Source organism: Cyclopterus lumpus, chromosome 12 (genome assembly GCF_009769545.1).
Source record: "Cyclopterus lumpus isolate fCycLum1 chromosome 12, fCycLum1.pri, whole genome shotgun sequence".
Taxonomy (NCBI): domain Eukaryota; kingdom Metazoa; phylum Chordata; class Actinopteri; order Perciformes; family Cyclopteridae; genus Cyclopterus; species Cyclopterus lumpus.
In genome coordinates, this window is record NC_046977.1 from 16,401,896 (window position 1) to 16,978,611 (window position 576,716).

Consider the following 576,716-nt stretch of genomic DNA (forward strand, 5'->3'; position numbering starts at 1 on the left):
GTCCAATATTACCCCTAGATTTCTAACCTGATTTTTACGTCTCAAGGTGACTGATAACTCTTTGTTTCTGTGGGCCACCGACAATGATATCAGTTTAGCTGGAGAAAACATTTAATACATAATAGTATCAGTATTTATAAAAGAAATACAATGACATAACTTTTTCTGCACATTCTCAGTCAATACAGAGGGATTTGGATATATCATATTAAACAAGGCCACAATTTACCAATATTAATTCATATTCATTGAAAATGAATCTAATTGAGTTGCTTTCTTTCTAACTTGAAATATGCAGTATATGAAAAACAACTTTTCATTGGAGTCTCAGCTAAACTAACTTGTTAATCATCTCTGAGTCAAAACCAAACATGTGTTTTACAGTTTTCTGTTACAATAGGAATATATCATGCGTGGTTGTTGAAAATGCATTCACCAAGTGTGTTTTGACCTTCAGCAATGCATTTTGATTCCGAGCCAGCAAGAGGACGCCACCGATTGCCAACGCTGCTACGACCAAAGCGTTGGCTGTGGACAGGCGCGTGAGTTTAGACGCCGGCGTTTGCTTGACGGCAGCCTCGACAGTTTGGCTTTGCTGAACTACTTCCTGCTCCTCCTGGGTCAGGGTCATGGGGCAGAGTTCAGCCAGAGCTTCCAGAGCTGCTCGCTGACCAGCTTGTACTGCACCACTCATGTACCCACACCACAGGGTGGCCGTCTCTGTGCCTGCCCAATGGATCCTGTGGATCAAGAAAATCAGTGACAGAAATACTGAACACAGAGACTTATGTTGCCTTTTAAAAAAAAAAAAATAAAAAAAAAAAAATAATTCTATCTCTTTGGATTATTTGCATCCCTTTAAAGCACATTGATATTTTATCTCGAGCCATTAAAAATATGTTGAATTATTACATATGAATCTGACATGTCTCTGTTCACTGACATTTGCAAGTACCGGTTTCCACAAGAAAAGTTGTTAGACCCAGCGGTCGTGTGTGTGTGTGTGTGTGTGTGTGTGTGTGCGTGTGTGTCACTAAAATAAGAATAGCGCTGGTCCTTAAAGGTCAGCCAACCTTAAGTGAACCTGGCTGGTTGTTGTCAGCTTCAGGCCTTAAAGATTTGTTCACTGACAGCCTGATCTATGTACTGCTACATTCACAGCTTTAACTACTGCTGACTTCATGCTCACACACTCCCACGCATTAGCTCTCTCAAAGAGAGTTAATGCGCGCTAATGTTAAGTACACAGCCGGCGCACTATGCACAGCCTAGCAGTTTGCTCCTTGTATAACGGATCTTAGTTCGTCAAAACCCTCTTGAAAATGCAGCTCCTTCTTATTCACTTTTCTTTTGCTCCGAGTAATGACAACAAAGTCAAGGATTTCTTATAAACCTTGTGAATTTCTGTCCACGGTGCCCAAGGTTGTTGTCAACATGAGTTCACAGCCTCAGAGTTAAAGATAGCGCTGTCACAGCAGAGCTGGAGTTTGCAGACTGCATGGCTTTGTTGTTGGCAAGATGGTTGAAAAAAACAACAAAAGAGCATAGGTAGCATAAACCATGTAAATATAAAAATGCAGTCTTTGGCAAACCGTAATACTGGTCTTACTGAGGGAAGCTAATTTGACTAAACTTTCTAGGTACCTGGTTCTCACCAACTGATTCCTTTACATCTATGTACTATAAGACGCAAGCAAGGCCTTCCACCAATTCCTCATTTGAAGGATAGCGTATACGTATAGTAAAGTACTGATCATGTATTCACTAGCCCATCGTACTGTACTACTATACCAGCTCCCATCCCTGTGCATGCACATCAATCAGATGGATGGAGAGGCACATTTAATCTGGCCAGAATCCTTTAATTCATTTATGGTAACCGAACAGCAAAGTTCGAGGCATCAGCAGCCAAACATCTTACTTGGGACTTGGTGTACACACTCGAGGGCCCTATTATTTCCATCATGTGGAAAACAGACAGCATGTGTAATGACGACATTGCATCATTACTTCAGTTCACAAAATTGTTCTATAAGAATAACTGCCCTTTTCTAAAATGTCTTAATGTTTGTGTATATTGTTAACATTGGTAGCAACATAGTATATAATTGTTGTTGTGGGTGCAGAATTACAGTAGTTATGTTCAACATTGTTTTACCGAAGGTATGTGCTTAGATTTACAGTTATTGAATACATTTGTTGTGCCCTTGTAAGTCTGTGGGTGTGTGTATATATGGATGCATGTGTGTATGGATGTATGTGTGGATATATGAATGTGTGAATATGTATGTATGTACATATATGTATGTATGTCTGTGTGTGTGTATATGTATGTATGTATATATACATCTACATATTAACAATTCTCCATTTAACAGCATATCTCACTGCTCAGCCTCCCAGAGAAAGTTAATTCCAGTGTGCCGGAAAGGAGCCTCCGACCTTAAGTTGGACCTGAATTCCAGGAGGACCAAAGCAGGAATAAAAGTTCCAGGGATAGTTCACGAGCTGGTCCTTGTATATCCACAGTGAGAGCTGTGAGCGTATACTCTGCACAAAGTCAAGCACGTTTCCATTGGGCGTTGGCTTTGGCCATCGTTGTCCCTTTTCACCAATCCTGATTCTCATGGACACGAGCGTGTCTGTCTGGTTTGAGGACCCCAGGCTAGCGTCACTGCTCTTTGCAGATGATGTGGTTCTCTTGGCTCCTATAGAATTGTGACCTTCAGTAAGCACTGGTGTGGTTTGCAGCTGAACATGAGCGTGACTCTCATCCCAATCAGTCAGCAAAGAAAAATGTAAAGTACCCTATGTTCTCTGAAGTTTTAAAGCAGGCTACAATAAATATATTTCACAAAGGGACGTTACTGTTCAGGAGGGTTAGGCCGGTGTATACGTTTTCAGATATTGAGCCAAACATCAGACATAGCGAATTTGTGTGCGTCTCAGTTGACTCAGCAGCAACAGTCAGTTTATAAACAAACATGATATTATGTTAATCAGGTTGTCACATAGCTTATCACTTAATGCACGTTGGAGTTGGCTCCATGACATCGTCGGCAAGTTGCTGATGTCGGCTCCTTTGTTAATTTGCCAGAGCGTGTCATAAAAACAAATGTCGGTTCAGCTGGTTTACATCAAATCAAACTAGTTTAAGCTTTCACACTGAACCAGCAAAACCACGAATTGAACCAACTCCGTTCTTTAATGGTGTGAACAAGAAATTGGATGAATAAGAAATTGGATGAATAGTCAGGAGTGAACAGAGGTGTGCCAAAGCTGATAAAGGTTAAGAAGTTGAGTATTCAGTCCGGCCTTGAGGCTTCATCAGCTGAATATCCAAGAACAATTTCGACCTTAGACTCAAAGGCCTTTTGGCAACTCGTCAACTTGCGTGGAGTTGTGCATTGCAAACCACCTGTCTAGCCACTGAGAGGTAGAGGGGCCTGATTATCTCCTTTATCTCCTTTAACTGATCCTAAAAAAAATATTTGTTAAAGTTGCCTAACGTCACCCCCAAGCATAGGACCTTTTTTTTTTCTGGAACATAGGATTGTACACTTCTCTTTCAACATGATCTAAGATGGCAGTGAATACGAATCCAATGGCCACGGAGACTATACACAATTGATAACGAAAGTAATGTCTTCGCCAAGTATGGTAATAAAACACGGAAAAGACAGGAGTGGTGTAGGGAGAAATCAATCAAGTCAACCATAACGGCAACATACATCGCAGGTGGCGATAAACGTTACAATGAGCGGCAGCGTGATGCTGAGAAAAGGGAGAGCTCGTCAAATAACAATTAACACCTTGTGATCTTGATTGGACTTGATTAGTGTATTGTTTAAATAGGTGATTATAAAATGACTACAAGTGAAACTGAATGCAATGCCTTTTCTTTTCTTGTAAATTGTGGAGAAAGGTAAAGTAGGTGAAATGGGTGGTCGACTATTTAAACGAGGAGGATTTCCTGAAATGCGCAATGGATTAATCTAATCTGTAAAACCAGGAATAAAGATAGAAGAATCCCTCTGAGCTCGGGGGGGGGGATATCATTTTGACCTCCGCTGTATACAAACTGGTATGCTGTGTTCAATTTAATCTAATGTCCCAGTGGGCTGAGTAAGATACTGTAATAGCAGACTCTCTGAAGATTTCGATCACAGTCTGTAGAATAAACTTGTTCTAAAATATAATATCTGTGAATGGAAATTCACAAAGTGCTGCATAAGCCGTCTGACAGATTGAATTGTCGTTAATACTTGAGACACAAGGCTACAGTTGAACTCTTTTCCTTAATAGTTTTACATTCAATAATGAAGTGCATCTGTCCTCGTGATGACCTAATTGAGTAGTGATGGACACTATTTAACTTGCGTTGCAGCCTTTTTTGGGAACAGAATGCACCACTGTGTTCGATGATAAGGCAGTCCAACATGCATTTAACAGATGTTGTAACACCCAGTGTCCAATCGTTTCCTCACTTCTTCTACTGTACAGTCCTGTCAGTTGCATTCTCAGTGAGACATATGACACAATCATCTCATTGAAGTATATTCCCCTAATATCGTCGTATTGATAAAGTCCCACTAAGTTTCTGATGCTTAATGTTTGTACGTTTTTTTTGGTGGTACTTCTGTATGATTGCCTGTGCTATGAGTGATGATACAGATTGCAATTCACGATTTCATACAATTACCTTGTAATTGACATACTGGGTCAGGGTCCTTTTTGAATTGTGTTAGAAGGTTCAACATGAGTGAGCTATGTCACCTCCTTGTCCGTTGGCTTAACAAGCATATTTGCTTGCTGCTTACTTTTATTTTATTTTGTCTCTATGACGCCCTTAGTAAAGGAAAGCAAAGCGCTAGATTGGTTTGATTACACTTCCATTGTATGAGAAGCTTTTGTTTTGGCATATCATAATCACGCTGTTGGCAAAATGGGATCTTCTAAAGGCTGTTTCATGCTAACTGCAGACGCAGTGTTGGTGCACCGAGTTTGTTTCCGAAGAGAATATGCGGAGGAGATTTGTGCAGTGTTCATCACATTTGACCTCTTGGAAGGTGTTTCTCTAAATCCATCCTATGGTGTAAATGCCCTGTCGGGATTATGCTTCCAGACACAGATCTTCAGGTCAGTGCTGCTATTAAACCTTATTGAACGTCAATCTCTTTAACCTTTCAAATCTTCAACACTGACCTGACTAAGGAATCAACTCTTGCAATAAGAGATGTTTTCTTTTTTTCCATCCAGGGGCAGTGTGAACACAACTTTGACATATCATTAAGTTATTTTACATGCATATGAAGTTGTGTCTTCAACTTAATGAATGTGCATGAAACATTCTATCACGTTGTCTACGTTGCTGGCCTTTACCAACACCTCAGGGAAATATGTGGCACATTAGCTGCTAAAGGCTCCACTATGTTCACCAGTAGTCTCTCACTGAGTCAGTCTGTCTGCTGCTGAGCAGGAAGTGTATAGTATGTTATTCAAGCTTTTTTACTGAAATTGTCTGCCTACGTGAAGAGAGAAGTGAGAGTGAAAACAGGGAACAGTAAATAAGCAGGTTGAAATTCGTAAAGGTCAGTACAGCTGAGGGGAGCTGCAGATCAGGGTGACAATTCTTGTCTTTTGTCATTATATTTGTAAAGATAAGCATAGTCTTAATTATAATCTAATCCAAACAAGTTAGTATTGATCGTTTGCAGTGTTTGGTATTGTTAGTGTGTTTCTACATCCAGGACATGGTCTAACCTCACACCCCAGCTCGTTCACTTCGCTCGGCTTCTACCAATCGGCTTGTAGCTCCTTCACTTCGAGCTAAACACTCTACAAAGTCACAACTGTTTGCTGTCCTGGCTCCTCATTGGTGGAACGAGCTCCCCATTGACATCAGGACAGCAGAAAGTCTCTACACCTTCCGTCGCAAACTAAAAACACATCTTTTTTGACTATACCTTGAATAGGGAAGGTAGCGCCGTGGTAGCACTTTAGTAGCACTTAAATGTCTCTTACTGATAGCACTTTGTAGTTTAACTTTATTGAAGAAATTGTACTTTCTTGATTCTTGTTGTTCTGAGTTTGTACGTCAGCTAAATGACATGTAATGTAATGTTGTATGTAAGTAAGATTGTATGGACATATCATTATGCTCTTAGCTTAATGCAGCTCAGCTCCCCAACCATGTATAGACATCCAAACCTTTTATATTTCTGATTCACTGAGAAGTTCTGAACAATAATTGCCCAGTGAAGTACATGTATTTAGTACAAAGTTGAGTATTGTGCTGTGACCTTATGCTAAGAATAGGTGTAGTAATGATGATTTCTTGCCGAGCTTTTGCATGTTGGTGTACATTCAGGCTTTTGATGTACATATTCAGACATTGCCCTTTTTTAGAAACAGAGGTCTATAAAAGCATATGAACATATTGTAACACTACTTCGTTGGGATTCCCTGAGGAATTTCAGGATGAAGAGAAGAGTTGCTGCTGTCCTTCAAAAATCCAGAAGGACTAATCCTGAAATAGCTGAATGGATCCAGACGTCAGTGTGTGGACACAGGGATAAAGTGCTAAGCCTGTAGACCACTTATGGAGAGCTCCACTTATTCCACTTAGCGCCAGTTAGATGCCACAACTAGACCTGGGCCAAATCATTGTTATTCTCTGCACCGATTTATGAAATATATGTGTGCAAAATATAAAAATGTGACATTGAAACAAATGAAAAACATTTTTAAAACATTTTTAATTGATTCTGTTCGACTCTGTGTATCGTAGGTTGACTGAACTAATCCTTCTCTGTTAGTAGTAATAATGGAAACAATGCGAGGAGCAGCACAAACAACTATTGTTTTGTCAGCATCCAACAAAAGCAACTCGAGTTAGTGCAGAGTTTATTCTGCATGCATATTGGTACACGGTAAAGCATGAACCCACTGGCGTCGATATATTCAGAGTTCTTGTATTTGTTTTTTTTTACTCTTTCTTGTCTCTACTCTCTCTAACCACATCTAGAATTGAGTAGGTTGGGTCTTTGTGTACAACCATTTCATACTGAGCACGGGCATTGTATCCACAGAGGATTATTACTCTTTTTGTAAAAATGACACTGTACTTAGATTCATACTTTCTTAAGCAAAATGTCATAATCCAGCAGACTCTCCTGGAAACGGCCGTGCTGTTATATACATTATGTCTGAAGCACCAGCAGCAATTTAGTCAACCAAGCATGGGCTGGTTTTCATTACACGTGCTGGATTTGAGTCAAAGTCACATCGTGTCCTTGAGGATCCATTTTCTATATGGGGTAGGAATATGGATAAGGGCTACTGCCCCATGCTGCTGATTGAGTCACGTTATGTAATGAGCTTCCTCTGCTCCCCACAGACTTAATGTCATTATGGAAGTGCAATACCTGCATCCTCCTCCCCACCTCTCACTCTCCTCCTTTCAGCTGTGTGCCTCTCTGAACGAGCCATTAGAAATGGATTGTAGGAAGTTTTCTTATGAGAACATTGCTGACGACCTTCTGCTATTTCTTTAGAAACCGCACTTGTATGTATCCGGGTAAGGCATAATAACTCCCACGACTTATGTCAATAATCTGTAGGCTTGTGTGCTTGTGAGTAATACCAGGTTGGCAGGGTGTAGACATTATAATACAGCACTTTCATCCAGCATCCGTAGTCACTATCTCTTACACTGTCATCTAGTGTAATGACACAATGGACTGAACTATGAAATCAAAGGTCAGCTCTTGGAAATGTTTAGTTCACTGAACTACAGTGTACATTAGTTGTGGTGAGAGCCTGGGAGAAAGGGGACTCGTTTGGGTCCGGGGAGATGGAAAGGTGTGAGGCCGTGGTGTATCTGTCATCAGTGGGGTGATTACCTGCCACAGGGCTTCCTCAGGCTAGGGTGGTAATATGTTAGCATCCCTGGTGCCATAACATTAACAGGGCAGCCCCCACTGTAGTCCTCCTTAGCCCAGTCCTGTGAAGCAGCAGACAAGTTAAATGACATTTACTTGTTGTATTTAATGGCACAGTACAACATAATTGCTTTAATTCCCAAATATGAAGTCGTCTAATTTCATTTGAGCATCTCACACAGCCCCCCCCCCCCCCCCCCAGGCAATACTGAAAATTACAGGCCCCCAATAAACCTCAAGGTCCGTTGTTATTTAAGATAGCTATCTAAAGAAAAATAAAATTATCACATAATAGACCCATTGATGTGTTTGTATCGCATAACTATATTCTAAAAATGTACCTACAAATATTAAATAAGTAACTGTTGGCTCGTCAACATAAACTGTTCAGATGACTGTTTCAGATGAGTGGAATGAAACCCTTAAATGAATTGGTAGGAATTATCAAGAAACTCTGATACCCATTTGGCTACCATACAGTCCAACCAAATATGTTTCCAAGTTATTGTTCTATAAAAATATGTTGGTGTCCCTACAAAGTGAAACTGTGATGTATCCTGCACCAGCACTGCCTTGAGTTTCCTCAGGGCAATTTTCCTGTCATAATCTTGCCTTTCAACAGTGAAGTGAGGTTTCCGGGGGCTAAAAAAATTGTCTACATGATTAATATGCCGTTTCACAGCCTGCGTATGTATGCTGTGCTAGAGCTACCTAGCTATCCTGTACAACAGTGGTCCCCAACCTTTTTATCACCGCGGACCGGTCAACGCTTGGCAAATTTTACCGCGGCCCGGGGGCGCGTTGGTGCGGCGCGTTGGTGCGGCGCGTTGGTGCGGCGCGTTGGTGCGGCGCGTTGGTGCGGCGCGTTGGTGCGGCGCGTTGGTGCGGCGCGTTGGTGCGGCGCGTTGGTGCGGCGCGTTGGTGCGGCGCGTTGGTGCGGCGCGTTGGTGCGGCGCGTTGGTGCGGCGCGTTAGTGCACCGACCCTTTGAGAGTTACGTGCGTACGTTTTACATGCCTGCACAGATACAGATACACCACAAAAAACTAATATAAAGTGCATGGACATTTTTACTCACCATAATGCCAAATCAATGGGAGCCCTGCAAGTGGCAAAGCAGTTTTGAAGGCTTCATTGCCTCATTAGCAAGCCGGTCGCCGCATATTATGCAGAGCGGGCTTGGAATATGGGAATCACCTGCCGCGATAAACCCATATTTTAAGTAGGTCTCCTGGTATTGTCTGGTAAAAGTTTTCTTTTTCTTTGAACTCGTAGGCTCTTCTTCTGTCTCTTCACTAGACCTTTTCCCTTTCGCAAAAAAAATATCCAAAGACGTCTGTTTCTTACTCATTTTGCTAGCTTGTGGGTTAAAATTGGGCGCACAAGTGACCGGGATGCAAACGAGCGAATCCGGTCATTTTTCAAAATAAAAGGTTTTTCAAAATAAAAGATCGTTCATACTCTGATAATAAATAAAACGGAAATTATTAATTATTTCTTGTGCGGCCCGGTACCAATTGATCCACGGACCGGTACCGGTCCGCGGCCCGGGGGTTGGGGACCACTGCTGTACAACATTAGCCATGCAAGATATCTCCTCTGCATGTAATATGTTTGATTCCAGTAGTGTAGCGCTAGTAGTAGCTCGGGCTGCAAAACATATTGGTTTAGTTTAGTTTCACAATCTGTCAACACGTTGCAATATTGACCGCAATATTGCACTTTAAATAATATCTGTCTGTAGGTCTTATTCTGTTCACTCTCCAGCCAATCAAACCGCACATATATGCACTGTATATATCTATATAGATATATAGATATATTTTTTAGATATATATGTAAGCACAGGTAATGTGTGTCTGAGTCGAGAACACTCTAATATCTGTTTATTTATCTCAAGTAAGAATATTATAGCCATATTCACGTATTATATCACACATTTTCCTCATATAATGCAGCCCTAGTAGTGTCATGTGTATTCATAATGGGAGGTTGTGCTCTTCCCTCCTTGTTCCGGTTAAAAGGATTTGATCAAATGTTTGATGTAAGAAAACTTTTTTTAATTTTAAATTTTTTTTTATGTTGCTACTAAACAGGCATGTTGGTCCACCGTTGCAGCTGCCAATGAGCGTCACAGCGAGAAACCAGTCTATATGTTTCCATAGTTGTTGTTGTATCCACATTAACACATTTGATGAATATGGATTAACAATTGTATTGCTAGAATAGAAAATTACAAGTAATAGAAATGTAATGTTCAACTAGATTGTAACGACTATCAAGCTAAAGCTTATTAACAATTGCTTTTCAGCAAACTGGGTTCCTAAGTATACATTACATTATAAATCTATAATAAAATCCATTGGATTAAGTTTTACTGAAAGATATGCAAGCCTTTGCAACACAACATGGCTTTCCTCACTGGTAAAAAAAAATTATATGAATGATGATGAATTTTGGCACTAGAAATTATGCCTCAAACCAAATATTTTTTTGTTTATGACATTAGACATCTGCCACTGAACTACTTACTTTTTCTTCATAGTGGATGAAAGATGCAGCCTCAAGACCTAGGTATTTGACCAGACTGGAAAGCACTGCTTTTCTTCTCTCCCCACCCTGCGAACAGAAGGAAATGCCTGTGCCAACACGGTACTTACAATACACTCACCAATGACTTGTGAAATGTAACAGCAGGCTGCAAAAATAGTAATGCATATTCAAGAACCCAATCCAAGCTGGACAAAGGAAGCAGCAGTCAATTTGAATAACTCAAGTGTGGTCAACACATGCTCTTGGTTTTTACTAGTTAACGTGGTGAGTTATGTACAGAGCAGCTGTAGGACGAAAAGGACATGTCTTCATAAAACATGCTGAAATATGTTATGTATTAAGTCTACGATTCCTCATCCGCATGGCAGTTTAGCTTCATTTTCAGCACACCCCTGTGCAATGATTTAGAGTCTCTTGATATACTTGATATATTTCATAAAAACAGAGGGAAAAGTGGAATAAAGCATGGTGCCAACTTACTTTATTTTGGCAATTTATAAAAAAGAAAATATCTCACTGTAGATTTGTTGCAGGACTGCTAATAACATCAGTTGAAATTCTTATGAAATTACATAATTTCCAGTCCAGTCCAACATAGTGAATCCAACCAAGTACACTGTATTAGAACCAGATTCAACAACAAACTGATACTAGATACAGTTGTATCTTACTTGGAACCTTGATGTCCACCTGACTCACACAAACCAACGCAATGCTCCTCTCTTTAGCAGTGAAGTAGCATGTAGCGGTACATTATTTAGCACTTTGTGCTGCATGGCACAGCAGGGACACAGCTATGCTTGAGCTCTGTAGCACGTCAGGCTAATGCCTGAAATGCCAAAACAACACTAGAGACCAGGCTGGATGTTATTTATTGTTTCAGGTAAAAGAAAAGCACTGGGACAAAATGAAAATGTCAACACTGTAGAAAGGGAGGACAAGAAATGGGAGAGGATGTAGGCTCAGTGCACGAACAAGTGTGTGTTCAGTTAGTAGAAGCAGAGTATGTGACCTGATCAAGATGCAATATTTGGATATTAAGCCTGCATGAATCCTACCAAATCTGTTGCATACAATAACTAATCACTTAATATTGTGTTGATTCTATAATATTAGGATTCAGTCAAGTTGCACATGCATTACTTGTTTATTGAGTGGATTCGCGATCAAATTGCATTCTTTTTTTTTGCCCTCTATGCGCAACTATAAAGCTTGTCTTTGACAGCAACTCTTCGACACTTTAGATATAGAGAAAACTACATATGTGTCTGGTGCAAAAAGTAGGTCAAAAAAATATAAATAACTGTAGCATTGAGTTGAAAATCCCTTGATTTTCTGTATTAAGCAAAGTAATAGTTATTCTCAGTCTATATGATGTCCTATTCTCACATACAATGTTGATTTTTTTTTTTTGACATGTGACAAGACAGTGACATATTTAAAGACCTTTCCAATTATTTTCAACGTTTTCTTCCTCTTCCTTTGCATTCCTTTGTTTCTGCCGTTGCTATTGGTGCAGAAGTCACTACCAATGTAAGTTGTAGTACTACTGCTATATTCATGTAGCACAATAACTAAATGCTCTATCTGTATGTAGCCCAACATCCACAGTCAAGGGCCTCACCCAGCACTCCAAATGAAGGGTGAGAATGAGACTCTTCTCTACGCACTTTACAGACAGATCATACACATCCCCGGGGGTCAAAGTTGTGTAGTTCAGGGTAACCTTCACTGCTTCCGGATGAGAGTCTTGATTCAGTCATGCTCCTCCAATGGTGTAGATTGGGTCAAGTACACCTTATCACAGCCTTAAGCCAGTTCTCAGAGGAGCTAACAGTGGACCAATTGTAATCCACCGTACCCTCCGATGGGCTTTATGTACTGAACGGCATGCAATAAAATAGACCTCAGTGCCGTAACCTTGACTTATGTGTAGAAACACATGCACTGAACAATAACCAAAGCCGATAGGAGATCCATCCCATTTTGCTGGACCCAAGGCACCCGTCAACAAAGCTCCTCGTCAAAAGCATAGATGAACATCTGCTGCATCCGGCCACAGAGGACGCAGATATAATAAGGCACTACTGGATCTGGAGAGCACGGCAGGCAATCGGACACCACCAACTTAATTTCCGTGCTCTGTTCGGTGCCAGACATGGTGGAGCAAAGTAGTGATGGAGAGCAAAGCCAATGGTCCCGCAGATATCAGACTTGCCACTGCTCCCCCTTCTATTCAACACATGTTACCTGGTCAAGATAAGCAGAGGGTCTGATAAGCGTTGGGGGGGCCATCTTCAAAAAACGAACATTCACATCAAGCTCCTCAACTCCACAGAGGCTGAGGCCTTCCTCCCTCCTCTTCCTCTTTTCTGTGCCAGACAAAGGAGATATTATCCAATTGTTGTTTTTTCCATTGCTATCGGTGCAGAATTCACTAATGATGTAAGTTGTAGTACAACTGCTATACTGGTCATGCACTCTGTATTTCACGAGTATTAATTGTACCGTGGTTAATGCCAGTAAACAGTTGACATAATTGGCATGCTCAGAAACTAGCCTTGCGAGGTACTAAGTTAACTGGCCAGCCTACCTAGCTTGCTCTGTATAACTGGGTACACACAGTTATTGTGCGTTTCAGTGTGTTGGATGATAGCAATAGTAGTTACTGCAAGAATTGCTGTTTATCCGGAGAGATTGCAGATCTTATGTCATATTATTTATCAAAGTGCTATGGGATTTAGATATTGCTGGTTATCAGCAGCAGCAACAACTCACATACTGCATTTGCATTTCTCTATTTCAGAAATTATAGGAATATGCACCACTTTGTTGCAAAAGTTAAGCAAAGTATTGAGATCAAACTCATGACGCTCTGACCAAAGTCAATTGTCCTACACACCAGTTTAAAAAGTCCAATACCCAAGAATATGGCTACCGGACCCAGAGGTAAGCTATTGAAACCTGTAATCTCACCAGCAATAGCTTTTGGTCATGGAATATGTCATACCTTTCCACAATTTGTGCCTATCTAGCAAACCACAGCTGATATCCAATATAAGAAATTAAAAAAAGAAATGTACACTCTGCATTTGACCCATCCTTAGGTCTTAAGGAGCAGTGAAGCACCCAGGGAGCAACTGAGGGTTCAGTGTCTTGCTCAAGGACACTTCGACATGCAACTATGGGGAGAGTGGGGATTGAACCGAGTACCTTGTGGTGACGGGATGACCACTCATCCCCATGAGTTACAGCCAACCCCATCAATACATTTTAATGAATTACAATAAACATTTAAACTGATGACCAGGGTAAAAGCCTTGTCATAAGCACACATTTTACTAATCATCATACTAATCATTTGAATCTGTCAACACAGTGATAACCCATTACCTCTTCGGAGCTCCATTGAGAAGCCTGCTGGCCGGCAATGAAGCCTACCAAGGCCGCATTACCACTGGGGCTGGAGGCATCAAAGGTAACACAGAATGGACACCCAGTTGAGGATCCTGCCACAATTTCCCCAGAGAAGCCCTTCTCCTTCCAAAAAGCCTGTAGAGAAACAGAGATAGTTCAGATTCATCACATATCAGTGATTGCAGAAGCACAAAACCCATTTAGAAATCACTTGCATCGAGTGGTATCGAGTGCCATCTCTTTCTCTGCAGACCTCTGCTCGAAAGAATTGAACTGCACCAAAAAGCTAGAATCGAACACAAAGGTCACAATAAACGGCCTTCACAACCACTTTCCAAAAACTTCACTGCTGGGTGTTGACTTAAAATAACATTTGAAGTTGAGGGCATTTCACTTTCTTAAATTGCCTTACTCTGCCAGCATTCTTTTCATCTCGCACAGCAGCTGGATTCCCGCGGGATCACAAGATCACACAAAAATCTAACTTGGCAGCCATCAAGTATTGCGTTTGTGTCCGGACCAATCGGCTTCCTGGGAGGAGCTACTGACATCTACGAACCTGGTTTAGGTGTGTGTGACGCAACATCCCAATGAAGAATATATGTTTTTTTTGCTCTTCTCTCGACTGGCTTTAACAAGAGTTTATTCTTCATGCAAACTCCTGCTAATTATTTTTTGAAAGTGCTTGCCCTTTTCCAAATAGCATCTCAGATGCTTCACTATGACAAACCAAATGGCCCCTCAGGTAATCCCTGACCAAGCCACTGATTTCTGGTCAGCTAATTGGTCGCTGCTTGTTTTGCACAAATCAGAATATCTTCAAAGGGATCAACACTATTAATATTAATAAATAATAATCCATTTAATTTATATAGCGCTTTTTAAGGTACTCAAAGACACTTTACATTTTACATTCTTACACCGTAGACACAGCTACGGGGAGCAATGCAGGGTTAAGTGTCTTGCTCAAGGACACGTCGATTAGGGCGGAGATTGAACCGCCAACCCCCTGATAGATGGACCTGCTAACCACTGACCCACAGTCGCCCCACAATGTAATAATACATGTGTGAATTTGTAGAATGTACAGAAAAATGTAGAATACTACAACGTTATATAACGCAAGCATATGCCGTTCCAATAATTAAGCTTAAACAGCACTTCTCATCTAAACAATTGGGAATATAGATTGAATTCATTTAAAAATAACCTTGGATGATTTTGAGCATGCAATTTACTTTTTGGTATTAAGTGTTAAGTCTAGCTAAATATTAGATATGTTAGATAGGCTTAATCATCCTCATAGAGGGAATCGCAAAACCACAAAATACATTTACTTGAAGACTGTTAGAATAAATTGATTTTCTTTTATTATTGCTTTGCAGTGGTTATGAATGTCAGGGATCTTAAGGAATGAATGGATGACATGGAGGCCATTATTCCTCATTATGGATACCTCAAAGGGCATTATCCCGCTTATGTAACAACCAAAGAAATATGATTGAGACCTTGAGATATTTTAATGCATTTTTCAGTCAAACTTTTTTACAAGCCATAACTCAGTTTTCTTAGTAACACCTGGGAGATTGTTAACACCTGGAACAATCAGGACCATATCATAAGGTTTTTATGCAATATGAATAAATTCCAAATAGAGTCGCTTATGTGATGCAAAGTGTCAGTGTCCTTCTTCCAGCTTGTGTTAAGAGGATGAGTCGCTGAAATTAAATATTGAAGTCACTCATTTTATTAATTAGAAATTAGCTTGTTACCGTGTTGAAATAAATTATAAACTGAGGCTTTGACTGTGTCCCTGTTGCCATGGTGTCTCATTATAGATACAGCCAGCGCATTCATTTAGAACGGTAAAAATTCATTGTAACTATTTAGTAGGAGTCCTGTAACAGTGACACTCTGCAGCCAATCAGAATGAAGTATTCAGCCAGCACATGGTATTAATAGAAGTTAAGGTTGTTCTGTGTGAGGAATACATTTCATTCACAAAATAAAATATTTAGTATGTGGTAATAAACTACTATATAAAAAACATCTGAATACAAGGATACATACTGACATATTATGTTGTATGTAGGAACAACCTAGTTTATATAATATATATTTTACAGCATAGTTTATATTGGAACATTTTAAAATGTGTGTCTCTTTTACACATGCTGCTGGCGACCTTGCTGCCTCATGTAGTAATAAGTGACCTGCGACCGTGTTTAGAGTGAGATAGTGACATTTTGTATTCATGCATATATTCATTTTGGGACTTACATGTTACAGTATAGGGATAATTTTATTAGCAATATTTGTTTAACTTTTTCAAAATAATGTGTGTGTGCATGCGCTTATTCATTATCATTTAACAACAAAACATGTTAAGTTAAATACTCATTCAAAATATGAATACATCTTTATTAAATTTATTTAAATTTAGCTCAGACGTTATTTGAGGTAGCAAAAGCACTTTAAATCATATGCTTCTTTCAAATGATTTTCTTAAGGGCCAAACCTGTCGACCTTTTGCTTACATCTTTTGTTAATGTTGTATACCTCAAGACAAGTTGCTGCCATCTTTACCCTGACCTGTCATTACATAACAATACACTACTGGGATAGGACGGGTTCACCTACATGCCGTGCACAAACAGGCACCTTCAGGCTGCAGAATTTGCTTTTGTTCAGTCATTTACGTCTAGACTGCAGACATAAGCTTCACATAATGTGGAGATTCAGCTGCTGCAGGCATTGCCCTGACAAATTAACATTGGGGAGCATTGCCAGAGCTAAGGGAAGAGACAGATGTGATGCCGAGCCTGACGCTGCCTCTAAAGACTTGGATCCAAAGAGGAACGAGCTGGTGCTTCTAGGAGTGTCCTCCACAGTGGTGAAGATGAGCCAAGGCAGGAATGCACTCAGCTTTTTTTTGCTGAAAAATGCAAACACCATTTTAAAGCCCCTCTTCTTTCAAATGTTTCAGGTAAGATGTCCAGTACTAAACTCATTCTTCCTCTCCCTTCAGTGACCGTTGCTGGTGGTTCTTGATGTCCTTTTATTGGCAGCTGTTTCTATGCGATGTGCACTTGTGCCGTTTGGAATCTAAACCGCAATGGTTCTTGCTCTGATATATATCTATATATAGATATATAGAGATATATACATGTGTGTGTGTATATATACTGTATATATGTATACACATATATGTATATGTGTATATATACATAAATATCTATAGACTGAATGGAAATGGCATATATATATATATATATATATATATATATATATACTGTATGTATGTATGTATGTATGTATATATATATATATATATATATATATATATATATATATATATAAACACCCCTCACTTTTTCTTCTCTTTCTTAATTTCGCATACCATCTTATTTATTATTATATTATTATTATTATATTATTATTTATCTAGAGCAGTGGTTCTCAACCTTTTTTCAGTGATGTACCCCCTGTGAAATATATTTACAGCCAAGTAAGTACCCCCTAACAAACACATTTTTGGTTGAAAAACGTATGCAATACACAGCGCTGGGCCATCAGTGTCTGATTTAGAATAGAATATATAAAATTAAGTTTATGAACTTATATTTATATTTAATTGAATATTTATAAAATAACTATTTTTAAAGGATTTTTTAATGGATACTAATTTTAAATACATTTAGAAAAATCTTGCATACCCCCTGGAGTACCCACATTTGAGAACCACTGATCTAGAGGTCCACAGTCAAGTTTACTCAGAAATCATGAATTTTGGATTTGGACCGGCATTCTAGAGTACGGGAAAGTGTATGACTACAAGTTTGGGGAAGTCCAGATCATCGGATTTAGCCCAAAGCCTCCGACGAGTAAATGTCGCACCCTTATTAAGCATAGCCATTTTGTATTATCACTGACAGCTTCTCTGCGACTGTCATTTTTCACTTTCAGAAAAAAGGAGTACCACTGCTAAAGACACGTATATCTTTTCTTTACATGGGAACATTTTTGAGGGAATTCTATTCACACTTGAAAATAAATTGTGTAAATGTAGTGAATTATATAATAATTAGGGGCTAAATTAAAACCCAACTTGTGTGACTTTGTCTTTTTGTTTGTTGCATAATTACATCTGATAATTACTGATCAAAGCAGGGGCAGACTAAGTTCTTTGTTGTCCGTCTTAGTTTTTCTGATTCTCAGCTGCTGGTCCTAGTCTGCTTCATGTGTATTCTCTGCATTTGCCTCCATCATTGCTGCCATATGTCAGAGGAATGTTAACACTCATCCACAATGCTATTTTATTGGGAAATTCCTGCTTTTCATTTGAGGCACCTGCTTTACACTTTGCCAAAAAAACATCATATTTATAATTGTAGTTAACTTTTGTTAAAAGCTCTCCAGTCATATACTAACTGAGAAAGAGAGCATCAACTAAACAAACACAAAAATCAAATGCATCTTGGCAAGACACCAAGGCACAGATGTAAGCACTAATGGCAATATGTTCATTACTGTCGACAAATTGCATCTACTAACAAGCATTTTGTTAATTGGTTGTATGGTTGTAGAATGCAAAATGGAAAATATTAAAGAAATCAAATGTCATGTGCTGCAAGTTATTTTCAGTGTTGAAATCTATAAAGAACCTAATTGCTTCAGACTTTCTATTTCATGAATTAGGTGAAAACATGTGTCGCGATCATTCAAATTAGGAGCCCATTGAACCACATGTGGCATAATGTCTCCTCTTATTTCAACAAACTTCACTAATAAAAAAAAAGACTTATTTGCAAACCCATGCATGAGCCTCACATGCATAGAACCTTATGAATGGACAAGGTGTCGAAACCACACCACCTTTCAAATGCGCATTCGACATAACATGCAATGCATGAGCTGGAAAAGAATATAACTTTGCATCCCTGTGCACCACGTGGGGCGGAAGACAAAAAGCACCCAGATGTATAACCCTCAACCTGAAGGAAGTCCTCAAGTTCTTGGTAACAGAGGAGGGAATTGGTCTAAGTGAAGACCTTCTGCGGTCACCACCAAGCAACTGGGGAGCACTGACAAGTCGGTACGTTCTCATATCCTCTGACCTGAGGTCAGTGCAAGCATCAAAGCCGTATGAAACACTTTCAGACAGGAGTGCTCAAAGTGGCCTGATGGTAGATCCCACTGTGGGGAAGAGGCAGGCATTGCCGGGCATGGTCTCCAAGAACTGTTTCACGAAAATGTGTCTCGAAAGACTGGTCCGTAGCCAAAACCCTCGTGGGAGGAAGACCCAACTGTACAGGACAGGACGCTCTTGCCGCTTGGATGACAGACAGACAGACCACCCCTCCTCAGCGTATCCCTCTTAGGAGCCAAGCCTGAAGAGGATGGCCCGAAGTAGACAGCGTGCCTATTGCCATCGAAACGGCAAGCAGGGTAAGTAAATGACTGGAACAGTCAGAGTCTGTGATGAGGGCATTGAACGCATCAATGCATGCATACCATACCCGCAAATACGTTATTCAAAGCTGCTTCACCGTGTGAGGTGTCTGACATCCCACGAGATAGCTTTCATCAATGGACATGGTGCTGTGCCACCGGCCCTGATAGCCCATACTCGTGTGATCGTCTTAATGCCCCTTTTACTGGAGGTGGGGTGGAAACGACACGTGTATATGTGAGAACAGCCATGGAACACCATATCCCTTTCAAGCAATTCATTGAGACTTGGTTGGGAGGTGGAGAGGAATGCGCTCTACATGACATGACGGGCACTAGCTAAGCAGATCAGTCAGTTGTCATTTGTGCAGGCACGTCCTTATTGGTCGGCTATATATGCTTAGGCCAAATGCGTACTCGTGATTGGGGGAGAGGATTGCCCATAGAGTCCAGTACAGTTTAGTGTGAGTTAGAACAGTTTTATTCCCCGTTAATTAAAGATAAACCCTTTGGGCAAGAAAAAGATGTAAAAGCTGCAATCAACTGTTACGACGACAAAGAACAACTGATTCAAAATGGATGTTTCTGATTTATCTTCTGTTACTCACCGTCTGGTAGGTAATTATGAATTTTATCATGTGGCCCACAGGCATGTTCTGGGTGAGGAATTCTCTCTGGCTGGGCAGGGCTGGCTGGTAGTGGATCTTTGCTATGGGGAAAACAAAAAGTATTACACCATGAATCCCAAAACGACGTGCTCTTTTTTAATTCCGTTTAATCCACCGACCCTGTTCTCACTTGGTGTACTTTACAATATATAAAACATGTAGGACAAATCTAGGCTTTAATGTTAGAGACGGTTAATTAAAAAATAAGTGAAGACAGACGGCACACCCTGAACCTTCTATCGACCATGTGGTTTTATCTTGAATCATTGACTATTAATGGCCTCGCTTAGAAATCCCCATGTTCTAATACACCTCTAGCTGTTGCTATGCTGCAGGGTACTAATCACAGCACTTACATCTGTAAAAAAGCTTCTCACTGATGTGGGAGCAGTCAAAGAACTCTGTCGGTACTGTTAGAGGTGCATGATGAGGAGCCAGCCAGCCGGTTTCTTTGCTTGCCCTGGCAAGTGAAGCGACGTCTGGCCAAAAGCCAGGCTTTTAACGAATGAACCACTGGAAGATGTGAGACATCATTTAGAAACTGTCAAGAGCCTGTCAGCCCCCTCAAAATATTGCCCTTAATGCTAAACAAAATTGATGACCCTAAAGCTGTAAAATTGAAAAACAGTGACATGATAAGTGTCTCTAAACTAATTTGACATGGTCACTTAGATGTTCAAATGACATCACTGTACACATGACATAAGACCTGTCAGGTGGTATCATATCCATAAAGCTGCTTGTTTTGACACCAAAGCCATCCAAGTTGATCGCAGGTAATGCCTTCTACCTCATTATTTGGTAAATTATTGATGGTTAAATGAGACATATTCTGGCACCTTCGTCTTTAAATCGCTCGAGTGCTCTACAGCGACAACGTTGTCATTCACTCTAACATGCACTCATCGTCCGTGAGACTCTCGCGGAAGTTCAACACAACTCGGCATCGCAGTTAAATAAGGATGACATGAATACACTGTTTCAATAGGGGTGACAGTTTATATAACTGATGAATAAGTGCACACTAATCTGACGCTGTGTGCCCAAAAGGTGGACAACTGCTTGTAAACAGACATCAATGACAAAATAAGACTATTGTTAGGCATACTTTTTGGCATCGAGCAATTTCCAGACTTGGAGAAAGCTTTTACGTTAGTTTAAAACCGGTGAGGCGCTTAAACAAACTGCCTCAACTTCAACGCCCAGTGTTTTTGAGTGGGCATACCTTCAAGCTGCATAGGCAAACATTCAACACGGAGGCACACATGAGCGAAAATATCCAAATTCTCAAGCTAATCCGAAGTTGATGAGGTCGGAGTACTGCAGTCCACCACTTTGGTCCAGACTGAAATATGGATTCTTACTGACTTTTCATCTAATGCCACCAACAGGTTTACATGTGTGGCTTTTAGGGAAATACACAAATATGAATTAGCAAATGTGAGGATGCTAACATGCTAAACAAAAATGGCGAACATGGTAAACATTATACCTGCTTAACGTTAGCATGTTAGCATTTTAGCTGTTTTGTGTGGGCCGCACAATTAATTGAATATTAATCGGGTTTAGGAGTTTGGCTTCCCACAATTTATGGCCAACTGCTATATTTACCTTTTTTAAATGGTGTGCTCTGCTAAAAGAAAACCTAACATCCAGCCACCGGGTGGTGATCGAGATGTTTTGGCTTCAGTTCTGGGGAGCTGCACACGCCGCTGTAAAACCTCTCTGAATATTCTGTCTGCAGTCCATAGCCGACGAATGATATATTGGTATTTTACAGGCAAAATAAAAAAACATGGAATTCAAGAAGGCCCTTATTTTCAGACTTATTTGATGCAAAAAGGTCATAATTAGCAGGAATGTAGCTCTGTTTTAATTTTGGGTAGGAAGTGTTGATACAATTTTAATTTCCTACATTATCAGTGCTCTATTCTATTTTCTATTTAAATGTGAAAAGCGCATTGAAAATATTTTTTCCCAAAAATTTAGAAATGACCGTGATGAATTAGTGCTGATCAAAATAATCGTGGTGTTCATTCTGGCCATAATCGTGCAACTCTCTCTCTCTTACTCTCTTGCCCAAATACATGGCCCTCCCACATCAAGAGAGCATGTATATGGTTCTACCACATGTACCACAAATGTTGTATTCAACTACAACCTATTTATTTGTTTTTACATAGCCAGTTATATTTAGAATCATATGAACAATTTCTGCGACGTCAATCAGTATCCTGAGCCATTTGGGTCGAACAATCTCTGCTCTATAATTTGACCACAATGGATGAATTGTGCAAGTCAAAAAAGGAGTGTCGGTGACACAATTCTTATCCGCGACCAGCTCTGAACTGGAGTACTCTCATTTGACGGTTTATCAGACGGCTTTTCACATCAACCTGTCATCTTCGGAAAACAGCTGCAGGTTGAAGGACATCTAATGGCTCCGGGGGGCAATCTGTGCAACTGCTGGTTCCCGACCCGTTGCACTCTGACTTTTACGTACGTTGCTTCCCCCTGAGTGGTTTCCTTTCAGTCTTTTCATTGTCTTTCTGTGTGCCTTGTTCTCACTTTCCCCTTTTTAGAATACGGTGGCATTTTGAAAAAATCCCTCACTCCAATTTGCGAATGCCCTGCTGGACAACGTTGACCTTGCTCTCTCAATTTCCTGTGTCACTGACCTGTGCGTTGCATCTGCCTTCAGCAAGGGGGTTTCAGCATTTCCATTACTCTCTCACTCTGAACTTTTTCCGTAGCGCACAGGCACTTTCAGTGTCTTTGACAGTTAGAGGGATGAGCAAAGTAAAACACGAAAAGCCACTCAAATCAAGACATGACATCAAAGGGATGATGATTCAGGGATGCAGCTTCCAAATAGCAATTTATAAAGAGTGGTGCGAGGGAACTTTAAAAGGTATGAAAATGGCTGAAGCTAGCTCGAGCTGAAGTTTAGTTCATAGCTGTGGCTGCCTATACTGTGAAATTGGATTGTCTCTTTCATCCTAAAAAGCCAATAGAGCAGTGCACAGATTATGATGTAACCGCCTTTTCATGGGGAGTACTGGAAAACCCTTTTTGCTCACTGTGTGGCTGAGATCATGGTCATGTGATCAGAGAAACGGCTTTCACAGTATTCTTTTGCATGAAAAAACAAAGATATAAGAACGTCTTCTATAACTCTGTGCAGGTAACCATATAGAAGGTCAGTTAAAAAAGACGAGGCAATAAACACAGATGGATAACAAAAGAAAATAAACGCCCGTCATTCAATCTGTAGGGCCATCTGGAGTAGGTGGCACGATTCACCAACCACTTAATCCAAATGTTGCATCGCAGATCTTTGATTGAATTACGAGCGTAGCCCCTTGACACTTATTGAGATTGAAGGCACGGTGGGAGCAGCCGACACCCTCCCCCATCTCTCCATACGCACACTGCAGTTTCAATGTTACTTCATAATTTCTGCCCTTGGTCCCGATAAAAGAAATGTTGGCTGAAATGGCATTCATTAGTTTAACTGTGGTTTAATATTGGATGGCTTTTAATCTCCTCTGAATAAATGGCCAGCGAAGCGTAGCGGGTGGACCACAAACAGAAGATGCATTTCATTTTAGCCCTGAACACTTTCAATCAGTTTCTTAGTAAAAGGGATTTGGTATATGAACACACTATTTTAATGCTGTCAGTCAAATATGATTTAACCACACCACAAACGCAGTCCCTCGCAAGCAAATCAATTGTGTTTTGGAGTGCACTGTTATTAATTTACGACAGGGCTTTGTTACATTCTTTTTCATTGCTGCTAATTGAGAAACACGTTCTAAATTATGGATTTTTTCAAACTCTTGATAAGAAGATATGTGACAGAGAGAAACAGTTAACACTTAATGGTCGATCCGTCTATCATAGATCCATCCGTACCAGTTTATTTTGTGGCCACAAGTTGAAGTAAAGACATGATCAAAATATGTTTGAAGTAATTTCTGAAACAATGTCAAACACCATAACAAAGTATGTCCACCTGATAGTTTTATTTTTCACAGAGTACATATCTTGGTCAGAGTTCTTTGATATCCATATTTATTGACTATGTGATGTTGTCAATTTTATCTGTTGACATAAAAACACAAGACGTTGTTTAACATTAGTTAATGATCAATAACAGTATTGCCTCAAAATACCAGACATAAATTAGAGTGTTGACCACGGTGTGTCGATTTGAGCTGTTGTCATAATCCATCCCTCTCATCGACATTTGCTATGCTGCTCATCAGAAGCCATGCAAACTACTCATACATAGCTTCATTAATTTCCACAAAGTTTAAATTCGGCAAGATAAAAAAAACACCTTAGTTATCTTCCCAACCACTTCAGCTCCCTTCTTCAAGTCTGATCCCTAAATGAGGCTCCATCGCACTGTCACTCGGCAAATCGGGCGCAAATGCACTGCCGACCGGTGTTTCTACGATTGTAAACAGGCCTCCGGACGGAACGGTGAGTGGCAGATGTAATAGTTTCTTCACCACAGCTCAAGCCAACTGTCATTGCTGCAGCTCCTCCTGCGTGAGAAGATAAATGGCAAAATATAGTGCTGCTTGGCTGCCCGTCAAGTTCACTCGCAATCAGAGGCGATCCCCCCTTTAGTCAGGTACAACGACTTTGTGCAAGTGACGGCAAGAACTTTGGCTTCGCACACTTAATCTGCCGGCTCTACACTTAACAACTAATTTCCTTGTGCACGCCAACACAGACACAAATGTGCGGCCAGACGATTAGCATGCTCGGCGAGGAACATCCCACTTGATGAAGAGAGACAGAAAAACACATTGAAACTAAATGTTATTTTCCGTAACTGCAGAGCTGTCTCTGTAACTACCGCTGACTGTTAGACTGTACGCCTAATTGCATTATACTCCAACTGCATGCTGCGAAAGCCTAATTAGCATTGTTTGTCATACAATGCAGGCTCAAAATATATGGGAACCTATTTGCTTACTAATATATGCACACACTTTCAATCACATCTTTGGAATTCAACACAACGCATGAACCAAAAATTCCCATTTCCAAGCTCGTCTTTTTTTCTTGCATAGCAATCTCATATGAGTGAAACCAAACAGTTCATAAATCATTGAGGTGAGTGAGAGAAGTGGTAACAAACAAAAAGAAGAGGGGAAAAAAAAAGAAAGTGACGGAACTCATTATAAAAGATGGATGGATGAATGGGGAGATAAAACCAGGAGCCAAGAACAGGGCAAACGTGATATATCGGGGAAAGAACTGCTCATATCCATCGTGTGTGTGTGTGTGTGTGCGTGCGTGTGTGCGTGTGCGTGCGTGTGTGCGTCTACGTGTGCGTGTGTGCGAATACATGGAGGATGTCTTTTAATGCCAAGCACCTCTTGGACCCAGGAGAGTATTAATCTCTTTGGTCCGTCATCCATCTACCCATTAATTAATTCAAAAGCAAGTGACTTCTGAAAGAATTAAGAATGTGAGAAACGAAGAACTGTAACAAAGGAAACTAAATATGAGCGGTTATGGATAGTATGAACAACAATGTCCACCTCAACTGTCCAAGCGAGGCATCGTCTCCACAGTCACTCTCTCCTTCGCTCGCCCACGAACTGGAAGGCTGCTCAGAAAATCCACTTCCAGCAAATTAAAACAAAACATGTCACACGGATGACTTCAAGCAGCCATCCTCCGTTTAATTCATCACAGGCTCCTTTTAGGGCGAGGTGACGTCTCAATCGCTGGCCTTTTGGAAGTCCCTGTCAATCTCCCCACACTGATTTAAGTCCAAAGCGTGGCACTGTGGCATCCGAGCCACGAGCAATCCATACTGCATAATTCAACGCCGCTCCCAAACCTGTCTCATTAAGGATCTGGGCTTTGATCCATGGCTATGAGTATGAGGATTTGAGTGACAGATCTGTGGCCAGCTTAGTACATAGCACAGACCCAGTGTAAAGCCCAGCTTCAGATTCCGCTTCGGCCCCTTTCAGAACCTGGCAAGAACTTTGGCTCCGGCCTCAACATCAACCAGCACGACTCCTGTCTTAGTATGCGTAGACGTGACAAGCAACATTACATCATCTCCAAGTCCCCGCTATGTTACCCTCCAAAAAGGTTTTGGAATGCAGGATTTCTATTTTCTTACCGGGACAAAAAGAAGTGGAATTCTCCTCGGTGGATTGGATATGTTAGATGTGTTTTCCTCAAACTCGCTGCCACGACGTGGCCAAAGGACTCGCATTTATAGAGAGACATATTTCCGTAATGTATGCTGTTAATTAAAAAGACCTTGCGGTTAGATTTTCAAAATGGCATGGTTTTAAAAGTTCACATTATTCAGAGTTAATTACAACTCTCTGGCTCTCGTGAACGGTTCACTCTTCGCTCCATTTGCAGAGAGGTCGGTCATGACGTGTTTGTCACTTTCCACTTCCCACTGCTTCCCATTACGAATGTCGCATTAGCCCCCAGTTCAAGATTTGGCCTTAACTTTTTGCTCTCGTTCCAAAAATCCAATCCAGGCAAATTCCTCAGCCCCGTAGCCCGACCTCAGACCGACTCTCCTTCCACCGAAGTGACTGCCACACCCCACAGCCGAAAACAAATTAGGGAAATCAAAGTCTTTATCGGCATGGATGCACAGTTTGCCACATTTGACTGGCGTAGTGAGAGGGGAGGATATTTGCCTTCTGCATCAGTGAGAATTTAATTTAGCGAGTCGGCGGAGGTGGGAGACGCACACTGACCGGCCAAATGAGGGGGGCAGGTGACAATCACAGCCCTGCACAGGAAGCTGTCGGTGGTGGTCGCCACCCGGGCCCACTCAGCATCCTGTCGGAACACACAAACAGACATACAGCTTCGTTTGATAAGCAGGCTGCACAGACACGACAACCCCTCTCGTGTGACGGAGCGATATAAAGTGTGATTTGCTCACTGATTATGGAAAAGGGTGTTTTCAAATATGGTGTGCAACAAACTGAATTAAACTCAACTCCATTACTTTATATCGTTTTCTTTCCAGTAGCCGGACCCATATTTTAAGCATCCAACATTTTGGAAATTACTTTTATATCTTCAGAGCCAGATTCTCCATTTCTGCGTGCCATTAATGCCACTGTTTTATAATATAACATAAACCTTGAGCATGTGATAAACTGATTAAACGCCCATTATGTCTGATGATGTGTTTAACAGTGAAGGAGAAATTGCTTTCCAGGATGCATTTATACACAAAGCCTCACCGTGTATTCTATGAATCAAACTGATTTCATTCAATTCGATAGTTGTTGGTGTATTTATGGATGTACATACTGAGAAGAGAAACATATATTGTAGTACTATGTATAATTATCTTCAAGAGGTGGCTGAAATGACATTGCGATGGCAAGATGTTCTAATGTATATCTCAGGGTTTTGAATCACTGCAGACACTGTGCTTGCTCCCTTGGTCTCACATGCTCTTAACTGAAACCTCTGGTGAAGATTAAAACTCACCACAGAACATTACTGTGCAACATAGAAAGCAGTTGCCCTCTGAGATTGTAAAACAGCTATATAAGTTTGGATGCTGAAAATTAGAAAATGCAATAACTGCATTTTTTGTGTGTGCCTTGACCGGCTCCGAAGTAACGTTAGCATTATTAAAACATTTTTTTTTTCTCATACGCACCCCATTAAAACAGCAAAGTATTAGAAGTCGAAATTGTCCAGCACAACTGTAAAAACCTTCCCCTCTCCAGAGCAGAAACTGAAAGTGTACCAGCTTTCCATATTTGCACAAGCTTTCCTCAATGTCCCAAGGAAGCCAATATATGTATTTTATTGTATGTACATGCAGCAAGAAGGTCCATGGAATGAAGCCCACCGGTCCAACTGTGTGAGGTTTACATGTGCTCCTGGTGCCTGTATTCCTTTAGCTGTGAATGTGAATGTGAGTGTGTTAGCCCTGTGATAGACTTGTAAAATATCAAGGGTGTGCCCTGCCTGTCACCAAATGCATGCTGGGCCGTCTAAGGCCTCTTGTTATTCCTATTATTACTGTGTTGTACTTGGGAGAAGAACTGCAGTTGGTGATTATTTTCATCATTGATTCATTTGATTATCATTTCAGGTAATTGATTCATTGATTTATTATTTAGTGCGTACAATATAGGGCCGTAAATGAACAATGATTTTCATGATTGATTAATCTGCCGATGTTTCCAGGCAAAGCTGTATACTCAAAGGGCGCATGGTGCCTTCTTGGTCAGGCAGAACAGCCCGGTGCCTGTTTCCCCACTGTGGAAGCTGTTATCTGTGTCGCGCCTCATCAAACCCAGAGTGAGATGTTACTGTACTCTACCTGCCATATGGCCGCCACGGCAGAACCCAGCCGGACATTCTTCCACCCAACACGTTCTGCCAGACACTGTGAAAGTTGTTGGGTGCCTCCCTGTGGAGAGACAGAGACTACACTTCAAATCCATTGATGGCCAAGGGTGGGTGGGCAGAGTGCTCAAAGTTTAAGGGTTTCTTCAGCCAAATCATTAAACCACAAACTGCTTGTGGTGTCTTAGCCAGCCATGCAGATAATTCAGTTATTTGAGTTATTTTTTTTATATGGACCTGCCTTTGAGACTTCCGCGGACATCCCAATGCAATACAATTATTTTTTGTGTGGTGCAATTTTTTTTTTGTAAGTCCTCATCAGCAACACCATTTTTTTTTAATCAGTGGGAACTATTTTTTTCCAATGGTACGAAATATACATCCTAAAGACGGGACAAAATAAAAGCAAGCTTGAATGTGAAGCATAAAGGAGAAATACACTTTAATCAAAATGTTCTGCTAAAATGTATTAATAGATTAAATATAATAACTGATAAAGCTCCTTACATTTGATTCTGCTTTTACTGCATCTGAGGTGTTGCCATGGTGCAGATGAATATGAGGGGAGAAAGTTTGCTAATACACAATTGTATAACTAGAAAAGCATTGTTGCAATTTTCTTTTTCTTTCCCTTTTGGCCTTGAGCCAATTTACACTCCACCACTCTGTATGAGACAGACGGTTTAGAAGCAATAGCTCAAAAAATTGTATGGCATGGAACCATAACTTTTTAAGGAAGCTCATAGGAAATAGAAAAATCCTAAACAAGACCACCACATGAGCAATTGGCACAGCCAAAATAATGTCAAAAGTAAAAATAGCCTCTGGGATGAACAAAGGCAAAGTGTTTGTTTGGACAGGACTTGAACGAGATGTTCTGACTGTCGAGGGATGTTTTTTTTCACATTGTATTAAAGCAGAGAAGAAATCCATTGGGGTTTTAAGTTTTTTGAAAAAGCATTCAAGTCAACAATATGGATTTCTGTGGAAGACTATCAGCTGTCTACCTTTATCTTGAGCTCTTGCGCAGAACCTGGAGTGCTTTCCAGCAGTCGCAGTACCCCTCCAGCTGCTGCAGCATACATGAGGAAGAATAGGAAGGACATCTGCGATGGCTCCACGCCAAAGACGGATCTGCTACACAGACCCATCTCCTCTTTTAGATCTGGCAGATGAATGAATACATACTGTAGCTCTCACACATGCAGTAATTATATGCATTCATATACCATACCAGTGTCCTGCCAAGGTGTGGACCTTTACAGTCTAAAAACTGCAATTTATCCTGCCATTTAGCCACCATTGTAGAGAGCATATGAGAGGATGGTTATTTCTGTAATTATCTCCTAATTATCTCATCAAGCCCTCATTAGTCTTCAATCGATATATACGGTACTGCAATGTATGTGGGTTTGGAATAACAATCTAGGTATATGATTAGCAATTTATGCAATATACATTTTATGCACTGACAAAGAAATGATACAAGCGTGGCTCCAAGAATGGTGAATCCACTAATCCACACTGAAATTCCTTCACAAATATTGGATCGACTGTCATGAAATTGGGTACGGACTTTCAAGATTTCCAGAGGATGAATGCTAATGTCTTTCTATCCATGATGTAATGATGTAACGGCATACTTAGTTTATGACTAAATACCAGCAAAAAGTATGAAATTGTCATTAGCCTCAGCTGTACTTTGTGTTTTGTAAGTTAATTCCTATATTTTTTCAAGAGTGTGCATGGTCTGTATTTTGAGAGCGTGACTCATTCTTTTCAGATTATATTGTGCTTTTTGTGTGTCTGTACAATCGCGTACCCCTTGCTGGTGCTTGGATTTCTACTCAAACTGTTTGCTTGCACTCTGATATATTACTGCTTGCACATATTTCATGCGCTCCAGCTTCAGTCCTTCTCTTCACACTCGGGCTGCTGCTTCTGTGTGCTCGTGAAACATCTTCTCTAAGATATTTCTCCTCTGCTCTTACCTTTTTTTTTTTTTTTTTCTTTTTTTTTTGCAAAAACCCTGTCAAATATACATATGCCTCAGTTTTATCATTAGAAAGCTAATGGATTTCTCACTATGTGCAGCTGTCAAAGAGCGAACTGACATGGATTATTAACTACAACCTTGCCAGTGTACAGCAAAATGAAAAAAGTTAGCTTCAGCAATATTAGCCGGTGTTGTTATTAAAGTAAAAGTAAAAAATAGGGGCAATGATAAACTTTCACTGTATTCCAAAAGTTGTAAAGAAGCCCAGGGAAGTACATGATTACAGGTCAAAGAATAACTGCCCCGTCCGCGATGCTCTAAAAAGTAAGAAAATGTCATTGGTCAACACTACGCCTGGCATTATATTGGTAGGGGAAGTTTGACGTGGTTATTGCACAAAATAATCTGAGAGCAGAGGAGAAATCTGAGAGCAGATGGGAAATCTGGGAGCAGATGTTTCACAAGCACACAGAAGCAGCCTGAGTGTGAGGAGAAGGGCTGAAGCTGGAGCGCAGGAAATCTGTACAAGCAGCAATATGTCTGTGAGTCAGCACAACGTTGGAGCAGAAGCAAATCTACGCGCAACGAAAGGGAAAATTACTGTGCTAGAACAAGGTTTTCAATAATCAATAAGTCATATACATATATACATTGAAAAACTATGCCCTTGAATAAAGATTAGAAAAATAAACATCATTAATGTGCATGCTAGCAAATACTAGCATTCTACTACAGTAAGCTAAGATGGTGACCTTTGTCTTTGCTGTGAGCTTGTGAGCATGTCCGCTGCTACTGTATAAACTATATAGTACACATTACTCAACCATAATTTTACATAGCACATAGTTGTTTGCTTCTGTATCAATGTTAAATATCCTTTAAGGATCAGAGACTAATTTGGCCCTCAACTATTATTCATCTTTTTTCCTACGTCACAGCCACAAAAAGATGGCTGTAGACTCATAATCGTTCTGTAAAAATACTGTGAATGGAACGCTGTATCGAATGGCTTTTATTCACAACATCAAGAATAACCAATGCTGGTCAACATGTCAAAATAGAGCGCGCAATAGCTAACGCAACTCTTAAACATTACCTGCAGTCCAAGCATGTTGCGTAATGTATGAGTGCAGCGTCATGCTGTCCAGTTCAACAGCGTTGGGAGTCCTCCAAGGATCCTGGATGCACACCGTGGCACACAGTCTGTCAATCTGAGTGCAAAGTACAGTCACAACAACGTTCCCCGCACACTTTGTGGGTATTTTGGTGTGTGATTAATTATGCGTGTTCTAATAATCTGAAAGCACACATCATTTTAAATGTAAAATACCATTACCACATCCATTTATCCTTGTTGATGGTAAGGATTATTGTTCAATGAAGTGTATTATAGAAATATATTATTGTACAAGCTGGCCCTTAAATAAATAATGTATATCTGCTGATATGCTGTATATCATCTTATTATTGGTACACATGCCACAATACATTAATTAAATCATTCCACTAGGTTATGTGGCTGATCCATGTGATTTCTAAGCATTTGGGAGGACAGTTGTGATTTAACAGAGTCAGAAGTACAGACTATTGCTGTGTGAGTCTGCTGCCTCACCTTCCACAGGAGCTGGGTGAGGTCTGTCAGCACCACTGGGGATAGAGCAGGAATACTGGTTCTGTAGGTGCGAACCTTGCCACCTGGTCCTCCCATGTGGTGAACCTTCTTGCCAATATTGAATTGCGGGAACGTCTCTAAGCCCAGCTCCTTTATGAGCTCCAAGATGTGTGTTTGGGTGCTGAAAAAAACAAACAAGCGCCTTTTCATATATGCTTAGGTTTACAATGTTTCAATTACATTCAATTCAGTTTATTTTGTATAACCCCAAATCACAAATTACAAATGTGCCTTAGATGGCTTTCCAATCTTTACACATACGACATCCCTGTCCCAGGACCTCACATCGGATCAGGAAAAACTCCCTGAAAAACTGAAAATAACCTTTCACAGGGAGAAAAGTGAAGACACCTTCAGGAGAGCAACAGAGGAGGATCCCTCTCCCGGATGGAGAGCAATAGATGTCATGTGTACAGAATGAACAACAAAAGGTTCAAGCATTCACTGTAGGGTTTCAACGCTTTCAGCTGATGCATCATCAAAAATGCATTTATTCTGAGTTCAGATAAGTGGGCTTGAGAATAAAACATTGCTTGAGCTAGTCCTTGAACAACTGGGGGGACAAAATATGCCAAAGCATGAAGCACCTGAGAGATGGAAGTCATCGAAGTGCTCTTGAACAATGCACTTCACATATTTTCTATTTGAGCTGTGCTGTTTCCAACAGTTGTCTACATGTTGTAGCCCACAACTTAGCAATTAGATTTGAACATGCAAGGGTTTGTCCTGTGGTGTGGTCTGAATCATGACTGAAACTTCTGTTAAAATGTTATTGTACAAAAATTCAGACAAATGTATGAGAAATGTGAAACGTTGATATTGAAAACATTACTCATTACAGAAGCAAGCTTAATAGCTTGTTGGGGAGTGAAAAGATACACAAGCGGCATGTTGTTTTCTACATTGCTCAGATACTCTGTAGTTTTTGTTGATCTGGATCTCCGTTACTTGTTACCAGGGCAACAGCTATTCCTTGAATCCATAGGACATTATATAAATGTTCCCAAAAAAAATGAAAATGTTATACACGTGCTGCACATCCATTCATAAATGAACACAGGTATCAGATAAAACAAGTTACAGTAATAGTTTGTATAATCAGCAGACCTGCAGCATACACATTGTAATCAAAGGCCTTGGGACTACAGTACCAGTCTACAAGCACAACATTGAGCACTATGCATCCCAATTCTTAGAATATCTTTGTACTGAATTAGTCATACAATCCTTGAATCTTTCTTTGACTAATTAGACATCTTTTCAGCTTTAAAAAAAATCAATTAAAAGTAATCTTATTCAAAGACGTTTCGGATAATGGGATGATTTGAGCACCTTTTTTGTTTCTTTGAGCGACATCAATATGCTTAAAGGACCAATGAGTAGGATTTTGCAAACAATGTTTAGACTCATACAAAAAAGAAAAATCTGTGTCTGCAGAGACTCTGCGCTCTGCCTGTGTTTCTCCTTTATATTAATTTAGCTGTGTTCGGTTTCTGACGTTTGATTGAAAACGTTTCGACCAGCTGCCGGATCACGAGCATGCATCCAAGCAGAAGCTAACAAAATGTCTGACAGCGGCGCAGAAAAACACATGAATATAACCACCGACTACGTTTTTATTCTGGTGAGCACCATAACCCTTGTTAAGGCTTGGGGGAGGGGACAACTTTGAATATTGTCGACAAGTGATCGTCATCTTTACCCTCCTATACATGGCTGGAGTCGATGTTAGCTTGCATTCAGTGGTAATGCTAACCACGACACCACCCGGCTTCCCATTAATAAGTACATTTGCTACAATTATCATGTGGATGAAGTTCACTTGTCTAATTTATATCTACATGTTTCAAGTTCTTCAGCACTTGTTTTCTATGATTGCATAAAGAGGTGAAATATTTGACAAACGTTTAATTGTATACAAAACTAGCTCCTGAATCCCCTTACCTTCCTACCCACTGCCCCCCAAAGTCCCAGCGATCGACGCCATTGGCTGCTGGTATTTCAGTGGACACTGTGCGACCTCCCACCCGATCTGCAATGCACACCAGAGATGATTTAGTTAGAGAAAATATCATAGCTAAAGAATCCAGTAAATTACCCTTGTTTCAGATGACCGATTGCTTTGAATTCGTACAAACCTTTTCCTTCCAGTATCAGTATTTTCAACTTGGCATTCCTTTTTCTGAGCAAATGAGCTGCGCTCAGTCCAGATAGTCCCGCGCCAACAATAATAACGTCCCAAATTTCTGCCGTCATAGTCGAGTTGAAGTGACTACGTTTCTTTGTGCCAACATATGCTCGTAAATTCAGTCAGAAACAGAAATCCAACTTGTTTTCCCTTCTCTTCTCCAAATCAATTGTGTTATCTAGCAACACCTGGGCTGCTTTCATAGAAGTGCACTTTGGAACTGTGAACAACTGAGCTTGTGACCTACTTGGCAGAGAATCGGCAGTGTAAACTGAAACTACAGCAGAAAAAGCCAGAAGAAAGCAGTAGAAATCATGCAGGTGAACATATTCATTTGAAACCTTTAGTTAAATGTTAATATAGTAATAATTAAGTTATTCTGGTAGCAGGCATACTGCGGGCTATACTGGACCATATTGTCTTTTTAATAACATTTAGCCAGGACCAGTCTAAAGTGCCCAATAACCCACTTCTGTTTTGAAAAGAGATAAAGTGTGACATTTCTTTTCTTCAATATTTACAATCAAAATATTTTTCTATTGAAAATCTCCAGCTGGTACACACTTAAAAGCATCCCTTCGCCATTAATAATTGAACTAATTAATAGTAAATTAGTAGCCAAATGTATGCTGTTTCCAGTAGATTAAAAGAGAATATTGTAGTCTGTGCTTTGAGAACGTATTTAGAATGAAACATAATAATGAAACAATAAAAAAATGTATCGGCAAATATCATTTTTAAAATCCCAAACAGAAGGGTGGAAATACATCCAGAACCAACTTAAACCTGCAGGAGTAAGTGTGGAAAACAATCTGCAAACTATACTTTGTTGTTGTGTATCAAGCAAATTAACTTCTAGGCCGTCATTCTTTTTTTATAAACGATGTTCTGGAGAACCTTGTGTCCCCCTGAACATTGTCGACTCATATTTAGTTACATACATCTTAATATTCTCTAGGTAACAGCAAGAAAACAGTTACTCCAGCGAGGATGGACCTTCAACAGGAGAAGGGACAGGCGGACTTAAGGTGTGTGTGTGTGTGTGTGTGTGTGTGTGTGTGTGTGTGTGTGTGTGTGTGTGTGTGTGTGTGTGTGTGTGTGTGTGTGTGTGTGTGTGTGTGTTCTTGACTCTGGCTACCTTCTGGGACACAATTCAGACTAAAGAACAGTTCATTCGGGACACCTTGTGATTACAGTGATTACAGGCTCAGATTCAGTAATGAAGGCTCGGTCAAGGTAAGGCTAGTAGTTAATATGGTAAATATACATTAAGTCAGTGTTATGTTCACAAAAGTGTGCTGAATAAACATGAACTTGTTTGTATGAAGGTCCATTAATAAGCAGATTGAAAAAAAAGTAAATATAAATATATATAAATTAATAATAACTATACATTCACCTGCTCACTTTTTATTTGTTCTTTTTTTCTTCTTCTTCTAAGTCTTTTTTTGACTTCCTTTTCTTCTTTTGCTGTTTTTGACTGTGATATCATTTTTGCAAACTGCTTGGAGTAGACTGAAAAAAAGGTTTAAAAAAAGAAAAAACAGTAAAATGTCAGGCCTATGGATGTAAACAATATTAATGTTTTGAGGTGCAAATTATAGCTCGACATAAAGCATCTGTGTAGAAACCATATGTTACTATATGTTCCAAAGAAAAAAACATGGGGTTTTGTGCACAACAGGGTCCTGTGCTAGAACACCTTGGGTGTCATTGTTATTTTTTATATAAAACCGATACATAAATAGCAAGCTAACCAGGATTAAGTAAGATTTTAATGTTTCCTTTCTATGACTCGTGTATTAACCCAAGCAGTGAAACTCTCTGCTGTATTCACTTGGAGTGTCTTTATCTATTTTATCTCCACTTAAAACTGTTTTCTCCCCCAAGACACACAAATCACAGAGAATCCAAAAGGGTATGTTCGTTAATATGGTGATCAACTACTTAGGCAAGCCTGAACACTCACGTCGCACAATGGAGACACACTGTGTTCTTATTTTAAAAGATAGAATGGCCCAGATTGATTTGCTTCAAGTGGCTTTTGTAACTGTGTGCTCTGAAGTTTTGACTAGCTTGTGTTGTCTCATCTTAAAACCAATCTACCCTCTCCATTGACACCGTCTCCACAACACTCCCCTTGAAAGCAACACTTACAAACTGGTCACCAAACAAGATGACACCTCCCTCTGTACCTGGATCCTGGATCAACCAAACCAATGAAACCTAGTCTGTGAGGTTAGACAACCTATTCCCACTCTGATAGAGAACACTGGTCTGTGTGCTAACCCCACTCCAATGTCATTATACATGTTGGTGCTGACACTACTGAGATAGGCCTAAGAAAGGGAGGAGCTCCAGCACCTGTAGCAGTGGTGTACCAGCACCACCTGGCCCTCAAAACAAAGAATACCCTTGAGCGCGGTGCAGCTGCAGACAAATGCCTTTGTGCATCAATGGAGCACATGTGTCTTCAGTGTTAACGGGGGACTTCACTTTCCAATTCTTCTAGAGCCCTTCCTCCCAGCATATTTTTAATAAATGCAGCAATGGAGTGAGGGCGCAGCGACTGCAGGAGGCGTGGCCTTGTGGCCTATGTAGTGTGTGACATGGGGGGCGGGGTCAACATAGCATGCCTTTTGAAAGGCCCGTGTACACAGTGTGGCGTTCCTCTTTAAGTTCTTCGCTGTCCACATTTCCCCTGTTACACCTGTTTCTTAATATCTATGCAGCTTTTACTTCTTCCCCAGTGGGAGCGTCCTCATAAACCCGATCACTGTGTAAGAACAGTGCAGGCAACGGCTGCGTCTCTGACTCAAAAAACAACATTGCTACATTGCTCAAAAGCAAAGAAGGCAGCAGTTGTTAAAATTGCCCAGAATGATAACCTGTTCCCCACTTCCCACCATCGTGTACATCCAACACATGTGATACTTGCTGAGGGCAGGCATACTCCATAATGTACCGTTCATAACAATAAATATAACACAGCTGCATTAACTGTGTGTCATTGGTGGTTGGCATGTACTTTTACAAACGGACGGACGTTTTTCCCATATTAGAGTAATTAGGAACAAGTGAGAGTACCAGCTCTAGCTTTTCATTTACACTTCCTCCCTCCAGCAAAGGCCATCCCATTCCGAGCCCAATGTTGCTCTCCACTCAGTTTAGTTGGTTGTTAGAACGGATTTGTCATCTAATTTGTCAGCGGGTGGCTAAAAGTAAAACAAAAATTTCTCTAAAGATTTGCCCAAAGCTTGTAAAATTAATGTGGTGACTGAAAGAGAAAATTGACACGAAGATTTAAAGAAGTGTTATTTGAGCATTTTGTGATATTTTTCCTACATTTGGGGAGGCTTTTTATCGTTTTATCGTATCTGCTGAGGGACAGCCCACCATTACTCATTTATAAATGCTGTTTTTCTCTCGATCCGGCACAGAGATAAGCTCTGTTTATTTTTTCTTTACATCCTGGCTATGTGTACAAACCGAGCAGGCTCATGTTTATTGGCTGAACAACCAGTTTCTTGTCACTTGAGACCTCATGCGCTCTCTTTGTCTTCCTTATTATTTGAAACCGCAGACATTCAACAAAATGAGTAGTACTTAAATGCTGTGTGGTGTATTGTGTATCCAACAAATAAGAAGGAGTGTGCAGAAGTTTTCCTTTCAGTGCAGTTCAGTCCTCATCAAATGAACACATTGAGTTTCCGTCATATCTAATTGTATGGTTGCTCCACTAGTTTCTCTTTACAGATGGATTGCTGTTGTTATCCAGGGCAATCGTTTCCTTTTTTTAAATTCCAGTTTGATTCAAATTTTATTTTACATCATTTAGTTTAATTTAGTTATCGTTGATTGTGGTAATTACAAAGTGAAAGTATTTGCAAAGGTCAGTGGGTGTTAAGGGCAACATTAGCAGCTGAATGGCATCACCAAGGAATCCTCCTGTTAAACGGATAAAACCGGTCAAGCGACCATCCAATCAGAAGGCTTTATGGTGGAAGTTAAGGGGGAGCTCCCTTTCAAGTAGGAGCTGCTGATTGAGCATTTATTAAAAACTTCCACTGCCAGACGTTTGGATGTAGTATCTACGACCAGGTAATATTATGTAGAACCTCAACAGCTCGTTCTACAGGCATGCTTTTTTTTCATTCCTTCTAAATTTGTCCATAATTGTGTTTGTTGTTTGTCTTTTTAAAATGTTATTATTATAATTTTGACAATTGCTCTGCATGATTCTATCAGAAAACAGTAGCACTATGATGGGAGACAGTTGCAGTCGTTTGAGGGCAGCTCGCTTCCCGTCCTGGTTGTCCGCCTCCTTGCTTTGCGCTGCAAGTCTCTTGACCACAGGTAACAATGCAGACGCACACGCACATTGATACGAGCACACGCATACAGGAACAGCGGCTGCTCCCTGTCTCATCAACTATTTCATTCTTTCTGGATATTCATATTGAGACCCTGCTGAGCCGCAGGCCTCCGTGAAGTAAGCTCCCTCCATGTGCCTCAAGATGACCCCCCCCTCGTGTTTCAGGGAGTTGGGCTCTTGAAGGGAATATTTTTTCTAATTAATTTGTACATGAAAGATAGCGTTTGTAATCTTGAGAAACTGGCATATAGTAGATCATTTTAGATTTTAAAAAAAATGATGCAACTGAAAAACCCAGTCGAGTGTTGCCATCGACTCTTTTCCAATGAAAGTAGTTAGCGGAACCAACTCCAAATGTCTCCAACTCAAAGTCACCCGGTTGGCAGCACCGACAGCCCGTCCCTTCAGGTCTCCCTCCAAAGCAACTCCCCTATTGTTGGTTCTCACAGCTGTCATTTTAGCGGCTTGTGGAGGACTCCGAGGCCTGATAGGCAGGTAGGTGGCAGGGAGCCCGTCCAATCACTTCATTCGTGCTGAATGAACTGATTGGACCTGTCTATTACAGCCCTGGGAAAGCTTCAGATACCAGATGTTGTTTTTCTTTCTCCTTTTTGTTTTTTGTCAGAGCACTTGAATTATTGATCGCTGTCAGGATGTAATGATTTGAACAAATACCACAAAAGAGAAAACACAACTTTTTTGAAGAAGAAGTGTACCAATCCTAGCTTTAATACAAACATGTGGCAGTTTGAATAAAAACCACTGGAGTGAAAACTGGAATTCCTGAACACCATCATTATTTCCTCCACGTCCGTGCTCGTGAGCGAGCCTCACTGATGAGCTCATGTCCGCTGCTCTGCACTGCCGAGACAAAAGCGTAGCACCCGTCCTCCGGCTAGCCCTCAGGTCCACCAATTTTGCTAAAGTTGGCACTGTTTTCACCGTAACAGAGAGCCATCGGGGAGGGGGGGCAATCAAAATGCCCCCCACCCCGATGGCGGCTCTTGCACCATAGATTTAAAATTATTTCAAGGCTATTTAAATCCTTCTCTATCATCCAAAGTAATACAAAGGAATCAGGAAATTAGGTATTTCATTGCACCCTTTCAACATGTTTTGAGCTGCAGCATAACATATGATGAAGGACCTTGGGGGAAAAAAAATTAAAAGCTTTGTATGATTATTTGTGTACTCCGGTGCCCTGCTTAACGAGCTCTATTGTAACTGCAAAATGCAATATGTCCTGTTTTTATATATCTGTGTAACATTTGGCCTCAACTATTATGTTTGTGTGGCTTTCATAGCCAGACCCTCTCTGAGAGAAGACATCTGAATATATATTAAACTTATCCATAAAAATGGGTGCATGGGCATCGTAAACGGTGGCTCCATGAACGAGGAAAAAAGGCTCGCTGGGATAAGAAAACATAGCATGTCTCCTTGAGGATTACAACAAGGGATTTAGAAACAACAAATGTGTTCATTGGATTATTTTCGAGACTCGTCTGAATTTCTTCCTAATGGAAATGTGTGCGAGGGATGCGGGTGACATCCACGGGCCTGCAGACCATCCATCAGGCAGAGGGAGAGAGCGTGAGTTTGGGCTGCAGGTACACCGCGAGCCCTTTTGACAGCGGAGAACTTGACATCGAATGGTCCGCAGTGAATCCAGACACCACGCAGAAGGATCAGATGGTAAGAAGCAGAATGGAGAATGGGGCACATTGTACGATAAATGTATAAAAAGCGTCTGAAATATTGAGGTTGTGAAGCAGAATTCACTCCAAGAAAGAAAGAAACAACAAACTCGACAACATTAGATATTTTTAAGATTAAATCCAGGACGCCGCTGTGTGGAGTGCACTCTTACCACTTTTTTGATTTTCACACGAATTAGCTGTTTATCCAATTTGCCTTTTAAATTAACCAAATAATTAGTGTTGGAGAATTGAGAGGATTTTGTATCCCACCCCACGGCAGACATTTCTTACCACAGTCAATACAAGAATTAAACAGGTCCAGATATGTCCTGCTTTAGACAAGTGACCAGTGCAGGTTATTGGTACAGAAAAAAAAAGAAATGCTTTGTGCAGTCAAACACTTAAACAGTTCAGGTTTTACCAGCTGGTCATTCTAAATGAATCCGAGCGTTTATTTACTTCAAGCTGTCGTAATTGACCTTTAGCCACTGGGTGGCAGAAGAACTAAAAGACAAGCTGTTTGTTAATGTGTTACAAAATGTGCCTATTTAATTCAAAATGTGGCTTTACAATCTGTACACATACGACATCCCTGAAAGGGAAGAAACCTTCAGGAGAGCAACAGAGGAGGATCCCTCTCCCCGGATGGACAGAAGCAATAGATGTCATGTGTACAGAATGAACAGCGTTACAGAGTTACAACACATTCAATGAATATGACAGACATTATTATTAATGAGTAGTATAGGCATGGTCCACGATCCAGACCTCCACAATCCATGAAACAGAAGGAGGTAGAGAGGAGGGGCCTCAGCAGGGCCACAGCAGGAGGCCGGACCATTATGCAGGAGGCATCGATGTTATTTACACATCCCGGAGACAGGAAAGAACATTATTATCCCAAGAAGACGCAGTGCAACATTAGCGTCCATTTGGGGCTGTGTTTCTGTCCTACTGATCAATATCACTCCACAACAGTATCCAATGTGTTTTATCGCTCTGCATTTAGTCTCCATGAATGGAGAATAATACATTCTGTCTTTAATTGCGAGAAGTTCCATCTTGCACAGATAGCCACTAGTCACCTAGGCACCTTTTTAAACGTCTATTTTACGGCTAACAGTAGCATCCCTGCGGGACCATGTGTGCAGTGGGTTTTGTGACAGCTTGTTTAGCCGATTCCAGCTGCCTGCTAATGCTGGACACGAGATGGGTTGAAAACTTCTGCAGAGCTCTAAAGTTGGCCGTAAGTAACGGTGGGGGTGTCCTTAGGACACCGGTTGACATGAATTCAACTTGTTGACTCATTCTTTCCATTTTTTTCCCCCTTCAGCTCTTGTCATACACCAGCGGAACTATACACATCCATGGTGACCACGCTCTTGCCAAAGGGCTTCGCTTTGCTGCTTCTGACCCCTCAATGGGTGACGCTTCGATCTCAATCGCTCTGCTGTCACCTGCTCATAGTGCCACCTACCAGTGTAAAGTGAGGAAATCACCTGGAGTGGACACGCGCAAGGTGTCGCTGGTGGTGATGGGTAAGACTGGGCATCGGGGTTGCATCCTTGGGCTAGCACATGGATCATTTGTGTCCATCACTTTTGGCAAATACAGCACTGTTTAGTTTTACGCAGAAGGCAGCTGCACCTCTTGAATTTCAACATTTTGATTTGCCTATATCAAGGAAGGTTTCTTTTTCACTTGCCAGTATACATTACATGGCAATTTGACAGAAAGCTAATAAATGTACCTGCTATCAGGCATATTTTATCTTTAAAGACTACGACATCAATGAAGTGTATCCATTCGTGCTTTGTGGAGGTCAATTTTGTTCAAGGTCACATGGATGTCAGTGAGAGCTAAGATAATTGCTCTCTCAGTGTCTGCTGTAATTGAAGGATTTTACCAGTCAGATATTGTTCCTTTAATTCAATTCAATTCATTCAGTTTATTTTGTATAGCCAAGAATCCCAAATTTGCCGCAGAGGGCTTTACAATCTGTACACATATGACATCCCTGTCCCGGGACCTCACAACGGTCAGGAGAAACTCCCCAATGTGAAACATTCCTTCACTTGATGAGATGTTGCACCATGAATTCAGATCAAATTTGTGCAGAGAAGCTAATACGGGAGTAAAATTATGTATTTTCGTGGTTACAAGTACTGCAGCATTCTGGATCAACACTTAAAGACATTTAATAGAGCAGTCTAATAATATGGAATTGCAAAAATCGAGTCCAGAAGTAACAAATGCATGGACACATTTGCATGTATTGTTTTAAGAGTGGGCCTGGTTTTTGCAATGTTACGGCAGTCCTTGAAGTTTGTTTTAAATGAGAGTTAAAGAACATAATCCTGATGAAAGATAACTCAGATATTCTTTATGGTGGTGCTGGAAGATGGGGCAATGCCATCTAGAGAAACCATATTGTTAGATCATTTATTTTGGAGGTGTTCGCTGCCATGTACAATAACTTCTGTTTTGTCTCATTTCCACATGCTTAAAGTTTAAATTGGTTTGTTTCATCTGGCTTGATCGATGGATATAATTGGGTATCATCTGCATAACAATGAACGTTTATGCATTATTTCAAATAACAATTACCTCAAAGAAACATATACGTATATATGGTGAATAGAATTGGTCCCAAGCCCTGAACCTTGTGGAACTACGTTACGTACTTTGGCACACAAAGATAATTCATTGTTGTACAAACTGGGTTTGATCTGATAAATATTATCTTAAACCAGCTTTGTGTGGTTCATTTTAATGAGGATTATATATTCCAGTCTTTCTATTAGGATGCTTCCCATCATTCAGTGTTTCATGGTGAAATGGTTTGACCAAACAATCTTAATCTCATCCGCCATTTTCCCATTTGTTCTGGATCTTCTACCTGAATGTCAGTCTTCATCAGCAGATTGCTTCATCCAATGATGGCGCTTTGATATAGATAGCTGTGGTCATAATTATGACTCTGGAAAGGTCTGTTTCCACCCTGGATTACAAATTATAACAATGACAATTAATTAAATGTTATGGCCTGATATGTAAAGGTCAGGGGTCAACAACTTTTATAATCCAAAGAGCCATATTTTCCTATTTTCCACCAACTAAAATGTGTCTGGAGCCGCAAAAGCTATTTGATATCACATCTTATAAAGTTTAGTCATATAGTCATATAGTGCTGCGGCACAGAGGTGGCAGCGGGAGGCGGCAGCGGGAAGTGGCAGTGGGAGGCGGCAGCGGTAACCGACTTGGGCTGCGACCCTGAGGCGGCATTGGCTGCGGCACAGAGTTGGCAGCGGGAGGCGGCAGCGGGAGCCAGAATGGGCAGTTGGAGGCGGCAGCAGGAGGCGGCAGAGGGAGGCTGCAGTGGGAGGTGGCATTTGGTGCAGCACGAGGGTTGGCCGAGGCACCCACAGATCCAGGAGCCCTAGAATAAATTACTGTCCCTGGTCCAGGATATGTCTGTTTGCCAACGAAAAGGTGCTGTTTTCTTAGATGGTCCAGGAAGGTAGTTTCATTCACATAGGCAATTGTGAATTCTCCTCTGCTACGTCCGACAATTATGCCATTCTTATCTCTCACTCAATCATAGGAACACAAGCTTCAATTCAATTCAATTCAGTTTATTTTGTACAGCCCAATATCACAAATAATAAAAAAAAAAGGGAAAATGGGCTGCTGCACGAAGGCTGCAGCGGGAACTGACGTGGGCTGTGGCATGGAGGCAGCAGCGGTAGTTGTCGTGGGCAGTGGGAGGCGACAACGCGAGGTGGCTTTGGCGTGGGAGGCGGGAGCGGCAACCGGCATTGGCTGCGACCTTGGGAGGCGCCGTGTGCAGTTGGAGGCGGGCACAGAGGTGGCAGCTCGAAGTGGCAGCGGTAACAGACTTGGGCTGTGACCCTGAGGCCAGCGTGGGCAGCAAGAGGCGGCAGTGGGAGGCTACAGTGGGAGGCGCAGCGGCAACCGGCAGCGGCAATCGGCAGCGGCAACCGGCAGCGGCAACCGGCATTGGCTGCGGCTTTGGCTGCGCAGAGGTGGCACAGAGGTGGCACAAAGGTGGCAGCGGTAAGTGGCAGCGACGTCGGCAGTTGATCGCTGTCAGGATGTAATGAGGCTGCAGTGTGAGGCGGCAGCGGCAACTGGCATTGGCTGCGGCACAGAGTTAGCAGCCAGCGTGGGCAGTTGGAGGCAGTAGCAGGAGGCAACAGCGGGAGGCTGCAGCGGGAGGCTGCAGTGGGAGGCGGCACTGGGAGGCGGCACTGGGAGGCGGCAGTGGGAGGCGGCAACTGGCATTGTCTGCGACAATGAGGCGGCAGCGGGAGGCACTGTGGGAAGTTGGGAGGCGACAGTGTGAGGCGGCTGTGGCAACCGGCCAAAGCGGGAGGCGGTAGCAGGAGGCAACAGCGGGAGGCTGCAGTGGGAGGCGGCAACTGGCATTGTCTGTCGCTGTGTGTAGTTGGAGGCTGCAGTGGGAGGCGGCAGCGGCAACCGGCAGCGGCAACCGGCAGCGGCAACCGGCAGCGGCAACCGGCAGCGGCAAACGGCAGCGGCTGTGGCCCTGAGGCGGCGGCGGTGGCAACTGGCATTGGCTGCGGCACAGAGTTGGCAGCCGGTGTGGGCAGTTGGAGGCGGTAGCAGGAGGCAACAGCGGGAGGCTGCAGCGGGAGGCTGCAGCGGGAGGCTGCAGTGGGAGGCGGCACTGGGAGGCGGCACTGGGAGGCGGCAGTGGGAGGCGGCAACTGGCATTGTCTGCGACAATGAGGCGGCAGCGGGAGGCACTGTGGGAAGTTGGGAGGCGACAGTGTGAGGCGGCTGTGGCAACCGGCCAAAGCGGGAGGCGGTAGCAGGAGGCAACAGCGGGAGGCTGCAGTGGGAGGCGGCAACTGGCATTGTCTGTCGCTGTGTGTAGTTGGAGGCTGCAGTGGGAGGCGGCAGCGGCAACCGGCAGCGGCAACCGGCAGCGGCAACCGGCAGCGGCAACCGGCAGCGGCTGTGGCCCTGAGGCGGCGGCGGTGGCAACTGGCATTGGCTGCGGCACAGAGTTGGCAGCCGGTGTGGGCAGTTGGAGGCGGTAGCAGGAGGCAACAGCGGGAGGCAACAGCGGGAGGCTGCAGTGGGAGGCGGCACTGGGAGGCGGCAGTGGGAAGCTGCAGTGGGAGGCGGCAACTGGCATTGTCTGCGACCATGAGGCGGCGGCGGCAACAGGAATTGGCTGCGGCACAGAGTTGGCTTCCGGCATGGGCAGTTGGAGGCGGTAGCGGGAGGCGGCAGCGGGAGGCGGCAGTAGGAGGCTGCAGTGGGAGGCGGCAACTGGCATTGTCTGCGACCATGAGGCGGCAGCGGGAGGCACCATGGGCAGTTGGAGGAGACAGTGTGAGGCGGCAGTGGCAACCAGCATTGGCTGCGACCCTAAGGCGGTAGCAGGAGTCGCTGTGTGTAGTTGGAGGCTGCAGTGGGAGGTGGCAGCGAAAACCGGCAGCGGCAACCGGCATTGGCTGCGGCCCTGAGGCGGCAGGGGCAACAGGCATTGGCTGCGGCACAGAGTTGGCAGCGGCAACGGGCACCGGAAACCGGCAGTAGCAACCGGCAATAGCAATCGGCAGTAGCAACCGGCAGCGGCAACTGGCATTGGCAGACGGCGTGGGCAGATGGAGGCAGCAGCGGGAGGCTGCAGTGGGAGGCGGCAGCGGGAGGCAGCAGTAACAGACTTGGGCTGTGACCCTGAGGCCAGCGTGGGCAGCAAGAGGCGGCAGTGGGAGGCTACAGTGGGAGGCGCAGCGGCAACCGGCAGCGGCAACCGGCAGAGGCAACCGGCAGCGGCAACCGGCAGCGGCAACCGGCAGCGGCAACCGGCAGCGGCAACCGGCATTGGCTGCGGCTTTGGCTGCGCAGAGGTGGCACAGAGGTGGCACAGAGGTGGTACAGAGGTGGCAGCGGTAAGTTGCAGCGACGTCGGCAGTTGGAGGCACCAGCAGGAGGTGGCAGTGGGAGGCTGCAGTGGGAGGCGGCAGCGGCAACCGTCATTGGCTGCTACCCTAAGGCGGCAGCGGGAGGCGCCATGTGCAGTTGGAGGCGGCAGGGGCAACTGGCATTGGCTGCGACCCTGAGGCGCCGTGTGCAGTTGGAGGCGTGGGAAGTTGGAGGCGGGCATAGAGGTGGCAGCGGCGTGGGCAGTTGGAGGGGGTAGCAGGAGGCGGTAGCAGGAGGCGGAAGCGGGAGGCTGCGGTGGGAGGCGGCAGCGGCAACTGGCATTGGCTGCGGCACAGAGTTAGCAGCCAGGGTGGGCAGTTGGAGGCAGTAGCAGGAGGCGACAGCGGGAGGCTGCAGTGGGAGGCGGCACTGGGAGGCGGCTGTGGGAGGCTGCAGTGGGAGGCGGCAACTGGCATTGTCTGTCGCTGTGTGTAGTTGGAGGCTGCAGTGGGAGGCGGCAGCGGCAACCGGCAGCGGCAACCGGCAGCGGCTGTGGCCCTGAGGCGGCGGCGGTGGCAACTGGCATTGGCTGCGGCACAGAGTTGGCAGCCGGTGTGGGCAGTTGGAGGCGGTAGCAGGAGGCAACAGCGGGAGGCTGCAGTGGGAGGCGGCACTGGGAGGCAGCAGTGGGAAGCTGCAGTGGGAGGCGGCAACTGGCATTGTCTGCGACCATGAGGCGGCGGCAGCAACAGGAATTGGCTGCGGCACAGAGTTGGCTTCCGGCATGGGCAGTTGGAGGCGGTAGCGGGAGGCAGCAGCGGGAGGCGGCAGTGGGAGGCTGCAGTGGGAGGCGGCAGCAGCAACTGGCATTGTCTGCGCCACAGAGTTGGCAGCCAGCGTGGGCAGTTGGAGGCGGTAGCAGGAGGCGACAGCAGGAGGCTGCAGTGGGAGGCGGCAGTGGGAGGCTGCAGTGGGAGGCGGCAACTGGCATTGTTTGCGACCATGAGGCGGCAGCGGGAGGCACCGTGGGCAGTTGGAGGAGACAGTGTGAGGCGGCAGTGGCAACCAGCATTGGCTGTGACCCTAAGGAGGTAGCAGGAGTCGCTGTGTGTAGTTGGAGGCTGCAGTGGGAGATGGCAGCGGCAACCGGCAGCGGCAACCGGCATTGGCTGCGGCCCTGAGGCGGCAGGGGCAACAGGCATTGGCTGCGGCACAGAGTTGGCAGCGGCAACGGGCACCGGAAACCGGCAGTAGCAACCGGCAGCGGCAACTGGCATTGGCAGACGGCGTAGGCAGATGGAGGCGGCAGCGGGAGGCTGCAGTGGGAGGCGGCAGCGGGAGGCAGCAGCGGCAACCAGCTACCGCAACCAGCAGCGGCAACCAGCTTTGGCTGCGACACAGAGGTGGCACAGAGCTGGCAGCGGGTGGCGTGGCAGCGGGTGGCGTGGCAGCGGGCGGCGTGGCAGCAGGCAGCGTGGCAGCGGGCGGCGTGGCAGGGGGAGGCGGCAGCGGGAGGCGGCAGCGGGAGGCGGCAGCGGGAGGCGGCAGCGGGAGGCTGCAGTGGGAGGCGGCAGAGGCAACCGGCAGCGGCAACCGGCTTTGGCTCTGTGCCACAGAAGTGGCAGGCGGCATGGCAGTTGGAGGCGCCAGCAGGAGGCGGCAGTGGGAGGCTGCAGTGGGAGGCTGCAGTGGGAGGCGGCAGTGGCAACTGGCATTGGCTGCGGCACCGAGTTGACAGCCGGCGTGGGCAGTTGGAGGCGGCAGCAGGAGGCGGCAGTCGTAGCAGCGGCAACCGGCATTGGCTACGACCGCTAGAGGCGCCGTGTGCAGTTGCAGGCGTGGGCAGTTGGAGGCAGGCATAGCGGTGGCCGCGGGAGGCGGCAGCGACAACCGGCATTGGCTGCGACCCTAAGGCGGTACCGGGAGGCGCCATGTGCAGTTGGAGGTGGCAGTGGGAGTGGGCATCTAATGCCGGTTGCCGCTACCGGTTGCCGCTGCCGGTTGCCGCCGTGCTCAGTCTGGATCACATCAGCCAGGAGTGGTGCTTCAGTTACTCAGGAGGCGCTGTGTGCAGTTGGATGTGGCAGTGGGAGGTAGCAGCGGCAACCGCATTTGGCTGCGGCTTTGGCTGCGGCACAGAGGTGGCAGCGGGAAGTGGCAGTGGTAACCAACTTGGGCTGCGGCCCTGAGGCGGCAGCGGCAACCGGCAGTGGCAACCGGCATTGGCTGAAACCCTAAGGCGGTAGCAGGAGGCGCCGTGTGTAGTTAGAGATGGCAGTGGAAGGCGGCAGCGGCAACCGGAAATTGGCTGCGGCTTTTGGCTGCGACACAGAGTTGGCATAGAGGTGGCAGCGGCAACTGGGAGGCTACAGTGGGAGGCGGCAGTGTGAGGCTGCAGTGGGAGGTGGCAGTGGCAACCGGCAGTGGCAACCGGCATTGGCTGCGGCTTTGGCTGCGACACTGAGGTGGCATAGAGGTGGCAGCGGGAAATGGCAGCGATGTGGGCAGTTGGAAACGCCAGCAGGAGGCGGCAGTTGGAAGCGGCAGTTGGAGGCTGCAGTGGAAGGCGGCAGCGGCAACCGGCAGCAACAACCGGCATTGGCTGCTACCCTAAGGCGGTAACGGGAGGCGCCATGTGCAGTTGGAGGCATAGAGGTGGAAGTGGCAGCGGCAACCGGCATTGGCTGCGGCAGTTGGAGGCAGCAGCAGGAGTCGGCAGCGGCAACCGGCAGCGGCAACTGGCTTTGGCTGTGAAACAGAGGTGGCACAGAGGTGGCAGCGGCAACCGGCATTGGCTGCGACCCTAAGGCGGTAGCGGGAGGCGGCGTGTGCAGTTGAAGGTGGCAGTGGGAGTGGGCAGCCAATGCCAGTTGCCGCTGCCGGTTGCCGCTGTGCTCAGTCTGGATCACATCAGCCAGGGGTGGTGCTTCAGTTCCTCCAGGGTGGGTCTGTCCTCTGGGATCTTTTCCAGGCAGCTCAGAAGAAAAGTGTTGCATTCTGGTCGGACGAACAGGAATCATGTTTTAATACACTGGAATGTACGTGTGGGCCTGATTCCACTGCATGTGTGTGTCTAGGACTTACCTGAGGAAAGATATTCACTGACGTCAGGGTATTCGAAGCTGATTTCATCCCTGCCTCTGAAGGGGAGACGTCCATGCAGCAACGCAAACAGCACTACACCAAGCTGCCACACAGTAGTGGGTTCAGCACTATAGCACCTGTGCAGGAACCACTCAGGGGAGGTGTAGACAACGGTTCCTACGATACACACAGTCACAGAGACACACAGGAAATGGTAAGGGACAGAGGTAGAGGACATAAACCACAAAGCTGCTGGGTTGTTTCAGAGAACAGGTACAGAAGAAATACAACCTACCTTGTGCTGTACTGTATGTCCCCTCAGACAGAAGTGTGCCACGGCCAAAGTCAATGAGCCGGACACGTGGGACATCGGAGCCGGTCTCAATGAGGATGTTGTCCAGCTTGATGTCCCTGTGGAAGACCCCTCTGGAGTGGACTTCAATGAGAGCCTCCACCAGCTGTTTTGTTATGGTCTGTGGGAGACAGAGACATGGAGACTGTGAGATATTGTGTGGACACGTAAACAGAGACAGGTACAAACAAAACATGTCAGCTTCTTACTTTAGCTTCGTGCTCAGGCAGGGAATAATCTTTTGAGTTGATGAACTCGACTAGGTCCATGCAGGGGACTGGTCTCTCTAGGACAAGAATCAGCTCAAGGTCTATATCGTACCAGTCCAGCAGGGTCACCACTGTACTGGTTCCTTCTGCTGCTGGTCGGAGTTTCAGCATCAGCGCCACCTCCAAAGGGACAGTCCTCATTTCCCCTTCCAGCATCTGTAGACATGGAGAAATAGAGAAAGCAAATCATGAAACCTTCATGTACACTTATACACAAAAGTGAACAGTATTGTGGGGCGACTGTGGGTCAGTAGTTAGCAGGTCCGTCTTTCATTCAGAGGATCGGCGGTTCGATCCCCGCGGCCCACCCTAGTCGATGTGTCCTTGAGCAAGACACTTTACCCTGAATTGCTCCCTGTAGCTGTGTGTACGGTGTAAGAATGTAAGTTGCTTTGGATAAAAGCATCAGCTAAATGTAATGTAATATTCTAACTGTTAGATTGTGTGAAGAACAAGAGGAACATGTATAGTTTTACCAGTAGACATTTAAATAATGAGATATTAATAGTGTGTTGGCATTAAGACGAAGATCAAATCACTTACCATTGATGTGTGCTCGATTCTCTTTTTCTTAGAAATGTGTTTTATGGCCACCTACGGGAAAGAAACACAGACATTTGGTTAGTTTATACTATTTACAGTGTAAATGGTGTGTGTGTGTGTACGTGTGTACGTGTGTACGTGTGTACGTGTGTACGTGTGTGTGTGTGTGTGTCTTACAGGCAGATTGTCGTCTCTGCGGTGGCCGGCAAACACTGTCCCAAAGCCTCCCTCGCCCAACAGTTCCTCCTGCTCGTACCGGTCCTCAAAGGCATCTGCAGAAACAAAACACTTTGATTATTCTTGTTCAGAACTTTCATTCCACTTATAAAGTAACCCATAATACGACAGGTCCTTGTAATTATTTGACATTGAATCCTATTTCCAATTTGAATCCAAAACCCAAGACTGTGAAGCTACAGTTTCACCTATAGTTGTCCTTTTGAGCCAGGAGAAGATTAGCTTAGCTTAGCATAAAGACTGTAAACAGACTGATTCTGCCCAAAGGTAACACAATCCACCTATCAACACCCCTCCAGATCCACTAGACACTAACAACCATCTTTACAGGCTAGAGTTAAGTAACTGTATTTACTGAAGGAACACAGAGTTCATCAGTGTTTCATGTATTTCTATCTCCTCTCACCTCTGCTGTTGGTGTTTCTTGCTGAGGAGGTGCCAGGTTTGTCACCGGAGGAGGTCTTTCTGCTCCTTTTCCTGGGTTCTTCTGTCTCCTCAGACTTTCTCTTTCTGCTGTTCACCTTTTCAGCTCCGGTGCTGACGTGTGTCTCAGAATCTAGAGTCAGTGGGACAATCAACACAAATAGAAAAAGACAAGAAACACAAGCTTGTTAGTTTCAGTGTTGATCAGATAACAACAGACTGTGCCCACTGGTATTCAGACTAATCAGACACATTCATCCTTTCACGTCACAGACTTCGGAATTGTTTCAATAATCTCAATTAAGTAAAGCAAAAGTATATTTTTCATATAACTTGGCAATAGATGTTTCTACTGAACTGAGAACAAAGAAACTAAATATCCCCTTACTGAGGTTTGACTGAATTGTTCTATTATCTCTGTCTCAAGCTACCTGTACTGTCAGATGGGTCACTGTACGCTGAGGCGGAACTGGCATCACTGTCAATTATTAAAGGCCCACTGAAAGTTTGGCTGCAGCCCTCGGAGGGACTTTGACTGGTCCTGCTCCTCTTGCTGGCTCTTTCAAGACTCTCCTCAGACTTCCTCTTGGAGGTCGTCCCTCTTCCATGTGAGATGATGGGGTCAGTGTGGCGCCCTGCAAGGACAGAAAAAGATCATTTAGTTTGCTGCATGTGGTGATATGATCTACTATATGATCTACTGTCTGTGTTACTAAAGGAAGAACCAGCATCAGTGATCAATAGCTGCTAAATCATATGGATCGTCAGCCCAGATTCACCAAGTGATGTAATAGTGACTGATTTGTTATTCATTTCAGCACTTGTTAGAACAATTGACATGTTATAAAAAGTTAGAAAGACTATTGATAGTGAACGGGTGAAATAAAAAACAGGACTTTTAACCAGGAGACCGGTGTTTGTGTCTTAAAGTGTATTTATTTGAGTTATTTAAGTTACATTGTTTATGGTTCAGTTCATTTATAAACTGATCTTCAGCCCAACCATGATGTTTTTTTAAACATAACCAAGTGGAGTTTGACAGTAACAACGTGGGGTAAAATGACACGTGAAAAGCCTAAAGTTATAGACAGAATGTCAATAAAATATGGTACTATCCATACACCTTCCCCTAAAATCAGGTTGGGAATCTTAGAGACTGTAGTTGTTAACCAGTATTATGTAATCACTACTCACCCAGTTGTCTACTGGAAGGCGGACACTGGAAAGCGCTTGTAGTTGTCCACGATTTGGAAGTCATGACTCTCAAACTGTAATGCTTCATCGTTGAAATAATAATGCTGTGGATTAGTCCTGCTGTCTTGTTATGTATGGGTCTTCTGTAGAACTGATACCTGGAGTGTTGAGAGGTCAATAGAGCCAACTCAACATTCTACAGTTCAACATTCTACTCATTAGTATGCGGAATGTCAAGTCAAATCTAAACTATGGTAACCACATTTAAACTAAAATAAAGACATTGTATATATTCTTTTATGATTGCTGAAACAGAGACAACCACTTCTGACAGTTTAGGATTCTTGTACTAATAGAATAATAATAAAGTTTCCCTTGGCAAAGAATCACAGACCTCCAGTGTCCAGAGTACTTTACGTACCCGATACCTTCATTCATTATTAAAATCTTTGGACACAAACATTTATTGGTTAACTTGTGTTGAACTTGTTTGCCCATTTTTGTATATGGTTAATATATATACACATACATACACACACACACATATATATATATATATATATATATATATATATATATATATATATATATATATATATATATATATTAGTGCTGGCCAAAGAATTAATTAAAAATTATTCGATTAATCGCATGATTTTTCTGTGATTAACTGCGATTATGAGCATTATGCGCAAAATTCAAGAATGAATTAAAAACTAGTGTATTGCACACTTTTATTTTAAAGTAATGTTATCAGAACACTATAACAGGCACTGGGAGCAACAGCAAGTTAACATATATAATATACATCTTTTTAGTGGAGGCTTTTAGTCTATAAAGCCGGTGAAAAAATAAAGCAGTTACACTAACCCCACCGCCATATTTGTAGTCCGCTCCGTTTCATACAAATCGACGGAGCGTCTTGAGGCTCATACTTGAGGCTCATCTTGAGGCTCATGTCTTTCGTTGTGTTTCTAATGCTGCGTTCACACCAAACGCGTTGCGAATATTCTCCTCAGACCGACATCTTCCTCTGCAGGAATCGGCCTGCAGTCCGCTGCTCTCCTCTTGGCCGAGGCATGTGTTCATTGCTCATGTGTTCATTACATTACATGTGTTCATTGTTCATGTGTTCATTGTTCATGTGTTCATTGTTCATGTGTTCATTGTTCCTGCATTGGTTTATCACAGTTCTGCCGCACGCCGCAGTAGTCTGACGAAGTTTCGCTCCATTGGTTGTTTCAATGCTGCGTAACGCCTTTAAGACGTACTTCGTGCTCGTAGTACTTCATGCTCGTAGTACAACATGCTCGTAGTACTTCATGCTCGTAGTACAACATGCTCGTAGTACTTCATGCTCGTAGTACTTCATGCTCGTAGTACAACATGCTCGTAGTACAACATGCTCGTAGTACTTCATGCTCGTAGTACTTCATGCTCGTAGTACAACATGCTCGTAGTACAACATGCTCGTAGTACAACATGCTCGTAGTACTTCATGCTCGTAGTACTTCATGCTCGTAGTACAACATGCTCGTAGTGCTTCATGCTCGTAGTACTTCATGCTGGTAGTACTTCATGCTCGTAGTACAACATGCTCGTAGTACAACATGCTCGTAGTACTTCATGCTCGTAGTACAACATGCTCGTAGTGCTTCATGCTCGTAGTACAACATGCTCGTAGTACTTCATGCTCGTAGTACAACATGCTCGTAGTACTTCATGCTCGTAGTACTTCATGCTCGTAGTACAACATGCTCGTAGTACAACATGATCGTAGTACAACATGCTCGTAGTACAACATGCTCGTAGTGCTTCATGCTCGTAGTACAACATGCTCGTAGTACTTCATGCTCGTAGTACTTCATGCTCGTAGTACAACATGCTCGTAGTACTTCATGCTTGTAGTACTTCATGCTCATAGTACAACATGCTCGTAGTGCTTCATGCTCGTAGTACAACATGCTTGTAGTACTTCATGCTCGTAGTACTTCATGCTCGTAGTACAACATGCTCGTAGTACTTCATGCTCATAGTACAACATGCTCGTAGTGCTTCATGCTCGTAGTACAACATGCTCGTAGTACTTCATGCTCGTAGTACTTCATGCTCGTAGTACAACATGCTCGTAGTACTTCATGCTTGTAGTACTTCATGCTCGTAGTACAACATGCTCGTAGTGCTTCATGCTCGTAGTACAACATGCTTGTAGTACTTCATGCTCGTAGTACTTCATGCTCGTAGTACTTCATGCTCGTAGTACAACATGCTCGTAGTACTTCATGCTCGTAGTATTTCATGCTCGTAGTACAACATGCTCGTAGTACAACATGCTCGTAGTACTTCATGTGCGTAGTACTTCATGTGCGTAGTACTTCATGCTCGTAGTTGAGATAACTCCAGTTTGAGTGGTTACAAATAACTTTGCTTTTATTAACTACGCCGTCTGGTAGAGATTTAAAATGAAAATGTCCATTTAAAAGTGCATTTCTCCGTGTTCTCGGACAATGTGCGCAGCAGCATTAAGCCCCTCCCAAAGCAAAGATATATATATATATATACGTATATATTAACTTTTCAAAAATACAGAGGAGCAGCACAGTTTAAATGTATGTTAGTCTATATTAATAGTCACTCCACCCTGGATTACAAATTATAACAATGACAATTAATTAAATCAGATGACGTTATGGCCTGATATGTAAAGGTCAGGGGTCAACAACTTTTATAATCTAAAGAGCCATATTCTTCTATTTTCCACCAACTAAAATGTTTCTGGAGCCGCAAAAGCAATTTGATATCACATCTTATAAAGTTGTATATATAGTCATATAGTGCTGCGGCACAGAGTTGGCAGCGGGAGGCGGCAGCAGGAAGTGGCAGCGGGAGGCGGCAGCGGTAACCGACGTGGGATGCGACCCTGAGGCGGCAGCGGGAGCTGGCGTGGGCAGTGGGAGGCGGCAGTGGGGCCAAGTTCTGGGGAACAAGATGATCCAGCTCCCTGATAGTGTGGGAGATGTCCTCAGGGCGGGTGTCCAGACTGGTCTGGAAATAGACCGCCTCGTGGACACCCAGGGCGGTCTACAGGGTCCCTTGTAATCCAAAGAGTTCCTCCAAACAAGAGCAGGACCACAGCACATTACACGCCATGTGCCGGCTGGTGGCTCTCACATACGTATGCTTGATCTGCAATTTGGGGAAGCTTGAGGGAGCGAGCACTTTTCATCCCAAACTTCTGGAGCTGGCAGACAATCTTGAAGTGGTGTTGATCGCCTCACTGAAGCAGATTGATACTGATTGAGTTGATGACACTTAAAAAAGGTGACTATAATTCAAAATGTCAACTCACTTAAGGCCATTAGTCAGTGTATTCAGTCTTCACATTTGTCAGAGGGTTAAAGTAATTTACTTGATTCTAGTCAAACTCATCTTGTTTGAAGGAGGAGGAGCTCACCTCATTGGCAGATGTATTTATTATGATTTTATGACTGCAATATAGGATAGAAAATAATTGGCCACATAAAAAAAAAAAAAAAATGTAACTCTTTCCGGAGCCTTGTGGAATCAAAATCAAAAGAAGAGAATGTTGTTGAACCTTTTTTAAGGCAACTCAACAATTGCCAACAATCAGAGTTACTGGTTGAAGGAGCACTGATTACAATTTATTTTTGCAGTCCAACCTATAAAAGATGCAGTGCTGTACACATGAAACATTGGCAGCTATTTTAATTTCCTTTCCAAAACCTGAAATGAACAAGACTAACACAACGCCTCAAACATTCCTTTTACTCTTAAAGTCCATCTTACCCATGGCCCTTTAAACAGTAGCGAACATTTATCTCTTATTAATGCAATCTCTGTTTTTCTGTAGGAGGAAATGATGTGGACACATATTGAGTGTGCCTATGTAAAATAGATATTATATTTTTTTTTCTTCCTAAGATTGCCCAATTAGCCCAATCAAGTCCAAAAAAGGCAACTGCAACTGTAGCTGATTATGTTGCGTCAGTAGGACGTTCAACGCCTAGCATGGCTCCAAAGCTGAATTAGATGAAGTAAACCTTGATAAACTGGCAGATGTTGAATGATAATCTGGAGCAACGCCTCACATATCAATAGAGAACCTGAAGCTGGTTTTATCCAAACAGCAAAACTGACATTACCCGAGAGCCAACAAGTCATTGTATGGTCTCCAGCAGGATAAGTTATTCAGAGAATGCATGAATAGATGGATAGCATTCATTCGTTCAGGATATAAAAGCTGAACACACTTTAATGTGTGAAATGGTGTGGGCCTCCAGGTCATCCTCTCTAAGCGTATCCTGTAATGTAATTCATTTCACCCTCACTAATACCTACTTCTGTCCTCTTTCACCTTCCAAACCAGGACAGAACTCCATGTTTCTTCTTTTCCATATTTAACTCCTCAGGCTTGCATTCTGTAAAGGTTATATGTGTGTCAAATCAAATGGTTTCTACGATTTCATTATAAAGCTAGAGAGAGCTGAACGGTTTGCAAAGAAAAAGGCATGCGAAAAGCAGGAATAGAAAGGAATGGCGATATCCATGTGTTGTTGTTGTGGTTCCAGTGACCCCGTCGGTGCCTGAGTGCTGGGTGGAGGGAGGACAGCTGGTCGGAGAGGCTGTGTCTCTGCACTGCAAGTCGGACAAAGGCTCCCCTCCCTTAAGATACACGTGGAGGAGAGAAAGTGCAGCGCCCATCCCTGCTGCAACCACACAGGGTAAGTGTGACCTCTGCTGATGTCATTATGCTACTACAAACGTGTACTAAAGTGTGTGTGCGTGTGTGTGTGTGTGTGTGCGTGTGTGTGTGCGTGTGTGTGTGTGTGTGTGTGCGTGTGTGTGCGTGTGTGTGTGTGTGTGCGCGTGTGTGTGTGTGTGTGTGCGTGTGTGTGCGTGTGTGTGTGTGTGTGTGTGTGCGTGCGGGTGCGTGTGTGTGTGCGTGTGTGTGTGTGCGTGTGCGTGCGTGTGCGTGTGTGTGTGTGTGTGTGTGTGTGTGCATGTGTGTGTGTGTGTGTGTGTGTGTGTGTGTGCGTGCGTGCGTGTGCGTGTGCGTGTGTGTGTGTGTGGGTGTGTGTGCGTGTGCGTGCGTGTGTGTGTGTGTGTGTGTGTGCGTGTGTGTGATGCCGTCTGGGCCTTGGGTCACGTTTAGTATTGAATGCTGTGTGAGCAAAATCCGATGCAAACCCTTTCAGTGTTGAATGTTCAGCAGCAGCCTTACATAATGCGAGCACACACACACACACACACACACACACACACACACACACATGCGGACACACACGCGCACAACCACTCCAGAAAATTGCAGAGCACACGGCACCACGGACAGCAGCCGAAGCTCCACATTTATCTCGACTAATTTTTCGAAAAGCCTGCCCCGGACTCCGAGGCCAAGTGTTATCACACATTACAGAAGGTGCACGTTTTCCAACATTACGAGAGGGAACAATTACATCGCTATGGATTTCAATCCCTGATCCCACTCCATAATAACAAAGAGAAACGTAGGCTCATCACTTTAAAGCCCATCCTCGTGCTCGGCAAGGTGATTAACAACACTGATGGAGAGCCGTCCCCCTTCCCATTGGAATGCACGGCATGCGGCTGATGCATTTCCTCCTCGTCGTTGACCGTGTTGCATGTCTTTTCAATATTAAATGAGTCTTTTCAAAAGGACAAACGTGAGAAGATAAGCGGTTACATCTCCAGTGTATGTGACGTATGATGTAACAGGTGTGCACAGATTCAGTGTGGACAGAGACGAATGCTGTGTCGGATGTTTTGTTGTTTATTGATGAAGGAAACAATGGAGTGCATCGGTACTCATTCAGATTTTCAAAAATCACATGAACGTAGTAACAATTCCCGGTGAAAAGAATGATAGGAAGAATTCATGATTTGCAACACAACGAGTTTAACAATTCATATTCTCCTTCGAGGGACGGTGTGCATAATCAGGAGATCATTTGCATTTTCCTCACGTTTTTTTCTTCTTCTTTTCACTCTTTATGACACATAAACATGTTGCATAACTGTAAACCCGGTGATGTCTTCTGTGTGAGCAGCTCTTCTCTTGTTGAAAGACCTTCAGAATATTTGAAGTCTTAAACAACCACCTTTAAGTGCGCATCGCTTCTACTACTCTACTTGTAGAGAAACCTGTCTGATGAATCTTCGTGACATCCCCTTTGAATGTACCACACGCGTCCTCATCTGCGTTGGTGCGCTTGTGTTTCCTCAGACGTTGTGACCGGGGAGCTGAGAATTACCCATCACTCGCAGAGCCTCGCAGGATTCTACCGTTGTGAGGCCCACAACGCTGCCGGAGCCCAACACTGCGGGATCCGCCTGAAAGCAAAGAAGCGTAAGGGAACAGAGAACGTTTCATGTCCACGTGCATCACGCGTGACGCACGCATGGCAATGAAAGACCTCCGTTTTATCCTCTCTGTTGTTTTTTGTAGTTGCGCCACAATCTCATGGTTGCTCCACTTCTCACACCCAGAGCTTAAAGCATCCGTTGGCGCTCCTGATTATCTAATGATGACAGAATCAGGTCACAGGCAGTGGCAGGAAATTCACATCCTTCATCTCCATCTCTGACTTCCTGCTGCTGACTCACATAGACAAACATGAGTAGCTGTGAAGAGACTCCTCTGTCTTCTGTCAACAGTCTCTCTTTACTTGAGAAATAAGTTTAAAAATATATACGAGAAAAAGGCAGCCACAAAAAGCAGGTGGACTCAAGCACCAGATCACCTTTGTTTAGTTGGTAAAATTGTAAAAAGGAACAAAATAATCCATGAATTTCTTCACATGGGCTGTCCCAGTAATTTCCTCTGAACAGCTTAGAACAAGAATAAAACATGCAATTGTATATTAGCCCCAAAACAGGCAGGAATAATAATAATCCAGTTTGATGGATTCTTCACACTTTGTTGTTTTAAGCTTCTGAGGGAATAATTGCTGGTTATTCATGCTGACTTTACAGCCCCAAACAGAGCAGCGGTTCTAGTCGGCACGGTTGTGGGTTCCCTGCTCCTCATCTTCATCCTGCTCGTCTTCATCGGGATCCTCTGTTGGAAGTTGAGCGACAGACGTCGGTCCGAGGAGTTCTGATGTGGACTCTGTTTATGTCAAAGGGGTATGAACACATGGATAAAACATTACCACCTGCACATGTACATACATTTGTAATCATTAACAAGCGAACCATAAAATATAGAAAGGCAATTGGTGTACAAGATATTAAACAACACATATCACAGCCAATAAGATAAGAATAGAAGCAAAACATACAAGAGATGGATTCAGACTCTCTGAGATCATATATCATGTTAGGATTGTATTCCTCTGTGTTCATCTATACTTTTAGTTATGCAGATATTCAATCTCACAACAATTTAGTGAAATCCTTTGGAACCGCTTTGACTTATTTTCTCCATGTTTATTGATGCAAATACAACTGCTGACATTGTAAATAACACAAGATCTGAAAGCCTGAGCACAATCTATTAAAAGTTACCAACTCTTTCTTCCTGTTGCTCTTCTCTGTGATTCTTCAGAGTTGGAAACACGAGAGGCTGTCATCCCATCAACAAACACTCTTGGGAGTTCTCGCCTCGTATTCGCAGTAATTATATGCAATTTTAATAAATGTCAGAACAACATTGGAAAGTGACATTTCAGAATTCCTCTTCATGACTTTAAAAAGAGTTTCCCAGGAGCAGCTTTGTAAGTCTAGTTATTTACCAGTCGTGACAGAATGCGTCTGGTATTGTTTTCCCCTTTGTAATTCTGTGTCTATGCGTTTGTGTGTAATCATCATCACAATGTGTTTCTGGAGATACATATTGTAGCGTGTACTTGCATATGAAATGGCTTTGAGGACTTTGCCAGGTGTTCTTATGTCGGTTTCTGTCAAAGCAAAAGCTGGAATACTTATTAATAGCTTAGTATAAACTATCGGTATACATACAATATTATAATTACCTCTTTGTAACATGGGTCAAAATCAGAGGGTAATAATATAGTAATAGTAGAGCAATATTTGGTCCTATTATGGTTACCTGCAAACAATAAAATGGTTAAATCAGAGCAATATTTGGATTCAAAATGGTGATATGGTGAGATTATTAGGGCACTGATCTGACAATAATGAGGTATAATAGGCTGTTTTCAAAATATTATAGTTGAAAGACGTAACACCATGAAAATCACATGAAAAAGTCAAACATTGGTAGATACCATGGTACAATGTTGAAACCCGTCCCTCTATAGAAACAGGAAACCAGTTACCACGGCAACACCTGCCTCGTGGCACCAACACTTGAGGTTGCATCGGGGTCATGTGCCGGTTGTTTGGCTCCGCAGTGGCAAGGCCACCAGCAGAGGCTCCAGAAGCTGCCGTTGCCTGGGGAAGAATTGTTCTGAGTCTTATTCCCTGTAGAACGGCATATTGTTTTTACGCTCCGTTGTTGTTGTTTTTTACAAAGTTAAAGATTAAATATATATAGTGTTTATTTGTGCTCTTTTAGGGTGCTGGAAGGTGCTTTTTGTTGTACCACTGGATAGAGCAACGCTGTGTTCCCCTCCCCAGTCTTTTTGCTATGCTAAGCTAACCAAATGCAGCCGGTATCAATCTTCTCAGAAGAAAACATGACGACATGTAACAACGTTACACTTTTCCCATCCCTATCGTGGACACCATGGAAATATTTCAACATATCTTAACACTCTCTTTCCTTGAGATGAATGTGAAGGTTTTGCCTTATATGCTCATATTCAGTCCGGTATCTCCATGATACATGTCAAGAGTGATTGGAAATGCCACCCAGAACCAATGACTATTTGAATTTTTTTTAAACAAATCAAAGGAGTGATGGAGACGGGCTTCAGAGACGCCCTCTTATGCTCCAGGGTCAGTGGAGGTTACTCTGGCTACGCCTTGATTCTAAATGGAGGAGGAAGGAGAGCTCTGCAGCCAGGGAGAGGTGCCCAGTGTCTCATTGGTACCCATCTACACGTCTAATGTGACGTACCTAAAGGACACCAAGAGACAAAACCCGCCACAGAAACCGCTGCTGTCTGGCTAGCGCTGCAGAAGTATCAGCTGACCACAGAGCAGCTTCTCTCCTCCGGATGTGAGACACATTGTGTAGTGGATCTTCCCTCATAACGCTCATATTTTCATTGCAAATTGATTGCCTTTTCTTTAATGTGATTTATTTTTGTTCTCATTGGAGGCAGCACAGTTGCCCAGTGAATATACATACATAAGCTTTCATATACAAAAAAAACATATTTAACAGATGCATATCCAGTCAAGGCCACCTCCAAATGTAACAGTCCACTTAGAACAAAATGATATCGATCAACATATCTCATGTCTATAAATACTTCAGTTTGCTTTAGGGAAAGGCTGGTTGAGGTCATTTTATAGTGAATAAAAAACAATCTGTAAAACTCACAGTTTCTTTATGGGACAAGTTTGACAAGTTTATGCTTGAAGTGCCTTTCAAACGCAGTCTCTTCTGGATGCTTGACGTAAGATAAAAGGCATTAATAAAAACACATTACTCATAAGAACAGAATCAGATACATTAAAGTAATACAATACAAAAATTAGCCAAACTAAGTTAAATGAGATAGATATTTTAATTCAGTGATATATTGCTGCTACGACATCTCAATCTGTTTAAGAAAAAAACGAATCAGTCATATAACAGAAGAACAAGAGATGTTTTAGCCATGCTTGAAGCGGCTCTAGGGATAGCAATGTCAATCATTCCAAATGTACATTGACAATGTAAAAAAATAATAATAATCTTGTACAGACATCCGTGGTCCCTGATATTTTTATGCTTTCGTTTTTAAATTTTCATTGTAAGCTGATGTTAGCATTCAGCTCAAAAGCCCCAGCATGTCTGTAGACTCTCATTTAAGATTTAAAAGAGGCTCAAGATCATCGTTCCACCTCATGCATTGTAGATAAATACTTACAGGGCTTCAACAGTGGCCAATTATACTTCCTTTTTGTTGTTGTTGCCTTGAGTTATTTTGTAAAGGCTATTCTCACAGATTTCACATGGTAGACATGTCATTTTGGGACACAACTCCACACGCGTATCCAATTTCCACATTTTGATTTGTCCATTTCTAGCTGATAATTATTTTAGTGCCACGAGTTGAGAAGAGCAGCGTGAGACATCGTATCTTTGTCGTCCACTCAGTGAGCAGAAAGCATAATCCAGGTCCGATGTGCCGTCCTGACCTCCCGTCCTGACCCCCCGTCCTGACCCCCCGTCCCGACCCCCCGTCCCGACCCCCCGTCCCGACCCCCCGTCCCGACCTCCCGTCCCGACCTCCCGTCCTGACCCCCCGTCCCGACCTCCCGTCCTGACCTCCCGTCCCGACCCCCCGTCCCGACCTCCCGTCCCGACCCCCCGTCCTGACCTCCCGTCCTGACCCCCCGTCCTGACCTCCCGTCCCGACCCCCCGTCCCGACCTCCCGTCCTGACCCCCCGTCCCGACCCCCCGTCCCGACCTCCCGTCCTGACCCCCCGTCCTGACCCCCCTCTGGGCGAACTTCTCCTTTGCATACAAACAGTTAGACCAGTTCAAACGCAGTGGAAACGGTCTCCATGCATTCTCAGTGCATGTTGGGAGCCGCGTCAGCGTGGGAGGACAAGAGACCCAGAGCCTCTTGAAGCCTTCTCCGTATCTGTGACGTACACCAGTTCATCTCTCTTCACATAAACATGGCATCATAGTGAAAGGCTCATGGCGAGGGACAGGCAGTTATCATTTTGATCCATGACAACAATAGTTTCTCTCACATCTGTCAGCTACTCGTGTTCAAGGTAAAAAAACAAAACAGTGCAGCTCGAGAGGAGGATTAAAAAGTTCAGAAATGAGTCATACCCAGTATGAAATCTGTTCTTGTACTGTTTTTTCTGCCTGAAAAAAAAAGAAAGCACAAGGCAGACGGCTGATATATTAAAAAAGAATGCTATAATATATCTCGGTATATTGTTATTATAATATACAATATAATATCAACAGCGTTGGTCTTATTCTAAAGGGCCTTTTACATGATACATGTTGCTTTTTAATTTTTTTAAACTTGACCTTAACACCAAACAGATCACCTCTATTTAAACAAATATCACAATCCACACCGACTCTGACCGTCGAGATTTGGTGCCAATGAAATAAAAATGTACTTAACTGACCTGACTACAAATTAAATGGCAAACTTCATATCAATATATGTTTGTTCCTTGTAATGTGTTTCTTGTCTGTTGTGCACTGTGTCTATTGTTGTCTGTATGAATTTTTATTGGCAAATGAGTTTCCCCACTGGGGATTAATAACGTTTTCTAATCTAATCTAATCTATTTATACATCTAGCATTTATGGAACAATATTAGCGTCATCAGAGTCATTTTGAATATATTACTTTTTACATTTTTTTAATTTATTTAAAATTATGATAATGCGTTCTTTCATCTTAACTTTGTTCATCGTGTGTTTTGTGCCCATTTTTTGCCTTTCCGGTGGTCATAGCTGTGGGCGGAGCCATTATGTTTTCAGGTTATCTTATGCATGTCTATCATATTCTCTTGAATGCGATATCTCAGCAATGCCTGCAGGGAATTTGCTTCCATCTGGAAAACATCCACATGGGCTCATGGATGACCTGATTGTTGAAAACATGTTGGTCATAACTCAAGATTTCATGCTGACTATGATTATTTAACACAAAGGTCTAATAAGATACAATTATAAATAAATTACATACTGAACCATTTTCTTTAAACATTTATGACATACTATACCATTGATGTTATGACATTTTCTGTCACCTATTCACGACATTTTGTCATGGCATAGTTATGTAGTACTATATTATTCAAGAGTACAAATAGTATGTTTGATAAACATACTATTTAATTACTTTTTTTGACACACTATGTATGCTTTGATGTTTTAGAACATTTAAGACATATTATACAATGAAACTGTTTACTTTTTTCAACATACTATACAATAATTCTTTTAGGACTTTTTTCTGACAAACTACATCATATACCAACTTTTAATAAGACGACTTTTTGTAACTTTCCTTGACTTACAATACTAGGATTTTGTGTGCCTTTTTTTGGACATCCATCCATCCCTTTCCATCTGCTCCTCCGGGGCCAGGCCGTGGGGTCAGCAGACTTAGGAGCGTATTCCAAACATCCCTCATCCCAGCAACACTTTTTATACCTCGTTTCAGACGTACTAGACAATAACTTTAAATGAATTGAAAGACATTGTATTCTATATGACTTTTGTCGTACTTTTTCAACAAACTGATCTATGACTTTTTTCAAAACAATACACTCTGCCTTTTTTTTAACACACTATACTTTACCTTTAGGCATTTTCTCTCATAGCTATAATACTATATATATATATATATATATATATATATATATATATATATATATATATACTATCATTATATATTATTAAACATGCATTTGATTATCATTGCACAGAATCTTCAAAATGATTGAGTTTCAAATTCAAACATATATTTATTCCATGATAGACTGTAATTGGAAATACTCGACCATTCAAAAGAACGTACACAATTAAGTGCTTTTTTTTTTTTTTTTATGGATGTATTGACAGGAGTTGAAATATCAAGAGCCACATGCAATGGGATTGTGTCCAGTACACAAACAGTGAGTCGATTCCCTCCCCATCATTCTAGATAACATTGAGTGGTCATGTGTGTGTCTCACACTGTGGTCTTAGGACTTTTTTTGTTTAGCCTCTGCGATAACACACATCATAGACAGTCAAACATTTTAGAAACTAAACATATCAGCATCGTCTTTGTGAACCAACTAGAACTGACATGCTCAGTTTGTGCACTGTACTCCTTTGTGGGCTGCATGAGTTAGTTCAATTGATCAAATCAACTACTTTCTGAAATTTCAAATCTTTTGTGTGCAGCATTTCTTATTTTCTTCCATTTTGTGTAATTTGACATCTTCAAACTTAAGAAAAGAAAGTTCAATCGAAAGCGATATATCAATTACTATTTCAAAAATATGAAGGTGGAAGATATGAAGGTTAAAGGTAAGGCCATATAAACAAAGAGTCAATATACTGTATGTCAAATTAAATGTAAACACAATTTGAACTTTAATTATCTGCATTACGAGAACAGAGAATATTGTCTGTTAATCTGTATTTATGGCATTAGGAAATCACTGGAAGTAAATGGAAACACTGAGCATTGCACCGCCCAAAAGAAAAATCACAAAACTTCTTTAGCGCATCAACTTTCCATCAGATTAAAAGTCTTCTGACACCGTTTAATTTTCACCAGCCTGCACATCACCAAATTACATACATGAAAAATGATTAACATTGGGGTACGGGGCGGGGAAATCCAGTCACCTGACAATCTGTAAAAAATAAGGCAAAGTACAAAAATCATAACAATCCATGCAGACATTAAAACATTGCTGAATTTGGCTTTAAACGATCCAGTTTTGACAACAACAAAAAAAAACAACCTTGGTTCTGTGCAACAAAAGAAAAATCAAACACTTATTAACCCAAGATTTCAAAGTGTGACGTGGTTGTCCAGTGGAATGTCGTGATGTTTCCCTTTTGCATCCAGCTGATTGCACCCATTGACTTGTGATGCCAAGATTGATGTGCACAGTGTCTGTGTTGTTGGCTATAAAAGCGTCCGACTGTCTCTGTGAGTCCATCCAGTAGAAATAAGTTAAATGCTTCCCCACGTTGTGTTCTGGCTCTCGGGAGGCGAGCCGTCCCCAGTATGTAGTATAAGTGCCTCTCCCCTTCTCGGTGAAGTCCTCTGGCTGTGGACGAACTGTCTTTTTGGTGACGGCAATGTTCTTTACTGGCTGATGTTGAGGTTCAGTAAGCAACGACCATTGTTCAAAGGCACCATACTTTACATTGGTCTGTGTGTGTGTGTGTGTGTGTGTGTGTGTGTGTGTGTGTGTGTGTGTGTGTGTGTGTGTGTGTGTGTGTGTGTGTGTGTGTGTGCGTGCGTGTGTGGGCCGCACATGGGCACATGCATACATGGAGAAGTAAAACCAGTCAACCAAGTCGATCCCCTCCACTGGCGTCAGTCCACAAGGCATAACCATGACAACTAAGGCAAAATCTCGGAACATTAAAAACAGAACATCTGTCTTTTTTTTCTTTTTTTTTTAACTTTCTTATTTAAGTTTTTCTTCTCTGATTCCTCGCTGCTGCTAAAATCAACTTCCCCCCACAATAATCATTAGTAATGATAATAATCTCTATTCAATAAATTATCTATACTGTACAATTATTTCACCTTGCTTGGACCTGCAACAAAGGGGAGCCTGTTTCAAGCTGTGTCCTCAGTTCAATAAAGCATCTGCGGAGCACACAGAGGCTAACAGCAAGCCACTTCTTTCCCCTCTACCTGTACAGAAATTAAACAGGACACCCTGCCACATAAAAAAATGTACAAACATAAGCAAAGCTGATGCATAATTGAAGATAGAGAAACGTGGTAGAAACACTCACTGAAAAATGAGCTTCCAGCAAAAACAACAACAACAAAAAAAAAATGTTCTTTTTTTTTTTTTTCTTCCTTGTGTTATTTTCCTGGAGAAGGAGTGAGTGAGTGTCACTGAGAGCAGCAGATGGAAGATGGTTCCTGATTTAAAGGGAGCAGTTCGGCATCAGACCCTCACTGAACTCCTTCTTCATCCACGTACGTTGAGGGAAACCATCCAATCTGGAAGATGAAAAAGATTTTAGTGTGTACGTGTAAACAGGGGATGTTAATAGAATCCTTTACCATCCAACTCAGATGTACATTAAGGGCGATAAATGTTTGATCCCACTTAAGTGAATCCATTGTATGTAAAGCATAAATGTAATATCATCTGAGACATTGCCTAATAGTCACTCTCATCGACCAGGGATGTGCATTACTTCCAGATAAGTGAACGGCTCAGATGCAACATCAGCCCTGTTCTAAAGGAGATGCTTGAAGGCTACATAAACTACTCCAGCTGTTGCTAGGCAACACTGTTTCCCACTAGTTGGTATTTATGGAGCATAATAATTGAATTTCTGAAAAATAATTCACTCCTCTTTTCTTTATATATTCACAGTACAACTCAATAATCATATCTGGATGATGACATTTGACCTGCGCTCGTGCTAAAATGTGGTTGGAGAAGTACGCTAATGAGAAGCGCTGCTGCTGTCGGGGCTCCTCGGTGTTTATCTGGAGCAGAGTGACCTTTCAACTGGCTGGGAGATTTATCTGATGAACAGCTCAGATCTGATTACGTTAGTTAACATATTGTAAGTCCAGATTATAGGCGTATGATTATAATAATAACAATGCATGGAGCTGTAACTATTGGGTTCATCTCCGCATGCATGCGCAGCCATAAAGATAATTTCCCCTGCAGAGGCTTCTCCTACGTCCCGTTACGTTGCGTAACTAAGGTTCTATTCCGTGGAGGCTCCGCCCACGAAAGAGCCGTCACTACCGGGTTAAGGGCCGAAGCTAATGCACCCGCTGTGACCCCAAGGGCAACATGTTGACCACGTACAACAGCTCACACATAATAAAAGGCACGGAGGCGCCAACAGTGCCACGGTTAACGCCGTGTCAGCACTTTGAGGGAAGAAAACATTTTTTCACTCTCTTGCCACAGCCCTGCTGATGCAGGAGAGGCCAGCTCTGTACCATAACGGGTACCGATGATGTGCCGATGTCTGCCTCTGAGGAGGGCCGTGGGTCAGGATGAAGCGCTCGTGGAGGCTCCACGCCAGCCGCCTTGACGGAGCGACGCCTTTGCGAGTGCCCACGTGCGCCCAACGAGACGAAGCGTGCACTGGGCCGAGTCGGTAAGACTCTTCGTCTTCTGAGAGAGAGAGAGATTTGCATGGAGCAGCGGCAGTAATTCCCAATTTTGGCGCTAGAGAACAAAACTGGTCACACGGGACGCTCCGAGTCCGCGGACCAATCAGCGTTAGTTTCGTCGTCTGGTCTATTTCCACGTGATGGATGTGGCAAGAAAAATACTGATAGTCTGCTATAAACATAAACATTGAATGATATATTACATGTGATATAAATGATCTCGTTCTGAAAATGATGAAATATGATGAGATATGCATCCCACGCACACTTTTAACGTTTCAATATTCCTAATTCCCGTCCCACAAAATGCATCCGCTGTATTCATTGAAAATAGGCTACATTTTATTTATTTTTTTAAATGTACTCATGCCTGCCCGACACACACACACACACACACACACACACACACTCACACACACACACACACACTGGTGCTGCTGGTTGTGAACAGCAACTATGACTTGGTCCAGTGTGAACCTCGGTTAAGTAGATGTGACCCTTTTCAGCCTAACAGCTCGAGCACTGTTTCCATACACTTGGAGAAATTGTGCTGACGTTGTATGCCAAGTTGTTCCCTGGAAGAAGAGCTGCAGGAACACGGGGATGAAAGGAATGTGTGAATAGACATCTATCAGGTCGACAGACGGGGACTAATCGCCAGGACACGCACGTTCTCGTGGCCGATTGTCAGCGTGTCAGCGTGTGAAAAGGCCCCGTTCATAATGCGCCTTTTGAACAGAGGACCGGTCCAGAAAGTGGGAACAGACCCCTCGATGTCTCTCCAGGAGGGACATGGGGAAATGGCTTCGTGCCCCAGAAGCTCCGTCAGCTCTGTTGTCGGGGCTGCTGTTTCTGCTCAGGGTGACATTCTTGTTCACGACATAAACCTCGAGCCACACTGGTGCGAGCGGTCAGTGGAGCAACGGCCATGTGGGCCCACGCTTGCCTTCGGGAGCAGTGTGGATGCCAGGCTGTGTCCCAGCGGAGGGACCCCTTCTTTGTGTCCCCCTGGACTCTGGAGAGCAGCTCCCGTCCCCGACCACCTTCAACACAAAGCACGGCGCCGGCTTCCGCTCGTCGCTACAGCTCCACCGAAAGGCGAGCGAGCACAAAACTGCCAAGTGGCCTGCGGGGTAAGCACCAGCTCAACTTTTCACAGCTGGGCATGAAGGTCCAGAGGCAGAATGTAGCCCATCTGGCAGCCAGAGCCCAGATGGACACAGCTGGACCTCTTCGGAGCCGAATTAGGGTCTCACAGCTGGGATATGTCACAAAGTGTGGACATAAGAAAGGCCTGGCGGGGGCAAAGTGGCATGAAAAAAAGATCTTCACGACGGTATGAACTCAATAGCAACAGCTTAGAGGGGGAAGCCTCTAAGAACCAGAGAATCAGAAGTGGTCTAGTGATGCAATGCATTTGATCTAACTGACATACAGGAAGTGTCTCTTTCAAACCAACATATCTGAGCATATTGACCCAGATATGCTCTCTTTAAATCGATAGTTTCTTATCACAAATGTATCCTGTCCATATCATGATGTGCACAGAGTGGATACCTAGATGGCCTCATCTGACAATGCTTCAATTGTTACAAAGGATGAAACAATAAAAACACATTTCCATCGAGGTCCTTAAGGAGCAAAGAAAAAGCAAGATTGTGAAATCCTATAATATAATCAAAAGTCGGCAGCTGCAGTCCCTCAACATCAGACGGAACACAGTACGACCCAGATTAGCTGTCCGACAGCAATAATTACCACTTACTCTGGATCCACCACAACACAAAAGGAATAAATAAAAAGCTCAACGATCAATGCCTGCTTTTCATGCCAGACTATTAAACTGGCATATTTCCCAGAAGCCATGCTTTTTATTTCAACCACCTGCTTTGAGAGTGCTTATGTCATAACAATGGTTTAATTTAAGGCTTGGCGATGACGATAAAATAAAATCTACCTCAATATTGATTGTGAGACCAGTTCCCAAAAATGATTACACAGTGAGATGTATTTTGATTTAAAAAAGGAGAAGAAAAATCATCACTCATGTGGATAGAGTGGGAGCAAGAAGAGTTTCAACAAAGAAATCATCACTTCACAGAAATGCAGCCTCATACTAATATACTAATACTCTAATATACTAATACTCGACAGAGATTGCAGCGCCCAAATCGTTCTCTTTCTATGTGGAGTTTTTCAGTCCAGCTCCATTATTATTATCCCGAAACCTGTGACCGTGGAGACATGATGTACTCACTCGTTCGTTGGCCTCTCCCTTCCACCAGCCCTGGTCTCCCCCGATCTTGCTGTAGATTTTGACAATGTCTCCTTCGCGCAGCGACAGCTCTCTCATGTCCCGGGCAGCAAAGTTATACCTGGCCACCGCCGTGCTGACCACCCGAGGCCGTGCAACACTGGGAACGTGGAAACAATGGCAGCTCAGTCACGTTGCCGGAGCTTTGACAGAGGTGAAAGGTCACACGAGACATCCTTGTAACAATTAGTCGTGAATAATGATCGTTGTGAGGAAGGGTCAGTGAAACAAGACGCGGTGTAGTCACACGATGAAAAATGAGCTCGATGGGAAAGGACAATTTGTTTCATCAGGAGAGAGGAAATGGGTTTTCTTTTTCGTGATTTAATGAGGTAGTGTCATCCCTGGAATAACTGAAATGCTCTAGTTAATGGAAAGAAAGCGCCGTGGAGAAGAAGTAATGAGATGGAGATTATGAAAATGACAGTCGATAAGGTGCGGGGGTGGACAACAGGAGCGAGGAAAGAAAAGGAAAAACCCGAGTACCTGACCAAAAGGGAGCGGAGCTTTGAGAGGAGAAGTTGAGGCCCTGCGGACTGAGGAAGGAGAAGTTGTAGGAGGCGCAGGTGGCTGCTGAGAGGAGAGGAGAAAGGGAAATAAAGCTAGAAAGTCAGCGCTGGAGTCAGAGTAGAGTTCAAAAGGAGCAAATATCAGTCGTCTGTCTCGTAAAGATTGGGTTCTGTTATCTCGTCAGCATTTCACTGCTTTAGCGGTATGACTGAAAGTGACAATTTGTAAAAGTATTTAAAAGTATTGTGGGGATTATCAGTGTATGTAAAGGCTTAAAAAGTGTTTTCCGACTGAGTGCAAAGTAAACTACGTGACGAACGCCCAGTTTTTATTCTGTCAACCTTGAATTAAATGGATCACCATACGCTCTTTGCAGCCTCCATTACCAAACTGTCTGTACATACTGGTGCAGGCGGCTTTTAAAGGTTAGGAGAGACGCTGACGGGACGGGTCATGGCTTTTACTGAGAGATGCGTCCTTATTCCACCACACAAATACAGAATGTGTGCTTGGGAACGTAGAGAGAGAGATAGAAAGAGAGAGCCAGAGCCAGAGCACATCATCATAATCATCAAATAATCAATTGTCTCCATTTACTGTACAACTGAATGCAGCCAAAACAGGAAGGAAACAGTGTGTCTGGAAGGGTCAGTCTAGGTCTGCCTCGTAAAGGGGGCTGCCGATTTATACAGCCAGTCCACAGGCTGCTCTGGTTAGCTGACAGTCCTCTTTTCTTATCTATTTCACACTGCTTGACTTTCTATCCATTCCTCTCTGTATGAGTTCAGTGAGTCACTGGCCTGGGAAGGAAAAGAGCACCGGTGAAGACAAAGTGAGTGGGCGGGAGTCTCCTTCCTTGACCACAGCTATGGAAAAGGATTACATTTGTAAGCTGCACAGATAAAGGCAGGTACATACGTTGACATACAATGTGCTATTAGTTGCTGGGCCAAACAACCATTTATTTTCTTTTTACCGCTTATCCAAAATAAGCCTTTACGTCTTTCTCCCTCGCCAATCCGATGTGTTCTGGGTCTGCCCTGCGGTCTCCTCCGAGGCATAAACTACTGCCACAGAGATGTGTCCGGGAGTCATCAAAATATGATTTCCGAAAGCGACTCAACTAACGCCAAAGAGGAGCAGTTCCGCTCACATTTCCTGCCAGACCTCTGAGCTCCTCCCCCTTTTTCTCTCAGGGTGAGCTCAACCACCCTGCACATGTGTTCTCCTTCTATCTGTGATCTCATTCTTTAGGGCCCTTACCCAAAGTGCATGCCCCATAGGGGAGCGTTGAATGTGATGCACAGTCCTGCCACGCTATTGATTATTAAACAGGTGGTGGTAACAACCCAAAATGTGCAGCAGCGCGCCAAGAAAAGACAGAGAAGAAGAAATCTGATAGCCAGTAAACGATGTAAACAATGCTGGATTTAAAAAAAGCTTTGCAGATGTTTCATAAGGAGGGACATGCACTCGACACATACAGGAATCACTGTCCTCAGACTTCATGATGATACCCGATGAGGCGCTTGTCCACCTCCCTCACGCTCATTGGCCGCGAGTCCTCAGCCGTCTTTACCTCACTCAGCGAGTGACTGGTAGATTGTGCCATTAATATAGTGTTAGGGCAAGTATTTACTGTGGCCAAGCTGCGGACTGCAACCGGCTGATATTTGACCCCAGGCTAGAAATCATTCCACTGTCTGCGCCTGTGGCCGGAGAAGAGGCCATTGTGGAGGCTTACCTGGTGAGCGTGTGCTGGCTCGTGTTAGAGAGCGTTCTTTAGATTTGTAGGGGAACCGCAACGTGGTGTCTAACAACTTGAAGCTTTCCTTCAGTGAATGGGCCTGATAGTACTCCACCAGCTCCTGTTATGATACACAGCACAGGAGGATTTAATAAAAAAGGGTAAAGCTCACTCCACACTGACATCCAGGTGCTGGGGGGTATTTTGAGTTGGTATTTAAAGATAGGACTTACCAAAAGACTCTCAAACTTCTTGGCTTCAGTGATGTGAATCCAGTTGTCTTTTTCAATGACTTTGATGTGTTTTACTTCATCATTGAATCTGGAATACAAAATCAGAACTATACCGTTAATACTTTTATCGGAACACATGTTGTCGGTCTCTGTTTCTAGTTGTTGTTATTCTTTTCTCTAATGTGCCTCTGCTGCCTCTCTCAGCGGCTGTCAACGTGACATATTTTGTGGTAATTAAGTCATTTTCACTCGACTGTGGGACATATTGAATCAGTTGTCTGAAAGCTGGTCCCTACAGCCGCTTGGCACCTGCATTAAAGACTTAAAGACAGATCACCGTTCTGCATGACGGCTCCAGTAACAGCTCAAACATCTGTCTTTGTGATGCATTCTCTCAGAAGAAATACATACAAAACAGGATAAAAAGAACTAATTACCGAGTGCTAATTAGCCGCAGTGAAAAGAGGCTCGGAAAAATGGCGACTGGGGGGCGTCCCTTGAGAATGTGTACGTTCCCGTGACGATGATGCGGATTGAGAACCCTCCCCGTGAGACTATCCTTCTCCTGCTTGATGTGACACACTCACTTGATGCTGATGGCGAACCTCTCCCGCCTCGGCCGTCCTCTCTCTGATAAGGTAGGTCCCGCTGCTGTGGGACTTCAAAGGTTATCGGCCTGCTGCGCTCCATGTTGCCTGCGAACCTGGAGAGGGGCGGAGAACAAAAGCCTCGTCACCTTCAAATGCAAAGTCACGTTTGACACGGCGAAGGCTCGACAAATTGTCGACATCAAACGGCGACATTGATCTTTTTTTATTGCGGTCATGCTTTGGGGTGAGGTAGTTTTTTAATTGAACGAGCGCATGTTAACAGTATGCTCGAATTAAGATGAATAAAGCGGAAGTAATTAAAGGATAGTGACCCGAGGACAATAGCAGAGTGTGCATGAGGATGAAGTCCACAATCTTCAGAAGTTAATGGTCTTACCAAGGGTATCCATAGTAGTCGGATTCCCTTGAAGACTGCCGGCTGGATAATGACTGAAAGGGCTGGAACAAATGAATAACTTATAATAGAATAACGCATTTAAAATGCACACTAAAGAGGAAAAGGCCCTCAGAGAATCAAAAGCTACTGTATTGGATCTCTTTACATGCACCCCTGCTGGACGTGGATGACTCACCTTTGGGTCCAGACAGGGTTTCACACAGGAACTAGGGAAGAAGCCGCTCTTCTGCGTTTGTATCAGCTTTCCCTGCAAGAGAGCAGGCGAGGCATGTTTATGCGTGATGAACGTCACACACTGAGGCAACTGAAAATAGAATACAAATATGATACAAATGCATGAGAAGATGTGGACAAAAAGTCAGATGATGGCCCACAGTGCTGGCTTTAACTGACACACTGATGCCCGGTGTTGCACCGACAGAAGAAGAAAAAAAAGAACACATCTTGACAAGTTCAGCCAGATATTAATCATGTGATTATTAATAAAATATCAATTTCTCAAGCTGTATATCATAATATTTTGAAAAAGACAGGAGGATTTTACAGCAAATCTCTATACGCCTGACTATAGAGCAGCTTGCTCCCCCATAGTGCTTGTTTACACGCTTGTAATGCAGCCATATGAACAGAAAAGAACCGAAGTCCCTGAATCACAACCACCAAAATGCCCCTCGAGAAGTGTCATGTCCTGGTTAAAGACGCACAGAAGTCTTTAACTTGCTTATAGAAATCAGAGGAATGACCACCTGCTAATATTCATAATCAGAATACTGTAAAAAACAAGACTGTGACAGTGAGCGACAGCTGTGTGAAGCTGAACTCAGTCAGCTGGTGGCCAAGCCAAGTACTGTTTGCTGTAAGTTATTTCATTTATTCAGAAGAATCTGAATCTGATTGCCCAACTATGCCGACACATAACGTGTAATTGTAATCCAGTTCTGCGGGAAGATAACCTGCAATATTGATTTGTGGCACGTTAACTCTCTTGAGGCGATCAAAGAAGGCAAAGGAGGTGTAGCTAATTATCAAATTCCAGCAAATGTAAATGATGATATTAAGCTTAATCGAGAACATATGGTTGTAGTGTCACGTGTGTGAATGCTGTGAACACGGGTCATGTGACCTCCCATGGGGATCCCTCTTGACCTGGATTCGGAGGGCTTTTCGAGAAACGTTTGACATTTGGGGAAAAGAGCTTTGCTTTATTGTCGAGATCGAGAACAATCAAGATTGACATTCCTCTCGTGTCTGTACGCTAAATACAAGGCGACAGCCAGCTCACTGGAGCATACATGTTCAATTAGGGGGGAACAGCTAACCGGTCTGTCCAAAGGGAACAAAACCCCAGACACCAGCACCACCTGAAGCTCCAATAATTAAGTTGTGGTTTTACAAGGCTCATGTGCTACTTCTTGGGCTCGACACTGACGTCCTGGAGTCTCCGCTGGTTTCCTGGCAACCTCACAGTGATTACAAGACTCAGGGGAAGTCACGGCCCCCAGCAAGAAGAAAAAAAAAAAAAGGTTTGTAAGGATTAAACAGAGAGACGTGTAAGCTCTTTTTCCACACATCCCACACGGCTGAGACTTCATGTTCAGATGTGAGCACCTCGAACATCTTTAGGCTAAACTCATCGATTCGTTTAGAAAACCAAAGGCACACATTGCCATATCCAGTGGACTGCCGTACCCTCCCACCACGTTGGTGTCAGGATCCCCCTTCAGCAGCTCGATGAAATCCCCCGTCTGGAAACAGAGCGCCGTCTGCTCGTCGGGGCCGGCGTGCCGTGGTAGTTCCTCACCGCCACCATCTTGGACCCTGGAACCGAATCCAGAGTAGCAGTTAGGTGGAGGACAGAGTGCGGCTCGCTGTGGCTCCTACTTAGGTTTCACATTGGGATTTAATAGATAAAGGCCAGCATTGAATGGCATTAAGATGGTGCCCACTGAGCGATGCAGTGGTCTAGGGTCTATGGATATATAATATACACAACATCAAGGACTCAATCGCTCCACGAGTTTTCGTTGCATGGGTGTCCCTTCTTTCAGTCCACTTTTAAGAACCTTGTGAGGACAAAAATGTGAGAAAACCCCCCAAACATTACAAAGAGCAACTTGGTATTTTTGTTTCTCATCCTTTCCCTTCCCGACCGAACCACTGCATTTTTCATCTCAAGATACTGGAGAAAAAGTATGATCCGTCTCATCTTAAAGGTCTAATGTTTTTGAATTTGAAGTAATAATGTTGTGCAGCAGCATCTCTATTCGTCTGTGCATTGCCACTCGCGTGGTAGATCATGTTATGCTCGTGCGTCATGGATCTGTCCACTAGATGGCAGTTAGAGAACTGTGCAGTTCATTAACAGATGTGTTTTTTAACAACCGTGGAACATGACAGCTCACAGAATATTTCACTCTCACATGGAAGTGTTCTCTGTCATGTTTAGGTGACAGGAAGTGATCTTACCTGATGGACACTCCAGGCTCCTTTAAGAGAGAAACAAATACTGGATCAACAATACTATTACAAACCTATATCTTACTTGTATCATTTTAGAATATTTTATAAATGCAACATCAGGGATAAATGGCAATTGGAGGAAGATATAATGCTAACACTGCTACAGTTTGTCGAGTAGTGAAGATCTACTCACCAATGTCATGAGGATCTAAAACAAAACAAAAGAAATAGGTGTCTGTCAGGGATTTTTTGAGTCAAACAATCATCATGATGCAGTTCATATATTAATATTCTTTGATCAATATGAAGGTGATTTCACCATGCTTGGCTGTATGTTGACAAAAAAGCAGTACGAATAAAGCGGAAGGAGCCAACTATGCGCCCGAGCCCATTGTTTTTCATCTATCTGAACCTCAGTCAACATCCGTGTGTCCTCTATCTGGGGGTCGAGCCCCCCCCTCCAGGCATCGCTAGATAAAGCTGAGATGAATCGGTTGTCAGGTGAATGGAGGGAAAGATAAGCTAAACAAAATCATATTTTTGGTTTCTATTTGTGAATAAATTGGATAATGTTTTTTTTTTTTTTTTAATCTCTTTCGGGCTCTAAACTCGCCAGACAACAACAATGGATAATCCCCCCCCCCCACCCCCCCCCCCGTCCCACAGGAACCCAGCCCCCACTTTTTTCCTGCTGGACAAAGAAGCCTTCCGAGCAGGACACGATGTTTACACTTGTGAGAGTAATGACATTTCACAATCATTCTTAATTCGGTTCCAAAAACACAACATCATAACCGTCAATGACGTTCTGCCACGACAACAATTGATTACCGATCCCATCCAAACATTGGCTCGGCCCCTCGCGCCTCGATCTTTCTCTCAAAGGTGAACCGGTCTTCTACCCGGAGGACACTTACTGATTTTACAGATGGTGATGACTTCCAGGCACTCTTTGTGTGCTCCTGTTCCACAGTGAGAGCAGTAGTAACCCTGATAGAAGATTGCCCCTGGAGGACACACACACACACACACACACACACACACACCACACACACCCACACCACACACAAACACACACAACACACACACACACACACACACAACACACACACACACACACACACACACACACATCAGAAATGCAAAATGGAAACCGTTCTCAGACACAAATTAACCCTCTGGTAAGTTACAACACACAAGGGGAGCAGCTGCTTGTAGCAATCAGCCTGCGATGGCGGCTACAAGCGCTCCATCGTTTCCACTCTGTTGATCCTTAAAAAAAAAAAAAATATGGACTCGACTGGAGAGTAGTACAGTATTTGTCACACTGTAACGCCGCATGCCTCGCACACACCGCCACGTTCAATAGCCAGTGCCATAAATCACAAGGGGCATCCCGCTGGGGCTGCAGGCAGTAATTAGCATCTAGCGGGGAGCGAGAACGCTGGTCCCGCGCTTTTCTGCTGGCTCGGCGAATTTAGGTCAGAACAAAGCCGTGGGTCAATACACGGAGTGGAGTTCAGCCGGGGACCGATTGTAATGGAGGTGGAAGTGGCGATTTCGGTGGGAGCGCTCTCACATGGGGAGGAGGACACTAGTTGGTGCTGGGTGGTGGAGGGTGGGGAGGGGAGGGAGGGGGAGGGGGAGGGGAGGGAGGAAGGAATGTTTTAAAAATAATCATCAGTCAGCCTCGGTCAACATTTTGTGTCGGATATTTCCCAGAGATGCTTTTGACGATGATGATGTCCACGTTAGCCAAACACAGATTCCCTCTGTGGCTCTGTTTGTTTGTGTGTGGCTGAATTTCTCTTCAGTTGAGCACTTCAGCTCTTCTTCACTCGAGAGGTTTCAACTTAACCCGACTTTGATTTATGTACAGCCACAAAAGACTGTGAGTACCAGGTGGTGGGAGAGTAAGAAAGTGCACTTATTACTAAATACTTTACTGCACTAGACTCCCCTCTCTGCTGCTTTGTACTTTGGCTTTAACACAATTTACAGGGAAACCCTGTTTTATGAAGCAGCTGTCTTGACTATCATCTTTGGAGGTGTAACATTTTTCAATGCAGGGCCTTTACCTGCAATAGAGAAGTTTTACATTGTGATATTGCAATCTTGTCTTTAGGTAACCCATCTCCCTGCTTCTTGCACCACTGTATGAATCAAGGATGTACAGGATCCTTTTATACAAGTTCAGAGTATATATGATGTATTTTTACACAACAGATCCATATATAAGTATCTGTCCCAGATTGTACATGTCCTGCTGAGCATGCTTTCACTGATTCATTGTCGAACAGGAATGCGCCGGCCGGAGCAGGGTTGTTACCTCAAGAGCATCTTGCAGGCGCGACAGTTGGTGTTCTTTTCAAATGTGTGCATTTGGAAGTTATGCTGATTGGCTGTGGCTCTCTCCGGCTTGATGTTGGACCTGGAAAGGAATTCAAACGAGAGGAATCCATTGGAAAGACACTTTGTTTGGTTTTTGTGATGAAGAAGCTTGATATTCTGTCGTTTCATTTTCAGGATTGGCCCCCAAAAACAGGACACTCCCATTTGGTTATCCTATCAACAGATGGTTTTCTCAATTTACCGTGAAAGTTACCGACAATCGTACTCACATGGCCATTCCAAACTGCTCCATCCACTTCCTCTTTGTCTCCTCGGTTTTACAAAAGAACTGGAAGCCCTGCTTCCCTTGCAGGTGGATCAGGTAGAAACCGTACGACCACTGGAGACAAAACCAGAGTGAGGAACAGATGGCACAGAGATACGGGCACGCCAATGACAGAAAGCTTGTGATTCCTGCAGGTGTTTTTTCCAAAAATAAATATGTACAAAAGCATTAAATAGTAAATATGATCACATTTAATTCAGAATAAAAAAATGCTTGCTTTAGCGTTGCATCTGACCAAAAGCTGTCGAGGCTGTCGCAGAGCCGGTGGGTGCAGGTGCAATCATTACACCACCCCCCCCCCCCCCCACCCCCCCCCACACCCCCCCCACCCCCCCCCACCCCCCCCCCCCCCCCCCCCCCCCCCCCCCCACCCCCCCCCCCCACCCCCCCCCCCCCCCCCCCCCCCCCCCCCCCGAAAGAAAAACATCACAGCCAAAACATCGGCCAACATGAGAAGATGAGTTAAACCAACGGGTCACTTGAGCTTACCATTTTTCCACTCGACTGGGTAAGCATGCAAAAAGAAAAGACACCAGAGAAAAAAGAGCCGGTTACACATGCAGACACATGCAGATTGAAAATAATGTCCATAAAAAAAAAAGGCATGTTAGGACTCGTGGCGCAATGCACTGCAGTACGATTTCATGAATCCTAAATGATCCTTCATTGCATTTTACATGGATCGGTTTCCAAGCGCGGTGCACAATCGGACATTACTCATAAATTCCATATTCTGAAATTACCATCAAAACAAGGTTGTTCTGCTCAAGGGCGACGTTTGTAACGATTCTGCGGAATGTCTCATCACCGGCGCGAGCAAAGGGGGCCTTGATGAATGGTCTATGCTCACCTTCTTCACGTCTCTGTTGTTCATGGGGTCGTCCGACATTTTATACAACTGCAGTTCAATAATCTCTTTGAGCTCGTAGCTGTAGCCTTTCCTCTTGCAGACAATGACCACTTTGTCGAACAGGAATATATACCTGAAGACATACACACACATTCATGGTTATCTCGGCCGCTGAACATGTGGCATTGTTGGCTTTACCCAGTCTTTCTTCTTTTCTTTCTGTGTACTTTGGACTCACCGGTCCTGTTTAGTTCGGTTGACGATGGAGCACACTTTCAGCTCTCCGTCTATCTTTGGCCTCCCGTACTCTTCCAGTTTCACCTGCTGCTTAGGGCACACACGGACACACACAAAGTCAGTCCACCGCATGTTTCAACTTCTAGACTTATTGAGAGAACGTGAATAATTCACTCCCAAGTCGATATTTAATACACGGCGCGGCTCAGAAACTGTTCAGTCGCTGTTCAGGTGGTTCTCACAATGAACCCAATGGCAATTCTCACCTCACACAGAAGAGCAGTCGGAGTCAAAGGTGATAACATGAGACAGTGCTGTTTGGAATATTATTGGAACCTGATTAATGCAATGAGCATAACTTCTCTTTGTGTTAATGTTCAGCGAGACTAGATGATTTATTGGGGACATTTCATTAGTGGAGGATCATGACAGGTGGCAGCGATATGACGCCTGTGTTCCCAGCAGAGGAGAATGGGCTCTGTGATGCTCAGTGACGAATCACACTGACACACTTTGAATCGCAGCCTGGTGATAACATTAGTGCCGGCGTATTAGTTTTTAGACATTAAAAAATGACTTCTGCAAAGATGTCAAATCTAGCATCAAAAAGGACAATGGAAGCCGGAACATTGGATTATAAATGACACACGGTTGTATAATAGTATCTTATTTACTGAGTGTTTCTGTGATGGAGTTTAATTCCCCTGCTGGCGGGATGACAATTCCTAATCCTCCCCCCCAAAAAAAGAAAGAAAGTTAGAAGCACCCGAGACTGTGGTTTCAGATTTATGATCTTTCGCTGCAACATTCAAAAGGCACAATGAGTAGGATTTGGTGCTTGGCCGTTTGCCAACATTCAAAGGCCCCCCCCCCCCCTCGGCTCACTGAGGGTCAGGGTGCTCGCCAGAGGGTGAAAGCCAGATTCCCTCTCGTTTTGGAACCCGGCTTTGTCCACTTGGCACCTCTCCTCGCTGTATTTGCATTTTTTTCTTTCTTTTTTTTTTTGCCACCATTTTCACAGTTTCCTCTTGGACGGGTGGGTGCGATCTGGCACCAAGGCCCCTTCATACGCCACGAGATGTCGAAGCCAAGACACTCCCCGAACATGGCGAAATGGGAGGAAGAAAAAAAACTGAAGTGCAGGCAGAGGGCTGGGTCTCTGCAGGGACTGCCACACATTTCTAGTGGATCATAAATGATGATTGAGAGGGATTATTTTGTATCTAGTTGAGGGAAATCCTAGTCGTTGTGCTTTTGAAGCGATAGTTGACGTTTTAGTGAAAGATGAGAAACCGATCTAACTCTCTTATCTGTCCGTTAAATATGATGCTACAGCCAGCAGACGCGAAGCTTAGCTTAGCATAAAACTGGGGAAGCATGGGGAAATAGCCGTCCTGGCTTTTGTCCAAAAGGTAAGCGTGCCAAGCAGAGACACTCTGCTGGTTGCTGCTCCTGGTCCAAACATGGCCCCGCCCACTTGAGCAACTTGAGTTTTTTTTAATTAAACGCTTCCGAGGTGCTTTGAGATGATTTTGCAACCTTTTTGCTTGCCGTTTCCAGGCTGTGTGCTAACCAGCTGCTTGATATTTAGCTTGCCGCACAGATATTAATCTTCTCATCAACTCTTGTCAAGAAAGCAAAAAATAAGCATTTCTTTATTCTTTTTTTTGTCAAGCTGTTCCTTGTGTTTCTAAATAAGCTAGGTACAGTTAGAAGAAGTTAGAAAACACATCCTCATTATTAAACTCGTTCAACACTCTTTTGATTTCATTTGATTGACAGTGGGTCTCGCTGGCGACATTAGCTAACGGATCTTACTTTTCAGAAAACCCTCACACTTCAAATCAGTAAAAAGAACCCAGGCACAAAACATAAATTGCTCTTTACCAATATATGACCAGTATATAGCCAGTATCGCTCTTGTTGCCAGATAAACGCATCCTGTCGGGCTAATTTGGAAAATGTGTTTTCAAAGCTCTCAAACGGCAGACAATCTTAAAAAAATAAATAAATAAATAAAAAAATCCAGAGGACTTCACAGTACTTACAAGATTTTCTATTGAACTTTGGAATTCGCTGATTTTCTTCAGAGTCTCATTGTCCCTCTTGACTTCGTTGATGTACATGGCCAGGTCCTGAGAGAGCAAGGCAAACAGACGTCCAGCCTTAAACTGAAAATCTATCTGACATCTGTCATATCATTGTGGACTTACAGTCCTCTGAGACACAGGAGCTGTATGAAACAATGTATTCAGCTTTGGCTTGGAGCACTGCGGCGTGATTATGTAACGTTCACCCATGAGCAAACGTACCTGCATCGCCTCCAGAGCCTCCTTGAGTTGTTGTCTCTCCGGTCGGTCCGCGGAATGACTCAAAAGTTCCTGTGGAGGAAATACACAACATACTTTATATGAGTGCATGATGCATACATTGAATCCTACAGCAATTAGAGAAGGTCGTTGGAAGAAAAGCATCGCTGCTCTTTAATAAGTAATAAGTTGACCCGAGGCAGCGTCAACATACATGAAAATATGATGCACAGGGATGCTGGAGAAATCGCTGACTGGCCTCCAGGTCTGTTCTCATGATAAACAACATACAAGTGAACATGTTCCATAACAAATCATGTGGTCCTCCACGTAGCCAAAGTAATAACGACTACGTCACATCGGTTTCATCTGTGATCAACTGCCTCCTCCCCAGGCTCGTTGGGTATGATCAAATCTAATTATAGTACCGGGATTAAAAATTAAATGGTGCCAGCTGTCCAACCAGTTGGCCGATTGATGTGTCGAAAAAAATCTTATATGACACATAAATCAACAAATTACTGTATTTATATAGAATTTCTGTTTGACGTATAGGCTGAGGCTGAACAGAATGTAGCATATTTAACCTGAACCCCCCCCCCCCCCCCCCCCCCCCCCCCCCCCCTCCTTTCAGTTTTATTCTTTTCTGTCATATTTTCCCATTTTGGAATGGCCAATGTTGACTCGTGATGGCAGGGAAAAGGACAGATACCTTGCATGTGTTTTCCCCGCAGTGACAAATCAAATGTCTCCTTTGGAAAAGCTCCATAGTTCCTGTGTTCCTACACCTTGGATAGCATCCACCCAGTTCAACCCCCACTGTGCCGCCACCCTGAACAATCAGTGAGAGTCATTAGTGCAGCAACCAGGATACGAGCCCTCGCTGGCTGACCAGCAGCAGCAGCAGCCCACCCAGGATGAAAGTAATGCTATTGGGCCCTATTTGACCTTAATTACCTTCATTCTTGTATCCAAGTGACCTGCTTACTCCACAGATCCTTTTAATACCACCGTCTGTTACTTTTGGCCGGTGACGGCATGCTGCTGGACGGCCCCGTAAAGCTTCGGGTGAAACATTTGATCACGCGGGTTCATTAAAGAAACACCAATGCTCGAGGAGAATTACCTCCGAGGTGACTTGTGCTGAACTCACTTTATTTAGAGTGCAGCCGTGGTACATAAAAGGGAGCCGCGCGTTCAACCCCGAACAGGGCAGCGCTGCTTGACATGATATGTACACAACATCAATTGCGGATGCGCACGACTGGACCCACGCACACAGAAACGGGAATTGTCAGTCTGACATGCCGCCCCCCCCCCCCACACACACACACACACACACACCCCGAGGCCCCAGCATGCAGCGGTGTTTCACTGCACAGCTGCTGGAGGCAGTGAAATGGGGTGTGTTTAAATGGATCAGCGTGCAGTTGATTTGGCCTCAGTTGCCTCGCTGACACTTCTGCAGCGGTTTGATTCAAACTAATAGACAAGGCAGTCCCGCAATCACCTGAAGCAAACACTCGCCGCCTCCATCCCGGTCCATTGTGCGCCGCATCATAAACTCATATGCTCATCTATAATTGAGACGCAAAGTCAATTAATCATGGGGAATATTACAGTGGCCAGCTAGATTCAGCACACCAGGAAGGGGAGCTCGGGGGATTATTGTTATTGTCTGTGATGCGAGCGGTCAGACGCTGTGCTGAAATATGCATATTAGGGCATCGGTGCAGTGCTGCAACGAAGGATTACAGCTTATTAGTTCTCCTAGACAACAGTTAAAAAAACGCCGAAAGATTTCAGTTTTTTTGTGAAATGGGCGGAACAATTTGACAAGCAGAAATCCTGCAAAATGTTTGATAAATTACAAAAATGTTAATTAGTCATGAAGATTGCTATCAATGAATCTTCCATCAATCCACTGATTTGAAGACTGATCATTAAAACACTAGACCTGATGCAATGATAGTGGACTTACAGTAGACTATGATAGTGGACTATTTAGGAACTCAAGTAACTAAAAACGTGTAAAATGATTTAAATCTATAAATGAGATCAACACAAATGCACACGTCATATTTTGTTTGACAAGAAGAAGAGACGGTTGGATTTTGATGTGAAAGTACGACAATGTGAAGTGAACGGGAACAGGAAGTGATGACTGCCGCCAGTCAAAGCTCGATGGCAGGATAGTTATTAAGCATGAGACCAAATTACAGCAGAAATCACCTCTGTGGCAAGTTCCACAATAGTGGCGAGTACAGGAGGCCTGCAATTAGGGGACTGATGTGACTCGGTTCAACGGAAATGAATTACCAATGAGCAAGTTGAATAGTCTTCTGTCGGACCTCTGGAGCTACATATGATAAGGAGGCAAGTGGATGCTGCTGCAAGAGATGTTTTTCTACTGGGGCCACTGTAACCGCTGTGAATCCAAGCTGACTACAACACCCTCCATGTGTTTGGTATTTAAAAGATGGGAAAGTAAAGTGTGAAATAGCTATCGGCAGTCAAAGTGATGAAGAATGGGCTTCATAGGACATGAGCAGCATCCGACGGTGGACATTCAAAGAGCTGGAGGCTCATTCGCCGATCGAGGTGCCTCCTACCTTCAGCAGCAGGTGATACTTCAGCACCCTCTGCATGGGAACCACCAGGAGATCCTGCAGCTTGAACTTCCCCTCCTGCACCTTCAGAGTGCATTCCTGCGGAAACAACGCGGGAACGGAGCGGCGCGGTTATCACAAAACACATTATTTACACATTACTAACAAACATATTCAGTCATCGTTTAATAATTCATTGGGTTTCGTTGCGTTGCTGCGATTCACGGGGCACTCCATTAGCAATAAGGAGGCCCGTTTATTCCATTGAGAGGGGAAGAAAAGCTCGTTCCAGCTGTTTGTGACGTAATTACCCTGCTTGTTCACCGGGAAATGCCTCTGATTAATGAATACGTATCTATAAATTCAGCACGGGCCCCAAAAGAAACTGTCTTTTGTTAATTCAATTCAATTCAGTTTATTTCAGTTCAGCCCAATATCACAAATTACAAATTTGCCTCAGAGGGCTTTACGATCTGCACACGTATGACATCCCTGTCCCGGGACCTCTGATAGATTTCTCTCACAGCCGTTTGTAGAGGTGCTTCTGTAAAGGGACAGCATATCCATCTTGATTATTGTGTATAAAAGATAATGGGTGTTGTATTTTGAGATAGCGTGTATCAACTACTCAACTACTCGAATCCTTAATCCTACTATTACAGAAGTGCATTGGCCTTCCTCTTCAGTCACTTTAGGTTATTCAAAAGAAGATCAGAGAATATTACTACAAATGTACTGTATGTCTTCCAGATTCAAATCATATATGTGAAACAAATTTTTCTCCGAGTACATTTAACCTCTCGAAGGCAGTCGCGACTAAGGACACTATAAACTCGTCAATATACAGTAAATGGGCTATTGTTAAATTCAGTAGAAGAAAATATTTGGAACTTAACCGATCTAACCGATCTGACCGCCTATTTGCAAATCACATTATTTGCCTTTCTGATTTCCTCTAAATTTGTGCATGACCCTGGTAAATGTGGACCACATTCATGAATTCATTTGATTCATTAGTTATTCAACGTCATCATGTATTTCATAGTAAATGAGACTTTCGTACTAATGTGTAATGATTTTGTCAGAGACGTCAGCTTCTATAGAATCTTATTGGAGACATTTGCATAATTGCCGATGAAACGCAAGTTGCTTTGGTTTTTAAACCGCATCTCCATTCACCTCATTGTGCAACAGTGACAGCACTGACAAATCACTGCACTCTTTGTGAAGCAAAAAGAAAACTCAAATTAGTGACGGGAATAATACGCAGATGTTGTATTCTGTGGAAAGCCTTTGCGCCGTCGCGCGGCTTCGAATGCGTCCATCAGGTGTCGTTTTGTCATTCAACCCTCACACCACCTCAAGAAATGACCCGTGGGCCTTTTCAGGGTGACACATCACAGGCAGACGGACGCGCCGGAGCCCGTCGGCTCAGTCATTTGTATTCGGTCTGAAAAAGGAACTTGTGTCCACTGCCTGCACTGTGATGTGTCCTTTCCCCAGAATACGCTCTAAATCACGCCGCTGTCACGTGTCGGTGGTGAGCGATGGAGGGCGTTACCTCCACGGTAACCTTGACGTCCTCTCGCGTTGCTATGAGCTCATCCAGTGTCTTCTGGGCGTTCTCCATGTGGCTGCAGTACTGACCGTAGATCAGCAACCTGGCGAAGGACACAATTCAACAAACACCCGTCAAGACAGAAGACACCAAGCAATATGAATAATCTTAATAATAAGAGGTTCGCGTTTGACCGCGGGCTCCTTCTGCCGTCCGTTCACATTGTGCTATGAGAAGGAGAATCAAACTTGTTCTATCAATAAAGAAAAATATTGAAAAGACAAGTGCTTTTCAAAAGACTCTTCCACTTCTAAGCTGATAACTACATTCCCTTGAAGGCTTTCAGCGGCTGAGCACATCTATCAAATGTTCAAGCTCTAAACGATGAAACAGTCGCGTCTGTTCACAGCCGAGACTTTGAATACGATATTTCTCTGCGAAGAAAGGGAACATTTGGAAACACGTGTGCTCATAAATCCCCTCCATGAGCCCTAATAAGCACTAATGAGGCTCTTTTAAAAAAGGTTGGCTGAATACCATATCTTTGTAAAAACACAGGGACAAAGGAGATCGCTGTTTGAGTCCACAATTAGCTGTGGACTGGTTGGTGGCTTTTCGGCAGTGTACCGCATATTAATTTTTAAGTAATAACAATTTGAGAGGTCAGCCTGAGAGTCATTTGGCACTATAGTGGGAAGGGGGGGGGGGGGGGGGGGGGGGGAGAGATAAATGAATATGTGAATAAATATGATTAGGAATGCACGTGAATACCATGAATAAGTAATGACTATATTCTGATCCCAGGGCAATATTTGGAGGGGCTGCATCCTCCTGCCAATGAGCAGTAATCACAGAGCACTAATGAAAGACGCTGTATCTATGTATCCGCTGCTTTGCAGAGCTCCTCTTATCAGCGTGTGAGGGAGAATAAAAAACTGAAGAACAGAAGAGCGGCGAGGATATGAGCGCCGTGGTTCATTAGACACGACAATGCTGCCGCTGACACAGATCTTTGGGTTTCGACTGGGAGGGAGTTCAAAGTCATCGTGCCTGGAGGATGCCACTGCATGTGGCACACATTGCTCTCACTCACTGAATCAAAGTAGGTCATTGGCAATGCTGGTAGAGCCCCCTCTCCCCCCAATTGTAGCACCGGTACTCCGGTTCCCTCATCTGAATCTTGATTGGGCCGTGGCAACGCAGAGAGCCGGCGCCCTGAAGTCTAATCAAGCCTCCACATAGTTCTGCGACGCGGTGGAGGAGCGGCACACAAAGCGAGCGCTGGGAAATGAAACCGCAGCATCCCGGTCGGTTTCTGCTCTTCCTCGCTTCCTCGTTTTAAGTTGTGTGCTCACCTTTTGAGAGCCGTGCTCGAAGCAAGAAGGAGAAAAACAACATCCCGTTGTGCGCTCAGTAGCGCTTCTTTCTTTTGATTCGATAGTCCACAGCAGAGGGGTCACAGACTGTGACCTCTTGCAGCAGGAAACACAACTTCTGGATGTGTGATGCCATGAAGGGAAAAGCAATTTAAACTGATATGCAGCTCTTAAAGGTCCTCTCGCTACCAGCGGAGCTCGGACATCGACCACGAAAAGATGTGAAGGTAACGGGGGCGCGAGAACACACATAAGGTGCTGATTATGGACAAAATTAGAGAAACAATTAGTCGATTAATGCATGTATTGATAAAAAAAGAAGAAAAAAGTCTGCATTTTTCCACATCTGCTGCTTCCATTTTTGCCAAATGCTTTGCTGTGCCTTATTTATTATAATTATTTTTTCAATTTCTTTTATAAATCCTAGAGATGAAAACGCGATCAAGAAAATAATCAGCAGATTAACTCATAATGGAAAAAAAAATCATTAGTGGTAGCTCTATCAATATCCAAATAGGCAACAAAATAAAATAAATAAATGGTTAAGCGATAAAGCGAACATTGCAAATAGTGTTTTCAAAAAAACACACTGAATATTGGGACACATTTTATTTGTGTGTTACTGCGACACAACACTTATCCTTTAACAATTAAAGGATCACGATAAAGGCTAAGTGTTGACAGTAGGAGTTATGTTGCTTTAAAGTGTTGCGCAAACAAACACTGAACAAGTAAACAATATGCCACATTCAATAAGATGTATCATTGCTTTAATCCACTGCTCCAAAACACAATATGACAAACTTCTCAACCTCCCTCGTCAGTGTTCAGTGGATCAAACGGTTGATCTTCCTCTACTCCACAGAGATCCACCAGTGATGTCCCCTGGATGTTCTGGCTGCAGCCCCCCTGCAGTGAGGCTCCTCCCCCTGGTAAAACTGGCCCTGGGCTAACGAGCCCCTGATTAAGACCTGATCCACATGAGGGGAGACAGTCCCCCTCCTCTAACGCCCCTCCAGGCTGATTGAGATTAATGGGGGTCTTGATCAATTATAAGACGGCGGGCGGACTGAGCAGCGTAGCAAGGATCCAAAGAGACACCCTTCATGCTTAACGTCATCGGCACAGAAGAATGAGAATGTGGGAATCATTAGAGCCGTTTAGGAGTTTGAGAGACGTCAGATGTGTCTCACAGCCAGAAGTAGAACGATTAAAGAAAGATAAAGATCATCTCGGAGAACATGAAGAAGAGAAATCAGTAAAGTGAAGCAGCAGCCTCTGAGGTTGGACATGCTTAATGTTGCTCTTAAAGGACGTGGACAGTGAGTGAAGGCCAGATCTTTGTTCTTCAGTGTGGAAAAGAGGCTGTTCGCTCCTAAACTATGTGACCACGGACTCGTCGAGATGCATTCGAATTTTTGTCATAGTGTAATCTGACGTTGGTCCAGTCCTCTGATGTCTTTATTTTTAGACTACCTGATGAACATAAATAATTCCCCTTCCTGTCTTTATGTGCAGATTTGAGGTGATGTGAGTTCATGTCGTGACGCTCTGAACCGTCGAGGTGACGCTTTCCATGCCGAGCTGCTATCACCGCGTTTAACTGGGAGTTTTACTACAATGCTGATTCTACATGTTTTCTGAAATGATTATAAGGCTTTTAAAAAAGATGAGACGCTACTTTTGCTGAATAAGAAACAGATACTGAAACACGATGTTTCTCCCACAGCACAGCAGAGCTGATTCAATGGACGTGATTTTGTTGCCCTATCTGATCGAGTTTAAATAAAGACCATCCTTTAGTGTGTGTGTGTGTGTGTGTGTGTGTGTGTGTGTGTGTGTGTGTGTGTGTGTGTGTGTGTGTGTGTTTTCATCAGTACCAATGTGGGCTTGGAGCAAGAGGCTCGTTCTCCGCTGCCCGAGGGCTCAATCTCTTTGTAAGTTTCCATTTGCAGCAAACAAACGGCCTGTCCAACCAGGCAGCACCGTTCTGCTGGAATATCGGAGGCCCCTTTAGCTTTTTGGAGATTGCAGTTTTGGTTGCACAGTATATCTCTTCTCAGTGTTCCCACGAGCCTCGTTTCCAAGCAACACAAGCTCGGATGAGCCCACTGTGCGCTACCTGTTCAGCTCCAAATGGCAGCCATACGAAGTTAGAAACTCCAGTAACTGTATTTGTATCTCGCAGCTAAAGGGCCAGGTGTTGTCAGGAGATGGTGGAAACCCAACCAGAGGTAAAAGGAGAATGAATATTACACTTCCAACTCTTAATAAATGTGAAAATAAAAACGCTAGCCATCACTGCTTTATATAATGGTGATATGTCATATGAATGTGTTCTTCAGCTTAGTGTTGTGTCCCAAAATGAGGGTATTCATTAAAAAAAGAGGAGAATCCACAGGTGACACTTTGCTTAATGTTTTCCCAGAATTGTTTTAATTTGTAAATTAAAAGAGAATTATATACATATACATATATAGTTATGCCACTAATCTAAATTCAGAATAAGACTGGAGCTCTCAAATGGTAAAGCTGGATCATTTGTATTGTTGGGGTCCCGAAGGAATGGAACTGGAAAAGATACATAAGAGCATAACAGTGCTTATTTTGTCAGATAATCCTATCCATTCTATTTGGATGTCGACATGTGTAACATGAAAAGAGGTCAGTGTACTGCAGCTGTATCATATACTGGCCGAGTCCCCACATGCACCAAGGGGAGCATAATGAGGGGCCCTTGAGCAAGGCACTCCCCGGCACTGCACCGCTGCCCACTGGTCCTCATACAGAGGCTTCACTGTGTGTGCTGTGCTGTGTATATGTGTATCAATGCAAGTTGATTTCATTGGATTAGTTGTGTGTTCGACAATGGAAAGGGCGAGGAGTAAAACCCTAGCGTATGGAAAAATAACACAGTATTTTGTACTTTACTCAGAAGATGAATGACATCGATTGAAAGAAAAAGAAAAAGCACTTTGTCGTTTTCTGTTGTGTGCAAAGAAACAGAAAAAAAACAAGAAAAGCATCAATATCTGGCTCTGAAACATCACACCCAAGGTCACAAAATCCCACGCAACGAGTCAAGCAATAACAGGCTCATTAGACGCCATGTTGTGGGGACACAAGTTATGTATTCACACAGTTAATAACAGCCTTTCGTCTGGTACTTGAGAGGCTTTGTCCTCCTCACCGAGACAGGCAGTGCAACAAAAGGGGCTGATGGCACACGAGCACACTGCAGCAGGCCTCCACTCGTGGCGCAGTCGTGCATAATTAGTCCGTGGAAGCGGTGATAAGCCCACTCTGAACACTTCACTGTGGGAGGGACCGACTCATCGCGCCCTGCTTTCGTTCTTGCTGCTTGAAACATTGCAATCGAAAAAACACCGGATTGTACACACAAGAAAGAAGGGGCAAAATCAGGACTTTGTATTTTAATTAAGTTTTAAATGTTAATTGGAATAGTCCGAGCTAATTAAGCTCTATATTGGCCTTTCCCCAAAACGACGAAAGCAACCGTGGACATCTGCAGAGCGAAGTGAATTTAATTATTCCAGCATTACTCTAGCGTCTCATGCAGCATAAAGTATTCAAACAGTTATCAAGCCAAATAATTGCAGTGAGATTCCAAAGGTGCAACATTTCTTAAGAGTGAAGCATTAGTGATGCTTCCTGGTTGGATGAGGGCTCTGTGTTCATCACACGCCTTGCTTTGCTTCCTTTGCCTTTGAGCATATGCTGATTTTCTTCATTCTACTAACTAGAACTGAGAGTTGCTAATCACTTCATTTTGTCCTATTAGACATTTGTGTGAAATTGTATTAGTTAGCATACGGATTATTGTTTTTTTTTTAATGGCCAAAACTAGTTTTGTGAGTTTCACAATGACGCCGAATTCCATTCAGACGTTTGTGCCAAATTTGAAAGAAATTCCCTCACGGGAATTAGAAGAAGCCACACAGCAACCTCTCAACGACAGAGCTCTTCGAGACAGTTTTCCTTTATTGGAGAGTTTGCTGGTGCAGTAAAAAAAAAACCTGTTTGTTTGAATTCTTTTCAGTGCCGTGACTTGGCCCTGCTGTTCTGGCCTCTTCAATAACGAGGATGCTGTCGTGCATGTTATTTCACATAAAATGCAATTTTGAGTAACTGCGCCGTGGGCCTTCACCCCCGCCCCGGTGGAGCCCTCTACGTGCCGAGCCAATCTCCAAGCAAAACCAGAAGTGACAGGCCGTGGAGCCAGCTAATAGTCTCCGACACATGGCGTTGGGACCCCCTCACCTCCACTCAACGTATCCCGCACACAGCAAATGGAGGAGAACGTAGAGCAAAGGCCTCCGATAAAGAGGCTCGTAGTGCGGCCGTGATATCGGGAAGCCGAGATTACTCCGGAAATGAGTTGGGTAATGTCGAAAATGAGGATATCAACAAGGGGGTACTTAGACGGCCATTTGGTTTATGGAGCTTCCTCTGAGCCCACCTTTCCCCGTTAGCCCAGTACCGGCGGTTTTAAAGACTGAGGAGTAGTCGAGATAAACCAGTGACATTTTCAGCATTGGCGAAATTTCAATGACAAATAGAAGAAGAAAAAAGAAAACCTCTTCATCCTTTGCACCAACGAGAGAAAGGAAAAAAAAAAAAAAAGATACAAGCACATTGTTGTAAAGGTCACCTGGACTTACAAGCATAGATAAGCAAATTATTTATGCCAAGCCTGGTCCTCAGAACAATTTGCCAAGGTGCCTGATGAGAGCGGTGCTGTGGCCTGTGTTGCTTATCGCCGCACAGAACCAAGACACCCTGGTGGCTCACAATGAGGCAGCTATACATGTCAATCACACGCACGCAGGCAAAGCCCGTGACGCACTGGATCTGCAAATCTAATGAACCGTTTTTCCGAAAATAACCCCGCTTCTCATTTCTGAGAATGTCACGAAAGATAAACACTGACAAAGAACAGCATGTCATCAGCACATTTGTTTATGAATGGAAGATAAATGTGAGTTATTTCTGTCAGAGATAGAAGGTTAACGCCCATTTCAAAACAAACAGGTAGTGTGTGTATTGTATGTACACACACTGTGTGACTGTATGGGTAATTTTATTCTGTGGCTCCTTTTTTTTTAAGTTTGGGAAACTTAGTTCCGAGGTTTTTGTTTCAACATGGTCGTGTCCTTCGAGCACAAAGTGGGTCCATGAAGAAATGCTTGACCTCGGCCGTGACCTCTAGAGGCTAACAACCCCTGTGGGTCACGGGATTCCTTTGGGTTTCCCTCGGGACGGAAGACATTTGCACTATTCATCACGTGACTGGGGCCCGACGGGAATCAATGTAACGATAGGTCCGTTTTAATGTTAAGAAATACCGCATATACCGTATGGAGACCTTTTCTAGACTACTACGACTCCTTACAAGAACCTCTCGACAAAGACTAATGTCGATCCCTTATCCGACCCATAGCAACAGTGATCAGCCCCTTTCCCCCCCCCCTTTAATTTAATTATTTAAATTTAGTTTTCTTGTTTTCCTTAGCTATTAGCCATTTTATTTTTCTCACTTTATTATTTGAGGATCGATTAACGCAATTATTTTGATATTACGTCCATCACCTGAATTTACCTAAAGGTATAAATTCCATAGCCTGTAACCCTACATTGGGTGTGTGGGATGGGGGGGTGGTGTGGGTCGGGAATGAGGTTTCAGATTTCAATCTATAACTGTCCTACATGTGTGAATCCTCTTCCCTGGTGGGATAAAAACTGTGAAAACCAATAAAACATATTTACAAAAAAAAAAGAAAAGAATTACCGCATATTAACACGGGAACAGGTTGGGATGGGAGTCAATCTTCTGAGATCGGGATGGGACAGGATTATTTTGTGTGGGAGTGGAATTGAGATAGGAATGCTTGTGTGGGTGAATAGGAGGAAATCAAAGGTCGTCAACATCTTGTCTTCCCAGAAGTCTTGAGGATGTTAAGAGAGGATGTTTGAAAATAATGTCAATAGTTTTAATGTTCAACAATCCCCGGATCCAAGATTAAAGTGTCGACGTACTTTTGGCCATAGAATTACTTTGCAAGTTTTTAATATATTTTTTGTTTAACATTTAGTCCAAAAGAAAGGACCTGGAAATACAATAAAAATAGAGCTTAAATCACACAACTATTCAATAATAATAATTCATAGCTGGACCTTATCTTGGATTACGTACAAATGAAGATTTCCAAACTCTGCTCAATCAGATCAGAGAGTCAGATGAGCTAAACCGGGAAGGAGATACAGTAGGAGTGGGCGTGTGTGTGTGTGTACCTGTTCTTGCATACACACACACGCACACACATTTGGTGGTGTGCTACTCACTCTTGCGGTAATGGGTGTATGATGTGAGGAGAGTGGCATATCCACGGCTGTGTATGGAATGATGACCAGGGCCAGAACCTATCACCGCCATCATCACCATTACCTATGAAGCAGCCTCGCTCGGCACGGCACGGATCACTGCTCGCCCTCAGGGATGCAGATCATCCACATGTTGCTCAGCAGCTAAGATGGAGATCGGAGAGGAAACCCTTTTCTCCAATGAACCGCTGCTTTCCCTCTTCACAGAAAAACATCTCTGTGTGTCTGTGCAGTATGAATATTCTAATTTAGGATTACATGGAGTTGTAGGCCCCTCCATTCGAGAAAAAAAACATATATCCAAAATATTTAAATTAATAGAATATAATCAATTAAATAGGCAATAACAAACTGTGTAACGGTAGCAGTAAATTAATCAATTAAAAAGGAAAACTAAATAATATTTTCAAGTAATTTATATGTTTGCACATATAGATAAATACAATATATACAGATTGCGTAATATCAATGTAATTCTTTTAAATTATAGGTCATATAGAACATTTTGGTTGTTAGGGGTGGAGCAATGTGCAAAAGCAGCACGACCGAAAGCTCCATCTCGTTTCTACGGAGTGGAGTAGATCTTGAAGGCAGGTGGCTGCACTCAGAACATGAAACCTGATTTCATCAAACACTTGACAGTTAAACAAGTTGAGCACTTCACAAAATAAAACTTGCGGTAACCACGTGGCCGTGGCTAACGCAGTCTTCAGTGGATCTACTCTGGCCGGGTTGGCTGAATGGGCAACAAGTGGCTACACGCTCTCTCAGAGTCTTCTTTTGTTTTTCTTTTAATTGACTTATTCGTTGAACACTAATCCCAGCCATCCTCTGACCAATCTGTGGAGACTCAACACGACGCAGCCTCCTGGCTTCAAAAGGGAAAGTGGGTTCTCAGACCCAAAAGAAGAACAACATCTCCCTGTGGCGGGATCAACAATGCAAACACATACTAACCTTTCCTTGAATTCAAGGAAGATCTTCCCCAGGCCGCTTCCTCCGCAGACCATGTTCTGGTCGATGGCTCGCAGGAGGGCGAGGTGGACTTTGATTACATCCTGAGTGCACATCATAATACATATTAGAATCCTTTGCACATAGTTTTTAACATGGAAAGAACCACTCATACGCGTACACATGATTCTCATGGTAAAACATATAAGTATATATTTCATGGTAAAACATTTGTGGAACATTTCAATATACAAATTGTATACCATCAGATGAACATGAGGTTGTTCAACAAAAACTCGTGGTTCGTATTAATATGTTCAACATGTTTTCTAATCATTCAACTAAATTGGTCTGCGAATATGTCGGCATGTTGATGAATTGTCATTTAAATATGTTCAGACTGAGTGAAACGAACGAATCGTTGAATCTGAACTACGAAGCTGTTAGAAAATGCTCTGTACATCGTTTGGTGGCAGACTATCCAAATAAAGTGACACCTAATGTTCCTTTAGGTGTTCACCGTTTGGTAATTGGTGCAATACTGAAACGTCGTCCATTGATTATTGATAAAGTTGTACGGCCCAGGAGCCACGGACGCAATGCAAATACATATTGTGTCTCCATGTTGTGATGAATACATTGAACTGAGATCGCAGTGCAAATCAAAGCGTGACTATTAACACATATCATCTCCCCACACGCCCTGACATTCATGCAGCCACCCATACACACATTGAATTATTCACTGGCTGAGCGAGACATTCGGGCGCGCTGTATAGAAGTCATTTCCTCTCACCTCCAGATTGACAAAGATAGCCTCCATGTCCTGTGGACTCATGACCTGCTTCAACGGGATCATGTAATTCTGAAGAGAAACCAGAGACAAATCGTGAATATGGTACCCAGAGTTGTCCGTCTTTCATTTTAAAAAGATGAAATAGAATGAAGCTGTGGCCGATCTGTTCCATTCATCGCATTGTTGTTCACGGGTTATTTGATTTCAGGATATAACTCTGTAGCTGCCTTCAGTTCACAGTAGGAAGCGCTTTCCCGACGCTGCACTTATGCTTGCAGAAGATAAACCCGCCTATTGTTTCTCCAACATTGTTTTATGGTTGTCACATTCCATCATCATAAACAATAACAAATAGATCAACGGAGAAGCAATGAAGAAATGAGGCTTTATTAACCCCAACTCAATTAAGCCTAACGAGTCCGCCGATCACGAGAGGGTTATTTGCCCGCGTTTTAGTCCCGCGCTGGGCCGCCGCGCCAAAACACAGGACGCACATTTAGTTTAATGAAATTAGCGGAGCGGGTGATTTGCGGCGCTCCATCAAATCGTGCAATGAAATCTGTCAACGCGGAAAGTGATGCGTTAGCGGGCGCTGGTCTCAACAACGGCTCGTTACCGCGCGGGTTCACGGCTCTTTACGCACACTTAATCCGCCGCTTTACGTGGACGCACATTGAGTTCACAGGGGGGGCGTCCGATGCGACCGCTACTGTGATCGCTAACGAGCGTTGTGCAGCTGTCAATCAGAGGGAAATCAAGAAACTGGGACGGGTGGGAGGAAAACTCACCATTGGAAGGTAAAGATGTTGGAGAAATGAATGTGGAATTCTCATACATACACACTTGGGTATATTTGGGAGTTCTTCCGTGATCCGATGTGAGGTCCTGGGACAGGGATGTCGTATGTGTACAGGTTGTAAAGCCAAATTTGGAATTTTGTGATTTTGGGCTATATAAAATAAACTGAAATGAATTGAATGTGTAATGTAGAAGTCAACTTTTTGGGGGATTCTCTTGCTGGATACTGGATGCAACAACACCGATATATTCCCACGCCCAAAGTTTTTCCTCCTGCTGAGCCGATAATAAACCTATTGACCAGCTCCTGTGACATTTGCGACCCTCCAATTACTGTGCCGATAGCTGACATTTCCATGCTGGGACCTGGTCCACGGGCCGGAGACACCAACAAAGAAGAACTGACAAAAGGGAACTCCGACACAGCATCGCATGTGCACTCACCTTCTCAATGTCCTCCAATGTCTTGTAGTACTTTGCCTCCGTCTCTTTGATCTCCACTAAGCAGCAATTTCTCTTGTCATCTTCCGTCATGCCCATTTTCTATGATGAGGGCAGGAAATATAATGAGTCGGGACAATTACACAGCGTGAGTCTGGATCGTCGGTTATCTTTTCACATATAGCCGAGGCCGACATTTGTTTACTGTTTTCTGGATGATTGTAAGGATCGGCGCTCTTTTTTTGTGTGTGTGATGATTGCATGGAATTGCATACTAAAGTTTAAGATGATGCCTGTTTCACATTCATTATCTATTACTCTATTTTTAAAAAACTACCATATTCCTGTGGCTTCCTGTGGTTTGAGTCAATTCTCCAGACACATATTTCATCATAACTAATCATTTTGCAATGTTTTTCAAATTGTAATATTATGTATCTTTTTTCTCCTCTTTTTTTTGCAGGCGGTCAACGGTTTCTATTCATTTCCATTGCTGGAGTTGTGTATTCTATTAAATGACATTATCTGCATGAGATAATGCAGTGCCGACTTTTCCTAATCAATTTACCACGCAGCCATAATGAAACACTGACAACAACGAATGAGGCCTTGATGTTGACTGTGATGGATCACACAACTCAAGCTGGTTTCTACAGTCTGTTCTACTTTATTTCAACAGGATAATCTATTCACAATCAATTCTGCTTTCCAGGGAGTCCTGGGCAACAAAAAAATGATTGGATTTGCTAATTGATTTTCATACAGGCTACAGTGGAATGCAATAGCTAGTGGAACCAGAGGAAAAATGCATTTACGATCTAAAACGGTTAACAATATGCACAATTAGTGAGCTACAGCGATGCCCCTCAGGTTTGACATTCCTCTACGAGCAGATATGCTGCCAAGGAGCAAAGTGGGGTGGGGATGACGCTGACTGGGGAGAAAACATGACTGTATGAACATGAATATATATCAACCCGGTCTCCCTCCCAGACCTCTGGCATCTGCATGAGACAGCTGACTGCAACGCAAATCCTTCCTTTGCTGACGTAATGTAAATGGCGAGAAGGTCTGCAAGTCAGACAAACATAGGACTATAACCCAGGAGGCCCAGATTTAGTGTCAAATCAAAAGGAATGTTCAGTTATTTTGTTGTTGTTTTGTTGCGCAACTTTCCAGTCTTTACAAACGCCAAGTAGGTAAGAAGTGCAGATATTTAAAGTGTACTTATTTGAACCCAAACCCAGATTTGTTCTACCATGAGCCTAACCAAGAGGTTTAGATGCACATCGGAAGTTGATTATGAGAGTGAAATGTATGCATGTGACGAGCGAGAGAGGCTTCATTTCTATTGGGATGTTCTATGTTGTGGGAGTGATTGGAGCAGGCCTGACTGTGGAGTTACTAACAACGCCATCTGGAACAGATTTGTTGCAATTTATACATACAAATCTAGTCAAGGCCTCAATCCAGAATGTAATCAATCAATTTAGAAGCAGGGCTTAAAGCCAGCCGGGTAACGTTTATTTGTCTCGTGCTTTCGATGTGGCAGCTGGTGGTCCACGCTGATGTCAGTTAACACTGCAGTCCCCGAGCTGAAGTCACTCTTTGGACCGGATGGGGTCCCATTCACCCCCCACAGGCACGGGTCAATAATCTAACTGGCAGGCCATTCTCTCTTGGGACGCTCTCAGTTATTTTAAATGAAGTTAGCTGACAGGGTGAGGTGAGTCACAAGCACAGCGCCACTCACCTGCATGTATCTGATCTGCAGCATGGGAAGGGCAAAGCAGCAAAGTCAGAAGTCAAATTAATCACCAGTTGTGTCAGAGTGCGTTTAGAGATATGACATCATGCAAATATAAAGGGAAGCCTTCCTCGGAGCAGCGTGTGTGTACCCTCTTGTTTGCACTATTAGTTTGTTGCATCTTTCCTGGTAATAAGTATTGTGTGATGGATAAACAAGCATCTGTGTCGAAGGTGACTAAGAAAACACAACATTTCAGTCATAGACCTTCAGTGAGCGCCTGAGACAATTACATCATGGATCATTTATTAAATACAAAACCTAATGATAAAGAGAGGACATTGGGCCACAGTGTTCTCACCATGGGTTGTCGTACTTCCACCTTAATGATGTCCTCATAGATGTCATCCCCATCGTCCTCACACGGCACACAGTCGTAGATGTCATCCTCACCCAAGTCATGCTCACTGGGGGAAGAACACAAGCACAGACGCGTTGGATGACCAACTTAACTCACAAGACGGATCCTTCTACCGGGTCAAAAAAAAAAAGAAGAAGCTTCTTATGTCCACTTTAAGCTGCTCTGACAGCTGAGAGGCAGCGAGCAGTCACACCGGTACAAGCTCATTACCTCTCCCGGGCCCTTACCTGCGAGAGCCATATTGGTGTTGTCCCGACAAGGGGACACAGCACCCGATGTTTACAAACCTCCACCGAGTTGCGTTATTGAGTGGCATTTCCCTTTAATGTGTTTATGCCTCTTTGGCACCCAGCTAGCTAACTGACCTTTAATTAGGCAAGCAGCCAGCAGAGCACAGACAGGCACTGTGGAGAGGAGAGCCTTGTGGGAAAGGCCCCCGATGCTAGGGGGAGCCCGCACTGCATCTGCCTTTGTCCTGGAAAAGCAATTATTGGTTGGGGGAAACTTACCGAGGCAGTGGAGAACCCTGGGCAGGAATACGCTCTGGCAACGGGCCCATATCGATGTAGTTAATAACCACGGGAGCTTTAGGTCGCCGAAACGGGAAATAAATGATTAAGTACTGTGAATAACTAAAAGTAGTCGGAGTTGCCTGCTAAATAATGGAGGATCAGGGTTCTAGCTTCTTTAAACACAATTCCATTCACCTCCAATGTACTGAGGAGGAGGCCGAATAACGCTCACATGGAATGTCGACATGGATTCAGAGCATCACGCTGAAGGCTACAACTTGAGCCCTGTTCATTGTTTACATGTACCCAAGTGTGAACATTCTGGCTACATATATATATATATATAAAGTATGCAGAATCGAGCAATAAGAAGCTCCTGTTTTCAATGTGGCGTACAAACATGAATGGATTGCGTTTGATACTGAAGTCAACTTAGAAAACGTGATTTTTAAGGCTCTGGGCTTACAGGAAGCCTCGTTTTTCTATGGACATGTACACGGAGAGAGAATACCCTCACACTGAATCTCAGTGCAGCGTATGTGTGGTCTGATTTGGGTTTTAAAGTACCGTGATTTCTCCGACATCTGTCCGTTTTGATTAGCGGGCCGAATCGACAGGTCAAGCTCCAATAACTACAACTTCCTGTTGTTTTAAGAACACCGCCACGCACCTGTCCTCTCACCTTAATAAATGCTATAAAAGACTGTACTGTGAGAGTTGGCAGTCCAGGTGCTCAGAAAAGGAGAACCATGGTTCCAGCTTGGCGAGTGGCCGCCGTGCTTCAGTGTCCTTGAGCGTGACCTTTAATCTACCAGCTCGGGGGAGGCTGTTTTGTGCTCTGACCCAGCCTGAGTGGGGGTAATCGGAGACAGGATTCCCCTCCTGGAGCGCCTCATCCAGATGTATGTGCATGTGATCACCTTTGCCTCCCTGTTTGAGGAAAATGTTTCACTCCTTGCCTGATGGGGCCATAACCCGTCTGTCCTAGCACCAAACATGTCACTTGGACATCTCTGAAATGGGATGCATCTTGTAAGGATTTTGCAGGCCTTATTGATTCATGAATATTCTAAAACGAGATTTACGGACACATGTTTGGGAAAAAGTTTTCTTCACTGTGACATGGCTGCGTATGACCTTCTAAATCTGCCATAATTGCTAGAAAATACCTCCTTTCACGGTCTGTGTGAATAGGAGCTAGAAATTGGAAGAAGATATATAATATTCAGCTAACGCAGGAGATGTTTGATGTTTTAATTGAGGTGGCCTGGTTCACTGTCTGCGCTTCTTCTTTCCTCCGTTAAGTTAGAGCGGGGAAAGCTGTGTGGGCGGCCAACACTGGCCCATCAGTGGCTCCTCTCTGAACTCTGAGATAAGAGAAGGCTCCACGGTGACTGATGTGTGGCACGGCAGGGGAGCTCAAAACAAGAAGATGTTGTACTTTACGTTCTGCTCTAATCCCTCGGAGACAGGAGGAGAAGATGGAGGTCTAGTGCTATAGGTGATATGAATATGACCTCTGCAAAGATCTAAGAGGAGCAGGATCTCTCCAGGTCAGAGCATGGGGGAGGAGTTGGTAGGGCAGTCTGAGGGGGGAGGGGGCTATTTAAATTACTGTAAGAATAGAACAATATTAATACTTTTAAATTAAAAAAAATGTTTTGTTCCTAATCCCCAAGGTTTACTTTTCTATTGATCCCAAATATGCATTGGACAATGATTTCTTATTTATTTATTACATTTTAGACGACTGGATTCCATTTCTGCCCCTTTCCTGGATTTAGTTGAAATGCATTGTCTAAAATTATTTTCCCAAATACTAGCGAGAGGGAATATCAGTGTCTATGCTCCTCCAGATTTCTAATTGGTAATGTCTTTAACAAACTTCATAATTGACTAACTGTTTTCACAGTCAATATGCATTGAGCCTCGGGTCAAATAACTGTAATGAACCCCATATCGAGTTCCTACTGTAGTAACGTGAAAGAATAATTAGCAGCTTCTATGAAACCCAGGTAATACTGGGTTTCATAGAACCTGCTAATCCAAAATGGTTAAAAAATGTCATAATCTTCAGGTGTATGTCCTGCCTTTCCATAACTGTGAGGACCAATTTCATCTTTAACAGTCACGATGTGTTGGGTAGTGAAGTCTTAAGGACATTGTGGCTTTCTTCTCATTTCTTCAATGGCTGGATGCGGGTTAGACTATGATCTTAGGCCCCGTGGTGGTGGTTAGGTCCATCTGAGGCGAAGAACTATGTGTTTATTGTATTCTATTTTGTCTTATCTTAATAAGACATTTGTTTTAAGTACTACTAAGTATTACCTTCACACGCACAAGAGATTCACAGGAAATGGAGAATATCTTGGGGACAAAAGTCTGTCGCCCTTTTAGATTTTTAGCTCAAGTGTAGGCTTATGTTAAGATAAATGCTACAACAATGGTTGGAGTTTAGACATGTCGTATTGATGCTCAAGGTTCATGTTTCTAGCTGTGTGCTTGCCAGTGTAAATCTGTCACAACATAACTATTAATATATATAACATGTTCCGTCCCTTTGTCTCTTGGACATAATAAGTCACATAAATGCACTTTGTGTGTGCATGTACATGTGCATGTATTGCAGCAGTGAAATAGGACAAAAAAGGGTGACAAAGTCCCGAGGACTCATGAATTAGGTCTGATTTTCTGTCTGATTAAACAGTGACAGGGCAGAGGGTCTCCATGGCGTCTGCACGCAACCTCAATGACATAGAGTTACATCAGTGGAGAGGAGGGACGGAGGATGACTCACCATATCAGAGCTACTGAGCATTGGTCCCCAAAGGCAGGTTTCTATTTAAAGAATATTAAGTTTTTCAATACTGGAAGGTTTTTTTTTTTTTAGAGCTGGGCTCAGGGCTTGTGATGATGCTGCCGCACTGCATCTACACAGCTGGAGGTTGCCTCACAATGCTAACATGGTGGATGAAAAGCACACTGAGCATTAAAATCGTAAGGGCTTATTATCTCAGGTGCAGAAATTCCCAATAAATTCTACGGCATTAGATTTTGATATGCTGTATGTACTTAAGGAAGGTATGAACCTCCTTCTCTCTTGATGTATTCCCTCAGTAAACATGAGTTCATGTTCTCAATCACTAATTCCAATGCAGCATGACGTTCATTTAGTAAATTATAATCCCATTGAGTAAAATAGACCATAAAGCAGGGTATGCTTTAATGCGTGGCTACCTTGTGATTGACAGGTGTTTTTGTCTTACGACTTTAACCCTTTCACAGTGTTTTCAATTCATGAAAGTTAATTAAAACCTTTGTGTTCATTTTGTTCTTATGAAACATTGGATTGTATCGAGCTCCACCCTCGAGTGTTGCAAAACGACCACGAGGACCACAGCAAAACAACAAAAGGACAGCGGCCAACATGTTGAACTTCAGGGTGACTGTGTCCACTTCTTATAGCTGAAAGATAGTTTCACCTGAGTGTGGTCATGTGGTAAGATAAAGTTGAATTTAAAACGCTGCAATGCAGTAAATGGTACCGACTGAGTTCCATCAGTTTCAAAGCTATTGACTTTTCATGCCAACCTGCCCAAGGGATTAATGGAGCACAACAAAGTGCAAAAGAGTGACACAAAGGGCTTGTGACACCGTTTGCTTTGGAATGGAAATCTATGTCTGCCTTTCACAGAGGAAACAGTCCCCTGGCGACTGTGTCCGATCCACCTCCATTTCATGCTTTGTCAACTCCGGGATGGAGTCATTCCAGACGGGGAGAGCTCCGAGTTAAACGACACCAAGACTCGACATCACAAAGCCACAGGAAGGAAGTGCGGATCAGGTTTAGCGCATTAACCCAGGAGACCTCAATTAGGTCGCGACCGGCCTCTACCTGACTCAAACAGATGTGGTGCAGCAGAAAGCCGGGAGCACGCCTCGCAAATACACACATACCTGAGCCCATCGTGGAATCTCAGTGCCAATCATTTACATTGATTTACAAGTGAGCTCGTACCTCGCAGCCTGAAGCCTCGATTCCCCTCGTCTGACATGAGTTCTTCTGACTTGATATCGTAAATATGGAAATCCTGCAGCAAGGAAAGTGACCTCTGCTGAAACCTCAAACATGATACACGGTCGACCGCAAACATTCTCCCACTACGTGCAAAGGCCAAGCTGCTGGCTGGAGAACAACCATCTTTAAAAGCCTTATACTGTGTGTGTATATATATATATATATATATATATATATATATATATCAAAGCAGTTATGGCATTAAACACATGGATCAATACATCAGTCACCATTACATTAGTGAGTCGTGAACCTGCAGCTATCCTCAGAGACCTCCACCAGTCCAGTTCGGGTCTTCTGGCCGCTCCAGATTAAAATGAAAGGTCGATCGATCTTTTGCTGCTGCAACAGTCTTCTATTTAACGTTTGGTCTGCTGGCATGAACTCCGTTTTTAAATCTCACCTCAAAATCAATTTTTATAGATCGCTTTCCATTGCACTTAGTATCCTTTGTCGTCCCATCACTGAACTTAATGTTGCCATTTTATTGATTTTTATTGTTTGCCATTAAATTGCTATTCCATGCCGCTTCATTTGCTCACACTGAATATTTTTTTTGTGACAATATTGCCATTTTATTCCTTACATGCCGTTATTTTTATGATACCACACGGGCTGTGATTGTATTCTCTTCTTCCTCTGAGATGCTCTTAAACAGCACTGCATCCATACAAAATGACTATTATTACTGCGGTAAGATCATCCTCGCCCTCTCCCTCGCTCTCGCAGTTCCGTCATGCGTCCACTTTAAATTATGCATGCATCAATATTTCAGGCTAATTAATAAGTCTTTCAGAGCCCGGTTATTGCTAGCGTGGCCTATGTGCTAAGTGTGTCCAACTATATTAGGTGCAGGACCTGCTGAGGAATCAATTATGTGTCTGTCCGTTGATGAAAGTAAATGCACACATGTTCTTTGTAAAAGGTCAAGAGCAGCCATGCTGCTGAGCCGCGTGATTAATTAAATGAGACTCGGCCCTCTGCACCTACAGGGGACACAAAGAGCACAGTGGGACAACACCAATGACTATTTCAGATAAAAACTAACACAAAAGAGATGCATTTAAGCTCGTTGAAGCTGATTCCATGTGGCTAAAACCAATGGGGAGGGGCCTTCAACCTCTGGTTGAAAAAAAGAAGGCCGGTTGTAAAGAAGTCTATGAAAACATGACCCTCCTTCTCTCCTTGATTTATTTATTGTTAACATGAGTTTATAGCTTCAAGCTCTAGTTTCAAGTCTTCTTCAATACAGCGTGATGTTCATTTAGTACATTATAGTCCATTTTGGGTAAAATAGCCCATAAAGCAGGTTATGCTTTAGGGCGGGGCTACCTGGTGAATGACAGGACTCCACCACGGCGTTGTCGGGTCCGGTTGTTTTCGTCTTAGAACTTTAACCCTTTCAAAGAGGGTTTTCAGTTCATGAAAATCGTTTGTAACATGTTGGTCTCCAAAAATAATAGTCAGCTCAACCCTTTCGTATCACTTTGCATTGCAGTCAGGATGGCTTCAAAATTAGGGACATAATAGAGCAATGCCGCACGCTAAATCGGACTTCTTCTCTCTTTGAAGCAGTCGGTCCTTTTATAAGCACATTTACATTCCTGTTTTTTTTTGGTATATAAAAACTTTCAATCACCATGTTCTTGGTAGTTCCTCTAATCTCTTCATGGTCATTTCTTTGTGCAGCATTCAGGTCTGTTTCCAATGTACGGAGCTGTGCTCCAAGCTAACAGGGCTAAATGTTTGGCTGAGACTCTAATCCAGCATTAGCCTGCCTGGCTGGCACCCATCTCCTCTAGCAAGAGCACATTCCTCATCTCCCTCCTGGAGAACGCCACAATCAAGTATTCATATGGCATATTGCTATAACCCGCATGGTCTCCTTTCTATCTCCTCCTTTCCTGCCTCCTATCTTTCTGTGATGAACGACACCCATCTCAGAGCGGGAGACTAATTATTCTCCATTAATCTGAGTTGAGCAGCTGCTGTCAGCGCTGGAACCGCTGCAGACTCCAAGACCCTACTTTCCTCTCTTTCACACCCAGCAAAACCCACACACACGCAGACACACACACACACACACATGCACACATGCACACGCACACATGCACACACCAAACCAGGAAGCGAGCCACCGAGTCAGGCGGAGAGGCCGCCACACCATGAGATGGTGTCACCATTGCAACGGGCAGAGTGACACCAGGCTCCACGCTTATGTAATTAAGCAGTGAGAGAAAATTGAAAGAAGTGGCAAAAATCACACTGAAACATCACATAAAGATGTGTTATAGGGTAGAGAATTGTTAAGTCTGTCGTAATATAAGCAATAATGTCATATATATATATATATATATATATATATATATATATATATATATATATATATATATATATATATATATATATACACACACACTTTGATGAACTTTTTTACAGCATGATGAGTGTAAAAGCATACTCTAAACTAAAGCTAAAGAAAGCAATGACCTTCTGTAGCAAACCTTTTATTTTTTATCTGCTGGAACATCAAATCCAGATGGAAATATCTTTAAAGCGACCCAAGTTATAGCTAAAAACTAACAATGATCTGTCTTCATGATGATTATGGTCTAAGTGTGTGTGTGTGTGTTAAAGTTTAGGGTTATGGGAAGGCTACAGAAAATTAAATAAATTGATGTAACGTCTTCCTCAGTGACAAAAACAAATCTGTGTGAGTGTGAGTGTGCGTTTGTGTGTGTGTGTGTCGGTGAGTGTGTGGATTTGTTGTGCAATGAATACTTACTCTGCCAGCTCTTCAAGGCTCCGGTACACATCATCCTCATTCAGAGCTGTGTCCTCTGATGGAAAGGGCCTGACACGCGCACACAGATGGGAAGAGAGAGAGAGTATAAAATATTAGTACACACACCACAGTATCCACACGTAGAAAAATAAGCAGTGCGAGAGCGGCGTGTTGGATCTGCCAGGGTGTCACTCTGAGCTCCGTCACGTCGCAGCAGGATGTATTGAACTGAGGAGCCCATCAGTCACAGGGACACATTGTCAAAACACATCAACACGCTGCTTGCTGTCAGATAATAAAAATAAAATGCCAACTTTCTCAGGAGTTCAGGAAGAAAAACAGCCTTCTTGTTTTCTTTTTCATCAGCTGGATGGCCAGGTGCCTTATGAATACTCTCGGGGCGCTCGGGCAATGCAGAGCCATATATCGTATTATTGAAAATGACAAAGTTTAGAGCAGTCCTCAAAGCAACAGCGAGCGTATGGACTTTCCGTATATGTACACTTTTAGTTTTGCTGTAAAACCCTTTGGTTATGCCACACACTGCACTGAAATAAACGCCTTCACGTCAGCCCGCCGTCCAATAATCTGAATGATTCCTCTCGGCTCTCTTCCTCATTTCTTATTCCTGCCCACGCGGCATCGACACAACACAATCATACCCCTGGGAAGTGGCAGAGCATAAAAACGAATGACTAATCAATTAGCTCATTAAACAGGGTGGACTTATTTCTTATGTTTTTTTTTAAAGATATCTGCTTCCTGCAAACATTATTGTGTGCGTGATTAGAGCTCGATTGGCCAACCGGGTGGATGTTGTGCTTTATTTTCTTCATCTTCTTCTTCTTCTTCTTTCACAGGAGCTGATTGCTACAAATTATATCCTATTAGCTTAATGTTGCGCACAATTGAAGCTCATTAAAATCAGTGAGGTCACGATCAGCGCTAATCGCCAACCACACTGAAGTTACTGAAGCGTGTATAAACTAATCCCTGTTATGTTTAGAAGAGATACTTTTGAAATATGTTGTTGTTTTGGTTTTGGTTGCCATCTTTGCTTACATATGACAGTTTAGAGGCATATAAACGAGGGAGAACGGGGCAAGACATGCACCAATGGTCCCGAGGCTGGAATCGAACCTGGGACTTTGCGGTAATGTGGCAGACGCTGTAACATCGCGGCCGTAAAGGGCGACGATGCGGGCCGTTTCCTTTCCCCTGGAAGGCGGCACAATGTTTTATGACAAACAACGTTTGGGGGGAGGGATATAAAAATTGCCACATTTATTGGTCATTAGCTGTTCTCAAAGTACCCAAATACCTCAAAGTGCGATGACATCTTGTTTCAGTTTAGCGAGTTTACGGCCGGTCTTCGGAGCTGCTGTTTGTTGTGCGTTTGTTTTTGGTCGTGATGGCAGCTCACTGTTGTTGTGACCGTCCTCTCCTCCAGCAATAAATACCCCAGACTGGTGTTGTGCTGCGGTGAACAGCCCCGTGAGGTTGACCTCGACTTCCGTCTGAATAATGGAACTACTGATTACATGATTTGTTAACTTACTGTCGGAGAGCCGGTGCACACGCGCACGCGCACACACACACACACACACACACACACACACACACTCACCATTATTCAAGGAAGAGAAGGTGAACAGAGCGACGGAGGGTTGGAGTGAAGGTTTCAGGCTCAAAGGAAGAGCGTGGTGCAGTTATTATGAAACACCTTCATTTTTCTATTCACAACAACTTCTGGTAGTAGAATATGTATTTACTTTTATTTTAGTACAAATTTAAGCAACATTAAGTGACCAAACCGGCTACACCCATTGTGCAAAAGGATTATATTAAACAACAGATCTCTTTGCTTCCAAGCATGAGCAGACATGCGGAGTGCAAGATGTGCAAGATGAACAATCCCGAAATCCAAACATCATTTGACGTTACAGGTTACAGCTTCAAGCCGGTTTACCTGACAACAAACCATGTGCCATGCGTCTGCTTAATCCCCTCCTATAGCCCCTTGATCCTAAATTAAAAAATATACATATTTTTTATAATTTGCGCCATTTTTTTTTTTGTCGGTCTGGTTTTCTCTGTGTGTGTCAATTATATAATGCTAACTTGTTTTTGTTTTGTAATTACCTCACTTGATGGAAGTGCAAAGTTGTTGGCCTCGGAGAAAACCTTTTGTTTTTGGGATATGTATAAAATGTACTCCACTTCAGTTGAGTCAACATGAATGAAGTAATGAATCTCTATTAATAATATGCGGAGGGAATCGCTGGCTATTGATTTAATGCACACGGCCCCAAAATAAATGAAGGAACGTGTCCAGATGGGAAAGTACAAGAGAGAGCGTCGGAGGAAGTGTGCCGGGAGGCGAAGCGGACAGTTCGGTGTCAAGAGACCAGATGTTCACAGCTCTCATAAAAAGGCACTTGTGTGTTTAATCCATGATTATGATCAAAAGCAGTGACCTGTTGGTCACAGTGTGAAGCAATAAAAACAGCAGTTTGTGCATATGGTCATGTGTGTGTGCCACAAATAGTTCACAGATAAAAGCACTATAAGCATTAACATTTTTTCTTTTTTTATGAGGTCTTAAAAAATCTCAATTTGAGGATATATTCCACCAGCCAAATCAAATCGTTTCCAGGATATTCAACCTTCGTTTAATTTTAATGCTCTTAATACCTGACTCTCTTTCTTTATATTGCCCGCATAAAGGCAATAAAGTAGTCCATGGATACGAGATGGGGGGTCACAGTTAATTGCAGTTTGCTACTCAGCATTTAGGAGGTGGGTTTATGGAGTTTTGCCAGGAACACTTCTTTTGTCTTCTTGCTTCTTCACATTACATTTATTATGCGCTCATAGCAACTGATGCAGCATCAAGTACCACAAAGTCCACACAGGGAAAGGGGCGGGGTCAAACCGATCACTGTTCATGTCCTGTGAAGGGGGCGGAGTCAAACCAATCGCTGTTCATGTCCTGTGAAGGGGGCAGGGTCAAACCGATCGCTGTTCATGTCCTGTGAAGGGGGCGGGGTCAAACTGATCGCTGTTCATGTCCTGTGAAGGGGGCGGGGTCAAACCGATCGCTGTTCATGTCCTGTGAAGGGGGCGGGGTCAAACTGATCGCTGTTCATGTCCTGTGAAGGGGGCGGGGTCAAACCGATCGCTGTTCATGTCCTGTGAAGGGGGCGGGGTCAAACCGATCTCTGTTCATGTCCTGTGGGTAACTACAAGCAAGTTTGCTCTTTTCCGTCAAGCAGCTATGTGAGTTTGTTGCCTAAACCCAAACTCATGGCGAAGATGGAAGATTATTCAGATGATAAGCTATTGACACCCCCATGCCCCTCCAGAGAGGTGATGTAGAGCATCGTAGTTTGAAGCTCAGGAGGCCAGAGCAATGAGCCTTTCTGTAATTAAAGCACACTGGAAAGAGTGTGTCAGCCATCGAGTTAATGAATGCTCAGCTAGCTAGAGTCAAAGGTCAGCCTCAGGCATGCACACACACACACACACACACACACAATCCTGCACACTCCACAGTCTTCTCCGAGTCGGGAACTTTGCGAGCTCCTCCATTGTTTGGTCGACTTCATTAAAAAAAACCTTGGTATTTCCGAGAGCTAATTACAAGTGCTATTATTAAGGAATCATAACACAAGTGCCTCATCTGATGGATTTTACATCCTCACTTCGCCGTTATGAGCGCAAAGACCGCGCCGGAGGGGGCTCCCTCCAGAGCGTAATAACACCCACATCTTATGGCCCCCTCCAATGAAATGTGCATTATATTATAAGTTATTAATGGAGTCCCGCAGGGCTAAATTTAATTACGTAGTAGTTTGCGGGGCGGCACGCTCGTCTGCCCAACGCTGCCGTTTTCATTTCGCATAAACAACACAACCAGGTGTAATTGAACTGTGTTTATAATTTCATCAGGACTCCAATGATGAGGCGTCTCTCGGCTATTCAATAACTCTCTGTTGTCCTGCAGGCGTTCCTGCACGTTGTTCATGCCTTCACACTGTGCCGGAAACCACACTGGATAACGTGGACTTATTTAAGTTGTTTTTTTGCAGTTTAAAAGCAGCTGCTTCTTTTCGGTTAAATAAGGAGTACATTGCTCACTTTGTTGAATTCATATTTCGTCCAGGGACAATGTGTTCTGTTCAGCCTGTAGATTTTAGTGAGAAGAGGCTCAGTTTGTGACTGAAAGATTAATTTCACGATGAACCTAGTTGAGTCGCTTCGGCCATCTTTGTGCTTTTCTTTCTTTTTTCCCCATTTCTCTTCTTTCATTTTTGGTTTATCTTATTGGGATGTATTAAACAATCGGTGTTTTGGTGGTTTAGTTGTGTATCCTTCAGTTTGCTTTCGTTCATAATTTCCTGATAATTTGGGATTAGAAAATATACATTTAATAGTACAATTAATATACTTTCAATTTACCAATTCCAATTTATTGCAAACCTTGAGTCTTTTAGTTAGCACAATACATGTCAGCAGGAAATGTAAATATTAAGTTTATCTTCAGACAGGCATAGAATTCACTGAATAAATAATCTGTTTTTGTTTTCTTTAAATATACTCAAATGTAATAAATAAGAATGTTTCCTTCAATAAATCCTAGAATAAGTAATGTAAAAAATATGAACCGTCATTGCCAAGGGGTCAATGAGAGGGGCGTGACCGACTGAATGTGTGCGTTTGTTTTTGCACTTGTGTTAATCTTTATAAAAGATAATTAATAGATTAAAGAAAGAAAAATACATCTTGCAGCGTGTCGTGGTCAAGGTGGAAAAGAAAAAGAAAAAAGAGATACATAATCTAAACAAGGCCTTTTCTGGTTAAATAAAGGTTAACAATAAAACAACAAAAACCCACTTCCTGCTTGACGCTTTACTCCCCAAACAACCCTCTCTTGTCCCGCCCCTTTCTCCGTGGATTGTAATGTCTCGTTTACACTTCCTTCCGTCCTTAAAGCCGATGCCGGCCTACAAGGAACGTGAGCCGGCCCCATTGATTGGACAGCAAAACGCCGGCGTAGCCGTCGGTGCTGAATGCAGCTCCAATGGTCAATGTTGGAAGCAGTTTCGTGTCCCGGGACACGGCTTTTGTTTCTGCAGGGGTCGATAAACCGCCGGGGCTCAAGAAAGTGTCCACGCCACCACGCCTGTCCATCAAACCCTCCGGCGCATAAGTTAGGATGTGTGCAGAAATGGCATGCGAGTAAAAGCCTTTTTTCTTTTTCACAACATTAACTAATGACATTAGCACACCGCGATGCATTCAAAACACGAGTGAAACATGAGGAGTGGATGTGCATTGTGATAACTGCATATTAATGTGTGTGATGTAATACAGTGGCGTGAGAGGGGGGAGAGGAGGAGGAAAGAAAAGGGAGGGAGGGAGGAAAAGTGTTCATAATTCTTTTTTTTAAACAATGTGGAAACACGTATGTCGTCAATGACAATGACGTCTTCTAGCAGAAACGCTGTATAACACCTATTTCATGGAGGAAGTAGCCTTCATGTCACAGAAGGGCTTTTCATCCGACACACAAGGACTTGGGGTTTTATGAGTAGATACAAAAATAAATAATCACATTGTATATAAAAAAAGAAGGAAATGTCATATTTCCCTATTTTATATCTCCTCATCTTTTGGTCTTTGGATCAGGTGAAAAAAAAGATATTTGAAATTGTGATGATTATTTCATTTTAATTTGAGGCCGCAGGGAAAAACAGAGTGTAGAGGCAGCATATGTTCACATGTAACTGAGACATTAAGGGTTCATTTTGAGAAACCAGTGTGTGTGCTTGTTGGAACAGTGGAGAGACTAAACGAGAATAAATCAGCAATCACCGGTCGTTGAGCCGGTTGGAACATTTCAACATATCCCCCAATCATAGATTTTTTTTTTAAATTTGTATTAATGGTTGCCGACTGGTGCATTTCCTTATTGAGCAATGTCAATGAGTTAAAATATACCACGAACAAAGAACTTATACAGCATCTACTGCGCGCAAGAAAATGGCTCCACTGTAGCTTCTCACCCACCCACAGGTGTGGTTTTCATTGAGAACAAAAAGTCATAATTCAACTGACACAAGCAATACAAAAATCACGTTGAAGGGGAAGTATATTCTGCACATACAATCCTCCTCATCTCCCCTCTGCCGTGATGCTGAGCTGAGTTCTCTCGCACCCTGCGACCCAGATCCTCTTTGACCCAGATCCCCTTCGACCAGTCAGACATGAACTGGGACAGTGAAGCGTGAGCCAGTTGAAGGTTAGAGTGTGGTTAGCTGAGGACACTAAAGATAAGTGGTAGGAAAGAGAGAGGGGGGGGGGGGATGACCCCGGCTCATACTGTAGATAAGCTGTGAGGAACACAAGGTCAACAACGAGACGGGAGCGTGGAGCCTCAACACAAAGGGGGTCGGATGGGGTTTTGATTTGATGGGTGTTTTTCTTTAATAAGTTGTTCGAGGAAGGAGGTTTTGTTTCAGAGACGTGGGGGAGGGGACACAATGAAGTTAGAGGTTCTTTAATCAGACCGGGGAAAAAATATAAATATAAAATAAACAACAAAAATCTCAATCATTAAAAGTTATCAGATATTGTCTTCAACTGACGTTCAATGCATCTTTTTATGTCACAAATTGTCACACTGTAAATCTAGGAACAAATGATAGGATTTACTCCCAAATCCATGCAGAGGAGAGTAGACTAAGTTCTTTTCTGAAGGGTGTCTGGAAAGCATCGCGTCAGTCCCGGAGAGGTGAAACCGAGGGCAGAAAGCGAAGCCGCGGAACAATCGAAAGGAAGCTTATCTCCATTTTCGTTGTGGACTCGGACTAATCTGTATGACGTAACATGGATGGTGGGAGAGCACTGAGAGATGTATTTGAATAAGTTGCTCGCAATTAAACTGTAAAGTGTGGAAACAATATTAGGAATGAAAAAAAAATTCATAAAAAAGGACCCGAACGCAGACTCCTAAAGGACAAAATAAGGCGTACATGTTTCCGCCCGGGGCTGGAATGCCGACCGAGTGACAGAGACGTGAACTATCGATGCCCCATCACAGTGAACACACATCAAAGGCCAGACCAATGGAGTCGATGGACATGCCGAACCCAGAGAGAAACTCTAAGTGCCATTTTAAAACACAACGGATGGTCTGATGTGGTGTCCATGTATAAATTACTATGGAGGCTATTGTCCGGACATTGAGACCTCCACGCTGGGGGAACCGCAGCTTGACAGGGTCCATCAAATCCCTTTCTAGAAAACTTTCCTTTATACGTTATGCTCTTCTCTATTTGCTTCTTAAAAGCATTAAAACATTTCACACAATCATTTTTACACCTTATATGTTTTTTTTGCCACAAGCCTCCCAACTTTAGTGCAAATCTAAATCTCTGGATCACCCTTCTGACGGCGGACCGAAACAGACGAAAACATCCTGTGAGACGTGGGAGTTGAAATGAAACGCATAAGCACATATTTTTTAAATGACATCATCGTACCGGCAGACTTGGCGGGCCCTCTCTTTATGGGACACGACTTGCACGGGCGGCGTGGCATGTGTTGGAATGACTTAGAGCCGGTCTCGGGCCTGGACGTTTGTTGACAGGCGCGTTGGAGCGTGACAGAAGAGATCTGTCACATCCTCGAGACCTCGCAGTGCCGCTGACCTTGCCCTGAGCAGGAATACCAAGACCCGGGTGAGGGGACCCTTTAGAAAGGCCAACTGGGGTCAGTGAACATCCGTGTTGTGGAAGTGTGATATCAGCACCCTGTTCATGTGATATCATAGCGAACATGACAGTACATACGTGTGAATCCTGCAGCGAAAGCATTAAGAGAGGCACTATTGTTTAAAGTTATCTTTACTTCTAGTCATGATTGTGCCAATTCTATCGAGGCATATATATATATATATATATATATATATATATATATATATATATATATATATATATATATATTAGATATATAATATATAAGATTATATATATATCGGAGTAAAAATCGAGGCCACAGAGAGTGAAATGTGACAGGTGCAAAAACAATCCCAGAAACAGCTTGTGGTTCAGAGGGTTAAGCAATGTGTTAGATATTAACACTGAATATGCACGACTGTCAAACCCCTGAAAATCAACACCTAACTGCAGCTCTTTTCTTTTTTCAGCCATATATTTGCACGGTTGACACCTAACAGATGTCTTTCCTCCAGAGGAAGCCGCTTACAGCACACGAGCCCAATCAAGGCACTAGTACCTGAACTGCTGAGCACAAGAGAGCTGCAAGTGAAGGGAGGGGAACACGCAGCCTGCTAAGAAACCCAGAATCTTTCTTAGCAAGTTACAGAAGGAAAAAAAACATAGGTGGTGAGTGAATAATGGACTTTTTAGTTATTAAGTTATTACTACACATCCTTTTTTTGCAATCCCTGTGTTGACACTTTGACGCCCTGAGGAAGTGTAGTTCAGTGGTTCATCCAATTGCCCTTTATAAACGTTTCCTTTTCTTTCCAGGCCAAGAGCTAAAAGTGACCTTATCCTTAATAAAGTCATACTGTATTGATCCCCGTGACGCAGCCATACTGTATGTGCTCTCACGTTCACCCCCCCAAAAGCAGGGCGAGAGGTCAGGGTACCTCTCGGGGGCGGAGAGGAATGCGTTTGGCTCAAGGACACCTCAGTAGTCCGGTGCTCGTCCTTCCGGTTGAAGGACAGTTGGTACGAGCGCGTACGCCTCGGCGCCCGCGACGGAATGAAGGCTCGTGAAAACACAATATCCCCTCCGATTCATGACTCATCTGGGTTCTCACCTTTCACCCTCACTTTGAGAATCTGAACTTCCCCGTGAAATGGACTCGTTAATTAGTATTCAGATTACTGGGGATTAAAGCACCTCAGGTCAAACGAGCCTCGACTTTGACAGCGACCCAGCAAAGTGGACAGGCCGTGAATTAGCCCGCAGTCAGCAGGTTGTGCTTGTCTTTATTAATGCCGAGGGGCCGGTGCTCTGTCTCCCTCTGTCACTCACCCTCTCTCTCTCTCTCTCTCTCTCTCCCCGGCATGGCTCCTAATGGGCACGCGACATCTACTCATTACTCAGACGGATAAAATGGCTTTTCATGTGGCGCCGGTGAGCCGCCGAGCTCCCAGCGGATGGACGAGCAAACGAAGAGCGATCCGAAGCCCCGGGTTCCGGGTCCTCTCCGCCTCGCCCACCATGCGTGAGAAACGACCGGCCCTGCATACAATGTGGTACCCCCGACTCGGATAGCGAGCGGGATAGATTTTGAGTGACGGATTGGAAATGTGCTGTGTTTATTTTGCTCCCCGTAAGATGGCAGAGGCAGAGAGCTGCAGCTAATTGCCTAAACATGTAAATTGACTTGAGCGGCGGATGTTAATAGCCACCTCCATCTTAATATTGGGCTGCAAGCGTATGTGCAATGCATTCATCCAAGCGGTTTCCGTCGCGGCTGCTCAAATGATAAATGAGAGCGTTACAAATGAGACACGTACCTGATGCCTTTGATTTGTGCGATGCTGTGGTGGGAGATCCGGGACAGAGCGGAGATTACCTGGAATAAGCAAAGAGATAAACGGAGATATGAACATTCAACTCTTTATTGGTCATCCTTTTTAACCAAATAATATATTTCAGGTTGATACTGCCGTGCACACACATTTTTTAAAAAGATAATACGTATTACAAAGTTAAGCAGTCAAAGGTAGCAAACAATTCTAAATAAAAAAATATGTTGGAATATTATTTAAAAAAAGACATCAGCGCAATCATAAATCAATAGTGGTTACTCTAATAGTTCATGGGGGGTTCCTATTCAACCTTCACTTCTTTCTCTACTGGTAAATCTCTCCAAAACCATAAGGCTGCTAATCATTCCTCTGCCGATGACACCCACATCTACCTCGCTCTCTCACCAAAGGACGAGAGGCCTCGAGAAAGTAAACGAGTGGATGCAACGAAATCTTGAATGAAATCATTATTGTTTTATCGAGCAATAAAAAGGTGACACAAATCAAGTGAGACAACGATGATCTGAAACGATAAACAGTCAAAGGTAACTATAAAGGCAACATGAAACAAACCATCTGAGACAATAATCAACTGCAGAAGTAATGTATTCCACTCTACTTTATACGTAAAAGAAGAAAAAGAAGTTAACATTCGTCGTCCTTCAACATTACTGGAACATCCCTGAGCATGCGGGCGTATGCAGCGCCACAGAGAACATTCAAAGACACGGGTGGAGGGGTACTACTTTTGGGTAAATTACACACCGACACGTAGTCACTCACTTCCCGTTATTGCACTTGTTTTCTTTAGTTTGTTTAACCTCCATACTTTAGTAGAAGAAGGTTAAATGTGCTTTTGTTTAAGTGGATTTAACGCTGCTCGTGAGTCACACGCAAGTGGGCTTATGGCAGTGGACTGCAGATGGCGTCCTCAGACTCAGACACACACACACACACAAACACACACAAACACACCCCAAAACACGACACCCCCCCGTCTCCTACACCTCATTAGCCACTCCTGGGGTGTATTTGGGCCCGCGACACCGTGGCAGCGCCAGATGCCTCCGCGACAGGGCGGAGGAGACTGTTATCTCAAGCCCCTCGTCCTCGGCAGGTGTGTCGCCTCTCATTCAAAACTCCCTCTCGTCTAAACACACAATGCGGCGTCGCGGTGCTCGCCGTGAAGAGGCGGGCCACCGCTCTCGGACTGCGGGATACTTGCGTTGGAGCGCTATTTTTGGACCGCAAACCTTTGACTCTCTCTATTCGAGCTGGTTCTCATGTTTAACATAATCAGCCATGTGAGAGTGGAGGGGTTACGTGGGGCTCGGCTATGGAGTACGTATACATCACATTCATTTACATATGGCCACTCAACGTGGGGGGGGGGGCTTGACGGGGCTATTGCTCGTCAGGATGATAAGAGGTTATTTCTTTGTGACGTTAAAGACCTGTGTAATGGGCACGTTTTATGGTTCCAATAGGCGGCCGCTCTGCCATTACACTCCTCCTTGACATATATTCAAACTGACTCGAGGACTAAGAGGAAAGAGAGACAGACAAAGAGGGAGAGGTGAGCGGACAATGGTAGATTGCTAATTCAGCTCAATGTCTGTTTAGCCAATGGTTGGGGCCGTTTAATAAATCACGGCGGGTAAGCCTATTGTGCAGCTGGGTGGCGTGCCGCCCACCTGGCCACGCTGCAGGGAGGATTCATATATGGCACACTGCCCCAGGATCGTTAACGCCATCTTTTTTGGTCTTATTAGCCCACATTGTCTTTGTGGAAAGGGTAACAGACGGCATAACTTCAAAACGTGAAGGGTGGATTGATGGATAGGTGGACAAGTTCGGTATTTAGTAGCAATGAATATTTAATGGCGAGCAGTGAGATGAGATCCGGCTAAACGCAGCGGGTTTTGGCCAGGTTCGTCCAGGTTCAAAGGGAACCGGGGCCGCTGGCCTGGAGCCAGCAGAGGTCACAGCGGGGAGTGCTGTTCGTGACTCCCTCTGGCTTGGAAGAGGAAGCGTTAATTTGCAATCTGTTTTCAAGGCAGCCGAGGAAGTAAAAGATCTGCTCCCGCATTGTGACAAGTCCCGAAGATGATAACAACATTTCTTATTTACATATTTGTGTCGAGCTGCCGTTTCGCTACAGACAAAGTAGGTGTGAACGGGGGTTATAATTCCATCTCATCGATTACTTGAAGAATATCCCTTTAAGTGGCTGACCCTTTTTTTGGGAGCCTGCCTCCTTTTATCGGTTTCATAACTCTGTCTCAAAGGTGGCCTCTCTGCCTGATTGTGCTTTCCTCTCTCTGCACACCGGTTCCTGTTTACCTTTCTGCGTCTAAAACACTCCCTTCACCCTCCTCTGATCCTTTGGTTCAGCCAAAGCCTTTGAGTTGCCACACATTATTAATTTCCCTCTCATCTCGTACTCCCCAGAGGGGGGTGGCGGGGGTCTTAACTCCGTGGGTTGGCCAGAGAATAAAGCTTCTTCCACCCCTCTAGGAATATGGAAAAGACAAGTCACATGATGGAGTGATAGCTTAGATTTGTAAAGCCCCAAACCAATATCTTATCTTAATCACCACTCTGCATCCCCTTACCCACATCGGACCCTTTCTGTCAGTCAAACGGATCCACTGATGCTTGCAGTTTCTGACTGGCATGCAACCGTTGTGATCCCTCTACATGCATGTACAAGTGTGTGTGTGTGTGTGTGTGTGTGTGTGTTGGCACCAAGGCAACGGTAGGGGAGCCGGGAGAAAGATTGGATCTATGGATTAACGGCAAGGCGGAGCCAAGTGCTTGCAAACACACGCCACCCTTACATGTCTCCAGACTCGCCACATGTGGCCCCCGCTGGGGCCTGTCGAGGACTCAGGTGCACACCCAACAGCCAATCGGAAGACCTGCAGGCCCCCAGTTACCCATGGCAACCGGGCTCGACTGAATATGCATGGTCATCAGCTACGAGTCGAATCAAACGGAACCTGCAGCCATATGCTATTAACAGTGGGAGGGCAGGGCTGTGATTCAATTAGGATCTGGAAACATGCAAAAGAGGACAGTGTGACAGTCCATCTCTCTCTCTCTAATATCATTGGCGTCATATACATATACATACTTTCATATACACACATTTCTAAAGTATTTTTTGAATACACATGCAGAAGAGCTATTAACATATTTTCACAATATTTCAAGTCAAGTGTCCCCAGCATCCACTTTGGTCCCCTCTCTCTCTCTCTCTCTCTCTCTCTCTGATAGTGTGTGATATTCGTGAAGTTTTTCACACATCGATAAGACAGCATTGCTCTGCTTATGCCAGCGTGCCAAAGTGGTAGGCATGAAGCAAAAGGGACACCGAGTGGGAGAACCTGAGAACAGATGGCTGAGTGGGAACCCTGCGTGCCCGACATCAATAATAGACCGACAGAGGAGGGACGGCAGAGTCCTGTGTGTGTGCGTGTGTGTGTGTGTGTGTTTGTGTGTGTGTGTGTGTGCGCATGTGTGTGTGTGTGTGTTCCTACTGCCTCCGGGAGTTTCTGATTTTTACAAGGCTCCTCTTATTCGCCGTCTTTTTTTCTCTTCCCTTTCTTTTTCTGTATTACGCACACATTTGAAACGCATGCATGTCTCAAATATCACACATACAAGAAAGCAAAAATGCTCCATCTGTAGAGGTTCATGCACATAACTTAGTTGACACCCTCAGGGAATTTTAAATGTATTTAAATTATTCAACCTGTATTCAAATAAGGTGGGGGGGGGGGGGGGGTCATACAAATTTCCGTGTGAAGTGCAAACAATAAAATAAATAGATTTGTGAATATAAATAACTTTCGGACAACCGTTTTAAAACGTACAAACGGCAACGGAAATAAATAAGATATATACATTAATAAAAATGGTAAACAGGGGAAGAAAGAGCCAAACCAGCTATGAATAATTTAATTTAATTTATAATAATAATAATAATTCATGAAACATTACTGGATGAAAGCATCACTGACTTTCGTACGAACATACAAATGCACTGATGAACACATATAATGAGCCTAAAAGTGATGCTAAATATATGAACACTGTTATAACAATGAATACAACTCTAAAAATGAATCAAACGTTATGCGCATAGAGTTCTGCCCTCCTGGATAAAAGCGGAGGCTTAAAACGCCGCGCCCAAAACCCGAATGTCACGGGATGTGTTTGAGTGCACGCAGTCCATCTGTAATGGGCTCTTGCGTACCTATGACACACTGTGAGCCGAGGGAACCGCATGAATGACCGCCATTAGTCTCCGAGCATAAGCTCATGTTTGAAGTTGCTGAAGGCCATCGGGAGCCGGGCCTGCGCAAATCCTGATTGCAGTCAGATTGGCACCTGCCACATTGCAGTAAATCCCCTCAAAGCAGACCCTCAAGCTGCTTGATTACGGGGGATTTCACTGCGTATGTCCAGACAAGAAAAGCCTCCGGGTTGGCCTGAGGGCCAGAGAGAGAGCACCACCGCTGACCCAAAGACCCCATTTACCATCAGTGGCAAGAAAAAATAAAAATAATAAATGGCTGTGCGCCTACAGAGGGCATTCAGCCCACGCACGCCATGTAGAGAGTCACGACTGATGGAGCCGTGGGTTAGCTTAACATCATGAAAGATGGTGCTAGAGGTGTTAAAGCGAAGGGAAAAGTTGGGCAGATTACCATGCATTTTTTTCTACAACCATCGATATGAATTATTGATATAAAATCCATTTCCGAGCTTATTTAGCTTCAGGCCCTCGGACATCGATTGGATCTGAACCGGCGCTCCTTGAGGGAAAAAGGGCCAACGGTGGCTAATGTGTGCAAATTGTACTCCATAGATCGCGTCGGCCTGGTCGACACCTGCCAATGCGGCGCCGCCATGTCCATGACCTTTGCTCACTTGTGCGCGACTACCAAGGATGTCACGGCGTGCACCCGGTCGAAATGCGCACACATGTGCCACACAAACACACAAACACACGCACACATGTAGATCAATAGTGCACCAGCATGTGGAGCATGCAATATTGGTAAAGAGACAGCTCCTGGTACAGACGGGGCTTAAGAGAACTTATCCAGGTGTCTAAAGGCCGAGATAAGAGGATGAAGATGAGAAAAAAAAGGGAAAGAATAAAAAAAAGAGAAGCCAGAGGTGAAAGCCCCGTGCTGCACAGGCGAGTCACAGTGTCACCGCAGAAGACACCAATTTGACCTCAGTCGTTTACTGCAAAGGGTTGTGATATATGTCCGATATATTTAATATAATTTGTTTGGTAACCGGTCCAAAACATGACTCCAAACCCCTGAGTGGAACTCACAGGGCATCTGGTGACTCAGCGGAGGACGGAGCTCCCTCTCCGCCGAGGGGCTCTGCTAAGCAGGCGCCGTGGCAATATTGATATGTCAAATATTTGATAGTAAGTAGTGCATCTTTTAGTCTTAAGACTGTTGTTCTCACAAAACAATGAATTTGAAGTTTTCACCCTAGTCGTAAGTTATTCATTTGCACGTAGTTTTTAAATTTACATTGATTCATTACTTGCGTCGAGCAAGCATGGCCACTTTGCACACGCCGAATGCCGGACGCCGCCTGCACTCACACGTTGGAACGAAGCGGCTCATGAGGGACCTTGGTGGCAGCTGGACAAAACAGCCAACAAAACAAGTGCAAAACAAGTGTGAACAAGTGATGTAGAACAACCCTTCTCCCCCATGTGGAGGGATTCTTGAGCCAAGCTGATGCCGTTCACACAACAACAACAACAACCAAAAGACAAACACAGAGGCTGAGCATGAATGCCTCTCGCAATGGGCTGTAAATACAACTGTGATTCAAAATGAGCGTTGAGCCAACAAAAACACACACCAACCCAACAGCCCAAAGAAATCACAAATGGGTCAAATTCATCTGCGGGGCGAATGTTCATTATGAAGCCTTTACAAAGGGCGTGATATCACTTAGAGAGCGTCTGTGGTCTTTGGCCGCTGGTTACCCTGCAGTTTAGAAATGAGCCGAGATCAGACACACAATCTGTCCACGGCTGCTTCCTCCGACCAAACGGCGGGTCACATTTCTTGCACAATTGCTCACGATTTCAACACACTGCTGAGACAAATCACACCCCCCGCTTCCTGTAAGTGCTGAAAGGGCTCTGCTAAAAAAACCAAAAATAGAGGGGGGGAAAAAGAAAAAGCGTACGCGTGTACGATCCCTGCCGGCATGCGTGGTTTTGCTTGGCACAGTTTTTTTTTTTTTTGCCTCTCCCAAACATGCGTTTTGACATTTTCTTGCTGGAAGGGGCCTCGGACCTCCTGCCGCGGTTGCAAAGCGTGTCGTGTCACATTATAGGATCTTTCATCAGCTGCGACGAGCCGTTCCAACCGCTGGACCGTCACTGACATTTTAAATGGGCGGCATGTGCAAAAGGCTCGCACGGGGCAATCTGTGACACCACGTGCCGCCGAGCACGCTGTTCTATGATGTCGAGTGGAAACGCAGCAGAAAAACACAACAGCTGGAGGAAAACACGCCGAGAGGTGATTTTGTGCGGCGAGGCAAAAGTGTGTCGCGTTCGGGTCCGTATCGCAGACAGGAAGTGGAACCGACTCTCATCCAAAAATTGTTGGTGATGTGGTTAAGTTGCTCGATTGCTCCGCCAACGAACCTGGATCACTGGCTTCAAAACTTGAATACTACAGAAGCAAGCTAATATTCGTCCCTAATATGGGGTCATCGGAGAGACTCATGCACGCTGGCAGATGTGTAACAATAGCTAAACAAAAAAATCGCAGCTGGATCCTTCCTGAATTCTTATGCATTACTGGCTTCATTTTTAGCAACACTAGTGTCAGGATTTTTACGGCATGGAATTGGTCGGTGGTTGAGAGAGTTTGATGCTCAGTCCACAACTGTTATTAAATGGATTGCCACGTAATTATGTGAAGTAAGACGTGCGCCTCGAGAGGATGAAGTATGATGATACTGATTTCTGGTGACTCCTCAATTTCCTTCTATAGCAATAACCAGCAGGTCAATAACTCATCCGTTGATATATTTCAACATCCCTGTTTACTTTAGTAGCCCCTCCGACTTTTAGACGGATTGCCACGCGGTAAAGGGCGATTAGCATCACAATCTATCAACAAATTTGACCAAATGCTGAGCCGGCCAATTAGCACATGTGAGCATGCCAGCGAGTTAAACTAAGACGTTGAGCGTGGCAAACATCCACCGTGGAGAAACAACATAAGTCGACTAGTGTATAACCTATTGTACAGTGGATTACTGTGCAACACAGAGAGTAAACATTAAATATATATATCGTTGGGGTCTTTGTTCCAGACTTGGATCCATAATTTAAACTCAATTAAAGATATGATTCAATGCTCGGGTCAACGGTGATCCTCATCATCATCGATGAAGTGCAGGGGGCCCTGAGGCGATCATCGCCCACGGCGTCTTCCGAAACGCGACGTGGTGGGAGCTTAGCTAACCTAGCTCGGACCTGAGGCTATTCCACTACCCAGCATGCTCCTGGCTAACACAGCCCGAAGAATTATTCTGTCGGAGCTTTTTGCAGTTGCCCCGTCATGTTCTTCTTGTGAAGCTAATCTGCCACAGCTGCCTTTAGTTGCGCAATGCTTTGTTGCGTAATGACAATAAATGGTCGTTGAATAATTGAAGGGGCCAGACGCATTTGCAATATGCATGAGTGTCACTGTCATATGCATATTTGTACAAATGTGAGTGCTTGCCTTGGAACGCGCCGGTCTGTGTGTTGGCGCATTTCATCAATTTTTTTTTGTTTAGACCAGACCAATAATTTGTTTTGTCTGCTTGCTGTTTGCAGAAACAGTTACGGTCCGGCTGCCATCCAGCACGACACCGTCTGGCTCACATGTCAACAGCTGCTGATCTTCTGGTCATCACAAGGCCAAAGCTCGCTCTCTCGCTTTCTCTCTCTCTCTCTCTCTCTCCTCTGTCAGGGTCAAGTCAATAAACAAAACACTCCTAATATCTAATGCTGCATTCACACCAAAAGCGCTGCGAGTAGATTCCATGCAAAGTCAATGCACAGACGCGAATGGGTGCGAATAAAGCACCGTTTTTGGAATGGTTGGGTACCGTTTCTCTTCCAAGGTCAGACCACAGATGCTGCTGTTAAGCGCTGTGGTAAAGTGAGCACCACGTATTATAGCCTCTCGTATTGGAGTGGACTCTCCATCCATTCTCATCCGCTTAGCCAGGGCCGGGTCGCAGAGGACCAGCATTTCTAAAATATTAGTATTCATTCAAGTTCTTAGAAGATCACACAAAGAACGTTTCACGCCTGCAGTATTTTGTCTTCATAATTTTACGACTGTAATCTCTCAAATGTATTTCTTTTTTCCTCGTAAATTTGCCTCTTTAATCTCTTTTTTCCAGAATAATCCTTAAACACCGTAATTTATATTTTTTCCTACGACAGCCTTATTACGCCCTCACATATTGTAAACTAATGAAAACATAGACTTCTGCTAATAAATCCCACCTAAATCCTACACACTGGACCTTTAAGAGATTAGTGATGAATATTATGTTATCTGATTTTAAGTTGACCGACTGTTCCTATTTTCAAATGAACCAACCAGACGGACTCCTCCACGCCTGAGTGGATGGCGGCCGTAAGAGGAAAAAATGAAGCCATTTTTCCTATCGTTTGGGTATTTTAACGTGGCCAAACAACTTTTTTATTTTGTTATGGTTTCAGATTGATCTGGGCCGAGTGTTGTGCATCACAGATGATCCCTTACACAAAGCTGTTACTGGGGGGCGTGTGGTGACACAAGGGTTTAAGGCTTTGGAGCAGGTTGTGGTGATAAGGAGGGTTTGGGGATCAGGGGATGAAACGGGATTTCTCCTGATGTGGTGGGACGGGAATGATGAGGCTAACACTTCCACATAGTCCTTATCAAACAAAGGCACATGAGCATGTGTGTGTGTGTGTGTGCGCGTGTGTGTGATTGATGTGTGGCACTGGGGTACGTGATGGTCCAGCACATGTCTGCCTGACAGAGAGCACTGAGAGAATGAATGGGATTAGACCAACATGCGTAATCCAGCTGGCCTGTGGGAGGGAGGTGTGCCCACACCACTCTGCTGGAGGAGTATAAGGAAGTTCGGGAAGGGGGGTGGGGGTGGGGGGTGTAAACCATCACATTATTTTTTTGATCAAAGCTTATTTCAAAGCAGAATTCAACCAATTTGACACATGACGTGAACTCATTACGGGGAGGACTACTCAGCCTGTCTGAAATAATGACCCTGAGGATATTCGGCCCACTCGACTTTAAAAGATGTGGGTCGAATGAGAAGATGTGAACGGTTGCATTCTGGGAAATGTAGGATCCAAACGTTATGAAGTGTAAGGACAATAACTCAGGACATCTCTGCCCCTGTTGATTGAACAATTATCAATTCTGACACAATGTATTGATTTTCATTTTCTCAGACACTTCATTATTATTAAATTAATATATTAATATTTTCTCTAAAGACAAAACATATATATTTTAAGGAATTTGGCCAAAAGTCATATAAATAAAATCTAAATGTGTTATCTGTCATCTTTTTCTTTTTTAAACTATTCACTGCTGGAATAGTTCCATCCAACCCATATTGTCGGCTTTTCTGTCTGCTTCTCCTCTTTCATCGCTTTTTTTATTTTTCCAAAATATTTGATCATATTTAAAAGGGGTTGGGGGGGTGGGGGGGGGGGGGGGGGGGGCTTAGCGAAAGGTTGATTCCACACGGAATCTTTTTATTACCACCATTGATATTTCACTAATCAGCCAACATTAGCTTCACATTCACATGCCTGCACTGAGCGCTAATGCCCATTAAAGCCCCTCCAGACGTGCACAGCTTATTGGCGTCCTTATTCATACACAAGCGGAAGACTTTCCCCACTCTGATGGGGGAGTCCCGCTCCCCCGTCTTTAGAGAGGTCGTATTTGTGGAAGATGCATCCTGCAGAGACCCAGTGGGGCTTTATACTCCAACTGGGTACCGAGATACAGGATGATCTTTTTTTCCCTTCAACTCTGCCAATATTCTCTTCTTTCTAACGCCCTTATTGCGCAATGCGAATGTTCCGCCCAGTGGGAGAGATGCATGTTGCTATAGCTACCTTTACATTCATCTTTAGAAAGTCAAATCGTATTCATAGCAGATTCCGGGGAGAGCATAAGCATCAAAAACAGGACAACGCTTTTATTGCATTCATTACCACAGAGTATCTTGACGCCCTCAACAATATGGCTTTGCTTTCGGTTTTTAAATACATCGGGATGCAACGTGTGTGAATACCATTCCTCTAACGTGCTATGACACAACGCTCACTTATTACACCGTGAAAAAAAAATACATTTCTCAAACAAGAGCAGACTGTGAGAACTAAGAGAGCGCGGGAGAGGGTGAGGAAAAAGGAAGAAACTCAAAGATAGCTCAGTGTGATAGATGCTTTTAGTCGAGCAGTGAAGGAAAACACGGTTGCTACTAACCAGAGGGCTCGTCTGATTTGGCCAGCGGGATGTTTCCATGGGAGCAGTGAAAGTGACAACTGAACAAAGAGCTTCCATTAGAGGGCACTGTCCCCTTTCACTATGCTACTATTAGGACTGTCTGTGGGACATTTGCTGCTGACTGATAAAGAGGAGCACAAGGCAACAGGGAGCAATCTCAACTATCGAGACACGACTCGTTCACAGCTCCGCCTGAATGAACGGAATAATGTCCGCAGCTCAAATTGATGAAGTGGGAGGTTGTGTGCTCGTTGCTCGGGGGTACAAAGGCTTGTTAGCTTCCTTTTTTCTCTTCTTTTTTTTTTACACATAAAACGTTGGAATCTTTCCCAATCTTTTTTAAGTAATAGCTTAACCCCATGCACAGTGCATACAGTTTTGACTGAATACATTTAATTCAGTAAAATATATAAATACAAAATATATATATATATATATATTCTCAAAGTCTTTTCAGTCCAATCCACTCGTAAATTGGAAGCGCTTTCATTGGAACTTAATTATAATGAATTACGGCATATTACTCAATAGAGAACATAATCATAATCCTCCAGGCGTTAATGACTTTGCAGAAGAGGGAACTACAAAGGACAATTGCATATGGTGAACTGAATAATAAGCATTTGATTGCGTGTGGGTTAAAAAAAAAAAAAATGGCCGACAATTCTGTACCAAGAGAAATGCCAATTACAGTCCCACAAAGAGCTGACAAATGGAATGAGATGTGGCAATGAGCTTAAAAGAGTGCTGATTGATTTGAAGATGTTCAATAAAAACATAACTTCCAACCAAACAAGAGGCCAAAGTCAACAGGAGAGGAAGAGAGAGTAACAAGTCTGACATGCAATGCTTCAGCCATCGATGGGTTCAAATTTCAGAATAAAAGTACAAAGATTATGAAAATGACTGACCAAACGTATCAATACAAGTGAAAGATAACCTTTATATCGTGTCAAACATTGTTTTTAGACACAAAATTGGCGACTTATGGAGTCCTTCAACAAGTCCACAAACACTCTTAAATAAACAAAGATTTCCGTTAAGAATTCATGCTGCTGGCAATAAGCTCTGCTGTTTGCAAGGAAACCACAGTGAACGTAATGAAAACGCCCTAACGCAGCTCAAGGCTTCAGACATGCCTGAAAATATCCACACAAATAATCTTCTTCACCTCCGCTTTGCATTATTCATGAGCTCAGAGGATCAGGGCGCTACAATGCGTCTGCCTCGTGGCTGCACATGGCTCCACATTAAGGGGTGTGGGGGTCCACGGACCACTTGGGTCACATGCACCTTCATTGTGGCTCAGCGGGACATGAATACGTCACATGTGGACACATTTCCCGGCCTGATGTAACGGGATCAACAATTATGAAGAATGTGTCGATCGCAGCATGCGGCGAACAAAACGAGACATTGTAGGGCGTCATCTTGAGGTTCGAACACTGATCAACATTTTCACCATTTCCTGACACTTTATAGACCGTAGAACTGATCGAGAAATCGAGAAAATTATCAACATATTCAATAATTGCTAATAGGCAACTGTTCTGTACACATCTTTTCATAACGATGCATGTGCACGTGATGTATTCCGAGGTAAAAAGTACAATAAAACCACAAATCTAAGGTTCCTATCAAATTCCATTGAGAATATTTGTCTCGTTTGTTTTTTACCCACGTTGCGCACTATCGAGGGTAGTGATACGAAAATGAAAATTAATGGAATAATAAAATAAAGTGTCTGTGGTGTAGTCTGGGGAATTTGTGAAATAATAAAAGTCACAAAACACATAGCAGGCAAAAGATAGAAAACAAAATCATTCACTCGGATCACTTTGGACGAGCAAAGTTTAGTAAAGGCCTCGAGGGGAATTATTAAACTCCAAAAAGTTGTCCTTTCTGCGGCCTGTGTGGACCGTACAGTGTGTGTGACACCCAGTGTCCCCATCTGTGCCTACAGATGCGCGTGTTCACACACACATGGCGTGCATTGGAGTCCATGAGTGCTAAACATACACACAGACAAACGGATGCACAAACACAGATAACTTGATGCACGTGTGTGTGTGTGTGTGTGTGTGTGTGTGTGTGTGTGTGTGTGTCTGTGTCTGTGTCTGTGTGTGTGTGTGTGTGTGTCTGTGTGTCTGTGTGACATTAGTAATGAAGTCCTTTAAGGGTTTACCAAGTCCACGGTGACACATGGTGGCGCTGCCACATCCTCACGTTCAGGCCGAAGAAGGAGGGGGCCTGGCAGGGGAGGCGAGGAAGTTGGAAAGTGTGAAATGAGCCGGGGGTATGTGAGGAGGAGGAAGATATGCCACGTCCGACTTCATCTATCAGATTGCTGGAGCCGTGTGACACACCATGGAGTGTGTGCACATCTGAGAGGCAACTCTCTGGATCTACTGGCTTCTGGTCATGCGGTTACATATATATGTATTCTTATTTGGTGGGAAGTTAATTTATTTCCGTAAAAGGTATACCCATTGTGAAGTATTAAAATTAAAAAAATCATGTTTCTATCTGTGTTTCATGAAAATCACGAGGACATGATCAAGCTCAACCTTGCACTGGGGGTTTCCCATAAAAAGATGGTGTTTTCTGCATTCAGAGCACTCTCTGGTTTGAGCTGTGAGAAGAAAACATTTTGAGAAAATAGGTCCCTCAAATGTAGTAAAAACATTAATAAATACACTACTGGGTTTAAGCTACCAATACCATACAAAAGGATTCACTGGACTAACTGTTTAAATCCCTGATGTATGAAAGATGAAAGATGTGTTACATCAATTCTAGTTTGGCAACGGAGCGTGTGACCTGACAGGAAACCCCCAACCACACTGTGGAGGAGTGGGAATGAAAAGGAAAAAAAGAGCAGAGTGGGGGAGTAAAAACTGCATCACACCAGGGGGGTGCTACTGAGGATCAAACGTGTGATGTGATGCGTGTGTGTGTGTGTGTGTGTCAATTAAAGTGTTACCCCCAGACAACATTTCAGGGGTAGACCCCGGCTCCCTGTGACCCTGGAATCACCCCTGTTGGTGAGGGTGACGCGCAGAGGTCACAGGAGAGCTCCAGAGCTGACAGACTGAACTTCACACATGTGCTGCACATCAGTCACACTGGCTGCTGCTCGTGTCATATCATTAAGGCTGTGAGATCCAAGCAGCCAAGTAGGAGTAACAAAACTAAATCAGTCACTAGCTTGCTGTTATTAGGAGTGTGAGACATACGCAATCTCCTAAACTTCCTTACAAAGAAACAACCAGATCAATGAAAACATATATTGGATCATTTGACAAAAATAATGGCTAGTTAATAAAGATGTGTGTCAACATCCAGTTAAAGCCGTGACACAAGAATGCCGTCGGGGTTTTTTTGGGTGCAGGGAAAAAAAGCAAGTGCATTTCAGCCAAAGCGTATGCAGTTGGGGAAGAAAAAGATAAACTACAAAAGGATTACAGAAGTGTGTGGGGGGTGGTTTCAGCAACTGGAATGAGGCTATTTGGATCCCACGTTAGAAGGGACCCCTTTGAGCGCTCCACATATGTGTGGGAGTGAAATGTTAAAAGGTGGGAGGAGGAGGTGTTATTTTTGGGGATGATTATGTCAGTTCAGATCTGACAGCCCAACTTCAAAAGGACTCATTTCTTATTAATGTCCCCTCTCTGTGGGGGGGGGGGCAATGCATCTCGGCCCCCAGGAGGAGGTGGGGTCACCAAGTACATTATGCAAGTGATGCATGTGGGCGGGCGCGCTGTGTTTTTATCGTGCATCCTCCGTGAATCTGCGTGTGGCACAAAAAATATTAAATACATTGGGTCCTTTTTGCTCTGCCACTTTATATGATGTCCTACGCAACAGAAACAGGAAAGAAACCCCCCCTCCCCACAAGTTCACAAACCGTGAACAGAAGGACGCATCAAACCGGGGCGACGGGAGTGGAGCGAGCGGAGGGAGCGGAGGGAGCGGAGGGAGCGGAGGGAGCGGAGGGAGCGTCGTGTCACATCGGCCGGTTAACCTTTCCGGCATGGCCAGATGCAATCAGCCGCCGGTGCCGGGCGGCGTGTAGCATCGCCGTGGCACATCCAGGCTCCCACCCTCAGTCTCACTCCCCCTCCCCCCCCCCCCCCCCCCCCCCTCCTTCTCACTGAATATGTTCACATTCCCTGACTCTGAAAACACTGTTAACAGCCCGTGCGACAGCGAGAAAGCGTGAGAGTGAGAAAAGGGTGTGTGTGTGTGTGTGTGTGTATGTGAGAGCTCCAGGCTATGCCAACCAAACGGCGCTCGTCAGCCAATGTGAACAGACGCCCCCGAAAAAAAGAAGAATAATGCATGCTGATGAGGGGCGGGGGTGCAAAGGGGGAGGGGGGAGGGAGGTGCTGTGGCTTGAAAGTTCGGTGGCCGCTGCGTGGCTCCGCACTGGTGAATAATTCTCTCTCATGAGGCCGGCTGATGCCTCCGCCCCATGCCAGCATGTCACTCAGATACACCGTGGCATTTTGTTGTAGCCACACTTTAGCTTGTCTCTCCCCCCCACACCCCCCTGCTTCTCTCCACGAACAGATATTAATATGCTTAATATGCTCCCTTGCATCCGAATCACTAATATGCTGGAGGAATTTTGGAAATACAAGCAATGGATTCATCGTTGTGAGCACGCTGCATCGGCTGCTCCGAGAATGGAGATTCAGCTTTTTGCCAAATGTTTAAGATGATGGTGTTTGTGATGGCTTTTGTTTGCTTTTTAAAATGATGCCATTTGTAAAAAGGAAAACAATAATAGTTCCTAATTTCTTTTTGTATTAATGGCAGCAGTTCCTCTCAGCCAAATATTCTGTCAAGTGTGGAAAATAATTGGTCGAACGCAATATTGTGAAAACTTATTAAATGGTTTCCGTTCAGAGCCGACTGTACCAAGAAATCCACATCCATCGCTTATATATTTCTATATATATATAGATATATATAGAAAATATAATAAGTATGCCATGTCTGTCTGCCATTTGCTGTGGAGGCCAGCTCAGAGCGCTGGAACCTTTTCAGACAGAACGTGGTTAGATAAGTGCGGAGAACCTAAAGCTTCACGCGGCTTCTGTGGTCGCAATGCAAACACTCTCTGGGGTTTGGACGGGAGCTCGCTAAACAGGAAGTGGGAGGGCTGGTGGGCGTGCGTGTGACAGTGTGTCTGCTTGCACATTTCCATAAGAGCGTGTGTGTGTGTGTGTTTTCTTTGTATTTCTGAGCATGAGAGAAGAAAATGTTACTTAAAGGGATTTGCCACAGCCTGTCTGTCAATCTCAGATGGGCGGAGCCAGCAAAAGAGAGAAGTATGATGCTAAAGACAACATTTATGTTCAAACTAAAATTTTAAAATTCTGGAAAAATGCTACTGGACACGTCAGAGAGATACGAATCTCCCGGAGACGATCAGCATGTGGGAAGCACTCGCTTCCACATTGATAGAAAACGTTAAGACAAAAACAAACACATACACAAAAAAAACTGACGAAATGTTGGAAATAAAAAGGAAAATCTGATGCTCAGCTGCGCCCGTCTTTATACAGCGGAGTCACCGTGGGCCTTTTATAGGATTAGTTTAAATTTGCTCTTAAACAATGTGCTCCCTGTTGGTCGACTACAATCCCCCGATTGTTAATACGCGGACATAATAGGCCTTGGAAAAGTGCCCCTATATCATGGAACACTCTTGAACAAGTCCGAGCGGGGAGGAAAAAGCCCCGGCATCAGGACGTGCTGTTCAAACATGAAAGAAATCCATTCTCTGTGCATTGGGTGCTGCTGCGAGGGTCCCTGGGACGCCATTCATTCTGCGTGTGATCAATAAAGACGATGAAATGCATCATACAGCAAATACAGAGTGCTTCAGCGGACAATAACCACACTCATCCTGGTCGATGGATGATTGATGACGACTCATCGCCATCGGTGCCGCGCAGAAGCCTCACAGGGGCAAAGGTGCCGACGTCTCTCTTCAGCATCCAGAGCTCATTAATGAAGATCAACGCTTGCTTTTCTTCCAGTGTCTGAGCAGGTGGAGATAGAACCTACGAGCTCTTATACACGATTATTAAATTGTACTTTTGACGGCCACACAGGGTGTTCGCACACTTGGTCTAAACATTAAGCACCCAGGTTAGCTTCTTGAAAGAGGCGGGATCATTACATCCCTCCACATGGGCTGATTGTGTGACACGTATCCATGACAGCGCAAAGTATTTCGAAGCATTATTTCGTCTGAGTGACACGTGTACAGCTCATCAACACACAGCGTGTTTAAAACGGCAAACGACATTATTGAGGTTGCGTATAAATCGTGTTGTTTTTCAGGCACCAGAGCTTGTCCAAAAAATTTAAAAAATGGCTCTCGGGACCCGACCCAAGTTCAACAGCAGCTGTCACGACGTCTCTAACTCGCTGGGAAAAGAAATGGCCCCTCGGTGTCCAAATGGACCGCGCGTGAGAGTTAATGGAACCTGTTCAGCTCACTAATGCGACTCATAGATGGATGCTTTGCGTCGAGCGGTCGGAATTAAACAATTTGCGGGGAAAGTGACGGGAGACGCGGCGCTTTTTGAAGAGGGTTGGGAGCTCATGATGAAAAACTGTTTAACTGTTAAACACGCTTTCACCACCGCCCCGTCATCTCCCCCTCTCCAAACAGAGAGAGAGAGAGAGAGAGATGAAAACATCACTGGTGTGTGTGGATGTGCGATGGGCTGTGTAACACAAGTCTAGGCCACAAGACCTCACTGGAGGAGGTCTGAATCTTTTCCATCCCCTTGTGGGAGTTGGAAGCATTTCTAAAGAGGAATCCCTTTACCAGACGACTGGAGAGAGAGCGAGAGAGAGAGAGAGAGAGAGAGAGAGAGTGACACATCACAGTCTCACTGTGTCGGCTGGAGCAGACAGAGGCTCATTATGGGTCCACATTCAGCACGTCTCACCAGGGACCGCATGGAAGGGACTGGGGGGAGGGAGGAGATCCGCAATAAGAGGGTTTTCTTTCTTTCTTAGTTTCCAAAAAAAGGATAGATGCAGACAGAGGACTTCTTGGTGGATCAGAGGCACAACGATGAAAGGGTGTAGAAGTCAGCCAGAAGAGGGAAGATGCCTTGTGGCTTGTAGAGGAATGTACTTGGCCTTGAGCGCGGTGGTGCCTTTCGGGGCGTGGTCCAAAAACGCACTGGGTGATGTGTCACAACCTCTGCCGCTCGGCTCCTGTGGAGCTTTTGACCGTTAGTGATGCTGCACAGAAATCCCACACAAGCAACAATAGAAGAGCTTTGTGTAAACACCTCAACTTAAATACCTCATTATGATGAAAAACTAATGGCGAGAGAAAGCCTTCAGCAAAGTAGTGGTAGTCAACCCAAAGGGAGCTCACAATTATTCATTTGGCACTTTTTTTGTTTTGCGAGAGTGGAAGGAATAAACCTTCCTTTTTCCTGGAGCTGACAGCGGAAATGTCAGCCTGGCCTCCGGGTTCGCTGCCTCTTGGGACCCGACAGCGAGTGTCTCTTTCCTGGACCCCCAGTGTCACGCTCGGCCTCATCCTCTCACTTTCAGATGGACAATGCAGGAAACTCTCCCTCACTGGCACAATAGCGCTTCACTTATTAAAACCCTTCCGTACCCTTGCCCAAAAAACAGAGAGAGATACCTTTTTCTTTATTTTAAAGTTTTCTGTCCTGACAGGACCGCGATCAGAACGACGGGCTTTCCCTTCTTCCTCCTACATTTGCGCTGGAGGGATTTTAACGCGGCTTTTCAAACCGAGGAAAGCCATTAAGTTGTCAGTTGTCGCAAAGTGATGGGGAAGCGGAGCACGAGCATCACCCGTCTGATTTCATTGCCAAGCCGTGCTCTTTTCCATGAAGCCTTCATGGGCCTGAGAAAGGCTATGGAAGCCCTATCGCTCTATAAAGGCCATTCTCGCAAAGCAGCCGCCATTTCCCTGTTCCACTTAAGAGGAACAAAGAGGTGTACACATCTTAATAATGTAAGACAATCTGCAACAGGACCCTTGTATATCCCTTTCCTCTCATTGGATAGAAAGCCACCTCATCTCATCTCAAATAGACATGATTGCGTTTGCTTTATTGGGTGTTTGGCAAAACCAGCCTGTCCTCATTCACACATCCATTAGTACAAATGAATACATGCAATCCTGATGTTCACTTGATGGCGTTTTGCTGAGCCCACCTGCGGTCCGAGCATGTCATCCTGAATCTTTCTCAAAATCCCAAATAATAAACCAAGCACGTGGCGTGAAAAAACACAAAACAATACCGAGGCGATAACCCCGCCCTTTAATGTCATCGAGTGCATCGCACGACCAGCACATTCTTATTTTGATTTTTTCCCAGCTGGTTTTGTCATTGATGTGACGGCTTATCTCGCTGAGCATGCCACTGACCTGTCTCAGATGGAAACGCAAATGACAACAACCTCGAGTGGACCGGACGGCTACACACACACACACGCGCACACACACACAGTTCACACACAGGCACGAAAGTTGTCAAGAAAATAAGTGCATGGAGACGCGCAGGAAAAAAAGGCTCGGACAGAAGCACGCACAAGCGCGCGCACACAAACACGCACACACACACACGCACACACACTCTCCTGAGAGCAAACTTGAAGAGACAGTGACACTTTCAATAGCCCTGAATCTAGGGGACGTGAGGGAATCTGACAAGATGTCCTGTCATCCAGGAGGGGTTGGAGGCTACTCGGATCCGAGGCTATTACCGGTCTTTTCATTCATCTCTGGGGAAAAACCACAAACATCACAACAAGCACGGACGCGCCTTTTATCTATTCAGTGTTACATCAGAGCTGGTCCTTCCCAATGACTTTCTTTGCGCGCTCATGCACATGCATGCGTGTGCACTATTGGTGGCGTCTCATTGCTGCAGAGAATGGCCGACTCTTAAAGCACTCAGGGTGATGCAATGTGGCCGCTGACATGACACCAGTGGACAGATCTGGCAAACCGCGAGCGCCGTCGGCCGAGCGCAAAGTCGTGGGCCCCCCCCCCCCGACGCACTTACAAGAGTGGAACAAGAGCGGATGAAGGGAACCACAGAAGACCACGGAGAGGTCAACAAGGTATTGGTAGTAGTTCTCAGTATAGAGACCGAGCCCTGATTGGAAATGTAAGCCTCGCTTGATGTAATCTTGCAAAAATGTGACCGTACGGCCAAACCTGCTAATAGCATTCTGTTTGCCCAAACTGGAGTACAAATAGCTGTATTTGATGCTTACCATTGGAGGACCAGGGTTATATCACAGCGTTGTGGCTGAAATAGCTGCCGGACAACCAAAACCATGCGTTAAAAGAGGCCAAAAAGCCATGCAGAAAGCGTCCGAGCAGGGTGTAATTGGGCTAATTAATTAATTAAAGGTGTTTGGCTTTGACTGAAACATCACCACGGTCGAGCACATTTCCCATGAGCCTCCTCACACGCAGCGAGGAGCACCAAGGTCGCAAGTCGCTGTGACATGAATTATGCAAGAGACAAAAGAAGGATGCCTTACGTATTGTATGTGACAAGAGTGGAAGTGGAGTCAGAGGATTGTTTTATGCGTAAGTGAGAAAATAAATAAAAAAATGGATTGCAAAAAAAGAGCGAGGAGCTTCCTGAGGGATGATTTTTTACGCAGGTGAGTCTTCCCTCATCCTTAACCGTAAAAGTCCCCCTCCTGTACCCCACCAGCTTCCGCTCCCATTATTCCAAACACATTAAGCCAACACAAGCTGTACCTTGGTGGAATCAGGCGTCATTTGTTTAATGTCTGAGGGAGCACAAACAGGGCTGAAAGGCAGGGAGAGCCATTACAATAATGTGTCTCCTCCTGTTAGTGTCCCGAGGGAGCAGCCCTCGATGCCCGCAGAAGCACAGAGACCTGAAGCAGGGAGAACGGAGACCTGCAATTCTTTTTGGTATTTAAAAATATACTGACTTGTATAAGAAAGACAAAAAGTTGTCTTGAAGCAAACGTACGCTGCTACCTTCAAGGACACGACGACAATGCGTGCTTTCTCCTTCCTTTTCTCTTTTTCATTCCATTTCATAAAATGGTGGGGGAACGGTGGACGTGCCATAGGAGGAACAGCAGATGGAAGGAGACACAGAAGCAATAATATAGAGTTTCCAGATCACTGGGCTACAAGCTGCTTCACTTACTTTTTTTTCTCTTCTCTCATCTTATTGTCACCATCCTTTTCTCTCCCTCCCTCATATCTTTGATTTATATCCTTTCTGAAAATGGAAGGTGGTGCATCCTGATCAGGCAGAATTTCTTTTAATTCTTTCTCATAAAGGACGGAGCCAGACATGTGGAAGCACGCCGCCCCGCCATGTGTGCACGTAATACTTGCAGTAATACTTGCTCCCCCCATATTGTATATTCATTGCTTCCTGGACCTCACAATGTATCGGAAAAACCCGCAGAGAGAGAGCGAAGAGGTGGGTGGGTGGTGGGGGAGGTATGATTGCTGTTTCTCTTGCTCGGTGACATTTGTGTTCCTTGGAGAAACATACAGTGCACTGCCAAGGTGCTCCAGGCAGCCCATCCCCCCCCCCCCCCCCCCTCCCCCCTCCTCACATGGTTTTAAAGTTTGTGCTTTAATAGGAGACAGTTGAGGGCTGGTGATGCTTTATAGTGGCGCGGGGGCCTTTGGAAACTACTCTTAAAATAAAATATTGATGGCGTTATTCTGCAAAGAAAAAAAACAAACAACAGACCTCAGCCTCTAATTAGACTATGTGCAACACACGAGCACGTGTGTGCAGTACGGTACGGCGGTGGTTTCGCCATAAACACTGCCGTTGCTCACGGGTTCGTGGCCCTTCGCCCCTCCGCGTGCTCGTCTCACCGGGAGCCACATGCTCTTGAAGCGTTCTTGAAACATGAAAGGCGAGGAACGAACCCTCCCCCGACCTTCGGCGGCCCTTCTGCTCTTTTGAAGTTTTAATCTCACACTCCTCCACTCCAAAGCTTAAAAAAAAAACGTGCACTTATATTACAAGATTCAAGCCAGCGTACGTATAAAACACATTATACGCAACACTAATATTTCGCAATGTCGCACTCCAACTTCGTTATTTTCTGCAAAACACCAGTGAAGGATTACATGCAACAGACGCAGATTAAATCCATTTTGGGACATGCCCCCCCCCCCGCCCCTCTGAAGGTGGTGCTAAGGTTTGAAATGAGAAACATGCTATTTTATTGCAGCAGTAATCTGCTGCAGACGGCTAATTCATTCATGAGGTCGTTTCCCCATTCAATTTCTCCAAGCCATAAGCCACTTTATTATTAGAGCAAAGCACACAGAGGTTTTGTTCGGATAATACACCCAAGTGCTCGTATTAAAAGCTCATCTGAATAACTTTGATGGAGTGAGAAAAAGCCCAACAATTAAAGGCTTTAGGACTGTTCTGAAATGTGACTCTGATTTATAAATTATTCAAACGAAGTGATGCTAAAAACTCTTGGACGTGTTGAAACAACAACAACAACAACAACAATGTTTCGAAACTGGAGTTGATGAGTGCTCGGTGGTCGCTTCTGCCTGCTGGATGCCTTACATAATTTAGTGTTAACTCAATATCTGCACACGCAGTATTGTGAGACAAGTTGTTGAATGAGAGGGTTTTTCATCCATCGATCAATTGACTCATTGTTTGTTTTTTATTACATTATTTATTATATTTATTTATTTACCATATTATATTATTCCAGAAAATTGGCAGTATAGTACAGTACAGTTACGTTGTCTGTCTACAGATCAAAGACATCTTGAAAGTTTTAAAACGGCTCAAAGATCATTTACAATGGCGTACTTTTCTTTTCTTTTTATCAATCAAAGTGAAATATTTTTCTTCAAGGACCACATCAAAAGACTGCTGTGGGCTTTACTGCGAGATTCTATAAGCTCAAATGCAAATGTACACATGAAAGTGCAGTATATAGACTTGCTAAATGCATGGTGACTTGTTCATTATATGATACCAGAATACTGTGCTTTCTGTCTCTGGTCTGATGCATACATGTTCCCTGACATACGGCTCTCTAAATTGCTTTTTACCCGTTTAATAAACCACCGGTGTGAACCTCGTCGGAGCCGGAGCGCGAGCCGTGTGAGATGGTGAGGACCTGCTGGGAATCCTGACGGGTGTAGTAAAGGAGTGGAGAGTTCTGGAGACGCTCGGCCCTAATTGGCAGGGCCGAGAACTCGGCGGTGTGCTCGTAAAGCCTGGCCTCTTCCTGAGGATATATATTTGCATATATATATATATACATATATATATATATATATAATACATATATATATATATGTGTGTATGTATATGTGTGTGTATATATATATATATATATATATATATATATATATATATATATATATATATATACGTATATGTATATATGTATATATATATATATACACACACACACACAGACACATATATATATATAAATAGTAATACACATATATATATATATATATATATATCTATTACCATTTATATATATATATATATACACACATACATACATTAGCATATATACATAAATATACATATATACATACACACACTTAGAAGCCGGGAGAGCTCCTTGCCTCCCGCTGTGTGCATTGTGTTCACGTCAGTCAGCGGGTCAAAGAGCTCATGCTCTGTTGTGTCAATGGCCAGTGTATCGGACACGTGTGTGTGTGCAAGTATGTGTGTACGAAATCTCTACGGCCAACAAATCTCCCAGAATCCCTCTGGGGGACCCCGGCGCTGGCAGAGAGAAAGCAGCCGACAGAGGCCGCCTTGTGTGTTTGTGGCTCAAGTATTGACTTCATGTAGAGTCTGTGTACTGGAGGCGGCTGCACCAGTGGGCTTTCCCACTGGGGCACCGCCGCACTGTCAGGGAAAAGACACACCTCTGTGTGCCAGAGCCACAAGACGAGCGTATCAAACACAGCCGATGAGCACAGGAGACGTTTGTTCCCCAGCGTTTCATCCAGTGGCTGACAGACCCACTGAAATGGTTCAAACTCACAACGACATTTTCACTGGAAATGAGTTTCACAAAAGGTTCTCGCACGTCATGAAGGTCTTGGTGACAGGTGCGTTGTAAAAACCAGAGAGTCACGCTCGCAACGGCGACGCCAACATGCCGCTATGTTCAGCAGGTATGAAGTTTGCCATGTTCTGTGTCTCAGATTGACTAATTAGCTCTGCGCATGTCGCAAGTTATTACAACTCATCCTGAGTGTGTGTGGGGGGAGGGGCATGTCTGTGCCAGATTACCTGCAAATGAAGCAGACCGTCGTCGTCTGGACAATTCACTCGAAACCACAAAGGTCAAACTCAAGGTGGCGCTAGAGTGGAAGTCAGGGGATCACCGCGGCCACAGAGACACGTTGTCTGGGAACCACAGAGGACCTTACACAACGTTGAGCCAATCTATCCAGTATATCCAGTACGGTCTGAGATATTTCACTGAACACGTGGAAATGTTGACTTGGTGGCGCTGAAAGAAACATCAGGAAGGAACCAACATTGACCATCCACAGGAGACCGGATGCAAACCGCATGTTGAGGTCAAACAGTGTTTTCACACAGGACCACCCACACAGACCAGTCCATGAGTGGATTGGAGTCGGCATGACATCACACTGCTTCCGGGTGGGGGCAGTCGTTATTCGCATGATCACAAGGAGGCAAAAGGTTTCTTCTCCGACATAAATTCCACGGCATTCCGTTTCGGTTGTATTTGCCGATTATGTCTCTTTGAGGTAAAGATTCCCACTTTCATGGGAAATTAAGTTCTATTCTTTCCACGAGACGAGGTCTTAGTCCCATGTACTGTATCTGCTATATATCATGGCAAGTTGGAAGGTTAGCTCTTCACCGGCCTCGCTGTGGGACTCCTCCATCCATTAGGCGTGTGGTCACTGAAGTCTTAACTCAGGAGACATCGGGTCCTCAGAGGAGCGACGGCAGCTTAAGCAGCCGGAGAAAATAGAGCTAAGCGGAAAGGGACGACCTCGACGTCGGGCCGTTCACCCTCGCCATCGGGTGAACCCTCCAAGGAGCAGAGTGCCACGGCGGGCCGGGCCCTTCGAGAGGATCGGGGGGGCTCGCCGTTAAATATGAATGAAAAGTACACCGAGGTGCGCCACTTCTGGAGCGGAAAGTTGGCCCGGCAAAACACGGAGGAGGGCAGTATTCTGTTTGAACAAATCAAACTGATCAAACAGTTTGGCCCGAGAAAGACGGAGGAGGAGGACACGAGGGAGAGAGAAAAAGCTTGATGACAGAAATTCCTTCTTGCGAGGAGATAACCCGCTGCTTCTGCGGCGTGAAGAAAGAGGCTCTGCTCCGCTAACTGAATTTCTTCTTCTTTTTTTTCGACATTTGCATAAAGAAATGGAAATCTTTCAGTGGAGAGGAAATGAAATCTTTGACTCACGTGACAAGTAGCCTATAGCATCTGCACTCGTGGTTTCCATTATAAAAGCTGGATATACCTTCCCAGCTTTCACAGGTTGTCGCGTTACATCATCCTTCACAATCTACAGAAAAAGTATATCGCCCCCAAGCAGCAATGAAATGTTTAAACGCATTTATGCAGATTGATCTACGGCAAGATGTCGCCTGTCAATGACTATACTATTAACATCTCCCATAATTCATATGCACTGTGCGTCACCTCCCCTTGTCCCCTGGAACGTGCCACCGTGAACCAACTTAAACAATGAAAATGAATTCTGAGCGGCGGGCTGGAGCACTAACCCGCATCGAGCCAAAATAGTAATCATGACATCTGCCAGCGGAGAGGATGAGGAGAGAGAAGACCAAAAAAGAGAAAGTCTGATGACCTCAACAATGCAGTGTCGGCTTTGTAGTTTATACGTGGAAAAGGAAATCATTCTCGAGTCGATATATCCACCGAGGGAGAGGACAGTGTCTCACTGGAGAACATCGGGAGCAGCTGGAGGTCAAACAAAAACATTATATTGTGAATTATTATTATTATTTTTTTACTCCCTTTCAGATTGTAGAACAGACAATATTGAATTCATGGTAAAAAGATTGGATTCTTTTTCCCTTGATAGGAAAGAAAAACTACTCAGATTTGACTTTTGACTGTCCGAGGCACACTCTTTTTTTTCACATGATACTCACACGCACGGCGCACAGACATATTCATGTAAATAAATAGAACATTGGTATTATTTCAGAGGGTTGGTTCCAATTTCACATCGGGGAAATATTGTGCGGATAAATGCTGAAGGACTCGGCTGCCAAATTGAAAAAAGATGACAAATTGAACGTCGATCCATCCAAAATGCCTGGATCGGTCTGAAATACAAACCCAATCGATTGTCTCGGGAGATCCTGAATTAAAACCCTCCTTCCGGGACCAAACACTCCTCCGCCCCTCTGCAACCATGGAGACCTGCTTAGATCTGCTACGGCTGTAATGAATGCAACAGTATAGAGGCAACTTGAGAGTGACGTAATACACTCAAGACGTTAGTTAGTTCCACAAACTACATGAGCAGCATAAACAATAACACACAAAACCTTTCACTTGGCGATTCCAAGCCCCCGTGTAATCCAAGGCGTGGGTCAGTGGTCTCTGGCATCCGTGTGAGTGGCAGGAAACCCAAACAGCCAGGAGGGCTGTCTGGCCTCTGTCCATCTCTGTGTGTGTTTCTGTCCATCTCAGTGCTTCTGTTGGCGTCCACCGCCTCTTCACGGGGGGTGTCAAGTCCAAACCATCCCCTCTGGGACCGATGTGCTCTCATGCAGACTGCTGCCTCGGCATTAAGCGAAGACGGCAGCAGAGCCATCGCTTCCAGTGGAAACCACATAATTAAGACACCACTGTTTCCCGTCTGAACAATGGCTTCTTCTTCTTCTTCCACTTTTTTATCCTCCTCAAGAGCACAACAACTGCTGCTATTACAACCCCTGTATGTAGGTTACTGTGTGTTTCTACTGGTCTCTTTGAGTTCCATCCAGTTGCATAACATCTGTCGGGGATTGAAACATATATCGATCAGATTATGAAATGTTTCAAGGATTCAAGATTATCGGCATTGTGGTAATTAGGTGGCCAATAACGTTTATCACACTTTTAAACCCTAATTTGATCATTAAAAATGACGCAGCGGGTCTAGTTTGTGGTTTATGTTGCCACTAAAAACAATATAGGTGTTTGGGTTTACGTCTTTCCCAACCACAGTAATAAAGGCGCATGCTGCAAACAGGGCGTCCAAAATATACGGATTGTAAAAAAAGTATGTGAATTTAATGAGAAAACAAAGGAGGAGTGTCCTCGGCTGAAGGAATTTAGATGTTGCTGACGGATCAATATGTTGATTTCATCGAAAGATCTGTAAAACAGAGTTCCTCCGCAACGAATCATGCAACAGCACCATTTCAAATGGTGTGTTTACCAGAAACATTGTCACAAAGGTCCTAGAAATATTTTTATTCAGCAAGAAGCAGCATACAAATGACTAATCGACGGAATAAATCTTAGTCGCCGAAAAACTGAAATGGCCGATCAGTCAACTCATTGACGAAGAAGGGGGCAGCCCGAATAACGGAGATTCAAATGTTGGATAAGTCTGACTTTATCTCTACCGGTACCATTGTGTCTACGTCATCCAGCTGCCTCTTCTTCAAGGTCTGATAAGAAAGACTGGGGGTGGCCCGTCGATTTCTTTCATCCCTCTACTGTCTCCTCACTGCCACTCACAGAGGGCCTAGAATGAGATCTCATCTGCTGTGTGTGGCCTCTGAGCACACACACACAAACACACACACAAACACACACACACACACACACGGGACCAGCATAACAAGCAGAACCGCCTGAGAGATGGACCACAGAGATACCGTACAAACGAGCAGGAATACATTAATAGTCAAGTGAGATGAGCCATGCAATATTAATCAGAGCATTATCAAACATCATCTCAGATTGACTCTCACATGTCGAGGAGCCGCATAGAAATGTATGCGCTCGCTCGGCGAATCTGAAGTGGGTCTCCGTGGGAGGTAATTGAGTTTAATTGAAGGAAAATAGACAGAGATTACATTTGTTGGCATAAGTCTGTCGGTGTATCCAGTGTCGGGGAAGTATGGCGACGTGGGCTATTCCCTCAAGTGCTGGAGAGCCGTGTTGTGCTATGGCGTATAAGCACTGAGCCATGTGTGTGGTGAGAGGAGGTTTACGTCGGAGCCTCCGTGGGGGTTAACTCGCTCAAATGAAGCGGAGAGAGAGAAGCCTCGTCCCCGCAGATAAACAAACAGATACACAACCACCTCCAGGAGGTCATGCATTAGCAGAGGGAGCGAAGTGACATGGGTCGGGTTGCGAGGGGGCCGCAGGGGGTGAAGGACGAGGCTTTGGCTCATTGTGGTTGAGCTCAGCAAAAATAAATGCAGCTTGTATCTCTCCTTCATTTCATGAGGCCGCTGTATATCCGGCGGAGTGGGAGGGGCCTCGGTCTTTAAGTGGCAAAATGCAGCCGAAACTGCAGTTCATCAAAGGTTTTAATTATATTGCAGATTAAAGTTATGCATAATTAAATGTCATTATCTAAATGTTAGCACTTGTTAGCAGGTGTAGGTGCTCACCTTGCCTTACTTGTTAGCTGAGCTTGAGCTAAAAGACAGAAATCGTCAATTTTCCAGGAAGTACATAGCAAATAAGCCTGTTTTTAGCTAACTTAGCGTTAGCTAAAAAATGTTATGATGCTTTGGTTCAACCAAAAGTGCCAAATTCAAAGCTTCAAAACGGTGACTACCATCCATCTCTTGTAGTCTATGGATTCTAAATATATAATAAGGGGGGGAACAAGGAGGAGCGCGCTTAAGTTAAAGTAACAGTCCTCCTGATGATTCTACAGCGGTGCCCTCCAGGCTGAGGTTGAGCCTGTCAGGCCACATCGGTTGGTGTTCATGTGAGTGGGTGGGGGCACGAGCCCCGCAGCACGCTACACCTCACACCTCTGTGCCTGCGCATCTGCAGCAAGGTGGTGACCAGCAGTAACCGGCCCGGACAGACGGCAGGAGAACCGGCGGCAGCTGCTGCTCGTTACCGCCGGCCTCTGGAGGTCAAGCCGAGATTCTCTCTGAGCGAGGGTTGACTGACACAACGGGTTTACGGCAAAGCACTGGCTGTACGCGGCACCCGGCGTCAGCTTTGAGGCAACAGGACGCATCTTCTCTGGATCACCCGGCTGCCTGCCATCCACTAATGTTATTAACTTTGTTTTGTATCGTTATATCACACGGTCTCACTCAAAGACTTATGTGTGGAAGTTTATATTATACCATGTGCGACAGTTTTCAGTCTAAAATGCACTTTTGTTTTTTGCGAAACAACTTTAAAGATTGTTGAGCATTCGATTATACATGATACACATCCTTCCTAAGTTGTTTTTAGTGGCTATAAGTTAAGTGAACCATATTTGAGAATTAAATATAAAAAAGGTTGTTGTTTTTTTACCGGTTTCGGGTGTCTGTTGATGACTAATACCGATTTAATCTGTTGCAGCAAAGTCATCTGAGCTCTGCAAACCACCCACAAACCTTCAAATGTTTGATAAATCATGGCGGAGAAAAAAAAAACCTTAAGAATGTATATGTGAAGAAGAAAAAAGAGGCCACAGAGTGGTTGAAGCTGCATGTTTTAAATTCCAAATTTCCCAGAGAAAAAAAGGCTCGATTCTGCTCTGCCTTTGATGAAATGCACCGCTTTGCAGCAGCCAAATTAATTCTTGCAGGATAAAACATGACAGTTTGACAGGGCGCCTCCCTCCGAAACATCCCTGCTCACATTTCACTTACTCAACCGGGTTGTTTGCATGCGAGCGCGGTCACATGAATTATTACACCCGATCTGATGCGTCCGGAAGGCGCTCTTCAACCGACGTCAAGCTGATCAACTCCACCCCTCCCAAAAATAGAGCAGATAACCTGATACGCAAACAAATCGGGGCCGTGGTGGGCTCACTGATTGTTTCTGGGTGGTGCACAGAAAGGAAAACACGGTTTTTCATCGCTTAAATTGAGCTGCGACGGACCCGAGGACGCGACGGGCCATAAATCCAAAAATCACAGAGTGCTGTTTATCAATCAAACTTGCGTCGTTTCTCCTGAGGCGTTGTTTGTGTGGGACGTCGGAGAAAAATGATGATGACTGGGAATTAACGAACACAGAATGTGCTAATTCCAAACAAGAGGAAAACAATGTAAAACTGACAATGACAGAAAACCCTTTAAAGTGTTATTTGTATGCATATTGTTTTCACTTTTACCGTCTACATCTGTTCTCGCCCCGAATCCTCTGCTTGATGATAAACTATGGCCCGAGCAGGAGCGGTAAAAGACTGATGTAAGACCTCAAATTATTCTCTTTGGTGAACCAATGTAAATATTCATATTTACAGAAATAATATATGTGGACATATTTAAGCTCAGGGGGCTTAATGCCAAACTCAAATTGCATCCACGACACTCCTGTGTTCATAGGGAAGGTGTGTACTGCAAATAATTATTCCCGCACTCTATGCTTCCAATAAACATATACCCCTCCTGTCTCAATGTTTCATAAATATGTTTCCCATTACTAGCCTTTACTATTTTATGTCAGCATACAGTACTTATTGAACCGAAACGCAGAGGTTAAAGTGAGCCGTGCCAACAAAGTAACAGATGAAGAAACCAGTATGGCTGTGTGCTCCACTCCCTCTCCTCCTTTGGGCTCTCACAGGACCCTAAAGAGCCATTTCTCCAGTCTGTCAAGAGGCTCGGGTTGAAAGGATCCCATAAGAAACTTCCATTTATACAGTATATAAATCCACGCCCTTCGGACTTATCGTTTTTCTTGTACTTCTCCATCACGAAGGTAGGGGGAAGTAATTTAGTGTCGGAATATGGAGAGTGTCAGCCGGTGGGAGATAAAAAAGCCAGTGCCTCTTTTTCCATCGGGGGGGGGGGGGGGGGGGGGGGGGGGGGGGGGGGGGGGGGGGGGGGGGGGGGGGGGGGGGGGGGGGGGGGGGGGGGGGGGGGGGGGGGGGGGGGGGGGGGGGGGGGGGGTGGGGGGGGGGGGGGGGGGGGGGGGGGGGGGGGGGGGGGGGGGGGGGGGTATTGGGTTTTCACAGACAGGCTCTGGATGCCAACTTACGAAGCTGCTGTTGGCTGCTAAGCCATACACTGTAAGAAGTATGAAAGCTCCATAAGCCGTCATGTCAGAGCTGCTGGGTGTTACAGAGACCACTGTACTGACCACTGACGGGAGAGGTCGCAGACTCACTGGAGGCAACGTTTTGGGGGCTCGAGCAAAAGATATCCATTCATCCAAAAGCTGCATGGCTTAACTTCATGAACTTGAGGAAAAATAATTGAAAAATTGTAACCCGAGCCTGAGCTGACATGGCTAGCTAACAGACGGAGCTGATGTGTGTACCATCAGCGCAGTGGTTGTTTGTGACCCCCTTAAACAAATTAATATTAAATATTTAGGGTGCATATTCAGACTGGACTTTTCACCTAGATTACATCAGACAAGTTTTGACTGCAAAGTCCATGTTTGTTCGGACTGCACGTTATTACCATTATTCATTATCACGTACCATTATTTTAATAAACAACAATTCAGGAAATAAATTGCAAAAAAATTGCGTTCAATTGTTTAAGCTGCCATTCATAATTAAATCAGACCGGTGGATAGCCAAAGCCCAGGTATCTGGTCACTTAATCCCTAATATTTCTTCTCATCTCATTCAGAGAGGGACATTTGCACGGATGGTCTTCGATTCCATTTGTCGCCTTCTAGAGCGAATCCAACTTTGTTCATGGCTACTCATGGCTTCCAATTGACTTTGTATCAACAATAGGATTCACAGGTCCTACACTGGAGGATTCAAACACACGATTGATTTTCTGACTAGACGTCGGGCTGCTCCAAAAAGGAATGCCGTTCCCTTTTTATCCAAAATCTAAATAAAAAACTAAACGTGGCTCATGGTGCTGCCATCCAGATATGGAGTGTGGCAGGAGAGTGAGCCCTGCCGCTAATTGATCTGATATGTGTGTGTGTGTGTGTGTGGTGTTCTAACTGGGAGATAATCATGATTCATTTCCCAGTCGGCACATCCAGGTCCAAGATGTTGCATCCGACTATAATCCATCGAGCAGGCTTTTTGTCCGGTCAGCTAAGTGCTGTAATTAATTACATTAGAGGCGGGGAAACTTCATTAGCTGGCTAGACCTCGGCACACCTCGGCCTGAGAAGCTCACCGAGTCACGCTCGCTGCAGAAACAATGCACACATTGCGTGGGATTGCCCGTTCACGTGTGTATGTTCATGGTCCCCGAAGGCAGATAGGAACGCTGTTGCTTGTCAAATGAGCCGAGCCGCGCGCAAAAGCAATTCTGGGTCCTCCTGTTGGTTTCTCAGATTGCTTTTTCATACCCCAAGGTTCCTTTTTTTTTATTCTTAAAACAGCAGTGTTTTTTTTTAAATTTATTTAAAAACCTTTATGGTTCGAGGGGCTATTGATAAAATGTGTCCCCATTGAAATATATATAATTAAGGATTCCCTTTGATATAGTCAGAGCATTAAAATGTATGATGATGTCAATGGAATTCTTTCTGCCAATGACTTTGTCCTTCTATTGAGTGGAAAGCAGAGAGTGGAGAAGAAATAATAATAAAGAAGAGGAAAGAGTCACAACCTACAAATTCATGAGCAAAAACAAACTTTTAAAAAACTGCTATTCATTGCTTACTTTTGTGTGGAGCAATGTGCTGTCCGTGTTACCTTTGTGGTCTTCTCCCTGGTCCATTGCTGGTGTGACATCAACGGGGCACAGCTCCGCCCACCTGACCTGACCAATCAGCCTTTAACGATACTCCAGGTGAAACTAATTGTGTTAACGATACGGGGTCCAGTTACCAGAGACATCTATCAGGAGTTCGCCTGGAGATTGACCCGCAGAATGAACTATGAAAATCTTTTTATTTCTAATATATTTGCATCTACGTGCATCATATATTACTGCTTATCAGGGATTTTTAATATCTCTGTGGATATTGCGTTTGACATACCAGGTTGCAGAAGCTGAGAAATATGAACACACACGCACACACACGTACACACAAACTGTCCGAGGCCATAAACTTTAAGTGTAAACAGGCGCGGCGGCCTTGAACCCGCGTGCAGCAGCGACTTAACAATGAATGCGACCTGATGAACTCGTGTGGACACGGGGGGCCTTTGTTCCACTCGCACTATATTAATGACTCGGAGTACACAAGACGGATCAACAGCTGGACTTGCAGAATCATAATAATATCCAGCCGACCAGCAGAGCTCGTCCTCGTTGCTTATTCAGAGGAGCGGCTTGTTTGTCCGTAATGAGCTTCCTCATTAAGGTGTGGGAGGACGGATGGGGAGCGAGTGTGTCAGGGACAGTTGTGGTGTGTGTGGTGTGCGTGTGTGTGTTTGTGTGTGTGTGTGTGTGTTGTATGTGTCTGTGTCTGTGTGTGTGTGTGTGTGTGTGTATATGTGTCTGTGTCTGTGTGTGTGTGTGTGTATGTGTGTGTGTGTGTGTGTGTGTGTGTGTGTATGTGTGTGTATGTGTCTGTGTCTGTGTGTGTGTATATGTGTCTGTGTCTGTGTGTGTGTGTGTGTGTATGTGTGTGTGTGTGCTAGTGAGCAGCGAGCCAAAACAACCGTCTCTCTCTTCTCTGCTCGTGAGAGACGGAAATCACAGAAACTAAATGTTGTAAACAAATGTGATTTTGTTTATTCCTTTTAATTCACATCTCCTTTTTCCAGAGAAATCGACAAGACGTCAGAGGAAAGTGGAGAGCGACGCCTCACATTTTCCCGGAACCGACGGTTTTTCATCGTTTTGACTGAGCCGACTGTCCAATTCACCAAAACTAACATTCACAACCTTGAACTTTATTGAAATAAAAAAAAAAAAAAAGCACCCAAAATCTTTGACATTCTGCCGTTGCACTATTATGTTCATTGTTTTCAACTCCGTCCTTGACGGCCTTTATCGTCCTTTAAATGTTGTCCAACACACAATCCCTCAGAATACAAACATTTCAAATCTGTCAAGAAGTTGAGGTGAATCAGAATAAAATAAAACATTTGTTGTTTTTGTTTTGTTACCCGAACTTTAACGGTAATTAGAATTTAGCTGAAAACAATGACGACAACCTATAATTCCATCTGCCTATTTTTCAAAGTGGACTCTCTCTCTCTCTCTTTGTTTACATGCATCTCTCCCCCCCCCCCCCCCCCCCCCCCCCCACCCCCCCCCCTCCAAGTCCTTTTCAAGGGGTGAAAAGGGGAGTCTGGCTGTGTGGAGGAATTGATTGTTAAGTGCAGGGAAGAGGAAGAGGAAAATAACTCCTGGGGCCCCGCTGGTGGAGCGCTCAGATTCCAGTCAATCGCAGACCAAAAAAAACCACCCCCTCAAACACACAAACACCACTCCACATTCAAGGACAGGGCAGAGTCCGGGACGTGGTCAGACCAGCAGAAGGATGAATCCACAAGCAGCTGGTTTTGTTCTTCCCCTTCCACATCCCTGGGCTGATATATAATGCCGGTTTACCGCAAACGGGGGGGGGGGGGGGGGGGGGGGGGGGGGGGGGGGGGGGGGGGGGGGGGGGGGGGGGGGGGGGGGGCAAAAAAAAGGGAAAAAACCACTCTTCAAGGTCACATTCAGACCGACAAAGATTACAGAGCAATAATCCAAGGAGAAAGTCAGACAGCTACGAGAGCCACATGCGAGCGGGTCGGAGGTCAAACCATCAGAGGAATCCGCTCAAATCTGCAATCTCCTGTAAAGTAGGCTGGCGAGGTCTACAAGGGATTCCAGAGCTATCTATAGTGAGCGTGTAATGATAACCCACCACGCAATAAAAAGTCTCTATTCCAGGAGGTTTTACAGGATGGATTACATATGGGAAATTAGTCATTCTAACAACCACTTTTTTCTACTCTCTAAGGAGGCTCTCTATGTGTTTGCCTCCTCCTCCTCCTCTCTCACGTCAACGTAACTGGAAGTTACACAATCTTTTTAAGCGCTGTCAAAAGAAAATGTATTCTGTATACCTCACCTCAGGATGTTTGGGTTGAACAGTAGGCTCCTGTATCTTCAGAGAATTCCCTCACCGTACTCTCCAAACTTTAAAAAAAGGGGCTTTGCATCCCGTTCGTGCCAATAGGGGGAATTCCCACTCGCTGTCATGCCAACAGGGTGCAGCGAGCGAGAGACGGGAGCCAAAACGCAGAACCCAGGTGTTGTAATTACCAACGCCATCTTAGCCTGTCGGGCATCGGGAGAGTGACGCGAGGGTCGACGGACGCCATCGCCGCTCTTCTCCTGACAGTTAAGGTCCACGCAGCCTCAAATGTCAAACATCACTTACAAAATGTTTTTAAAAATAATGTCAATGATAACAATGGATTTTTCCAGCACATTTCCCAGCTATTTGTTTTCAGGCTGCCAAACTGAAATGCGCCAGCGGCCTCATCTAGATTCACATCGTTTAACTCTAAATAATCCCACGTGGGACTCATTTTCTCCCCAAACATTGTCAATGAATTGTGCAAGCCTCCAGGAAGAGGAGGAGGAGGAGGAGGAGGAGGAGGAGGAGGAGGACTGTTTGTGTGTGTCAAACTGGGGCACCATGGGACTGACGAAAGCAAGAGACACAGGGGGGGGGAGGGGGGCAGCACAGGGGGCACCGGGACTTCCAAGCTGACAGGAGTCCATAAGGGACTTAGATCGCCACCTTGTTCGGGTCACCGCTCCGTTCTCTGCTTCCCAAAGGTGGATGTCAGGTGTTTGCTTGAAAAACTCCGTCTGACTTCAGATGGCCTCGACAGCAATGTGCGTGTGGAAGGAAGGTTCGAGAAGTATACATCATTCAACGCACTGAGAACCAATTGAAAAAGTACGAGCAAAAAGCACGAGTGGGATGTTTTTTTTTCTCTTCCTGTCAGCCCTGATCTTGATGTTATTTTGGTCTGCAGAGTTGCCCACACACACACTGCAGGGCTCCATTAGCTCCCGTGAAAGTAGGACATTGAAAACCGACCGACTTGGTGAAGGCCGGTCGTTACCGCTTTTTGGGCTCCAACCACCAAGAAAGGGAGAGTCGCTGCGACGGAAAAAAGGAAGAACAATACAAAAATAGATATTAGCCATTACGAAACACACGGGCATCGTAGCGTGAGCGAGAGAGAGACGTCGCTCGGGGGACTTTTGCTGCTTTGGCTTTCCAATTATGTATTTTCTTAGTCTTAGCAGTGGTAAGATTAACTGTGACGGTCTTGACCTGCGCAATTATCTTTGAAATTGACAAACGTCACTGGTGTGATTCTGTGGGGTCAAAGCGGTCTCTTGCCGTTAACCCCCGTTCCATCCGACGCTGCATTAGCCTCACCGCTGTACGCTCCACGTCGTGTCCTGTGGCGTCCTCTATGCCGCATTGCATCTGACTCGGGAGGGGCCCATTAGGTCTGACGGCCGCTCGCATTACATGTAATGAGAATCCGCCGGTGCACGTCAGTGTCTGTCTGCCTCATAAGCGGCCGCTTTTTTTACACCTGTGATCCTCCGACAAAACCCTCATTAAAACTCTTTCCTTCAGCAGACCGGCGCTCTGTGGGATAATGATCATCACTCAGTCGCTCTCTCATCAGATTTGGGTCAACAACCTCGCAGCGCTCTATTCGCAAACGGTACTCTGGTTCTGTACACGCGTACTGATAATACATTATCAGTTATTATTATTGGATATCATTGAGCTGAGTGCAACACGAGCAGTCAGCAGCTTTAAAACAAAAGCAATCGTTGAGGCCGGCTATCATCAACGTTTTTATATTAATGGTAGATCACATCGTCGTATGTGAAAGAGGACACTTATAGTAATGAACATAACAATCATGACCTGACTGCAGTCCCCCTCAGTTCCATGAGATCTCAAACGTACTTGTTTTGTCCAAACAATAGTCCAAAAACTAAATATATGAATTCATAATGAGCTAAAATTGGAAGGGAATCAGCTCATCCTCATCAACTGAGAAAAGAAATAAGAAGAACAATCTGGGATTATAAACTTAAAAAGGATAAACGAAAATGTGGGAAAAGAACAGTCCGTTTTCTCAGAGCACTTGTAAAATATGATCTATTCGGCCACAGCAATCTCTTAATACCTCCGTCCAACGTGCACCGTGTGATATTAACGATGGCCCAGAGACATGAGCACTAATCCACACGGGCACGACCTGTAGCAGAGCCGGGGGGAATGGAGCTCAAAAGGTGTCGGGCATCAAACGCGCCTCCGATACCTTTCTCTACTTTTGGATTATGCGAGCATCCCGGTAATGACCGTGTACCCGCTGCCGCGGCGAGGGGCCTCTTTTGTTCCCACTGTGCGATGGCATTCAATCGGTCGCCAAACAGCTTTGATTTAAAAGATCAAAATCCAAAGATCGCGCTTCCTCAAGGAACTCACCGTGGGTGGAAATATTTGTCTTCTCCTGCGACAGGGTGGACAACGTAAGAGCTGCTAAATGTGAGACGGAGACGGGGCGCACTTTGGCGGAGCCGCTGGGCAGAAAGCATCCCTGGAGGGCCGCTCGGCTGACTTCTGATTGATCTTCCTCAGACTGATACTTAAGACAGGGCAGGGCAGGTGAGGATTGGGACTCGTATTGGGACTGGGGAGTCACCTCTTATATGTCACTGATATATAATGGATCAAACCCTCAAAGAAGAAGAAGAAGATAAGAGGCGGGGTAGAAAAATGCAAAAAAAAGAGCCAGACGCGCTTGAATGATGATTGAAAGAGATTATTAAAGTTTCCCTCTCGGATATAAAAAGGGCCATATAGAGTTTTTGTGTGTTTCAGGCAATGAACTACAAATTGCAAATTCTGCCCTCAAGGCAATTTTTTTTTATTGATATCCTTGCATCTAATACCTATAAACTTCAACTTGCAGACTGGCAAAGGAGCTGCAGGCACCACACTGAAAACTCTCACTGGACCGTAGACATATTACCATATTGTCCAGAATATGAGAATTATTTTCCCCATGGAGATGGAGTAAAAAACGGATAGCAAAGCACACACAGTGTTGCATTGCTAGTTGCCCTGATGTTGGCATTTTGGATACGAACCCCGGGTGCGTGACAAAAGCAGCGAAACTCATTCAAAAGCCACCGACCATTCAACAACGCGTCGGCTGCCGCTGTATTGTAGCGGCAGCTTAAATATCACTGAATCGGCGCGTTGGGGTGTGTGTTGCAGTGCATCTCACACACCGTCAGCGATCAATGCGCCCATAAGATGACGGACAGGAGAGGACAACACAGCGATGGAGGTAAATTGCTGACTTAGAGGATAAGAGAGAGGATGAAAAGCCGCCATAGTAAACAAAAGGAAAAAAGGGAGGAATGAGAGAGAAACTAGAATGTGAAAAAAAAAAAAGAAAAAAAGAAGGCTTTATTTAACTAGTCCTGCAGAGGAGCAGCAGGCTAATAACTCCATTAGCGCCTGTACTGAGACTTCTAATGACTGTGAAGACGGCCTCTAGCACACCTTCACAGCAGGCGGAATGTGTGGCCGGTATCCAGGTAGATTACAGGCTTCAGTTTGCAGATGGTGGTTTGAAAGCAGAGAGCGGCATCAGCACAGAGTTGAACTTGGAATCTAATTTGTGCATTGGAGCAATTGCACAGCCAATCACACGCTATCAACATGGTTTTTCCACCTTTTGAGATTTGACTGACGCTGTTTTAACTCACTTGAACTGCCTAAATGACACCCAACTGGGGGGGGGGAGGGGATCTTCGTGTTTAACCTCCAATAATTGCATAACAGAAATGCAACCTGGAAATTTTGTCAAAAAGCTGTGCTTGCTTTAGCAGGGAAACCTGGCCGCGGAGTGGAAAATGTGCGTTTCAAGATCGTCAAGGGGGTTGGAAGAGAATGAACGTCAAACTGTCGAGAGGCGCTTCTGTTGAGCGATGCTGAGGTTTCGAGCCAGGCGTGAACGCCCAAACGTCAGCGCTGCACCTCTCTGACGCTCCGAAAAGTGTCCGGGGTTCCAGAATATTGTGGAGCATCTTCCCAGCAGAGTGGAGGCAGTCGCACGGTTTAGGGAGGAGATGAGTTGCTACCTCCTAGTAGTACTGCCTCCTAGTACCACATTGATTATCAATTGATCTGTTGACTCATTTCCCAATCGAGTGATGTGTCTTTTTAAATTGTCAAGACAGTGGTGGCGGGGGAGGGGGGGTTTAAATGTGTTGTGAATAGTGGCACACATCAAATGTTAGGGACGGAGGTGAAGGGGGGGATCCGGAAGCAAGGCACATCTGTCTTAATTGTCTGAACCCCTGTTCCCACCACCTGTCTATGTTGTTATCTGAGATGCTTAATCCCCCCCCCCCCCACCCCCCCCATTCTCTGTGTGCAGCTGCACTCGTCAAACTCCTTTTCATCTTTGTCTCATCTCACTTTCCAGTCTCTCAGCTAACACTCATCAAACATAGATGGCCTGTTTTACACTCCATCATTAGTTTGACTTTACGCCCCTCTATCTTTGTTCATGCCCCCCCCCCTCCCCCTCCCTGCTCTGTCATCTCAGGTCTTCTCGCACCCCCAACTAAAAATGTAATGGGTCTGACACTCGATATTTTTTTTTAACTGGATTTAGGTCGAAAACGACGGGGGACGGAGGCAGACATCGCTGTAAATCCATTATTAGTACATTCAATTAAGTTGCTGCAGAGAGAGAGAGAGAGAGAGAGAGATGGGGGGGGGAGAGAGAGAGAGCGCCGTCTCACAATGACAACGCTCTGTAATTAATGGAGTCATTATTTAGGAAGGTAGTTCTCTCGGCAGGTGCAGATTGGCGGGCTCGCACTCATTCCTTCACTCGACGCGGTGATTAACGTCTGAGGAACATCGTTTGACTCGTGTCTTAATTAATGAGCCTAAACTGACAGCGTCCTAAAAGTACACCCGCTATTTTGCATGAGTTCATTTCCCAGACAGCCGGTTGTAAACGATGCATATAGAAACTAGATTCACGCTGAACCACGCGGTTGTGCGTGAATAAAAGTCAAACGTACCCGCGGGCTATTTGTTTTTCAGAGGTGTGTGTGTGGTAGCAGCTTTCCCTTCTGGATTATGGCTGCTGTTTCTGACACGGTATCATATCTCAGGTCGTGGAAAACACAGAAACTTTGAGTCACTCGGCCTATCGCAACAAAGAGCGAGGGGCGAATTGGCCTCGCTCGAAGTTTCCTGCGCAGCGAAAAGCCTCCGACTTTAGGATCGGTTTTCGTATCGCACATCAAACATGGACACGTTGTCGCCGGCTGCGCGTGGTCAATTGGACAAACAGCAGCCCGGTCGCTGACTCCGAAAAGGATTTGCCGGATAAAAGAAATGCGGAGGGTGTGCGTTGGGTGGAACCTGAGAAAAGGTAAAGAGCAAAAGGAATTTAAAAAATGTATGATTGTCTTCCTGATTGTCAGGACAACACAACCAGAGTGTGAAGCCGTGGCGGAGCGGAGTGCCTCTTGACATAATCTGCTTTGTAATGGCTGGTTAGCTGCATGGTTAATAGTCAGCAACCCAGCCCTCCACTGGCTCCCCCCCCCCCCCCCCAAAATAAAACACGGCATTGCAGTTTATTCCCTCCTCTAAACACCAAATAAAACTGCGTTTAAAAATACCAAGAACGTCTAGATCTCTCACAACTTGAGTCCCCCCCTCCATCATACAAAAGAACATCAATCTAAAATTGAAAAAGCGATGTGATCATCCGTTTCTATTGATAGGAAAGCATTGCTCTGTCTGTTCACTCGAGTCTGCTTTATGCGTCTCCTCCAGCTATTATTATTAGGACCTATACGGCTGCATTGCCAGAGTTCCAAGCAATGGCTTCATGTGATAGAGAGCTAAACCCTCAATGCAAATCGACACTTTTATGGCTAACATTTAGTCGCGTTGATTTTTTTTTTTCCTTCCTCTCTGTGTGTAAAGACGTTGTGTGTTTGTGTCCATGACACAATTGTCACAAAACCTTCGCCCGACACACTCTGAACTCGGCGGTCCATAAGCGTCGTCGCATGCACACAACACATCCGCTCCTTTGGAAACGAGCGCGCAACAAAGCAAATCAATTCAAGCGTGTCTGTCTGTGTGTGTGTGTGACCGTGTGGACCTTGTGAGTCGGAGCATTGCCGGTGCGTGTTTCTCTCCTGTATTACTCTCATAGGTCACGGAGATTATTCCGCTATTACGGATCATTTAGACGTCCGTCTCCGTGTTAATCCAGTCAACACGAGAGCAAACAGGGGGGGGGGGGGGGGGGGGGCTCAGCGTCCAGTGAACTCCACTGCATCTCTGCACTTCAGTTCTCGAAGCTTTTTTATATTATTTTTAATATAAAACAAGACAGTACATGTAAATATATGTCTATATTTATACACGTTTATATAAAAAAGTAACATTTTGACAAAGATGCATACGTTTTGGAAAGATGATCGTGATGACTCAATTAATGAGACTTGGATGACCACCTGGATGAGACGAATGCTTTGATATAGTTTTGCAACCTCCATTTACTTCAATGCACTACGGATTTACTCCATTGTTGGATACTGGAAGAGAAAAAACAAAGTTTCCTGTGAGCGATGGATGTTACAAATGGTCATTTTGTGGGTGAAAATGTTTGTTCAAACCAACAGACACAAAAAAAAAAATAGCTTGGAGCCTTAAACGTTGGCTTTTCAGAGCCACCTTTCACGCCTAGAGGGAGTTTGTTTGACAGTTTTAAGATCAGAGACATGACAACTCGTGAAAACTCACAAGTTTGCTCTTCTGTTCACTCTAACTCTCGGTTGCTATGAGAAGCACGTTCATGCGTTATTAATACATTTTCCAACACATCTTATGAAGGGTGTAAAACAATCAGGAGCTGCGATATTAACGTTAAAAAGGAGGAGGAAAAAAAAGTGTGAAAATAGACTAAACATCCATCCGGTGGCGACTTCTCCTCGTAACGTCTCGGCGGCACAACAAAGAGGATTGATAGACGCGGGAGGTCCTTTCTTGGGGCTTGCGAATTACAGCCTGCCATCGATTTCCACTTTATGGTCCTGCACAGACAATGGCTCCTTCTCATCGGGGACAAATGAAATATATAAAGTAAAATAAACGAAAACAAATGTGGCGACTGTGTCACGCTTACCGCCCGTGGGTTATTACTTCACAGGGAGATATTTCTATTCATCCTCAGGAGCATCACAAATCACAATCTCGCAAGCGGCACAACAAATAAAGAGCCGGCGCAAATTCATTCATTCATGCGCACACACGCAGACAGACGGGAGGCCCGGCTCCGTGTCCTGGTAATCTCAAAGATCCCAGGCCGCCCAATCTAATCAGCATTTAAGTGATGGACTTAATAAACATGGCTCCCGAAAGCCCACCGAGAGGCGGCAGGTCTCCGGAAGACAAAAGAGGGTTTGAGGCCTCCTCGGCCACAAAGCGGTTTGGTGTGAAGTGCGTCACACGCATCTTAGTGGGAGATCAGGACACGTTTGGTTTGAAGCGAAAATACTTCCCATATGTATATGATGAAATTAAAAAAATATGTTGCCCGATGTGATTTTTTTTATCTGTACTAATTGTAGTTTAAATCGTAGGAGCTCAGGGACCGAGTGTGAAAGGGTTCTGCTTAATTAACAAGCTGTACTCATATTTGATGTGTCAAATATCAGAATATTAGCAGAAATACATACTGCTTATGATATATAATCTCTATGATTAGCAAAACAAACAAAGCTGAAAAGCTTTCGATTTGTCATTGCATATAGAAGTCCTATTTATGTTTACATATAGTTGTTATTGGGACAATAAGGCTGCAGATTGCATGCGTATTTGAAGTTATGTGGATGAAAGAAAACACAAGACTTCTTCCAAACGAAGGGGGATAATACGAGAACGGGACAATTTGACTCAAGTGTCATTTGCATGTTTGTGGGATTGCAGGGAACGGTCTGGAATCACTAGAAAAATGCACAGCTGAAGAAAAACACACACACACACACACACACACACACATAATGAGAGAGGGAGACAGCATGAGAATAAGTATGATTGTTCCTATGCATTTTTTTTCCTTCTTTTTCTGACTGAACCAGACCGTACATGTGCATCCAAGCGTCCACATGCCGTTGTGTTGAACATGCAAGTGCATCACTCCATGCACATGAGCATGTGCTCGAAATTGTGAGCGCCGTACGGGGAGTCTCGCCAGACGCAGCAGCATGTTGTCCAGAGGGCAGAACAACAACGAGACGCCTGTCACTTCCCTCGGCCCTCCTCTTGCCTCCGCCAGGAAAACCAGCCTGACAGACCCGCTGCTGTCTCCACCTCTCTGGGAGAATTCTCCTCCTCTCAGCTTTGGGCTGCAGTCAGACCTCCTCCACACACAAAACAAAGAAACGCCACCCGTCTCTCACCTTCCTTTGGAGCAGAGGACCTAAAAGGGATCCGCGTCTGATGAGTTGTCGGTCATGTTTTGAGACAGCTAAATTAGGATCTGTAGCTAGCAATTTAAAGGGGGCCGGTGTTGGCTGACGTATCTGTCAGTCGGCTGTCAACCCCCGGGAGGGTCGCACTTTAATCACCACCCGTCTTCGCTTGTGCCGAACGACCTCGGAGACTTGCACCCGCTGAGGTCGGGTGGCACCGGGGATCCCTGGAGGTCTCTCCACTGTAGAGAAAGACTGGCAGCACTGTGCGAAGGGTGTCTATTTCTGGTGTGTTGGGGTCTACAAGTCAAGGAATCGGCATCAATGAGCATTAATATCCAAATGTACGTTTTTTTGGGGGTATTTGTTTTTGCCACACTAGCTACATGACTCTATGAATGCCAATGTCATTGAAATTACTGTCACTGTAAATATCTCAACAAGTATTGGATCAATTGTTTTGACATTTTGGACACATATTCATGGTCCCCAGAGGTGATCCCTGACTGTTCCTCAAGCACCACCACGAGGTCTTCAATCGTGGTTTGGGCTAATAGTTGTCTCAACAGCTGTTGTAAGGTCCATGAGATGTGGTGTGGACAATCATGTTCCCCCGAGGATGAATTGTACTATGAAGAGACCCACTGACTTTTCATCCATCACCAGTATCTGGTTGGATATTAATGCGTCCGGTCTTTTGGTTGATGACTCAATATATGCAAAATTAAAGACATTTCTATCAGCCTCAGCTGTACTATAGTGCTAGCAAATGCTAGCATGCTAACATACCAAACATAGATACCTGCTAAACGTCAGTATGGTAGCATTGCCATTGTGAGCATGTTCGCATGCTGACGTTAGCATTTAGCTTTCAGTTACTATTTAGTGTGTATAAAATGGACAAATGGTCCAAGTGCTTTAGAGCACGGCCATAATTACTCATATAAAAGAACAATTTACAAAGAAATATAGAAATGAAGTAATTAATTGAAATACTAGAGAGCTCAGAACTCAGGAGGAGAAGGCTTTTCAAAAGCGTGAGATTAGCTAACAAGTATCGTTCGTACGTTACTCACACCGCGGCGGTAGAAAGTGAGAACTAATCCTTTTTAGGGCTCATTAAAAAAGGCCCACCTGCCAGCCTGTGATTAGCATGATGTGTGCTAATTGTGTGGTGCTGCAGGTAAATACAGCGACGTGGCCTTTGCCGTTCGCTTCCCGTCTCATTATCCCACAGAATTAGAAGGCCAATTACAGGGCATTTACCTTGACAGCGGGATAGCCAAATCTACAACCAGCTTCAAAGGACACACAGAGGAGGGGAGACAGAGGTTGGAAGCTAGATGACCCCGGGCCTGTTAGCTTTGTTAAGCAAAAGAAAATCCCGTTGTTGAACATCTTAACTGATTAAAGGACTATTTATGCGTGTGTAAATTAGCGCTCCTGGATACAGCGCTGTAAATCTGAAAGCTATTGATATCTTGACTTTCGTACCCTCTGATGAGAGAGAAAGAGGGAGACAAGCATGAGGATAACTTTGTGGATTTACTTCTAATGAGTCTTTGGTCTCACGGACAAAACAGGACATTTTTTGCAGCTTGCTGGATCATATCTGACCAGATGTGAACACAAACAAACACACGCACACACACACACACACAACAGAGGACGCTGATGATGAGAAAGGCCATTCATGGTGACCGAGCTCTTCATTAAATCACCAGTTCCAGGAAGGGACGGAGTGGGGGATAGTGAACAAAGGAGGGAGATTGAGGCAGAGAAGAGATGGAGAGAGAGAGAGAGAGAGAGAGAGAGAGTAGTCGCGTCCCCTGGGAGCAGTATTAACAGACAGATGAGATGAACAAAGAAGAACATGGCAGCTCTGGTCAGGTGAAGTCATAATGAGGACAACAAAGACATCCTTGGGCCTGACTGCAGTCCATTTCTAGGTCCACGTTGAAGACTGACTGCCATCTAACCTTTGCCCTTTGTACTCCCGACTGATGAATTCAAAGGGAGCTATCTGCAATTTATGGCTTTCAGACAGATCGTTTTATTGTTCGAAAAGTACTTTATCCAGATGACACAATTCTATTTAGATTCCGTAATATTCTATTGCCATGGGAGCTTATTTATCCCATTTGGAGAAAAGTTGCATTAAATATATTGCAGGTATTAAAGGTTATGCTGGGACTTTATGTATATATAGGCTAACTGCCTATAAATAAATCCCTTTATTGTTACTTACTTAGCCAGATGGTTAAGGGTGCTTCATCTATTTTCTTTCTAGGAAGAAAATCTTGGTTCAGTCACAATGAGAGGTTAAATCCATTTAGCTTTGGCACATTGATTATTTTTATGTGGGAGATTTACAATCGCAGCTTAAGTGCATACATCAAAACCTGTGCACGCTTTATGGAAGACATTTGTAGCCACTCTCATTGGTGACAGTCGAGATGTGTCACAAGTGAAGTAATTGATGCGCCGCGTTTGGGAAATTTAAGACCCGAAACCCTGCCAGCCCCGGACAGCAATAAGTCTCCGTGGACACCGTGAATGGGACCGAGGAAACCTCACACATAACATTACATGTCATTTAGCTGACGCTTTTATCCAAAGCGACTTTATCCGATGACTTCTCTGTCTGGATGTTAAAGTCACCCAGAAGGATGAGCGGGGGGGCCATTTTCTGGGAAGTTTGATAGGTGTTTTTTTCACACCACCTGTAACCACGGTGACCGTGCACAAAACAAGATGGCAACTACCGAGTCCGGCTCGGCTCGGCTCAGTGCACTCGTGGAGCCGGGGGTCACAGTATGTAACTGCTGCTTCTGTTTCTGCTGGATCACTTTTAAACCCTTTTGAACTCTTGAAGCATTTCAGTGCTGGTAAAAAAAATAAAATACAAAGCTACAACATCCATCTTATACAAGTCAATATGGATATTTAAAAAAAAAAAAAAAAAAAGAGAACAACAATAGGCAACCGGATTACAAATTGCATTGCTTCGCTGGGAATTACGGCCCCAACATGAGTGCACACGGGTGCCCCCTGCATAACAATGCCTCTCTGTGCTCGGCTACGGTCATATTTGTATTGTACTGTCAGATTGTATCAGTGATCTATGACTTGCTTCAGATGCATCCTCTAGCATTCTAAAAAAAAATAGCTCACCGCCTGTTTTCCTGCCTGTCTGTCCATAGTCACGGACCAGTAGTGCCAAAAATGAGCTCTGATCCACTCTGATATAAATATGCTCTGGATTTTTGTATTTTTTATACTTTATTCATTTTTGTCTAATTTCACAACAAACCGAGTTAACAAATTAATCTGCCGCGGGGCAGATAAAGTTGTATCGTCACGGATCAAGCACCGACACGGAGGATGTGGCCCACGCCAATCAAGGTATTGTGTAGGTTTTTTTTCTTTGGGGGGGGGGTTGTTGCGCTTTGGAGTCTTGCTGCCTGCCTGTCAGCCCCTGATAAATGATTCCATGTGAAATATCTCCATTAAATCTGCCTTTATCAGGAACAGAAGGCTGCTCAGCCCCGACATTAGCATTGCAATTCATGGGACAGCTCCCAGGCTCAACAAATCAATTCCCCAGTGTACCTGGCCAATTCATGCCAGATTAGTCGAAAATTAAGCAGGGCAGGTTTTTAATAACGCGTCTGATGATTACTGCAGCGTTGAGATATCTCCGCCTTTTCTCGGCCTCATTTTCACACACTTGCGCTGCTCCCTTTTGTAGCTGGTAGAACCGACGTCCCACTGTGGCGTTCTCTCTGCCTTTTATTGTTGGTGGTGGTTTCAGAGCGCAGCAGATTTAGAGCTGCCACCGACGCTGCAGAGTCAGCATTGCAGATAAGAGAGTGTTTACGCCTTCCAGTGGGGAACGCACTGGGATAACGCTGTTGGAGTGGACTCGGCGAAAACACAATCTTGTGTTCTTTTCTGAAAGGAGAAGACAAAGTGTGTATGCCATGGCCACAACCAGCATCCTTGGAAGACAACCCAAAGCTTATTTGGGGGTTTTGTTGATTTGGAACAACCCACCGGAGACCTCATCCGAGGGTGTGACGCTTGATTCTCTCTCACACACATACACGTGTTCCGTCTCAGACACACAGACGATGTGGATGTCTTTTAGTTTCTCATCTCGTCTCTGCTTTTGCATCCTGCCCCGCTCCTCCACCGGCTGGATGACATGAAGCTGAGTATGACATTTGGTGGAAATCAGACATGAAAGTCTGGGTAAAGCAGAAATAAATACAGGCTCTGAGTTTTCCCCGCCACAGAAACATGGGAGAGGGGTTGGGGGGGGCGTGTCCACTGGATGCTCTGAAACCACGCCCAGTCGCGGATGAGGGTTGATTACATTTGTGCAGGTACGGTGTAATCGACCTGTCGGCTCATCTCACTGCTGCACGCTACTTTTGCAGAATGATAACGCTAACTTTCTGGTTTAGCCCGATGCTAACTTCTAAATCTAAGGGACGTACTTCTGGACTTTCCAATTGATAGTGCTAGAAGAGGGGTTATGCCAAGGACGGCTCCAGTGCGTCATCAAGCCATAATTTCAGGCCCGCCCAAAACATTGAGAAAAAGGTGTTCAGCAATCATCGTCTAAAATGTCTCTCAGATTTGACTTTAGTGCCGTTCTGGTGGAGCGGCCAGCGATAACACGAGGAAGCTTGTGCACCTGCTGGGATCATCTAATGCAGCCTTTGCATTTATGTTGTTGTTGTTTTGTTTTTTTAAATCAACTTTCACATCCCTGTGGCTTTTTTTTTGTTGCTGGTGAGTGAAGCAAAGTGGGCCAATAAAGTAGACCGAGAAAAAGAGGAGAGAGGATAACTCATTATGTATCTGCAGCTGGGGGATGAAGATGCCCCGGATGATGACAAGCTGTGAGAAACGGTTGGCCTCGAAATGGAGAGAGATGGCGGAGGGCTGTGGAAGGTTAAGAATGTCCTCGACCAAGAGGGGGTGGGAGGGGGGGGGGGGGGGGCGCAAAGGATGTTTAAATAGCAACCCCTGCTTCCTGGGCAGGAAGTGCAAGCTAAATGTGTCAAATGCAACACCCTGTTCAGCTCAGGTGGCGTGTTTATTGGCTTATATATCTCCCAGTCACACAGGAAAGAGAGGCTGCTATTAAGGTCAGGAGCCGAGGGTGAAGGGAGATGGAGAAAAAAAAAAAAAAAAAAAGAGGAGAAGGAGTCGAGGAAGCCGCAAATGTGAATCGGTGGCGGTCGGAGACGCGCGTTGTCTCTTCGCCTCTCGTCACTGTCAGCGAGGCATTGCGGCGCTGCACCCAACATCCTCACCGAGAGAGAGAGAGAGAGGAGGGGAGAGCGAGGGAGAGACAGACAGAGAACTGCTCTGAGACATTATTAACATGACTCTACAACGTATCAGCATGCAAATGTAACTAATCCATTTCCCACCGCTGAAACAGTCATAATTACAAAACACCCGAGCTGAGTGATGGGGGCGGGTTTAAGGTTAACGTATTTCACCATTTAACATGTGGGTGTTTTGGAAAAACATTTGCCAATCTCAAGTTGAGTAGATTATATAGTGGCAGGAGAAAAATGTATCATTGCATCAAAAGGATTCATAATATCACTTGAAGAGCTCGGGTGGTATATATATATCCAAACCCAAAATAAAGCCAGAGCGTTAATCAGGTGGTATATCCATCCCTGTGAGAAATAGTGTCCCAACTCCCTCCAACTGGCGCAGGATGCAGTAATTGAGTTCTTTCATTTTAAACTCCTCTCCCACCCCCCACCCCCCACCCCCACCCCAACACACAAAGTGAAAAATGATCCCCACGCTGACTGACTCATCCCTCACGTCACAACACGCGCCTGCAAAACAGGCCGAGGAAGTGCGTTTTCGTTTCTTTTTTTTCTCGTCTCTCATATCAATACCAAACCACTTTTCATCTCTGGAAGGGTTTTTTAATAGGAATTTTTAGAAACTACAATCAGACTGCGATATACGCTTCATGGGGAGGAAGATGAAGATCAACAAACTACAACAACAACAACGGAAACCTTTCCTGTCACCGCTCCGCGATGATCTGGAGAACTTGTGGAGAACACAGCTCGACCAATATACCAATACAGCTTATATATTATTGAAATGTGCTGGATGAGTAATGGTAGATTGTAAAACAGGAGAGTCCAAAACATCATTCATGCTTGAGAATAGATAGACATATTACAAAGGTCCCCACCCGGAATAGAATTATTCTCAATGTAAAAGCTCTCAAAAAATATTACTCATTGATGTGAAAGTACAGATGACACGATTCCAAATAAAACAATTGGTCTTTAGACTAATTCTTGCTAAGAATAACTGAAATTATTTTTGGTAATAATGTGTTGATTAAAAAAAAAAAAAAGAAAAAAAAAAAGGTAGATATACTGTAATATAATTGTTTTGCCACAGCATCACCGAGAGAGAGAGAGAGGAGGGGAGAGCGAGGGAGAGACAGACAGAGAACTGCTCTGAGACATTATTAACATGACTCTACAACGTATCAGCATGCAAATGTAACTAATCCATTTCCCACCGCTGAAACAATCATAATTACAAAACACCCGAGCTGAGTGATGGGGGCGGGTTTAAGGTTAACGTATTTCACCATTTAACATGTGCCTCGGTTTGGGTGTTTTGGAAAAACATTTGCCAATCTCAAGTTGAGTAGATTATATAGTGACAGGAGAAAAATTTATCATCGCATCAGATGGATTCATAATATCACTTGAAGAGCTCGGGTAAAATATACTGTAATATAATTGTTTTGCCACAGTATCAACCACAAATAATCCTGTGCTGGCCCAGCTCTGGGTGGAAATTGAGGTTTTATGCGCAAGATTAAATGCATGCAGGTGACTCAGCAAGTGGGTCGAGGTCACGAGTGGGGCGGCGAGACGCCCCGTCTGAGCTCCCCTCCGACACACGGGTGGAGCTGCAGAGGGTCCTGACCTCTGCACCATGCAGGCGGATCATCTCAGCTTAGCTGACCCAGGTCGGCCCCCTCGCCCGTCCACCCTGCAGCAACCGCTAATGATGCGGAGGACACAGTAAATACGGCCTTGGATGGACATCAGCTGCGAATGACTCATCGGCATTTTCATACTCAGCTGCTGCAGTTTAATATATATATATATATATATATATCACAGAGAAGGGAGAGAGAGATGGAGATGGAGGGCAGCTCTCAAAAAGAAGATGTTAGGACTTTGATAAACCTGAGAGCTCGTCATGTCCCCGGGCCACATTCATGTCATTACTTCCGCGTTGCCTCGGCGTACGCGGTGAAATATCACTGCATTTTACTTCAAAGTGCAGAGTAACACAAAAAGGTACGCCGGCGGGTGTTCGGGGGCAAATGAAAATGTTTATGTTGAGCAGGGCAACGCGCGTTCAAAGGGCTCGTGGGCGGGCCGCGAACGCCGAGAAGACGCAGGACCCGGAGAACGCTGGTCTTTTGTTCTCGCTCATTTAAAAAAAAGGGGGGATTTGGGGATGCAAAAGGTGGAAAAAAAAGTCATAAAGTTGATCTCATTAAATCATTGAATGAAATGTGTTGAAATGTGTTGCATTTCGTCTCGTAAAAACAAAAGGAAACTTGTTACGCTGCCCCGTTGTCTAGGAGGCGATGCAGTGCGATGGGGTTATTTCAGCCAGTATTCAGCATCATTGTTAATCCTGCTTTTGTTTCAGCTTCCTCTTACAAACCTGCCGCAGGGTGTCGGAGAGCAAATCATTCAACTCCTTGTTACTGTGTCTATGAGCTCACTATGCAGCAGTGCTGGCCGACTGACACTGGACAAAAGGTTCCCTTCCTGGCCATTAAGTCACACACTCATGACACACACACACTGCAGGCCAAATACACAATGTCCTCTTCAACTGAGTCCCAAAAAAAAGAAAAGTCCCGTCAAGAGCAGCGAAAGGTCAGAGAGTGAATGAGTTTCTCTGCGAACATGTGAATGCAACTCTTACAGTATCTCTCTGTGTGTGTGTGTGCGTGAGGACTGGGTTGATGAGCCACAGCATCAACCCTTTGCCTCCTCAACTCTGTCTGCAACTTGAGGCGGTGTGGACACCCGGGGTGCAGGATCAATGCCAGAGCTTTCACACAGGGAGGAGTAAGAGGGAACAGCTCTCTCTGTCCTTCAGACTTTCTGCACTACCATTTCTGGGAGCCGGGCTCAACACACACACACAACAGCCTACAATGAGGGAGGCTGATCCGGGGTGTTTCAGGTGCCGTTAAACATCCCTCAGTGCGGCGCCGAATGAGCTCAGGAAACCCTTCTGAAAACAATAAGAACCAAGTGATATTGGAAAAAGCCAGAAGGAGGAGGTGATATATTAAACCGCCCCGCAGAACAGCAGTTTGCTCTCTTTATAGAAAAAAAGTGTGTGTGTGTGTGTGGCAGAGCCTTGCTTCAGGGATGGTCTACAGTTCCTTTAGTTGCTGTATAATGTGCCCACACTGCTGCTGGGAGTGGAGCAGTGTTCCTTTGTTTCCATGTCACACTATAATCATCCAGGTTTTTGCACGGTGGACCTGGTTTCTGACCCCGCCTCAGACCTGCATGTAAAAGGCTTCAAAAGCATTGTGGACTAGCATTGATGAGATCTAAATTCATACGTTATTATTATTATTTTGACGACAAAAAAGCAGCAGAGAAACATCTCAAACATCACCCAAAAAAAAATACAAACGTTCACTTCAATTAAATATTCATGTTCATGCAAAACAAGGATCCGCAAGGTCCATCAATACAAAATAATCTAGAGATGCTGGAGAGTTAAAACGAGTGAAAATGTGTCTTTTTAATGCAGCCGCGGAGATCACGTTTAGTTTGGAACACAGCCCGTCCATTGGCAGTGAACTACGCCAAGTGGAGGTCCACAGCCGCCCCGCTGCGAAGAATACGACCCAGTGTGACCACCGGGCTGCGTGTTATACGTCCGCACAATGCTGCGGCCGCTCGCACACAACGGCCACACTGTTCTAGGCCGGGTGGAAACATGCAGCACCGGCTGGCTGACAAAGTCTCCACTGTGTGTGTGTGTGTGTGTGTGTGTGTGTGTGTGTGTGTGTGTGTGTGTGTGTGTGTGGTTTGAGTGCTAAGAGTGTGTTGGACATCTAAAAACACTCTAGTCCATACTGTGAACAGTGTGAGCCGATGGCCATTTCCCTTTTGGCCTTTAATGTTGTGCACAGCTCAGCACGGGACGTGAGGTGTGACTGCAGAGTTCCACCTGATGAAGCACTTGTACTGTAGCTATCGTGTGTGTGTGTGTGTATGTGTGTATGTGTGTGTGTGTGGATCATTTCAGGTGCTGAAACATGTACTCAACCAGTCGATTAGTTTGAAAGTCAACTTTTTTTCCAATTGTTTGAAGCATTTATAGACATGAGAACTTGCGGTTACATATCATTGAAAGATGAATATCTTTTATGGTTTTCAACTGGTTGCTGGGCAAAATGAATGACCTAAAACTGCAACCTTGGACTCTGAGAGACTGTTACGGTCACTTAAGTTTATTTTGGGGGGTTTATAGACCACATAGTTAATTAAAGAAAACGACCAGACAGTAAAAAACTAATGGGTAACCGGAGCCCTAATGCCTCCTCGTAAACCCCCCATCATCACAGGTTGCATGTGTCAACGACCTATGAATATTGTTTGCATTCGCAGGTTTGCAAAGAGCCGAATTAGTACAACTACACAGAATGCCACAGCATAGAAAGCAGAGAATATTTAAAAGACTCTTTGTGTTGCAGAATGTTTTAATTCCTTCCCGTTTTCATCGCGTGTGCCCTTGAAACATAAACAGAAATATGAATGCGGTACATAAAAAGGTGCGTGTGCATCGTCGCAGCTCCGGGTGTAACTGACTGATTATTGATTGGTACCACGCGGGGCCGACACAGGCCCAGTCTGGCTCTATAAGCTTGCTCCCCGCCATTGTCTGGACCCAACCCACTCTCCGTCATCACACAGGGGCACAGAGGACCATCTGAGTGAGAGAGAGGGAGGGGGGGGGGCATGACACTCCCACGGCGCTGGGGACGCTGTCACTTCTCGTTTGCTCCCGTCTTTCTCTTCGTCTCCATGACGTCCTCATCTTTACGACCTGTGCCTTCATTGTAATCCTCTTTAATCAGTTTGTCTATTCCCGCCACCTCAAACTTTGTTCCTGCATTCCCCCCCCCCACCACCCCACCCCCCCCCCCACCCGGTCAAACACTTGACCTCTTGACCTCTGTCAGCCCTGCTTCTCTGTGTTCTCCGTAGGTGTCCTCCCACTTCACTTCACTTCACCCCCCCCTCTCTCTCTCTCTCTCTCTCTCTCTCTCTCTCTCTCTTAATCCAGCATAGTCAGGTCTCTTATGGGTAACCCCAGCACACACACATTGGTTTGAATAAGTTATATATGTATAAAGTAACACCTTTTCATTGGGATGTCCTTTTTTCCAATTAAACTATCAGTGATTTGAGCCAAATACGGCATCTTAAAATATTACAAAATATTATCAATGTACAATGATTCAAAACAGAGGAAAGCAGCAAATCCTGTCATCTGAAGAGGATGGCTTTTTACACAATTACCAGAATTGTTGATGAATTAGTTTTTGGACGAAGCGAGATTAGCCTGCTTCTGTGCCCTCGCTTGTTTCCCTCTCTCCTCTCCTAATCCTCTGAGTCTTTCTCTCCCCTTCCCCCGGAGCCCAGGGGGAGCGTCCAGGAGCAAACTAAGTTCCCCCTCCCCGAGGCCGACTCCCTCCACCACCACCACCTCCTCCTCATCCCCCTCCCTCTGCCTCTTTGCCAATCTCTCACCCTAATCGCCATAATGGAGTCTCTGGCAGGAGCCGCCGTGTGTGCTTTGTCCAGGGCCGAGCTCCCCGCCTCCGGCATGATGAGCAGGTAGCTGTGGGCACTCGCTCCACCGGTAACTGCAGCCGAGGCAGACGGAGCGCAGCGTGCGGGCGAGGCGTGCGCAGAGTATTGCGTTCAGTGGGCGGTCTCAGAGGTTCAGAGGTCAGAGGTTGGAGAAGATGTCAGAAACGGTCTCCAGGTGTCAGTATGCGGTCGGATTCAGGTACGGTATTGGATTCATAGGGATCATAATTGTACCCCCGACCCCTGTGAGTTCATCCCATTTGGTTTTCATTGCGTTACTGAAAGTATATTCTCACCATGTTGACTGTAAACTGCTGTGAACATGTAAACTGATCAGAACATTCATTTGGGTGAACTATTAATATAGAGCCCAATCAATACATGTGCTGCTGGGTGATACAATGAGCCAATGGTGGCGTGTGTGTTGGCACAAAGATGGTTGAGAGAGCAGTAAACTGAGGAAATATGAAAAAAAGTGCCCTGTGGACTTTTTGACCGCTAGAAGCATCGTGGAGCAATGTTTTTCCGAGCGGTGGCCAGTTTGTTTTACATCCTATAGGTAAAAAAGGAAAAGCTCTCAACATGTTGGTTTGAAGGATTCACTAATACCTCTGGGTGGAAAAACACTGAATATAAATCAAGTAACTGTTTGCGAGAAAACAAAAAAAGATATTTGACAATAATATTTGTTGTAAAATCCCTGTCAGACAGGCAAATCTCAAATGTGTATTTGATTGTTACAGCGTATTTGATGTCATTCGTTTGTTTGCCCCGTCACCGGAACGCCTACATTTCCCTTACGTTTTTTTCCCCTTCTTCTTCTCTTTTTTTTTTCTTGGTCCATCTTTTTTTGCTGCATATTACATTTTTGGGCACTATAGTGTCCAAGCATGCAAATCTGGCAATTCGTACTATTGTTTTCATTTCATGTTCCACATATTTAAAAACATAGCTTGGTATTCCCCGAAGGGGTGAAAGTGGCTTCACCTTTGCCTACACATCAGACAGTCCACCCCATTGGCCACATACGGGCTGTGCATCATTACTACCTGCTGTGAGGCACCTGCAGAGGCATCAGTTTAGTGCCCCCTGCAAAGTGTGGGGGGGGTTGTAACACCTGGCGAGCTCCCCATCACCGCACAATAAGAAGCCCGGCTGCTAGCTTTTTTTTCTCCTTTTTTTTTTAAATCGGCCCTATCAAATTACCCATGCGCCATGCTGAACACAAGCAGCAGCCACGGGTAAAGACGCAATATTCGCCAGGTGAAAGGGACCACAGGTGAGAAAGACAAGTGAGAACATGAAATCAGGTATATATACACAACGAGAGCCCGATGGGAGGAGAGGGTGAGGAAATGAAGTGGTGCGGGGGGGGGGGGGGGCATGTGTGGAGCGGGCGAGGAAGGTGTCACAGCAGCAAGAGGAGGAGGAGGCGGCTGGATGAATATGGGTCTGTGAAAAGGGAAGTGGATCAGTAGCCATCAGGTCGAGTCAAACGTGTTACTCCAACTTTCTAGAATGCGCGCCACGGGTAATGAGGGAGCGTGTCATCCATTCAGCCTCATTTCCATTTTACAGCCCTTTGAAGGGAGGAATCAGAGAGCGATGGCTCCGCCGGCGACTTTATGGCTCTGAGCCCCAGAGTCTGTCTCTGCCGGTGCCATCTAACGCGTTCATGCGCTCCTGTTGATGAACTGGACCGTGTCAAAGGCAATGACAAACTTAATGGCGATGTTCCAATTGGGTTGAGTGGTTATTTCCCCCGCCGAGGTCGCGTCCATCGTCTATCGGACACGGTCATTTCTCGTGCCGTGAGCCCGACTCGAACGGTTTTGCAAGGATGTGGAACGGGATCATTCTGTTTTTTATTATTTATTATCATCAAAAGACCACCATCTTTTTTTCAGCGTTTGTCAGCTTTTCACTCGGGTCATCTGAGGTTTGAATCGCGTGACGGAGTGAGGTTGTGGGAGTCGCGTTGCTTCTGATACCCGACTGATCCCCTGAAGGGCCACATATAGCCTTTTTGTCCCCAGAGGTCAGAGGTCAATGTTTTTTGCAGCTAGTGGTCTGCTAGCTGCAAGGCTAATTTACCCAGCTTTGAAAATGCCATCGGCTTAAGGGGACGGTCCACATAGTGTTTGTCATGTGTCAGGTGTCGGTTCAGAGCACGGTGGCTTATGTTGGGAGAAAACAGGGTGGCACAATAAGCAGAACAGGACTTTATTCCATGTGCCGTAAAGTCCCTAAACAAAACATGAAATATTCAGAGAGAAAAATTCACACAGCTGAGATCTGAGAATCCAAAGCCAAACCCCCCAATGACTGGCGGATGTCAGTGAACACATGGCCCATAAACATTTGCAGGGTGCATCTAACTGGCCGAGCATCTATTACGACAAATCTGTCTGCTCTTTCCACTTAATACCAATGTTGACAGTGTACCGCTTTAAAAGAAAGGAAAGAAAAAATGAAAGAAAAAGACAATAAACGCAGAGGATTCCTTTTTACGTGGCACGGCGCTTATTTGGAAACTATCGTGATTTAATCATGTTTTTTCTACTTTTTTTTCTGTTTTTAAAGCAGCTTATTTCCGATGATCCGGCAAAGCTACTTCAACATTCGGTGATCCGTGTTCCAAATGTCTGCGGAAATATCATCCTCTGAGCTACCGTTTACCGCACAACACAAAATGTATGTTTTGCAAGTGATTGCCAGTTTTTGAGAGCAAACGGGATATTGTTATGTAATCCAGACTAGAGTAGACTAGAAAATGCATATCACAAGTGTTTGTGTGTGTGTGTGTGTGTGTGTGTGTGTGTGTGTGTGTGTGTGTGTGCACAATAAGTATGATTTATGAGCCAAGTGGGTTTGCCTTTCAGCTTCATGGACGAGGGGCATAATCCCTTCGCAATGGAAAAAAGAAAAAAAGAAAATAAATGATTGAGGACGAACTCCCCCTTTTTTTTTGGTGTCGATTTGCCTCTTTATATTCGTGCCAGTGATTCCTGAGAGAATGTACCTGTCCATCATAGCCACGCCTGTGGGGCCTCGGAGGGAGGAAACCGGGAGAGGAGAAATAATGAGAGCTCACACAAGAATTCAGAGACTCCTGCTCCGCGGGGCTCTTCCTCTAGAACAACCCCCCCCCCCCCTCCCACCCCTCCCCCTGCCTTAGTCCCGCAGCGCTACAAAGGCGCCGCCACCCTCCCCAACAACAGAGGCACGCCCTCCAGTGATCGCGATCCAAAACGTGCGAGAGAGAAGGTGGTGATCGCACCTCGGCAGCCTGTCGGGGTAGTCGCCACTGCCGACCGGTGTGTGCCTGGGAAACTTCAAAAAGAGCCCCGGCACAGCACGGATCCTGGGCCGAAGCACGCCGCCTATCAGATTCTGTCTGGCGGAACACGGTAACACTCGCTGTCAACCAAAAACAAAAGGGGCCAATTATTTCCCCTACAGGAGTCAGACCGCGTGGAGCGTTGAAAGTTCAATAAATGGCTTTCATACAGCTCATCACTTCGTGCTTTTCTTCTCTCTCTACCGGTGGATACAATATAAATGAGACTGTTGCAATGCTGGAGAAAAGGCTCCCAAAATAAAGTGAAAATAAAGAGAGACGGAGGGCTTATTGTGAGTCTGCACGGATTTTAGAAAGGTACCAATTTTTATTTTTTTTTGTCAAAGCTGAGACTGGTAGGGAGCCACATCCACATCTCAGAGTGGGATCTGACTCAATGCTTTGTTGTCCAAGAGGGAGATGCGTTTTCTAGAATGTATATTTTTGGGTAATTATGATCTAGCATCACATGGAACCAGAAAACGCGTAACCTCAATAATTACAAGGCCTCTTCCTTGTAATTATGAAGAGAAAATAGATGCAAGCTCGCTACACGCTCATCGCCATGCGATATTTGCATATCGTGATTGTCCATAATGTGCTGAATATCTCGCAATCAAGACTCCGCAAAGTCAAAAAGACGGGTTACAAAATTTATTTATTATATTATGTGACCGTGGCGTGCTTCCAAAGAATGTGACATTCATGTCTCAAACTATAGAGCAGTTGGGCCAGGAGCAGCTGTCGGGAATCCAGATGAGATGAGATTTCCTCACAGTGACATTTTTCGGTCATCTGGACCTCGAGCTTTTCACATCCGTCACGCAAACCACGTGGCGATGCGGACGGTTTGGCCCAAATGAGACTCGGTGCCACGATCACATCTCATCTGTGCTGTCACTGGAGGTGTGAACTCAGGGACCTAGCAGACCCCCCGTCGCCCCCCCAACAGTCGCTATTCCCAGAGTCGTGCACAAACGCGGGCTGAATCCAGGACGACGAGCTATTGCTCGGCAACCACCTGTTTCCCCGGGTGTCACGGTAACGAGCTGCAGGGATAATGAGGCCGTGGGAGCGTGGAAGGGAGAGATGGAAGGGGGTCCAAACACAGGGAGGGGGGAGGAAGTTCGCCATTTATAATTCATGTCATCATCAGCACGGTGACATTTGGAATGAATTATTGATCGCGTCTTGGAAGCTTTATGCAAAAAGATATTTTTGAGGTGTCCTAATGGACAGGGCGTGAAGTAAGAGGGCGCAGGGGGAGAAGAAGAAGACACAAAGCTGTCGAAGGCCGAGGAGTGTGAGAGCTTATGGAGATAAGTTCTCTCCTCGGGGAGCACCGTCTGCAATGTTGGATCAAGGGGCAGCGGTGGAGGAGTCCTCTAGACCCTTCATGTCAGTAACAGAAGCAATGCCACAATGTAAGAACACTGTCATTGTCAGTGTGGGTGGAGCTGTTCGACGGTTCAATCTAGAAAGTAACCTGTCACATGTATAGCGTATAAAACAATACTCCCTGCTTCTAGGTAATGAAAAACAGGGGAAATTGTTTAGTGGAGCTCAAGCAACACATTTTGCAATAAACCTCTTCAAACCACTGATTCCCGCCTGAAAAGAACGAGGCAACATACAGTCGCAGCTTAAAAAAAAAACAACCCGCCTGGCCCTCGACAGTAAAGGACTGCTGCCGAGGACGAGGCCACTAATGGAAGGGACAAGCTGACCCGAGAGGGTGACCCCTCGGCAGCTTGACTCTTGAACCTCCCTCCATCACTTACTGCTGTCTCTCCAGCCCGAGTCTGACAGGCATTAGCCACCACCCTTTTGTTTTTTTCTTCCTTTCATTCTTTTTTTCATTCCCAAACCACAGTGGTGAATCGATACCAATACCAACGTGTGATCATCCACAGTTGAATGGGGCATCGTTCAAGTCGCCTTGTGTAATCCGTCTTGTCAAAACAGGAACGCACATGAAAAAAAAGAATGTTTTTTTTTATTTATTTTTTTACGAGACACCGCTCGGAGATGCTTCGGCGAGACTTTCACGTGAATTTGCCAAAAATATTAAACGACTCGGAGCAACTCAACAGGCCTCGGGTGTCGCCCCGCAGCAAGGCACACAAATAACACTTCTGTTTTGGTCCCCACAAAGCAAGACGGGAACTGTAGTCCAAAAAGCCAAAGAGTGAGAGAAACAACAGTGTTTTGGTTCACACCATCAATTTGGTTTGGACAGCACTAAGCTAAGGCACATTATGCCAGAGCACTGAATCAAATAATACATGCATTTCTCATAATTCATGCCCACAGCTGAGCCATAACCCTGACTGACTGAGGTTAAATCCAACTCCGGCAAAGAGCATTGGAGGCTGGCGGGGCCAACGGTGGCTGAGGCACGTTCCAGATGTTAGCAGCGCTGGGCGTGGATGCTAAGCAACTCGCTATTTTTAGACCCTGCAGAGCGCAGGAAGGAAATGAAAGGAGCAGAGTTCAGTGTGCGTGGAGAGAGAGAGAGAGAGAGAGGGTAATCAAACACCACCGACCAACGGCAATCACGGCGCTCTGACACAATGGTGGCTCGCCCCGCCGCTGGCTTAGTCTTATCACAACACACTCGCAGAGATGAATGAGTAGGGGATGGCAGGAGAGTGAGGAAAGGGATGGAGGCTGGAGGGGGAGAAAAGTGGCAGAAAATGGAGCAGTTGGTGCAAAATCGAATCGTGGGGATTGGGGACTTTTCCCTCAGATTACAGCTCTCCATCTGTTTCAAGGTGCGCTTTGTGTACTCGATATTAAGTAAACCGATTATGAGCTGCGATGCGGACCCAATTTCTTGCCATGAAAATATTGGATTTCATCCAAAGCGAAGTGCAGCAAAAGAAATTAAAAAAAACACCACTTCAATTTGTCTATTAAATAAGGGGATAATTTGGCTACTAATTGGAAAGAATCACAAATACATATACAAATCATCACTGTGGGTTGGCTGAAAAACCCGGCCTGCTGTCCGCTGAACCAGCTGCCAAAGGACGGCTGTTTCATATAAACAATGAGCTCAAATTGAGGGGACTAAGTTCCATCCAAATAAAAATCCATCCACTGTGACGCTGTGACGGTCGAGCCGGCGGGCGCGTGCTCGTTTCGGTGGCTGCGACGCTCAGTCGGTCGGTTGGTCGTGCCGCCGAGGCTGATGAGGTGCGATAGGAAATGGATGCGAGCGACGCCGTCTGCATTTCAAACAAACGGCTGGATAAAAAAAAAAAAAAAAGCTTCCTTCCTTCCTTCCTTCCTTCCTTCCTCCGCCGCTCCACTCACAGACGGAAGAATTACCAAACTGTTGATGGATGGTTAACAGGTGCGGGCTAATTATGCTAATCATGGCAACAGCCAAATAAACTGATTGCCATGTTCATTTAAATGACAGCAATGTTCCTTTGGTGGCTAATTAAAACAGGTCGGGAGAGGCGGCGGGGTTTTCTTTTTTTTCAGATGGAGGGAAGTGTTTAAATAAAAGCCTTCTCTGGGGTCTACTGTAATACGCTGTATTTCATTGGTTTAATGATGTCATAATGAATTTCTAATGATGGGGGATGGGTTGGAGAAGTGTGGCGATATGCAGCTACCTTCTCCTTCCCCCCCCCTCCATGCGTTAAGAGGAGGCGACAAGGGAGCCCGAGCTCATGTTGTGTGTGGTGCAGGGTGACCCCCGTTGAAACGACTTGGGTAATGAAAATAAAATCAGTCGAGGACATTTAGCAGGATATGTGCTCCATCTGTTCCGACACTAGCGCCACTGGAAAGGGTGTAGGGAAAGGTTTTGAAGGGGCAATTACTTTTTCTTTCAGCATCAGGGCCCAGTTGGCCCCCAGTCTCTGTTTTGCATGTGACCCGGGGAAAGGCATCATTAGAAGCCGAGATGGTGGTCAGAGGCCAGGGGAGATGAACTCCGGGGCCCCCTGGCAGCCACTGTGGAGGTATGAGAGGTGCATAGGGGCCGATTAATGTTTATAGAGGCAGCTGCTATCGAAAGCCCTCCATCGTGCCTGCCCTCCCCGAAGTTCTCCGATTTAATTCCACTCTTTCTGAGAGGAGGTAAAAAAAAAATCTACAGTTTGGGCTCCGGCGTTGTTGAACAGCCCGTTTTGTTTTCAAAAGGAGCGCCACCACCAGGGACACGCCGAGAGCTCCACCTTTCCTTTTACTCCAGAAGCCTCTCCTCCTCCTCCCACCCTCCTTTCATTCCCATTCTGTGACTTCCTCTTCCTCGTCACGAGAGGCCAAACATGTGGAGAAACAACACTGGTGTTGATCCTTTTTACGTCAAAACGCACACCGAGAAAAAACGATTCTGCTGAGCGTTTCCACTTTCCATCAGCGGTGATGAAAGAATGATATGGAGAGAATGGATGAATGATACCGCAATGGATTGTTTGTGCGATGGAAGTTATTCCCTTTGTTTGCATTCGATGTGAACACAAAGAAAGTCACGGTAACAAAAGAGCTGTGAGAGAGACTCTAACTTCAGGCTTAAACCAGCCGGCTTTTATCTTCCGTTTATGAGGCATTCTCACTATTTAAATGTATGCCACATTAGTAGGGATCTGCTCAATTCAATATATTATAATGTGATGTTGGGCCTTAATGGAAAATCAATGGCGAGACAAGCCCGCCGCCGCTGCCATCATGCAGAAGCAATTTCCAAATTGACATATGGAGGGCCTGTATGATTGATTCTGACCGCTGTTGGATTTTTAATACCTTTCACTGCGAGCTCATTGACTCTCAGACGTCGTCTTGTGGTTTATCTACAACCTGCCAAATGAGTCCTTGTCTCCCTTTTCCCCCCCGTCTCTTATCTTTTCTCCCAGCGTCTTCCCATCGGCCCCCTCATCTCTGCCCGCAGCGAGGAGGGAAGTGGGCTAACGGCGAATTAGATACGTTAGGTAAAAGAGCGGATGGCTTTCCGCGAGCGCCGTCCCCGTTGCCATCGATCGCAGCGTGGGTGACACACTTCGCTCAGACCTCACCTCTCCCGGCGCCATCGGCTGTCGTCTATCGAAATGACGTCATGGCCATCACACGTGGACCAGAAAGTAGAGAGGGGAACAATTCACTCACAGAAGCCAGAGTCAGATTACCAGAGGATACCCCAAACCCACTTGCGCCCATGTGTTTCCTCCTTTCAAGTTCAGCCACATGAAAAGAAAACGTCTCACGACCCGGTTGCCTCTTCGACAACGATTTATTTTGAACCTCCTTTACGTATCTGACAAACCAAACCAAATCCTTCGATCCCATGTCTCCACCAGCGGCAGTGTGTAATCCCTCCAACTGGTCGGACATCCAAGAGCCAGCACGATCAGATGCTCAGCCACCTTTCAATGCAAAAGAGCAGCGGCTTCGCATTAGCCTTATGACTAGCCACATTAAATAAACACAAAAATCCACTTGAATGCCTCATTTAAAAACTCCCCACAAAGCTCATATGAAGTGCGCCGTGAGTCAGCGAGCCGCCGCACACGTCCACGCTGCATTCCGGCAGCAGACTGCGTTGGGGTTCGACTCCAGTCACTTAGTGACATGAGATGAGACCGCCGACCCTGACGTGTCGCAGCGTCTCTCCGCGCCGCATTGAAAGTTAATGCGACTGACAGACTTGACTTTGAACTGTCTTTAAACCCGGGGAAATCACAGGGGACTTGATGTGCGATGCTGCAGATGAACACACACACACACGCGCACACACACACGCCACATGTATGTCAGCCCATCTAACCGCCGCATCTTGGCGCTGTCATCTCACAACAGAAGGTCATCAGCGCTGCTGTAAACGATGTGATGAGGGACGCCGCCGCATCTCTGGGTAGTTAGAATGTAGCCTTTGGGCAGCATCACTCTTGAGCGGATCACGGTGTCGGTTCAAGCGCAGGGCGTTTCGGAGGCTGGAGATTTTTAAAAAATAAGCATCCGGCGCGCGTCTGAACTCACCTTGCCGAAGTCTCTGACGTCGAAGAGGTCAAAGGGGTCGAACAGCTCGCTGTTGCGCAGGCCAAACTTGTCGTGGCACACCTTGAGAAACGTCCGGATGTTCTTCAAACACAGGAACTACGAAAGAGAAAACACACACACACAAAAACGTAAGCGCATTATGATTAAACTGAATATTTGCCCAGAGAAACACTTTCAAACCAGTCTGTTCAATACCCCGTCAATGCTTCAGCCTTCGTGTGAACATTTTAATTTCCTGGTTGATGACTGGCAGGCTCTTCACTTCATCCTGTGTGTGTGTGTGTGTGTGTGTGTGTGTGAGTGAGTGAGTGAGTGAGTGAGAGTGAGAGTGAGAGTGTGAGTGTGAGTGAGTGAGTGATTATTTAGCCCCAGAAAGTGAGCCTGGCTGACCCGAGGCTGATGGACTGCCTGATTCTCAGGTCCAGATAAGAAGCGTCTTCAGGCGAGCACAGCAGCCAAGACCTGTACCAGCTGAGTCCCTGACCTTGCACTGAAAGGTCGTAGGTCACAGATCTGACAGACAGCAACCATGTGTCCCGTGGAAATGTCTTTCCCCCAAAAAACTCTAGCACAGTGAAAGCCTTTTTTAATAGTCAAATAGTCAATAAAATATATTAAACATAACTATATTATTGACCGACTATATTGCAGGGTTTGGCTGTCGGTGCTTTCGCAAGATATTTACTCACATAGATTTTTTGCTAAATACTTAAGTGGATAAATGCAAATGACAGCCAGTCTGACGAGTTCAGAAAATAACAGCTCTTAACCAAAATGCAAAAAAAATGTAAAACCAGTAAAAGAAAACCCACTTAGGTGATATTACGTTATCCCTAAACAATAACGAAAGACAATACGGAAAGACGATATCTAGTCTCCTATGACAATATTGACATAATGTCGATATATTGCCCAGCCCGAGAGGCCCCCTCACTCGAACGGGCATCGGGTGAGGGGGGTTTACAACTCATGGAATCACAAACAAATGTTGGGGGGGGGGGGGGGGGGGGGGGGGGAGAGAATATAACAAACGGCATAATGCATACTCTCTGGTCACGAATGTTGACGGCCCCGGTCCCTCAAATATTCCATCACACGGATAAACCCTGAAGGGGGTTGAGACCATTGAAATATTAATGACGAGCATACGCATAAAACGACGAGTGCGGCCTTGCAGAGTCGCACTCCATGTTTTTTTCAATGTTAGCGCGCCTCTGGCAACAACAGCGGCAGCGAGAGTGACTTTTTCCTTTCCAGGTACACCGACACGTAGCGCAGCATCCCCACTCCCCACAGTCATCAGAGTGCATCAGCAGTCTCACTGAAACCCCACAGCCACAGTGTTTCCTGTTGCTCGACATCGTCCACATCAGCTCGCTGCACTAATTAGCTTTCAGTGGGGCGGGGGGAGCTGCATAAAACATAAATCTACTCATTGTTCCCACTCCAGTAAATGATCAGATTAGAAAAAGAAGAAGAAGCAGCACCGTTTCATCTGATCTGGTATTCAGTGGCCACTCCTCCTCCTCCTCCTCCTCCTCCTCCTCCTCCTCCCCCAACTGCTGACTCATTCTCATTCATGTGTGCACATCTGCTCGGCCCCAGAGTCGTGGGGGTGTGGACCCCATAAGAGAGGCCCCCGCCCACGGCCCCGGCGACGAGCAACGCGATTGGTCGGCAAGCCGAAGTGACATTTGCAGTTCGCCGGCGAAGGTTATCGCGTCCGCAGATCCTCACATGCAGTGGATTGAAAGATGAAAAAAAAAAATGAATGTATTTTCACAGCCCAGATATGAAAAGGTAACATTTGCTGGAGTGGTTTGTGGAGGAGAGAGAGAGAGAGAGAGAGAGAGACTGCAGATATGGATCAGTAAGGGAGGAGATGTGTCTGACATTTTAATGTATGTTTGCCGATAAGAGAGCCGGCATAGGTGTGGGGAGAATTGCTATGATCTTGATGAAAAACTAAATATATAATATAAGTGGAGAGCCACCTGAGAATAAACAGGCTGCGGTCACCTCCTTCGGCTCGGGCTGCCCTCGGCACAATCCATGTGGAATTACCTCTCTGTGGGCTACGACACACTCTCTAGGCTATGGGCACAGGCGGCCTCCATGTTCACAGCGTTGCATCTTACACACACACAGCGATGTGGACTGCACTGAAGTGACGACGACGAGGCTGCGGAATTTAAAAGGTTAAAATGATTCTCATACACGCATACGTATGTATACGTATGCAAAGAAAAACATGAGAAACCTTCTTTTTTTGCTTTTACACCCGATTTAGGTCATTCATCAAGTAAAAATGACAAACATTGTATAGACTAAATGATTAAATCAACCGATAATCCATATTTAAAATCCCTGACTGACTCATTTTCGGGTATTGCCGATCGGAATCGTTCCTGCGATGCGGTTTTGATCGATGTGTCGTTACTCCAGAACGCCGCGGTGGCCGTTTCGAGCGGCGAATACAGAAAGTAACCCCCGCGTATGGTTACACACGACTGAAACATTGCAATAAAAGTTGATTGGGAGTGAAGAGGACGGGTGTTTGTTCCCTTTTTGGGAATTACACTATTGATTCTCTTTCAGTTGTTTGCCTGTTGCCTACGTCTCATGTAAGACTGCAAAAGCAAGTGTTTTGTATAACAGCATCTTCCCGCACGGACCAGAAAAGAAACAGGAAAAACCAACCGGCGAGGACGCATGCTGCGTCCACGCCTCTGAGCGTAAGTGTTTACCACTTGCTTGGAGTTTACCCGCCACTGGCGGCTCACTTAGAGCTCTGGCTGGCTGCTAAAATTGGCTTCTCAAGGCCCCTTTGGCGCCAGCAGCAAGCGCAGTATTCATCAGTACCAACTATGGGAATGTTTGCGCTGAATCTGCAATCTTATAAAAGATCCCTTCAGGGTGGGAAAAGATGGAGGAAAAAAAATATGAAAAAGAAGGTCATGAAGAGGAGATTTGATTTTGCGATGAAGAGTACTAACGTCAGCGAGAGGGACAGTGTGTGGTCTCAGCCGCAGCCCGGCAGTAGATTTTTAATAAATGGTGGCTTGTGTACTCCACTGGAGCGACGGCTCCCAATTTTTGGACGTCTCAGTTCGAGAGCAAACTACTCTTGGGAAGAGGAGGGAGTGCAAGAAGCAGGAAAGGAAGCGGGAGGGAGAAGAGCAGCAACAACCCCCCCAAAAAAAAGGAGAAGAGTCGGGTAACAAAGACCCGTCACATCCCTGACAAGCCACACGGAGAATAATGCATAGTTCCTCTGGGAGGTTGGTCCTTGTCTGCACACGCTCCTGCATGCTCGCACCTGAGCAGATACAAATTGGAGCCTCCTTGTAAAAAAAAAAAAAAAAAAAAAAAAAAAAGCAGGAAAAAAAATGTAGTTGGCAGGATGCACCCTTCATGTCTGCTGCCCGTCATAGAGACGGTCAAGCAGCATAAAAAGTGTACAGAGACAGGACGGTCCTCTCCGGGACCAAAGACCAAAGTTTATTAAATACTTATTCTTCCTGCATAAATTCAGGATCATAATCCAAACAATGGAAGCATCTTCAGCTTCAGCAGAGGGAATCCACCGAGAGGTTTAGGACTTGTGAGAAAGTAAACTTGCTTAACTTAAATTATTGTGAGGATATGACCCGATAGGATACAGCGAAGGAGAGGAGGAGGGGAGATGATAAGATAGGAGACGAGACAAGGATAGAGGAGAGGAGATTATATGATAGGAAAGAAGAGGAGAATGGAGGAGAGGAGATGATAAGATAGGGGGAAAGGAAAGGGGGTGAGGATAGTAGTGGAGAGGAGAGGAGAGGAGGAAACAAGGGGAGGATAGAGGAGAGGAAAGGAGGAGGAGGGGAGATTATATGATAGGAAAAAAGAGGAGCATAGAGGAGGGGAGACGATATGATAGGAGGATGGGATAGGGGGGGAGGAGAGGAGACAAGGATTTATAACCATCACATTGAGGTGAGTCAGACAGATCATCAAATACTCAGACAGCCAGTCAGAGAACTGGAGTCAATGAAAGAGACTGATGCTTGTCTGGGACCTGTGAGCCATCCAAATGCCCACTTACACACACACACACACACACACACACACACACACACACACACACACACACACACACACACACACACACACACACACACACACACACACACACACACACACACACACACACACACACACACACACACACACACACACACACACACACACACACACACACACACACACACACACACACGCATACACACACACCATTTCCTCATGTTGTGTCTCGGGCAGCGAACCATTCCACACCTTCAGAACAACATGAAGGAGCTCTCAGCAGGTGAGACAGCAGCAACAGTGAGCTCACATGACCACAAGAAAAGGCTGGCAGTCCACACACACACACACACACACACGCGCACACACACACACACACACACACACGCGCACACACACACACACACACACACGGTAGAGGTGTAAAACCTCCAAGTTTGGTGCATGAAGCCGCAGCCAGGGTGTTGATTGCTTTCTGGTAAGGGGAGATATATATTTATGCCTGGCAGTGATCAGCACTCAACCTTTCCAAATGAAACGCAGGGCTCTCTAACAATGCAGCAAATGTCCATTACACCAGCCCCACACACACCCCACTCAGTTTGAAAAATAGGCGTACAGTTGCTGAACAGCAAAAACAGCAACAAATTAATGTACACTCTTGAAAAACCTCTAGCGCCTGCAAGATGATAGCCGTCTACTTTCACATACTTGTAGTCAAGAAAACAAGTAATACAAGAGAATGTATTATTTCTGTTAAGGAAAGTGCTGCGGGGTTAATGCATTGGCGAGTGTGTTATCTTCTTCTTCCATGAAAATGGAAAATAAAAACCCTGTTCCATTATTCTTTCTAATGTGCTACTGTAGATTAACTTAAATGTAATTAAGGGATGGAGTTTTTCTTTTTACCTACATTATAAAACTATAAAATAAACTACATTTTGACAATTTTCTTTCTTATAACACGGATAAAGCTTATAGCAAATAGCAATGATAATATGTTCCTGGTTGCCATTGTCGGGGTACTAAATTCCGCACAAGAGGTAATTTTGTAATCTTGAGCGTTGATTCACCGACAGGTGTCAACCAATGAGGACGTTTGTTGTGTCTCTTTTGAAACACAACAAACAAATCAATCCAGATCTTATTTGTCCTTTGACTTCCCTCCCATTGAAATCAAATATCTGATTTGATGAATATTTCAAACCAAGCAAATGGTTCCACGGAGTTTTCCACGACTACAAAGCCACGGGGGTTTGGGGGAGGGAGAGACTGTAAACAGGGTAACAGGTCCCGCACGGCGCTCTGTACCGGGTTAGTGAATGTTTAGGTGGCATGTGCCGGGTGACACCCAGAGGGGGACTAATGGGTGCTAGGGGGCGGGGCGCTTCCAGGTCACCCAGATGTTAGAGAGAGTGAGGAGAAAGGCCTCGCTCCTTGCAAATGAGAGAGGACGACGCCGCTTGAATAATGCATAGCGAAAGTATGCAAATGTGTTAATCCCATCCTATTACCCCCTAAAAGCCGGTAAGCAGGCATGGATTGACCACAGATTTAAATCGTGTGCAACCCTCCCCCCCCCTGCGGCAGACGAGGCGGAACTGCAGCGGCGGCTTCGTGTTGAAATGTGGAAGTTAGGCAGTTAGGCCTTTTTTGTATTTTTTTTTTTTTTTTTAAGCAAGGTTAATCTCCATCACAAAAGAAGACAATTCCGCTCCGACTGCGAAGGGAGAAAGTCGCTACGATTGCAGAGCACGTCCCCGTAATTAAATCAAGTCCACCTTCACACCGGCCAAAAAGAAAGTAACACGAGGGCTCCGCTTAATTGCACGTAGGCCAGAGCGGGTTGCCGCAGGACGCCCTCGGTAACATGGTCGCCACGCGGTCTCACGTTAGGTCACGAGAATGGGGGAAGCAGTGAACCGCGAGCTAACTAAAAAAGGAAGGAAGAACCTCCCCCCCCCCCCTTCATGGGAAAGAAAAAGCTTTTGTGCGGGAGAGAGTGGAACAGAATGGTGGGATGAAAGCGAAGCGATACGTCTTCAAGGTACCGCACTTTCCTGTCTCTGCTGAAGCGGAAATGACCACAGCCGGGAACAAAGAACCCGCTCTCATGGATAATGGAGAGAGAGAGAGAGAGAGAGAGAGAGAGAGAGGCAAAGGAGCTCATTCTTCAACTCAAGCCAGCGGTGCTAAGCAGTATTTATTTACAGATCATGCTCTATTATATGGAATTGGTTCATTAGATGTTGTTTCAGTGTGAATACTATAGTAGAAACAGTTTGAGCAACTCGTGGCTATATGGAAGGCAACGTCCATCTGCACACTGAAATACATCAATTACCGGGTGGATTGGTGTGGAATTGTGTACACATATATATCACGGTCCCCAGAGGACGGATCCCAATGACGTGATTAATCGCCTGACCTTTCCTCTGGGTTGACATTTTGGACTTTTCGTGGAATGCCTTGATATCGGCTGGTTTGGCGCAACATTCTGTAGACTCTGTAGACACTCATGGTTCCCAGAGGATGAATCCCAATGAAGTCAGTAATGACCAGACCTTTCCTCTACGACACTAGCGGGTTGCCATTTTGGGCTTTTTTTCGTGAAATGCCTTGACATCGGATGGTTTGGCACAACATGTTGGACACTTTCATGGTTCCCAGAAGATGAATCGCCTGCCATTAGAAAAGAGCTCAAAGCGCCTCTAACAGCATCAAAGTATGGCTGAAGGCTCTAGAATGAAAAGTAGAAATGAGAAGTTCACATCGACTTCCCACCCTGCATGTAATGGACTTTAACAAGGCATTTTCAATACTTCACCAGATCATTTGGTAAATATGTAAATCCTGCACAAAAGTATGGCTATCAAGATAGTGATTCATTCTTGGATTTGGGAATCCCTTGAAGATGCAGGTAGCTCCCCAAGCGAGACAATAAAATAAGTTGTTTGGGTTAAAATGACTATTTAGTTAAGGTTCGAGGACCTTCGTTGTCATGGTTAGGCTTGACCCACAGCAGACAAGCAAAACAAGGTCCAACCTGATGTCTAAGAGTTCACCACTGAATGCGTCCGCCATGTAAATCTGGTCGGGGGAAAAGTGTGTTTAGCAGTGAGCTTCAGATGCTGAGATGAAAGAGAAAGGAGAGAGTAGCGTTAAAGATAAAAGGGTGGGTGGGGGGCTTTCACTATTATCATCTTCATTCTAGCTTACCCGACTTTTCAATTTCCTCTAACCTTTAATGTGGGTTTTTTTTATGTTCCTTTCTTTGTGGATCAGTAATAATTCATGAAGCTCCTTTCCTGTCCATGACCGGATCCATCTCCATTTAGGACTTTCAAATCGAGGGAGCTGGTTCTCACAACAGCGGGCAATAAATATCATCATCATCCACCTGGATGGCCTCGGGCCGTCCAATATTTATTCTTTGATGGTCGCTGGGGCCTTAAGATAGAAAAAAATCAATAAATCTCCAGTATTTTCTTTCTACAACTCTGGTTTAAAAACATTTGACCCCGCCCCCCTGCCCCCTGTTACTCCGAGGGGGAGGGAGGGGGGGGGGGGGGGACTCAGACTAGGCTTGCAAAAACTTTCCATGGTTATGAAAAGGAATTTATAGGAAATTGAATTTAGCAGGAAATAATAGGAATGAAATGGAAATATAGTGGCTATTTGCTCGTGCTGTATTCACAATGTCATAAACGAATAGAAACAAAGATTTAACCACATTATGCAAAGATGTTATCGAAAAGCCTTTTAATAGAAAGGGGAATTTAATTAATTATTATTATTGCAGTAAATCAACAATGGATTATTGTACTGCTGAATGCAGTGCAGGTTTACAGTTCAATTAAATGTGCATACTTTCAACCAAGACAACCATCGCTGTTGTATGTGTATTTTCTGCAAAATAAGTTATTAAAAAGGGTCCAATTTTGATAATTAAGTTGTGCAAAATAAAACTCTTTCCGGTAATCAACCAGATACGTTCCGATCCTTTGCAACCCGAGTTCATCCATCACCAAATCAAACTTCTGACACATGCCCAGATGCTCAACCATGTGGGTGCATAATGCAGTCCTCCAGGTTCCAGCCTCTTCCAGTAATATACGACTCTGTGTTGTATCCAAGCAACAGGCCATGCTGCCGAAGCCTCAGACTTGGAGAGTGTGTGTGCATTTGAGGCGTTTCCAACCCAGGCTTAGCTGCAGCCCTCCAGGCATGATGAATGTGAGAAGGTGGTCCAGACACCCACGGATCGATGGCGAGGTAATTTATGACATCAGACCAGGGAGAGGAAGACTGCGTCTATCTTTTTCCCCAGCGAGTTTCCCCTCGCAACTTAAGGCTCATTGCGTTCATTTAGATCCCCCATAAGATGTGTTGCCCTTCACTTTGTGTTCCCCGCACACACACACACACACACAAAAAAGGTAAACATCACTGAGAATCCAAGCAAATATCATTGTAAACTGTGAGACTTAATGGGCTGTGAATGGACAGTTGGGATCTTTATTAGATCTTTATAAGAGCCTAACTGTACATTCACAGGCCGTTAAGTCACAGTTTTAAATCATCTCTGGCACAGCTGATGCACACATGGCCCAAGAAATAACAACCAAACAGATTTACAGTCTGAGAGGGGAGAGTTACAAAAACAGTCAACTCAACTCTTTCACTTCATCTTACATGGCTTCATGAAAAAAGACTTTATTCTATAATATGTCATTTCACCTAATGAGCCTTCAATTACAATTAACAAAGTTTATTTGGAACCTGAGCAAGTCCTCTTGACTTTCTTAAAGTGTAACTTTTTATTTTTATTTTCCAACATTTTATTGGCCCAATCGAACGATCGACATATGGTTACCGGCTAATAATCCTAATTTGTTTAAATAGTTACTGCCCCAATTGCTACTAATAAGATCTGATTATTTATTCCACCACTGGTACCTCCATTCACAGTAGTAAATCAACAAAGTACATTTTCTAAATGTCATCTGAAATTTAATTAATTTAAAGTAGAAAACGCAAAAGGCCAAAACCTGGAGAGAACCGTTAGTGCCGGTCTCATGTTTGCCGGCCCTTTGTTTAAGGAGGCTATCGGGTACACAGGAGGCTGCAGGTCTGTACACTTGATGTCTGCGATTATCTCCAAGGTGACTAATACCATTAACACGGAGAACAGCCTGTTAATTACCCAACTGGCTCTGAAGCCGAGCTCAGCCCTGCTTTAATCATCAGACCCACAGCTTGGATAAACAATCATTCAATCATCGCGCGACACACACACACACACACTACAGCAATCAGCCAATTTCACAGATTAAGTGATTGGACTGGGTGGATACTGTAGGATGCGTTTTAAATCCACTCTGTGGACAGTGGAGAGCTTTCCGATGGGGCACTTAACCAGAGGGAACGCAATATGAAACCACACTTGGAAAGACAAACACGCTGGGAATAGTCCACAATTGTGTTTGCACACTCTTGATAATATCCCGTTTGAACCAAGCACAGCTGCAGATTGTGCCAACATACACCCTCATGGATCTGTTTTCCAGACTGATATTTTACATGTAATAACCAGGGACAATACTAGCTTCCGATTGGCTGGCAGGTGCAGGCTAACGCCTTCAATAAAGATAACTGCAACAGTTTGACACACTGAAAACTAATCATGGAGTTAAAAAGACAACAAAAGCTTTGATCATGATTTGGTAATGGCAGTGAACATACCAGGATTAAAACTGGGTATCGAACTTGTGACGGCATTAGTACAGACTGGAATGTGTCCATATCAGTGAACATTGACAATAGTCGAGATCAACCAAATGGGCTTCTTTTTATTTGAAGCTTCTATGGATGTTTAAATGAAGCTTTGAATGTCTGTAGTTATATTGTATGACATCATCGCCCTGAAGGAAAAAAAGGTCCTCAAACTAAATCCTCAATTTTAATATAAAGTGATTCATCGGATTAAATGAGTTGGGTTGTCTTTTCAAACGTCATAAATGAAGCTTGAGAACCTTGAACTATTCACACCACTGAAAGCTGACATCAAATGTCTGGCTACATTTGTAATCGTGCTTACTTATTGTCCGGCAACATTATGCCAATTTAGGACGATTGTATTTGGGCAGTTCTTGTAGAGAACGTTTGAGAACGTTGGAACTTGGAAAGTCTCGTTCTCTAACCGGCATCTGCCTATTTCATTTGATAAATACTTGCAGTCCATTTGATAAAGTATCAGATTCTAAATACATAATGAATGTATATCATCAATGTAAAGGGACTATTAAAAAGGTACCATATATGAGATTGGGAGCCTTTCAAAAGCTCTCAACGCGGTGATGATGCTAACGGTGCTAACAGTGCCAACGGCCCCAACAGTGCAAACGATGGCAGCAATGCAGGGAGCTGACAGTGTTTACCTTAAAGCTACGCTTCTGTGGCCGCGTTATCAGCTCGGCCTGCAACACGCCCAGAGGGAGAGTGACTCCCTTCTCCAGAGTGGTTTGTTAGGGCCTATATTGATGGGGTCGGGAGAGGGGTCTATTGGGGTGTCTTTCCTCGACTCAAACCCCCCCAACACTCTGGCCTAAGTGAAGCAAAGACATTTGCGCTTTAGCGTGACAGCTTAAGGTCAGTGAACACCGTCCTCTCTCACATCGCATTACGCAGTCACAACTTCCTTTGGCCCGCGTCACCCCTCTGCAGCCGCAGTCAACAGCCTCACGCGTTGGGGGCACACTTCCTGTTTGGACCGTTCCACCGCAATCAGCACCGGAAAGCTGGCCTCCGCGCAATTAATCACCGTTGAGATAAAACCATCGCGGACAGAAAAAGAGGAGGGTGATGTGTATAGCGTTTTTTTTCTTTTTGTGTATTCATGAGCATGAAAGACGTAAAGGGAAGTATTGCTTGTGAAAACCTCTCATCTTCATGACAGTTAATTAACCATTTACATTGCTCCTGTGTTATCTGAGGAAATGGTCATAAATTACACCCCCACCTGTCTCTCTGATCCTCTCTGCACCACTCATAATAACATTGAATTACCTTCTCACCTATCTGTGACCCAGCTGCCCTGCCTGCACCCCAGGTAGACTATAGCTGAATCTCAGACATCAAACAGCGAAAAAGGGCTTAACTCTTATCTCTCTAATTCTTCTTTTTCAAAAGACCGTCAGAGTGAGACACACAGAGAGACGTCGGGAAGAGAATAGAGATACAAAGAGCCTTGTCGGAGGGATACAGCAGCGATGGAGAGCAAGGCAGGATCAAACGTCCTGTTGCTGCCGGTAATCCACCTCAAAGAGGAGGACGAGGAGGAGGGTGTGGGTGGGAGATAAGGGGCAGGAGGAGGACGGCAGGAATTCAGCAGGCGAGGGCAACGACACCGATGACGCCAGCCCCCTTTCGCGGCTCTTCAGACAGTCTTACACACAGGTCACAGGAGGAAACCTTTGGAAAGATCAGACCCCCCCCCCCCCCCCCCCCCCTAACCCCTCAAGCATGGAGAGAGTGTAAATGCTGTGTCTGTGCCTGTCCTATAATTAGAGGTTTTAGCCCGTTTGCGATGTCTGAAATCCACAACATGGCAGCAGTGCGAAACAGTGCAGCAGTATCCTTCTTTTGTAGTCCTTGAAGATACGACTCGGAATGTGTGCTGCCGTACTTAGATATTCAACAGATATGTCGGATGCTGTATCATCAGGGAGTGCTTCACATGCGAGCCTATGAAACATTCAACGGCTAAAAATAAACCAGGAAGCAGTTTTTTCATATAATTTTTTCAGCCAAGTCGTGTTCACTGCACGTTAAGAGACGACAGCGGGAGATTTATGCACGGTCACATAACTTTATTAGCTAATTAAAATGTCCTTTTTTTTTACCATATCTATAAAAGAGGTAACCGCCACCTCGGTTGAGACTACGTGATTTAGTGAGGAGTAAAATATGCTCGGACTCTCTGGAATCATAAGTTCAGTCTTCCTGTGACTCACAAAAGTCTGTGAGACCAAGCTTGCATCAACTTGTCATAACTCTAAAGATATAAAAGTATAATAATGTTGGCAATTTTTATTTTTTTTAATCACCATCAGGTCGCAATAAAAAAAGTGTACGACCCAGGGAAATAAAAATGTAAGCTTCTGTCGCCACAAACGGACCTGCTCATATTGGGGGATTTGTTTTTGCCCCGAATTTGTCTTCCAAGGCAAGCTTCTAAGGTGTAGCTGTCACCAAGCTTTGCCCGAGTTCATAACAGTGAGCCATTTCTGAATTAATAACTTCATGGAACCATGCATTTTGTGGAGCTCGTTGCCATATCTCTCCGTCACAAGAAGCAAAGCACGGTTAGCGTACAGACGAAACTCAGGGATTTGGATAGAAGCCATTTGAGAAAATGTTCTGCAAAAAAACCAAAGGAAGAAAAAAAAACAAGCCGGCATGGCCGACCAACTTGAGGGTTGAGCGAAAGAGCGACGCGGCCGATCAGAAGCTGACGTTTCAGGGGGGCAGAGGTGAGAAAATCTGAGAGGCAGAAGCAGCTTGATAAGCCGGCTCTCTCTTCTCCGTCTCCCACGCAGTTGGACACGGCCTGCAGCACCTCTTTAAAAGTAGATGTCACTCTGGATTTAGCCTACTTTCCAACATGCCCATTAATTTCAGAGCAGATGGCAAAAAAGAAAGGGGGGGGGGGGGCGTCTGCTAAGCTGCTGAATAACAGAGTGGAGAGCTTCGGATGGCAGAGCCAGCGGAGAGTGTGGTGAGCGAAAAAAAAATAAAATGAATAAAAGAACAGGAGTCGTTTTAAAGCAGCCTCATCGTGCATAAAGATGGTTATTAGGAGGCGCTTGCTGCTACGTGCAGCGCAGGTTAGCGGGCGCCGATGGGTGAAGCAAGAAACTCGCTGGGCAGTGTTGCTCCGGCCAAACTTTTATTGATCCACACTTCCACTTGTAGGCACTCATCATCTGAGCCCGTCTGGGGGGATTTAATGGGCGAGAGGGTCCGGGTATAAACCAAAAGATATGTTCTGAAATGAAATGAAAGTAGACGGAGGAAAAAGAAAAAGGCCCCGGGATAGATACGTCTCCAGTCTGTGGACCAAGAGAAATGGCCAGCAGTAGAACGAAGCCGCCGGCGTATAGACCTTAAAAGCAGCGCCGACAAAGCTGCTCCTCTACGCCGAGGAGCGGGGCGGAGCATTCGACTGCAATCAGTCCGTCGGTAATTAATTAACGGCCGATGCCTATTGCGGGTTTAGCCAACGCGTCGTATCACAAACAAGACGTCCTCAAGGACGGTCGTTAATCACGAGATCAGACATCGTGACGAGCGTCCTTGAGGCCTTTCCCCCCCCCCCCCCCCCCCCCCCCCCGTTAGCCCGGAGTTGCCGGCTAGCCGGCTGATCTAAAGGTTTCCGTATGGTGGCAGCCACACAAACACCCCAACGTGAATCTCTTCACGTGTTTGATTTGTATTGGGGGGGGAGGGGGAATTTCAGGTCATTGTTTTTGCTCACGGGCCGAACGGCTTCGGCTGAATCGGTGCGGTTTAAAGATATTTACATTGTGTATCATTATCTGAAAGGAATAACTCTGTGGAAAGTGATCATGTGACCACGGGTCCCAGTGAGGAAATTAAACATGAATCGAGGAAGTCCACTTTGAGTAATACAACCGCGGCTCGACAGGAATCGGATGCCAAATTACTGCTCACTGGTTATACATTTTACAACTGTGGAATGTTCTCCCAGCCACAATATTGTTTTATTATCCGATTGCTCTGGAAGGAAGCGGGACAGGAAGTGAGTGTGTTAAACAGAGTGGTGTATTCTCTTCTCAAAACCCAATATTTAGCCCCATTGTTTGTGTTTTTTATTGGGTTTTTTCAAACCCTCGCGAGAGATGACCCTGACTTCTGATCCCTTGAGCATGGTCACCCGAGGATTTCTTTGTTACACACACACACACACACACACACACACCTCGAGTTATTATCGAGTAAAATGGTACGTGTCCTCCAGGAAACAAAGCAGCGCAACTTTTGATGCAAAGCAACGTCTTGACAGATGGATGCGGGCGGGCGTTGTGTGAACATTGCAACACAACGGAACAATCCTTCCCATCAACCCCGTGTGCACATGAGGTGTAGCCGGCTGCTGCAAGCAGATGTGTGTGTGTGTGTGTGTGTGTGTGTGTGTGTGTGTGTGTGTGTGTGTGTGTGTGTGTGTGTGTGTGTGTGTGTGTGTGTGTGTGTGGGGAGGGGTAATTATTTGCATACTGTTGCGAGAGAGTGGGAGTGTTGAGAGTCTAATTCTATTTGGACATGGATCTTGTCCACTCTATTGCATGCAGGGGAGCTGGCTGAGTAATGACATATCAAATATGTCATTACTCAGATGCACAACAGCTCAAGCACGGCAGAGCTGACATCTGGATATCAGTCTTTTTATTATTTAATTTTTTTATTATGTTAACATGTGGCACAGAGGAGACCAAACTAACCAGACAGAGTCTACAACACGTATGATAATATATATATATATATATGTGTTCTGTGAAATAAAGATACTTTTCCCCAGGTCAGACTGGCAGACCAGGCTTAATAAGAAGCAAGAAGCAGTGTTGTCCGTCACTGTGGGGACCGTGTTGGAGACCCAGGGGGTGCTGAATAGAGCTAGTTAGGTTGTTTCGGACATCTTTCCTGCAGATACGTGACAGGCGGACAGCTGTCCACAAAAAAAAACATCTGAACTGTGCACTGTGGCTCCGGAGCTACTGGAACTGTTGTTGCCTCCAAAACCTCATAAACCCGTCTGAGGTCATAAACCCACTTCCTAACTAGGGTCGGAGGATATAGGATAAAAATAATAATAATAATAATATCGCCTTTTTTTTGTTTGTTGCAAGGAGCTAAGTTTGTTTCGTCTGGACTGTTCACACGCACACGCAGACTCTGAAACTACCATCCCATAAACAAGATTTTTCATAACAGGTTTTTTTCCCGCGAAATGTTTGATGTTGCGCGCGCATAAGGTTACAAGGTTATGTTACGATGTGTGCGAAACATACTTTACTCACGTTCGCATTAAACGGTGTTAGCATCACATCAGGACTCGGTGTGCAAAGGCCAATATTAAATCCAATGAAGTCATTTAATTGATGTTCCACTGTCCACCGTCCAGATGGCTGAGTCATTCATTTGGACCAAATGAATGTTGAAGAAATAAATCAGCTAGCCCAAATTCCTCCACACTGATGTGCAGACCACACGCACACGCTGACGAAGATAATGCGAGGTCATCCAGATGAGGCCTCTTGGCTAATCGCAAGTGCAATCATCCTCTCAGGATCAAAACTAACCACACCCCTCCTCTGTCCAACACTGCGTTATCAGCTCAACCCTCATGTGAAAACACAGCTGCACTTACTGAGGGAAATCTGAGGAATGTCTGCGCCCTGTAACCTACACACAAGTGTGCTTTCTGCATCTGTTTAAGTGGGTGTGCAGTGATTCACACAAGACCGGAGAGGCAGGTTGCATCGGCACGGGAATCGGTGTAACCATGTTTTTTTTAAACACACAAAAAATGGTAGAAAATGTTTGGTTTCATGCACGAGAGTATCAGGGTTTAATCAAACTATAATTTGACTTGTACTGCTGATTCCCCCCCCCCCCCCCCCTCCCCCTCCCCCCCCCCCCCCGGGCTGGCTGCCCAATATATACTTGAATCGCTGCTTTGAACGTGTCTACATGTGTGAGTGTGCGTGCACGTCGTGTGCGCAGGACGCGTGCGCGTTTGAACCGAGGTAACGCGAGACAGAGGCAAACAGTCCATTTAGTCTTATCGAAGGAGTTATCCCGCTGACTAAGAGAAAACACACACACAATTAAACCCTCAGATAGTATCTCAATACAGCGACGCACTCCACTTAGGCACAACTTGTATCCCCTCCACACACACACACACACACACACGGCGCAGACACAGCCCTCAAGGCGACGAGCGCTCTTTAATAACTCAATGGAGCGGTCGATAAGGCCGAACATGTATACTCCGGTGAGCTGAGCTGGCATGCTGAACACAGACAGCTTGGTTTACGGCTCTCTCCGCGACAGTTAATGGGGCGAAACCGAAGTTGAATACTTTATTTTATTTTTTTTAAAGATCACCTCCAGTGCAAACTATGGCGTTCGCGTCAGCGCATGATCGTGGCGTTTTTGAAAGCCCACACAGTAAACGCGTAGAAGTGAGGCTGCAGTGGAGAAGAGCATCCAACGCTGCAGCCTGGGAGTCCATGGTAACACCTCTTCGATACTCAACAGAGACCAGCCACGGGCCAGATGTAGAATACACGTCTACTTAAAAAAAGACTGCGTGCACCACACTGTACAAAGACAGCTATTCATAAAGAATGCGCCATGAGAATATGTGCAGAGCTCCGAGCGCACTCTGACCTAGACTTTTCAAAAAACGCTCGATATAGGCAAAGAAAAGCCCTTTTTATCTTTCTTTCTTTCTTCTTCTTTCATTTACAGTCAGGTTTAGATTGCTTTCAGCCCAGTATTGTTATCACCATCGCCTGCCAGCTACATCTTTGCACGACATCGACATTACTAAGCTTAAAAACATGACACCGGAAACGTTGGGGATGGCACGTAATTCCCCAACAATAACCCTAATTTGCACGCATCATCATATAACGAGAGAACACAGCATTTTATGATGTTGCTGCAACAAGATACAAGCTTTTGAAGGACAAACAAACTAAAGTGGAATTTTGTTGTGAAGATTTTACAGAAAAATGTGTTGTCAGCAAAAATAACGGGGGACTTCTATTTATCCTCCGCTTAACATATCTCCATTGGCCTCAAACTGCATCCAACCACTCCCCGATGAGGCAGGTCATGGTACATGGTTTGTTTACAGAAGTGATTATTTTAAAACAGAGAGGGGGCTTGAATATGAAACATCTATAACCATAATGTACACATACGTGACTGACTCAGCCACGATGCTGGGAGGGGGGAGCAGAAGTGTGTATGAGGCAGAGGCAAGAAACATTTATTTAGAGGCATGGTGGCACATCAGAACAGTTAAGGTTTGCATACAAATTATGTATTTATTTTGTTTTCAAACTGACTGTTATGCATCTGGTAAATATGCTTTGTGTAGTCGAGAGTTACGACTGGGGACTTTTATTTTGTGTTGATTTTGGCGGTCCCTGTGGACGATAGTGGTAGTGTTTTCCAAGCACCAGATTTCCGTTCATTTCAGGGATCTGACAGTCTGCTACGTTCAAGCCTGGTTCTGGTTCTCCGGTGCCTTTCTCTCTCCATGGTGGGTCTTCAGCCGCGTTGTGTCCGTGTTGGCTCCCGGCAGAACAGCGAGGCAAAGCCCTGCTCCTGAATCAATGACGAGCATTAAGAATAACAATAAAGAAAAGGCCAATCTTTGCAATGACGGTCTCTTTTACTTATGTAGGTCAGGTTAGAGACATCAGTGTGATATTGAGACCGTTTCATAACCAGTTAAAAGTGCCTCACAGTAACGTTAAATGACTTCACTGACGATTTTCATCACAAGCTTTACTTTTTGATAGCTATATTTTCAATATGTAAAAGGTTTGAGACAAAAGCGTTATGTTTCTTGGCAAAAGCAGCGAGCTGACATCCTTCACCTAAGTTCTGTGCCATCCAAGTCATGACAGACGGCCATCTCCTCATCGACTTAGCGTAACAGCAGCTATTTGTTGATCAAGGCCTCGCAGTAATAAGAGTCCCCGTTACAACAGGCGCTCCTCTCCAGGAGGCTAACGATAATTAGACATATACTACTATCCAGCCATTCGTCACGCGGCAGGGAGCGGGACGCGAGGCCCTCCGCTGTTCGAGTGCCTTCCTTTTTTCCGAAGAGACGCACTCAAACACAAATCCTCACATGAAGTGATTTAAGTGGTTAGGGTGCGGGTGCTCGGGGAGAGAGAGCAGTGGGAGGATCATGTTTGGATGAAGGCAACAAATTTTTATGATTACACTCCCACGGCGTTACTGGGACTCTGCCACCGCCGCTGCTGATCTGCGCCATAAAAATATATATTTATACATCCGGCGTAACAACTTTTGATGACCGGGGCATAATGTTTTTCTAAGGATTTATGCTGAGCTCATAAAATCCATTCTGTCGACATTCCCTTTTCCCTGCGAGTAAAACTCCAGCCATCAAAACGAGCAAGCAGCATTCATTAGCATATAACGACGAGCACTTCAAGCTAACAACCGCCATGTTCTTTTTGTGTGAAATTAGTCTTGTAAATTCCTATCCTGATGCTAATTACAAATGAGGCCTATCCATCTAGTGACAGTCGGATAACAGGTTTTCTCGGCGGCAGCAGACGCGGTCGTTATTCCGCTCAGCGTTGCGCTATCATCTAAACGGCATCACTCACTGGAGCGCCGACGTTCGCCGGCAAATTAACTACCTGATGAACCCTCAATCACCACAAGAGCTCACGCGGCTGTCATCAAATGAACCACAATCCCTCTTTGCTTTTTTCTTTTTCTTCTTCTCCACCCGCCTGGCTTTTCTTCAGCTGATACATTCGATTTTTTTTTTTTTCCCGAGCGCAAACAAGGTTCATTACACTTCCGACAACAGATAGTTAAATGAACGTTAATGTAGTTAATTAAGCACATTTGTAAGGTTTTAATTGCTGGAATATTGGCAGCGGGGAAAGAAAATGGTGGGGAATATGAAGATCAAACAACAACAAAAAATGTCTGATTGTTCATGTTCCTCTGCATCGGCCATTCAGGCTGTTTTATATTGTGCTATTTGGAGATGCAACTCCAGGGTACAATGCCTTTGAGTGTGAGCATATTACAAAACAGCATGGTGGCACAGTGTTTACTGAGGAAATTACACATTATGCCGCTGTGTCCCATAAGAAGATTTTTCAATTACACTTTTCATTGCATTTGTTGACACGCAATTGCCTGAAAATGAATCTAAATGGCTGTTGGGATTTGAGCACTAACAGATGGAAATAAAGGGAGGGGGGGGGGGGAGACAAATGCACGGATGGAGGTCAAGCATCTTTATTTTGGTGCCGCCTTATAAAATGTGACCGGAGTACAAAGATCCACGGCGTCGTGAAAGGTGTGGAAAAATAAGTCAAGCGCAAACTCGCGGAAAGGTGGGCTGGAGAGTGATAAGGAAAGATGGATGGATGCAATGGAAGAGGCTGTGTGAAAGGCAGGGAAATAAAAGGGGGAAGGGGGGGGTCTAAATGATGAAGCTTGCTCTGTGTGACAAGCTGGGGACATCCAACTCTCAGTACCTCGTGGTGGCGGGCTCTTAGCCATGAACTGCATGAACATATTAACCAGCTCTCGGGGGTTCTGGAAAGAATCACTGAATTATTAGCTTTGGTAAGTAAGCCAAGCCAGTGGAGCAGATATGAACTCTGAAAACTTTGAAAACTTTTCAATATTTAATCAATCTTCATCTGAGAAGATGCACGAGATGTAACCCGACAGTTAAAAGAAACAGTTGTCCAGTTGCTAACATAACTATGTGCCAGATCAAAATAAAGAACACTAGAGACACAATAGCTTTCTCACAGCTAACAGTCCCTCCATGCTAATGCTATGCTATGTTGTTTTGTATAGAAAACTATCTGTAGGCTAACATTGACGCAAGCTAGTACTGTTACGCTAAACTAATTTGAGCTGCATCATCCCGCAGCTTCCACTGAGCTAATCGTTACGAGCTAATGCTAGTTTAGCTTAAAGTGGCTAACAGATACCCTTTGAGGTTGATGCTACAGTTTGTTTATGTGATTTTTGGGGTCACAAGTTTGAAACCAGTGCAAGCTAAAGGTTGACCCTCATCTTTTGTACCTAATCACCACCAAATGTTGTGTACGGAGGACCCGACCTATTGACATTCACTACTTCAGAATTCGAGCACCGCTCGTGTCATGCACACTGCAGTGACGTATCGTGTACGGGGTGGAGCTGTGTACAGTTTTAGCGGGACAGTAGTATCATTTGTGACCTTCAGTATAACGTATGTGACTTAAAGCACAAGTCTGAAGGGAAACCTCAAAAAAAAAAATTGTCTTTGCTGGAACTCTTATCTATTGCGTATCTAGTGTTTAAGATTGTAGTCAAACCAATGTCAAATGGAGTTTCTTTTTAACGGCAACGCCACAATGTACGCTAAAAAATAGACTGCACATGGACACACAAAGCTAACAATCACTATCTATTGGCAGTAGCATGGTAGCCTGTTTGGAAGATACGGTTTTAGAAAACTTTCTGGGTCTGACCAACAAACCAACACAGTGACTTTCTAAAAATCGGACCTGAGGAAAGATTACCTTCGGCACAGTGCGGCTGTTTACTGAGTGTTGAAGCACACTGTGTTCGTGAGCGGACCAGAATTGGCCAATTTGCCTTGCTTTCGAGGTGTAAGCTCAGCACTTAAGCCTCGGCTGAACTAGGCATTGTACTGCGAGCGTGGGTGTTCTTTCGGAGGTTAAGAAACGTTGCGGTAAATCCATTCCACTCTTTCTTGTGGCTCCCGCCCGGATATCTGGATGTTGCCGAGCTTTAACAAACAGACACTCTGTGCTATCAGCCCTAGTTATCGCCCCGTCACACTGTACGGGGAAGATAAATCTAGGCAATTAAAATTTAAATTGCTGTGTGCACTGCCGTGACTTCCCCCTTTCCGCATGTCTTCACGTCTCTCTCCGGCACCCGGCTGGTCTGCTTCAACCTTATTTCATACGGCAGAAAAGAAAGGCCAGGGATGGAAAACATGCCGGTCAAACACAAATACAGCTCACCTCTGGGATTTTCCCTTGTTTCTTTTTGCCATTACTTCCACTCTGCACGTAGTCTGTTAAGTGCCTCTGCTTTCCACCCAAATGCATTTGTCGTTTTTTGGGGGGTTCTTTTATGAAAAAGGTAGTATGAAGAGGGTGTTATCAAACTGAATCTGCAGATGAAATGAGATTTTCTGGATTGTAGAAGTGAGTGGCGTGCGATTAATACAACTAAGAGCCGAGAAATTTAACCCAAAACTACCCAAGTAAAAATGTTCATTGATTTCGGGATGAAATGATTCGTCAATTAAATTGGACCATGGACCATCTCGGTCTACAAAAATGGCACATTTTCTTTGCATTGGGTTCCGCTAAGTATCATTACTTAATCATATTATTTTACCGTGTTGGCTTCGCTGCTACTAATAACATCACACCACTTTCGCCATGTGATTTTGGTTTGAATTGCTCCTATATAGTTTTAATGTGTATTTATCTCCTTGTATTAAACTGATATACATACTCTTATTAATATTTGCTCTATTTTTGGCCTTGTGCTGCTGCAGTAATCACATTTCCCCACTGGGGATCAATGAAGGTTATCTTATCCTCCCAAATTTGCTCCGGGTTTTTTATTATTGGTAAGCTGAATGAGTTTCGAACAGTCTGATCCTCTCATTCCCTCCTCTTTTCAACATCAACCCTCTCATATGATCAGTTTGAGGTCAAGGGTGCTCTGGAGGCCAGGAGACTTAGTACAATTCACCCCGGACAGCTTTTAAAATGAACTCCCAAGAGGCTCTTTAGTCAATTTAATGGAAGCGTTTCCAGCATTTGGCTACAGAGAGACTCAGTTGGGTGGATATAGCAATCGCGTGGACGGTAATTTAGTACATCGGTGACACCTCTTCCCCTCTGCTGCATCAGAGTACGCCGTAGGATTGGAGATGCAGCAGGGGGGGGACCACCGAGGATCTAAGGATAGAGCACGTCATATGTTGTACAGACTGTAAAGCCCTCGAGTCATTTTATGAACATACAACAGATTTGACCTGTTTATAATCGGTAATTCTAATGACTTTGACAGAATTAATGACAACTGACAATGCCGATTTCTCCATAGCTCTCCGAACAAATGCTCAAGGTTTTAGTCGGTGGAAGCAGAAAACCCCACATCCAACACATCAGTGACTCAGACAAATGCAGGGCTGCAGTAGATTTTCTTCAGTTATTTGATTAATCGTTTGGTCAATAAGATATCAAAAAATTGTATGGAGAAAAAATTACGCAATCTTCTACAGCCGAAAGTGACGTTGATCATCTTTGCGTGTGTTTTTTTTTTTATGACCAAGAGTCAAAACTAAACTACAAAGCTATGTGTCAGAGCAAACCCCTCCAATTTGAGCAGCCACAACAATCAATTGTCCAAAAGCCCTTGACAATTTTCATTACACGTTTCAAAATCGACAATCCAAACTATTAGCAAATTTGCCTCGGACAAAATGTTCCATCCATCGCCCAAAGGTTTTAGCACAGATGAATTCAAAATCTTGATATCGCGGTTGCGGTTCATATCGTCCAATCAGCGGCTGAGTAATATCGGGCGGAGGCAAAGGTGTCGAGCACAGCAGAGACTCTCAACCCTCCCGCGTTATCGTTGCTCCTGCCGGCAGAAGCAGCTGTGTCTCTATTCAGCTCTCTGATCAATAGCAATAGATCCAAGCCGAGAGCTGCTTTCACCGTTATCAGTGCACATATTGACAGTGTTGGATCAGCGTTAGCGACCAATTCAGGCCCAAGAGTCAACATTATTTAATGGATAGGGATAATGCACATGCAGTGTTTTCTTTTTGCATTCTCTTCATTGCGAGTGTGTTAAAGTTTCCAAATAAAAAGTATCCATCCAAGCAGAGTTTAATGGGTGTGAATTAGCCATTTTAAACTGGCCTGCTCTCACATTGACCATTCACTCCTTGCAAATAGGATCTGGACAAAGAATGAAAGGCAAGTCTGATACAACAGCATTTGAAGAACACACACGCACGCACGCACGCACGCAGACGCACACGCACACGCACACACACAAACGCACACACACACACACACACACACACACCCTCCAGCGAAGCAAAGCTGCTCCCTGAATTTTCATGCGCCTGTTTGCTTCTCCATCATCGGGTAGACAATCTTTGATCCATGACAATGGTTTGGCCTTTCTCCCTGTGCCTCCTCCGCCTCACTGCAGCCATCCATGTGGAATAACAACAGTAACATCTCACTACCCGAGATAAGCATTAGAGTGATAACCACACACACACACACACACACACAAACGCACAATCCTAAAAGATGCAAAGAGCCGAGGCGAGAGATATGAGGATGATGAAGTCTCAGAGGTGCACTGGAGAGCTGCGATAATAAGGGGAGCTTTCCCATCTGCTGGAGGAAGGGGCCGGGAGCCCGGGGCGTGGCCCGCCGCTGCTCCGTCACGCCCCGGGAAGAACGAGCATGTATGCAAAAGAGAGTCAAAGAAAATGAATGGAGACATGAGGATCGGAAAAGAGGCATCCCTCTTTTCTTTTTCACACCCACACACACACATACACGGAAACAGGGCTTTGGCTCTGTAATAAATCTCTGTTCACTTTGCAACGATCCATCCTGCTAATGGCACCCCACACTTATCCAAACTGCTATGTAAATATCATCTGTTATAGCCCATGGACAAGCAGCGCCAACAAAGCGTTTGTATCTCTCTCTCTCTTTTTTTTTGCACGTGTGTGAGTGTTTGTTACTATTGCGATCTGGGTGTGTGTGTGTGTGTGTGTGTGTGTGTGTGTGTGTGTGTGTGTGAGTGTCAGTGTGAGTGTGAGTGTGAGTGTGTCTTTGTTTGCACAATAGAGCGGAGCGGTAAAGCAGAGCGAATGGTTTCATTCGGGTTCAAATAGTTTCCACACGATTTGGTTTACAGGCTCAGATGATGCACACCTGCGTTATCGTTAATATGCAGCGAAGTGCATGTCGTCTGTAACGCTCTGCAGGAAAAATAAATCACCTCAGAAACCTTTTCTCGGTGTCAGCCTGCCTGCCTGCCTGTCTGCCTGTCTTTCAGGGGCCTCCATGGTCCGCCGTGCCCCGCGCTGCTAATCAGTGACAGGACTGAATGCTAATTGTAAACACACTCTGTGTCGTTGTCACGGTGATGGTTGCGGGAGCTGGAGAAGTCCTCTCAAGGCGTGACTGCCTATGTGGTAACCTCAATTTAGACACGCAGAACAGCCAGCGCGAACTCCCTGATCTCATCACAGAGGAGGAGGTGTGGGGGGGTTATTGAGACCACTCGGTCGCCTTGAAGCCCGTTCATGGTTTTCCCTCCCAGGCGGATGTTGTTTTAAAAAAAAATTTGAAAAAAATGTGAATCTCGTGGGGCTTTCAGTTTGTTAATGCTGCAATTGAGGGAGCAAAGTTCAATACCTTTAAGAAAAACAACAAAAAAACACGAGCGCAGTTCCACGGCAGCTAGGAACAGTGTAGTGTCATCAAAATAACTCAGAAATGAAAATGCGTCTTCCTCAGAGCAAAGGGAGGCTTTACAGGCGGGACTCTGGCGTACGGGCTCTGAATCGGTAGAATGAGGCACAGGCCGAGACATGAAAACCCTTTATGAGGCTTCCTCCGGCTGTTTGTTTGACTCGGAGAGTTTCACAGAGAAAGGGGGAAAGACCTCCCTGCCCCATAAATAAACAACGCTCTGTCCTCACTTCCTCTTCGCCCCTCATATGCAACAGGAGCATTTCAAAGACCCGTCCGCGAACCCGCCGCAGATCCAACGAAACTTGCATAACGCTTTGCCACAAATGAGATCGAAGAGCAAATGAACAACATAAATTGGGCTGTTGTTAATAAGTAATAGGGCTAATATATCCTCCGCCGTAATAAAACGGCTGTAAAGGAACGCGGCCCGAGTGTTGTCGCGTCAAACAAGTTCCATAAAACGTCTAAATTATGAGGTCAAAGAATCAGGACTCGTATAACCCATCAACTCTTTCCTTAAGATGGTAAAGGTTGAGCTTGTTTTATTAAAAAGGAACAGATTGATTTTAATTGCTTTTCTTGTGTGTCCTGATGCATTGCCGTTTAGAGCTGCTGACAATTATATTTATTGTTGTTGTTTTTTCAATTACTTGATTAGTTTGGTCTACATCATTTTTTTGGAACAAATTAAATAAAAAAATGTCCATCACTATGCCATAGCGATGTCTTTAAATGTCTTGTTTTGCCATCAGCAGTCCAAGCAGGAACGAGCATATTGTTTTGCATTCCTGTTTCAAAGATTACTCGAAATGTCAAAATTTGATTTACACATTAACTAGGGAATCGTTTCTGCAGTTCAACAATACAAATTAACGGGGAATGTTTTACACTGCAAATTACAGGTTGTTTTTTTTTTTTACTCCGAGGACTTCAAAAACCAAGAAATCCCTAATCTCATTGGTCATCGTTTCGGGTCTACTTTAATCTGTTTATCGAAGCTTCCTACAGCTGAAAGGCACTCCTCACCCTCTTCCCACCAAAGGAAACATCAAGTCTACATTCATCAACATTACTCCTAATCTAATCTGTTTGAGCTCGTCCCGGAGGAGTTACGTCACAACTTCCTCTCAACGGGGTCAACGGTCCCCTTGGTCACTCAGGGGAATGAGGGGGTCGTCCCTCCCAGAAACCCAAGCGGTCCGGCACGTCAACCTCCGTGACCCAACAAACCGGAAACCACCTACACACACACACACACACACACACACACACACACACACACACACACACACACACACACACACACACACACACACACACACACACACACACACACACACACACACACACACACACACACACACACACACACACACACACACACACACACACACACACAGTTCCTGATTATTCTAGCACTGCATTAGGAACCTGGCCATTAGACGGCTGGGCTTGTTTTCTCCCCTCGTCCATTAGAGGGCTCGGCCTGCAGGGAGGGAGGGAGAGGGAGAGGGAGAGAGAGGGAGAGAGAGAGAGAGAGAGAGAGAGAGAGAGAGAGAGAGAGAGAGAGAGAGAGAGAGAGATGTGGTACTCCATAACTCACTGCTCAAAATAGAATAAAGGCTTCTTAATAGGAACGATGGGATCTCAGGCTGTGCCTTTGTCTGGAAGGATCTTATCGTTACCTTGAGCGAGGGAACAAGGAGCCATAATGGATGAACCCGGCTCAGCAGAGTGCCGTGTTTCAGGTCTGCAACTACAGATTACTTCATCTGTTAAATAGGCCGATTATAGTTTTTGATGAATTGAATTATTAACGCTTCGTCCATACGATTTTCCCTGAGATCCAAATGACATCTTGAGATCGTATGGCTCTCTCCTTTCCCAACAGTCTGAATGTACTGTATACAACCAGGGAAAAGCAGCACATTATTGGGGTTTGACAGGTGGCCCAAAAGAATGAAATCAGTTGATTTTCTTTTCCACTCGGTCCATTTCACCTTCCAGACGACTATCAGGCAGACGCGTCATGATTAGGCATTGTTGCCGGCCTGAATTATGTTGTTTTTTTTAGCCGTTTATGAATTTCCTTCCTGTCCTGGACATTTCTGACAATCTATGGGCAAGTTGCCATGGCTGATGACCGCGTGCAGACATTCTGTAAGCTGGTCATTTATTTTTGGACACGATGTGGCGCGTCGAATAGGTATATTTCAACGCTCCGACATTCCCCTGGCATCTGGCCCTGGGAAGATAAATAACACTTTTGTAGGCTGAAGAAAACATCCGGTTGAAGCAGTTCTATCTATTTTTATGTGCGTGTCCATAAAACTGGGATCAGTGGAGGGGAAGTCGCAAAAATATTAATAATAATAATAATAATAATAATAATAAATGTACCTTTCCCACTTCTGTGCTCACTGGAAGTTGGTGTAAATAGTATTACAAACGCACAAGAAATTGAAGGGATGTATTTTAATCCCACAGGAATCAGCATTACCCCTTTAAACAAAACACACTATATTAAATGTTACTGTATATTCTTCCCGAGAGGCAAATACAGATACTAGCGCTGAGTCATCATCCACATTTAAATTATTAAAGCCAGACCCCCCCCCCACAAGCTTTCTGATCAGTGTAACTGCACTGCCACCAGCCTCCTCACCACCCTTCCTCCTTCCTCCTCCTTTTTTTCACCACGTTTTTTTAGGGTTTCGACCTGGAAAAGCCCATCCATCACAATCTGGAAGCGCGCGCACGTCTGTCGGGAGAGGACCAGTCGGCTGTATTCACACCTCGTCTTTCGTGGGTGTGTTTCACTGACTACATACCGGCTACAAAAGAATGCAGCTGCGAGTTTGACAACCAGAGTCAAGGATTTACAGAGCACAACTCTCTGCGTGCATGTCCGGGCACGTCAGGCCTCCCTTCTCACCCCCACCCACCCGTGGTTGATCTGCCGGACGGTTTGCATGTGGACTGTTTGGGGCGCTCTGCGTGCTGTGTAATGGATGGGGTGGGGTGGGGTGGGGTGGGGGTGGGGGTGGGGGGGGGGGGGGGGGGGGGTGAGAGGATGTCCTGAGGAGGAAGCGAACGCCAACAGATGGCTTTAATATTCAGCAAATGAACAGTCAGATCCGGACGGGGGGCCAAAAGAGATGAGGAATCATGCAAACTAGACCGTCAACCGTCAGCACTCTTTGATTGGCTTTAATACAAAATTTAAAAAAGGGGTGGGGTCGTCTGCAGTCGTTCCGAGCAGGCACTACCTGTAGAAGTGAGGGGAGGGGGTCCAGAAATTATTCAATGCGTCCCTCGCGGTGGCTTCCGTGCCTGGATTCTTGAGGCGTGAAAGTGAGTTTCAGGTGCTCCGCACGACTTCTTCCATTACAGCGCTGGGCCTGACTGCCCAACATGTGTGTCTGCTGTTGTGTAAACCCCCCCTTTTCTTTTTTTAAATCCTAACATCTGCATGTGTGTTGTGAGCTTATTTAGCCCGCCAGCACTGGGCTAATGATGATCAACGTCAGGCGGCGGTTTGTGGTGCCCTGTCAACAGTCTATGGAACCAGTTAAACTCTGCATTAGCAACCTCATAACCTGCATATTGATTGATTTGCTGTAGGTTTACACGAGATTTAATCAACCTTTAGAATTCTATTTTGATGATGCCTACTTGTCAACCGCCAAAGTGCTGTAAGTAAACGTTATGTTGTCGTGAATGATAGCGCCGGTTCAAAAAGACTCATTGCGCCGCCATTATGCATCCCGGCCAACCATCGGGTTTCTGTACAAACCATTTTGTGTTCTTAAAGAACAAACGCGGGACACTTCATTGTACGTCCACTCGGATCATGAGCTGATCATGAATCATTAACTGCCAGACAGCAATCAATCAATAACCATTATGTGCGTCTGCTGAAGCAGCATCGTCGCTCTTTCGTGCGTCTGCTCGATTTAACAGGAAACGTCCTGTTAAATCGAGCAGATGCACAAACCGTGCCTTCTATTTCATTTCCCCCCACCACCCCACACACTTTAGTCTGACAGACAACTACCGTACTGTTCCGGACGCGGTCAGAGTCGCCCAGTGCAGCTCTTTGGAAGCCTCGGGGGGGGGGGGGGGGGGGGGGGGAATACCTTTGAGCTGAAAGCACCACCCAGTTCCCAAATGTGAAACATCAACAACTCATTGCCTTACAATACCCTAACATTCTAGAAAGCCGTACGGTTGTTTTGTGTGTCGTCAGTTGAACTCTTGATTATTACCATCTCCACCGGGAAGATTGTGGTTTCAATCGTGTGTGTGTGCGTGTGTGCATCCGAGTGTGAGTGTGCACCTCTGCGTTGTCCACGGCTTATCTGGCAATCTGCTGCATCAAACTGCATATTATTTTTGGGTGGCCGGTTGTAGCTGTATGTGCTCAAGGACCTCTCAAGGTTGCAGGTAACGCCTTTCATTGCCCATTGTACACGGCCATTGGCTGCCTGGGGGGGGGGGGGGAGGGGGGAGTTTGCTTACTTTTATTAGTTTGGATGCTGTGTTTGTCTAACAGCTACCAGAACTACCAGTACACCAACTGCTGAGTACGCCACTACCACTAAGCTGTTGCTATGCCAGCAGACAGCTTACTGAGGCCGTGTCCACACTACTACAGCTACCGTTCCATTTTAAAAACGCATGTCTTTTGCTACCTTCGCACCGAGCGTCCACATTACGCCGCTTACAAGATTACTTTGAGCAGATTGCCTGCACGCATCGCTCTCTTGTGTTTCGAGTTTAAATGAAGTGTGCGTTTCACGGCGACTAACGGATCTCTGGTGTCTAGAAAGGGCCATTTGCCAATTGTGGGATTGTATTCATTATCCCACAATGCAGCAGTGATCCTGGTAGATACACCTGTTCTGCACTCTACTGAGTGCACCTTTTCTAGTTACAGATAGCTTTGTTATGACGTGTCGAGATAAACCTGCCAGCCATCCAGAGAGTATTTTATGACGCGACTCTTGCCACGCCCGCAACACAAATGCCCATTTAAACCAGGCACCGTGCGTTTGTGTGTAGCCATGAATGAAGCCACAGTCTGGGCCGTCTTAAAAGTACGCTTCCCTCAGACCATTCGATAGCAAGTGAGTCTCATACAGCTGTAATGACAGTTGCGATTGCTGCTGTGCAAACCACAAACAGACCTAATGATCTCAGGCAGTTAAATAATTCAAGCAGCAGATGCTGTAGTGAAGTCATGCAGGAGACAAGTTTTCTAGTGCAAACCGGCTCCATCAACGGTTTGGGGACGCAGCTGTCGGAATAAAACCACAGCACGCAGTCGCGAAGACGTTAGCTAAAAGTTTTCTTCTGCCTTGCCCCCAGGGGGCACAGGCAATACAAGGCGCTGCTAAAACCGCATTAAAACCCAATAGCCAATTAATCAAATGCATCGTTAAAGTCGGTATAAAAGAAATGGCGGGGAATCTTGTGTTCCCATCACGTTTTGTAGTCTGGCAAGCCGCACCTATGGTTTTTTTCTCATTACCGTGCTCCCGTTTTGCCCCGAGGCGTCGGCAACCTGTCATTAGGAAGATGAGAAAAAGGGAAATGTCTTCTTTTCATTCCGCTGGTTTGATTGTGCTTTTGATTGTGCTTTCCGAAAGACTGAGGTTCTGCGCGGGATCCTGTTCATTCTCAGAACCACGCGGATTCGGATCTAATTGGGAACGAGCGCTTCAAGGCGACAGCGGCTCTGGAGGTGTGTGTGTGTGTGTGTGTGTGTGTGTGTGTGTGTGTGTATTCCCATGCGTCTTATCGCCACCTGCTTCATCCTCCGTATCTCAATAAGGTCAAATATTAATTTGCGTTGTCTCCCAACCTTGACGAGAGCACACGTCGCGGAGAGACGAGGCTGTGATTGGAGAGTTTCCGTTGCTCCAGAACAACTTCCACGTATTCAACGGCTGCTGCTTCTTCTTCTTTTTTTTAAGCTTAAATATTGTGACTTGGATCAAGGTAAAACGGGCAATTATCGTCAGAGAACTGACTGGTTGCGAGGTGAAGGAGAGTCTCATAACATTTTACAATTGGGAACACTAAATTCTCTCCGATTTTCTTAACCGGAGATAATGCACAAGTTGGAGTGTCAGCACGGGTGCGATGGGGTCGAGGCAGTGTGTTTCCGCGCTGCGCCTTTGATGCAAAAGAGGAACTTGAATTTCGGAGGAGGCGTACGGTTGTTTGCCGACGGACCAACGTCGCCATCCCTAGCAGGCATGCAGCTGGCATGGCTGACGACAACGGTTGGTACAAAAATAAAGCTTCGAGGTGACCTTTGACTGCCAGGGCTCAACCTGTGGGCAGCAAGCTGTTGTCGAAACAAAAAAAGACAACAACTAAATCTAATGGGGCTCAAGAACACCACAGGACACTGCAGGATTTGTGGAGATGAGACAACAGCTTATGGCTGTGAGAGAGACACACACACACAGGATTTCCAGTATGTTGATAATATCATCATCAAGTGCTCCAGACATGTTTTAACAGGCGGACATTTGATTAAGACGCACCAGAGTGTGTTCTAACCCCATAATTAAGAAGCAATAAACTAATAGGCTACACCATATCAATATTAATAAAGACCGCGAACTACACGTTGCCCTCCCTTGGCAACATTCAAAGAAAATGACATGTTTCAGTTCAGAGTGGGGAGAAGCCAGCTCACCACATTTCTCACAAATATAGCAGAAGCACGACTGACAGACCGCAGCCCAGGGCACATTTGTAGTCATCAATCAAACCAGTGTTCAACGATGCTGCGCTTTTCCTAAAAGGTTGCCTCCGTGATTACACAAATTACATTTCGGCGGGAGAACATACATCAGTCGTGCCAGTCAAACAACCAATCACCAGTGCCATTCAGCCACCTGGTTAGAACGTAAGCTCATTTAAGCCAGCGAGGCCTGTAATGATCTCCCAATAGTATCATCACTCGTGCTGACATTTAAAGACAATTAAATACCTAAGAGACGCAATGGGGCTGTGCGCCGTCTCTGAACCAATACATTGTGTGGATTAACTGGGAGCACACCTCTAAATGGGGAACATCATCACGTGCCATCAAACTCTACTGGGAATGTGTTAGCAGAAGAAGACCTCCTTATTATCATCTCTGCCCGGGGATGTGATCGCTTGTGTGTGTGTGTGTGTGTGTGTGTGTGTGTGTGTGTGTGTGTGTGTGTGTGTGTGTGTGTGTGTGTGTGTGTGTGTGTGTGTGTGTGTGTGTACGCACCTCTGTGTCTGTCCGCGACTGATCTCGCAATCAGCAACTGTCAAATACTCTTGGATGGCCATTGACGGATGCATGCATGCTCAAGGACCTCTTGTGTTTGCGGTGGCTCACATGTTCGCTGAACACCTTGTATTGCCTTTTGCTGGCAGCTCCTACCGGCCCCCGGCAGACACGGACAGACAGCTTGGAGAGTTCCATTTAAGTTTTTTTTTTGGCAGGATTGTATGACGCGTCTTACACAACGACTTTGGGCCCATTGCCTGCATACGTCGCTGCTGGTTTTTGAGTTGAAGTGGGTTTTTACAATGCCTTAAAAGATTCTCTAGTCTAAAATATAACGCACTTCAACAAAGGTTCTCTATTTCTTAAGAGTTTCATTATTTTCCGAGGGCAAGGTTTTCATTTCCTCCCCCATCTTAGCCCGGAACAAAGACGACCAAGAGAGAGGAGGTGAGCGCTGTTGAGAGAAAAGGGGGTCGGGGTGTGTGTGTGTGTGTGTGTGTGTGTGAGAGATGAATGTCACCAGGCCCTGCACTTCATCATCTCAAAGGGCTATCTGAGGGTGGCAGTCAGGGAAAATACGATGGCGTACTCCCCCTATACTCAGTCAAGGTCAAGTCATATTGGAAAACAAGGTAAGGAGGAAAGAAATGAAAGAGCACTGCCGGGGGCAAAGACGAGCAGGTCAAACTCGACGTACATTCAGCCCCTCAGCTAAACACTCGCCGGCAAAGTGGAAACAGTTGCACGTGTCGATGCGCCGCGTACCAAAAGGCTACGACCTTAGCGACCAAGGCGGACACAGCGGAGGGTTTAATGAATTAAAAGGATTTTTTTTTATCCTGAGAGAGAGGCCTGCTGTCAGTGAGATAATGACTACATGGTGGGGGGAACGTCGAGGGAGGGAAAGACCCAGTATCATTGTGTGACAAATGTAAGGAGACGACGTCTTGAAACAATGGTCCAACTTGTAAATGCCTGGTAAAAGCATTGCAATACCAGTAACCCCAGCTTGACGCAACTGCCTTAGGGCTGAACCATTAAAGCCAAATGAAATCAGAGTTATTCCAGTGGTCTAGATGCTTTACAAGCATCATCAGAAACACATGTGTGTTTCCATGTGAATAGAATTAAATAAAATATAGGGGTGGCTTGTTGATGAAGACCTTTCCAAAAATCTGTTACCCTACTTCCCTGATTCAAAACCCCCACAAACTTTTACATTATTAGAAGTCTGACCCCGGATAGCACTCGCTGGTACATCACATCTGCCGATGTTTTGACACCCGACCGACCACTGATCCCTGCACAAATGAGCTAACCGCTGCGTTAGCTTCACAGACTGCCGGGAAGAACTGCTCTGAATCCCGGGGGCTCCTGGTTCAGAGATGCTGCAGTGATCCGCTTCATGATTCGATGTGCTTGACAAATCATCGTTAAGCTGATACGACAAACTTGATCTACAAAGCAACATTATTGGAATGATATTCCCTCTCTGTGATCAGTTGTTTTTGGCCTGTATCAACTCCCGAGGGAAGGATCTGGCTCTACAGCTGCTAAATGCTCCAGTGTGTTCCAGAGATCAGCCCAACGCTGACTCAATAGCCGGGAAAGGGTATAGATACCATTATCTAAACAAATAACACTTCAGTACATGTATCATCTATGTCTTTATTTGTTACCTTTTAATTTTACAAAGTTGGGAAAGGAATGTTTCGGTCAAGACGCCTTAAACACATAAAAGAATGACCAAGAGAGTGAACCAAAACAATAAATTAAGAACAGCCAACTGACAGAATTAACATTAATCGGCCGAGTAAATTTGCCGGCGAGAGGACGAGCGAAGTCATTCGTCGGCAGCTAAAACTTACAATTCAAATTGTGATTTCAATATATAAAATTGTTTCTCATTCAGCCCGACAGTATGTCACAGCATAAAGGATATACTTTATTTTTTCAAAGTTCTACAAATGCCCTGTTTTTGCCCAAAGCGCCATAATCGCCACTGATTTAGCGGCACGTTTCCCCAAATAAAAGAAGAAAACGGTCAATAATTTGCATGGATTTGGGGGAAAGGCATCATCTGCCTCCGTGTCTTGATATGGCCGAAGCAACAGAAACTGAAAACAGACACGGTTGAATAAAAAGGCAAATATGAGAAGTCTTGCAAAAGCAGAAGTTGCCTTTTTTTATTTTTTTTATTCCACGATTCTAATTCTGGCTCCAGCACCTGCACTGCATACTCACCTGGGATCAATGATGGAGAAAAAAAAAAAGAAGAAGCTTGTGTGACATAAGCACACTGAGAGGTTTCTTGTAAAAACTTGCTGCTCGAATTCTTGAAACCGACGTGCAGCGAAGGAGCAGCGCTCTTCCTGTGATCTCCAGATCCCGCAGGCGGAGAAAAAAAAATGTTACAACGTATTCTTTAAAATGACGGGCCAAAGTGAAACACCACTCGAGACGTGCAAGTTAGTGAGAACGCACCACCTGAAGACGCGCGCCGCCGAGGCCTCTGGGAAAACAGTTACAGGTTGTCAGGATTGGAATGGGGAGAGGAAAATAACACCAGTGTTTTTTCTTTCGCTTCACCCCACTCGGAGAAAGAAAATCACACACTTTGCACAATGCGGCGAGCACTCGAGAAGCGAACACACCCACGCGTTCCTCTGAGAAATCTCCAAAAGTCATGATGAGAATGAAACACAGGGCTGTTGGACTCGTCCGAGCTGGGGAAGGGGTGCGTTCAGAACCCTCTGTTCTCCGTCCAGATGTTTCTTGTTGTCTGACAGAGTGCACGGGGCGCGGAGGAGAGGGGATTACGCAACTCTTTGTGTCTCACTGAGGACGAGTGGGAAGCCGCGTGAATATCCTCAGAAAAAGTAAATGGAGGAGAAGGGGGGGACTAAACAGACATGGGAAGATGAATCAACCTGCCATTTCTAATTGCATTTCACCGTTACTTAACGAGGAGAATTAATTTCAGTTTTATTCCGCCTTGATGCAGTTACACAACCAGCCCCCCTTTAAAAACATTAAGACATGGATAAAGGAGGAGTAGATTCAGCGCGGTGTCCGTTCACCGCTATTTCTACACAACAGCACGTCGGTTAGTACTTTCAGCCTTGTGAATTATTAAAAGCATTTGTAAAACACTCAACAGCTATTTTCATGTGGCGCACAGGAAAGGGACGCTGAGCTGGATGTGTAAAGGGACTCCATCGTTCCCACATCCATGTTACAAAACCAGGAAAACAATTCATGTGGTGATTTTCTTCTTTTTTTTAAAAATAAAATAGTTTAAAAGAACAGTTCACCAAGAGTTAGGAAAGAAGATCGATACCACTGTCATGTCTTTACGGGAAAGAAATCTAGCATAAAGAATGGAAGCCCAAAGCTCTTTCCGACTGGCACCTCTGATATTTTTGTTACCAACATGTACATCATACTTAAAGAGAAATGAACGGTCACGACTGACTTTGGACAAAGAGCCACTTCAGGTGTTCTGTCCTCTTATTGTTCTTTTGCCAAGCAAAGCTAACTTCCTGCTTATTACTAGCTTAGCGTGCCGACATTCTTCTCATTTAACTCTTGGCACGAAAGCAACATTTGGTATTCATTTCCAAGAATAAGATCAATGAAAAGTTTTGAAAGTTAAATATTTGAGGAAGAATTCCAAAAGGTAAGACAGAAACCAACGTGTATTAATAATTGACCATAACTAACAACCTGATTAAAGTACATCTGGGCATGGTGTGTGGAAGTATGAAGGAACGTATATTACTAGATGAATTAATTATTGACTCCGACGTAACGACCTGATGAAAGTCCCTTTCCGAACATAAAAAAACATCCAAGCAGAACGGAGAGTTGGCGTACAGAAAGCAAAGGTTCGCTGACCCAGAGGCCACCGCGGCGTCACTAACTCCTGCTCGCTGTCACGGCCGTATGCAGTCAAGTCAAATCTCTGTCTGCTAATGGAGGTTCCCTTGCGGAGAACCAGATGAGTGGTGCCCGTCATTGTGAGGGACATGCTCAATTTCACAGGAGAAAGCTACTAAAAGCTTCCTCTCAATCAGATTCTCTGCGCCTCCACTTTCTGTGCGTCTCGCTCTCCCTTTCTCTTTGCTTTTTTTCCCCCGGCAGCTTCCGTCCTATTAAATTTCTAAATTGTTTAGCTCTCGCGTGTTCACGCTCCGTTGCTTTCATTATGCCGAGACACCAAACAGGGGGACAGGTTTACCGTTTCTCCTCACCTGTTTTCTTGCGAGGAAGCCCACCTGCCCGATACCTCTGGCTGGCACTCGCGAGGATTTTTTTCAATCACGGACGGACAGGACAACTTGCCCGCGTTACAGAAAACCGGAGAGCTAGTCAATTCAGTTTTGAAAAGAAAGATAAAACGCTTTCTTTCCCCTCGCCAACTGGATCATACTACGCCCGACGTGGTGAGCGTGCAGACAAGTCCTGAAACAACAGCAGTAGTTTTTACATGGACACTGAATGAGATGGAATTTTTAAAAAAAAGGCTGTGATCAACAACGGGTCAACTCGAGATCTCGGGCAATGCCACCACGAGAGGAACTATCTTCCTTTGTTCTCCAAAAGGGTTCTAGGTCAGTAGACTAAATAGAAACACAACGACTCACATACAGCGCTGAGGAATTTGTGTCGGTGTTGCAACACATAGTGGAAATGTAATACGTGCCGTCTCAGAACCGTCTGTTGTCTGACTTATCTGTTCCCTCTGGCTCTTACTTTTCACCTCCCCCAACGCTCTTTACAGTTTTATCAGTCCTGTACACCGGACAGGATTTCTTAAATTGCGGTGAACATTCTGCAAGATAACTTCCCTGAGCAGATATAGAAACATTTTTTTAAAAAGGCTTTCCTGGCTTTTGTTAACAGTGACAATTACATTGGCATTAGTATGCACGATGGAAGCGTATTTCAGATATATTGAAGAAACCTTGGTCTGAAACCTCAAGAATACAAATTAATGTGTGTTAGAGAGGACCGACCTCCGACTGGACAACGTGGGTTCACTCCCCCGCTGACACGCCTCAAAGTGTCCTTGGGAAAGATACTGGAGCTGTGGTGGTCGCATTCAACATTTATGATGCCCTTCCTTCTCAAAGGAGGATAACCGGTCATTGAATAATTCAATGTGTATATTTGAAATTGACAAGAGAATTTTATTCACAGGCTCAAGTTTGTTCTGCGGAGTTCATCGGTGCTGAAAAGACGAGTCGATCAGCGGAACGGTCACGATTTGGATTCATCGTTTTGAGCCATCCGTCACCTGCTGGTGACGGCTACAGGGAAACGCTGAGATCCTTTTCTTTCAATTCCTCTGTCAATGATGTCAGAATCACTTTGGGGTCCCGGCAACATGATCAAGAGACGAAGAGATACTCAAATAAAACAGTGCTGATGGGAGAAAAAAACGGTGCGTTTGAACCGCTTGTATGGCGCCGTGTCCAAATCCGAACCACGCAACTGAACTGGGGAGGGGTTAGATTACAAATCGCAGAGCAACTAAAAAAAGGTGGAGCGCCAGGAAACGATCTCTTCCGCCCTCGACAACCGGCGACACACTGTTCCACTTTGTTTGCCTGATTAACTGGAGGCCGAGCCGCGGAGGGGATCAATAAGCGCTGGCCTTTTCTTTTTTTGTCGTGCGGCCGAGCGCTGTAACCCTGCCTCTGTGCCCTGCCCACTGCGCGGCCTATTATGTGATCCGAATCGATGCGCGTCGGTAATTGGATATTGGAGCTTCTGTGGCAAAGGCCCTGAGAGAAATCCATGGCGAGTGCAACGCATCAACACTCCTCCTATACTTAGCTGCCAGGCAGTACGCGTCACAAGGGTTCATATTATCCATTTCCTTCGGCGAAGAGATAGAGAAAATATAAAGCTGTTTATCTTCCCCCCAGAAAGAGGCTGCTAATGTATTAGAGTGTGTGTGTGTGTGTGTGTGTGTGTGTAGGTTTGGAGGCGTCCACGGAGCTGCTGTGCCTCTCCCCGCAGCACAATCCAGATCCTAATCTGTTCTCTAAGGTGGGAATCAAGTCTGCCAGCACAACAACTGGAATTCGGCTCCATCCACACTAATACGTTTTCATTTTCAAAACTCCCGTTTGAACTCTGCGTCCACACGGCGCCCTTTGAGAACGCATGTCACGTGACCATTCACGTGACGACGTAGACAGGAAGCAGAATGCCACAGCACAACCGCTGCTAGTACACAGACGACAAAGCAAGTGACGCTTAAAAATTCATCATCCGTGTTGAAATTAAATGACCGGCGGCACTGTTGTCATCACGAGTGTCATCACGGACAGTCGTGGATGAAGACGGAGATGCCAGTCAAGCCTGTGGAAGGAGAAAACTGACTGATTAACAAATGAAGAGCCAAACATCTATATTTAAAAAGGAGGACGAAGGCCTGGTTTGAGGAGCGCTGCAGGGGCAGAGATTCGGCCATCTGGCGCCGTCACTACAGAGAACGGAACCATGGCCTCCCCTCTCTCTCCCTCTCCCTCTCGGAGCGACGGCGCCCAGCAGAGCGTAAGCTGGCTCCAGGAAGATCCAGGCACCATTCCACCACATGTCCATGCTAATCACCCCCAACAACCGCTACCCAGATGGAGCCTCTTTAGAAATCAGACGGCGTCCATAAGGCTGCGTGATCCCTTTTGTCCGTCTCTATTGGAATGAGAAAAAAAAAAGGCATGTTTTCATGGCGGCTCGCTTTTCCTCAAGCGTGTCCCCTGAGTTAGGTAAGAGAATTACGAGAGGGGGGACTTAACCCAACGAGCCTCTCCACTGGGTGTTTTTCACACATGCAAGATTTTAAAGTTAATTCTACCCTCAAGTTTAAAAGAAGAAAAAAAACCACCTCTCCACTCTCAACAGTGAAATGCTCTTAACTAGATTAGCTGGAAGCTGCCTTTACATGACATCACTTAAATTCTCCCTCGCAACCTCAAAAGATTAGGTCAACTGGGAGTTCCCGTCTGACTTCCCTGAGGAATGCTTGGCAGAGAAAGAGTGTGTGGGGGAGTGTTGTTGTTGTTTTTTGTTTTTCTCTCCCTCATTAAATACACATGACAAAACTGCATGGCCCTTGTCTGAGTAACACCAGACCGGCTGAGTCACGTTCAAGCCACTGCAGAATACCGAAAGAAAAAGACGGTGGGAAGATACACAACATGATTCTTTTTTGCAATGTGGTTTCAAAAACTTGCATCACTGGGCAGAGACACGGCGCTCCATCTGCTGTAGTTACTCTGTTATTTTCTGCCAAAGCTAGTTTCCCTTTTAGATGTTTAATGATACAATAAAAAAAAGAAAAGAAAAAAAACCTCAGGGTAGAAACGTTTTTTTTCCATCTCATTAATTTATTTTCCCCTCACATGCCGACGCGATGCTTTATGTCGTTTGTACCAAATCGGATGGGACATTTGAGGCCTACTGATATTTGAGAGTTCATTAAATCTGGTGACATACAAGCCGCAGTTGCTCACTTTTCCCCATTTGTCGCTCCGACCCGGGAACAAGGTCGGACCGCGGCATCGAATACACGGTCGCATCCTCTACAATACGTGCACTCTGGCGGTTTCAGAACTCAACCCCTTGATGGTTCCGCGGCAGTCTTTCCGCCCGAATTGTCACAGCACGGCCCACGCGGCCCACTTTCAAATTGGGGCCAAGTGCAGCCGAGTGTTCACCGCCTGCGTTTGGAAGAGAAACCCATTTTTGTGGCCTGGGTGGAAAGAGTTGAGCTTGTGCACCAATCGCGTGGGATTGAAAGGTCGCCCGTTAGGCTGCGAGAGCTACATTAGTTAGCATTACATCATTACTAGTCAATGATTGTTGAATCATTTATTAAACGTAGTGAATCCTAATCCTTGCTTAAAATCTGCATTTACATGTTATATTTTAATTTTATATTGGCTATTCCCAATGCAAACACTTAACATGCCCCATTTAATGTGTGCATTGGGTCTAAAATCAGCTTTTTTTGCTTATGCCATGTCTCTTTTCAGACATTTTGTATTTCTTTTTCATTGTTTCGCAGACTAGTGCGTCTTGTTTGGTTGTTTTGCATCTCTGTGGTAGTTTTGCGTCCCTTTGTGTCACTTTGTGATCGTTATGTGTCTCTTTGTGGTTGTTTTGTGTCACTTTGTCGTTGTTTGTGTCTCTTTGTGGTTGTTTTGTGTCTCTTTGTGGTTGTTTTGCATCTCTTTGTGGTCGTTTTGTGTCTTTGTGGTCGTTTTGTGGTCATTTTGTGTCTCTTTGTTGTTGTTTTGTTTCTTCTTGTTGTTGTTTTGTGTCTGTCTGTCATTTCCCAACAAGAAGCGTTAGCAGTAACCCCCCCCCGGGCCTGTGCCCAGTGGGTCCGTTCAGTAATCCGTCGTGAGCAGCAGCGCACGTGTGATCATTCATTTACAATGAATGAATATTGACCTCAACTACTATGCCATTCATTTGCCTGCTGCATTAAACAAGGAACTACTTAACCGCTCTCCTATTTGTTCTGTGCAACTTTACAGCCTCACATCTATTTATCTCGCTTATGGCAGACTGGGAGATGTCGTCTCCTCAATAATATCTGCAGACGACCCAAAAGCTTACAATCCGCTGCATGTAGAGGCAGACCTCTTCATCTGAAAGGAGTATTTCCCCCTGTTTTAAATCAATAACATAGCAAAGCATGTTTTGAATGGAAATGTGGAAATAGCAAGTCAATACAAAGTTTGTTTTCAGCTGTGTGTCTGTTAAACAATAACCGTAGAGCAGGCTGTGTGAGGTGGAAGGGGCCGAGATGTGAACTACCACTTGATTATATATCAAAAGCAAAAAGTGCTTGAGTAAAGAAATGATAAAACAGCAACGCAGTGTAAAGTCCAATACAATCTCAATTTACTGTCCGGCAGGTGTTTTTTCTCAAGTCACCTTTACCAGGAAGCAAGAAGGCTGAACATTAATCTCTCTGTTGCAGTCCTATATCTGCTTTTATGGAAAGTGCTTTTATGCGAGCACTCGTCTCATCTTCTTGTTTATCAGATGATTTATTTTTATTTTTTACTCAAGTGATTCAACAGCATTGTTTGTCTTTTTTTTTTTTTGGTCCTGGCCAGTTGCCGTCAAAGTTGCCATTTTTTCTACTTTTATTACGCAGAAATGCAATAATAGTCACCGGCTCCTCAAATGCCCCGACGTGCGTAATCGTGCTTTATTTCGAAATGCGTTAAGCAGCTTTAGAAGAGACAGATGTTCACACCTGGATCAACACGAGACAATTGTGTTAAGGGTCTAAACTGGGGATTTAGAGGGTGAGAGTTTTATAATAATCAAGAAGCACTATGGAGAAGTAAAGCAAGTCATATTTTTTATTTTGTTTTTGGAGGAATAGTAACAGTTTAAAGTATATTTTTTACACATCAATGTTCACCCTGCACAGAGGTATGATGTGTCACACACACACACACACACACCTCAACTGCTCCAACACTGTGGGCCGTTCCTCTGAAGACATTAGGGATATTTAGACGTTGTGTTTGTGCAGCTGACACACGGGGGTGCATACCAATTCCCTTATTTGATCCTTGCTTGACCCGGGGATGAGGGGCTTTTTTACCGGACAGACACACACCTTTTTTTTTTGGAGGAAATCTGTAAGTGACTGGATTCTTAAGCGGATCGGACCGCTTAGGAACAGTTGTATTACATTGTTGGAATCATTTGGAAAGCACATACAAATAAATTAAAAAAAACTCAAAAGCAACAACAGACGGACCACCAGACTGCCGACTGATTCCAGCTGTTCGTCATCAACAACAAATACGGACATCTTCGTCTCATTTTGTCTCGAAAAAAAACAAACAAGGAGTTTCCTCAATTTGCCCGGCGTTTCTCAGTGGGAGGATGCAAGTGAAAGAAACATGGATACGGTTTAGGGAAATGGCATGTGCCCACAGATGAACTTGATTTTAAGAGTATAAATTCCTTTTCAGCTTACAAGAACGTGTCACGAGTTAATCAGCAGCAGCTGGGCAGAAACACTTAAATCCTTCACTGCTTTTTTTTTTTTTTTACACTTCTGTTTCCAAGAAAGGGAATTTTTACTTTTAAGCCAAGACTGTCCTTCAACTGGACAAAGTTCAGGCTCCCTCCTGTTGAAAGGCATGCACATCCGCCCTGATCAAGTGACCTTGAACAGAACACGGCTCTGTATTATGTGATCTTACCTCCGTGTGAAAAGTGGTACGATCCCCGACAGATCAATACATTGCTGCGGCCTCTTACACAACCCCTGGGATTAAAAAAGGACCATTATTTATTCATTTATGTATTTTAACAACCTAGGTCATGTTTTCATAGCTCTCGCCATCATTCCTGTTGGTTATGATATTCATTTTGCTTGTAATGAGTTGATCTGTGATCTGCAAGGATCCCCTCTCGCGGTTTCGGCACGTAGGTGAACGGTGGATTAACAATGCAGTTTATACATCAAAGTGCAAATAAACTTTTACTGCTGATCGTTAACGGAATGTATTCATTAAAAATAAGCGATCGGGAGACTCGGTGCTTTCTAGTGGCAAATCCTGATGACGGTACATTGTAAACAACAAATCTGTGTAGAAATTGGCAGGAGGAGCTAAAAATCAAGTTGTCAAGAAGCTTGAATAAATATAGTAGCTGGAAGGAGGCGTTTTCACAGCAATACTAGCGAGGGCATTGAGATCCGTTTAAGTTAGCTTCCAATCTTTTTTCCTAATCATTTGAAGTGTGTGTTTTTATGCAAATAATCACTCTAGATGTCAATAAAGTAAAAGGATAAAATTTTACATCTTTGACGGTTTACACCAAGGGTGGGCAAACTACGGCCCACGGACCGGATCTGGCCTGTCTTTAGTTGTTAACGAGTCTTACCTGATTATATTCAGGTTTACCTGTAAGTCCAGGTAGTTACAGAATGTGTCTGTCTGTAGTTGTTAACGAGTCTTACCTGATTACATTCAGGTTTACTTGAGGCAAATGAAAAATATCACTATGACCCTGAAATTCTGTCCCTTGTGTTATTATTTATATTTATATATATATATATATATATATATATATATATATATATATATATATATATATATATATATATACACACACACACACATACATACATACGCACACACACAGACACAGAATGAAAGCAAAACTACAGAGCAAAATCACACTATTTTTGATTGAACCAATCTATGAACTGTCAGAAACAATGGATATCAGGGGCCCCAAGAAAAATGTGCACACACATTAACAAGAGTGACACTCCCCTTGGGGCTTAGCCCCCCTTTCTTGGAATCCTACAAACGCCCCTGCTCTCCATCCATCTGATACTGGCCCGGCCGGTCTGTCAAATTTTAAAAGTCAATATGGCCCCTGAGCCAAAAAAGTTGACTGACTGGATTTTAGACCAAAAAAAGATATATACATACATACATACATACATCGTCTGTGACCAGCCTACTGCCCTGAACTGTTCCTAAATCAGTGTGAAAGACAGACTACATGCCGTGACACTGGACAGTTAAGACAAAGACCATTTCCATCCCCTCAAGAAATAACAGTTTTGGAGCCAGTTGTGGAAATGTCAACCCACAAGCCACACACACACATTGTCACAGTTAAAGTTAGTTAAAAAGCTTTCCATGACCTTAGGAGCAGGATTAGCTCACACAAAAGGGTTAGGAAACCCCTGGCCTGGTCCCGATTCCCCCCCCCCCCTTGTCAATCCCATTAGCTTCCAGTGGCAACGCCCCGGCTGTGCAGCACGGGACGTGTCCCTAACGAGCTCCATTAGCAGTATTACCTGCATCCGGCGCACGCTGGGGTCACGAGGTCAGCGCTAGATGGAATGCAGAGATTAAATTACCCCTGGGGGGGGGGGGACACTGGCGGGTGGTTGTCCTCAGTTGTCGCAGAAGACACAAACAAAAGATTTCAGAATAAGGTGGGCTGGCATTCAACACGCCGTTTTGTGGTTTGCACCCTCACTCTGATCGTATTTCAAACCCGACAGAGCTCTTTGAGACGGGGCTCAGCCCGGGGTTTACGCTTCCAAAAGATGAATACTTCTATTTCAATGAGAGAGATATATACTTCCACTGTTAATATTACTTGTATTAGTATCACTACTTCAAACAATAGCGTCACACTTTGAACACCCCTTTGATGAACGAACAAACCAGTCCTGCTTTCTGTTCCGTCAGCGCTCCTCTCCAAACACATAGGCAGCTACCGAAGAACGCTGAAAAGCTACAATAATAAAAAGAGACCGATTTGTTTTTTGTTTCTCAAAAGTCGATGGAGACCAAAAGTTACGACCGGTACGAAACAAAGCTAAAGTAGTAAATAAAAGAACTACACACCAGATCTGGTGACACGCCATCACATAGGGTTATTGTTGGAATATTATGTTAATACAGGGCATTCTTCTGACAATGGTTGTGTGGATTTGAAAGTTTGGTTCAGAAGAATTCTCGGGCCCCTCCATAACCATGATGGAATAGTGGAAACCCTGACCTCCACGCTGGTGCCGCACTGTTCAATCACGGCTTTGCAGCTATATAGTCGTTGGGGATGTAGTATGAATAGCAGAATCTATGAAAATAAAAATCATATTCAAACCAGCGCCTGCAACTTGCCGGTAGGAGCCGGACAAAGAGGAAGAATTCTCGCTTATTGAGAGTGGACACACGCGCACGCGCACGCGCACGCGCACACGCACACGCACACACACACACACACACACACACACACACACACACACACACACACACACACACACACACACACACACACACACACACACACACACACACACACACACACACACACACACACACACACACACACACACACACACACACACACACACACACACACACACACACACACACACACACACACACACACACACACACACACACACACACACACACACACACACACACACACACACACACACACACACACACACACACACACACGTCATCCCAAAGGTATTCACAACCACCTCACCAACAGTAAGAAGAAAAAAGAAAGAAAGAGAAAATCTAACACACACACACACACACACACACACACACACACCTCGGTCTTGTCGGTCTTGGAATAGTGGAAACCCTGACCTCCACGCTGGTGCCGCACTGTTCAATCACGGCTTTGCAGCTATATAGTCGTTGGGGATGTAGTATGAATAGCAGAATCTATGAAAATAAAAATCATATTCAAACCAGCGCCTGCAACTTGCCGGTAGGAGCCGGACAAAGAGGAAGAATTCTCGCTTATTGAGAGTGGACACACGCACACACACACACACACACACACACACACACACACACACACACACACACACACACACACACACACACACACACACACACACACACACACACACACACACACACACACACACACACACACACACACACACACACACACACACACACACACACACACACACACACACACACACACACACACACACACACACACACACACACACACACACACACACACACACACACACGTCATCCCAAAGGTATTCACAACCACCTCACCAACAGTAAGAAGAAAAAAGAAAGAAAGAGAAAATCTAACACACACACACACACACACACACACACACACACACACACACACCTCGGTCTTGTCTTTGACACGCTGCCCGAGGCGCTGGATTCTGGATATGTACACACATTTGAGCTCCGAAGCAACGGTGCTCATTAAGCGTCCAAGGTAAAGAGGCCTCGCCATCCTTATAAAAAATCTTAAATGTTCCCCGTCTACTCGCTAAAACACAATGTGGAAAAAGGATAAATCTCGTCTCCGTCTGCACAGAACTTCATGTGGAAAGAAGGCCAAACTTGAGAAAAATAAAAACAAGTTTTTTTTTTTCTTCTTCAAATCCCGGCTTTGGACGCGGCCCGAGACTCACCCCGACATTTGCTGCTAGAGCGGCTACTTTCAGATGTCCGTGACATGGGTGCTTAAAGTTCAGCGCATTCATCAGTTACTCTGCGAGTATCACTATACACTTCCTCGCTGTGAGCTGGAATAATGCTTGGAAGGATGTTTCCACTTATTAGACACTTGAATGCATATTTCCCCACCCTTATTTGTTCAGTAGAGTCATCCGAGTGCAAAACAAAATGATTAGATGCCAGTAAACCGTGAAAAGGCGCCAGGAAAATCCTCAGAGAGAAGTCCTGTACCAGTAATTAGCCAAAACACAAATATATTTTCTGTGTACGATTGCAAAAGGGGAGCGATAAAACTGCACATCCTCACCTTGGAGACAACAGAAGCAGCAGTGTTTCTGCTTGATGTCATTTCCGGTACCTCAACCGGCACCAAAGACCCACGCAATGCATGAGCAGAACATGTAAACTCAACACATTTCTGGGTTTTGAACCCAGGGCCTTCTTGAGCCGTGCCGGCGACTAAAATCTAAACGTACCCCATAACGGTCTCAAACCGGCTCGCCCTGAAAACCTCCACCCTGAAAACCGTTAACAATCTCAAACCAGAAAAACCCACGTTGGAAAACCCTTGAAGCCACGGCCGCCGTGCACACGCAACATGTGGTCAAAGTCAAAGTCATAGATCCAGATGTCCACTTGCCGCTTCATGGACGCTCCCCACCGACTGGCTCTCTTGAGCTCTCCAGAATGCACCGAGGCACTAAAGGTATACACCGGAGGACAAACTGGGATCGCTGCCCGTGTTTAAATCGGGATGAGGGTCCGTTAGAATAAAGCACTTCCCTTTTTATTGGACGTTACTCTTTTCCGATGTGGCGGGGTTAGTGCCCCGAGTCAAACATACCGGGACTAACTAAACTCAATTTAAGAAGGCATTAATCAGGAGCAACGAGTGTAGTCGCTCCACTTCCCCTCGTCTTCATTAGGCCCACTGACTCAAGAGTGTGAAAGCTGCACGCTCCCTGACCTTTCCGCTTATCATGAATCACACGCGACTGTTCTGCTGCCAGGGTTTGGTTTAACCCACCACCACCACCACCCCCCCCACACACACACACACACACACACACACACACACACCCTTGCGAAGGATTCACACAGTGGGACCGGGAGCACGGATTAGTGGGCGGATCAAAGCGAGCCATCCAGAAACAAAACATGGAATGTCTTTGCGTTTTTGATATTTACTATTTTGATGGTTGGAGATATTTACTATTTTGTTCGTTGGAGATGTGGTTTTTCCAAAAGCAATTCTCCACGTGGACGCTACTCTGGCGTTAGATAAGGTAGGCACAACGAGTCAAATCCGACCCCGTTTTCAGTTTATTTATCCACACAAATGTTATCTCTCGAATATATATATAAAAACGCAAAACCATCGGCCCTTTCTTGCTCCAAACTATCGTCATTATATCGGCCTTTGATGGATTATCAGAACTGAGTGTGGACGACATTTCTGTCGATGCACTGCGTGACGCTTTACCAATCGAAACACACGGGGGGGGGGGAAAGAAGAAACACTTACCAAGAAAAGAGGCAGCCAGCAACACAGCGTGAAAGCCGGCCAGGATGGATGCGACACACACCCACGCACACACACCATTGCGTTATTGTGACAGAAACTGGGCCACGGGAAGCGTGCCGAGAATATCAGACTACTGTGCTCCGATGGGATCGCGGGTTTTTTTTGGCCTGAGTGCAGGTGTTGATACCCGGAAAACACTGTGCAGGCAGGGAGGGGGGGGGGGGCGGGGGGGCAGCCCTGATCTACCCACAGCGAAGGTTCCCTGACTTCCATCACCGCACAGTGAACGAAGGGGGCTCAGCGGTGCTTCAGTGCACACTGAATGAGTCAACGTTTGAAACAGAGCACTTGTGCTCCACCGCCGCGGTCGTGTCAACTTCCCGCGCTCAACCGACACGTCCTCACGTTGGCTTTTTGGAAATCAAGAGGAGAGCGTGAGCTTCAAAGGAGGCTGAGGCCATTCCCAAACCTTCTAAAACAGCAATGCCTCTCCCTCTTTGAAAGGACTTGCGGTGACCTTTACTCGGTCGTTTGCCTCCAAACCCTCATGAAAAATACGACATGGGTAAACGCAAGCTTCCCTGGATTTGAAAGGGAAACCCGTACAGGTTCACTGAATCGAGGAGATTGGCGGCCCGAATCGCTCGTGACTTTCTCCCGAGGATTTCGCTCTACTTGTCCAACTCCGCGTGATGCTGCCACTACAGCCCGACGCCAGAAAATGTTCAACAAAAAGCAAGGGAAAACAGATGAATATCTTTGGTCTCGGATTGGATATCGCTCCTTAACCGGAAGCAAAACCGCGTCAAATCCTTTTCCCCTGACAACAGGATGCAGCGCCGGTGGGAACCTTGAGACGTCCAAAACAGTGACGTGTTTGGAGGAAGACAACAACAAAAAGCAGAAGACAAAACAACAAGAGAGCGGTAGCTCCAAAACAAATATGCTTTTGTTGCGTGGCACGCGGCACCTTGCTCCTTTCGCACATCTGTTGAACTGCACCATCACACATACACTGACTGTGGCTGTTCTTGGGGTGGGAGGGTGGAAGTGGGTTTGTTGTAGACAGGAGGGATTAAATCTGTGGACTATAATCCAGGAATGGGATGCTGTTAAAAAAAAGAAGAAGAAGATTTCCAAACCTCACCAAAACAACATGGAAACCCCAAGGTGTGAACGAGAAGCAGAGCAGTGCGTGTGCGTGTGTGTGTGTGTGTGTGTGTCACATCAAAACAGCCCCATCATCTTGCGGGTTGGTAGTTCGCAACTCACCTGTGACATCTGGGGTCTGAAATTGATCTCCTTTAGGTCCACCGAACCCGGCGAGAGGTTGTGCAACATCTGGCACAGGAGCACCCCGTCTCGCAGAGCCTGCGCCAGGTCGAAGACGGCGGCCGAGGGCCACACGACCCGGTGGTTCGGGGGCAGGACCTTGCAGTCTATCAACCACCGCCCGCATTGCCTCCACTCCTCCATAGCGGTTCCAGGGGTTGCGGGGTGGAGGGGACTCCCCGCACACACACACACACACAAAGTATCTAAGCCGAGTCCCCGAACTGGCTCGCTGGCGGAGCAGCTGAGAGCAGCGGGGAATGGGAAGGGGAGGGAGGGGGGGGTGTTGCACGGCGCTCGAGCAGCCACGCTACGATCGGCTCCCTACCTGCGCCCGGGACTTGTTAATCATTCGCTATCAGCTCGATTGATCAGGCGATTTCGCAACCGTGCGTCACCGCGCTTACATTCCCCCCCATCCCAGAAGGACGCACGTCGACTCCCCCGTCTCCGGCGACATGGGGGAAAGGGGAAGGCTCGGAGGAAAGAAAAAAAAGAGAAAAATAAAGACTCAAATCATGACACGGATCCAGCGATGCGAGCAGACCACAGAGACGTGCTACGTGAATTTTCTCCTCTTCATTCTTAAAAAGTTTGCTTCTCATATTCCATCCACCTGGGGCGGGGAGGGGGGGTTGGCAGGCGATCCAGCAGCGGCTAAGAAAACAGCTGGAAGCAGCGGAGGTTTTTGTCATGTACAGACTTCACTGTAGTGGCTCACATTGCAGTGAAACAAACAGCACAGCTTCACAATACGATGTGTGAGAGGGGGTTGGGGGGGGGGGGGGGGGAACAACAACACACAGCGTTTCAAGTCCGTTTAGTGAAACCAAAAGCCCGGAGTCAGCGACCGGACATTTGCATTTAACGTTTCCTCGGAAGTTTAACGTCCAAAAAAAAAAAAAAATGTTTAAAAAAAAGCAATAACAAGAACTTCCCGTAATATCCACAGCAAACAATAAAGAGGGGGGGGGAGAGAGAGATAACACACACGGCAGGGTTTGCACAACGGCCGGAACCCTCTTGTCCACACAACACACGGGCTGAACAACGCTCTCCGGCAGCGGAAGTATTTCCAGGAGGACCACAAAAAAAGAAGAAGAAGAAAAAAAAGAAGGAGAATAAACACCAGTGTTTGCGTTTATCCGGTATAACGCTACTTTGTTTGGCGCCCCTCTGCACGCCCTACAATTGCGCTGCTGCTTGCGCGTGTGTGTGTGTGTGTGTGTGTGTACAGCTTGGCATGTCTGTGATGTCTGCCTCCCTTCCGTTCAGGTCCTCTCTCCCCCTCGCTCTCTCCCTCTACCTCCCTCCTCGTTTCCCTTTCCTACGGGGGATGTTTCCCGACTCGCGCGAGCTGCACCAACGTGGGGAGAAAGCGCCCAGCTTGTCGCGCGACGTTGAATTAAGTGGTGGGGAGAGGGGTCGGGGAGGGGGGGGGGGGCGAGCTCGCACGTGCCGATGACCTCGCGCAAAGGTAAAACTTGCCTCGAGTGGCAATATGTTCCGTTAAAGTGGCTCCGTACTCCCAATAATGTGGGTTTCGGGGAATATCTTTTTTTTTTTTTTTAAAGGGAATTTGTGTATGCGCCCTCTGACGGAGGAAGCGCGCATTGCACGTGCTACTGACACGAGGGGGTTTAAAGGGCGACAGTTCACAACACCAACGCCATTGAGTGTTGGGCAGGTGTGCTTTGGCAGGAAGTAGCTAGTGGCTTTCAGTACAATCCGCTCACTGTAAAGTGGATTGTTGTGAGCATTTATGTGATTGTATTAAAAATAACGATTTGGGATGTTTTGATGTATTTGTTATTAAAGGGAAAGTCCTCTCCCCGATGTTGTGTGTCACATTTTATATTATCACGTAGGTCAAGTAGGTCAAGTAGGTCTACTGCACAGCCATTTCTTAAAAAATCAAAACACAAAAACAGAAGTAAAAAAAACTAGGGAGTTGAGTTTGAAAGGCTTGGGCAAGAGTATATAACTAAAAGACACATTAAAGTTGTATTGTGGGAAATGTAGGATCCATGTTTTTTTCTGGAGGTTTACCCATAGACACTAAAAGTCATGATAATGTCTTGGCCTCTGCCGCTTCAATTTTCATCATTTTATTTTAATCGCTCTCTTTTGCAAGTCACTGTGCACTCACAAAACCGCTGGAGTGGCCCTTTAATGCAATTACGGACCCCACCAGAGGCATCCACACAGGTACACAAACCACTCAAGTTACCATGGTTACTGAGCGGGCCACGCCTGAATGATAAACATAATACAAATGTATTTATTCATTCATTTATTTATTTCCTCGGCCAGTTTTGGTTCTTATATATATATATATATATATATATATATCATAAACTATATGCGACCACACCTACTCATGAGGTAAATAGATTGTGTTTGTTTTTAGGTGGGATGTTAAAGTAAGATTGTGGTTCAGTTAAAAGTTGTGGTTAAAAATATTTTTTAAAACACACCATACAAACCACTACACCGGTTACGGATAAATATGATTGGCTCGTCATGACTTCTTCCAGATCATACCTGTGATTTGTTTGGTGATGCCATAAAGTCAGAGACAACACTTTGGAGGTGGCATGTGTTCATGCCATGTTCGTATTTATTCCAAGGGCAGGCCTTTAGAGCAAATAGTTAAATTGCTGAACGTTGGAATCTGTTATAGCTGCTTTAGTTTGCGAGTCCATGCTATTGTGCATTCGCTGGCTCGCCGTCGCACCGGGAAAAGAACGGAGACCCCCTTCTCCCTCATCTTCAACAGACTTTCCAATGTCAGCCCTTGTTAGTAAAATAATTTTAAAAATTGGTCAATTAATCACTTAATCATCGCTAAAATCAATATGCCACCTGTTTCTTGTTAAACGTTCGCCGTCATGTCTCATTACTCGTCTCAACCCTCTGTCATAATCGTCCCTTCTCACCTTCAGGTTCCCTTCGGGGATGAAACGCGTTTAGCAAAAATGATCTCCGGGCATAAAATAGAACGACGCAACAGCAACGTCTGACGTTATGAGCTCCTCTTGTACCTGAATGAGGATTTTTGGTTTTTTTGGTATGTTTTTAACGTTATCAAAGCTGGATGTATTCATGGAGATCGTGTGTTTAAGTACAAGACACGTTCAGGTCATGGATATATGTACGGCTCAAGGATGGATTCAAACGAAAAGTGTCTGAAATCCTGCTTGCCACAGGGAGCGTTTCATTCAATTGCCTAGGCAGAAAGGCCTCACAGGCATATATACGCAAACGACAAACAAGAGTGGGCCACGCATGACCCGTATAAAGAGCCTGTAAGCATAAGTATCAGTTGGAACCAATCGAGATGCCCGAAACAGTGTAAACAGAGCATTTCAGTTTGGACCCAGACTCCTCCCGATCTCCTGCGGTTTCACACATCTACTCGCGATGTGCGGACAGCACAGCCTGTAGAGCCTCAGGCAGTTTTTGCTTTTGTTTACGTGACTGTGGATGTGGTCCATGTCTTTCAGGAGTGCTGGCTTACCAATTCCATCCTCGGGCGTCAGCCCTGGGGGTGAATGAGGGAGTCACAACAACCAGCAGACATGAACGTCAACATGGACTTGCCCGGAGATCCGTTTCAAGTCCTCAATCTACAGAGAATATGCATGCAGTTTATATGCCAACGCATGAACCCTCCCCCCTAAGGAAGCGTGCAGGCAGGCAAATATGATGTTTTAAAACCAGGCTCGAGAGCAAGTTGAAAACCACAACAAAAAGAAAAATGCAGAAATGCAACCAAAAAAAGTGTCAAAGGGGCAGTGTTGAGAGCTGAGAGTTTGGAAGGAGGGTGCTGCTTGTTCCCATCCGTAGATCTGAAGAGCAACGGATCTCAGAGAGGAGCTTTGCTGTTGAGAGAAAAAGAGTATGTGCACTTAGTTAAATCCTCATTTCAGCTACATGCAACGGGGACGCACGCGCCAACGTTATGCAAAACATCTGTGACCTAAAATGGTTAAAGTAACAACCGGCCTGAACGTGAAGAGAGACGGGGTTATGGTGAGGTCGGCCCGTAGCTGATCCAGTAATACTGCTGAGCACGAGCTTATGTGGTCCTGCAGCTCCCACAAGTGAATATAAATGCACATGCAAAATGTATGTGAATGTGATGCAGTGCAGCAGAAACAACACACTCAGCAGTCTCCTCGGATAAGTAATGGTTTTGAAACAGATTAATAAGCATTGTATATTTGGTTACCAATTGAGCATATAAGAGTCTCTTGATTCATCGAGAACACTATTGGCTAATTTGGCTCAGATTCTTGATGGATGTCACATTAGCATACAGAAGTGCATACATGTGCAGGTCACTGAACAAACTTTGATTCAAATTGACTTTTTTTTGCCCTGAATGTTCTTCTACGAGTTGGTGAAAAGAAAATGAAAACCGGAGATCCATTAATCAAAGCGAACACACACACACACACACACACACAGACACAGTCTGCTGCGATGCGTCTTAGGGGGTTGCATGCGTGTGGTCTTTTTAAGCAATCGGCCTCGCGCGTTGTGAGCGATGGACAGGAGTGGCTGAAATGACTAGTTGCCATTGGAGTTGCGGCATTGATCAATCAAGCCACCCAAGGCTGTTCGGCCCGTACAGAGTGGCTTGTTGCGCTGTGGTAGGATGGGGCCGCAGGTCGAAAAGAACATGCTCCCCCCCCCCCCCGAGAAGTGTGCATGTGGTTGGGGCTTCTTCTTTTCCCGCCCAGTACTGAAACTCAACTGATATTCAATTCAGTTTATTTTGTATAGCCCAATATCACAAATTACAAATTTGCCTCAGGGGGCTTTACAATCTGTACACGTACGACATCCCTGTCCCAGGACCTCACATCGAATCAGGAAAAACTCCCCAAAAATAACCTTTGACAGGGAAAAAAGGGAAGAAACCTTCAGGAGAGCAACAGAGGAGGATCCCTCTCCCCGAATGGACAGAAGCAATAGATGTCATGTGTACAGAATGAACAGCGTTACAGAGTTACATAAACACATTACATGAATATGAACGTTTTCAGTCTTATCTTCATGACAATTACTTCTAGCTACACTTTCTTTTGAGGGGATACGAGTGTATTGACAAATAAAGGCATAGTATAATGGCTATATCATCCATCCTTAAATACATTGAAACTGTTAGGATAGTGCATGGTGGCCATCTCCTGGTTGATTTACTGAACTGCAACCCCTGTTGAGCAACAGATTTCTAGCTTGTGTGCTCTCTCTTTATCTCCTCTCTGCCAACACCACTCAGCGCTTCAGTACCACGGTCCTCTTATACGCACACGCGCACGCGCACACGCCCACGTCGAGAGGAGTTGGGCGATGCGGCCCGAAGTGCAAAGCTGGAGGAGTTTGAACCGGTCAGCTTTGTCTTTGTGTGTGTGTGTGTGTGAGAGTGTGTGTGTGTGTGTGTGTGTGTGTGTGTGAGAGTGTGTGTGAGAGAGTGTGTGTGTGTGTGTGAGTTTGGGGACAGCAGCCAGCTGAAAGTGGAGTCAATGTTTCAACCGACAGGGCTTTCTGTCACCGTGGTGCATACTGCTGACTAAGGTCATTTTACACCTACTCTGTTCAACGAACACAAGGCCACGCCTTTGGGCTTTTTACTTTTATTAACAAAATAGAAACGGATGAGCAGATAAATGGAATATTATCTTATTACAACTTCACATTAACAGCATCCAAACAAAAACAACATACAGTACATAATTACATGTGTTTTTTTTTTATTATTTATAATCTAATTACAATCCGGCTGGTAGGTTTTTTTTCTTCTATTTTTGTTCAAACAGAATGGAAAATCTTAATTGTAGCGACTTGAAACACGAGCCATGTAGCCATAATTTTACTCTCAAGTTACATTGTATTTCCAGGTTTGAGAAGTCAGCAGTTCCATGCAACATACCAGTAGGGGTGCCATATGCAACAGTGATGTTCACTTTGATGGATTACTGAACTCAAGTCTTTGCATGTTGACCTTTATACCACACCGTGAAGACACCTGGAGGGGAAAGCACCGTTAAAGCACTGCTAAATGCTGAAAATATGGACTAATATGGACTACGGCATGCCAAACACTGGGGTGGCCCTCTCCAAAAGGTCACGCCAGCGCTGTATTTTAAACGGCCCTGCTTGGAACTAAAATCACCGATGGCACCTGAAGAAAGTGGCAGTCAAACGAAATTCAAAGCGGATGTCAAGAAAAATTAATTAAACAAAACATTTTTTTTAAAAGTACAAAAGAAAAATTGCTACGTGCATTTAGTGCTAAACCGTAATACAAAAGAGATGTAATGGTCAAATATTTCAATATACATTTGACCAACCGTTTTTCTCTACAATTACAAGTGTAACAGATGTGTGGAACCGTGTACCTTTGCTTACCAGCAACCAAAATCACCCACTAAATAGATATTACATTGCCATCATAAAGATGAATATCCATGTCAGTCTCACACAGCCGCCCGTATAACTGTGCAGCGTGCTTGAGATTGGTTTTATTGTTTTCCACGTGACTTGATATCTTTGTGTATAATGATGTGGCACATGAGAAACTTGCTTCTCTTAACTTTAAGAGCTGCTATTGAGTGCATAAAAAAAAAAAGAAAAAAAAAAGATTTGGCTGTTGGGAAGAATATAACTCCATTTGGAAAAAGGCCTGCACTGCAATTAAACAGTGTGGGCAAAATGAATGATAGAGACAGGATATTAAACGCAGACGTTATGAAATGTGCCCCAGTGAATTTATAGCGCCTGATAAGAAACACCAGCGCCCGGATATTACGATTCATAAAGGAAGAGTGAGAAATGCCACACTGAATCCAAATATTTGAACAGGAGCCCAATCCAAAAAAGAAAACAGGGCATGTTTAACAGTTTTGCAGAACTCTCTTTTGGTCACACGGAGAAATAAATAAAAACATTGCAGCCGTCACGAGTCACTGTTTTCCGAACTGGAGTCACTGGAGGTGCAGGCGGCGGATTCTGAAGAAGTGCTGCAGCTGACGGGATGGGACGCGGCGTGACTGCTTTTCTCTGGTAATGGAGGGGGGGAAGTAAAAGGAAGCACCGTGGCCAATTAAATTCTACAGATGTTGCGGTTATCGATGTTTTGTGAGCAACCTTGGAGGTCAAACACAGGGTACCTACTTTGAAATTTCTTGAACTTCTTATACAGACAAGACTTCACGTATTGCTGCAGCTCGCGCAGAGTGGCCGGCTTCAGTGTCTCGAAGTCGATCTCGATCTCGTTGGGGTTGGCGTTGGGATCGCGCGTCGAGGGCTCCCGTCTCTGGATGATGTGCACCACGCGGCCCAGCTTCAAGCCGGGCAACCGGTTGATGTCGAGGCTCAGCTGTTGCTTCTCGTCGTACGTCATTTGCAAAGTTTCGTCACCCAAATCCCAGACTTCGCTTGCCCTGAAATTCCAAGACAAAGCTGTCAAAAGGGTCTCTACGTGGAGGTGGCATACTTTGATAATGCAGTTAGTCCGGTATCTAAAACGTCCCACCTGGAGTTGTAATTCGCATGGCCTTGATGATGCATGCCGTCCTCTTTCTTGTCCTTTTTGTTTTTCTTCTTTGGTGGAAGAGCAGAGACTTCACAGTACGCAGAGAGCTGTTCGCAAACAGTTTGAAGCCGTGTCAATAAAATAAACCAATAAATATATTTTCATTGCATTTTACAGAACCCAGAGTTGTTTTGTTTTTTTAACCAGGTAGCGTGGATGCTATGTCAGCATTTGAAAATAAAGGCAGAAGTTCTGGAGAATTTAGCTAGAGGTCACCGGGGTGTCGCAAAGCAAAGAGGAACTCAAGAGTTAGAGGCTTGTGGGGAAAACCACCTGTTCTTGGACCTCAGCAAGTCGGGTGGGTTTGTCCCGCTCATCCGCCACGTCCGGTTTGTCCAAGTTGTCTCCTCTAAAAGCTGCACTCTTGGCTGGCGATGGCAGCTCCACCGGCACGTCTGGCATCTTTGCAAACCTCTTCTCGAACACACCCTGAAGCAGACGCATGCACAACGACGAAAAGGGAGAATGGAGTGACATAGACGGCCGAGCACAAATTAGTTAATTATGTCATTCAGTAATTCAAAAAGCACCTGAAGTTGTATGGCCTTAGTGACCACGTCATGATGCGGCGGGTTGTATTTGTAGCAATTGGAAAAAATGAGCCTAACGTCTGCAGCAAAGCCTTGTGCGTCCTGGTACTCTCCTCTGTCCATTTTTTCCTGGAAACGGAAAAAGGCAAAGGTCATCAAGACAACAATCGCCATGCCCGGTAGATAAACCATCGCACAGCTCGGACCTTCACGGTGCTCAGATCCATGGGGTACTTGATGATGTGGTGGTAATCGTGGAGCTGCAGCGCTTCAGCGTCGACGGGCTTGTAGAAAGGCCAGGCGTAGGCCTGGCATTTCTTGGAAAGCAGTTCCTTCAGGATGTTGTTGCAATACTGGAGCTGCTCCGGTTCTTGTCCTGGCGAGTCCTCTCCCCGGTCCTCGCTTTCACGTCTCAGACCGGTTATGGCCGCTGTGGCGAAATCTGCGGCGCCGTCTAGCTTGCGCTTCAGCCCTTTCTTCTCCGTTGAAACGAAAAACAGCCACAATAAGGGAAAAGTATTCTCATGATCTGCGATTTCTAACGAATGCGAAGAAGACGTAAACGGCGACTCACTTTTGTGGAGGTCTGTGAAGGCGGTTTGGGTACCGTGGATGAGCTGGAGGGCGTGTCGCTGAGGCTCGGCTGAGTTGTGGGCGTCGCAGCAGGAAACCCAATTTCTGTGAGTGCAAAAATAGAACTTCACTAAAAGGACCCACAGGGTACAGGGTATACAGTTTGAGAGCAGCGCCTTTTCAAAACAGACAAAAAAGAAGAGGCAGAGGCTCACTGATGTAATCTCAGTGCTGATTGAACCATCAAGAGGCTTCAGGGTGGCACGGACTCATCCAGGCCGAAAAATATGCACGCAACAAGGCACGCCAAGATAAACGACTGCAATGACAGTCCCGATGTTTTGCGTAAAAATAAAAAGTTGGTAAATGGAAACGCACATATTTTATGGGAGCTTTAACCTTTTGATTAAATTGAATTCAAGTTAAAAAGACAACATTAAGACGCCTCGCTTGCCTCAACGCTGCCCCGATCTGGCCTCGCATCTAAAGGCTATGTCAATGTGATCATAACTATTAGGATGGTTATTATAATTATTGCCCATCTTATATGATAACATGTAAAGATGATATTATTATTATTATGATATTGCTGTTGAAGCATTAATTTATTTATTTCTACAAATCCTACGTACCCCAATCTAATTGGAATCTATACTCTTTTCATTTAATTACCTATGTGAATGATCACAGAGGTAATTAAATGAAAAGAGTATACTAGTTCATGTTATTGAACTAACTAAACTATGTTTGTGTGTTGTCACATTGCTTCCCATAAAATTAAATCAGGACCTGCATGAGTTCATGCACAATAAAGAAGAACAATAGGTTTGTAACTAAACCAAATGTAAGCAGAGTGGTCTGAAGCAGTGTGGCCTCTTCGTACCATAGACTAAATACAAGAAGGGTTCATGCCGCGTGCGATCTTTACCTGGGGTGCTACTTTTTTTGCCCTTCCCTTTGGCGGCGTGGGGAAAACTCTCCACTTCCCTCTGCGGCATCTGGGAAACTTTTTGTAAGAAAACCTTTTCCACGGCGAGCGCCATCAGCACAATGTCGTCTGTGGGCTAGAGGGCAGAGAGAAATCTGTGAGGCTTTAGGTTTCACGCGAGGACAACCGCCGCGTCGCGTTCCCTCGTCACGGAGCTCCTCACCTTGTTGTATATGTAGCAGTTGGTGAACATGGTGTTGAAGTCCTGCATGCAGTCGCCCGCATTACAGTAGTAGTCGTTCTCCAGTCGTTTCTTGATGGTTCCCAGGTCCATGGGAGATGTTATGATCTTATGATAATCCTGATTGAGGGGGGAGGAGGGGGAGAGAGTCAACGTGGCAAATGGTTATCGTCTTGCTTTTTGTTTCTTACTCCCGCATCTTCGAAAAAGGATCTGAAGAGGAAACAGTGTTCAGCCGCGCTCACTCTCAGTTCCACCTCCTCACAAAGTGTTTGAGATCATCCAGCTAAAATATTATCTTGTTTACAACGTTATCACAACGAATACAAACAACGTGGATGACACCCAAGTTGTAATGAACCAGCATAATTCTTTGACGAGGTATCCGGCCATAGAGATAGAGTTTGGGTTTTATTTGCCCATCTGCGATATCAGCCTCAGAGATTTATAGATGCCCGACAGAGGTCTAAATGCCATGATCTCACTCCAAAACACCGTCAGATTATTACTGTGTATTCCCCAGCTTTAATTGGGAGGAATTAGGTGCTACAGTAGAGACTATTTAAAAAAAAAGAATTACATTAAATTAGTTCATTTGATTAGCAGTTATTCCATAATTAGAGCGCCTGCTTATAAGTATTAAGTCATTAATTAACTACTAGTATGTAAGTACAGGTATAAAAATTTAGTTATACAGGTATACGGTTATTTCAGAAAATTCTTACAGTTATTTGTTTTGTTAGGTGTATGAGCCTCTACGCTCACTGTGTTGTGTTGCTTAAATGGGATGAAGATTGGGAGGCCACCGAAAACCAAGGAGGGAAACAAGAAAAAACTGGCGAGCACAAACGACATCAAAGGCGGTAACGAAAGAAAGACAAAAGAAAAAAAGGAAGACGTAAGGATTTGGAAGCCTTTTTACTTTGCAGTGAAAGAAAAGAAAACGGACCCCTTCCAGCAAGGCGAGACACACACATGTATGACATTTCAAACGGGTGAATGAAGGTTACAGTGAGAGTTCATCTGCACAATGAAATGTACCTAGTTCTGGCATCAATAGCCAAGAGGTCACTTGAATTTGGTTGTGAATAAGTTTTTGCTTTGTCCATCAGAGCCTGAAAGAAAATGTTTTTTTTTCGTAGAAAATATACACCTGCTTATTATCAGGGATAATTCATCACAATTTAAGATAGTAAAATAACAAATACCAAAGTCTAAGTCTAATATATATATGTTTTTGTACCTCTTTTTTGAACTAACAACAAGCACTACACACTGCAATGTGTTGTGATGAATTTTGGATTGAGAGCATCTTTTACAAGCTTGAAGAACACTGAAATACTCTTTCACACTACTCACTGGGAGCCCAAGAGCGACTGCATCAACCGGCTGGTGGAAAGGCCAAGCGAACTGGTGCCGCCACAGGGATTTGATCACGACATTCTGCATGTAGTGCAGCTGGTTGGTCCTCCGGACTGGCCCGTTAGGATTGGTGACCGCGGGAGGCAGCGGGTTCGCAAACCGCGATGGGTCCGGCTCTGCGGACATGGCGGCGGCAGCTGGCTGGGACTCGGTCTCCAGACAGGCGAACGCAGGTCTGTGTTATCTTCTGTGAATTCCGTTGCTCTCGTCCGTCAACTCATCAAAGGCTCCGCGGGAACGCCAGCTCACTGCATTCATAGTTTTCATGCCAGCCAATGTGATCTGTGGACCAAAGAAAACAGAGTTATGAGAGTGTGGGAGGTCAGAGATCGATCCTGTGGTGCAGATATATATACACAAGACAAGTCGCTTTCACTGACAATGTGATGGGATGGAACTACGGCTGGACCCAACAGACTCCATGCCATGTTGAAGCTGTCGACTCTGAGTCCAACTTGTAGTACGAGACATTTAAGCTGAAAAGACATTTAGGAACAGCTCACGTGAAACATTTTTGGAGAAGCCAAAGAGGGCCTAATAGGGATGACTGAAGTGTTTGTTCCACTTGTTTATCGTCATCTTATTGCTCAACTCTGGCTTTTCCCTTATCTCGGTCAAAGGTCATCAAGGCAGTGATTGATTTTAAAAGGTAATGTGTGGAAGCTTCACATGTACGTTACAGTACAGTGGGACATTAACTTACAACAATACATGCCAACGGCGTTAACCTCGTGCCGTTGAGACTCGACATACAGCAACAAGAAGAGCTTGAGGAAACAAGCCGAAGGACTGAGCAAACGTTCAGTTGTGGAAGCTGTTAGCTTAACTCCCAGTAGCTAGCAGGCGAGAGTGCACGTGCACAGCGGCATCACAAGTCGCCGTTTGAATAAAGTCTCACGTTGCCTACTTGGGAGTCTTAGCATACGCAAGTCTAGTCAGAGAGTCCCTTGCTTTGCTTTGAGGAGGTCAAGTTCCGGCTCAAAGTTTGAACACGGAGCCTTGGCCGAGTAACCTTCCAGGCTGGTGTTAACCCTTATCCTCACACAGCGGTAACGTCAACGGTCTCGCGGGGGAGGGTGTTGTGTATATATGTTATATATATATTATATATAACTAGCTATATATGTGTATATATATATATATATGTATATGTATATATACACACTAGCGTAGATGTCCTATGTATATATACATATATATATATATATATAGGACATCTACGCTAGTTTCCTTTTCCTAAGAAGGCACGTTGAGTTAGTAAGCACGCACGCAAGCAAATAAACAAACAGGTAGAGAGCACCCGTCAGACCAACTTTGAAACTTTCTGACCGAAACAACAAACCTGACGCCAGGAACGCGCGCTCCCTCCCTTCTTCATCGGCAGATTGTAAGCCACCTTTGGGTTACACTGCCATCTACTGTGCTGGAGTGTGTTGGCTCGTTTCACAGTATATGCTCCCTTGACCACGGTATTGTACTGTACGTATTCGTTTGCTCCTAAGTGACATTATCTAACTCTATCTACCCTGAGGTAAATTTGTCAAATGTTGATGTCATGCCTCAAACCAATTGATCCCAATGAATAATAGTCTTTATACAAAACAACGTATGCAGGACATACAATCCATAAACCTACACTGTATTACTGTATTACTCAAGGAAGAGCACATTAAACGACATAATATTATATTAAAGTCACCAAACTGATTACATAAGACCAATTGGCATTGCAAATTAGATTAAAACAATATTTTTTTTCCCCCCAATAGGGTGAACTGGAACACCATTTATAAAACCCATAAGTGACGAAACAGTATAAGTGCCTTTGACACTTATTGTCCCTCATTAGCTGCCGTACTTCTGAGAGTGACACGCATGCGCAGAGACGCACCAGCGCACCACATTCCCCGCTTCTCCCTAGCTTCTCCTCGCAGGCGAGCGCCCAGGAGCCAGCTTTATTGATGTATGCGCCGTCCATGGTCGTCTGAATTAATAGAAAATACGCGCGTTTCTCCCTCGAACCTTCACGAGGAGTCGCCATCTGACCGCGAGGCTGCATCAAATCCCCGTGAGTATCGGTTTTTATGACTGAATCCGTACCGTTCGAGCGGAGGGCCCCTCCGTGGCAGCTCGACCAATTTGTCAACAGCGGTAATGGCTCGCAAGCAGACGGGGCTGCACGTTCGCACTCATCTTAGCTCTTGTATCAAACCAGTGGATTTAAGGTCGAGTTACTGTCCGTCTCCGGCGGCCTTCAACGCCGAAACGTTGGACTTGCAACAACGTACGGCACGAGGATAGCTGCTGTCAGAGCCCAACTTCACCAAACCGAAGGGGTTCCGTGTCGCCCTTTGTTTTAATATTTCTTCTTTTCGCATTTTGTCGCATTAAAATGCGGATAAACGTGAACGTTTTTTTGCAATTCATACCTCCTAACCAGCCTTACAGTCTAAGCCGACTGTTGTGAAATGTTTCCATTCGGTCCTTTTAACCGTTACAAGCCAGGTGACGTTAGCTAGCTAATTGATAGCTCAATAGCTAGTAGCAAAAAAAATGTCTCCCTTTTTATATTTAAATACCACGATGCTAAAGTGGAAAGCAGACCCACAGCTCGTGTCATTTTTTTAAACGACTGAAAAGATAAAGGCCTCCATTTGCCTGTAGGTTTAAGGGCCGCATTTGCCGAGAATTCCAGTATGAAAGCCTCAAAGAGGGGAGGGAGCGGGGTGCATAGCTGTCGCTCGTCTCCCCACTCTATGAAAGAGCTGACATAGTTTACACGGTAAGCATACATGTCAGTTTGAGCTCGTAATTTACAATCAGGCATAGACTGGACAGAACAGGTAAAACTCACTGGCATTAATGATCTGTGGGTCCATGTTGTACTTTTCCACCACACACTAATGCATCACAAAGTGTCTCCTTATGACGTAGATGTCTGTTTCCCTCCTTTTTAAAATTTGTATTAAAGAAAATCCTCGGACTGTGCGGTTGTTTGGGTTTTGTTTCACTTTGTTTGGTCTGTGAACGCGGCAGGACTTGTAGACTCTGAAGGTGTCTCGTTGCTAAATTCACTTCCATGTCTGTCTCCAGGGCCGTGCTCCGATAGATGCTCGTTTCCTCACCATGGCAACAGAAGATAAGAAACCAGAGACGGACACAAAACCTCCCGTTGTCCCGTCGGCTTCTGCCAGTCAAAGCAAGGTTGGGATCCCTTTCGATATATGCTGCTTCCTATTCTGTTGCAAAGACAGCACTTCCCTTGTTGGTACTTGTGGGAATGGTGATAACATTTGGAGGGGGTTTAGGTTTTTCTTTGTCATTTTTCGATGACTAGATGTTTGTCATGCATGTCTAAACGTTGTGTTTTGTTCTCATTCGCAGTCTGCGCCCGCCAAGCCCAACTACAGCCTGAAATTCACACTAGCGGGCCACACTAAAGCCGTCTCCTCCGTCAAATTCAGTCCCAGTGGAGAATGGCTTGCCAGCTCCTGTGAGTTCCCTTTTTACCCCCCCATTTTTCATTCCACCACATGCGGGACCACAGCAAATTAGGGCTGGAATTATTATTATTTTCTCGACTTGGCCTTTTCGTCCATTAATGGTGGGGGAAATGATTCCCAATCTCTCATGTCTTCATCAGCATAATGTAAGCAGAGGATGGTGATTGTTGTCATTTCTTATTCAAGAATGTAGAAAAAATACATTTTCTTTCAATCAACCAACCAAACTGTTTTAAGATTTTTTCCTCATGTCAGAAATATACTGTGAACCATCCGTTTAGAGTCGTGTGCTTGGAGTCACAGAGCAACACTGAAAGCATCTTTTATTTCTTAATTCTTGTTCATTTTTCCAGCTGCTGATAAACTCATCAAAATCTGGGGCGCATACGACGGCAAGTTTGAGAAAACCATATCCGGACACAAACTCGTGAGTTGCACAAATTCTCATCCTTGTGCCGCGGATGCTCCCAGTCCTCCCCTTGACCCGTATGTTCCCATGATCCCTCAGGGCATATCCGACGTGGCCTGGTCCTCCGACTCCAACCTCCTGGTGTCCGCATCCGACGACAAAACCCTGAAAATCTGGGACGTCAGCTCGGTGAGGGAGCACTTGACTTTTAACCGGTTGGGATTTGAGGGAGTTTTTCCTCTTTTTGAATGTGACATTTCTTTTCTTCTTTTTCATCTAGGGGAAATGCTTAAAAACTCTAAAAGGTCACAGCAACTACGTCTTCTGCTGCAACTTCAACCCCCAGTCCAATCTTATCGTGTCAGGATCGGTGAGTCCCACGCTTTTGGCACTGAACAAGCAGTGAATGGAAATGACCCGGCATCATCAAAACATGTCTGGTTTTAATTTTATTTATTTCTGCTTCCAGTTTGATGAGAGTGTAAGGATATGGGACGTGAAGACCGGGAAGTGTTTGAAAACATTGCCGGCTCATTCTGACCCAGTCTCGGCTGTAAGTTCTTTTTTTATTTATTCCATTGCATTAATATCAGGTTTTCATGAAGCTAAGCGCGATGCTCTGTCTCGCCTTGCAGGTCCACTTCAACAGAGATGGCTCCCTGATTGTGTCCAGTAGCTACGACGGCCTTTGGTGAGAACAAACCGTCTGCTGGTCTCCATCTTCACGTTATCCTTCGCTAGGAAGCGATTTATAATTAAAAAAATGATACGGCAGACAAATGTCAGGCCGCGGTCGCCATTATGCTGCATTCACACCAAAAGTGTTGCAAATTTTCACACCGCTTTACTCGCGCGAGTTTACTCGCAGGACAATTTGTGGTTTATCCGCTTCATTTGCGCTATATGTGCCGGGGAGGGGGCGTGGCTTATCTCTGTGGAAACAGTTATCATTTCCGCCATCCACTATAGAAGAAATAACCACTATTTCTGCTCTATACTTGTTGTGAAAATCCCACAAACGTCGGAAAACATCAAACGCCCTCGTGTCTGGGTTCATAACATCACCCGTAGGCTCACACAGCTCGGTGAATTTCACCGACTACGTCTGGATGACTGCCACTTTCAGCGCTACCAGAGTACATTTCTGCAAACTTGTCGCTTTTCGGCGAAATTCGCTGTTTTGAAATCAAAAAATGTCATCCACGTGAATCGTGTAGATCTGAAGAGTTTTTGTTTTGGTGGGGGGGGCGTGGGGGCGTGATCTTTGCATTGATCTTGGCCAATCAGCGTTACGATGTCTACAGCGTCTTCATTGGGGGTAGAGGCAGAAAAGGCTCAAGGAAAAGGCTCATGGCTAAGCAGAGCAAAACGGGTCTTTGAGGGGACTCGTTCAGGCCAAAAAAGGAAGTTGGTCATGAATGACTTTAACCATATTGTGTATATAATGAAAATGTATTATAAAAATTCTTGATGCTTTTGGTGTGATTTGAGCGCAATGTTTAAGACCACCTGGATTTTATGTTTGTCAATCTTTCTTTTTCTTTTCCTCCTTTTGAATGTTTTATTTTATAAAGTCGTCTGTTTGGAGTCCAATACCTCATTGAGAACGCATAGGATGATGAAGATGCAACATTTCTTAAATAACCCATATTCGTTATGAGAATAATATATGCTCTTTGTTAACACGGTGTTCTGAAATGACGATGCTATGCTTCCATTTTAATTTACTTGTCGACGAAATGTCTCAATGGTAATTTAATAATGAAATATATTTTGTTTTTGTCTGTTCCCAGCCGAATCTGGGACACTGCATCGGGGCAGTGTTTAAAGACACTCATAGGTAAGGTCACCTGTCACGTGCCGTGCTTTCAGGCCTCCACTGTGGCATTTTGTGAATAAAAGCTATTTAATTTGAGGCAGGCACCATGCAATGTGTGAGTACTTGGATATCATCTCGTGCCATTTGTTGCCCTGAAGACGCTCTCTGTTCTTTTCTGGTCAGATGACGACAACCCTCCCGTGTCGTTTGTGAAGTTCTCCCCCAACGGGAAATACATCCTGGCTGCCACACTGGACAAGTGAGTGTTGCTGTGCATTGTTCTGTTTGAGAAATGCTGTTTAGAAAGCCAGCAGGGGGCAGCGATGAGCTGTTCTTTCTCTGCTGCAGGTTTCCACAAAAAGAATATGCATGGAATTAATCACTGGTTGTTGTTAATGCTAGTTGCGCTAACGGGTGCTCTGTGTGTATTTTTCAGCACGCTGAAGCTGTGGGACTACAGCAAAGGAAAGGTGAGCAACTATCCACTCGGGTGGAATTCAGTTTTTTAATCTTCCTTTTTTTAAAACGAATGAAGTTGCTGATTGTAGGTAATGCAGAAAATTGACTTTTCACTGTTTTAAAAAATATATATATATTTTTACTTTTTACATTGCAGTGCTTGAAAACATACACCGGCCACAAAAATGAGAAGTACTGCATATTTGCGAACTTCTCTGTCACCGGCGGAAAGGTGCCACCTTTTCTTATTCTTTCATGTTCCTAATTTGTATACTTTGCGCTCTTGAAACTGACCGTTCGCTCCCTTCCAGTGGATCGTGTCCGGCTCTGAGGACAACATGGTTTATATCTGGAACCTGCAGACGAAGGAGATTGTGCAGAAACTCCAGGGCCACACGGGTACGTAATGCACAGAAAAAGTTCACCCCTCATCAGAAAATACGCGGGACTAAAGTGCCTACATGAGACTTCTCACAATGAGGTCTGTGGATTATCTTTATCAGGAAATAGTTATTGCTGTGGAGTTTTTCAAATGTATTTAATTTCTTTGTCAGCTAATTCAATTATTTTGGAGAGAAGGCAGTCATCCTTATGGCAGATATATAATATTCAAGATTGATAAATGCCACTACACTAAGCATTCTTGATTTTGGGGTGAACTGTCCCTTTAAGTCTGAATGGGCTCAATATCATGACAATTGGTCCTTAATGCATTGTCAGGTGTTTTGTCATCAAATAGATTCTTTTGAGTGTCACACCCTTTCACTTGCCCCTCCCCGTCTCCTTTCTTTCCAGACGTCGTCATTTCGACCGCCTGCCACCCGACAGAGAACATCATCGCGTCTGCGGCTTTAGAAAACGACAAAACCATCAAGCTATGGAGAAGCGACTGCTAAGCCCCTCCCCCTTCTTTTTTTTGGATCTTTTGGGCCACTCATAACTTTTTCTTCTGTTTTGTTGTAAGAAAAGAGGACTCCCCTCCCCCCACCCCCTTTCAGGTGATGAAGTTTAACAAGGAGAACCAAATGAGACGCATCGACCACACACACGGAATCGGCCGAAGAACGTTTTACTTTTATTTTTATTATACAATCAATATTGATGCTCTGTTTTGGTGCTTCAGTATTTCACACCGCGTTAACCCCCCCCAGCCCCAACTCACGGCTCCGTACCATTGTAAAGCTTATTTGGCCTTTCTACGATTCATCGGTGTTTTGCCTTTTTTTTTTTTTTTTTAGTTTTTTTTTTTAGTTTGTCTGAGTAACTGTAAGTTGGAGAAGTGACTTTGACATCAAGCTTCGAGGTATTAAAAAAAGAAAAGACATTTAAGGATCCTATGGCTGTTATTTATTATTCAAGGCATCAGTGTGTTTTTGGTCTTTAATATTAAATTGCCAGATCTCAAATGTGCTCTGGGTGCCATAACGAGTTTGTAAGTCCTTTCAGGGCAACAAACCAGGCGTTCAAAGCCCACAATGTGATGTGTGACATCACAGGAAGTAGTTTGACAGTGACAAAAATAAAGAAAAAGTCCTGTTGGAGAATTAAATGAAGTCCTCCCCCCCCCCCCACCCTTCACATGTCTAATTTGAACATTTGACAGTTTACAAAAGTGATCAAATGCAGCTATCTCCCCCTCTAGGATCTGTACATATATACATTGACGTGTTGTGATTTGATTATTTCAGCTGTCTGTTTTTTCCGTAGTCTCTTCTGCTTGATCAGCTCTCTGTAGTTCTGCACACAGCCAGCAGCATCTGTTCTCTGTAGTCAACCTGGAGTTTATCATTTAATTTCTGGTGGAATATGTTTATGTTTTGACATTTGACGGCTATAAACCTGCGACCTAATAAACCCAGTTTTTGTACGTTTCACGTGAGCCGAGTCCTGAATCAAACGTTTTCACACAATAAACTGCCACCAGTCAAGATCACTTTTGAGTTTTTTTTATTTTAGTTTTTTTTTCTGTCCATGAAAGATAACATCAGAGAACAACCCACAAAGAACAGAAGACAAAATTCCATCTCCTTAAAAAAAAAAAGGCGACGCGGTTACTGAGGTGACCAAAACGATGTCCTCGCACCTTAAATGTTCAATCTGAAAATGTCCTGGTTGACGAAGCTTTTCCATAACGTTTGCCCGCAGAAGAAAAGGGAGCGAACGGAGAGCATAAGCGAGATAAAATCACCTTTGTACAAAAATAGATCATTTTCCAACTTTTGTTGTCCTTTTAGTTTTTTCTTACTTGAACATTTTACCATCGATGCAACAAAGAAAGCAGTGATTGTGTCACAAGCGCAGCTTTTCCTGATTATCACGTTTTCAACACACAACTGCCAAGCAACACACATTTAAGAGGGTTTAAAGTCTGTTTTTTTATTTATTAATATTATTGAGGTCCCATAGACGGCTGAGGAGCTGGTTCTTTTAGAGCTGCTGCGATTCTGCTGGTTGACCAGGTTTTATAAACAAAAATAACATCCCTCAAATTTTTCTGAAGGAAAAAAAAATTAACTTGTCATAACTTGAGTCGTTGGAACATTTTGGTCTGAAAGACTCGTCTTCTCTTCCAATGTCGGGCATACTCAAAAGAACAGATCTGTCGATATAGATTTATAAATATATACACATTTACATATTAACAAAATAGAGCTTTGTGTTATAAAGCGTTCATGGGGGGGGGGGGGGGGGGGGGGGGGTCCTATATAAGACCCTCGTCTGTTCGGTTCCTGCAAGGGGAGGCGGGGTCGCACGTCGTCCACTATGGCTTAAGAGACCTGCGCTCGGCCAATCACAGTAAATTTAAGGGGGGGGGGGGCGGACTGCAAGGAGCAGGAGGATATTCAATTGAAAGTTGGGGGGGCGGGGTCACTCAGTTGAAAAAAACGACCGTTAAAAAAATATAAATAAAATTTAGCAAATGTAGCCCAGAATAAAACGGACATTGTAAAAAGTTATCAGCTAATGTTTATTTTGTTGTTGTCAATAATTGCTCGGGGATATAAATAGTGTAAACTGACCGGCGCCATCGATCCACCACGAGCGTCAGAGCTCAAATTATTGCTGCTCCTCTTTCGGTTCTGACGGACGCGGAGGGATATTAGTCTGAGTTAACGTGACACAGAAAGTGCCATCTCTCCCTGTCGGATTAAATACTGGTGGAGGAAAAACTGTTGGGGGGGGGTGTAACATCTGTAAAGCTGACCCCCACCTGCTGTGGAACTGGACCCCGATCGTGATGAAAGAAGTTGACACGTGGTCATCGCATCAATGGAGTCGATATGGTGCCACCGGAATATTTAAAACTTTTCAGAATTGTCAATTAATATGTCAATATAATCCAACAATTTAAAAAAGTGTGATAATAAAAGGGCGGATCACAAGCCAGCAGCCGGCCAATAGAAGCGCCTGTTGCTGCTCTGTGGGTCGGTCTCCGATTCATTTAAGTGACAGCAAACAAGAGATACATTGTGTGATGTAGAATATAAAATAAAATTAAAAAATCAGTATTATGATGCTATTTTAAAATCATTTTTTTTAAATGCATGATTGAAATACAGACCTAATTCATATTTTATTAAATGTATTGCAATATGTATAAATTAATCATAATTAAAGACTGAAAAGTGGCACACTCGAGGCTCCATAGGCGCGAGACCGTTAATCATTTCAGTTCATCACAGGATGATGAAGTGCTCGGGGTATTTCTTTTCCTCAGGTCCAGTTATTGTCGAGGCGCTCATGAAAGAGCCGAAAGAGGAAGAAAATCCTGAATGTGTTTTTTGTTCTTCTCGAGTCGTACTCGGCAACAGCTGTTATTTACCACAACCTCGAGCTCTGCCTGGCTCCACTGTTCAATTAAAACAGTTTGTTTTCTGTCAATAGTGAATAAACCCGTACACAATGACTACCAGAGGTCTGAACAGTAGGGGGCGATAGAACCTAAAGAAGTTGTTTACTCCGGTCCAGGCAAAAACCATCGTACACCTCACACGTGACCCGTTTGAGAGCACGCTAACACGCACACGCTCTGTGGACAATCTTTGGAAATGCACTGGATGCATAGTTTCGCAGCAGCTGCAGCATTTAGAGAGAAGCAGAGGAGGAAGGGGGGGAGGGGGGGGAGACAGAATACGGGCATAAAGCATAATTACACACAACATGGAGATGTCCAACATTTCAGTTCCACTTGAGTTGTCCAGAGAAGTGCAGAGGGAGCGGCCAGGGTTCCACCTCAGAGGTTCATCACGTCGACACCCGCTCTCCGTTTAGGAACCCGAGTCCGCCCGTCATGAGGTTAAGTGCCAAGTAACAGAACAAACAAACAAACAAGAAAACAATGTCTCAGCTGCTGCCAGCGAGCTCTTCTCCCGCGCGCCGTTAACGGTTGGGCCGAGCGGTCTGACGGACGGAGAACAGAGGTAATGGTGCATCGCTGCTGCTGCTGAAGTCAATACTGTGTCCGGCTGTAACTCTGTGCAGGTAGATGTCGGTGTTTGCAGGGAAAAAGAAAGCTGATATCCCGCCACATGGGATAAGGAAAAAGGTGTGCTGAGAGTCATGTGAAATGAGAATGTGTGGGGGGAGGTCAGAGAAGGGACCCTTCAACTGATGAGGCGCTCACTTTGCAGCCAACGTTGCAGCAAAAATAGCCGCGTTTGGCCGGAGCGTCGCCGAGCGCGGCGTCGTAAAGCTAATGTGCCATCTTCCTGCGCCGATATATCGCACGTGGCGAGCTCTCCCGTACTCGGCTCGGTCGACACCAACTGAAGGGCCGACCTGACTAGAATGCCGTCCTCCCCGATGTCGCACAGTGCTGGCGGAGTAGGACGCGGTTCGTATTCGCTGGAATCGGGCCGACACCTGAGGTTTGTTTTCTTTTAAGCACTTGCAGTCTCGTCAAAAACCCACTTCCTCCGGGTTTCGACTCCAGAAAACGTCTCGCGGCGGCTAGTGCAAGACCTGACGTGTTCCGTCGAGTCGGGCGAGAGAACGACGTCTCCCTCCCCCTCCGCCCCCTCCTCAGCCCCCACACACCGTCCCTCCCTGAAGTGAGTTCAGTCCTGAGGCTCTCCCAGTCCACGATTGTCCCGATCACAACGCTGAGTGTCCAAATGTGACATCAATGCTGTTTGTATTTTTGTTTATGTTTTTTCTTCTTCTTCAAAATACCTGCAACTGTGGGTGTGAGAACCCGATCGTCTGCTGTTTCTTGTCGCCGTGTAGGAAAGGCGAGGATGAAAACGACGGCTCCATGCGCTTCTTTTGTCTTCTGTCCGACCTCAGTCCAAGTCCACCGTTGTCACTTGTGTCGCCGTGTGATTTTCATATCTATATAAAATTCTTATTTATATTTTTTTTACAAGGTATAAAACAGACCCATAGACACGATGAATTCATTGTTTTAAAACGCATCCAAAAGGGAGAGAGGGGGCAGGAGAGGTGATCTGTCCCTCGCTGGAGACTGGATTCAGGGCTGGTAGGAGATGTGGAGGCATGGGGGGGGGGAGGGGGGGGCTCAACCCTCTCTGCAATTATGTCATTTGATGCGGGGCTTCTAGCATCTCCATGAGGAAGGTGTCGATGGGCGTGTCCCCGATGAGCTTGAAGAAGAACAAGTGCTCCAGACACTTGAGGCCGATGGAGCGCAGCGCTGGTAACCGCAGCAACAGTTTGGCGAACCTGTCGGAACACGAGACCAGAATCAGACCTCGAGTCCACCACACGTCTGACAAGAGCCAGTTGACTGGAGAAAGAACACGGAAAATAAACAGAAGGAAATGTATTTGATATTTTCATACCTGCCGGGCTGGTCGGGGTACTTCTGTTTGCAGTAGGCCTCTAAAGACGCGTAGACCTTCTCTCTCAGAGCTTCGACCTCACCTGGATTGGACAGACCTTTGGAGTCTGTGGAGACACACAGAAATATTATCCAAAACAAAAATCAACAGCGTGAGTTCTTCCTCTTCTCCGCTCTCTCTCGCTGGCTGCCGAGCGCCGTCGCTCTCGTCTTGTGAAAACCCCGGCGAACGCCTTGCTCGAGGGCCCGACTAACTCACAAGTTGAGTTTTAACCCCGCGGGCTCGTTGTGGACGTGTGTCGCCACATTCTGGGTTCGTCCAATTAGGACGGCGCTAAGTTAAGCCTCGCTGGAAACCCCGACACAAAAGTGCCATTGATTCACGCTTCGGAGGAACAAAGCGGCGCACAATTGATCAACAATGAATGAACATTTGTTGTCAGCGGCTGCACTCGAACGCACAGTGTGGGAAAGGCAGGACTGAGGGCCTTTTTAGCCTCCCCCCCACCCCCCCGCCCCTCTTTGCTTTCTCCATCGGCCCAGTCTTGTGAACGCCTAATTAACAAGGAATCAGGCCGACACGTGAACCGGAGCCAGTGGGCCTGTTTGTGGCAAAATGGGGAACACAAGAGGTTCAGTGTGTCTGGGGTGAACAGATCCACAGCAGCCCCAGAGGGATGATGGGATGGGGGGGGGGGGGGAGGGGCTCCTGCAAGTCATTAAAAAACCTGGGTCTCATTCATGCGTTGACTTACTTTGGTGCCACGTGGACGAGGTTTAAACACGGAGAGACAAACTGATAGCAAGCATGACACGTGCCTCGGCAAGACATGGGCCTCAATTCAATAAAACGCGCTGTCAGAGGCATTCTTTGCCATTTATTTTGCATTATTATTGTGCCTGTCAGGAGAATCATGTGAGTGAGTGAGAGTTCACCTCTGTGTCTGTCCACGGCTAATCTCACATTCTGCTACAGCAAACGGCAGAATATTTTGGGTGGCCGGTAATGGCTGCATGCTCATGGACCTCTATAGCGCTCGCTTTCTCAAAAAATACCTTTTATTGCTCGTTTTATCTTGCTATGGACCGCCTGCTTCCTCCTCGTAGAGAGGGGGCTGCTGGGTATTCTCCAACCGCCCCGTCTGCTAGTCGGCACCCACAGTCTGTGGTGTTTGGCTCAGAGCTAACTCCAGTACACGCACTGTTGCGTAACACTCTGACACAACGCTCTGCGGTTCATTGTTTTGAACCGCGTGTTCGGCTAGCGGCTAACGGCTAACGCAATTATGAGTACACGCACTGCTGAGGAAATCGGCGCAACTCAGCTGCCGCTAACGGGGCAGACGGCTCGGAAAGTTAGTTCCGAACGAAGCGTGACTCACAATGTGTGCGTGCGCCTTCTCTAGTTCAATAAACAGTTGCATTCGTAACCACATCAACAGAATCAACAGAATATGTCTCAGCTTTAACTTTGGCCTCTCTCCCTCAGCGCTATGCAGACTCAGAGGTGGAAGAGCACCAGTTTTTACGAGTCTCAATTTCACAAGAGACGTCCAAAGGCAAGTTCAAAGAAAAAAACAAGCAAGCGAAAAGCCAGTTCCCAGTTCTCAAGTTACATTAAACGGGGTCAAGCTGAGGCCCCCAGTCCAACGCTCAGTGATACTCCACCCGAAACCTCACAGGATCACAACTCTTGGGCTTGAGAGGTCCATGTAAAACAGATATATGGTTTCCTCACTCCAGAAATCACCTCAGATTCCACAGTGTGCAAAAAGATCCATGGTGACATGTTTCATTTTTAAAAAAATATTTCCCCTCCCAGCATAATGTGCTCAGTACATTCAACATACGGCTGGTTACACTCTGCTCTGCTATCCAAGCGTATCGAGCCCCAGCTGCAGTGGTGCGTTTATCCACATTTAGGAAATAGGAATGTTTGTGAAATACTTCATAGGACACTGATGGGAGGGATTGCGTTTTATAAAAATAAAAATGTCTCAGCGCCGTTTGAATCGATTGTATCTGAATTCCGGCCGCATCAATGACGCAGCTTGTTTTTCACATTTTTTATTTACACCGTGAAGCATATTGGAGGAGTTTGACACTAAAATAGAATTGAGGCGGAGCGCTACTAAGCTTCAAGTCGTGAGTCATTCTATTTTAGAATATATATGTGTTTCTTGGTTTTAGCTTGAAGCAATAGCACTGTATAAAAACTACAAAACAAACAAACACTGGTATTCAACAAACAAAACTGCTCAGCAACACTGAGGGCTGAGAGAACAATCCCACGTTGGAAATATGCCAACAGTGCTGTAGATTCAAAGAAACGGCTCGTCCACAGCGAGAGTTACCTGGGTTGAACAGGACGATAGCTCGAAGGCACCCCAGTTCCGTCTTATCCATCTGCATGTCCCTCATCTTCGACACCAGCTCTGTGAGCACTCTGCACAAAAGAGACCCCAAAACAAGAAGATTGGGTTAATTTCAAAATCAACGTTTTTATTTTAATTACGTTCTATATACATTATACGTTATATTGGCTTTGTGTGATGTCAGACAACTGCGTGCCAGAGAAGTGAAGTCTAATTGGCGCTCCATGTGAATTATCCAGATCCAGACCGGGTCATTAAAAAAAATGTTTTCATGACACTCTATCCAGCTCAAATCTATAAAAAACAACAACCAAATACACTTAAACATATATATATACGCTCAGCCCACGTAGGAATAGTTAGAGGAGTGGAAACGTTTACAACCCCGCAAAGCCATTATATTTAGTTCATGGTTTTCATAAAAGAAAAGCCACAGAGTAAACACACGCTGTAATCAAACACCGAGCGCTCCCACCGTCTGGTCCTGACATCACCAGGGGGGGGGGGGGGGGAGTCGAACTCCTCACCCCTCTTTTGACTCGCTCACACCCTCTCCTCGTCCGATCTGCCCCCCCCCCCCCCCCCCCCCCCCCCCCACCCGGATGGTAAATTGTGTCAATTGTGGCTCTTAGCTCATTCTAATTCAATTTGTTCCAAGGAAGAACAACGGGGCTCGAGAAAAAAAAGACTCAAGTGTTTAAGTTAATCAGTGTCTTCATTTGTATTGCGAAGAGAGAGCGAGAGAGACGGAGTAGATAAAGAAACACTATCAGTTCTCTGCATCTTAATGCCAGAGATGGAATATGTCCTGTGGCTGTGAGCGCCGCTGATGATTGGGCCGAGGCTCGGAGATCAGAGGGGCGGAGTCACGCGAGAAGAGAAGGAGACATTTACGCAATTTTCCCTTTCTCAATAAATCCTCTTCGCAATGAATTGTTGATAAATAAAAAATATATATATATATTTTTAAAAACCATCATACTTTGCTTGTCTCTTTTCTAACTTTTCCAAATTCTGCATCTGGATTCAGCTCATGGTGCGATGCTGCTGAACAACGCTGTGAGATTTCAGCGTGCCAGACAGCTGGAATGTCGATAGCGGTCACCGGGGGTTGGCTTGTGTGCACGCCCGACTTCACCGCGAGCAGCTTGAGGATGGATTTTTGTTTCTTTGACATTTTATGAGCAGTTTGGTGTTTTCCGTGAGATCCCTGATGCGCACAGGTGTACATATTTAATAATGGAATGGATCAATAGTTCCTGTGTCGATTCGCAATTTCGTGACTTCCAGTCTAGCTGTTGATATTTAAGTGGAAGAAACCAAAATTCCTTGTGGCGTGAACCACCTTCTAAAAAAATCAAATGTTTCGTGAGTATTTATGAAGGCTTTATAGATCAGTAACAAAGGATTAATAATGGTTGGGCTACTTAGTTATGCTGCGGGAGTACATACAAACAGCATTATTAATGGAGTATTCCTGATTGTTAAATCATTAATGCATGAATTATTAACATTAATACAACATTAGTTGTATCTTAAGTATGCCTCAAATGTTGCCACTTTCTAATAAGGCTTTTACTTATAAGGGGTGTGTTTGTTTAAAATACAAACACAAGCCATTAATAACCTAAAATATAACCATACATGTTATAACTCAAAGAAAGTTATGAAGCCAGCCAGATATTTTCCCAAATCTGGTAACATACTTGTCCTAATAAAACCTGTAAATCAGTTATAACCAATAATAAAGCCATTCGTTACAATTTATAAACCACTTCTTAAAAACGTATGTTTTGATAGAACTGAAAGGCGTGGCTGTAGGTGCCACTTACGTATCAGCATGAACACAATTACATAAAAGTCTAGTAACACTTGAATAGCGACCTGTCGAAGATGGCTCCCACACCGGCGCTATGGGCGCTGTTGCGGTGGACGTGCAGCCCGGTCGCCAGCAGGATACCGTCTTTGATCGATATCGAGCGGTGCGAAAACGATGCGATGAGGAGTTCGTTCCAACCTGCAGCAGAGATGGGGAGAAGCATCGAGGGGGGAAGATATGAGCAAAAGGAAGACAAAAAACTAAACTGGCAAAATCCCGGTACAAAAGTTCACACAGCATTCAGGCAAAATTAAACTGACAACAAAGGGGGGGAGGAGGGATCCAATGAATCAATTAAGCTGCGCGGTGAGAGCGTGCAGCTTTCTCAGGTTATTACGGAGACGTTTGAATCATGCTTTCTAGGGAGACAAGCGTATAAAAAGGGACGAAGCGCGCCTGCCACCGCGATGAAGACGCCGGGCTTTGACGTGCCAAAGCAGGGGCCTGACACGGGGAGCGGCGGAGACCCGGGGACGCCTCCTTTTGAGCGACGGGGCTCCTTTAACTGTTCTGCCTGGCAACACTCGCATCTCCTCCTCCTCCCCGGAGTTGAGTTGGGTATGCGATGCTTTTATCTGTGATACAGCAGAACTAAAGCGGTTATTTATAGCAAACCTGAGAGCCGAGCTCTCCGGAATAATGTCTCTCTCCCCCGCTCGCTCTCTTTCGCTGAAGTCTCTCCATCATCACATGTGCTGAGGAGTGGTGAGAGAATGTTCTTCTTTTTTTTCTCTCTCGTGGTGTGTAATAGCAATTCCCCCCACCCGCCACCCCATCCCCTCTCAAGGTGGATTTAGAATATAATGGTGTAATGTAAAAGCGACGGGCAACGTGTTGAAAGAAACCCAGAAGACCTTTTTGTGCGCGAGAAAGGAGGAGAAGTGACGGAGAAGTGACGGATGATTCACTCGGCGTGTTTTTACGTGGCTGTCTCTCAAACACACAGCGAGCTGTTCCGACCTCGGTGGGTCAGACGCTCGTCTCGATCACATGACCGAGAAAGGCCATTCACCGAATTAAGCCTCTTTAAGTTCTGTCTCACTGTTCCACCGAGATACAGAGAGAGAGTCTGTAGATTCAGTTATTCAGTCGTCTTCTTTTTCAAGACAGAACTCTGGATATTTAGCTGGACTACCATTTGCAGTTTATTACATTCCTGTTTACATCTCCTAGCATTTATAGATTCTCGTTTAGGTTTTCCTTTAAACAAAAATAAATAATAATAAGCCTACATATTTAATGAGCATTGTTGAAGGGACCCTGAGATTCATGTTTTTCCCTGCCAAAAACTGTGGTCTCAAAACCCACCTGCAAGTGTTTCCAAATGCAAATAACAGTATTTACAAGAAGAAAAAGCGTACTTTACGAGGGAGCAATTCTAATTTGCGTGCAAAAATACGTCCCGCAATTTTGCACGCTAGCGATGCAACAGACGTGACTGCCCAAATTATAATAACCATGTCGGATGATTGTACAAACATTTTTTGTTTTTCTTTTTTAAAAATACTTTAGAGCGAGGAGGTCTTAAAAATCTACATTTGATTATATATTCCAACTGCCAAATCAAATTGTTGACAGGATATTCCACCTTCAGGATATTCAACTTTCCATTTAATACTTGACTTTTTTCTTTACAGGGCTCGTATAAAGGCAATAAAGTAGTCCGTGGATATGAGACAATTACAATCCCTCCTCGGGGCATTGCGGAGGTTGAATTGTGGCATTTCGTCAGTTACGCTCGCCGTCTTCTTGCATCTTCACGGTACATTTTGTTTTTGGCGTTTCGGGGAATAAAGCGACCAGCAGCGCAATGGGCACAGTCGCCTTTGTGCGATCATATGCGTCGGCTCGCGTTACTACATAAACAAAGCCTAACCCTCGCTCGCTGGTCAAGTTGACCTTTCAGACTTTGGAAGCGGGGATGGAATAGTGCACAGGTGTCAAAGGTTTGTGACGGACAGCTGCCCTGATGTCGGATGTTACAGGGACCGTGACGAAGGCACTGCTCCGGTGGCATTAAAATATATTTACTTTGTGCTACTATACTTTCAAATAATAATGGCTCGATTCAAGTAGTCTTGGAGTGCTCGACAGAGTTTTTCACACTTTACTGGAGAGGTCGTTATGGAATAAAGCAGACGCTTTTTGTATGACCCGGTTTAAGCCCTTTTTCCTTCTTCTTTTTCATTTTTGACGGACCTGCTCGTAGAAGGATGACCTGGTCGTCCAGCGGCAGCTCAGAGAAGTGGGGGATCCTCTTGGCCCATTCCACCAGGGTGAAGAGCTGTTTGTCAGCCGCCTGACAAATATTTGTCACCGGGTCGTTGGGCTGCAGGGAAACAGACAAACGGACACAAATCTCAAAGTGAGACATTGAAACAAAAGTGACATATTGTTGGGCTTTAGTGTCTCTTTTTGGCTGCGAGCCTGGTGTCGGCTTGAGCCACTCAAATGGTAAATAGATGGTAAATGGACCTGTACTTGTAGAGCGCTTTTCTAGTCTTACGACATTATTCACCCATTCATACACTGATAGGAGGAGCCACCTGCCCATCAGCAGTAACTAACATTCACACACATTCAAACACCGTAGCTACAGGAGCAATTTGGGGTTAAGTGTTTTGCCCAAGGACACATCGACATGGGCTAGCGATTGACGGACGACTCTGCACACCACTGAGCCACAGATCACACTTACATCAGTACCACGCTATGAATGATAACCTTTAAAGAGGGGCAAGTAGGAACACTAAACAAACACGGATTCTGTCCCAGCTCGTGGAGGAAATACCTGCAGAGAGCTGCCAGTGAAAAAAAAAAAAAATACTTTCATCTGACAGGATCTTTCTTTGGGGAACCTTTTAGCCGACGCACAAATCAGCCTTTCGGGGCCGGTGAGTGGAGCTCAAGAGGCCCCTCCTGACACTCTGCTGACACTTCACAACATAACAAGTGCTAAGGAGCTCCAGTGGGACTTCATTATCAGGCCTTTAGAAACACTCAGCCAATACTAGTGTGTGATGAGTATTCCTATTTACTCAGAGTAAAACATACACATGAAAGAAAAAGTGTCCACTATCATTATCCATCAGTAGCTAATAAAACAACCGGGGCGAAAGCAGAAAGTTATTCATACCTTTTCAAAAGATTAATTGTTGTCATTTCAAAAGGTAAAAAAATAATAATTCATTCTGATAAATAATTTTTTTTAAAGAAGTTCTCGGTAGCGGACCGGTCCGGCTAAAGGACGCCACTGTGCATTGTGCCCAAAATAGGACCGTTGGCTAGTTCCTCTGTGAAATAAAAAGGTGAGCCAAAGAGAAAGCTTCAATCCCTCATTCTATTAGGTCTCGGCGAGAAGAAAGGCCAAAGACGGATCTCACATGGATACTATCTATCATTTTAATGTGTGTTATGTAAGACATGGTGTGTACGCTTTGGGTGCAGAACAGCGTTCATTGTAATTGAATGTGTCGCTGTGAAAGCGAGCTCAGTTACAGAACAATTGAGCTCTTTCCATTTACGTTTCCCGTTCAAGCAAACACACATTTACCAGCTTGTGTTTATTTTGGGGTTGTTGTTTCTTTTTGTCAAATTTAAAAGAGGGGATCCACAAAATTACAGGTATCATCTTGAATGTGCAAACTGTCAACGGCAGTTCCGGCCACGAGCTCGGCGTTCCCGGGGATAAACGGCACGTTGAGGATCTCCGTGTCCGTAACGTTAGCTTGGCTGCAGCGCACGAGGAGCGCTCCTGTTCGAGATCCTCGTTCCTGTGTTGCATTCAAGCGCCAGTCTGGAGAACAAGGACTGCTTGTCCTCAACCGTCACAACACATCAGATCGGGAGCCATAACACTTTGACCAACAGGGAGTTGATGAGCAGTGGTGGAATACTAATGCAATACACGTACAGTATGACTAACTCAGTAAAATGTAAATCCATGTGAACAATACTGTCAATCTCTGACGAGTAATCTACCATCATCCCAGGAGGGCAAACCCCTGATGTGCCTGTGTGTAAACAAAGACACGTTTGTGCATCATTTGAAAATCAAGTAAACATTCCTTAAATTCTAAGTATCCCTGAGTGAACTTCTCCCCAAACTTCCTTCTGCCCAAATCCCACCGATCAATGCTAAAAAGCTCGGAGGATCCCCGCATCAGCGGCAGCTCTCCGGAGAAGATTAGCTCAAGATGAAGGCGAAGACGTCCCTCCGCTCGCGCGATCCTTTCACAACGCGCAGGCCAAAAGACCATCCCTCCCTCTCCTCCACGTTTCCTCCCTCTCCTCCACGTTCCCTCCCTACGGTGGGAAACTCACACTGACTGCAGAGCAATCGCAGATATGAAGAAACAACAGACACAAAGCCTACACTGTTTTTGTAAAGTGAAAGTCGTTTAAATGTTTTTGGGGGTTGCGTTGCTTCGTCGGAGGGGAAGAGAGAAAACAGGCACCTCATGAATATTTAAAAACTCTGATCTCCGCGTGGAACGTCGCCACAGATTTTAGCGAGCTGCATTCCCCCCACACGAAGGGTTTCGACTAAATTCATTCTAAAAAGACGCACCAGACGAAAACAAAGTCTAAAAAAAATTTAAAAAATAAATGGGGCTTCGGCGTGCGCCGCTGTCCATCCGGCCGCCCCTCCCCGTCCGAAGACAAGTCCCAGGGTTCTCGTTCAACATGGCAGGTTCATGAATGTTGAATGGCTATCTTAGCCGTGTTCACACTGGTCTGGTTTCTTTCGCTCCTGTCTTGTGTGAGATGACGAGGTGGGGTTGTGGGGGAGTGGAGCTTACACTTTCCTGCAACGATCCTTTCCGGCATCACATTACTGTACTTACTGTTCAAGTCACAAAGCGGCATTAAAGGGTGTTATCGGGGGGGCGACGTGGAGGAGCGCCGCCGTGACTTGGGACGGAATAACATCGGCCTCCGACCTTTAAGCACAGAGGTCCGCATGGGGATATCGAAGAGCTCGACATCGTCTACGGCTGTGAAGATCACAGCTGTGAAGTAGGGAGCCAATAGGCTTGGACTAGAGGTGGACAAGCAAGAGGAGACCCCTTTGTTTGTTTGTTTGTGTATTTCACAATTTGCCGCTCTCTAAATGCCTAACCACCAAAACAAATAAAAAAGGGAAGTGTGTTCATTCCCGGCAAATCAAAAAGGGGCTCATGGCCAGTCATGCTTCCCCGTTACGGCCGGGCATCCCCGCAACTTAAGGGAAATGTCAGGCTTGCATACCGTCCCATGACATTTTCATCACTCGAGGAGAGATTTTCTTTTACATTTTTCATTATTCAGCTTGAACCAGACTATGCTGGCGCGACGACAGAAGCTCGTGCGGATCGGCGGGAAGATGAATTACTCCCCCCCCCCCCCCCAGTTCCCCTGTTTTTAGTTGAATTTAAATAGAATTTTTTTTATAAAACACTGTTCTCATATCCCAGAGCGGGGATATGTCATGGGCGAATTACCATTCAATCGCTTCGAGACAAGATAGGAAACTAAACATAAAAAAAATAAAAAAGTGATGCACCGCTGCAGGATTGGTGAGCGATCGCATCTCTCTTCCCACCCCCCCTCCTGCTTGTGAGAATTCCTCTCCCCGTCCGACTGGAGGCACATTACTAACGCCTGTTTAACTCCTGTTCTAGGTCACCATGAGATAAACACACTTCATTCAGATTGGCCAGACCCCAGCCATTAGACAGTGGCTGGTGGCCTATTCATGGTGTGCACTCATGGCCCGAGCTCTGTGATTAATTACAGCACGGAGCAGTGCCTCTCAATGGAGACCTTACAGGGGGGGGGCGGACTCAGAGAGAAGGGGAGTCCTTGTGGCCTGACTGCTGACACTCTGCCAACATCCTGGGCTCCAGTGTGGTTCAGCTCAAAGTGGTGTTTTCCCCGCAAACTCCTAGTCGTATCTAAATTTTCAATTAATCTATTCTGTCTTTTTTTCCTCCTCATTTGGAACACCCTCCCCTGTCCCATTGCTATCCTTGTCCTAGACAGCCATGCGCTCCATGATGCGTGGCAACGCCAGCCACTTGTTTCCACCTAGCAGCGGTGATTGTCAGCGAGGAGGCCAGAACCAACCAACAGAGTTCCCAGCAACAAGGACAAAGACCCCCACTGGCTTCTAGGGGTGACCCTGCCCCCCCCCCCCTGAAAACCCGGTTCCAGTTCTGAATGAGTAAAAAGCTGGAGAATTGATAAGGTTTGAAGTTAGCGGTTCTGCTATCGGTACTTTAAAAGTTATAGATCAAACCTCTGCTCTCTGTTTCTGTGACTGTCTTTACACGAGGGGCGGAGCGCTGCATTACTCTCACGCACGCACGCACGCACGCACGCACGCACGCACGCACGCACGCACGCACGCACGCACGCACGCACGCACGCACGCACGCACGCACGCACGCACGCACGCACGCACGCACGCACGCACGCACGCACGCACGCACGCACGCACGCACGCACGCACGCACGCACGCACGCACGCACGCACGCACGCACGCACGCACGCACGCACGCACGCACGCACGCACGCACGCACGCACGCACGCACGCACGCACGCACGCACGCACGCACGCACGCACGCACGCACGCACACACACACACACACACACACACACACACACACACACACACACACACACACACACACACACACACACACACACACACACACACACACACACACACACACACACACACACACACACACACACACACACACACACACACACACACACACACACACACACACACACACACACACACACACACACAGGATCAGTACAGTGTGAGACTTGCATCATGGCAGACCATAATGATCCACACTGAGGCTACATTTTGAATAGTGAGAACTCTCATTGTCACAAAATCAATAAAACCCTCACAGGTAATGGAGGACAAACCTGCAGTTTATCAAAACATTTTGCCAACACGCAGAACATAAATCTGCAGACATGCTCAGTTTACAACTGTTTGTCGAGCAGCCGCCCGCCCCCGTCCTCTGCAGGTAACCAATGCCACACAGAACAGGCTAATAAATTAAAGATTTTGTTTACGTACAAGAACAGTAAAGCAATGTCGCTTAATTATCAGTCTTTGATTCCACGTGTTAGAATGAAGATTCTCAGCCCTGTACATCCGTGTCTTGTCTGTAGCCCTTTGGAAAAGCTCCTCTTCCTGGTGTCAGGCACGAGGGATCCGCTGTGGCCGAGCCCGAAAAACACACTCAGTGCATTAGTGTGTCTGAGCTGCCATCCGATCCCCCCGTGACTGCTCCTTCTCCCGCTCCCTGATGTCAAGGCTCATCTCCTACATTTCCACCCCCTCCTCCCCCCGACACACAAAATAGCTCCCATTTACTCACATAACAGCCCTCACATTTCTACCTTCACTTCATAGGACATGTCCATCCCCTGAAGCAGATGAAGCCCAGCCTCTCTCTCTCTCTCTCCCCCTCCCTCCCTGAGTCTCTGTTCCCTTCCCTCCCTCCCTCCCTCCCTCCCTCGCCTCCTTTGGTAGGCCGCTGCGCAGCTCCTCTGTTTCTCATGTTGCAGCAGGATTCTTAAGGAAACTGAGGCTTTGTGGGATGCTTTCAGGAACAGTCGGCCTGTTGCATTATTCATCACTGTTAGTCTCCTCTGTTTAAAAGACAGCCCACAGTGCCCAGCCGATACCGGGGGGGGGGCGACTCACGGCTGAGCGAAGGAGATAATGCGAGGTGAACCGGTAAAGCAGCACCCCAGACTCCAAGCAACCACCTCCAAAGGGACTAAAAGAGGGAGGACAAACGGTAATCACACCCATCTTTACCGACTGACAGCCTGGAGCTCCACGACACAAAGAAAATGCTTTTCAAACAGCACGTCCCAATTCCAATCTGCATGGCGACTCTAATCACAAGAAGAGCACTATGTTTGCACTACAAAATAACAAAAGAAAATACGTGCTGAGCTGTGAGCAGGCGGTCCAGGCGGCAAACTTTTGGTTCTGAAAAGTGAAGCTGATGCCGAAGTGTTTTAAACTTGCTCTACTCCTCTGGCTGCGAAAAGGAAGTCAAATTGTATGGAAGTCCTTCACACTTGATGTATTCCCTCAGCAAATATTGTAAACATGAGTTTATGGTCTCAATGGCTTGTTTTCAGGTCTTCTTAAATACAGCAGGATGTTCATAAAGTACATTATGATCTCATTTAGAGGTAAATAGACAATAGCAGATTTTGCTTTAGGGCGTGGCTACCTTGCGATTGACAGGTCACTACCATGACATTATCCGGTCTGGGAGTTGTCTGTGTCCCCCCCCTCCCCTTTCACAGCGTGTTTTCAGTTCATGAAAGTAAATTGTGATATTTTGTTTACTCATGGCGATGGACAAAATGTAAAACTCGAGGCTTCAAAATCGTAGTCCACAAACCAATGGGTGACGTCACAGCTACATGCACCTCTTACATACAGCCTTTGATGCAGACACATGTTAAAGTGTGTTGTGCAATGCAATGCAATGCAAAAATGTTGTATGTACTGTCGTACGTGCAGCTGGAAAGATAAAACTGAATGTGGACAATGGTGGGACAGCTCCAGAAAGAGTTTGGAAAGCGGAAAATAAAGTTTAAGCCATGAGCCATGAATCTGAAATTAGTCATTAGGCATTAGTACTTAATAATGCATTACGTTTTTTTTGCATGCTAACCGCAAAAAACTCTACACTACAGAATCTGTCTCTATTAAGTCAATAACACATATGAGAGACTTTAACACACATGAAAACTGTTCAAAGTCCCACATCTACAATGGAGAACAAGTAGGCTGTGTGATTTGTGCAAAATCGCCAACTCACCGAATTAGATGGCGCGCCAATGTTGGTCTCGATGTAGGTCTCGTTTTTGGGTTCCACCGCCTGCTCGGCCTCTAGAATCTTCTCCACGGGCATGTCCTCGTTGGCACAGCTGGTGGACTCCACCTCGTTCTCGTTCCTCTCCTTGGCTCGCTGGCGCTCCTCCTGAACGGCTGCATGTAACAAAACTGGTTCCGGTCACTACTGCTGTTTTTGGTTTTGTCTTTTGTTTTACACTCACTAGTCACTAGCTGTCGGACAAAGGGCATCTGGTCAGCCGATATATATAATGCCGATATATTGCAGTTGATATTGTTTGTTTTGCTACTGATGAAAACAATTTAATAATGAACAAAATGCGACACAATTGCTGTATTCAACAGTTATTGTCAACATTGTTTACAGTGCACTTATTTTTTAAAAGTTTAAAAACAATTATCATCAACCTCATGAATTAATAATATAATAATAAAAACAGTTAGGCCAATGAAAAAACTAAACAATTGAAAAAAATACAACTCATTAATTAAAAAAGTTTTCATGCAATTAACAACTGCATTCATCAGAATCTACTTGTTTGTTAAAGAGACAACACAAATGTATACACTTACATACATGAAACATTTGATGTGTTTGTGTAGTGGCCTCCCTAGTGTTACTTTAAAAATGAAATACTCCATCAAACAAATCAATAATCGCCCTTGTAAGAGCAGACATCTGTCAATTATCTCAAAATAACAGTAATCACCCCGTGAATTGGCCGACCTGGTAATCGGCCCACCGCGATGTGTTCAAGAGCACATGTATATTTTCTATGAAAATGACTCAATACTGTACAAGACACCTGGTTATAAAGTATTAAAACTGCATTAATCAATGTTTTTTAAAAATCTTTACAAACAATCTAATTACTTTTAGTGATGTGAAACTGCTGATTTACAGCACACTTACTGTTTTGATTCACTCTTACAACTTTCATCATCAGCATCATTTCAAGCTCCGATAAACCGACAGTGTGTAACACCTAATGGCGGACACAGTTGGCGACCAGCTGATGAAGAAATGTTTAAATGTAGCCGCTAAAGAGCCACATTTTTTTTCACAAGAGTTGGTGGAGACCAAAACGAGAGCTAAAAGAGAGCGTGAATATTGGATTCTCATTCAGGGTGTCGGGACTGTGTTTTTTTTTTTTTAAGGTCGTCTGCCCCCTGGTGGCCACACATTTAGTAATGCAGCTTTAATTCTTTCTTAAAACTTATTCAGTGTGGATTTTTAGCCATCGCAATGGACTGCAAAATCCAGATTTGCAGCAAGTCATTTTGCCTGTTATTTCATCGGCCAATGTGGTGGTTGTTATTCCACTCAGTTCCAAATCAACTTAAAAAAATATATATATACAAAGAAAAGTTTCTCAAATGACGTGTTCTAGTTCCTAGTACAACAATGAGTCTTGTTTGAGACACTGAACATGACTCAAGGAGAACTACACTGGGAACCGCACTGGTAGGTTTGTCTTTCTACCCTGAAAGAAAACAATACATTAAATGACTTGGTAGGGCAGTGCAGCTGCAGACGGAGATGGAACAGCTTTCGGCAATGAATCTTCCCTTCGACTAGATACTTGAATTCTGATTTTGAGAAACCAAAGTGTCTATTCGCCGGTGCGCATGAATGCCCACTCGGACCTTGTTTTGTATTTGTACACACTTTTGTATTTGTACACAGTTGTGTTCCCTTGGCCGCACGCGTGAGTGCCTGCTACAGTTGTTGTGTACGCCCGTAAATAGTGCATGACCCAGTATGTATTATGCCAGTAAACATATCCATGATTGAACAATCATCAATAATTGCTTGGATGGAGCATATTTACGACCTGAGACCGGCATTATGCACAACGCTGAAATGTTGAAGGACTTCCCACAGTTTATCAAAGAGATGTGTCTCTATGAAGCGCTCAATGACAACAACAAAAAGACAGCTCCTTTTATACACAAATCATTTATATAGACATAAATAATATATCATCTGTGTGGTTCGGTAGAACGGCTGAAAATTATAAAAATTAAAAAAGCCAGAACACAAATCAATGAAGACTCTGTCTATGTAGATTCTGTTTTTTCCGTGTTGTGTGTAAAAAAAACAAAAAAACGGTGAAAGCAAAAGTGTGTCGGCTCTGTCGTCTGATTGGCTGGGCGAAGGAGACAAAGGAAGTGGTTTGTGTGCCGAGCAGACACCGAGACTCACTGCGGCGGAGGCGAGAGAAACCACACCTCCGCCCTCAAGTGGGGATGGAAAAGCTGTGTGTGTGTGTGTGTGTTTTGTCTTTTCAAAAGGCTATAATTTACTTAATTCAAGTCCCCACAGGAAAACAAAAAAGTGCTGCGGTTTTTTTTATTAAGTTTATCCTCCACACATAAGAAAAATGGTTTGGGACCTGATGCGTTGAATGATAAAGGGCTTTTGGAAATTCAATGGGCCTCACTTACACACCTGGAGAATGGTCCCACCTCCCCCCCCACACACACACACACACACACACACACACACACACACACACACACACACGGTTTGCAGGATGATCTGTCTTCTTATGTTCCCCCTACTCTGGTTTCTGTTCCAAGTCCTGAATCAGAGAGGCCGTGGTCGTGTTGGGGGGGGTGGGGGGTTGTTAGAGGAGCAGAGTGGGGAAAGGGGCCCCATTTTAGTAGAGGAACTGCTGTCTGGCGGTGGAGGTCAGCCCAAGGGTAGAATACTTGTGTTGGAGTCAGCGAGAGGTGAGGAGGGCTGAAATCATGTTAGCTTTATTCTACCCCTCCCCACCTCCTCCTCCCCTATCCTGACTGGGAGAGCATAAATTCATTTAATCCTGTTTTTCTGTGGATTCGCTTAGCCTTTTGGGCTACTGCTGTTCTCTAACCGCAGCCCTCGGGTGAGGGGGGCTTAGGCAGCACACCGGGAGTGAGGCGCGAGGCGGTAAACGATAATATCCTTGAAAGGAGTAAAAGGGCCTAACAATGATAGAAATAAGAGCAAGGAGGGAGGGGAGGCCAAGAAAAGGTCAAGACAAATTGGCCTTGGATCCAAAAATGCATTTCTCTCCCCCCAAAAACAACAACAAGCATTCTTCTTGTTCACCCGTGTTGTTCACTTGTGCACCTGCACGTACACACCTGGTTCACACCTCTTCAGCCCCACCCTCCGTCTACCCCTGGCTCGCTCAGCACATTCTATACACTCTATTTATCTGTATCCCGTCACCGCGTGGCGACCGTAATGGCGAGGGGCAGTGATTGATTTGTTCAACGTGCGAAAGGGGTGCTTAACAGCACTGCTGACAGCATTCACATTTTTAACACCCTCATGGAGTGTTAAAACTCACACCTCACTGCCCACAATCACCCCCCCTCCCCCTCACAATCTTTCCTCAAGGTGCTTCTTTTGCTGTCCAATAATCAAATGAGGTGTTCAACTCAGACTTTACAAGTCAAGATAACTCAATGACCTTTTGGGAGAATGGGGCGATCGGAGAAAGAGGATGGCTTTTTGTGAGTTTTTAGTTTTAGTTTGATAGTTTTTCCATGATTCAAACTGTGCAGTAATAGGTTGATGTTAGCTTCAGATCAGTCGCAAAAAAGGTACCTCTATCTAAAAATGAAAATGTATAACATTTATTCCAGCACGCTAACTATGCTGAGGTAGGACAAGATGGACTAAACTGTGCAGAATATTCATCAGCTGGCATCCATCTGGTGTCTTCTGACTAACTAGTTTGTCTCTTTTTACACCGACTTGGTTCTACCCTGAAGTTGCAAAAGGGGAAGTTTAAAAGCTCAATTTAGTAGAACTTGTAGCCGAGAGGGACTTCAGTAGGACATTCATGGTCGTCAAACCTTAAATGTCACAGTTGAGTAGTCCATAATCCCCAGTCTGTACTCCGAGAGGACAGGGTTTCTGCATTTGGAAAAGGGGGTTTAAGTTTGCAGGAACGTTGCATCTTGAATAAATCCTTTCAACAGCGCGCTGAAGCCCCAACTGTCCGAATCGGGGTGATACGCTCTCGGACTCTTAAACTAGCGATGGTGCACCGTCAGGAAAAATATATATTTAGTTAACCTTGCCAGAGTAAGTGTGCTCTGATGCACACAGGCTTCACGTATAGTTTGTGTCACCTTCATGTGAAACTTGCCTGTGTCAGTTAGAATTTCTTCAACCACATTTGTGAACTAAAGATGTGATTTTAAAGCGAACGCTTAATGAATGGTCCCCGTGCCCCACGACCGCATGTTCTGTACATGTGGCCTCGGCGTGCGACTGATTAATCCCGTGTCCTTTTTGAAGACGGGGCAGGAGCAGTTCCATCGGTAGCCTCTAATTTGAGGAATGCAGTGCACATCCCCGCCCCCGCCCAATGCCTTGCAATTACGAGACATTATCCAACACGCACTCAATCCGGCTTGTGCGTGTTGAGTGTCTTCGCCACAAGAAATCTCTGTGTTTTGTGGGAGCGAGTCGGTTCACAGCGTCGGGGGGGGTCCTGTGCAACCACCGGGTTTATGTAAACAATTAAAAGTGCGAGGGTACAAACTGAGACTTCTAGAGGGCGCAGAGCGTTCAACACTCTTGAACAGGACATTATTGACGATACAGTACTGCCTTATTGCTTAAGTACGGGTGTTCCTGTGGCTGCAACAGCCGAATGCATTATATCCCCCCCAAAAAGTAGAACTTCCTTTTGTTGTTTTTTACATTTTGTTTTTGTTTTTATGCAGCATAGCCTATGGCTGAAGTGCACTGCATGATGTAGCAAAGCAGAGGTACAGCTGCGAGTGCGTGTGTAGTAATTAGATAGAGGCAGGATGGGAAAACAAGCTGCTTAACTTCTAGGAAGAGAGAGAAAAAAGGGGGGAGTCATATCTGAGGTGCTCTACATCTGCATCAGTTTAACCATGTCCTCTTGAACCACATCCAAATCGGAATCACCAGAACTCATCCGGCTGACAAAAAAAAGAAAGTATCCGTTCTCAGTGCAAAGTCTGTGTGTGTTAGTAGAGATGTGAGGGGCAATGGGTAAGTGGGACTTTATCCTCTACGGTATGTGCTGTACCTTCTCTCTTCATGCCCATGGCTAAACACTTCTGGTAGCGGCAGTACTGGCAGCGGTTCCTCTGGCGCTTGTCGATGACACAGTGCTTGCTGTCGCGGCACGTGTAGGTGAGGTCTTTGCGCACCGTCCGTTTGAAGAAACCTTTGCAGCCCTCGCAGCTGTACACCCCGTAGTGTTTACCTGAGGAGGAGGGGGGAGAGAGAGAGAGAGAAAGGATGGTTCGTCGAAGTGCACAACAGAGAACAAAACTCTTGTTTATGTTACATGTGATGGATGAAACAGCTCCTCTGTTCGCTCTCTGCCGGTCGGGCCACCAGAGAAGATGAATGAAGCCTCCGAGCACAGTTAAATGGAGTGCGATTCGCTACTAAATGTTGTTTTGATTCCGCCCCCATGTTTCTTTTTTTTTTTGCCCCGCGATGCAGTTTCTGTCATGTGCCCTTCGCGCTGAGGCCGCTTCCCTCGTAATGCAGTTTCTGGTACTGCTCCTCGGTTGTCCTACTAGGAAGATCTCCCGCATGCAAAGGAGCTTGGCCGGTACGTAGCTCTGCCAGAGCGGTCCGTGGGTTCCTCTTTGGAGCTTCCTTGGCGTGGTCAGAGCAACAGCTTTATAAAAAAGATGCTTGGTAGTCCCGGAGTGTGTAATCCCAGCTGTTTGTAATGCTCTTCATTCTGTACACCGGGGAGAGGGATCCTCCTCTGTTGCTCTCCTGAAGGTTTCTTCCCTTTTTTCCCTGTGAAAGGTTTTTTTTGGGGGAGTTTTTCCTGATCCGATGTGAGGTCCTGGGACAGAAGCCCTCTGAGGCAAATTTGTAATTTGTGATATTGGGCTATACAAAATAAACTGAATTGAATTAAATTGAATTAAGAGATTATTTTCATACCTCCTCCCACAAATACATACATCAAATTCCTGGTCAGACTGTGACTCATGTGCACTAGTTACCTCAATTTCACTTCAGTCATTCCATCTTTAGAGCTTTGATGTAAGTGAATTAAACTTGCAAACAAAACAAAAAAAAGGAACCACTTCCAAAAGGCGAAGAGACACTTTTAACTTCCCGTAACTGTCTCAAAAAATGTAAATGTTTTTATTCTAAACGTATGAATTCAATGATTCTGTTTTCCATTGAACACCATTTTCCTGTGTGCACCCGGACCGCCGATGTCACTCACCTGAGGAGCGGTCGCCGCAGATGGCACAGATGTGCTTGGTGAGCGACAGGATCGTGCCCGAGGGCTGGGCGGGCACCTTCATCACGCCGTTGAGGCCCAGCGGGGGCTTGATGTCCTCCGTGCTGCTGACCGAGTGCATCGGGGAGTTCAGCTGGAACATCAACACACACAAACACGCACACACACACGCCAACAGGTCACAAAGTAGCCCCCTCTGAACTGACAAAAACTAAAAAACACAGCTTGTTGCGCAAGCCTGTCAACATAGCTTAGCATAATTAGCTGATGGCATTATCTATTATGCGAGGGCCAGAGGGGTTTGATCAAATGGATCGGAGCGGCGGTGTGTCATGCAGAATGTTATGAGCAATTGGCTTAACGCAGAGAGTGAAAAGCGTGTTTTGACTTCCGATACTCGATGCGGATGGCCGGCCGTCCCGGCAGCAGTACTTTTGCCCTCTTTCGTGGCTCCCTCTCTCCTCCCTCTGTTTCCATTCTAAATCTGGCGCAGCAGGAATCCTGCACCACTCCACCCCAAGACCTCTTTTATTCATGCTCCCGCTCGCTCCCAAAATGTTCAGCGCCAGAGTACTGCAAAATTCAACAGTACAGCGGAATAAAAAGGCGCAATTTTTTTTGCCGGCGGTGCGAGATGCAGCCCTGAGTCTTGAGCCCGGGTGCTTCCTTCTCCATCCTTCCCTCCCAAAGTGACCTCTCTTTTTTTTTTACTCTTACTAAAAGCGGAAAGCAAGGGGAGACTCATTATTATAACTAGCAACATGCTGTTTCCAGAGTATATAAACGTTGGGAGGAGGAGGAGGAGGAGGAGGAGGAGGGAGGAGGGAGGAGGGAGGAGGGAGGAGGGAGGAGGAGGATATGAATTATCCTAAAACACTAAATGTAGCAAATGGAAGAGGAACTTTTGTAGCTGACCATTAGCACCGTCCTGTTAAAGTGAACATTGCACTGGGGGAATGTGATTTTGTTATATACATACACATATATACATTAGAGAGAAAGTGCTGCAGTATGTTTGTTGTGGATGTAAAAGCTGATAAACTGATTAATCGATTAGTCAATTGTCAAAACTAATAATTTAGTTATTCATAGAGAAAAATTTACCACAGGCTCTTTTCTCATGGGTATTTCTCACTATTTTCTCACTAGAAATGCACATGATTAGTAAGAGAAAATGCGAAATTGGGGGTACAGACATATCCTGACCTGCAGTCCCCCTGCGTGGGTCATGCTCCGGGACAACCCTGGTTCCTACGCTTCCCACAATGCAAGTCCACAGCATCTTTCCATAGAAAATCCCTGCACGCACACGCGACAACACTCCTCCAGAGCCACAGAAGGCATACAGCACCGTTTTCACAGGTCGTCTTGTAAATTGACCCCTTTAAGTATGGCACTTCTCTTTTAGCTCTTTTAACGACCCGGACACTAAAAACAGCTCAAACACGTCCAGGTACCAAAGAGTTGTCAACCTTTAACACATACATGTACTATGATGTCAGAGGGATGAGCAGCTGTTTGTATTAGGTACATACACATATATGGGCATGCACAACTTCACACAGAAGCTTGCACACATAGACTGTATCGAAGGGAACGCAGTTGGTTTGTGGACTTGTTTTGATGCCTCGACTTTGACGTTTTGGCTGTCGACATGTTGTGTTTTTTTGCAACCCGCGAGAGAGTGGAGGTTTTAACTTGAAATGTTACAATTGACTGTCACAAACTGCGAAAGGGTTAAAGATCTAACGCCGTGGTAGCAACCCTTAAATCACATGTTAGCCCCTGTGACGACCCCTCCCTTCCACTACGGGTCTGGGTCCTCTTTGCTCTGTGTTTTGTCTTTCAGGCCGTTCATCAGATGATGAGCCACACCTGAGCCTGGAGGCTGCACCTGAAGACAGAGGTTGCTCCCTTGAATGTCTGGCTGCTCTCCACCACAGCTTATTTGTTTTGTTTGTTTAAGCTAGTTGCATTATTCTTTAAATAAATGTCTATCGTTTTTAACTCGTCTGGTCTCCCATCCATGTTGCAGTCTCTGAGCCGGGTTGTAATAGCCCCCGCCCTAAAGGATTCCCTGCTTTATGTTTTCTTTGACTCTTTAATGGCCATGAAAACTAAATAAATCTGTGGAAGAAGATTTGAAACTAGATATTGAGACGGTAAACTCATGTTTACTATGTTTTCTGAGGCGAATAAATTGAGAAGCGCAGTCATTTTCTCATAGACTTCTATACCATCAGACTTATTTTCGCAACCAGAGGAGTCGCCCCCTAATGGCCATTCAAGAGAATACAATAGTTTGAGGCACTTCAGTGTTGGCTTTACTTTTCAGAGCCGAAATGAAGTCGCCGGTCTGTATGCTGACAGCTCGGCATATGAACACACAGCCATGCACACATCGACAAGTACGCACACTCGCTGCTGTGGCTCCTGGCATTCCATTTCACCTCACTCTGATATTTAATTCCTCTTAAATAGCTTCAAAGTTTAAATAAATTTAAAAAAGGCAGCAAAGCCACATGTGTTCTTGCTTGAAGCTACAGCACGCATCGCTTACATGGAGTGAAATATTCCAAACTGTGGCGCTTTACTGTCCCGTCAAACCGAAAATTGTCCATGTCGTCCGCATCCTTGTATAATTCAGTGTGGCATGTGTGGTGTCACGGGAACTCGTGAGAATTTTTTTATATAAAGCTGATGCTAGTTTGAGTGTTTGGCTGCATTTTGACTGACGGATGGGTTTAACGGGTTGAAAAGGTTAAAGAAAGCCCACCGCCACATGAAAATGTTCAATTCACACCCCGACACCCACAAACCCCCGCCACACACACTCCTGCTTTTCACACCCCGCATACCCAAATACACACTGAACTGTACCCACATGCACACACAAAGCTTAAGCTTTAGAAGAAGAAATAGATTATTTTATTATGCTGCAGAGCTTTCGGTGTGGTATTTTATACATTATTTATTATTATCACCAAGGATGGGGATCTTTTACATATCACAGACGTGGCCAAGGTTTACATTGAAACTAAATGCGTCATTGATGTAATTTGTGCCATCAATAATGTGCACTCATAATAGTAGACACACAAGAGTGCAAAAAAGGCATTATTATAATCATATTTCTCTTGCAGGGAACAAGACGATAGTTGGGAAGCACAGAAGCACAAACAAATTCTAATAAATACATTTTTTAAAAGCTCATCGTTTGTTTGGAACCAGCTGCGACTGCATGTGCACACCCACACCCACACACACACACACACACCTCTGCACATCCGCCCACACAAACACTCACCATGAGGTCTTACCTCAGTTAAACGCCTGAGTCTAGTCTTTTTGTCCCGTGCAGTGCGACGCTAACGGAGCCAGAGTCTCCTGCGCCGCTATCGACTCTATCAAACCCTCTGTCTGCGAGCGGAGGACTCTTTTCTGTCAGGGGATCTATTTTCGGGAAAACCTGCAACTCAATGTTGGCAACATTGCTCCCTTGGGTGGGCAGACTTCTTTTTTGTGGCTAGAGGGAGTGGGGTGCTTTCTTTCTCTTCTGCCCCATGGCAGTGGGGGGGGATTAAAGTGGCTCAGGACTGGTTCTGGAAATAGAATACATGTGCCCTCCCCTTCGAACACTTACATGTGACCCGTCACAGCTGTGTGCACGGCCCCATCGTTTTGGGAAACCCCTTGGCGCTCTTTTTAATTTTTTACAGACTGAAGGAGACAAAAAACTAAACTAGGGGCACTTCACATCAATGGCCGGATAATGCGGCACACAAGCTTCCCTGCGGAACGATGTACAGCTCAAGCGGCTGACAAAAAAAAACAACCGCTCCAGCCGTTGCGTAACACGTTGTGGAGGACATTTAAGTGGTACATCGAGTGCGGTGGGGGTCTCCCGTCTGCTCGGGGGTGTCAGATTCTGCACAGAATTGATACATGTGATTATGCGTCCTGTGCCACCCGCCGGCTGCAGTGGACGGTGAAAGCTGCAATTCTTCAGACGGATAGAGTAATACTCCAAAATCGAATGCAAGGAGTCATATTCAGGGAACACGTGGTGCATCGCGAAGACGCAATGAAACACATGTTTTCTGTAAGCTACTGCTGCAAATACCAATTATTGTCCTTATAGATTAATTTACCCATAATTCTACAGTTTCCAGAACCCACGGTGACGTCTGCAGATTGCGTGTTTTGTCCGAGCACGGCTCAAAACTGAAGATCATCAATTAACAACAGAAAAGAGAAACTGGAACCAGCGAATGACAATTAGTCACTTGTAAAGTATTTCAGTTTTATTCATTTTCTGTCCATCAACTCATTGATCAACAGAAATACAATGGAAGCTGGACATGAAGGGCAACAATCAGTGATCGGCCTTATTGTAATTGTAAAAATAAGCTACAGTCTCACCAAAAACGTATCAAATGATTGCTGTTAGTCGGCTTGGTTTGGGCGTCTGACTCAAATCTCCTTCGTTTTAAGAGGAAGAACACTCCTTGCAGCAGAGCGGGCCCTTGTAAACCATTAGTATGCACAGGCAGCACACACGGTGGTGAAACAGAGAGAAAGCCGTCCCTCGAGTGAACAGAGGAGAAAGAGGCAGGAGGAGCGGAGGAGACGGTGGAGGCCTCCGCTTAAGACGGGCTTAGCTTGATTCAGGGAGTCAGAGCACAGACTTTGCTCATGAAGACACTTCAAACGGAGACTTCAAATCCTGGCTGGCGCACCACTCCTCGCCGCACAACCCTCATGTGGAGCTTCAGTTGCTTTTACAGTTCAAGGGCACCTTTTTCAGGATGCGGAGAAAGTTATCTTCACAGTATTCTGTCAGAACGCCCTGACAGAGAGCCTTCTGCCAGGAAAGGGAACACTCTGCTTCACTCCCACCACAAAAAAACCTGTATCACGACCCCTCTGAACCGTGATTCATAAAAATCAGGTCAGGTCACTATATCATTAGTGACATCACGTTTTTGCCACTAGACACCTCGTGACACGATCGCTTCCTTCATAGGAGCCAAAATGTATCTCAGCGTTACCGCAAACTGTGGTAGGAATGAGTAGGACCCCCCCCCCCCCCGTGAGTGTGAAAGAGTATTATCCGGACACGTATCAGAGATAGGGGGGGGATTTGGTTTCAACCGGGGGTGGGGGTGCCCTTCTGAGACCCTCTGGGTACATATTCACAGCAAGACAACCTTCGGGATCAATTACGCCACTGTTACGAGTCTGAAAGGCACCTGTTTGAACACGCATAGTTCAGAAACTAGAACAAATCAAGAGAGGGTATAGAGAACTATACTGTACTTAACACAGAATAGCTCAGACTGTAGCTCAGCTATTTGCAGACGAACCGATGGGTCGTCTGCAAATAGCTCTGTTACGTGACAGTGAATTGAAAGTCCTACTCGGGGCGAGGAAACTGAAAGGGATGCTTGATGTCAGTCACTAAAACATCTGTCAACGTGACTTAAAGAGGCCCTGTGGGGTTTTCTTGTAAACAAACAAAAGGCTATGTTCCATGTATGTCCTGGTGCACATGCATGAGACACATAGTACACAGACACATAACTCCATCGTGCTACGAGAGGTCAAAAACTCCTCAGGAAACCTTTTTGGACTGTTCAACGTTGTGTAATAACGATGCTCGTTACACAGAAAGGTTGGGATATATCCTTCAAAAACATATGGTAGACCCTTCTGTCTGCTTGTCTCCGATATCGCCTTTTCTTTTTTCCAAATGACACATTTATTCAGGGAGTGCAGTTAGTGACAGTTTGGGCTCTGAGGTAGCTTTGACGGCCTGATGGAGTAGCAGAGGGGGGCGGGGTTAAACAAATGGTGCCAGAACAAAGAAGAAGAAAAAAAAGCCCTAATATTAATCAATAAGTTTCAATATATTCTCCTAATGCTTTGCTGTTGGACTGCCGACTTCTCAGCACAGACTTTAATTTAACTCATTACGATTTCATTTTAACTGCACCTCTTCTTAAATCCACATTCATTGTTGTCCATTGTTTGCAGTCATAATGAGTCCTGTTGTGAACGATATTTACAACCAATTGGTACCTAGGTACCAGAGTGAATTGGAACTTCGCCAACACAATTGAAGTATACTTCATAGATCATCAGTCATCACTAATGACTTTATTTATGAGCATCATCGGAACTCAAAAGCATTATTTACAGATCATTAATAGGCTTTAATCAAAAGGCCCTTTTGGGTTGCCAGGTTATGTGCTGGCATCCTGCAATATACGTTTTATGATATTCGTCTTTTACATTGTATACAACTGCAGGCCATCGATAAACTGATTTTGGTCTTGATGCTGCGCAGCCTTCAATTCAAGATTGTTGGTGGAGAATGTGACAAAAGGAGAAAAAAAGCCCTTTTACTTAAGGCAACCTAAAAACCCATGCATTTGAATGACTTAATAATGATCAGTAAGTGAATACAACAATTACAACTTAACCGTTTATAAAGCCTTTGGTGACGACATGCTCCCCGATTATTGTTGCTCAGCTCTAGTAGAACCCTTTATCTTTAGGTTTCCAACACTCGCCCCATGCTGTGACACAACAGATAAAATGAATCATCGCAAGCACTGCTGGCGCTTGTGTGTGTGTGTGTGTTTTGACAGAAACTTTTGTCACAGTGAGCACAAAAAAAAAAGGATATAAAGACTATCGGTGGCATGAAAGGCAGCCAGCCTTAGAGCGGAGAAGTGGGAATACGCAGAATGACGTTCAGCTGCTGTCTCACCTGAGCGCGGCTGTATCTGTGTTTAAGTGTTTTTGGCATCCATGAGAGACAGAGAGTGTGTGTGTGTGTGTGTGTGTGTGTGTGTGTGTGTGGATGAGGGCTGGTTTTATAAGAAACAGGGCTGCTCCTGTGGACACTGCACTGCCACTGACATTTTACAACCCTGGAGCCACTCTCCTCACTCAGTCTTCTCTGACCCCTCCTCACTACGTAAATCATCGACAGAGAGTTTGAAATGTCACAGCCTTTTCTCCCTCTCGCTCGCTCTCTTTCCTTTGCTCTTTTTTTCAGAAATAAATCCCACTTTTTCCTTCTGCACCTAACCTGTTTGGTTGAAACAAACTCGGATGCATTCGCCTATTTGGTTGTGATCGTTGTAGTTGTCAACCAAACTCTGTGTTGACGAAACAAAGGAACAGCACGGTTTGTTTTGGCAGTGGTTATGTGACTTTAGCTTAAATGAACTACTTTTAAATCTGTGCTCTGGCCTTGAACCGTCATTAAAGTCAGAAGTGATCAATCGGGAAGTGGAAAGGTGTGTTATGCATGTATCCAATTTTTTAAATTATTTTCAGCACTTCTCAGGCACTCCTTGGCCACGCCCCCTGTCTACAAGTCGGCGCTCCATCATAAAACCTGTTGGCTGTACCGCGTGCCAACCGTTAAATTAAAGGCCACTGCTCTTCTGCTGTCCAAGCACCCAGACTTTGGAACAATCCCCCCCGCACCCCCATACCCCAGTCAGTTAGTTCTTCATGAGCTCTTTGAGACACCATGCAGAGAACATGAATACACACATAACATTTGGCAATGATGCCCAAAGTTGCCTCATCAATAAGATACTCGTCAGTCTGAAGAACTTCATCTTTAAAGCTCTTTGATTTGTTTGTTCAGGGCTTCAGTGCGTCACTTTGTTCCTCTGGACCAGATGAACAGAAATCCAAGTGTGAAAGCCCCTTTAGACCCATGGGCAACAGAAATACCCTTCAAACATACAGTACAAGTGTCTCATTACATAATAATATGGTGTCAGATGATCATCACCATACTATTCTGGCTCTAATAATTGAGCCAATAATTAAACTAACTGCATCATTTTGGAGACATACCAGATCAATGGCGACTAGACCGTAAGACATGAGCCTCCATTCTAATCGAGATGCACACTCGGAAAATAAATACATTATAAAGCAAAGTGCATATTTTTTGTTCATTAGAGTGAAATATCTTATATATTTCTTCAATAGAATAGAAGACAGTGGGGGTCGCACTTAGCAACAGGGACACTTTATCAAAAGCATCCGTCTACAAACTCCCTCACAACAGGTGCAGCGTAGTCCAAGTCTCATTTATCGAGTCGTATGCTCACGACTTCCCAAAACTATGCATCTTCACGACAACCCGGTCACATTTTTGTTATTTATTATGAATGATACTGAGATTTGGTAATGTTTTATTTCAACTAATCAACATTCCTCTTCCCCCAGAGGTGGAGCGACCTCCTCTGCCTCTATGGACCGGCCTCCGCCTTTGTGGTCACGCTCACGTATGTCATGCTCATGTATGTTACACTCATGTAAGTCACCCTCACGTATGTTACGCTCATGTATGTCACGCTCATGTATGTTACGCTCATGTATGTTACGCTCATGTATGTTACGCTCATGTAAGTCACCCTCACGTATGTTACGCTCATGTATGTTACGCTCATGTAAGTCACCCTCACGTATGTTACGCTCATGTATGTCACGCTCATGTATGTTACGCTCATGTATGTTACGCTCATGTATGTTACGCTCATGTAAGTCACGCTCACGTATGTTACGCTCATATATGTTACGCTCATGTATGTGCTCATGTATGTGCTCATGTATGTTACGCTCATGTATGTGCTCATGTATGTGCTCATGTATGTTACGCTCATGTATGTCACGCTCATGTATGTTACGCTCATGTATGTTACGCTCATGTAAGTCACCCTCACGTATGTTACGCTCATGTATGTTACGCTCATGTAAGTCACCCTCACGTATGTTACGCTCATGTATGTCACGCTCATGTATGTTACGCTCATGTATGTTACGCTCATGTAAGTCACGCTCACGTATGTTACGCTCATATATGTTACGCTCATGTATGTGCTCATGTATGTTACGCTCATGTATGTGCTCATGTATGTGCTCATGTATGTTACGCTCATGTATGCGCTCATGTATGTTACGCTCATGTATGTACTCATGTATGTGCTCATGTATGTTACGCTCATGTATGTACTCATGTATGTGCTCATGTAAGTCACACTCATGTATGTTACGCTCATGTATGTTACGCTCATGTGTGTGCTCATGTATGTTACGCTCATGTATGTACTCATGTATGTGGTCACGTATGTCACGCTCATGTATTTTACGCTCATGTATGTGCTCATGTATGTTACGCTCATGTATGTGCTCATGTAAATATTCAGGTTATTGCCCTCATTCTGAAAAAGACAATATTCCTAATTTACATCGCTAATGACAAGTTTTCCACTGGTGGCGGACTTGTTGGACCGTGTGATCACAGCCTCCCTTCTTCATCACCACATCGCTAAAAAGGTTGGCTTTGCAATATTTGTGCATATCCCAAAACCTGTTGGTATCCAAGTCTTTCATAATGCATTAAAATGTGTGTGTTTCTCCTTTCCTTTTCTTTTGGACATACAATTCTTGCTCCAGCTTCGCAAATGATTGGCTAGCTGGTTTGTGTTCAACACAGTGAGCATGTCGCAGAATTGTGTTGCAAAGTGGCGTTGTCAGTGTTTCATAGTGCTATTCGGTCCATGTGTGCCTCTTTTAACCTGCCCTTTACAGTCGCTGTATTGGGAGACAGCATTCTACACAGCTACAGGTTCTGCAGGTGTGGAAAAAGTGGAATTAGTCATGTAGGCATGCCACGACGACACATGTCGGCACAAGACTGTGTTGAGTTGCAGTAAGATCACACCGCCAGATGCATTTGACAGCCCTATTGGGATTATCCCGAGCTTTAAAATAAATGCCTGCCCCAGAGGCATTTCAACCGCAGCGCCGAGAGCCGGCGTTAGGTGGCTGCTCTCTGAAACCTAAACCTAATCCGACTGTTTCTATCCCGTATAGCCACCACCTCCTAAATGGCTCGTCTCTTGTGTGGCCCCCACGCAAGTCATGACTCACAGACGGGCCCCAGCACCGTCGCACTGCATACGCCGTCTGTTCTCAAAAATCACGGCCTACAGTCTGCTGGGGAAGGGAAATAACGGCGGTCACGAAAGAAATACCTTCGGAAAGTACCCGCGCCAAGTCAGCTACGTGACAAGCTCTTCGCGGGTTGTGTTAAATTAGTTCTAAGTTCTCATTCGCTGCCTCTGCTTTCTGTGCTTCAGTGTCTTTCAGCAAAGCAAAACTTCCTGCCTAAGTTTCAAAGTAAAAGCTTTTTTCAGGAAAGTAACAGCTGGAACAGTTTGAATATGAAATAGATGCAGGAACAAACTCAACGGCAGCAACAACTAAAAAAGTTCTCCTATGTCAAATTAACATTTTGAAATAAAAGGTATGTTTATAAAAACTAGCAACATTTGGTTGACAAGAATCAAAGAACTATGGAGCTGTGGACTAAACTAAACTAAATTAATCCTGCACATTAATTACACTTCCTTGAGCTACCAGTGCTGTCAGGGTAAGAAAAAAAGTGGTCTCTAAAATGGCTCCTAATTGCTACCTGGAGACAGCTTTGGCTAAAAACCTTCCCCCCACCCCTCCCCCCCATCATCCATGTGAGGGCTGATTGACGTTGGAGAGCCTTAACTGTTCCCCTGGGAATCCACACACAGCCTCTTTGTGCGGCCATTAGAGCCATGCCACCATGATGTCATGCAGAGCGACTGCAGCGGAGTCCATCAAAGACCACAGCGGCGAAATGGACCTTTACTGCTTCCACAGGAAGGGGCTGAGGTCCCCCCCCCCCCCCCCACCCGCTCTCTCTTTTTTCCCCCTTTCCTCCCCGAGTGTGTTGTCCTCTAGTCTCCTAGCGACCCTCGCCCAAATACGACGTACCCAGAGCAGGCACATGACATCACTGCCTCCGCTCATTTAGAACTTATTAAAGTGCGTGTTCCAGCTCTTGTAAAACATTTACACCTTTTTTTGCATGAGGCGTTTCTTCTGTGCTTCGCTCCCAAAACACCCAGTTTATGTCCATTAACTAAAGTGCATTGAAGGATGCTGGAGGGCTGTTGTAGGTTTAGAATTCTCATCAAAGTTTCAATGTGAAAGTGTGGAAAGCCAGAGGGGTGCAGACCAGAGGGAGTAGGCACCGGTCCGATGATAAAGAACCCCACCCCCTCGCAGAAAATGACAGCCAGACAACTCCTGCTATTGTCATTGGAAGTGAGTTCCAACTCTGCGTGAAATCCCTCCCAGCTGCTTGGGGGAGTTGCGGTGCCTGTGATCGAGAGACTGTCCGTATCGTCAGAGAATTCAAGACCACGGACATGACAACTGATGGGTCTCATCTATTGGGCATGAGCTGTGGCCTGGCATCGTCTCCCCCACGGGGAAAGGGTCCCCTTCATACTGCGCCAGGATGAAAAAAAAAAAGATACGTGACAAAACTAATAACGGCAAAAAACGAAAGACAAAGTATGCAATTCCGCAAAGTAGTCACGTCAGAATGTGTGCAGACGCCTCTCTGATCTTCAACAACATGCACAGCCAATAGCCGGGATGCAAAAATAAAGGACGCAACAAACTAGGAAGTACGCAAACTGCGGAATGTTAACGCCTCTGGGTGTTGGGGACGGAGCTCAAGGGGGAAGCGCTGTTGTTTGAGCTGCAAGAATTGGCTGACGATGAAGGGCTGTTTCTCTCTTTACATGTGGTTTGGCCGTCGGACGATGTGAGATTCCCGCAAGAATGGGAGTTTTGTTCATGCTTTCTTCTGCTTTCATCGTGTTGTCGTTTACATCTTTTGATGTGGGGGATAGTTAAGGCCCATTGTTTTGGGTTTTTCATTGGATATCCCCTCAAGTTTTGATGAGAACCAGAGTGGGTGAATTAGATTTCCACCTGGATGTTTACATTTCTGTGCATCTCAAAGTCTAAAAGGAGACACTGGTGATTGTAGGTGATGGTGAACGAGGTCTTCATGTGATGAGAACAGCTTAGAAAGATGACTTCTTTCTTTTATGACATGAGCACTTTAGGAAGTAGACAACTGTGACAGGCAAGTGTGTTTACGGTGAGAGTGTGTGTGTGTGTGCGTGTGTGTTTGCGTGTCCATGCCTGTGTGCGGTTAGCATGGGCGAGGAGTCCCGTGCTGGCCTCTGTGTGGTTATGCAGGGAGGAGGCCGAGCTGTGACCTCGTTCTGGTCATCGCTCATGAAAGACGGCGACGCAGCAGAGTGTTAAGAGTGAGTGGAGCGCAAAGAGTCTTTACTCAAATCACATCCCGTCCCAAGTCACGAGGTGCGAGGCCCGTCTTTAACCTCCTCCTATAGTATGTAACATATCATATATAATTAATGGAAATATTTTAAAACATAGCTGTAATAATAAAAAATGTGTCTTCATAGGAGGATGTGTAATTGTTGACAAATACTGTACATTAACAGGCTCTTAAAAATGTCCTTAGATCTGCTTACAACTACATAATACTGTCTTTGAAACAATAAATGTAAATGCTAAACACCAGTTTGAAAAATAGTCAAAAATGTAATTTTAATTAAAAAGAAAATTTGGTGAATATAAATAGCAAAGAGTTAGCAGCAATATTACAATTGTGACCAAGCAATGCCAACTTGCATTACTGGCTGCAATAGACACAATTCAGTAACCAAAAACTAAACAGGATAATACGGGGGGGGTTAATGTCCTCTTGCCCTCAGTCTGATTTTGAGAAGCGACAGATACTGATTTACCACACACTGGCTGAGTGAAACAGGTGGGGAGTCTTAAGCTGGGTGGTGCCCATTTCTCCCACCCCAACCCATACCCGTCCATACTAAACTGCAAAACCGCACAAGACTATCGATACCGAAATCTTTTTTTTTCGACGCCTTGCCCTAATTTCAGGGTCACAGGCTGCCATTATGAGTCAGTATAGATTGCAAAACAAAAATATGAAAACAGTAGTGGCAATGGTACATTTTTTGCAGCCATTTACCCTTACGCAAGCTGTTTCAGCGAGTCCAAACAGTGCCGTGTCAAAGACTGGAAACCAGACCCGACCTATAGCACAAGGCTAAATATGTACTGTGATTACTGTACAGAAAGCATTAAAAGTGTCACCAGACACAGACAGCTGTTACCTGCACTTTATACAGCTGTTCAAAATAACATGGCAGGACGGAGCCGAGAGGAAGCGAGGATAAGTACATAGAAAAAACCCACGAAGCTTTAAAACCAGCATTGACGTGAGACAGACTGAGACTATCAGCTAACTCAACATCCATCCTGCATACAGAAGACGCTGCTGCGGGTCAGCAAACGACAGCGCAGAGGAAAGTGTTGGAATTAGAAAGTGTAGAGGAATCAGGAAGCGAAAAGGAGGGGGGGGGGTCTTTCTAGCAATGAAAGACTCTGTCCGCTTTCTGAAAGTGCCCCTAATCCATCCATAACTCCATTACATGTGGGACACTCTGCCGATAAGCCAAACAATAACGATGAGAGAACTCGTCCCAAATAGCATCACGTTGCCAAACACAATTATTCACAAACACAAAAAAAGGGGGCAGCCACTGCATTTTTCAAGGGGAGGCGGGGGGGGGGGGACAATTTCAATTTTAGATATGGCTCCAGACGGAAACTGGGCCACTGCAGGCTTTGATGTCTTAATTGTGCATGTGTGTTTTTTTTATTTTGTATTATTCATACCAAAGAAATTGAGGCTTATTGATGGAACAAAAAAAAAACAGAGAGGAAGAGACAAGAAATGGAGATGGTGTGAAAGAGACAAGGAATAAGAAACAGAGGAAAGAGGGCCAGCGAGAGAGAAGGAGAATGAAGGGATAGAGGAGACATCTAAAATATGGCGGGAGGGAGTGACAAATGGGCCTCAGACACGGAAGAGAGAGTGACAGAGCAAAGTACTGTGGAATCCCTGCTGAATGGCTCTTGATTAACGGTGGCACGGGGTCAAGACAGGGCCTCTGTCTGCCGGGGCCTGGCTTAGGAAAGCTATACGTTTGTGTGTGTGTGTGTGTGTGTGTGTGTGTGTGTGTGTGTGTGTGTGTGTGTGTGTGTGTGTGTGTAACTGTAATTTGCACTGAATACGATTTGGAAGACATGATGCTCAACCGTTCGCCTGGTTGATTTGTTTATGGGTGCGGCGGCAGAACCTCATGAAACCACGGTAGAGGCTGCTCAATGTAGCTGGTAACGTCACGACTTTGGACCTATTTTTTTGTTTAGTTCAAAGGAATAGTTCAACGTTTTTGGGAATCGTGGTCATTCCCTTTCTCACCCATTGGTTTGTGGAATTTCAAAGCCTTGAGTTTGGCATTTCGTACATTTTTACAACAAGTGAACGGATATGACCCTAATTAGACTGTGGAGGAGTGACATATAGACTCCATAAATGGCTCTGGTAATCAACCTGTCAATCAACCTGTCAATCAACAGGTATACCCGCCCTAAAGCATACTCCACTTTCTGGTCTATTTGACTCTAAATTAACTCATTTTTACCGAGGTAATAAATCAAGAGAGAAGTAGAGTAATTTTTCTCATAGACTTCTGACTTCTTTTTGTAACCGGAGGAGTCACCCCCTGATGGCCAGTGGAGAGTATGCAAGTTTAAGACAGTTTCGCATTGGTTTCACTCGGCAGAACCGGAGGTTGCTGCCTGGGCGACAGCTAGGAGATGGTTAGCTTAGCATAAAGTGTGGAAGAATTAGTTAGCCTGGCTCCATCTAAAGATTAAAACATTTATAAAATTGACTACAGTACCTCTGAAGCTCTGAGTTGTATAGTGTTTGTTGTAATATGTATGCATATGAAGCTATTTGGAATTCAGGGTCAGTGAGCGATCAGCTATTTTACGTATTATAATCAAACATGTACCATGCAAACTAATTAACTAACCGTATCCTGCTCAAACAAAGTAACACGTTCAGAGCTCTACTAGTCTCTAGCCGTCCAACTTGTGATGGATGAGGTCAGATTAATTAACTCCCGTAACCGTGGTTCCAGGTTTGCTTGTGTTTGTGCATGTGTAGAGAGAAACTAAAGTAACCTTGAGGACTAAATGTCTGAACATGCAGCTGCAGTAAATGCACTTTTCCCATGTGTGGGTCTGTCACGGGCCTCACCTGGGGGCTGACGCTGGGGCCGTATCCCATGCCGGGCGAGTTCATGGAGTGGGGACCCATGGGCGAGCTGATGACGGAGAAGGGCGAGCCAAGGCCATTCATGGGCGAGCTCAGCGAGCTGATGGGAGAGTGGAGGGAGCCCGAGGGCCCCATGGACGTCGGGCTGAGCAGAGACGGGTGCATCCCCCGGTGGGACGTGGGTGAGCCCAGGGGCGAGGAGGTCAGCTGGCCCGACGAGTCTGGTCAGGGGGAAAAAAACAAACAAACAGAGTGACATTTAGATTGCTGCTGCTGTAAGGTTTGATCATTTTCACTACCATATGACATCTTTAAGAGGATTTGGCAGGATTAAAGGATTTCTTTTTTAAGATGCGCATTGAGACTGTAATTACAACAACCAAGTGGTTTAATACACCCAAAAATAAAAAATAAATAAAGGCCATTTTCACACTTGAGCTAATTCGAGCATTTCCTGTCCAACGCTGTTGACACAGAGAAGCCAGCACATCAGGTTAAGTGTGAAAGCGGTTGTCCACGAAAAACAGAACAATTCATCCAAAAACGCTTGAGGCAATTAAACCCAGCGGCTCTCTTGCTCTCTCTCATGCAACGTTGTCTCATCACAAGTGCTCCCCTCAGGGATCTATGAGGACAGCATGTATATCTATAATGCATGTGGTTGATGAGTGGGGCAGTGGGCCACAGGGATTTAAATATACAATATATAATAACAGCTGACGGAGGGGTGTCAGTGGTAGAGCGGCCTCTTGATGCAGCAGATGTGGGACGGGCAGGAGTGCGAGCACAGACGGAGGGTGCGGCGGTGTGTCACAGACAATTTGTGACCAATGACAACCTCCCCCCTGTCTTCCCTTCCATTCTCTGTCCATTTTTCTTCTTCTGATAGAGCTTTCCCGCGTCTCATGTAGGTAAATATTTGATGGTTTTAGCTTGAGGAACGCGACGATCTGCTGATTTTCATCATCTCGTCGTGGCAGTAAATTGGATATTTTTGACTGTTGGACGGAACAAGACGTGAAGATGAAAACGATGTCTGGTTGCAGCCCTAATTATTTTTCTACGTTACTTTTCAGGTGACTTGTAATTTACGAGCAGAATCATGGAGCAGGACTGCATCAGCGTTTCAGGTATTTCAGAGATTATTATTGATTAATCTATCTATATTCTTCAATTCCTTTATAGTATACAAAATAAAATGACATAAACGCCATGCTTGAACAATGTTACATAATAAGTATGTCCTAACATGGCGTCCTATTTGGACACTACAGCGGGGACATGGGCTAGTGACGTGAGGAGTGTGGCTCGTCACGTCACATTCTCACGTTTCATAAGCGGACGGACGGCTCGGCAAACCGACAGCCGAGAGGTTACTGCCTTCAGCGGGGGTTTCTGTGCACGTCCTCTCTGAAAAGAGTTGCCTGCATCATCAGCAACCCTCAGAGCAGGAGCCGGGCCGGCAGCTCAGCCGAGCCAAACACTTCCTGCACGCCCTACTTGCCTTACAAGCACTTCCTGTAAGCACATACACACACACAGGCCCCATCCTTATGAAAACAAACACACACCCTTCTTAATAAAGGGCTAACAATGGCTCTGCATCTAGCTGTATTAGTTCAGTGTTTAATCCTCCGACTGATACCCCTTGAGCTTCTCTCCCTCTGATTACATTCCCCTTCCCCCCCAATCCTCCTCTGAAAATGCGCCCACCCAAATAATTCCTGAAGAAAGAAAATAAATAAATAAATAAAATCTCGCCCACAGCCCGCAATTCCCATAACCCTTCTCCAATTGGGTTTTAATTCGGGCAGATAAAGAGAGCGGTATTAGGGTTGCCAATCTGCCATTGTGGGTCTCAGTAGGGGGGGAAGCTCAGCTGACAAGAGTCCCAGCAAGGCCCCACCTCGAGGGGGGTGGATCAGACTGTTACGTCTCTCTTCCCTATTCATTCCATCTCTCTCTCTCTCTCTCTCTCTCTCTCTCCCTCTCCCTCCTCAACAGCTTTGCAACAACCAGAGCAGAAATATACCGAAAATTGGCCCCAACATCCCCGCCTGATGCTCTTTTTTCTAGTTGACCATGAAGCAAACTATGTGGTCACATTGTATGTGAACGGTGTTGTTTGGGAAAAGCCCCAAGAACATATACATATCTCTCAGCAAATGTGTGTGTTTATTCTTGTTGGAGTTCGGTTGCCAGTGTAGGATTACAGCAGGATGAAAAGGACTCTGTCCTAATCCTCCCCAGAGGAGAGGAGAGGAGAGAGAGAGAGAGAGAGATAGAGAGAGAGAGATAGAGAGAGAGAGAGAGATAGAGAGAGAGAGAGAGAGAGAGAGAGAGAGAGAGAAAGAGATAGAGAGAGAGAGAGAAAGAGATAGAGAGAGAGAGAGAGAGAGAGAGAGAGAGAGAGAGATAAGGGGAAAGAAGGAGAGGAGCGAAGAAACTGAAAAGATGTACATGGAAAAGTGAGGAAAGGAAACAGCTGGGGGGCTTAGGTATGTGGGGGGAGGAGCTGAAAAGACATACAAGGAGAAGAGAGGAAAGGAGGGGCGAGAAAAGGAAACAAGGAGAGTAGAAAAGTAAAGAGGAAAGGAAAGATAGGACAAGGAAATGACAACGGTCACATTCACACGCCTGCATGGATTTCCTGATGGACCCCATTTCACCCCGACCTGTTGAACTGGATGGTGAAACACGTTTTACCAGCAGTCGTGAGAAGACACGGCGAGCGTTTGCACGATCCGCAAAAAAGCATGAAATAAACATGCTTGCAAGATCAGATAAGAGCGTGTAAAACGGCAAAAAACGGAGAGAGGGAGAGAGAGAGAGAGACAGGGGAGATTAAAAAAAAAAGGCTTGAGGCATCCGAGAATCGAGTGGCAGACGGCCACAAAAAAAAAGCTGACTCATGTTAGATAGGGGTTGGAGTGCTTGTGAGCGCTGTCGTTTTGGGCCTTCTGCCTGACGATTGGCCCCCGGACTCGCTGGACACACAAAAGGCACAACTGACAGCTACAAATAAGCAAACTAGGACCGATCTTACCGGCGGGCGTTGCTAAGAGTTCTCCACTTATCACTACTGCGCTTCACACGGGCATCTCTGATTTCTAAACAACGCTCCCCTTCCTCGCTCTCGCTACATCCCTCTCTTTTGTGTTCCCCCGCCGGATGCGATTACTCCGAGGAAAAAATGGCCAATTTGTTGCCGGGGCCTCACGAGTTTACAAAATGACAAGCGGAGTACCGCGATGAGGGTGGGCGATGAGAGGAAAAGGGGACGGCGCGTGTGGCGTTCACCCAAAACGTTTGAAAACAAAGCTTTGTATAGCTTTTCTTAAAAAAAAAGGGAACGATGGAAGACTTTTTTTTTAGACTCTAAAATCCACGTCAAGTTTACCTCAAAATATCCTTTTTTGCCACAGCAAACAACTGGTGGTGAATGGTTTGGGCAAACAAAGACCCCAACTCACGCGCAGTCACCCTCCAACCATCAACATTGTTTTCTTTCAACCGTGAAAGTGACCATCCCCTCCATTCAACAAAGAAAGCTTGAGTTGCCTAAAACTTAACCACACCTCCACTTGCAGAGGTAGCGGAGCATTAAACAGTCATAGGCAGGGTTCATCCATTGGTCATTTCGACCAATGGATTTCCATGACCTTTCCATGACTTTAAACCAAATTTCCATGACCAAACATTTTGCGGAATCTGGTGAGAACATGTAGTATTTAAACTAACAATGACAATTCCAAAGCACACAGTATATACAGCGTAAATGAGCATACGATATAACACATTTTCCAAAACCTTTGGGATTTTATTTTTTCAAATGTCTTTTCCAGGCCTGGAAATATCCATTTTAAAATTCCATGGGTTTTCCAGGTTTTACATGACCGTACAAACCCTGCATAGGAATCGCTCTTTGGAACGGTCATACCAGTCGTTTCTATGGGAGGTACACTCTAGTTTGCCATTGAGATAGCCGGCATCATTCGCTCCAGCCGTCCAGACGAGTTAGTGAGTCCTGAGCATCTATAGACTTGTACATATAAATACATATATATCGGGCCACTGAATATTGGGCCACTTGCTGACGTCTCTACTGACTCAGTATTAGCATATACAGATCGGAAAGGTTCATTTTGTTTAGGTGGCATGTGCCATCTTTGTTTGCCCTTGCATGTTGTCGAGCTATTGCACTCCACCGTTTGTCATCAATGACGCCCTGTTGAATGAAAAACTGGTTAAAGAGGAGGATGTTCCGCGCCTCTGTAACAGAAACCCACCTGATCCCTCCTTAATTCTTTATTAGTCTGTCGTTTACAACCTCCAGGACGCCCTTCAGGAAAAAAGTGTGCTGTGCAATGAATAAAATGCAACAGAGAAGAAGGAAGAGGATTCGTAATTCTACACCGCAAAGTCATTTTGGCCTTTGAGAAAGTCATTTAAAAAATCACATTTGTAACTAAGCTTTTCCCCCTTGTAATGTCATTACAAAAAAAATTTTTTAAGGAGTTTATATACGGTAATAGCTATATCGGAGTTGAAGGCCAAAAAAAACTCTATATTGGACACGCAGTGTAGCCTCTGCCAGTGAGATGTCAACGGCTCCGACGCACACGGCTTTTCAAGGAGTCTACAAATGACTCAGCAGGCTGCTGAGCCACAGTCATACCAACAGTTGGTCTAACCAGCCCATGAGCTCCGGTTGCCCCTGCCAACAGTGACGGATTATGCATTATAGATGTAAAGTGCCCCCTCCACTCACAACAGCCTGAGCAGATGAAACCTCGTAGTCCGTCCCTTTTCTACCTTTCTTTGGCCCTTTTCCCGTTTTTTTTTGTCTCCCCTTTTTCTTTCTTTTTTTAAACACACATTTACAGTTGCAAAGCAGGCGCCTGTGTGAGAGCAGACAACAGATGCTCACTTTACAGTGCGCAGCTAACTCGCCTCCTCTATTATTCATCTACCGGTGCCACAGGGGGGCTATGCCATTGCCCCCCCAAAAACAAAAAAAACAACGTCAACAACGGGTTTCAAATGAATCAGTCGTAATCTTTAGCACAGAGCACAGAGCACAAGCAAACTACGGTTACTCACAGAACAAGAGAGACACACATCTGGGTGTATCTGTGTCCTGTCAACAACAAGGCAGCGCCCGCCCCCTTCAATTATTTTGTTCACCCCCCGTCTGTTGATTTGAGGCGACAGGCGTAAGGGTGGGTTTTTAAAGCACGGCGAGCGCTAGAGCAAAAATGCCAGTCACAGGATGTGTTAGGGTGGAGAGGAGAGAAACAAATTCAACAGGAAAAAAATATATAACCCCAAGGGAGCTGTTCGGAGTCTGTATCGCAGCTTAATTCTTTGTTGTTTTTTGGGAGGGATATTTTATTACCACTGATGTCTATATCATCATGACGACAGCAGACTGATGTTTTTAATCAATGGTCCGGGAAGGTCTGTATGTGCACGTTTCACTGAATGTTTTCGACAATTAGACCATTACTCATCAGCTTTCAAGCTGTGGTTTTTAGTTAAATATCAACGTCAGTGTGCTTTGAGTGACACACGCATGTGTCCTCATTAATCAGATAACGTCTCCCTACGCTTTTCCACTGTATAATCACACTGATCTGGTCTTTTCACTTAAGGATGAATATTCCAGCCTGTCCATTTCAGTTGGAGTGGGCGTTTGGGGGCGGGCCCATAACTGACCAATGGCATGTGCACAGGTGATGTAAAAAAAAAACAAGTGATGTAAAACAAGATGAGCACTGGCTGAAGTCGCTTTTGTACTGCACTATTTAAAACCAAGATCTTCAATTTGAAATGACGTAAAAACAAGAGAAAAGCAGCAACTCTTTGCTCTTTAGAAAAAAAGGTTGCAGCATTTAAGTAAATGTAGGGTATTTTTGCTTGATAAATTGCCTTAAAGAATTATCAGATTTTGACCCTTCGCAAAGTCCCCGACATCGTTTCTTTCATTTCTTGTGGGTTGAGTGGATGGCACACCCTTGAAACCCTGCCATCTCCCCACTGGTGTGAATTGTGGTCAGTGGTGACTCAAGGATTGTTATTTCTTTTCGTACTTTATTTGATCAGAATATCTAATTTACTACCAAATGACAGCAAACCTGAGACTGATCAGGACAAATACATTTTAACGCACAAACCATCGAACCTGAGAGTTGTAGTCTTTGTGCTTCTCATAATCAAAGATACACTACAGGAAGAAAATCCTACATTACGTTTACATAAAAGTTTATGTTGTTTTTATTTAGTTTTTTACCCTATGCACTCTTACGGTAAGCGAGGCGCGGGGAAGGTGCAAAAAGCCACGTGGCGATGACGGCATTTGCATTAACGACGGCTCCCATCGAGGCAAGATATGAGTGACGCAACTCAAGCTGCACCTTCATGACCGCTCATATCACAAACATCTGTCTGGTTCAGGCCCCTATCGGCCGGCAACCGTAAACAACGTAAAAGAGAGCACAAAGAAAGAAAGAAAAACAAAAAAAAGGGGGGCCTTAATGTGAGATAAGTGGCAGAAAAGACCCAAAACAGGCCACCCGTAATTTCCCAGTAGGTGGGCCACTAACAGCCATCATTTGATACGGTGTTGATATAACCCGATTATTTTTGCCTGTTGAAACAACTGCCCTCATTAAAAGACTTAATTATTTCCCTCCCGCCTCCCTTTTAGTCGCCTCTGTCTCTCGGGGGGGTTCCCTTAATGCCCTCCCGCCGTCCCATTTCAATTAATCTGCCTGATAGCGTGTGGGCGATAGTCCTGGGGCATGGCGAGGCCCTTGGTGGCTCGGTGCCAGCTAAGCCACAGATTACTGCCCGCTGCTGATCCGCTGACATGGCACCTAATTGTTCTTTTCGGCACCGGAGGCGATACGGCGCAAGACGAGGCCGGGGAAAATAATCTCAGGGTAGCAGCGAGGAAACACTTCAGTGTAAAAGAAACCAGACATGTCTACCTGCATTAACGCAACAGTTGGTAAGGTATACAAATACAATACAAAAGTGTTCACTATATCCTGACATCCTTTTTAGTGCTGCCTAATTTGTCACTTTGATCGGCGGCTCATGAGCTCCGCGAGCAGCGATCGACAGCTGCGTTGTGCAGACTCCTCGCTTCCCATTGGTTGTTTCATTTATTATTCGTCTCTCGTACTGTTATTAGTGTCTAATAATTATTAGTTATTCTTAGGAAAGTTAGCGACTGTAGCTTTAAGTCAATGAACGCAATTTGTCCAAAAAAGAACCGTGGAGGAACAACGTTGAAAACAGTCAAACCGTGTATTAGAATAGTAGTAAATCATGTAAACTCTGTCGTCATGGATACACTTTCGAAGGACTTCTACACAATCTGAATTTGCCAAGAAAAAAGAGAGCAACACGTCGGGAGGCTGACACAAAAGAGAGGGAGGAAAGATGGCAAAGAAGGAGGTGTAGCACACGCACACGCACACACGCTGGCCGTCCTCGACAAAAAGGCGCTTGATCAAAGACGCGGCGCCGAGCGATAATTACCGCTGCAGCCTGTGGAGCCGCCCTCGGGAGAGATAAGATTACATTTGCAGCCGATGCTCTCCAGGCTCCGCGTTGAGGACCCGTTTCCTTTCCAGTGACGTGGAAGCTTAGTGGGCAGCGAAGGGGACGCCGAGTTGGTGAAATCCGCGGTGTTAAAGAACAACGGGTACTTTGAATGACCTCGAAAAGATTGATTTTTGAGGTCCGCAGACCGACGGTTACGCGAGGACTCCTCTTATCCTCGTGGAACCCCCTTCCATTATCAAAATGGGTTGGCTCTGTTTTTGTTTCTTTCTGTTATAGATTAAGCTTTAAAAAAATGTTTTAAAGAAAAAGAAAGAAAAAAAGTCTGATATTTCTGCCGTCAAGGCCCTCAGTAGGGAAATGCGAGGCAGCCGTGATTCATCGAGCTTTCTCCTTTGTTTTTGCGCCCAGAGATGAAAATCACAACACGGCCCTTATCTGGCTCGCCCGCTGCCAAACAACACTTGAAGGCACGTGGCCGAGGACACACACACACACACACACACACACACACACACACACACCGGGAGTTATCGGATTCTGCTTTTGGTTATTTTAGTTTGACAACATTGAACCGGGCACCATGATGCATTGCCTCTCTCGAGGAACTGACACGTTTCTGCAAGATGACCTTTCAGTACTGAAATGAAAGGAAACACATGTCTTAAAAAAAAAAAGGTAGGTAAAAGTCTCATTCGAAAGGGGCGAAGCATTCTTTGGAAATGGATTGGAGCAACCACTCAAACCAAACCTAGCAGTGAGGTAAAAATCCCGTCTGGCCCCCCCCAATACATTGTGTGAATCAAAGAAAGAAAACCGATGCACAGCAAACAATTGAATCCAACCAACCAATCAGCTCTCAGTCTAGACCAGAAGTCCAGAACCTTGAAAGCTAGGGTTGGTAATCTTCTTGTAAAAAAAAACTCCCAGTGTTGTCAACCCTGGTAGTCGCCCGCTTCTCTTCAGGTCTCCCTCCAAAGCCACCCCCCCCAAAGTGATCATATTGAACAGAAAACAATCAACATCGCTGTGGTTAGTACTCACAGCTGTCAAGCTAGCAGCTTGTGGAAAACTCTGGTGACAGTTTAGTTTTTATTTATAAGAATACCAACCCTCACTTTAACTGGTCACTTATTAGGATGTTCATTACCAGTGCGCAATCATAGGTCAGGAAGTACAAGGTGACATTATCCAGGCCCAGGTTTTAGTTTCACAACACTATACAGGAGCGGAGCAGGAGGTCAGACCTGAGACTGACCTCCTGCTTGCCCATTTCCTTTTTTTAAGAAAGAAAGAACGCGTGGAGACTGTTTGAGCCCAAACTATTAAAGTTCTTTCTCTTAATGGCGAAAAGGGTTTTAGGTCGTACTCAAAATGAAACGATCACATGTCAATTAGGGAAAGAGGAGTGGAGGAGGAATGAATCAACGAGGCGCCCTGCTATGGCCCAGTAGTCGTAAGGTCAGTGGAGGAGAGTAATTATGCCAATTACTGAGCGGGGGGGGGGGGGGGGGGGGGGCTGTCCGTTCCCTCCGGTGACATCGGCATGAGGAATTTGCCACTTGATGACTTGTTCCAGAGGCGGCGGGTGACGGACGCTTTCCTTTGGATTCGAAGAAGCAGCAGAAGTTGGTGCAGCATGTTTGATCCCGACCACCACCACCCTCCCACCCTCCCACACACACACACACACACACACACACACACACACACACACACACACACACACACACACACACACACACACACACACACACACACACACACACACACACACACACACACACACACACACACACACACACACACACACACACACACACACACACACACAACTAACCCCCTGGCTTTGTAGAGGCCCATAGAAACAGTTACTGTTCTTGTGATTTAGGATAACAAGTCCTTCTCAGTTAGTGTCTGCTCAGACAAAAGAAGGGTTGGGGTTTTGGGACATTATCAGACCCTTTTTTTCCTTTTCAGTGCTCAAGTTCATTGACTATATTACAAGCTTTTGAAACCGCTGTGTACCCCCCCTGGTCGCCTTCAGATTATCTTTCTTGCCGCGACGCTGTTTTGTCATAAAATCCAAATGGAGAAGGTTCTTGCCTTCCCCCCCACCCCCACCCCCACCCCCTCCCCTAGTTCTTCCCTCTGGGGACCACGCCTTGGATAAAAGGGGCAGAGCATATGATAGATGGATCAATAGACGGACACATGGAAAGAGAGATGGAGAGATTCATAGATAAGACAGATTCAAACGTGGAGAGGGAGAGAAAGTGCGAGAGTTTCTGAGAAAGCCGGAGACCCTGGGGGGCAGGTCGGAGGGGAGGGGAGAGTGAGATGGGAAACTTAGTGTGTACGTGCTGCAGGAAGAAGCAAGGAGGTGTGTGTGTGTGTGTGTGTGTGTGTGTGTGTGTGTGTGTGCGTTCTGTGTGTGACTGTCACCAGAGGAGTGTACTTTGGATCGGTGCATTGACTCACAGCAAACAAACCTGCAGGATCAAGGAGAGGGAGGGGGCAAAGACAAATAAACAAAATCTAATAAATTATGAAGCCTGACCCCATCACCCTTTCTGTTGCACACAAACAGTCTGTCCAGTATACACAAAACCAATTACCTTTTGGCCCATTATCAACTAAATAAGTCCCACGGACAAGTCAAACAGCTTGTGTCAACAGCGCAGCCTCATTCCACAGAACGCAGAGTTCCTCCGGCTGGAAGGTTTTACGATGGGCTCCTCTCTCATACAGTCTCTGAATATACCTGCATTCCCCCTCTGTCCGAAACGCTCCTCTCCATGACGGAAAAAAGCAGAGTCCGCTCTGATTGGCTTGCGAGAACAAAAATGGGATATGTAGTTGTCAAGCATTGGGTGTCGGGGGGGGTCTTATCGTAGACTGTGTTTAAGAAGCGCACGCGATGGTTTGTTTGTGGACAGCCGTTGTGAAGCCTCTCATCATCCAATTATCAAGAATATTCTGTCACTTGACTACATGCTGAAACCACCTGTAAGTTTCCATTACGAAATCAACAGGTTGTCTTTGGTCCGTGTATTCAAACAAATGGCTGCGCTAGAATAAAGAAAAGAAAGACGGAAAAAAAAGACATTCGACTCCAGAAAAGGAAACGCACTGATTTAGTTTTTGGTGTGATGTATTTTTTTCGCACTGCACACTGCTGCACGAGTCTTTTTCTGCCAGAGAGGAATGATCACGACTGATTCACATTGTCTGAGCCTGCCCTGATGGTTTTTCAGGATGGAGTCTGATCAAACGTGGACATGGCTCTCTGGTGAATTAGCAGCACGGTCCATTCTTCAAGGAGGGTTGGGGGGAGGGGGAGAGAAGAAAGGTGGTCCACTGAAGCATCGTGAGTGGCAGCAGGCCCTGTAAGAGGAGTTGGCATCCTATGGATGTTTGTCTTTGCATCTCTCCTCTCCTCTCCCCCTGTCCTCTGTGACGGTTTCCTTCAATTTCCCTGCACGTCTTTTCCTCTGCCTTCTCTGCTCATCAGCGGGACTCCCCAGAGGTGGGAGGGGGGGGAGCTAATCCCAGTTCGAAGCAGCAAGTTCGAAGCAGCAAGTCTTTCATCTCTCCCTCTCTCTCTCTCTGCATCACCGCCGCGCCCTTTTTCCGCTTGCGTTTCCACCCGCGTTTCCATTCTGCTTCATTGTGGTTCTGCCGAGGTCCGACGTGAGACCGACACCACGACCTCAGTGTTCAGGCGGCAACACAAACACCTGGGAGTCCCTCCATCTCCAGGTGGCACCCCTGGGAGGAAGGCTGCTTCGGAGGAGTGCACGCTCGTAGCTACGCTGTGGCCCAAACCCGTTTGGACTCAAGAGTGCATGTAAAGGGCATTTTTACTATTCAAGAGAGGCTCACGTAATGAAGCTGAGGAACGCGCCGCGGAGCATCCGAGATCCAACCTCTTACCGGCAATTATGTTAACTCAATCCACGTCCCCGACTTCTACCCGTAACCAAGCACGTGAGATTCTCAACTTGCTCAGTCAACACTAACGAGGGATCATCTGTAATCAGATCAGAACGTTGGAAAACCCACTTAATCAGCTGCTCGACAGGGAAACCTCGGCAGGCGCTTAAATGCAAAAAAAGCCCCCCACACAACTGTTTGTTTGCCTTCATTCCGAGTGTATCATCTTTGTCATCATTATAAATGAATTATCCTCCAATAAACTAGAGGCTTACTCGGATAAACAAACAACCATCAGAAGCAGTTCAGAGAGTTTCATGCATTCTTGGTCATCTTGGAAAAGGAAAGGGCTAAATTAAGTTAGCATATCAAGGCATACATAGCATAAGTTCAGATACTATCCTCAAAGGAAATGTCAAACAACAAATTTCCATTCTGCAAAGAAGTGTATTTCACTATTTGGGCTTAGCTAATTCAAGATTTTACTGACAGTTCCTATTATATTTTATAAAACATATATAGAACTATAGAAAATAACTGTATTAAATATATTCACATACACACACAACCACACAATTCAGAGCTGCGCGTACAAACACAGGCAAAGCTTTCCCACTTTTAAAACACATCAAAATTAGTCATTTTTCCAGGGTCTCACCACTGAACAATGGTCCCTCAGTCCAATCAAAAGGTTGCTTTACTGCAAGATACTTTTTTTCCGATGATGCAATGACACAAAGCACATTTACTGTGACATTTGTGCTGGGAAAGTCATTTTCTGGACAGTCCGTTCCCCCGGCGATGAAATCTACAGTATTTCTTTTTCTGCCTGTGCCTCTCACGGCCTGGATGCCCTGGAATTACGTGTTGGGATTGGCCTCAAGACAGAAGCCAAATAAAGCGGGTGTTATGGTTGGCGTGGACAGTCGTGCTGGAAAGAAACAGGTGTTGTTCATTGGCTCACACCGGTGTGGCCATAGCTGCGGATCCTCGCGATTGGGCAAGTTTGTGGCCACGGGATGGTTGAGGCCGAGTGAGGGGAGGGTGAACGGGGCTGGGGTGTGGGGTGTGTGTTGGGGGGAGGGGGGGGGGAGGGGGGGGGAGGGCCGGGTAGAGGGCGCCGTGGAGAACAGACCACCTGGATCAGGGGGCCTCAAAGGCTGGTCTGACAGAGTCAATCTGAACAACAGTGAACAGAAGACAGACAGTCTGCTGACTTCCCCTCTCTTGCATTTTCACTGGCAGCTTTCCAGCACACACACACACGCACGCACGCACACACGCACGCACACGCTCTGTCCAGCGAAAAACTTTCAAAAGGAGCATCAGCTCGGGTTTTTCCACCAAGTTAAGGGGGATTTTTCTTCTTTTTTTTCTTTTAACTGCATCCAGTAAAAAGAGAAAATACATTAAAAGCCTCAAAAGCAACAGGAATAGTCAATAAATGATAACTGCATCTAAAAAGAATAGTGGTGTGATCGAGAGGGGAAGTCGAAAGATGCAGCAAACATTTCTCTCGTGAGGAAACAGAGTAGCAATCTTTAAGTTATGATGCAAATACATCAGCAGTTACAAGTGGCTTATTGAAGGAGGAGGAAATACCAAAATTTGACAGTGTTGATAAATCCTTGATTGAATAATGGAACTCACGTGGACGGTGACGAGCGTCACCAAAAAGTCTTCGGGACTTTTTGGTGACGCTCGTCACCGTCCACGTGAGTTCCATCAAAAAGAAGCTTCAGTTTGGGTTTTTCCACCAAATTCCGGGGAGAGGGGCTTTGTCAAATGCAGGGCTTCAAAACACCAAGACTGGAAACATTGTTGGTAGAGAGGACTCCTTTGTGTGACTGTACTGAACCAATAACAGAAAGGCAGAAAGACAAAATCTGGCAGTTTGTTGCACCACGGTCCAGGTGAAACAAGTTCATTTGATGTGGAGACAGGGTTACATTAATTCCTACTTCATCTGTAGATCTTTATTTTGTTGTTTAAAGGAAGCGTAGACAAACAGAAAAACTCGTGGGACAAGTACGCAAAGCGCGTACAGAAGCGCGGCGGTGTGAAAGAACTCACAGTGTATTCATGCCGTTCGTGGCCCACGTGGGCTGCCACACATTAATCGAGCTTCGAGCTCCCGTCATCCCCCCCATCCCCCCAGCCTACATTACGGAGCTGTCCTGACCTGGGCTGACCCAGACACTCGGCCTCAGTCAAGTCTCTGTGAAAGAGCTTCAGATGCAACAGGAGTTATTCTTTCCATTAACTCTTCTTTTTTTTTTCTCTTCTCATTTCTGTCTTTTGACAGAGCTTATTTTTCCTGCTCTTGTGACCCCGCATCCTCCTTTGTGAGCTCATTCTGCCGTGACTAACATGGGTCCTCGGGGTAGAGAGAGGGGTGTGGGAGTCCTCCTCCTTTTTTCCTCAGTGCCTTCAAGGGGGTACTGGGTCGGAGGGGAACAAGAGAAAACATCCAAACATCAACAGGGGAGGAAAAATGGCTCAGCCAAGTCGGTGAACTAATGGGAGGCGGAGGAGGAGGCCACTGACAGATAACGCGCATACAAATACACAGCTTCCTCATTACCACACACATGCTGGAGTGTTTTATTTGGACTCGACCCCATGCGATAGGCCGTGGCTTGGGTTCCTGGCTGCCTCTCTCTCTCTCTCTCTACAGCTGAGGGGAACTCTCACCATGGGAGCATCAGAGCAGGGCAGCGAGGAGGACAGGACCCCCCACCCCCAAGGTCACACGTCGCCTCTGGAGATAATTCACGGATCATTCATCAACACACATGCACACTGATATCCCTACCACAGAGAGGTGATTAACATGCCAATTAGACCCAAGAAGCAGCCTGAGGGCCTCCTTTTCTTATTTATTTTTCGCGTTTTCTTGAAGCCATAAATAGAATTCAAACACATGCAAACACACCGTATAGATGCAGCGCCCAAGCACCAAGGCACATTGCGCAAAGGCCGTGAAATGATCAACTGGTTCTTCATTCCAGAACGCACGTCCTCCATCCACCCACACGGGATGTACATATTTAGACTTAAATAATAAACACGATTCGCTCCCAATAACCAAGTATCTGAAACATAAAGCCGTAAAACTACTTGGTTAAGTTTAGGAAAGATTGTGAACTACTTCATGGAACAAAACTACTTAGATAGGTTTAGGAAAAGATCGTTGTTTGGGTTCAAATAACTGCAGAACTGGTGTTACTTCTCACTTCACACGGGTCTTTGTTTGACATATCACACGGACACCCTTTTGGACTTGTTGGTGTTCTTTATACTTCCTGATTAAGTGGAATATAGGAATAATATATATATATATATATAACTATAGAATATATAGAAATAATAAAGGAATTGATTTCGTCGGATATCTGCACATTTTTCGAAGCTATAGCTACGTTTATCATACTAAATTGTTAATGTTGAAGCTCCCAGAGACAAAAGATTTCTGTTTTTTTTATAGATAATTTATAGATAGACAATTTCTCATTTTTCATTACTTTTCAGAAGCTGGACCTAGTGAATGTTTGGCATCTTTGCACAATAAATAAACAACAACTAATTGAAAATCAAGAATAACTGTTCCAACACACTTTTTTTTTTACTGTTATTAACACACACAAATGGGAATAATGAACTGGAAGATGACACCTCATTCAAATAGACGCATTAATTATGAAAACAACAAGCGTCTCCAGAGTGGAATACAGTACGGAACGAGACAAACCACTCGTGAGCTCTGCAGGCAGCAGCAGAGGCCTGACGCTGACTGATGGCTGGCTGCGGATCCTGAGGGGCATCGGGAGTTTAATCACCCATAACCGCAATTACGGGCGTACACGTCAGACTCATAAAGCGCTGAAACAAGATGAGCGCCTCCCTCCTCTCCTCCCCTCGGCGTGCATCGGCCAAATTCCACTAAAGCTCAAGGAGGAGCGAGGGAGCTGAGGGCATAAGCTCACAGAGAGAGAGAGAGAGAGAGAATGCACCGCATTAGAGGGAGAATTGCCGTGCATTAATTAGTGCTTTTAATACACTCATGAGCCATAAAACTAGTCGTTATGCGCTCGCTGTGTCGCGGCGTTGCCTTGTTGTCAAGGCAAAGATGTGTGCCGTGTTTCCTCACCGAAGATACTTGGAGATCTCTAAGAGCCTTGAAATGCGAGATTCAAAAGGACGGAGCTTCTGCGCTGAGCGATTGCACGATGATGAAAACATTAGCATATCAAATACGCGAAAAGCCCGGCAAAACACACACACACACACACACACACACACACACACACACAAACACACAGGCTCCGAAAGCAAGCGCGGGCCATGCACGTGAGCCCACACTCTTAATGATCACATAAAAAGCTCATAGTACACCGTAAGACAGGCCTTAGGATGGATTAAGATGCACGCCTTTATCACTGGGTTCCCACAATCCCCTGTAGAATATTACAGCTTTCTCTTTCTCTATTCTTTTTTCCATTTGCTTCACTCCCCTTCTCCATTTCCTCTGTACCTCAGGGATTGTGCTGGGAGAAAAAAATAACAAAAAGAAGCAGAAGAGAATGATGGAGGACGGTACGGAGGTAAACATAGTTGGAACGCGCCCTCTAATGGGCAGGCCACGAGCAAAGGGGGGCAGGGGGGGGAGGGCTCCCTTCCGCGGCTCTGCTGCTTAACAGCAAATGGGATCCAAAGTCGTCCTTGTTGTCATAACAAAAGCGTATTATTGAGGGGGAGATTGGTTAGTGGGTAAGTGGCTGCCAAGGGTCACCGGGTCAAACGGCTGTCATCCGCAGAATAAAAGAGCTCCGCGTTCACCCACCGGTCTCTGCACTGGCTCTGTGCACAAGCACGCGGGGAAACTTCAAGGTTGCACGGACAGCTGACAACTGCCACAAAATGACTGTTTAGACTATAAGAGTGCGTTAAATGCTTTTGTCAAAAGGGGGTCGTCTATAAAAAATGTGGAAAAGACAAAACAACAGCGCTTCCGCAAGCTGCAAGGAGAAAATGTCTAATCACACGAGCCGACGCGGCGAATTCAACATCCAACAACCAACAACCAGGGAGTAAAAGGGAAGAAAGCAGAACGCGCTTAAGCTTTTTAACGTCCCCAGTTTCACAAATCACAACGCTGCACAGAACATGCGTGTCCAGTGCTCCGCCGATAGAGGGCCGATTGACACCTTCCCCCACCATGATGTCAAAGTTCATCTCAGAGACAAGCTTCAGAGACAACCTTTGAACTCCAGAGTTGATCAGAGGGAGGGGGGGGTCAGGAGATCACCGGGGCAGTGGATTCATGAAACGGCGGCGGCACAACGCCGCCTCTGTCTCCCACACGCGGACCCTTCCAAGAAGTGAGCCCCTTTCTGCCAGATGAAACCATATGGAATGTGAACATCAGAATGCAGCCCCGGTTCCCTTCATCGCCCCTCCCCAACCAACACGCGCAGAACTGAGTGTTTTGCGCACGATCGGGGGGGGGGGGGGGCCTCGATCGACTCCTCGGTTGCGGCTAACTGCGCGAGATGAAGAGGGGCGAGCATGTCTGCACCTCCCCCTTCCGTGACAGGTCAACGAGTTTCGTTAGGGCGAAGGCGGACGTAAACATGACGGGCAGGAGGATCAACCACGCGGGCAGCATTTATTAGCTTAGTTGGCCGACGGGGACATCCGCTGGAAACAGGATTCGGGGCTAATCAAATGCAGAAAGGGAGGCAGGGGAGGGAAAAGGGGAGAAAAGTATGTTTCTACAATATTGACTAAAGGAGAAATTACACAAACGCAGCGGCCACATTATAGACCAATGTTTGATTAAACATAAGCTTGTGTGTCCTCTTGAGTACATTCCCATTAAAAAGGTACCTGATGGGATCATTCACATTTCATTTTCAGATTTTCCAGACAGACATTTGAGGCCAACGTCGGCAACATTGTCACAGAAAGGAGGAAGATCCAACACTCCAGACAGAAAAGGTGGCCAAGAAAGTAGATCAATAAAACGCAAGTTTTTCTTCATGCAAGGTTTCCACGTTTGCACGTTCTTGATGACTGCATGTGTTTCTGCCCCCCCCCCCCCCCCCCCACACACACACTAACACCCCTCACAAACCCCCCACTTCCCAGCAGCACACAAACAGGAAGGCAAAGCCCTTTGTCTTCCTAGTTTTGTCGCGCTAAGGGACTTGTAACATGGAACACGGACGTAAACACGCAGTCACATCGTCTCATCCTGTGCACAGGTACGGGGGTTGACCATTAGGCCTGACTGGCGGCAGGTGGCGGCGGTGGCAGCAGCGGCAAAAAGTGAAAACTGAATAGAAACATCCGCCATCAGAAATGACACGAATGTTGTGTTTGACTACTGAAAAGGAACAATTGTAATCCCCAAGTGTGCTTTAGACTTCACTAAAGGAAGAAAAAAAAAAAAGCAAATTCAAGACGCAACAACATAATATAAACGTGACGTAAGACGAACGCACAAATTGGCATCCGCACTAATCAATGAGACCAGACATCCACACGTTCCTCCTCTGCTGAAAAGGAAGGAGGCCGCTTGTAAGTGCGAGTGTGAGGCGGCGGATAAAACATCTTAAAAGGATTTATAAGGAGTGCCAGCGTGTGCTTCTGGTGGAGAGAAACACAAGAGATGATGTTTACAGTCACTTTCATGTTGATCTTTTTTCCTCCTGCTCCACACTCATCGCAGAATACTCTGACAAAGAACCTTTAATGAAAGGAGAGACCCTCTTCTCTTGATACACATGAGTCATAAAACATTTTACCAAATGCCCACAAGTGTTACCAGTGCTGGGGGAAAAATGTAGGCTCTACATGCTGTATATATTGAATATTTACATTGTATAACCTCCACTTAGGACCTCTCCTGGGATCTCCTCAATCCTTTTCCGCAGCCTGCAGCTCAGTGGGAGTTTCACGTAACTTTCGTCACGCGACTTGTTGGTCATGTCTTCCTCGTTGCGCGGTGGAGCGCGGAGTTTAATGTCTTTTTACGGGACCTGGTTACTTCAAACGATTTAGTCGGGCCGAGATTTAAAACGAGACAGTTATAATAAAAAAGTGTTTGGGTGAAAGCGTTGGTGGACGCACGTGATTTGTTCAGGGACGGTCGTAAAGAAAATAATATGTTAATAATGGCGGCTTCCACAGCTTGTGCCGAGGGTGAACAAAGGCAACAAGCTTTTCAAACCCTGTCGGTGGGGTTTTGGGGGGGGGGGTTCAGATGGTTATTCAGCTAAATTGGTTGCTCCCTGCATGCTCCTATATGCAAATTATTCCCCGGACATTTCAATATTTAGTATGGTCCCATCTGTGTCTTCCAGAGCCTGAAATCCATTGAACGTTCTGCACTTTTCTTTGCGTGTCGAGGTGTTTCTGGGCCTGCTTTCGTGTCGCTCACTTCAGTAACAATTCCGTCGCAAAAAGAACTTAGACAAGGCCCCCCCGAACTGCTTGTCCCGATGTGTCCGTCCTGGCGATCTGTCAAATCCCGTCTTTGGATGCCTGATGGCCGATGGGAGCATGTTTCAGATTCCGACAGGCATGTTATTGTTCAGAGCCGCGTCTGATGCCGTTCTGATGTTGCCGGCTTTGTTCTGGCGGGGACTACAGGACCTCTCGACAGCCGTCACAGGAGGCCGTTTTCAGTAGAATTCCATCTTCAGACTCCTGAATGCACTTTTATGATATGATATTGCTTTTGTTTCAACTGCTCTTCACAGGTAGACTGTTACGGAGGGGATCAAGCCCGGGAGGTGGTCGCTCGTGAGCCCTGTCAAACATTGTGTACATCACTCTGCCTTTATCCTGTTTTTGGTTTGCTTTCAGTGCGTAACAAAAAAACAAAGAAATGTTTGATTTTCCAGTCTTGCACTTGCAGTTTCACGCTTTCTCCCTGTTTGCAATTGCTGATTAAAAAAGGCCACCGATTTTGGACTTGATTCAAGGAGACTTCTCATGAAGGCCTTATCCCGTTGCATTATGGTCGAGTTAAAAGTCAGGATCTCTTGGTATCTGATCCTTTGACCCCCTTTAAGCAGACGCAATACTAAATCACCGGAGAGACCCTTTAAAAAGGGAATGTAAGCACCGAATGGATCTGTAGATCTGTGCATCTCCATAATCATATAATCAGACAGAGCATTCCCTGACATCTTTCTTTTATATAAATACTCCAAGGATATATATATTTACATATAAACCTTGTTACACGCAAAGTTGAGGCACCTTATTGTTGAAAACTACGATCAAATTATGGAATTTGCGTTTGCAGAAAGAGATATATAATATATCTTGTTTTCAACATAGCGTCATTAATAAAAAAAAAAAAGATGTGTACGATTTTATGAAAATCTATATTTCCGTTTTGAATTCTGCTGGTTACATATTAGGTAACGTTCTCGGAGATAAAAGATTATTGGAAGAGCCAATAAATCTGGCGAAAAGTTCTTCAGATAGTATCAACGTCTTGAAGCGATAACTCGCGTCGGTAAGATAACGAACAGCTGTAAAGCCGTGTTATGAACAGAGTGTTGTAGCACACTGCTTTTCAGGTTCTGCTCATTATGTAACCGACAGTGCTGCTTTACCCCGGCATTCATCTTTTTGCTCACCCACGTACTAAATGTGTGTGTGTGTGATGGTTTAAACAAGTGTTTAAACCATTACGTAGCGTCATTGGAGATAATAGACCGGTTATTTTTTCCGTAAATGCTTTATTAACCCCTGTGAACTTGGACTGACAGATGGCGGGCAGGGAAACACGGCGGCCACTCTCGTTGCATTAAGCACGATGTTGTCAGTGCTCACGGCCTGTCCATGCGTTTCTGAAAAGCGCAGTCCGTTTCGCATGTCAACAGCGGATCTTTTTGTCTCTCTCTCTGCGGTCATACATGTGCATTCGACACTCGATGCCGTCCGTCTGCTCGCCTCATCTGGATCGGTGCGCCCCAAAATGTCTGAATAATGAAACTGGGGTTAGACGCCGCGAAAAAGCAGTGCCCGGCCGTTGCGTAAATCAACAGACCCGTACGCATGCACGTGCCCTGGCCTGTGTACCACAATACATGGAGCAGATGGCAGGGAGGGTGTTTAATAAAACACAAACACACGCTCATACTCTGCTCAGGTTACAGGCAGCTGCTCCGGCCGTGAACATAGACGTTCCATAGAAATCCTTACGTGGGGTGGTGGATTACAAAACAAGTCTTCTTCTTTTTTATTTTCCTGAATCACTCACCTGGGTTCCGCCTACTACAAATAAAACGCTATCAAGCACAGCGGGGGGGGACATGTGAGCACAAAAGACACATCAACCCACAACCGTGCAAAGATTGCTCCTGCGAACGCAACGACATCGTGTACCGTGGCGGCTTTTGTTCCTTCTTTTTCTTCTTCTGGCATTTAAGCCCTCGTCCTGATGCTGCCGTCTCCCCGGGAGTTCTTCACTTGAAGAGCATTAGCAAATAGGGACTAAATGTTCCGGGGGGCCACGTGGCCTAATGGTATTTTGTGCAAAACTGTCACGTAAATGATTAACTCCTAGTGCTAGGGGGGGGTAAGAGCAGGTGAGAGTATAAGACACATCCATGACGTACATATATACACATATAGAATGTCGGGGACACGAGCTGCGTTTCCATTTATGTGTCAAGCATATTTTAAGCTATTCCGGAGCCGAAAACAAGCATCTGTACGTTATGGAAATATCCCAGAAGATGCCGCCAGCAGAAACAGCGTGATTCATAAAAAGATCTGGTCAACTGAACCACACAGTCAAAAAGCGTCGGATAAACAACAACTAGAGATATGTCAATGCTGAAGTCCCCCCCCCCCCCACCCCCCCTCTATGGATATATAACGCTCTCTCTTTCCTCTTCCTCATCACAAAGTCGAGCCCCCTACTGCTGCACAAACACGTCCGTCAATTAGCTCGATGTCGGTGACCGTAATGGACTTGTGGACACGATGGCCCCATGGCGTCTGGTGTGCGCTCTCAGGGTCTACTCCATCACACAGTCCCATTGACTTAGGCCGTCTGCATGGGCAGACAACTAAAAAGGTCAACTTTCCGCAACAGTACTCTACCCCCCACCTACACCCTCACCCCCAGTTCAAGGTCTCCCGGAGCCCCGTGGACGGTGGGCGAGAGCACGGCTGGGTTGAGGGATGATTCCAGTTCATTTCCGTTGGGAATCTGAACATTGTGCTTTCCAAGTCATTTGTTGAGCGGTCAGATGATCAGATTTCCTAAACACCCTCAGTTGGTAGAGAAAATGCAGAGCTCGGTAAGAAGTTACCGACCAAACTGCCGGCGACACGAGCCGAGCTGTAGTGAACTGGCTTTTATTATCCAATTTGGATTTTGCTCCGACCGCAATGGTGAAGGGCTTGGCATCCTGCTTGTCAATAGTAGTCCCGTTTGTTTGGTTGAAAATAGAGGGCCGATGGGCTTCAGCGTCGCCACAGCCATACGCAGTCCGTCTGCTCCCCTGGGGGCCGCCGGCTTTTCAGACCAACAGTCCCTGACAAGACATTTCCATTAGCCGGTGAATTACCATCACCTCCCACCCACCTTTCCCCTTTCGCCATGCACCTCAAGACGCGTCTCTCTGAGGAGAAAGCACGTGGAAGTTGAAACACCTCTCTCTCTCTCTCTCTCTCTCTCTCCCTCCCCCCTGCTTCCTTCACTCACATCCCGCCGTGTACAGGCCTGCATTAGCACACTCGGGCGGGCCTGTTGCCATTCGGCAGACACATGTGACATTGTGAGGTCAGGAGCTCTGTGTGTCCGCCCCCCCCCCCCACATCTTCCACAGACCTCTTTGACCCGTCGTCCTCTAAACCCCACTCCCCCTCTTCGCAATGGGTGGAGCCTGCGCCAACCCGGGCGGCATGTGCTACGTTTTCTTGACCTTCCACTTCATGAGATTGGCTTCGATGACATTCGGATCAAGCGCTCGGTTGCGCTGCCCCCCCTCCTCCTCCCACCACCTCAGCTATAATGCCAAGCGTGTCAAATAACTTTAGCATCAAAATACCGCAAGTCACCGCGTGCCTCTTGGTTCTCTCTTCTGTTCACTCCTCACCCCTCTCTCTCTCCCCCCACTCCAACATCCCTGACTGCATGTCCCTCTCCCTCTCTCTCCCTCTCCCCCCTGCCTGACTCTCTTCCAGGTGCAGGGGGGACGCGCGCACACACAGTCGGATGATCTGTGGCCACCGTTGCCCTTCAAAATTCCCATCGCCGAGGACGGAGGCAACTGACCATGGTGAAGAAGAGGAGAAGCAAGAGCCGCCGCTGACAGCATCGCACTCCCAGTCCACTCTAAAAGGACACCTGAGCTCCCTCACCACCAACTCAGCACACGGGCCAGTGAACAAACAAGAAGTGGACTGAGGTGGACACGCAGAAACCCAGCTGGAACCGCAGTGGTTTAGAGGGAGATAACGTGAAGGGGCAGGAAAAATGTATTTTTGACCAAATAAAACAAAACCCTGTGACCCACGGTCCGGAAACCACAAAAAGCGTCATTTGCAAGTTGCCAAAAATGTTCTCCGCACTGTTCTTGCACTGTTGTTTCTTGTCGCTGCCAAAGCAGCGTCGGATGTCGCAAGCGAAGCATAACAACCAGAAAAGGCACGTCTCTGAGAGAAAATAAGACACGATAAGTAAATCACAGGAATTGCCGTCTTCCTTTGGTCTGGCCTTGTCCAAATATCTGGCCCTGCTGCTGTTAGCTGATCCAGATGTTCCCTGCAAACACATTTTTGTTTGGGGGCAGGGGTGGGGGGTGTTCTCTATCATTTTAAGTGAAAAGAGGAAAAACAAAAACAGGCAGCGCAACTGATGGCAAATCTTAGAATTGTGTCTCCCTTTGCACTCTTGTTCTTCATTATGGTCATCTATCACGACACATACGTAGATTTTTTTTGTGTGTAAATACTTGTTATTCCTCCCGTTTTGTTTCTCGTGATTTATCCCCTGCGGTGTCATTTTTCAGCACGAGAAGGAGACATTTCCCACTGGGGGGGGGGGGGGGGGGGGGGGGGGGGGGGGGGAGATATTCTTGTGCAAATGCCACACAAAATGGTATTCTTTGACATCCCAATCATCCAGTTTTTCTCGGCGGGTCAACGCGGAGCGGCTGTTGGAACATCGGGCTTGAGCCGATGGGAAAGTCAGCTGGCCGTAATAGAGAGAGAGAGAACCAGAACTGAGGAATCTGGTTTAAGACGCACATATTCATCTATATTCATGCCCATTTGTTAATTTGCCCGTGTATTTCCGCGGCGCGCCCGACGCGCTTCACTCTGATTTACATACTGTTCTGTGTAAGGCAACATGGGGCCCGAAGAATGAGAACTTGCTTATTCATGTTTAATTGATGATAATAAAAAATGCAGCGTTTCTTTTCCCGGATCCTTTTCCAGATGCGGGGCCTCACACACTGTACTGTAAACCTCACTCAAGGGGTCAGGATCAACTCCGGGGAGAGCCGGAATCTGTGGCAAGAAGACGTTTTGCCTCATCTGCGTGTGCTGCCTCTGAGAGAATACATTACCGACGCGCTAAATATATCCAAGGATGCGACGGGAAATAAAAGAGTTTGAAAAAAAAGTTACTGTTTTCTCCTTGAAACAACACAAACCCCCCCCCCCCCCCCTCTGATTTTAAGCGCCGAAAGGAACAATGGATCCATTTGTATTCCGCTCACAAATGCATTAAATATTAAATTATGCTGCCCTCCTGATGATTGACATTTAAATGTTGTTTCCTTTGCGCTACCATGATTCTAGTGAGAAAAAACTCACTCTCCACCCTGAACACCCTCACTGACCCCGGTGGAAATGACAGAGAAATGCGCGATAGCAGAGACGCGACCACTTCCTGTCTCTCCCTCGGCGTCCCTGGTTGCCTACTCACCTCACTCTCCGACCCAGTTTGAGCTGTAACAATGAGATAGCATTTCACTCTGATGGTGCTGCTGGGGGTAAGGATGGGGGGGGGGGGGGATTATAGGCTCAGAGAGTTATCAAAGGCTTAGTCGCTCTGAATTCTGGTGACCCGCCGGACGTCTGCCATCGCTCTGTGCCAGTGTGGAGACCTCCATCTCTGCTGCTGCGGTGGCAGCTGGCCACCAGGGACACTTTGTGTGTGTGTGTGTGTGTGTGTGTGTGTGTGTGTGTGGGTGTGTGTGTGTGTGTGTGTGAGAGAGGAGGGATCTCATTGGCAGACGTGATAGACAGGTATTATGGGTATCCTAGTGGTGTTTTCTCAGATAGTAGTACAAAGAGGCGCAAATAAATTATGGAATTGTGAAGATGGGGAAAACTGTGCCAATCTTTTTAAGTCTATCAAGGTTTTTAAGGCTACACTGATCAATATTTGTATGACAGCAACGGATCAGGGGACTACGTTTAGTACACAGTAGAGAGTCTACGGTCCCCTTGAGCTCTACAGGGCCCCTTCAGCCTCTTTCGGCTTGTTTTGGTTTCGCACTGCCCCAACTTTTCCAGAATCGCTAGCAAACATTATTTTAATTTTTATTATTAGTAGTAGTAGTAATAATAAGTCTTAACTTGAATAGCTCACTGGTTTAGCAATAACTAAAAATAAAGTTTTATATATTGCTCTAAAATATAAACTAAAAAGTTGTGACATTTAAGTTTACATTTAATTGGATGTTTGCCTCAATTCATGAAAGTGTATTAATATCTACCAAGTCTCCTCCTCATACCATTTCATGAGAGTACTTATTTGTTTTTCCCCATTTAGGTATCAACAAATGTGTGAAGCCTTCTTTAAATCTCAGGGACCTTAAATTAATTTCAAAGAGCAGCAGGAAGAGCTTGTATATCTTGGTCCTCCACAGCCAAATACATCCCACAGTATCGGATGAGTTAGCAGTTAATTAACTGAACCGTTTGGCAGCCCTTATCCCAGTTATGACGAACCCCAGTCCTCTGGCCTCCAGTAACCCCCCACACACCCCCATCGTTAAAATAAAATGCTGAGATTAGCTGGTTGTTGCCTAAAATGAGAGAGATAAAAGTTGGAGTTTGTGTATGAAAAATAACCCGTGGTGTGTGTGCTGAATGAATGGAGGGGGGGCCAGGGCTCATAATCGGCAGCTTGGCGTCCTCCGGCCCCTCGTGGCTCCTGACCCCCAACAGGAAGCAGCCGGCAAGAGCGCCGACTCCAGCCGGCCAATTAGAGCGCGGAGCGGGCCGAGGCTAACGAGCTTCCCTCTCCGTTGTGACCCTCCTCACCTCTGCAGGACCCCACGATGGGAAATATGAGTAGCCGGGAGCCACTTTAACCCCCCACCCACCTCCACCCTGTGTTCCAACATCTCTCTTTAGCCTCCTTCGTCTACCCATCCCAACCTCTAGTACCCAAACCCTGCTGTGTGACCACAAGGTCTACAAACAATTGCTGCCTCTCTCCACAGTTCCACCACGGCTTTTTTACTGCCGCGCTAATGCTAAAAAGCGCCACACAGAGAGCGAAGAAACAAAACAATGAGCATGTAAACCCACAGACACATACACAAACTTGCACTTCTCTAGAGTTTACTCTGGCCCGGTTCGAGGCGGAGGGGCGACCTTTCAAGTCCTCTGAGTAGTAAATGTGTTCCAAATTAATTGGCGGGATTTTGCAAGGCGGTGAGATAATTCTGAGGCCCTGTGATGACGTTGGCCCGCCGCAAACACAGAAGCAGCTTTTGGGCACAATTGCTATTTGTGTAAACAACACATCATCAATGAAGAGTGATGAATTAGGTTAACATCAGCAGGTGGTGTCCGTTTCCGGCGTTTCCATATCTAAACCTAATGAAATAAAAAAACAAGACCTAAAGGCAGAATTGGTCCCGCCATTTGGGCCCTCCAAACACGGACCATATGTGGGTTCAGCCCCGGCAATCAGACTGCATTGTGGAGCAGGCGGCTGAGTTCATCAGGAAAAAATTAGCCCGCCGCTCTGCAGGCCCTCGCTCTCATTGGCCAGTCGCGCGGCCCCGCTCCGTTTGAGGGCACCCCAGACATTCCTGCGGCTAATCTTTTCCATTCCTCCGCTCAGCTTGCCGAAGACAGACCAAATCACAGCACAAGGCCCGCATTGTGAGGAACCGTGTTTTTTCTCTCCAAAAAGCTGTGTTTTCAATGCCGTCTCTCTTTTTTATGCTCTCTCTCTCTCTTTTTTATGCTCTCTCTCTCTCTCTCTCTCCTTGTACACCGCAATTTTGAAAAAAAGAAATTCCCTCCCATCATGACTTTTCTTCTTTTTTTTTTAAATGATGGAGAGAGAAAAGAAAGCAAGGACTCTAGAACACTGCGTTTCTCACAGTCGTGATTCAGTATGCTACTATTTTTTTAAGCCCAAACAATGTCAAACCGCCGAAACCGGAGTCGGGCCACATCAGTGATCGGGCCTGGAGTTCGGCACATCGCTGCCGAACACTGAGGGGCGAGGCTCACGAGCCTTTTTCCCAGAAACCTCCAGCTCGGTCACCCGCTGCGCGCTTCCCGCGGTGGTTTGTCATTGTGGCCTGGCCAATCCAGCGGCTGGAACGCCCGGGACTGGAGGGCAATCGCGCAATCTTGGGGGGGGGGGGGGGGGCACTGGCGGATTTACAGTAACGCGTTCCATAATTAGACGCCAGGGTTATTACAGGGTCGGTAAACTTCAGACTCCGGAGCGGCTGTCCGACCTCTGCTGCGATGACCTCACGGTTACTTCCCTTTCTCTGGAAGCACACACTGCTCTTGGCAGAGAGTGTGTATTAATCTCTCACAAGAAAAAATACAACAAAATCCTTTTCTTTTTCCGATACTTTCACTCCTCCGTTTGCCCCTGGATCCAAGGTAGACAAAATAATCTGATGTGACTTGCAACCCAGTGTGATGCGGCTCTCAAAATAGCCACAACACAAAGGAGGAGAACTTTTGGCATACTGACGGCAAGACTACACTTCCAAATCCAGATGCTCCTAATTGTTCAGGAAATGCGTCCACCCCTTTACTGCAGGCTGTGACAGTAAAAAATGCTGCAATCAATCAAGATGGCTCAGTAAAAATACACAAAAGACAAGGAGAGGGTGGGGGTGGGGGGGCGAGGCCGATGGGAAAGGCGGCACAGCTCAACGATCATGCCGAAACACGTCCATGAAACAGCGAAGCAGAGAGAGAGAGAGAGAGAGAGCATTGAGGGTAGTGGGTTCTAAAGATATTAAAGATACATCCTTCAGGTTCCAAAGAGAAAAATAAGAGCATTTTATTTTAGGAGGAAGAGGAGGAAGAATACAAGCCGGAGCCATTTCTTTATACGTGTTGGACAAAGGTACGTTGTTGTTGTTGTCCTGTCCTGAACTTTCCCGTTCCAGTTACGGAACGGTCCGTGCAACAACAACTGCATCCCACAGTATGCTGTTCAGTTACATTCTCATTCTCGTTTAGATAGAGACAAGAAAGAAAGAATGAAAGAAACCTGTTTTTTTACTTCTTTTTTATATATATATTTATCAGATTCGAATGGGTACAGATTTTGGTTTTGTTCGCTGTTATCTAGAAATGATGAAAAGAGAACCTTGGATTTCTTTGTTGTTGTGTTTGCAGTCCTTAAGAGGAACAGCACGTCTTTGCTGAAAAAATAAAAAACCTGAATCATTTTCAGGCCTTTTCATGAACATATGAAGTGTTTTCCCTCGTTTGTAATGGTTCGAAAAAAGATTTCATTACCACCAGAGGACTGGCTCAAAAGAAAATGTACCTTTTTGGAAAAATCCATTAAACCGCTTCAAGGAGCGAAGTTCACGCAAGCCGCGAAGAGCACTTTGAGTGCGGTCGAAATTAAATCAAGCAAAAAGCAGAAAAGGAGCGATTAGTCTTGTGTGCTCCTCCCAAAGACAGAAACAAAGGGACAAAACTCTGAGCTAATTCAAAAGCACTCGGTTTCTGTTAAGTGCTATTAAATGCTTGTGTATCAGAACCAACAGAAAACATTGGAACAAGCTTCAACGTACTTCTACTTCTTCCAGGTACGGAGAGGGTCGGGTTCCGAGGACCGACGTATGATAAAGAGAAGAAGAGGTTAATGCATTGCATCAACTCGTCCGTCACCACGGCTCTGCATGCAAGGACACCATTAGGCAGAAAAACATTGAAAGCTGCCTCCGAAAAGGCCCCCTAGCCACACACTTATGACTGCAAGTGTGTGTGTGTGTGTGTAGATGCTATTTTGGGTGATGAGTTGCATGTTTGTTTTTCTCCTACATTTTTCCCCGAGGGCCGACCAGCACCCAGGTAGCAGCGTGGGGGCTTCCACGCGATGAGTGTTACCTGAGGACAGGCGGCGCTGGTGGAGGGGACACATGCCGCTGAAGCAGGAACACGCCTCGCCCGAGCGGCCTCGCTGCATGGGGTGAGCCAACGAGCACTGGGGTTTCAGGAACCCTGCAATGAAAAAGGACATGGAGGGAAGATGAGAAGACATGAAAAAGGAGGACTCCAGCTGAAAAAAGGCAAATGACGGAGAAAAAAATAAAATAAAAATAGAATAATAATATATATTTGTATTCCCCGCCACTGTCAGACCCAGGCCAACCTCTCACGTTCACAGTTCTTTAGCCAGCTGGCCCTCGCTCTGACTCCCCCCCCACCCCCATCCCCATCCCCATCCCTTCCTCACCAGCTCGCGTAAGCTCTGTGGCTGCACCCGGGGCAAGGCCTCCAGAGAGCGCTCCACCCTCCCGACAGAACGCAGGGTACGGCCGTCCTCTGAGGAAAAGGGGACCGAGGTTAGCGGCTCCGCGCGAGCGAAATACCAGATCAAGCCTAGGGTGCCTCGGGGAGGGAGGGGGGGACTTGACGAGGCCGTCTTACTGTCTGTCTCTGGGGTCACGGGGGGTCATTTTCAATAGGGAAGTCATTATCCGGCACAATGAAGTGACTGAGTAGGCTGTACACCCCACACGCCTGCCCTCCAGACCAGCAGTCACCCGCCACTGACATTCTCCAGCAAAGAGAACGAGCAATAAATGAACCTACAGTAGAACTGTTTTGATGGAATATCTCTTAAATAACGTCTTTTGAATCAAAAATGCGCGGTGAGCTCTGACCCTGTGTTTCGAAAGGTCTTTCATTCCTGAATATCCCCGTAGATGCTGTGGACTTAAAAGTGGCATATGGCTGGCATTTCACGGTGGACACCGTGGCCTCAAAGCAGAAACGTGTGCACGAAGCTCACTCCCCCCACCTACGTCAGCCAGATGAGGATTCGCTCCGTCCTTATCAGCACCGGCACATCCCCGATGGAAAAAATCCCAAATGTTATTTGTTCCTCATGAGGACCTTTTAGATTCCCAGCAAACGTCAAGAGCAGCAGACTGAGTACCCCCCCCCCCCACACACACACACACACTCACACACACTACCCCCCCTCCCCTCCTGTCACCGCCTTTTGAGCCCAATAAAGCGCCTTTATTTCCACCATGAAAAACATGTCACTCCGGATGAGCTCAGAGAGTGACATTTAAAGAAACAGGCGGAGGGATATTGAATTAGTTCCCCATGATAAGCTGTCTGGGATGCCGATGCGTTGTGCGAAACATGCGTCTCTTCGCACGCTTCACCCTCCCTTCCGTTTGCCGAGCACGTTACCAATAACAAACGCCTCGGCTGTTATCAGATGTTGAAAAAGAGAAATGTTCCGACTGAAAACCAGCGGCAGTGACTCTTCAAACACAGTTTCGTTGGCATCGTGAAGAGTAAAGGATCGTTGGAAAAGGGCGTGGGTGATACATCATAGCTGGTTTGTGACTAGGTTCTGAAGAAATTGTATCTTAATGTATTTGTCCACAAATGACACATAAAGCATGTGTAATTGTAATTTAGGAGAGAAAGACAGATTAAAGGGTCCGTCCTGCCTCTTTCTTCCAAGCTTTCCAGACAAAATGAGTAAACAACAGGGCTTTTTTTTTAATCATCTGTACACCAGAATATTTACAGGTGCTTTGTTATCCTCCGAGCGCTGAGATTATTCAGATCAAACGTACTCCTCCTACTTGAGAATCTCAATGCAGAAGGAGATTTTTTTTCAGTACTCATGAATGAGATATTTTCACTTTTGGTGAAAAAAAAAAATTAAATAAATAAAAGTTCCCGCTTTATCGATTACAATATCCCCCACCTCCCTGTCTTTACTAAATTAATCAATTCTCCAGGAACACGGCACATTCCTGGTTGCACAAAAGAGGTTGAAGGCCAAACAATGACACATGGTATGGAGCTCGGAGCGGTGTCGCTGAGCATTAAGGCATTAACATGTGAGCCCAGGCTCCCAGTCAAACTGGACTTTTCCATACATCTGGAGTAAACTAAACAGACAGCAGCTCCCCACCATCAAAAAGAATATGTATATCTAAAAATGTGTATTTAAAAAAAGCACTGAAAGCTGGACCCTTATGAATTATCAATGTTAAACGTAAATACCTGAGATTTTATTGAAAGTAAAAGAAACATCCATATATTTTTTCTTCAATGTAAATAAATAAATATAATTACAAAAGGAGTCGTCATAAGGTCTCGACCAAATATTTGGATTTGGATAAGCGCCGTGACTCACTTTCACCATCGCCCTTCGAGCCTTGAAGTGAATGATGAAAGTGCGACAGCGGGCTCGGACTTCATTTCATTTCATTTTCCTGGGATCTGCCGCCATGAGCGGTGAGAGACTGCCGCGCGTCTCGTCATTAAACCTCGCACGTCGCCACGCGTCCGCCCTGCGCCTTGTGTGCTTGAGCGGGACCTTGATTGCAGGAATGTTTGATCTTGCTCTTCGCTTCGGAGCGGCGAGGATCTCATTGGCTTTAATAACTGTATGATCCAATCTTCGGTGGACAAGCTCAAACGCCTCCCCCTCTCTCCCCCCCCCCCCACTCCGAGGCCAATCAGTATTATCGTTAGCGGCGATCGGGGGTGGGGGGGATCAGAGCAATGTAAACACGCTGAGGGTTTCCTCATTAAAGATAGGCCGCTAATGAAATCGCATCCAGCATTTACAACCTTGTGCTAATGAAGGCCAGTCTTTGAGATGTTCCTCTAATGAAAGAAAGGCTTTTTTCCCCCGATATAGGGCTAATAAAAGAATGGCTTAATGACAAGGCTCTAATGAAACAAAGCTGTGTAAATGTGCCGCTATAACAAACTGATAAGAGCAGCGAGTGAAGGGCTTCACTAACGGGCCGCTCTCGCAGAGGCATCAGGGAAAGTGCTCGCAGGACTTTACAAGATCCCACAAATTCCAGCCTTTTGAATGCAACACATTCAAGCATTTCTATGAGCTTAAAGGGATCTCAGCGATTGTTCGTGCCCAGCGTTGTCCTGGGTGATCCAAGCCCCAAGGTCAAAGTTCATTGGGCCCTTAATGAATCTCCCAGGTGCAATAAAAAAGAAAAAGCCTTTACCACATGGGACTCCGAGTGCTAATACGGACCAGCAAGAAAGCCAGCAAGACAGCCAGCAAGAGAGCCAGCAAGAGAGCCATCAATCGCCGCGCTCACTGCCGTGAATGCCATTCACCTTCAGCGGTGTACTGCGGCATGCCTCAGAGCGCCACATGAGGAAAAGGAAAACCCGTTAAAAGACAGTTCTGCACTTCCTCCCCTCCTCTTGTTCGACCTCTACAACGACCTTGAGGACTCCGTCGTTTGCCCGCATGTCCTTGAGAGGTCCACGTCATTGGATGTTCCGTTTCGCGAGAAAGAAGGCTTGACAATGAATGAAACACTGATTAACCAATAATTTATCAACCGTTTATTATTCCCCCCCCCCCCTAAGTCGAAACTTTCCAAAAGCATGCCTAACACATTCCGTGTTTGCGTGTCTTTTGCCGTTTTCCTATAAATGAAAAGACACCAGGCAGGAGACTTAATGATCGTCGGATGTTTGCTTGTCTCTAAAGAGAGCTAATCCGCTGCACCGGCGTCTCATTACAACAACAATTACCACTCTGACAAAGCCTGCGTCAAATCCCCCCAACACCCCTCCCCCCGTTTTTTGACTTCAGTGAGCTCCCGGTAAAGAGCCAAGAGAGACACTTCAGGACCACGTTGGCTGATAATCAAACACTTCTCTTCCCTCTCTGATCCCGATCATCAGCGCGGGATGCTTCTGAGCGTATATATCGGCTCCATCAGCAAACTGTCTTTCCCTCCCCTCTCCCTCTACATGAGATCCATTTAGAAGTAGAGAAGTAGAAAAAAATTAAGACAAATTAAAACGGGCCTTTAAGCTCTTATTTATCTAAACCAGAACAAAGTCCGAGCCGATGCAACATGACGACAAAGCAATAACGAGAGAGATCAAGAGATAAGAGATAATGATAATGATAATGATCGCACCGTTATACTTACTGGGGGGAAAAAATAGACTTCCTTTACGCACGTGTAAATCTTTTTGTTGTCGTTTTACATGTTTTCTCTCCCTTTCAGGGTTGATCGCCTTGTGTTAACCCCCCCCCATTAATGAGACCTTGAGGGTCCCTTAGCAGACCTTTTTGCAGTATTTCTTTTATTTGGTATATTGGGTCAAACCAAACAGGAAGCCCCTTGTATCGAGGTACAAGTAGCTCGTACGTAGAGGAACCAACTGTGGCTTCTTTAGAGCCATCCTTATCTCGGCCTTGGATGAATTAGGGCAACATCAGCCACCTGAGGGCTTCCTTTGAGCTCTAATGGAAGATTAGACAGACTCTGCAGACACAGATACCCATGGAGACCTTGGCCTGGAGACATTATGCTCCGAGTTCTCAGCCACAACAAACCAGACCACGCGCGGAGAAACCTCAAAACCTTTCGCGGCGAGGAGGCCGACGTTACGAGTAGCCCTCGTTTACTGAAAAAAAAGTGACAAAATAAAAGTCTGCAACTTGCATTCGTTCACCCCCCCCCCCTCCCCACGCCCGAGTCACAAAACCGACCTGCCGTTTGAGGTCTGCGCTGGCAATAAAAAAAGTTTAACTGGACAGCTTTATTGAATGACTTATTAAGGCCACTGTGTTATTTTGCGAGACTTAAACCGAGGCGCTTTTGAAATGAACAAGAGCACCTTTCTGTAACGGCTCTTTCACACACACACAAAAAGAAAACACACATGCCTTCCTACTTTGTCTCAAAACTGAGTCTGCACTTTCACACAGTCTTGGGATGATGGAAGGTGCGTGTTTCCCCGGTTTGGCATTTGGCGTCGCAAACATGGGGAAAGGTGGAGCTGACAATGGTGACCTTTGTCAAACCGTTATTGTTAAGCCGCACATGTTTAAACATTTATGAAAATCCAAAAACGGCACATAAAAAAAGAGCATGTATTTTTTTTTTACTTTTATTGAATGGCAGCAATAGAGACAAGAAACAGGGACAAAATGCATTGAAACATTGTTCCGAACACCATCACCTCTATTCTGTGCCTATTCCCATCGCTTTGCGTGGCAACCAAACCTTGACTTGTGTTCCTCTCAGTTCAAAGACACATCATAATATTTGTTTTGAAATCTTGGTTTGATATCTTTCTCACATGTACGTCCGTGCCAAACAATCAAACCCGATTGCTTCCAGAAAAACAGCACACCTGCAGACGCAACAGCTGGAGAGTTAATGGAAAAACTCATTAAGGAGTTTTCAATGCTGAATGACACATGGATGTATTTTGGGGTGTGGCTCATGTTCACTTTTCCCACAGTGCCCTGCCTCATCTCGCAGTATCGCGTAAAGAATTCCTCGGCGCAGGGGTTAACCTTAGACGACACCGAAGCGGCAAATCCTGATAATTTATAACCGCCATTTGTCTCACTTGCTGTGACGTTATGAAGTCGAAGGCAGGCCGCTGGTGAGTGGCCACAGAGTGTGTGTGTGTGTGTGTGTGTGCGCGTGTGTGTGTTAAATGCGGTTAGAGGGGAAGAAAAGAAGCAGGCCGGCTTGTGCACGTCAGAGTCTTTCTCTGGGGGCAAACGGATGGGGGGTGGGGGGAAAGCAGCTCCTTGGGCCAACGGCTCTAATCAAATTTGTGCGATTGGACTCAGAGAGAGCAGCAGGAGTAAAAGAGGCTCCTTTCACGAAGGGAACGGACACAAGGAAGCATTTAAAAATCTATCCCTCTGCTGATCTGTACAGTAGCCGTTCACATGACGGACGATCTGCCCGCGCCAACAGCCCCTTGGCACAGGGCACACTGGCCCTTTCTCAGCTGTGAAATATCACCCTCAGAGAGGGATGGGGGGTGGGGGTCATCCTTTTTGAGTGCTCCGCCCTGGATTGCGTCACTTTGATCTGCCGTCGAAGCCGGTATTTTTAGCCGTTGATTGATGGTTGCAATCGGATGCGCTTCTGTCCGTAGTCCGTGGCCCCGATTTCCCGTCAGCAAGGCATTTCGCCGAGATCAAAGAGAAGAACCTCCAGCAACTGATGTCAAAACGAGGCTTGGCTTCAGAGCGTGGGGAGAGGAATATTCCGCATGAGGTGCAGAATGGCTGCCAGGCAGAAAGTGAGGTGTGGTACAGAGAGGCAACCTTTGACCCCCACCCCCATCCCCGCTCACCGGGCCCCAGAGCACACTTTCCTGTTAGCCTGCTGAAAAAGGGCCAAGCTGCAGTCTCCACAGGGAGCACGTAGTCTTCTATTAACCTCCTCCCGCCGCGTACGTCCGTGTACGTCCGCGCACCGAGGACGCAAGCATGTACATACACGTTTGCATCCTCGGCTGTTTCGCCGCCCGCATCTTGTGTTCGCCCCCTGCCGAGCAGTTAGTTTGTCCTATAACTCTGACACAGATTTTACCGAACAAGGTCGACGCTTGCCAGTCGAGGCACGCAGTTGTCAGGCCTTGTGAATGACATGCAGAACTCACAAATTTTCTTTTTAAAGTGTTACAAAGTAGAAAGAAGCGGCAAATCCTCACATTTGAGACGGCGGAACTAGCAAAAGTTTAGCGTTATTTATGAAACAAATTGAATTTCCTATACGTTTGGAGAAACATTAAAATGGAAATGCAGCTGCATTCCTTCAAGCTCCTTAAAACAAAAATAAAACTTAACGTGGGGAAACGGTCTATTTGAACCTGTTGAGTGAAACATTAACATAATTCAGGAACCTGAATGGAAAACATCTGGAGCCACAGCTGCTACGCATGGCTATGCAAAAAAAAAAACAGAACGACAATAAATAAAAAAACACTAACATTCATAATGCCGTCGAATAAGAATTACACAAGACAGACTGGTCGGAGGACAGTTTTTAAAACAGGGATTAAGTGCACACTTTGGCTAAAATGCCTCTTTAAACTGGAGGCATTAAATATGAACGGGGTCTTTTTAAAAAAGATTCCAGCCTGTTGACTGTAAAGCTCCATTAGGGAGTATAAATATATATATGTATTGAAATAATCCTGTCCAGGATTTTGAGTGCCCCCCTCTGCTTCCGTGTTCGACTTTGAGCCGTGCTGGACCGGGAGAACTGGGACAGGAAACGGGTGCACTGCACACACAGCAAAGAGTTCGTGGGCTCTCCCATCGAGTGAACGTTTTAATGGCATGACTGCTGCACCTTGACTATTAAAAATCAACTTAATTCCACCTGCCACCTAAGCACATTTTGTTCCTCGGTGTCAACATTTATTTTATTATTAGAATGTTTTTAAACCATTAACTATATTTATGTAGTCAGTGTGATGAAGGCTGACGCAAGATTTATTTTCAATACAAAATACATGAGGACTAAGAAAAATCTAAATTATTGTGGTTTGACTGAATGAAAGCCTCGACATTGAAAGCTTCTTCTCCCCATGCCACGTCACCAATTGGTACTTGCGGAGAGATAATAGCACGTGGCAGCCGGTAAACAAGCTGTTGTGGCAACATGGAGAATAAACTTTTGAGGATGCACGCAGACGATGAGAGGTGGGGTGGGGCGTGCAGTGAGCGAGACAGCTGCGGCCTGAGGCTTGTCGTGGGGTTGCAGTGCCTGGGGAGTCTGGGCGATCCCTTGTGCTCTCCAGGAATGGATTAGTGCCACGGCGTTCCAAGAGGCGACCAAATCGTTACAGTTGAGGCGGTGCCAAGCGGCCCGCAGCTGCTCTCACTGGGACGTTCAGTCAACTACAGCATCCACCTATCTTATTAACAGTCTACCCTGCTCTAAGATCGGACCAACACCACCGTTACGTTTGCGAGCTCGACTTATAGGACACGAGCGCAGGCATACGTTGAGATGCAGACAGGTAAGGAACAGGTTGACATCGGGAGGGAAGTGGGAGAGGGCCGATGTGCAGGAGTCTGATGTTTGCCTGAAATCTTGGCTGACCAGAACATAGAGAAAATGCTTAATTCAGTCCCAAAAAAGAGCGACTTTGATAATATCAGCCACGATTACATGCATAGAAGTGCGAGCTATCAAGATGAAGAAACACGCCCCTCAAATACTTTTTTAGTTTGGTCCGCTTCAAATGTGTGCATTGTGAAACCAACCCGAACCAAATAGAAAACTGTAGCGAAAGTATACATTTTCACTCGGAAATTGTGGCCAGCCAAAAAGGCCTTGTGACAGCGTTCTCTGACGCAGAGACGACGAGCACTCTCAAAACAAGAACAGACTATTGAACCTGCTGAATGGAAGAACAGTCCTTCAACTTGCCATGAAAATTAATCAAGTATTAGAAGAAGACTGTTTGTGTCAGACGTTGACGATTCTGGGTTTTCAGATTACTGGATCCCACCGTCACTCTGACGGTGATTATGCAACGTAAGTCTTTGGGGTGACAGTTCAGAGAATGAGGCTCCAAGAGACTTATGTGTCCAGGAGACTCTGTTACACCCAGACCTTCTGGGTAGCTCTGTGTTCACTGTCTGCTCCGTTGTGTTGTCTGTCACTCACCTTGTCTCTCGTTCCAGACGCCTCCCTCCTCGTGTGCCGCCCTCCTGTGTGATTGCAAGTCCCGCCCTCATTGTTTCCACCTGTGTCTCGTTCCCCTGTGTATTTAGTCTGTGTCAACTCCCTGTCCTGCGTCGGTTTGTCTTTTGATGTCGTTGAGTGTCGGCACAAGTAAAGCGTGCCCTTTTGAAACTACCTTGCCTCGCCTTGTGTCTGCTTATTGGGTCCTGCCTCCGTGGTACCAGTTCCTGATAGACTCGGCTCCTCGGTCTCGCAATGGAGTGAAGACTAGACTTCTCTTTGAACGTTTTTTTAAACAAAAGCCAAACATAAATTCATCAGTTAATGATCCGTGCAATTTGTGATGTGTCGTTTTGTATTTTGTTTTTAGGGATTTTGTATTTAATTCACTACTGCAGGTTGCAAAAAGATTCAAGACAAAACCCGCTGATGGCGCTTAAAAAAACAACAACAATATCCATCTTTAACAAAATCAAGTAACGGAGTGAAAAGGATGCGGCGGCTCAGAGGTCAGTGCCAAACAAAGCCGAGAAGAGAAGGAGACCCAAAAGACAATGTTGCCATGGAGACAGAAACAAAATACGACCTGCTTGGTATTATCTCAGCTGACGTTCCGGTTCCGCAGAAAAGATTTTGCGAGAAGGCCGAGGACAACCTGAGCAATAAAACATCGTCACATGGCCAGAGTATCTGGCCACATAGTTACCGATATCAACACACCAAGAGGAGGAAGACAGTCATAATAATGAACGGACACAAAAGGGAGATGAATGGAGAGACGAAAGAGAGATGGAGGAAGAACAGAGCGACGCTCAGAGACTGTGGAGGAGGGAAAGAGAATGAAAGGGAGAGAAAAAAGAAAACAAGAGAGGAGAGACAGGCAGACAAAACTAGGTCAAGTCACATGACTGGGGCCGACTGCAGGCAGGATCAAATATCCTACAGCGTGTGGTCAATTACACAACTAATGTACTTCTCATTTCATAAATGTATTCCCTTTTACCACGGGGGTGGGGAGGGGGTGAGAGTGTGATGCTATGCTGCATTCTCGTTGTAAAGCGAGGCTTTTCAGAACAGAAACGGTGCATTAAAGACTTTTTTCCCCCTCCAAGACGTGGTAACAAAGTCGGAGCCTGAGATAGCATGAAAGTGATCATAACAGGAGGGAACGCGGGTCCGGTGTGAGATAGCCCCATTGTGACGGGCTAATGGCCGCATCATGCACTGTCCATTATCATCCATGAATCAAAGCACGGGAACACGTTGGAAAAGAAGAAAAGAAACAAAGATGTTCTGCGTTTTTTTTCACTAAAGTGACTGTCTGGAATGGAGATTGGAGGATCGGCTTTGACGTCATCCCCGGTATCCACACGTGCATAAATCATCCGCCCGTCGCCTGACCGTATTAATTGTTTTCCTCAATAGGTGGAGCTAAACTGGATGTGGTGCAATGCCACTGAAGACCCTGGACCAACATGTGGCTCTTCAGACTAGCTCTCAATAGTGGATTTTACCCTGTGGAGTGGACCCAGGACAAGAAAATGATCCACAAAAATGACTACTTTAAAACATGTAATAATGTGTGACTGTACATTATCTGAATTATAAACATAATATAGTTAAGCAACTGTATGTTAGTTGGGACTTTTTCCTTTGACATACTAGTTTTTCTTCAGATTATTATGAATTTAAACTTTGGTTTCCACAGGCCCACCCTGGGCTGTATATGCACTCTCTACATTTATGATATTGAATGCTCTGGTTAACTTGAAGAGATGCATTTGAAGTTTTACCGTGTAGACCAGGAGTGACAGGTGCATCATAAACCAAAGATTTTGGTTTGTTTTGCGATACTGTGGCGAGGTCCACGTCGAGGGGTCGAGGCACCTTCTGCTGGAGCTTGCGGCATCCTCCTCCTGCTGCTGCTGCTGAAATGTCATCCATGACATCACCCTCGCGTCTACCTGCAGATGCCCGCAAGACGCGTTGATCCAGCGAGGCAGAAGGCCGCTCCTAAAAATACTAAATCTGCCTCCCGGGGCAAGAGCTCTTTACTCAAAGAACAATTACTGACCAAGAGAGACAGACCGTCAGATTGGCTCAGAGCTGAGCAACAGTGCAGCCTCCACAACAGCAAAAGGCTGATTTGGATCAATGGAACGTGTCGGAGACGCATAATCGGATTTTAGTACAGAGCCTGGCAGTGAGATACTTCTTTCTAAATGCTAATAATAATAATAATAATAATAACACAGCATGCAGCTGTAGCTAACTACGACTAACGATTCTATTCATTATGGATTAAGCTGCCACTTAATTGTTGTTAAAGTGTCAGAAAATACAGAGAAATATCCATCCCGGTTTCCGAGGCAACGTCTTCAAACTACTTTTAATAAAACCCTAAATATGTTCATTGTGATATGATGGAAAACAGAGAATAGTAGCAAATATACATATTCAAGAGGCTGAAAAGAGCATTTTCTACCATTTTTGCATTAAAAATGGCATTTAAAAAGAATTAATTGTTGATCAAAATACTTGGCGATTCGTTCTTCTGTCGATCCACTAACCGATTAGATTAAATTGGGGGGGGGGGGGTGTTAACATCAAAGTACGTACACATATTCTAGTAGAAAACCCCAAATATAGATTGTGAATTTGAAAAAGAGAATTTTCCCCTTTAAGTAATTTAGCAAAAATAAAATCGTTCCTGGGTCCAGTTTCTCAAATGTAAGGATTTACCTTAATGTAAGTTATGTCTACTATAATATTAACTGAATATATCTTTTAGAGTGTTTATTGGACACAAGAGATTGAAAGACATTACCACAAAAAACGGTAGCGGACATCTAGTAAAATGTTTGAACGTGTTATCGACTTAACAAAAACAAAAAGGTCATCCACCGATTCATAGACAAATCAAAACGCTCATGTAGCCCTTGGATCAACGCTTCTGCTGCAAACAGTTCTTTCCACATTGCGCCTGTCGGCTGGATATTTGCTCTAAAGAAATCGTTACATGACAGCACGGTAGACTCAACTGACACTAGCACACACCCTCACACAGAGCTGCATGACACTGCTCGGCATATGGAAAGTCTAACATCCCAAACACACACACACATGCACACGCACAGCATCATCAACATTCCTAGAAAGGAGTCCAACTTGTCAGCTCAGTCATGCAGAAAGATGTAGGCCAACAGCAGAGCAACATCGGGGGAAAAGAGAGAAGAAAAGAAAGTTCAGCTCAGTGTCCAAATAGAAAGAGAGATGATTGACAGACTGCATGTGTGCCTCCTCCATCCAGATAACCAGATAAAGGAGGACACCTGAATGGGAACTTGACATTTGTTCTTGATGCTGGATTGATTAAAACAAGAACTTTATTGATTCAATACTAACTGCATCGTATTCCTTGGATGTCTCTCTTCATCTTTCTCCTGTTCACTGTCATCCATCCCCCTCTTTCTTCTACTCCTCCCCTCTCTCACACCATCCCCTCTCTTTTTCCCTCTGATCACTGCGATGCACCCCCCCTTTTGATCAGTGCCGTCGCCCCACGTTAGCATCTACCTCTGCGCTCTCCTCCCCCACCCCTGCCTCCGAACGCACTACACCTGCCTGTCAGCGAGGCCCACCGAGGAGGGGACTGGAGGCGTCGACGGGGGGGGGGGATTTGCTCCGCCTGTGATATCTCCACAGAGGCAGAGAGAGCACAAATTGACTGAAGGTGTTGAAACAATACAGGGACGTTCTCATCCCTCCGGGGACTTCACAGCTCAGAGGGATGCTCATGAAGACGTTCTTTGTGCGTGCTTTTTATTTTTTTCAAACCAATACTTGAAAAAGCTTTTTGAAATCACACAAAAGGCAGCCTGTTTGTTTGTTTGTTTGTTTTCATGATGCACGGTGGCTCTTTCATGCTGGATGAAAAAAAGTCAGCGTCGGTTCCGGTCGACAAAACTAAGAAGATTTAAAGTTTACCGTCTGCAGAAAGTGGAGGGATTCTGAGGAGTTGTGTTTGGCCCAGGAACGGTCTGGAGGTCTGCGTCCAGAGCCGGGGGGGCGCCCTCTCACTTCAGTGCCACTTAATTAGCCTGGGCCGTGCACAAAGGGGAGTCGGTCACATGGGCCCAATTTCCTCTCGCTATAAAAGCAAGGGCTCGACGTGCGTTACCACGGGAGTATTTTACTCGCCTGGCAGGCCTTGACTTTGAAGATGCTGAAAACAGGACGGAGGAGAGGACGAAGTAAAACAAAAAAAATGGGAGGGAAAAAAATAACCAAAATGAAAGAAAAGGACCCCTTAAATTCCAGGCAATTTTTCCAGATGTTGCATAAATACTCTGCTGAGGCAATCCAGATGTGCTCGCCCTGTTCGGTCCCCTCCTTCTGCTCGCTGTTCCAGGGACTTCTCTTTCTTCCTTTTCACTCTTGTTCTACAACCCCCCTCACCTCCCCTACCCCCTCAAGCAGCCCTCATCAGTGTGCCTCTGATAGTGCCTTTTAAGTGAGGCCTTTAATAGCCCCCGGGGCACCTTAGCATCCACTCGGATCCTGTAATAAACATCCACTCTCATTCTCCACAGCACATGTGTCTCTGTGTGGGTGTGTGTATGTGTGTGTGTGTGTGTGTGTGTGTGAGTGTGTGTGAGAGAGAGAGAGGCAGGGAGATTAGGTGCCTTGTTTTTTATCGCTCTTTGGATCAATTAACAATTAATTTGTTACTAACAATAGCTGCACTGATGCACAAAATGAAGCAGGACCTGAACTGCAAACAACATGCCTTCTTTTTTCACAGGCCTCCATGGCGATAGTTTGGTTTTTGCCACCCCCCATCCTCTCACCTCTCCCAGAGAACGTGACCCAGCCACAACCCCTGACCCTCACAGACAGACACAGCGTACTGACTCTCAGCTGCTCAACTCAACAGCGCTTCATGAGTCAACTATCCACCTCCCCACCTCCCCATCACCACATAAACATGTTGCAGCATCAGCCACACATGGCCCATTAAAAGCATGCAGTACACTTTTGCGCGCCAAAACGTACACACGTACCGTACCCCCTTTTTGACATTCTGGTTCATGCAAACGGGGCAGCTGGTGGTGGATAAATCATCCGCTTGTCGTTTTGTTTTTCTTCTTCTTTTTTTTTTTTTTTGCACGAGCAACTGTCAGCGCTCAGGTATGCACAACGTTGATGACAAAGACACGGCCGGCACCTGCACCTGCCTGTCTCCCGTTTGTCTAGTAAACCTGGTTGCTCAACGTTCTTCCCCCTACACGGCAGATATATATACACACACATAATGAATATATATATATATATATATATATATATATATATATATATATATATATATATACACACACACACACACACAGACTCGCACTCACGCTTTTAGACATGCGCGTTCTGCATTAATTCAGTCTTCCTACTTTTCAGCAACTTAAGTAGTTGAGCTCTGCATTCTGGTCCCACTGTGGTCCAGATGGGCAATTTATTATGCGTTTCACTGTCGTCTCATGTGCTGTGGCCTCGTTGTATTTTTGTATAGCATGGCTCTACTCTGCTGATTTTACTGCAAACCCTGTCTGCAAAGCAAGTTTCCCTCACAGGCCAATAAAACAAACTCAAATAGAGTGAACGTTGTTGGGCTGAGGAAGGGAGGGCACGGGCACCTAAGAGAGAGAGAGAGAGAGAGAGAGAGAGAGAGAGAGAGAGAGAGAGGGAGGGAGAGAGATTGGACTTTTCCTTTCGTTGCTCGGTACGTGCATGTTCAACATACATTAACACGAGCAACAGCTTCCAAGTTGCCAGCGTTGTTGGTCCCCCTCACCCCATATAGTAAGCCCCGCCCCCTCCATTCTTAAAAAAAAAGAAACACCCTTCCTGCCGTTGAAGGAATTCCTGAAACCAGACGGCCCCAGTGAGGTTTCCAAGCATATAGTGACAGAGCCCTCCAGACTTCTGTGCAGACTTTCTGCATGTGCTGCACATGTCTGCTTGTGGCTGCACGTGCATACAGGTGTGTGTTGAGGGCGAGGAGGCCACAGTCTCTCTCTCTCTCTCACCCCCCTCCCTCACAGAGGAACTCTGTTATCTCACATGTTATCTTTGTTCTCTCTCTCATGCACAGCAATCTGTGAGAGTTATGTTAAAGTTACAACCCGTGCATATTCATCCTTCATATTCATTTCTAAAGGTGGCCTGTGCCAGAACTTTAGTGTCCCACCAACGTCCCTCGGTAGCCGTAAATCCAGAATCGTTTGGTCACTCCTGTAATGGATGTTCTGCTTCATCATAATTGCGGCCGCGGCTTCTAATGTCACAGGCCGGTTTGAAAAGTTTTAACCCGAATTCCCCCGCCCCGGTTGTGTTTGTTGTTTTGCAAGGAGGACGTGAAAGTTGGAAGAAAACTTTCCGGATCACTGGGAGCATCGCGGGCCCAAGACCATGGCAGGTTCATCTAGCCAGTACTGGCTTTTTTTGGGGGCAATATGTAAACATGTTTATAAAATATCATTATCACATCAACAGGCTGCCTGGAATTGTGTGGAGTGTAAAAGCCTTTTAACTCGGAGCGGTCTTAACTTTGGCAGTCTGAGGGGAGGGGGCTCATCGGGGCCCGATCTCATTCTCATGCCAGTGTAAACCTCCACCTGTCCAGGGAAAGAAGTACGGGGTCTATTCATTAGCCACCTTTGAAAGTTTCTTGGCAAAAAAAGCTTATTTTTTTGTATTACCTTTTCCTTCTGTAAATACAAAAACATTGAAGATTGACATTAACATTTGCCCTGATGATAATGGCAACATTTAACAATACCCTTCCATTTAACAGTGTAAACCAGGGCTTTAGTGTAAGTGCTCTTTTCTTTAATCTTAAAAATACTAATGTGTTCCCGGAGCACTTAATCACAGGTATTTTAAAAAAGAAGAAGGATAGCGAGCAATTAATCTGATATGCAAAGAAAATACAGTGGAGATATGCAATTGTTAGCGTGGAGGTGTTAATGCACATGAAATCCAGCCTGCTGCCTCCTGCTTACACCCAAACAGCCACTCTCTCACACACACACACACAAACACCCAAACAGGACCGAGGTGTTTTGCATGCTGTGGGATTTCCGTGGCCCCGTGCCCAACAGCGCGTGGAAGCCCCACCCCCGCTGCCATCTGGCAAGGTGACAGACGAACATAACGGCGGCGGCGGCAGGGCACGCTGGAACACCTCCTCTCGTTCCCTTTGACCCCAAAAAGAAAACCGCGATCGAGCGGCAGACAGACACGATCTTAATTACCCTGCTCCGTTTCTACGGCAACGGAGAGTGTTTACGTGTGTGTGCGTGTGCTGGCTATATTCAGTACGTGTGAGAAAAAGAAAGTGTAGATGTACACACACACACGCACACACAGTGTGTGTACACCTGAATATACAGTTAACAAAAAAAACAACTTCACAGTTGGAGTCTGTTTCTTTCTCTGAAGCGACATCAAACGCATCATTCCGCCTTTTGATCGTGCAGCACGCCGATGCGTATTATTATTATTATTATTACAACATGTAAAGCAACAACGCGCTGTAGTTTAATCTCACTTCTGCGACACCATCATCTGCATGCGGGAGAGAACATCATTCTATTCACTCGCTGCATTTGCTCTTCACGACTACTTAAGGGGAATAAATCAACATTCTTTTTCTTTCTTTTTTTACATCTGTGGTTCTCATCGGGGCCAATTGTAATTAGTGTGGATAAAAAAAAAAGTGGGCATAACGGAAATATAATGACATGGAAGAGCGTAACATATCTGGGATTCGCTCCATTCGTCATCCATCTCCAGTGAATACCCATCAAAGCCTATGTGCTCATAACTTAATTACAAAACACATCATAACAGCCAAAATATTTTCCTGCATTACGGTCGATCGGAGAAGAGGTTGTTAGTATTATTGAAAGTGCGTCAACTTGGAGTCAGCCTCCGACAGCCACGGTTTCTTTTTCGTGTTGGCTTTTTATTTATTTATACATCTACAATACGCTGTGTTCTTCCTAGACCGTATCCTTTCAATCTCAGTGTCGCCGTGATGCGTGGCGCAATAAACACTGACACCAAAAGGTTCTCTGACGACTCCAAACTGAGTGAAACGATTGGTTCATTATAATTTTTATATTGAGCAAACATTGATTTTGATTTGCTGCTTGTCTGTGCCTCATATTATTGTGCACTAAATATTATAGGAGGGTGTCACCTTGGATGGAAAAGTAAAAACGGAACATAGACAGAGAGAGTAAGACACACAGAAAGAAAGATTGACATGCTCCTGTCTTTAAACACTTCCCGACAACAGATTGAACGCCAAAGAGGGAATTCCTGGAATGATCGAGCACGCGAGGAGCAGAGGTCAAGGTTCGGGGTGCCGAGTTCAGCGAGGGCCGGTATCAATAAAGACCTCCTGCGAGCGAGGTTGCTCCTTGCACAAATAATGAACGAGCCCGCGATTCTGTGCGCCGAGAAGGCCACTCAGAAGTTTCTGATCCTCGCTATGTTTAGAACGTAAACAACCAAGTGGCTGCGGGAGGGGATACGGGGGGTGGGAGAGATCATGACGGGCCAAAATGTGCTCCGTAATATCATAAGTCAACGCATTATGCCTTGTAATGATCGGCGGAGATGCTCCAAAAAGAAGAAGAAATAATGGTCTCCAAGTTAATGTAATTCTGAAAGAAACACACACACACACACACAGGTCATAATAGGAGCATAAACCTCGTTCAGCTTGGTTTTGGATGTTGGCAGGGGTGAGGGGTGGGAAAGTGTCGGAGGGTGGGCAAAAAGCACATTTTCTTTGATTAGCTTCAGTAAAAGGCCTCGTGGGTGAGATTGAGAGGGAGAGAGAGAAAGAGAAAGGGGAGGGGGAGAGAGCTGTCACTTTAAGCCATTAAGTCTCGCTGTAAAACTCCTCCAATAAAAATGACAGCTGCAGCCCCTTTTCTCAAAAGGGGAGCAAAAGCGTCACATCGGGAACACAAAACTGGACGGCCGTAAAAAGACAAACTTGGCCAAATGCTTTTGGCAGTGTAATTCCACCAGCCATCTCCCACCACACACACACACACACACACACACACCCTCTCTCCCTGTGTTACCTTTGTTCCTGAGTTACTGCCAGAAAAGGAATGTCAGTCCCCCCTCACCTCCCCACACACACACAGAAAAACCAATGAAGTTCATGGTCTTTGATGAGAAAGTGAGATTCATGACGCTGTGTGTGTGTGCGTGTGTGTATATGTGTGTGTGCGCGCACTGGTTGTACCTTATGCTCCCCGAAACAGAAAACACAAAAGAGTTTAGTTCCAACGGGTTCAGGAAGGACAACACACGCCTCTTAAGGAGGTGATAAATAGAAACATTTGGAGTGAGCGTGCACTTTTCCCACAACAACCGATCCATAACTGTAAAGATGTGCCCGCTGCCATTTAAAACAGCTGGCCGTCAGGTCGCCTAACGCGGCGGGACAGATAATTACACAGAGCGAGCGGCTAATCGATGTGCTCCCAAGGACTTTGGGAGATCGCAGACGGCGTCCTTGAAGTGGACAATTACAAATCGGCACTCAAAAGGGGACCTCTTGATGGGAGCAGAGCTAAATATAGACGGCGATTCAAGGGCCCATGGATTGGGACCACGAAAGAGCTGCTGATGCGGCACACGTATGTGTGTGTGTGTGAGTGGGGGGGGGGGGAAGACATTTAAAAGTGTCCGAGCCTCGCAGCAAACCCTGAAGGAGCTTCTAGCTCAAGACCGTCTCGCACGAACGACCCCCTTCTGGTGCACATATTTAGGCTCACTGAAACTCAAAGCACTTCCAACGTGGACACGCAATACGGTGCACCTGCAAAAACATTGTGTGTGCAAACGAGTCATTCTGGGCCACATAAAAAGCAACACCCCCCCCCCCATCCCGCGAATCTCCTTTCGGTGCATCCAGACTCAGGAGCCGAGGATATACCGTGTCGAGGTTGTAACGCGAAGCCCTCGTGAAAAGACATGGCAGACACAATAACAGGTCTGGCCCACAGCCCTGTACTGTCTCACTGCTGCATGGTGGGGGGGGCTCTGTTTACTTTGACAAACTCACAGTAGCAGCTCACCATTAATTATTTACAGTGTGGCGTGCTTGTGTGTGACAGTGTGTGTGCTTAAAAAGGAATTTAATTTGAAAAAAATAAGGAGCCGTTGAAGACATGGTTTCAGAGTAATTCATAAAGGCATTTAAACTTTTTTCTGGAAGTTCAAGTGCACTAATTGAAATGACAGCTGCACAAATGCCCTCTTTCTGGAGGTATGCGGAAATACATGTGACAGTTACACTTCCCTACAACAAATAGTGCCACGCTCAGTACCTTTACCTCAGCGTCCCGCATAGTTTTTGATCCTTCCGCAGATTAAATAAGGGTTTGCCGCCGCGCACGCACACATATGCACAGGTCGCGGCGCAGTTCTCCCACACCTGCACGTGTCACCCGCGTGTACATGAGCTAATATTTAGTTTTAGGAGACAAACTCAGGCCGATCGCGAACAAGTCGAGCAACTTCGTTTGAGCACGGGGGCGCGAGTTTAAATCACAATGCTGCTCGGGCTCTTTTAAACCCCACGAGCCAGCCTGCACATTCAAAGTCAAACGGAAGGACGTTAAAGGACATCAAAGGACAACATCAAGCGTGGGAGAAAATAATAACTACGCACAGTAAACGCAACACTTAAGCTAGCTAAAAAAGCAAACGACACATGCTTGAAAAAGAAAAAAAGGGGTAAAAAGAAAAAGGGAAACTTGCTCGTGCAAGTTCAAACCCATTCTGTTTTTAATTCAACCCTTCTCTTCACTAAAAAAAAAAAAAAGTTGTGAGAGAAGTAAAAAAAAAAATATCCCGCATTTAATTGCAGCGCACGCGAGGTATGCGCACAGCTCCCCCCCCCCCCCCCCCCCCCTCCCAGGAGATGTCACTCCATATCGAAGCGAGATGTCATCGGCTCGTGAGCTCTGCGGGCGCGGAGAGAGAGAGAGAGAGCGGGCATATCTGCTTTAGACTTGAAGTTGCGAACTAAAGAAGACAACGTCCGCCACAAACATGTTGACGTGTTTGGCACGTTTCACACTAATCCGCCGATTTAAGAAGAAGGAAAGGAAGGAAGGAAGAATACAAAAAAAAGTCCCATCAATAACCCACACATTTCAAACGTAGCACGGCCCAGTCGTTGAACAAACTAACTTACCCAATGACAGGAACGGTTTGGTTTCCATGACCGTCTGGTAGGTTAGCTCATGCCAGCTGAGACGACCGCGTTTCGAGGAGTTTTATATTTTTTGTCTCCCCTTTTTTCTTTTTGCCCGGGGAGAGCGGACCCGACCTGGGCTGCTGCTGCTGCGGCGGCGGCGGCGGCGGCGGCGGCGGCGGTCCTCTCTCAAGTCAAGACTCGGCACGGAGCGGTACAAGTGACAGGCCGACGAGTGATAAGTCTCGGGGAAGATAACCGAAATGATTCTATCCCTCCTGTTCGCTCACTCAGCTGCTGCTGCTGCTCTCCTATTCCCTCTCTCGCACGCTCGCCGTGGCAACAACTCCAACTACTGGATGTGCGCTGCAAAGAAAGAAGAAAAAAAAAGAAGAAGAAAAAAAAAAAGGGACCCGTGCAGGGGGTACTCCCACCGACGTAGCGCCGGGCTGCAGCGACACACTACAGATACACGCGAGTCTTGTCGTGAACTTAAACAAATTAGCAGCGCATGGAGAAAGTAAATAGCGCTTTTGTTTGTTTGTTTGTTGTCATTAAAAGTCTGCAGATTGCCTGCGAGGAAAGGCGGAGGTTTTTTTTCTCCAAAAAAATCCCGCGGAGCCTCTTCTCAGCTGAGCAGCAGCTACTTCTTTCCATTCGCTGCTTATCTCCTGTTGTTATAACCTGGTCACATCTGTTGAATCGGGGGGCTGTGGGCTCAAGATAGATGTTAGAACTGCACAGGCCTTATAGGATACACACCACTGATGCAATTAGCCTCTCTCTCTCCCTCTCTCTCTCTCTCTCTCTCTCTCTCTCTCTCTCTCTCTCTCGGCTACACTCGCCTCCACAGTTTGATTGCATGTTCCACTGTCATTGAAACTTGAGTTTAACTGGATATCGGATGGATCTAATTTTCTTTTCTTTTTTTGGAATTAAAGACCCCCGCACTCCCAAAAAAAAATCCATGCCTGCATATTTGCAGTGTCAGCGATATGACTGCTACAAGAATGTTTTTGTACACTGAGATTCGGGTGTACCGGTTTTTCGTCATCTTGAAAACAACCAAGATTGAGAAAATAAACCCCAAAAAATGTTTTTATAAAATAAAATAGGATAGCTATCTATTATAACCCGTTCTTAACGGTACGTTATCGTGATCGTTTTTGCATGAAACCAAACAAAATCCGGACCAAAGAAAGCTATGCGAAAAAAAAATATTTCCACAGCTACAGCATTGATATTCGTCTCAAAAAGTCCCCCCACCCAACACCACATCTGCTAATGCTTATGCGATTCATACTGTGTGATCTGCCAACATGGCACAAAAAAGAGAAGAAAAAAAAAATCAATGAATTTTCTATAGTTTTGACAGTATTTGCATAATTCGCTGCATTGGAGTAACTCTCTATTTAGTTTTCTCTCTCTCTCGCTCTCTCTCTCCACCTCTGCCCTTGCTGCTGTATCTGTTCTGGACATGACAGTTTATGCCTAATTCAAGCCACATCCGTCTTGCGTGCACCTCCTCTCCTTCGACGCTCCAGTCCTGTGTACACACACAGAGAGAGGCCGGCACGTGTTCCAGGAGAGTGAAAAATGGCCCTCCTTTGGCCCAGATCGAAGGAGAGCACCACTCCCCCCCCCCCCCCCCCCCCCCCAACACACACACACACACACACACTGTAAAACCCCTTATGCAGTGCACTATATGGGAGCGGTGTAGGGGTATGCATACTCCTCCTGCAGCCATCCTCCGGGGCCCCGCAATGAGAGCCCCGCGTTAAGCATTCAAAGGTGTTGCACTGAGGCTGAGATGCATAATTAATGCAATGCATGGGACATCAAAGATCAAAGGCAGTTGCGCAAGAAAAGAAAAAAGGAAAACGATTAAAATTAAGTCTGATTGGGCACTGTATAAAGGTGTGTGTGTGTGTGTGAGCGCGCGTGTCTGTGTGTGTGTGTGTGTGTGTGTGTGTGTGTGTGCAAGCAGCGATTATTCCACTCAAGGCCTTGCTTTTCTGTGAACATGTCCTTCATCTATCTTTACCGAGTCAACAATTGTCAGTCGTCAGAGGGTTGTCACGTTGGCGCGGCGATTAATCGGTGGGGGTGAATGCTCATTAGCTCATTAGGGAGAGAAGAGGAGCGATTGGACATCCCATTAGTCGTAGCTTCACGAGGCTGCGTTGCCCCCGGGAGCCTCCGCTCTGTAATAGAAGACAGACACAACACGGCCTTTTCAAACACCTCTACCGGGCCGGGTCCCCCCCCTCCCACCCTGTCCCGTCACTGGCCCGAGCCACGCCGAGCTACTTAATCCTCGACTCTTGGGCCGTGATTAATAGCGCTCCGACCCTTCACCTCCACCCACATGAGTCCTCCGCAGGCTGTCGTTGGCTCTCCCCAATCACTCTGCGGGAGGAGGCGGCGAGTCTAAACTTACCTCTTTAATCGAAATATCTCTTGGCTCCGCTCTTTCTGTCTTTCTTTCTTTCTTTCTCTCGGGCCGTGTTTCCCTTCACTTCAAGCGACGTGTTTGGGCCTCAGGGGATGGGAGACCACCGTTAGGCTACACTCTGCTATGGTTGCTTTGACAGCCAACCTCCTCCTCCTCCTTCTCCTCCTCTTTCTCCCTCTCTTAAAGTGGGTGATAAATGAGACAAGAGGCCTTTTGGTCTCCTTTGTACTTGAACCATTCACGACAAGCTCATCCGTAAAAGTGAATATAACCTCTTTCGGCGGCAATGACAATGGCGTCCAATCCTGAGGAATGTACAGATAATTGTACACTGTACTTGCTCCCCCGGTCAATTATCCATCCAATGCAATGTCAGAAGACAGTGAAAAATGCTGAGTTTAGGGGGATGTATACAAACAGCTTGGTGTGTCCAACCATTGGTCCAAAGCCCAATGGAATACAATTAACAAACAGCAAGTCTCTGTCTGTATGTATGCATGCATTTGTGTGTGTGTGTGTGTGTGTGTGTGTGTGTGTGTGTGTGTGTGCATATCTCGAGAAGCGTTCGTCCGACCTAATCCCCACTGGCCGGGTGTTAGCGGTTTTAGAACGGTCGACTTACATTTGTAGCACAACTGGAATCCAATTTTTTGTTTGTTTTTTCATCTCAAATTAAGATCGGTCTCTTCACAAAATAGAGGAAACTACTCAAAGCAAGCGGTCGGACGCATCGTTGATTTTGTTATTATGAGGAGGAAATGCCTGACATTTGTTTGGGTTTTTTTCTGAGAAAACTAAGAAGAAGAAAAAGAAAGTGTGCTACGAGGAACACAAAAGCATGTGAGATCATTAGGGCGTTTGCTGAGGTGTTCAGCATTGTCCGCTCCCCCCCCGAGGGAGAGTCTTGATCGTCACGGCCCCGGGTTCACATTCCTTAACCCCTGGGTCAGGGCTTTGTCTGAGGATAGCACAGAGGCAACTTCCCCTGCGGAAATCAACAAGAGCTGACACACTGAACGCTGGAGACGCACACGGAGGCAGGAAGAGGGACCACCGCACACAGACACGGCCATAAACGTGGCTGTTTTCTTTCCTGGAAATGAAGAAAGCTGTTACATCTTTGCAGATTTCTTTTGGGGAGGGGGGGGGGGGGGGGGGGGGGGGGGGGGGGGGGGGGGGGGGGGGTTGTGTATCTTCCATCCGTTCTCGGCTAGGTTCCCGTTCATTTCTGTACAGTGTTGCCATCCAAGTAGGACAAAATACATCCAATTTTAAAATAAATGAAAATGGGCTAAAACATGCACACGGTCCACTAAAAGACAACTCAGTGACAGCAGCCATGTCTTTCCATTTTCTATTTTTCTTTCACGGAGTAAAGAGCAAAACCTATTTCACAAAGATCTCAGACACAATTCCCCGTTTCAAACGAAGCGCCCCTGAAGCCCATTTCCCCCCATTGCTCTGCTCTGTTTTCACAGACAGAGTTCATTTCAGCGGAGGTGATAAGAGCTTTGTGGATATCTGCCCATCAAATCCAACTGATGGATGACAAGAATCCAGGCCCGGGGCCAGGAAATGGCAGTTAAAAAAAAAAAGAAAAAAAAAAAGACTGCAGGATATTTTCCTTAAATGATCAGAGCCCATTCCGCTCAGGGCTGTTATCAATATTGAACATTACATTACATATCCGCTGTTTTTTTGTGGTTTTTTTACGCCGCCGCGGTGCAGGCGTGACTCCCTCAACGGAGCATCCCGTACTCAGGTATGCATCATTCTTTAATATCATACTAAAGTGAAATTGGCTACATTCAAACCGACGCCGCAATAAATCTCGCCCAGCACTTGGCAGAAGCTGGTCGTGTTGCAGGAGTGGGGGGGGTGGGGGGTGGGGGGTGGGGGGGTGCGCATCATCTCCTCGCCTACGATTGAGTCCGCCGTTATTGCGCGATGATGGAGCTCCATGCGCCGCTGCAGGCGACAGATTGAGAGGCTGAATTATGGCTGTGCAAAGGGTTGAAGGTGTCGTCAAACATTTCCCTTGTTTTTTTATTTATTTTTGTTTCTGGTGTTGAAAGAGTATAGGTGATGGAAGTTCACGTTGGAAGGTGAAGAGTTTTTTTTTTCCGGTTCGGATGACTTTTGATTATGTCACACCGAAGTCTGCAGAGAAATCAGAATAGAAAAGCACGAGTCAGAGAGGCATGACGTGTCACCTTCAGAATGTCCTTTTTTAATCCTTTTTCTATTCTAAATAAACCCAGAACACAGGTGCCTGATGACAGTTCCTTTCATTGTCACATTCGCAATACCTTTGCAGTTGCAGTCGGCGGGTCCTTCTCATCCCACCCTGTTCACACTGCTTCGATAGCAGAAGAAACAATTCTATTGTTTTTCCTCATTGTGTGCAGAACCGTACACGTTTCTGTGCAGACAAACCCATCAAAGTGTCAACCGAGTCACTGATTTACATTGTCTTTATTTTTGGGGGGCTCGCAGTTTTGCCTATAAGCTCAGCTGCTTTGCCTTGCAGCGTTGGGACTTGCAATCGGAGCACATGGTTGCAACAAAACGGATGAATCGTATAGGCTGAAAGATTTGGAGGCGGGGCAAAATGACTTATGCGCTTTAATTTGCTTCAGCTGCAACTGCACATGTGCGGTAAGAGTTGGAAACACCACAGCAGGAATTACAATCACATAAAGGTAAAAAAAGAAAGAAGAAAAAATCAAAAATAAGTAAATCTGAAACTACACACATTAGGAGATTTAATGAAGCTACAACCCCCCAGAGAAGCCTGCATGTATGTGATATTGGTCAATAGATGTGACCCAAGTGACGGTGCAGTTCATATAGTACAGCTGGGAGAGAGTGCAACTCTGTTGGACTTCAGCTGGGTAAACAATCCCCCGCCGAGGCCAGAGATCTTGTGCACACACAGGGCACAGCGCACGTTCATCGAGTTGGGGTGGGGGCGGGGATGGATAAGATGGATGATCTAACCGGGCCACAGTCCATGTGGGCGCAGCGGTCGAAACATGACAAGAGACCACCCCATCTGCTGAAGTCGTGCAGGCCTCGCTGTGCAGGCCACGCCTTCAGGCTGCGGGTGTGGGACTTCCACGCCCACCTCGCCTCCCGCCACGCCCACCTCGCGCCTCGTGGGAGCGAGACGGACACAGTGGTGCTCAAAAGAGAGACAGGGAGAGAGAGGGTTGATTTTACTGAGAGGAACATCAGAGTGAAGTGGAGTAACGGGACACCTTCAGATCAGCGGTGACAGCCGCACATGTCCACGCGAGGCCGTAGCTAACAGTAAACCTCTGCGGGTCCGACATGGCACATAGGAGTTAGGTAATACATTTTCTTTTTTACCGAACTCAAAGTCTTTTTTCCTGTATTTGCCTGTGGATAAATCAGGGAAAGACATCAGTGTGTGTGCGTGCACACAAGGCCCAGTTAGCCCGCGGCCTGCAGAGAGTAACAGTGATGCTATTTGTCTGCATTAACCCCGCCTCACAGGACCTCATGTTGTTGCCAGTTAGACATCCCACACATCCCATCTTTTATAGGACTCAGCCCCATGTTTGTTTGCCTCAGCCAGTGTATCAAAAAGTACTTGGGAGAATCCAGCCAGTGAAATTTCGGGGAACATTGCCCAAAGAACAATATATATTTATTTTGGTATCTTGGCCCCAGGACTTCTTAAATAAAAAGGCATGGATGAAAAATGTCTTGGATTTAAGACGTTACACGCCAAGCCCGTTTGTGCCAAAACTGATTTGTTTCCCCTTTTGACTTTTGTTTTAAATATCTCAACACTCTCAACACAATTGTCATTCAACCGACACCAGTTGTGGTACGTGAAGTACGGGGATACAGAAATAACTAGTCCTCCAAAAATGTTTTATTTGACTTCCCTAGAATTTGTCTGCACCTTCCAAAACTGTAACAAATCAGACAAGAAGTTGTTAGGGGACAATTGTTGCCTGGAAACAGTGCCCCCCCCCCCCCCCCGTGTTTCAGTCCCATGTTTTCTGCTGTTTCATCGCCAAATTTCTATTCGGGATCGACTTCACATAGATTAACACAAATCTAAAAAAGCATTACGCAATCATAGGCAAATATTTATGACACGTGCGTTCAAGGACGTCGCCTGAAATGTTGCACGAATCATGCAGATTCTCCCAGGAGATATTGCTATTCTTTCATCATGTGTATTTTTCATGCAGCTCTGGATCCAGGTCGTTCCAGCAGTGTTAAACCAGTCATTTTTTCCAATAATCCCATTTAAAATTGTGCGGCCTGGGAAGAATAGACTCTCTCGGGGTACCCCTTGTTTTTTTATTTTAATTTTAATGGGTAAATAAAAATCAAAGAATGTGCTTCCAAAAGTATGTCTGAGCCCTCAGTGTCTCGTAAGTCATCAAGTCTCTAGAATCTTTAAGTTTCAAAAGGCAAGCAAGAAAAAACAGAAAAGAAAAAGAAGTCAGCTCATTTCCACACCTTTTAGTTCCAGAACAGCTCTATCTCGGCGGAGAGCCGCCCCCTTCTCCTTCGCACATTATCTGCCTGTGAACTGTGAGCATAGGGCTACATGTGTGTGTGTGTGTGGTGTGTGTGTGTGTGTGTGTGTGTGTGTGTGTGTGCGTGTCTGAGCCACACTCTCACCGTGATTTACGGCTCCTCTCACACTCTCTCCCCGTCTGTCTGCTCGCTGGTCAACTGCCACGGTGAAGGCGGCTACAATGAGCCGGCTACGGAGAGCCATAAATCTGGACACTTCCTACCACTGTCTCCCACTTCAAGGGGGAAGCCTGTCCTGTTGCAAAAATTATTGACCCTCATCCTCTCTGTCCACAAACCCTCTGCACAAAACCTCCATCCCCCAACAAGAGGCCATGCTGCGGGGGGGGGGGGGGGGGTAGACACACAAAAAACAGGGCCTCCTTCACACCTCAGAGGCAAGGAACCCTCCAGATTTGCCATTCCTCCCTCTCCACAGGAAATAACTAATAAACTATACCCTTGACTTTGTATTGGACTTATGGAGACTGCACATAACTACAAAAGTTACAAACAGTGTAAACAAAACCGCTCATCGAGTTAATATGCACGAACAACTGTTACTGTTTCTTTATGAAAGTGTTTCACTTCTTCCCAATGACACAAAGTCAGAAGAAGAAGGGGGAAAAAAAGAGAAAAGTTTTCAAAAGGCTTTCAAACCACAGAAGACTCATTCGAGATGAGTGAAGCGATAGTCCCAGAATGCCAATTTGCAGCTAAGTAAGGAAGTTTGCTCGGTGCTGGGAGGTTTAGGAGCAGAAATAGAGACGTGTTGTCATTGAGCTGCCCCAATGCATCTATGATATTTCAGTTGAAAGTGTGTGTGTGTGTGTGTGTGTGTGTGTGCGCACGCTGTCAGTGGATAGCGGGTCCTTCAGTGAACTGTGACAGCAGACTATAACATGAGCCTTCAACTGAAGCCCCATGCCTGTGTAGTCTGCTCCTGCCCAGTGCAAAAACACACACACACACACACACCCACACACACACATAGACACACGCACACACATGCGCGCACGCACACACACACAAACACACACCCACCTGCACCCAAAAGGGAACACTACCTCGCGTCCCCCGCCGCCATGTATTGACAGACACAAGTGCACACACACATACGCACAAGCATGCGCACAAAAAGGCTTGCGCACACACACACACACACCCTCAATACTCACGGAGAAACACACACAGATGCTTGATCTCCTTACTGTCAGTCAGGCTCTTATTCGGAGTTCCAGCTGGGGACACTGATGTAACATTTTTCTGAAAAGCTTTATATGGCCAATCAAGTCATGCCAGTCAAAAACATAAAAAAAGAAAAGAAAAAAGAAATAATAATAATAATGCATTTAATTTATATAGCGCTTTTCATAATACTCAAAGACACTTCACATAATTAAAACATCCTAAAAGCAAAAAATAAATAAATAAGAATAGCTAAAATACAGGTAAAACAAATAAAACAAATAAATAGGGACTTCATGAGTCACTCGTTAAGAAAGACATTGACTTTTGCTAAACTATTTATAAGTGGTACGAGTGGTTGACTTCTTCTTGGTTTCTGGTAGAACCTTTTGTAAAGGTTGCACCTGGAACCCTTTCAGACGGATCAGACAGTCCAGAACATTCCACCAAGACCCCACTCAGGGGGTTCTGGCGAGAACGTTTTTGTATTCAAAGGATTTCATCGAGAACCCAACCGGGGGTTTCTACTGAGAGCCTTTGTTTAGGGGCTGATGTAGTGCAGTGGAACCCACAACAACATGGTTCACAATCACTGTTTTTTGAGTGTTGTGGGCTTGATCGGGGTGACTATGGGTCAGTGGTTAGCATGCCCGTCTTTCAATCAAGGGGTTGGCAGTTCAATCCCCGCCCTAGTCGATGTGTCCTTGAGCAAGACACTTAACCCTGCATTGCTCCCCGTAGCTGTGTCTACGGTGTATAATGTAAAGTGTCTTTGAGTATCTAGAAAAGCACTATATAAATTAAATGGATTATTATTATTATTATTATTGATTACGGGTGATCACTTTTAACATCAATGCTTTCAACAATCTTCCAGTGGGGTTCTTTGGATGAAAAAGGTTATTAATGGAACTTCGAAAGAACCCTTGAAAAAAAATCTTTCATAAAAGTGTTCTTCAGACGCAAATGGTCCTTGGGAGAACATCAGCCCTTCAGGAAGAAAACTGTTTGGAACCCTTATTTCTAAAAGTGTCCCAGTCCCACTGAGGATCTTCACTTTGACCTTATTCTGATAGACATTGCTCCAGTGAAAAGTTTATAAGAGACTGTGTGTCAAACAACAAGGCGTAAAACATGATGATGGCATTCAATCAGAACAAACCAACAAGAGTGGTTGACACAACTGGCAAAATATATATTTTAGTCTACGTGGGTAGTAGTTCAAAATGATGATTAATGCATTAACCCCATTATGAAGTGTTACATGTACAAAACAACAGCGTGTGCTTCTATTGGCTCTCAAGCACTTCAACGGCGCATTGAAAAGCTGCTGCAGAACCCTTATGACTGTACTCCAGCAAATCCAATAGTCCAGGTTTAAAGATGCATGCCAGGAATGAAAGCAAAACAAATACGAGGATGGTGAAAGCAAATAGTAACTATGTGTCCAATCCTCATGTCCTGTTTTCGTTGTAAACAGGGGGAGGGTTTGTCTGGTGGCATAGACATGCTCCTCTGTTTGCTCACTTCCTCCAATCTTCCCCACCCCTCCTTCGCTAATAGAAAAAACACTGATGTCATGAGCCCATTAGCCATGTAATGATTCACACTAGAAAGGCCCGTGAAGGAGGCGCCACCTGCTCCAATATGCTCTTTTTGCCCCCACACCTATACGTCTGAAAGCACAATGAGGTCGCTACGTCATCATTACAACAATGTCATCAATGAAGTCCCGACCGCGGTAGCAACACCTGTTTGATGCACCCACAGGGGAGCATTCAGCAAGCAGTCAGCATCTTTTTTATTTTATTTTTTTTTTTTTTTGGAGCTGGGGGGGAGAAAATAAATAAGTCATGGAGCGACACTGTTTATGCAAATCTCATTTCACATGCGTTTTATGCCCAGCCACGCTTTCTTGGCAGCGCTCAGCTGAGATTTCGTAAGGGCAATTGACAGCGCCAAGGCTTAATGTGACAGATTTGCTCCGTAATGATAATGCGATTGAGCGCACTGTTTGTGGCGAGCACAACGGGGGGACGTGAATGAGGGAGCGTTTGGAGTTAAAGTGCGAACGATCAGGGGCGACCAGCCCTCTTCACCCAAGGCTCGTACATTAAAGCGTGTTGTACCTCATGGGCAGTCTGCTGTGTGTGTCACACACCATATGGAAGTCTTCAGTGAGTGAAGTCAGCTATTGTACCGCAGTGATGCATGAGTGTATCTGATGGATTGCTGTCAACATGTGGTGTTCATTGTGAATGTTGTGTCACTCTGGCTCTCACTCGCCATTGTTTGTTTCACCCTCCTACAGCTTTTGAACATCTGGTGAGTGTGGACACATTACAAACATGTGTAACAATTGTTGTATTAGAGCGCATGGTTCACAAATCATCCCAGCTTTCCATGTTTCTCCGAATTCCTGTGGGATTACATAAATGTGTCCTCGATTAAATTTTGTCTTACTCTGTCTCCCAAACAACTACTTTAGGACTTCATCGAGAACCCCATTTTATCCTTGAACCCCACCTCAGGGGGTTCTACAGAGAACCCAACCAGGGGGTTCTACAGAGAACCCTCTCATATTCCAAAGGTTTCACCTCGAATCCCAAAGGGCCTGGGCTGATGTGGTTCAGACAGAGCAACCCAAAACAATCACAATCTTTTGGGGATATAACCCTTAGACTTATAAAGAACCTTTGAAAAACCCTCTCTTCAAATAAAAGGGTTCTTCAGAAGCAAATGGTCCTTGGTAGAACCCTCACCCATTCAGGAAGCACCTGTTTGGAACTGTTATTTCCTTTATTTTGGAATAAAAAAAGAACAGAATAGAAAATATCTGATAAAAAAATAGTCAAGACTAACGCCAGGCTCATGCTATACATTAACAGTCCCATTTATCATAATAATCGTACCTTTTGGGGGCTACTTTTGCCTCTGGTTTGACCACGTTCTCCGTGTCACTGATTCTAGATCCAAGAAGGGTGTCTCTCGTTCCCTTCTGTCCATTCACCTTTGCGTGGAGATGCAATCTGACAAGTCTCTCAGCTTTAGTGAAATAATTGGACGGGCTTACGGTCTTTTTTTTTTTTTTTTAAAGCATTTGATTTATTGTTTGTAAGGAGAATTTCAACAACAACAAAGGTTTCAAAGATACAATCCCCACTCTAGTTTTAGATAATCATCTCATCTGACTGTGACCATCTGGAGAGGCAGTACTGTCTGCTCCTGGCATCTGAATCTGGCAAAGCGTTTTTTGTTTCTGTTACAGTTTTGTTCCGAGGAAAGATTTTGATCAGCACCCAGAAAGTATTCAGGTTTAATACCCAGCCCATTCTAATAGTATTGTTTCTCCTGCCAATTAACTATTATTTAAGATAGATTTGATACGCTGTTACTCAAACGTAACAAAATATTTAACCAAACAACAAATACTACAGCCACATACTAACCCATATAGAATAAAATGAGCCATGTTAAGGTTGGCTTTTATGTAACGTATAAGTGAGCATCCTCCAACCCCTTTTATTTTCAAAATCTGTTGATTCTATCTAATTATCAAAGTCTTTCTAATTTGGGTGTCAGTGATACAGAGTTGCATTAAATTAAAAAAAGCGCCCGTGTATCGCGTCTCGCTGACGATCGGGGTGATCGGGGCGAACATCAAAGTGCGATCACCCATCGCACGTCTGAGTGTTGGAAGGGAAACCTCGGCTCTGAGAGGGCTGCTGTCAGTTACATAGAGACAGAATCAAAAGGCAGAGCCATCAAAAACTGCCCAGATTTATTTATTTTTTTTTCATTTAATTTCTGCTTTTGCAACCTATCCACCCCCCCTCTTTCAACTCCTAATTTTAAACCAAGGGGACTATTCTCTCTCTCTCTCTCTCTCTCTCTCTCTCTCTCTCTCTCTCTCTCTCTCCCTCTCTCCTTCTGGGGAATCTGCCATTTCATCAGAGCGTGCAGGAGTCACCAGTCGGCTAGCTTCATTGTGCGGATGGGGTCAGGGGCAGGTCAACGCTCAGGAGAGGCCCTGGCCTGGCTTTGCCCTGCGGTCCGCAAGCCCCTCGTCCCACTCTGCCCCCTCAGGACCAGAGACACTCTGGAGGTCAGCAACCTATTTGCGAGGACACTTGGCTCTTCACGGGGGGGGGGATATCCTTTACAAGAGCCCCCTGTCATCTAGATGGTGACTAATGAAGCCAGTCCGGTGACAAGTACTGATGAGCAGCCCCAGGCCGGTGCGGGCTCCATTGCTTCGCTGCTAATGACACCAACTGTGGCGACGACTCCTGCCTTTTCCGTATGTTTCTGACGCGGCTCTCATCACTCGCAGGCTTCTCAGGCCACAAGCACGTCAGCTTTTGTTTATTAATAAAGCTCATGTTCACGCAGTCACAAGTAGCCGCCAGCTCCATAGAAACACTGGGTTCCCATGGCCTGATGCCTCATTGGCATCCACACAAAGGAGGGGCGGGATGAATGAGCCCGAAAGGCCCGATGAAACATTAACATGGACAGTTGGTCCGATGGGAAGAGCAGCACGAATTAAAAGATGACTCGGGGGGGGATTTTAATCCACATGATTTCTCAGTGCAAAAAAGCGACACGACATTGATGACAAACAGCAAGCCGTCGCGCCGATGTCTCATTGTTTAGCAATTGTGCTGTGTGGCCGAGGCACGCGGGGTGCAAAAAGTAAAAGACTACCTGTGGCAACGGCGCTTGGCTCGCACAGAATGCAAAGGCGGACACCGAGCGCTGCTCTCTTCCACCTCTGGCACCACGTCAACTGGTGCAGAAACATCCATTATTCACAAGCTCCATGAATGAATTATGTAATGCGATAGGTCATCCCCAACTCTTTAGATGCTGGAGTTTTAATAGAAAGCAAACAAGGGCTGCCAGAGGACAAAGTCGCCCACAATGCGGGCCCGTCCGCCAGCAGCACCCCCCCCCCCCCTGAAAAAAGAAAAGGAAAAACATAGACAGTATGCAGAGTGAACTTCACGCTCCTCTTTCTCTACATGCTTGTGTTATTGATCGAAAAGCACGTTTTATTTTTCGCCGACAGATTTTCTTGTATTGTTGCAATGGAACAAAACCAAAAACTGCATTAGAGAAGTGAATGACATGAAAAAAAATAATATTTGGAGTAAATGTAATCCGTATTTGGCAAAATGCTAAACCTTATAAAAAAAAGAGAAGAAAAAAACATCCTCAGTGAAATTGGATCATAAACTTTATTCGCTGATATGCTGCACATCATTAAACGGGGGTTACCATTTAATATATTGCGATTCATCACGACGCTGCGAGCGAGGTCATACGTTGCAATTTTTGAAAACCTAATTTTATGAAAACTGTCATCGTATAAAGAACACACCGCTTTTTTTCTCCATAGCAATCAGAGCAGTGGGATCTTCATGTGCATTTGCATAATTGCACAGTCTGTGGAACGGTGCAAAGCGGCGGCTGCGAGCGGACCAGTGGGGCACGATCACATGCGCCAACATGCACTAAAAAGGCCCTCGCCGCGGGCCCGGAGAAGCACAAGAGAAGCTCGTATTACAACACGCAGAGGGAAAGAGCGTCTTCGCTCCCGGCTCAGGGAGACATTACTCCACTGTGTCTTAATGTAGCAAATAGTTGTTTGCTGCTATTATTTATGGTGTGAATATTGAATTTAGCACAAAAATCAATACAGTCTCATAGAAACGTGACAATTGAAGTACTCAAGTATATCATTTCTTTCACATGTTCAAGAGTAACCGGCAGACAGTTGCACTCTGTATGTATTAAGTTTTTCTCCTAGAGTGAAACTGTGTATGGTGAAACAAAAAATTAAAAAAAGCAGACGCAGCTCTTTTACCGACTTACACAACGTTATGTAACACAAATATGGAAGACGGACTTTGGCTTTCTATTTAAAACACCATTCTCTGACTGTAAAGGCACCAACAGGGTTTAAATGTAATCGCACTTCTTTGGCAACTGGCTGCACCCTTGCAGGTAGATCAGGGTGGTGTTTTTGAATTTCACTGAGCCCGCCACTCAATTTCCTGTCCACGCGGCGTATGAATATCTTCAGCAGACAAAAGAAGAAGAAAAAATATATATATATATATAAATGTATATACTGTATGGGAGTATCCTTTACACAGAACTGCATCCTGACCTGCATCCTTCAACTCAAACTTGTAACGTTTATCTGCAGATTCAAGGTGATATAAATGACAAAGGGTCTGTCGGAGGCCTCTCAGAGTACACGCCATCGCTGTAAATATTTCAACGGTTATGGACCGGTCCATCTGTGCATAAGTATCCCTCCCTGGTTTTCTTTCCCCTTATCGTTTTCTCCTAATGTGATTTATCAAGGGGCGGGATTTCCATCTTCGGTGCATTTCTTTTTCTTTTTTCTCTCTCTTTGTATCTCGGGGGTTTTATTCTTTAATGTGCCCATTTCTAAATATATCTAGTTTCCTAAAGAGAGGAATAAAAAAATAAATTAAAAAAATAAAGCACGCTCTACCCCCCCCCCCCCCCCCCCCCCACACACACACACACACACACACACACACACACACACTCCCAACCTGAAGCGCTTACAGCTCCACACCAAGGATGAGAGAGAATATTTAATTTCAAGAGATGAAGAAAAAAAAAAGAAGAAAAAAAAAAAACCTGTCGGGGAGGCCACGGCTTGCTTGCTGTTTCTCTCATGCTCACCCGCTGTGTGCACATGGGAGGGAGCCGGACTTATTCTTTTATTTTGTTATGGTTTGTCTGGAAAACAATGGAATTAGCCAGAGACTGCAGAGATATTCGAGGCGCCATGGAGTTCTTTGTAGTCCCTCTTATTTTGCTCTACCAACAGCTGTATTTGCTTGCATAATTTAGTTCCACTTTTCTCGTTAGGCTCGTTGCACCCTGCTAGTTGGAGGCTCTTGCACATGCCGCCTGTATGCACAACAAAATGTATGTATAGTATTGGATTAACGGATTATTTACAGCTCTCTCTTACATGCAGTTCCCACTTCATTGTTTGGAATGAGTCACTGTGAGGAATTTAAATTCATTTTCTGGAATTGGATGATGACTCAAACATAAAATAGCCAGTGGCCACCTTTACATCCTCCATCCAGCACCCTTTTAGATTGATTTGGTATTTTGCATCAGATGTCAAACTTGGCGTTTTCTTTTACTTATTTTGTGGCCTCTGAACCCCTTAAATACCTTTTTATTCCAATTTCAAAAGATTCCCGGACCACAAGAGAAACAGAGAAGCGGCATTTGTTTTTGTTTTTTTTCCAACGCACCCCTCTTTGTTCTTACGTCTTGGAAGAAGTGAAAAAGAGAGGTTAAGCCGCAATACAGAGGAACAATAGCGCACGCACATGGACTCCTGGACGAAATCTAATCATGTTTTCCACAGCGGGACGGAAAGCAGGACCACATGACAGAATTTTCCTTTTTACTTCTTTTCTTTCTCCTGCTCTTGTCTTTGCAAACACTAAGCTTCAGAGAACGGACCCTATGGGATTGCTCCATTTAAATTCCTATACAGTTTGACTTGGGCCTTTGTCTGCTCATTGTTCACATGCAGCAACCTACAGACCGAGTTTTCTTCTTTTTCCCACCCGCAAAATGACAACACCGAAATCACACGTCGAACGAATGGAAAATTCCTCCGAAGTGGGACAGGAGACGTATAAATGGGCGGTAAGCCTGAGACACTGAATGGGGCACAGTGTGTGGGGAGGCGGAGGCCCTCGTGAGGCAGAGCAGTATCTCAGTCTTGTAAAAAAATTAAATAACTGCTCGCCCAGGCGCCTCTAAAGCCTCTTGTCACATATACGGTACAGTATACATAAGGGAAGGGGGCCGGGGGAAGGGGGAGTATTTTTCTTGTGTGCAACCCACACCCTCCCTCACATGGATCTCATAAAAAAAAAGGTAATTTTTCAAGGACAGAGATAGAAAAATGTCACAGGAGAGGAGCAGGGATTAAATCCGGGAGGAGGTGTTTTCGAAAACAGGCACAGCTAGGATATCTTTTTACACAATAAAAAATTTATAAATATCCGTCGATTCACAACTAGTCAATCATTAGCAACAGTTTAAGTTAATCACCAAGCAAAGAATGTCAAACGTGCTTACTGCCGCTCCTCAAATGTTGCTGCTTTTTTTTGTTTTAAACATCACTGCAGATTAAAATATATTTTAGTTTTGGTAAAAGCCATTTTAATACATCAAACACTTACAATCAAATGACTCGATTGTGGGTAACCGTTGGTACCGGTCCCACATGAGGCATGAAATTCATCCTGTAACTGACACCAGAGGGGCAGGTGATCTGAGCCGGGGCGCCCTGCATCATATCCATCCTCCACCTCTCTTATCTAATTAATGGGCGATCGGTTAATGCGGAGGGGAGGAGTTCATGTTGTGCTTGAAAGGAAGAGGTGACCCAAAGCGTAAACTCCGTCCACATCACAAGTCCTGCCAGCCGGCGCATCGGGAGGGGGGGTGGGGGGGGGGGGGTAAACGCGACAAACAGGATGAGCTTCGTGCATCGATTACGGCCCGAGACGGATGGCTCAGTCCCGTCCAAAGTGCCCCAAAGCGCTGCCAGTCTGTCTTTCTGATGAACGAGGCGAGAGACAGCAGCCCGTCATCGGCCGCATCGCCGCCGCCGCCGGGCAGCCGTAAATCTCCCGCTCAAAGTCACCCGTCGCCTTCCGATGACAAGGAGAAGCGTCTGTGAATAAACGCTTTGGAGGTGATACGGAAGGGGGAGTGTTTGGGTGATACACAGCCCCCTGGAGTACCTCGCGTTTACGTTGTCATCTCTGCTTTTTCTGAGTGAATAATTGAGTTGGCGGCGCAATTGTAATCATTGACAGTGGAAGCGGAGGCAACCCAGAAGACAGAAGACAAAAGAGTTCTTTGAGGGAGAACCGGACGCTCATGGCAGTGAAACACGATTCATGGCCATGTTTTTTTATTTTTCTCAGTGACTGTATTTCTTTGTTTCCCCCGATGAAGATAGTCACAAGAAGTTCAAATCCAATCATTGTACTCTGCACGAAAGGTTTTCATATAAAAATGATTTCTTATTGATACAGACTGCTGTAAATTACAGACATATGCTCTAATTAACCATGTCTCTTTAATATTTCATGGTCCAGTTTTACATGTAAGTGCATAACCCATAAAGCACACAGGAGGAGACAAGTGGCAGCATTATGGAGCGGAACGTTTATTTAAAAAAAGATTTATAGGGCCAAACGCCTTTCCATGTTTAAACGCTAATCCCATTTGAAGCCGTGAATCGAGCCTTCTTCCCTTTTATATTTCATCAGCTAAAGAGGTTGCTAGTGCATGTCTGTCCCATCATTAACATGCTGGACAACAGGTTAGAGAAGCTCCTCAGCGCTTTTAGATCCCCTGAGGAGGAGAGACAACCACTTTCTTACAATGGGCCTAGAAAGTGCTTTTACTTTTAAACCTAATAGCAGCACGAAATAGCCCACGCATCAGGCTACTCTTGACAGTGGTTTTTGCCGTGCCTTTTTTTCTGTCTTCACGGGAAACAACTTGGTTAGCTTTAGGCTACAGAACTACCGGATTAGGTTGAGGTAAAGATCTGGATTTACAAACAAAGCGGCAACAACAATACCTACTTAGGTTGAGATAAGGATTGTGGTTTGCGCTAAAAGAACTACGTAAAGACCGGCGTTTTACGTGAGAAATAAATCAACGCTATACTCCCTAGTTCAAGATCACGTGGATTGTATACAAATCGATTTCTTGGGCATACAGCGTATGCATTTGTGCAGGTATGAGGCTACAAAAAAAAAGCCTGCATCTGCACGTTGTCAGAAAGAACTGGTGACAGTCCGGTTGTTGCTGGAGAACACTGTACCAGTTGCCGAAGGACATTTTTTCTAATCTGAGGATCTTCACGAGCACCGCACTAATCACTTATTATAACCGCAAAATGGATGGAGAAGCGTGAGGAAAAACCCAAGCCTGACCCAGATCCAGAGCAGGGTACCCCCTCACGCGGCTCCCTCTGAAGGCTCTCTCGCTCTCTCTCTCTTTCTTCCAACTCCCCTTTGATAGCGGTTTATCCTGTGCGGCTTTGACAAGGGGGAAAAGAGCCGTGCATGAAGGCGGCAGGACATTAAAAGCCTCGAAATGTTTTATGTGCTGTGTTTCTTTATCACCGAGGCTCGCTCCGTGTACCCTCTGACTGTGACCGAGGGGCACCTCGGATGTTTTTGTTGTGGAAATTCGCAGTGTGAGAAGGTGGGACGGGCGGGTTTACCGCGATGGGGCTGTGTTTACCGCGATGGGGCCGTGTTTGTGTTTTCCTCGTTGCTCTGTGTTTTGTTGTCCCACTTTGGGTTTGTTTCCGTTCGCTTCCCCATCCTGGATACCGCAGAACTCAACCCGCACTTTCACCCCTCTCCTCCTTCTTCTTCTTCTCCCCCCACTCGCTTCCTCTTTGCTTCGCTTCTCAGGAAATAACCTTCTATTGCCTTTTCCAGTCCCAGAGGGCTGAGAGATAAAAATCCCTCCTCGGTCTAGGGGGTTCTGTGAAGATAGCAGAACAGTCTTTCTCTCTCACAGTTACAGCTCCAGGCTTTGCGAGGAAGCCTCTGCCCATCCCCCCCCCCCCCCCCATCCTCTTTTAAACTTTGTCTTTGCCAGATCGGAGCGGTTCTCAACAAGTTGTGATAGTTTGCAAGGGGGGCTGCGGCGCTGAAGGAGGTGGGAAGAGGTGCCAACCCCCCCCCCCCCCTCCCAACATTTGTATTTCACAACTGATACTGATATTTCCACCAATTTGGCTTTTTCCAACAGCTACCACAAGTCTGGATTTTTGCAGCCTTTGTAAAACAAGGGCAACATTGGTCGGTTGGACGTCATTTTAGTGTTGACTGAAATATCTCAGCAACTATTTGATGGATTGCCATGATCATTCATCCAGATATTTATGTTCACTCGAGGATGAAACCAGAGACGGTTCAGAAAAAAATGGCCCATTGACAGACAGTTTACTGGATCTGTGTAACCTGGGGATTCCCCCGCACTCCTTTAAAGAGACTAGTGACCTGTCTCTAGTCCTGAGAAGGAAATTGGATAAATTTTTTATGAGCCACGTTTCTTCCGAAAATTCAGACAGTGGCATTTTGTTTGAGATGTTTCTCATCTCGTCGCAAGATATGGCAACTAACGTCAACTCGCCTGACAACTAGCTTGCTAATTTTCTTGCAATGCTAAATATAGCTGATGTGGCCCCTTGTATCCCCCCTTGCTCGGACAACGTCCATATTCAAATTCAACCTTCAGTTTTGATGTCAACTACACATTTGTAAAGTCACGCACTGCGTCCCGCCAACAATTGCAAGAGGCAAATAACTGTCTTATGATCATAGAGACCCACCCCACCCCCCAAGAATGTTGGTAAACAAACAAAACCAGCTAGCTAAACAATACCAGCTAGGAGTTAGCTCACGGCTAACTCCCCTAAAGCTCTCCATGTGGCGCTACAGCATTAGCTCCTGCGTGTTTGCTTCATTGTACACACAAGGCACCTGTGGATGTAAAACAGCGGCGGCAATCGGCACTGAAGCAGCTTTTCTTTTTGCAAGTAGCAGTGAACACAACCAGTCACAGATGACGGACCATGATGGTGCTGGACTTGGTGTGTGTGCGCATGTGTGTGCACTGTATGTGAGTTCCAGTAGCTGTGTGGGTTGAAGCGGATAGAGGCCGTGGTGTTTGTTTAACCTTATCAGGGGTTGTCATCCACTCAGGTCGGCGTAGAGTGGATTTCCAAAAGGAAACTCCATTTATTACCTTCTTGCGAGGCTCACTTCCCCCAGAAATGAGCACGCGCTACGAAAACAACCGTTCACATGCCGTGTTATTAGAGCAGGTTGTTAAGCCTTCTCCGATTATGTAATTGTGACTTATCTTAAACTCTGTGTACGGAGGTTTTGTGTGCGAGCACGGTGAAGACTGAAGGCAGAATGAAAAACAGCTGTATTTTTTTTAATGTTTTTTTTTTTTTACATGTTTACTCTGAATGAATAACGATCTTTGTTTTAATCATCATTCATCTTTTAAAAAAAAATGTTTTTTTGCCTGGAGGATAATCACATGGATGTTTAAGAAAAGCTCTCTATTCTTTTTTTTGTTTGCTCCTGAAAAAGATTTATGGTCCAAGAGAATGATTAAGAGGCAGTGACCTGTGTGTTTGACCTCCATTCATCTTCTTTGCTATTGTAATGAGTCAAATTCACCCCGACACGTGGCACTGCCGCCTCGAACAATAATCAGAGAGAAGTTAAATGCCCTCTTTGGGTGGTGCTTAAGGATGCTGGGGGGGAAAAGAAAAAAAAAGAAAAAATGTCCCACTTAATGTCCCATTAAGAGAGATAGAAAGTTGACTCAACACTGCCAACACAAATTGATTAATGACAAAAATGCATTGTTTCAAAAGAGTGGCGACACAGAGATATTTCTGTTTATTTGCAGAGCAAAGTTCAACCAAAGTCAACTTCTCTCTCTCTTTCCTGTCATACTGGTTGAATTAATTTTTCCTCTGCCCACTTTATGTTTCTCTCACTGCTCACGTGCAGCTCACTCTGACCTAATTCTCCATGTGCAATGGAAAGTACCTCAATCAACGCTGCAACTGCAACCGAAACAATGACTTTGATGTGAAACAAATTTGCGCTCAGCATTTACATTTTTGGGGTAAAACTGCACAACGCCACTCATTCACAGCCAGCGTCTTCCTCCGAAGACCGTGGCTGTGTTTAGGAAGCGGCTTGGATAAAGTGACATTTATGGGCTTCATAAGTTGCGCAGACTTTGGCTCAGGATCGTGGCAACGCAGCACGACACCGTGATGGGAGGAGGGGCCGGCAAAAGTGCAATAATACCGCAAAACATGAAAAAAACATAGTTGCTAATGTTGCTATTAGTAGTTCATATTCTAGTTGCTATTAAATTATTATCATAATTGAAATTTGTAGAAACTGGTATCTGGTATTATTATTATTTATTGAATATTTCTTAAGTGTGTGTTGAAGTAATGAATCTTTTAGTGTGTTGTTTTAAGTTGTGTGAGATATGTTTGTTTTCACAAATGAGAAGCAGGAACCAGCAAATGTTTGCTTGATAAGTGACGAATGATTAAGTTATCAGAATAGTTTTAGTGAGTTATAGTTCTGTTGATTTACTAATTGATTAATTGACTAGTTTCAGTAACTTCTAGGTGTGGCAACTGTGGCCATTGTTTATAGTCTCTAGACCATAATCAACAATGTCGGCAGTCTGTCATCATTAGTTTCTTTGATGCACCAAACCAACCAAAAATGTTATTAACGATTTCACTTGTTTAAACCTCTTCAAGGGAGAGAAGCATGTTTCTCTTTTCAGGCATATTCAGATTTCTGTTCAAACCTACATGCTCAAGTGTCTTGGCTGCAGCGGCAACTCTGGAGTGCAGACCCCTCACAAACTGGAATTGCAGCAGCAGCAACAATAACAATAACAACAACAACAACAACAACAACAACAACAACATCCCCCAGACTTTTTGGACAGTAGTTTCGTCGTCCCCCACACACTTCAGCAACACGTGGTTTTTTTATTACACACAACGGCCGCGAAACTGGAGCCGGAGTGGGATTCTTCGGCAACAATGCTCCCTGTTTGGCGTTCTGGTTGGCTGATTTATGATGATGTTGTTGTGCAACGGACGAAAAAAAAACAAAATCCTGCTGCGCGGCCGACAGCGCTGCTGTTGTCCCACTCACTTCACCTGACAAATGCGGAGGCCGAGCATGTCTTGGCGAACCGCCAGAAGCATGCGGCATCTATATTTTCATTGTTTTGCTGTATAATTCCACACCTCAGGGGTCGGGGTCTGAGAGTTTGTTTTCCAATTTCTTTGTTGTTTTTGTTTACGGAGTATAAATATTATATGGTTATCCACATTTTGAAAGGGGTCATAATTGGTCTCGAAGCATGAAACTCAACACGAATTGCAAATGCAGTAGCAACAGATTCCAGGGAGGAGGTGAAGCTAAAGTATGCCCTTCATTCAAAAATGTAAAAAAACTGAAAATCGGTTGTGCACAAAGGGAAGATTGTCTAAAAAAAATTTCAATAAAGAGAAATGTTTTCTTCCAGCCTCAACCTTAACCCCCTGCAGTGCTCGACAGATTCTGCTTCTTATGACATTGTCGAAGTGTACTGCGTGTGCGTTCCTCCTCCACGAGGTCAAAACAGTGCTTTGAGTTTGTCGGGCCCACGCAGACTAGACAATACGGCGCACTCATGCGGAGAAGCTTACGTTTCCAGATGTTCTCCGGTTGCTCTCTATTGTGCCCTGTCATCTAAAATGCAGTGACGTCTGCGGCTCTACTGGCCTTTTACTGAAAGGATATACGTTTTTCTTCGTCCGTCTTAAAAACAACACATGCTCATGTATTGAAATGGGATTTGGCTCGCCGTCATCATTCCTCCCGTTCATATTGGCCTAATGGCTTTTCAGTGGAAGTGAAAATCCGTAGAACTCGATCTGTGCAGACGGGTGTTCAAACGTTGTTCTCAGGCTAATTTGTTGACCTCTTTTCAATATGTTGCCAACTTTGACAGTCAAAGTCGTGTAGGGGGGATCACCAGCAGCCAAATGCGCTGCATACTGACACTTGGTCAGGGCTCCTGAGCTTCACGCGGTGGCGCTCTGCGCTAACGGCTCACGACGACTAGCGAGTCACGCGAGTCACGGGACTGACGATCCAAGCGTTGACTCTGTGCCAGAAGTGGAAATGGTCGCCCAATTGGTTTACGGACGGACATTTTGATGCCTTGAGTTTGCTGGTTTTTTTTGGTCGTTTTTTTTGCCGTCACCGTGTTGGATTAAGGCCGTTATCATCTTGGCTTTTTCGCAACCAAAGAAACGAAGTGACCATATTCGGACAGCTGAAGAGTGACATGGAGATGCCATATACGGCTCTGGTAGCGGTAGCGACCTGTCAATCCAAAGGTTTATCATCTATTTGACACTAAACAAACCATCATTTACTAAATGTGCATGCTGTATTGAAGAAGACATGAAACTAGAGGTCAAGTGAGAAGTAGGGATATTTCTTATCAACTTCAATCTGACTTCCTTTTTGCAACCGCCTGGATTCAAGTGACTCAAGACACTAATGACTAACAACACTAACGACTCATGTGACTAGCGAGTTAGCGCTGTTGTCGTGTTCCTGAAACAGGACACACCTTTGAAACAAGTTGTCCACTCTGGTTTACTTTGCTTTCTGCATGTTAGAATTAAATATTACATTAACAAAGACTGACATTTTGGCATACAGCCTTCTTCAGGATTGGAGCAACAGTCACCTGAGTAGCATTTAACCTGACTTTTACTTATTCTCTCTCTCATTTGGACATCTGTTAGAAATCTAGGCGATCAGCTTGAGGCCAGCTGAAGAATAAAAATAGTACCAGCAGGTGACTGTTGTTCTCATCCCGAAGATGGTTATTTGCTGGAAGGTAAATCTTTATAAATCGAAATGAATTGGATTTAATGCGTTTGCAGCTTTCCTTTCTCTGTTGTTTCTGTTGTCTGAGAGCATCTCACTGTGTGTTTCCCCTCCATTCTTCGCAAATGAGATGGAGAACCCCTGGAGGCGGTTCTTCAGTTCGTAGCTCTACCGACAAAAAGTGATGTGCTGTAATTTGTATATGTTCCACAAAATCATTTGCTATTTATTCCACATAATCACACGCACGGAAGTAGAAAGGACAGAGGTCGGGGTGGACGGTAAACGGTCTGAACTTGGAAAGCGCTTTTCTAGTATTCTGACCAATCAAAGCGCTTTTTGTTACACAGGTGGATAAACACTGGTCTTTCATCAAGGAGACCACTGTTTGTGTCACGGGGTGACCAGAAACCCAAATGTGGATTTGTCAGTTAACTTTTGATGTAATTTCAACCCAAACCATGATATTTTCCTGAACTAACAAGTTATTTGTTCCCTAAACCTTACAAAGTTGTTTCCTGTAGAGACATCTACAACACTTAAAGGTCTTTACACACCGGGGGGCAAAACACTCGCCTGCAAATATCTAGGTGTTTAAAAGCCTTCAAATTAAGTATATTTTTAAAAGATCATACGATTGCTGGACGTTCCTAGCAAAACGAGGACTAACTTTTCACGAGATACGACCCGTCGCGCGAGGACGAGCTGACCACTGTTGTTGGAGTGACACCGAGTCGCTGAACAAAGTCGTTTTTTACTGCTCGACAATCTTGCAGCTTCTTGGACATTGTTCAATGTCAAAGACTGAAGCAGAGTTTCCCTCTGTCTTACGGTGTACATCCTCAAAGTGGGGAAGGGGGGGGCTTGACTGCCTTTTGTGCAGTTCAGTTTGACCTCCTAACCCTGTGACCCCCCCCCCCCCCCCCCCCCCCCCCCCCCCCCCTCTCTCTCCATACCCAGAAGTCAACTAAGTGGAGCGGAACAAAATAAACCGCAAACCCATACATTGACCACAGCTTCAACCTTTTCTGCTCCATTCACAGAAAGCCACCAGCACTGCCCCCCCCCCCCCCCCCCCCCCCCCGTCACAGATCACACAAGCCCCACTCCCTCACAATCAACCGCAGACACGCAGTTATAAATCCCGCCAGGCAGATGATGACATCGTCTGTCCGTGGAACGCGATGGAACCAAGGCACTCGACACATCCCCCCTCCCCCCCCTTGAAGTTGCAGGACTTTTAGCGACGCATGCTATTTTAGGATTGTGACAATTGCCTCGCACAGGAAGCGCTGGTAACGCTTTACAGCCCGAACGCAAACAGCTGCGTACCATTTTGGGAATTTCTCAGACGGACGTGGCAGCAACGCGTCCATCTGAGAGGATGCAGGATGACGCTCTGTGAAGGAAGTGAAGAAAAACTAAACGAAAAGATTTTAAACTCTAAAAACCAAGAGAAAGTGCCCGTATGAGTGAGTCCATAATGGGGCTCTGCATTACAGATACTAGCAGATAATAGATGATTGGATGCTTTGTTTGCATAAGGAAACATAAACAGGGCTTAAAGATGTCACCTGAGGTAACATCCGTCACTGCTCTGGCTTGAGGCCACAATGCTTTGTTTATGGTTAAATAGCCATTTGTTTACTGAGGATTCTGACCTCTCTCTGGACCCTCACTCTCCATTATGCTCTCATCCCCATAATTGGAGTGTGTGTGTGTGCGTGTTGGTGGTGGATTTGTATTACGTTGCTCCATAATCACCTAAATTGCCATCTCAAGGTTAATAATCGCAGATGGCAGCAAAAATCACAACAAGTTCCTATAAATAAAACTGATTTTAAAGCATGTTTTACTTCCTCTCGCAAAAAAAGGTTGGCACTGTAAATGAAACAGGAGTTTAAACAGCAGCGTCAGCCCCACCCCACCCCGTGTGCAGGATGTTGAAAGTGTAAAACAACAAGCTGGCAGAGGAAACACGAGTAAATAGTGTGGGACCGTTGCACAACGAGCATGCATTCATGCAGAGCGTCGGAGACGGCGGTTTCGCTTCAGCTCCCCTCTTTTTGGTGGAAATCCAGCGAGACCCGCCGCCTAAGAAACGTCACCGAAACGCGTGGTCGGGAGGGGAAGAAGCCGCAACTTCAATCTTCTTTCTCTTTTTTTCTCAACCTTTGTGGTCGATGTGTTGTAATAAAGCGAAGCCGTCCGCGTGCTCCGCTTTCGTGTCGCTCACACAAACCAGACATTCGGGCCCGTTTGCGGTTTGCCAATTTACTTTATTTTTATTGTTGTTGTTTTTTCTTACTTGCTCTGAACATTTTGTTTTTTTCGGTGGCTGAAGTCACAATTTACATCGCACTATTTCCGTGTATCGGGAAGAGTGTATGATTGCAGACCAAATAAAGAAAAGCACTCAGCTGGCACAGCTTCCTGTTTTCATTCATGGTACCTGCTACTTGGGAGTGGAAGCAGAACAATATTATATATACTGTATATATTGAAGTGTTGTTACATGGGTGAATTAACAAAATGGACCCCTGAGTGCTCTTCAAACAATTATGTGTGTTTTCACATTGGCGAGAGAAAAAATGCCAGTAGGTTTGGAACTAACGGTGTATTTTTAACACCCTCCCCCCAACTTCTCTCTCATTCCTACCTTGGAAAAGGTATGTACTGCCGGTGTTTCGGGAGATTGCGCCTCTGAGAGCTTTTAAAGTTACTATGTTTTCACATGTCTCGGAAAATAAATCACGAGTATTTCACGAGGTAGAAAACGGCGCTCGTTTCCGGGACAGTTTGGCAGCAGAAATGAATGGCCGTTCACTCCGCACGTTCCTCTCATCCTCTCAATTCCTCTCAGCCTCAGTCACTCTCTTAATAGCTCTCTCCTATTTATTACACCTCCATTACTACTGCTGACGAAATAAAGAAAGAAATCACAGCGACAATGGGAAAGCTTGTGGGTTTAGTTAGACCTGGTGACCCAGTCAGATGTGACAAGTTACACACTGGTGCAGATTTATTGACAATATGCTGCAAAACCACACAAACAAACAAACACACTTTTTAATTCATACTTTTTATGTCTCCTCCCCCAACACAGTATCTGAAAATCAAGGATCATTTCTTGATTGTACTCTTCTTTCATTGCAGTGGCATGAATTGCAGATTTGTGATACTTTGTGAAAAAAGAAACACACACACACAACTTTATTTTGAATTATTTTGTGAAGTTCAAAGGTTACACAAGACACCAAACACATCGTGATGAGTTTCAGGGGAATGTACTTGAGATGAATGTGTGAGCGTCATATAGCTTCAATGAAGTGTTTGAACAAGCACGTACAAGATATATATGCAATGTCCAACAGCGTGAAGGAAAACATGAATCCAGTCATAGACTATGAACGATTCCATAGAAATAGCAATAAATATATATTTTAAACCTTATCCAAGTTTGTCAAACTAACATCTGGCTATAAACCTGTAGCACATTTAGGCTGTGGAGAATTTAAAATATATGTGTGAATATTTCTTTCCCAAAACAGACCACCAGCTATTCCACCTTCACACACGCACACTCAATCCCTTTTAAAAACATCTGACTACATAGCATTAGTTCACTTTTTCCAATGTACTGTTGTACTGTGTGTGTGTGTGTGTGTGTGTGTGCAAGTCCTCACGGTATGTGATATATATGCAATGTCACTGCCAACGGGACATGCAGCTCGAGACTTTGGAAACGGCAATGGACGGACACGCATCCAGTTTACTACCATGAGTAATAATGGCACTTTTGAAATTGATAATTAGTTTTGAGATTAGGTGAGTTTACACTGCTTAGGTTTGTTGGTATCGTTACATTGAATATTATTAAAAAATGTCGAGACATCCTAATTTATTTTGTGCAATCAAAACAACGGCGTGTATGCATAACACATGTATAATATCAATTTCCATTTTAGAAAGTAGGAAAGAGTAGAAAGATCACAGACTGGAAAATCGATTAAAGAAAAATCTGAATTTATTTATAAGCCCTAATTCATTTTGCAGGCCCTTCTGTATGAATAACCTCAAAACCCTGCACATACAAAATGACTGATGTGTTTGCGCCTTAAACCAAGTGCTCCATAGCGGAGGATGGTCACACGCCTCGGAGCGTTACAATGCAGATGCAGAACTGATAGGAAAAAGACCCTGCTCAAACTTACGATGCGCTCTTTTTTAGTCCAGAAAACCCCTGCTGTCAATCACATGCAGAACACCCGATCGAAAAGGCCCTCAGTTAACTCCCCTGCAGCGCCGGAGTGTTCAACAGGCCTCACGACAAATTACAGCATTACAGCATGTGATCGCCATCGCACAAACAATCCGGCCCCCCCACCCCAGCCGATCACGTGATCAAACGCCGAGGTGTTGGCCGTCTGTGCCGAGGCGTCGTCTGTCAGCAGCGGACCCCGTGCGGTAGCTGTCGGCCGCGTCCTCCGAGGAACGCTGATAAGGCTTCGGCGGCGCGGTTCTCTCCCGGAGCTCGAAAAAGACGGGACTCGGCACATCAGCGGAGATTCATCAAAACATATGTGAAGTGGTCTTGCAGCTGATTGAAGGCCTGATATATTCTCCTCTGGTCCTCATTAGACGGAGGAATGGGGGGAAGGCAGGGGGGTTCCTTACCGCGGGGACTGCAGCGCTCGGAGCTCCAGTTCCCAGCAACTGGGTCAGGCAAAGTGGAGCCTCCAGGCCTGTTGTGCACATTACTGCGCGATTCGTAGCAGCTCACTGCTGTCTGCCGCGTTTCTTTCGTGTTTTACACTTGCCCGTTTCGGGGTGATCTGATCGCAAATATGGTGAGTCCAAGGTGGTCAAACATCTAAATCTGCAACCAGAACCGAGGTACCAGGGTTTTGCCTTCATTCTTTTTCTTTTTTAAGAAGTCTTCTACATTTGGCCTTGAGAGAGAGAGAGAGAGAGAGAGAGAGAGAGAGAGAAAGAGAGCCATGCAAGTTCTTCAAATCAAAAAGCAGGACAGCAGCCTTCCAAAACCCTATCAAGTCTCTGTTACAGTAAAGCCATTCCAAGCTCCAGGTCTGATAAGATGAAGGCACAAGACGTAGGATGGTTTGGGCTAAAGTTTGGTTCACGTTTGAGGGAATCGTGGTTTTGGTTCAGGATGCCTCCAAACTGCATTACAGTTTGGAGGCATTCCAGAAACCAGCATCGACTGCCGATGGGTGTATGGGAAAATGAACAGCGGCCTCCAAAGCCCAACGTTTTGTGCACCTCTCCATCCACTCCAACCTCCTTTGTGGCTCCATGATAATGCTGCAGAACAGACGGTTTAGAGTCGTGAATCCCAAGCGTGAACTAAACTGGCATTTGCTTCGCCCGATTCCGTCTAAAAAGTTGCAATTAATTTCTTCCAAATTTGGTTTTGAGGATGATATCTCTGGTCAAGTTCTCATTAAATGTTTTATCTACCTCACAAAATACTATCAAACCAACTCTGATCCCAAATATATGTGACTGCACTCAAAATACATTATGATGTTGTGACCACATACATATTATGTGGCTGGTGGTTGCTTTTTTTGTCCTCAGTTGGGATCAGATTCCCACCAATACGAACCAACGGATACCATCAAATGTGAGCAGAGAGGGACCTCTGAACATTAGTGACCACTAAGTGGCCACTAATGTTCAGGAACTGTAGTTGGCCTCAAGTGGATGTTGAAAATATTATGTGAATAAAAGCTAGAGGACTCAGAGTTGCAGACTCTCATTTCTGGACTGAAAGTAATGGTCAGTGGACAGATTCCTGATCAAGACCACATCGGTCTCGCGTTGGAGATTGACGAGTAGAAAATGCTTGGGTTGAAGTCCAATCAATATCACACTGAGGAGTGGTCCCTTTGGTAACTATACCTTTCAAAGCTGAGGTGTAACTCCAGATGCCGGTCAGGAAAAAGGGTGTCAACGTGCACCAAGTTAAAAATGATGAATCAAATTAATACAATTTAAACAATGACATGCAATGGATGGAGACCGACATGATGAACAGGACGGAGGTATAATTGATTCTTGTGGGAAACTGAAATGATTCTGATGTCTAATGCATTTGTCCTCATCCTTTTTTTCTTTTTTTTTTTACTTGGAAACCATTAAGAGTGCCTTCATGCATCTGTTGTTGAGTCATTGACAAACTGGGCCTGAGATGACGATCAGAGATAGCCACAGAATAATGGAGTAGCATCAGTCCTCTCTCTCCAGCTCATACACCAAAGCACATTGGGGAAAAAAATAAATAAGCTATCCAGATGGCTCACAGAGACTTTTTCATTTGTTAATTGCGCCCTGTTGCCTGGTCTGAGGTTTTGTTTTGCACAATAATGACAAAATGGCAGAGGTTAATCTTCTAATGACCACTCTGCTGCATTTTGGAACACCAAAATAACATACTGTTCCCTCAGGACCGAAGCTTTACCGGCAGGTGGGCGGTGGAACAAAGCCGATAAGAGCATGGTTATTAATACTTAAGTGAATGGTGTATTTGCATATTGTTACTTTACTTAATTGGCTATTTGAAGTATTCAAATGTTTCAGCAGTGCTTTGAGTATTCACTTGTAACACAGCTTCCACCGTTTATCCCTCATGACAATATGTGTGCGCTGTGTTCTAGGTGAGCTCAGTTCAATAAGCAGCAGACAGGAAACAGGAAGGGAGTGGTGAGCCGCGGTAAAAAAAAATGTTTAAAAAAAAAAAGGTGCTCCAATACAGTGCATATCCAATATTCATGGTTTGAGTGGGCAGACTGTTTCGTAGTCATTAGTGCACTTACTGCCTCTCTGCCATCTCACTCTGAGGCTTGTCACAGAGCCAGTCACTCAAGACGTGTTCCCCTGCAAGAAACATGAGCCCGTCCTTTCCGACGGTCCTAACATCCCCACGCAACCCAGCGCCCGACAAGGAAGCATTTTTTTTCTTCTTCTTTTTCTCCCACCGCTAGTTCGGTGGGGGGGGGGTGATATCACACAAAACGCTGTCGGAGGATACGTTGTTAGGGGTCAGGAGTGGCTTTTGCGTGGCTATAAAGGGTCACAAGCTAAAAGACTAAAAGGTTTAAATACACTTTTTTTAATATTCTGAATTTCTATAAGATGTAACACCTACAAACTAAAAGGGCTACGTAAAATTAGTTACTGTAAAAAGTGTTTTCTAACTGCATCCACAGTACGGCTATGTGTACGCTTCTTGCATTATTAACTTCAATATATGTTTCAAGCCAGGTCCAGTTTGAATGTTACTGGATACATGTCCCTTAATTTTTGGCCAAATATGGAAAAGAATGTAAAAAAAATTAATTTTCTGTGGATAACTGAAAAACTGAAAAACCTGTATGCATCTGAAATGGAAGATAGTAATTGCCGTAACGTTGCTTTTATGCGGTCTTCTATAACAGGTTACTTTCAGGAAAGAGATTTTAATCTCATCGTTATCTGGTTGATTAAAGGGAAAGAGAGAGAGAAAAAAGAAGATTTACTCTTTAAAGACAAAGACCATTTCCGGTTTTTGGTCTCGTCATCAGGAAATATATGTCCTCCGATTAGGTTCAAATGTGTCTTTATGTCACTATTTTATTACAGCACAGCACTTGCACAGTGATGGATATTTAATTGGCGCGAGTAAAGCGAAGGCTACCATAACTCTTTTTTTTTTGTGCGTCTCTGAAGGCCAAGTTGAAGTCCTGATCCCTTTCAGTGACCAGCTGTCTGTCTCTCTGCTGTTCTCTTCCTCCCCCTTTTGTTTCAGCGCCTGCTTTCGGAGCGCTCCGCGACACCATTTGTCTCCATAACGAAGTCCCGGTGAATGGTGTTTTTGGCGGGCCCACCTGCAGGAGCCCCGGTGCTGGTCACTGCTCACCGCGGGCCTCCCAGGACTACCCACCGAGGAGGAGGCAATTAAGGCCTGAGAAAGGGCCATAAATCTCCATAAACTTCAGCGAGCCACTCTCCCCCCACTTTCGCTGGACACTTAGATAATGCATCGCCTTCTCAGCGGCCCCCAGACGGACTCCGGAGGAGACGAGTCGATCTCCTGATTTCCCCCAACTGGGGAGGCTCCCTCTTAAAAATACCTCTGCAGTCAAGGCCATGGCTAATGTTGCAAAAATGTGAGATTTTATTTTTTTTAACGCAGTTTGTCAGAGCAAGAATAGTATTTTTTATTATTTCTTTTAATAAGGATTTTTTTTTTTTGGAATCATTTACCATTTTAGCAAATAAATCTCAGTGTTTACGAACATGTTATTGCTCAACGATCATTGCACAATACATGATCAATCCCCTCCGTTGAATCACCAGAGAGTCAACAAAAAGCCTCATGACTCTAATCTACTATAATATCATCATGCTTTCATGAAAGACTGGAGCACGAGTTATGAATTATAGAGACGTTTCCTGTCTCTGTGCAACGTTTTAGCGTTTTCCCGACATGCTGTACAACATAAAACCTCTTTTCTGTAAACGCGTGGCAACGGATCGTCTGGCGGTGCAGTTCTTTGGGGAGAGGCACTGTTCTTACTAATCAGACAGGACGCGCAAAGGGGAAACATCCCTCCTGAGGAGGAAATGCCTGCTTCCTCTTTATCTTCTTCTTGAGGACATGCTCCTCTGTAAAGCTGATGATGTATGGATTCAGCAGCCCCACCTATGGAGATGTAAGTGTGTGTGTGTGTTTAATGGTGAGGGAGTGAGAGACTGTCCAGTGTTGGGTAATTACAGAGTTACCGGCACTGCTACGAGTAACATTGCTGTGATTTTCCAAACTGTGTGGCGGTGTTGTGGTACTCCAGGTCGCTCTCGGTCTGGAGACCTTTTGAAGGCCTCGTCCTCATCTTGGAGTCGACTGCATTTTTATTTGTCTTGTCTCGGGGTTATTATTTTTTAAGAGGGGGAAATCCCTAAATCAAATATCTGTTTTGGATGTGGAATGTCCCGCTTCAAATGCAACCAATGACTCATTTGTCATTTTGAAATTAGTTTTACTGTTAACGGCTGCCAACCCGCCTCGACCTCCTTCGCGCACACACACTACAAAGCAGAAAACTGTATCGCGTTCAGTGGGTGGTAAAAAGCGGGAAAGGAGTGCTGAATAAAGATGGATAAGCTCAGCTCCTCAGTGTTTTGTATTTCTAGAAAACACAGGAACATTCCCACATGTAATTCACTTCTGCGAAGGGCCTTTGGATTATTTTCATTGAGACATTTTTTCATGTATACACTCCAGTATACGCGGCAATTAAAGAGGTGGACATGTGTTGGTTTTCGCAGGGTGTTTTTATGCAATGTGGATCATACGGCTCAATTTGAGGATTATGGTTTGCATGTGTCGCGCAGATCTCCCACTGGGCTGGTCTTGGTCTCAACCCCCTTCATGTCTTGGTCTTTACTGTGTGTCCTTGACTCTGGACTTGGTCATGACTTGGCCTCGGTTTAGGTGGTATTTTCAACAACGCTGCTGTGCAGCTGCTATTTTCTTAGTGAATTTGGCTTTAGCCAATGATTTCGAAATATTTGAATAGTGAGATAGACAAAAAATATCTGCGAGTGCTACAAAAGAGTCCATTTGGTGGTGTGTTCAAGGGCTGTTGAGCTCTTAAAACCCAAGACTTGGGAGAGGGGGGGTTGGGCTGCTTAAATATTTACGATGAAAAAGAACCTCCCAAATTCCCATTATGCTTTTCATTACATGCATGTGTGTTTGCCCCGTTGGCCATCTTTTTTGATTTCACAACGATACAGTTGATTAATTCAATGCAGCTTAGGAAAAAAAAACACATCCGCTAAAAAATGTCTTTTATATATATATATATATATTATTTTTTATTTTTAGGTTCACAAAGAAAAATAGTTTTAAGCGAACATTTTATACATCTTTTTTTCCTCCCAGAGAAGTGCTAAAGATTTAAAACTGTACACTCAGTTTCAGTTCCTTCCTCAGAAAGATAACTGCTGCTGAGAGGACGTGTTGATGGAAGTCTCTCAGCAGATGCTGTTGAAGGAGTCGAGAAAGGTGTTGACTTGATCTGTGAACTGTCTCTCCGCTGCCTCCTCTGTCTGGCACATCTCAGACACACATCTGGGAGGGAAACTGCTGTTTGTGCGCTGGCAACTGTGTCTGTGTGTGTGTGTGTGTGTGTGTGTGTGTGTGTGTGTGTGTGTGTGTGTGTGTGTGTGTGTGTGTCACCTAGGTGTTCTCCCTTTCATCGACCTGAAGACGCACTGTTTCTGTGCGCCGGGTAAAACCACATCTGGAGGTGGCAGCATGACCCATTCGATACACCTCTCGGCTGTTCTTTCCTCCCCCCCTCCTCCTCACTTCTCCTCTTCGGTGGCGTGATATCACTTTACTGGGTCACCAGATTTCCCAGAGTCACAAAGGGGACAATGTCGCTCACCTCTTGACTTCTTTACCTCTTGAACTGAGAGACATTTCCCCATTGATACGCGGCTCAGACTGCCAGCTGTCATTCTCACCTCCCACTCATTAACGACCGAAACCGAGAGCGGGAGAAGGCGCCCAATTTAGTGAAAGTAAACGGTACGTAACAGGGGGAAGCCGATAAGCATCGAGCTGTACTTGTAGAGCGGCTCATCTAACATTAATGGTAGAGTAATTGGTTTGTAACTATAACACTTACGAGGCCATCAATAATGGCCGGGGAGGCGAGTGTAGGGTTACGTGGTTGGGATAAGGGGCCATTGTGCCGGAGCTGAAGCCACAGGATCGGCTCAATGGGCCTGCAGTTATGTCGGACAAATATTTATACAGTGTCATGTTGCTGGGACATTCTAACTAGAGGAGACAAGAATAGGCAGGGTGATTGAAAAGTCAGATACACATGTACTACATTTCTACTCTAGCTGAGGATCTAATATTGGATCAAAGTTCAGGAAATACAATAATGAAAAGGGGCTCTTTTTACTTAATGGTGTTTATTTATTTTGGGACGATGTAAGAGGTGCAATTTTGAATGCAGTTCATATTCGTTATAAAACATGCAAATATTATTCTTCTATTAGGGTATATGTCATGTAATACTATAATATCAGTGTCTGGTGATATAGCAACATTTCTGGAAAATATATGGAGAAACTGGAAAAGTAACCACAAAGAGTGACCCGGAATGTATTTATTCATTTTTATGTCAAAATATCGAAAATGAATACTGTTAAGATGGATTTGTGCTTGTTTCTCAAGATTATTGGATAGGTTCCCCATTTTTTAAATGTTTCTCAAAGCGATTGCCCGTAACAACATTTAAAACCTGTATATATCTGCTGTCATTCCTCCGGCTCAGAGGGCCGTTCAGGGGTCCCGACAAGATGCACTTTCATTGTTAGTGATGGGGGAGACAATCCAGTTCCCCATAGTGTAATGTATGCAAATGTTTATCTCAAAAGTACTTGTGCAGCCAGAGTTAGACAAATCAAGAGAATATCTTTCTAGTATAAAACGTAGCTTTTTAAAAATATTTTAAAGACTTCTCAAAGGGAAGAAATGTTTTGTGGCATCCTAGCTTTAAATGATTGACCGTTACCAAACCGCTTTTCCACGATGTGAGAGACACAAACACGTGGAAACCATTAATTGGCCTTATTGTTCCAATGCTACAGCAAAGAATCGTCTTCTATACGCGACGATCCCCGAGTCCGCTGCATTTATGCTTTGAGGTACATCAGTCGACTCTGTAGAGTTTATTAAACTGACTTTGGCGCCGTTTTAAATTCTCAACAGCAAACGCAACAGGTGTGTTTACCTGGATGTGAGATTTTGATCATGTCTGCCAACACCTTAACAATGTCGTGATTTTTTTATGTTGCTGTAAAGGGATAAATTAAGTATGTCACTTATTACATATAAGCTCAAATGAACAGTGACAACTACAACAACTAATAAGTATTCTAACAGTAGCATTTCCCAATGAATGAAAGATAAAAAGATACATTAAAATCAACAAGTAAGGTGTTGGTCCACTTAGCAAACTAGTCTTGATACAGCACATTATTGCAATATTAGCGAGCATTGTAAGTGTCAAATAAATGCCATTATGACTAATACGCAGACAACTGTGAACATTAGGCTATCATTTGCTAAACTGTCCCCTTTAAAACTGTAAGACTGGGCTGTTCTAACTCTGCTGCATGTGTTCCCAGATTCTGATTAACAGTTTATGATCCGCACCTCCGGTCCACTTACAGCAGCACATCTGCAGTCTGGTACCCTCTCTGCTGAAGCAACCGTAAGTCATGCCAGGTTGCATCGTAGTGCCTGCACTCATTTAAAAGGGAATGCTGTGTATACATTCCAACCATCGCTTTGGGACCCAGCATTAAGTGATGCTGCATGGTTAGAAACGGTTCAGACGTGACGCCCAAACTCTATTCGCAGAGCTGTATTCCTCCTGTGATGAAATCTGAGGAGTGTGTATTCCTTGAAAAAAGTTGGCAATCAAGACACAACACAACAACTTGGTTTTTGAGGTCAGATCGGTTTGCCATGTTACAACCCCCCCCCCCCCCCCCCCTCCAAACAACCCTCTGAACCTACCCTAGGAGCCACAGCTGTTGGGGACCTCTCTTTGAACTCACGGCAGGAGTTCCGCAGCAACCCCCCGGGCCCTGAGCTGTTCCTTCCCTCCACCGCCGCCTCAGACTTTGCACACTGTAACCATAGCCTCACGTGGCCTTTTTAAGAGGGCTCAAACCTCCCGCGGCAGCTGCCCGGCCGGTAAGTGGATCCACCGAAGGCAGATCACCTGAGAGCGCCAGGGGTAGATCTCTGGAGAGCTGCTCACGTGTCCCACTGCCTGCTTCCATTCACAGGGGATCAGAAGAGGAGGATCAAAAAGACGACTTTGAGGGCCCATGAGAAGTCTTACGACACTGAGATTGACAGAGTTCCCCTCAGACATCTTTTCTCTCCATACTGCCCGTGGGGAGATCCCTTCCTTGTGTAAGTTCAGTCATGCTCTTTGAATTTCCTTATATAGACAATACCATATACTGTAGGTCTGTTGCGGGGAGAGACGCAATTAGGCTTAATTTTGCACATAATGAGGACTCTGAATATCTCCCATCTTTGTCTTATTGTAATTGAGCGATCACTTCTTGGCAACAACATATGGAAGCATCAACCTTTTCTCAATATTTCTCAATTATGTATGGATATTATGTATTTACATAATATCTAAATACCATATCTATACAGTATATATTTGATATATATATATATATATATATATATATATATATATATATATATATATACATAATATATGGCATGTAGATATTATAGAATAACTTGAATGGTTGTGGTTGAAAATGTGTTGGGTCTATTTAAAACCTCAATCAATTAAGAAATGATAGAACGTTATGTCAATTTATTAAAGCATCAAAGAAGGAAATAATAAGAAATTCCCTTCTCACACTGCCACGCATTATTCCCATTGAAAGATTCTCCACCTTGCAACGCTCTGTGAATTTTCAACATTCCTCTGATGTCGGAATATGAAATCAAATAAAGATTGAATCAGTGGTGTAGCGGCAGCCCGGGCGTGCCATGTGGGACTTGTAGTCATTAATGAGCAGTGACTAATTGAGCTGTGGTATTGTGGGAATACTGGGAATCTCTATGGGACTTGTTCAATGCTTAGTTTCCCCCTTCAAATAACCCTCATGCCTCTCTCTCTCTCTCTCTCGTCAAGGTTTAAAGCTCTCCTCCCTTACCGCACAGCACCGGTGAGACCGGGAGATAAAATTGGGAAAAAACTTGTGAGCAACCCTTTGGGTTTTGTCATTTAAAGGAATGTATCCTCCTTGGCTATGTGAATGATATTGCATTTCCTCAGAAAGCTACGTGTTGCTGGGGGAGAGGGAAGGACCATCGGTTCTGCAGAAAAATCCATTTCGACAAACAATGTGCCAAATACCGCGTCAGTGACTGCCTGGAAAAAGTCTGTGTCAATGACCTTATCTCGGTCTGTAACGGAATATACTGTAGAATTAATTCAATCAGGCCTTTTTGTTAGCAGTGGCCAGAGGTTGCCAGCTGGCTAAAAGAAGCATTCAAAAAAACCAAGGACACTTCCTAATTTTCTAAAATGCATTATTTATCACGATTCCAATAAAAAATATCAAGAGGCAAAACAACGGAGGCTATAACCCCCCCATCAAGCTGATTGACAGGAACGACTGCCTGTCCTTCGCTTCTCTTTATGTCCGTTATTGCTATGGACGGCTGTCAGTTCGGAATGATATTGTTTATTTCCTCTGCTCGGCTTGCCACGGCAACGATAATCACTTCCAGCATGAGCCGGAGTGTTCTGGCCTTGAGGTGGTAGTTCCAGCACATCCGGACACAATGTGTTTGGCTTCACGAGGATCCATAACACCTTGTCAAAGATTAAGACCCTACTTGAGTGAGCGTCTTTATTAAAAGTGGCATTTAGTTTATTCTAAGGCTGAAAGCACATCATTCATAAACCAAAGGGACTTTAGAGTTGCTTGTACTTGTTCCTTGAATAAATCCATTTTGTTGATACATTCTAATGTAATTGTTTACAATTGTAAAGCCCTCTGAGGCAAATTTGTAATTTGTGATATTGGGCTATACAAAATAAACTGAACTGAATTAATGGCAAAGATCGAGTTTGTCTACAGCTATGGCTATATATATAAATATATATATTCAATTAATTTCAGTTTATTTTGTATAGCCCAGAATCACAAATTCTCCTCAGAGGGCTTTACAATCTGTACACATACAACATCCCTGTCCCAGGACCTCACATCGGATCAGGAAAAACTCCCAAAAACTCTTTCACGGGAAAAAAAGTGAAGAAACCTTCAGGAGAGCAACAGAGGAGGATCCCTCTCCCCGGATGGACAGAAGCAATAGATGTCATGTTTACAGAATGAACAGCATTTACAAAGTTACAACACATTCTATGAATATGACAGAATGTATGAATAATGAGTAGTAGGTGTGTGTTTGTGTGTGTGTGTGGGGGGGGGGGGGGTCTGATATATTATAGACTTAACAATTAATAGACTAACTCTAAAAAACAAGAATCCACAGGTACTTTAATAATAATAGCAATCATGTGTTGCAGCTTTCATTTGGCTATATGAGACCGAGTGGCAGTCCACACAATACGGAGGTGTTGCTGACCTGACCAAACTAATCAACCACATTTTGACCATCAAGCAGTTGCATGCATTCTTCAATGAAACCCAGCAAGACGTGATGTTGCTGATCTACATGCAGCTCTGGATATGTGATACATGATTTCAACAGATGTAATATGGAGGCTGTTACAGACTAAAAGAGAGCAGCCACTAACAACTATTTAATGGATTGTCGTGAAATTGTATACAATTCATGGTCCACAGAGGATGAACTGGACTGTCTTAAGTGATCATTACTTCTCAACGTGTGCCTTCAGTGGGCCAAAATGTCACTTTCCAGTAAAATATGTCAGCGTCTACTGAATAGGTTGTTCAGACATTCGTGGTTGCCAGAGGATGAATCCTAATAACTTTGGTGACCCCACTGATTAACTTATTTCTAACACCCCATTGGCGTTAATATTTGGGCATGGTCTTGACCTGGAATTTGGTCATTATTCTAGACATCTTGGCATAGACATCTTACCTTGCACAGCAGCTCAGTCTTGCAATATTACGAGGCATATCACAAAATTCCTTCTCGTCAGGCTGCAATAATGCCTTTGTGTCTGGAAAGCCAGAACCTGAACACTCAGTATCCTGTGAGGAGCTACTGACAGCTACAATGCTAAACAGATAAACAACAATGGAGGCTCCGCAGGGAAGAACAAATAATGACACTGAAGATGTTTTTGCTTTTTTCTCCTCCTTTTATGGACAGATGATTCATCCAATCACCTACCAAGTATTTATTTGAATGCGCCGTTGGCTTCTCGGATGATTCGGTGCAACAAACCATCTGGCGTGTGGAGTTATGTCCCCCTTTGGATAAATTGTAATGACTTTGGTGATCAAAGATTAAGTAAAACAAATGCTTCCAATACTTTGGTTTATGATCAAACGCGTGCAGAACGAATGGCTTTCCCATCACAGCGTCGGCTGTAATTTGTGTTCAGTACCAATTAGCAAAGTTAGCATTCTAACATGATAAACTCAGATGATGAACATGGGATACATAATATCTGCTAAACATCAGCATGTGTGCATTGTTTACAAAAATGAATTCACTAATTGTTCCAGTCATGTTCAATAGTTCAGGTTTTAGACACTGTTTCGCATTCTACTCCATTATGTAAAAAAGAAAAGCAAAAGAAAAGCACGCTGGTTGGTTCCACTTCCTTTTGAATGTGTCAGTCAGAAATCCCAGCAACATTTATCTTCAAACAAATAAGTACACATTTCCTGTGAGAAGAGGTTGGTGTGAGAGAAAGGGGAGGTGGGGGTGGGGTGGGACTGGGACTGTGGCTGCGGGGCAGCAATCACACAAAACACATTTGGAGGTCATTACAGAGCCAGTCATGCTGAGTGATTCCTACAGGCTGAAACACTGCTTACAGTGTTTAAATTGGATTTGATGAAAGCTTTCATTCAGTCCAGCTCATTAGTTTGAGCCTTGGATAGCACACATTCTGAGCTTGCTTACTACGGGCCTTGCACTGTGCTGCTAGTGCCAGGAGGTTTGCTTTTCATTTCTTTCTCCATAAATCACTCAGTAGAAGCACAAATTCAAAGCAGAGCACCCCGATATGTCCAGAATATCGATATCAGCCTTCTGTTTGGGAAATAATACATGGATTATTATTGCCTTTTGTAATATATTCCCCCCCCCCACTTTGCTTTGCGTAAACTTTAAGTAGTGAACGTAAATGTTTTTCCAAATGCGGTCCATCGCGAACCCAGAAAGGGATCATATGTGAACTGGAATTAATACAGAACAGTTGCACTTTAAAAAGGACCAAAACCAGAACAGTTTGGGATAAGAGCTAAACAAGCTCATCAAAATTAAGACACAGACCAAAGACCATTCTGTTGTCTACTACTTCAATTTGGCATCTTTTTTTTTTCTCACAAGGATATGGATATTACCCAAATCCTCGTAGGGAAAGTTTGTCTTTACTTCCCAACAGGCTGGTCAGAGTGTCTGAGATTACATTGATTGTTTCAGTGTCTTACTTGAAGACATCTCATCTGGGCAGACCAAAATAAGAAGCCCAAAGACGGTCCCAACTTCCCAACAGGCTGGTCAGAGTGTCTGAGATTACATTGATTGTTTCAGTGTCTTACTTGAAGACATCTCATCTGGGCAGACCAAAATAAGAAGCCCAAAGACGGTCTCTGTCCTCACACAGGTTGCCTGCTGCCTGCAAGGCTCTTTATAGGGACAACCATGCCCTTTATAGGGACAACCATGCCCTTTATAAGGACAACCATGCCCTAACGAATGCTAAGTGTTCTGTTTTCCCCCCGTTACCATTAATGGCCACGAAAAGCTTAAACCCAAATGCATTTACTACAGTCAGAGGCTATTAACGTCCTCTCAACAGCAGGTTTCTCGTAATTTCACTGAAACCAAAAGCTGCCGATGTTTCTGAAAACCCATTAAAACTGTGCACAGAGATATTTTGTGGTTCTACTTCCTCTCATGGACAACTGAACAAACAGAGATGACGTGAAACCATCGGATTGAAGTATTTCCAGGCGAAGCTTCAGCTGACTTTCAAAGCGGAACATGTTTTTTTGCCTCAAATATTATACAGTTGTTACGTGAATATCTTTAGGGCAAGCAATTTGAAGACGTAATTGACGTCTCTGGGATAAGGATAACAAGGATGTTTATTGTTATCGATAAAATTCAGTTGGCTACGCAGTCAGTTCAACAAGGTAAAAATACATTACCGATTCAAAACAAGACATTCAATAAATATATAAAGTGGGCTTTAGTGTTAAAAAGTATACTGTGAGATGTACCAAAGGACATTACCAAAAGAAGTTCAGAGAAATATAAAATAATAAATCATGCATAAAAACCTGATTTCGAAGCGAGTAAGACGACTTAAGGGTGAATTATCCTCGACATTTAGCCGATGCTCTTATCCTAAATGTTAAAGATTGAAGCCACATTTCTCCTCGCAGCCCGTGTCCGCGGGCATCCATGCGCACACGCGAGGGATGCGAGCCCTCGCCAGAGTGACCCTGGGCCCTTTACGGACCGGAAGACGGAGCAGGCTCCCGTCTGACTGGGCTCAGGTCCACGCGGCGGGCTGTCAAAGCCCATCATTGTCATGCACTCCTGCGATCAATACCTCACAGCCTCCTGACAGAGTGCGTTAGCGTAACGCTCTTCTCTTTCTCTCTTAGGTCTTGATCAGTAAAAAAACAACAAAAAAAACATTGTGGATTGTTTTTCGTGACACTTCTGTCCCATTTTGTTGACATGTTTGCAACAGTGTGTGTTGGACTTTAAATAAACTCGGTAATAGTATAGTGTACCGTTTAATGAACATCTCCCACAAATTCCCACCATTTACAATGCAGTAATGCCTCTCATAAAATGCCTTGAGTAATCCCTCATAAATGGAACATGTATTTTCTCTCATCATTCGAAGTTGCAAGCTGGGATATTTTTGTCACGAGTTCTTGCAGCAATTCGTGCCCGGACCATGATTTATGTCTTGGAAATATGAACGCTCAAGGCTATCCAAACTATGTTGAAATAAAGCTTGACTGAGGAAACGCTGGCACAGAGCCAGTGCAGTAACATTGCACACGCTTCACTCCAGTGCTATTATCACATTGATGTGCCCACGCTAAATACTGAAAGCAGTGAATCTGCGGACGCTGAAGAGCTCTGCGTGAGTTTATTTTGGACAAATTCTGTCTCTTATTCTAACCAAAACATGTGGCTTGCGATGAAAAAACCTAAAGATTGCCAAATAAAGTGAAAGATTTATAAGATGAAACCGTCCTGCCTGGGACCAGCTTGCCAAATCCCCAATAAAACCTGATTTTCTTCTAAAAGTCTTGTTATTTCTTTCAGTGCACGGACAGTTGGAGCTCTATTGATTCTCTTGGAAGTTGGGCAAACCCATGTGAGTGAAGCAGATCTTTGGGTGATCAATGGGTAAGACCTTCTGATAAGATAATGCTGACTATGTGTCCATTTTGTATAGTAATTTACCGTAAAGCCAGGACAGATGAACAGTGGAAAAATGAAGATGGAAATGAATAGCTACATAGGAACGAAAGGTTTTTACAGTAGATCCATCTCTAACAGTACACATGTGGGTTGAATATTGTTGCAAAGGAAGAAAAAAACCTTTGACCTACAGTACAAAGTGTCTCCATGGACTTAATATGTATGCAGCAATCTAAAGTACACTCATGAATGCTTGGTAGTCTCGCCTGCCTTGTAAATGGCCATAACTGTTGCAACAGCAACTGCTTGCATTCCAGGGGTATATGTGCCAGCTCCCCCTTCAAGCGCACACACAAAGTTAGACAACGCACACACACACTTGCAAAATCAATAATCTTCGGTCTCGCTTGGCAAACAAACACAGCGGAGCTTCTCTGTGGTACGAGGGGCTTCCACCCTGCCAAGTCACAGTCTGAAACGAGTGTACAAAATGGAATCGATTTGAAACCTTTAAAACAATTTTTTTTTAAAGATGGTTCATATGGTTCCAGACTTCAGGCATCTCAAACCACCATTAATATAGTGCTGGTATCATTGCAGTAAATCCTTGCTACATTGGACTATTACTTTTTAAGCTATATACACTGCGTATGGATGCCAAACCACCTGTCAGTTGTAATAAGTAAATCTTCAAGTGATCCTGGTAATAGGGATAAAAATGTTTTAACTTATAGATAGACTTGTGCTCTGTACTACCTTCAAAATACATTGTTACAAAGCTGCTATCTATCACCGAAATTTACGAACATAAGAGTCTCTTATTTTGATAATGTAATGATTTTTTCATAAGTCACAATCAAATTTTTTAAGCCAACACATTTCAAAATAAAATAAAACTCATCAATGAGCAAATCTGTCCACAATAAAAAAAAGGGCTACCAATGGTGACGTACGGTATATCTTATTTTTGCCCGATTTTAGATTAAAATGTGCTCGACTCACCCACGCTAACGTCCAGACAGAAGGGGTCCATCTTCAGATCCACAGATTTATGTCTTCCCCTGTCAGCTGGAACTTGACCTGGAGATCTGACAAAGTCTATCTCAGAATGCCCTCCAAGTAAACTCTTTTTACTTCTTTCTGGCCAGCTCCCGGCCAAAGAATGGACGGTCCCCTGTTGCAGATCAATCTGTTGAGAGCTCTGCATTCTGGGCATTAGGAAATCCTGGCTTTCTTTAGTTGTAAGGCAATCGAAAGAGAGCAGTGCATGGCAGAACTCCTAAACAGGACTTTCTCATGCAGCTGGTGCCTTCCAGGACAATGCCAGTGCGGGTCGGGGTTTGTTTGCTGGTTGTTTGTACTAGTTTGAGGGGCTTCAACACCACTTTGTTCCACCCCTGTGATTTTCAGGGAATTGTTTAAGAGCAGGAATATGAATATTATCAGGGCTTCACATGCTAAATTAGCCGGACTGAGCATACTGTGTGGTGAATGAAGTTGTTTTACTCACTGAGTACCATGATGAATAGATGATTATCGTAATTTAAGACTTGCAAAAAAAAACAATTTAAAACCTTGTTTCTTCTTCTATGTCGTAGTCATATTTAAGAATGAGTAACAAAAATAACAACATGAAAACCAACAAATGTCCACTCAAAGGCAGTACAGTTCTTTTACCCATTCACGATGCTATTTACCACATTGGCAAAATAAAACTGGCAGAAAGGAGTGGTGGCGTAACAACCACATCCCAACACATTGGTGAAACATTACGGCCTCTCCTGGAACTGTCCTTGTTCCTCCATCATCACATGCACACGCTCAAATAAACACACACACACACACCTACACACATTCCACCCATGCTCTCAATTTGGACAGAATGATGATTAAAATGAACATTTAGATTTTTGCAGAATGTTTCACAAGTCCCTCTTTGGTTCGTCTTTACCTTAAAGAAACAATATTAAATTACTAATAAGCAGGTCCACACCAAAATTCACTGCTGATCCTGACAAAAGTCACCAGCCAGTGTCGACCCCGTTGCAGTCAAGGAGAGATCTGTTACATCTTTCTATCACCAGCATTGTGGCACGAGGGCACGGACACTTATGGTGACACGGTATATGGACCCATTTGATATTTGGACATCTCAGGGTTAGCGGTTCAATCCCTGGAAAGTAATAGGCCAGTTCACAGAGTGCATGATGTGATTTTAGAGCCCATGTTCATTATCAGCCCGTTCGCATTCCCAGGGCGTCAAATGTTGACGCTCCGTCACGCCCCTCGCCGCCAAGGGACTGACCCGCGAGGCAGCCTTTAACCTTTGTATGAGACTCCCAAGTAACGACGGTGTACGATGTAAACCCATTCGCACCATTATAAGAACTTGTTGTCCTTGTTATACTGTTCTTTTTTTTTTTGTATTGAAAAAAAAGATTTCCAAACCTCATTAATAGCAAAGAAAAAACATAATAGCTTGGTTGTTCTGTCAAGGTAACCTCTTGGATATAATTATTTTTTTCTGTTGACCAATTATCTTTGTAAAGGGCTCGTATTGGTAATACAACATATAATAATTGCAAAACGCATGCTCTATTCAAGGAAAGAAGAAAAAAGAAAAGAAAGAATCATACAAAATAAATCTTAACATCCTTGGCAACCGTGGAGCTTGTACAACAGATATATTTTTCTGGAAAAATATTTGTTCCACAAAGTACTGGGATTTAATGTCCACATGCAATAGTTTATGGCAGAGTACACTGAATGAGGTCCTCTCATTTTACCGTTGCGAATGCGTGACGTGCAAGAAGCCACACAGAAGTCCTACTTTATCCAATGACAGCACTTCTAGCTGAATTGGTGGAACAAAACAAAAAGTCAAAAAAAATACACATCGTAGGATAATAGCACCGTATCTTCCAAAACTGGAAACCTTCTAACAGGATGATCACACCGTCTCCTTTTGTGTCATTGGACAGATCTCTAGGGCACCAGGGAAAAGAGAGAAAGAATTAGCAAATGGGTTTTGAAAATCCTCATGGTGCTATAACTGTCATGTTCACATGTGGGATTGTGTTTTCTGACCCAGAGTGTCTGAACTGTCAGTATAATTACTTAGTCTTTAATGGCCTTTATTATCAGGCCCAATAAGTCTCATGCAAGTACGAACAGATTTGTCCTTAAGTGGCATTTATGGGTGATTCAAGAGAATTTGTAGCATTCACCGATTAATATTCTTTTCACCGTATCATCATTGGCTTGGGAGTTTTTTGGAAAGAGTTTTTCTGATGATTATCTGAATTCAGTTATCCTTCACCCCCTGAGGTGCATTTCCACACAATTCCCATTAACACCAACACATGTGCAATACAGGGATTCAGAATACCGCAGAGAAAGTTATTAACCCACAAACTAACCTGTTGCTCCCATTGTGCCGTACCGTGAGTGACGCGCTTAAGCATTTCCATGAACATGCTGCCGACATCCTGACCTCCAGTTTGACCCGGAGGTCGCAACCCCTTCACACCAGCGCTGGGTAAATATTTCCTTCCTGATTTAACAGAACATGCTGGGCTGGGTGGGACAGACCGGCTATGGATACCAGTGGCTGAGTCAGAAAGAGAGACGGCGTGAGAAACAAATTGGACCAGCAGAGAATATAAGGGGAAATACCGGCCGGCTGGTGGGTTTGTGTGTGTCAGTGGGAGGGCAAGCCAGGCCTCTGTCATCTGACGGCAGGGTTAGCGTACGGGTCCATCCTGCTTTAATTAGAACTTCTTGCCTGAAGGTGGAACTCGACCACTGCTCAGGGCTCCGGCAGGACGCACACCACATGTGCAACTGGGGGAGGGCGGGTGGAGGGGGACATTTGAGACTGTTTAAACAAATCAGGGAGGAATATCAGTCACTGAGGACCCTGCGGGAGATGCTGTTGGTTTGTACCCCCGCTGCAGAGGCATCTGTCTCCCACTCGAGAGACCGCTTTGTCATCGGTTGACCGACGGAAAGAATGAGAGATTATTTGAAGTGCGATGAAAGATGGTACCAAGCATAAAAGCATTCTGGCAATAAAAAACAACAACAACATGTCAATCATGTGTCGTTGGCATTTCAAGTCGAATGCCGCTAACAAGCTATCGGCTGTCGGCAGGACCTCTGACCTGTGTAGGAGTGCGCGGCTGTGCGGAGCCGTGTCCAGCAGACATGCACGTGTAAAACCCAGATGGTCAGATGTAATAAACATGCCCAGTGTTTTTGGATCGCATAAAGGGCATGGCGCTGGGGTTTTATTTCATCGGGGGCCTCGGGGCATGAATGTGTTCACCCAGACGAGTGTGTTTTATGAGCGGTGGAGAGGGAAGCCTGTTTCCACCTTGTTTGAAATACTTTTTGTTGTTGTCTCGGAGGCCGCTGGAATAACGGAGGCCATAGGGAGCGGGGAGGCATTCAGGTGGCCTCCTATCGGCGGCGGATGTTTTGGGAAGACAATATGGCGGCAAGGGCCCTGTGACACAGGGCTGTTCAAAAACTCTGTTGAGCATGCTGCACCGTGAGACAGGCAACCACATCTGTTTTCACTCAAAACAATCAAGGGGCCGGCACTGCAGGCAGCTTGAGCCTGTTATTAAAGGCTTTCTGGGGCCTGCTGAGGGACGGCCCAGACGGAGTGATTTATCCACCCTTTGCTGAGTGGACGAGGATCGAGTGTGATGCATACGGACATGGAATTCCAATCAGTCATCCTCACCAGGACACCAACCCAGAAGGACTGATGAATCGAGGCTGTCTCCTTGGACAGAAACGGGATTTCACTGTAAAAGGTTGTAATCACAGATTGGTCTCCGGGTGCTTACCCTTGGTGTCTTACGTCATTCAGATCCAATGACACAAAGTAGCAGTGAGTTAGGAAAACTTTGAGTGCTGAACTTTTCAGACAGCACCGACTACATGATCTCATGTGTCAAGTCAACACTCCAGTGCAGAGTGCATGGTGGGGGTTTACTCAGCAATCTGAATTCTGAGCAGCTTCTTTACACAGACTTGAATCATCATTTTTCGCTGAGGGCAGACTTGCAGAGGGCTTTAAGACGATGGGTGAAACTCATGGCAACCGGCAAGACTAACTCGGAGCACTTCATTGGGGCTCTGCTTTGTTGCTCCGAACACTTTTAAATAATTTGGGGAGAGCCCTCTGGAAGCTGAATAATTCACTGTAGCCTGATGAAGTCTCTGGCCAGCTGGGTGTTCCATTAGTAGACTCACTAGCCGACAGCTCTATCGCCTGGCAGGCCAGCGGAGGGGGGGAGAGCTGGCGAGTATGCCTCTGTGAGGGGGGAGGGGGGTCATCCTGTCCTCACTCTGCCCACTTCAATTACATCAGCCACAGGTTCTCTGAAAAAAAGGAGAATGTCAACCCATTTTATTTTGTTTTCATTCAGACAAGCCTCCATCCACCACACCCAACACGTGACAGCCAATAAAGTTGTTGCATCCCGACCTCAAAGGACCTCCGTGTCGGACGACTGACGGAGGAAAGGGAAAGAGGCATTTCCTCTGAGCGTTTTGACGGTGCAGCTTAGTCCTCCTGCCATGTGACCTAAATATGCAGTTTCACGTCAGGAAACTGTCTGCCGGAGGAGTGAATGACCCCGTTCTTGTCCAGATGGCTTCCGTCACTGGGCGGTTTTGTGCAGGAGAGCCTGGTGAAAAACGCTGGCCTGCTGTGGCATCGTCGCCGGTTTAGCTCATCTAAGCCCTTCTGGCAGACGAAGCGATGAAACGAATGGACATAGCAGATCAAACGCTGCTTTGCTGTGACTAAAATCTGCTTTCCTGTGAGGCATGAAAGCAAAATGGGATTTTCTGCTGAGGGATATCTCCCTGCTTACCGTCTCTCCCACAGCGATAGTCGATGGCCAGAGTGTGATACGTGAAACAAGCATTGACCTGTCGCAGAGTTACTCTACTGTACATTCCCATTAGCGCCAAAATAATTAATTCCTCATACTTTTCTCTCATAGGACTTACAGAAGACCCCCACATACTACTCATTCAACCATCTGGTCCTTTCTGAGTATATGGTCACTTCAGTTCACTATTAGTTCCAAATATCACTCAGGTTAACCTTGCTCACATTCCCAAGGCCTGTCTCACTTTATGTGCAAAGAACCTGTCAACTGAGCCGAGTGACTGAGTGGCCGGCTCTTTACCTTGTGCTGCCCGCCAGCCTCATTCGTAACATCATCACCTTCACTTGGCCATGTCATGCCTCTTACAGCAGATGGATGTCTCCCACCCAAGGACAGCTGGGTAATGGCCCTCATCCTTGGCTTCAAGACGGGGCACAATCACCTGTCATTCTCGATCTGTATGCTGCTAAAAGCCAGAACAGACAGACGATGCAAAGAGAGAGAGGACGAGGTAGAGTTTCCTGCTTGTTGAAAGGTATGTAGCATGTGCTTCTGAAAAAATTCCCTACCAGCAAACTTGCACATGCCCGAGTATTGATTTTGATTGATTGATCCGATACAAAGCGATACGCAGGGCCAGAATCACCCATTTTGATACTGATATAGTCATTTCCTGTTTCTATTAACCGTTAAGGACTTAATCTCATGCATGGTAAAACACAAGACAGTTTCCTGTGATAAATAACACATGTGAATGTGTGATGTCTCTGAACTGAGGAGGTGATTGCTGAGAGGCAAAAAGAGTGCTTGGGCTACGATGAGCACCCAGAGTATTCATGTACCCGGAAAGTAATCGAACATGACACGGTTCCATTTCTTTTTGGCATCCAACCCAATTGACGCGAGCATCAAAACAAGAAGTAGTATTATTTATTCTTTGGGATTGACACACCCACTCCTAGTCGAGAGATGAGGAAACAAGTGGCTGGTGATGAGGATGAAAAAAGGAAATATATGGACATACTGTACACCCAGATATCATTCTCAAAAGGGAGCAGACTAAATGAGGGCTCAGCAAAAGACTGGTGGTCAGAGAAAGGACTCCACACCGGCTGCTAGATGTATGAGCAGACAGCTATGACAACTCAATGAATTTCTAGGCTTGTTATGTAATTTAGGGACATTTTTTTGGGGAATTTGTGTTTTACGTTTTCATCACACAAAATGTCAACAAAACATGCACCTACCAAGTGATTTCAGTGAGATATGGGGACTTGTTTTTAGACAATGCATCTTGAAGATCAGTGAATTATAATTATAGCCTAAAATAGGTTTTCACAGCTAATTTCAAGATCTCTATTTATCCTGAAAGGCCTATTAACTGCATGTGTTTTGTTTTGATGTCCCCCCTTTAATGTTCCCTCATTTCCCTCCAACCATTTACTTTCACGCAACTTCTGCTAACGGCTAGCTGAGCGCTAAAACCGATGCTTTCAAACCCAAACAAAACAATGACCCAAGAACGTGTAGCCTAGACAGAACATCACCAACATCATAGTGTTTGATACCATCTGGTGAAAATGTGTGTTCATTAATCCATATTGGTCTGATGACTACAGTGACGACTAATGAACACATAATGAGGCTACAAATAGCTCCCCAAATGGTCCGGTTCCTATACACTGATTCCTGTGTCCTTGTTCATCTCCACTAGAAGAAGAAGGGAAAATACACCAAAACAATTAAATATTATTAGTTTATATGGTTACAGAGTGACATGTTACAATAATAATCATTTAAAAAAGATACTGTGGTCACTGGTACAATTCTAAGGAAGAATACTCAAGGAGAAGACGCATTACCAACTAAGCACTAAACACTCACACACGCTGGAAGAAACACAATGTACACGTTTCAATCTGTCTTTTGCAGCACAAGGAGGCGACACTCAGGGTTCCCTGTGTTTAGGGTTGGGATTGAACAAAGGCTTGCGTTGTACAGCGAGGCCCAGCCAAACTTTTGCTGATTTAATCCCTTATGTCTTTATTAATAACAGTGATGACAGCATATCCATGACTAGGGGCGCTTCCTCTTTGGAGGATTACTTCTTAAGTCTCCTAATCCTTTTACCAGTTAGCTGTTTTCCAAACACCAACAGTCATCTGTGCATGTGTGACAGGTTTTGGAGGGTTGGGACTATCTCTAGCTCTGGGCAGGGGGAGAAAATGACAGAGGGAGGACAAAATACAAACGTAGGACAAAGGGAGAGAGAGGCAGTCATCATGTTATAATTCATCCGGTCTCTCCTCTTAAGTGCTACCTTGAACCTTTATCTATTAATAAGAAAACACTGACTAAAGTGCTGAGTAATCATGGTGGAGGGGAAGCTGCTGTTCTTTGTAAATGTTTTAAATTCCCCACAACAGGGACTGATGCTGTTTTTTCAAGTATGCAACCCTTACTTTCTGTGTGGTTGTTGTCCTCCTCGATTTAATTTGTTATTTTTTTAATTTGAATTCTTGAAATGGATGTTGTTGAATCTGGGTTTTACCTGCGCTGTCAATATTGGCATTCCCTTCAAGTGTGTTTCCGTCTACTTGGTCGTATGCACATTTTCAATCTGAGTATAAAAGTAGGAAATGTCTCCTGTAAAGAGTAAAAATAGCAAGAGACAAAAATATCAGATGAGACTGTTCAAATTTCAAACAGAAATGTCATACTTCCGGCTTGTTTTCCACATACTTTTCCTTAGTTTGAGGTTTGACTGGCTCTTTTAATTAGGTCATCTCGTTACACCCTTCAGCAGTGGTCTAATTGCACACTTGTGGAGAATTAGCGCTTATATTATGTTAATGCACTAATATTTATTGTATGGAAATGAGAATTAATTCGCAAACACACACACACACACACACAAACGGGACTTTCACTTTCGTGTGAGAGCAACACTAAATGTCAGATTTTTGTTTGTTCAATAAAGTGTTTATGCTTATTCAGCCCGGTATATGGTCGTGAAATAGTCACGAAAGGCAATCTATTGGTTTCATGGAAATAAAATATGGTACAAATAATTAATATTGTGGTGGACACACAAATGAAATGTATCCACGTGACAGTCAGAGCAAGTTTTGTTGCAGAAATCTTTCGTTCCTTTGTTGCCTAAACCTAACTGTTTTTCTAAAACCTAACATGTTTTTAATATGATTTTATCCCCTAAAAGAAAGTTTACTGAGCGACAGGAAAAATACGGAGAATTTGTGTCACTGTAGACAAAACCAATAGATCGCATTTAGTTGATATTTATTTAGGCTCGTCACCGTTGCATTGTTAGGTTATTACTTGAAGACAAACCATTTTGTATTTTTCGTATCCTATTTTCACTTTTCCAGTACATTGGATTTGCACAAACCTTGATGGGAGCCCTTGACTTTTCCTCACCAATGCCTTGACAATAAGTGGATGGATTGTCATACATTTTGACACTGCATCTATTGCAATAACTTTGCTGATCCCTTGACCTTTCATCTAATCCCCACAAGCCAGTCAAATTGTTTTATTTATGACCAAATACCAGAAAGAAAACTACTGAAACTCCCATCTGCCTCAGCTGTACTTTTTGATGTTAACAACTAGTTCAAAGCGCGGCTTCAAAGAGCCGCTAGCATGGCTGTGGACTGCCTATTCTCATGCACATTAATAGAGACGTGATAGCATCAATGCTGACAGCCTGTAATTTTGGTGTGGTTATTGACTGATGAATCAAGGAAAAATAAATAGGCTGGATAATGAGAGAGAAGGGAGAGAAGGGAGAGAAAAGAGAGCTCAGGCAAGGAAGGAGAAGAGACAGGAAAGGTGGTGATTTGGAGCCGTGACTGCAGTAAGAAGACAGGAGAGTAATTGGAGCAAAGTATCGGTTGTTATTCTGAAGATGATTTATAAAAAATAAAAAAGGGAGCTCGAGTCTGGAGATTTCTCTCTCTGCGCATGTCACCATATTCCTGTCTGTGCTGTTTGATGATGACGGTTTAATGTGTGTACACGGAGCCATTTTGAAAGGGAGTGATTTAAGCTTGACAGACATTCGAACGGGGCAGACAGACATCAAGACGGCAAACAAGCCGGAGCAGGGGTGAGACTGACGCGCTGAGAGGGAAAGAGGGAAGCTGCCAAGAAAAACCTCATTCCTGCCGCACCGTGGCTGTGACAGACTGAGAACGTTCGAGTGATTGAAAAAATAACAAAATACATTAAAAAAAAAAAGGGGGCGGGGGAGAGGGGTTTGAGGGGTGAGAATGTGAATAATTAACTAAATCACTTGGGTGCAAACTCTCCTCCTCTGCCTTTCATACTCCACCTCTTTCATACAGGATCTTACCTGGAAGCAGAGAAGAGTCTGCCGGGATGACAAAGGGCTGTTGCTTGCAGCCTCTCAGCCAATAACATCACCTGCATCTACTTCTATAGTGCAGTTTCAGCTTGTAAGGCTTGGCAGAATCCATTCATTCTAATCACATACAGTTGGAGTGCATAAATAATCGGAATATTCTAACCAATCCATGTCTTAATTTCCCAGGGTTTAAACACGCCCCAAATGTATATCCGGACCTTGATGTACAGAGACGTACACATTTAGTTGATGACATATAATCCAGTTTTATGTAATCATTTTGTTGAGACTTCTGGCAGAATGGTCTGACAAAAGTGAAGCCACGTGAAATGTCACCAGAAAGCTTTCAGTGCAAATATGTCATTGTGACATCATGCTATTGGTTTAGCATGTGCTGACATTTGTGTCAGAGATGTGGACCGGAGCAAAGGTTTGAATCGTGCATGAATCATGCAAACATCATGAATCATGTGCTGTTATACAACAGCTAAAAAGTACTTTTTTTTCTCTTCATTTTTTTTTCTGCCGCTAAAAATCATACACTGAAGATACGTAGGATACAATCTAGTCCTGAGGTTCTCCAACCTTTATTCATGCCCAGGTCCGAGGACCACTTCCCAAAATATAAACATGACATAAAAAGAACAAAATAAATAAACTGGGTTATAAATAAGGGTTATGCCCACTGTCAGTTGTAATGATCAAATTAAATACTCTTTGTATTTCCTCACCATACACTTTAGAGCTTTTACTGGGTTCTCTCACTTTTTCACATAAAAAAATGACTTGCGCCACATCATGCTGTATTGAAGAAGACTTGAAACTACAGATTGAGACCATAAACTCATTACAATGTTTACTGAGGGAATAAATCAAGAGAGAAGTCATTTTCTCAGAGACTTCTATACAATTGGACTTATTTTTGCAACCAAAGGAGTCGCCCCCTGCTGGTCAGTAGAGAGAATGCAACATTTAAGACACTTCAGCTTTTGCTTCACTCGCCGTGTTGAGAATAGCTGATCTCGTTCTTTCTTTAAAATCATGAAGGAGAACGTGTGTGCAAAACCAACATCCCTCCCACTTATCCAACATTTAAATTCACAACCCAGGCAGGATTAATTGCTATGATGTCCAGAATGAGGTTATTTTGTCCTCTTTAGTTTTATTTTGATCACTCACAGCTAGCCAACGCTGGGACGCTGTCTCTCAGCAGGAAGCAAACACAACTGGCATAAATCAGAGGAGCAGAGCAGATCAAACAACTCTAGAACAAAAAGAAGAGATAAAGCTGTAAACGAGAGGGGGATATGGGTGGAGAGAGAAAAAGACAATCTGGAGCCCATTTCAGGCTTTAACAAGTCTTTATTATTGATTAATCCCCTAGTTGTGTCTTTGATTTATCATTTGTTCTTGGAAATGTCAGGAATTTATTTGAAAAAAATAAAACGCACCACACAGTTTCCCAGGGCCTAAGAATTAAAAACAATACAAATCAGACACTGGGCTTTTAAGCTGGAACTTGTTGGCCACTTCTGCGTGATTAATCATTTAAATGGCAGATCAATTATTTTAAATGGTTTTGAATAAAACTCATGTTGATCTTATTACCAAAATTAAGTAATCAGTGACATGCAGTTGCTAAAAATAAATCCACTGCTTTCTCCTTTAAAAAAATCATCCCCTCTGTCTCTTCCTCTTTCCGTCGCCCTCTCTCATCACCACAATCCATTTTTATGACATCTTCCATCCTTCCTCACGGAGCATCCGACCTGCTCGACGCCGATGAAGTGATCATCATTCTCCTTTTACCCGGCCCACCCTCCGATGCCCCCAGACGGCTCCCTCTCTCCCCCAACAGTAAATGTTTGTTTTCCCCACAAATGTAGTGCAGAGAGTTGGGGAGCTGACATCCGCCCCCCTGCACCCCCTCTGTGTAGCAAAAGCCCCCTGAGGACTTGCACTTACAAGCTCCAGAATCAAATACACAAGACATTATTGAGATGAAACCAGCGAGGAGGAGGAGGGAGGGGGGGGGGGGGGGGTTAGTGGGTGTGCTTTAAAGAGTGACATCCCGCTAAGGCTCGTAAGGTGGAGCAAGGATAATTAGCATGCACAGAAATCCACAGAGTGTGTGTGTAGCTCCCCTGCACTGTGCTCGGAGTAGTTGTAGCAGAATAAAATCTGTGCGTGCACGCCCATCAAACTTTATGCCGAAATGTTGAAAATACTTTGAGCACCACTGCATGTTTCTCCTTTTGCCTGAATGAATGAATCTCTTCTGACGCGTGCACCCTGTTGTGCTGCTGTTTGCTGATGAAGAGCGGTATGACGCGTTTCTGATGGATAAAATTGGTTTCCATCAGCCTCTATTACTGCTGTCCTGTCTTTTTCAAAACACCAACTTTCTTTTCATTTCCGGCTGTTTGATGGAAATGTACTCAGTGAATAAATGAGTGAGTAAGTGAATGAGTGAGTAACTGAGAGAAGACAGGAAACAGAGTACAGATACAGAATGATGCTCATGCTACATGGCCTGACAATATTGGACAATTCGGCACACGGCCCTCAATACGGCCAAGGCTGAGCCAGCGGCTAGCAGCTAACGGTGCTAACGGAGCCAACAGTGCCATCAACTGCAATAGCACCGATAGGGCTCACAGTATTTTAACAGCGGGGGAATCACAGGATAGGTGCTCTGCTTCCGGTCGGGATGGTGTTATCAGCCGTAACCGCCATATGAGAGCAGTGCAGAGCGGAGGCCGAGAGCTAGCCAAATGCCAATGTGCACCGAAATCAGGTGCCAACCTCCAGTTGTGAAAAGTGAAGCCAATGTGGAAGTGTCTTACCTTGCATTCTTTCTAAAGACAAGCACGGGCGACTCCTCGTGTTGTCAAAATAAGTCTGATTGTATAGAAGTCTATGAGTGAATTACCCCACTTTTCACTTAATGTACCTCAGTTTGTAAACATGAGTTTATGGTCTTAATCGCTAGTTTCAAGTTTTCTTCCATACAGCATGATGCTCATTTAGTAAATGATGGCCCATTCTGAGTCAAAAAGACCATAAAGCAGAGCACGCTTTAGAGTGGGCTTACTGTGATTGACAGGTACCGCTATTGGAGCAGGTACACAGCGTCTCTACGTCACTCCTCTGGAGTCCAAACATGGTCACAGGTGGCAAAAAGCCAAGATGGCGACGGCCCAAACGCCAAACTCAACGCTTCAGTCTATGCACCAAATGGATGTGTGCCAGAACCCGCCAGTATAACAAAGCACAGAGAAGCTCTGATTGCAGTGTGACTTCATTTCTGCTCAGGTGGCTATTATTCCACTATATCTTTAAGCTTGCCGCTTTATTAGGAGTCCCGTTTATAGAGCCTTTAACAAAATAAAGCTGTTGTAGCAGTGCCGCATACTGCTGTGCAGGCACCACTGGTCCATTAGTCCAGTGTAAACACAACCCGTGTAAACAAATGGGATTCTGCTTTAAATCCAGCTTTTAGTCTTCTGAAATGATGGTTGGTGGTTTATTTTAATTAAATGTTCCACCATCTTGAAAGCCAAAGATAAGATGCCTCATTTTTCTGGAGTGTAAACAGGGCCTGTATATAACCAAGCTCCTGGCCAACACAGCTCTGGACCAATAACCGCATCGAGCTCAGCTGTACACCTTGTATTCAACTCAACAGAAAGGATTCCTCAAACAGAGATCATGACAGTCATTTTGAATCATTCTGGGGACTAAAAAGGCAAAGGAGATCATCAAAGTTTCTACTTCTGTCAGGAGAATGTAGAGCGTGTTCACAATGCTATCGGAGCTCAACTTTCCCCACATGCTCTAATTTACATTAAGGATGCCTACATAAGTTAGGATGCTAAATAAAGGTTTGAACCTTTAGTGCATGTCATTTGTGATGTTATGTTAAAACAACTTTGCTAAACATTTTGTAATTCAATGTCCCTGTTAAAGTTAAATACATGAGTTAAATGAGATGTGATGGACAGAACTCAAATTGTCTTCACATCGGTTCCCAACAGTCATAGTAAGAAGCGCATTGCGAAAATAGGGCTTCAGGCCTTTAAACTAAAGTAAACACACCAAACATTTTTAATTTAAGATTTTCAGGATTTGTCTGTTATATAATAATTTTAAAAAAATCATAATAATCTAACCTAAAAGGTGATATATTTGGAAATTCACAGCAACAGTTGAGCCCGCGGTTAGCAGCTAACGGTGATAACTGCGCCAACAGTGCGAGCAACTGCAACAGAGCCGACAAAGCTTATAGTATTTATCTGCGTTGACAAGGACACCACATTGGTCAGGACAACTTAATCAGCTGTAACAGCCATATGAGAGCAGTGCACATCGGCTATATGTGGATATAAGACATTCCTCTCAGGCTGTGGATAAGAGTAATGCCACATACACCAATTGATCACACTGGCAGAGGAGAAAAGAGCACCACTCACCAACCCCTCCCGGTTCAGGCGTGATGTGATAGATGACTTGATGGATAAATTAAACAATGAGGATGGAACTAATGTGCGTGGGATTGACAGTGAAAGAGTGTGCTATAAAAAGAGATTTGTGGTGATAAAGTCATGCTGCGTTCATCGTTCCTGTGATCAAAACACGCATGCTTTTATATCCTCCTCTGGTGTCGAGCGCTCTATATTTTTTTTGCGACGCCTCGCTCTTGGCGTGAGCTTCTTTCTCTTTGGGTTTGTATTGACTTCAGGCATCTAAATGGAAGGAAAAAGGTTTTCTGTGGTATTGGCAGAGTAAAAGAAGGGGTATGTAAGGGAACTGTCCAAAAAGCCAGGGGTAAAAAAAACAAAACACTCAAAAGCATGTGTTTCCAACAAGAGGCCCACTTCATAAGAGGAATTACATAAAAAGTTGTTGCGAAAAAATGAAAAATAAGAAAAATGGAAAGCACACAAAAGGCGTTTTGATTGTGGTTTAAAAAAAAAAAAAGGGACAGAGATACAACTGCGTTCCAGATGAGAAATCCTCCTTTCTGTGCTCTCATGCTCGCCTACTTTTTGTTTCCGAGGCTTATTATGTGTAAATAAGCCTCTGGCATCGAGCTCTCTGTGTGGCAACATTTGGTCCAGGAACGACAGAATCCCACAACGAAAATACAAAAAAAATAAAATACATTTTCATAGTCAGGACAAGTTTGGCACTGCAACCCACACGTGGGGCCGTCGGCTGGAACCTCTGGGAAGGCCGTTCTTTGATAAACATCCATGTTTGTAGATCTGTGTTCTCGTGCCGTTTGTTCTGATGCTCATATTTATACTGTATGCCATCACAATCCCTTCATCAGACACCCCCACTCCCTCCCTCACCCCTTGCACACCACCTTTCATTTCCTCTGCTTTTACCGCCTCCCTCTGTTCCCTTCTCGTTTCAACAGAGTTTTTTCTTCCTTTTTTTTGGTCAATATTTATTTTTGCTACTTTGTGGTGCTAATGAGTCCTCGCCTCTGCGAGTGTGAACACCGGTTGGCGGCCACAACAACTACAAGTACAACCACAGGCTCGTAAACAGAGACACATCTTTTGATTATCGAGAGCCGTGTCCTTTCATTGACACATGAAGAGGTAGAGCCGCGCTACGACGAGTGACAATTACAGAAGCGCGGTACGATCAAAAGTCAAACGTTGATGGCCGTCTGTCTGGTGATCTGCTCGTTAATTCCGTTCTCACACGCTTGGTTTTATCGGCACGCATTTTGAACCCCGCGACAGGAGGAGGTCATCTTACTGGTCGATGCAAGGCGGGTGCGTTACGCTGAGACAAAGCCTGCCACCACCATGTCTTCTGCGAAAGGAAAAGCAGACCAACCGCAGCTGAAATCAACCCGCCAGCAGGAAAGCTCGAGACTGCCAAGGCCTGTTTACACTGAACGCTTTCAGTAGAATGCAAAAGGATCAGAGAAAAACTCAAACCTTCCGCTGTGGAGTTACACAGTGGCACCGCAGCATCAACCTTTGTATCCGTTGTAGTCAAACATCCGCCCATTGCCTCCTCCTCCTCCTCCTCTCCCTACGTGTATCATTCTTTATGTTTCCTTTCCCAATTATTTGCCTCACTGCGTAGTTCTGGCCAGCATACATGTGGTTAATGGGATGATGGTGTGCAGACCTCTCAGTGCAGAGACAGAGTGGGGGGTGGGGGAGCGGGGGTTACGCAAGCCCCAGTCGACTTAAATAACTACATAATTGGAATTTCTAAAAACAATGGTTTCCTGACTTCTTCAAGACCCCTCACCTTATCATCCGAGGGTCACGGGGGCCTAAACTTGAACCCATCCTACTCCAGAACATTTGGCTGGCTGCCACCTCAGGTTAACCCCCACAGCTAGCGGCCCGCCACGAGAGTTACAAGAGGGGTGGGGAGGGGGGGACCGTCAGTCCCACTCAGCGGATGTGGGCCGCTGAGATAAGCCATCCCCCTGGACTGCTATTGCGTTCGGCTTCCTTCCACTCTCCCTCCTGCTCTCTGCTGTGGTTTTCTACGACACCGACAGCAGACGTTTTGCACGGAAAGCTAAAGAGCTACATGCTAACGATGGGAAACTACAGGAAACGTTACACTCCCCCCTCCACCACTAGATTATTAACCAGTGAGCTGTACCCATCCTCGAAGAATACAAAAGCACTCAGTATAGTGCGAACACACTGGAAGGTCTAATAATGTCAGGCTGCAAGCCTGTTGATCCAGCTTGGTACCAGGGAAACAGCAGCGAGTTACCTTGGTTACAGATCTCTTTGACTACCTCCATGACCTGCTGCGGAGAGGGGAGTTGTGATTGGCTAAATTCAAATGGATTTCAGGTCAAGTAGTTTGAAGATGGGAGACATGAAGAACAGCCTCTGAGACGTCGCATGTGTATAATTCTGTGTTTCGATCCGGCATCAGTGTTATGGTTGATATTAGCAAGCGAGGCTAACTGGCTTCCACAGTGAAATACAAACCTAATAGCACGGTGGCTCGTCACAGTTGTCTGACATAGTCGAGGGACCACTATGCTAAATCACTGACGATATTGTGACGAGCGCTTCGTGTGGGCTTGTTGGATCGTTTTTCAGTGGCCTGCGGGGGATTTTTTTTTAAATACAGAGGAATATATCTGGAGCAGCTTTCTAATAAATTGCCGTGCTCGTTGCACAACATTTTGTGAAATTATCACAGTCTCTATCTATATATATATATATATCTATATATAGATATATATATATATATATATATATATATATATATATATAAATAAATACATATAATGTTTTGAATGTCTGCCTGTTAGACAATTATGCTGGTTTTAACTTCACTTACTTAGATTTCAAAATGTCAGCAATATATTTTAAGTGGGCACTTTGTGTGTAGAGATATTGAATCAAATTGAATCCACCTCCTGGCCTAGAAGCTTTTATTGTCGTTCAGTGAGAGGAAATAACATGTTTCTTCTGTTCGCACCTAAAAGAATAATCTGATTTTGACAAAAGTGAATCAGAACAAGACCCTGTCAGAGTTTCTTGTCTCATTCTGTCACTTGTCAGAACTCTTTGGCAAGAAGGAAGGACAAAATAAGGCAGAGCGAAATGAAGCAGCAGACAGAATATAAATAATTTGAAGGCATTAACAGCTCGATACGGGATCAGAATATACTCCCACCTGCAGAGCTGCAGACACCCTGCTGCTGCTGACGGCTGATTTTACCATATTGGAAGTGAGAGCAGATCTGAGCAGGAAAAATATTTATTTTCTCACCTTTTTTTCTTATCTCTTTATTACGTTGTTATTCTTTTTGATGTGAAACCCGAAAGGAGCACATTGTTTCATTATTATACATAAATGGAACCCACCTTTGATTTTAGCGCCTCATCCCAGTGTAAGATGCCTTTTCGGGCAGTCAAAACAGAATATTAATATAATTATATTATAGATTAAAAAAAAACACACAGCCAGTGATGGGAAGTTCACAAGAGAGAATTTTAAGAATTTAATAACATTAATTAGACTTCACTAGATGGATTTCCTGAAAAACGAAGGGCACTATGTGGGGAACAGAATAGGTTTTCTTTCTCAGAGTTAATGCTCCCCTCTATATTAACTCTACTATTAACTGTGCAGAAGCAGATTTTGGCATTTCAAAGTTAATAATGAATAACTAATCAAATGAGCAAACTGAACCGCCGAAAAGGCTGCGTCATGAAAAAATAAATAAAAGGTCTTTGTTTCCGCCATTGTTTCAATCTCAAGGGGTCTTGCTCATAATATATAAAGTTTTTCAATTCCAGAATCAACCGTTGAGAGATTTCTCATTTTCTCTGCATGGACAAAATGATCAGAATTTCATTTCATTTATAAAAAAGAAAAAAAAGAAGAAAAAAATATATATAAAAACCACAACAAAATGGTCGAGGAAATCCTATTACCGACCGTGCGGATACAGTATTCAGCCATGTGACACAATAAAAGACACAGCTCGATGCTCAAAGCGTTTCGCCTGCAGACAGCACAGCACGGCGGGAAGAAATAGGATCCGGGATGTTGTAAGCCCCTCTTTGTGAGCACAAAATGTACAAAATGTAGTTAAAAATCATAAAGATCCCAATCGTCACTCCGCTTCCCTTTGACATTACTTCACACTGATGGAAAACACAGATACTAGCTCATTATCACTGCTGAGAAAACACCACTTTCCACTCGAGGGCCGCCGCTCGTGTGAGCGAGACAAAGAGGGGTTTGTGTACAGAGCCAAAGACAATATGACGTGGAAGCCCTACCTGTCTCCACACTTCCTGACTTGTGCAAGAGCCGCTTTCTATTTTCAAGATCGGACTGGTCCTGGATCTGCTTGAGGTAATATAATTAATGCACCCGGAGGCCTCGTGCAGGACACCACGGAGTGACTTTTCGTTTTAATTAAAAGGCTTCAACCAAAGCCGTCTCGTGAAGGGTTGAAGGGGCATGAATTCACATGCGCTCTTTGACGTCCATATATCATCAACGCAGGCCTGAGTATGAGAAGATTACACGTATACACACGCACAGGCACAAACACATACGGTAAAAGAAAAGAAAAAAAACTCAGACATGCTTTCTGAGGAGGGACCTTCTATCTCCTCAACTTTCCAAGGAAGTAAGAAAAGCCTCTTTGTTTTCAGCTCGACGGCCGTGCATTTTGAGCTTAACCACGCTTGAAGGGTTTAGCATTAAACCAGCATTTATGCAGTAGCACACACAAACATCGAAATGTACCGCCGACCGGTAAAGTCTATACTTCCACCGATGAGAGGCCGAGGTTTGACTGACAGTTAAGTTGGCTGAGGAGAATATTGCCCGTGAGTGGAAATACTCCTCTGCGTCATAACATTTACCTCAAGTCATCATTAGGAAGACGGAAGGCACAATGGCTGGCAGTGTGTTTCGCTCTGCGCGCCGGGCCCCGCACTGTTATTAAACATCATTAGACAGGCAAATGTGACGGATGATGAGGAAGACAGCGCAGCAAAGCCCACCCCCGAAAAGGAGCCTTTTAAAATCCCGTCTCGATTTACTTTTTTCTTGCCCACTCCACTCCGCAATCCAATTCCAGCAGCAGTATTAAGCTGTCATTTGCGAGTGTGGCGCCACAGACTCGCTCCAAAATGTGTGCGGAGGGAGGGAGGCAGACTGTGGGCGAGTGTGTTACGGTGCCGGTCACACCATGCCTCTATAGCTGGGAATGGAAACGTGAACATTTTACAGTAAGTCACTCTTTACAACGTTCCTCTATTGATACTTTTCCCACATGTCCCTTGGATTTATATTACAGTTGCAGGTTAAAAAAGAAACTCTGGTCTCTGCTCAGCTGGCGGAGGAGCCGCCATCCATCAGCTCGCTCCCCTCATGGAGACAAAAAAAAAAAGGAGGAGAAAAAAAAGACACCTTCCTCTCCTGCCAACCAGCGCTCTGTTATCCTCTGCGGTGTTGATGAGCGAAAGGAAAAGCAGGGTGTAACACAGCGAGAGGAGCCCATCGCCAGGCCATCGGCGATGCAGGAGACAGAAAACAGGCCGTGTGGTCCGCATACATTCACACACTGGGAGAGGGGTCTATGAGGGGGACAGGGATTCAAAGCCAAAGTAAGGCAGTCCTGTTCCGATTTAGGGGGATTGCATTTCTCCATTTAAATATATGTCTTATCCGGTTTCTCTGACAGCGGTGAATAACATTACGCACACAACTGTAAGTGCTCTGAATACAAAGGACAGAGTGGCAGAAAAAAAAAGTCCTTCAAGATAAATGATCATTTAAGAAAAAAAAAAAGGAAAAACATTGTTCGGGAGTGTTTTTCTCATCAGTCACCTCTGTGGGAGAGCGTTGGTTAGGTTGAGGCGAAGAAACTTGGTCGGCGAAAGGTTGTGGTCCAAAGAAACGGGCTACTTGGGCCTTTGCTGGTGACGGACAGGACTCACTTTTCACCAAAACTGTGGACGGTATTTTGTCCTTTTAGACATTTGATAGAGCGATTGTATTTCTCTAGTTAGGACAGTCTCAAAACGTACATTTCATATGCTAATAAGATATACTGACTTTGTATTCTCGTGAGACAATTCTTGATGAATTAGATCTTAATATTAAGAATAAATACACATAACATAAGAATAATAAATAATCACAAACTCTAAATTTGATTAGGGATCGATTACTGGTAAAGATGGTTTCACCATGCAGGGTAATTAATATATAAACATAACTATGTTGACAATCATGTTCTGAGACACATGTGTGTCTCTTCTTATTTGAGTGAGACATATTGTTTTTAAATTGATAAAAGGGAGACATCTAGTGGGCATGAGTATTAAGCACATGGTCCGGATCGCCATATATACAGTTAACTCAAATAAAATGCCACGTCCTTGACACAAACAGCTGCCCTGTAGCGCTGCACATCTGGAGCAGCTGCGATATGCGTGTCCTCAAGTCATTCACAGCATGCTGTGCCTCTTGCTCCAGGGACAGGCTGTGCATTACATCTTTGTTAAAGAGAGGGACTGGAGGTCTGACATCTGATGATACACTAGCACCCCCTTGTGGGCACAACATGGCACTACTTGTATTTAATTTTGTTTCACAAGTAAGCGTTCCAGATTTCGCCTGGATGGTTAAATGCAGGCGGCAACATCCGGGTGTGAAAAGTGAAGCCAATGTGTTAATGCCTTAAACTTGCTTTCTCTCTCATGGCCATTAGGGGGCGACTCCTCTGGTGCAAAAGGAAGTCCGATTGTTTGTAAGTCAATGGGAAAATGAGCCACGGTCCTGGGTTTTGTTGAATTAGTTTTTCGGGTTTTATTTGTGTCCTGTGTTAACGTCACTTCCTGCCTTTGTGTGTTTTCCCACGTGTGTGATTGTCTGCCCCGCCCCCTGATTGAATCCCCCTGTGTCTAATCACCTGCACCTGTGTGTCCCCGTCTGCGTTGGTTTGGCCCTGTTTTTTTTTCTTGATTACCTTTTGGGTTTTTTTGTTTCTCCTTTTTGGACTCCCCTGTTCTCAGACATGTGCACAGACATTTTGGGGGGCAGGTGCTCAAACCCCCTAAAAAAGGCACCCATCGCCAAAATTATTTCTGAAATAAAAAATAATAATAATAATAAATAAAAAATACAGTAGGATATTTTCAACTTATATATTCATTTTTGTTAACGAACTAACTCAAATGATCAAATTGAATAAACAAATGAATAACAGGCAAAAACAGACCAAACAAGGCCATATTGTATAACCCTCTCTGTCCACCAACTCTCTCGGCTCTGTCATTCGCATCATGGCTTCTCCTACCACAACTACGCTGACGACACCCAACTGATCCTCTCGTTTCCCCAATCTGAAACACAGGTAGCAGCACGAATCTCGGCCTGTCTGACTGATACCTCTCAGTGGATGTCTGCACATCACCTGAAAATTAACCCGGACAAGACTGAACTTCTTTTCCTTCCAGGAAAAGACTCTCCCACCCACGACCTGACTATTAACTTCAACAACTCAGTGTTGGCCCCGACTCCGACTGCCAGGAACCTCGGTGTGACACTCGACAGTCAACTCTCCCTGACTGCCGACATTACCACAACAACACGCTCCTGTAGGTACATGCTGTACAACATCAGGAGAATACGACCTCTTCTCACTCAGAAGGCGGCACAGGTTCTGGTCCAGGCTCTGGTCATCTCATGGCTAGACTACTGCCCTCCTGGCAGGTCTACCTGCTAAGGCCATTCGACCGCTACAGCTCATCCAGAATGCAGCTGCTCGACTGGTCTTCAACCTCCTAAATTTACCCACAATACTCTGCTCCTCCGCGACCTTCACTGGTTACCGGTGGCCGCCCGCATCCGCTTCAAAACATTGATACTTGCGTACCGTGCTGCGAACAGATCGGGTCCAGGTAGAGCCGTAGTAGCACTTTAGTAGCACTTAAATGTCTCTTACTGATAGCACGTTGTAGTTTAACACGTTAGTAGCACTTAAATGTCTCTTACTGATAGCACTTTGTAGTTTAACACGTTAGTAGCACTTAAATGTCTCTTACTGATAGCACTTTGTAGTTTAACTTTATTGAAGAAATTGTACTTTCTCGATTCTTGTTGTTCTGAGTTTGGACTCATGGTTTAATGCACTTATTGTAAGTCGCTTTGGATAAAAGCGTCAGCTAAATGACATGTAATGTAATGTAATAACCAAATGCAATCAAAAAATATTCTTATCAAAACTCTGCTCTGGATAAATTAAAGGATCTTCACAGGGGCATCCTGCTTGGTGCCAGTCTCTCTCTTTTTTAAGGTTAGGGCCATAATACTTTCTGAAGATTATACAATTGTATGTTATAGTGACCTCAATATCATCCACAACAACCAAAACCAATGTGTGTAAAATGTTGATATTTCTTATGTTTTACACAGTGAAAAAAAGCCTGTGGTCAAATTGACTCCAAAGAACACCAATGTGTACAAGATGTGTACAGGACATTGAACACATATCATCATGTGAATTTTATGTTTACCCAGTTGTCCCCAATAAATTAGGAAAAGTCATGAAATATGAAGCAAAAAAAATGATGTCAATCATTTATTTAGAGACGTTAAACATTGAATGGGGTCAAATTGACCCCAAAGGTAATAACAAACGTCAGTAAACAGCTGGACAAGGCTTTGAAATCACGGATTTCGTGAGTTTTTTGTTTGCTTATTTTTTTAGGAAACATCGGACCAGTTGCGACGTAATGTTTTCAGCGGCGCTAATGCTGTGGTTCATTTATCACCAAACAACGTCATTCCCTGTGTGTCTGACGCTGCGGGTCAGAGAAGAAGAAGGCTGCACCCGTTTGTCGGCGTCCCTGTACCTGTCTCTGTTTACGTGTCCAGACAATATCTCACAGTCTCCATGTCTCTTTCTGTCTCCCACAGACCATAACACTCTTTGGATTACAAGGGACGCTGTAGACTGACCTGGGTGTCCATGAGGCGGTCTATTTCCAGACCAGTCTGGACACCCGCCCCGAGGACATCTCCCACACTCTCAGGCAGCTGGATCATCTTGTTCCCCAGAACCTTCTCCAGCGTCTGCCCCACTGTCGCCTCCTGCTGCCACCTCTGTGCCGCAGCCATTATTATTATTAAGATTATTATTATCACTCCAACGCTGTCTTTCATTTAGATTTGGTGCCAGTAGCTTTGAAGGGAGTTTTTTTCCGTTGCGCAACATTTCATAGGTCTCAATATCTTTCTTATCTATGGAGGCATGACGTCCACCTGAAGTTCCTCTTCGGCTAACCACTCATCAAAATATCAAAGTTCACACGAAACATGTTTGGTAACTGTCAAGCTTGATTGTTGAGGGTGATGGTTAAAAAATAGCTGAAGGGTGTCTGGGTTGGGACGGGTGAAATAATTAATGGGTGGGCTTGGGGTCTCTGGTGAGAGAGATGAACAAACCTGGATGTGAAAAGTAGAGAAATAGTACGGAATATGTTTGAACACCCCTAATATGTATGCAAATGTTTAATTGTAACAGTAGTTAATCAGTGCTTCATTAGTTTTAACTGTATAATGTGAAATGGGTCATTGTCTCCTTGTCTCTTATTTGAAAATGTCCATAAATAAGTGTTCAAAAAAAGAAAAGCAAGGACAATAAACCATAAACACTGACAGAAAAAAATCGGTAAAGCATATTTGAACAAATTGGACAGTGGGCTTGAAGCAAGTGTATTGATACTTAAAACACTTTAACTCTGGTGACCTGATTTGTAACTATAAAAATGGTGAAAAAGCAGATCTGCATGCTCAAACCACACCACCCTAAAATAGTGGTTAATTAATCAGGATAGTATATAATTTTCCAACACTTTAGAACTAGATTTACACCACACGTTATCTATTATGTCAAGTAAAGTTCATAGACAACGTTTCTGAACATTTAGTGAATGAGTGTTTATCCACAACATGTTAGCTAGCACACACACCTGCTATCACCACCACCGATCTCCTCCTCCCCCTCCTGTACCACCATGGCAGCGGGAGCCTCACTTTCACTGTCCGACGTGACCTCCTGAGAGGGACCCGCCGCCCCCACCGCCGGCCCCCGCAGCAGCAAACATGTTTATTATATTTCTGCTCTTAGCAGCATCAGTTGCGAGAGCTTTTTTTCTTCTTTTCCCTCAGTTTTTCTGCACTGCCTTTTCGTTTTTTCTCCATTTTTGCTTTCTCTTCTCTCTCACAGATTGCTAATGATGTGTCATTAGCTCATCATTAAAGGTGATTGGACGAGGGTGGGGGGTCTGGAAAATGCGTGGGCGGGACTACTAGTCTGGGCCTATCATAGGGCCACTGGGCCTCTTATGCGTCTTTACATGCAAAAAAAAAAGGTCAGCCACTGCCGGCCCATTACTGACCGGCCCACCGGGAAAACTCCCGGTACTCCCTATGGCCAATCTGCCCCTGTTCAGATGTAAACAAGTGTACAGGACTTTATGGCTGAATAAAGTACACCCCGTGACTCACTCTCAACCAATCAGAATGCTTGATTTCATCTACCCGTATTATATATATATATAATAATAAAATATATACAAAAATTGTCAAACAAGTTCAACACACGTTAACAAATAAATGTTTGTGTCCAAAGATTTTAATAATGAATGAAGGTATCGGGTACGTAAAGTACTCTGGACACTGGAGGTCTGTGATTCTTTGCCAAGGGAAACTTTATTATTATTATATTAGTACAAGAATCCTAAACTGTCAGAAGTGGTTGTCTCTGTTTCAGCAATCATAAAAGAATATATACCCCAATGTCTTTATTTTAGTTTAAATGTGGTTACCATAGTTTAGATTTGACTTGACATTCCGCATACTAATGAGTAGAATGTTGAACTGTAGAATGTTGAGTTGGCTCTATTGACCTCTCAACACTCCAGGCATCAGTTCTACAGAAGACCCATAACAAGACAGCAGGACTAATCCACAGCATTATTATTTCAACGATGAAGCATTACAGTTTGAGAGTCATGACTTCCAAATCGTGTACAACTACAAGCGCTTTCCAGTGTCCGCCTTCCAGTAGACAACTGGGTGAGTAGTGATTACATAATACTGGTTAACAACTACAGTCTCTAAGATTCCCAACCTGATTTTAGGGGAAGGTGTATGGATAGTACCATATTTTATTGACATTCTGTCTATAACTTTAGGCTTTTCACGTGTCATTTTACGCCACGTTGTTACTGTCAAACTCCACTTGGTTATGTTTAAAAAAACATCATGGTTGGGCTGAAGATCAGTTTATAAATGAACTGAACCATAAACAATGTAACTTAAATAACTCAAATAAATACACTTTAAGACACAAACACCTCCTGGTTAAAAGTCCTGTGTTTTATATTTCACCCGTTCACTATCAATAGTCTTTCTAACTTTTTATAACATGTCAATTGTTCTGACAAGTGCTCAAATGAATAACAAATCAGTCACTATTACATCACTTGGTGAATCTGGGCTGACGATCCATATGATTTAGCAGCTATTGATCACTGATGCTGGTTCTTCCTTTAGTAACACAGACAGTAGATCATATAGTAGATCATATCAGCACAAGCAGCAAACTAAATGATCTTTTTCTGTCCTTGCAGGGCGCCACACTGACCCCATCATCTCACATGGAAGAGGGACGACCTCCAAGAGGAAGTCTGAGGAGAGTCTTGAAAGAGCCAGCAAGAGGAGCAGGACCAGTCAAAGTCCCTCCGAGGGCTGCAGCCAAACTTTCAGTGGGCCTTTAATAATTGACAGTGATGCCAGTTCCGCCTCAGCGTACAGTGACCCATCTGACAGTACAGGTAGCTTGAGACAGAGATAATAGAACAATTCAGTCAAACCTCAGTAAGGGGATATTTAGTTTCTTTGTTCTCAGTTCAGTAGAAACATCTATTGCCAAGTTATATGGTAATATACTTTTGCTTAACTTAATTGAGATTATTGAAACAATTCCGAAGTCTGAGACGTGAAAGGATGAATGTGTCTGATTAGTCGGAATACCAGTGGGCACAGTCTGTTGTTGTCTGATCAACACTGAAACTAACAAGCTTGTGTTTCTTGTCTTTTTCTATTTGTGTTCTTCACACTGACAGTTACATTGATACATCGTAGACACAGCTACAGGGAGCAATTCAGGGTTAAGTGTCAAGGATACATCGACTAGGGTGGGCCGCGGGGATCGAACCACCGATCCTCTGAATGAAAGACGGACCTGCTAACTACTGACCCACAGTCGCCCCACAATACTGTTCACTTTTGTGTATAAGTGTACATGAAGGTTTCATGATTTGCTTTCTCTATTTCTACATGTCTACAGGTGATGGAAGGGGAAATGAGGACGGTCCCTTTGGAGGTGGCGCTGATACTGAAACTCCGACCAGCAGCAGAAGGAACCAGTACAGTGGTGACCCTGCTGGACTGGTACGATATAGACCTTGAGCTGATTCTTGTCCTAGAGAGACCAGTCCCCTGCATGGACCTAGTCGAGTTCATCAACTCAAAAGATTATTCCCTGCCTGAGCACGAAGCTAAAGTAAAAAGCTGACATGTTTTGTTTGTACCTGTCTCTGTTTACGTGTCCACACAATATCTCACAGTCTCCATGTCTCTGTCTCCCACAGACCATAACAAAACAGCTGGTGGAGGCTCTCATTGAAGTCCACTCCAGAGGGGTCTTCCACAGGGACATCAAGCTGGACAACATCCTCATTGAGACCGGCTCTCTGTCCCTTACCATTTCCTGTGTGTCTCTGTGACTGTGTGTATCGTAGGAACCGTTGCCTACACCTCCCCTGAGTGGTTCCTGCACAGGTGCTATAGTGCTGAACCCACTACTGTGTGGCAGCTTGGTGTAGTGCTGTTTGCGTTGCTGCATGGACGTCTCCCCTTCAGAGGCAGGGATGAAATCAGCTTCGAATACCCTGACGTCAGTGAATATCTTTCCTCAGGTAAGTCCTAGACACACACATGCAGTGGAATCAGGCCCACACGTACATTCCAGTGTATTAAAACATGATTCCTGTTCGTCCGACCAGAATGCAACACTTTTCTTCTGAGCTGCCTGGAAAAGATCCCAGAGGACAGACCCACCCTGGAGGAACTGAAGCACCACCCCTGGCTGATGTGATCCAGACTGAGCACAGGGGCAACCGCAGCCAATGCCACTTCCCGCTGCCACTTCCCGCTGCCACCTCTGTGCAGCCAATGCCGATTGCTGCTGCCGCCTCCTGCTTCCTACGCCGGCTGCCGACTCTGTGCCGCACCCCGAGTCGGTTACCGCTGCCACCTCCCGCTGCCACCTCCCGCTGCCACTTCTGTGTCGCAGCCAAAGCCGCGGCCAATGCCGGCAGCCAATGCCGTTTACCGCCTCCCACTGCCGCCTCCAATTGCCCACGCCGGCTGCCGACTCTGTGCCATAGCCAATGCCGGTTGCCGCCTCCCACTGCCACCTCCTGCTGCCGCCTCCAACTGCCCACGCCGTCTGCCGACTCTGTGCCGCAGCCAATGCCGGTTGCCGCTGCCGCCTCAAGGTCGCAGCCCAAGTCGTTTACTGCTGCCGGTTGCCGCCTACCACTGCCGCCTCGTGCTGCCGCCTTCAACTGCCGACTCTGTGAGCAGCTCAAGTCGGTTACCGCTGCCGCCTCCCGCTGCCACTTCCTGCTGCCACCTCTGTGACGCAGCCAAAGCCGCAGCCAATGTCGGTTGCCGCTGCCGGTTGCCACTGCCGGCTGGCGCCTCCAACTGCGCACGCCGCTGCCACTTCCCGCTGCCACCTCTGTGTTGCAGCCAAAGCCAATGCCGGTTGCCGCCTCCCACTGCCGCCTCCCGCTGCCGCCTCCCGCTGCCGCCTCCCGCTGCCGCCTCCAACTGCCCACGCCGGCTGCGACCCTGTGCCACAGCCAATGCCGGTTGCCACTGCTGCCTCAGGGTCGCAGCCCAAGTCGGTTACCGCTGCCGCCTCCCGCTGCATCCTCCCAATGCCGCCTCCCGCTGCATCCTCCCAATGCTGCCTCCAACTGCCTACGCCTCCCGCTGCCACCTCTGTGCCAAAGCCGCAGCCAAAGCCGCAGCCAAAGCCGCAGCCAAAGCCGCCTCGCATTCCCACGCCAGATACCGCTGCCGCCTCCGTGCCACAGCCCACGTCAGTTCCCGCTGTCTCCACTGTAAAATAAACTAGAACATTTATAATATTTCAAGATGTTATCTGACAGTTATTCTATGAATAAAGAAGAGTATTTTCATTGTCTTCTTGAGCTTTGAGTCTTTGGGTTCTTTCTGTGTAATACAATTATATTCATTACAACGGAAGACACAAGGACAAGCTGGATCCTGTTGAATGAAACACAGTAACGAGAAGCTTAACGTGCCCAGCCCTAATATATATGCATGTACTGTGTATGTACACAGGTATAAACTTTAACACAGGTTAAAGTTTTGCGAGCGAGCAGGTTAAAAATTCACAAACGACTTTTGCTTGTACGAGAGGGATTTTTGAGTGATGTAAAAGCGCTCGTCAAAGTAAATTACACGCGCGGCCGTTTGATTTGCACGCCCGCGTGGCTCTCATTTGCGCTCTCGGATTTTTACAGTGATTTGCCTTCATACTAGAACCACACATTGCTGGCATCATTACTGGCACATGTGCTTTCACGTTGGGTGATCGGTTGGATTGCATCATACATAACTGAATGTAAAACTCTGCTCCGCATTGAAAACCCTCTGAATCACTGGATCAGAGATGCTTTTGGTCTCATTGTCGGCAAAGTGCAAATACAGGCAAAAACGCGCTGGATGTGAAATGAAGCTGCATTAATCATTTCTCTTTGTGAGCAATGAATGAAATGACGACCCGTAATGTGAAAGGGTGTCACTCGCAGCAATGATTATTACCAGCCAGTTCGCTTTAATATTGTCACCATGACGATGAAGGTCTTATTTCCCTCCAAAACGGGATCTTTCTCGAACCCCGTCAGTTTTTGTGCCGTAACCTAATCAAACTGTAGCATTGTCACATCAGAATTCTGATTTATTCTTTACATATTTGGTTTCATGGATAGGTGATGAACTTTGTCATTCATATTTGGAGGACTTGCTACAATAATTTGGCTAATTTTATGAATCAGTCATGTATCAGGGCATTGGATTTGTTATTCCTAAAAACATATTAGAAACAAAAAAGTGATTTCTGAGCGAAGCAGACAGAGGGGTCTATCATATGAAGTGTACGTTCAGTCAGGAAGACCATAGTCTTGCAGGCCATAGACAGTCCGTAGTTTAGTTCTCATACATCTGCCAACTCAATCATGCTCACTCATTATTTACTTGCTGTTATTTCTCGGGGCTGTCAATCAGGAAATCAGCGTGTCTCCTTTATCCAATAAGCACAACAATTACATTGTTAGCCGATCATTTTGCTGCTGTCTCTTTTTAAATCTGACTGTCTCTCTGCCTTTAGTTCCTTCACGGGGGGGGGGGGGGTTATGTTGTTGCTGGCCCTCAATCTCCCTGTAGAGTCCAAGCACCAGAGACTCTGTCAAGACTTCATCATCACACATTACCTGTTAATAATAAACAATTATCTTTCCTTTATCCAACTGGTCTCTCCTGATTGAAATACATTTGGAGGATATATTCAGGATGACAAACTGATTTAGCCACAAAAACGGGTTCATAAAATGAAGCTAGAAGCTCACGCTACAGATCAGAGTGACACCACCATCGTCTAGAGACCAAGACAGAAGACAATTAAATTATGGAACAACGCTGGGTGGGTCTCTATTCAATGTTACGATAATTAGAATGTGTTTACATTCAATACATCATCAGTACCTAGGGTAGCATAGTGACAACGCTAGTTAATGATATTCTGCTAATGTTAGTTTTTTTACGGAGAACGTAACATTTTAGAAATGTCTATCTCCATCTAACAACTACATTGAACAAGTATAACTATTACACAACATTTAACCAGGACTACCTCCGAATCCACTAAACCAGCCTGAAAAATGCTGGTCGATGCTTCGCTGTTATTGGCCAGTCTGCGTTCGAAGGGCGGGACTTAGCGGTATGGTCAATTAAGGTAAGCTTTGTTTCTCTTTTCTTGGTTTTGACATGGAATGTATGCACTTCTGTGTGTCCATTAATAATTCTCTAAATAATGGTTCAACGTTGCAGAAAACAATAGATGTCTTCGCTCCAATGCACCCGACAAACGTCGGCAACCATCCGGCACGTCAAAGACTGTTTCAACATGTTCCAGAAGGAGACACATTGAAGCAGGAAAGCGTCACAAAACAATTTCATGCATCGCAGGTGGAGGCTGACATTTTGGTCTGACAGAAGTTGCTATAATATATGCAATCACTGCTTACATCTGCCTTCTCCTCCCCTGCAGTCGCTGACCGACAGCACTTTTCTTCGAAAACAGTGGCATATCAATGATAATATAGGTGTTAATCATGAAGTCTAAATCGTAATAATCGATTATAGATTCTTCGGTGAAGACGACGACTGTAAAAACAAAATAAAATGTAGAAAATACCCGGAGGTTCAAGGATGTGTTTGGCACCCACTGTTCTGGAGGAGTTATCACAGTATTGATTGGCACACGCTGTGAAATCATACTGCAGCGCAAATGGCAAGATCTGCTCATTGATTATGCACCGAAAAAAAACAATTTGTCAGCCATAAACAATTTAAAACAATGATTGATGCCACTTAGTTTGATGTAAATGTTTTCTCCATCTTTTATCTCTGCCGAATGATGACGACACGTGCCAGTAGAGGACAGAGGTAAGAGACACTGGGCTCCATAGTCGTGCTTTATTCTCAGCTGGTTTTCTTCAGATGTAGGAAATGACCAACGCAATCAGTAAAAAGCAGAATCCAAATCTATTCGTCATTTAGAGAAGGAAGAAGGACAACAAGCAACACGTGAAGAAGTTTGGACTGGTTAACTGTACCCAACGCCACAGCAGATGGCAATGTTGTGCCGTCTTTGCTGCGGGAGGACATGGCAGTGAGGAGGAGGGGAAAACCCCAGCAGGCAGTAGATGGCAGTCTGGCTTCACGACACCGTTGGCATGGCAGATTCTTATCTTTTTTGAAGCCACTCCGGGAGGGAGGGAGTGGGGGGGGGGGGGGGGGCAGCAGGAAAATTGTGTGTGTCACGGCAAGAGATGGCATACTAGCCACAGTGTTGGCTCAGACTGGGGAGGGAATGAGAGCAGTGGAAAGAGTTCGGTGGGGCCATGGGGGAATCGGGAATGAGGGGCTGGAGGTCGGACAGAAGGGCAGAGTGCGTGAACGACAGAAATTAAAGGGGTTGGAACACATGAGACAGAGGGGATGGCTTTCATAGGCATGAGGATTGCAGTGTGGCGGGGGGGCACTTGGCTCGGCATAACTGTGGCCCCCCTGACTTGGGCCACTTTATCAACAGGCTAACATGGGAATGGAATTTAATTGCAATATTAATGCCTCTTGATTACATCACTCAGTCGCGCCTCGCAACACTTTTAGCTTCGCAACACTTTTAGCTTCGCAACGCCCCCAACACTTTTTTACCCCCCACACCCAGGTGGCGCGCTTGAAATTCTGGCCAATCTCATTAATTAATAATGAATTAGCATGGTACATATATAACCCAGCACGCTAACTCACCACTCACTGTGTGATCCACAGTCGATAGCGCGCATACTAATGCGTATCTCATGTACATTAATAATCATCTGCATACAGACAGACAGTTGGAAAAAAATAAAAGAGGCTCAAAGCAATCATAACTTGGCCAGCTTGTTTTTCACGATGCGACTCGCGTGGATTACCCCCCCCCCCCCCCCCCCCCCCCCACCCTCCAGCACCTACTTCATTTCCAAGAATGCGACACACTGGCAGTATTGCAATTAACCAAATGACCCTTTAATCATGTCATCTTGCTGTTTGCATATCACGGAAAGAAACAGGCAAGTCTGATCGCTCATTTCAGCCGATCCCCCAAAGCAAAAAATATAATGGAAACCTAATGGAGTGTGTTAAATGTCCTTATATTCCGTCCCCTGCACATTGAGCGTGGGGGGGGGTTGCGCGCTCCTAAACAGAGCTACGTTCATCACCGCGGACAAAACTCAAAAATGCCTCGCGGAGAGCATTTCGGAGCTGGAATTGAATCGTCACGATGCATTTTTTGTTTTGCATGCATGCTAGTTAAACAACGGCAACAGGGTACACTCCATCGAAGGGGAGGAGGGGGGGGTGGAGGGCTCCGCATTTGTGTGCGGTCCCAAAGTCGGTCATTTATTTTCATTAAGTGCCGTCAGTAAGGACCATTAACCAGGCAGGAGAATAATCACCTCCACCAAGAGAGATGAGATGGCCTGTTTATGGCACAGGTAAGGGTTAATAGATACAGCCCACCTTAGTGACACAACAGTCATAGTACACACTCTCTCACACACATACACAGAGTGAGCACTCTGTAATAATTCATTTTCATTTAGGATATTTGCGTGGTCTACGCCAAAAACAGGAAAACACTTCCTGTCCAATTATGTCCACTTTTTTTTTTTTTTTTTGCTTATCGAACAAATCAGTCGAATTCCCACCAATAAAATGTTCCTCAGCAAAGAAAGCAAGACGATCACAGCTCAACTCCAATAAGTGATTAAATATTGCATGGCTCTCTTTAACTTCATAATGCATGAAGGAGGTCAAGGTAGACCCTCCACCTCCGATGAACCCCGGACTGTTCCGCTGATTGTTGGAATGCTGTCGGCCGTTCAGAGGAAAGGAAGCTTTGAAGCTCTTTAACATAATAACCCAGACCCATTTCTTCTTCAGGGACAATTATGGGGGACAGAAGACAGATTGAATAGACCACTTTTCTGTTTTCAAAATAGTGTCAAATATCTGAAATGTTACATATGTCACACTGGGCTGTCACAAGAAAACCCCCAAAAATAATAGTAATTTACCGTTGCACCTCTTTTACAACAGTTTAGGTTTTACAAAAGTTTTTAATATGGTAGTATGTGTAGAAATACTCCGTAATAAGTGAAAGTCCTGCATTCAAAACTTTTTTTGAAGTTAAATAAAAGCATCAAAGTATCAAAAGTAAAATGACTAATTAGGCAGGATAGCACATACTTGTGTTATTGGAATATAATTATTGATGAATGAATGTTTTTATTACATTAATGTTGCAGCTTGTAAAAGGTGGAGCTCATTTTAATTACTTTTTATACGCCTGGGTAACTCGTGAATTTCCCCCAGGGGATGACTGAAGTCTTATCTTATTGTATAATAACACAACATAATGAATTTGTTGATTACATTTTTGTGTCATTCATCTGAATCTGCAGAGTGACTCATAACCAAAGGAGCCAGATAGATGAAGCAGAGTGTCTCCGAGATGTCGAGGAGTAAAGAAGTACAAAGTAGATACACAGATCTCAAAAGTTTACTTCTCAGTTTCCAGCTGCTTCCTGTACGCTCTCACCAAATATATATATAGAGGCAGATATTTCTCCCAGGAGTTGGAGAATTGGAAACAAAAACAGAGCTAAAAGAGTTTAATGTTTTTTTTTTTAGGAACGCCAAATACATCAAAATCTAACAATTTCCAGCTTCAAGAAAGAGGATGATGATAAAGCCGGTTCACAAATACAAACATAACTGTACAAAACTGCATGGAATGTGAATTCTTAAAACAAAAAACGATCCCGAATCAGCTTTATTGGCTATGTATGTGTGCGCACACATGGAATTTGACTCTTACACGTACGCTCTCATTGTACATACATGAAATATACAAATAACAAGATTAATATAAAAGACATTAAAGACAACAGAGTAGCTACATTAACATTTAACACGTGTGTACAATATAAAAAGCAAAGAATTTGGGATTAGTGCAGAAAGGTGGTAATAGTGCAAGTGGTGCAGATGGAGGCGACAGATTATTTGTTCATCAGAGTGACGGCCTGTGGAAAGAAGCTGTTCCTTTGCCGTGTGTCCTCGATGACGGCCCGCAAAGCACAATCAAGGCGGTCTGATACGATTCGAGTGCAGCGCTATCCGCAGGATAGTCGCGCTAGGACTAAACGATCGTCACAAACCGGCTATCGTCTCAGCCAATCAGCCGGCGCCGCGTCGGAGGTCTCGCAAATAATCCCCCCCCCCGCTTCACAGTTGTGGTCTTCCCGGCACAATTATTTTTTAAAGAAATTAGACACAGACCGGATTTGAAGGATTATGTCAGCTACTTTCTTTCTACACGAGCCTGTGCATGGATTATCCCGTGTATGTGACACACTCTCCGAGTCTTAGTGAGGGGTGAAAAAAACCTAAAAAGGATTGAGGATTATAAGGGTCTGAATCTGCTCCCTATCTGCCATATGGAGGCTGTGTCTATCCATTATCCATCAACGTGTCAACCACTGTGCAAGGGAGCAGCTGTCCATAGAAGGCCAGCCAATTGGTTTGATACAGGTGAAAAGTGATGTATGATTGCCTTAGCAAACCCATCACTCTCGGGCTGCCAGATGGCTTTGGCCTGTGGACACCGCGACCATATTAAGACCTTGATTTCTTCACTCTCTAAGGGTTTCACCCCGGTGTTGCTATCTTGGGTCTGGCCTGCTTTCCCCCAACCCCGTGTTGATGGGTGACCCTTCCCTGGCCTCGCTTGTTATTTGAGCAAACTAATAAAAGATACTTACAAGTCAGCAAGTGCAATCCTGTGCTGTTCAGTGGCTGATGGCGAGTCTTCGCCGACAGTGGCAAACGGCAACAGACTGACGGGAATACAATCATGACTGGTGGGGGGTGGGGGGGTGGGGGAGCCGAGACTGCTGAAGTGGAGAAAGTGATCTTTGACAAAATCTCTTTAGGTTGCTTTCAGACCACATAGGGCTTGGGGGTGGGGGGGAGGGGTTCTGCGCTGCTTGTTGCTTGTTGGAGAGAAAGTGAAAGTGAATCCAGGAAGGACGGTTTGAATAAAACATCCACATGTTTATTAAAGATTCATCAGGCAACAACACACTGTAAAGCGGTTTAAGATATTATATCGCAGGGGTTTCCCCTGACTAAAGACTTACATAGTCGAAGCTGATTGGTCGAGTGTTGCCTCTTGTCAAACGAGGGTTGAATCATTTTTCCTTGGCTCATTGATCCCTTTGTTTAAAGCTTTAAAGAAAATGAATAGATGCAACATAATCTTTGGCCAAAATACATTTGAGACAATCACTTAGCTGTTGTTTCAGAGCTGTTTGTTGTGTGTACTGCTTGCTTTTTGTGGTTGTAAATAGTACATCCATCCATTTTCTGTCACCACTTCATACCATTCAGGGTCGAGGGGGGAGGGGAGGCGGGGCTGGAGCCGATCCCAGCTGACACTGGAGGAAGGCATGGTACACTCTGGACAGGTAGACAGGCTATCCCAGGCCTGACACAGAGACAGACAACCCTTCACGCCCACAGACAGGGGGGAGGGGGGGCAATCTAGAATCCTCAAATAACCTCAGCTGCATGTCTTTGGACTGCGGGAGGAAGCCGAACAACCCAGAGAGACGCCTACACGGGGAGAACTTGTAAACAACATACAGAACGGCCATTCCCCCCCCCCCCCCCCATTGGATAGAAAGGGCGTAACAGTGACAGTGACGAGAGATAGACCCAAAAACAGCGGTTTCTAGGCCCCCCGCACCCCCTACCCTGCAGGCTGTCTTCCACTGGACCCTCACCAGCCGTTTTTTAATCATTCGTGTCACGCGTGTCCAGCAGAACAGAAGTATTTCATTATCAATCAATACCTTCGACTTCGAGAGAGTTGGATCTGCAATCTGAAATCACATTTTTATTGTTATGGAATAAGTAACGGTGTCATATCACACTTTCATTATTAATTGTCCGTGAACAATTGATGATCACATTAACTTAATTGTACTTTGTTTAAAATATATCTTCTTGACTGGAACCCTCACAACCTCTTTTTAACTTGTTAAGGGACTAATTAGACGCTGGTGAAAATTGCATTGATTGGAAACTGACTTTTACAAATGAAACATTGGTAGTCCCCCCCCCTCAAATTAACATCTCAAGATGATTATGAAAAACAGAAAGGAGCAATCAAACGGATTGTTTACGACATTTTTATGTATACGAATCCATGTACTGTGACAGGAAATGCTGGAGAGACTGTTAAATGCTGAAGAGAAAATAAAAGAAACAATTATGATATTCACGTCGTATTAACCAATACTAGGGATACTCGATTATGGATACCCTGGATGTCACTCTAGAACTATAACAAAGCAACATGAGAGATCATATTATATTCTAAAACTTCATATTTTTCAGTTAAAAGCCAACACCACAGTTGCCACAATTGCAGCTTTATGGCTGTACTGAGTGCAGGTGTTTTATTTGATCACTTATGTTTCACTTAGTGTTTATGATCTGTAGATCTAATGGGCACTATAATAGAGCCATTTGGAACAAATACCCAGGAATCGCAATCAGGAGCATCCCTAGTCATTACACAAGCATGAGGACACGAGAGGGACGAGAGACATTATTGTGAGGATGTGTTTGTGGACAACACAACAAAAATGTTGAAAAGCAAAAAAATCAGCGTGAGAAGGTCTACGTGTTCCTGCCGTCAGGACGCAGGCATGAGTGACTTCTTTTAAAGAATGAACTTTTCTCTCTTTTTTTTGCACTCAACTTTTCAAAAGAAGTACAAATGGTAGATCTCTCGGTGTGTCTGTAAAGACCACTGCTGCATAGTGTGATTGAATGAATACAACCAGTGCTGAAATCAAACACAAACTCAAAATCAAGGGGTGACGTAATGTTATACAAGCCGTGGGCTTGAGGATGTCCCGTAGTACAGTATTTCGAGAGAGTGTGAGTAACCGCCAGCATGAGGTCCTTGAGCTTATATACAGCCATAACTGGCCACGCACAATAATAGGCAGTTTGCTGCTGCAGAGGGCCAGATTAGCCGTGGACCGAGGTGCACAGATTCCCACGATCACATACACAACATAACACATGACCTTCCCCCAGTAAAAGAAAAAAAAAACGATGCGAGTGAATGTTTAAGATCAAATGCCTCCTACACGGAGCACCTATGTGAAGGACTCATCAGCACAGAAGAGTATAACACACTCTGTGGCTGTTACAGACGACTTGAGAACGAGGAGTTATTGAACTCCTCTCACACTTAAAAAAGTGACCTATGCAGCTTCAATGAAAAGGTGCCAATCACTGCCAGCTCGTCTTATGTAACTCTTAGTTCTCGTGTCAATATCCATCTTTGACCTCGCTAGCACCGCCTCGCATCGGGCTACCTCACAGCGAACAAGGTTTTTCTTTGAAAAATAAAACACACTGTCGTCTTCTAGATGCGTTATGGGGTGTGAGTTTGATTGAATCACACACCCGTGGCCACAAACACACGCTTATCTTTCAGCGCGCTGAAACATGCTATCATTTTACCCCTGTGTGGTTCATCAGAGATGCTATTCCTCACCCTAAGCTTTGAATTCCTTATCTGTCCTAGGGGAACATTAAAGCAGGCAGACCATAGAATTGCCTTTGTTGTGTACTTTGGATTTATGTTTGAGCCCGATTGTTGTTGTGTCTCATAGCTTCTGTAGTCCTTGTCAATTATGATCTACCTTCATTTCCCATGTTCCTGTCTTTATTCTTTCTCGTAACTGTCATAAGGTAACTTTGGTATTTTAAAACCTGAACCCCATTTTCCCATGTTTTTCTGTTGAAACTGGTCTAGAGTTGAGGGAGGACGCTGCAGACAGCCGCTGCTCAAAGGGCGCTGCTCAAAGGGCGCTAACGTAACTGTCCGGTGAAACTCCTCACCGTACGTCGGAATGACTAAATAACAGGCTCAGATTGTTATTGACGACAGTTCACCTTTCGCTTTGTCCTTTTTTGGGTCATGTGACCTGTTCAGAGTCTGTTGTTGCCGGAGTTTTGAAAGCGCAGCTTGGGTTTTTTTTTCGAAAAGATTTTTAAATGTCACGGCTGAATATCATTCCTCAGAGAGACAGGGAAAGAGAGAAAGAATAGATTAGACACAATAACAAATAGAAAGGTAATCTTTGTAGGGTCCACTCCATAATGTCTGAAGATGCTTTGTACAACAATCTGAGCAGGTCACTGACTCATACGAGCACTTTTACTGGACGCAAACTGACAGAGTGGAGTTGATCTGTTCACAATATGATATGTCCATATATATATATATGTGTGTATATATATATATATATGTAAACCTTTAATACCAAAATGACTGACAATGTTAAGCAATCTTATTTTTTAACAAATCTGACTCACAACTGTCAATTTTTGCTAACATTCTTGGATGAGGAGAGTGGAGTTTCTTAGCGACCGTCTCCATGACCACTCGCCTGCAATTTATTTCACTCATCTCCAAAGTGTCATAAATGTTAGGAGCTAGAAGCTGGAGCACATTTAAAAGCCCAGAGTCCAGAACATAAATATACCTATTTAAGAGGGTAAATTAAAGCCTGGCATGTTGACAAAAAAGCACAAGTGTAAATCAGAGTTACGATACTGCTACCAGTAGAGTAAATGGCTTCGATACAGCCGAACATTTTGGATCGGGTGTCGGCGAGTACAAGAGTCTATTTCACTCATCCAACATCACGTCATCACATCATTTATCAGCTTATTTACGCGACACAGGATCATCAACAACAACAACACCCGACACAGACGAGTCGGCCGCTTCCCTCATTGATCGCAGACGCAGAGATCGTTTTTATTCGGCAGCTGATGATGAAAGTAGCCAACGAGTGAGCGCAGTGCCGATCGGGCAGGTCCTGGCGGAGAGCGTTGCCAGCACAAAATGTGAGCAATTTGCCAATATCCTACACTGGAAAATCCCACCAGTAAGTCACACTGTCATGGCGTGTCTTTCAACAGTCAGAGTTAGTTTCACAATGATGAATATTAACTGATTTTACATATTAAAAGGTTAGCCACTGCACAATATAAAGGCTGCATTAGCCCCATTGGTAGAACGAAGAAGCTGTTGCTCAGTTAGTCTTAAATAATGAATTCACCCCAAATGCATTGCAAATTAGTCGCAATTAAGATAGTAGGGAACTTTGCTAATTCTTGAATCAGAGCCATAGTCAAAGTCTACCTCTGTGCTCTTAAATGCTCCTCCACACATAACAAAACAATTACGTACAGTTTGTTCTTCGATGCAAACGAGGAGCTCTGCCCCGGAGCTCAGTGACGTCTTCCATGGAGCTCCTCTATCGGGACCCAAACTGCCACGGCAGTTGCTCCACAACAAATTGCACTGGCCGCGTTCATTGTAATAAAAGCCTATGTCACCCAACGCAACAGTATGGTGCTGTAATGGCTTTTTAATGGCTTTTGGAGAACAGCGGAGTTCTCTGCCTCAGAAGCCGCATCACGGTGCCGTTACACAAGCAGCACTTGTTAGCGGGACAAATCCGTTGTTGGTTTTGCTCTCTCTTCGGGGGATTTGTTAATAATGAAAAAGACCAAATAACGCCAGTTTTATCCTTTGAGCGCAATCTGAACAAACCAGACCCAAATACTAACCATCGCATTTGGAAGTGACCCCCGTTGACAGAGAAATAATGACATCTTATTCAAACACATGGGAGCTGTCAGGCTGTCGGTGTGTGACAAAGGCAAGATGGAGGCCCAGACAATCAATACTTCACTCTGTATGAAGCAATAGGCATTAAATAATCCTCTTTCTGCTCCCCCGAGGGAAAGAGCAAACATATCCATCAAAACCCCATCTTCCACGCCCAATCCAAGCCCGAAGCTAAATGCCAGCTGTCCCTTGAGTCTGAACTTTTATTTTTAGTATTCCTAATTGTATTACTGTAAATAATTAGCATCCATACATGCATATTTTGTTTGTGGATGCTTGAATGACCTTGGCAAAGGTTGGGAGCGAACAGAGGGAATGCAATATGGATTCAGCAGGGAGGATCTTTTGGCCTCCCCTCTGTGGACCAGTTTATGAGAAGAGATCTCGCAAATGACTGTTGACAGGGCAGGGGGCATTCATCAAGAAAACAAGCCACATGAGCACCGAGACCGGAGTTAGGGCTGGAATGAATCTCATAGAAACAAATCTAATCCAAGCGCTGCCGGAGAAGCCATTTATAATGTTAAGATCACAACATGAATCCACAGAGGGGAACGCAAGGGGGCAGGGGGGGCAGGGGGAGAGAGAGTGTGTGAGAGAGCGAGAGAGAACGCACAATTAAATTAATGGATACACTTTGCAGCAAGAATATAGACTTTTGGGGCATTACTCTTTTGCCCCATTGTTAAGCAATGAGGAAAAGAGGATTTTTAAAAAGGGAGTCATTTTGGTATTAAAGGTTTGCTGTCAGTGAAACTCTAAATTCCTATTGATTTCAGGCCATTTGCAAAACACAACCGCACATCATCTGCAGACAACAGCTCCTTTGGGGGGGGGCGGAGAGGCCCACTGAACGATGGCAGCACGCTCCGTCTTCCGCTCCGGCAGGCCTGTCTGTTGACGGATTTTCAACAATAAAGGGAAACTTTGAAAATGGAATAAAAGTCAAACAGGAGATGGGGACTCGTCTCTCTAACTCGTGATCTAAATGCATTTGAGAGAAGTATCGTGAAAAGTCAAATTATTCTAATGAACGTGTATCTGCAGTCGCGAAAAAATGTTCACGCCGAACATTTTCGCAAAATATAGAGCTGACAATGTACTCTTTTTACTTTATTATATTTCAGTATTCAACACAAGCATTCCCCTACACAATCCCATTCACAGTCGTAAGCCTGCACTTTGTATGTAGCATCAACCCTGTGACTGCTGTGGAGTATGAGAACGCAGCACTGGCACAACTGGGGGAAAAAAATAAGGACAAAAAAAACAAAACATTGCCATGTTTCCTTGAAGCTACACCATTATTTATAATATCCAAGGAGAGAGGACAGCTTTGGACAGCTTTTAGACAACTTCTCATCAATCATCACCGGCATTAAATAAAACACTGAAGTTCAAAAGCAACTTTGAGTAAACGGCAACATTTTAGACGTGTACTTGCAAAATGTCTTCTTATTAAACAGGAGTATTTATTTTTCTTATCTTCAGCCGAAGTGCAAGCTTGCGTGCTGATTGAAAGCCCTGTGCAAATGGGTGTCTGCTTTACATGACCAACACCAATCCATCACCTGGAGTGGGACAATATCCCCGAACCCTCGGGATCGGCTCTGGACATTTCCTGATATTCAGTATTTGGAATCTTGTGGAGGAGACACTCAATTGAATGGGTTTTGTAACAGCTTATTGAAATCAACAGAAGGCTTCCACATAACACAAAACGTTCCGGATATAATAAGTGAAAGATATTCTGGTCTGAAGAACCAAATGGACAATGTTTCAAGCAGTTGTTTTCAGGTCAAATTGATTGGAATGGATTTCGCTTCAAGCTCTGCAGGCCTCTTTCTTCTTCTATTCCTTCTCTGCTGATGAAAATTGGCAATCATGTAATAATCCACTTACGAGTGTGCGAGCTCGCTACGCAGCAGACTCGGCGGCGGTTCTCACTTCAGAGGCCAAGCCCACCTCGGGTGGCTCCATCATGAGCTCTCTCTGGCCAAACGTGGCGCTCTCATCTTAGGGCTTCCTGTGTAATCCCAGATCAAAGGTCCCGGGGAAACGGGAACGGATTCTCCGCTCTAACAAGCACACTTTTCTCAGATATCAGAAATTAAACCCATTTTTGTACTTTTTTTTTAATCTTCCTCGTGCAGGTTATCTCACTCGGTGCACTGACAAGCTGGACCGTGCCACGATAGCGCAGCTCCTCGCTCACGGCACAACACGGAGGGAGATAGTGCCCCCGACGCCTCTCCGGCTGTTTCCTGTCTGTTTTCAACCCCCCCCTGTTTACATGCTCGCCAGAGGAACAACTGATAAGTAAAAGAGGCAATTATGTGTTGTCACATTCACCAGGGCTTTTAAATTAAGCAGATGTCCTTATTGAAAGAAATGTAATAGTGACTAATAACACCAAAAATAAAACAAAATCCTTTGTTGTCAGTTTCTTGGCACACAATCCATCACCTCTGCCATGTTTCACCGGTAACTTTTTGTTCGTGCCAAGAAGTAATAGAAATCGTTAGGATTTTTTTTATCATAACATAACTGATGCACGTTGAGAATAGACTTGGAGAAAGGCCATGTTTAGTTTAGCTTAGCATAAAGACGGACAGGGGGTACAATTCAATTCAGTTTATTCTGTATAGCCCAGACTCACACATTTGCTTCAGAGTGCTTTACAATCTATATAGGTACGACATCCCTGTCCCAGGACCTCACATCGGATCAGGAAAAAAGGAGGCAGGTCAGTGAGGTAAGGGCCAGGGCCAAGGGGCAGGAGGCAGGAGGCAGGAAGCAGGGGCAAGGAGTCAGGGGGCAGGGTCCAGGACCAGCTCCAGACACAGCCAGGTCCAATGGACCCTGTGAGGCGAGAAGGCACAACGACTCCGGGGAAGAACAAACCGAGCCCTGCACTAAGAATATGCTTCTTTTTTCTTCCCCTGTGAAACTGTATTTTTTATTTTAATGAGTTGGAGCTATTTCTTTCTTGATAAAAATGAACCCTGAGGTCTGAGGTTAAGAGTGTAAAAAAAACGTTTCCATATTTTTCCCACACATGCAAAAAAAAAGAAGCTGTGAAAAAATCTTTTTCATCTGCGCCCTAAGGGTTTAATTTTCAAAACAGGGCTGGCACAATATCAGATTTTCACTACAGTGGCCAAAAGAATCCACAACAACAATATTATCGCAATATCTATCTTACACTAATGCACATTTTTTCCGTGGGCGAATGGGTGTCAAGTGGATCTTCTCTTTGTTTGTTCCCAATTGACTGGTGAAATGAATTGTTATAACATGATACATCCATTATTTAAATTGTAACATATGGCTATGTTACAGAATTGCAATGCCAGTGCTGAAGATAAATTATATAAAAAAATTGCAACAGTAATAAAATCAAAAACAAAAAACTAATCGTGGATTTTGGAAAATTGCATCACGCCCAAATGTTAGTATAGTGTACAAACACCTTGAAGGTGTTTTTATGTTCCAAGTCATACACGAGTTGCCTGTTGCCTGCCTGCCTGCCACTCTGGCTATGAGGAAATAAGGAAGACAAAAGCGGAAGGGCTTACTGAAAGAGAGGAGAAGTGAGGAGGGAAGATCAGAGAATGGAAATATGGCCCATGTTCAGAGCTTCCGTTTCATAATCTGGAGCCTTTGAAAATCAGAAGGGCTGACTGGCAGCTAGATCTGAAGTGATGGAGGGGGTGCGCGTGCCAGTGAGTGAGTGTGAGCGTGTGTATGATGACATAAAGATATGCAAAAGGAGAAATCTAATGGAGTCAGACAAATCTATGGCAAACAAACTCTATAAAACATCAGTCACTTTTTCCTCATGTATTTTACAGCTACACCCAAAACAGAGACACAAATGAAATAAAAAGAAAAGAAAAAGGGATGTTGACACCACTTTGAAGTGCTCAGTGTTTCAGCAAGACGACTGTAACACAAAGGCTTATTTCAACTCTACTCAGACGGACTACTGTATGGATTGTGTGCAAACTGAAACTATTTTGTTTGTGTTGATCATAGGTAGTTATCTTCCGTCCGTATAAATGTGTCTCCTGTGTTCCAATGTTCCATCCTAGTTGTTTACAGAACAGAGGGGAGCTATTTTGCAAGGGCAAATTTGCACACCTTCCGGATATTTCACACTATAAAACATCTTCACTGCAGGGGGTGGTATCGCCTCCACCAGGCAGCGAACAACTTTGAGAGACACACTGTGAACCCCGACATCAACAACAAATTTGCAGGGGATATTCTAGCATATCAGAGTGCCAATTTATCTAATGAATGTGATGGTTATTTAAGTGCTCTACATAAAGTTTTCCTTTTTTTTTTTTTACATGGGTGGAAAACACCAAGGTCATGGTGAACTCCATCGTTACGCAGTAATGTCCCTTTGGATTTATGTTTTGTGCTGAATTTGATGAAATATGAAAACCCCAAGTGGTCTCGCATATCGTACACACGCTGCATGTCATTCCCCCTCTTACCATATATATCATATTTGGAGGTGACTGTGGGTCAATGGTTAGCAGGTCCATCTTTCAATAAGAGGATCGGTGGTTCGATCCTCGTACACAAGTCCATAGTTCCATCCCTAGTCGATGTGTCCTTGAGCAAGACACTTAACACTTAATTCCTCCCCGTAGTTGTGTCTACGGTGTATGAATGTAAGTCGCTTTGGATAAAAGTGTCAGATAAATGAAATGTAACATTTCCTGGAACATCTCTTCCATCCAATATAAACAGCAGAAGAACTTTGGGACCTCTTGTATTAAAGTCAGAGGCTTCACTGACCTCTTCCCTATGCAGCCATCCTAATATCACCCCACTTCCTCCTTTACATCCAATAGTAGTCGTGAGATTTTGTCTAATCCAATAGTGCATACATTTAAAAGTCTTTCTCTGAACCAAGTTAGATTCAGTTGTATTAACATTGCACACAGCTCAGGTACTGAGAACGAATTGCAGCCTAGCAACTAAACAGATGTGTAAAACAAAATTAATATATGCAAATGAAAGTACATATTCTTAGCAGTGATATAAATAATGCATAACAGATATAGTAAGGGGTGGTTGTGAGAACGCTGGTTATATACAGTGTGACAGAACATCTTTTCAACACCGTTTCCTCTCGTAATTGAGCACAGCTGTGATTTTTGATAAGTGGGTACTCCGTAAATCAATACCACCTTTTTTTAGTAGTCCTGGCAATGGGGACGCTGGCGAAACTTAACGCCGCTCCGTCTAGGACTATTTTTATTTGTTTTTTTTCTAACTTTTTTACAATTTAACATTCATTTAAATTATTTAAAATTTTATTTAACAGTGTAGCCATTCTTCTGACTTAATTATTCTGCAAATCTTGGATTATTTTTTATTTTGTGATTGCCGTTGGCTCCTGCTCTCCACCACTGCGATCTGGTCAACTGGCGTTGGCTGGCTAGCCGACAGTCTCTTGCTGGCTGGCCGACGGTCTCTTGCTGGCCGGCGGCTGCGGGCGAGTCGGCCGACTCCCTGCTCCGTGCTGTTGCTCTGAGGCTGGTCGCCTCTCAGAGGTCCTGGTACTCCGGTGGTCCGGTCCGTGGTTGGCGATTGCGTCCTCCCCGTGGTTCTGCAGTGTTCCACCTCGCAGCTCCTCGGGCTCAACGGCTTCTCTGCTCCTCCGTTCGTCTCGGCCATCGGGGCGCTCGGACTCCTTCGTCGGCCCCGTTGCATCCACGGAGCCTCCCGTGGAGGGTTTGTTTGCTCCTGGCCTGATCGCTCCACGCTTTCCATCCCCTCCCTCTGGTCGGCTGAGCGCATCGCTGCAGCTCGTCATCACAACAACAGTCTCCAAGAGCGAGATGGTGGCACGAAATTAGGAACTGTTACAGCTCCCCCAGCACCCTCTACTCTTCCTGCTGACTCCACTCCCCAAAACCGGACTGGTACACTCCAAGATGTCGTCCTTTTATGCAGTTCTTTGGTTCCCCTATTTTAGTTTGTCTGTTCTGCTTTATTTTGTATTTGTAATTTTCTATTCCTCTATTGTGTTCATTGCCTATATGGCATTGTCTCCTTTGCCTCATATATTTTCTGAAACGTTTACTTGTATTGATGTTATATATACTTTGCTTCTATGTAGAGCACTTTGTAAACCCTGTTTTTAAAGGTGCTATATAAATAAATGTATTATTATTATTATTATTATTTGAATCGAGCAGTGTAAAGTAGGATTGCACTGCAGTCAGTTGAGCTATGTCTGAGTATGCTTATCTGGCGCACTGTGGAGGAGGGAAACCAATAATGTGACAAAACTACACCCACGCCAGAAAACAGCATTGTTCCCACACATCGCATTCCACAACATTCAGACCTTCATCGCAATGATGGGTTCAAACTTTTACAGGAGGGAGAGTAGTGTCTAACTGAACAGTGCTACTTGAGCAGGAAGAAATGTTTTTATTTCTGCCTGTGGTGAGTAATCCGGCAAACACCGATCAACAGACCTGTTGAAATCTCCACTTACATGTTGAGATAGCCGTTAGGTGTCTGTTGCAACTGCACAGACAATATAAACCAGACTGTGACCACCCCCCCCCCCCCAGACTGTGTGTAATCTCCTATGGCAGCATATGTGGGGAAAAAAGAAAGAGAAAAAAAGTATCATTTACATATTTGAATTCGCAAACACTATGAGCGTAGGCAGAGCTTTTCTGAGAGCTGTAGCTATTGGGGTTCAGTCCTGCATGCTTGCAAAGTGTTAAAGTTGCAGCCATGTGCCCTAAATGGGTCCCTCTTAAGTCTGCACTTGCGACATATGATAACTACAGCATGGACCATTATGAGATTAATTAACATCAGGGTTCTATGCTCTGACCCCAGGGTTTAATGCTCTGACCTCAGGGTTCTAGAATACTATGAGTTCAGGGTTCTATTTTGACCTCAGGATTCTCTGACTTCAGGGTACTATGCTCTGACCTCAGGGTTCAATGCTCTGAGCTCTATGTTCTATGCTCTGATCTCAGGGTGCTATGCTATATGTTCAGGGTTCCATGCTCTTACCTCATGGTTCTATTCTATGACCTTAAGGTTCTCTTATCTCAGGGTTGAATGCTTTGACCTCAGCATTCTCTGCTCTGATCTTTAGGTTCTATGCTATGAGTTCAAGGTTATGAGTTTAATGTTCTATGCTCTGACCTCAGGGTTCTATGCTCTCATCTCAGGGTTCTATGCTCTGACCCCAGGGTTTAATGCTCTGACCTCAGGGTTCTAGAATACTATGAGTTCAGGGTTCTATTTTGACCTCAGGATTCTCTGACTTCAGGGTACTATGCTCTGACCTCAGGGTTCAATGCTCTGAGCTCTATGTTCTATGCTCTGATCTCAGGGTGCTATGCTATATGTTCAGGGTTCCATGCTCTTACCTCATGGTTCTATTCTATGACCTCAAGGTTCTCTGACATCAGGGTTCTATGCCCTGATCTCAAAGTTCTACGCTCTGATTTAATGCTCTGATCCCAGGGTTTAATGCTCTGACCTCAGTGTTCTCTAACCTCATGGTTCTCTGCTATGATCTCAGGGTTATATACTCTAAATACATAAATAAAAGGTGCCAACAAGAACCATATAGGGTTATTCAGCTTGTACCCATAGGACAAGGGTATTCAATTACAATTCAGCAAGGTCCAGTGAGACATTTTATTGATGTTCTGGAACGTATCATTCTCTCTAACTTGCATTATGATTTATTGGCATATGTATTAAAGTAGCCTTGCGGTTGTACCTCCGTCTGTATAGAACTGACTGCCAAATCAAATAAATAAAGTTTGATTGGAACTAATAAATCTTGTGGAGTGCCATGCACTGTTGACTTGTGTTGATGGCAAGGAGGGCAAGGAGAGCAAGGAGGAGCGCTGTCTTGAGAGACAGCACCGAGAGAGGGCTTTGGGCTATTGGCTCAGGAGTGTCCCCACTGTGGCGCTAGAGAGCAAAACAACACCTCTTTCTAAATAGCTTTTGTGGCAGGATGAAATGGCTGCAGCATACGCCTTGACTGTAGACGGGGGACAATTGATGGGACGCTAATGTGGGATCCGATCCTCTCCCTACATACCCGCACTGAAAAGCAGACCCTCTATGTAGTAGAAGGGCCTCTCGCGTCCTGGATAGAGCGCATTGCTTCTAACCTTTCCAAGTGCTCCCATTCGACTTGCCGGGCTGCAGCCGCCAAGGGAGGAAATGTCGCCGGGATGGGTGGAGGAACTGGAGCATGTTGATCCTCCTCTTGGTGCTTGCGTCTCGCGGCGGCTAAGGTGCAGCTTCACTCCTGAAGGTGCGTTTTCTCACCTTTTGTCGAGTGCTTTACGCTGAAGAAGTAATAGGGGTGGTCACACAGCTGTTATATGTGCTGAGGTAAGAGAGGCCCGGGCGGAACTACAAGGGCAAGCAGAAAAATTAACACCAATAGCGGCAGCTTTTAAGAGGGTGAAGTCTACACAAAATAAGAACATAAATAACACAATACTCTTGTTTCTAAAGACCTAATGCAAAAATTACATGAAAAGAAGAAATGATGATTCCATACATTTCATTCTAGATGCGATTGTTGGCAGACAAAGACACACAATTAGTGCCATCGACACACTCTGATTCTGGTACACACGTCTGCTGATCCAGTTGCTCTCGGTTACGCCGGCCTCCTGGAAAGCATTACATTTCTTTCTATGCGTTTGGGTAATGACTCATACTCCATACATTTCTCGATACTTTCTATTAATAAACACAAACAATATCTTTTTATGAGTAACAGATGACGAAACACATTTTCTCAGGTGGCGTTGGATTGTAGCCCTGGGAAATATATTGTAATTTGTTTATGAACATAAATACGCACTTTACTTTAGTTTTGTTTGTTAACTTCGGGGAAAAAAGGAAAGAAAAAAAAGAGTCTCCCTCCGGGATTGGCATAGTCGGAGGCATTAACACGCTACTCGCAAACACCAACCAGAGTTCTGAGGAGAGCATTGACGTCACGTAGCAAATAAAGATGGTAATATAGTTTGACTTGGCAGCACAAGACTATTCTTGGGGATACTCCCTGCTGTGGCAATAAAGCACACCAGCAGGAAATACAAAGCTCCATGCAGGGAGTGTCGGAAAAAAAAGAGAAGAGAAAATCCCTCCCCATGGGTGTAAAGTAGAAACAAACACTAGGTGCACATGCCGTGTAACCACAGCGGGTGAGGGCTGGGGTCGAGCTGGCTTTAACAGCAGCAACAGAGGTAAGCAAACATCAGCCTTCACTGGGGATTCATCACAATTCGACAAATGTGTCCAAAATCACGTCGAAAATAGATTACATTTCAAAAGCAGTGTGTTCCACTGCTGTGCTTTACACAACACCAAACTAATCAAACCGGTTTCAAACAAAAACCTCAACTCCAGTTACAACAACAAACCGAAGCAATTAGTCAAACAAAACCAAAAATGAATTGAATGAAGATTATTGTTCGCATACGAACATGTTCTCAATGATGATGCCAGTGTATTTATGTTTAGCTGGCACACTCTTTTAATAAAAGTGATAACTAGAACCATATGGTTATTCAGCTAGTTCTTATTAGAGAACCCATTTTGCTTCCTGGTAGAACCTTGGATTGAGTTTCCATCTCAACATAAAGGGCTGCATCCAGAACCATCACTATAGGGCTTCCCCCAGCAAAACGTATAAGAGTTCTACAGATAACTCTTCTTTGGCATAGTGCAGGGGTTACTAACAGGTGGGCCGCGGTCCGGTTCCGGACCCAGATGCCATTGTATGTGGACCCGGACCTAGAACCGATTAGAACATTTTGACAGAGTGCTTCTTCTTTTAACGGGCGCAGCTCTTCCAGCATTTACGGCACTTCTTCAGCGGTCCAGGAAACACACGGCAACAGCATAGCGGCAATGTGGAGACAAATCTTTTGAGCAAACGTATCCACTAAAATCTGGCACATAACAATGAAGACACATAACAAAAAAAGCTATCTCAGAGCCTAATATGATCGATCCACCGGAGAGCCACAGACGTTCATTCACTGCTCAACATTGATGCTCACAGAGAGGTGAATAGAGCTGAAACGCAGGATTTCAATAAACACAGATATAGTCCCTGCACACTACTAGGAGATGAGAAGAATATAATAGCATGGCTTTCTTGGGGGACATCACTTCACAAATGAATTAAGTACATTTAAAAGCCCATATTTTACTTGAAATGATAGAATATTTAGTATTCATAATATACATATCAAATAAAGTCAAGTCATTATAATTATTCTAGTTCAATTGGAAAACTGACTATAAATATTGTTTAATATATTATTCAATTGAATGTTCTTTATTTAATTTGACAGTCAGTTGTTGACTACATACAGATGCTGATACAACTGCTAGGCTACTTCAATATACATAGGACTAATCATAACGCCAGTTAAACATATTGTCATGTACCCGACCTTTGCATACGGAAATGATCCTTAAATATGAATTGAATATTTAATTGAATATTAAAGTAACCCTTGAAAAAAGGGTTCCTCATAAGCAAACAGTTCTGGTTTATTTCTAATAAGAAGACAATGGAGTTGAAGCGCTGCTCTTTAACAAAGACGTGGTCATTGGATCCTTCCAGGTTACGGTGGTAATTTAATCTGGTTTTAAGCGTTTCTCCTTCCAAACATAATCAAAGGCACATTGTAGGGTTTGTGCAAAATATAGCAAGGCCTGTGTCAGGCGCAACACTCAATCATTTTAAATACATTTTGCCATGTAGAATAAAGGCATTTGGATTTTTGCACAAACCCTACATGTTTTTGGATTATATTTTAACACCTGGCATGTTTAATGGAGATTAGTGTTTTGCGTTTTGCAGTGTTCCACAACACATTCATCTTGAATACATGGATACAGAAATTGTCCTCCATTCAGAAATTAACTTTTTTTGGCAATTACATAAGCTACAACCAACCACTTATTATAATGCTGATGAGTCAATCTGGAGCATCCTTAGACGAACATTAGCAGCAAGTGCCAGCTGGTCTGAGACTGACCCACTGTAATTTAGTGGGAATCGAGCGACACCGATACACAATGTTGAGCCGCGTCAAATCAAAGTAAAAACTTTGAATTGTTTTTCTGTGGAACAATTTAATAACCCTCCGCTCCAGGTTTTTGTCTATGATTCATCCACATAATAGTGTAATTTAATGTTTTATTATATGCTATTTTATGAGACACAGACCTGTGAATTACATTATTCCCTTGGCCAACTCCAATTTAGTGTTGATAGCTGGCATGATAATTGTTTATTAGCATGCACAAATTGACAGAATGAGCAGAATAGTGTTACACGGTGCCGATTGGCGCTGCAACTAAGAACTTTTTGTCTTTTACCATGTTTGCCTGTGCGCTTTTATGCACACACTTGATTTTTTCTGGTCCATAATGGCAGCAGAACAGAGAGCACGCTGAAGCTATCTGCCGGGTCATATGATAAACGGCACAGTGCACTAGGCGCCGACAGCCGGGGACAAATGTGTGTAAAGGAATTAGCCGAATGACCTTCAATGACAAGCTACAGCTGAAGCTGCAACGCGTGTCCTGAGATGGCCTTAGAAGTAAATGACGACTAGGTTTCTTTGACTGAGCTCTACAGCAGATATGAAATAATACTGAGCTGCGGGGATTAACCTCACATTCGGTTTCCCTCCTCATGTCCATCTCACACACTCAGCCTCCCTCCTCGTGTCCATCTCACACACTCTGCTCCCCACCTGCAGTCCTTTCACTTGATTCATCGATTCAGCCCCGTAGGCATGATGAGAGTGCTGTGTTGGCAGGACGAAGTACTCGCTGAGGGCTATGGGCATGACTGTGGCTAAGCAGGAGAAAGTACAGCTCGTTATACAATTTGAAGGCAGCGTGAGCCCAAAGGCCGACGAGTAAAGTTCTGATTGGGAGGTCAGCGGCTCAAATCCCTGAGAAAGCACCTACGGAGAGTGAGCGGTTAACACTTTTCACTGCTGGGAAAGGGACTTAAAAAAAGCGGGGAGTTGACTGAAGTTCAACCCCATACCATGTATCAGCCAAAATAAGTGCCGTGTGTATAACATTGTGAGTGCTCTGAGTAGTCCTGTGCATATTCGTTTGTTCCGGTCAACAAACGGTTCTGCTCATATGCCGTTTTCTTTACAGCTAATATGTGTGTATGTGAATCTGTTTCTGAAAAATATGTGAAATAAGTCATTAAAAAAAAACACCACCACAAACAGCAGTAACATTATGGTTAATATAGCGGACGGGTTTTTAAATTTCGATCATGTCGGGATGGACCGGGGGAATTGAAGCGCAGGAAGAACAGCGAGGAGTAAGAGAGGAAAGTCGTGGGATGCATATTTTACCATTTATCAGAATCAGATCATTTATAAATCATACATAATAATGTCATTTATATTGTTTGTAGTACATTAACAGTGTGTCTTCTCTCCAGATTCGCTCACGGTATACACAGAGAAGAATTTCCCCACCGGGATCAATAAAGGATATATTATTATTTATTATTATTATTACACAGCCTGCACCTGTCTTTATGGACACTTGCAGGCTGATAATTATATACTCGAGTTCTAAAGCATTTACACCGTATTTGTACTCTTTACATATGGCTGCAAAAGCATAGCTCTGCAACATTGTTATTTATTCTGCATTATTAAATTAGGAGATGGAGGAAAGCAAGGTCTAAGAAAGGAAGCACAGTAATTACTAATTATCTTATGGTAAATGGGAGATTTATTCAGCTAAATCAGGACTGTGGGTGTCAATCTGTTCTCTTCATAATGTTTCTGAAAGTAAAGACAAATGAGCAAACAAAATAATAATGAATCTAACATGTGTAGCTCAGCGTTTTTAATTAGCAGGAACAAAGTGATGCGGGGAATGTTTGCGTTTGGTGATTGACTTCTCATCTCCCAAGCGCATGCAAAGACCAATGTCTCATCAGATACCCGCTTTGTATGTCGACTTCCACAGGAATGTGTACGCTCGGCAGCTATGCTAACTAGCATGTTTCAATGGTCACTTTAGCCAGCAGCTGTATACGCTTGGCAGCTACGCTAACTAGCATGTTTCAATGGTCACTTTAGCCAGCAGCTGTATACGCTTGGCAGCTATGCTAACTAGCATGTTTCAATGGTCACTGAGAAGGCTTAGCCAGCAGCTGTGTACGCTTGGCAGCTACGCTAACTAGCATGTTTCAATGGTCACTTTAGCCAGCAGCTGTATACGCTTGGCAGCTATGCTAACTAGCATGTTTTAATGGTCACTGAGAAGGCTTAGCCAGCAGCTGTGTACGCTTGGCAGCTACGCTAACTAGCATGTTTCAATGGTCACTTTAGCCAGCAGCTATATACGCTTGGCAGCTATGCTAACTAGCATGTTTCAATGGTCACTGAGAAGGCTTAGCCAGCAGCTGTGTACGCTTGGCAGCTACGCTAACTAGCATGTTTCAATGGTCACTTTAGCCAGCAGCTTTATACGCTTGGCAGCTACGCTAACTAGCATGTTTCAATGGTCACTGAGAAGGTTTAGCCAGCAGCTGCTAGTTTAATACTGTGCTTCCAAGGATGTGCCAGGAAGAATATTTATATCTCAGGTAGTCACAACTAAAAGCACAAATGTATCCGGTCCATCAGTATTCTGACTCCTGTAGTGAATGGACTGCATGACATGATGGGATCGGTGAATTCTTCAAATCGTATTTAATCAACGGCGGGACTAAATATATCTTTATCTATAATATACCTGCCCCTTCAATCCTCAAAAAACCTTTTGGCACTATAGTTCCTCTAACTTTGGGATTTTGTGGGATGTACAGAGGAAGTATAATGTTGCCATAGTTTGTTAGTTGTGGGCTTGAGGCCCCATTTTGGAAAATTGCCACATTTAAAAGTATATGTACCAATGGTACAGACAACAATGGTAACTGGTTTACTTTGATATTGAAGTTAATTGAAAATCATGATAATAAAGTTCAGGAGCTATAATATATCAGTGCAATAATAAGCAATGGATGTTGGAGATGATGGTAGCCTCAGGAGGTTTTAGTCACACTCAAAGTAAAAATATGTGCAGCGTATCTAATATATCTATGTTTTTAGCTTGGATTGAACATGTAGTAGTAGTGGAGTTTTGTATTATATACAAAAATGGGGTGTCAACTAAGCACTATTGTTATTAGTAATGGAATGTGAAAGGTAAAATGTACTCATGTGGACAGAAAGCCAAACCTTAAAATGAGATTTTAGTCCCAAAATAAAGTTGAGGATAGACGTCCGGGCAGAACACAGGACACAAATGCATGGTTTTCCAGGTAAAGTTGTCTTTATTTGTAAGACTGACTCTCAAAAAAGGAAAAAAGGAAAAAGCAGGGCTATAAAAGATTATCAAAATACAAAGATCACTCCACTCTTGGAGGAAAACAAAAACACTCCTTAAAAACTGGAGGCACTACGAAAGATTATCTAAACCAAAATCACTCCATACAGAGGAAACAAAAGACTATGAAAACTTTAACAAACAACCTAAATCTAGAGAGAAGAGTTACTACTTCAAAATAAAACAGGAAATGACAAGACAAAAAGACCCAACAAAATAAAACAAACCCAACAACTTCACCGCGGTGCGACAACCATCATGCAAGCAAAAAGACAAACAAACTTTAAATTAGACGTGTTTGCCCTCAGAACTTAAACTTCGAGTGATAATATTGAAGGTAATGTAATCAATATGTTCCTCGTATATAGCTAAAAATAACCCAATAAAATCAAATTGTTAATTCAAGTAAACTTGATTTGTCTTAATTAAGTCCTTGCAGTCAGCACCAGCTAATCTAATCCAGACTCAAGGGCAGATTTTAAGACCTACATGGAAGGTTATCTCACCGAAACATAGTTTTTTGCAGTGCTTTGTTTTTGCTGTGCATACATTTCAGTAAAATGTAATGAGCCGTGACAACACAAAACTGAAATTAAACCGTGAAATCGTAGAAGGAGCACAACCGGAAAACCATTACAGATTGTAGCTTAATCATGCCCTTAGCGTGGAAGCAAGTTGACAATAACTTAAATTACAATATCACAAAACTGGGAAGGAGGTGTTTCGGTCGGCCAACCAATGCGGAACATATTTATTTTAGTGAATACGGAGCATGCACAGAGTTGATATCTGGTGTCAATAGGCTTTGACCTTATCCCTCCCTGCAAGCACACAAACAAGCTCAGTACAGCAGAGTAAAGATTGGTGATAAAACGCCCAAATATTCAATATATTCAGAGCACAATGCCAGTTATGTGGAATCTATGTGTGGCCACTCCCATACAAAGCACGTCCACAAAGGCAATATGTCATCTAGTGCCGTGTGATTAATCCATTCAAACCAAACTTCCACCTGATATTAAGCAGCAGACAAACAAACACCCAGCAAATTAATACAAGCATCGAGCATGAGAGCGGAAATTAGCAGTCAGCAGACCCCAACTCATCAAACAGGCAGCAGACAATAGGTTGATGAGTAATATTCATCCTATTAAGGCAAACAAATATCCTACCTTGGTGAAGTGAAGCAGAAGTTGCAGTGGATCGCTACCTGCAAAATATATGAAAGTTTGTAACATCTGTGTTGGCTTTCTCTGGCTTATTTTGTTTAATGCTAAATGTGTCACCATCTCTGTGGCTTTAATTCAAAACCCGGTGCCAGTCAGTGCTTCATGAACGCCAGTGGGAATATGTCCTTTAACACGACAGCATCACTCCCAAAGTTCAATGTCCAAAGATTGGGCCTTGTTTTAAATGCAGACCTCATGATATCTAATGGCAGGCATCATTAATCACATAAACAACGGCTAATCTCCATTTAGATGTGTCCGGGTCCAGGTGCGTTCCAAAACTCTCGCCGCCATACTAAAAGTGTTTAGTATGGATACCGCATACAGTGTTCAAAGTACAAAATTATAACAAAGTAGCATTCCCCAATTGTATGCATAATGCGTGCAACAGTACGTACTTTGTAAAGGCAGCAGCAGGACGTACTAAAAGAAAAAGTAATTATTGAGATATTGGGAACGCAGCCATGTTTGTTCACTGGCCTGGCATACTCAGACACTTAATTGGAACACAGCCGTATTTAGCCAAATTAGCTCCACCTGCGCTTTCCCTCCTGCTATGACAAGTCAATGTCGGGAGTCTGCAAAGGCCCATTGGCAATGCTCACTACCCCCAGCTAGCATTGCAAGGAGGCAATGTGGAGCGCATAACAAGCCATCCTGGTCTGGCCCTGATGGTCCAGTGTGACTGCTGAAGTGACACAATCACACTGTTGGCAGGCAGCTGGCTCCCTTATTCAAAGCCACTGCAGCAGCAGTTAGAAGTGTTTACATCCGAGTGTGAAGATGACAGATGGCAAGGCACTGGCAGCTCGGCTGAAGCACCTTATTAACCTTTGTGCAGTCTTTAACATTGTGAATAGTCTACTTGTACCAATGGTCAAACATTCTCTGACTTTGGTAACTCCTTTTTTTTTCTTTTTGGCAACATAGCTATATACAGTACCATAAAGAATTCAAAGACCAAAACAATTTGTCCATTCCATTTTTTAACCGTTGCACCCACCCACAAGGCATATAAATGAGTAAAATAAGACAATTAATACAAAACAAAAATATAAAGAACATAAATCAATCAAATCTGATATTAACTTATATTATATATATAATATTGCAGGACAAGTCTTAATGAGGACTTTCCAAATATATTTTTCAGATGTGTAGCACACAGTATTTGTTTTACAGTCCTTTACAAACATACCAGGATCCATGTGTGTATGAGGGAGTGTGTGTATGTCTTTGTGGTTTTTCTGGCGTGAAAACTTACTTTTTAAAAGTCAGGCTCACCTGAGGAAAACTCAACAAATATCAAGTATTAAACTATATTATTTTCGGAACATTGCATCTTGAACTTTGACCCACCATCCTCTGCACAGTGGATTTATGAGCAAGAGAGTCAAAGTTAAGCCAGAAAAGCCTGCTGGCTTGCATACTGCAAAATGTGATGGATGCAGTAGGACATCCTGGTATTTTTGGCATACTGCAGTCGACACAATATGTATTGGGATATACTACATCTATGATGAGTGGAAACAGGTGGAGCAGGTGAATGAGAGTCAGGTGAATCTGGTGGCCTCTGGTGGACAGGTAGAGAATGGCGATGGCATTTATGTTTATGTTCAATGTTGTTGCACTGTGGGTTTGACCGACCACACAACCTTAAGCCACCTACAGCTCAATAACACTATGGTAACATATTGCTGACATGACGAAATCATTGTAAAGAAAATGTACGAGAGATCGTTTTTGTTTGACTTTTAATTTAATTGACAAACAAAAAAAACAACAAAATATATAGTGAAAAAGGATTTTGGTGGCAATATGCTGCTGTATTGTTTCATTAAAGTGTGTGTCTTTAATGTTGCACTTTATTCATCCAATGAGACTTTGCTGGGAGCAATTTACTAAAGTTACTAAATTCCATTTATTTATTTATTTTTTACATCGCTTTAAAGTAAACAAACAAACATATATTATGCATAATTATTTACTCTTCCTTACAGAGATGCTAATGTGGAATCATGGGCACATTCTATACTCTTGAATTGCCCTTCAAGCTACACACTTCGCATCACCTAAATGAAAAAAGATATTCACATAATTGGTACAGTGTTGTTTTTCTATCCTCACCATTTGGCAATCTCATAATGCCTTGACTTTTAAAAACCCATAATTCAGTTGAAAGATTGAGTGACTCACGGCCAAGCCGAGCATCTCTCTCCGATGGCCTTTTGAAATTCAGCCAAGCAAAATCTCAGTTAATTAGAAGTGAACAAAGAGGAGGGAGTGAAGGGAGAACACTGAGGTTGACAGCGTTGTTCTCACCCTGGAAGAAACGATCATCTGTTGTGGGTGGTGGTTCTCCGGCAGTGGAGAAAAAAAGAAATGGAAAAAGAAAGATGACACAAAGTGATGGAGGGGTTAGTAATGTGAAGACTACTTTGATCATCCATCAGTAGTGATTTCACAGTATCGTCATGAAAATGGAGCTTCAGCAGTGGGAACCGCGCAAGTACCTATTTGGCTCTGCAAAGAGAGGTTGCTTTGAAAGAAGTAGGATAATAAATATTGATTATTGAATGAGATTGAATGAGGAGTAATTCAAAGACAGGCTTAAACTTAATTATCAAGGTTATTTGCTCTCCATATATAGTTGTACTCAAATTCTTCTTATTGACGAGTTTGATAAATGAATCATGAGGGTAGCAGTGTAGAAAGGTGTTCCAGTCATCTGATGACAAAACAATTAAAGTCCTATTCAAGACTTATTGGTTTTACCTGAGGTACCTCAATTTCCATCCCAGGTTTGCTTCCCTTTATTCAATTTCCGTCCTATTTTTCGTCTTCTTCTGGGTCGAGAATTATTGGAGTAATGAGAGCTTTGATGGCATTTTGAGTGCAAATTAGGCCTCATCTAGTTTGCTCAGCGTGGAGGCCATTCAGCCAAGGGGGCAAGCTCAAATCCATCAAAACAGTAAGATCTTGGAAGATAAGGACACACGGATGAGGGAGTATATTTCCCAAATTGACCGTCCTTTGTGAATGTGGTTGTTCTGATTAATCTATTCCAAATGTTCTGTAACCTGGACTGTACTAAATAGGCCAGCCTGATATCTGTGCTATGTGATGAATTCCCGAGGCCCAGATTCAGCATCATGAATGCGCACATCCGGGCTGTGCGGAGAGAGCACAATAAACCTGACAGATCCTCACATTTTCCCCGCTTTTGTTCTTTGCATCGAAACCCGTTTGGAACTGTCAAAATTAAAGCACATCGTTCTTTGAAAGTGACTCGCTTTCATGGCCTTGATGCGAAGAGACAAGCTGTTCAATCGGAATTGCAGCTCAAATGTCAAAGCTGATAGTCTTTCTTCAACACAAATGGAAACATTTGTTTTTGGCCTTAAGGGAATGAGTTGTTAAAGTGACTGTTTGAGGAGTGTATTCCTCTGGATCTCGGCACTGCTCTGTTTCTCCTGAAGATTGGCTGCAAAGCAAACCGTTTTGGTGGCTCGTTACTGAGTGTTTATCCCACAGGAGGAGCATCGGCTCATTGTCTGTGGAATAATCAGGCACAGTGGACTACCTGAACTCGAGAGCAACTTTCCCCATCAGTGTGGCTTTGAAGGGGCCGACATTTATCACCATCAGCATCCAGTGGGCTCCACTGCTCATTCACACATTACCTTAATTAGGACTTTATGAGAGGTCATTCCTCTTACTTTGCCACTTAAAGAAGTGCACTGTAGACATGAAAGAGGCAAAACAAATCACATTTATTATCTCCGTTAGCTCACCTAAATTCACAGAGCTCCACGTGGCGCCATAAGAGATGTTTAGGGCGCCACTGTAAAATTGGACTGTAAATGTACTCTCGCTGGCAATTAAAGGCTAATTTATGGTGTGGCGCTACCCGCGATATCACGCTGCCACTTCCCCCGTCCGCCATCATGAGCTCCGATGAAGAGCTTGAAAGCAGCATATAGAGTTCATCAAGTCTTCTTGGCTGAGTAATAACTCATGTACGTCCGTGGTCCACAGGGACGGTGCCGCGGACGTACATGAGTTATTACCACAAAGTCAAGATGGCAGCCAAGGTCAGAGGGCATTTCATGTTAATGGTTGAACGAAAACAATTGCCACAATAACAAGATCTGCTCATTGGTATCGTGCAAAGGCTATGCAACCTTAGACATGTGTGCCACCGTTGGCACGTGGTTGCATCACGTGGTTGCATCACCTATGGCACAAAGCAAGCAAAAAGTATGCAAGAAATGCAAAGATTGTGAAGACAATGTTGGAAGTGCCTACTCATCCACATGCCGAATCCCTTCATTCATAGTCATTGGCAGTTGTAAAGCCTGTTATTTACAGTAGTTTGACACACGACTCAAAGACTCGCCCTACTCTGCCTCTGATTGGCTAGTACTTCTTTGCAGCATTTGTTAATTTAATTGCTGATGAACAGGATATTCATTTTTCAAATCTTTCTTGGTTTCAAATCAACGTTGTCCTTTAAAAAACAATGTACATTTACTGTGTAACACCTCTGCATTAGCACATTTGTATTGGTGGGGAAGTTATGTCACCTATGTATTTTAATCAACATCATTTTGGAAAGTTTTTTGTGAAAGTATGTGGACACTTTTGCCCTCCCACACAAAATGTTATTGCTGAACTTTTTATGCCCTGAAATCGTCCCATCCAGACATCCACCTCAACCTCCCCTATATGTCTAGAATAACTTTACAATTCCTGAACTGAATACAATAAAATTCAGATGATAATATCCAGGCAGGAACATTGTGTTTCCTCCAACATATTCTTTTGTAGAATTACATGTCAAACAGCACTAAGCTTCGACAGCCATGCTAGCAGCTGTCTTTGGCTGAACAAAGGCTCAGTAGTTCTTTGGGATAAATGCTAACATCAGCATGCAAATGTGATTACACTTATAAAGCAAACATTATATTTATCACGTTCACCCTCTTAGCATTTGATCATTGCCACTAAACACAAAGTACCGCTGAGGCCAAGTTTTGGACACCATTCTTGAAAATTCATCGCATGGTGGTTGAGCAATTCCTCCAACGTATCTGAATCGAAAAAGGCAACCTCCATAGTAGCATTAAAAAGGAAATATCTGAGGATCCATTAGGACATGCAATACTTGTGAAAATCTTAACTGCTGGTAGTCAGAGAATGACTAAAGTCAAAAATATGTGCCAAATAGATAAACTGTCGAGCTACCTCCACTGAACAATTATGAAAGCTTTTAACTCTAATAACAAAGGTGATGCAGGTGTGGTTCACCAGAAACTCAGAAAACATCACATTACTTATTACTTAAATGATACCCTGCAAATTGTTTCAGTTTAACCTAGAAATATGTAACTTATTACTTAAATGATACCCTGCAAATTGTTTCAGTTTAACCTAGAAATATGTCACATTATGAAAATATGTCACACACAAAACCCTGATCCCCCCTCCCCCCGCCCAAGAAAAGAAATCTTGCGGACTTGTCGATAAATCAAGCATGGCGAGACAGTGATGTGACCATTTCCATTTATAGAGAACCATTAGGGCCGGAGGAATGGAGGAGCGCCTGAAGTGGCATATCTCGGATGGATCCTGTTAGTCAAAAAGCGCTTCAACATGACTCATTAGACTGTGTGACAGGTGCAGTGAATACCGAGCCAGCATCACTCATCTGTAACTGGAAGCCCTGTTCTGTGGCACTAATCTGACAATCGAGCTGGATCAAATGCTGAGGTGTCTTGCTTCATCACGCTCCGGTGTAACTCAAGTCAAGTGCCTCTGGTTGTGTGAGCAACACCTTTGGGGACGGAGACGAGTGAAAGGTGAGAGGAGATGAGAAGTTGGAAAAAGATTAGGAAGATCCAGAGGAGAGACCTCCGATTGGTTAATTTCCTCTCATTAGTTGGAGCCAGAACCCAGAACACAGCCGCCCCGCATGCACTGACAGCTAATCAACTCCTCACTCATATCAAATGTCAAATCAAGGCTCCAAGTCCTGCGCCCCTCATCCATTTAATATCGCGTCATGCACAATTTTTGTCTTTTGCTCCAACAAGTGAACGCTCATCATGTCAGACCTTTATCATCCGAGACTGAGCCCGCATCCCCTTAATAATGAAAAAAACCAAAACGTGAATGAATAAAATCTTCAGTTATTAGGTCCTACCGACCAAGACAGGAAGTAAGAAGGGGAGCTAGGAATTCAAGAATAGTGCACTTCTTCTCAGCACGTGGCCAAACAAAGTAGAGCAAACAGTTCTTCTAGCTGCTGTGTGCACATCATTAATCAAGAGGCACGGAAAAGGAAGTCTGCTGCGTTTTTTATTGTTTTTTTATTTTGGTCGACAGTATTTCAAAGAAACACAGTATGCTTATCAGCAAACGTACAGTGCGAGAGTATGGCACTGTGCCTTTGTTCACCGCCAGTGTGTGTGTGTATATATATATATATATATATATATCTGCAGAGAAACTTCCCAAATAGTCTTGTGCATTCACAAAACACTTTTTTTTGTTTTGGGGAGTGAGAACAGATTGGCTGAAGACACGATGAAGTTGTTTTTTCCCGTGAGACAGAAGCCGGGTCTTTTGTTCCACGAGGGAGAATAAAATATCAAAGTGCACCACTGGCCACATGGCGTCGTTACTTTTTCCTCAGCAGTTGTGCTTACTCGGCTGAACACTCCCTCCGAGAGGCGGATGAGAAAAGAATGGCGAGCAGGGGTGCATTCATAGCTGGAGTAATGATTTTGAATCTCCTCCCCGCCCCCCCCCCCCCCCCCCCCCCCCCCCCCCCCTCCCGCCCCGCGTGGATGGGAAATGACCTGTCTGTATCCGCATGACACTCTCTCTGTCTCCACCAGTTGTCTCCAGACCCAACCCTGGTCCGCATCGCAGCCGCATTGCATTGTCCCCGTGACCTGTTGTGTCTGATCCATGAGACCTTCAAGAAACGCAGCAGGAGTGTATCCGTGGAAGTCTCCGGGTCCATCTGCTCGGGGGCCACGCCAAACTGGCTGGGGCTCCGCGCGGGGCGGATAGGAGGAAGTTATCGCGTAAAGTTGTTTTCCGGGCATCTCGACTGTCAGTGATTTCAGTATTTTTTGGCATTGCCTTTTAACGCTGGTGTGCTGGGGGGGGGGGGGGGGGAATGAGGAAAAGTGTGAGCAAGTGTGTGAAAGTAATCTGAGGTTTCTTACTCAGATGACCGGCAATTACAAAACGTGCTGCTGACGTGCCAGGAGTAAACACACATGACACTTTCTACATTTAAGGGAAACTGGGGCTTTCCAAAATACTCCGATAGCAGTTAGTGAGGGCCAAATCCATATTTATAAGCGTTCTTTGCCGGCAGCAGCCTGTGCAGAGCAGTAAATTGAATTCTGCCACGCAGCTCTCCCTGACAGAATGCTGAATAAGTGAGAGGATCTGTATTTTAGAAAAATGCATGACTGGTGGACCCCCATACACATTGGAATACAAACGATATGTTGGGTGGAAAACTCCCATGGCACTTGACAGAGAGTGCAACTTCACAATATAAGCCATTTTTAAACTGGACGTGAGGGATACACTTTTCTAAAAGGCAACGATTAATAGAATAAGGATTTAATTAGTCTCGGGCCTGCTGACTTTGAAATAAGGCATCCGGCATAGATTACTGCTATGTAAATACACATTTTATTTACTCCATTTTCTAATTTGGTCAAAACTGTCTTGCAGCCTGGAAGACAGAAGAAAAAAAAAGCCCAAAGGAATTATTGTCTGTGTGCGTTCGGCAGCCTTTTCTTCTCTGAATTAAATTCTCAGACGCTATTGCAATGTGGATTAATATGCATAATTAATAACAGCCACAGTAGTATCGCTTAAAAAGTCTGACAGAACATCATTTGGAGCTGCGTGAATGGGAATTAGAGCAAGAAAGGGTCTATTGTGGAAGAAAAGGAAAGAAGGAAAAAAGGAAAAACCAACATCGCTGGCATCTGTGTGTGCATTATCTTGCCAGTTATCCAGGTCAGGTGTGCAGGGGCATCGGGGCATCTTGGCAGCCCCCACAGCTGTTCCACGGGATCCCCAGGCGGTCTGAGGTCGGCTGTGTGGCGCCCCTGTGATTATAGTTTGGACTACAAAGACCGCCAACACATTCTGGATAGGTAGATGTGTAGATCGGTAGTGGTTGGTAAATAGGTAGGTAGAGATAGATCATTTGTATATACATATAGATTTGAATACAATGTAAGAAGTTAATAATGCATCATGCATCAGGTAAAACACATTTTACAAAGCCAGCAAAGCCAGACATGACAGAGACGACAACTCCCCCGGGTGATGGGTCAATCCCACTGGTCATCGGGATGTTTGGGAAGACCCCTGAACAGCAGATCCAGTCCAGACCGGAATGACCGGTGGTCATAGATGTTTTATTTTTCCTCCCAATTTGGACGGATCTTTGTTTTTACTAAACATCTGATTTGCTCAGTCATTTTCATTGTAAACGTGACGAGTGTTTCAGCTCTCCGAGGCCGGTCTGGCTGGTTTAGTTTCGAATCACTGCGGTGGTGGCGTGCTCATACAAACCGAGGAGGCAGGTGTCAGCAAGACGTCCTCAAGTGTCTTCAAGGTCTTCAGCATCACCAGAATCTCTAATACTGTATTATTGCCAGAAAATGCTCTGCTCGGGTCTGGCCGTTCACTCGCATGAAGGGCCTCTCCATCCCAGAGTGACGGGCTGAATTTCAATCTCAGCACATCCCTGCTGGGCAGAACGGCGTTCAGGTGTGGTGGGAAGTTGCTGCTGCAGTGATGGTGGTGGGAACGTGTGGAGGAGATGGAGAAGGGGAGGGGGCTGAACGGCTGGCGCAGGGCAGGTCTTGGCCGCCATGTCAAACTTAATGTAGAACTGATGAGCTCATTGGCCTTGTCCCCATCCCCCAGTGTTACCATTGTAACCAGGATGGTCCTCAGTCTCCTCCACACCTCTCTGGTATCATCGAGCTGCAGCTTCCTCTCTACTTTCCATCAGTCCTCCTGCTTCGCCTGCTTTAATCTCCGAATCACATCTTGTAATGTATGAACACAATATTTCTATTTCTATGATAAACTTGGATATGTTGTAAACTCGTTCCTCTCGCTAGAGCCCCAACAAGGTAAAGCTTTGACATTACTTTCAATACTAGCATCAACGATATGTTTCATGGCCCCCAAAAAGTGATTTAAAATAGTGACAGACTTGGAAGTGTCACCCTCATTCGTCGTGAAAAAAGTTTCTCGCACCAATTTAAAGATCAGACAACGTCTCCAATTCAACGAGTGAGCACATACACAGAGAGAACACACAGAGAGAAAACAGGAACATTATTCTGCAATTACAGATAAGGTCTTTAATTAGATGTTTTTGTTCTGTGCCCCAGTTTAAAATTCCCCAGCTGCCACTTTGCGATTCTTCTTTTAACATGTCTCTTCTCCGTGTTCAGCGTTTAGCCGCGATGGCTCGAGTCATATGTCAGAATGCGATGCTGCATGCACCTTCGCTGTTTTATTCTTGCTTTTTAAAAAAATGTTATACAGTATTGTAGAATTGCTTCCCACTGCTTTTGTTTTGTCGTAAAGGCAACAGTGATTGGCAGAAATGGGATCGGTGCGTACAAGCCAAAGAAAAGAGCAGCCACGGAACTTGCAGAACTCGTTTAATTTGTGCATGATTGAACTTAGTTAGAAGAAAATACTGTCTTTTTGGCAGTGTCGGAGAAAAAAGAATGCTCTGAAAGACAAGAATTGTCATTAATCCACTTTCAGTTTCTATCGCGAGGCAAAGGGCTTCGTCTGCGTGGCTGTGGGGGTTCTGCCCATCACCCGTCAGCTCAGCATATCACTCCTTTGGACATCGGCCTCTCTCAGTGTGACTATTAATGTAATAAAAAGAGAGATAATGAGATTCTTTCTTTCATAGCACAACATCTGTCACTGTCCCTTGGACACCATATATGCACATTTCCATCAATAGTACAAAGCATTGAGGAGATATGACATTTTCTGGGGGCAATATAAGCCCTTCCAATATTTGAGATAACTTTGAGGGCCAGTTAAAACTGAATGGAACGTCAGAAATCCAAAAGAGAAACTTTTTCCAGCGTGTTCCAGACATGTTCTGTGCTACATTTTTGCTCCACATTATGGAGGAAGAGTAGCAAAAACAAAAGTGGGTATAATTTTAAAAAAAAATAGCAGAAAATCAATCTACACGCACAAGCGTATCGAAAATGGAGAGATTCTGGAAGAATTTTTTTTTTCTTAGACTCACAATTCAGAAGTTACAAGCTAAAATGTAAAGTTTATATATTTGTATAGCGCCACCATCTGGCCAAAAGACACCCGTCAATCCTAAAATGGAAAGAACAATGGCTCCTGAGATATACGAAGGACACGGACTCAGACAGACGTAATCTAACTGCCCGATGCTTGAAAAACGAACAGATGAACAGACCAAAAGAATCGCTGATGTCATGATGGTAAAGATGGACTTTCGAGGTTATTTTAGTAGAAAGCAACAGGGGAAATTACAGAGAGCTAGGGAGTGAGAGCCGGGTGGGGACACCATACAAATGTCAGACATGAAGCCAGCACACGGCCCACTCCCCAGCTCTTTTTTATTTTTCATTTAACCTTTATTTAGCCAGGCTAAAAGAACAAATTCTTATTTACAACTGTGGCCTGAAAAGAGGCGAAACCTCTTGAGGGAAAGGAGAGGAAAATATGGTTCTTGTGCTTCAGGTTTGAGCTCCGATCAGATTAGCGTGACGCTATTTTTAGTCCTCATCTGAAGCTCTTCAGAGTTCCTTTCCATTACTTTCTCTTTGATTTTAAGTCATTCGGCATTGTGCTCCAGTTGATACTGTCTATATGGAATGGAAAAAAATAAATGGGTATCACAATAAAAAGGTGCGCTGGGAGAGATGAGAGCATACCTTCTACCCCACAGATTGATGTGCTTATCGTAGGGATTGTTTACTTTCAATATTCGTCCACCTGGGTGGAAAATTGTTGTTGGCTCGCCGAGACCCACCGCAATCCGAACAATACGATATATTCCGGAGAATAAAACAATATTCAATAAACTATTCTATAGAGCAGTTATTGCTTTTCAGCTTTTAGTTAAAGGCTGGTTCCACTTTAAATCAGTATTTTAAACTGACCAGAATCCATCCACTGTGTGGATTTCTGTTCAGCCCCTCTGTTTTACGGAGAGAGATCGATAACTTTGCCCCCCCCCCCCCCACACACACACACACCTAAAGCTGTGATGAAACCTTTGTCCTTGGTTGTGAGGCATTGCTAATGTCTCTGGGTGTGCGCTTCATCTACCGAGACGTCTCCAAGCCGACAACAGATCGATACGATCGGATTCAGCCCGATGTCTCCCCGCAGCATGATGTGTTGCAATACATTTCAGTCCGATGTGACGCTATGAACCTTTTTTTAATCTAAAAGAGATGTGACAGCGAGGGGGAAACTCTAATTGGTATACATGTGTGCTCACTCTAGTTATGGAGGGGGAGAGAGAGATGGATGGTGTATATGGATCTCATTCATAAAACATGACAATTAGTCAGCTGTAAATAAACAAGCAACTGTTTGAGAGAGGACTCATTTCTGTAATGAGATATTATATGTTAACAATGTGAAGCTAGCCACGGTTTGACCATAATAAACACCATGTTTGAGCATAAGGTGGCTCGTAAGTGTACTTGGTACCAGAACACCTTAGGCCGGACAGCAATGATCGACTTTATAATCGCATCATCTGTCGGGCGGTGGAAAGAGCACTTTGAGGAACTCCTAAACCCAGCCAACATGTCCCCCGGAGAAGGGGTAGGGGCGGAAGACTTGAGGGTCGGCTGGGGACCGGAGAGTGTGCTGCGAACTATCAGGGTGTCACACTACTCAGCCTCCTGGGGAAAGCTTATGCCAGGGTGCTGGAAAGGAGGCTCCGACCGTTTGTCGAACCTCGAGACGAGCAGTTCGGAATCCGTCCCGGTCGTGGAACCGTGGACCAGCTCTTTACCTTCGCAAGACTACTGGAGGGGTCCTGGGAGTTTGCCCAACCAGTCTACATGTGCTTTGTGGACTTGGAGAAGGCTTATGACTTTTTTTGTGTGGGGTGCTGGAATCGAATTCCATTTAATGTATTTACATTACAGTACTTACCTCTATTAGTGGCGGACTCCCACAATGACCACGCCAGACTCAAGTGGCCTTCACATGCACTCGGACCTTACAGGCATAAGAGCCAACGTTTCTTCATCTCATCGAATCAGCCTCACTGCTGCCGTTTGTTGCTCGACATTTAAAGCGTTCCACTGGCGAGACGCACGGTGGCTGCTGTTGTGAACAGGATCCTGTTGCCACAGGAAGTGCCATGCGTTTCATCATCAAAAAATGCGCCCGCAGTGATTCTTGGCTTTTAATAATAATAATAATAATAATAATAATAACGCATTTTATTTATAAAGCACTTTTCATTCAAAAATAATCTCAGAGTGCTACAGAGCCAGTAGATAGTTAAAAACAAACTATAATAGAAAATAAAATAGCTGGCAGTGATTTAACACAAAGTCAAAAACATCCTTCCTGAATAAAAAGGTTTTTAGGCCGGTCTTAAAGAGTCCAGTGTCTGTGTTGTCTCACGTGGTCAGGGAGACTGTTCCATAAGCAAAAGGCCGGTCGCCCATGGGGCGGAGCTTGGTGTTGGGGACCTGGAGCGAGCTGTTTGTAGATCTGAGGATGCGGGTGGAGGTTTGGGGAGTAATGTGTTCTTGTAGGTGCATTTCCATTTATGCATTAATGGGTGAGTAGTAGGACTTTGTAGTCAATCCAGAGTGAGACAGGGAGCCAGTGGAGTGAGTGGAGAACGGGTGTTATGTGCTCATATATCCGGACTCTCATCAGCATCCTGGCAGCGCTGTTTTGAATGTATTGCAGTTCCTGGATGTTCTTGCCAGTGATCCCAGTCAAGAGGACATTACAGTGGTCCAGTCTAGAGGAGATAAAGGAGTTTTTTTTCAGACAGCGGATCAGTTTGACATACAGCGGGAAGGAATGGAGCGGAAAAAAGAAAGGCCACGGTGAGCTCTTGCTGCTGGAGTTACGGCCGTGTGGTAAGCTGCTGATGCTCTGGTGGGCGTGACATCAGATTGATGATGATTACTGACTGACATTTATGAAGACAACGTGAGGTTGAAAACAGAGGAGCTGCTCAAGGAAGTGTTTTCCAACCCCCAGAAGTCTGAGACCTGTGCACTATTGAACTGCACTCACTGTTACTATGGTAACCACAGGTGTCGCCAAGTTAAACAGGACTGAAATCTGAGGGATGTAGCTAATTGTAAAAAGATGGCCTTGTAAAAACACAGTTTTGACACTAAAAACATGGTAGATGGGTAATAAAAACACATTTGCAGTTTCCTTAATCTATTCAAGTTGATTCTAAGCTCAGCTTCACACGAGCTGTTCTAAATTGATATACATTAGCTTCATCATAAGCTATAAACCGGAAGCATTGGCTCTAATCTACCAGTCGCCACATCTGTTCCAGTCTGGTCTAAAGACTAAGAAAGGAGAGGTTAAACATACGGAGGTGCTGTTTAGTGTTTGTATGAACAGCCGCGAGGTGTCCTGCGTTAAAAACAACAGCATACGCATCATACCTTTTACCTTCGTATTATAGAGGAGACACATATGGGAAGGGTTTCGGTTCACACCTGACTTGAGTCCTGAATGGCCTTAAGAACTACGTGGAATGACGCGTAAATGCGCTCTAGCTACCTCGGTGTTAATCGTGAATTGGCCTGTGGTACTCTGTGCTCTATTTCTGTTGAGCTTAAGGGCCTGCTTCACTTGATAAACCCGATGCATGCTTTGAAAAAAAACAGGAAAAAAAAAGAGAAAGAAAGCGTGAACATAGTGTACAAACGCACGCACATGCCTGCTCTGTTCAAACTCGTTCTCTAGTTAGACTTTTAAAGGGGGCAGAATCGCAGCACTCGTACCCGTACGAGTCGCTGTTGCGTTTTGTGCAGATGGTGTTTTTTGCAGAATCCGCCCCACAACAGCATTTTAACAACGTGACGGAGAATACCTGGAAGCAGCGGCAGATTCTTATTGGACCGAAAACAAGGAGGAGAGTGCTTTCCGGATCGCTTTTGCAAATTCATCTTGTTGCATTGCTGAGGGGACCTTGGATAAAAGTCGACCCGTGTACTTCCTTCTTTGACACAACCAACAGCGGTTGGCCTGAATTCATGCTCCAGCTTGACCAGTGTCTTGCTCTGTTTTACGGAGGGAGGGGGGTGGGGGTGGGGGGCTGCTGTTGTGTGAAGAACTGGCTGCAGGACTGGGAGGAGGAGCAGAGGGAGGATGGCCAGGGGAGCAACAGTCGGAGATGGGCTCTGAGTGATGAGCATGGTTTACATAAACAGACTGCTTATATTTCACCCGGGCACACGGAGAGCTGCCTCCCCTCGATGGACGTACAGGAAGTATGATCGCCACGAGAACCAGCATCAGTGCTTCCCTAAAGATAGACTCCTTCTCTGTGGTATTTTGTAAGCCAGAACAAAACATCATTAGTGCCGACGGAGAAGATGAACAGTATATACTTTTTCCGTTTAATGGGGCAAAAGTAAAACGATCCAAGCGGGGCCCCCAGGGACGAGTGGAGCAGGTTAAAAACCCGGAGCAGTTTCGTGACACAGTTGAAAAACCAAAAGAACGGAACACATTCCCACACATCTCGATGCATTGCAGCGCTTCATGTTTCATTGGAGTCCGTCACTCGGTTCAGTATTCTCAGTTCCCATTAAACACACAATGACTTCAGTCAGCTTCTCTTGCTGTGATGAACACGTTTACATTCCATAAACATATTGGGTACCTAAAGTACATTTTTCACAATATGCAACTGGTTAAAAAAGAATACTATTCACATTTAGAAGTGCTACACGATATCTCCTTAAACTTGACATTAGGCTTCTAAAATAATGACAGGCTACTGAAATGTATTAACTATAAAGTGCTTATGCTACAGGTATTAACCACATAGTTCTTTTTGTATATAATAAACTGACTTGGGTGTAACCAATATTCAGTTAGCTGCCTTCAATTGGTATTTTTTGAATGATACTTTTAAATCTAAAATAGTCACAGTGTAAAGCACACTTCAGAAACCCCGTGTCATTGTGAACAGACATCGTCAGGCCACGTTGGTCACAACAATGGCCTCACATCAGAAAAACACACTTGGCTTTTTAATAATGCATGTAAAAGAGAAATGACTTTTAACAACAGTTGGGTAACATAACCTGATCTAATAAAGGTAGGCAGTAATGGGAGCGGGTAAAAAACGGATCAACAATGACATTTGGGGTCTCGTTTCCTTCCACAAGACGACATCAGCGTTAATAATTGTAACTTCATCTCATTGATAGAATCTTCCCTGTGAACAGATAGTTCTGAGCTGTTTTTTGTTAAATAAAATTCAAACAACTGTGAACCATGAAGCGGCTTTTATTGCAAAACAGCAATGCATTTATTTGTCACAAGAGTAAGCTCCAAAAGCCAATAGCTACTAACATGTGATAAATGGTAATGATATATGAATGATATAAAACCACAAGCGTCACCAAATCAACTAACTTTGCCATCTTAAATCTGGAGGAAAGAAAATTGTGGAAAACATTACTCAATTGATTCCGCTTGAGGTTGGGCACCACTACTACTAACATGTTTTGTTGAACATGTAAATAAGTGTAAATAGAATATTTTTTTATTTTGACGGGTGAACTAAACAAGATTTTTTTTGTTCACGCTTACATTTTTTTTTTATTTAGATAGAATATATATAAAAATTTCAATTTCAATTTTTGTGAAAAAATCCCTGTAGTTACCTGTATAATAAATATAAAAAATAATAATAAAAAACTCAGATTGAATCCACTGGTTTTTCTCCTTCTGATACAGGGATGTCGTATGTGTACAGATTGTAAAACACTCTGAGGCAAATTTGTGATTCTGGGCTATATAAAATAAACTGAATTTAATTGAATTGAATACAAATCAGATGACAATCTTGATATCCATTTTTTGTGCAATAGCACACACATTTCTACTGATGGAAAACTGACATTAGCATGCTGCCAAGATTCCTAAATTAGTTTTGCATCCATATTGCAACCAAGTTGCATAGGGAAAGATTTAGCTTCATGTAACATGTGGTGGCATTTCATTTCTGATGAGCAGACAATGGCTGAAAATGACGGCCTCACCTTAAACAATGAGAGTTTGAGGCCACCTGACATGCATGCGCTCATAAAGGATGAGAATGGGAGCAAATCGGCTGATTATACAGAATCCTCCCTCTCAGCAGGAGCTGCTCATTCTGACGCCCGCATGCACAAAATCATTAATCAATGAATGCTTCCAATTATGCAGAAGACAGCCCATCCATTAATACCTGGCTTTCAGTTTCTGGCCCATTTCAACGGCGCAGACAGAACGGGAGAAGAACGATTGAGACTGTGGAGAGGGCGAAGAGGAGAGAAAACAAAAACTGGTGTATATTATAATGTGCTACATTGTTTCTTTTTATTTTTTATATGGATCTGTATCTGGAGGACAGGATTCATTATTTACTCCCCTGCTCTCCATTACACATTATAGTTTATTTCAGCCTCATTGTGTTTTTTTAATTTAATTTAAATTTTTTTATTTATTTATTCACATGAAAATCTTTATAGAATGCATGTGAAAATCATAAAAAATATTGTATTTAATATTTATGGAATGACTCTTTTTCGGCTTTTCATTCCATGAAGCAGTGATTTCTGGTTGTATGGTATAAAGTATGTAGTAACAGTGTCTTTTTGCAGCAGAAAACTAAAACTTTAATCTGGAATTTATTACATTGATCACGCAGGCCTTATCCGATATTCAGGAGGATAGCTGCGATGTTGGGAGGCAGCAGAGGAGACGGAGAGGAGCCGAGCAGATGGTGAAGAACTCTCAGGGTTTATTTCTGGAGAGTTCAGTGTTTACGGCTCATATACTGACTTAATTATGAGAAGGAGGGGAAAGTAAAGCCCCGGATTTAAAGAGGCAGGGAAATCTTCCTCAAGACCATCAAGAAGATCCGGGAATACCTGATTTAACTCCGACAATGCAGAACGGGGATTGGAGGTGGTAAAGCACCTGGAAACGCAATCCTCATTCTCACAGTATGAAGAAATGACTTGATTGATGTCTTGGAGGCACTTTATCAAACCATGTCAGGCTTTGTATGTGAATCATTGGGGTATTATTCCCCAGACAGGGTATGTAACTGCAGTATAGTTTAAGGAGGGCGTGGAATATAATTATGTTATGACTTCCAAGCACTCACAGCAAACGGCAAAATATCTCCAGCTGAACCTTTAATTCCGACTCCTTCTGCCGCCTGACGGGCGACAATGTTGCACTTCAGCAATCTTTAACCAATGCTTTAAGAATAATTGTAAGGGGGAAAACATTTCCTATTAATCTAGATACAAATTAACAAGTAGCATTCACGGTTGGTTTGTAATTATATACTGTGAACAAACCTGGATTCCTGCCAGGCTTCTTCCGTTTCTCGTCATTTGCATTCATCCATTTCTATTAGTGCATTAGATTAGAGAGACGCGTGGTATCACCTGGCATTTCTTACAATATGGCGCACTCTTCAAACAGCATGCGGAACATATTATTTGTTTGTCATATTAGCATAAAACCTGAGGTTATCTCTCAACAACATCCTCCACTCTCTCTTTTCAGTGCACTCAGATGAGTGGGAGCCGGATTTGACCATTGTCCGCCTCGGCAATGGAGGCGTCGAAAACAATGCATTGTCCCCTCAGCCACTTGGAACTGCAGCTCCATTCTTTCCAAACGCCACACTCAATAGCGGGACGACACGTTGCGGCAGCGAAAATGAGCTCTTCCTCGCTCTGGGGATTCAAACAGCTGCTTCAATTCACACTTTAAATAGTGTAAAGCGCAAATGATCTGTAAAAGCCTCGATTTCGGAGGGGAAGGATTAGGGCAGAGCTATATCTGGGTGTTATTCACATTTTAGCTTCAAATGGGGGAAGGATCTGTCGGAGACTGAATGTTGCAAAAAGGCACAGCGCTCTCAAGAGGGTTTCAGCGGGTCTCGTTGTCGCTGATACAATCGGGTCTTCAGTGGGAGGCGTCAGAAAAAGCTCCTGAACGAACCTCTGAGCTATTATGATCGAATTCATCAAAGAAGTCCCCCCAAAATGCAGCTCATCAAAACGGCTTTCAATTAGAAGACATGTGGTCTTGACTGCTAGAATAACGACAGGCGTCAGCTGTTTCAGTTCAGAAGCAGGAACCCGTGGACATAGCCCACTCAGTGCAGTATTTAACAGCTCAGAGTGGAACTCCGTGTTCAACCCGTTTGAAGGTTTTCACGATGGCCAATGGAACACCAGATCGATGTGCTAAATTTTGTCAGCGCCCAATCTGACAATCTATCCCTCAATAACAGGCAGCCGCCTTCCTGCTCAACGGACCGGAATGGCCTTTGCTTCAGTGACAGGCTCGTGAGTGACAGTTCTCTCTCTCTGCTGCCCGTCCCGCCGCTTGCACTAAGGGGGCTGCGAGTGGTCTTATTCACACTGAAAGAGCTAAAGTAGCTTATCTGAAAAGTCAGTGCACAGACGCGAATGGATGCGAATGGATGCGAATCTCCGCGAATAATTCGCCTCATCCGCACAGGTTTACATGTTTCAACCAGTGCGAAACATTTGCGTGACGCCGTGTTGCGAAATCCAATCAGTTGAGATGCTCCGCCCGTCATCACTGACGTCCTGCTGTTGTTGAATCAAACTGGCTGCTGCTCCTCTAGTAGCACTGGAAGTGGCGGTGATCCAGACGAGGTTGGGCAAATTCTAACCGAATTATGTTATGAACCCTTCCACTATTGGAAGATAAGCTAAGGAGATAAGCCACGCCCCCTCTCTGGGCACATCTAGCAGGAATAAAGCGAATGACGCGAATAAACCAAATAAACCAAATAGTGAATTAGGGACCAATTCTGATGAGTAAAGCCAGTGCTGACGGGGCCTTACACTTTAATTTTCTCTACTGGCCATGAGGAGGTGAATCCTGTGGTTAAAAAGTGTGATTGTATAGAAGTCTATGAGAAAATGACTATACTTCACACTTTATTACCTCAGTAAACATTGTAAACATGAGTTTATGGTCTTCATTTAGAGTCAAATAGACCATAAAGCAGAGTATGCTTTAGGGCGTTGTCCGTGTCCACTCTGTGACGACATGAGTAGAGGGGACGGACTTAGACTTCTGCAGAAGTTTAATGTTTGCTGGACATCTGGGCCAAAGAGATCACACAGAATACGCTAAAAAGAAGTCCACAAAAAACGTGATAGGTCAACAGAGATAAACTGAAGGACGTTCCGAGTGAGTGTGAAGGCACTCGATGGTCGCAGCTCAAAAGTGTTTCAAAGTGGTTTTCAAAGGGGAGTTGTCATTGAGTTAGATTAGATATGTACTTTATTCATTCCCAGGGGAAAATTTCTTTGAAACAGCAGCAAACACGTTTACAATATCGTTAGCGCTCGAAAGTCAACATATATTGTATGTGAAGGAAATAGCCTGTTCTTTATAATGAGTAGACGAAGTAGGTAATATTGTGAGCAGATGGAAAGATAGATAAACCTCAATTCCTCATTACCTTAATCAAGTCATGGATGCGGGCTTTAATAAGTGGATCTGGTTTATCCAGCCACAAAAGGTGTAATATTGTTTCAGCATTCACTACGACATTAAATTGTTGGAAAAAAAACCCTGTTGGCACAGTTCGTTAAAGACACAGAATCATGTTTTACAATTTCATTGAATTTTCTTGAATGTATAATATTAACACAGTTAATTGAATCAATACAAATCTGAAATCCGATCAATGACAATAAATCTATGTTACCGAGTATATGACATCAAGATAGATAACTTCCAATAACCTGGCAGATAAAAAAACACAATGATTTTTCTTTCTAAACATCTGACCATCTCGAAGTGCTATTTTGGGTATCTTTAGCTAATGTACAATACTGTTACTATACAAAGAGAACATTAAATATGAATTTTGCACACATGTAATTCTGTCAGAAGTCCATACGAATACACTCCACATTACAACTCATCGTTTTTCTCACTTTTAGTTTTCTGCTGTTCAGCAATAGGAATAACATTTCTGTCACTGGGCAGGTCACCTGGTAAGCTGAATATTGATTATTATAAAGAGCAGAAATTGTAGCATTTACAACTGGGAAGAAGAAAAAAAATCATTACAATGAAAACAAAAAAATGCCGTTTCATAAATCCTTGTTTCTTTTTTTAACGTCTTGCATGCCCTACATAAATGTGCGAAGATTTAAATCTGATAAACTGTTTTCTTTTCCTGAAATGATGAAAACTGGTACGGATTACACCTCTAAGTCAGTTTGAAAGGTGCTCAGACACCCCGACGAGTACAAACTTTCGGGTTAATGGGGAAAGATGGCGGCGCCAAAGATAGTTTCCCTCCAATGATGATGATATTTGCCCTTGACCTAAATTTATCGAACATTACAGATGTTGCCATAATCACCGCAATTATTTTCAATTTGCCGCCATCCCCTTTCTCCTTGGCGAATTAGAGCGGACTCCAAATGAACAAGACTGTCCCCATGAATTTTAAGTGTCATTCCCACTGTTAAGATTAGATGACCAGCGGGTTACCTTTTCCCCTGTTCAGACTTTCTAAAAGTCTTTAGCTCACCAGGGAGGGGGGGGGGGGGGGATATGTAAGATTAGTTATGCAATGTCAATTACATCAGTCATCAGTTATGCCACAGTGCACATTAGATTAGCTCTGAGTTCTGGTGGGGGTATTCTTCCTGACCTTCCACGTTATTTTTATTTTTCTGGGGGGGGGGGGGGGTTCTGGGCCAGAGAGCGGCTCAAGGGTGCAGGGGGGGGGGTTCTGTGTCAGGGAGGCACGGTGTCAGGTCCTCTCTGAGCTCCAGGGACAGAAACCGAAGTGGACAGCTGCCGATGTCTGAATGCACCGGCACACGGGAAGCGGCTAAGAGACGCGCTCACTGTCCACCGGCATTAGTATGAGTGACACTCTCGCCACCTTCAGAGCCGCGCGGACAGGCATCTCCATGTCAGGAAAGGAAATGATACTGGGCTACAGGTGGGTGGTGCAGACACGCAAGGCCACCGCGGCCTATAGGGAAGGGGATGGGCTAGCCATGGACCTATTATGCCATGATGAGATCCAAGCCCACAGGCACACGCTGAGGCCGTGGCCCTGGTTAACACACAGGACTCTCTTCCTGAGCGAGTATCAAAAGGCCTTGGCAGGCAGAGGAGGTAGCCAAGATCTATAGTGGAGGAGACCTCGCATCTTTCCCAGAGTTCTGATGCTGAGTGCTGATGCTCAGGGGTTTAATGTTTGCCATGTTCACATTAGTCATAGTTTAGCGTATTAGTGTGCTCTCATTTGCTAATTAGGAAGAAACACAATATACTGCTGAGGATGATGGGGATGTCATTAGTTGGAGCAGGGTCGTCCTTTAATCAAAGGAACGGCGGTTCGATCCCCGGCTCCGCTCGTCGATGTCGATGCATCTTTGGGCAAGACACTTAACCCCAAATTGCTCCCGTAGCAAAGTAGCGGTGTGTGAATGTTATATTACTCCTGATGGGCAGGAGGCACCTTAGTCCCTGCCATCAGTGTGTAAATGGATGTGAATGATGACATGTAGTGTCGAGAGACGAGAAAAAGCGCAGTACATTTACCATTTGAGATGAAGAGTCAAAAGATTAACAGAGTTGTCACACAATTAATGCCACGAGGACCATAAATGTCTATCAGATTTCATTGCATCCTGTCCAACAGTTAGGACATTTCACACAAATCACTAGTGTCAATCTCATGGGGACTAATGGAGGTGGACCGACCAACGTTTCCATCTCCAGAGACGCCAACTCTGGGGGGGGGGGGGGGGGGGGCTTCGACCATTCTTTCAAAAGTCTGTACTGCCAGTTACATTGTTTTTTAAATAAAGATTTTCATTCCAAGCGAGCTTTGGGTAACATTTCTTCTCAAAGTAACTTGTTGCAATACAATGTTAACTTTTAATGTTACAGCGTTATCTACTGAGAAAAGTCACTCGATACGTGTCAAGTGGGTAAAGTACAACTTTCAAGAGGCGATGTGAGGGCAAAACATCCGGTCTGTGAAGCATAAAATCCTCAAAAATGTCTATTGCCTCAGGAGAGGAAGAGGGCTTTTCTCCCGAGTAAGTCGTCATACTAAATTGCCTACCTTTTCTCTACCCTCCCAGAAACCTGAGCTGAGGTTTGCTCTGCTTGCATCATCCATCCATTCTCTGTAAATACACGGGTTTATTGATTGAAAACAGCCAGAGTGAGGACTCATCCCTTGATCCAACCCCCCCACCCCCAAACCCCCCTTCCTCCACAGTCAGGTCATTAATCTTACCGTTATTGGAGAAACTCACTGACATCCCTCCATAAAATGGCACTTAATTTATGCATTATTTATGCCTCATTTATGTGCTCAGGTCCTCCAACTATTTATCAAATGTCCCCTCTTATGTCAAAACATGGAAATTGAGCGCCGTTACTCATGATGCTCGCCGCGAACACGTCAGTGGACAGGAAGTCACCGGAGACCTCCACTCACTGTCGCAGGACACGTCTCGCCCGGACAACTGCGTGGCAGGAAGAGCCGCTCTTCAGCTACCTGGCCATTTCTCCCCCATACAATTAAAGATTATTTCTTTCTCTTTGTTTCTTTTGGAGTTCTGTTTGCATGCACCCGTTCTCCGCCCAAGCTAAATAATGTGTGATTCCTGCAGTGGAAACACTTTGAACTTTGAGTCACGCTGACTGTGCGCAACATTGCAGCGTTGTGTGCGTGTGACGAGCCAGAAAACGAAGCTGCTCCATCCTCTCCATCCTCTCCGCCTCCCCCCATCCCCCTCCTCCCTCCCTCCCTCCCTATCTTCCCCGCATCGCCCCTGAGGCTCGGTGCGTCACACTCCACAGAGCACCCAGACGCACTCACCTGTGCTGCCACTGCAGCCACGCATCACCAGCCAGCATCCCGATACCCCCTCCGGATAACCTCCGCGACCTCAGCTGTCGCTTCTCGGCCGTCAGTCAGAGCTCGACTCCGACTGAGAGGCGGTCACCGACACATTCCACTCGGGCTTCTTCACGAGGCCTCACCATAAAAGGCTCAGGAATTTGTCGGTGGGAGATAGTTAGAAATGGAGGCTAAAGAAAGAGGACGGATATTATTTGAGGGCAGATTGATGAATACATCCTCGCAGGGTTTTTGAACAAAACATTTTTATTGCATATTTCATACTGCAGCAAAGTGAGAGGCAGAAAACGGCAGCACTCATATGCCTGTTTCTCCCCCCCTCCCCCGCCCGACCCACAATTTAATAACCTCCGATCAATTTCTGAACCCACCATGACCTGCTTCATTAACACCTAGGGCGCTGAAGCATTTTCTTGTTTTGCACGCCATTTGCTTATGGTATCTTTGTATAATCTATTTTTTTTTCTGTTTTGCAGTGTGTTGTATTCCCTATTGGCTACGCTGTTATATCCTCCAATACACCTTTTAATTTATGACTTAAAATTTGAGCTTGAGTTTTCTCAGGGCTTGGAGTTTTAAAAACAGTTGTTTTCATGAAATGCGAGGTGTCGAATGGTAGTTAGTAACCGGGATTTGGTTATGAGCAAACTAAGGATACGTTTGCGAGTCCAAAACGGGCCATTATCATGGCTTAACATTGCATAATAATAAATAATAATAATGCATTCTATTTGTACTCTTCATCCAAGAATCTCAGAGTGCATTATAGGTTCTTGTAGAAATTAAATAAAGCTGAAAGAAATCCGTGCGAGACTTGATCCTTCACAGATTTGACTGTCAGCTCCGGCTTTGACCCGCCCCTCCTGCCCACATACACAGATCCATAAGGTCCTTTTACAGAAGCAAGGGTTCCAATTTGTCTGCTTCCCCCAGGAGTATGAATCAATGATGAGAGGACTTAACTCTGCCATGGGGGTCTCTCCCTCAGCAGATGACGCATCTGCATCTTATATAAACTGCAGCAGATGTGGGAGCACTTACAGCACTTGCCCGGCATAAAAATGACATAAAGCAGAGGGTAGCAAGGGCACAGATGGCTCCTTTTTGAAGGAAGAAAGCATCTGTTTATATGTTTGCTTCTCGTTCTCCGCCGTCTAGTTTTAATGATGGATGTTTCCACGTTAGCACGCACGTTAGGATCTCGGCGTGACATGAACACACGAGGCAGCCGCTTGCTTTCAATGATGAGGAATCCGGACTAAAGATCTACGTTTGCACCATTATGACATCCCAAATCGTATCTTGTATTCATAATTATATCCGATGCATATCAATGTGCTGATTTGAGAGCATTTTGGTCTCCATTGACATTCAAATGTTTAGCTGTGATTTTGTAGTGCTAATGTCACCAGTTACCTTTGGACACCCACAGCTGTGACACTGACAACTGAACGATCAGAGTTGTGAGTGTATTATAATGTATAATGGGATTGTTTTTGAGATTTTGTTTTGCAAAGCCGTCATTTCATTGTCTTTTTGTGTTGCAATGTGAAGGGTCGGGATAACCGGGATTGGTGAAGAGCTGATTAAACAAGTTTTGTTTAATCAGCTCTTCACCAATAGTTATGATGGCTACAATTTGACCAGTTTAAAGGGTCAAGACGTTATGAGTGGTGGATGGTTTGTGGACTACGGTTTTGAAGCCTCGAGTTCGGGATTTTGTGCGTCGCCAAATATGTTTTTTGGCGGACGCCATCTTGGTTTATTGAAACGAGAAGCAACGAGAGGGTGGAGCTAAGTACAACCAAACGCTGGATAAAAGATATTTTTAGGTGACAAATCAACTTTCATGAACTGAAAATTGTGAAAGAGTGAAAGTTATAGCAACCCCCAAACCGGACAACACTATGGTGGCGACCTGTCAATGACAAAGGTGGCTACGCCCCAAAAGGATTTTAGACATTTCCGCATTGGCTTTACTTTTCAGACCTGGAGGTTGTGGCCTGGGTTACAAGCAGAATGCATCCAGTGGAAAATATTATGATTATGGGAGGATGATGATGATGATAATTGAGATCAGAGAGAAAAAGTTAGATATATACTATGCTATATATGCTATACTACCTATACCAAGATGTAGAGGTAATACACTGGAAATGTGTAGGAAATCAGTTTGTATAGGATAACAAAAAAAAATAAAATACTGTATCAGTGAAAGGAATAATCAAATTCAGTATGAAATATGTTGACAGTGGCCAAGATAGTAATTCCCAAAAGCATCGTTGGCAAGATAAAAAGTCCCCTAAGTGTTGGTTTGGCCATACTTTTATTATTAAGTATCTCCTTGATCAAAGCAAGGAGAAATATGACTGAACTGAATGTGCTCGTGCCCTCTAGCCTTGGGCCTATTTATTAATACGCATTACTCTTTAATGTCTCTTAGTAAATAATGTATTGGAATTGTGACAATATGCAACTCGGCCATTACCTGCCGGCCATCAGATTGATGGCAGAGGCCAGCGCAGACCTTGGCCCCGTGATGACAACATTCGGCTATAAATTAAAGCTTCGATGCTAACTGTGAGAATTTATAATGCGAGCAACACAGGAGACAATAAGAGCACCGTGTGCAGCTCCTCCTGCACGGGGCTGAGGTGGAAACTGAGCTCACCGTACGTCTACATTTCACCCCCGAAGTGGCTTCCGCTTCTGAATTCATTAGGCTTTTTTTTTCATATTTGAAAGAATTCATGGTAACATACTGTGCAGTTTGTCAGATATCATTCAAAAGCAATTATCATTGTGACCATTTTCCTAGAAATTACTGACCGGACAAATGTATTTTCATGGACAGTTTATAATTTGTTACACATTTTTTCACATATTCACGGTATCAACATGCAATAAGTCGATAGCACACAAACATTTACATATTTTGGGATTTTTATAGCGACAGGAAATCATAAAATGTGGACAATGTTGGATGCCAATAATTTATAATAATAATATTTTTTGGAAAATGTTCAGACATTTTTAAATACATTTAAGTTGTGATCTTTTTTTGGGAGGGGTTCCAACGTTTTTCTTTAGCTGTCTCAACTTTATTCACAACTAACAGTATGTTAGCAGCTCCTGCATAATGTGTGCATCATCATAACTGATAGGTATCATTGTGTCAAGCTAAGTTGTAATATAAACGTAAAGATCCATTAATCATCTTTTAAAAATAACTTTCATTCAATAACTGTTGCACAAACAGCAAGGCCAGAGATGCTCGTATTTCTTTCAATATATTTTCTTTCCACATTTAATTTCATATTCAACCTGACCATATTTTGTTATTGACTGCCGATGCCCTTGCACACCACTCAAAACCTCGCCAGCTTTCAAATCTCATATTTGAATACTCGAGCGGACCACCATGTGGGTGTCACAGCCGTGACTCATGTCCTTTTTTTGTCTGTTGTGTCCCCGGTTCATTCCCTGTTACCTGTGTGTGTGTGTGTGTGTGTGTGTGTGTGTGTGTGTGTGTGCCGTGGGCGTGGCTTCCGGCACCTGGTCTCATCTCCACCCCTGCACGTCATCTCCAGCACGTGTCTTCAATCATATCATCAGATCCTTCCTGTTAACACACCCCAGCTTCCCTCTCTCCAGTTGCCAGATTATTTCACCATTTCCAGTGGTACTTAGACTCTCGGCCTCTCTAGGAGTTTGGTTACTCTCTTACTTTACATTGTGTTTGACTTCTTACTAACCCTTGTTCCCTCTGCTCAGGATTCCTGAGCCTGCACTCCTGCTCAGCTGCCGCCACCCACGCCACCTCACCGCTCTGCCACCTCACCGCTCTGCCACCTCACCGCTCTGCCACCTCACCGCTCTGCCACGCCACCTCACCGCTCTGCCACCTCACCACTCTGCCACCTCACCGCTCTGCCACGCCACCTCATCGCTCTGCCGCTCTGCCACCTCACCGCTCTGCCACCTCATCGCTACGCCACCTCACCGCTCTGCCACCTCATCGCTCTGCCACCTCATCGCTCTGCCACCTCATCGCTCTGCCACCTCACCGCTCTGCCACCTCACCGCTCTGCCACGCCACCTCATCGCTACGCCACCTCACCGCTCTGCCACCTCACCGCTCTGCCACCTCACCGCTCTGCCTCCTCACCGCTCTGCCACCTCATCGCTCTGCCACCTCATCGCTCTGCCACCTCACCGCTCTGCCACCTCACCGCTCTGCCACCTCACCGCTCTGCCACGCCACCTCACCGCTCTGCCACGCCACCTCACCGCTCTGCCACCTCATCACTCTGCCACCTCACCGCTCTGCCACCTCATCGCTACGCCACCTCACCGCTCTGCCACCTCATCGCTCTGCCACCTCATCGCTCTGCCACCTCACCGCTCTGCCACCTCACCGCTCTGCCACGCCACCTCACCGCTCTGCCACCTCACCGCTCTGCCACGCCACCTCACCGCTCTGCCACCTCACCGCTCTGCCACGCCACCTCACCGCTCTGCCACCTCACCGCTCTGCCACCTCACCGCTCTGCCACCTCACCGCTCTGCCACGCCACCTCATCGCTCTGCCGCTCTGCCACCTCACCGCTCTGCCGCTCTGCCACCTCACCGCTCTGCCACCTCATCGCTACGCCACCTCACCGCTCTGCCACCTCATCGCTCTGCCACCTCATCGCTCTGCCACCTCACCGCTCTGCCACCTCACCGCTCTGCCACGCCACCTCACCGCTCTGCCACCTCACTGCTCTGCCACCTCACCGCTCTGCCACGCCACCTCACCGCTCTGCCATGCCACCTCACCGCTCTGCCACCTCACCGCTCTGCCACCTCACCGCTCTGCCTCCTCACCGCTCTGCCACCTCATCGCTCTGCCACCTCATCGCTCTGCCACCTCACCGCTCTGCCACCTCACCGCTCTGCCACCTCACCGCTCTGCCACGCCACCTCACCGCTCTGCCACGCCACCTCACCGCTCTGCCACCTCATCACTCTGCCACCTCACCGCTCTGCCACCTCACCGCTCTGCCGCTCTGCCACCTCACCGCTCTGCCACACCACCTCACCGCTCTGCCACGCCACCTCATCACTTTGCCACCTCACCGCTCTGCCACCTCATCGCTCTGCCACCTCACCGCTCTGCCACGCCAACTCACCGCTCTGCCACCTCACCTCCTGTCCTACCATCTCATCAGTGTTCCGTCAATAAAACCCATGACCTTGCCATCTCCGGGTCTGCACTTGGTTCCGGCCAAGACGGAACCCTTAGAGTGGGTTCGGCAATAAATTAAAGCTTCGATGCCAACTGTGAGAATTTATAATGCGAGCAACACAGGAGACAATAAGAGCACCGTGTGCAGCTCCTTCTGCACGGGGCTGAGGTGGAAACTGAGCTCACCGTACGTCTACATTTCACCCCATTGTATTTGAAACATTGTATACATTTTTTATTATAAAACTGTGCCATGAACAAGTGTGGGCTGGCATCAAATATTGTGTGCAATAATTCTGTGTGAAAAAAGACAAGACTTCTGATCTTTAATTAAAATAAAAAAAATATATATTTATATATATATATGAAGCCGTAGAAACTTCAATTTTCAATTCAATTCAATTCAGTTTATTTTGTATAGCCCAATATCACAAATTACAAATTTGCCTCAGAGGGCTTTACAATCTGTACACATACGACATCCCTGTCCCAGGACCTCACATCGAATCAGGAAAAACTCCCCAAAAATAACCTTTGACAGGGAAAAAAGTGAAGAAACCTTCAGGAGAGCAACAGAGGAGGATCCCTCTCCCCGGATGGACAGAAGCAATAGATGTCATGTGTACAGAATGAACACATGACAGCACAGTATAACCTTCTTTCTGGATATGAGCTTTAATTTTGGTCCATTTATATCTACAACATATGAAAAGTACCCTTCTAATTATAGGTCATAGGAAATAAGTGTGGTAGCCTTATGTCTGTCACAGGAAGTGAGGTACGACACGAGCGACGCAGGTTAAGTGACGTAATATGTATTTAGGATCCATTATTCAAAGTCTAGTGGTATAATTACAACTGAGAAAGTCCAATAGGGCGGTCGGGTCAGTTGGTGTATTCCAAGGGTTCCATGCACAGATCTCAAGGTTCTATGCTCTGACCTCAGGGTTCTATGCCCTGAACTCAGGGTTCTATGCTCTGAACTCAAGGTTCTATGCTCTGACTTTAGGGTTAGAGGCTCTGACCTCAGGGTTCTATGCCCTGAACTCAGGGTTCTATGCTCTGAACTCAAGGTTCTATGCTCTGACTTTAGGGTTAGAGGCTCTGACCTCAGGGTTCTATGCTCTGATCTCAGGGTTCTATGCTCTGAACTCAGGGTTCTCTGATCTCAGGGTTCTCCAATTTCAGGGTTCTTTGCTCTGATCTCAGGTGTTGAGTGATCACAGAAAAATATGAAAGTCTAAAAGTATACTCACTTAAACCTAACCAGTATAGACACTATACATTGCTATATGTTGTATAATCCTTTCTGTATGATGGGTATTATGTAACCTATCCTTTGTAATAGGATCATGAAACTCATAGTACCGTATAAGGCAACAATCCTCCCGTAATCGACTATAGAATACAGGATGAATTACAACTGTGTGACACGTGCAGATGAGAGAAGGGGTACGCTGCGTCTGTGGAGTATGTAAGGTGCTGCCCAGAGAAGAATAATTCAGATTTCTTTTGCCTAAAGCTCCCTGAGAGGAGACTGAAAATCCCCATTTCTTTAGGGAAACTGGACTTAACGGACCTTTACCAGAATAGGAGAAAAATGGGCTGGGACAGATTCAGGAAGAAACTTCTGCTATCAGAAGACTTGTTGTATGTGGCATTAACTTGAAATTGTTGGATATGATTGTTGTGTGAAAAACTTTAAGAAAAACCACAGCCTTACCATTCAGTAAGGGAACTGGGACCAAAACTAAAGACATTAGTTCTTTAGCACAATTCAATTCAATTCAGTTAATTTTGTATAGCCCAATATCACAAATTACAAATTTGCCTCAGAGGGCTTTACAATCTGTACACATACGACATCCCTGTCCCAGGACCTCACATCGGATCAGGAAAAACTCCCCAAAATAGATGTCATGTGTAAGCAATAGATGTCATGTGTAACTGATTTCAATAAGAATGTGAGAGGAAACATTAACATGTGACAGCCAAGTGCGGGCTGCGTTGGCATTGAGCGCTGAGCTCAGAAGCAGGAGAGAGACAAGAGATCTGGATTATGTATTCGGTGGGCATCAAGGCTGGCTGGCAGGGGGTTGGCGAGAGCATCTGTTGTTAGTGTAATGAGAGGGCCCCCTCTCATCTTACACACTCTCATCATTACCCGCGTTTAATTGGAGACGTCCCACCCCGGTAGTCCTGAGGCTGCTCAAGTCAGATAGAGGGTGGGTGGGGGATAAACAATGTGGGGGCAGGCCACAGCAGAACGTGGGTGGACGCGACCACTCTGCGAGCAGATGATCTCACGAGCCACGGGATGGCAGTGAACCCGCTCTGGGTGAAGATGCACTCCTGCGCGGCGAGTTGCTGCTGGATTGCACGAAAAAAAGAAAAAAGAAAATGAAAAAGAAAGATGTGAGGATGCAAACTCTTTCAGCCTAAATGCATTATTTATTAGAATAAAACCGAGGGTCTGACAAGGCTGTCCGGTCTCTCTGTGATGAAGAAAGCCTCGTAGCGAAACAATATCAGAGCCAAAACGAGTGTGACACTTCACCCGTGTAACATGTACCGAGTTCTTCGTCTGTCCCACTGCTTCAACGTTTACACATGTGGCATTTCAATGTTTGGCTGATTTCTTTTGTTCTTAAAAAGTACAATTCCATATGGACAATGCCTGCAGACAAGGGTGTAGTCCTTTTCTTTTCTTTTTTTTACTTCATTGAAGTCTATAAAACACGTGACATCAATGTCACTTTGTGAGTCATCATATTTATTGCACTTTGGATGGTATTATATTATCTTTGCACAGTAATATAATTTTAATTTGTGTAACTCTGGTTCTGTGTGTTAAGTTTGTGTTAGATCTTTAAAGAACGTTCGTTCTTTTTATACCCTATCCTATCGTCTAAGGGTCCAAAAATACGAGGAAACACAAATCTTTCCCAAATCCACGAGTGTGGAGTGCTAAATGTGACTTCATCAAGTATAATGTGTGGAGCTGCTCCATAGACTTCCGAATTCAGAGATGTAATGGATGACGCAAAGCACCCAGGGGAGTAACATACATGAGCACATTTTTCTGCTCCAACACAATCCCTTTAATTGTCTGTGGAGAAGCTCAAAACTTTATTTTTGATGACATCACACATTTGAGTCTCACTTGTCTGGTTTCTGGATTTGAGAGGGAGAGTCACTCGTGTTCAGACTGATTAGACTTTCTTACGCCGTGAAAATAACATTGGAAATGTTTAATGGCGGTGGTGTTCACCTTTAACGTCTTCAATTTTAATTACTGCCAGGCCAAACATGAAACAGTTTTGAATGTTAAGCAAGAACACACACATTTTCTTCATACAATTTTCATACAAATTCTTTTTTTCCTCCCCTTTCTAGTTCTTATGTTCCCTGACACAATTGACTCATAAGCATAACTGGTTTTTAATTGATCATGTTTTCTTTATTAATTTTGAGACGTTACAGCTCATTATCTTCACATACGGACTCAGAAACTTGTGCAAACACCGTAAAAAAATGTAATTAATAAATTGGTAAGACTGCATACTGTTAAGCAAATGGATGCAAATATGGTGATCAATATGGTGATTAATATGGTGTCATCTACGCAGCCGGACGGCTTTTACGGGCAATCCGCTAACAATGGCATGTGGCGATTCTGTTATTTTAAACCTTTCACCAAGCTTCATTACTCAGCTGGACTATTATTTACTCGTGCTAATTTTCCACATCATTGCCAAAGTTTTATTACAAGCAGACACCCGCCATCCCGGGCAGAACATCTATATTGGCGTTGTGGGATTTAAAATTGTTCTGGATGTGCTTAGTATGGACAATTTGACGGTGATCCTCCCGGGTTAAACTTTCGGGAAGCCCCGAGCAAAGTGACACAGGATAATTACGCAGGCATGAAGGAGGGCATCTACGAATTTATCATTGGAATTTATCATGACTGTTAGCTCAGAGAGGACATATTATCATACGCTTGGCTCATCAGTCCGTGTAAGGGAGTGTTTACGTCTAAAAGCGTGTCCATCTTTTTATCCGCGGTATTCAGGAGGTTGCACTCTTCTCGCTCCCAAAACCCGTTTCCCGCGATGATGATGATGATGATGATGGGGCAGTAATCAAGCAGTCAAAATGGATCAATGGACTTTGAGCACTGGGAATCCCTCACGGTAGCTTTAATGCTCTATTTGTCAGAGTCAGCTTGGATGGGGGTGAAATAGTCCGTGGCAACGCTCAGGGTAACCCTGCAAACATACATTGTTCCTCTATTCATTTACTCCACTCATATTTACAGTAGACAGAAAAGACATCTGCCAACTCTGATTGGTCGTTCCTCCTCACATGACATGCGGTGCACAACGTAGCCTTTCCGGAAGTCAAACTAATTTTATCTCAGGGGTCCTGCCATTGCACCTTGAAAATCCGTCGCTTGCAAGTCCCGTCTCACTCTCGCTTGTGTGCCCGCCTGCTGCTCATCTACGTTGACAACAATAGATTTGACGGCCCAGAAACGGAGGCATGTGGACATAACCATGTGGGTGGTATTGTTGCGATCTGCCCCTGGCTTTAAATTAATTGATTTAATAAAATAAATACATTTGTGGATAATATAATTTTCAGTGATATAAGTAAATGAATAAATAAATACACTAATTAAAATACGCAATCTTTTTTATTATTTTTTATAATGAATCTTAGGTAACTAATTTCTTATATGCATTTTTGTTGCAATGTTCTAATAGTGTAATCAATTTGATTCTTCTGTAACCTGGCAGGAGCTCCTTGCCATCTCTGTGGCAATCATTGGCACCTTTGTGTACATGTGGTGGACACAAGACCTGAGTGGAATTCAGATTACAAAACATCAACTTTAAAAACTAATTCATTTGTGGTTGAAAACTAAAAACAAATTCATTTTTTTTTTTTTATCTTGATGGAATGACTCACCTCTCTTCATACATCGTCCCATCTGACAAGCAGCAGAATTGGAAGTTTTATCTCCCTCGTTAAAAATTCACCCCTTGACCCCTTCGACGTCCCGTGTTCCTTGAGGACAGTTAAAGAGACGCTGAGTCAGGCGGGCGTTGGAGGTGACAAATGTTTCTCCATTGATGTTGTGCAGATGATTTACAAGCCCAGTTAACCGGGGAGGTCTGCCAGACAGGTACTGGATGTGGGCGGGTGAGTTTGTGTGTGTGAGTTTGTGTGTGTGAGTTTGTGTGCGTGAGTTTGTGTGTGTGAGTTTGTGTCCACGCAGAAGAAAGATGCTTATAAATCAGTCTCACCAATTTTGGTTTGAAATTGAGCTATATATATATATACATATATGTGTCATATACATATATACATATATATATACACATATATATATACATATACACATATATATGTATGTATATGTGTATATATATACATACACACACACATGTATATATACATATATATACACATATATATATATATATATATACATATATATATATACATATACGTATATATATACACGTATATATACACATATACATATATATATATATATATATATATATATAGAAAGAAAGAGTATGAGAGAGTGGGGGGACCCCCAGACCAGATAATAAAATAAGTATGTTACATAACTTACGTACATAGCATTAGTTAAGTGTCAGTTACGTGGGAAAAGTAAGGTAAAATAAGTCAACATTGACCTGGTGTCACACGGGATACACAACAGTGGTTACAGTGTGGAACTCCGGAGTATGTTTGACTCGTCCATCTACCCTTACGCAGACTTTCTTTGAGTTTATTCTACCAGTTGCTCCGCTCGTCTAATACTGACGTCCGTGTGTTTGAATTGGAGCGAGCTGAAAGGCTGGAGGCAGGGTATGGAGGCAGGGCATGGAGGCAGGGCATGGAGGCAGGGCATGGTGGCAGGGAATGGAGGCAGGGCATGGAGGCATGGAGGCAGGGCATGGAGGCAGGGCATGGAGGCAGGGTATGGAGGCCGGGCATGGAGGCAGGGCCGGAGGCAGGGTATGGAGGCCGGGCATGGAGGCCGGGCATGGAGGCCGGGCATGGAGGCCGGGCATGGAGGCAGGGCATGCCTCCGTGCGTCGATATCAGACTCAGAGGGGCACTGACCAAGAGTTGCTATTTTTGACGTAATTTTTGTTACATACTTAAACGTTTTTATTATCCGTGTTATATTTCTAGATTTGATCTCCACCTCTGCAGGTTTCATCTTCCACCTTGATTGGTTGCCAAGCCCAAGAGGCCAGGCCTATGTAAGGCCGGTCTATTGTAATGTGAGCCATGATGAACAAAGAACGATAACCCTCATTCCTCGAGTAATTTTTGTACATTATTTTTTACATTTCATTTAGCTGACGCTTTTATCCAAAGGCAACTTTGAATCATACATTATCAAACCGTAGCCACAGCTACAGGGTGGAATTGTGATTGAGATAGAGTCAAACTAACCAGAGTTTCACTTAAGGCACGGGTCCTTTCTTGCGTTAGCAATCAAGGCATTTAACTCACGGTGTGGCCAGTTTGATGTCATGAGAACAAGCAAAATACCAGAACTATGGGTCCTACTAATGGGAGAAATTGCTATGCTTAATGAAGGGTCCTTACTTCATGGATGGAGGATGGATGAATAGATGGACGAATTAATGGAGGATAGATGGATGTATGGATAGATGGATGGAAGAAAAAGGTGTTCCACAATTCGTAGCACAAATCGTAGCACCCCTTCAACAGGAATGTTTGAGCATAAGCAAATACTTTAGTGTTTCACTGGCAACAGCATCATAGCTTTAAATAATAAGCTACTCTTTAGTAAAGCAGCAATGAAAGCAAGCACTTGCCAGAGTATGAATTCAAAAAGGAAATGATCGCTGAAGGGTTGTTTTTGATCCATCACTGCCAACTTCTTTTAATATTAAAATGTCATGCCACTTTCTTCCTTTAGTAGCTGAAGGAGCAGCGGATATTCAGATACTAAGAAGTATAAATCAACGGGGGGGGGGGGGGGGGTTTAATACTTTAACTATTTTTTTTTTTTATGTTTATGTTCCAACGGTGAACTTTTCTCAGAGAGCAAGCTGGGGTTGATAGCCTCCAAAATGGCACTGAAGCCAATGGGAATATCTCTGGAGCTGGAGGGTGGTGTTTAATGAGAAAAAAAAGTATTAATACAAAGACTGATAACTCCCTGATGATCAATGAGCTAATCCCAGATGTCTGTGGAGGAGGTAAAGGCTGCATCACAACAGACAAATGTCTTCATGTGCATGAATAATAGAGATGATTTATTAAAGTCTACTCCAAACACCTCAGCCTCATTTAAGGAGTGTGTTGGAAAGCAGTTCGGTGGGATTGATCAGATATTAGGGTGTGTGCGTATGCACAAAATTTAAAAATAATGTTTACTTCCATTTTGAAGGAATTTTGCTAAAATGTTATGCACTGTTCCAATATATTAGCATAATACAATGACATGCAAATCCATCCACTGTAGCAAGTAGACCATAATGTATTATGCAAAGATACTTAAGAGGATGTGACCAGTTTAAATAATTAATCAAGTACTAGTAACACTCATATGTTATGGCATTTCCTTGCTGCTTCCCACAGAAGATGACGTTTGATCTCTTAAATGACTGAATGTGTCTCTTGAGGATTGGTGGCACCAGGTCTTCCTGCATTCAAATTCAGTTTGTGTGCTAATTAGCAATTTACTAAATAAGGTTGCGCCTTTATAATAAACGTCTGTGTTGATAACGATTTTGCTGACGTGTACAAGACCAGAATGTATGGCTATCAAGACTAAGGCATGGGGAGACCAAGTCAAGACCAAGACCAGAGTGAGACCCATACTGCATGACACCCCTGAGATTAAATGTGGAACATGCAAACCATAGGCGATCCTCAAATTTAAAAAAATCCACATTCCCATAAAAACAAAAAACACAGAAAAAAGAAGATTCCTCCTCATTGACCTCTCTTACTGCCAAATATATACTGTGCGTATGTGTATGTATACGTGCACCATGAGAAATGTCTTGATAAGATCAAAAATTATTGGATCGGTGAATTTATTTTTTTGAATGAGCAATCACATTTTTAAAGACGTTAACACATAAATGGGACACAGAAGTTTTGGTCCTGATACATGATCAAATTAAACCTAGTTATATTAGGTTTCATTTGTAACAAGAAGTAGAATGCACTTTGTACACATTGGAAAGATGTAGAAGCAACTGCTGCAATCATTTATTAAAAAAATCAATCTGCCATCTTTTTAGCAATATGAGAGATTATCCACAAGTACAGAGTAGACGGAAGCAGCAGAATTACAATATAGAGAAACAGAAATACAGTATACAACTGATACTGTAACAGCTGGTAGCCCCAAGGAGTCCCTGTGGCATATGACTGTCTAACCAGGTGTGCAATAAGTTACTCAGTTTCAATCAAAGTGTGAATGTATATAGAGAGAAATTTGTTCATGTATTCTTTTAGTCTCAATGTTCAGTCACCTTTTCTATGCAAATTGAAAATGTGCATCAGGCAGGAGAAAGGAAATGAACCCACTGTCAGGATGTGTGCCTTTTTATTGGAAGTCCTTGATTGATGGTGGTCTTAGTGGACAGGGTCTCGATAGAGATACCGTGTTTGTCATCCTAGAAGAGCGGCGAAGGATTCTCGTGTCCCTGAGACCTCAAAAGGCCCCCAGTGGACCACAGCTTTATTCAGGCCTGTTGGCAGATCTCCCAAAGCCTCTGCATAGTTGATATAAGGCCCGACTATCTGCTCTGACATCTGCTTATTAACATCTAGCGTGTTGGTCCTGTGCTCCATGTCTGTCTTTACTTTTCCCTCTGCTCCCTTCACTACCTTGTGTAACCGTACGCGGAGGGCTGTTTCACTTATCGGAGAGGACATGAATCCACAAAGCTGCTAGAGGCAAGGTCTTCATCACAAGCTCATTTCTCATCACTTTATATGAAGTCAGCGGTCTGAACTTGATAATTACACAGGACGTCAGTGCATGCGGCGAAAGAAAAGGATTTGTAGAGGAGTGACTGCTTCAAAGACACACTACAATGATCAAGGTACATTTACTCATCCGGTAAACAGAGGCCTAATCTAACACTCATTATGATTATTACAGGTATTGATTGCAATAGTGTGTATAAAGAATTAATTCATATGTAATATCTTTGTCTTTTTCATTTCAATACGCATTTCTTTTAAACATGCAAACACGTTCTGACAATTTTAATTTTCTTCCAATGGCATATCGTTTGATGTTTTCCACATATGGTAATATCTGCTATAATCTGTGCTGCAATGGCAGTTTTGATGGCAGTGGTGTTTTCCAAAGAGTAAAGTCAGACTCAAGACACATTTATGACAATTGCATTGTATTACCTCTTTTACATCTCTTAACGTTGCTAGCCTTACAGCTATTACTCAACCAATTAATCAGAAATGATGCATACACCCACAAACATCAGGCCCGTCATTTCCGGTACAGGTATCTTGGGAACTGGGCATACAGTAAGCATCGCCTTTTAAAATATAAAGGAAACATTTAGCAGACAATAAGTTCAGCTACTTCCCGGAGAAGGCAGAGCAACGTGACATTTCAACATGGTGGACCTTTTTATTTTTCTATTGATGGATTCAAGCGTTGCACCTGGCTGAGAACCGGTCCCGTCTGCCTGGTTCTGATCCCAATGTGTTCAGCGTGCGTTTACACCTCGTATCAACGTGCATTTCAACGACAGGTGTAAATGGGGTATTAGACTTGTTTATAGAACACACTCCTCGGTCTTTCCAAGGATGTACAGTGTTCACACAGTCCTCGTAGGCGGGGATTTTGATAGTCATCTTTAATGCGAGTGCATCAGGGCCTTGTTGCGAATCCCATTAAATGTGGTTCACATATGAGGTGGATAATCTAAAACTCCCTAGGTAAAAGGAAAAAGAAAAGCTGTTCAATGGTAACCTTACGCAAGCCTGAAGGTTTTCCTGTTTCCTCACCGTACATTTAATTGGATACAACTTAAATCATACTGTGTGTGTGTGTGTGTGTCATAGACAAGATAGAATAAGATATGTCTGCTTCATGTAGTTCAGCAGTGGATTTTTACAGTAAAGTAAGACTTTCTCTCCCCTTGAGCAAATGTCCTCAGGTCATTTTCAAATTGTTGCAAAGCTGGAAAAGTGAGGGTAATATTGTGTTTTTCCTCCCTCAGCTTCATATGCAGGTTTAATAGCTGGACAGTGCTGGATTGCTTTCATTTGTTATCGTTTTGCAAAATTTATCTGTTTCGTCGGACAGCAACAACGTGATCGGCGAGCGAGAGCTCAGCGCTAACGCGGGAGAAATGAAATGTGTGATGATAAACAGAGAAAGAGACAAAAATGACAGAGGAAAGAGACGAATGAAAAATATCCGGACCCCTTTTTGTGATGATTCTGCACTACCGTGTGCTTAATTACTCCATTAATTATCCTGCCAGGAAAAATTTGTGGAAATTTAACAAGTAGTCATTAGTTAATCTTCAGTTACAATGCGCGGTCACAAAGGTCGAAACTATAAGTCATTCTGAATGAAATACATGTTCAGATACAACGGCTTTCGGGGGTACAATATAAATGTAAAAAGTGTAAATGTACAAGTGCGACATTTGTCATTTTCGTGCAGGAACATCAAAGGTCCACTGAGCCTTTTTCCTCATTTTCACGACTGCTGAAAAACCCTTTGGGGTTTTCTCACCACTCTGTCCTGGTGCTAAACACACTATAACGCTTTTTACATTTTTTGTATTGCTTTAAAATGTGTGACCGGTGGTGCAAACGGTGGCGTGCTCATCTATGGATGCACGCGCATGCTCACCTTTAGCGCTCACATCTGCATGCACGTGTGTGGCCGTACGTGCGTGTTGTGTAGCATTTTGTGGTGATTAATGTCCCGTGTCCCCATTCGGTGATCGGAGATGATATCCTGTAATGGCTTTTGTGTTGTAACCTAGCGTTCGCACCCAGAGGGTGTGAACCGCCAGCACTGTGACACAAAAAATAAATAATAAAAAGCCACGAGAAGAAGCACTGTGCGACAGGAAGCGTACGTTATCGCAGAACAAGGGTTTCATTGAGCTAGTGCGCCACCCGTTTGGAACAGGCCCGTTGCTCGGCGACCAGAATCAACGGGGCGATTGCTTGAACCCAAAAAAGGAAGGGTCGTTCCATCATCCTAGTGCTTTTTCAAAGTGCATTAGTAGTGAGCGTCGTGTGCTAGTCTTTCGGTCGAAAGCGATGCACCCATAAAGTGAAGTAGCATCGTTGCACGTAGTTTGTTGTTGTTTGTTTGGCTTCTCCAAATACAACATGATATATAATCTATTTTAGTTTCTTATTAGATAATCAATAATACTGTATAACTCGTATCAATGGCCAAAGAGCAACATCCCCTATCTGAAACATGCATTTTTTTGTGAATAAAAAAACAAAACTGTTAAGAATATACAATACATAATACCAACAATATAAAAACACAGTGCAGATAGGAGGGGTTTTCCCACTTTTCCCTGGATCATTTTGCAGATAGGAGGTTTTGCACTTTGGCCATCGCTTTCAATCCATATCATCATGTAAACAAAGTAAAAGTTGCACTTAGGGTTGTCACGATACCAAAATTATAACTTCGATACGATACCTGCCATAAATATCACGATACCCGATAGTTACGATACGATACCAGAATTCGATACGATACCACACATACGATACTGGTATATTCATCTGTATGGTTCCCTTTTTACCAGCTTGTTCCTGCCCAGCTTTTTCAACACTTAACAAATGGCATTAGTATTAGCCTACAGCAAGATATTAATGAAAACTACATGGTGGCATCATAGCATTGATTATACACGGCTACGTAGGCCTTTTGTCCGTATCTGACCAGATGACTACATAGTTCCTTTCCTAAGTATGAGCAATTGTAAAGTTCATATTTGATCTTAATTCATGGAATAATTATTTTTCCTTCACAAAAAAAAAAAAAAAGAGATCCACCCCCAGGCTCCACCAGCATGTAGCCATTTAGCATCAATTGTGTTTCATTTAGTACACGTGTGTGCATTGTGACCTCATGATCACATAGACTGGTCGTTAAACTAGGCTAAGGCTACAGTGTTAGGCTGTATGTGGGTGAGCTTAAGGTGTGCATCATGTTTATAATCCCATTTGTTTACCTGTCGTTCTTTGAACTCTTTGAAAAGTTTGGGGTGTCTGTCTGAAAGGTGCTTTGCCATGTTTGACGTGTTGCTCCATGAGTGGCTTTGAAACACTGTCCACAATGTAGCCAAAGTACTTCCAGATTTCACTTCTGGCATCTTTTTATACAAAAAGCCGCTGACTGTCGGCAAAAGCTCCGGCACTTGACGCCATGTTGTCTCCCCAGCGGAACGCTGCCCGTTAGTGTGTGAGCGCTGCGCAGCCCCGCCCCCTTGCAGTCAACGCGCTGGGCACCATGACAGGAGCGGAGCAGTGAGTGCGCTCTGATCGCGCGCAATTTTTAATTAAGTATCGATACTAAAAATATGCAAAACCGTATCGGTTTTTGAACGTACTGGTACCGCGGTACCTTTTTAGTATCGGTACACCGTGCAACCCTAGTTGCACTTAACAACAATATTTTGCCGATGGCCTCAGAGAGGCTAAATAGCTACTGCTCAAAATCAATTTTATATATGATTGATTCTCTAAAATCGGCAGGGGGGAGGGAGGTAGAAACAGCAGCTTGTGTTTCTCTCCCGTTGATCGCCCCTTCAATTCCCTTTGGAGTTCAATATGGGAAAATGCATTCAGTACATTATCTTACATTCTGTTTATTCATTTACCAATTACTGTACACCCATTTCTTATATTTCATCCCTATATATTTTAACTTCAGCACTATTTTACATCTTATAAAAACTACAGAATTTCTTTTTATACATATTTAAAGAACATTGCTGGAGGGAGCCCGACATCGGAAGGTTTTCATTGCCACCGACTGCTCCTCTGTAATCGTTTTGCACGTGTCAACGCGACACTTGAACTCGAATTTGCAATTTTGGAGCCTTGTATTACGCAATGTCAGGGTAACATCCAGCTGGTTCCTGTGACCGCCGCTTCAGAATAAGCTAAAAGAAGACGGATCACGGCCACGACGGGTCGACGGCCCGTTGCTTGAACCCCAAGACAAAGCCATCACCTTCTGAAATCAGACAACATACAGCATGTGGCCTCTTTAGCCACAACCTGTGTGTCCTCGGTATCATGACAGTTATAATGTGAAGCTACACAGTCCCACTATCTCAGGCAGTAAAGATGGGTTAAGCAAATAAATATGACACTTATTATTGAAATAACTGTTCCACTACCATTTCAAAAGGCGTTGCTTTATGTTACATCAAAAAACACACACACATACACAGACGTGCCACACTGCCTCTTTCTGTGTCTCTTGAACGCCGCCATGAGTTATTTCCCCCTCACCTTCCCTGTGATCCACTCACGAGTTTTAGTTAAAGGGTAATTGAGACAGCTGCTGGGATCAGCTGTTCTCCGGGTTTCCGCCGTACCTTGTGTTTGCCGTTCAGCTGGATTTGTGTACTCTGTCTGTGCCGTTTGTAATCGTACTGTCAGCTGAATGTTGCTCAGTCCCTGCAGCAAATCCTATTGTTTGTTGCCGTTGTCCGATGTATGTAGCGTCCCGCAGCTGCTTCTTGTTGTTGATCTGCCACTGCAGGATGTATCTGTAGGCTTAGTGCTCACTGGCATCTGCTCAACTCGTGTAACCGGCGCTTCATTTCCCCTTCCTGGGAAGCGGCCGATAGGAATTTGTAGCTAGGTGGTAAGCCGGGAGCCAGATGGCGTCCAGGTTGGTTTGTTTGCTACTAATGGAGTCCGCAAATTCTACTTTGACTACTCTTTGTGTTGGAGGGCTGCAGCGAGGAAGTACGGATAGACACCCCCGATGCGAATGTGGTGTGAAATCCTGTTTTAACCCCAATGCAGGTGTGTGTGTGCGTGTGTGTGTGTGTGTGGGGGGGGGTGGGGGGTCCTGAATCCCGAAATGTTCAATTAATTTCCTGCCACTTTTTGAAAAAACATTCAATGATAAAAGATGGATTCAAACATGCTGAACCAGAGTTTGATTAGGTTTTAATACCCTTTGAAGCAATAGCTGAGGAATTATTTTGAGCAATAGAAGCAAAAAATAAATAAACCAACCGTTCTTTTATCAAATGTTCAACACAAATAAACATGCTGAAAACTTTGGCTAAATAAAATAGGTATGGCTTACATATGTATTACGGAATCTGCCTGATAGGATAATTTAATTTTTTTTAAACATCCACTGTCCGCTTTAAGTACACAACTGTTTTCATTACTCACATTTCGGTGAGTATAAAAATAAAAAGATATCAATTTCCCATGTTCATGATTTCTTCTTCTATCTGCACTGGTTTCAGACGGATTGTTTTTTTTTTAGTGTAATGACGTGGAAACTTTGGTCTCGAGTCCCATTAAACCTGCAGTACAGAAAATCTTGTTGTTTATTTGTGCGCCTGCATCGCAGCCTTTATTAATTTCAATAAACCCAAACAACGGGACACTACCCTTCTCGCACAAAAGTCTCCTTTCTTTCCTTCATTGATCTCAGTTTCTCTCAACATGATCAATCTCTTGAAGGATTTCACAATATTTTGTGTTTTAATTAATCCATTGTGTTTGTGAAGTGGCAGAGTAAGTAATAAGTTCTCCCGAAGTTGGATCACAATGTCGAGACGGAGTTCGGGAGGGCTCAGAACGAGGTGGCGGCAGGGAGAAAATATGAAAATTTAACCCATTTGTCTCAAAGTCCTGCACGGAGATAAGTGGGCGAAACACTGCAGAAATAAATAATGAAAAATAAAAGAGGGGAAAAAAACAAAACAAGGACAGAGCGTGTGCGTCTGTGCGGGCTAATGTGTGAGCGTGCACACAGGCGTACACCTGTGAGTGGATAGAAGTGCCCGAGGCAACACAAGAACAGTCTGTAGGAAAAAACGAGTGAATTATGGATGCGGGGAGGTACAGATGGAGTGTGTGGTGCAGTGAGAGTTAATGTAGCCTGCAGTCTGAATTCCTGTCCGTGGAATTCTTAATTATGGACACGAAAAGAGGGACAAGTCCATTAACGCCAGATCCTTCCATCCTCGTTGATGTCTACTTTTTGATAAGTATTCTAACAGTACTCTACTACTTTTTTTTAATTTGTACATATTTCAGGCCTTATTTGTATTTTTTTGTTTGAAAAAAAAAGGAGCAGTAAACCCTATAGGTGTTCTTATCCTTTAGCATATCTGTCAGGCTATAGTGACATATTTTCTGAGTAACCAATATTGTTAAATATTCCCATAGTAACTTAGTATTTCTTCATCATTACCATTGCATTCATGACCCGTGACTTTATTCCACAGTATAGTGCGTTTATGATATTTTTCCCTGCTGGAGCGCACAGTGTAGTGCAATAACTGTCACGTTTATCATAAACTGGTGCATTGGGTGCACTTTACAAGCTGGCCCCTGTAACAGTGTGCCCCATTGTAATACAGGTGTGCCGGGCCGTTCGGAGTCCACGGGAGTTGCAAATAGAACATTTTTCCATCAACAGAAAACAACCTTTTAGGAGTCCCGACGTTCCTTATGTGAAGGAGCAAATCACTCTTCGGTCTTGTTACCATGCGTATATGTCTGATGGGTGGGAGGTGCTTGAGTCCCAATTCTCTGGCTTTGTAGTGTTCTTCCGTGGCAACGTCAACAAGTTGACCTTTCCAGATGGATTTGTCAATTTGCAGTTAACCTGCATATTGTTTCCCCGATATACTCAGAACCAACATCCTCCTCCTCGCCTCCTTTATTCCTCTGCACGAACATGCAAGGTGCCTAAAAAGCCGTTACTGACAGAAGGTGGGCTTGTGAGTGAAGCGCCGCATTTGGCTGACCTTCAAGTTTCTGAGGCTCTTATGAGCGAGTAAATAATGTGGGCGTAGCTTCAGTTTTAGCTCCATGTGTTCAAAGCGAGTTTACTTTGAAAAGGGATGGAAAAAAAAGGAAAGAATTCCTTTATTGTTTGGAAAAGATTATTGATAGAAAATGAAGAAATAATTAAATTAATTCAAGATTCAGTCAATCTGTAAAAAAGCCAATAAGGGAAAATGGAATCATAATGCGGGCCACCTTTTAACACCTATTGCGTGTTCGCGTTGTGTAAAAGTAAAAAGTGTAGCTCTTCCTCCGATATGACCACCAGTCATGTTTGTTTATTAATGTCTTTTCATGGCTTTTTTTGTTTGCGACAAGCAGCTGACGCAGTTGCATTGTGTGTGATCCATGTTGCATTTGTGGTGTTTGAATATCCGAATCATCCATCCGTCAGGTTATTTTTTTCTTTTTTTTTCGGTCATAACCAGACGCTGGCATTCCAAAACATTATCTGTTCATTCTGTCGTACATCAACAAAGCTGCAGTGATACCAAACAAAGGCATGTGCGTGTTGCCCTACATAAACACATACTTAGCTACAACGCACAACTGCTGTATAAACATTGTGGGAATGACATAAGATCTCCTTCTGTTCATTCTGCCGGGGTGAAAAACCACACACACAAATGGGGGAAATAAAGCAATTAATCACAATTTCTCGCAATTTCTTCTTTTTTTTTTGTGTCTGTCGTGAGGACCGCTGTCGCTTTAATTGCAATAGATTAGCATATTATGTTACGCGGCAGGTTTCCCTTGCCGGCACTCCAGGAGATCGGAGGGGGATTCTCGCACAACAATGGCCTCATCAGGTACGTTGCATTTCGTAGGAGAAGACGGACGGCAGGGAAGGTGGACCTGATGACAGGGTGGACGCGGTCTGGGTGAGTGGCAGTACGATCCGTTAACCAGTCTCGGCTCATCATCCATGGTTTGAAAAGAAATATATTGTTTTGTTGTAGCCATTTTGAGCGGCTAATGAGACTGAATAAACCAGTCCATAAAGTTTAATACTGTTGAATTATGCTTAGTAAAGTCTTGCTCCCGTTTGCTGGGTCGACTAGATGAGATACTGGCCGGCGGCATCACTCCGAACTAGTGCAAACAAATTGTATCTATACATTTTTTTATTGTTTGTGCATCTCAGTTCTAGCTAGACACTGAACTCGTACTATTTAAAACCAGGCGATTTATCCAATTTGAAATCAAATAACTTGTATTTTCACAGAAATGTTATGCACAGCACATCTATCGTAATACGCTTCATCAGGGTCAGGGTTGTTACGACTGTTTCCCCGGCAACAGAAGGGATTCTTCACCATTATTGCGTTCCGCCATGTTGTGTCCTAGACATCTTTGTCAAGATTTGACCTTGGAAGAAAAAGTTGAAGTGTACACTTCTTTGTAAAGCTTGTATTCAAACACATAGTCCATTTGTTCAATCTGTGAATTGAAATATTGAATTCTTATTATTTTCACAGGTACAGAAAACATACCAAATGTAATATATTTTCCATTTCTAGGTGATATATATATATATATATATATATATATATATACACACACACGCAACTTTTATGAAAGTGAAAGTAATGTCAGTCATACATTTCTTCTCAGTGCTGCACATATTGTTTGTATGATCCAACGTGATCTCACATATTGTTTGTATAATCCAACGTGATCTCACAGAAATACAGGAAATGACCGCGCCCTCTTACAGTGCATTCGATGGCGGCTGCACGCAATGTGAACAATAACATGCCGTGAACAAATTAATTAGTTTAGGCAAACAAAATAACCACTCAAAAAATGACCTAAAGTCAGTCAAATTGGAACGGTTGGGCATAGAAATAGGAACGTAAACTGCAAGTTTAAATGTTTACGGTAAAATGCGTTAACGCATCACAAATGTCAAAGTCACAAACAACGCTATCGTAATTAGAATTCGACAAAAAGTGAGTTCAATTCGGAACGCAGAGCAATTTGCGCTGTGGAAGCAGAGCTCTAATCATGCAGAATAAGTGAAAACACCTGTGTGTGTGTGTGTGTGTGTGTGGTGGAGGGGTAGTGGGGCTTCTGATGTAAAATCACAGCTTCAATTCCACTGGAATCAAGAAGACAGCAATATATAATATATATCTCCAGGGGGTCGCCGGAGGTTTTTGATCAATAAGAGGGACCGAACCAACACTTGACTGTGTGCTGAGAGGAATAGAATCACAGACACAATTTCCAGCCTGGATTTCTATTTTGAAGCGAGTGCCTGAACACCAGTGGGAGGTGGGGGGGGGGGGAGGGGGGGGGACTTGACAGAAAATCCACATTTCTACACTTCAGCCCCTTCGCAGACGACGCCACGGAGTTCCACTTCATGGAATATGAACTGTTTAATTGATAGACGGACCGCAATATTAATGGTTAAACTGTCAAGAAACGCCCGATCTGACAATATACACCATGTTCATAATGATAAACGCCATTAGCAGAACCATCCATGACCTGCAACCCTTTTACTGTCTTCATCTTTATGATGCTATGCCATGTAATACACTTGCATAACTGTTTTGGATACGCATCTGTGATTCATCCTTCTTAAAAAGGCAAAGTGACACAGGCACATAACAGCATTTCATGAAACCATCGCTTGAAAAAACAAACAAATAATAATAATTCACTGCACTGTACATAACCTGGATGTGCTTAATGAGGCCAAGATGCTCACTGGGACGCACATGAACTCGTGGGGTTTTTCCGATGTCACTTTCATAAATCACATTATTCCAGGTCTGGATTTAAGACTTGAGCAGATTCTAAAATCCATTCTGATTTCCATCGGGGACATGAGGTAATAAATCATTAAGCCCACTTCCTTATGCATCCCCTTTAAGAGCACCGGCTTGTAAATACCCCGTGACTTTGCCATCCCCTCTTCTCTGTCTGCCTGAGAGGTAAAAAGAAACCCACCCCATCCTCATTGCAGCATAATTCACCCTGGCATTTCTGGCCTTTTGATGTCTCAGGGAGCAGCTGTGTTGTACTGTAATAGAAACAAGACACGGAACAGCTTTTACAGACAGTGCACTTTGATTCTCCCCTCCTGACTCATGTCTTATACGTCCGCATACAATCAGCCTTTGAAGTAAAAAGCTGCTACACACCTTTTTAAAAATAAATAAATAAAAAATGCTTTAAGGAAGTGTGGTGAGCCGATGTGCGGTGTGCCGTTTTAAACAGTGACCAATGTGAGCAAGAATGCTGTTGATATGTAGGTAATGCGCTGGGAGGGAACCTGTGTTTAGAGATACAAAAGTCAGAGTGAATATGGACCTTGAGAGATTTATTCTACTTGACTCCCATTTACCTTGCCTGTTTGCATATTATGCTTATCAGAACGCGGTTACATTTGTGTAAGAAGGCCATTATAACAGCTTTGAAAAGAGAATGTTTAACCGTAGTATTCAAAGATCTGATTTAGTAACTATTTAAAGGGCTTTTCATTGATGAATTGCATTACATAAATAGCTTAAATGTCATCAAATGTTCTTATAACACCTTCTGTCATTCACACAAGAAGCCCCTTCTGTTATTATTTTGAACATGTGATCATTAATGCCAACTCTAAAAAGTGCTCTGGTCTTAGAAATCAGAGGCATTTTACATCTGAATTGTCTGTGATGCAACACCCTTATAGTAGGCTTATGACCGAGACTGTAGTGTGGAAACACCTCGGCTATAATACTATAGTCTTCTGATTGTGGCATTTTTTTGTTACCACAATTAAAGTACCGTTCTTTATTTGAGGCATGACACTAAGAACTCGTATCCAATTTGCCCGTGACTTTAACAATTTATGACTTTTCTATTGAGTTCCTTTCCGGGACCAATCTCATATGGTTTCAGATGAAAAGGTGGACGCCTAACACAAGACACCAGGCAGGTGGGTAAAATGAACAAAGGCCAACAGAATATGAGGGAGCGGGCTCAGGAAACACAAAGTACAAAGGAAAAATTTAAAAATGTTAAAAAACACCCCCAAAAACCAGTGAGCAGCATATGACATGAGGAAGACCAGTAACACACACAGATAACCGGCAAAGACAACACAAGAAGGAAAGCAGGCGAGCTAAATACACAAGGAGAGCAAGGTGATGAGACACAGGTGGTACAAATCAGGGCGGGGCAGACAATCAAAAAGGCAGGAAAAAACAACAAAGACAGGAAGTACAACCAAACATAACAGGAGAAAACAGGAAACAGGCCAAATGGCTTTTAGACGCTTTAGAAAAAGGAGGTCTTGAAAATCTTCATTTTAGTAGATTTAGTTTCTTTCTAATGCATGTACTACTTAACATATTTCTTTACTGGGCTTATACAACGACAATAAAGTAGTCCGTGACAATGAGATATGAGTTTACAGATAATTACAATCCCTCCGTGACATTGGGGAGTTTGGTTTATTGCTTTTACACCTACAGTCTGTGAGTTACAATTGTTGTCCTTTCGTTTCCTCACACTTCATTTTGTATTACCACATTTCATGTGAATATTGCATTGAATGTGCCAAGTGCAAGAAAAAAACAAAGCTTAAATGATAGATAATAGATCAGTCACAGGGGCCATTTCTTTTTCAAAGCAATTCCTTATTTTAATACCTTTTAGTAGATTTAGCTGATAATACTCACATAGTTGTACTCAATAAAATGCTTGACTTTTACGTTTAAAATATAATGTTATACATTTGCAGAAGTGCTTGGGATATGTTTTTCCATCACCAGGCAACAACAAGGTAAACGCCTAATGAGATTACTAATATTGTTAGGAAGAGTGCTTCATGTATTACAGTCAAAGCTGTTTGGATTCAGCGTCTATTCTTCTCTGTTGGTGAAGAAACCAACTTGTCTTCCACTTTGTTGTGTGCAACAAATCTAAGACTAGAAAAGGCCTCATCTCACTGTGCAGCAAGGAAAAAGGTGCAATGAGTAAGGCACCATGGTAAAATGTTCAAACACAGAGTGCTCAGGGCTTTTCTACCAAAAAAGGCAAGGTGCCCAGAGCGGATACAAGGTGGAGATGCTCAGGGTGGAGGCTGAGCCTTTATATGTCCCTATTTCCGTACACCAACTAGCAGCCCAAATCAATGTCATAAAGTTGTCTGGGAACAAGACAAATCTGCAAGATCATGCTTGGTCTGGTTCCTTTCCAACAGAAATTTCTGTTATTACATATTACATTACATATTATTTAGCTGACGCTTTTATGAGTACAACAAGAATCAAGAAAGTAACGTTTCTTCAAGAAAGCCAAACTACAAAAATACCATAAGTGAGTGCCATTCAAGTGCCACTGAAGTGACAATCGGATTTTATTCAAGGTATAGTCAGAAAAGATGTGTTTTTTTGTACCGAAAAGTACTATTTAAAACACAAGAATCCTCAAGAATCACAAATACGTTTCTAACTTTCACACATGATTCTGAAACTAGGACGAAGTCAACTACAGATATCAGGTTTCGATGTGTTTTCCTTGCTCCGTCTGTTCACCCTGTCAGTCAGAGCTGCCTCAGATGGGGAGGTATGACACCTGAGCCCTCTGCCAGAGTAAAGGTTCAGTAGCATTGCAGTAGATTCAGCATGGTGGCTGAGGTAGTTGGTATTTTTCTCTCGCCACCTCTCAACTTGTCTGCTCTCAGCGATTAAAACCTCCAGCGACATGCGGAGAGGCTCGTCTTTGGAGACAAGTCGAGTGATCCTGCACAAAAGAGCAGAGGGCCCCGAAAACCTTAATTATTCACAGCAGGGAAGCTATTGTCTGGCGCTAAGGAAGGAGAAACAAGAACTAATCAGTAGGTGACAGTCTCCACAGGGCCTTTGGGATTCAGTATCCTGGAATTTGATTTCTGCTTCAGGCCCCTTTCCGTGGAAAATGTAACCTTCTGGGAAGGGCTTGATGGGGGTTTTTGCTTTTGGGGGGAATCCATCATGGAAAACATGACATTTACTGCACCTTTTACACTTGTTCATGAGAGGTATTCACAAACAAAGCAGTTTGCCTCTCTTCTCACAGCAGAGCTGATGATCGAACAACACGGAAATAACACGATGTGCGGCTCAAAGAGCGAGACGAGCCCCGCGCCGAACTGCCTTGTGTATTGTGTAGCCATTTAGCCTTCGATACAATGTCAGCATTTCTTTTCCCCAGCAATACAGACACACTCCACATAGGAACAGCATTGTGCAGATGGGAGAAATCTGCCTCGACTGTGTCTTCTTGGTTTGTGCATTTAAATGCATGCTTTGCCGAACCCTTTGTGGGTCTGTTTGTGCGTATTGTTGTTGATGAGGTAGGCGATGAGTCATGAATGATGTATGTGGTGTACCTTTTGACATAAACATAAAACAAGCTGTCGAAAATAAAATGTTAAGTAGATGCAACGTTTTGTTTCAATTCGATGGTTCCAACCCTTGAATTGGATGCACATCTTGCAGCTGTCGCATGTGATTATCGCCACTTACGAAAGGAATTAAACATGGAATCCGATAAAGATGCCACACAGCATGTAATGCAAACGCCATGAAGCTTTCGTCAAAGTTTTGTTCCTTTTTACAAATGTCTGCATTTCGTCACATCAGAGGTGCGAGATCTCGAAAAACTCAGCTCCTCGACAGCAACTTCTCCCTTGTCACATTTGCTTTTGTTTGTGAGGAGAACATTCGGCTTGACAAGTTATGCCCCGGAATGCAAATCCCTCCATTAAAGCAGTCGTGGCAGAGACGTTGGCACAAAATGACAAAATGTTATCGCCCAATGAGCCGCGTCAGCTGAAGTCAATCTGAGTGAAACAGACGTATCTGGTATCTATGACTTCATCTGCTGAAGAAATCAAAGTAGAAATACTGAAACAGGGACAGACTTTATGTAAATGTCTTTTAAACAATAAAATAAGGTACTTACTTGTCTCGGTTATATCTAACGCCATTAAGAATGGATTTCATGACAATCGTATCAATCAGAATCTTTTAACCATCTTTTGCATCAGTTGTTCTCAAACTTTTACTGTCGCGCCCCACTTCAGAGGAAGAACAATTTGCGTGCCCGGCCGCCCCAACTAAATTGTAACAAAATGGTCTATGCTGAATTTTTATTGAAATAACAACTTTTGTGAGTCCTCCATCTGTGCTCTTTCAAATAATAGAATAAAGAAAATTGCAATCACTTTTTAATTAAACCAGATTGCTCCATCAGACAAATAAAAAGTGCATTCACTTTGTTAGAACAATGCAAATAAAGTTGTGCAAAGAAATAGGCAAATAGCTTATTGTGGCTGCAATTAACCTGTTTTACACTGAATATCTTAACAATATAACAATAAAGTGCAACCTGTGAAAAACTAAATAAAACAAGTTCAAATATTTGGCAATAAAGAGTTTTACACTAAATATCTTTTCAAAACAATAATGTGCAACTGGTGCAAAACAAACTTAATGCAGAAATGTGTGAGCCATCAAGTTGTATCACGATTAGTTCAAATTCACTCAGATTCTCAAAGGAATCAATATTCCCTTGATCGAGTCTCCTGTCCCAGATCTCCAGCTTCCTAAGGAAGGTGCTGCTCTCTGCCTTGAAGATGATGATTTAATTCATTCAGCTTTCCAAATATGTCACTGAGATAGGCCAATTTCATCAGAAAACTTGCCGGCAAATTAATAATTATAATTGAATTAATACATTTGAATAAATAAATGATAAACTGAGTCCACCTCCTCTTTGCAGGATGATATGTGTACAATTTCAATTGTATTGTACTGTCCTGTATGACATATGTCATGCATACGACGGATGTTGAATGTCTCTGAGCTCAAAGACTCGCGACAACCCTTTTCCTCGTGAGAGCCACCGAGCTTCGCTGTGAAGCAGCTGAAAGCTCCGCTCCCGACTCTCCACAGAGTGAAAACAGTGGTGCTTTCAGGGGTCTTGTTTTTATGAAAATGACCACGCTGATAGCATCAGTCAAAACCTTGTGTAGTTCACGGCTCATCTGTCTGTCTGCTAGCGCCTGACAAGTGGACAACATCATTGGTATTCCTCATTGGATTAACAACTATACAAACTGAATACCAATTGAACCAGCGACATCCCTGATGCACTTAATTCTCCTCTGGTAATACCTGCGTCTTTCCTTTGCAATTAACTAATAGCAACAAATACTCTGACATTTATCACCATGTCACCAAGTCACTGAGGCAGCAGAAGAGCTCATTTTTACATTACATTACATTACATGTCATTTAGCTGACGCTTTTATCCAAAGCGACTTACAATAAGTGCATTAAACCAAGAGTCCAAACTCAGAACAACAAGAATCAAGCAAGTACAATTTCTTCAATAACATTAAACTACAGAGTACTATCCGTACGTGCCATTTAAGTGCTAAACAACAAAGTGCTATCGGTAAGGGACATTTAAGTGCTATTAGAGTGCTACTACGGCTCTACCTTCCTTATTCAAGGTATAGTCGAAAAAGATGTGTTTTTAGTTGGCGACGGAAGATGTAGAGACTTTCTGCTGTCCTGATGTCAATGGGGAGCTCGTTCCACCAATGAGGAGCCAGCACAGCAAACAGTCGTGATTTTGTTAAGTGTTTAGCTCGAAGTGAAGGAGCTACAAGCCGATTGGTAGAAGCCGAGTGAAGTGAACGAGCTGGGGTGTACGGTTTGACCATGTCCTGGATGTAGACCCGACCCGATCTGTTCGCAGCACGGTACGCAAGTACCAATGTTTTGAAGCGGATGCGGGCGGCCACCGGTAACCAGTGAAGGTCGCGGAGAAACGGAGTAGTGTGGGTAAATTTCGGGAGGTTGAAGACCAGTCGAGCAGCTGCATTCTGGATGAGCTGTAGAGGTCGAATGGCATTAGCAGGTAGACCTGCCAGGAGGGAGTTGCAATAGTCTAGCCGTGAGATGACCAGAGTCTGGACCAGAACCTGTGCCGCCTTCTGAGTGAGAAGGGGTCGTATTCTCCTGATGTTGTACAGCATGTACCTACAGGAGCGTGTTATTGCGGTAATGTTGGCAGTCAGGGAGAGTTGACTGTCGAGCGTCACACCGAGGTTCCTGGCAGTCAGAGTCGGAGCCAGCACTGAGTTGTTGAAGTTAATAGTCAGGTCGTGGGTGGGAGAGCCTTTTCCTGGAAGGAGGAGAAGTTCAGTCTTGTCCGGGTTAATTTTCAGGTGGTGAGCGGACATCCACTGAGAGATGTCGGTCAGACAGGCAGAGATTCGTGCTGCTACCTGTGTTTCGGTTTGGGGAAACGAGAGGATCAGTTGGGTGTCGTCAGCATAGCTGTGGTAGGTGAAGCCATGCGAGCGAATGACAGAGCCAAGAGAGTTGGTGTACAGAGAGAAGAGAAGAGGACCAAGGACTGAACCCTGAGGGACCCCAGGAGTCAGAGGACAAGGCTCAGACACAGATCCTCTCCAGGTTACCCGGTAAGAGCGGTCGGTGAGGTAGGATGAGAAGAGTCAGAGCGCGGTGCCTGAGATACCCAGGTCCTGGAGGGAGGACATGAGGATCTGGTGGTTCACTGTGTCAAAGGCAGCGGAAGGTCTAGAAGGATGAGGACAGAGGAGAGAGAGGCTGCTCTAGCAGTGTGAAGCTGCTCAGAGACAGCAAGGAGGGCAGTCTCTGAGTGGCCTGCCTTGAATCCAGACTGGTGGGGGTCTAGAAGGTTGTTACTGTGAAGAAAGGAGGAGACTTGGTTAAAGATAGCTCGCTCTAGAGTTTTGGAAAGGAAGGGGAGGAGAGAGACAGGTCTGTAGTTATTGACTTCAGATGGGTCGAGAGTGGGTTTCTTCAGGAGAGGGTTGACTCTTGCCTCCTTCAGAGAGTTAGGGAAACAGCCGGTTGAGATGGAGGTGTTAATAAGATGGGTGAGAAAGGGAAGAAGGTCCGGAGCAATGGACTGGAGAATATGAGATGGGATGGGGTCAAGGAGGCAGGTGGTTGGGCGGCCAGAGGTTACCAAAGTAAGAACTTGATTAGGAGACAGGGGGATAAAAGAGGAAAACAAGGGGGAAGAAGGTGAAGTTACTGGAGGTGTAGTTATGGAAGATGGATTAGTGAACGAGGAGCGTATGTCGTCTATCTTTTTTGTAAAGTAGTCAACAAAGTGGCTTGGTAGAAGGGTGGAGGGAGGGGGGGGACCAGGGGGGTCAAGGAGTTTGGAAAAAATTGACAAGAGCTTTTTAGGGTTAGATAAAGAGGATTCGATTCTGGATTGGTAGAACAGACTTTTGGCTGCAGAGATGGACGCAGAGAAGGAGGAGAGAACAGATTGATAGGCGAGCAGGTCGCTGGCGTGTTTGGATTTTCACCATTTCCTTTCCGATGCTCGCATAGTGGCTCTCTCGGTTCGGACAGCCACGGAGCCGGAGAGGACTTGCGGACCTTTCGAGTCGTAAGAGGACAGAGAGAATCAAGAGAGGACGACAGCGTAGAGAGAAGAGTGTCAGTGGCGAAGTTAGGCTGCATGAGTAAGAAGGAATCGGTTGAAGGGAGGGCTGACAGAACAGAGGAGGCCAGAGAGGACGGTGAGAGGGTGCGGATGTTGCGACGGACAGGTGCAGAGTCCGTTGTGGGAGGGTTGTCAGTTCCAAAGAGTGGGAGAGAGTACGAGATGAAGAAGTGGTCAGAAACATGAAGTGGAGTTACAGTGAGGTTAGCTATAGAGCAGTTTCTGGTGAAAATATAGTCAAGGTGGTTGCCAGCTTTGTGAGTAGGAGGGGAAGGACTGAGAGAGAGAGCAAAGGAAGACAGTAAGAGTAGCAGGTCCGATGACTTCTCTGTCTGGATGTTAAAGTCACCCAGAAGGATGAGCGGGGGGCCATTTTCTGGGAAGTTTGATAGGAGGACATCTAGTTCTTCCAAGAAGTCTCCCAAGGAACAAGGAGGACGGTAGAGAACGACAATGGTTAGATGAACCGGATGAGTAACCGTCAGTGCATGAAACTCAAAAGACAGTGGGGTAAATGGAAGCGGGTAGAGAGCAAAACTCCATTTGGGTGAGATGAGTAGACCTGTGCCACCACCCCGACCAGAGGGTCTGGGTGTGTGGCTGAAAGAGAAGGCCGAGGAGAGAGCAGCAGGGGTTGATGTGTTGTCTGGTGTGATCCAGGTCTCAGTGAGAGCCAGGAAGTCCAGCGATTGCTTGATAGCGAAGCCAGAGATGAAGTCCGCCTTGCGGTTGGCTGACTGGCAACTCCAGAGGCCCCCTGTGACGAGGTGCTGGGTCTGTGTAGAGCGGGTGGGATAAATAAGAGAGGAAGGATTTAGGTGCATGTGTGACCGAGTCCGCGGTCTATAATATCTACGAGTAGATGTGCACACAGGTATGGAAAGAAAACACATTATCACAGGGAAATGTTGTCATTTGTGTAAACTTCTCCAGGGTGAGACAGTTGAAGAGTATTATTTCCAAACTGATATTATATTTATATTTTCATGTTGCTAAATTATGGCCATTAGGTCAATGACTAGCTTAAATGGCTCACTGTTAATAGCTCTCTCGAAGCCAACGATAGTTTGTTTAGATGTGTATTGTTACATTCATTTAAAAAGTTACCATGAATTTTTGCTTCTTTTTGATGTTCCATAACAAAAATTATGTTGGTCAAAGCTTTAACTAACTCAGCAGCAGTCAAATGGACTCCAATATTAGCAAATATTCAACACATACTCAATCAATATCTTGCACCTTTGATCTCTGTCAGTCTGAGAAACTGTGTTAGTTAGTTAGCTCCTGTTAGCTTAGCAGCCAAAGTGAGACAGAAATGTCAACAGGATTCATTTAGATTATGAATGAAATTACAATGAAATTAAGATATTTCCAGTAGTCAATGTGACGGTCCCTGTCTAATTACTAAAGACAGTTTGTTTAATACCGTGAGTGATAATGCCACTTTTGAAATTGATCATTAGTTTTGAGATTAGGTGAGTTTACACTGCCTTTGATTGTAAGATCATTGTTACATTGAATATTATGAAGAAATGTCTCGACATTCTAATTTCTTTCGTGCAATCAAAACAACAGCATTTATGCACAACACATGTCTAATATCAATTCCCGTATCATTTTAATAGAAAGTGTGAAAGTATAAACATTTTTAAAAAGAGTAGAAAGATCAAAGACTGGAAAATCTATTAAAGACAAATCTGAATTTCTTCATAAGCCCTAATTCATTTTGGAGGTCCTTCTCTATGAATAACCTCAAAACCCTGCAAATACAAAATGACTCAGTAAAGGGCGTCACCTCGCCTTGAATTGTATCTCCCTTCACACCAAGCTCTGGGTCCGCTTGGGATTCAGGATGGGAGTCAGCATAAAAAAAAAAGTTTGTGCTGTAACCTTTGACCCACGTGGACGATGGACAGGTCTGGACCCACATGTGTAATACGGGTTAGAGGTCTGGAACACTGTTTGAGACCGCACCTGCTGGCTCCTACTGCTGCAACACCTTCTGGCCTGGAAAGCAGCCGCAGAAACGAGGAAAGATGCTTTATGTATGTGTGTGTCCAGATGTACATAACTTAAACAAAGTTTCAAAGTGTTGCACTTAACACATTTTAGTTTAAATTAAAAATGTAAATAAAATAAAAACTGATCAAACATTTACTCAATTGCAAGAGAGCATAGCTTTTGTCCCTCTGAGAATCCTGGCCTGAGAGCAGAGGAACACCTGTGAAAGAAGTTTCTTTCATTCAGTATTGGAGGTCAAGGACGACTACATGATTCATGGCGTAAGATAAGTGCGAACACTTGAAGGTTTCGTACAACTCACCTGTGACTTTGTCTTTTGGAAGAAGTCCCTGTCACTTCTCTAACTTACAACATTCAAAGAGTTGCCACAAGTTACTGCTCCAGTATGATTTCACTACAATACCTACGTCCATTTGGTTTTGCATTTATTTATGACATCTTCTTTTGGCATTTCTTAGTTTTATTTTCCCCGCCTGTCGGTCCACACTTTCCACCTGAATTTCTGATCCCATTTTGAGTCAATTGAACAAGACTTCAGGCAATAAAAGAACAAATCAGTCTTGTCAGAGTCCTCTTCTCACTTTGAATTCCCTCTCTGATGTTACAGGCAGTGCATCATCTATTTCAAGCCAGCTATGAAAATTGGAACAACTTTCTTCTATAAAAAAAGCAACGTCTGAACTGTCTGCATCTGCTTTTACTGTGTAATTCAAAAGCCATAGTTGGAATTATGAAGTCAATCGTTCTGTTGATGACTGCTGATCTAGTAGTTGATCAACTCTTTACTCAGAAATAACTGGAAGTCTTTGAAAAATAACTTAAACAAGACAGCTATGAAAATTTCATTCAAATTGTATCAAAGACTTAACAATATACAGCCTGTGTTCTGCTCTGTGAGGCTGTAATGCTCATAGTAAAAATATAATAAACCATATCTGCACAAGGCGGCACCCTCCTGCTCTGGAAAGTAAAGCCAATGCGGATGTGCTTAAAAATGGCATTCTTTCTAATTGGGGGGACTTCTCTGATTAATAAGTCTGATTGGATGGAAGTCTATTAGAAAATTAATCTCAATATTGTAAACATAATTGTATGGTCTCAATTGCTAGTTTCAAGTCTTCTTCAATACAACCGTATTTTCAAAATGAACATCACGTTAATTTTTTTAATGATGTTCCCACTTAGCGTACAATAGAAGCAGAGAATGCTTTAGGGTGTGGCTAGCTTGTGATTGACAGTTCTGTGTTGTCTGGTGAAGTCATGGGGACTACTGAGCATTCTCATGTTCCACCTATTTAGTTTTGTATACTATAACATAATATCTATAACAGATCTGTTTTATCTTCCTCTGAGTTAGTTTGGCTTTTAGAGGCCTTCGATCAGATCATCCTCTCCGTTTTCATCCCACACAGATGATTAGAGGACTCTGACTTGGCTCTAACTTTAGAGGAAGGTAGACACTCCTGGATTACTCTGACTTTGGAGGCGGCGAGGAGGATAAGACAGCCAGGTGAACTTCTTAATGAACACTAGTATTGTTCAAACAGAAGGGATCTTTGTCTCCGGGAGGCAGATCAATCTCTGAAAGTTGACTGAAACTTTGTTTCTTTGGTCTGCTTAAGAACAGCTGTATTACATTTAATGGTCTTCATAACAGGAAATCACAACCCACCAATTCCACAACACACTCCTGAGGTTACTTCCTGATCCCCATTGTCAACTGCCTTCAGTGTTGTGAACCACCAGATGCTCTGTGCCGTTGTTAATGACCTGTGGATGCCCGCAGGTCTAGATCCTTGAGCTTAGACTTCTCCGTGACTGATGGCTGTGAGGAGGTATCCTGGAGGTGTCTTTCTCTTCACATACTGTCTGGAGGTTGACCGATTGTCGCCTCGCCAGAAATGATCGGCTGCCGAACGCGTTCCCACATGAATTAGCATCAGTGTAATCCTGAATTGCTCTCTGTCTATCGTACGTGTCAGCACAGCGTATAGCTTTTTGCAGCAGTTGCTGCTTATGCTTTCGTCTCACGCAGCCAAGTTGGGGCCTAACTTAATTCCCTAGTCGGGAGTCTCTGCGTAGTCCCATCCCCAGCTTCGACAAAACCGCAAGACAAGATCACATCATGATACACCGATGATTGCAATAATGAAACACCATTCCCATGAGCGGTTATCCGGCTCTCAAATTGTCTCTATTACGGTTGCCAATTCCCCGCTGATTCTCTGAACACATCCTGCCATTCTCCCCGACGAGACGTGTTCACAGCTCCTGTCCTTGTGACGGAAAGAAAAAAAACATCGGCGACTCACAACAAACAATGTCATCTTATTTAAAAAAAGAAAAAAAGAGGTACCCCCTGGAGTTGTCTTGTAAATAGACATGTCGTGTTTACATTCAATGTTTCTCCCAGAATGCATCGTTGCGCACGCTTGAGGCCGAACAAACGGGTTGAATGCATTTCCTTCCTGATTACACACTTGGAAAGTCAGGGTTTCGAGTAAATGCTGCATTGTTTGTGTCCATTATTGCCAGCGGGCAGTCTTCTTCCACAGGGTTTGCTGGCAAATTGCTGTTTGTTGACACAATACCTCCACCAGACGTTTTGAGTGTGTAACTTCACTTTTAACCTTGGTAATGGAAGTTTGTCTTTTGTTTAGTTTTTACATTGCCTTTCCAGCAGAGTAGAGAGGGAGAAATAATAGCCATCTAGCAGGTGCGGTTGCTGTACCACTCGGAGCTTCGGATCACTTCTAGGCATGAGAAGCAGTAACAGAGGAAAAGTGCAAAACAAACAATACAGCCGCCAGCGTCGCTCAGCAGGGTGCGAATAGCTAATGAGAACGAAGGTGAAATATGTGCATCCACACATCCTGCATCCCAAATGCTGACTAAGATTAGATCAATGGTCAGGGAGGAGTTTGCGTGTGCTTTAAAAAATGTTAGAAACACGGTGACCAACAAAATAATGCAAATCAGCATTTTCATGCGTCAAGAATCAAGAGTTCAAATGTAAATGTCTCTGTTGGATCCACAATGAGAAGGCTGCTTTTGGCAGCAAAATAAAAGTTTGTTCTCATTGAAAATATGTTATAGCCCATATATAAATATATTTCTAATGGAAAATACTTATATTTCCACTAGAAATAACTTTTATTTTACACTGACCTTTTTTGACAGACTAAAATGTTCTTTATCAGGATCTACATGTGCAGCATGTCAGAGGAACATAACAAAATAGTTCATGCATTTTTGATACACTGTACTTCATACAGCCATAACCATATCCAACAGAACCATTATTGGACGGTTACAGGATTGTAATACACCCTCTGGATATACTTAACAAGTGAGTTCCGTGAAGACTACTTCTCTCTCCCGGAGATGTGTTTGGAGTTTGTTTGTATCTTGAAACCAATTACAACTCATATTGCTGGACAAGTTTGATCAAATCCACTCCCTGAATATGTAAATTGGACTTTCCACCCTGAGGCACATTCCTCTTGATTTTCCCAGCGTTTTTTTTCATGACCAGCAGACATGTATACATCACCATGTGGTTATGCGATGCTGCGTCTGTGTAGATATTTGTAAATAATTAGAATCATGTTTGTGTGTGTCCTTAATTATAACTTGTTAATGACAGCATGCAGCTGTATGTTTGTTGGTGAGAGAGGTTGAGCACTGTGGTATTTTAATTGTAGCATTTAATTAACTTTAGAAGAGCTGGTCAGTCCCCTGTGACAGTCGGAGCTCTCTTTCCATTAGAGCAGAGGGGTTTAGGCAAAGCTCCAGTGGGGATTAGACACAAGTTGAAGAGGAGTAAAGGAGACTTTGCCGACAATAAGCCGGGGATGTTGGCTGCTGCTTATCTAAAATCCCCAGCGTATTGGTTCCTTATGTATAACTATAAAGTGACTCAGCAGGATTCCACGGACTGATTAGATGTGGATTGGAAGTTTTGCAATTCAATCAGATATTGATTTGGCCCTGCATTGATGAGATGGAAACAGAAATTACAGCGCACTAAATATATATATATATATACATAAATGGGAATATGTTACATCGCTTGTGGTAATGCGTCCTAAAATTCTTATATTACAATGTGCGCTTCCAATTACAGCAGTGGAAAGTAGTACACTTGTCATGTTTTTCATTGTTTCGGCACATTGTGTTTGTAAGAAAAATTAGCTGACTCAGGGTGTATACATCCATATGGGGTGAACAATGTGGGACTCACAGCACTTTGCATGCCTACTTCCCCAACTTTAGGACAATGCACATTGATCCCAAACGTACAGAGCAAAGAGGACAGCACAATGGAGTGTTCTCGACTTGCCAAGTCAGTCATGGGACCTCAACGTATGAACCTAAAGGCCACTCCCTCAAAACCTTTTGTGAAATAGTTTCTTTATCTCACATTTCATAGCCGAAACAGCTAATCTATTAATTAAAAGAATGTTGAGTAGTGATGATTCTTTGCAGCCATTCCTCAATCAATCTAATCATGTGTTGTATGAGCTAAACTGGCGGCAGAAGGTCAGAGCAGAGCACCCTGAAATCAGAGCATAGAACCCTGAGGCCAGAGCAAGGAACCCTGAGATCAGAGCATAGAACCTTGAGGTCAGAGCAGAGCACCCTGAAATCAGAGCATTGAACCCTGAGGTCAGAGCAAGGAACCCTGAGATCAGAGCATAGACCTTGAGGTCAGAGCACACTGAGATCAGAGCATAGAACCCTGAGATCAGAGCAGAGAACCATGTGTAACGTATATGGGTGTCCTGCTCCGGAAAGAGAAGGGGAAAGCAGGGCCCACACCTAATACAGTGGTCACTCCGTAGGCGTCACCGAAGGACACCTTCGGCCTTTTATCGTTAGGATTTCGGAATTAATAGCTTCGTGAAAGTCTTTTACGGCTATAAGCCCTAGTCGCTCTCAGTAGGGGGTAACTCCTTACACCCAGTATGAATAGTTATGCACATCGTCTATACTTTGCTATTGTCTATTTTATACACTCACATTTAAGACACACTGCAAAGACTTCACCCAGGGTCCTTTGCTAGCGTCGGTTGTCACCTCAGTATCACACTTGTTTAAGGACGGGAAGAAGGTTATACTGTGCTAAAGAACTAATGTCTTTAGTTTTGGTCCCAGTTCCTTACTGAATGGTAAGGCTGTGGTTTTTCTTAAAGTTTTTCACACAACAATCATATCCAACAATTTCAAGTTAATGCCACATACAACAAGTCTTCTGATAGCAGAAGTTTCTTCCTGAATCTGTCCCAGCCCATTTTTCTCCTATTCTGGTAAAGGTTCGTTAAGTCCAGTTTCCCTAAAGAAATGGGGATTTTCAGTCTCCTCTCAGGGAGCTTTAGGCAAAAGAAATCTGAATTATTCTTCTCTGGGCAGCACCTTACATACTCCACAGACGCAGCGTACCCCTTCTCTCATCTGCACGTGTCACACAGTTGTAATTCATCCTGTATTCTATAGTCGATTACGGGAGGATTGTTGCCTTATACGGTACTATGAGTTTCATGATCCTATTACAAAGGATAGGTTACATAATACCCATCATACAGAAAGGATTATACAACATATAGCAATGTATAATGTCTATACTGGTTAGGTTTAAGTGAGTATACTTTTACTTTCATATTTTTCTGTGATCACTCAACACCTGAGATCAGAGCAGAGAACCCTGAAATCAGAGAACCCTGAGATCAGAGAACCCTGAGTTCAGAGCATAGAACCCTGAGATCAGAGCATAGAACCCTGAGGTCAGAGCCTTTAACCCTAAAGTCAGAGCATAGAACCTTGAGTTCAGAGCATAGAACCCTGAGTTCAGGGCATAGAACCCTGAGGTCAGAGCATAGAACCTTGAGATCTGTGCATGGAACCCTTGGAATACACCAACTGACCCGACCGCCCTATTGGACTTTCTCAGTTGTAATTATACCACTAGACTTTGAATAATGGATCCTAAATACATATTACGTCACTTAACTTGCGTCGCTCGTGTCGTACCTCACTTCCTGTGACAGACATAAGGCTACCACACTTATTTCCTATGACCTATAATTAGAAGGGTACTTTTTATATGTTGTAGATATAAATGGACCAAAATTAAAGCTCATATCCAGAACTTTACTGTTAAAAACTTTCAGAATACACTAGACACAAACATTACTTCCACATTTTAACTCCTCTATATGATATACAGGATATGCATAAATAGACTCTCTGGAGAAGTGGTAAGAGCTGCATGAGATTAATAACAGATGGCATGCTATTACGTTCTCAAATACACAAGAGGATCTCAAGAAGCTTTCAGAAAGCACCTTCTGGCATGGACAATGAGAGCTTCACAAGGGCTTGAATGGGTATACTCAACAGGTGTCCATTGGCCCATTGGTATAGATATTACAATGAAATGTGTAATAAAAGAGTGCATGCTACAAGGGAATTAGAAGGAAAAAGACCTTTAATTGACAATCCGTGAGAGAACATCCACAGAAACATGAATGACATACCTCTGGTTTTGACAGCCATGAAAGACATAAGACAGAAAAAAAAACTTTTCCTTGAATGAAAGAGATTTTCACAGTGGTTTGAACTAAACTCGACGGCTGCAGATACACAGACGTGTATATATTGTATATACTGTATATATATATTATATATATCGGCCTAGATCTGTGGCACTTTTCACATTCCAATTATGCTTGAGGTAATACTTGTCCTGGCTCCCCCGTTCTACTATCAGAACAGTTTTTGGTGCGATGCACTTCAAGTTAAGACATACTGGTGCCCCTGTTTAGGAAACATTACATGGTGACTGAATTTAAGGCTGTACAACAGGCAGCATTTTATTTAATTAATATAGTTTTATTTAAAAAGAGCACAGTGTACATTAATCGATATTCAAACAGATGTAATTGTGCCCAGATAGATCGGCAGCCTTTTACCCGGATGTTGTGAGACGTCATGCGATAATAAAAACTCCACGACCAGCAAAAGCACGACTTCCCTCACACGTGCGTATTACATGGAATAAATTCCCGAACGGTTGAGCTATTTCACTTTGTTCTTTAGGGGCTGCCGCATGCTGCAAGATTGTAAAAAAAACAACACACACACGCAAAAAGGAAGACATTCTCTCACAGGGGGGTTCCATCTTTACTGTGACGTTTACAAATGAAGGGACGGAGAGAAAAAAAAGGCTCGGAATTCAGAATGAAGATGAATAGATCTGTCCGGCGTTAAGAGATGCAGCAGACGGAGCAAGTGCACGTAACCCCAACTACTCGGCCTCGTGGAGGGTTCCCCAAATACCGACCTGCTGCAGGGAACCAAAAAGAGAGCAAATACCTGCAAACAAGAACAATGATTCAGTCCACGTGTCCAGGGGGTCAAAACCTCTTCATGGAGGATTTTTTTTTTTTCATGGAGGAGGAAGTCATCTGCTTGCGGCACCAAAAACATCAAATCTCAACTGTGAGGGAACTGTCCGTTTGATCTTAGAACGGCCTCAACACACACGTTACGTAAGACGTTGAGCCTTTTGGCTTCAATGCAAACACCTTGCTGGGGAGAGTATTGCATGTGTAATCCTCTTCCGTTTTATTTTGATTTTAAATCGGCCCTTCCAAGCTCATTGGATCTCTACTTGACCTAGTACGTGTTTTTTGTTCATGTTTTTCCTTTTATTATTCTATTAAATATTTTCAGTATACTAAAAAGATATGACTGAAGCATAAATGCTTATATTCTTCCTATCCTAAATTCTTATCAATTTAATTAGATTTAAAGAAAAGAAAAAAAAAATATATATATATATATACACACACACACACACACGCACACATATATTTCATTCACACTTGTAAACCTCAAATTGTTTTTATAAACAATCCTCTTGAAAACCAAAAAATAGTTGACCATTCTTACATTTATGTTTTCATTGTTCCATAATTGAACTCCTACAATAGAGACACATCAGTATACTAAAGTAAGTTTGTCTTTACTCTAATTAGCACTACAGACAAACAGCAAGGGTCCTCCATCCTATTCTTTATAATGAATATATAATAGACGAGAGGCTTTTACAGCAAGAGACTATTGTTGGAACACAGAGTTGACTGAAAGGAATGCAACGCTGTCAAGTTTGTCAAAAAAAGAAAGAAAAGAGAGCTGGAGTTGACAGTTCAATCAAATAGCGGATAATAGTTCATTTTATCTGTGTTTGGGTTCCCGGGGCCGTATCATGACCAGACACCTGCAACCCAGAGAAAATGCGAGCACGGTGAGGGGGCCCGCAACTTCAAACGGGGTCGGGAATCGAGTCAAAGATTTCAATCGGCGCTGGCATTATCCCGGCCCCGCAGGCACGGTTCTGTCTATCTGTGGGCAGACTCGGGTCTCTGCAACACGAGCTCGATGGCGCTTTGATTCGGTGAGATTTGCTGTCAGGAATATATTTAACACTCCCCATCAAAATGTTTCTATTGCAGAGAGACGCATTTACATTTTGACCGTGTTACTCTGCTTGCGTGACAAACCTGATCGGGCTTGACACAAACTGTCCCCCCCCCCCCCCCCCCCGACCCAACCCCCCCCCCCCAGCTGAGCCTGATGTATTTATTAAACAGGGACTTGTGCTAAACATTGAACATGCACGTATGGTTAATTGCTAATTGCAAGCTGGGGAAGTGGAAGGCGTTAAATGTTTGACAGCAGAGCTCAGCGTTGTTATGTGCAGACTGAATGAGTTCCCAATTGTTTATATCAGGAACACTGACTCATCCTTTCAGTTTATGACCTGGTTTATTTTAAGCTGCATTTTGATGTATTTTGACTTGGGAACAACCTAACACATTTTAGAAGTTATTACAGAGCAGTTGTATAAACAATTCCCAATTACGTATCCAGCAGACAACAACATTACCATTCTTTATTTCTGCAAGGAGATTAGGGGCACATTCCAAGTCTCTTAATTGCGTCCTCTTTTCCCTCACTTGCATCTTAGTCCCTGCCACCAGGGATGCATGGAGAGAGGCAAGGAAACAATACGAGGAGAGAGGAAACAGGGAAATAGCTTCGAAGAGAAATCAGACAATCCTTTCGCCAGTTGCAATTAAGTGAAGCGACGACGTCTGGTTCTGATGTAGGCGGATCAGCTGTCAGTCGGCTTTAACAGCTGGAGGAACTTTTGATGGAGTTTCTGTCTGTACACATGATCAGATATACTAAGAAACACAAACAGTTATCACCCCTGCCAGAGTAGAGATGTTTTCTCTCCGTAGCCTGTAAGTATTTATACACAGTGTGTGGCATTTATACTGTGTTCTGCTTATAAGTGCAGGACCAATTTCTACTGGGCGGAATGCATTGTCTTATTTATTAATTATTTAAATCTGAATGTTTTGAAATTCAGACTGTTCTGTTTTCATGAACACTAAAATGAATTTATTAGGCTCAATGTTTCGAGGGAAATTGAAATGAATCATCAAACACTCAGCCTCAGCAATTATCAGCCTCACTCACGTAACTGAATGGAAATTACATTAAATTATGTAAAAAGTGCTTTGTCTCTCTCGCTGACTTTAATTGTATCCATAATTATAGTTATTGAGGGAAATAACAGATCATTAAATTACAATTCGTTCTCATAAATTAAGAAAGTTGTTTAAGGTCCTTTTGGTTGTTCAGACCTACAATGGACACATATTTAAACCAAATGGTTAATCAGAAAACAAAATATAAAACTTGAGTTTATCTTGTGTGATCTGTCGCCACTCTGGAATGAAACTCCAGAGATGTTGAGAAAAACCTGATCATCTGCGGATGAACTGATGAACAATGAGGGGCGTGTCGGCCATTAAAACACTTCCTGGAAGGCTGCCCTCGCTCATGGCTCCCTTAAGAGATCCCTCCTCGCTCCTAAGAGCTTTGGGACGGTTGCCAATATGGTGGGCGCAAAACAACTTCCAGTTTAAGCGAAGATCGAGAGGGGAGGAAATAAAACATAAATAAAGAGACTTGGGATGTAGGTATTTGGTTGTGTATCGGTCTTTCCACAGCTAATCTTGCGTACCGCTGGAAATCAGTCTAAAATGGTTCAAGCCATTAATTTGTTGGCAAGAGTTGTACAACTTTAATGAGACTATCTTTAATATTATCTTTAGTTACTATCTTTAATATTATCTACAATCTTAGTTTAGCTTGTTAGCGTGCTAATAATAGCTACATAGCACGTAACATAAACTAAAGCTGACCGGATTGTGGTTTGTTTTGCAGGTATCCAAAAGTTTAGTATATTTAAAGTCTTTATTATTATGGGGGAGCGAGATATAAAAGTTGAGGGATAATCAAAGTCCTGAGGGTTTATACTCTATAAAGCATTGGTATCTCGAGACTATGTTATAGCAATTCTTCTAAGACATATCACTAAAAAGGTTGAAACGTCAGCTGATGCCGTACTGCTTACTATACATTCCCCTGTGAGAAACCGTTTCTGTGGTAACTCTACAACAAAAATAAAAGTTGGAGCTTGCAACTGCGTTGTCTTTTGTGCAATAATTCCAAGAGGTAATGTGCATGAGGCAGGATCTCATTTTGGCGAGTTATTACTATCTTCTGTCAGTAACACATCGGTAAGCAGCAATATTATTCTTTCAATTTATTACTGGAGAAATGACCCATTTGTTTGCTGGTTTCATAGGTACATTTATAGCTTGGTTTAAATAGTGTTATGTAATTTTCATGATGGAATGAATTCACATTTTCAATTTTTTTTTCATTTAATGTGTTTTTTCATTTTTTTTATATACTGTAATGGCCTTTCATCATTTCTTATCCTTTGCAGTATGACTGTAGCTGCTTGAGGGAACCTTTTGTGTGACTTAAACGGTCTTGTGTGGATTGGGGACCAAATCAGAGTTTGGTCAGGGTTTAACTCCAGGGGATCGTGTGCAATTATGTGCTAAAACTCTCCAGCATCACCTGGCATTACCCGAGTCCCTCCTGGGTCAGACTTTGCTCCGGAGTGAGAGGGAGAAGTCTAAAAAGAGCTGATGGGGCACGAGGACTCGGTAGCTGGGATAACATAGGAGAACTGGGGCAGACGTAATATTCTGAAATCTAAATGCAAATTGGAAAACCTCCACCACACAAATGTGCATTCGTGGTGTTGGTAAGTTTGCACACATGCGTGGTCCCCTATGTGTGCTAATTCATTTGGGAGTATTTTGCGATATGTTTAGCAAGCCCCCGAGGGGCTGGCTGGAGCATCCTGATAAGGACTGTTGGGTGTAGTGCAGATGTGTCGTGTACCGGACTCCAGTGTGTGTATTGTGTAGTTGGTGGTTTGATATTGGTGTTCTCTCCTGCCTCACCGGTGACAGTGTTATCTGAAGGGACCCAGGGAGCTCCGTAGGGGTGGGTCTCAGTAATGACAATTACGCTTATCACAGCAGTGGGATAGACAGCCCGTCGACTCAAAGCCTGTTTCATTGACAGGGTTGACTCAAAATGCAGTGGTTCTTCCGCAATAGTGGAAAAGTGGTGTTGTGTTTTTGAAGGATTCCGCGAAGTCCATAGTTCAGTCAACAATTCGGTAAACGTAATTTATGAATTCCACACAGAATCCAGTCCTACTGAATGGAATAGTTATGATCAATATTCCCTTACAGCAATGAAGGAAATCTGCCTCGAGCACTTCAACTTGATAAATATTCACATTACTGCTGCTAACCAGGAGCAAAATATCATAACAGTGATGAGCTTAAGGCATGGTGACAGAATAAAGTAAACATAATAGACTAGAAGAAAGAAGCTCATTCAGCAGATACTCCTCCTCTATAGGTTAATGGTTACACAATTAGCACGAGCGCCAAGCTTTTTAGCTCAATGCTGCTGCTTTTTAAATTTGTATTACGGTCATTTAGAACACCTCGGTCACATGTATCCAGTTCTACCAATCAGAAAGCAGCTTTCTCAATGTTATACATTTACGAGAGAGAGTTCGGCTCTCGGGAAATAATAAAGTGCAAAATGCCAAAGCAACATCTTGTGAGATAATTCCCAAACTCGTGAATGAACAAGGGACTCTGTGAATAAGATGGATTGAACACAATGCGTGGGCTGAATAAAACATTCAAAGACAAATTGTGGTCTATCCGTCTTCCCTATTGACTCCCTCGCTGGCTGCTCTCCAGGGAACGTTTCCAATAACTTCAGACACTTGTACGTGCGCGATCATCTGGACAAAATGAGACAAACAGTCTCAGCTGCTTCGTGAATGCAAGTCTCGGTTGAAGAGCTGACGTTAACTTGATTGACCAAGTGACAAGCGAGTCACATGACGAGCGGCTCACGTTACCAAAGACCGACTTGACAAACTTCAACTTTTACTTTTTGGTTTCTCACGGGAGACGGACAGCTGTCTCCTGGACAAAAGTCTGGTTTGTAATGCCTAAAGCGTAGTGGAAGTTTACTCAGGAACGCTCACTCTTCGCTCTCATTCACTCACTGCTCTAAAAGTTGATCAACCAGATGCTGCCACGATCTGCCTTAGCCAATCACATCGTTGAAATTCTGTTTCTAATCACATAATCGCCAAAACTACCACCGGTGTCTAGACAAAGCATCACTGCCCCCTTTTCATATAGTACATCCTGATGGAGTCCAATCACCAAAGGTTCTTCACTAATCATCTCATTGTGCATGTGTAATACATTATTGTTCCATTCTAAATTATGTCTTCTGATTTAAATATAAATATATATATATAAACACGGTCAGAAATTCAATATCTCTGCAAAACATTGACCATTTGCCTGATTTGTGGACTTTCTTGAGCCATTTTGAGATTTCTCGATACGATGCCAATGTGATGAAAAGCCATTTTTCACATTGGTTGAATACAGTATGCGATATCACATCTCTTACTCAATGCCCAAGTGCTCCTGGCAGGAGCCTTGGTGTGAAGCAATATTACCATGGTAACAGCTCTCAAAGCAGCCGTTATGTAGCTATATGTGTCCATGAAGAACACTCAATTTGCCTGCATCCACTTGTTGAGTGCCGTAAAAAAAAAAAAAGAAGAAAAGCAGAATATGTAAGTGTTACTGGCAGTGGGCTGCTGGCCTGCACCCACAGTGAACACTGCTAACAGTATAAGATTCCCTGTGGGACAGCGTTACAATAGAGGGGCATCAACATTTCATCTAACACACCTAACGGGGTGGTGTATTTCGATTGTCCAAGTGAAATGATAAGCAAGAAAGAATGCCAAAATGCCACTTCTGTTTTACATCATCTTGGCTCCTTTCCTGGAAAGTGACTGGGATCCTTGGATAATGGAGGCATCATTATCATACAAGAGGGCCTCCTTATGGGACCACACTGTCAAACAAACGGCATAATGCAGTTAAAAGGAAACATTAAATGGTGCTAACAAATAAAAGGAAAGAAGAGAAAGTGGGAAATTAAGAAAATCTATGCCAGGAAGACCTTGCATTTTCCCTTGTCGCATCTTTTTTTTTGACACCCTCCTCTTTCTTGGAAAGTGAAGTGTGAACAACATTTGTGTCAGTGCATCAATTTGATTTGCTAGTCCAGCAATAAAAGCTAAAACTATGACTGAAAATATTCAGAAATGTTTCAAAAGGAGTGTTATGGATATCTCTCCCCCACGTGCTGAATGACAAGCACCCGTCCCCATCAATCGCACTTTCAAAACGTAGCTGTGGAACAAACAAATGACGGAGGTTCAGACTACACCGAGTGCTCACAAACATTATGACCAAAGTGCAAAGAAGATAGCGATTAGACACCAAATGTCATCCAACTTATACAATAAAGTATTTGTATTGCCGCCTTTAACAACGCATATGACATTTTCTGATCGGACACAACTTTGGTAAAGGTTTGATAAGGTTAAGGCAACTAAACTACTTGGATAAATGTACCATGAGGAGTTGTTGGACAACTATGAGCTGGGAAAATGTTCAATTACATTTAGCCAGGCACGGAGGCTCGTTCAGTGGGCTGGCATTCGACCCACAATGCTGCAGAGGCGTGAATGCACCGTGGGATAAAATACGTCCTTGTTTTGTCAGGATAGTTGGCTAGCGAGCCTTTCAGTTTCAATCAAGGAGACCAGGAGAGAGCAGTTCTGGAGAGAAGACAATAGACACATTTTTATACTTGTATGCTTGTAATCAAGCTTTGTATTTGCCTTAAGGCTGTACCAAAATATATTTATATTTTTATTTATGCTTTTGGGTGAAGCTTTGAATGTCTGTTGTCATTTTATGCATTCATGACCCTAAAAAATTAAAATAATATAATAAATATATACACCTTCGTTGTTGTAATTATATAGTTGTAATTCAGGGTGCTGTTCGGTTGCTGCTAGATCGCTTCATTAATATGGGCGTGTGCCTGCCTTTGTGGCAAGTGGGAGAGCAAAGTGTTTTATGACCACAAATGATTGCAGTTATCTTTTTTTCGCCTGATCGTTATCTGCAACTGTGCCAAAAAACCTGGTTTAGACAGAATAAAAAACAAAAAAAGTGCAAGAAAAAAGAAGCTATGCAGTATTCTTGATTTAGAATTTGGACGTCAACATTCGATGTGACGCTCGACAGCCATAAAACTGTCTTTTTTGGATGATTTATTGTGTTTCTCAATAAGGAAGGCTTTGTTGCTGTCAATTAACACAACGTTGATGTGGCATATTGTAAAGAGAGGTAAGGGCCTCCAAAACATCCGTAGCCCCAGGGCCTCAAGTACTATAGAGGCATTTACACAGCTTCAGTCGATGCCTGAAGATTGAAAAGGCTTCATGAATCCCTTTAGCCCCGCCCCCTCCCCATTCCACCCTCTTACCATGCAGGTCGTTGCCGCCTCTGAGAGCAGAATATAGCAGCCCGGGGGAAAATACTTGGTCGTCCTGACATAAAAAAAAGCTCTTCTTAACAAGGACACCCTTTAGCTCTCCAGATTACTTATGTGAAAAAGAAAAAAAAGGAGGAAATATGAGAATCAAAAGGGATATCAAATCCACTGGGATCTAAGGAAGCCTTTTGTGGCCTGCCAAGCTCTGGGTCACCTATAATGACAACATTAATTCCTTCACCTCTCCAGCAGCAGCAGCAGAAAGCTGAATTAAAGAACTTCTGAATATCAGCTTCACCGGCCTCTCAAACCTTTCAGAGTAACGACCCATTATATGAGTTTGTGACAAAGAATTCAGCATAATGAGATCACGAGATAAGCTATTGAATATATATTTTCCCCCTGAATCTTTAGCGTAGTTCATCTCAATACTAATAGTTCCCACATTAAATTGCATATGAACTGGGTATTGCCTTATAATAGGCATACGGGGTTTGACTGTCCTTGAAATTTATAGAGTAATTCAGATTATTGATGGAAAAAAATTGTAACAAAGGCAAAGATGATTCTATCATCCATCTGTTGAGCTTACATAACATGCTGCAAACCAATTGCATTGAGCGCAGTAGCCATGGAAGCAAACTGAGTTTGTGAAGTACAGGAATATTGCTTCATGCAAGCAACATAAAAAAAGTATTAAATAAAGAATCTTCATAAATTGGTGTTAAACGAGATTTGCACTACTTAGCCCCTACAGAGAGCAGTTTATTCAACCCACTGTTTGTTGAGCACAAGAACATTCATTGTAATCGAGTGTCCTTCCTGTACACATACAAATCTTTATTACCATACCCTTTGATGAAGAACTAATATGCCTCTTCTTTTCACAGGGCCAAAACACACTTAACACATTTGTTGAAATATTAGAAGCTCTTGAAAAGCGCCGGAGGACATGAAACAAACACGCACAACAGGTGGTGTTCTGCCACTTCAGCAACACAAAGCAAATTCTAGGAAGAAAGAAAGAGTTGTCACCGATGAACTGATTAAGTAACAACACCAGCAGCAATATATCTCCTCTATTTAAAATATCTGCTCCTTTTTCACCCCTTTGCAGCTTCCGCCCACTCCTGTGCAGCACCGTGGCTCTCTTCCCTTTGACACTCTTTTCTCTCACACAGGGAGGACCACTCCGTTTAAGAGAAGGCGACGGAGATGGCTGCGGGGTCGATTGAGGATGCAGCGGGGCTGTGTGGGTTAAAGTGCCGCGATCAATTGCGGGATTACGGATCAAAGAGCCTCGCTGCATTCCGACTGTGAAATAGGGATCACTCCTACACGAGCAAACACAATGGCGCCACCCAGTATCGCACAAAAAAAACCTTGCATTACAGTCACTCCCAATGGATTAGCACAGCACATAATACAGTGTAGAGTAGTGTGCAAAGATTACGGTATTAGCAGTCCTGCTATTCTACACAGTAGGTTCTAAATCATTTTAGGCATTGTGTGAATTAGCACTTTGCATATGTCTCGCATGTCTCTCTGAAACATCTCTTGTTATATTGTTTGGCGCGCCGCTCTACTGAAGAGGCCACGCAATATCCTTCCAAAAGATTCATTCCCTTTGAAATTTTTTTTCGTAAAGCTGGTGATGGCGTAACCCATTGCAAATGATATGGTATGACTGTCGTAGCGACATCCATACCATATCATTCTCATAATTGTCACACACGTCAAACCATTCATTTACCATACGTGTGTAGGGAAGCAGAGCATTTCATTTAATGTGTTACAGTATTTTCTCTCACTTGTGCATGTGAGTACATTGATGGTATGTTGTGCAGTAACCAGCGGTGGACGTTGAATCACATCATTTACTTGGGCAGCAATACCACGGTGCAAAGATAGCCCATTTGCAAGAAAAAGTCTTGCATAAAAAAAATTAATTAAAAATACAAAAGAGTTGGCATCAAAACTTGAGAGCATAGCAGCAAACAACTATTTTGTATATGTATTCATATAGTGGAGGAGCGTCTGCCTCAGGAGAGAATGAAGTCACTCTCTCTCTCCGAGTGTGTTTGAATCAGAACTCCGTGCTCGGTTTACCGCTCTGCTCTCACATGGCGGCGAGAGCTGGTAACGCCATCCCGACTGACGGCGTCGCCTGGGCAGCGTGGCCACCCTCCCTCCGGTAACCCTGTAACTCTGTCATCGTGTTAGCACTGTTGGCACTTTTAGCTGCGAGCCACCGGCTTAGCTGTCGCAATCAAAACGCTCACAATCTTGGACCAAGTTCATTTATTTGTCCACTAGAGGCGCACATGAGACGGCCTTGCATGCATCTCGACACCTTCAGGGCACCCTAGAGCAGCAGTCCTCAACCTTTCTTGCGCAAACGGACTGGTTTCGTGTCAGACAATATTTTCACGGATCGCCCTTCAGGGGGTGATAAAAATGACGGAATAAATATGATGTAATAAAATAAGAAAGTGAAAAAGTACAATATTTCTCTCTAGAAATATAAAATCAGCATAACATGGCAATACCAATAGTATAGTACACGTACCTCAAAATTGTACTTAAGTACAGCACTTAGTTCATTCCCACCACTGAAGCTGCTGAATCCTTTTTCACAGCGGCCTAAATGCAGCTGCTGTGGACACTGATGGAGAACTGCAGCTGCTGATAATGGGCTGCTGCTCGCATGCTGCTTCGGTTTCCGGGCCGATGACAAGGTGCGAGATTCCTACCATGGAGCTGCGGCATTATTGCAACCAGCGACCTTCCCTTTCGTCCCACGTTGTCTCCCTCTACCGTCAACCCTTGCAGAAAGGCAAGACGGCAACATAAGGAGAGGGGAGGGCCTCTTTTTAAACGTATATTGGCAGTTGTTTAAGGATCCCCTCATTGTCGAACTTCCGTAAAGTTGTATTAATTCTTTATTTTTCTTCCTCTTTTCTCTCAGACTCTTTGGACTAGCGTCGCAGCTCCTCCAACAGTTTTGTCAACACGCATCAAAACGTGCAGCTGCCCCGAGCACACCTGGTCATTAGAGGACCGATTTACTTGCCGGCAGGTAAGGTGTTTTGTGGGTCAATATGTTTTTAAATTTGGGCAGTAGTAAAGTGAAACAATGGGGGAAGTGGATTCATACACACACACAAGATACCTTTTCTACGTTGGTGATTTTCTATTTTCTGGAAGTAAATTAATGTTAAGCACCGGTCCATTGCTACTCTAAGTACCTCCACTTGGTCATGGAGGCTCTTTCGTCCACTGATATGCTGCACTTCTCTGAACTCTTTGGCAGAAAATAATTCGAGACATTTGCTGACTGCTGTCAACTCATCACATGCCCCATTAAAACCAACGGCTCTGAAACGAAATCATTAATGAAGCCAATCATGGGGGTACAGTAAACTACTGGCTTGCTGACACGAGGAATGCAAAAGCAAGCAGATTGAAGATGCTTCATTGGCCAGATAACTTGAACTTTGACTCAAGTCCCTGTTGCCTGCTCCAAATAATGCGTAAGCTTGACCATGTTCGGGGCAAGTATATGCAAATTAAAGGTTTTAATGGGTGAGTTTATGATGTCCGAGGGTACCCATGCCCAAAGAGTTTTGATTAGGTACCACGACTCTTTTTGAATTTGCAAAACAACAAAAAATACTTTTTTTCTATACTCCGATAACTTTTCACACCTTTCAGTTCATTTATTTGTCCACTAGAGGCGCACACGAGACGGCCTTGCATGCATTTCGACGCCTTCAGGGCACCCTAGAGCAGCAGTCCTCAACCTTTTTTGCGCAAACGCACTGGTTTCGTGTCAGATACAGGGGGTGATAAATATGACGGAATAAATATGATGTAATAAAATCATTCGACCGGCATAAAAACAAATATAAAGTGCGTAAAATTACAACTCACCATTACGCCGAATTAGTGGAGCCCTGAGCGTGTTTCTCTGCAATGAGTCGGTCCCATCTCAGGGTAATCGGACCCACGGCATGGAACCGGGCCTTGGCCCGGTGGTTGGGGGCCACTGCCCTAGAGGACCCTGCATTACATTTTGTCCACTGAAACGGCAACCTAGAGCAGCGGTCCCCAACCAAGGGAGCCGCGGCCCGGTACCGGTCCGTGGATCTTTTCGTAATGAATGAAAAAAAATGGTATTGATTATCAAGATTGGAAATATGTTTTATTTTGAAAAATTACTAGATACATCCGCCTGTGCGTCTGAGCCTCTTGACACATTGTCTCCCGTTTGCCCGAGATGGGACTGACTTGTTGCAGAGAAACATGATCAGGCCTCCCAACTAATTTGGCGTAATGCTGAGTTGTATTTGTATGCACCTCATATTTGTTTTTATGCCGGTCGTATGATTTTATTATGTAATATTTATTGCCGGTCCGTGAAAATATCGTCTTACACAAAACAGGTCCGTCATGCAAAAAAGGTTGGGAACCGCTGCCCTAGAAGACCCTGCATTGCATTTGGTCCACCTGAAGGGCACACTAGAGGACCCTGCATTGCATTTGGTCCACCTGAAGGGCACACTAGAAGACCCTGGAATTCATTTGGTCCACCTGAAGGGCACACTAGAAGACCCTGTAATTCATTTGGTCCACCTGAAGGGCACACTAGAGGACCCCAAATTGCATTTGGTCCACCTGAAGGGCGCACTAGAGGACCCCACATTGCATTTGGTCCACCTGAAGGGCACGCTAGAAGACCTTGCATTGCATTTGGTCCACCTGAAGGGCGCACTAGAAGACCCTGTAATTCATTTGGTCCACCTGAAGGGCACACTAGAGGACCCCACATTGCATTTGGTCCACCTGAAGGGCACACTAGAGGACCCCAAATTGCATTTGGTCCACCTGAAGGGCACACTAGAGGACCCCAAATTGCATTTGGTCCACCTGAAGGGCACACTAGAGGACCCCACATTGCATTTGGTCCACCTGAAGGGCACACTAGAAGACCCCACATTGCATTTGGTCCACCTGAAGGGCACACTCGAGCTCATCATCTTGTCTTGCTTATTGGACCGACATAGAGGGCATTTTATTATGTTTTATCTACAATTGTGGCATCCAAGTGGGCACTCACTGTATCCAATGGTTACTTAAGGGCACCGAACTGCATAAATGTACTAATTTATAAAATTAATCAATGACAACGTTTCAAGTCTTGTTTATATGATTAGGAACTTTCCATTTAAAAAAAAATAAAACATGCTTTTGAAAGGTAATTTTTTTACCCAGGCTTACAAGTTTGTAAATCCTGCCCACTGTCCACATGTTATAACAGGAACATATGGGATGAAGTGGTTGACCTTTCAGTGCACCTACCTTTTAAAAAGTAATAATTAGCTGTTTCACCATAGACCTGAGTCTTTGCATATCATTGATTTAGGACAGAGAAAAAGCACAGGGCATTATCAGAGTGGTTATTGATCATATTCAATTTCCATTTATATCATGTATGCAGACTTTTAGGATATTTGTAGGTAAAGAACTACTTGAGATTTGACCGAAAAGGCTCAAATATATCCAGCGATTAACGACCAGTCAAGTAAATAAAACATATTTATTTTGGTCCTCACAGCACTTCATTGGTGTTTCAAATGGCTCAGTTTACAGTGTATAATCCCCTTGCTGTCCTCTGGGCAGTGGTATGGCCATCTCACGGTATGACACAATGAGCTCCTTCCACTTGGGTGAGCAGCTGATAGTCCCATAATCAAAGGGTTAGGAGTCATTAGTAACGTTTTCATACGTCTGTGCCACTTTTTAATTACTTCCCAGCTAACAGTCATCTTCACTGTGGAGGATATGGGTCGGGGACGAATGAGATGTCCTCCAAGGTGAGACACCACAAGCACATTTTAGTTTTTTTAATTGAGAGATTTTGGGCTATTTAGCTTCAATAACACATGTCTTCTTTAAGACTAGTGGAACTCAAACGTTCTAAATACACATTAGATAATGACTGATTTACATATTTGAACATACAATTTTAGAAAACTTGTAATACAAAAGACTATGGTCATAAAGTAAATAATCAAATGGAGAAGTTTTATGGTGGTATCTATTAGTTCATTGTTTTACCCTATTCACCTGATCAAAATGATACACAATACGTATTTTTAAGTCTTAAAACACTATGAAAACGGATCAATGGTCGTTTTATGCAGTATTTTCTGATTCATCCAAAATCCACTAATTAAAAAAATGTCGCTCATTAAAATGAAACCTGGCTTCATCGAATTTTGTTTTGGGAATTTATGCAATTTAGCACATATAAAGCAATGCTTCATTTGCGTATTTAAACCAACATTTTCAGAAAACTTGTCATACCATTTGTTTTTTTTTCCTAATGTAAGTAAGCTGGGCCAGTTTAATGAAGATTTCTCACAGTGTGTAAATGAATTGCCCATTTGAACTGGGGTGTCTCTCCTTAATTGATATTTAGAGGAGCCCTACCTTTCTAACCAGACAGACATTTGGTGTGGAGAGCCATACATGGAGCAAGATGAGGTTCACATTTGTATTATGGGTTGTGATACTGCTTAACAAAATACCATATTGCCCGTGCTGCTGTTACTGTCATGATTGTACGTTTTGTTTTCAACCAAATGAGCTGAAGTGCTATCATGCGGACTGTAATATAAATGAGGGAACACGAGCAAGCCCCCCGTTCAACGTGTATATTATGATGAGCTTATCTGTGCGGCTTAATGAACTGCACGCACACCAACATTCCGGAGGCCATTTTCACCCAATTAACAGTGAAATCAGCTCAGAGCAGAATAGAAAACAACCTGGTGTACCCGGAGAAAAGCGCTGCGGCGTCCCAAAAGTGGAGCAGATAACCCACCCCATTATTTACCTCTTTGTTAATGTGTATGCGTTGGCAGGATAGCGCTTTCTTTTTCATTAAAGAAATTCCTCACGCTGTTGCTCACTTGCTTCTGTCATCAATGCTGAATATATTAAATAGAGGCATAAGTTTAGTTCTGCAGCATATTCATAATAACAGGGATGGCCCAAATCTCTCAAGATGTCCCAGATGGTACCAGCACTGAGCCGCATGATTCAAATTTATGTTGTAAGTTCACTGATAAGCTGATTCTGGATCTTGTTTGAGTATTTATACTACACGGCGTGCACCCGTGAGGGAAATATTACCCCAAGTAAGCACCATCGAGGATGTGGTGTTCAGATTAGCAAATGCTATCAGTGCACATTTGCACATTTCTGAACTAATTAAGAGAGAGCAGGGGAATATTCCTTTTCATTTACTGAAATAACTGTATAGCCTGTGTAAACTAAATGATACTGCATTTCCTAATGCTTTTGTTTTTTTTAAATATTCCTAAATGCTAACCAAATGCAAAATTGTGTGGATGGAGCTGATTTTCCTCATTTTAAACTACAATGTTTGTGTTAAGATGTGCCAGGTGGGAAAGATTGTGCAGAAAGCCAACTTCTCCATGGGATTTATTCAAACATAAATGCATAATGCATGTACTAGACTAGTTAATGCCAAGAGGAAACACATCTTCATTCTCAACTTGTTCCAAATGTGTGTATTTGTGTGTACCACTGCACCGTATTGCATTGGGTGTGCAGGTTTATGTATTACGCAACAAAAAAGAGGATGAACAGAAGAATAAAAATGAAAGCCATGGTGCCAAGTGACTGTTTTGTCCCAATTATTTCTCAGTATATAGAGTTTATTTTTTTTATGTGAATACAATCTATCCATAACCTTTTAGTAAGTCATTTGTGTTGCCTTACAGTAGCTGCTAGGAATCATGACTTTTAAAAAAGGTGACATCAAAGTGTGCTTGCATACCTAACCATCACTGAATAAAATAGACAGCACAGTCAGTGTTAGGCAGTAGCAGCATTTCTCAGTAACCTGGTGGTAGCATCACTGTGTTCTGAATCAAATACCTTTTCAGTAGCATAGCTCTTTATTTTAGAAGTGAGGTAGCAACAACACAAGCTAAATAAAAATGTTTTTATAGAATGTCAGCTTTAACATGCTTGCATATGTGTACTTATGTCCATAAAAAGAATGGCAGGTGTCAATGGGGTCTTTTTTTGGTACTCAAGGACATTAGAACATAAATTGTCACGGTTTCCTGAAAGCAACAATCTTTGTCAAGCATCATTCACTCTGTTTATCCTTAATACCTTTCCAACTCCATTGCATGTTGCTGCCACTATCAGTCAAATAGATGACATTAAGTGTCCTGTAAGTGCTCCCCCCGAGTTTTGCCAGATGTAGTGTTTGGCGTTCAGGCGACTACAGGTTTTTCTTTTGTCTCAGAAGAATAGAGAATATTTATTCCTCACGCGGTTGTAGTCCTTTAGGTGCCATTTGGCCAAGTCCAGGCAAGCTGTCGTCTGCCATTTGCACAGCAGCGGCTTCCGTCTAGCCACTGTCCATAAGGGGATGATGGATGGAGTGCTGCACAGAGGACTGTCCTTCTGGAAGGGTTTGTCATCTCTGCAGAGAAACTGACACTGAACCATTAGGCCTTCAGTGACCAAGGCCCTTCAAGCACAGTTAATGACAAGTTGTCTGAATAGATTTTTTATTCAGAGTTAGGGGTTTTACTTTCCCTTATTTGTTTATCTGGGGTTAGGCACAGCACCAAGACACAGATTGTGCAGGACATAATCAAATGAATATTGCAAAAATCTACTAAAATTCATTGCAGAGATCGATCAAACTCAGCAGGATACCTCATCAGAAGTCTCATAAAAGAAGAAAACATCTGCCAGTGCAGCAAGACTATTTCAATCTCTTTGCAGTACAACTTGTTTAATGTGATTAAATTGGGTGTTTCTAAGAAAAAAAGAATAAAGACAACTTGGGAATTAGAATAATGAAAATGACACTTTCAAACTGGAAATCTCACTGTATTGTTTAATTAAAGGTTTTAGTACAATAAGACTTGCAGAATGCAATTGTGGAAAATGCCACTATTGAGCTACTTGGGTACAGGTGTACTTTGAGCTGAATGCTAACAATGGGTTTGTATTTCATATAGGATTGAGATGTCGTCATTGGGTTTATCGCCGCACACATGCCCAGACCTGTTTTTTTTCCTTCTCGTGCCCTTTTCCTTGATTGCCTTCAGAGCTACAGTGTCGGATGGAGTTAAAATTACTAGAGGTGTGTGATGATTAGGTATACCGAGCAGCATTGACTTTCTATATTTCTCGAATTGACCGTCAATTGGGCACCCATTTATTTATTTATTTTTCCCTTTTAAGATGTGCATTGCAGACCTTAAAGAATGATCAATACACCCATCGAGGCCAGTCAGTGGTGATATTCCAGAAAGACCTGTATCAGACCTAGCTTTTAGACACAGTGTTGAACGCATTATGCCATCATGCATTTTCAGTACCACGGCCAACTTGGAGGCACTTGTTCCACTCAGCGGCGAAAAAAGGCTACAAATAATCCCCAGATGTATGCACGCACACTTACTGAGTACATCCTTGGGTGGCTAAGCCTGCTATCCTTAAATACATGGATGTCGAGTTTTATTTCAAGGGGCTAGATGCTCCAGTGGTGAGATATTTCAAAAGATATGGATACAATACCAGTACAACCTGAAACCACCCTGTTGCCATTGTGCAGGAAAGGGATCAGTGTTCTGTCCTACTTGGCTGCAATGCACACGGCAGAAGTCACACAGCACCTGCCAACACTGCGCCTGCTAGGTACTTTTCTCCACAATATAGTTAGGCCCACATGTGAATGGTGATCATCCCTCCCTCACTGCAGTCAGAACTGGCATACTGCAAAACATCCCTGTGATCTTTTGCAGGGGGTTCCTCTTGGTAACGCAATGTCACAGTTATCAGTGCTTAAAGACACCCACCTCTCTGGATGGGGTAAAATGTACAAGTCCCAGTGGTGGGTGGGAAATGGAAGAATCTGCGATTTCTCCACAATAAGTGTCTGGAGCTGTCAGACATGTCACTGTGAGAACAGCGGCAACGTACATCAACCATCAGTCCTACTGCTATTAGCCCTGAGCCTTCTGCTGTGGTCTCAAAAGCACCTCCTGCTGAACCCAGCAGACGCGCGTCCTTTGTGAAAGGTACATGACCTTTGCGCGCTGTCGGTCTCGCCCTCCTGCCTTTTTATATTAAGGAGGATGGACACACATTAATGTTACAGCCAGAACTTGTTCTTTATAACAACAAGTTTTCATACATTTATTTTGGTCAAGATTTGTTGAAGGGTTCGAATCCACAAAACCAGGCTGAAAATGAAGAAAATATGAAACGATTGGATGAGGGCCTACGGAACCAGTGAGTTGTCGGAGTCTAGGAATTGGAATGCCTCTTTATAGGAAGAGGCGTGTGATCCAAATTGAATGGCTATTTAAAAAGTTTTTTAGACATGTCATTATCGGAAGATGATTGGCCAAAGTCAATAAGATCCTTTTTTGGGGGACAATATATATCAGCAAAAAATGTCAAGGCAATTTATCCAATAATTATTGGATAATACGACAAGTCAGGAAAAAAGTTGTGAATGACTGACATCCTGAGAGCAAAGCACGCTGCACGCAACATTAAATGTGTTTTCTGCATGTAGACTCAAAATTAAAATACCAATATACGGAGAGTGAACTACATTTAAACATGTCGCTGTATGTATAATCATGATGTGACTCACTCTTCAGCCATCGTAATGCGTAATAAGTGTGAATACAAATACTACATCTGGTCATTCTAAGAGGTTGCCCTTTACAGAGCCAAGCGTCAGCGCACCTATTCAGCTGCGATACAACGCTCAGTGTGATGCTTCAGAAGTGGCACCTGGCGCCCAGGGACTTTTGAAAGGTGGAAACTTTCACAGCACTTAATAGTAAACCATCACACCAACAGATCAGGGCAGCAGGACGGAGCAGTGAGTAAGGAGAATGAAATCCCCCATCAGAAACCATCCAGGTGTCCTTGAGAAATATATCGAATCCTGAGCAGCTGCAGAAGCCCTGCTCTGCTGCTGATTCTTACCTCTTAGTAGCTCACGGAGGAGGAAGCGGAAAGAAAATTACCCAACAGGGGTCAATAAAGTACGGTGGCATTTTTTACTTCTTTCTTTTTTCTAGTCAAGGGCTATTCTTTTTCTCTCTCGCTAAAGTGCTCCTGAAATCACAGAGAGTTGGTCCCTTGACATAATGAAAATTAACTATTGTTCCTTTTTCAGTTAATCAGATGCCCGAGAAGAATGGCAGTAGGACTGACAGATCCACGCTTCCCGTCTTCCATCTACCTAAGACATCAAGGGCCAAGGGTAGGACCAATCAAAGTGATGAATTCCGCCTGCATTCCCATTGATGTGTCTCTATCAAACGCATATTCACAGGTCCAAACGCAACCACATGAAAAAGCCCTTGACATGAGAGTCCCCCCCCCCTCCCCCCCTTTGATTAGCGTGTTGGCTCGAGGAGCTTGTGACATGAGGTAGGAAGTGGATACAGAAATCTTTCACACACAGTTAGGCATCCAGGTCAGTTACGCCGTCTTCAAACGCAGCTGGAGGCGTTTTACATCAGACTCCTTGATTTTGCTCTCGAGGATCCTCCTTCGCCAAGACAAATATCCTTCAAAAGCGGCCACGAGAAGCTTCTGTCAGGATTGTTTGCTTTGCCAAGGTGTGATGGAGTGGCCCGGGGTCCCTCCTGTGTCCTCGTCATTGTGTCATTCGCTGACGGCCTCCCTTCGAGCCACTAAGTTATTTCACGGCGGGGAGCGACAGTTTCACAAATATATCCTCATAACATGTGTCACTCATCCATGTTGCTGTCCCGAGGGCTGCCATCTCTCCCCTGTATGTATGTTTCTAAATGGTAACTTGAGAGTTACATGTACGCCTTTTCTGTAACTTTTCTGTATTTCTTCTGCAAAGGTCACGATGGCGAGAGCTGCATTTCTGTAACACTGCCAATATTTCTGACTTCGGTCCCATCGAAATGATGATTGAAAGGATACACAATATCCAGTGACCTATTAAAATAACGTCATTTTCCGCCTCGTGAACAGTAATACATTTGTCATTTGAATACTGTTTCTTATGCACAAAAAAAATAAAACGCCTTCAATAAACCATGAAATACTGTTAAGTTTGAGCAGTTTTATCATATCTGTATGTGTATGTGTATCCTGAAGGTTTCTTCCCTTTTTTCCCTGTGAACGTTTTTTTTCTATTTCTTGAAGTTTTTCCTGAACCGATGTGAGGTCCTGGGACAGGGATGTCGTATGTGTACAGATTGTAAAGCCCAAATTCGTAATTTGTGATATTGGGCTATATAAAATAAACTGAATTGAATTGAATGTGATCTAAAATGTGTTTTTATTGCAATGTAAGGCAAAGGAGGCTACAGTCTACCAACATGCTGTTTAGCTCTTAGCACTGCTGGACAGTGCTTTGATCTAACTGCTAACATGCTGATTAGCTCATAGCACTGCTGTACAGTGCTTTGAGCTAACTGCTAACATGCTGTTTAGCAGGTACAATGGTGATATGTTGACCACCTTGATTTAGTGCTTTAACATGTGAACATCAGCCAATCAGGCACTACCTATAACATCAGGGGATCAACAACATCTTCACATTTCGCCAAATGGAACCACATTTATGGACCGACAGACCGGGCAACACAACAACAGTAATCAGAAAGCAGTCCTCTTGAATCCAGCAAAAGGATTTTTGTACACCACATGAGGAAAAAGCCTTCTCAATCAGCACAGAGTTTGAGGACAAAGTTGATAAAATGAGAATCACAACCCCAACATATTTTTTTATTTTTATAATGACGCTTGAACACTGTTGGGCCGTGTACAATAGGCAGCCAAATGTTATGCTCTATCTCGAAAATGATGGAATTCATAAAGGGGCCCAACTATTGAGAAGTGGAGAGTGCTCTCGATGGTCATTAAGCTGCACAATAAGCCATCACCGACGCAGCCTGTGAGGAAAGGCAGAATATTTTGCCTACAAGCCACCTTGCCACTGATCTCCAGCAGTGCGCTCCCTCTCTCTCACACACAAACACACACACACGCACGCACACACACACACACACCACGGCGCCCCACATTGCATGAGCCCTACACATGTGCTGTCATTTTTCTATACATTGACTACAAAATAAACGGGAGAGCTATGTTTGAAAGCCCGAGAGACGGTATTTAAATGATATCTGAAGCCACGCAGTGTTATATATTCAATATCTGAAAAGGTTGGTATTTTTCACAGTGCACGTTACCAATAGCAACATCTGCAATGAAAAAGGAGAGTGTAAAGGCTTAAAATGGAAAGTGACTCGATGGCAATCAGCACCGATATCAGTGCTGCTTTTTAAGTCCCAGTGAGGGGTCTTCTCCAGCTATTTTAAAAAGGATGATTATCATAACTTGTGGTTGATTTACAGAAATTGTGAATACAAGATTCTATGAAAGGGCAATTTGCCATTTTCCATATCAATAATAACACTCAACGACCAGAAGAAATAGCCTCCGTGCTCTCTTAAAACGTGGGTTCAGAAGGAGGTTGGTGGAATAAAGATATTGATTGAGTCGCATAGCCTTCTTCACCTGAGTTAATGAATCATTATTTTCACGTCTGTACCCCGAGGACAGATAAAGTATTGTCAGACTAGTCCAGCGCATTGGATGATTAGCACTCTCATTAAGAGTAGAGCTGGAGTGTGTAAATCTCAAGAGAGATGGAACATCGAGAGCAGTTGTACAAGCAGAGTGTGCAGCCGTGACACACACACACACACACACACACACACTGTCTGCACTGTACCTCTCTTTTGTTTATTGCCTGGCACCAACTGTGAGACACTTTAATTCCTTTTGTCAACGGCTATAAGTAATCTTTGGATTTTTTTCAATTGACTACACATCAATCTTCTTTTGAACTTTTAAATCTGTGCCATTGAAAATATGTTATACCAAAGTGGTTTTGATAGTTGGTCATATTTGTCAAACGAAAAAAACATCCCACCAATCTGACCTGTGGAAGGTTGACAAGGGATGCCACATCCATCCCACAGTCTTCCTTGCTCACTGACATGGCAGTGCTGATATGAATTAGGACGTGAGTGTCATGATGCGGTCATATGTAGGTCACAGGCTCCAGGACCTGATGACTTTATGAGGAAAATTCACGACGCAGGAAGATGCAACAGGAAGACAGTGACGCACAACTTAACACGTGTATGTCATAAAAGCTGTCCACCCCCTCAACAGAAGAAAACCACTCAAAATCAAGGCTTTCTACAGTGCTGTTGTACAACTGAATGAATTCTGCTGATCGGGACAAACTGAACATCAATTTGTAACTATTGGACAGCATTGATCGTTGATGTTTTACAGCCGGAAAGACATATAGTGCAGCTTACTCATTGTGTGGTGCACATCGACGTTCACTCAACAGTCCTGAGTTAGTATTTATAAATGTGTGCCTGTTTGTACTTGTGCAATCTCTAAACTTGTATAAATTATTATAAATTGGGATATGATTGCAATTTTTTATTTTTTTGTATACATTTATTTCTACAGCCACATGCATTGGAAACGTTGACACATTTGTGATGTACAGTAGATTAGTGATTTAACTTTATTATATCAAAGGATTGAAATGTTACATTTCTTATGTGTATATCTAACTTTGGTTGCATGCACCCCAGCTCTCCTTTTTTTTGCATTTCTTAATCATTAAAAACAGTAATAATGTCAACACATTGAAATGACGATGGGTGGGTGTAATAGGTATTCATTTGATAATTACACTAGGATGGATATATGGCCTGGGCACATTAGCAAGACACTGCGTGGACTGTGTGTGTGCCCCATTTAGTCACCCTGTCACAAGGGTGACAGTGACGACTGGGCTGTCGCATCCCAGGTTCAACAGTGACCTCATGTCCACAGCCTTGTTCTACCTTTGGCACATGGAAGATCTGACAAGCAAGATGTATGCCCATGCTATCAACTAGCAATCTTAAATAAGTAACTTTAACGTCCTTTTATTGATGCATTGATAACAGACATGTTTAAACTCAAGAAGGTTTCCTCAGAGTATACCTCGATGAAGACCTCTTATGGGTATCAGGGCACACCCTGATGGAGACTTCTTATGGGCCCAGCTGAAAATCATTCCAGTATGAGATGCCACACTGACAGTCAGGTGAATATGAACCTGGATACTAGCTCCATCAATAAGACCAATGTGACACATCAAAGGGGGTAGTGGTTAGTGTTACATCTCTGCACCTACGCCAACAGAGTCGTAACGTCAAGATAATAATGGGGACAACATCAGCTACAACCACCTGGGAATGCTGATCAGGGATGTGGTGTCCCAGTCCGGCAGGTGCAGTCCAAGTTCTCGCTGCCAAAAGGTGTATGGGTTGAGGGTGCGGAGACTGGATGACACTGTGCCATTCAGCATGATGCCCAAACTCACAGATCCCATCTCACTAGCCAGGCAAAGCCAGAGGAAGAGACCCCAGAGCAGCCAGAGGAAGATGTACAGAATGTGGAAAAAGAAGAAAGCACAGAGAGCACCATGTCCCAGCCAGAACCAGGAAGGCATTCAAGTGTGAGAGGATATAAAGATGTTGGACAGATAGAGATTTCACTAATTGTTTTTAGCCTGCTAGTCTTCCAGCAAAAGAGTCTGCATATAGCCATAGGTTTTATGTTGGTCTTCATCTGTTGTGCTTCCAGTTGCAGTAGCCTGTTGAGGAGCCTCCAGATGTGTCAAACATTTTTTGAACATCATGTTCGAAAAAAGACAACAAAGAAACAAAAGTCTGTGTGGGTATGCAGGATTCACAATAGTCAAACCACAGCACCTATGGTGTTCTGTCAGCCAAACAACGTAACAGGGTGAAAACGGCATAGCTCAGAAATACACTTTAGTCAACCAATGTGATGTTACGCATGAAAAAAAAAGAAGATGTTTTGGTTAAAAGCAGCATTTGAACTTAACTATCTTCAATGTTAAGAGAGGCTTTCTGAATCTGGTACAAACATTCCTGTAAAAACAGATCAAATTGGACAAGTGTCCTTCTCATGTCCAATTTACGTTGTTAAGTTAATTTAATCAGTGTGTCTTGTGTCCATGTTGTCTCGTGATTTCCTGTTTTATTTTGAAAGTTAATTTCCCCTTGTTTCAGGCAAACTTGTTCCTTCCCCTGTGTGTTTCTCCTCTGGTCTGATTGTCTGCCTCGCCCCTGATAGTTTCCACCTGTGCCCTTACCCTGTGTATATATGGACTGAGTCTCCCTTTGTCCTGGGCCAGCTCCTCTTGTCCTTTGTGCCAGAGAACCAGTGTAACCCATGCCATTTGCCATTTGCCAGGTCTTGTTATTTTGCTACTGTGTTCATATTTGTTTAATAAACTGTGATTTTTTTTTGGAGAAACTTTGCCTCTCGAGTCGCGCATTTGGATTCAGGTCCCTGGTTCGGTCGTGACAGTCCTCAGAACACTATAGAAAATATTGTAGGAAACCATCTGGAAAGGTTGGGCTTATTGCAATAATTTAAAAAGAAGAAAGCGGGGGACATGGACCGGCAGCTGTGGGGTGGAACAACATCATAAATACAATACCCCAAATTCACCTCAGCCATCTGGGTATTGAGATGCTGCTGCAGCACAAATGTGAACCAATCTCATTTTAGTTGAAAAGGATTTCGGGAGGTGCTGGAGGTGTGTGTAACAAGGAGCACGTGAAGGACCTCAAAGCCCTCTCTCACCCTGGACAGAGAATATTGTACTTGCTCGACAAACCTTTACGAGGCCAGTCTAGAGAGAAAAGATTGGGAGAGAGAGTGTGAAAGGAAAGAGGCAGAAATCTCATCAAGAGAAGTCCTCGTATTTTACTTGGAGAGAGTGGGTTGAAGAGAGTGAAATGATGAAGAGCAAACCTATGCGGTTAACCAGAACGACTTTGATGATCTCCGGTGTCCTGCTTCACAGCAGTGAACTTTACCCTCTCTTTTAAAGCATCCATCATTCACAGCACCGGGTCGAGGACAGGGCGACCCCATTTTCCCTCACTGGCACAACTCAGGAACACCTGCTTAGTCCAAGTGGCGAAAGGGGCAGGCAGGGGCTGGACGTTGGGGCCGGATATATTTCATGCAATTAGCCAACTTTCCATAGGAGTGACTTTTCACCTCCGCAAACTTTATTCTCCGTTGTCTTTTGGGGGTTTAGGCCAACATTTAGGCGAAGCTCGGGAAGTGAAAGTATGTTTTAGGGGGATCAATATACCTGTGGTGCCACTGTGGTCTGAAGCGTCATGATATGGACTGAAGAGTAAAACAGTATTGATCAGTTTTAATGTAAAAAGATTTATGGCTGAGATGTAAATGCAAATTTGTGTGATTTATGGAGCCAGATGCTGCATTTGCAATAGGTTATTTTTAATGTAATACAAACTAAAGATACAGGTGCAAATGTCAAAAGGAAGCTAAATACTCTTAATTTGGGTTAAAAGTAACACTTAACAACTCCCTTGTAGATGAAGCCATGACTTTTTTTATCATGACATGGTTTGGAAACTTTTTACACGGGTGACAAGAACATGTTGCGTAACAGTGAAAGGATGCTGGTATACCGTTGGTGTTAAACTGCCTGCGCTGCCTCACATTATGACCAAGAGAATTATTGCACAGGTTTAAAATATTTAGAGTGTCCTCTTCATCTCCGGAGAGCTGAGGCTTCAGAGATGGAGAAGGTCAGGGATTGCTTTCCCTTTCATGCAGCGGATGATTTTTCAAATAAAAATTGACGGGTTAACGGTCATGTGAGATGATGATGTTTTAACTGTTGACGAATGGTTTAGATGGTGGTTGAATGCACTTCATGCGTTGAGTTTTTGAGCTGTATTTCATGAAGTAGCTTTGGTATTTATTTTATTTATATATATATATATATATATATATATATATATATATACACACACACACACACACACATGTCCATGGTGCTTATTTCTTTGCATGTAGTCGTGTAAAAACAATAAAGTAGAAGACACTTGAGGCTATTGCACTCTCTTCCAGGATCATACAATATTTTGATATTAACAAGGAATCAAATGTGAAAGTGTGATATAAAGCTTACACCAGCTTACAGTGATAAACCTTGGCATGCATTGATGGTCTGGTATAACAAGGTCTAACGAGTAACAATGGAGCAACTAAACTTAAGACTTTTTTTTCCTCGAGTTGTTAAGATCAAAGCAGGGCTAAAGGGAAGGGGATACATTGGGTCGGGCTGTCCGGGGCCACGTCAGCATTTCCAGGTCATTTTGACGGGGCTCGTAAATGCAGGCGTCGAAAGCAACCGTTTATGTGCACGGTCAGCGCAAACTGACTCAGCGGAAGGAGTAGAAATACAGTCCCAGGTGGAAATAATAATAAAGAAATTCAACCTTTTGCTTTTTCCTTTTTTTTTTTTTTTTTTTTAAAAGAGAAGGTTCTGTTTGATTTCATTTCATTTTACTAACCTCAAGTTTCATAACATTATGCTACTTAAAACGCTCCAAAACAAAGAGAAATGCTAAAACCTCTGTAGGCAGCAGATGGAGAGGTACACACTGCTTGGACTGTATCTGAAAAGTGTGTGTGTACTAAAGTTTTTATATACAATGTAATGTACTCTAATGTAGTAAACATCCTGCATCCAAAATATGACTCAACTAAAAGTCCAAAGGTATTATTAGCATGACTATTAACTTAAAGCACCAAATGAAATATCACCATTTATTTGCAGCCATGTTTTGGTGAACAAACTTCACCAAAACCAAGATTGTGAAAAGAACTGTCGACATCAACGTCAAAAGCAGCACAATTTGACTTCTCATCTCTGGCTCTTCTGCTCTTTTTGAATCTCCGCCATGCACACTGAGAACTGGGACGCCATGGCACCTGTCTTAATTAAGGTCTAAAGGTTACAGCACCTCATTGATTTTGAATGGCACTTGTGTAACACGAGAACATCTTCCACCTCAGAATGAATAGAAAACTGCGTTTAATTGTGTCTAGACTGTTGTCTAGTCATTTTAGAACTTTAAAATAATAGGTTTCAGGATAGAACATTTATTTAGCCATGCACAAACCCCGTAGGATCCTGCATGGCTAGACAAAGAGAATAATTAAAGAAAGTTTGAGAAAGTTATGCTAGATATGCATCCCAGAGTGAGGTTTTCGCTGGCATCGTTACGATTTGGGAGCGAGCGATTAATCCTTTTCCAAAATCTCGCTGCTTGGTCAGCCTCACGGCTCCGGATAAATCAGTGTGGGTCAGTCTTTAACGAGGGGGACTAATGCTACAGTCCCCCCCGATCGCCATTAGCCCGTCTGTGTAAAAAGGAGACGGGAAGGAGGCCATCGATTGTGCTTTAATCTCTCACTTGCAACCTGCATCCTAGCAGTCGGCCTAATTGAATGGATAGGTTTCCTCTGGCGTCAGCATCAATCTGGCCGTTCAAATACTTGCTTGTGCTTTCACCGCACGATTGACTGCCCTCAAATAAAAATTCTGAATGTGAAAAGCAGGTCAAGTGATATAAACTTGAATGTCCAGGAGCAACACACTTTCCTTCAGTATCAATGTTCACGACCTCCTGTCTCCTCGCAGATTACAACATTACAGCGGCTAAAACCCAAAGCACAGCTTCAAATGTTCGCAAGTGGGTGAGAGAGAGAGCAAGAAAATCAAAAAGATGCAAGCTGCGTTAGGTCATTCTCGTTGCTATGCAACACAAGTTTTTTTGACGGCAAGCAGCAAAGCACCGTCTAGATTCAGATGTGCTCGCTAACCTGAATTAAACGGGGACGTGTGCAGCATGTTGACGGACACAGAAGGCTCATGGGTGAGAGTTACGGTGGGACCGAGGATATTACATGCTTTACATGTTCTTTTTGGGAGCTGGGAAATGTGTTGGCTGAATGTAAAAGAAAAAAAGAAGAAAAAAGAACAAAGCTGCTTATCTACATTTAATGGGACATTTTAATCAGGATGGCTGTGTGTTTGTAGTACTAATGGGTATCATTGTTCTCATTAGCTAAGCTACGTAGCATGGTGCTGCCATCGGATTTTACACCGCTCAGTGTTACAAGACAGGCAGGCTCTGTCCTGAGGGTCTGGGGGTTGCTCTGAATAATGATGGGATGCCAGATGGTCTTTGTCAGGCAGGTTTTTATATTTTTCTTCCCCACGTAGATCTGGATTCTGCCCTGTACAACATCATCCGCCTGTCACAACAAACTAATAGTCTGGGAAAGAGGACGGACGGACGGAAAAAGAAATATTACATCATATGTAATGTCTTTTTTTTGTTCGCTCTCTCTGGACCTCGCTGGTGCCGCATCAAAGGTGTGCAGGTGTGCAGGTGAGCTGCTCTCTCTCTCTCTCTCCCCCCCCCCCCCCCCCCCCCCCCCCCCCCCCCCCCCCCCATCCCGGAGTCATCGCAGTGGGGACAGCGTTGTACTGACTGAAGAAAACAAGGGCTTGAACTTCAAACTTCCTTTGGTGTACAGTTTGACAACGAGCTAACGTAGAAGAAAAAGGACTGGGAGGCCGACATTTGCATGCAATCCACTGGTCCCCTGTCCGGCCAGCAGGACTGTATGTGAACTCGCACATAGCACCGGCGCTAAGGAGGGCGGAAGTTTTGAAGCAATTTGTAGTTTCATACTGTTCAAACTCTACGGTTAGGGGTGTACAACATTGACTTTTATAAAGTGGTTTTCCATGATCGTTTTAAAGGAATAGATACTGACAAAATGCAGACATCGTTTTGAATAAGGGCTTATGCATGTATGTATCATCGTTTCTGCAATAGCATAGGTGTGGGACGTAAGGATTCTGAGGGGGCTGCGGCGCCTCCTTAGACCAGCTTGAACGTGCATCGGCAGATCCGCGTTATATTACGTGTCGGAAATGGCCGTATGGTCACTGCGCTGCAGTTTTTTTTGAGACTTTTGAGACACCTCATTTTGAGACACCTCATTTATTGCGCAGACAGGTTTTTTTGTACCGTGTGTAACATTTATGTCACACTGTACAGCTCTGCTGGCCATTACCAATCAGCTGGTTGCACCTCATTTCTTTTAGTTGACCTCCAATAACCTGTACAGGCACATTGAGCTTGTTATTGTCATTGTGGCCATTTCTCTTCGTCGGTATGTTTCATAAATGTACAGCTGGCTGGGGAAGGAGCTGTGTAGGAAGATGATGATGTCCCTATACTTAGTGTTGCCCACAAAGGTCAACCCTTTCTCCATTGGGCAAAAAACAAGACTTATGAATGTTTCACCCACATCTCTCTCATCTAGGTTATATTGTTTATATGTTTTATATTTTACCTTTTTTCTTCTTCTATTGTTGTAATCAATCTCAATCTCTCAAATCTCTTGCCATTATCAATAAAAAAAAAAATGTTGAGGTTCAGTTAGGACATTGCTTGACCAAAACGGTGTATTCATACACATTTGCACCTTGTAGCCATTGGCATAATCAGACAGTGCTCTCATAAAAACATTTTTTTTAAAAAGCATTGCTCTGACATGAGCGCGCTGCAGTGCCACCACTTCTGATGAAAATCCATCAAGGGGCCAACAGTCAGCGGCGGGGCAGACGATAGGAAAAGGTGATAAGGTTTGTCGGCCCTCGCTGCCACCAATCTGGAGGAAGGGCCCATGGGAGGCCAGAGATGAGAAGGCCACTGTAGAATAATACCCACACACATGGCTTGGGTGCTGCGGGAGAGATATCTCTCCCAGAGGTGCCCAGGCATGGCCCAGATAGCTGCCTCCCGTGAGAGAGGAAGTCGGAGTGAGGAAGCGGCGAGCAGTTGTGCAGAAAAAAGCGAGCGACACTTGGATGTGCTGGATGTCTCCAAAGAATGTGCCATTTAGGGAGCCAGGGCTCGGAAGCCGGCCATTTAAAATGCGACTCTTTTGATCCGGACCGGGATTAATATCGAACGCACACGAGATAAACATTATCAACAGTTGACGAATCCTGTTCGATAATGTAATCACCAAGGGACTTACTGTTTAGCCGCTCACCCTTCAACACACACACACACACACACACACACACACGTCATCTAGTGGAAGTGAAAGACCACGATTTGAAAGAATATCATCGCTGTAGAGTGAGTCATTTCTTGCTCACAGGATGTTAACATTTTGAACTTGACATTAACAATTAAGTCCCTAATCAAGAGTGTCATACTGTGACATGACACCAGCTGGAGTTGTGATCTTCTGAAACTCAAGGTGACGGCAACACAACAACATCATAAACATGATCTACGGCCGTAACATCTGGTCACAGGTCAGTCGTTGCTTTGTTCCAGCAAAAGGTTGTTTTTAATTGAAATTTATGAACGCGTTTAATTACTTACAGTAGTGAACTTCAAATAGATCAGATTTCATTATTCATCAAAAATCATCATAAAATCATCATTATGAGTGAATGCGACTTTATAAAAGTACTATAATTATGTTGGGATCCAGGTCATGAGGGCAGCAAGCTAAGCAGATGTCCTTCCCAACCCAAGATGTTCCTGGGCCAGAAAGAGCGCACTCCCTCCAGCTTGTTCTGAGTCTGGCCTGGGGTCTTTTCCCAGTTGGAAATGCCTGAAATACCTCCATAGGAAGACTTCCAGGGGGCATCTCGAAATGCCTCATCTGTCTCCTTCGCAGCACATCGGGAGCAGCGGTTCAATTCGGAGCTCCCTCCGGACGTCTGAGCTCCTCGCCCCGTCCCTGAGGGCGAGCCCCAGACACGCCGCGGAGGAAACGTATGTTGGCTATTTTCGGGTAAAGTCGGTAAAGCGAGAGCCTCACTTTTCAGATTCAACTCTCTCTTCGCCATGTTGTCCTGCAGTTCACGGCCCGGTGATTCTAGTAGAGCTTTAAAAGAGCTAACATGTAACTCAAAGCTTTATCTCCTGCGGTATTACAATTTTATGATGAAATGTGATTGCGCTGATCATTAGGTATACCGCAGTCTGTCCCATCTATTTGACTCACAGTTCCGGCGTAGCAATCTCTTATTTAAATCCAAGCAACTCATTTGATCCAGTTCAAACTTAACCTTAAAAAGTAGGTGTGTTGGTCCTTTACAAATGGTAAATGGACCTGTACTTGTAGAGCGCTTTTCTAGTCCGACCTCTCAAAGCGCTTTAACACTACATGACATCATTCACATCAATTCACACACTGATGGGAGGGGCTAACATGCAAGGTGCCACCTGCTCATCAGGACTAACTAACATGCATACAACATTAACACACTGTAGGCACAGCTACGGGAGCAATTTGGGGCTAAGTGCCCAAGGACACATCAATTCGCCGATCCACTGATTGAAGGACGACTCTGCCCTCCCACTGAGCCACAGTCGCCACAACAGCTGTCTGGATTAACGTGGAACTCAATATAGATGTCAATGTTGCAGAGAGGGTGAATCTGAATTTGGGTGTGAGTGAAATGTCTCTATTACTAAATGGATCTTTGGTGAACACCTTACTTTTTATTGAGCACCATTACGTACATTTTTCAAATGGTCGAACACTGAACTGCGCTACATTTAGATATTGAGAGCATTACTGTAGCAGTAAACAGCTATGTAATGTTTAAAGATGAATGAAGTCACTCTCCTTTTGAGTGTGTCGTAATCCAAGCTTCTCCTTCACATAACCGGGCCGGCCGCCTGTGATTTTAGTGCATGTTGGTGAGCGTGTCCCACCGGCGTGCTAAGCCAGTGGGTAAACCCCTCAGGTAAACACTGTTTGCACCATCAGCACTGTTGCCGTCATTTTCACTGTTGGCTGCGAGCCGCCGGCTCAGCCTCCACCGTGTGGAAAGCAATTAAATGTTCTAAATCTCGTATTTAGCCCCTTTTTGACTACTACGAAAACCGAGATGGTGATTTGGTTATTATGCCTACGAATAAGAAATATGTTATCATTTGGAGTTGCTGTGCCTCAGAACAGCCTCACAGAACTGACGGTGTGTCAGTTCTTTGCATATTCATGGCTACAGTCAGAGAAAGATCAAGGTCATGACAAAAGAAACGATGGTTATGGTTACATACTAAAATGTTTCGTAGAGGTGAAGGTTAGGCCACTAAATCCTTTTTAAATTAGGATCGGGTCATAAAGGTCTTTGATGGGGCACAAACTCCAGTCTCTTGCCAAAAAGGACCTCTACACATTTACTATCTATTCCCTGTGCATACCGACTTCCTGAATAAGCATTAAATAATGGGACATGACCTGGAAATTGTCCGATATGACCACAATACTTGGCTGGATTCACACATTTTTTATTTTTTTTATACATATCGTAACTTTGGATCTTTTATGCTCCGTCACCTCACGCTCTGCAGGCCTCGCAAAGGTGAAGAGGCCTGGAACTGCTCACACACACACACACACACTGTAAATGGATTTATGCACAGTATTAAAAAGCTAATAACTCAGACAAAGCTCTACACCAGTGCACACGGCTGAACAAAGGGACTCACTTGAATGGGCTAATATTCAATCATTTCCTGCCATTTTGATAAGTTTGAAAACACTGCTGTAATAGCCTTTTCAACATATTTCTTCACACCGTTTGCACAAGCAATCTCTGGAATTAATAGAGTAACAGGCACAGCTGTTTCTCGCTTTTGTGGTTGGGCATCATAGACCTGCAAACATTATTTGTCACAATAACTTATACTTTCACACCAGATAGGTGCTTTCAGTTCGAAAAACAAAAAGAAAACAATAACCTTATCAACTTATTAAAATGTCTAGGTCTAGGAGTGAAATGATATTGTTCAAATCCCAACATTTTAATTTATTTCAGTGAAAAAATTACTTCTTCATAGATAGAGTCTAAGAATCAACAGCACCCATACTTCTTTAACTTTTGCAAGAATGCATTCTATTTTTGTCTTATGTTTGCGAGACCTAAAAATCTGACAAATACATTGAGTACTACACCAATGCTGCACAATCCAGGTCTGATTTTCTTTTTGTAGAAGGAACATCAGTGCTCGCTTTGTGAAATGGACGACACAAAATGCAAAGTGAGTGAGAATTATGATCTGGGAGATATGCACAAAAAAAACGACTTCAGCACCACTTTAAGCAGAAATTCCAAAAAAATATTATACTACGTAGGTTTGACATTCCAACTACAAAATAAAAATGTAGCTGAAATTAGATATTTTTTATAATGGTATCACAATGTGTCATCAAAGATTCTGTTGCACAGGCACAATAATTTGGCTGTGCTTTATGAATGAAGAACATTCTGAAATGTTTTAAGGCAGATGTGGGTGTGGCCTATAGAGCCACATTTTGGCACCAAATAAGGAAAACACTACTGAGAAAAGATCATTAAAAATAAGGATATGCTTTCCAAATGTTCTGACGCATCTAAAAGGCACAGCAAATGTGGATGAGATCTGGTTTTCAGATGGCCTGCTGACTAACACAAAAGAAAACAAAAACATAACCTCTTAGGCAAATTGAATGACAAACAAAGATTCTATTGAATGTGTGCATTTGGTAAATGTTAATTAATGGTGCTCACATATTCGACGAATTCTGCATCGGATGAGGCTCAATCCATATTTCGTTGTACTCACGTATAATAAGAAAAGACCAAAGACTGTTTCAGATTGATTATTCCTTTTTTTACCAATTAAATTGAAGGACCTGCGGGCGATATGAGTCTAATGGACTGATAAAAAAAGAAAAGAAAAACCTTCTTCAAAGGTCTGACTGTGATTGACCAATGCTACCAGTAATCACGTGTCAATATCAGACCTTTGGGTTATCTTTGTTGGCCTATGATGGAATCACTTTCTTCTGTGTGCTCTCAGGCTGATAAATTGTGTTGTCACTAATAAGGCTTTTTCCAGCCCACGGTTACTGAATATTTATATCGGGATACCACTGTTTTTTTTGGACAAAACACATGTTAAGAAAAGTTAGATTGTGTTGAGAAGGTGTGCAATTATTGTATTAATAATGTAGTTGTTTTCTTTCCTATGTAGCAAATTGGGACTACAATACACATTTTGTTGTGCAACCATGCCGTAAAATGACAAATAAAAACCCTTGTAACCCTTGTGGTTAAGAGATGCAGTGTTCTCCAGTCCAACCTGAATAATGGATGTTGTATTTTTTAATGCATGCATACGAAAAACTGGACTAAAGTTCCAGTTGTTTGCATTTACTTTAACACTTTTGGTAGCAGAAGGAACGTAGAAATAGATTCACTTTACTGGGAAAACCATGAATAGCACATATGAAGAAAGACAGGCAGAGACAGACAAATGTACTGAAACAATTTAACAAAAAGCAGAAGCGCTATACAGACTACGCATGGATTTAACAGGCTGATGTTAGGCAGCAGGGCACATGGCTGACGGGTGAGCTTCATACCAATAGTATGCAGCAAGTATTGAGTAAGTTTAGTATATTCTGTATAATGTCACTTATATTGTTTTGGAGGTATTTGGTGTTAACATGTCATTCATGGGACAAACCATGCGACAATGTAAACGGTACTTAAGCTACTTCTATTTAACAAAGAGACACTATTTTATATTCTACTCAAAATGCTGATATAGTCTTGTAGCCGAGCCACCACCACCTGTGATTAGTTACATTTGTCATCTAAGTGATAAGTGGGGGCAAAAGCCCGGAGGAAATGACTCCCGTGAACCGTGGTAGCTGGCGCGCTAACCTTTAGATGCTGTCTACTTTCTATTTATTGTTGAGTTTACTTTTCCCTGTCATTTTTTTTTCACCATTGTGTACCATTTTAAGTGAAGTAAAAAAGATATTTTCGATATTATGGTTAGCTTGCTATTGGTCAACGGCACTAATGTGCATGTCACCCGCAGCACCCTCAACATACTAGCCAGTTCAAAAGCAATTTTCATTGACATTTCTAGTGTGAATTCTTGACTCAAACTTTAAATAAGTACGTTGGATACAGACCAGCTTTACATAGAGGGAGGGAGAATAAGCAGAAGTATGACAGTGGAGAAGCAGGGGGAAGTTGTTGGGAAGGAAACCTAAAGGAGATAGACAGAGGCACAGTGATGACAAAGCACCAGACGGCACGGCCCTCGCCAAAACCGAGCAGCCCGAGAGCTGCAGCAACAATCTGGACATGAAGGGAGAGACATTGTGCAGGAGGAACTCAGGAGGAGAGTCACAGGACACAGGCCTCAAGGTTGTTATTGCTGAGGCAATGCTTGGAGAAAGCCGTCTCAGATTCTGTGTAATAAAATAAGTTACATTTTTTTTATTTAATGCATTATTCATGTAATCTATTATGTAGTCAGAAAAAAGGTCTATAGATTTATAGAAAAGGTACATTTTCTATAAATCTGAGTACACAATATGTTGTGTTTGATTCAATTCAGTTTATTTTCTATAGCCCAATATCACAAATTACAAATTTGCCTCAGAGTGCTTTACAATCTGTACACATACGACATCCCTGTCCCAGGACCTCACATCGGATCAGGAAAAACTCCCCAAAAATAACCTTTCACAGGGTTAAAAAGGGAAGAAACAATCAATGATCAATGTGGTTGTGATGCTACAGTGCATGTAGACACCATTGCAGAATATGAGGCCTCCGGCCATATCTGGCCTGCCGGGTGAGTTTCAGCAGCCTGGTATTTTATAGAAATAGTATTTTATTGGTATTGGAGAACATCCGTTTCACACAACATGTTTTCTTATAATGGCAACAACACAAACAACATGTTACAGAAAATAGTGATGTATTTCAATTACTGCGAAAACAGTTCAACAATGTTGCTGACTATGTGCCAGGATTTCCTTTGCTGTAATTATGTGCGCCGTCGAGTGGTGAGGGTATACTTCTTGCCAACAAAAATTAAATTAACCCAATTGTTACACATATCATTTGCTTTTCCAAATTATCCTGGCATGTTCACAATATGGCCAGTTGCCCATTTGATTCTTATAATTACTCAACATTACCACTATAATTCACTGTATTTCAGGCCTTCTGTATTCAATATTTTAAAATGACGCTATTGACATGTTTTTAAAGACTTTTGGCTTACTTCAGTAATTAGTCCACTGTAAGAGGACTTCCCTACCTGTGGTCCTTTCCAATTTTTTATTTTTTGGCTTTGGAAGGGTTTCTGCATTTTGTACAGCAAAAATACCAACATTGATTTGCCGAACTGGAGGCCGAAGAACAAGAACCGTGCAGGCCATCCAATTATGTTCCCTCCACAGCCTATTTGACAAAACCATTTAGTAGTAACTAGTTTTTTTTTATTCCCTGAACACTGAACTACCTGAATATATATGTATTATTGGTGGATTTACACAGTGAGTGTGGGTGGCACCTCCTCCTATTGACCTTTTTTCCAGCCCAAATGCCAATAAACCCTCATAGCTCACAAATACATTATGCAAATGTGCGTTTGTACACTGTACTGCATAAGCTACGAAAATATTTATGAAATGTATAGCTCATTGTGCCCTCTGCAGCGGGCAGTCCCCAACTACTGTAGAAAAATATGCACAACTCCACTGCCAGAGCCACATTCCCTCAATCCCCTCGGGGCACACAGCAAGAACACAACAACAAATGATGGAATCGTAGTCGCCCTCTCTGTACAAGGGTCAACCGAAATCAAGATGGCAATGAATGAACGCTAGTCAATAGCTAGAGTCGATTCCAAGAGGGGCACAGCTCCAGAAAACACACAAAGCGATGCAAAGACAAAAGACACAATGTCGCAAAACAGCTAGAAAGAGACACAAGATCACCCCAAAGGGATGGAAATCGACAACAAATTGAACACAAACAAAGTAAGTTGGGTGGGGGGGCCTTTTACCAACACATTCTCACTCGTCAAATACCACCGCTCAGTCGGTGCCCCTTGGCATCTGAGATGGACGCACTATGCACCTCTTTCATGTCAGTGTTCAACGTGTCGGGGCGGCCTGTACATATCTGCTCCTTACAGGCATGGTGTCCTCTCAAAATAAACACCCTACTTGATAGGAAGTTAGGTTCTAGTTAGGTTTAGGAAAGGAGCGTAGTTAAAGTTAATTTGACTAATTAGCGACTCAGTCACTAGCGAGTGACAAACGAGTCACAAGTCCTGAGTTTCTTTCTCACTCCCAACTCGTCAAATGGTTACACTTGGTCACTGGACCCAGGCCATTTTCTTAATAAATCTCCATCACAGGAAGTGATAATTATGGGAAAGGAAAAGTGTTCACTGAAGAACACCTCACATGAGCAGCGATTCACGTGACTAATAATACTAATGAGTGACCTGACTAACAATACTAATAAGCCACGTGACTAACAACTAACGTGACTAACAACTAACTAAAGAGTCAGCGTTGACTTTCAGTTTTCACACGGGACACGAACAGCGGTCTCCTCGGTCAAAGTCCTGCCTTTGATCCAACAATACTCCCACCCACCCTACCAGACTGTCTTCCCCTTTATACTACGTCAGTTGGTGAGGCCGCCAATTAATGACATGGGTGGGTACAGTGGAGTTGGTGTTTGACGAGTCAGGAGTGAGAACGGGTCGGTCACAACGTTATATCTTTAAAGGATGTACGTCCCCAAAAGAGCACCCACTGATTGTTTCAATATTCCAGTTGCATTTTTCATACTTGTCACGATTGCATCTCTATCATTTGCCTGCTGAAATTGGACAGCTGAATGGGGAAATTTGTCAGATCGCCCACTGTACAGTGTCATCAACTCAGTCGCAGCCGCTACTCCATCAATGTTATTGTTGTTTACCATTGTGCTGCACTGCGTCTCACTTACGTGCAGAGCTCAGGCCCGCGAGACTCATCTCACAACTGTGTTTTATCAACTGTCAACTTATTCCGCAAAATAAAGACCCCAACAACCATAAGACCCCCGTCCTGCAACTCACAGCTCCAGATACAGTTTTCTTTGGTGTAAAAGCGGAGCAGCTGCATTCATGCTTGATTGAGGCCGCAGGGTAGACTTTTTTTTCCTGAAATGTACTCCGAGCTCTTTGTTGATCTTCCATCACACATCTGCTAAAAGGTCAGATCAATCTTTGGTGTTGCCATCTACCTGTTAACAAGCAAGCTTTGATTTCATGACAGCAGTTATCCATACTGCTCTTCTGTTCAACATTGAGAAAATCTTTGGCATTTTGTCAAAGTCATGGTTGCCTGCAGACTAACCCTGTGTGTTGATTAAGAACACTTGTTAAACTGATCTTTGGGGATTTTAACCAACACTTGCCAGCCAATCAGAAACAAGTATGTTCTGTGGCAATGGCATGATTGTGTTGAACCTCTGGATGATATCATACTGACTAAGGTCGAAATAACATTGTGTCTACTAACTTAACTAATGTCTCGTTTGTCAACCTTGGTCATATACATATATATTTCTATTGAAAAGGCTTCAATCATTTAAATCATCTTTTTTTGCAATTATTTAACACTTAGATGTTTTCTGGAATCACAAATGCCCCAAAACCCAAACGAGCATCTGCGATACTGAAATTGTACGAAACTTGATTAGATTCAAAATACATTATGTAAAATGTTATAAAAATTAGGTATGGTTTCAATTAGGTATTACAGTAGTCCTGGGGGACGCTGCCATTCCAGTAATTGAAGAAGATAATGGGGCAATTAGCTTTTAGTTAATAAATGAGTTAATAACGTACCTGACATGATCATTGCTTTTGTCATTGCTGAAAAAAGCTGAACAAAATACAGACTCTTCCTGTAGCACAGCTATAAAACTGTTTATGATATGATATTTAACAGCATTCTTGACTCATTTGTGGGTGCTTTCAAAAGCACGCCCCCTTGTGACGAAATATCCGATGCCGTTGCGCAGAGGGAGAGGCAAAATTGAGGCTACTCAGTTCCATATTTCAAAGAGAAAAGGCTTTCTTTTCTTTTCAAATAAGATCCCACCATTATGCTGAGGGGGGGACTGCTCTGCTGATTCTTCACTATATAAGGCGACGGGAAAAATTTGCTATTCCACCCAAAGAATCCTTTGAGCTGACTTCTCTGTGCGGGGTTGGACCTCGAGCATTTGAAATGATGTGGAAATATCAATGGAATATGTAATATATATAGAAACATTAATATATCATTGGAGAGCCACATAATAACTGCGTCTGTGGAAAGTGAAAGGCAGAATATTCTCATCACACAGACAGAAGAAAAACCCAAACTCTTCACGACCCATTTAAAATCATATTACATTAACTCTGACACAAACGTGTATTTTGTAAATACAGTCAATTGATCGATTATGAGCATGATAATTACATGCAGAAATCATCTGATTTGCCATAATTTAATTATTCGTGCTCTCTAAAATCCTTAAATCTCGAATGAATTATGACTTATTTCTGAGATTTGTTGTCTTGCTGGAGACCTTTTCCAGGCCAGGCCAGCTCACAGTTACGTCAAGCTGTGCTTCACACTTCATCGTATTTTCTGTCTTCCTGTTGTCTGCGAAGTCACAAGTTCACTTACTATTTCCCTCTTTAGAAAACTACACGGAATGGAATCTGTCACAGTGAGTGTTGACTTCATTTCTCACACAGAGAGGTGCCTGAGCTGGTGTTTATCACTGCTATCCACCATATAGTGTTGGTAACAATTGCACTGTTAGTTAATACTATCCCCGTTGCATTTTATACTCATGGTGTTCGGGTTTTGCGAGACAAGTCTGAGAAATGTGGCTGTCCTGCAGCTGTTGTACCATCTCTGGAACACTAATTGCACCCATTTTCCCTGGACATGTTCCCGTTGCTGTCTCGTCAGATAGAGCAGTGCTGTGTTTCTCTTTGGCTTGAGAAAGATTCTCTGGTGAAGGCATAGTTAGGGTGAAGAATGAGAGAACGCAATGCAACGAATGTAAAAAAAGTGACTGTAGAGACAGATGAAGAAATGGCAGAAAATGGGGGTCTCGGATAAATAGACCCTTCACATCTCAAACATTAGTGACGGTGAGTCACAAATTGGTTAAGGACTTGCTATTTCTGGCAATTGGCCATGGAAGTGTCCCAGCACTGCTGCTACAGAGGATCTGTTGCTTTTGTTCAAATTTGAATTTGTCCTTTCAGCCTTGAAATGATGTGTTCATCAAGTTAGTTAGTCCAAATCAGTCAGATGGCGTTAGTTACAGAAGAAGCAGTAGTTATAGACCTATTTATTTGTAGTAGTAATAATACTAGAAATCATTTCATTTCATTTACTTTAATATACCAAGTAAAGACACATTCTAGTCTTGCAGCAGAGGGAGGGGGGGGTATCTGGTGCGAGGATGTAGCCGGTCTGGCAGCTGGTACAATACCGGACACTCTTTCAGCAGTCAAAAAATGAAGACCAGCAGATGACATTGAATTCTTTGCTTTTCTGCACATGCAAGAGTTTTGATACACAGTATAGTCAGCCGGCATGCGTGTGTCTCAGTGAGAAATGCAGAGGACCCAAGTACTTACTTCTTCCTCCTGAATTCCACTGTAATGTACCTCCCCTCGAACAAATTTGGTGCCTCACAATTCAAATTTAAATTATTCAGTGTGGTTAATTGAGGCCAGGAAATGCTCAAAATATATAAATGGTCTGAGGCTATGTGTAAGGTGGCCGTGGCTAAATGCAGAGACATCAAAGATGAAAAGGGAAAAAAGAAAAAGAACTGAAAACAATTATTTGCTTGCATTTGGTTTGCATATTTGGCAGCTTTTCTTTCCACAACAGAGTATACTTCCTGAGGGCAGAATCCGACATATCCAAAGTGGCTTTGGAATATGCCATACAGTAAAGTGCATATTAGTAATGCAGTCCAAATCCCTCTCCGTAAAGCGCATAATGAGGTACCCTGGGTTCAGCCGAGACAAAATCTCCTCTTACAACCTGCCACACTGATGATTTCATCCAGCCTTTTTTCTCCCTTTTTGCTCACTGAGGTGTTTTCACGATGTGATGAGCAGCACTAGAAGTGTGGGAAGGCTGCCAGTCTTTTTGATGTTGGGGAGATGCCAGTGTGCGGAGGCACACAGCAGAGCGGCATTTAAATTCACAAAGGCAGCTTACTGTTTCAGGGCAGGAGGATGGTTAACTCCTCTTCCAAATGTCGGGTTAATGTCTGTTGTTTTTTGGCATTAGCATGCATTACTTGATCAACATTCAAATCTTGGACTAGACCGCAACTCTAATATATACTTCTAATGTAGTTGTTCAATGCCAACGCAGGTAATACCGCTACTGTATGTTGCAAGATGGAATGGCAAACAGTCCCGAGTCATTTCCATGCATAATATGTAAAGGTACATGCTGCTTTGGCACACATGGTTACTATTGCAATACAGCAGAACACTGCAGGTACTAACAGCGTGGTAAACAATTGAGCCATAATTCACAAAGCTTCACATAGCTTAATACAAATGGATACAAATGATGCAAACACAAATGGCCTTTCCCGTAGTGTCACTGCCAGCGTCATCTTTTCACTCACTTAGATGAGATGACCCAATATTTCATGGATTTAACACCACATTGTGCACAGACATTCAGGATTCCGAGAAAATGAGTCCGAAGGAGTTCGGAGAACTCTTGACTTTTCCTGTAGCATCACTATGGGGTGTGTGGTTTTGAGTAAAATGTCCGATCAACTGTTGATGGATGGCCATTAAATCCAACGCATTTTCACTCCCAACTTGTCAATTACCACTGCTTGGTCAGTGGCCCTTGGAACCAAAAGTCGACGCATTAGGCAACCCTCTAGTGTCTATATGTGTCAATATATCCTCCATCTTCTCAGGAAGTTAGGGTTGGGTAAAAAAAACACTTAGTTATGTTCAGGAAAAGAGTGTGGTTGACATTATCAGGTCATCACCCAGTGACTTACAACTAGGCGACTCACACCACACAGTCTTTAAAGAGGGCCTCCGATGCTGAGGGGTACTAACCAAGCAGCGGTATTTGACGAGTTGGGAGTGACAAAAGGTTGCGAAATCTGCTTCCGACAGAGCATTCTCCACGTGATGGACCATGATCACTTTGGTGATTATTTAGCATTTCATATAGCCGATCATCACCACTACACCAACATTTTAATTGTTTTCATACTTTGTTTTGCAATTCTTAAGGCCTTTACAGACTTGACATGTGAAAAATATGCTAAATACTATATCTATGTCTTTTATTGTGAAAATTAAGAATGGCTTTGATCTGGTATGCGCTGCCTTTGTCAAGAAGTAATACAGTTTGCAGTCTTGGCTCAGATTGCAGAGTCCAAGTTCTTGTTTCGCATATAAATATATATCTAAATAAATGTGCTTTTGCGTTGCGAAAGCAAAAGAAAATCAGCCTCATTCTGAAAGACAGTGTTGCTTTACCCTGCATATTATTTTCATTCTGTGTGAAAGGTTTCATGTCGAAAGAGGACAGTCCGGAAAAAATGCTGACATGCAAATAAATCGCAAAAAATGAAGGTGAATGCAAGGCATCCCTGACAATCAACGAGGAGACAGTTCCATGACTTATTGCCAAAAATGAAGGCTGAAGGCATGTACAGTAACACCATGAGCATGGTGTTAGCGCTAAGCTGTGCGTTAGTACAGCCTCGTGAAGTGGCTAGCATGGCTTTATGGTCTTGTAACTGCAAGTATAAAACATCGGCAGCTTCTCACTTGTCTGGTCTCTGTCATAGCGCTGAGAAAAAGGTATTTGATCTAGTTTCAAACTAGAAAGGTATTTGATCTAGTTTTTAAAGGGCTCCTTTTTGATTTCATGCCCTGTTCATTTTTACCCTTCTGTTCTGACAGAACACTTGAGACTCTGGAGCTAGTCTTGTAAAAAATAAAGTAATTATGATGTCACCATATACATATTCGCTACGCCCAGAGTGGCATCTGCCATTTTTATTGTATTAAATCTGTGTGAGGTATGATACAATTGCCTATAGCGGCTCACATCCATGCATCTGTTCTCATTTAACTTACTCATGTCAAGAAACATGTTTTTCCTTGTGTAGATCACCACCGTGTGTCATTCTCTCAGCAGCAGTCTCTGAAGTTGTTTCTCAGATCGTTGCACTGCTTTACTCTATGAAGCCAAACGGCTTTGTCTCCTACTATACCTCTGTGCTTTTGAAGGAACCGGGCATGGCGGATCACCACACGGTGTCTCATTTGCCTCGCTACTGGCTGCAACCCTCCTTTGTGTATTCATTATAGTTTGAAACCCAGAACTTCCGAGTCCCCCTGTTGGACTTAACTGAACTATTCCACACTGTTCAGTGTTTTAAAACAAGCCTCGCAGGGAGAAAGGGTTTAGTTTGTACTTCATGTCTGTCTGTACATTTGTCTGCATCATATATAATGTATTGTTTTGCAAGAGCATTACTGAAGAATTGGACTGAAGATAAACACTGTGAGTGCTTATCTTTTGTGATGCTGGAATAAAACAACCCAAATGTATATCGTGATGTAGAAGTGACTGTGAAAGTCACATATCCTGAAATAGTGGTAAAATGAAAAGGAACAGTTTGACATTTTGGGAAATGTGCTTGTTCACCTTTTTGGTAAAAGTCCACAAAATGTATGTTTAAAAATAGGACAGGTAACACTTCAGAGAACAAAACAAAAGAGAACATATATTAAAAGTTGCGGTTTAATTGAGCACAGGCATTGTACCATTTGCTGTTCGTCCAAATCAGTAACGGCCAAATAAATATATTATACAAATAACTGCACTATATAGTATTGTATCGTGAATGAAGGGGAAAAAACTGTAAAAGTTCTCTGAATAAAACAATGTATTGTTTGTGCTTGCTCCTCAGAACTACCAGTGTTTTCTAATCTAACGCCCCAAGGACGACATCACTTGTCGGTGCTTTCCAAAACCCCAAACTGCTACAAATCACTCTTAACACTTTTCATAAACTGACACCAATATGAAATATTATGGTTTGAATTGAATAACTACTTGCTAAAGGTTCGGGAATGATGACGGTCATGGTTAAAAGAAGTGTTGACTGTTGACCGGAGAGTGAATTGTGAGAGACCCGGAAGACCACAACATGTTGTATCCTATTGCGCTTCACAATCTCTTTCTACGGGGCAAAGTGGTATCATCTCCGACATACACCAGAGTTAAAAGCAACCCCTGCGGCTTTTCAGAGATATACACTTCTTGGAAAAGGAAAGGCCAGATTTATTGAATAGAAACTTTCGTAATGCCTCCTGGGAGTCTTGGTGGGGAGGCAGCCGTGTCAAGTCCTTTTAATGACAAGAGGCCGTGTACAGCGGTATGAATTTAAGCTGTGTCAAATAATTTGCTGCAGTCCGATGGCGATAGGGAACTGGTGTGTGAGTTGAGTCTCTGTGCTAGATTTGGTGTTCCTCCTCAAATTGATATATATTGGTTCTGGAGTCACTTCCTTTAATAGTGTCTCAGTCAGCTGTGAAATGTTTTCCAGTTGGCTTTAGAGCTAAAAGTGACAGATGCCACATGTTTAAAGTGTAGTCTGGGAGTGGGCTGTGACTTTTCCACAGATGATTGATAGTTCCCTGCTTGAAATCCTCCTGCTGTGTTTCATTGAAATTCAACAGCTTATATATTTCTTCACGACATGGTATCGATCATCAAGGGTAACGGTCCTTCCGGATGCGTGATTCTCCGTCTGCAGTGACTAGATGTGACGGTTTCCTCCCTCGCAGCTGTGGTTGCTAGTAATGTGCCCTTTCAATTCACGGTTACTTCCCGCCTGCGTATGAACCCTGTAATCTATCTATGACTCATCTTCCTTTCGCGCTTCCTCGCTTTTTGCAGACTCAAACAGCAATCTTTTGGTTAATCGCTCCCTTTGGAAAAAGTCAGTCTACTGATGAAAATATTTTGGATGTAAACCTAAACTTAGTCGTCGAAGGAAATGCGTTCATTCAAAGTTTACTTTATTAGATCAATTTTTTTAAAGTCATGCAAATAATACTTCAAATGTCAATTTCTGTCCTGCATTGTGTTCCTTTTAATTTGTACGATTACCTATCAAACTAGCGACAGCAATCAACTGTTTTCTATGTAACATTCACCACTTTGATTTAGATTTGATCAGCAGACTGCGTGGTCCTCAAGTGCAATGGAGCATTGAAAACAGGTCAAAGTTAACAGAAATATATTGACTTTAAAAGCTGCTAAGCTTCAAACAATTTAATGTATCATAAACCGGGTAGCTCAAATTGAGCAATTTGATTGGTTCATAGCATACGACAATGGAACAAAAAGTTTCGATGTAAGGAATGTCTAAATTTAAACATCTAGCCTATTGTTTAACATTTTAGTTAAGTTGAATAAATCCTCAGGGCTGATCCTGGAATATTTTAACGTAACGTATTGGCTAACATTTTGCAGATCTTTAAGTTTCCTAACTTGTACTCCGCTGTGATTAATTCACCTCAACAGTCTGCTGGTGTTCTCGCGCTGCAAGAGCATTTCACTTCATAATCAAGTGGAAATTAGAGTGTTTGACGGTGACCAATTATTTGGCCGAACAGATCCACTTAACTCCTCCGCAAACAAATCTGTTATCTTTCAAATTAGCAGGGAACAGTGTACAAAACGTTCAGCTGGCAAACTCATTTCTCCAACAGCTGATCATGTCTCGTTATTTTCAGGAGTCCAATTCACCCAGTTGAACTTTCTCCCACACAGCAGATCAATAATGTGAGCTTATAAACCTAATAGTTTTGAACCAAGACCTTCAATATTTGGATCAAACAGCTCATGAAAAATAAGGTGGTTGGATAGATATGTTATCCACATGAAAGTATATTATATTGGAACATTGGATTTAGGTACAGAAATGAAGACTCAATATGAAAGGAGCTTAAATCGAGGTTGATTGATTGAGGTTTCAGTACTTCTCCTACCAGCCATGGTAATAGCTCCATCGAGCTCTATGTTCTTAATGCAGGTGTAGGTATCTGCACAATACAAAGGGGTAAAGTCCTTATGTCTTTAAGGTTATTTATGGCAACAGAAGATCTGTTGTAATATTGCTCATTTCTGAGGTGGTTCTCAGATCCGTGATTTGGGAATTAGTGGAGGTTGCTGCACTCCACTCAGGAAATTTATCTCGAACACAAACAAAAAAAAACAACAAAAAAACAGCGTTCGCCTTATCTTTTGCCAAAGCTCTCCAATATCTCAGCACTGCGACTTCAAAGGGTGGATGCGGATGGGGTTATTGTTTTATGAGAGTTTAATTTTCTCTTTCAGAATGGTTGGATCAAAAGGCATAGTCAACTTATTATTATCTGGGATCCTGGAGGAAATGCACAACCGATCAAGCGTGGAGGGAGTCAGCCCCCCAAAAAAGAAAGAATAAAACAATGTTTGATTGTTATTCTGCGTGTGATGAGATGATACAGGCCTAATCAATATTCCACAGCCACAGTTTTGCTTGAGAGAGAAGTCCACTCCACTCTTTGTCATGAAGTTCCCCGGAGTTGGCCTCGAGCAATATTAATAGCATGAATTAGAATTGAAAGGTTGGCAGCGGTTACCATCGAGCCGTTACATTTCATATGAGTGGATGAACACTTAGTGACAGGAGTTGGGTATTGCTCCCTTGGTTGCAGCAATTATACTGTTCAACTGGCACACAATATATAATGAGGGAGATTTCACCACATCTCCCACATCTCTATGTATGCCTCACCCTGATACATCCTCGCCGCGCAGCGGTATTGTTACGCTCGGGAGGATTAACACGGCATCCATATTTATGTGGGGCTTTTCATATGCGCGGTTCAAGTCCGGTGCGAGATTTTAGTGATGAGTGATGTCTCAGAATCATATCATTATCTAAAGATAACAGACTACAATGTGAACTAAGTGGGTCGGATTCCTCACAGCAGTGCGATACACGAGAGGGCATTCTTTACCGTGTTCAGAATGCAGTGTACACAATCTCCACAATCACAACACATAAAGAAACAACAACATTTATTCCCTGGAACAAGGTCAATAATTCTGACCTTTCACGGAGGTAAATGAAAGCATCAACCAGTCATGTTTTGGAAGTCATATTGGAAATGTACACTATAATGTACTACAGCGCAGCCTTTGTGGTCCTTTCAACCACGACAAAGGCAGGGCAGACCTCACTCCTTCTGTTACAATAAAAGCCCTAGATGTGAACACTGCGTAAATGTTTACTAGATGGAACTCAAATACACTTAAAACGCAAAAAGGAAAGTTAATAAATGATCAGACTGTTGCTTAGGTTATTCAACATTTTACCTCAGACAGAATGCCAGACGCTGCTCTGGCGGACTAGGACAAAGGCATAATAATTGTCTTTCAAACAAATCTATTCAAACGTTTTAGCTTCAACGGTCGCAAATTCCCATTGGTGGAGGAATGAATAGCGTTTATGTGAATTATGTACAAGTAATTTTGTGTTGTTTCCTCGCCACTTCCCCAGGTGTTTAAAGACCTTTTTTATTTTTATATAATATCATAATTGTAATTATCTGTTATTTATGTAAGGTATAGTATCCAATGCGGAATAAACATCTAGTTATATCGTGTGTTACAAAAAATTAATTGTGATCTAGTAAATAGTCATTAATGTAGTTTGTCCTATTATGTCATTTGTGGAGCTTTTTTATTAAATCATAGAAGTATATGTTACTGTTATATACAGTATATATGATATAAATTATATATATATAAAATTCACTTGTATACAAGAATAGCTTTGGGGCCCTTGCAGTAGAGAACATGTGAAGAAGTGCCAGGTTGCCCTCCCAGGGGAGAAAATGAGATGGTGAAAATAAATATGATGAAATTCCCTGTTTGGTGTTGTCAAGTTAAGAAAACATGATAAACTGTGGACTTCTAGTTAAGATGTGCACTCTATTGGAGCAACTGTGAAGTTCCCTCTAGGCTTCCCTTCAGTAAAGAAAACACTACAGAGTGCCTAGTAAAAGTGCAATAAAGTGCCCCAGGTAATATATGTTATCTAAATAATGTGGTCATGAATAGAAAGTTAAGCAAAAGATGGTTTCTGATCAAAAATAACGTAGCAATAGTGCCCCACTTGGATGCTTGTGGATAAAACATGATACAGTGCTGCCTAAGGTGGCCTAATGTGCTATAAAATGTGATAAATTGAAAAAATGTGCCCTCTTATGAGGCCTGTTGTAAAATGCCGTCCTGGTGTTTATGTTGTTGTTGTTTATTTGCATTCTGGTGCCTCATTGCATGCATCTTTATTTTATATTATATATTATCATATATTATTTAAATTTATATCATGCGACACAACAGTGATGGTAAAACATTAGAATGATTGATCGATGTCAAAAAAATCTCAATTTACTCCACACTATAGAGTCAAACGTTGGGTAGTACAGGAATAGTAAATGACACAGGAAAGGCCACCATCAGGACACCTGTACTGCCTCCATCATCACTCTGCTGTCAGGTGAGGCCCTCGCCAGGGCCGTGTCTGGTCGGGAGCAGCCCGCTCAGCTGTGTGTTAATTACTCCTTGTTTACAGCGGAGGTGATGAAGGTCTCCGAACAGCCAGTCTCTGCAAAGCAGGTGACCAGGATGATTTGGGCCAAGTGCCAAGGTATTCGTGGTGTGGGGGTGGATTACGGGAATGTCTTTCATATATTAGCAGTGAAGGGTGGCTGGAATGAGTGCCTCTCTACGGGGGGGTTAAATGAAAGCATTGCTTTGGCAATCTGCATCTACAGTTGTCTGAAGAGGAAATAAAAAGGGTCATCACACATTAGACACACCTTTGCTGAAGGCTCTACTTCAGTTTCAGCTACTCTACCAGTTCCCATACCCATTTATTTATCAAATGCACTGAGAAATCATTGCAACCCTAAATAATATTATATTTTCAGAATCTGCCACGTCCGATCAGTCCGATCCCACCCCCCTTGTGCATGTTGATTGTGTTTCTGACGAACGCCTCATTACCAATGTCTTGGTCCATCACACATATTCACTCTCTGTCTTGAGAATCCTAGAGAGGACAAAGCCTCGGTTTCAGGATGCTACTATACTGGGTTACTCCTGCAGTTACACCGCAGTGACTTACATGACATACCCATCATACTTGATCAGCCATGGCTGGTGAAGCGTGGTCTTCATACAGACCAGAGGACAGGATCAGGTGTTGCCATGGTCCCAATTTGATGTCTGCTTGGTGAGCAGCATCTTTCTTCTCTGGGCATAGGCACACACTCGGGGTTAAATGTTGAAGAAATAATTGTAGGTGACATCTGATGGCATAATGCGGTGAGGTGGCCGCATGCTTCAACCGAGTTGGGGCTGGTTTGGATCAGTCAGGAAGACTCCTTTTCTCTTTCCACCCCTGACTAGGGTCGTTCACCAGGTAAAGCCAACCAGCATTTACTCACATTCTCTCTAAACCAATCATATTGTTGATGTAAAACTTTAAAACGGTTCTCCTGTCCGGTGTGTCAGTTGTCATTGAAGACGAACCGATGCGACCCTCCTCCACCCCTTTACCTCCAGTCTCCTCCTCCAAATCCCATCATTTATATATCTTTAGCCAGCTCTCTTCACCTCCACCACCACCAGTGTCAGGACTCCAGGGGAGAATATTCCTGACTAACCATGGCATTTCTACCTCCTAAATATACTATGTTACGATTATGTCTAATTGCCAAAGATACTTCACATTTCACTTCTCTACCTGGAGGAGAGAGCTCCAATCATCCACGGCTGTGCATCAGAGTATTCCTGCCAGTAGCACATCCCGTGTCTCCATCCTAAACACTGGGTAACCAAGGTAAAGCCGCATGTTAAGAGGCTGGTCAAGATGTTGGCGGGACCAGAGGGAGATGAAGTGAATTTGATTGGTCATGATAGTCACAGCTTTTAATTTACCCATCTATATTCATGTGTTTCTCTCTAATCCTGCCTATTGCCTCATTGCGCCACAGGTGAGCCAAGGGAACCTGGCCACCAATGTGTGTTTGGCACTGTCCGGACTCTCTTGGCAGGACGCACCTGATTGTGATCTGGCTGGACTTTTATTTTAATTGCACAATGGTTGATTGTGATCGGATAAAAGCTCCAACATGTTGGACTCCATAGCTGTTCTATGACCGTAAAACTTGAAAGTTGATGGACAACAAGTCTCATGTTCCAGCGCCAGTGTTTGTTCTATTAATATCTTGAGGAGGCGCATGCTTAAAGGAACTCCTCGTAGGCGATGGGACTGTGTTTAGATGTCTCCAGATGCAGGCTGTGCTGGCACTGACCACTCTCGGTTTAATAGATTCACAACCAAGAGCCACTTGCCCCCCCCCCTCATTTCCTAAGTTTGAGGTTTTGCAGGATGGAGCCATTTTTACCAAATGTGACCTGATCCATCACATTCAGCACCCTCAGAGGCCACTTCAAGTACCTCATCATACTGTTGCCTCCGCTGGCACTGGCTCACCAGTGCTGCAGCTGGGTTTCAAGAAATTATCAACATGGTTTGCTAGAACTGAAATGTCAGAAAGTTTATAGTCATGTTTTGATTTCCTTCTGTTTTGATTTAACCAGTGGTGGATATAAGTGGATTATTTTTACTTAAGTAACATTAGCAATGCAACATTGTAAAGATAAAGAAGTAAAAGTTCTGCATTTAAAAGTTGAAGCGGGACAAAAGTATCACGAAGAAAATAAATCCATGTTATAAATTGGTGTATATTTTGTATGTAAAATCAACATGTATAAGTATCTCAAAATAAATATTGTGGAGTAAGATGTATTAAGATGAAGATTTGAGCAACCAGTTCAGGCCAATTAGACGAGCTGTGGTATTTTGATGTCTTGATTACTTCCTAAGTATTTCCACACAAACACACATTGTCCTGATTTTATAGTATTCCTTCCTGTAATGTATGTGAAGGATCAAACTTGCAAGAACTGGCTGACTCTAGTTCTCATAGTCACCAGTTTTCCTATATTCATTTAAAAAAACCCTGCTTGGATGTAATAATTAATAATTAAAATGTCCTCAACAAAGAAATGGAATTAGGGTTGGGCAAAACCTTTTAAGGCCGATACCGACACTTTCTGTTGCAATTTTAACGATACATCTACTTCTGGTTTCTTAAACATGAACAAGACTTTTGAAAATAACAAAAACAAATGAAGCATTATTAATGAACCATTACACTTAAAGGCAAATCACACTACTCATACCAGGCCATTTATAACACATTTATTACAAAAGCAATATGAGTACAATTATATAAATTGGCGTAGAAGTATCAAAAATAATTATGTATTTTATAGAAATATCTTGCTCTATTTTGATCGACAGATGAAAAGTAGCACCATGTCAGGCTACCTTTCCTTTCTACCACTACTGCTACTTTTAGAAAGGGATCCATACCAAACGAATAGCTAGAGAGTATCGAAGTAATGATCCCGCAGTATCAGTCCAACAATCACTGGAGGCAATTGGAATGAGTCATGCTTACAGCATTTCACTTCTCAACAGGTACTTTTTGTGAATTAGGTAAACTGATTGTAAATACTTGTAGATTAAGTGGATTTCCAGTCAAGTAAATGTAAGATATTGAGCATTCCCAATGTCTTGTGAGCATCTAGAAAAGAGTGTGTCAGTGTTGAGATATGTCCAGGTCGTTCAGATACAACACTGCTGCATTAAAATATGCCTCATGATGTTAACTTAAGATCAACTGTTTCACAATAAATATAATTACCCTGGCTGGATGAAATATGTTTCATGTGAAAATTTACCGTGACCTCATCCCAGTCACCTTCAGCCTGTTTTGTGTCCTCTCTCGACTGTTAGAGGGGCAGATTAATTAGAAATGGGCTTAAGCCTTGAGGAGGTGAATGCTTTGCTAGACAGATGCTGTTTGAACAGCAAACTGGTTTTAGGATATTAAAGCAAGATGAAAAAATTGGACTAATTGGAACTGAAGGACATATGGGTCAGAAGTGCTCCTATGGGATGAATATAATTATATAATGATAATGAGTATCGCTAACGAAAACTTGTTCACATCATGTATTTTAAATGTGTTGAGAAACTTGAGAAAAGTGTAGACTTGTCAAAACATTTAGAAAATAAATGTTCATGTTTTCATTTGTTTTATATGTTTTATAAGGATGTTGTTTTACACTTAAACAATGTTGTAACACTTGGTTTGTGTATGGTGTATGTGTTAACATTGGTCGGTTATACTTTCACAAGGTTTAACATTTAGATGACATGATGCGTTACACACATATTCACCATTATTTCAAAAATGGTTCCTTTATCCAAGCCTTCTGACCTCCTCAGCCTTTTGTGCCATTGTGCGGTAAATAAATAAAAAATAATCATGGTTAACCTTGCTTTTCCTTTGTGTATGGGCTCCATGGTCATGCTTTTAACATTCATCAAATATAACCTCTTTGTGTTTGTTCTAATCCGGTGCAGTTGCCTTCGTCGCCATGCTGTGAATGTAAATGTGCTGAAAGAATACACCCTGTGCATTGTTGTGGTCCCAATTGATTATGGTATAGAAGACAGTTTAAAGACAAAACAATCCAATATTACTGTAACAAACAGGTGGGCACTGAAGAACATATACTGTATAAGAATGCCTGTAGGCATCACACATTCGTAACATTACAATGAGCTCTTGACAGCGCCTTCCCAGGTGGTTGCTCAGATTGTATTCAAAGTATGTGCCAACGCAACGGAAACAATTTATTTAACGTTTAGGCAACACAACTACATCATTTGGTTAAAAAATGCAAAGTGAGGTTCAGGCAACACAAGTAAATCATTAGGGTGAGCAACTTAAGGTTAGGTTGACACCAATGGCAACACACTTGACATGTTGACAGCGACACAAACACCGGTCTCCCATGTGAAAGTCCTGTGTTTCTTTGCAGACTATGATTTACATAAAAAAAGCATGGACAGCTCACACTGTTGAACTGTTTTACTGTGACCTCTTTAACTCCTTTTTCTACTCGGAGCTTGTCACATCATATGTCTTTGAGTTGGCGAGCAGAACTTCATTTTTTTCTTCTTTCTTACCCCATTAATCACTTCACCAGCTGGTCCCCTAGGTTTGGAACCAGTGGAGGAAAACACATAACAGTAAATAAAGAAGTTACAGCACTTAAAACAAGCTCCATCAAGAGTAAAATGCTGCTCGTGCAAGAATGCTCTAGTATTATTATTTTATGATGTACATATCCAGGTGCTATTGTTTTCTGAAGAAACAGTACTTTTGATGCCTTACAGTACATTTAGCTGATCATACTTCTGTACTTTTACTTAAGAAGGAGTTTTATATATTTTGATTTTGATTTTTAATGGAGTAAATTCCTATCGATGTCGTAGTCCTTAAGTAACTTATCTGAATACCATGGTTTTCTACCATGGCATGACGAAGTCTGAAAATAATATTTTGAGTATTGTTTCGGAATGAGATGAGTCATTATTTAGGAGACCAAAAGAAGGACAAAAACAACTGACAAAGTTTAAGATTGGTGGTTTATATAGATACGTATGAACAGACATACTGTGTAACGAAAACAAATGGTTGGTTCAGTTGAGAGATGCAGGCATCGCATGCCACTGCCTGGATGTTTAACCCAATTGCTTCTGAATTATGCAAGGTGACTTAAGCTCTGGAGTGCCATTGCCACTCTCAATGGGCTCATTACAATGTCCAAACGGAACTGTATTGGTGACCTCATTCTTAATTAAAACAATAGATAATCCCCAGGCACAAACACCACTCATTTGTCGGTGCAGAGAGTAATGCATTGTGTCATTAGCATTAGTTTTGCTTTTCAAAGTAGAGCATCGTTTGCTGCACTCCGGAGGGACTGTGTCCGTTCTGTGTACGACCACGCTGACAACATTGTGTTGTTTTCCACTGGCGATACAGTTAGAAGTACTGGGAGGCCATGCCGGCAGCGTATCTAATTAGATGTAGCACAGCCTCGAATGACATCAGAACATTAAAGTGCCGTGTTGTGCCCGGCTGGATCTCACTCCGACTGTTTGTTTTGCCTTTGTGCAGAAAGGTATCCCGACTGCGATAAGTCACACGGGGGTGGTCTGCCTCTGGTAATGGTTTTGGTTAGAGAAACCAGGACCTCCCTTGCTTGTGTTTCATCCAGCGGTGTAATGAGTTCCAGCTATCTGGACTGCACAGAATGAAAGTGATTCCAAAGAAGAGGGGGACGTGACGTAGGCTGAAATTGATCCGGGGATGCGTATGATATTATCAGATCCAGCGTTTGTGTGGTTTTGCTTCTTTTTTTTTCACACAAACACACACACACACACACACACACACTCTCTCACACACACACCACTAATTGTGATTTTGCAATGGTTCATTTGGTGGCTAAACGTACTGCCTTTAGTTTAATCAGTTATATTTGTATTTGATCAAACTGATTTGTTTGGATAATGATTTTTCATTAAATCAAACAACTGACTAATACTGTCTAATAAATAGGACCAAATGAACACTTGAATTCCTTGCTTCTCTTGATGAAACTATAGAATCAGGGTGACCTTTTCATTGAAAATGTTCAGTGATCAATACCTACATTTACTCTGAAATGCTTTGGATTGAGTTGGTCAGTGCATCTCTGACACAACATATCTATCTTTGTACATACATGCTGTTTGATTGGGAAAGGCACAGTCCTTGAATATTCGGGTCCTTTGTCATCAGCATCGCTTTGCAATTATTTCCGAATATGACATAGAAAGCGGGCGGAAATGTAATGTTATTTACAGTACATTAAACTCGTCTTTTTCACAGAGTATGTCCTGGTGTTTGCACTCGCATATAACGGGACGGTAAAATGCTGTGTTTTCAATTTAGATGAAACACAACAAACACATCTTATGAACCATATCATCTTGTGAGATGAGAGAAAAGAAAACAGTCTCTTAAACCAACTCCACCCATTGAATGTATGCATGTGTGCTGTATTACAATATCTGGACTTGGGTTACAGCAGCTTTGGATCTAGCTAGTCAGCTAGCAACAATATGTCAAGTTTTACAAGTCCAAATCGCGGTTTAACCATTAGGTTTCTTTTATGGATTTAATGTTCATTAAGGCCATATTCAGCATTACAATATGCTTAATGTGTTGCTTTGTAAGCCAGTCCATTGTCACGAAATTCAGTACTGATATTCATGCTCCCCAGAGGTTGAATCCAAATGACTTTGGTGACTTTAACTGTTGTGCCTCCAGCAGGTACGTGTTTTCAATAATCCAGTGAAAAATCCCAGCATCTTATTAATGGATTTATAATCAAAGTCTGTTACTCAGACGATTAATTACACTAATTTTATCTCCTGACTTTTCCTCCAGTTTGATTATAAGGTTGTCATTTTTGGGGGGAATTCAGATTGAAATACTATGTAATGAATGGCTTGTCATTACATTTCAAATTGGTTGTCATAAAGTTGTTGATCTATTTAGGACGATGAGCCAGTACAATTTGTATTCTTCCAAACCTTTATTTTTATCATCATCGTTATCATGACCATTAAAACTAAATCAATTCCCATCTGCCTCATCTCTACTTTTGTGCTTAGTGCTAATTAGCAAATGTTAGCATACTAACATGTTCAAGTAAGACGTGGACATGATCTGCTTCACATCAGCATTGTGAGCCTGTATATACAGTATGTATACATGTTGAAGTCTAGAAAGCAGGCATTGTCCAAATTCATGTATTTCCGGCAGGATTACCGTTATGAAGTTGACTTTATCGTTCAATATTTTTATTTATCCATGGCTGATATTTGACCTCAAATATTTATTCTATATGAACACAACACTACACTATAACTAGTTCAAATAATAAATATATATATATATATATATACACATATTTATCTACACTTGGCAATCTGAAGCTGCAAACAAGCTCTCCAGCAAATTCTCATTGTCCTCATGTCAAGTGACGCCCCAGTTATCTTTTTAATTCCTCATCAGTATGACTACAGAACAAACTCAAGCACATGGAGGGTTATGACTTGTGCATGGGAAGGGGAGTGGTCGGTGCTGTGCGATGTCACCCCCCTGTGTTAACCTGAAGTCAGATTTACCTGTGTGGTGTGGCTGTAGCAAGACGCCGTCACACGAACAGCAAGGTCGGCTCAGGACAAACACATTAAAGCACAACCTTCCTTCAGGCCAATCGATACGCTGCATCATTTGGGTGAGAGGGCATGCTTCATTTTCAACCTCTCGGTGGACATTACTCGAGCTCAGGAAAGGAAAAGCGACCCCTCTCACCAGGTAAATCAAAGCCTATACCTCCGCTTTTTCCATCATCGCCACTTAGGGGGACGTTGCAGATTAATATGTCTCCGACTGCCGTCTGCCCACCTGCTCTGCATCATACTTCCGTCTCATGGTTCTGTCTGTTCAAGTTTTTCTCGTGGGTTTGTTTGGAAACTGCCATTTTCCCTTTCACACTTTGGAGGACAAAACAAAGACCCCCCCACCCCCAGTCAAGATGTCAAAATATTTTCCGCCGTCTCCCTGTCATGCAGCGGCAGCAGAGGCTGCCTTGCTCTCTGACCAGCCGGTTGACTTTGGAAGCAAGTGGGCCGTCGGAGAGGAGGGGGTACGCCAGGGTGAGATGTCTCCATGCGACCCTTCGGCCTGAGAAAATCTAGCAGTCTGCCAACTGGGGCTCTCGTCTTCAATGGCTGCTGCCAGATGACTGGAAGACGGGGTGAGACGGGCCTCTAAAACCATGCAAACCAATACACAGGAAGACACATGGTACTGTCCTTATGGTCATGAATCAACTCAGAGTTGCATTGAGCATTAAAAGGTGTTTCAAGTGATGTTTGGGCACGTGGAGGCAGACGAACATGCACAAGATTTTATATTATTATATCATTATGAAGCTGTGACAGCTAACTTGTTGTCAAGCATTTCAAGCAGACACAGAGTAGCCATCCATTTGGAGTCATGTTTCGGAGTCATTGGTCAGCCATGATCCTTTTAGTTCATCTTTTTGTCTCCACCAACTGACTGAGACCTTTTCTTTTTTACTTTTTTCACCAGCTAGAAGCTTTCTTTATCTCTTCTCTATTTAGTGTTTGGTGGCACATTCGGTGGGCTCATCAGAGCTTGTTTAGGGATTGATGAGAGAAGATGAGCGCTGCAGTTTGTTGGTTAATTCTCACCTAATGATGGACATAGAATTAGTTGTGGGTTACGAGGAGATCATTTCGAGGTAAAGCCATTAAAATAATGTTTGAGTTCAATATATTAACGGCAGTACAGCAATTCCCTGCTGGCAACTACATTTAGATAAAAAAGTAGATGCTCATCTTCCTGATAATTCCAGTGCAAAAAAAAAAGATGAAAAACGTCTGCTCCACTATCAACATAAATTAGGGTCAGCCCACTCCACTTTGATTCCCGACAGTGGGATCAGCCGTTAAGGAAAGCCTATCCTTTCTCGTGGCGCTCTCCCTCGTCTTTGCTATATACTCATTTCATACAGCTATTCATGCATGAAGAGTTAGTCTTGATGAAGTACAGGGAAGCAATGCCAAAAATATCATGGAGCCCAATTTCAGGACTCTTATTTCAGGAGTATTGTCGGCCTCAAATGAGAACATGATTTGATATCTCTGGATGGTTTGGACTTTCTTCTCCGTTTCTTTTGTAGCTGTACCGGATACACAGAGCCAATTAAAATTCTACCGCACTGCTTCACGGCAGGTCCAACATTTTAAGGTTACCAAATGATACATACGAGCTCATCCACACAAATGAGCTTACATTTATAGCCTGCATGGCTCCAAGTATTGGTGATTATGTTCATATCCTCCACAGGTTTGGTGATGCCCTGACGGTTTATCAGTGTATCAGTTCACAATATAGCTTATCACTAAATCCCTACACAACCAGTGAAATTTCCATCCGCCTCAGCTGTCCTTTGTGTTTAGTGCCAATTAGCAATTGTTAGCAAGCTAGCTTGGTACAAAACTAAGATGCTGAACTTAGAAACTGTCATGGTCCCTGCTGTGCCTCTACGGCCTACCTGGAGTCCCAACAATGGTTTGCGTGCGACTGTGTTAACTTGTGCTTCTTCAAGCCCCAGGCTCACCGCTCCGCTCGGGATCCGCCTGTCTAGTCCGCATCCAACACCAGACCAATCCTAATCATTTCAGTCCCTGGTTCTGTATCAATAAATCCCTGTGAACTACTCCTGCTCCGTTTGAGTCTTGCTCTCCACAACTGTGACAACCTGCTACATTTTAGCATGTCGGCAGATTCAATGGACATGCCGGTACGCCGATGATAGCTTTTAGCTCCAGCGTTAGCTAAATTAAATGTAATGTAATGGTGCTCTTGTAGCGCCCTAAAACACGTTATTTAATAATTATTGCTTTTCTATTTAATACCAATGTGTCCTTTTCTAATAATTTACTTTAAATGTGTTTAAGTTACTTCATATTTTATTCCAATATTTGAAAACATTCCCTACCTGTACACGTGAAGGGAAGAGATGTATCGCATTGACCATTTAGAAGAGAGTGCTGTCGCTTTAAGAGAGGAGTTAAGAAAGCTGTGCTAATGCAGGCTGAAGACAAACATTTGATTTGGATTGATTTAATAAAAGTTGCAAAACGAAGATGAATGGTCATTTTAAGGGTGCAACACTCGTATGGCTGCAGACTTTTGTTTTTAGAGAGTATGTTATTGAATAATAAAGTGTGAATGCATGCTGTTGTAACGTACAATCAAAGCTGGTAGTGCAGACATGGCCTCCTGCTCTTTGTAATCATCTCACTATAAAGAAAGGGATCTGACATCTGACGTGTGTGTGTGTCTGTGTGTGTGTGTGTGTCTTTCACATTTCTGAGGAACCGTTCATCAGATCTACCACATAACTGGTGAATGTATTGCTGGGAAAACAAAGAGTCGAAGTGGCCCTAATTTCGTAATGCGACCAGTTCAATAGTAATAAAGTGTGAATAAACAAGCAATGGCATACATGTTGGGCACAACAGGCCTTTACAGGCCGTGACGGTTGAAATTTTAACATTACATCCAAACTCCTTTTCACTTCTAAATGCCTTATTTCAGAGCATGTTTTAGCTCCGAAGAAAAAAAAGGACTGTATTGTATTTGTATTTCTACTTTGAATTCTAAATACATTTATTTTTCTTGAAAGGAAACCTTGGGGAATAAAGGATTTGATTCAGAGCACATTTTCATACTAATTCCTTTTCCATCCATCCATCCATCCATTCATTATCACCCGCTTATCCGGGGTCGGGTCGCGGTGGCAGCAGGTTCAGCAGGCCGACCCAGGCCTCCCTCTCACCCGCAACACTTTCCAGCTCATTCTGGGGGATCCCGAGCGTTCCAAGGCCAGCCGGGAGATATAATCCCTCCAGCGTGTCCTCGGTCTTCCCCGGGGCCTCCTACCAGTTGGACGTGCCCGGAAAACCTCTAATGGGAGGCGTCCAGGAGGCATCCTGACTAGATGCCCGAACCACCTCAGCTGACTCCTTTCGACACGAAGGAGCAGCGACTCGACTCCAAGCTCCCCCCTGATGTCCGAGCTCCTTACCTATCTCTAAGGCTGAGCCCGGCCACCCTACGGAGGAAGCTCATTTCGGCCGCTTGTATCCGAGATCTCGTTCTTTCGGTCACGACCCAGAGTTCGTGACCATAGGTGAGGGTTGGAACGTAGACCGACCAGTAAATGGAGAGCTTTGCCTTCCGGCTCAGCTCCCTCTTCACCAAGACGGACCGGTACAGCGCCTGTTTTACTGCTGCAGCCGCACCGATCCGCCTGTCGATCTCCCGCTCCACCTTACCCTCACTCGTGAACAAGACCCCGAGATACTTGAACTCCTTCGCTTGGGGTAGGCAGTTTGCCCCCACCTGGAGGGAGCAATCCGCCGGTTTCCGGCAGAGCACCATGGCCTCAGATTTGGAGGTGCTAACTCTCATCCCTGCCGCTTCGCACTCGGCTGCAAAACGCCCCAGTGAATGCTGGAGGTCACGGTCCGAGGAGGCAAACAGGACCACATCATCCGCAAACAGCAGAGAGGCGATCCCGAGACTCCCGAACCGGATCCTCTCCGCCCCATGGCTGGAAGTTCTACTTCAGAACTCTGTCACATGTTTAGCAGCTAAGAAAGCCACAATAATCTGATAAGGAAATGATCCCTATTGCACATAACCCAACCTTTAAAATCACTTAATTTCGCGAAACAACTGTGCAATCTCTTGTTTCAGCAATGACCATTATTGCCTCGTGACTCCGTGAATAAATTACGTTAAGAGATAAACCGTCAGTTGGAAAAACAGTCCTTGAGTCACTCCTGTATTTAGTTGAAGTTCTTTTTCTAATAAAGAGCCATTGCACTTGAGATTTCTTTTTTTTCAAGTGCATCTGTCAAGGCGATAGGCAATAAAACTTAGGTGGTGGTGATAGTCCTTCACCTCTAAATCAAAAGAAAGAATCACCACAATGTGAGACGGGATGATTGAAATCTCTCACTTAATTGAACGGTAGGAAATTGATTAAAGTTTACATCGAGAGTCCAGGTTGGCTATGGGCGTGAAAGCAATTATACGTGGAAGCTATCGAATCAATTTTCTTTTTGTAAAAAAAAAAAAAAAAGGGTGACAAATTAAGGGCAAAGGGCTGATTTCCAATAAGAAGAAGGATTTCTTTTGGCTTGGTTTCACTTAGGAAAGTAGCCAACGCAATTAGTGTGGCCTTAAGGAGGTCAAACTGTAGCAATATAAAACCAAAATAACCTGCACCTGTTTGCTTTAGAATATAAATAGTATAGATGGCAATTAACTGAAGTACACCTAAATGCTAGGGCTCGGTTGCATCCTCCTGAAATAGATTCAGCTATTATCCTCGGAAGTGTAATTTTCATCGGAAAGCAGCTTCTGCATGAGTGCCGACCCTGAGGCCGTAATCCAATTAATTGGATTTTACCCTCATTTGAAATTAACTGAGAGTCAGAAGCAAGACCTGGTCACATACCTCCTGTCTTAGTACAGTATCAATGTAATTAGTGCCTTTTAATGGTTAAAGTCCAACTCAAGTTAAATTGCTTTATCTTTTTAATTTTTTTATTTGCCAGCTACAGCATACATAACTGCTCGGCAAATCACTTGTACCGTGTTGTCTGAGAAAAACAAAATTGAAGAAAAAGAAAAGTTTTATTATTTTAGTTTCATGATGGAATACTGTTCTAGTATCATATCTTATTAATTCACTATCCTGATCAACAAGCCACATAAGCTTTCCCTAATCTAACTAACTAACCTGAACACACATCCGCAGCCAAACACACATTTACCAAACTGAAGTGCACTGCCAACGTCATTTTAGAGACTACAAACATAATTTGCTACTCCGCTGCAGCGCATTAAAAAGGATATTAACGGTGAACACAAATGCCACTTTGCTCAGGCTTAAGAAGCTGGTGTGGTCATTACACTTCAATCCCACTAACATCATTGGCTGAGAGGCTAGTTTGTTTACTCTGTCGCTCCTTCTCCATCGTGTAACACTGGTGCTCTGGCAGAGGACATGTTTATTTCCTTTTGATCATAAAACAACTATTAGCAATGCATTTAATTTTCTTTCTGGAGAAAAGGATGATTACATGTGATTTTGTTCGGACTTACATTTTTCTCTTTTCGTTTTTCAAAAAAAAAGGACATTATTTTTATTTTTTCTTACTTACGTTTTCTGTTTTTGTATCCGATTTGAGTTCTCCCTCTGAAAAAATATTATGATGGAAACATTTATGCTGTAGGAGTATTTTTTTTATAAACAACAAGAATCCTCAATCAGATGATGAATAATTCCCATAAAATCTATTCCAGCAAATATCCCTGACATGAGAAAATAATAAGTCAGGCCATTTAAAGTGAGAAAAAGAACTGACACTGCATCCTTTGTGAACACTGGCAGAGCATAAGCTATGCAAACTGTTTTAATTTGATCAAAAGCCTTTGGTGTAAAACCCACTTTGAATCCTCTTCGACTGATTATAGTTGTATGAATCCTAAGCGATTGGACCATATCACTTTGAAGTCAGAGTAATGTTAAGACCCTATGATATGGTTAAGACTTCCCCTTCTTCCCTCGGAGCACCCTTGATGCCCATTACAGAAAATTATCCTGTTAAGATTCCTCACTACCATGAGGGCATTCTTAAAATCCCACTTGTAGCCGTATATGCGATATCTTGAAGTATACTTCATTGGTGTTGATACATCCACCGCACGAGGTCCCTCTTGTGAATGTGTTTACTTTGCTGGAAAACCATTTCATCCTCGATGCGCGTAACATTTCCATCCTGGACGTGCATAATGCATGTCCGTTTGAAACTTGAATCTAAACATACATTTATCGTCCGATGCAACTCCTCCACCAGGTTTATCTGTGCCGTCTGTAGCGGAGTGAGTACTTTTCTATGAAAAGTAATGGAGGGATAAAAGGGGGGTCAGGTGTTGTTCAGTAATTGCTAAGCTGTATATGTGCTTCGGAATCCACCAGAGGGAACTTAATTGTATCAACTCCCAGGGCCACAACACGGCGTAGACCTCTCAGCTATTCTATTTTCAGCTGTATTAATTCTGCTTAATACACAAGTTAGATTATTTGTGTTCCTTCTCTCTCTGACAGGCCAAGCTCGACTGTCAGCATTCAACACATTCTCATCCCAACTCGTCACAGCCTGGCGCTTTGTCAGTCAGACCCCTCGGTGTCACTTTCACTTAGCGGACCAGCTGTCCGTCGCAGTCAACACGTGGTTACTGCCATACATGTTCTCTAATTCTCTCGGCTCTGTCCTTCGCTCACATGGCTTCTCCTACCACAGCGACGCTGATGACATCCAACTGATCCTCTCGTTTCCCCAATCTGAAACACAGGTAGCAGCACGAATCTCGGCCTGTCTGACTGACATCTCTCACCACCTGAAAATCAACCTTGACAAAACTGAACTTCTTTTCCTTCCAGGAAAAGGCTCTCCCACCCACGACCTGACCACCCACGACATGACTATTAACTTCAACAACTCAGTGTTGGCCCCGACTCCGACTGCCAGGAACCTCGGTGTGACACTCGACAGTCAACTCTCCCTGACTGCCGACATTACCACAACAACACGCTCCTGTAGGTACATGCTGTACAACATCAGGAGAATATGACCTCTTCTCACTCAGAAGGCGGCACAGGTTCTGGTCCAGGCTCTGGTCATCTCACGGCTAGACTATTGCAACTCCCTCCTGGCAGGTCTACCTGCTAATGCCATTCAACCTCTACAGCTCATCCAGAATGCAGCTGCTCGACTGGTCTTCAACCTCCTAAATTTACCCACACTACTCCGCTCCTCCGCCCGCATCCGCTTCAAAACATTGGTTATTGCGTACCGTGCTGCGAACAGATCGGGTCCGGTCTACATCCAGGACATGGTCAAACCTCACACCCCAGCTCGTTCACTCCGCTCGGCTTCTACCAATCGGCTTGTAGCTCCGTCATCACGAGCTAATCACTCGACAAAATCCAGACTGTTTGCTGTCCTGGCACCTCATTGGTGGAACGAGCTCCCCATTGACATCAGCACAGCAGAAAGTCTCCACATCTTCCAACTAAAAACACATCTTTTCCGACTATACCTTGAATAAAAAAGTAACACGAAAAACCGGTCACGAAACATCACAAGCGTAACTTTGGGACACACCTCCCTTTATTGGTCATCACACCACATTTAAATGCCAAGTATGCAAAGTGTTGATTTCGAGGAGAAATGCATCTCCCGCAGATGCTGAAGGGTTACCCGGTGCTTTGGTATCAGACGCCGTGGGGCGTGGCAAACAGTCGGTATTTGACGACCTGCGTTAGAACGGGCTGATCCGTTTGGCTGCGGATGCACATCTACGAAATTAACAGGATTACTGGATAAAGCAGAGAAACACATTGATATGAGAACATACTGTAAAAGTAATGCACAGCATGTTCTTGAGATCAGGGTAAAAGTAACTATTATTATTGTATACGTTCAAATCGACTGATTTGGTATTCACAGGTCTGTATAAATGCTTTGAGCGATGCACCGGCTCTCGCTGCCTTGAGAGCCGTTTGACATTCTGCCTGTGAACTTGTGTGCGTGACCTTTTTCCTCACCTTGCTGGTCGCTGGGGTGAGTGAGAGCTTGCTGATCGCTGGTTGTGTCCTTTACCCTGTGGTCCTACAGAGTCCTGCAGACAGCCCCGTCCTGTCAAGCACTGGTTCATCCATCACGGCGCTGTGCGGGGCGGCTCTGTCGGTCGCTGCGTTTAGACCCAGCCCGACTGATCTGTGCCAGAGCGTTTTGCAGGTGGAGAGTTCGCTGTTGCTTGAGAAGCCCGGGTCCTGTGAAATACCAACGAGTGGAAGACTGGATGTAAAATGCAGGCAAACAAGCCTCCATTCAGCGATTTCTTCCCCACCGAGACTAATTATATGTATCGTTTTGGATCTTTAGTCAATATTCTGGCTTGTTTATATTCACACACATATGACCGGTATTATTTTATTCTACCTTTTTATTCCTTATTTCCAAATACTACAATAGAGATACTTTTAGTATAAAATAAACAGTGATTCCCTTTCTGAGCTCTAAACATCTAATGGCGACTGTGGCTCAGTGGTGAGCTTGGTCGTCCTTCATTCAGAGGACCGGCAGTTCAATCCCCGGCTCCGCTAGCCCATGTCGATGTGTCCATGGGCAAGACATTTAACTCCAACATTGCTCCTGTAAATGTGCCTACTGTGTGTGAACGTTAGTTACTGCTGATGTGCAGGTGGAACTGTAGCTCCTCCCATCAGTGAATGATGTAATGTAGTGTGAACGTGCTTTGAGTAGTCAGAAGACTAGAAAAGCACTAAACAAGTACAAGTCTATTTAGCAATGAGTGTTTAACACGCCATTCATGGTAGACATGGAAATATTCAAATGGTAGTGCTATGTTTGTGTGTTCCATGTTACCGTTGAACATCTGTGCTCGTATGTGTTTGCCATTTTAATGTCATATTGTCTGCAGTGATCTGCATCCTTCTTGGATTATTTCGCCAAGGCTACTTCTGTTTGCACATTGTTTTGCTTTGTATGCTAATTGTCATTCCACCCAGCGAGCCTCTCCCGTGACTCCCTGCAGACAATTGAACTGTTAATGAGATCTGATGGACAGATGGACTGTCACCGTGAGGGCAACCTAGCGTGTCCTCTCTGACTCAGCGGGGCCGGGTGTGGAGATGGGCCAGGCACATCCCTTCCAACATATACTTGAATTCCCATTTCTATCAGATTATCACGGACGGGGATGTTTGATTTAAAAAAAAAAAAAAAAAAAGGGCACAATCTGGACGGAGTTTTCAAAGTCAGCAATTATTAGGAGCTGGAAAAATATTGTACACACACATATATTCATATATTAAATTGTGTATTGGTTAAGTTATGTGACACAAATAAATAAATAGTGATATGTACATTAAAGAAGGATGTGGTGAACCTACAAATATGCAGTTATGATGCATGTGATGATATGATAGGAGTCTGGGAGAGATTGGATTAAGTGTGGTATGTGTTGGTGTATGAGATAAACAATATATATCCATGTTCTGTGATCGTGGGCAGTTTGGTTTGCAGAGTAGTTTATGGGATGTGTGACAGAAAAAAAGACATATTGGTAATGTATCCTAAAACTACTCCTAATAAGAACTCTTCAATGATAATATAAAAATTCATTATTGCCCCAAGGCAACACAACCAGAAGCCCCAGTGGGAAACAGGCAGGACGGGCCAGCAGTGCATTTTACTTTTAATATTTGTGCGTGGACTTTTCACCTGATGCTTCTCTATTCTAATGATTCACTCATTCGGAAATCATTTGCTATTAATAGTATTGCGGATTCAACTGAGTGAGTTTGACCTGCAGAAATTATTGCATGCATTCTTTTAAGACCCAACTTTTTTTTTAACCATTTGCCATGAATGTCAATACCGTGACGTATACCGTACGTGTTCCTACAGTCAACTCCTACAGTCTACTATATAGTATATAAAAGCCAACGACCATACTGTGTTATCGTTTAGAAATACTTTCAAATGCATACTCAATTCTTATTCTCAGTCTGATAGAAAACTCACGGTGAAACACATGTTAATGCAGAGCTAATTTAATGAAGCCTATCACCAGTGAGTCTTCGCCATGGCAATAATCTCCAGAGACAGAGAGTACAGACAGTATGTATCATGGCAGCACGCTCAGTCAGTCCTCCCACTTGTGCACAGGGCTACCCTGGGATTTGACACAGTCCATCCTTAATGAGAGCTGTGATCATCCCATGCACTACCAGCGGCAACCGGCATTGGCTGCGACCCTAAGGCGGCAGCGGGAGGCGCCATGTGCAGTTGGAGGCGGCAGCAGGAACCGACATGGCGGAAGCCGGCTTGGGCATTGGGAGGCGGTAGCGTGTTGTTGCATGCATCGGCAAGTGGATGTTCTCAAACTAGCTGCAGTGGGAGGCGGCAAGCGGCAGCCAATGCCAGTTGCGGTAACCGACTTGGGCTGCGACCCTAAGGCGGCAGCAGTGGGAACCAGCAGTGGGAACCAGCAGTGGGAACCAGCAGTGGGAACCAGCAGTGGGAACCAGCAGTGGGAACCAGCAGTGGGAACCAGCATTGGCTGCGGCACAGAAGCGGCAGCGGGAACCAGCCAGCAGCAGCAGGGACCATTCCACCACAATACTGGTTCCTGCTGCTGCTGGTTGGAGTTTCAGCATCAGCGCCACCTCCAAAGGGACCATCCTCATTTCCCCTTCCAGCACCTGTAGACATGGAGAAATAGAGAAAGCAAATAATGAAACCTTCATGTACACTTATACACAAAAAGTTAACAGTATTGTAACTGTTAGATTGTGTGAAGAACAAGAGTAACATTTATATATGTTCCCTTTGTAACAGTATATTTAAATAACGAGATATTAATAACTTGTTGGCATTAGGACAAAGGTCAAATCACTTACATCTTGAAGATGTCTTTTATGGACAGCTATGCGCTCAGTCTGGATCACATCAGCCAGGGGTGGTGCTTCAGTTCCTCCAGGGTGGGTCTGTCCTCTGGGATCTTTTCCAGGCAGCTCAGAAGAAAAGTGTTGCATTCTGGTCGGACGAACAGGAATCATGTTTTAATACACTGGAATGTACGTGTGGGCCTGATTCCACTGCATGTGTGTGTCTAGGACTTACCTGAGGAAAGATATTCACTGACGTCAGGGTATTCGAAGCTGATTTCATCCCTGCCTCTGAAGGGGAGACGTCCATGCAGCAACGCAAACAGCACTACACCAAGCTGCCACACAGTAGTGGGTTCAGCACTATAGCACCTGTGCAGGAACCACTCAGGGGAGGTGTAGACAACGGTTCCTACGATACACACAGTCACAGAGACACACAGGAAATGGTAAGGGACAGAGGTAGAGGACATAAACCACAAAGCTGCTGGGTTGTTTCAGAGAACAGGTACAGAAGAAATACAACCTACCTTGTGCTGTACTGTATGTCCCCTCAGACAGAAGTGTGCCACGGCCAAAGTCAATGAGCCGGACACGTGGGACATCGGAGCCGGTCTCAATGAGGATGTTGTCCAGCTTGATGTCCCTGTGGAAGACCCCTCTGGAGTGGACTTCAATGAGAGCCTCCACCAGCTGTTTTGTTATGGTCTGTGGGAGACAGAGACATGGAGACTGTGAGATATTGTGTGGACACGTAAACAGAGACAGGTACAAACAAAACATGTCAGCTTCTTACTTTAGCTTCGTGCTCAGGCAGGGAATAATCTTTTGAGTTGATGAACTCGACTAGGTCCATGCAGGGGACTGGTCTCTCTAGGACAAGAATCAGCTCAAGGTCTATATCGTACCAGTCCAGCAGGGTCACCACTGTACTGGTTCCTTCTGCTGCTGGTCGGAGTTTCAGTATCAGCGCCACCTCCAAAGGGACAGTCCTCATTTCCCCTTCCATCACCTGTAGACATGTAGAAATAGAGAAAGCAAATCATGAAACCTTCATGTACACTTATACACAAAAGTGAACAGTATTGTGGGGCGACTGTGGGTCAGTAGTTAGCAGGGCCGTCTTTCATTCAGAGGATCGGCGGTTAGTTTCAGTGTTGATCAGATAACAACAGACTGTGCCCACTGGTATTCAGACTAATCAGACACATTCATCCTTTCACGTCTCAAGACTTCGGAATTGTTTCAATAATCTCAATTAAGTTAAGCAAAAGTATATTTCCATATAACTTATACTGAACTGAGAACAAAGAAACTAAATATCCCCTTACTGAGGTTTGACTGAATTGTTCTATTATCTCTGTCTCAAGCTACCTGTACTGTCAGATGGGTCACTGTATGCTGAGGCAGAACTGGCATCACTGTCAATTATTAAAGGCCCACTGAAAGTTTGGCTGCAGCCCTCGGAGGGACTTTGACTGGTCCTGCTCCTCTTGCTGGCTCTTTCAAGACTCTCCTCAGACTTCCTCTTGGAGGTCGTTCCTCTTCCATGTGAGATGATGGGGTCAGTGTGGCGCCCTGCAAGGACAGAAAAAGATCATTTAGTTTGCTGCATGTGCTGATATGATCTACTATATGATCTACTGTCTGTGTTACTAAAGGAAGAACCAGCATCAGTGATCAATAGCTGCTAAATCATATGGATCGTCAGCCCAGATTCACCAAGTGATGTAATAGTGACTGATTTGTTATTCATTTGAGCACTTGTCAGAACAATTGACATGTTATAAAAAGTTAGAAAGACTATTGATAGTGAACGGGTGAAATAAAAAACAGGACTTTTAACCAGGAGACCGGTGTTTGTGTCTTAAAGTGTATTTGAGTTATTTAAGTTACATTGTTTATGGTTCAGTTCATTTATAAACTGATCTTCAGCCCAACCATGATGATTTTTTAAACATAACCAAGTGGAGTTTGACAGTAACAACGTGGTGTAAAATGACACGTGAAAAGCCTAAAGTTGTAGACAGAATGTCAATAAAATATGGTACTATCCATACACCTTCCCCTAAAATCAGGTTGGGAATCTTAGCTTAGAGACTGTAGTTGTTAACCAGTATTATGTAATCACTACTCACCCAGTTGTCTACTGGAAAGCGGACACTGGAAAGTGCTTGTAGTTGTCCACGATTTGGAAGTCATGACTCTCAAACTGTAATGCTTCATCGTTGAAATAATAATGCTGTGGATTAGTCCTGCTGTCTTGTTATGGGTCTTCTGTAGAACTGATGCCTGGAGTGTTGAGAGGTCCATAGAGCCAACTCAACATTCTACAGTTCAACATTCTACTCATTAGTATGCGGAATGTCAATTATATTTCTTAGGGGCAGTTTTGCCCTTTCCTCCCATGTATATTTCCGACGCTGGTAATATATATATATTAACATATATTAACTTTTCAAATGTACAGAGGAGCAGCAGAGTTTAAATGTATATTAGTCTATATTAATAGTCACTCCACCCTGGATTACAAATTATAACAATGACAATTAATTAAATCAGATGTTATGGCCTGATATGTCAAGGTCAGGGGTCAACAACTTTTATAATTTAATAATAAGAGCCATATTCCCCTATTTTATACCAACTAAAATGTGTCTGGAGCCACAAAAGCTAATTGATATCACATCTTATAACATTGTATATATAATCATATTATATATATGTCGCACCGCGGTGAAGTTGTTGGGTTTGTTTTATTTTGTCTTGTCATTTCCTGTTTTATTTTGAAATAGTAACTCTCCTCTCGTTTCAGGTCCCTTGTCCTTTCTCATGTGTCACCTGTCTGATTGTCTTCCCTGATTCCTGATTGTGTCCACCTGTCTCCACTTCCCTCATGTGTACTTATAGTCGGCGTCTTCAGTGTGGAGTGGTTGGAATTCCATGGCACTTCTGAAAGGTTTGGGTGCGTCCATCCAAGAGCAACTGCTGCCTCTGGATCTGCCTCAGGACCTGGATTCCCTCATCGCCCTCGCGATCCGTACGGATAACCATCTTCGGGAATTTAAAGCTCTCCGGGAAGGACGGTAGCAGTCGCCAGATCACCCACAGCACTTCTTCGCTTCCCCCGGATCGGCTCCCGACCGGTCGTCACCAGATCAGCGCCGTTATTCTCCCCCTGCTAGCGGGGATGAACCTATGGAGCTGGGTGGTACGCGGCTTACCCCGGAGGAACGGCAGCGCCATCTTAGGGAGGGACGGTGTTTCTACTGCGGGGAGCTCTGTCACCTGGTAGCAGCATGCACGGCCAAGATAGCTCGGCGTGACAGCCGATCCACAGTTTCAGGTTCTTCAGCACGTGTTTTGACTTCCGTTAAGGTACAACACAACACCACAGCCATAACATTGGATGTGTTGATTGACTCAGGGGCTGATGAGAGCTTAATGGACTGGGAATTGGCAAAGAGTGTGGGGTTAAAGACCCAGACTCTCGCACGCCCTATCAAGGCGAGGGCCTTGAATGGGGGTGCACTGTTCACCATAACACATGTCACAGAGCATGCAGCACTCTCCATAGACCAGCACACTGATCTGATGAACTTTTTGCTGTTTTATTCACCGACACATGCATTAGTACTGGGATATCCATGGCTTGTCAGCCACAATCCCCTCATAGACTGGCCTACGGCCAGAATCATGGGATGGGGAGAGGACTGAAGGGAAGTGCCTGAGGGATAACCCACACAGGTCTGCCAGTACTGTAATAAACACTGTTTCTCACACTGTCAGAGTCCCAGTACCCAGATATAACCTCCGTTCCTACATACTACCATCTCAAGGAGGTTTTTAAGAAGACCAAGGCTGTCTCTTCCACCGCATCGACCATATGACTGCGCCATCGAGCTCATCCCCGGCTCTGCCATTCCTAAAGGTCGCTTGTACTGTGTCGAGACCCGAACGTCAGGCGATGACGGATTACATCGAGGCATCTCTGAAGACGGGGCTCATCCGTCCATCATCATAATCTGCTGGAGCCGGGTTCTTTTTTGTAAAGAAGGATGGGTCGTTGAGGCCCTGTATGGACTATAGTCCACTCAACGACATTACAATAATTAATGACCTTTGTTTTTGATCAGCTCTAGCAGGCCAGTTTTTCCTGGGGTTTGCAAACTTTTACAGGCGGTTTATCAGAGGTTTCAGCGCAATAGCTGGTCCCCTTCATGCTCTAACATCCCCCCCAGGTTCGGTTCAACTGGTCCCCGGAGGCAGCAGAGGCGTTCCAGAACCTCAAGCGCCGCTTCACCTCTGTGCCCATCCTCACTCTGCCAGAACCACAGTGTCAATTCGTGGTGGAAGTTGATGCGTCAAATGAGGGTATCGGGCCGTCTTGTCACAACGGTCTGAGGAGGATGGCAAGATGCACCCCTGCGCCTTCCTGTCCCGGCGACTGAGTTCTGCGAGAGAAACTACGACGTTGGCAACCGGGAGTTGCTGGCGGTCAAAGTCGCCTTGGAGGAGTGGAGACACTGGCTGGAGGGGGCACAACATCCGTTCATTGTGTGGACAGACCATAAGAACCTCGAATACATCAAACAAGCTAAGAGACTAAATTCACGCCAGGCCAGGTGGCCATTGTTTTTTAATCGTTTCTGCTTCACTTTGTCTTACAGGCCGGGGTCCCGGAACGTCAAGCCAGATGCCTTGTCGCGCATCTACGACCCCGAGCCTGTTGCCAAGGATCCAGAACCCATCCTCCCACTGATCTGTGTGGTTGGAGCTGTTTCCTGGCAGATAGAACAAAAGGTGAAGCAAGCGAATGATGGGGCACCTCCACCTCGTGGGTGTCTAGAGCATCGTTTGTTTGTCCAGGTTGAATTGCGCCCACAGATGATTCATTGGGCCCACACCTCGCTGCTCACCTGTCATCCGGGAATCCGAAGAACCATGTTTGCCATCTCTCAGCAGTTCTGGTAGCCGTCCATGGAGTCGGGGGTCCGGGAGTACATCGAGGGATGGTCTGTGCTCGGAACAAGAAGTCCTCCGGGTCACGCATGGGATTGTTGCAACCTCTACCCATTCCCTCCAGACCGTGGTCGGACATTTCAATGTACTTCGTCACGGGCTTCCGGTCTCAAGAGGTTTTTCTAAAATGACACATTTCATTGCCTTGCTTAAGCTACCTTTGGCTAAAGAGACGGCACAAATCATGATGAAAGATTGATGCCCACTTCTGCCACAGGTCTCTCACCCTTCAAGTGTGTTTATGGTTACCAGCCTCCTGTTTTTTTCTGACTCTGAGCAGGAAGTTTCAGTTCCCTCCGCCCATGCCATGGTTCGGCGCTGTCACTGCATCTGGGCTGCCGGCCGTCAAGTACTCCTCCGACAGGGGGACAGAGTAAAGAGGGTAGCTGACCGAAGACGCCGTCTCGCGCCAGAATATAAACCTGGACAAAGAGTGTGGTTATCTGCCAAGAATCCCCCAAGGTTCCCTCCAAGAAGCTGGCACCGCGGTTCGTCGGGCCGTTTTCCATCTCCCAAATAATCGATCTAGCTGCCGTTCGTCTCAGTCTGCCAAGGTCACTTCGAGTTCATCCCACATTTCACGTCAATCAGGTCAAGCCCACCAAAGAAAGCCCCATGGTTCCACTCGCCAAGCCCCCACCACCACTAGAAGCAGTCGATGGGGGCTTACTCTACAAGGTCAAGAGACTGTTAGCTGTACGCAACAGGGGCAAACAGTTTCTAGTGGACTGGGAGGGTTATGGCCCTGAGGAAAGACAATGGGTCCCACGGGGCTATATAGATGACCCTTCATTGGGTTTGTTTTATTTTGTTGGGTCTTTTTGTCTAGTCATTTCCTGTTTTTTATTTTGAAATGGTAACTCTCCTCGTTTCAGGTCCCTTGTCCTTCCTCATGTGTCACCTGTCTGATTGTCTTCCCTCATGTGTACTTATAGTCGGCGTCTTCCCTTGTCCTGTGCAAGTGTGTTTGTTTCTGTCCTTGCGTTTCCTCTAGCCCTGCCATTGTACCAAGTCATGAAATACCAAGCCATCGTTTTCTGTTTTCATTGGATTCCTCCCAGAGAGTGATTTTGATTTTGTAAGTTTTTGTGTCCAAGATTTAGGTTGTTTGTTAAAGTTTTCGTAGTCTTTTGTTTCCTCCGTTAGGAGTGATTTTGGTTTCGTAGTGCCTCTAGTTTTTAAGGAGTGTTTTTGTTTTCCTCCAAGAGTGGAGTGATCTTTGTTTTTTGATCTTTTATAGCCCTGCTTTTTCCTTTTTGGAGAGTCCGTCTTACAAATAAAGACAACTTTACCTGGAAGACCCTGCATTTGTGTCCTGTGTTCTGCCCGGACGTGACAATATACAAAAACTATTGTTTGTTGTATTTATGAAGTTATAGAACAGGAATGAAGACAATTCTCAACATTTTGTCAGGGCTGTGACTTTAAGCTCCACACAGGACTGCAGGCTGTCATCTGTAAGGCGGGAGCGATATTTAGATTTGATGTAGTTCATGTTGGAGAAAACCTGCTCGCATAAGTATGTTGATCCAAATATGGACAGGACTCCAAATGCATATTTTGTCATGTTAATGTAAGAGTCGGGAATGGCCTTCCAGGTTTCAAACACAAGTTTGTTGGGTTCGGGGAGGTTTTCAATATCGCTCCCTATTATGGCCTTCTGCCGGGCGACATCTTCAAGATCGGTTGTCAGGCTTTTGAACGTGGACACCCGGAAGTCTTTATCAGCTATGTCGGCCAGTTCTTACTTCCAGGAATGCGGACATGTTCAGCTGGGATGGGTCGATGTCCATGGGTGTGACGGGGGAGGATAATGTGCTTTTTTTTCCCCCCTCTGAACTCTCTGAATCTTTTCCCAAACGCAATTTGCATTCCCATAATTGCACGCTGTAAATACTCACAATTTATGGGATTATTTTTTTTTCTCTGAACTCTCTGTGAGGGGGCCTCTCCGTGCCTCTCTGTACATTTCTGGCAAACACTGTCATCTTGCGCTCAAACGCCAAAACATCCTCCCTCTCCCTGGAGACTTTTGTTTCGCGTGTTTAATGACTCGTCATATCTACCATGAAGTGCAACTTTTCCAAACGATCTGGATCTCCCAGCTCAGGATAGGTAAGGACTTTGCTTTCTGCGGCCCTCCGATGGGCCTGTCATTAACGGCCTTAGCGGAGAGAGGCAAATCTCACAATTTCACCTTTGTTTTTGAAGTCCGAGAATAGATGCTAGATATTTTAAGTGTTTACATTTCTCACTTTTCTGCAGCAGTTGAGAAATCGCTGTTCTCAAGCTGGATACTTCTCGTAGTCTTTCAGCGTTACCTTTTTAGTTGTTAGCTAACTTCTCGCCACATATCAAATATACAGGTAAGCCAGCATCGTTGGCTGTGAACGAATACATCCATGCAGAATTAAACTCTACTTTCCTCTGACTGACTTCTTTTTTTTATTATCCAATGTTTCAGTTTATTTTATTGTGTGTATACAGCCCAATATTACAAATTAGCCTCAGAGGGCTTTACAATCTGTACACATACGCCATCCCTGTCCCAGGACCTCACATCGGATCAGGAAAAAATAATAGAAATAACAGCGTCAAAACTTATTCTTCTTTGAGGTTCACAGCGACATACCAGATGTGACGCACTTTTTAGTCAAACAAATATTAAAAACAATTTTTTCAGCGACACAGTATCAGATCAAACTCCAGAGCCGCGAGTTGCCGCACCCTGTCCTAGAACCTCGGGGATCGTGCCATTTGAATAGCAGCAGCCTAATTAGTCGAAAACGGAGTGTGATTTTAGTACTGTGCCACCTCCAGATTTTTTTCCAAACGTTAGCTGAACAAGCTAAGACAAGGTAAGATTTGCTCGCGCAAATTTGAGTTAATGAATCCCTTGTTTCAAAGTTATTAAAGAAGGCTCCAAACCAGCAATTGTAACCATGAACTCTTGTGTGCAATGTTTACTGAGGTAATACGTCAAGTGAGAAATAGAGCCATTTTCTAATCGACTTCTGCGAAACAACAACAAACTGCTTTTGTGCGTGCCCCCGTCGGTGCCATTTCTGCTGCCCCACCATGAAACTGATTGCACCACAGGCCCATCACACTGCTCTATTCTCTAATCTGCCCCGACCTGAAACAGAAAAACACAACAAAAGAAAAGACTGATAATCACGGGGACGGCTGGAGGTGATGCTACCTCGCCGTCAGAAATCTTTTTAATAAACTAGCTACATCGGTGGCCTTTTTTAAAAAATTGTCTGTTACACCAGCTGCAGGTTGGCTCCCCTATCACATTCTCCATCTTTCACTGTCTGTCTCGGCGTCTTGTTTAATTAGCTGGAAAAAGTCAGCGTGAGCTGCCGAGCTCATGAAATACAGCTCTCTCTCTCTAGAAAGGTGTCTTGTTTGAATGGTTTCATTTATACAGGTAGCCAGAGCCACCATCTCTCTAACAATGGGACTAGTATGACATATATTACATTCTCCTCGTCTACTGTAAAGCATCCAAGCTAATGGCGTGGAGTCCTTTGGGATCATATTCTCTGCTGCACCACAATAGTTTGCCAGAGAAATAGTTTCAGCAGGGCGGATAGTTACTTTATCTAAATTAATTGCCGGTGTCAGCGGTTGGGGTTACAGTAAATAATGTGTCTGATCGAGAGGAAGCAACAGATTTGTGTTTGTGTGAGCGAGGCGGTTTCCCGTCGTTATCTGCCCGAGTGGCTCCCCAAATGTAATAAGTGTGTGAGCAGTTGGGGTTGCGATGTGCTTCTCGCTTTGTGTTGGTTGTCGGGCTTTTTCTCTCTATTGTGGAGCTGTTTTCAGGCAGCTCAGCTCACTGGACCTTGACAGCATTTCATTTGACGGGAAGTCCTCTGGGTTCTCAAGGAGAAGAGGCCTTTCTTCTTCCACAGGCACACTCACTTGCATCTGTTCTGCTGTGGGCCTGCAAAGACACGTTACACGTTGAAGTAACTGCTAATGAGATGAGAAAATATGGGCTGCCGTCTCCCTGCAGACGGACCTGGCCCTCGGCAACGAGTCAGCAACGGGTGTCACAAGATCACAGATGTCAGGTGCCGACGTTAAATGAGAGGCAGATTAATCCGTTTCATTGTACGAGCCTCAAACTTCAGTTTGTGCAACGTTCTGCCCTTTTGGCCTCATTGGGTGTTTTATTTTGAGATTGCAGAATCACTGGTGTCTATATACTGTAGCGAGGTAAGCCAGGGAAAGGTCAAGTTCATCTTAAAAGTTTTGGTTTCCTGCAGAGCTACACAACTCTTTATTTAAATAAAACGACACTGTATAGATTGGATCAACAAAACCTGTTTACTGTGCACAGTTTTTTTTCTAAATGTGTCAGTATTGCAGTTTACAGTAATGCTATTCCACAAAGTTGTCGGACTTTTCCAGGCCCTATGTCCCGAATGTTGTTAAAAAGGCCCTATTCATTGATTCCTTTATTAATTTCAGTGAATGTGCAATACATTTTCAGCATATTGACTCCAAACCAAACTCCTGATCCTGGCGTCGAGCCGATACGACCACAGAGATCCAGTGCACTCAAAACAATATCCATATTAATGAGGAGCGGCGCAAACTGCAGTGTAGGTGAAACACGAGGGCACATTCCCACTGGCTTGCCAAACGCTAACGAAACCATTTCAAGTTCAAAATGAAATCTAAAGCAAAATACCATACCAGCATTTGAAGTTTGAAATCTCCTTAACAGGAAATGAAGCAGAGTAGCCGCCACGCTGGTGATGCTTTATAGGCTGTAAAGTGGAGGGGACACGATACGCAGTCCGGGTTTCCATTCAATTGATTTTAACTATTGAAATATCCTGAATGAATGAATGGTTTAGAGCGATTAAACTCAGCTACAGCATAGTTTAGTCAATGAGAGATGACGGGTTAAAACCAGAAACAAAACCAGTCTGCTTGGCCATCTAACCATCTGAGAGAGAAACATGGAGAAAAGTCTTCCATGAATTCAGTTTTTAATTCGCCAAGTTTTAATTGCTCTTTCCTGTCAGCGATTCGTTATGGGAATATCGGAGAAGTGTGAGTTACGTTCGCTATGTGAAAATTTATCCCGCAAAAGTTTTTAACCGTGACACTTTTAGCCCCCTTTTTTTTTCAACAAGCAAAAAACAACGTTGTGAAAGCTTTTTAGTTTAGAATTGTGAAGGTTTTATGTAATCTTGCCGTTTTCATGAAGCGATTCTAATGCGGCACTTCAAAATCATGACTATCGTCTGATCTGCATTCCCACTGCAACTCCTGGCTGATGTCACCGACTTATTTTGCCAAATGAGTAAGAAAATGAAACAAAAGAATATGTTTTTCTAAAGCTATTATTGCCACTGGGGAATGAGTTCACCATGACTGGTTAGTGTAATTAAATTAAACAACAAGGTGTTTTTTTATTTTATATTGTATAATCATAATTGCTTGGTTGGGGGATACAATAATTGGCAATCCATCTTAGGGTCTTCATATAAAATTGAAAAACTGAGAATAGTAACAGTTACTTTGCCTGAAGGGAAGAGAAGGATAGATAGTGAGTGGGAGAATGGATGGGGGA

General features: G+C 44.2%; 7 protein-coding genes across 15 annotated transcripts; 2 read left to right on the plus strand and 5 right to left on the minus strand.

Moving 5' to 3' along the window:
* Window positions 1-391: 391 nt before the first annotated feature.
* si:ch211-127i16.2 (probable flavin-containing monoamine oxidase A) lies at window positions 392-34,340 on the minus strand. Its single transcript, XM_034547278.1, has 12 exons — window positions 34,223-34,340; window positions 34,029-34,116; window positions 32,025-32,205; window positions 31,509-31,623; window positions 29,424-29,581; window positions 28,391-28,480; window positions 26,793-26,877; window positions 19,972-20,072; window positions 13,889-14,047; window positions 10,475-10,561; window positions 7,905-8,005; window positions 392-740 (listed from the first exon to the last, which is right to left on the minus strand). The coding sequence occupies exons 1-12, from the start codon at window positions 34,338-34,340 to the stop codon at window positions 392-394; spliced, it is 1,632 nt and encodes a 543-aa protein (XP_034403169.1).
* A 4,194-nt stretch (window positions 34,341-38,534) lies between these two features.
* Window positions 38,535-59,513, plus strand: LOC117740742 (coxsackievirus and adenovirus receptor homolog). The gene is made up of 6 exons (XM_034547279.1): window positions 38,535-38,628; window positions 40,167-40,342; window positions 41,681-41,885; window positions 56,961-57,113; window positions 58,637-58,759; window positions 59,386-59,513. Exons 1-6 carry the CDS (start codon window positions 38,535-38,537, stop codon window positions 59,511-59,513), a joined length of 879 nt encoding a protein of 292 aa, XP_034403170.1.
* Window positions 59,514-65,573: 6,060 nt separating this feature from the next.
* On the minus strand, window positions 65,574-229,693 carry LOC117740356 (guanine nucleotide exchange factor VAV2-like). The gene is given in 31 exon segments (XM_034546712.1): window positions 65,574-67,203; window positions 70,607-70,765; window positions 71,154-71,236; window positions 72,918-73,041; window positions 73,154-73,241; window positions 73,741-73,763; window positions 73,765-73,819; window positions 73,821-73,856; window positions 74,141-74,202; window positions 74,337-74,408; window positions 75,770-75,778; window positions 75,862-75,923; window positions 75,926-76,038; window positions 77,535-77,628; window positions 78,940-79,052; window positions 79,243-79,352; window positions 79,788-79,802; window positions 80,149-80,281; window positions 80,387-80,472; window positions 82,434-82,520; window positions 82,698-82,766; window positions 85,307-85,402; window positions 86,865-86,964; window positions 95,597-95,697; window positions 96,390-96,458; window positions 97,632-97,730; window positions 99,737-99,842; window positions 107,172-107,240; window positions 116,732-116,790; window positions 180,276-180,392; window positions 228,873-229,693. Coding segments are annotated over 31 exon segments (2,661 nt in total). The 5' UTR covers window positions 229,077-229,693; the 3' UTR covers window positions 65,574-67,155.
* A 4,868-nt stretch (window positions 229,694-234,561) lies between these two features.
* LOC117740295 (bromodomain-containing protein 3-like) lies at window positions 234,562-241,657 on the minus strand. Of its 7 annotated transcripts, XM_034546603.1 has the most exons (12): window positions 240,936-241,547; window positions 240,613-240,708; window positions 240,170-240,514; window positions 238,793-238,930; window positions 238,570-238,705; window positions 237,643-237,746; window positions 237,275-237,547; window positions 237,069-237,197; window positions 236,812-236,967; window positions 236,479-236,585; window positions 236,118-236,386; window positions 234,562-236,003 (listed from the first exon to the last, which is right to left on the minus strand). In XM_034546603.1, the coding sequence occupies exons 3-12, from the start codon at window positions 240,356-240,358 to the stop codon at window positions 235,900-235,902; spliced, it is 1,605 nt and encodes a 534-aa protein (XP_034402494.1). In that variant the 5' UTR covers window positions 240,359-240,514; window positions 240,613-240,708; window positions 240,936-241,547; the 3' UTR covers window positions 234,562-235,899. The 7 variants fall into 7 exon arrangements, with proteins under 7 accessions (XP_034402494.1, XP_034402497.1, XP_034402492.1 ...); XM_034546606.1 differs by lacking the exons at window positions 240,613-240,708; window positions 240,936-241,547 and adding an exon at window positions 241,575-241,657 and having other exon boundaries at window positions 237,275-237,544; XM_034546601.1 differs by lacking the exons at window positions 240,613-240,708; window positions 240,936-241,547 and adding an exon at window positions 241,575-241,624.
* A 392-nt stretch (window positions 241,658-242,049) lies between these two features.
* Window positions 242,050-248,294, plus strand: wdr5 (WD repeat domain 5). Its single transcript, XM_034546608.1, has 14 exons — window positions 242,050-242,300; window positions 243,326-243,436; window positions 243,617-243,725; window positions 244,089-244,162; window positions 244,244-244,333; window positions 244,425-244,514; window positions 244,614-244,697; window positions 244,780-244,835; window positions 245,938-245,984; window positions 246,147-246,222; window positions 246,400-246,433; window positions 246,580-246,654; window positions 246,734-246,821; window positions 247,218-248,294. The coding sequence occupies exons 2-14, from the start codon at window positions 243,359-243,361 to the stop codon at window positions 247,316-247,318; spliced, it is 1,002 nt and encodes a 333-aa protein (XP_034402499.1). The 5' UTR covers window positions 242,050-242,300; window positions 243,326-243,358; the 3' UTR covers window positions 247,319-248,294.
* Window positions 248,295-249,139: 845 nt separating this feature from the next.
* On the minus strand, window positions 249,140-335,868 carry rxraa (retinoid X receptor, alpha a). Of its 3 annotated transcripts, none has more exons than XM_034547186.1 (11): window positions 335,528-335,868; window positions 315,644-315,757; window positions 286,733-286,971; window positions 271,615-271,765; window positions 270,439-270,618; window positions 265,338-265,522; window positions 258,676-258,805; window positions 256,482-256,614; window positions 254,577-254,668; window positions 252,224-252,329; window positions 249,140-252,104 (listed from the first exon to the last, which is right to left on the minus strand). In XM_034547186.1, exons 1-11 carry the CDS (start codon window positions 335,553-335,555, stop codon window positions 251,957-251,959), a joined length of 1,506 nt encoding a protein of 501 aa, XP_034403077.1. In that variant the 5' UTR covers window positions 335,556-335,868; the 3' UTR covers window positions 249,140-251,956. The 3 variants fall into 3 exon arrangements, with proteins under 3 accessions (XP_034403077.1, XP_034403076.1, XP_034403078.1); XM_034547185.1 differs by having other exon boundaries at window positions 265,338-265,507; window positions 315,578-315,757; XM_034547187.1 differs by lacking the exon at window positions 335,528-335,868 and having other exon boundaries at window positions 315,328-315,660.
* Window positions 335,869-566,154: 230,286 nt separating this feature from the next.
* Window positions 566,155-567,095, minus strand: LOC117740744 (serine/threonine-protein kinase pim-2-like). Its single transcript, XM_034547280.1, has 4 exons — window positions 566,895-567,095; window positions 566,629-566,806; window positions 566,334-566,510; window positions 566,155-566,246 (listed from the first exon to the last, which is right to left on the minus strand). Exons 1-4 carry the CDS (start codon window positions 567,093-567,095, stop codon window positions 566,155-566,157), a joined length of 648 nt encoding a protein of 215 aa, XP_034403171.1.
* Window positions 567,096-576,716: the final 9,621 nt, after the last annotated feature.

What these genes read in the sequence shown, in the direction of transcription:
- si:ch211-127i16.2 (XM_034547278.1), bottom strand. Translation starts at nt 34,340, where the DNA reads ATGACGGCAGAAATTTGGGACGTTATTATTGTTGGCGCGGGACTATCT. An exon ending in CGCAAGAGCTCAAGATAAAG is followed by an intron (nt 28,481 to 29,423) that starts GTAGACAGCTGA and finishes GTCTCTCCACAG; the next exon opens with GGAGGCACCCAACAACTTTC. An exon ending in CCGTGGCGGCCATATGGCAG is followed by an intron (nt 26,878 to 28,390) that starts GTAGAGTACAGT and finishes GTGTTCCGACAG; the next exon opens with GATGCTGAGTGGGCCCGGGT.
- LOC117740742 (XM_034547279.1), top strand. Translation starts at nt 38,535, where the DNA reads ATGATGGGAGACAGTTGCAGTCGTTTGAGGGCAGCTCGCTTCCCGTCC. An exon ending in CCCTGCTGCAACCACACAGG is followed by an intron (nt 57,114 to 58,636) that starts GTAAGTGTGACC and finishes GTGTTTCCTCAG; the next exon opens with ACGTTGTGACCGGGGAGCTG. An exon ending in CCGCCTGAAAGCAAAGAAGC is followed by an intron (nt 58,760 to 59,385) that starts GTAAGGGAACAG and finishes CTGACTTTACAG; the next exon opens with CCCCAAACAGAGCAGCGGTT.
- LOC117740295 (XM_034546601.1), bottom strand. Translation starts at nt 240,358, where the DNA reads ATGTCCGCAGAGCCGGACCCATCGCGGTTTGCGAACCCGCTGCCTCCC. An exon ending in TTGCTGAGGTCCAAGAACAG is followed by an intron (nt 236,586 to 236,811) that starts GTGGTTTTCCCC and finishes GTTTGCGAACAG; the next exon opens with CTCTCTGCGTACTGTGAAGT. An exon ending in CATGCGAATTACAACTCCAG is followed by an intron (nt 236,387 to 236,478) that starts GTGGGACGTTTT and finishes TTGGAATTTCAG; the next exon opens with GGCAAGCGAAGTCTGGGATT.
- wdr5 (XM_034546608.1), top strand. Translation starts at nt 243,359, where the DNA reads ATGGCAACAGAAGATAAGAAACCAGAGACGGACACAAAACCTCCCGTT. An exon ending in ATCTTATCGTGTCAGGATCG is followed by an intron (nt 244,515 to 244,613) that starts GTGAGTCCCACG and finishes TTCTGCTTCCAG; the next exon opens with TTTGATGAGAGTGTAAGGAT. An exon ending in GAAACTCCAGGGCCACACGG is followed by an intron (nt 246,822 to 247,217) that starts GTACGTAATGCA and finishes CTTTCTTTCCAG; the next exon opens with ACGTCGTCATTTCGACCGCC.
- rxraa (XM_034547185.1), bottom strand. Translation starts at nt 335,555, where the DNA reads ATGGAAACCAAACCGTTCCTGTCATTGG. An exon ending in GGTCATCCTTCTACGAGCAG is followed by an intron (nt 256,615 to 258,675) that starts GTCCGTCAAAAA and finishes TCTCTGCTGCAG; the next exon opens with GTTGGAACGAACTCCTCATC. An exon ending in TACCCCGACCAGCCCGGCAG is followed by an intron (nt 252,105 to 252,223) that starts GTATGAAAATAT and finishes GTGTTCCGACAG; the next exon opens with GTTCGCCAAACTGTTGCTGC.
- LOC117740744 (XM_034547280.1), bottom strand. Translation starts at nt 567,095, where the DNA reads ATGAGGACTGTCCCTTTGGAGGTGGCGCTGATACTGAAACTCCGACCA. An exon ending in GACATACAGTACAGCACAAG is followed by an intron (nt 566,511 to 566,628) that starts GTAGGTTGTATT and finishes TGTGTATCGTAG; the next exon opens with GAACCGTTGTCTACACCTCC. An exon ending in CAGTGAATATCTTTCCTCAG is followed by an intron (nt 566,247 to 566,333) that starts GTAAGTCCTAGA and finishes TCGTCCGACCAG; the next exon opens with AATGCAACACTTTTCTTCTG.